The sequence below is a fragment of the Oreochromis niloticus genome, linkage group LG5 (assembly GCF_001858045.2).
Source record: "Oreochromis niloticus isolate F11D_XX linkage group LG5, O_niloticus_UMD_NMBU, whole genome shotgun sequence".
NCBI lineage: Eukaryota > Metazoa > Chordata > Actinopteri > Cichliformes > Cichlidae > Oreochromis > Oreochromis niloticus.
Window position 1 is genome coordinate 7747605 of NC_031970.2, and position 568824 is coordinate 8316428.

The 568824-nt window shown below is 38.8% G+C and overlaps 24 protein-coding genes, 2 long non-coding RNA genes and 1 other non-coding gene across 47 annotated transcripts; 13 read left to right on the plus strand and 14 right to left on the minus strand.

Annotated features, from left to right (window-relative positions):
- The first annotated feature begins 12898 nt into the window (after window positions 1-12898).
- Window positions 12899-37472, plus strand: eya2 (EYA transcriptional coactivator and phosphatase 2). 3 transcript variants are annotated; one of them, XM_019359008.2, is made up of 16 exons: window positions 12900-13275; window positions 22048-22197; window positions 22390-22430; window positions 23375-23487; window positions 24339-24455; window positions 28245-28321; window positions 28480-28663; window positions 28926-29062; window positions 29185-29268; window positions 31863-31952; window positions 33980-34038; window positions 34799-34959; window positions 35437-35551; window positions 35723-35844; window positions 35949-36049; window positions 36388-37472. In XM_019359008.2, exons 4-16 carry the CDS (start codon window positions 23385-23387, stop codon window positions 36466-36468), a joined length of 1431 nt encoding a protein of 476 aa, XP_019214553.1. In that variant the 5' UTR covers window positions 12900-13275; window positions 22048-22197; window positions 22390-22430; window positions 23375-23384; the 3' UTR covers window positions 36469-37472. The 3 variants fall into 3 exon arrangements, with proteins under 3 accessions (XP_005460865.1, XP_019214553.1, XP_005460864.1); XM_005460807.4 differs by having other exon boundaries at window positions 22116-22197; XM_005460808.4 differs by lacking the exon at window positions 22390-22430 and having other exon boundaries at window positions 12899-13275; window positions 22116-22197.
- Window positions 37473-37711: 239 nt separating this feature from the next.
- On the minus strand, window positions 37712-43091 carry tgm5l (transglutaminase 5, like). 2 transcript variants are annotated; one of them, XM_019359007.2, is made up of 14 exons: window positions 42952-43091; window positions 42547-42729; window positions 42205-42438; window positions 41678-41796; window positions 41201-41329; window positions 40671-40848; window positions 40330-40465; window positions 40126-40229; window positions 39791-40030; window positions 39588-39650; window positions 39284-39493; window positions 39004-39161; window positions 38488-38624; window positions 37712-38053 (listed from the first exon to the last, which is right to left on the minus strand). In XM_019359007.2, exons 1-14 carry the CDS (start codon window positions 42956-42958, stop codon window positions 37900-37902), a joined length of 2052 nt encoding a protein of 683 aa, XP_019214552.1. In that variant the 5' UTR covers window positions 42959-43091; the 3' UTR covers window positions 37712-37899. The 2 variants fall into 2 exon arrangements, with proteins under 2 accessions (XP_019214552.1, XP_019214551.1); XM_019359006.2 differs by having other exon boundaries at window positions 39284-39496; window positions 42952-43090.
- Window positions 43092-46522: 3431 nt separating this feature from the next.
- LOC100694448 (protein-glutamine gamma-glutamyltransferase 5) lies at window positions 46523-52017 on the minus strand. 2 transcript variants are annotated; one of them, XM_019359005.2, is made up of 14 exons: window positions 51782-52017; window positions 51377-51559; window positions 51035-51268; window positions 50534-50652; window positions 50049-50177; window positions 49519-49696; window positions 49178-49313; window positions 48974-49077; window positions 48639-48878; window positions 48436-48498; window positions 48132-48341; window positions 47841-47998; window positions 47294-47430; window positions 46523-46861 (listed from the first exon to the last, which is right to left on the minus strand). In XM_019359005.2, exons 1-14 carry the CDS (start codon window positions 51786-51788, stop codon window positions 46708-46710), a joined length of 2052 nt encoding a protein of 683 aa, XP_019214550.1. In that variant the 5' UTR covers window positions 51789-52017; the 3' UTR covers window positions 46523-46707. The 2 variants fall into 2 exon arrangements, with proteins under 2 accessions (XP_019214550.1, XP_019214549.1); XM_019359004.2 differs by having other exon boundaries at window positions 48132-48344; window positions 51782-52016.
- Window positions 52018-58140: 6123 nt separating this feature from the next.
- pxmp4 (peroxisomal membrane protein 4) lies at window positions 58141-59619 on the minus strand. The gene is made up of 4 exons (XM_003456088.5): window positions 59443-59619; window positions 59141-59203; window positions 58810-59008; window positions 58141-58716 (listed from the first exon to the last, which is right to left on the minus strand). The coding sequence occupies exons 1-4, from the start codon at window positions 59553-59555 to the stop codon at window positions 58447-58449; spliced, it is 645 nt and encodes a 214-aa protein (XP_003456136.1). The 5' UTR covers window positions 59556-59619; the 3' UTR covers window positions 58141-58446.
- A 3066-nt stretch (window positions 59620-62685) lies between these two features.
- On the minus strand, window positions 62686-78842 carry itcha (itchy E3 ubiquitin protein ligase a). Of its 2 annotated transcripts, none has more exons than XM_003456113.5 (24): window positions 78705-78842; window positions 77557-77603; window positions 77148-77289; window positions 76733-76857; window positions 75495-75626; window positions 75037-75085; window positions 74719-74897; window positions 74254-74476; window positions 74066-74161; window positions 73671-73845; window positions 72964-73033; window positions 72792-72876; window positions 72042-72170; window positions 71388-71460; window positions 71146-71217; window positions 70958-71046; window positions 70658-70817; window positions 70114-70247; window positions 66937-67077; window positions 66597-66717; window positions 66322-66426; window positions 66036-66132; window positions 65859-65931; window positions 62686-65456 (listed from the first exon to the last, which is right to left on the minus strand). In XM_003456113.5, exons 2-24 carry the CDS (start codon window positions 77579-77581, stop codon window positions 65357-65359), a joined length of 2595 nt encoding a protein of 864 aa, XP_003456161.2. In that variant the 5' UTR covers window positions 77582-77603; window positions 78705-78842; the 3' UTR covers window positions 62686-65356. The 2 variants fall into 2 exon arrangements, with proteins under 2 accessions (XP_003456161.2, XP_005460867.1); XM_005460810.4 differs by having other exon boundaries at window positions 78673-78827.
- Window positions 78843-79313: 471 nt separating this feature from the next.
- On the plus strand, window positions 79314-83770 carry bloc1s1 (biogenesis of lysosomal organelles complex-1, subunit 1). The gene is made up of 4 exons (XM_003456089.5): window positions 79314-79520; window positions 79672-79744; window positions 81668-81800; window positions 82556-83770. Exons 1-4 carry the CDS (start codon window positions 79460-79462, stop codon window positions 82664-82666), a joined length of 378 nt encoding a protein of 125 aa, XP_003456137.1. The 5' UTR covers window positions 79314-79459; the 3' UTR covers window positions 82667-83770.
- Window positions 83771-84415: 645 nt separating this feature from the next.
- rdh5 (retinol dehydrogenase 5 (11-cis/9-cis)) lies at window positions 84416-88942 on the plus strand. Of its 2 annotated transcripts, none has more exons than XM_003456090.4 (6): window positions 84416-84860; window positions 85992-86077; window positions 86228-86550; window positions 86677-86935; window positions 87752-87915; window positions 88268-88942. In XM_003456090.4, the coding sequence occupies exons 2-6, from the start codon at window positions 86046-86048 to the stop codon at window positions 88486-88488; spliced, it is 999 nt and encodes a 332-aa protein (XP_003456138.1). In that variant the 5' UTR covers window positions 84416-84860; window positions 85992-86045; the 3' UTR covers window positions 88489-88942. The 2 variants fall into 2 exon arrangements, with proteins under 2 accessions (XP_003456138.1, XP_005460873.1); XM_005460816.3 differs by having other exon boundaries at window positions 85995-86077.
- A 1217-nt stretch (window positions 88943-90159) lies between these two features.
- On the plus strand, window positions 90160-101734 carry gls2b (glutaminase 2b (liver, mitochondrial)). Of its 5 annotated transcripts, none has more exons than XM_025907087.1 (19): window positions 90161-90479; window positions 90633-90686; window positions 90825-90924; window positions 91044-91165; window positions 93811-93940; window positions 94165-94244; window positions 94334-94497; window positions 95894-95952; window positions 96464-96496; window positions 96611-96669; window positions 96829-96895; window positions 97668-97718; window positions 97817-97993; window positions 98109-98240; window positions 98715-98807; window positions 98891-98952; window positions 99391-99467; window positions 100568-100631; window positions 100839-101734. In XM_025907087.1, exons 1-19 carry the CDS (start codon window positions 90307-90309, stop codon window positions 100993-100995), a joined length of 1854 nt encoding a protein of 617 aa, XP_025762872.1. In that variant the 5' UTR covers window positions 90161-90306; the 3' UTR covers window positions 100996-101734. The 5 variants fall into 5 exon arrangements, with proteins under 5 accessions (XP_025762873.1, XP_025762872.1, XP_003456162.2 ...); XM_005460814.4 differs by having other exon boundaries at window positions 90340-90479; window positions 90803-90924; XM_025907088.1 differs by lacking the exon at window positions 97668-97718 and having other exon boundaries at window positions 90160-90479.
- Window positions 101735-110453: 8719 nt separating this feature from the next.
- On the minus strand, window positions 110454-113146 carry LOC100695248 (elastase-1). Its single transcript, XM_013264630.3, has 8 exons — window positions 112987-113146; window positions 112777-112874; window positions 112584-112684; window positions 112264-112389; window positions 111930-112066; window positions 111639-111781; window positions 110757-110906; window positions 110454-110545 (listed from the first exon to the last, which is right to left on the minus strand). Exons 1-8 carry the CDS (start codon window positions 113069-113071, stop codon window positions 110534-110536), a joined length of 852 nt encoding a protein of 283 aa, XP_013120084.2. The 5' UTR covers window positions 113072-113146; the 3' UTR covers window positions 110454-110533.
- A 5954-nt stretch (window positions 113147-119100) lies between these two features.
- LOC100711148 (elastase-1) lies at window positions 119101-122121 on the minus strand. Its single transcript, XM_003456091.5, has 8 exons — window positions 121964-122121; window positions 121657-121742; window positions 121412-121512; window positions 120217-120342; window positions 119840-119976; window positions 119604-119746; window positions 119356-119505; window positions 119101-119221 (listed from the first exon to the last, which is right to left on the minus strand). Exons 1-8 carry the CDS (start codon window positions 122001-122003, stop codon window positions 119213-119215), a joined length of 792 nt encoding a protein of 263 aa, XP_003456139.1. The 5' UTR covers window positions 122004-122121; the 3' UTR covers window positions 119101-119212.
- An 18125-nt stretch (window positions 122122-140246) lies between these two features.
- asic1b (acid-sensing (proton-gated) ion channel 1b) lies at window positions 140247-310310 on the plus strand. Of its 3 annotated transcripts, XM_003456092.5 has the most exons (11): window positions 140247-141586; window positions 148449-148644; window positions 284290-284440; window positions 291689-291816; window positions 299354-299504; window positions 300528-300584; window positions 301145-301298; window positions 306958-307049; window positions 307353-307432; window positions 308034-308135; window positions 308837-310310. In XM_003456092.5, the coding sequence occupies exons 1-11, from the start codon at window positions 141225-141227 to the stop codon at window positions 308930-308932; spliced, it is 1569 nt and encodes a 522-aa protein (XP_003456140.1). In that variant the 5' UTR covers window positions 140247-141224; the 3' UTR covers window positions 308933-310310. The 3 variants fall into 3 exon arrangements, with proteins under 3 accessions (XP_003456140.1, XP_005460874.1, XP_005460875.1); XM_005460817.4 differs by lacking the exons at window positions 140247-141586; window positions 148449-148644 and adding an exon at window positions 255756-256656; XM_005460818.4 differs by lacking the exons at window positions 140247-141586; window positions 148449-148644 and adding an exon at window positions 276528-277637.
- On the minus strand, window positions 218212-218699 carry LOC102077896 (uncharacterized). The gene is made up of 2 exons (XR_267329.4): window positions 218439-218699; window positions 218212-218357 (listed from the first exon to the last, which is right to left on the minus strand). It is a non-coding gene; the product is annotated as an uncharacterized LOC102077896 (long non-coding RNA).
- An 8520-nt stretch (window positions 310311-318830) lies between the features above and the next one.
- On the plus strand, window positions 318831-336970 carry smarcd1 (SWI/SNF related BAF chromatin remodeling complex subunit D1). The gene is made up of 13 exons (XM_003456093.5): window positions 318831-319066; window positions 323566-323744; window positions 323986-324028; window positions 325946-326068; window positions 327474-327596; window positions 327899-328015; window positions 328600-328701; window positions 328788-328949; window positions 329433-329530; window positions 329864-329999; window positions 332537-332659; window positions 333920-334021; window positions 335392-336970. The coding sequence occupies exons 1-13, from the start codon at window positions 318884-318886 to the stop codon at window positions 335443-335445; spliced, it is 1545 nt and encodes a 514-aa protein (XP_003456141.1). The 5' UTR covers window positions 318831-318883; the 3' UTR covers window positions 335446-336970.
- Window positions 336971-338054: 1084 nt separating this feature from the next.
- gpd1b (glycerol-3-phosphate dehydrogenase 1b) lies at window positions 338055-342229 on the plus strand. The gene is made up of 8 exons (XM_003456095.2): window positions 338055-338221; window positions 339587-339764; window positions 339887-340027; window positions 340133-340271; window positions 340353-340465; window positions 340845-341081; window positions 341172-341278; window positions 341641-342229. The coding sequence occupies exons 1-8, from the start codon at window positions 338175-338177 to the stop codon at window positions 341735-341737; spliced, it is 1059 nt and encodes a 352-aa protein (XP_003456143.1). The 5' UTR covers window positions 338055-338174; the 3' UTR covers window positions 341738-342229.
- Window positions 342230-344711: 2482 nt separating this feature from the next.
- On the plus strand, window positions 344712-368481 carry cers5 (ceramide synthase 5). The gene is made up of 10 exons (XM_003456116.5): window positions 344712-345055; window positions 354212-354317; window positions 356925-357055; window positions 357397-357454; window positions 357602-357652; window positions 359142-359234; window positions 361984-362112; window positions 362887-362993; window positions 363896-364052; window positions 367542-368481. Exons 1-10 carry the CDS (start codon window positions 344883-344885, stop codon window positions 367704-367706), a joined length of 1170 nt encoding a protein of 389 aa, XP_003456164.1. The 5' UTR covers window positions 344712-344882; the 3' UTR covers window positions 367707-368481.
- Window positions 368482-368536: 55 nt separating this feature from the next.
- Window positions 368537-370602, minus strand: cox14 (cytochrome c oxidase assembly factor COX14). Its single transcript, XM_005460824.2, has 2 exons — window positions 370466-370602; window positions 368537-368997 (listed from the first exon to the last, which is right to left on the minus strand). Exon 2 carries the CDS (start codon window positions 368985-368987, stop codon window positions 368817-368819), a length of 171 nt encoding a protein of 56 aa, XP_005460881.1. The 5' UTR covers window positions 368988-368997; window positions 370466-370602; the 3' UTR covers window positions 368537-368816.
- Window positions 369485-372792, plus strand: bcdin3d (BCDIN3 domain containing). 4 transcript variants are annotated; one of them, XM_019359012.2, is made up of 3 exons: window positions 369485-369938; window positions 371587-371695; window positions 372077-372792. In XM_019359012.2, the coding sequence occupies exons 1-3, from the start codon at window positions 369913-369915 to the stop codon at window positions 372614-372616; spliced, it is 675 nt and encodes a 224-aa protein (XP_019214557.1). In that variant the 5' UTR covers window positions 369485-369912; the 3' UTR covers window positions 372617-372792. The 4 variants fall into 4 exon arrangements, with proteins under 4 accessions (XP_019214557.1, XP_025762875.1, XP_025762874.1 ...); XM_025907090.1 differs by lacking the exon at window positions 369485-369938 and adding an exon at window positions 369984-370390; XM_025907089.1 differs by lacking the exon at window positions 369485-369938 and adding an exon at window positions 370427-370553.
- A 1685-nt stretch (window positions 372793-374477) lies between these two features.
- Window positions 374478-391514, minus strand: ppp4r1l (protein phosphatase 4, regulatory subunit 1-like). Its single transcript, XM_005460825.4, has 20 exons — window positions 391378-391514; window positions 388490-388534; window positions 388109-388238; window positions 386588-386694; window positions 386340-386482; window positions 386080-386226; window positions 385159-385266; window positions 384485-384550; window positions 384069-384227; window positions 383526-383650; window positions 382468-382973; window positions 382085-382380; window positions 380991-381077; window positions 380669-380854; window positions 379825-379986; window positions 379507-379607; window positions 379161-379281; window positions 378567-378701; window positions 377197-377338; window positions 374478-376207 (listed from the first exon to the last, which is right to left on the minus strand). The coding sequence occupies exons 1-20, from the start codon at window positions 391382-391384 to the stop codon at window positions 376062-376064; spliced, it is 2919 nt and encodes a 972-aa protein (XP_005460882.1). The 5' UTR covers window positions 391385-391514; the 3' UTR covers window positions 374478-376061.
- Window positions 391515-391653: 139 nt separating this feature from the next.
- On the plus strand, window positions 391654-405969 carry rab22a (RAB22A, member RAS oncogene family). Its single transcript, XM_003456097.4, has 7 exons — window positions 391654-391991; window positions 393615-393694; window positions 394523-394604; window positions 398187-398258; window positions 399494-399600; window positions 400095-400204; window positions 401755-405969. The coding sequence occupies exons 1-7, from the start codon at window positions 391956-391958 to the stop codon at window positions 401850-401852; spliced, it is 585 nt and encodes a 194-aa protein (XP_003456145.1). The 5' UTR covers window positions 391654-391955; the 3' UTR covers window positions 401853-405969.
- Window positions 405970-407228: 1259 nt separating this feature from the next.
- LOC100690067 (vesicle-associated membrane protein-associated protein B/C) lies at window positions 407229-429618 on the plus strand. Its single transcript, XM_003456098.5, has 6 exons — window positions 407229-407487; window positions 415255-415407; window positions 420848-420951; window positions 423626-423706; window positions 424718-424894; window positions 427086-429618. Exons 1-6 carry the CDS (start codon window positions 407430-407432, stop codon window positions 427239-427241), a joined length of 729 nt encoding a protein of 242 aa, XP_003456146.1. The 5' UTR covers window positions 407229-407429; the 3' UTR covers window positions 427242-429618.
- An 11408-nt stretch (window positions 429619-441026) lies between these two features.
- Window positions 441027-453796, minus strand: apcdd1l (adenomatosis polyposis coli down-regulated 1-like). Its single transcript, XM_005460826.4, has 4 exons — window positions 453266-453796; window positions 443879-444062; window positions 443204-443723; window positions 441027-442451 (listed from the first exon to the last, which is right to left on the minus strand). Exons 1-4 carry the CDS (start codon window positions 453342-453344, stop codon window positions 441687-441689), a joined length of 1548 nt encoding a protein of 515 aa, XP_005460883.1. The 5' UTR covers window positions 453345-453796; the 3' UTR covers window positions 441027-441686.
- A 44188-nt stretch (window positions 453797-497984) lies between these two features.
- Window positions 497985-518929, minus strand: LOC100690332 (proto-oncogene tyrosine-protein kinase Src). 3 transcript variants are annotated; one of them, XM_005460827.4, is made up of 13 exons: window positions 518473-518928; window positions 508962-509243; window positions 507478-507577; window positions 506585-506602; window positions 505757-505855; window positions 505391-505494; window positions 502788-502937; window positions 502549-502704; window positions 502189-502368; window positions 501959-502035; window positions 501693-501846; window positions 501399-501530; window positions 497985-500969 (listed from the first exon to the last, which is right to left on the minus strand). In XM_005460827.4, the coding sequence occupies exons 2-13, from the start codon at window positions 509233-509235 to the stop codon at window positions 500761-500763; spliced, it is 1653 nt and encodes a 550-aa protein (XP_005460884.1). In that variant the 5' UTR covers window positions 509236-509243; window positions 518473-518928; the 3' UTR covers window positions 497985-500760. The 3 variants fall into 3 exon arrangements, with proteins under 3 accessions (XP_005460884.1, XP_013120088.1, XP_013120089.1); XM_013264634.3 differs by having other exon boundaries at window positions 508962-509307; XM_013264635.3 differs by lacking the exon at window positions 506585-506602 and having other exon boundaries at window positions 508962-509307; window positions 518473-518929.
- A 924-nt stretch (window positions 518930-519853) lies between these two features.
- Window positions 519854-523380, minus strand: manbal (mannosidase beta like). Of its 4 annotated transcripts, none has more exons than XM_005460828.4 (3): window positions 523229-523380; window positions 522692-522879; window positions 519854-520472 (listed from the first exon to the last, which is right to left on the minus strand). In XM_005460828.4, the coding sequence occupies exons 2-3, from the start codon at window positions 522839-522841 to the stop codon at window positions 520362-520364; spliced, it is 261 nt and encodes an 86-aa protein (XP_005460885.1). In that variant the 5' UTR covers window positions 522842-522879; window positions 523229-523380; the 3' UTR covers window positions 519854-520361. The 4 variants fall into 4 exon arrangements, with proteins under 4 accessions (XP_005460885.1, XP_005460886.1, XP_005460887.1 ...); XM_005460829.3 differs by having other exon boundaries at window positions 522692-522875; window positions 523229-523372; XM_005460830.4 differs by having other exon boundaries at window positions 522692-522917; window positions 523229-523365.
- A 1247-nt stretch (window positions 523381-524627) lies between these two features.
- On the minus strand, window positions 524628-535951 carry LOC100696566 (nuclear factor of activated T-cells, cytoplasmic 2). The gene is made up of 10 exons (XM_003456120.5): window positions 535633-535951; window positions 533648-534602; window positions 533332-533503; window positions 532587-532789; window positions 531728-531900; window positions 531233-531373; window positions 528779-528834; window positions 528374-528506; window positions 526367-527020; window positions 524628-524991 (listed from the first exon to the last, which is right to left on the minus strand). The coding sequence occupies exons 1-10, from the start codon at window positions 535751-535753 to the stop codon at window positions 524945-524947; spliced, it is 2655 nt and encodes an 884-aa protein (XP_003456168.1). The 5' UTR covers window positions 535754-535951; the 3' UTR covers window positions 524628-524944.
- Window positions 535952-536026: 75 nt separating this feature from the next.
- Window positions 536027-539272, plus strand: LOC109202224 (uncharacterized). The gene is made up of 3 exons (XR_002062178.2): window positions 536027-536108; window positions 537389-537480; window positions 538803-539272. It is a non-coding gene; the product is annotated as an uncharacterized LOC109202224 (long non-coding RNA).
- trnat-ugu (transfer RNA threonine (anticodon UGU)) lies at window positions 537029-537101 on the plus strand. The gene has a single exon. It is a non-coding gene; the product is annotated as a tRNA-Thr (tRNA).
- On the minus strand, window positions 539261-545734 carry cyp24a1 (cytochrome P450, family 24, subfamily A, polypeptide 1). The gene is made up of 12 exons (XM_003456101.4): window positions 545231-545734; window positions 544903-545093; window positions 544683-544776; window positions 544508-544601; window positions 543930-544021; window positions 543475-543586; window positions 542475-542620; window positions 541201-541367; window positions 540378-540456; window positions 539969-540166; window positions 539758-539869; window positions 539261-539391 (listed from the first exon to the last, which is right to left on the minus strand). Exons 1-11 carry the CDS (start codon window positions 545486-545488, stop codon window positions 539759-539761), a joined length of 1542 nt encoding a protein of 513 aa, XP_003456149.1. The 5' UTR covers window positions 545489-545734; the 3' UTR covers window positions 539261-539391; window position 539758.
- Between the last annotated feature and the right edge of the window lie 23090 nt (window positions 545735-568824).

The following is a 568824-nucleotide window of genomic DNA, read 5'->3' on the forward strand; positions in this document are numbered from 1 at the left end:
AAGCGTCTGGACTTCTTTGAGTTGCTTGAAGACGTTTCACCTCTCATCCGAGAAGCTTCTTCAGTTCTAAGGTCAAATGGCCGAGAGTCCCTCCTTGGGGGGATACTCCCACTGGGTTTAAATCTGGGACTCTCGGCCATTTGACCTTAGAACTGAAGAAGCTTCTCGGATGAGAGGTGAAACGTCTTCAAGCAACTCAAAGAAGTCCAGACGCTTTTCTTTGCAAACTCCTTTGACTAACGATGACCTGGATGACTGAGAACCTTCACAGACATATTGCCGTACATTTTGGGAGGAACACCCTTCAACTGGTACGGGAGTATGAAAGGGAATCAAGGAAACTGGCAGATTATAGGAACCACCTTCGTTTCAACCTAAGATGCAGACAAAGCAGAGTTGTTCCTAAGAGCTTGCGCCTTGGATCCACTGTCAGGGGACACAGAGCAGACTTGATTCTACAGAGAGCACAGAATCACCTTCTAAGTGAAAGGATAAGACAGGTCCATTTCACTATAGATGCGCTCCAGATCAAGATCAGCCAGACTCAGCAGGAATTGGAAACCCTTCTACCTCTCCAATCTTAGAAGAGGTTCACAAGTTTGTGGACAAGGCTCAGCGGGCCCAACACTCTCAAGGAAAAGAAAGACAACGCAGGAAATTTCACACCTTGCTTTCAAAACCCACACTCCTCAGTCTGAAACCACACAACTCAGAGAAGAAAACACACCTGAAGACAGTCGGGAGAAATGGGTAAAGAACTTTTCAGACCGGAATCTCACTGAACTGAAAGAGGGTTTAGCCAAAGGACTCAATTTCGCCATTTCTCCGCAACAGTTGCCCATAGTGGACCTCATCACAGCCACAGAAACCGCCATACGGATTAATAAATTATCACAGACAGAAGCAGAGCAAATCAGGATGAAAGTCTCAGCCACCCTCTCCAGTGCCAAAGTCCCTCCGTCTAACCTCACCCTACAAGAAAAGAAGGCCGTCGCTTCCCTGAGCAAAGACCACAACATCACTATATTACCAGCGGATAAGGGGAGGTGCACCGTGGTCCTAAACACAACAGATTACCACACAAAGATCACTACTCTCCTCAGTGACAACAACACCTACGAAGCTTTAAAACGAGACCCCACAAGCAGCTACAAAAAGAAAGTTATAGCTTGCCTTCAAGACCTTGAAAAGGACAAAATCATTGACCGCCTCAAATACCACCGCCTTTATCCAGGGGATGCCATACCCTGCATTTATGGACTTCCTAAGATCCACAAGGAAGGGGTCCCACTCAGACCCATAGTCAGTAGCATAAACTCAGCCACTTACAACATTGCGAAACACCTTGCTACCATCTCGCACCTCTTGTGGGAACACCCCACACCACATCAAGAACTCCACCGACTTCACCGACAAGGTCCAGAAACTTACCTGGATCCAGATGAAACCATGGTGTCCTTTGATGTAGTCTCTCTCTTCACTTGCATACCCACCATGGAGGCAGTGGAGACTGTCAGAAAACGACTACAAGAGACAGCTCCTTGGAAGACAGGACCAACTTCACACCCGATCAGATTTGCACACTGTTAGACCTCTGCCTTACCACAACATACTTCAAATACAACGAAGGCTTCTACAGACAAAAACATGGCTGTGCCATGGGCTCCCCTGTGTCACCTATTGTAGCCAACCTTTACATGGAGGAAGTGGAAAGAAAGGCTCTTGGCTCTTTTAAAGGGAGAGTACCCAGCCACTGGTACAGATATGTAGACGACACCTGGGTCAAAATCAAGACACAAGAAGTGGAATCCTTCACTGCGCACATTAACGCCGTGGACAAAAACATCAAGTTCACCAGGGAAGACACAAAGGATAACTGTTTGCCTTTCCTGGACTGCGCTGTGCACATTGAAGAGAATGGCAACCTCAACATTGAAGTTTACCGGAAGCCCACACACACGGACCAGTACCTCCTCTTTGACTCCCATCACCTCTGGAACACAAACTTGGAGTAATTAGGACCCTACACCACCGGGCAGAACATGTTCCCTCTAAGCCTCAGGGAAAAAAGAAGGAACACACACATGTAAAGGGAGCACTGAAAACATGCGGTTATCCTAACTGGGCATTCATAAAGTCAGCAAAGAGGCACAGAAAAGAAGATCAGACACCAGCGAGGGAGGATAAGAAAGACAGACGCAACAACATTGTCATCCCCTATGTAGCCGGTGTATCAGAGAAACTCAGGAGAGTTTTCTCCAAGCACGACATCCCAGTGTACTTCAGACCCAGCAACACACTCAGACACAAACTGGTTCACCCGAAAGACAAAACTCCAAAACACAGACTGAACAACGTGGTGTATGCGGTACAGTGCAGCGAGGAATGCCCGGACCTCTACATTGGAGAGACCAAACAGCCACTTCACAAGCGCATGGCACAACATAGAAGAGCCACCTCCACAGGACAAGACTCAGCAGTCCATCTGCATCTTAAGGATAAAGGTCACTCTTTCGAGGATGCCAATGTTCACATTTTGGACAGAGAGGACAGATGGTTTGAAAGAGGAGTGAAAGAGGCCATCTATGTCCACTGTGAGCGACCATCTTTGAACAGAGGCGGTGGTTTACGACACCAACTGTCTGCCATCTATAATCCAGTTTTGAGTTCCCTCCCCAGACGCCTTAACGCCCACTCACATCCTGGGCCATCTGACCTCAGGAATTCACATGACAAGGTGGGGCCAGGTTTCACAATGGCGCACCCGAAACCCTGGCTGATTAGGTCCCACACCCGCTTTCACACCTTGGCGCATGTGATTAGAGGATCACCAGGGGGTCCTTTGTCCCTCCTTGGGGGGATACTCCCACTGGGTTTAAATCTGGGACTCTCGGCCATTTGACCTTAGAACTGAAGAAGCTTCTCGGATGAGAGGTGAAACGTCTTCAAGCAACTCAAAGAAGTCCAGACGCTTTTCTTTGCAAACTCCTTTGACTTTACCTTACAGTGTGTTAACTTAGACTTCCTTGCTCTCTTTCCCTTGGCCTTCAGCTCGTTGTGGGCGGAGTTTTCACACACTTTGCAGTGACAAGACAATGTGCAACAAGGTGAGGTGAAAATCCACTGCCTGGAGCCACCAAGCAGAGACGAAAGGAAATGAAAACATCACCCCTTTTTTCACACCTTTACCTTTCCCCCAGCCTATCCCCACCTCTCTTCTCCTTCACTCCCTCTCCTTCTTTCTCTCTCATTCACCCCAGGCATTGAGTTGATAATCCAAAAGGTCACCTGTGGCCTCCTTCTCCCACCCCTCCCTTCTATTTCTCTTCTACAAAGAGACGGAAAAAAAAAAAAAAAACGAGCCTGAGGGAGTTTCAATCCTGATCACCCAGGGAAGGTAACTCTGGAAGTAAAACAAGTGTCTCTTCTTCTCATTGCTATTTTCTCCCACATAATTTCTTTGTTCAGTGAGAACCTTCCTTTATTCATGAGGGTGAAAAGGTGAAACAGGTATAAAATGCAAGTCACTTCAGGGTTGAAGAGCCTGTTTTCGTCAAGATTTGGTAAGAAAACAATAATACATGCATAAATGCATGACACATAACATTGTAAATATGTGTTGGGTTTTTTTGTTGATTTGATTGTTTTGCTTGAATGTTTGTTTTTGGGAACGTGGATAAGTGCAAAATGTTATTCAAAATGAAAAAAGAAAAAGTGATTTTGTCCTGGAAGCCAAAAAGAAAACTAGTGCAGCTTTAAACACACCGATAACCTCTTAAAATCTCTGTATCTATCCATTAGCTGTGTGTCTAGCTATCACTTTTCAAATTATTGATTTGCAGTGATCAATTATATGGCTTTGTGTACGTTTTTGGTGGAAGGAATGAAAGGTCAAAGGCCGCGGGTAGGTCCCCCTTCCCACATTCATTTGTAATAAATCAATATTTACACAGTCCAAGCAGACGGGTAAACTGGTGGAGCAATTTGTACCATTTCCATGTTATATCAATAATCACTTTAAAGACAGTGTTACTCATGAGTATCCCACTGCTTTAGGACAAATGAAATCAAAAGGTTATAAAAGTAAACCTGAATTTTGTACAATATATGTCGTTTTTATATAGTTTTCAAACAGATATAATGTTATACTTATTAAGTCAAAAGAAGGTAAAAGCAAATTAATTTCACAGAATTTCAGAGGTGGGCAAGTAAATGTATCAACCTCCACCTCAGGAATTTGCTATAGTTATACGGGTGGTGGTTTATATGTGCCTAAAACCTTTCTGCTTTAGCTATGCATACCCCATGCATAGTAATGCTGTTCTATATCCACAGTCCTAATAATTTTCTACATGTTTACTTGGTTTTCTCATGGTTTGTCATAGTTTTTTATCATGTTCTCTTTTTGTTTTGCACCTCACTGTTGTGAATTTTTAATCCATTTTATGTTTCTTTAGTTCTTTCTTGGAGGATGTAATATGTCTCAAAATTTAGTGTCCATGCGGAGAAATGTCTTTATTTCAGCGTTCACTCCTTAACTCTTTATTTTGCACTTTGCCCCAATATCATTATTCTTTATCCCTCATAACTCACTTTGTTTTTGCTGACAGTGATGAAACATTTTGCTCACTGAAGCCGAAATCACACAGACATGCGCACACAGGTCATGTAATGAAGCCTTCCTTCCCTTAGCCTTCCAGCCATGGGAATTCAGCCCAACACTGACAGCAATGACATCATTCAGTCCTATGCAGGTCATGTATAATCACTTATTGAATTAACATAACCAAACAAACAAAAATGTTTGTTTTAGTTCTGTGGGTAATTGATCATGAACTTCAAAAAGACCACTTACTTTTAGGAGCAACAAAAATAAATGGAAGACATAATTCATACTTTTTAACGTCAGATGGTTGTTTCTATTATAAGTAAATACCGATGCTCTGTTCATGTGTTGTTTGTCATCAGAGCTGTATTATTGGCTGAATGGTAAGCAAGGAAATCCCCTCTGCTGATTGCTTTGTTCTGTTGTGTTACCACAACAGCAGTGAACGGAAAGCAGTTGGTACTGTTTTAAACAGTGGCCAAAGCATTTTTAAAGCAAATACTATGCAATTGTATTTGGCAATATTTTATCTTCACTTCCGATTTAATAATGAGCAAGATGAGCTCAGATAACAAAGTCATCCTGTGTTATGCTCAGATGCCACAGGGTAAACGTATTTAGACGCAATTTTAAGAAGAATACAAAAGGAAACTGAATATGTGTGAGATCAATCTTTCAGGATATTAACATGCACGGCCCTTGCAGGATGCACTGAAATTCTTGAATATTTACTCACATAACGATGTCAATGAAGTTTCTTTTTGACCTAAAGGATCCTTCCTCTACTGGACATACCATGATTGTATACAGTGATAGATAACTGGTGCCAAAGTACCACATGCTTCATTCTAGCTCTGATACGTCTTGAAATGCCCAAAGAATTAAACAATTTATACAATGTTCCAATTGAAATGTCCCCACAACCATTCTTAATTCTTTATATTTGGCTAACTTATGTTCCTATCAGAATGAACAATAATTGCTTCGGTGCTGTCCATTCAAAACTTTATTTGGATTTGGTCATAGATATAAGCTCATCTACAAGCTAAGTTCATGACCTGCATCTATAAGTTATATTTATCTTGTCTCTCGAAGCTAGATAGATGTGGAGGCTATCCCAGCTATCACAGGGCCTGCATCCTGAACAGGTCACCAGCCTGTCGCAGGGCTAACAGAGTGACAGACAACCATTCTCATTCACATTCACACTTGCGGGCAATTTAGAAGCACCAATTAACCTAACCCCACTAACTTCATGTCTGTGGATTGCAGTAGGAAGCTGGAGTGCCTAGAGAGAGTCCACACAGAGATGGGGGGGGGAACTTCTTTCTAACGCTAAAATGAAAGCCCCATGTCAGCAAACAGAACAGGAGCTTCAAACAAATCAGGATTTTGCTCAGTGAATCCAAGGTGGATGGTAAGCACATTTGTAATGTCTCCACAAAGGTCAAGCCAGAGTAATGGCCTTTCCTTGTATCACTGTTGTTGATACCAAACATGGCTGTAAAGTAACCTTTTGACTTCAGTGATGACTGTATACCTTTGCAGTCTAGTTGAGACATAGTTCTTCCTTTTTCCTGCTTCAGAAAATGATTACCTGAAAGAAATCCATTCAGCTGCGAATCCCTGTCACTCAGGAATGTGAGTTCTTTGTCATCACCAGCTACTCAAAAAATCTGAAAAAGAAACTGTACATAACTGTTGATAAGACAATGGGTTGTGTTGTTGCGAAACTACTTCTTTCCTCAAGTCACCTGAACAGAACAGAAATACAATATTCTTAACACACCTAGTCCCCATCAAGGGAAGGAGAGTGGGCGTAAAAAAACAAAATCGGTCCTGGATCTTAAAGACTGATGTTTTTCAGAGTTGTGGGAACTTGTGACTCTATGTGAGAACATATCCGCTCTCAAATCTGTGCGTGTGCACAGGAAATGGAGAGGTTGAAAACTTTTTTTTTTTTTATGTTTGGGGTGCAGGTAGAGGTCTCAGAAGTGTAGTGTTGAGGAATTCCTTTAGGATATCATCCATCATAGGAGAATTGGACACTGGCTGAGGTTTTTCTTTATTTGCATCCATAGGGGAATTATAAATCACCAGAAGTGAGAACAAGTGTCAATCGTGTAAGGTGTTATTTGAACACCAGCTGTGTTTTAGGGACATTTGTAGTTTGGGTTTCTTGAGTTTCTTATTTTAAGGCAGTTGCACTCTTTTTATTTAGGTGTTTTCTGTTATTAAAGGCTATTAAGACGGAAGTCATCCCTTGTCACGCCCTGTGTTGACTCACAGGCTATGTAATACATGAAGCAAAAACGTAAGCCATTTTCACACAGATTGACACAGGAGCAGTTTGTTCATACACATGGGAAAACATAGAGCAACCAAGAATTGAATACCTGCCCTGAGGTTGTCTAATTTGACATATCCGCTGAAGACATTCCTTTAAAAGTTTAATGCTGTGTACTGCAGTACTTGGGTTTGTTGAGAAAAGCTTTAGCAAACCAAGCAGTTTTCCCACGGTTCAGTTGTTAACTTAAAAGTTGGCACAGGATGAGTCTTAGTGTACCTGCCGTGTAAATCAACAGAAAATGTTAATGCTCTGAGGACTGAATAACAGTTAGTGTAGAAAGACTGATTTGTCTTTCCTGCTTCCGCAGATGAAGGTCAGCTGCCAAATTATTATTATGATTCATAATCATAATCATAATTTATTACATTGGCTCATTTTAAATCCATTAAAGAATTGATTATCATGCCAAAACTTGCACAATTCAAAGTCAAAATGGGTGTGAATTTAAAATAAACTATATTTTTGAAATTCCATTAAAAACCCTTTTTTCCAATTTCTCCTGTTGCTTCATTCAGGAGATGAAACAAAAGATCTACATCTACAATATCTACAAATTTACAACACAATATGATGAATTTATTTATTTAGTTTATCCTCTTTGTAACACAAAGGTCATAAAAAGGTCACTATGTGGTATTTGTACAAGCTGGGACACAATGACACAAATACCTTGCAGTATAGTATAATACAGTCAAACATTGCAATGCATCAAGTACTGACACATGATTTGTAATCTCCCAGCCCGGAAGGTCGTATTTATTGCAGGGTTGTTTAAATGGAATGCATTGTTCCCATACATGCATTACAGTCAACTCCCTGCAAGTTAATTAAAAATATAAAGTGTTCTCTCTTATGACATCTTAAAACTTCTATATTTCTGTATCTAAATAAAAATACAGAGGAAACTTTTCTGAGCTATTAAAAAAGCTGGACTCTAAAGCTGTATTGCTCGCTCAGTGTCATTACATGTGCATTTTGTAATGTTATTTCTCATGCTGTATAAACATTAGTCATTTAGTACAGTGTATCAGACGAGTGGGCAGCCCCTTTAGGCATGGGGTTTCATCCCGCTGTGGAACCAACTATGTCTGAGGCTTATAGCTCGAAACATCTGTTGTAATTTCTGTCAAATTGAACTTTTATTACCTGGTCATTAAAGCCCCAGCAATGGCAAAACCAGATGGGTTCTTGCTGACCTACAACTGCTTCTTTTTTATGGTGTTGGTGAAAATTGAACCAAAGGAAGCCGTGCGCTTTATAAAATTAAAGCAATCATTCCCACATTCCTGAGACATAGGGGGCATTGAAGAGGGCGAAGAGGGGCTCAGAACAACAAGGCGGTGAGTATGTGTGTGTGTGTGTGTGTGTGTGTGTGTGTGTGTGTGCATATGTGTGTGTACGTTGGCAGGAGCTTGAATGCATATATGGTAATGATATAAAGTAAATAATTAAATGTAATCCAGATCAATTTACATAAAACTGTAAAGTAGATCACTGACCTCAAGAGAAAACCACACTCCTCCAGTGCTCTTTCTATTTTTTAACCAATATATTTAGATGATTAAATATTAACATTTTATTTTTCTCTCCAGTCAAAAACCAACAACAACATTCCTTTGCCCTGCACATGTGTGTGTTCCCAAGGGCCTCTGGTTAGAGGCCAGGGTCAGTTAAATAATACGCACATCACATAGCTAGCCTGAGTGAAACTTGTCTCATTGGGAGGGAGGACCGCTCCATCACTGGTCCCAGTGGGGAGGAATGGAGGGATGCTGGGTCTGTTTATTAGAGACAGAGGGAAGAGAAAAATGCGTCCAAAAAAGTAGGGAGGAGCTTTTCAGTATTTTTATTTAGTTTTCTTGACCTTGTTTTTGTGATTGATTAGTCTACATTTACTATATTTTTTTAATTAAATGTGTGATATTTTTTTCCCAAATAGATGAGTGGAAGAAAAAGGATGGATGGATGGATGGATGGATGGATGGATGGATGGATTCCAATCATTTAATGAATATTATAACTTAACTGAAGAAAGTTAGAAACTGAAGGTTTTGGTGAATATGACAGGGTTAAGAATCATGTGTATGATTTTACACTACTTCTGGAGCGCTTCCTTCATTTCATACTAACAAAATTAAAGCAAAAATTGGAGTAATATCTTTTCAAAGAATGACATTCTCCCTGTAAGTTTTCTAAACATGGCCCAACGGAGAGGCATGCGAAAACACAAATGTCTGACTCAGTCGTTACCCTCCCCACCCCTACTGCAAAATCTGTGCTCACTAACTGAGCCCATGTGAGAAAAGAATGGCAATTGTCTGATAAATTCACAGGGAGAAGTGGACGTCATGTGTCCCACCTCCTGCATGCCATACCCAGGCAGCACCCATTCCGAAACCAAATGCTGTGTTTCCAGCAGAGAAAGCATGTCTGAAGTGGACTATTTCCTGCTGTGTGCTGCTTGTGAGAAGGTGCAACTGCGGACAATCTCCTAACTCTTCTGAGATTGCCCGCAGTTTTGTGCGAAACACCCAAAGAAAACAACTGGCTGACAAAGACAGTAAGGTGCAGGGGGATTTTATGTAACGTATTCAAGAATACTTGACGACGATTTGAGCAGGAAATGGTATATCATTGTGAAGTTGAACGTAATCCGATGGGGTAGATGGGTGTGTATGACTTTTCAGTCTAGAGTTGACGCTTTGGTGGCTGTATGTGGGGCATTTAAACACAGATGTAGCGGTTATAGGGCTTTTCTTCCTTTCACATGGCATTAGGCCCTGCAAAGTATAAGGTTACATTCATTTTTCCTAATGTTTATATTCTCCCTCCTTCCCTTTTCTGAGTTTTCTCAGTGTCCCTCAGCATGGGAGTAATAATGCTTATGTGACATTTGCGTGAATATTTCACACAACAAAATGTTTAACTTCACATGAGAGTCTACTTTGACAGGCTCACATTTCAACGCAGGTTTTTTTTTTTTATTGCTCAATAATACAGCTTGCACTTCCAGAAAATTCGTAAGAAGCCTTCCCCTAGCTCTGTGGCAGGAATGCTGATGACATACTGTGACAGTAAGTGCATGTCAGCAGATAGAAAGACAGCTGGCTGAGGAATCACAGGAAGACAGAGACAATGGCAGCTTTTATTTCTTCACCACACATTGGAGTTGAAGAAAGCAGTTGGCCTGCCTGCCTCTTGCTTGAACAATCGGCAGACTAGGTCGTCATGTCTGCATCACAGTACTTCCCAGAGCCATTGTCATTTTGTACCCCTGCTTTGTAATATCACAATGTAGATCTAGGTATGTTTCCTTGACTCCATGGCACTGAAATGATATCAACATAAAGGGTTACAAGGAGAACAGTGTCACCTGTAAGGTGTTTATAGGGCTCATTAACATAGTACTTAGAACACAGAAGTTCACAAGTATTCAAATTAAAAGCAGCAAATTAAAAAGTTGCTAATAGTTAAGGATTTCTGTCTTTCTTTGTACAGATGTGATGTTTAAAATGGTACACATCAACATGTTTATTCTTTTTTTTATTTAATTCTGACGATAACCCACAATTTTACCTAAATGTGTCAAAGCATATGATTTATCATTTCGCAGAGAAAGTAGCAAGCTCGTGAGATTTACAAAGCCCTTTTAAATGTCCATATCCAAAGTTTGTGAAACAAACACTGTGCAACAGATTGACACTGTAACATATGGAGTGTTTAGCTCACAAAAGTGACTTCCTCCTACTAAATATATTGTTGTGCGACTCTAACACACATTGGGGATAACACATGCCGGTCCCAGACAGGGAAACGAGGGAACAGCCTCCCTGACTTTCTGTACTGCTACATCTCAAATCTTGTTAGTACTGAACATTGCCACAAAATATAAATATTTCAAAAAACAAGATTTAACTAGTTACCGTGACATTTTCTATAGTCTTTTACTAGCAAAAACCAAGCATTTCCCTATAGACTCATTACTGTCATCACTCATCAGACAAGGCGGAGATACCAGTTTCTCCAGTGACAGAAGCCTCAGTAGGCCAGTATGCGCTGCTAGTGCTTCAAGTCTTGCAGTATGTTTTGCAAAGTTCATAAATCATCTTCACAGCCAATATGTTTTCCTTTATTTTTGCTTTCACTATCACTCCTATTCTGTAACTGCCAAGTGCAACAGGTTCAGACTCATGCTTTATTTAACGACCCACAAAAAACAGTCTGACTGAGGAAATAAAGTACAGATAATATTAAAACAGAAAAACAATACAGCGAGGATGAAAATGCCCTTTTAATTTTGGAAAATAATACATCGGTCTTCAAAATATAATATATTTTTATGAGTCAGTGATTTCCAGTTAAATAGTAGTTCAGTGTTCTTTTTTTTTTGTTCTCCATTATTTTACATTGTGTCAGAAAAAATATTTTCACCCAGGGCTGTTTTTTTTTAATCAAACGTATATATATGGCAAGTTGAATTACCTTTGAGGTTTACATATAAAACTGCACGTTTCTATGAATGTGTTTGGTTAAGCAAAAAGTCAGGAAAACATGTCTCTGTATCTTCTTGAAGCACTCAAAAGTTATGAAGCCCTCTTCTTAATGTCTTCTGCTTTCTTGCCATTCTCTCCCCTCTATTTTAACAAAAAGTATTACCCTAAAGTTTGTTCCATTCTTTTATTTGGAAAGGTCAGTGATGTCAGCATTAGCCCAGATGTAAGGTAGCACAAATCTCCCCCCAGGAGTCCTTACGTATCCATGTCTGCGGGTGTGGAGATGGTGTCAGTGAGCGCATCCTGTTGTCCATGCTCAGGAGAACCTGTTTCCTCCTGAGTCATGGCTCCCAGCTCCGACCCAGAAGTCCTCATGTTACAGAATATACACAGAGACAATGGCTCACAAGGTGGACACACATAACGTGGGCACAAACACACATATTCTCATCATATTAAACAAAAGACATTAGAGGATGAAACAACTGCACTGTGCTTCCTCAGAGTCACAGGAACTCACTGGAAGTGACGGCTGCAATCAGACTGGCAAGATGTGTTAGATTCATTTCATTAAGCAGGTGTTGTTAAAACTGCACATCCACATGACCTGTTTGGATAACCTTGAACGATCTTTGACTTTCCCCAGATACATGACTGGACCCGATACAGTGTGAGCAGTCTAAATGCCTGCATGCAAATGTTAGGGTTATGATTTTTTTTTCTTTGTTTTTTTGTTTTTAAGTGATTGTTTTGAGTTTTTTTTTTTAATGGATAGATTACAAACATAATAAATGTGTGACAAATGAAGGAGTTATTTGAAAGACATTTTTATTTTCCTTTATCATGTATGACCTAAATCAGTAACAGAAAATACAGCTGGTTAAGGTCTGTACTTTTTTTAGGCATTTATAGGTTGGGGAGAATTTATTCTAATATTGGTATTCTCCAAATAAGTAATGCGCATTAAAATTTTGGATTTCAAGTCTCTTTAATGATGTTTTTATGTACTTTATCCAGTGTGCATACATAATGAAAAATAAAAATAAATCATCTTATAAAAGCTCAGTAATATCAAATTAAACTAAAGTAAAAATCATTTCATCTCAGCTCTATGTTATCGCTCATCTTTAAAGTTAGCTACAGACACACACACATTCACACGCACACACACACACACACACACACACTAAAGATAACTACTGCTTGATAAAGCTGTCAATACCCAGGAGTTATTTTCCAAAAGCTAAGGAAACTCTTCATATCTGGAGTGCAGACGTTGTCCTCAGCATCAGTGTGTCTCCCTCAATAGTTTCAGCGTCGTTGTGTAAACACAGGCGGTGAAGAGCCTTTGACTAAACAAAGATTTAAAGATAGGCGACAAGTGAGGCACTTCTGCTGAGGGCATAAACGAGGAGTGGCTGAGACCTGGGGGCGCGCACGCACACACACAAACACACGCGTTCAGGCTGTGTGCAGCGCGCCCGCACTCCTTCAGTAGTAGGAGGAGGAACCAGGAATCTTCGCTCATTTACTTAACACCGCTTCCCCACCGCCAGGAAAGCAAACACGCTCCTGAAGCTGCAGAGTGCGAGAAGAGAGATCGATGCGAGTGAGTGTCTGCAGAAAGCTGTCACCTAGAGCCCCTCGATTTAAAGCGTCCGCTTTTTCTTCCTCCTCATCTCAGGAGCTCCGAGTCAACAGGAGCGTGTTGTCACTGATTTGCTGGGACACTTGGGGGGGAAAAGACCTGCGGGCTCTCTCCTGGGCATGGAGAGGCTCTGATCGGTAATCGGATTTTTCCTGCATATGCCTTATTCTAAATGATGGTAAGTTTAATATACCTTCTTTTCTGTCTTTTATTTATTTATTTATTTATTTATGCAATAGGGCATCATATCATTACATATCACTTCACGGATTTACTGATTTAAAACAAACAGTCCGTAGAGTTTGATGCTCATTTGTATCGCTGCGAATTTTTTATGTATTTCCTGACCCTTCCAAGTCTGACTGAGACTTTTTGAGATAAATATTACAGGAAGCATAATTTGTCCTGTTAAGAGAGTTTTTCTCCCCCCGGCCCCCCCTTCTTTCAAACCGTACCAGTGAGAAGTGTATACTAAAGTAAATTTACGGCATAATATTTCAGCTACACTGTTATATTTTTTTTCTCGTTTGGCTATTTTAAAATTATAATAATAATAATTATTATTATTATTATGATTACAAAATTAGGGTAATATAATGATGGTATTAGTGGTATGGTTAAAATGTTTGTTTTTAAATATTGTGTTATAATTTCATTTTTAAAAATAAGACATAGCCCAAATGTAATGTATAATGATAGGAATCTTCAAGGCCGTGATACAAACAGTAGCCTACTTGGCACCATTCCTATTTGTGTAGGGACAAATGTTTTCTAAAGCGGAAAAATGTCGGGCCATATACAAGTAAAACTGGTTAGTTTTGTTTTTGTTTTTTTGTTTGTTTGTTTCGGGGTAGTTTAAAAATCCTATGGGCTGAGAATAGTATTTTCCAACTGATTAAGCGTTTAACTATAATTCTTAAGAATAATTCCTAGCAGTAGAAAATCCCCAAATCATCATCAACAAAACGGTTATTTTGTGTCTTGACAAGCCATTAAAAAAAAACAAAAAAAAAACTGGGGCAGAAGTGTGTGAGGTGCCTTCTCTTTAGATTGAGCTCCTTTTGTTTTTCTTGGTGCGTTTTGAGTCCGTGGGTTAATTTTTGCTCGGGCCTATAAGTACAGAAGATTACACCCAAATCACTGACACCCGTGTAGCAGCCACTCAATGACCCTCAATGAGTAAATTAGGGGAGCCTCCCCGTAAGCGTTTTTCAAAGACTGGTATTCATATTTGTCAAGGACCCCTTCATTGCTCCAGACTAGAAAAGCCACTCTCCTGTTTTGCCAGTCATTCAAATTACTTTTAAACATTTCTATCGGGTACAGGGTAAAGAGTAATGAGTAATGGGGTCCTCTGGTTTTAGCAGACTCCTCTAAAATAAATGTATTGACATGAAAAAAATATGACGTTGCATTGTCTTGGATTTCTAGTAGATTTTTGCCATGATATACAGATAAAATATATATTAATTAGGAAATATTTTTTAAAATTTACATTTAAACTTTAATAAGTTAAACAATTAAATTTTTGTACAGGCAGGGATCTTTTTTTTTTTAATATCATGTGGGACACCAATATAGGTTCTTTATATACCACCACTCTGAATTTTGTAAAACCTAGTTGGCATATCTCTCGCCTGCCACTTACTGTCAGTTATCTCTGTTCCAAAGCGGGAGTCTTACTTTAGATAGCTGGTGTGTGAAATTCAGATCCCCAACCGTCCATAAATTAGAATCTCCTGCTACCTCTATTTCAATCTCCATAAATATCCAAGGATCTGATGGAGGCGACAGGGGTGCTGGCTCAAACCACATACGCAAGGTTTGTGCTCGAGCATGTTTGATTTAACACTGTGGTGTGTCTCCTAATAACATTAGGCCCCATTTCTGGATTTCTTCTCTATAGCTGACCCGAGCCCCTCACAGTCTTTCTCCCTCTGCCTCTTTCTCTTCTCCCTGTTTCCTCAGACTTCATGGTTCTTATTACTAGCTCTAATAAATTGTGAATAAGCAGGAACCCAAAAAGTCCCGAGTTGTGGAGAATTCCCCATCCTGAACCGAAGGCACCCCCTCTTAAGAAAACACAAATTAATTCCAACCCCCTCTGTAGCCAAACGTTTCTGGAATGATAAATATTTTCATAGGAAGCTCTGCTCTTCCTGACTTTATCGGCACCGATTTTATGATATTTCTTCACAGCTGTGCAGCTCTTGATGTCTTATGGCTTCTGTTTGTCCCTTTCTCCTCAGCCTCTCTCTTCTCTCTCTCACTCTCACTGGGAGTCAAGCAGCTTTAATGACATGAATTTAAGGCTACAGCAGTGTTAGAGCCAGACTTTGCTGTGTCATTGCAAAGCTTTCTAATTTGCTGCACTAAAATGAGTGCATTTGTATTTGGCGCAGAACCAAATATTTTTTTAGCCATTTAGTCAGCTTATTTGCTCTTAGACACACCACTTGACATCTTCTCGTTGTGCTTTAATCAGCGAGGCGTACAGACCAAATTTGTCCACATATTGGCATGTTGCCTTTGTCTAAAAACATATTTACATGTCTAACATTGCACTTGGTGTTTGTCAAGGTCACAAGTATTTCCTAGGCAGTAGTTTATCCTGTCTTTTTAACAGTCGCAGGGACACAATAGTCAAGTGATACAGCCAGTTTAATCCTGACTTACAAACAAGCACACAAGGTCAAAGTCATAACGGCTGCATTTATGTGACCAGTGTACGTCAGTGTGATTGCTTGTTTTTGCTCTGTTTTTTTATTTTAAATATACTGTTTTTTAAATGTAGTTTATTCTCTTTGCTCATAACCCGAGAAGCCTGCAACCAATCAGGTAAAATGTTAAGGAAATAAGGAAAAGTTTAAATGTCCCAAAAAAACTCAACAGCAAGTTTTTTGTTGTTGTTTTTTGGGGGGAGGGGGATTAATGTTTAGATCAGATTTGTTTATTAGGCTTCTTTATTTATAATCCAACAACATAAAAGCTGACAGTCGAACATCATTTAGATACTAATTTTGAATTATTAAAAACTGCACATTACTGTCAGTGTGTTTGGTTTAGCAAAAAGTCAGGGCAGAAAACGTGTTTCTGTTGCTTCTTGAACCACTCCAAAGTTATGAAGCCTTCTTCTTAATGTCTCCTGCTTTCCTGCCATTCTCTCCCCCATATTTAATTCCCTTAAGGCCCAGAAAGCTCCCGGCGAGGCCTTGTGGTGATGTGTGTGTAGGTCTGGGTATGTGTAATAAACTCTGGGCTGTCAGCAGACAACAGCTGTCTTTCTGGCTATCTCCTTATCTCATCTTGAATAGTGAAGCCACACACATTGCAACAAAACCTACTGTGACCATTTTTTTCTTTGGGCGGGGGGTTAATGTGTGAGCGCTTTCCAACGAAAAGAGAATTTAATATTTCTCGGTTGTCCATGGAATATTTTTTTAGGTGTCAGAATTTTTTTCAACATTACGTTTTCCTCATATAATATAATGTTTTTTTTGTCTTTTTGGTTTTTTTTTTTTTTTTTACAATTTTTCCATCTGTTAGCTCGAATTCACCCATCCATCCACCTATTTTCTTCCACTTATTCAATTCAGGCTCGCAGGGGGCTGGAGCCTATCCCAGCTGCCACAGGATGAGGTTGCCAGTCTGTCACTGAGTTCGAATTCATATTTGATAATATCACATTTTTTCTGGCATTCTTATCTCCATTTTTCTTTCTTGCTTTCTTTGTCTCTCTCAAACACACACTTGCACAGTAAATCTACCAGTAAAGAAGTAATTGGACCTCGGTCTGTCTGTAGCACCTCTGAGATTCAGCTACTGCTGAGTTCTGTCTGGCCAGCTGTTAGCGGCTATGGCGGCCACTTGCCATCATGTGCTAGGGAGACGATCGAGGGTAAACCTAATGACTAATAAAGCCGCAAGTCTGAGAGTTTGTGTACTTTAGTGTGCGTCTATGAGTTCATTAGAGAAGGCAGGAGCACTCATGCAGTCAGGCGTGTGTCACTTTTAAATTCATGAGCGCATGCACAGCCGCCCTCCCATCATCAGACCAGATGTTTTTTTTTACCTGGGAGCCAGACCACCATCTGACTGGGGTCAGCCCAGTTCTCCAACCCACACCCACTCCTCTAGGCTGCTGGGAGGTCTGCCAGCTGTCCCCCTCTCTGACCCCTGTCCCAGGGCACTTGTTTTGGTGTAGGTGGTCCTTCTTGGGTTTGGCAATATTACAGGGGGAAATTATAAGGGATATTATAAGTGTTGTTCCTTGAACACAGGGAGGAAACCGACCTTGCAAAGAAACAAATGCAAGCTGAAATGAGCTGAAATGTAGAACGGAGGAAAGAGCGTGTGTTTGAGAAATCGGGATAAAGGTGCCAGTAGTGTCGAATAAAAAAAGCTTTGATTACCAAGAGACGGAGTGGACTGCTGACATTCAAGCAGTGCTGTTGTTGGAGTTAGTCAAGTGAAAAAGACAGGACACCAAGTCTTGGAGGTAAAGTTACGGAGTGTAGACAGAGTTGACAACAGGTTCACTGCTGCCAGAGGTTAATTAAAGCCGCTTGCAGAATCACTTCGGTTTCCTTCTAAGGAGTTCTCTGTCTACATCAGTTTTAAATGAACACACAAATGAACATACTTGAATAGCGTCACCATTCAATTGTGTTTGTTTGTGTCTGTTTTGTTATCTCAAGAAAAAAAAAGGAGACAGAAAAAAGCTGAGCTAATCAATAGAGTCTTTATTTTAATCATGTGTGTATGTCTTAAAGTGGTTATGGAAGTTAACAGATTTTTTTGTTGATATTGTAAATATTGTAGATAAGTTGGGGTAAGAAGGGAGTGATTGCATGAAAACTACAAAAGACCTGATAGGACAATTTCTACTGCAACAGGTGTCTAAAACATGGAACCATTTTGTGCATGTGTGTCTTTTTTTTGTTTGTTTTATGTGGTGATAGCAAATATCAAACTTTGTATGGAGTCAACAAAAACATTTCTGTATGGTTTTTCCAAGTGTTACAATTAATCCATTGCTGATGGAGATTTTTCTGTGAGTAAGGATGGCCATTGCTTTCTTGATGTAGTTACAGCAATAACAGTCAGCGGTAGCAAATCACATATAGAAAATGAGCATAAAAAATGGGTGCTAATGTCATTTACTAATATTTTAATATCCATGTTATCTTCCAATGAAACAACAACACTATGTTATAGCTTATGTCTTTTGGAAATTGGAAACTTAGACAAAAAAACATATGTAAATGTAAATTATCAGACAAAGCAAGCAATTCAAAGATGTGCATATTTTAGAACATTTAGTGCACATGTTTACTTAGGAAAATAATCAGCGGACATAATTGATAAAGAAAATAAGTGCCAGACCAGGCTCAGTCCCTGGATGGAAAGTCTTGCAGATTTGCATGAAGTTTGCGCTCTGTTTACTGAAAGATTTTCCAGCATTACTGGACAGAGTTTGTAGGCTCTGAAAGGGCTTTTTATCATCATAATACCAAAAGAAAAAAAAATCATGAAAATGTCAGAAAAAACAACAGTTTTCCCACATGTGTACTAAATCATCTTGTGTTCATTTATATTGGAAGTGCTGGCTTTGTTTTTACTTGTGGATGGATGTAGGTTTTTTTTATTATTATTAAATACACAAAAAAAGTTCTGAACATAAATATCCATATATTTTCCTGTTTTCTGTAGTCTGTTGAACTTTCAGTTGTGTGCCAAAAATGTTTAAAGGGGGCAGTGGTTGGCAGATGGCATCAAGTTCCTCCCCAAAACATTGACATAAATCCAAATAGTGGGTCCTTGTTCAATGTCTTTTATCAGCAGCTGAGAGAGAGGTTTGTGTGCAACAGCGAAACAGCCCCCCAAATTCCCCCAGGCACTTATGTGGACTGTACAAATCGAGGGCTCCAGGTGGGGTTCCATATGGCATGACCAGAGACCACCAAATCACCTTTTCAAACTTCTGATTGAAAACCAATAATAAAGGTCAGACCATCCGTGGGTCACTTCAGGCTGTAACCAGACTCTTACTATAAAGTCATATCAAAATTCAGACAGCCAGACAGAGACTTAAACAGACATTGTTGCTGCATACATATTTACACTGTCAACAATAGGAAGACACTGGTCCCCTAATTGTCTGACTAATGTAAATAAGATAGGGAACACACCCTGCATTGAAAATTACCACCAGCTACAGCATCTGGTGAGGACTCGTGGGTCACTTAGTTAAAATACCAAACTTTACTAGTTTTGTTCAAAGCAGAAGATACGCTATGTGACAGTTTTTCAGCAATTTTCATTTTTCTCCAGATGTGATAATATGTCATACAGACCAGTTTCTTGAACATGACAACACCTTAATAAGTGAACGTAGTTTATTATGTATAGGTATGAGTCAGTTTAGTGTGAGTCAAATTGTTGTCTTAACTTAATAAAAGGTAAATAAGCATAAACAGGTGTTTTCCTTTTATTTTCCCAAATGACATTTCAACCTAAAGCACAATATACTCCACAAAGGCTAGAATTTGATACCCGTGAAATAAGCCGAGGTCTAGCAGAACTCTGAGACCCAGGTGAAGCTGGTGAGACAGACTTTGTGGCCTTGCGGCCCCCTGTAGCATTGCTGGGTTTGTTTTAGCTTCAGTTTCAGTTCTTGGCCTTCCACATCTCTGTTGAGCGCCGCTCATCTTCCCTCCGGTGTCCTGTAGTTCCCATGGCCTTGGCCGCCCTCATCCCAGCCCTCAACCTGAACCAGGAAGTGCCTTGGCTTTCATACAGTTTTTGTGTTTGCGTGTACGTGCATGTGTGTCTCTGTGTGGGTGTATGTATACAGGACTGTTACAACTAAAGTCAAGAGGACTCTGAACAGACGTTGCTTTTAGTTTTACTCCCTGGAAAGTACTAGGAAATGCAAAGCACAACAGAACTTCCCTTATTTTTCCTCTGCACTGCAGTATCAGTGTCATCATACTGAGCTTCACAGTCTGCCTGTGATAAGGGTCACTTCAGGCTGCAAGGACTTAAACAAAGGTTACTGATTGTATCTAAACTGCAAAGCCTGATTTCAGATTTCAAATTGAGATGAAAATAATTCAGATATACAATTTAATGCTTTTGAGCTGTGGTTGTAACATATTTACTTGAAAAAAAAGTTTGTAATAGAAAGAAAAAAAATAACCTGCATTCGCATGTATTTATGTTTACGGTGAGATTAATACTATAGACCTACAAGTGAATCTAGTAAGTCCTTGTGGCTGAGAGTGCGCAACTTGTAAATAATGCATTTTGCCTTTTCTCAGTCATCCTCATGTCTCTGCTGCTCTGAAACCTAGTTTCTCTTATAATTCATCACTGTCATCTGTCTCTGTCAATGTGTTGTCAGTGAGGTTGGAGGTCAGGCAGTTAGCTACAGCTTTGCCAGATTGCAATGGCCTTAGGCAAAAACAGAGAGGGGGAAGGGGGAGACAAAAAGAGCATATACAATTAATAAAATAGTTCAGGTTATTGCAAATGTAGTCATATATTTACAAAGGAACAAGATTGTGCGGAACAAAGACAGGTAACCATAGCATTTAGTCACGCTTTTCTTCACTGCTCTGACACCTACTTGGCCACTGGAACAATGCGCACACATACATCAACATTTTAGCACGCTAACAGAGTTCACTCTTCAGAAAATGTTTTCAACAACATTTGGGATTTCTTTCCTATTCAGCCATAAGAGACTTAGAGAGGTCTGTACTGATGTCAGGCGATAAGGCTTGGCAGGCGGTTTGTGTTTTACTTCTTTACAGAAGTTGGATGCACTGTAACTGTACTTTCACAGCAAACTTGTAAAGACATTTCTTTGTGAATCCTCTCAAAACTTTTACCACCGAATCACCATAGTATCATCCAAAATCAAGATTTCCCTTCATTTTGATCTGATATGTGTAACACAGATGGCATTTTGACATTTTCCCAGCATGGTAGTAGGAGTTCTGTTGGGCAGACTGACCTCATTCAGCTTCCTCCTTTAACTAATTTATATGCTACAGATTTTGTCTAACCATCAGCCCACTTTACAGAACCCTTTTTTCTTATTTTTATTGCTTTTGTTAATAAGGCAGGACCTATCAATTGTACGTCTTCTAATCAAATCTCATATCACATTACACTGATATATCCAATTATCTGTAAATTGACAGTAAAATCAAAAAGGCCATATCGATCTGGTTGTGGTTAATTGAGTGATTTCAGAATGATTTCACTGTCCAATAAAGCAATATGTTATCATATTTCTCGTATTAATTTGCAGCATTCAATTCAAGTTTATTTATACAGCACCAAATCACAACAACAGTCGCCTCAAGGCGCTTTATATTATAAGGTAGACCCTAAAAAAACCTTCAATTTACTCAGGAGAAGCAATTAAATTAAAGAGCTACTGTAGCTCAAGGGAAAAATATCTTGCAAAATTTTTCCTCTCCTCATGTCATTATTTTGTCATGCCGTCGTGTTTACTCATCAGCTCTATCGTCCCACCATGTCAGCCAACAGACATGAGAAATTCTGTTTAACAGCTTTCTGTTGAAAACCCTATCCACCCCCACTGTTATTATGGTTTGTGAACTATTCCCTATGTAGCAACACACAATTTGCATGGCACAGGTGTCAGGTAGGAGAGTAAGTCTGAAAGGTTAAAGCGGGCTACTTTGCAAAAAAAAAAAAAAACAACCTTAGAAACAGTTGTACCTGGTTTCTGTAACTCCCCATTTGACTTTCAGATCCCTTATTTGACTGTCTGAAGTCATTGCGACAATGGCTTCACATCAGTGCTACATTTAGCTTAATCTGTCTGTCTGATTCTTTGTTTTCTTTAAACCTGTTCACCTTTTGAACTGTTTGCATGAATAAAATATTTTTTCTCCTTGTTTTGCTTCAACAGGGCTTGAGGCATGTCAGTAAACTGCATGACTATGTCCTGATGGTATGTATTCACTATTGTTTCCACAGGAGAGTTGACGACTTGAAAGCAACCTGACAAACACCAGTGTGAGAGGATAAAGAGGTTTAAGCTCTCTCTCTACAGGAGCAGGTAAGAGAACCAAACTACAAAGGCATGCAGTCTGCCTGAGAAATTACTGAGAAGTTTGTTACATAATGAATGAACATCTTATCATAACTGTATTTATATGTTTATAACCATTCCTTTGAGTGATATTGTCTCTTTCTTGGCTGATCTCATGGCTTTTTTTCTAACAGTGTCCACTCTTGCTTCATTTCACAGGGCTTCTTATTAACTAATCCAAGGACATTACACATCCTCAGGTATTCTTTTAATGACATTCGCCACTAAAATTAAAGTGAACTAAGATTAGGACTTTTTGATAAAACTTGTAGTTAGGACTGGATCAGGTGACTCTGAACTTTCCCGTAGTTATGTTGCATAGGAGTATTTCTCCTTCTCCTCTCCTGTTTTTACTAGTTTATTCACCACTTTGTATATAATCATTAGATATTATTAAACATATATAATCATTAGATATTATTAAACTCTCTCTGAGCCTGGTTCTGTCTGAAGTTTTTTCCGGTTAGAAGGGAGTTTTTCCTTCCCACTGTTGCCAAGTGCTTGCTCATAAAGGATCATCTGATTGTTGTGGTTTTCTCTTTCTATTTTTGTGGTGTCTTTACCTTATTATATAAAGAGTGCGTATGATCAAATGAACTATAGACATGGGCTTCAGACTCTTCAAAATACCAGTTCACACAGCTCTGGCTGTGAGCACAGAAGACCAAGCCATCTTATGTTTGCAAGAGGCAGCCAATCAAAAGAAAGCTTGTTAAAAGGGATCTACACTAAAAGGAAATAGGAGTGAAAATAGCTTGCATTAGCCTGTGGATAAACTGAGGATCTGAACTGTTTAAGACAAATAAGGATTATTTTTATCTATGGGTTAAGCAAAGCTATGCTAGTAAAGTACAAAAATGTAAATTTGCGATTCTGGAAATTGCTATAGCTCACCTTTCCTTTCATTTAACTTTCAAGCGGAGTTTTATGTAGATTTGTTTAAGTTTTTAAGCTTTTAATAGCAGACGAAGCAAAGAGACCAAAACAACAAAACAATGCATATCTTTCAATTTTATCAAAGATTCCTGGCAGCCACCCATTCTTCCCCATGCTGAATTTTAACATGACAAAACAGTGAAATGGATATAGAGAAGTCAAACTCGCTAACAAAAGTTCCCTCATTTTTTTTTTCTTCCCTCTCCAGGATCATTGTCATGGCAGCATATGGACAGACTCAGTACAGCCCTGCCCTCCAACCTGCAGGACCATACGCATCGTACACGCACCACACACAGGGCTACAGCATGCCATCTTACAGTAAGTACAAACAAACATGGTGTTATGAATATACAATGCAATAACATTCTAAAACAGTGACTTGAGGTGGACACTAGGGGAACAAACATTTTATAATATACACAGCAAACCAGGGCATTGTGCTACGAAGATAAATTGCCATTTTACTTACACCAATAAGCCACAGCATTAAAACAATATTTTGTGGGTCTTTCTCATTCGAGTCAAAACAGCTGCGATTAGTCAGGGCATAGACACTAGCTCTCTGGCTGCATCCTGTGATGTTTGGGCCTCAGTGGAACAGTTTGTTCTAGGCATCCCGCAGATTGGTTGATTTGACTAGGATTTGGAAGGATCAGGGGCCAAATGATTACTTTTGGGTCTTTGATGCGTTCTCAGAGCTGTTTCTGTGGAGTTTTTGGAGGTCGTGAGGTGCATTGTTCTAGACTGCTGCCTTTGAAGGGGTGTACATGTGTCGAAGTGGGTGGCATGTAGCAAACTAACATCCAGGAAGGCCAGAACCACAGGCTTACCAGCAGAACACTGCATTATAACAAGCTGATCACGTCACTTGTCACTTGTTTTAGCATTGTGGTTAATCTGTGTAGGGTCTGTTCAGTGTTGCTGAGGAAAATGGATTTCAAGAGATTGATCTAGAAACTCAAATGTCAAACCTTGACAGTCAACCTCAGTGTGTTATGTAGGTTTAATTATCTCAACTGATTAACATGGATTAGACAAAACCGTTTTCTGACTTCAACATCGAAACTCTAGTAATAGCGTGTTTGGTATAATTGATAGTGAAAATAACTTTGTTGGTTAGTCTTGCCCTGAATGCAACATTAATTTTCTGTTTTTTAATGTTATTTCAGATATTAAAACTGAGGATGGCCTAAGTCACTCACCAGGACAGACAGGACTACTGGGCTACTCCAACTTCAGCAGTACTCCATCAAGTCAAAGTCTCTACAGCTACTCTCATACACATGGTTAGTCTGAAACACTGTATGTACTGAAACTAAGGACACGCTACCGCACACAACAATGCACAGACCTTTTATATGGCATCTCTGATATTGCGTTACTGGATGGAGCATCCATACTCGCCATCGTCCTTAGCTCCTCTCCTCTCTCTGCCACACCTGTTCTCCATTAGCTGCGGTCTGGACTCCTGGCGTCAAAAGTCTCCCCACCCCTCCTCTTTTTTGTGGGGTCAGGCCCCCTTTCTCCACTCAGACCAACAACACAGCATGCAAGCGCTTGTGTCAATTTCTCCGGAGAGGGAGTCAAAAAAAACATGTAGATGATAGGAAGAGAAAATGAGAGGATAGAGGAAAAATATGAATTGTAGAGATAACAAAAATTAGGCAGAGGGTCTTGTTGGCAGTCAAATGATTTGACTAAGATATAGTGCTCGTGAGTCTGTTCAGCACTATGCCCATGCATGTCTGTGTGTGTTTGTGATTGATTGTGTGTGTGTGTGTGTGTGTGTGTGTGTGTGTGTGTGTCTGTGCTGTACACATTCCTCAGTCGTTCGGCGCCCAAAGCATGACTCGCTCAGTGCGACTTTATGGCTTTGAAACCAGCGTGAAATTGACCTTGTGTGTGAGAGGGGAGAGGTTAAGGGGCATTTTACGGAGGGTTGAATGGGTTTAATATTGCAGACAGAGCATGAGCTATTTCCACTGAATGAAAGAGACAAAGAGAAGATGAAACAATTTAGGGCAATAAACCGATGAGTGGACGTGCTTTTAAAATGCTGTTGATTTGCACTCTACACCAATGAGTTCTTAACATTATAACAATACACCAATTAATTCAGATACTATTAATGACATTAGTCGTTCCTCTGCTTACGTTCTACGTCTGACAAATTTCATGTGACTTTGTGATTTTGATTATTGACTAAAGTGATTGTCCCATGTATTTAAAATAAACTCCTATTAAAAAGCAGAACGTCTATTTAAAATTGTAACATTTTAAAATGTTAACAAAATGTAAACATTTTAAATATATAGGATTTTTTTTTAGCTTAAGAATTTTCATAACATTAGCAACTACTAACATTTAAGGCTAGAGAACATAGTTGATTTCACAATAGTAATCCCAGGTGCCAAGAATATTTTTGAGAATAACAACCCAGTACTTCCTGAATCTTACTGCCTTTCTTCTTCTTCAACAGTATATAACAATAGACAAGAACATTTGGTGCATATGATAATTACAGTAGTTATGGTACTAAAAAAATATTCTTCATTTTAGAAGTAAGGTGTTGTATGTAAAGCATCTGTTGAAGCTGGTGAAGTATTAATTTTAATCTTTCTGTGAGTGATTGGACAATTTTTAAGCGCCACAGTTTACCAGGAAGTTTTTTTTGTTTTTGTTTTTTTATTCATTTTTTTTCCTTTTCTTTTTTTTGGTGAAATCAAGTTGAGACAAGTTCAGAACTGACATTTCTCACATGTATCAGCAGGAGACAGTTAACATGTTGTTAATACTGAACTAGATGGAGTGTCTATAAGGCTGGATACCAAATGACTACTCACTAGCAGGGATAATTACCTTGTGTTATTCTCACTTCAACAAAATCAGACACCACACAGACTTTGTGCAAGGTTAAAAGCCATCTAATGTTGGGAACTTGCATTGTCACAAGCATCTCTACGTTCATGGCTGCAGTTAAAATGAGCACTAAACTGTCATGTTGTGAATAAGCACAATTCATTGTTTGTGAATAACTATAGTTTACTCTATTGCCAAAATAGTCATGGTTATAGATCCTTTTCCTTTCAGTTAGCTAACGGACTAACTGACCTTTTTCTTCTTATAGATGACCGAGTAGCTGTTTCCATAGCTTTTAATTTACCCTAATCTTCTTCGAAGAAGAAGAAGAATCGCTAGTCTTTTACACAGTTAAATTTTTGCTCTGCTTAAAATCCAGTGTTATCCAATATGAATGTCATGCTTTATCTTTCTCCACTCACCCACTGACTCCAGATCAATTGCTTGTCAGCTCTTTGCAGACAAGTCAATTCTTTTTTTCCATATAACTTTCTTTTAGGAGAATATTCAGATGTGAGGCATTACACAGGAATGTAAATATTCATGTAAACACACTTTTGATGGAACCTCTCAGAAACTGCAAAGCCTTCAGTGACTGTGCTTTGTTAGATCACCCTTGAACCAACAAACAGTTTTTAACATAGTGTACTTAAAGCTTGAAGGACACTGTTCCCAAACAAAATACAGTTGTTTGAATATTTGTATGCATAAATCATTAACTGAAAACTTCAAACGGTAATAAACTGCCACAACAACCAAATGTTTGTAGGATTTCAGAATGTTTCCATGTCATCCATTATACTGTACACAATACACAAGCTACACACACACACACACACACACACACACACACACACACACACACACACACACACACACACCACAAAAAGCCTTCAGAAAAACTTACTGTACACTGTGTGTGCAACTCAAACCAAATGGGGGCTATGGGAGCTTTTTGTGTTTACTCCAGAGACGTCCTGTATTTTTCCTTTAGTCACTCTAAAGGCTGTTGTGTTATTTGAGACCGTTTCATTGTGATTCTTCCACTGAGTCATTATTCTACTGTTTGTCATGCACTGTGTCATGGTGAAGAAGGAGCAATGATCTTATGAAACATGAAACAATGATCTTATGATCTTATTAAACAATGGAGGGTAAACGTAAGGTAATTATATATAGCAAGCTAGTAAGCTAGCAGTGTCTGTTAATTAACTTCCAAACTATCCCATGTAATTACTTATTGCTTAAAACCACCCATTCAATAAACAGTACAGGTGGAAATAAAACACATAGTAGGCATGTCATTTGATCTGTTTTTCATGTGAATGCAGATAGCAATAGACACAATCATCTACATAACAAGCTGCATAACAAGAAAAGGCTCTTACTTTCTCTAAAATGGGAACATTAAAAGGTCGAACTGCTTTTAAAAATGTTCTTTCTGTAACACAGCTGGTTTAGCAAAGACTGCAAAATATGTCAACTGTCATCTTCTTCGGTTCATAACATGTATAACTGTCTGTTTGTAAATTCTGAAAATGTAATTATTTTACATGAAGTTGTTAGGAAATAGTATCCCCGTTTTAAGGAACCACACACAACGTACTTTTTTTCACAGTTAGTAGAAGTTCATTTGATCCTCTTTGGATAATAGCCAGCATTTTTGCATTTTTGGGGGGTTTATTTTAATTTGGGTTTTTTTTTAAGCTATATCAAGATAATGGTTAAACTAAAGGGATGGAATGAAAATCAGAAATATATCCAGTTCTGTGGGTGAAGGTGATAAAATTACAGGAGAAGTAGTTAATCAGACAAACAAACAGTATGCACAGACCTGACAGGAAGATGCAGGGTGAGACAGCATCACTGTGGGGCAAAATCGCTTGGAGGAAGACATTCTTGCCTTGGCTTGATTAGTATTGAAGAATCCCAGAGCAGCAGACTTTCCCACCTGTGTTGTCATGTCGATAATAAATCACTCTCTAACCTTCTACAGCACTTAGCTGTCACAGAGGAGTCAAAGTTTACTGCTCAGTACTTCCTCTACTCAGATCACAGATCAGATTGGATCTTGCGAAATTATATATGAAGCGGATTCAACAATACCAGATGGAACAGAGTCAAATATCCCTCCAGTTTGGAATTGTATCATTTTTTTGAATCCTTTGAGTGATTTATACCTTAAAGCTAACCCTTGTCTATGCATCATTCCTTAGGTAGTGGTATCTCATCTGGAATTTTTCAAGGCACCCATGCAATCTCAAGTTCAACCCCTTTCAACCCTGCACAACAAGTGAGTATCTAAGTTCTTACTAGCAACGCATGAACAAAATTTTTCTTTGTTTATAGTTATCTGCAGAAATAAAAGGGGAACTCTAAAAGTCCTGTAATGTAATCGGTTATCAACTGATGTTTGACATCACTGACTAATATTCTTGTCTGTGTTGGCAGGAGTTTTCAGCGTATTCAAGCTACAGTCAGAGTCAATACTCGCCGTATTATAACTCGCATCACTACAACAGCCCCTATCTAACCAGTAGCAACATCAGCCCTGCTGCGATCACTGCTCCATTAGCCTATCAGCACCCAGAACACCCAATTATGTTGCCCAATCACAGCCCAGAGTCGCATACAGGTAAAAACTTCTCTTTTTTTGTTTTATTTCTAAGCTTTTTTTAAGAATATTTGAGTGATTTAATCACTTTAATTATACTATGTGTCATTTTTTTAAATCATTGTGACATTAAGAAAAAGAATACAAAAACCTAAATATTCGAAACTGTACTTCCCTGATGATTCTGAAAACCACGTAGTTGCCCCTTTGAACATACAAATTGTTGTTTGTGACCGGTTTTAAAAATAAATAAAAGAAGGAAAAAATTATTTCTGTCTTTTAGGAGAGTACCACCCACCACCCAGCCCCCCCACACCAGGTAAAGAGGAGGGGGTCCCAACACGAAGGGGTTCAGATGGCAAGTTAAGAGGAAGAAAAAGAGCCAGTGACCCCGCTCCACCTTTGGACTCTGATATTGAGGTAAACACATGGTCACACATTGTTGGAAATTAGCAGCATTTCTCTACAATATTTATCTTTCTCTCTCACACACTCACAAACTGTCATGTGGTTAACATTACATATCCGTTATTTCACTGCAGCGAGTGTTTATCTGGGATCTGGATGAAACCATCATTATTTTCCATTCGCTCCTCACGGGAACTTTCTCCTCACGATTTGGCAAGGTATGGCGATATGACCATTCTCGTTGTCATTTACTGTAAGAAGTATGTACTGAAGCTATAATCACACACAATGCCAGCGATAAGGCTGGTGGACACATGATCCTAACAACAAACGTGTAACCCCGCTTTCTCTCACCAATCAAGTGCTTATTTAACTTAGTGGTCAACAGTTTGGCTGCCTGAGACAAGTGACCTTTGGGTCTCATCCCTGAGCATTTTCACACGCTGGCTGTTTTTCCTTTCTGCCCTCCTGTTTCTTTTCATAATGCAGCAGGGCTGTTTAGCTACCCCGACAACCTGCGGCGTGATTGGCAGCCAGTGGGACCTTTACATAACAGACAGGCAGCTGACGAGGGGCGGACAGTGGTGCATTTCTTGTTTTTGGCCGTGGATCTGTGTTTTGAATTCTCACGGTCCCCCTGCGGGTTGACACAAGGCTGATGGGAGTTTGAGAGCAGCGTTTCTGATGGGCTCAGATCAGTTGTTTCTTTTTCTTTCTCTTCTGCCACGGAGAGGGGGTGAAGAGAGAAAGAGCAGAAGGGCCAAGAAAAGAGAAGGAGCAAGTTAGACTCTGTGGATGTGTTGAAATGTGACTCATGTGCCAGAAATTCCTGATTCCTCCCACCACCCAAACACCCCACTGTTGGATCTAGGGAAGCTCGGCTGGACACCTTCTGACATCAAAACTAAGACATGCAGTAAAGGAATTGAATGAATGACAGTGGAAAAACAGATTAATAGCCTAATATTGAGATGGTTTACAAGCTAGAAAGATTTTGTTTTTGTTCCTACTAAAGGAGAAATAATACAATCATTTCTGGAGATAATTAACTTAGTTTGCATCCTGCTTCTCACCATAAGCCTCTTCCAACTGGATCAATGTAATTTGCTCTTATTAATAACAAATGCTTGGGTATGTAAAGTTAAGTCTGGGCCCACTCTGAGGAAGACTAATGGGTCTGTTGAAAGAAACCTGTTTTCACTAGCTTGGTGAGCCAGAGGTGAATAGATGTCCGCATGAGGAGCTGACCCTTACTCCCAAAACATTGCTTCCATTATCTCATCTATCATGCAGCACCTCACTCTATTCTCCAGAGTGTGAATTCCCTTCCCAAACCCTGTCTTTTATATCACAAACAAAAGTCCTCTGCAAAGGTGCAAATTTGGGAACCGAATTTTCTTCCATGTTCTTTCCTTTTCTACCTCTGTTTTCATCTTCATTCCTTTGCTTTGGGGTTAAAAGAAAGGGGCTTTTATTTGATTTTCTGTGTAGTAGTAACCACAGTCTTCAGAGAAGGGTGATTACAGACAATTATTTCAATTATTGGACAAACAAACCTTTCTCAAGCCTTTAACTCCACCCACTTCATCCTTTCTATTCACCTCTTCCTTAGTCCTCGCCCTCTGCATTTTCTCCCAGTCACCTGTGTCCTCCACGTTGCTCCTATTGAACTTATTTTGCCCTTTGTCCTTAATCACCTTTTTTTAAGCCCTTTTGTGGAGGGAGGTATTTTATAATTGCTGTGATTTACCCTACTTGTGTCATCAAGCCCATTTTACCAACCTGAGTGAGAACACAGCCCCGCTTGTCATTTCAAATGAACTAATTAAATGTTCACCTTTGGCTGACATTTCCTGGCTCGGCGTGTCTTGCTGCCAAAGAGGAGTTATCAAAACAATGCACCACTCACATGTACACACTTTTTTTTTTTTTTCTTTTAATGTTGAACGACAGCCCACACCATGGATGATTTGTCAGCCAGACTGCTGGCACATTATGATTTATATTTGCTGAAGGTGGTAATTCAGAATATGCTTATTAAAAAAACTAAATTGAAGTTGATGTAATGCAAAACCTGGTTTTTAGTTTGCTTTCTATATGATAGAAAATAACAGAGGATAAAAGGTGTGAGGGAAAAGGTGAAAGACTGAATACATTTCAGTTATTATAGCCATCGCATTTAAGGTGCCACTAGTTAAACGATTCTAAATGTATACGATTAAAAATAAGAGTTTTTTAATAGTTTTTAGACTCCATGCTGAGTTCGATTAGTTTTCATGCCTGACCTACAGCAGCAGCAGAGAACAGTTGGGAAAGCTTGTTGACTGAATTTATGAGTGCCAAAACAAATAGCTCAGAAAGGAGATGGTAGAGATAATGAAAAGCAATAGAGTTTGATTGACAGATAAATATTCACACTTGCCTTCTTCTGGAACCTGTTTATGTCAATCCTTTTACTTAGAGCAGAACAAAGCTTCTATTATGTGTGCATTGACATAATGAAAAGAGCAGTAATTTTAGATAACCTTAAATGAACAATTTATTTTCTAAATACCAAAGCTTCTAGTCTTAACCTAAGCCCAGAATTTTATTTCTATGAACTTGCTAACAAAGAGCACAGCCTTTGTTCACATTCACATTCTATTCACGGCAAATAAATGGTGCTAAACCTGTTTATAGTTTTAGATAAAGATGCCAAAAAGAAAAAATCTGTTACTGTCCAGACTAACTTTCAACAGTTTTCTTCTCCCCATCTTGTGCGAGAATGGCATATACAACATGTGTCAAGTTTTTCTGTGTCTGTGTGCATCAGGACTCTTCAAAGGCAGTGTCTCTGGGTTTGTGGATGGAGGAAATGATCTTCAACTTGGCTGACTCGAGGCTTTTCTTCAATGACCTGGAGGTGAGGTTTCAAATTTGTGTGATGAACCGTAAATGTTGAAAAAACAGGAGCACAAATAAAATTGCAAGACTCAGTGTTGATTAATTAGCAGTGTGCTTTGCTGCACAAAGAAAATTGTGCCAGTGTACTATTTTCATATTTGGCCCACAGTGCACTGGATCTCAATATATTCTAATAATTGTGTGACTTTTTCCAGTAAGCTGGAAAACTGTAGCACTGAAAATTATCCAGCAATGTAAGCTGGCATACTGTTAACCAGAAAACCTTGCCTGCAAGAGCTTAGCGAGCGGTTTGACATTTTGCAGCTTTTTCTTCTTACATAAAGCACGGTGGCACTCATTGTAGAACTCTCCATGGGGAATTGACAGTACGTCAAAAAAAAAACTCTGCCAAAGTTAATACACAACCTCTTAAAATGATGACTCCTTAAAAAAAGAAATAAAAGCCCCTGTTGGTCATTAAAATGCAGTTTTAGTACCTGCTAGTGACTGAACAATGCATGTGTTTTTCATCCTAAATTCCTTAACCTTGTTCTGACAAAGAAAAAAAACCTAAAGAGCTGCATAGAAAAAGAGAACAAGTACACTTTGTGCTATAATTATAGGTCTGTGTCTGAGTATCCAAGGGGGAAATTAGTCAAATGGGAGGAGGAACAGTCAAGAAGAGGGAAAGGAGCCAACAAAGCCATTTGCAAACCCAGTTTTTATCCCTCCTTTTGTTGTCAGGGCTCAGTAAAGCTCTAAAGCAGTACCCCATATCAGGCTGACAAAGCCTGTTAAGTCTTAAGGTGCAATTATCTTGTCCTTATCATGTCTGTGGCAACACCAGTGGCTACAACTGCTGCTGTCATGACTCACGTGTTACTGTCTGACTAATCAAGTCCACCATTGCCAGTTGAAATTTTAATGGTTTAAAAAAAAAGATTTCAGTGTGTTCTAGTTTTCTTTATTTCAATTTAACAATACAACTATTACACTCTAATCAAAATCAGACTAACTCAGACTTTTGCTTTTTCAGACTTTTAGCATATGTGCTATTTTTTTTTTTTTTTTTTATTCTGCACTTACATTGACATTTTAAGAAATTCCCATAGCTGACAGATGAAGGATCCAGTTTGCTTTTTTCCCTGTTAAATAACCAAATGTTTGAAATTAAATTATACAAAGGTAATTTGCATTGTACGGTCAGCAGTTACATTTCAGCATGGGTGGATGTCACCTGAGTGGGAGGTGGGTTGCAGCCCCTGGGAATTTTGTTATGCAGCAATGTAAGGAAGATGAGGTAGCGTCTCCGTCTGGATGACTGAAAGGTGATAGGAGAGCCGGTCTGTGCTGGGTCATTGCATTACAGTTTGGAATCATACTAGGACTCCATTTTTAAGCATGTGCGTGCTTACAAACAGAGTATATCACTGAGTGTGCAGAAAGCGGAGTGCAAGTTTTTGCTTGATACCTTTGCATGGTGTGTTTTCACTTAGTCTGTGATGACTGACTTGTCCTACTTTTTTTTTTTTTTTTTTTTTTAAATTTAACATATCAAATCATAATAGCTGTTTTCAAATTTCTTGTTTAACTGCATATTGCTGAAGGTGTTTTGGCTGCAGACACATGGTTAAGCTACAGTGTGGTTTTGTTCCTTGCAGTCTGGTTGGCTGCATTAACGTCCAACAGAGACAAATATGCAAACCATTGTGCTTGTCGGACAATGAGTGATTCTTAAGAGAATTTCTTTTTTTAACCAGTGGTTAAATTGTTAGGTGTATTAAAAAGAAAAAAGTGTAGATTTACTTTACTTCACTATGTGGTTGCACTAGAATTGCACCACTATGTTGACAGACTTTTTTTCCCTGGCGCCTTACTGGCCCATTTCCTGACACCTTATTTCCTCCTTCCTTGTATTTTATTTTAACCCTTTTTTTTCATATCCATTCATTGTGCTATCGTTTCTATAGAGCAGAGACCTGCCTGTACATGGCTTTACTCTGAAAAGGATCTCTTCATATATCTGCTCTCCTTTTCATTTCCCAGGAATGTGACCAAGTTCATATTGATGACGTGGCATCAGATGACAATGGACAGGACCTGAGGTAAAGTTTCTGCTGTGTTACTGTACTCAAAGCTTAGCTGGGAAACTCTGACAGTTCTGCTATGGCTTGTGAACCAGACTTGCCCTCTGGGTTTTAGGGGGCAGGAAGAGAAAAGCATGGAGATGAGACTGGGGCTGTGTGCATTTGTGTGCATCTGTGTGTGCTCATGCATGCAAGCATGTGCATGTCTTTTATTTTCCCTACTTCCACAGTCATATAATATGTCAGAGGATTATCCAGTGCTTTCATTTCTCATCAAACTATCTCTTTCATTCCCTCTGTCTCCCTCAGTCCTGGTGTTTTATTGCATAAACTTGTTGAAACACTTTAAGACGCTTTTAGGAATGATTTGAACGAACCAGTCTGTTCAAAAGTACACTTTTGACATATTTATTTTATTGAACTTGGACCTTTTCATTTGAGTATGTTTTTATATTTATCCTAGTCACACTACATGTATATAATATTTTTAGTGACAAATGCTCATTCAATTTTACAGGATTTCTTGGCCCTGACAGTTTCATTTGCACTGGCACATTTCCCTACATTTGATGAACAACTCAAGCAATGCTTTCTTTTTCAATGGTTGAATTGCTTGAATCAATTCCTGCAACCCTAAAATATATTAGTGAATATAGCTACTGATTCTTTGAGTACCAATGTCAACAATGATGAACTGCTACAATAAGATGTTCAGAAGAATTCAGCTCGCGCCTTTATCATTTATATCCTGGCTGTTTTCTTTATTGTGACTCTGCAGCACTTACAACTTTGGGTCGGATGGCTTCCAGAGCCCAGCAGGAGCAGGATCTCTGTGCCTGGGGTCAGGGGTCCACGGAGGGGTGGACTGGATGAGGAAACTAGCTTTCCGATACCGCAGAGTCAAGGAGATCTACAACACATACAAAAATAATGTTGGGGGTAAGTTCCAGTCTCATTTTATACAACATTGCTGTCTATGTGCGACATGAAAGTTTAGACATTCTTACTTCCTTCTTTCATCTGGGGTTCTCGTGCACATATTAAAAACCTAGCACTTACAGGAAGTTAGATGATGAGATTATTCTAGACAAATGCAAATATTTATCAACTGTGGGACTTAACCCTTTCACCAGTACCCTTAAAGGCAAAAGAGAAACGAACTTTAAGCGTTACACCTAGTCAGGTTTCAATGGGTAAAGAGTTAAAGAACTAAATCTAAAATCTAAGATTCAAAACAAGATTGGTTTGAAGTCATAAAGTAGGACCTTTTCATTCGAGTTCATTCAAAAAGAGTAGTCACTTTTCATTAGGTTCCTATTGTCTTTCTAGGCATAAACATGCAGTTTGAATATGAAGAAGAGTAAAATACTTGTTTCCAAGATTATCTGTCAAGCTTTTGTTCTTCTTGATGGTCAGGTTTACTGGGCAGCCCCAAGCGAGAAGAGTGGTTACAGTTAAGGAGAGAGATGGAAGTCCTCACTGACCTGTGGCTGACTCAAGCACTCAAAGCTCTGGCTCTCATCAACTCAAGGTCAGTTTATGCTTCCACAGTTTTATTACCAGTAAGAGGTGAATTAAATGTTAGCTTTGTTTAATTTGACACTTTCACATTTTTTTTCTAATTGTATTTTTCTCAGTTTGTGACAAAATATATTTATTTGTCGTATTTACTGACTCTAGCATCTGTCTTGCCCTCTTTCAGGCCTAATTGTGTGAATGTGTTGGTGACCACTACCCAGCTCATTCCAGCCCTGTCCAAGGTGTTACTCTATGGTTTAGGTTCAGCCTTCCCCATAGAGAACATATACAGTGCCACCAAGACAGGTGAGAAAACTTCAAGGGAAAGTAGGCAAGCAGATAATATCACAGTTAAGCAAGTGAAAAAGCTGTAATAATAATTTAAACTGTGATTTTTCTCCTTTTCAAAGGCAAAGAAAGTTGTTTTGAGCGTGTCTCTCAGAGGTTTGGTCGGAGAGCAGTCTATGTGGTGATAGGAGATGGAGCTGAAGAGGAGACTGTAGCCAAGAAGGTAAAACTGTCTGTTTTTTATTACTTTAACAGCTGAAAAATGGGCCACAGCAAATCAGTTAACCTTACACCATGCTTGATTTCTGCAGCTTCTGTGGTACGGGTTTGTTTTTTCATGAAATCCCTGCATTGAGATTTTCCAAGATTTTTTTTTTTCTAATGCTTTTCTACAATGTTATCCAGATGAATCTGTGTACTATAGTACCCCTCCAAATGGGACAATACTTCACATATGCTCTGCTTCTGCAGAAACACTGAAAACTTCTGAAAAGATACTACCTTAAGTTTCAATGTTATACTCTATACACGTTTGATATGACATTATTTTTGTTTTATCAGAAGAACATGCCATTCTGGAGAGTGTCCTGTAGGGCTGATCTCGAGGCTTTGAGCCACGCACTGGAGCTGGACTACCTCTAGAGGGCGCCATCCATCACATTCTGCTCTTCTGCTTGTGTTATGAGAAACTCTGGAGCTCCTGAGTGCACCTTGCAGGTGAAGATTCCCCTAGAGACTGATTAAAAGTCAGTCACTGCTATATTGAGCGAGCACTCTGGCAGACAATTTTATACCAGAGCCAATGGATTTTGTGGGGATTCTGAAGCAAGGCCGCAGTGTCTGTGATACATAAACATGAAAAAAGGGCTGGAAACAAAATAAAAGACCAAAGTGAAATAAGGGACCAAAACCTCATAGCTAACTCCAGGGAATTATGGTTAATAAAATATTAATCATATAAAGCAACAAATTTACTTTTTTTTTTTTTTTTTTTTTATTCATCTCAAGTTTATAAATTGTGTCCGTTTTCAGGATATTTACACCCTGTTTAGTGATCACAGTGAGTAAAATTCAGATTGTTGATGACTTTTTCTGCTGTGTCTTTATATTTCTTTTGAGACTTAACACAGTTTTTTCCTGGCCATTACTGTTGTAAAGACAAAATTAGAAACAAGATTTGTGATATTGTGATTTTAATCATCTAAATAAATGTTAAATACCATTCTCTTTAAGGTAGGGGCTATTAAATAGGCTGCATTTCAGCTTTACAGTGTGAGCTATTTATTGGTTCAGTTTTACAATACAGTACGGTAATAGTTTGGGAGCTCTGCATAAAACAATAATCACAGTTAAAGACCAAAAATCTGCTCAAAATGTTTTGATGAGTTGGCTTGAAGATGCTGTATTATAGGCTGGTGCTTGAATGAATCTTTACCTTTAATTATGGGTTGTATATTGTTTTCTTTACTGTCATTAAGTTCCTAATAACCTGTTTGTAATATAGTTGGACTGGTATGATTGTGCATGTGCCGATTACACGGCCTGTCAGCTTAGCAATGATCTGTATATAATGCTTGGTTGCCAACTTGTTTTGACAGACAGTTGAAGTAGATTAATAAAGATAAATTAATTACACTGAGGTTAAAGGTGAGTTCAGTTTCATGTCATTTTGCACCGTTGCTCAATCTATAGATGCATTCTAAACAATCTACATGACATAAACCTAAAAAAAACAAATTTTAAAGTTTTCCATGCACAAAATCACTCAAGGGACTTTTCTTTCTTTATGGGGAAAGATCACCATCTTCAGGCCAGAAGAAGTAGTAACATACAAGACATTGATACACACATACACTGTGTGGCTTTTAGAAGAAATGAGACAGAATGGAACATTTTATGATTTTATTTCTCAAATAAAGGTAAAAGTACAACAATAAATTTTTAAAAAATTATATCTTTGGGTATCAATGTTAATTTTTATGGCACATATACACATAAATAAAAAAAAATAAATAGCTAAATAAATAATATTTACATTCATCATTTACAGCATAGGAAACATGGCTCCAGGTGCTAAACACTGTTGACAGAGACCATCTTAAAGCCTCTGATGGTGGCATTCATGTTTGTGAGCCACAGGCTGGCTTGCAGCATCTTTTTTCCCACCATGTTGGGCATGAACGCGATTGGCTGATCCACTCTTCCTCCTGGAGGCAGTGGGGGCATCCTGCAGGAAAATGGAGAAAGCTTATTTTAAAAAAATGTTTGCAAAATTTAGAAATTATTCCAGTAACTTAGAGTGGCTGACAGTGGCACCCTAGAATATATGTCCTGTCACTTTGCATCACGCCTGTAATCAAACTGCGTTAAACAGTCATGCACTACTTGGAAATGATTATTATCTGTGTTTCACACAGCAGTGGAAACATTCAGTGATTATCTTGGTATGCTGCCATTAACACAAACATTCGTAAAACAACTCAAACATACCACAATGAAAAGTCAACATTCTTTCAGGAAAGACACAATGGTCCTTTCTGTACTGCACAGTGACACTCCTCTATTTTAGAATTCCTGTCATTAGCAGGCATTTATGACGTTCTAAAGTTCAGCAGATTTGTCTATTAATTATTGCCCGTGAGACAAGAAAATCGTTCTTACCTAAACTGAACTTTGCCTTGGAGCAGCCCAGCCCCAGCTACAGTCAGTACTCCACTGACTGGGTAAGAATATGGGTTGATGAAGGTCACTAGGGCAGTCTGTTCACTGTGTTGCATGATGGACTTTTCATCTGCAACCTGAAGGACAAACACATTAGTAAACCCAGAACATTTCCTCAAATGATGGAAGGTAATAAATATGACATAAAATCTGCATCTGCTGTCTGCAACTCATACTTGTAACTATATGATTCAGTTTTCACTCAAAATAGAGAAAAACAATAGAAGTTTTCAAAACCACCGATGCAGTTTTTCATGGCTGCTGCACCATCAGATCAGATATGAAAATCCTGAATGCCCTTTAAATAATTTCTTATAATATTGCGTAGCAACCTATACTTGGTATCAAAACATTGGAATTTTTCCTGAAAGACTTAAAATTAAACTGCAGTAAGTCTGTATGTGAAAAACTTTATGTGCTATTATGGAGGAAATATTGAGAATTTTTGTAAAGTACCTGTATGATGAGCTGTGGGCTGGCAATGTTGAACTCCTCTGAGCTCAGGACTCTCTCCTGACTGGCCATATCCTCCACAACAACTGCAAGGTTGATCAGGTTATCTCCCACCACGTCTTCATACTGTGCTAGGGGGATCTTCTGCCGCACTACCTTGACTGGATAGAGGAAGATACACAGAAATTAGGTTGTCTTAATTAAATGGTCAAATCCAAATAGATTAAGTTCTGAAAATAACAAAGGTGAACATTTCAGTTGCAGATGAGAAAAGTAAATGTACCTTCCATAGGTGCCAGTTGTAGGACACCATGGTTTTCCCAGAAGGTGTCTGAGGGGCTGTGGTTGTATTCTTTTGCCTGGGCATTGAGGTGAACCTTCAACATCTTGGCTACATTCTGCTTGTTCATGATTTTCACGCTGAAGCTGACAGGCTCCCCAACAATGGGGGATTTGTCCAGGGTCAGGAAGACTAACACTCCCTGAGATGAGCCTGCTGAATAAAAATGAAAAAGTCCTCATGAAGAGATATGTTTTTAAACAACTCAGTATAAACTCTGATGAATACATTCAAAACTACAAATTACCTCTTCTTAGTGTTGAGTCGCCTGAACTTGAAGAGCTTCTTGATGAAAGTGTTGAAGTTGGGCCTGTGTTATAAAGACAGAAAGACAAATGTGAGTATGTGAGAATGCTATTATTTCACTTTATCACTTTATTTCAATATATCACTTTATTAAATTGCATAATGTGCAAATCATTTGGCAGAATTCTAGTTTTATGGTCATACTTTTGATGTATTTGTAATCTCCTGTGATCTTTTGCAATCTGGGGAACCCAACAGCCTTAGTGCAGATGAGGGAGCCAACTCTCTCAGTGTCTTTGCTGAACCCGAGCACCTGACCCTGGCCCAAGATGATTGTATGGATATCAGCATTCACACTGGCGTAGACAAATGGGACGTCATAGAACAGGTCCACACGCTTGTTCTTTATCGCTTTGACTGGTGCAGGGCCACAGCAGTACACTCCTGTGATGATGGCAGAAACAAGAAAGTTCTGAAGAAGTTCACAAAGAATTAAAGAGTGGATGACAAAAGTTTAAGAACTTTTTTTTAGCACACACCTCCACTTCTCTGCTGAGGAGTCGGGTCAAGAACTTGCCAGCCATCCATTCCAGATTCAAGATCCCGACGAGTCATCCAGCACTCCACCCAGACATGGAAGTTCCTGTTAAAGTCCAACAAAAGATAATGTTAAGCATTAAAATGTCATTAAAGTCTTTAAAGTAGTTAAATAATACAGTTTATAAGCAAAAAATAAAACTGACCAGATGCTGTCTTTGGTGCGGTTTAACTTCTGCCCTGTTGCGCTGTAGTATTCCTCAATCACCAGGTTGCCATTAGTGTCATGAGCAGAGTTGAAGTTTGTGATAACACGACAAGGAATGCCAAGAACTCTCATAACTGAAAGACATATTGAAAGCACAACTGATTAAAAAAAGAAGACTGTTAAAATATTACAACACTGTCATGGAAAAAATTACTCAAAAAAGAATGAAAACACTTTATAATGATAGCATCATTTAGAACAACTGATTATTAAAGACCAAAATTACATGATCTAAGTAACTTGCTTTTATAAGGTTTTAAAATATGAAGATATAAGCACCTGTGCACATGACAGCTGCAAAAACCCAGCACTGTCCATACTTGACTGGGCTGTTACCAGACTGGTTCCACTTTCTCAAAATGTCCCCACTCCCAGTCCACATGGAGGGACTGACACCTTGTTTGAAGTCGCCTGTCCAGTTCCCCTTCAGCACCCCACGGTCATCCTCACTGTTGATCTAAACACAAAGCACAACATAAGTATAGTTTTCACTGTTTGCACAGCACGTGCCAAAGATGCCAAAACAGGTTTGGGCATCCCATAATTTTCCATGTTGCCCTGGCAGTTTTACAGTAATAATTACAGTGTTGCTGCATGTGACATTTAGTGTTCAAAACATTGAAGGCGCTGTTCTTCTTCCTTTCAATGTGCAGAACATAGTGTCCCAGGTTAAGCTCAAGCTTGTTTAACAAGTAGAAATGATGCTTATGTTGTAATAGATTGTAAACAAAAACCAATGTGATTTATACTTTTTGTAAAGGAAGAGTATGTTGAATTTGTGTTGCTAGACAGAATCTGTTGACACTCACCATGGCAGACACAACCCGGCTGAGGTACACGGGGTTGTTTCGGTTCAGGTAGTCCATTTTTCTGTTCTTTTTCTGCTGAGGGCTGACTTGGAGCAAATTCAAGCATGCCTCCAGAACACCAGGCTCATACTTTACAGGCAGAAAAAGGAAAAGAGAAAATTTGAGTACGTCCTGTTAACCAGGTAGTTTGAAGTCAGATTTAAGGTCAAGATTTTACTATGTGCACACATACTGTTTTATCTCATTGATCCTCCAAAATTTGCACATTTTTTCATTTTTAACTATTGTTTTGAAGAATTATTAAAGTGAACTGAAAGTGAACACTGGGAATCTTTCAGAACAGTGCTACAGTGAACACTGTCTTTACGCACTTTGATAAACACGTAACACTCAGGTCTAGTTTAAAAAGCACATCTTCTGGTAATACATTTTTTTTCTTTTTTGAGTTGCTTAGTGTTTAGGTTACGAATTCCTTACCTGATCAAAAGACCACGGTCTTGCCACAATGTTTGTCCCTGATCCCATAAACAGCAACCCAGAGTCACTCTGGATATATTCTTCTCTCTGATCCTCAAATGGGATGTATACTGTATCCTCTGCAAGAAATACATCCTGCATTTAGAACCGCACAGTGTACTAACATTTTCAATTCATGTTCAATTCAACATTTTCAAAGAGATTTACAGATCATTCAGTCCACGGACTGATTTTATCACGCTTATGTTGATCTTTTTTATTTATAAATTTAGTGGCGGAATTTTACTATGAAACATAATTATATGTCAGGTTTTATATACACAGTTAGTCACATAGCTGTACTGTAGCAGATGCTTAAAAATAAGTAATTAATAATTTATTATGTATTTTACAATAATGTAATTTTCAATATGGTTTGTGTGTTAGGTCACACAAACCATATATGTATTTCTGATACATATATGGTTGCTGCAACAAGCTACCAAAATAAATCTGATTCTCCAGTACTGATAGTTTGCTTCACTTACCAGAACACCAGGGGTTGCAGAGCAGGATGAAATTGCCATATGCAGAGCTTTTCTGGCCATCCTGAGTAAGCACACACAGCTGAAATCTGTAGGAGCCGACTGAGGCAGAGGCAGGAGAGCAGATGTAGATAGAAGGTTTCAGAGGGTTCCACTCCTCAGGGTCAATATAGGCATTCCAGCTGGACTTGGAAGAGCTCTTGGAGAAGGTTACAGGCATTACTGCGTACAGGTTACCTGATGGGAAAATTGAGGAATGAAGTTAGAAACACAAACAAAAACCTTAAATTGTGGGTTAGACCACTTGTATACAAAAGCATCCAAGCAATATATCCAGGAAAGTACCTAGCATGACTTTCACCCTCAGAGTATCGATCTTAGGGCTGAAGGGTCGCCCTTCCAGCTGAACACTGACTTTAAATGGGGCTCCTCTCCGCACCACCAGAGATTTGGTGTTCCTGAAGCCATTTGTCCTATGACTCTCAAGGTTTTCTGATTGTTCCAGGTCAACATATTTTATCCTCAAGTCTGCAAGTTGAGGAAAAAAAAAAAACATTAGAGACTGTCAACATCATACATTGTCTGTAACAGTAAAAGGCAATCACGCACAGCAGTAATCATAGTAATAATCAAATCATAATCAAAGTCTTCATCAAGAGTGAATTTGCTCTGTATAACAAATGAATAGTAATGAAAAGTAAGGAACAGAAAAGAGTGAAAGAGTTTGCATTTCTGAAGATGAAATCTCACCTTCCATCTGTTAGTCTCTCTTTCTCACAGCAACGTTGTATGACTCCACTATCGCCCACTAAAGCTATATAAGTATTTTGCCCAACCCTTCTTAAGCATTTCAGAAGGCGGGGAGAACGCAATTTGACTTTCTTGAATTGTTTCCATGTGAAACATTTGTACAGTTTCATGTACAGATAGAGGACATCGCGTCAGTTTAATGGGTGTGTACTCTTGAAATGTGTGACAACAGCTGGAACAACGAGGCCTGGGGCAAGAACAGTACTTTTAGTGATAACAGCAACGAGCAAACCTGATTTTCAGTGATTAATATCTGTCACACATACAACAAATTTTTACTGTCCCAGTTTTTCACACAACAGAATGTGCTGTCAGACGTCATATTATGAAACTGGGTTAAACTGTAGGACAATTCTGTTACCCCAGTCCTAGACTTTGTTTCACTTATAAGTTTACGTAGATAGATAGATAGATAGATAGATAGATAGATAGATAGATAGATAGATAGATAGATAGATAGATAGATAGATAGATAGATAACACTTAATTACTTAAACAACGCAATGTAACTCCAAGTCAATCACACTTCTGTGATATCAAAACGTCCACTTAGACAATCAATTTTACATGCTGTTGTGCAAATGGAATAGACAACAGGTGGAAATTATAGGCAATTAGCAAGACATCCCCAACAAAGGAATGGTTCTGCAGATGGTGACCACAGACCACTTCTCAGTACCTGTGCTTTCTGGGTGATGTTTTGGTCACTTTTGAAAGCTGGCAGTGATTTCACTCTAGTGGTAGCATGAGACGGAGTCTACAACCCACACAAGTGGCTCAGGTAGTCCAGCTCATCCAGGATGGCACATCAGTGCGAGCTCTGGCAAGAAGGTTTGCTGTGTTTGTCGGCGTAGTGTCCAGAGCATGGAGGGGCTACCAGGAGACAGGCCAGTACATCAGGAGACGTGGAGGAGGTCGTAGGAGGGCAACAACCCAGCAGCAGGACCGCTTTGTGCAAAGAGGAACAGGAGGAGCACTGCCACTGCCCTGCAAAATGAGCCCTGCTCAAAGGGTCAGAAACAGACTCCATGAGGGTGGCATGAGGGCCCGATGTCCACAGGTGGGGGTTGAGCTTACAGCCTAGCACCATGCAGGACGTTTGGCATTTGCCAGACAACACCAAGATTGGCAACTTCGCCACTGGCGCCCTGTGCTCTTCACAGATGAAAGCAGATTCACACTGAGCACACTGTGACAGACGTGACAGAGTCGGATGCCTGCAAACATCCTCCAGCATGACTGGTTTGGCAGTGGGTCAGTAATGGTGTGAGGTGGCATTTCTTTGGGGGGCCACACAGCCCTCCATGTGCTCGCCAGAGGTAGCCTGACTGCCATTAGGTACGAGAAGAGATACTCAGGCTAGTGTGGTCTTCTGCTGCTGTAGCCCCTCTGCCTTAACATGTTCAATATACTGTGCAATCAAAGATATTCTTCTGCATACTTTGGTTGGAACAAGTGTTTAACCTTTCAGCATGAAGCAGTCTGGCCATTTTCCTCTGACTTTTGACATCAACAAGGGATTTTCACCCTGACAGCTGCAGCCCAGTAGATAATTTCTCTTTTTAGAAAATTCTCTGTAAATCCCACAGATAGTTGTTCATCTGTTCGAGCAGCAGTTTCTGAAATTCTCAGACTAATCTGTCCATGCCGTCTGGATGATGAATTATCCTTTTTACTATTATCACCTTTTTATTTAATAATAAAATATCAATATCAGCAATAATTTCATGTCAAAATGCCTGCTTGTTTTAATTATCTCAACAGTTTTAAAATTAATAGTATTTATACATTTAGATTTTTTATGCTTATATTTATAATACACATAGCATAATAGAAAAAGGTAAAAATAAAATGATGCCACAGTATTTTATTTTGAATTTATCATAATTATCACTTTAACACATTTTCTAATGGTTTTCGTAGTCTTCTTTGACATGGACAGCCTCACTGCCTGATATGTTTGGGGTTGAGATAATAAAATATGAAAGATTTTATATCAAATGATTCCACTGAAAAAAAATGTTCATCTAATTTAAAAAAAACTTTATGAATGAAACTCCCACACATGCTTTCAGGCTTTGAATACATTAAAAAGACCCCCCCACAGACACACACACACACCCCACTGTTTGCACATCACGTCCCAAAGATGACAAAACAGGTTTGGGCATTCCATAGATAATCACAGTGTTGCTGCATGTGACATTTTGTGTTCAGAACTTTGAAGGAGGTGTCTCTTCGTCTTTTCAAACTGCAGAACACAGTGTCCCAATTCAAGAACATTTGAGTACATTCTGTTAAATAGGTGCTTTGAATTCCGATTCAAGGTCAAGATTTTAGTACGTGCACAGATTCTTTTAGCTGTTTTATCTCTGATAAATAACATTTATCCTACAGAATTTGCTCATTTATTTATAAATGAACTCATTGAGATAAAGTGAAAGAATGTCTTTTAATGTATCCAGGATGACTTTCACCCTCGGACTATCGGTCAATGCGTTGAAGGGTCGCCCTTCTAGGTAAACACTGACTCTGAATGGGGCTCCTCTTTGCACCACCAGAGATTTGATGTTTCTGAAGCTGTTTGTCCTATGACTCTCAAGGTTTTCTGAATGTTCCAGGTCAACATGCTTTATACTCAAGTCTGAAAGTTGAAAAAAAAACCCAGAAAACATTATAGACTGTCAAAATCATGCATTGTTCTTAACAGTAAAAGGCAATTAATCATAAAATCTTCATCAAGAGTAAATTTACTCTGAATAACAAATGAATAGTAACAAATACTAAGGAACAGAAACGAGTGAACGAGTTGTGAAATTGTGATTTTAATCATCTAAATAAATGTTAAATACCATTCTCTTTAAGGTAGGGGCTATTAAACAGTCTGCATTTCAGCTTTACAGTCTGAGCTATTTACTGATTCAGTTTTACAATACAGTACGGTAATAGTTTGGGAGCTCTGCATAAAACAATAATCACAGTTAAAGACCAAAAATCTGCTCAAAATGTTTTGATGAGTTGGCTTGAAGATGCTGTATTATAGGCTGGTGCTTGAATGAATCTTTACCTTTAATTATGGGTTGTATATTGTTTTCTTCACTGTCATTAAGTACCTAACAACCTGTTTGTAATATAGTTGGACTGGTATGATTGTGCATGTGCCGATTACACTGCCTGTCAGCTTAGCAATGATCTGTATATAATGCTTGGTTGCCAACTTGTTTTGACAGACAGTTGAAGTAGATTAATAAAGATAAATTAATTACACTGAGGTTAAAGGTGAGTTCAGTTTCATGTCATTTTGCACCGTTGCTCAATCTATAGATGCATTCTAAACAATCTACATGACATGAATCTAAAAAAGGAATTATAACGTTTATGATGCACACAATTAAAAGGAATCTTCTTTCTTTATGGGGAAAGATCACCATCTTCAGAGCAAAAAAGGTAGGAATAAACACATTGATACACACATACACTGTGTGGCTTTTGGAAGAAATGAGACAGAATGGAACATTTTATGATTTTATTTCTCAAATAAAGGTAAAAGTACAACAATAAATTTTTAAAAAATTATATCTTTGGGTATGAATGTTAATTTTTATGGCACAGATACACATAAATAAAAAAAATAAATAGCTAAATAAATAATATTTACATTCATCATTTACAGCATAGGAAACATGGCTCCAGGTGCTAAACACTGTTGACAGAGACCATCTTAAAGCCTCTGATGGTGACATTCATGTTTGTGAGCCACAGGCTGGCTTGCAGCATCTTTTTTCCCACCATGTTGGGCATGAACGGGATTGGCTGATCCACTCTTCCTCCTGGAGGCAGTGGGGGCATCCTGCAGGAAAATGGAGAAAGCTTATTTTAAAAAAATGTTTGCAAAATTTTGAAATTTATTCCAGTAACTAGAATATATGTCCTGTCACTTTGCACATGCTTTTGTGTGTAACTCATCACACCTGTAATCAAACTGTGTTAAATAGTCATTCACTGCTTGGAAATGATTATTAGCCATGGTTTTCATATAGCAATGAAAACATTCAGTGATTATCTTGCTATTCAGGCATGAACACAAACATGCGTAGAACAATGCAAGCATACCACAGCGACAAGTCAACATTCTCTCAAGAAAGACACAGTGTTCCTTTCTGTACTGCACAGTGACACTCCTCTATTTTAAAATTCCTGTCATTAGCAGGCATGTATGAAGTTCTACAGTCCCTGTGGTGTCTATTAATTATTGCCCGTGAGACAAGAAAGTTGTTCTTACCTGAACTGAACTTTGTCCTGAAGCAGCCCAGCCCCAGCTACAGTCAGTACTCCACTGACTGGGTAAGAATATGGGTTGATGAAGGTCACTAGGGCAGTCTGTTCGCTGTGTTGCATGATGGACTTTTCATCTGCAACCTGAAGGACAAACACATTAGTAAACCCAGAACATTTCCTCAAGTTCTCCATTATATAACTTTAAGGTAATAAATATGACATAAAATCTGCTGTCTGCAACTCATACTTGTAACTATATGATTATATTTTCATTCAAAAAGGAGAAAAATGATAGAAATTTTCAAAACCACCGATGCATTTTTTCACGGCTGGTGCCGCATCATCATATCAGATATGAAAATCCTGAATGCCCTTTAAATACTTTCTTATAATATTACGTAGCAACCTATACTTGGTATCAAAACATTGGAATTTGTGCTCAAAGACATAAAGTTTAATTTATTTTTTTAAAGAAGTTTAAGTTGATGGATGCAATAAGGCTGTATGTGAGAAACTTTAAGGAGGAAATATTGAGAATTTTTGTAAAGTACCTGTATGATGAGCTGTGGGCTGGCAATGTTGAACTCCTCTGAGCTCAGGACTCTCTCCTGACTGGCCATATCCTCCACAACAACTGCAAGGTTGATCAGGTTATCTCCCACCACGTCTTCATACTGTGCTAGGGGGATCTTCTGCCGCACTACCTTGACTGGATAGAGGGAGGGATACGAAAATTAGTTTGTCTTAATTAAATGGTCAAATCCAAATAGATTAAGTTCTGAAAATAACAACAGTCCTTCAAAGGTGAACATTTCAGTTGCAGATGAGAAAAGTAAATGTACCTTCCATAGGTGCCAGTTGTAGGACACCATGGTTTTCCCAGAAGGTGTCTGAGGGGCTGTGGTTGTATTCTTTTGCCTGGGCATTGAGGTGAACCTTCAACATCTTGGCTACATTCTGCTTGTTCATGATTTTCACGCTGAAGCTGACAGGCTCCCCAACAATGGGGGATTTGTCCAGGGTCAGGAAGACTAACACTCCCTGAGATGAGCCTGCTGAATAAAAATGAAAAAGTCCTCATGAAGAGATATGTTTTTAAACAACTCAGTATAAACTCTGATGAATACATTCAAAACTACAAATTACCTCTTCTTAGTGTTGAGTCGCCTGAACTTGAAGAGCTTCTTGATGAAAGTGTTGAAGTTGGGCCTGTGTTATAAAGACAGAAAGACAAATGTGAGTATGTGAGAATGCTATTATTTCACTTTATCACTTTATTTCAATATATCACTTTATTAAATTGCATAATGTGCAAATCATTTGGCAGAATTCTAGTTTTATGGTCATACTTTTGATGTATTTGTAATCTCCTGTGATCTTTTGCAATCTGGGGAACCCAACAGCCTTAGTGCAGATGAGGGAGCCAACTCTCTCAGTGTCTTTGCTGAACCCGAGCACCTGACCCTGGCCCAAGATGATTGTATGGATATCAGCATTCACACTGGCGTAGACAAATGGGACGTCATAGAACAGGTCCACACGCTTGTTCTTTATCGCTTTGACTGGTGCAGGGCCACAGCAGTACACTCCTGTGATGATGGCAGAAACAAGAAAGTTCTGAAGAAGTTCACAAAGAATTAAAGAGTGGATGACAAAAGTTTAAGAACTTTTTTTTAGCACACACCTCCACTTCTCTGCTGAGGAGTCGGGTCAAGAACTTGCCAGCCATCCATTCCAGATTCAAGATCCCGACGAGTCATCCAGCACTCCACCCAGACATGGAAGTTCCTGTTAAAGTCCAACAAAAGATAATGTTAAGCATTAAAATGTCATTAAAGTCTTTAAAGTAGTTAAATAATACAGTTTATAAGCAAAAAATAAAACTGACCAGATGCTGTCTTTGGTGCGGTTTAACTTCTGCCCTGTTGCGCTGTAGTATTCCTCAATCACCAGGTTGCCATTAGTGTCATGAGCAGAGTTGAAGTTTGTGATAACACGACAAGGAATGCCAAGAACTCTCATAACTGAAAGACATATTGAAAGCACAACTGATTAAAAAAAGAAGACTGTTAAAATATTACAACACTGTCATGGAAAAAATTACTCAAAAAAGAATGAAAACACTTTATAATGATAGCATCATTTAGAACAACTGATTATTAAAGACCAAAATTACATGATCTAAGTAACTTGCTTTTATAAGGTTTTAAAATATGAAGATATAAGCACCTGTGCACATGACAGCTGCAAAAACCCAGCACTGTCCATACTTGACTGGGCTGTTACCAGACTGGTTCCACTTTCTCAAAATGTCCCCACTCCCAGTCCACATGGAGGGACTGACACCTTGTTTGAAGTCGCCTGTCCAGTTCCCCTTCAGCACCCCACGGTCATCCTCACTGTTGATCTAAACACAAAGCACAACATAAGTATAGTTTTCACTGTTTGCACAGCACGTGCCAAAGATGCCAAAACAGGTTTGGGCATCCCATAATTTTCCATGTTGCCCTGGCAGTTTTACAGTAATAATTACAGTGTTGCTGCATGTGACATTTAGTGTTCAAAACATTGAAGGCGCTGTTCTTCTTCCTTTCAATGTGCAGAACATAGTGTCCCAGGTTAAGCTCAAGCTTGTTTAACAAGTAGAAATGATGCTTATGTTGTAATAGATTGTAAACAAAAACCAATGTGATTTATACAATTTGTAAAGCTAGTTAATGTTGAATTTGTGTTGCTAGACAGAATCTGTTGACACTCACCATGGCAGACACAACCCGGCTGAGGTACACGGGGTTGTTTCGGTTCAGGTAGTCCATTTTTCTGTTCTTTTTGTGCTGAGGGCTGACCTGGAGCAAATTCAAGCATGCCTCCAGAACACCAGGCTCATACTTTACAGGCAGAAAAAAGAAAAGAGAAAATTTGAGTACGTCCTGTTAACCAGGTAGTTTGAAGTCAGATTTAAGGTCAAGATTTTACTATGTGCACACATACTGTTTTATCTCATTGATCCTCCCAAATTTGCACATTTTTTCATTTTTAACTATTGTTTTGAAGAATTATTAAAGTGAACTGAAAGTGAACACTGGGAATCTTTCAGAACCGTGCTACAGAGAATACGATCTTTATGCAATTTGATCAAACCTAATACACTCATACATAATACCTAATTTAAAAGGCACATCTTCTGGTAATACATTTTTTTCCTTTTTTGAGTTGCTTAGTGTTTAGGTTACGAATTCCTTACCTGATCAAAAGACCACGGTCTTGCCACAATGTTTGTCCCTGATCCCATAAACAGCAACCCAGAGTCCCTCTGGATATATTCTTCTCTCTGATCCTCAAATGGGATGTATACTGTATCCTCTGCAAGAAATACATCCTGCATTTAGAACCGCACAGTGTACTAACATTTTCAATTCATGTTCAATTCAACATTTTCAGAGAGATTTACAGATCATTCAGTCCACGGACTGATTTTATCATGCTTATGTTGATCTTTTTTATTTATAAATTTAGTGGCGGAATTTTACTATGAAACATAATTATATGTCAGGTTTTATATACACAGTTAGTCACATAGATGTAGCAGACGCTTAAAAATAAGTAATTAATAATTTATTATGTATTTTACAATAATGTAATTTTCAATATGGTTTGTGTGTTAGGTCACACAAACCATATATGTATTTCTGATACATACCAAAATAAATCTGATTCTCCAGTACTGATAGTTTGCTTCACTTACCAGAACACCAGGGGTTGCAGAGCAGGATGAAATTGCCATATGCAGAGCTTTTCTGGCCATCCTGAGTAAGCACACACAGCTGAAATCTGTAGGAGCCGACTGAGGCAGAGGCAGGAGAGCAGATGTAGATAGAAGGTTTCAGAGGGTTCCACTCCTCAGGGTCAATATAGGCATTCCAGCTGGACTTGGAAGAGCTCTTGGAGAAGGTTACAGGCATTACTGCGTACAGGTTACCTGATGGGAAAATTGAGGAATGAAGTTAGAAACACAAACAAAAACCTTAAATTGTGGGTTAGACCACTTGTATACAAAAGCATCCAAGTAATATATCCAGGAAAGTACCTAGCATGACTTTCACCCTCAGAGTATCGATCTTAGGGCTGAAGGGTCGCCCTTCCAGCTGAACACTGACTTTAAATGGGGCTCCTCTCCGCACCACCAGAGATTTGGTGTTCCTGAAGCCATTTGTCCTATGACTCTCAAGGTTTTCTGATTGTTCCAGGTCAACATATTTTATCCTCAAGTCTGCAAGTTGAGGAAAAAAAAAAAACATTAGAGACTGTCAACATCATACATTGTCTGTAACAGTAAAAGGCAATCACGCACAGCAGTAATCATAGTAATAATCAAATCATAATCAAAGTCTTCATCAAGAGTGAATTTGCTCTGTATAACAAATGAATAGTAATGAAAAGTAAGGAACAGAAAAGAGTGAAAGAGTTTGCATTTCTGAAGATGAAATCTCACCTTCCATCTGTTAGTCTCTCTTTCTCACAGCAACGTTGTATGACTCCACTATCGCCCACTAAAGCTATATAAGTATTTTGCCCAACCCTTCTTAAGCATTTCAGAAGGCGGGGAGAACGCAATTTGACTTTCTTGAATTGTTACCAAGGCCCTAGAGTCATGCGAAACAAAACAAAAGTGACAAATTTGGACAATCCTCCCCTCCCTGCATTACATTTGGAGAGTTTCATGTACAAAGCAGTCTGATTGTGTGAGCAATCAGACCCACCCATGTGCAGATAGAGGAATTGCGTCAGTTTAATGGGTGTGTCTTGAAATGTCTGACAGTACAACAGCTAGAACACCGAGGCCTGGGGCAAGAACAGTACTTTTCAGTGTTAACAGATGCTAGCAAACCTGATTTTCAATGATTAATATCTGTCGCACAGACCACAAACTTTGATATTCCACACAATAGAATCTGCATTCAGACGTCATGTTATGACACAGGATTCAACTGAAGGGTGATTCTATTACCCAAGTCCTAGATTTTGTTTTACATATAGGTCTGTTATCCAAATATTATTGTTTACATTGTGTTCTAAGTTTATTTGCAGAAAGGCTTTTTTCTGACAATTTTGAATGAATGACACTTGTTAACGGCTAGTTTGATGCACCCACTATTTGAATATGTGACTAATACTATATTACAAAGTTCTGCATATACAGTATGAGGTGGTACTAACTATTTATTTTGTTGACTATAAGGTTGAGTTGGATGTTCAAAAAGTTGTTTGAAATTATTTCAGTTTTGTGACATGGCACGTTATCCTGCTGGAAGCAGCCAGCTGAAAATGGGCACAATATTGTCATAAAGATAAGAACATGGTTAGCAACAATACTCGGATAGGTCGTGCATTTAAACAATGCTAAACTGGTACTAAGGAGTCTAAAATGTGCCAAGAAAATATCCCCCAGAGCTGCAGCAGCCTGACACTTTGATACAAGGCAGGATCATTTCTTGGTTTTATTGTGTTTAACCCAAATACTGGCCCTGCCATCCAAATGACCAGGCAACATTTTTCCAGTCATCTGTTGTCCAGTTTTTGATGAGCTCATGTGAACTGTATATTCAGTTTCCTGATTTAGGTGACAGGGATGGCTTTTGTGGTCTTCTGCTGCTGTAGCCCATCTGCATTAACATGTTCAATATACTGTGCAATCACTGATATTGCAGAGGCGGATGTTGTCCAAGATAAAGACAATGTTGGATAACACCTCTCACTCACTCCATGACATGCTGGTCAGTCACAGGAGCACGTTCAGTGAGAGACTGAGATTACCGAAGAGCACCACTGAACGGCACAGAAATCATTCCTGCCTGTGGCCATCTCCCTGTACAACTGTATACTGCAATAGCTACACCCTTTTTGGACATGTTCTTCCCTTTTCAGCTATTTATTAATAAGTGACTTTTATGTATATATATATATGCATGTATATATTGTGCTATTCTTAGTTTGTGTATTGTCTGTCTTTGTTACTGTTTGTTTATAATGGAGCACTGTAACGAAAAAATTTCCCCCAGGGATCAATAAAGTATTCTGATTCTGATCCTGATGTTCTTTTGCATACTTTGGTTGGAACAATTGTTTAACTTTTCAGCATGAAGCAGTCTGGCCATTTTCCTCTGACTTTTAACATCAACAAGTTTTTCACCCTGAGAGCTGCAGCTCACTAGATATTCTCTCTTTTTAGAAAATTCTCTGTAAATCCCAGAGATAGTTGTCCATCAGTTTGAGCACCAGTTTCTGAAAGACCAGTCTGTCCACGCCCTCTGTATGATGTATTATCCTTTTCACTATTACCACCTTTATATTTTATAGTAAAATATCAATATCACTTGCTTATTTTAATTATCTCAACAGCTTTAAAATGTTTAAAATATTTATAATATACATAGCTTAAAAGAAAAAAATATTTTATTATTAAATATTAAAATTATCATTAAATATTAAAATATTTTTAAAAATATTTATTTTGAATTCATAAAATACATATATATACACACACACATATATATATATATATATATATATATATATATATATATATATATATATATATATATATATATATATATATATATATAGATAGATATATATATATATGTATATATACATATATATATATACATCGGTTCAGAACACTTTCTGGTGGTTTTCATAGTCGTCCTTTACATGGGCAGCCTCCCTGCCTGACATGTTTGGAGATGAGATACTAAACTATGAAAGATTTTATCTTCTATGAATCCACTGCAAAAAATGTCCATCTATTCTAAAAAATAAATTAAACTCCCACACGCTTTCATGCTTTGAATACATTAAAAAGAGTCACAAAAATATGCATACCAATCCACCTAGTACTGTGTGTCCACCCTGTTACTGTGGGAAACAGTAACTGGGTGGACAATAAGAAAGAGCATGTTTTATGCTTAAGTCAGCTATTATTATTCGTATGATGCACAACAGGGTTGCGTGTGGATAGAAATTTTTTTTTTTTTTAACATTTTTATAAACCATATGATCAAATTTACAAGAAATACTGGTTTATGCTGTAAATAAATGTAACCTGGTGGACAAGTTATGATAAACCCTCAGTGAACCACTGTGAAAGATTAAAAAAAGGCTGATGAAAGAGTACTTTCTCTTTGTCTCGTAGATGACTTCCCTTCAAAAATATATAACTTACTATAAGCAATAAAACTAGAGGACCAATGAGGAGTGTGTTTCTTTTAATATAATCTTTTAAGAAAATTTTAGCAGATAAACTGGAAACAATTTTTTTTCATCTTTCTTGTTTGACTTTATGGATTGTTGGGTTTCTTAGCGGGATAACACATGAGACCAGAGTTGGAGTCTATTTTCAGACAAATAGACCACTTTCACAGACTTCCCTCTGGGTTTTGTTTTATCTCTAAAATTGTTTATTCTGTATACCTACTCCTGTAAAAGCTACTTTTTCCCAACAGACATTTTTTCACGCATACAGATGACACTGCTTTAGCAAGCCCCTACATGATTTGTTTAGGTAAATCATCAAGGTAACAATGACCAATAAGTTGTTAGGAACTGCGTTTCCTATTTTAGAAAGTGGCATCTTCTTTTTTGCCTCCTCTTTTCAACTCTTGCCATCCGTATGGCACTATTGCCCCCCACTTGCTCACAAAAAAAAGATCTAAACTGTTTTGTATTTTGTTCCATATTGGTGTATAGAAATATCATGATCTCCACTGCAATCAAATTTCCCCAGAGGGACAAATGACGACTGACAAAAGCCTTTTCTTCTTTTCTTTTCTTATCTACATTTCTTAATGCAAAATGAAGACATTTAAAATGATGCCAAATGCAATGAGACTACATGAATATTAAAATCACCCTCTGTAATTATTTTATCTGACCTGAACACTAAAAAAAGCTGAGCACTTAAAAAAGAGAGATTAGACTTAAGGGGCAGGAGAAAAATGGACAACAACAAATAACAACGCTTTCCAGTTAGGGTGGCTAAGAGTAAGGTTTTCAAATGAATGTCTAAGGAGCTTGGAAAGAAAAGCGTCTGGACTTCTTTAAGTTGCTTGAAGACGTTTCACCTCTCATCCGAGAAGCTTCTTCAGTTCTAAGGGAGAGACCAAACAGCCACTTCACAAGCGCATGGCACAACATAGAAGAGCCACCTCCACGGGACAAGACTCAGCAGTTCATCTGCATCTAAAGGACAAAGGTCACTCTTTCGAGGATGCCAACGTTCACATTTTGGACAGAGAGGACAGATGGTTTGAAAGAGGAGTGAAAGAAGCCATTTACGTCCACTGTGAGCGACCATCTTTGAACAGAGGCGGTGGTTTACGACACCAGTTATCTGCCATCTATAATCCAGTTTTGAGTTCCCTTCCCAGACGCCTTAACGCCCACTCACATCCTGGGCCATCTGACCTCAGGAAATCACATGATAGGGTGGGGCCAGGTTTAACAATGAGCTCACCCGAAACCCTGGCTGATTGGGACCCATGCCCCCTTTCACACCTTGGCTCATGTGATTAGGTAGAGGATCATCAGGGGGTCCTTTGTCCCTCTTTGGGGGGAAACTCCCACTGGGTTTAAATCTGGGACTCTCCACCATTTGACCCTTAGAACTGAAGAAGCTTCTCGGATGAGAGGTGAAACGTCTTCAAGCAACTTAAAGAAGTCCAGACGCTTTTCTTTCCAAGCTCCTTAGACTACAATGACCTGGATGACTGAGAACCTTCACAGACGTTTTCAAATGAAAGACGTGGTTTTTATTAATTACACATCTCTCTCAAGTCTGTAAGGCAAAAGGTTAGAGCAGCTATCCATAAAGGAGTAACAAAGCTAAACTATGAAGACAAAATTGGCCATTACAGTACAACATTACATTGGAAAGTACAGTTTTTATATGCTCATACACACTCATGCACAGCTTCCCCCCACCCCCCACCCCAGCCCCCACCCCCACCCCGTCACTTGATCTCTTTACATGAACATTCCTTAGCTTTTGTAATTCTTTGATTAATCCACTGCAAATAGATTGTTGCACAAGGATATGGAGTTTTTCCCCAGAATAGAAGTGTGGGAGGTTAGCTATTTGAAACTGGTTATTGTTCACACTGGTTTGCCTCTTAATGAAACTAGCATCATCATTGCGCAAATCTTTTTTTGGTGAAGGAGCTCTCACCCACTTATAATTACAAGCATGCACAATATCTTGGGTGGGAAGCATTTTTGGAGAATGAGTACTGACTCACTCTCACGAATTTTAACTGTTGCTTTCTATGTTTCATATCTGCCTGGTTTATACTTTTCTTGCTCAAATCATAACATAAGCCATTTGTTGAAAAGTGTTAGTGTAAGAGTGAACAGTACTCTCCTGCATTATTTTACATCAATAACAGTGTTTTTAGTTGAAGTTGTTTGATATTTTATTTTTTAACATTTGACATTTAACAAGTAACACCGGTGCCTTTTAGTCGCAGCACATATATAATCTTTTTTTGTCTACACAGAAGGACTGTTCATGGAGTACGGTGTAAGTGTATTTAGCCTATATTTACTTTTAACAGATAGTATTATCTAAATTATAGAAATAAGCACATTTGTTCAGAACAGCCCTTTTATGGTGTTATAATAATATGTACAGTATTATTACCACCAATGGGTAAGTAAAATTCTGATGCTGTAAAGCCTGGACTGTCGAGGCCAAATTAAAGGTGTTTTTTATTTTTTATTTTATATATCGTTAGTGTTATTTACCAATGGAGAGCATAAAGTAACATTAAATTGAAACATTGAAAGTCATCATCCATGTCAGTGTCACTTCTCATTTGAATTTTGCATCAAAAGTGATTCTGTAAGTTTGACACTAGGATGTAATTTCATAAGGAATGCATAAGCACAAGTATTATTATCATCAGTGAGCTGACAGTTCTAGCTGAACTCCCTGGCAACCTGGGGGTGTTCCGTGTGGAGTTTGCATGTTCTCCCAGTGCATGCATGTACAACATGCCCAAAAGTGTGTGTGAATGACTGTCTCTATGTGATAGACCTGTCATAGACTGCCCTGGGTGCGGGTCTCTCTCTGTGTAACAGTTGGGTTAGGCTCCAACACCCCTGTGACCCTGAATTGTCCAAGCAGTTAAGAATGGATGGATTCTTCTAGTAAATGTATACATTACATTTATAGCATTTTTAAAGTAAGTAATATTTCAATTCAAATAACAGACTGTAGAAAAATTTTAAAAGTATACAGTAGGGAATGCACCTACTTAATTCAACCAACTAATGATGCCACTGAAACTTGTTTTTTCTTGAAACTGGCCACATTGGACCAATTTTGTGAATAAAACCATAAAACCTACGCAACGTTGTTGAAGAATATGCTATTGTTCAACAAAATGATGCAATCAAAAAGTGATGATTAACCCTTTGAAGATTTCACTCTACATTACACATTATATAATAATGGCACACCTTGAGTCACTAAGACAAACTAACAAAATCTGTAACATGCAAATCCAGTATTTCTTCTGCATGCATTGCTGGGAGGAGTTCAGGCGTAAGATCCAGCAGTATGAGGAAATCATTATTTCATAAAAAAAATTTTTTTTTAAAAATGTGCGTCATTATGCTTCATCATTCAAACTTGCAGAATGGATTGCAGAAAGAACATTAACAGTTCATATATAAGTTAGAAATAACAGCTGCCATTGCTTTGTTACTGAATGAATGTTTTTTAAATAAATCAGCTGACAACTTAAGGTAACACAAATACGTCAATGTGTAGCTACAGGTTTACAAGAGATAACAGAAATTGAATTTAGTTGTTTATTAATTCTTCAATTATACGGCAGCTACATTTAGTAACATAGCTCTGGAAAATGAGAAACTCCAACAATCTGTACAATCAGATAAAATATGAACACAAAATCATAAGAAGTACTGCATAATGGTTCAGCTCTTTAGCTAGAAACTTGGTTAATACTGACAAACAGAAAAGAATTAGGACATTCAAATACAAACTTCAGTGTCAAACATTTAAAAAGTCAAAATTCAATCATATTCAGAATAGTGATTAAAAAAGGATTCTTTTACAAAAAATAAAACAATAAACCTTCAGTTTTGGGCAGCAGTCCTTGGCTTATTGTAAACTAGGAAGTCTGAGATGTCATGCCAAACGTTGCTGTCATGATAGAGGTAGTTCATGGAGGACTGCAGTGATGGCTGGAGAGTATGTGGGTAATACTCAAACAACCACAAGACGATACCCCAAACTAGCGTGGCAAAGAGTGGGAAAGGGTCATGCTTAGGCTGTGGGATGAATCCTTTCTCTACAGCCAGCCGAGACAGGGCGAACAGGATCCTGGACAGCAGGTACATGTTGATCTAGAGTAGAAAGTAAAGAGTTGTATAATAGGAACACAGACAGATGCATGACAACAGGCAAGTTTGACACCCACAGGCTGCAGTTTGTCCTACCTGACTGTTAATGTTGTTGTTATCGCCAAACACTAACCATCCACCAACACAGGCAGCCAGAAATGAGTGAGACTGTAAACTCTTTCCTTGAAGTTTCTGCTGCAAAGCTTGCAGTCCTTTGTACGTGAACACAAAGCACGCCAGGTTTCTGGAGTGGGTGTATGTGGCCTTCAAAATGGCTTTGAACTTGTCCTTTAAACTAGAACACAGGAGGAAAACGGGATGTTTTAACACTTCAGAGGCACGCGAAGTGTAGCACAGGGTTTGTTTGGGGGTTTTTTTTGTTGTTGTTTTGGGTTTTTTTTATATAAGCTTGAGGTTTATGCCTTACCTGCCACTTCTAAATAGAAATGTCATAACCAGGGCATGTGGTGCTCTGATTTTGGCTCCATATCTGAGAAATAAACAGAGTGTTATATAAGTGCTTCGCTAACAGCTAAAAATCCCCACTTATTATTATTATCCTCAACTGCTGCTAAATCCACGGCCAAGTTACCAGGCTGGCTCTCTGCCATGACAGAGAACAACAGCTAAAGGCACAAGTGCAATAGTCCAGCTGATAGCAGCTTTAGCAGAATAAGTGCAAACAAGTAAATAGCGTAGTTAAGCTCGCAGGGTGAACTCTGAACTCACACAGCGCCGTTCCTGAATCCCTTCAAAACTGCCAACGCCGCTTTGTATTTCTCCTGCTGTAGAAGATTATTGACGGTATACAGAAGAGTTCTTATCAGATCAGGACCTGCCATGACTTTCAACGGAGCCGAGGGGAAACAGATACAGGTGGGACACAACAGTGCAGAATGCTGTGTCACATTAAAAACGCACCCTGTAGCCGAGTTATATTGAAGGTTCCTACGTGTGCAAAAGCGCAGCTAAGTGAGATGAAACTAACACTGAGGGGTAAAGCTCTAAAATATCATAAAACAGTATAACAATATACTATTGTGTGGTTACTGAAAGTAAATAAAATTGTACAGGACGTGTCTTTACTCTTAGTTTTTTTTTTCAACACAGTCAGGATATCTGCTTAAATCCAACAAAATCTGAAGTAAACTCTAACGCGATGAAAACTACACTAAAAACAAACAAAAATAAATAATCAAAAAATACCGAAGTGTAGTAAAACTCTAATGTTATTTGAAACCGATCCACCTGCTGAAAAACACACTGTAAAAAAGATATAAGGAGAAAAATATCTTTACAGGTAATTTAACTGAAAACTCTTCAGTATTATGCACAATGCCACGAATGACATGAGGAAAAGAGCCTACTGCACCTTATTATTATTGCACTGCAATTTATTGCTGACTGTAAATTAAATGCCTAATTGTTGATACGTTACTGCACTAGTTATTCCTCTACTGCTTATTATTAATGCATATGTGAATATCGCATATGAAAATTGAAGTATTTTTATGTCACATTTCACTTTAAATGCAAGCCTAAGACCAAAGACCAGTTTTGGACTTCATCCTGCAAGAAAGGTTAAAAATTTTAGGACATTAAAATAACAACAAAGAGAGGCCATAATTTGTTTAGAGGTAACAGCGTGTATGCATGCAGTATTCTAGCACATTCGCCAAGGCACCACCCATGTAATTCAGGCAGACACTTTACTTATGTAATAGATTCAAACAGTTCCATATCATTTCTCGTTCTTATATTTAGAAGTGTCACCTTGATAACTATTAATAACATATAGTAGATAACTCAAGTAGAAATAAAAAAGTACCATATGCTTATAATATAAAAGTAAGTTCAACTTTTAAATAAACAGTAATTAATATTATGTAACAGAACAATTAGCAGACAGCAGTTTCTAAGTCACAATGTTAAGTAATGGCTTATGGCATGCACATACAGTGGTGTGGTGGGTACTATTAACATTATTCTTTGGGGTGGAAGAAAACCTATTTTAAATACATGCTCATTTCTTATTTTAGTACAATTTGTTCTGTCTATTAAACTAAACAACTAAATGTGAAACTTTGAGGAACTGTGTTAGTCATTTAATTGTTGCATATTACGTAATGTAAGAGTGGATGCTTCATACAAGTACTAATGTAAAATTATGCAATGAATTCAAATTGTTATTTTTGTGCTCTCCATTGTATATTTTGTGATTCTTATGTTTTTTGAAAGGCCTTTTAACCACAGTTTCAAGTAATACTCGCATCCTACATTCACACTGTAAATGCTGTATATACAGTCATTCTGTACAATACAATAACAGTTTATAACTTGTATAGTTTCATATTTCTGTATAGTTTTCATATTTATATCCTGTTCATAGCCTGTACATAGCTTGTACACTCACTACAGCCTGTACATACTTATAGTTATAGCATATTCATAACATACCTTCATACTGTGTACATTGTAACATACCCATAATAGACCCATGTTTTGTACCCTCTCTATAATAGACCCATTTTTTATACATATATACATATACATATATATATATATATATATATATATACATATACATATATATATATATATATATATATATATATATATACATATATATATATATATATATACATACACATATATATATATATATATATATATATATATATATATACATACATATACACATATATATATATATATATATATATATATATATATATATATATATATATATATATATATATATATACATACATATACACATATATATATATATATATATATATATATATATATACATACATACATACATATATATATATATATATATATATATATATATATATATGTATGTATGTATGTATGTATGTATGTATGTATGTATATATATATATATATATATACATATACATATACATATATATACATATACATATACATATACATATACATACATATATATATATATATATACATATACATATACATATATATATATATACATATACATATACATATACACATATATATACATATATATATATATATATATATATATATATATATATATATATATATATATATATATATATATATATATATATATATATATATATATATATATGTATAGAGCTATATTATATATTTCGTAATATATCTATTGCTAAAGCACTTTCTGGATGGATGCAAACCGCATTTCGTTGCCTTGTACTTGTGACATGTGCAATGACAATAAAGTTGAATTCTAATTCTATTCTATTCTATTCTACAACATACAGTTGAAAGAAAGCAACACATTCTCAAAAGTACAAACAGCATAGTGAAACAGTGCTAGAACTTGGTAGTTCACTCACTGTTTCAGCTGTTACATAATGGAGTAGGCATCATCGTGTTAAATGATGTTGCCAAGAGCCATCTTACATACCATCTGCTGTATTCTGGGACATTCTCTGTGTCAACACCCATCAACATACCCAGCATATGCAGTTTTGTAACAGAGAGTTCTCGTTCTCTTTCATGTATCTTCTGTGTGTTTATAAAGACATCAGTTCTTACATAATTTAGGTCACTTTGCTAAAAGTAAATGAAGACAGCACTCTGACAAAACTGTTGGAGACAGATTTGTTTGGGGAATTTCAGCTTGCGAAGGGCAACAATAAACCCAGCAAGATGAAGAGATCAATTCAAGTGGAAGACAACATTAAAAAAACAATTATTCAATTAGATTCAGAAGAAATATACTTACAAAAATAATGAGTTGTGTGTTGTAAGTTATTGTAATGTACGTGTACAAAATAACCATCACACTTGCAGTGTTTTAATTGTTTTATTGCTCTTTTTTAATCTACTAAATCCATTGATACAAGAAACTCATCTTCCTAATATTTATCCACAAACTTCCACTTGTGTATAAAAAATGTTAGTCTACTATTCGAATGACTGTGCAATCAGAACAAGTCAAACACCATTTTGCATATTTTTAAATATATTTATCTGCCCCATGACCTGGACCACAGTGGTAGTTAAGCACAGATGTGGTTAATTCAACCACTCCGAGTGTCAATGTGCTGTTATAATATTGTTACCTGTTAAATATTCAACAGTCAACATACAAAAAAAAAAAGTTTTATGCATTATTTTTTTTACATTAATCTGCACAGGAGTAGCTACACTGCGAGTGTATGGGTGTACAACCAGTAAGGGAATAGAGGTGAAGTCAAGTGAAACATCCTACACAATTAAATGAGCAAAAACTGGTATGTGGCGGTGGAGGTGTGGCCTGAATGAATGTACTCATCAGGGCAACGAGGGATCGCTTACATCAGAGAACAGTTTTTGTTTTTTTTTCCTACCAGCAGTGCTGACGAAATGAAATGAAAAACAGCCACATGGTTCACACACAAGTACATTAAAAATGACAGTATTTTGTCTGTTTACATTTCAATCTGTATCTTAAAGACAACATGTATAAAATCATTTTCTGGGCCACACACTGGAATTACTGCAGATAATTTACACCACGCTGCCAACATACACACTACCACAGCTTGAGGGCTGGACAGTGGAAAAAAAAATAAATAAATAAAAAAAAGAAATCATAATATAGATTTTGGGTCTGTTTATTCAATCCTGTTTATACAAATTTATTAAGACCTACTGACCTAATAATCTTTTAAAATGTGCTTACTTTCACTGGCTACGTCTTTGTTTCAGATGTCATTCACTTGTGTAACTACATTCTAAGTAAAAGGGGAAAAAATTATTAAAATGTGAATGTGAAGATCACAATTCCTCAGCAAGGTAAATTTGTTTTAAATACAAAATATATTTTTTCTTATGTTTTCTTTTCTTTTTAGCAGAACAGAGCAGTTGCCTCCTTTGTTTTAATTTCTATACCTTACCACAAGTAAAACAAATAACAAACTCTTAGTACTGACCATTGATATCAAGTGTGTAATTACTTTGGGGGGACTGTTCGGAATTCATTACCTCTGTTAAGGGTTCTTTAATTAATTTAACTCATTTGGTAGACTGGTTCCAAAAATTTTATTTAAGTGATACTTTACCTAAAATAAACTATATTTGTCAGCAGACAACATTTTGAAAAGTCATGAAATATAATACAACTGTATAAATCTGAAAGCCATACGCCCTATAAAACTAGGGGCACTTGCTATCATAATTCAGATCTTATTTCACATCTTGCCAGCAACTTCAGAAGTTCTATTGCTAGAATGAGTCACTTTTCTTTTGATTAAACTTTGGAGTATATTTACATAAACTGCCTTAGCCACAGATTAATCAGAATAGTCATTACTCCTTTTTGTTGTATTGTGGTATCATAACATCAACACACACACACACACACACACACACACACAAATATGCAATTTTTTTTTTTTTTAAAAACCTTTTTTTTTCCTTCTAAATGTGCCACATTTTATCTATTTTGTGGGAGAAAAAAAAAAGAAAAAAAGGTGGTGACCGCAGAAACCCAGCGTCAGCACATGTAATACTTTGCTCTGGGCAATTAGCAGAGATCGGTTACCATGTCATGGAAATTGTTCATTGACATTCCACGTCATCAGTAACAAGTTAATTTCAAGAAAAGCCCGTCATGTTCCCTGACTGACAAAAGCGCTGAGCATCCACGCTTAAATCTGATTTCATACAGCACAGTGTGGGAAGGTAATCTTTTCTCAAATCACAACCACATTAATTTCACCAAATATGTCACCAACTTCATATTGGAATTGAAATCAACACTAAATGGTAAATCTTATCAAAGTGTTATAAAAATGATCAAACAGCTTTGACTCTTATCTGGAAAAATGTTTTCTACAAAACGATTGCACATAAAAATACCACATCTTTTAAGAACAATCAAAGCATCTTACTGCTCACACAACAATGTGCAAAGGTACTCAGCATTTTAACTCTTTAAAATTTTAAGAAATAAACCTGTCAAAATAAGATAAAGTTATTATTATGATTTGCAAAAAGTGTTAAAGAAACTGTATAAGTGCTATGGGAGTCTTTACAGTCCGTCAGTCAATGATCGGGGGGGGGGGGGGGGGGGGGGGGGATCCATTTCATTCATAAAAAAAGGACAGATTCAAAGCCATGTGTGAACCTCTGATGTTGTTTTTAACATATCAACTTCCATCCTTTAAGACAAAATGCACAAATATGGTTCTTCATTCTCATGCATAGAACCAGAAAGTGTCTCATAAGTTGCTACTGCATATTCACACATGTAGATGTAGAAACTGCAGTCGGTCTTCATACAAGTGCAAACATGACAATGCAAGAAAGGCCCCGCCTCCATCGCCTGACAGTGGATTAGGAATGAACTGATCACCTCTTACTACAGGAAAGAGGTGAAACCAGGTTAAGAGGATTTTTAAGGTCTCGTTTGAAGCAAACTAATTTTTAACAATACAGCTTTTTCTTTATGAATATGCAATTGTGACAAACAATAAGTAAGTAATAATAAGTTCTTCCACCAGATCATAAGCAGCTTCTGACTACAAAGACAATCTGCTGGAAAGTGCTCTTGTCTGAAATGGATATGGCTCCTCCAAGTCCACCACCATCACCACCATCCTACACATTTGCACTTGTAGTTTTACTCCTGCCCGAATCCTTCTGTTTCCTCTATGGCAAACATGAGCTTCTCCTTCAACTGTTCGTAGCTCTTATAAGGAGGGAGGTCTAGACGATTAAAGCTACATAAAACAAGAAGACAGAAACAGAGGGTGGCCAGAAGTGCTCCATTAGTATTAAGTTAACATTTTCTTTCTAGGTCACTCATAATAATGACAAGTGTGTTGTGTTTGCATTTATAAATGATAACATTTGTTCAGCTGCAGTAATGTCCCACGGTACTGCGCACAGCGAAGACATCTGCTAAATAAACACTTAACGAGCAACAATGTGTTCTCACTTAGCATTATATAACAATAAACACCGACATCTTAGGCTAAAAATAAAGGAACGCTTGCAACGGTTGAATCAGAAATGACTAATAGGGTTTGGTCATGAAAGCTTAATCCCACATTAAGCCGGATAAGACACGAGGTTAAACATGAACTGAAGAACCTGTACAAATGTAGAAATACTGGTCTTACCATGTGTGGCTTCGTGGAAGCCAGTTTTCTTTTCCAACTTTCTCAATGCAAAACTTCTGTGGACCATTGCTTCCTATATTAATCAAAAATAAGGATAAAGAGATTAAATATGATTTTGATATCACATACTGTTTTATACTACTGTACAAATGTCATGTGTCTGTTCACTGTGAATACCCATTAGATCAGCGAAGCCGCCCACGGGAAGACGACAGGTTCCTGTGACAAACTGCAGAAGTCTCATCCTTTTTTCGTTGTCCATCTCCTTCACAAACTGTTAACAGACAGTTTTGTGTTAACACCAGTATCAGGCTGATATCCGTACATTACAGTGATACTAATTTTCCATTTGTTGTTTTTCAGTTGGAAAAAGAAATATTCACACTGAATTAATCAGCTGCAGCTGATTCAATAACATATCATCATTACTATTATTATTATTATTATTTTTTAAATTACCAACCTGCCAGAACCACATTATCTGCTTGCTAGTTCGGGCATAATGTCTATAGATTGTGTTTCTCTGCCAGTCCACCAAGTCTATCTCCTGCATACCGCACAGCATCACCTACAGACAAGAAAGGGACATTTTATAAATAAGCCCAACATTCATGTTAGTATTTATTTTCTCTTATTTTTTAAATCCATATTGTTACAGAATCCCTGTAGTATTTAAAGGACCAGTGCTACCTCAAACACTTGTAAAGGTTATAGAGAATCATCTATTGACTTCAGTACCTCTAATTCTCTAGCATCAAAGTACTGAAGGTATTGCTGTGGAAGAACTTCATTGAAGCCCTCAAAGAAAGCCTGTGTCTGCTCCTCCACACCTCTGGATAGCCTCCACTCTGCCACTAACCTGCATAGAGATGACATAATTAAATATTAATAAATTAATATTAGCACACTTTAGAAATGTCAAGTGCTGCTTTAAAATGAATGTTATCAAGGAAAACAGAATTATTTTGTTTAAACATGACATGTCCGAATTGACTGACTGTTACGCTTGTTTACCATGTAATGTTATGGAGCATGTAAAAGTAGCAAATGAATATGGATGGTAGGTAAGAAGTTGTACCTGATGTATTCCTCCTTATTTTCTTCAGTTACTAGAATGTTTCCTCCATCTGGTTTAAGCTCATGTGTGGTGACCTCCCCGAGTATCTCCTTGTCAACGGAGAAGAACATCTCCAGACCGCATTCCTCTATATTATTGTCCCTACAAGCAAGACAATGACAGTTACTGTCATTACTGACAATGTTTAAAAAAAGAAGTTAGCTATTATGTCTGCTCTAAAGTTCACTATAGAGTCCTATACATTTCCACAGTGAGTGACAAATTACAGGAGCATATAAATCATTTACTCAAATGATGCACACGGCCTAATTTGTCCTCTCAAACTCTTAATTTGTGTGCATAGGTTATCAAAACTTAGTATTTAACAATTTTTTTTTTCTCTCTCGCTCTTGACGAAGGCGGTCGCACTTTTCTCCTCCTCCTCTCCCTTAGCTTCCCTGCTTAGCCTCTTGTGTCCTTGTCTAGTCTCGTGTTTTTTGTATTACTTTTCCCTGGAACACTCTCTCACAGTCTGTTCTCTAAAACCTAAAAGAGGAATTATGGATTTGATCAACTGGTCCCTGAATGCAATTGACACCCTTTTCTCAACGAGAAGTCTGGGCTTGGGTGAGCCTGAGTGCTGAATCTACCTATTCGGAACCATGATAACAGGGTTCTTGCTGATCGGAGCTGGCTTGGCCCTGGCTTATCGAAGAATTAAGAAAGCGGAACCGGCTGTTCAAACCCCCACAAGGCTGCCCGCTGGGATTGAAACGATGGGACGAGGCGTGAGTTTCTCAAAATGGGCTCATTGAGTGCAGCACGGATAAGATCTTGGAGAAGCTTACGGCTGCCGTGAATACTCAGAACAAGACCTCTGAGTGCAAACTGGATTACATCTGGAGGGGCTCGCTCGGAATAACACCTCTGAGCGCAAATTGGATCACATCTTGGAGAAGCTCACTGCGGTCATGAGTTCTCAGAATCGGCTCTTTGAGCACAAGAATGACAACATCACGGAGCGTAAGGTTGATAACATCATGGAGAAGCTCACGGCTCTCCAACGGGAGATTGAGAGACCAGTGTCGGACTGTTAGAACAGCTTTGAAATTCATATTAATTGCTCGCACTAAAGTAAAAAACACCAAAATCTGTATTCACTTCATGCGGCTACCCCTTCGGCACCAGCTGCGGTCTCAAGGCTGGAGCTGAACAACAACACCCTGATAATGGACTGTGTTTAGACTGTTCTTCCCATTCTATGCAAGGCCACCTGGGTTGGCTGGAAGACTGTTTACTTAGCCTGGCAGGGCGAAGGACACTGTCTCAGCTGAACTCTGGACACACACACACACGCACACAGACATATGTACACACGCACACAGACATATATACACACGCACACAGACATATATACACATGCAGATGTACACTCATCTCCCCTCCAAACGCCTTCGACGCTTATTCCCTTCCGATGCTGATGGTGGATCAAGGAGACCAGTGCTTATGCTGCAGGCCCGGATGTACTGTCTACACTGGCTGTCTCTCACCCTTTACCCATCCCTGTTGCTTGTCATGTGTTTCTTTGGTGTAGTGCTGGGCAATATGACGATATATATCGTGTGGACGATAGAAAAGTGTCTATCGTGCCATTTGTCTTCTATCGTTTATATCGTTTCTAACCCGAATTTGACAAATTATTACATAAAATATATCATTAACCCTTTACAACCGGTCGGAGCAGGCAAACTCCGTTTTCCCTAACTATTTTTAAATCCCTGTAGAACTGTAACCACGTAAGGTAGCGCAATAATGTTTTTTTTGCATATGAAACCGTAGGAGTTGTACTTACATCTTATTCCATTAGCTTGCCCTAGGTCACGGTTTCCTTCCACATATAGCTTTGCAAAAAATTGCATAAAAAGCACTTCCAGCAACAAAAACATAATATTCCAGAAACAGGCTTTGCCGATCCGATCAGCTGTTCATAACACTTCCTACGTTGGAATATAAGTCAGCGCGAACTATCTTATGTCCGCCATTACCTGTCCGAAACCGGAAGTGACATCATTTTCGCGGAAAATGTAGTTTTTTAAGCTTCAAAGTCTATGTTGGTATTTTTAAAAGTCATGTTTGACTTTATGCTCTTCTGTATCGTTTCTGGGATGCTTAGAAGTCAAATTGCACTGTTGGAAATAGTTTATTTTGATGCACATGTTGTGTTTTTGCAAATTTGCATTTATTTATTTTCATTTTTCCTGTAGTATATAAAAATTAGTGTATCTCAAAAATAAAACTATGAAGACACTCAAAATAAATAAATGTAAAGATAAGCTCTGGCGGACTTGGTTCTATGGTAGGTCTTAAAGGGTTAAATAGCCTGTGCAAATATATTAATGTTGTCTTCTCACTATACACACTCTTAACTTTATGCAAGAGAAAATAAAGTATAAAAAAATGATTTTTGTTGCAAAGAAACTCTGTCTTGTGGTTTCGCAACATGGTGCTGCTTTACGTGCACCCGGATTTGCGACATGCTTTACAGTAACTCAAAACAAAGACTGCACCCTCTCCACTCGCTGTTTAAAGACTGCATACTTTCCAGATGACCACAGGTCAGGTGGTATATCGTGATATATATCGTTATCGTGATATAAAATAATTCATATCGTGATAAATATTTTTTCCATATCGCCCAGCACTACTTTGGTGTATTAAGAGTTTTTTTTCATGTGCTATGTGCAGAGGTGTTTTTTTCTGTTCTCAAACTGATCTCCCTATTGGAGCTCAGTCTGGGGGGAGTTATTTTTTCTCCTTATCTTTCCTCATGCTGTGCTTTTTCCATGTTATACCCCTCTGACCTGTCTTCCCCATGTGATGTTTGTGTAATGTATGTATGGTCGGAAGGGTAAGACGGCGCTGGCACGGCTGGCAGCCTTAACCCAATTTCCCTCGGGATGAATAAAGTATGATCAATCAATCAATCAATCAATCAATAATGTTGCATGCAAACATATTTAGGAGATGGAAATAATTTTTTTTAAAGCAGCCCAAAGTCTATGTATATATCTACAAATTTTGGTCCACCTATACCAACCCAACAAATCTCAATGTAAAATACATCGAAGTCCTTTTAGTCCGTCATTCACACCACCCACCACAAGTCTAACTCAATTATCATGTACATCAGAAACTTACTTGATCCAGATGAGTGAATTATAGAATTCTGGATCTATGGACTCCAGGTCTTTCAGACCCAGAGGTTTGTTCAGAATACGTTTGTAAAAGGGCAGCGAGAAACCTGTGTCGATAAATTTGCCATGGAACAAGGCCTGGAGAGACATAAAATGGAAACGTTTTGAAAGCAAATTAAACAAAACAACAGATAAACAGAAGACATTTATCTCACATTTGAGATTTGTAATTTTATAGGAGAAAGTCAAACATATTATTCTGTAAAGCACATCTATGAGGTATATTTCTCTTTTGAAATTTAATTCAATGATTAGATTTGAGCTCTAATCATCTATTATTGTGATTAAATTGCAATAAAAGACAATGGCATAAAATATTGCATGATCCACATAAAGTAATTAATGTGTTACACAATGTAATAATATAGTATGGCATAATAATATGGCAGGATATAGCAATGACAGACCAGATTAATCATGCACATACATTTAGTTTCAAAAGTAATGATTGAAACTTATTAGTAACAACTAAGAGATGGTGCACATACCATGGCAATAAATCGCCCAATGAACTTGAAGTACTTGAGGTGATCAGGGTTGATGTAAGAGGCAGGGTTGATCTGAAGACAGTAGTTGTCCTTGCCAGCATACTCAAACAAACAGTACATCGGATTCAGCACCTCATGAGACAGCAAGAAGAACCATTCCCTGAAAATATGCACAAGTGGTCAAACTGGTTGAGTGGGGTAGTTCTTTTTAAACTAGATTTTAATGACAAAATCATGAGTTTCTACTGTTTGTGTTGTTATTTTAGCAACAGGGTGGTGCAGCTTTTACTTTGAGATTACCTGGCCACACCTCCATAGTCCAAGCCTTCCTCGCCAGGGAAGATTATCCAAAGTCTACGCCTAAGATCTTGTGGGTGGAAACTCATGATCTAAGAATGAATTAATTACACATCTCAAGCACTGACAAGACAATGTTATTAAATATAGAAATGTGGTGAGAAGACAGTACAACCAATTAAAACAATTACCTGCTGAAATGAATCCTCAAACAAAGTTTTGCGTGAAACTGTAATTTTAATGTGCTGAGGCATCGACAGTTGCTAAGCGGAAACAACACAAGTAAACAATGTAAATAATTGGTTTTAAATACTCTGTCTACTAGCAAAATCATTTACACTTTACTTTGCATTTAAGTAATTATCAGTATTAAAAACAAGAAGAACATAACAGCATATGTAGTAAAACAGTATGATATGCTGAAAGCACATACCTGACACCAGAATCTGAAGTATTGCACTTTGGCTTTGAAGTCCCTGACATAAGTTATCTGCGGCCCGTTCTCACTACAAAAAAGACCACATTAAATTATTGTCAAATAAAAGTATCAAAATACATTTTGATAACACGTGCTTATATTCATCTCTGGACATTCTGAGCATCCTGTTTGTTTTCTTTAGCAACACCCAGGCTTTGTGGTCATGATCACTTGAGATTATAAGGCTCATTTGATTTTACACCAATCACTGATTTAAATATATTCAGGTGTGCACTAATCAATATTCTCGACATTTGCAATTTAGTGTGGAAAGAGTTAGATAAGCAATCTGGAAAAAGTTCAATCTCAATTTCTAGGGACTAACAAGAAAAAAATGAAATTAAAATAAAAGAACACAATTCTAAATGAAATGGATGGCCGCAGCCATTCAGGCACACACTAGAGTATGACAAGTTTTAGTCACACAAAGAATTAAACCCACTACTGTTAAAGAAGAGGGCAGCAAACACATATACACATTTTGTAATATTAATGAGACTTGTGTTTCACACCTGTCCCATTTAAATTGAACTCTGTTCACCCCCACCCCCCCTTTCATGACGCTACTGCTTAAGAGTACAGCTGCTAGCACAAGATACTAAAACTCACAGTGAGGATTTCCCTGTGCGAGGGTCAATGTAGGTTGTTGTTCGCCTATTGTGATCTACAAAGTAGGGAATACCATCCACAGTGAACCTCATCTCCCAACCCTCTGGCAGAGGCTTGTCATTCAGCAGCCTGGATAAAGTTAAGTAAGCACAGAGAAATGCAACCAATTAAAAGAAATCTTTTTCAAAGAAACATAAAATGTATATTTTAAGTTAAATGAATAACAAATAATAAATGGAATCAAAGATTTAAAAACTCGCCCTTAAAAGCAGGGTTTCCTCCATACTACTTAACTGTGATTAGCTGGTTACAAAAAAAGCATTTAGACGGAAACCCTTCCCTTTGTGTATCCATAAACCATTAACTTAAGAGCACTTAGTGGTCAATAGCAAAGACTTTCTAAAGGACCTATCCAATTCCAAATCTGTCAAAGATGTCTGAATCCAGTCATTATGTTCTACACATTTAATCCAGTTTCACAGTTGTCAGATCATCTGCATCCAATTGCTGTGCCACTGTTGACCTGTTCCAAACTCCAAGCTCCTAAGAGGTTAGGGCAGTCTTTCAGGGAGTCCTGCATTGGAAAGGATTAACCTTCTACATTAATAAATTTGATGGCTGAAACACGGACCTAAAATGTGTCACTCCGAAATTTGGGCCTGCCAAGAACAAAGTGACATTCCTTTCACTTCTCACTTTATTCTAGACATATCAGCGCTCCCTACAGTCAAGAACACAAAATACACTCACCCTTGGGTCCTTGGGTCTTCCCACTGTGTCCTGCGAGTTGGGTGATGGACAAAATACACTCTACCATTGGTGTCAGTTCTCTTTTCTTGTGAAAGAGAAATAAACACATTTCATTTATTTATCATGTCAGTAACATCAGCTAAAACACTTGTTTAATCTCACTGATACTTACCCCATCCGTGAGGCAGAGGTCCTAGTGGGTCAAACTCTTTACTGGCTGTGGCTGCAAACTGATCTTGAAGCTGAGCCAGAAAGAAAAAGTTACAAATGTCAAGTCTGCAAAAACATCTGTAAAAACTATTTTTGTCATGGTCTGTTTAAACACAGTTTAGACTTAAAATCAGAGAAGAAACTGACCTAAGAGTATTTGTATGTTTATTTCCATCAGGTGCTTAAAGCTTTTTAGTCACGAGACTTAAAACATACTATCTGGACATTACAAACTCATGCAGCCTTACTTGAGCTCTTTTCACGCTCAAGAGCTACATCAGACTACAAACTCTGCACTGTCACTTCATTTTAAGGAGAAAGATGTTCCAAAGTGTTTCCAAGCCACAATTATTGCAATATATTGTTCAGCATGAAATATGCAAGTTACACAGTAGAAGTGGAAAACTGAAACCTTAAGTGCTTATTCATTAGACTGAAGGTGTTTAGTACTTAAAAGTTAAAGTTCTTTTTTTATTTATAAACTTGAATTTAAGACGTAAAAGGACTGCGCAGTATAATTTGTGTATGATGTGGTAAAAGTACACCATACACAAATTATTTTATAGATCAAAAACCATGTTAGATGGGATCTTTGAGCAAATCAAAAGAAATACATCTTCAAACTGTTCTTCATGTGTAGCCTGAAGCACATTCAGTGACTGCTCTCACCCCATATATGAATCTCTGGTTAAACTGCTGCATGGCTCCCTGGAGCTGGCTACGCTGGTGCTGCCATTCCTCATAGTTACGCACTGACTCCTGTGTGGGTCTTTGCCATGTAGTAGTTCGGGTTATGTGGTCAACATAGTAAACTCTACCCATTGGATCCACTCTGCGCTCCCATCTGCATAAAAGGAGAGCAAAAAAAAAAAAAAAAAAAGTTGTTTATTTTGCCAAGGATTTCTTTCTAGATATTAAAAAAACCCTGCACAGAATACAGATAAACATATAGTAAAAGTGATTATAAACAATGTGACATAGATAATCATATGGCACTGAATACACAATATTAAAACTACATTAATATATCTGTAGTATAAAAAAAAAATCAAGTTGTTTGGTACCCTGAAGGCAAAGGCTCAGGCCTATCCCAGGTGGTTCTTTTCTCAATGTGATCCACGTAGTATACCCGTCCATTCTGGTCAACTCTTTGCTCCCACCTGCAGAAGAAATACAAATTATAATAAACAGATTGAGAATAAGCTTAAATGAGGGGCCTATAAAACAAAATGCCGAAAGCGTTGCTCTTTACCCTGGGGGCAAGGGGCCATTGTTTATGGGAGCCACCCTGGGAATTGTTGCTGAGGCACTGGCCCCTTGTTTAGGAACACTTGCTGTCTCTGAGGAACTTGATGTTGCCGCTCTTGCACTTGATTCATTCTGCTGATCTGAACACCCACTAGCTGATGCCTGAGAGGAACCATCGGAAGCTGGGCCTTCGCTGAGTTCACTAGGAGAAGAACTGCTAGAAGAGGCTATGAAATGAGCAAGAACAACAATAGGGAACCTTCAAGTCTGTGAAAAAAATGTCCTTTCTATTTTCAAAGTATTTGTTTTCAAAAGTGTAGTGACTTTAATACTGACTGAAGTCAGTATTCAGTGCTTTAGCTAGTATATAAAAAAATAATAATGGTATATTAGACATGAGGGAGACTGAAATCACTCATGTGATGTATATGTAAGCCATTTAATCTTTGATGTCTTATTGTTTTCCTACATGGTGAAGCTGCTGGTTTCTGTCGCATAGCAGGGGGCGGTCGAGTAGGTCTAGAAGGAAGTGATGCAGTGGAGCCCCCTGGAGACCGTGAGGGAGAACTTGTACCATTGACAGCATGTACATTTGGTACAATGACCCACTCATCCGAGTCACTTGAAGGTGATGAGCCTCCGCTTGACCTACAAGTACAAAATACTTAATATTTGAGTAGTTTGTCAAGACCAAAGATTTAAAATGTTTATTTAATCTTACAAAACCAATGTCCAAATATTTTAATGCAATAGTATCTTAAGATCATTAATTAAAGATTTACTAGACCTGTCACCAGTATCTCCATTTTGCCGTGTATTTCCATTTGGAAGAGCAGCTGGCAAGCCATAAAAACAAAAGTAAAAATTAAATTAAATTTCGAAAAAAAAATCAAGTAAAAGACAAATGTTTAATGTGACATTCAAAAATGTATGTGTAACTCCTAAGTTCTCAAATGCTTTGTTGCAAATGTAGTGACTAATGCAGGTAGATATAAAGGTTACAAGTAATGCCAAGGTCTTGTCAGGGCACAAAAAGAACACTGATAAACATTTACAACCTGGAAGCAGTTTCCACCTTGTTACCTCATTGCTATCAAAGTCATTAATAATGACTGACATGGTAACAAGCTAAAGTTATTCTGCAATTTCATTCATTTTCAAATTACAGATGATGAGTGTTCATGTTCTAAAATTGCAAATGTGGCCCACATAGTATACTGGGTTTGTGTGAGCGTGGCCTCTCACCTTGTTCTCGCTCTGCCAAGCCAAAGGTTTCTGGGTCTACCTGCATGCCATCCAGACAGACTGACAAGTCACCTACAAGATCCTGGGGGTCTCTATCAGAGCACAGCTGCAGTGTCTGCACGACCTCACATACTTAAGGGGGACAGAATACATGTCAAGTGTTAAGCAGGCACTGTAATTGCAAGACAAGAATAAAAGCAATTATTAACTATGTTCTGGTTTAATTAAAAACTGCTCCTACAAGCACATTCTTCTCCTAGTAACATTTATTACTAAAATAAACAAATACTGAAGAACAATTTCCTAAGGGGTCTCTGATTGTTATTAATCACCTGATTTTTAAAGCAGCGTTTCCTTTTTTTAGCCCAAACTGTGACAGTACGGGGCTTTGAAAACAGCAGAGCTGAAAAACTCCAGTCACATGGAATGCCTCAAAAACCATGTGCAACAAGAATCTCATTCAGTGCTTTAAAAATCACAGACAAGTAGCTCTTACACAGAATGTAGACCAGACTGTAATGTCACATGTTTTGTGTATGCTATGCACACTGACCAGGTCTGAGAAGGCATTGTATTTAGTTATAAACTCACTTCAAACACAGAAAAATGTATAGGTGATGCAGTGTAAAGTATCTACAGAATGTGCATCAATTACCAAATATAACATACGATTGTGAGACAGACAAAGAAAATGAAGTCAGAAAGTGAGTTCAAAAGTGATCTAATTTGTTATTATCATGAAATCATGAAGTCATGTAGTAACAGCTTTGTCTTTATACAATTTACAATTCTGTTCAGCTCAACTTGAAGAACCTAGAAATATTAGCTGTATACTAATTTCCTCAGAACATCTTTCCGTATCCAAAGTTAATATAGAAAATAGCAGCATAAACAAACTCTCAAGTATCCTTGTGCTACAACATTTTCACAACTGTCTCACGCATGGCTGTAGCTCAGGAGGTACAGCTCCTATTGATCAGAAGGTCAGTTGTTCAATTCCTCCAGTCTGCATTTCAAATTATCCTTAGGCAAAGTACTGAACCCTGTGTTGCACTCATCAGCATGTTATAGTGAGTGTGACAACAGCACTAGGGATAGAAAAAAGTGCCTGTATAAACATGTGGATGAAAGTGTTTTGAGTGCTCAAATAAAGTAGAAAAGTGCTACATAACTTACAGTCAATTTACCATATCATGCCAATAGGGGAAAAAAATCGACACTTAGAAAAATGAACCTACATTTCATGTCATTGGCCTTAAGGGTCTTACTGATCTCCAATGTAGCTAGACCCAACAGCATGTCTGACTTGAGTGTCTGATGGCTCCAAACACGAAATATCAGTTTGCTGAACGGTGTCACAATTCTGTAGAAAGGTGAGAAATTTTCAGCATATGGCACCAACCAATACGATACAACAGCAGAGAAATAATTGAGGTCATCTGTACAGCTTCTTAGCTTTTGTTTGAAACTCATCAAGCATTGATACTTTTTTTGGGGGGGGGGGTTCCCGCCTCCAAGTACAGAGAAAATCCAATTTATAAGTCTATGATGATTTTTATCCTCCATTATATCTTACATTACATTTACTGTCTACAATTGCAACATTCTGCTAAAATATGGACCTAAACAATTTTTTGCAACAGTTGTACTCACACTGTGAGAGCCTGCTTCCATTTGGGGCTGTGTGTGTTGTTGCATTTCTCAGTCCTCTTTGACTGGCCATCCACTGCTATTTCAACATATGGACTTGGACCAAACCAGGTCTTTTTGTTTTCCTTCAGCTTAGCTGAAAGCACTGGAAAATTAAAAATTCTAGTCATGCAAAACCAAGATTTTAAAACCACTTCCTGTAGCCCCATGCATCCTGAGCTCAACAGCAGTTTATTTCCATCCAGCTTTAAGGTATTTTTTTAAGATCAAGGGATTCATCAAAATCTAGGTTTCCATGACAGACATTAAGCATATTAATAATAATAAAAAACACCGTTAAGAATTTATCACAGTCCTCTACAGGTTTTTGTTAAATGATGAGCATACAAATTTTGTAAAAACAATAACTTACCAGTAACTTGCAACTGGGCCTTCATGGTTCATCCATAACATTAGAGCCTAAGTGGCAACAACAAATGAACCTCCAATCAATGTTATCACATATAACTTAATACTTAAAGAGTGAAAAATATAACCTGATTTATAGTCAACAGTGAGTAAGCCTTGAGGAAGCAATCTAAATAAAACAAAGAGATACTTGAGGCAGATTCTGGTATCTGGGATCATTTTTGTTGACTCAAAGATAACATGTTATCTCAATTATCACTCTAGTTAAATATTTAAATTGACTGTGGTTTACAATACACAAATAAACAAATTAAGCTATACCCTCATTAGCTTCGCAGCATACAGGCCCAGGGAAATCATTCATAACTGCTGTCCAAATCTGTCACTCATCTGTTAGAGCTTTACCAAGAGTAAATCAACAAACCACAATGCTATGTGTGCTAGACAATCAACTTTAGTAATCAAAACAGAGCCTGAACTAAATAATGGTTGGCCAGTATAAAAATTGTATTGGCATACATATTGTTCATTGTTGAGGTTTGAGATATTGGTACTGAGAAACTGAGGTTGTATGGAGTAAAATGATTTCTGCTTATTAGTTTGTGAGGTTATATATATATATATATATATATATATATATATATATATATATATATATACACATATACATATATGTATATATATATATATACATATATGTATATATATATAAACAGAAGGGAAAAGAGAGGGAGGATATCAGTCAGTAAACTGATATCTGATCTCGTTGCGCATTAGGCTGGTTTTGGTATCGGTTTTGACCTGCTCGCTGATATCTGCAAATGAAGCCTAACATAATTTTCTCACAGGTTAGCAGTAATGTTAGCCAACAGAAGATTAGTTATTAAGACTAAACAAACACTAGACTCTAGTAGAGTTTCCGTTTAAGCTGTCACGTCACCATCACTAGCCAGCTTGTAAACCGTTTCATAGCTGTAACGAAGGCGGATAAGTTCAAGAACCTGGAACTTTGCACACCGATATCCTGATCAAGGCTTTAGCTAACCATGCATTAAACCCACGCTCGAAATGCTAACACCACTTTCACTCCTTCGACTATTTAGAGGAGAAAAACTCAAACCTGTTCCCTGGAAGAACTCTAAGTGACCATACCTGATGAAAGAAGAAGATAAAGAGTGACAAAAACTTTAGTTTCAGCTATGTCTGAATGATGACAGGTAAGATAACAACATCAGCTCAGACCAGTGATCCGCTAGCTTGAACAAGTCCAGGTTTTCCGGTACAAGTTTTTTCATAATAAAGCATTGGGGGGAAGAGGCGTATTATCTGTATAATCTGATTATCTATATAAGTTATAAGCAACATTAGGCGTCAGACCATGCTAAATTTTATTATAACGTTATACACAATCAAAAACAAAAAGACAAAAATAAAACAGCGAGATGCACCAGACTATATTTGTCTTGGTATTTTGGTCCCCCAGCTTGCAACTATTATAAGTCTGGACTAGAGTAGTTTTGTCATTTGATTTCTGTCTGCAGTATTCGTAGATGTAACCTATAGGCAAGCTTTTATTTTGAAGGGATGTTGAAGCTGCTGACATCGCGATAAAAAGATAAAACAATCGTATAATTTAACAAGATACAAGATGCATTTTTGTTCCTTTAAATTTTATATTGTTTGGCAGTACATAATAAAAAAAATATGGTTTTATTTATGAAATTATTTATACATTTACTCGATGGCCAAAGTGTGGACACGCCCACGTGTGACATCCGTCTTTTTGGTCCCGTGACACGGCTGTAATTGTTAGCAGTCAGCAAGAAACGTCGCGGTGTGGTAAATGATATGTTATTTGTTCTATGAGCAGTCACTTTCGCCATTAATATAACGTCTGCTGAAGCACGATGTTATCTCGTCTACTGAAGGAGCACCAGGCGAAGCAAAATGAGCGGAAGGAGCTGCAGGGTGTGTGATAACAAAAATCGATAGTGATGGCCGCCAGTGCTAACCATTGCTAAAAACAAAGCTCTCTTTGACTTAGCATGTCCCAGCACCACACAGAGCCACCGTCCGGTGTTGATTGATTGTATCAATGTCTTTTTTTTTTTTCTCACAGAGAAACGCAGACGTGAAGCAATTGCTGCAGCCACTTGTTTGACAGAAGCCCTGGTAGACCACCTGAACGTTGGGTATGACGGTGATTCCAATTTGTTTTTGCTTATTTCTCGCTGTTGATTTTGGTTTGGTAGTAGTTAAGGATTGAAAACAGGATCTGCTGACCCTTTGGTCCCCAGAGACGAGTATGTCCCACAGAAACGTCTTGATGCATGCTCAATCATCCAGGTAAGTAAATTTCCAAAAGTTGATTCTGTTCATCTGGACGTAACGTTTTTAGTGGGAGAAACATTTCGTCACTCTTCCAAGTGACTTCTTCAGTCTCAGCTGACTGCAGGTTTCCCCAATCTTATAAATAATACATTTGCATAATGATTGAAACTAACACCACTGAAGGAACAATGGGCTGGGAGGTCAGTTCCTTCATCATAATTATGCAAATTCTCATGACCATTGATCAACAACCACTGATTAAAGCCCACTGATCAATGGCCATGAGTACCATTCACAGAGAGCTGGGGAATGGCTGCAATCACAGCATTGTAAGATGCCAAAAGATGTACCCTTAGACCCCCTTCTCAATTCAGAGATGGTCTTTCCCTTTTCATGTAAATGGCCTACTTGACTTTGCGCTCAAACCAGCGTTCCTCCCTGTCCAGGATGTGTACATCCTCATCATTGAAAGAGTGTCCACTGGCCTGTAGGTGTAAATAGACTGTGGAGTCCTGGCCTGACGAGGTAGCTCTTCTGTGTTATGCCATCCACTTCGCCAGAGGTTGTTTGGTTTCTCCGATGTATAAATCCTGGCAATCCTCCTGGCACTTAACAGCGTACACTATGTTACTCTGTTTGTGTCGGGGGACCCGATCCTTGGGGTGGACCAATTTTTGGCACAGCGTGTTTTGGGGTTTAAAAGCCACAGAGACCCGGTGTTTAGAAAAAATGCATCTCGATACTCCTGAAACATACGGAATCACTACAGGTTTTCAGCCAAAACACGCTGCGCCAAAACTTGGTCCACCCCAAGGATCGGGTCCAAAGCTCATCCACGTTTCATCACTTGGATGAGTGACGAAACGTTTCTCCCCCTGAAAACGCTACGTCCAGATGAACAGAATCAACTTTTGGAGGTCACACAGAAACGTATATTTCACGCAATCTCTCTGGAATATTGGACATCTGTGTCCTGCACCAATTGTATTATTTACTTTTAAGTGTTGCTCTGAAAGCTGTACTTGTTTCAGCACCAGTAATTATTGATTTTCTTTTTTACATTGCAAGTTTAGTCAATGAAAAGTAAGCAAGTTGTAAAAAATCCCTGAACCCAATATTAACTTTCCACATGTTGTGCTGTCTACAACCAGCATTCAAAATCTAAAGATATTTAATGTAAAATGACAATAAACTTAGAGAATATGTTACATTAAATATTTTTGTGCTTATTTAAAGTCACGTGTAAACAATGTTAAAAGTATCTTAAATTTAGTGTGATGTTAATAGCTAGTAATTATTTATTATTTTTATCCCACTAAATAATAATAATTTTTCAACTGATTACCTCGTATATGGTATGTCAGTGCCAGGCTGACACAAGTCTGTCACACACATCAGATTTTAGTCATGCTGTTTCTCCAGGCTTTCACATTACTAACCTTCTTCGGACCAAATAAATCAAACAATTTATTCTTAACAGGGTGGACATCACCTAATATTTAACACAGCCAAAAACAGTATGCTGAAATTATTAACAATGTATTGTGAAAGATGTGATGAAACCAAGACAATCAGCTTAAGAGACTCAGAGTGGGATGCAAAGACCATTATTGTTGTGCTGCTCCTGCATGAAAAAGATTAGCCACCAGACCAAAATCCTTCTGGGACAAAGAGAGATTTTTACTATATTGAGTAACAGTGTATGGTTTCAGTGTATTGAAATTGTAGCGGCTATAGGTATTATAATGCCCTAAACCTCATTATTGTGTTCTGTTTCAATTTAGAGTTGCACAGGCATATGTAAACCAGCGAAAGCTTGACCATGAGGTTAAGACTCTTCAAGTGCAGGCAAGCCAGTTCTCCAAACAAACTGCTCAGTGGATCAGTATGGTGGAGGGTTTCAATCAAGCATTAAAGGTAGGTTAAAAGGAAATGGCTGTCGTCTCTCATCATGTGCAAATCTACCATATCAGTCTTGAACAAAAGGGAGCATTTGTGGATTGTATTAGAATGTTGCAAAATGATTTTGCAGCAAACATCAGCATTTTCTCAAGGTCAGTTAGGATGGAAATGTTAAAAGAACTTTATGATATTTAATAATATTGTACTTGTAATGATAATTCGTCTGACATATATATTTTTTTGTCAGTATAATTTTTATCCTAAAATTCCCTAAAAGACATCCCCTTAAGTGTGCCAGCAGGCTAACTTCTAGCTGCAGTTCTTTGTGCAAGTGTGAGGAGTAAAACACATTAAAACTGTAACACTAGTACTATTGTACATTAAGAGAGCATTCTTTATAAGAGCAAATAAAATACTATTGTAACCTTGTGTTAAATAATGTCAGCAGTACATAAAAACAAAACTGTGTATGCATCTTCCAAAGATCTGCTCTCTCTGTTGTGCACTGGCAGTTCCAGGTCACCACATCACACTTGTGTAAAATACAAATTGGATCTGGATTGGCTTCGGAATTATTTGTGACATCACCAAGGCATTGCTCGTACAAACACATTTTAATTAGGGACTAAATCTGAGCTCAACACACTTTTCCCCTTTTGAAAAATAATCCAAAAAACACATTTTTTGAATGAAAGAGGGCTGATTGTGGGTTAAATTTGTACATTAACAAGGTTGTGAATACTAATTTTTTCATGCTCTCATTTAAACAGGAAATTGGGGATGTAGAAAACTGGGCACGAAGTATTGAGATGGACATGAGGACAATAGCAACAGCGCTGGAGTATGTACACAAGGGTCAGCTTCAGTCTGCTTGCTCATAAACCATGAACGTGTGTGTGTTGGACATTTGCAAGTGAAACTGAATACACTGGAATAAAATTTAAATCTACTTGAGTTGACCCCTATCAGCGAATATGTGTTTTGCCTTTGTCAGCAGTTTCTTTGCTTGTCTGCACTCCCCTCTAAGTTCGCCAGGGCAGCTCAGATGAACATCAGAATCCTGCTGCTTTAACAATGAAATGCATATGTGCAGAAATTATGTTGTTGTGTTAGCAGCAATGTTGGAGGTGCTTACAGATCAAGGTTGTAACAACCAAAATGGCAATAGATAAATATTTAGAATAGAATAGAATTGTTCATGTACAAATGGGGGGGGGGGGCAGGCAGGCAGTCTGAATGGCCCAGGAGAAGAAGCTGTTTGTGAGTCTGGAGGTGTGGGACCTGAGGCGCCAACCAGAGGACAGTGGGTCAAACAGGAGGTGGGCAGGGTGCAAAGGGTCACCTGTGGCCTAGTTTTTCTGAAACAGGAGAATCTGGCGATGGCCTCCAGGGGTGGAAGAGGGCAGGCAATCATTTTTGGGGCAGTGTTAATTACCCTCTGCACAGCCTTCCTGTTCTCAGTTGTGGCCCCTGCGTATCTGATGAGTGGCATAAGGCCAGCAGCAGCTCCCAGTCCAGGTTATTCTTCCTCAGGACACAGTCGTGTGTACAGAGCATACATACAGTTGGGGGCTAAGAACACAGCCCTGCAGGGATCCTGTCACTCCATGTGGTGAGTGACAGTAGGCGATAGAGGTGGGGGCCGAGTCAGACAAATTGGTTCACTACATTGCCTGATTTGTTGAATAAAAGGGGAAAAAGTTAAGTAACATTGTTGTAAAGATTCAGTTCACCCCTTTGCAATAGGTTGAAGAGGCCACAGACATAATAAACACCCGTTACCTTTATTTAGTATATCCAAAAAAAGCATTTTGTTTTATGGCTTTCTTTTCTGTGCCTGATACCTGAATGATGGTGTAGGTGTTACATGTCTATATAGAGTGAGGGCTGTACTGTCTGTTTTAGACCACATAATTTCAGATGTTGTTAATGATGGAATAATATTGTTGATGGAAAAATATTTTAATAAAGTTTAAAAATCTTCACTTGTGTTTTCTTCTTATAAAAAAATGTGTTAATTGAACAGTTGTTACATATAAAGAAATTGGGAACAAGGAAATGTGAATATTTGTATAAAGTACCTCATTTAAGAAAGAAAAGCCTTTAGGCTGCTTTTTAAGGAGATACCTTGTCAGGAGGTTCATATGCACAGCAGATGTCAGTGTTGGGTAAGCTCAGATTAAATCTTTACAACACAACTAGAGAACAAGTGAGAGTTAAAGCCTGTGAGGGTTACAAGTGGGCAGTTTCCTTTTGAAAATTACTTCAGGATCAAGAATTGTTTTTTTTTTCATAATGGCTTCAATGTACCTGTTACAAAGCATTTATAGACTTGCAACTATTGCAACAAGTTTTGATATAAATATAGTAAGTGGATAAATACCTGCCTGGCTAAGGTGCTTGGACAGTTTGTGGAATGTGTGACGTGTCAGTGAGTGTGGCTTGTGAGTTCACTAATAGTATTACAGGCAAGAAATTTACCACACGAGACTGCTCTTAATCTAATTTTCATGTAAAAAAAAAAAACGTGTGTGCGTATTTGTTCTTTTCCCACCGGCCCAAAAATTGCACAGGTCATAGAGACTGTTAAAAGAGTACTGTATGAGCTTTATTACTGATATAACTGTCAAGTCAAGGCAGTCACGGATTGTATTCGCGCTTGGTCCTACAGAATTATCACAATTTGTATAAATACTCTTAAAACAAAGTATTCATGCTGCTATAAACTAGGAACCTTCAGGCTTTGAAAATATATACTGTACGCACTTTGTGGTTCACCATTTGAAAGGACCTGATGTAACATGTTAAAATGTCTTTAAAAGGATCTTGAAATCCAAGTGCACGTCACAGAAAAGGATTTTTGTTTGTTTCGTTCCCACCACCTTTTTTTTTAAACACACCAACCAAATGGTTACGCATTGCTGGATTACCAATAGCGGGCTAGTCTAAACGGATAAACAACAGGGATAAAGCTTCTGTCCAACCAGCTGAAATAAGACTGGAGAATAACCAGAAAGGGAACGGGAAGAGGAGCGACAGCGTGTGGAGCTCCATCACTTCCCAAAAGATAAAAAGGTAGGACAACACAGTTTTGTGTTTTACTCACAACTTCAGTTTAATCAAAGAAAGTAATTAGTTTAAATGTGAATATTTAAAATTTAAGATATGCAGAAATGGACTTTTAAGTTTTATCTGATTATAAATTTACATTGATTGAGATTTAAACAGTTATTAGCATATTTAGTAAACCACATGTCATAAAAACAAGAAAACACATTTTAGAAATCTGTCAAAAACTAGTTAAAAACAAAAAAACAAACAAATTTGAAATGGGACACTAGATTTCCCTGAGAAGTCACAAAATTAATCAAGCATTTAGCATTTAGTCGGAAAATTACTGTAATTTGGCATCAAAAATAATAATATGCTTTATTATTTTTTTCTGCTTTTTTGTAAAACAGCAAATTTGAACATTTGTGGATAACCAAAATAATTATATTCTAGCATTAAAAATATCATTACGGTGAAAGAGATTGTACACACTGGTGGATTAACACTTACAGAAACATAAGAAATCAATTTGGTAATTACCAATATTGTTAATTTAGGGCAGCTGTAGCATAAACCTTGCTGACATCTTTCTTTTTGAGAGAGTGTTCTGGTTCAGAAAATGTAATTATAATTCTACTTGCTAATTTATCCCAAAATGTAACCAGATTTGAACAAGTATATAAATATTTTGGATACCTTAAGCAACAGAAGTTTTTTTGTTACACTAATAAGCCTGCAGACTAATTAGTTTTCAGCAATCCCAAGCAGATCCGTTACGGGCATTAAAATTATGTTTCAAAAACATGCCCCCCCCACCCCGACTCACTGGCTTTTACTCCATCACAAATGCCTTTTCTTTCTTCCTTAAGAGTATTATCCAAAGATTTATCACGTGCCCAAAGCAGCCAAAGCAGTTTTGTATTAGGGGCGCCCTTCTATTATGGCTGTCACTGAGCAAATTCATTGTGCCAAATAGCAGTCAAAAAGATGAAATAAAACAATATAAAGCTTCAATAAAAACCTAGTTATTGTGGAATTGAGATTGGTTTTGCAACATCCCTGAAACGTATCAATGTATTTCTGATTTACATTCTCTTCTCTGAAAACTGTATTTGAGAGCTTTCCATGTCAGTACATACTAACATGTTATTTCAGCAGGCATCAAGTTCTCACAGTGACTGAAAAACTACTTCTAGTCCTGAAGGCATCATGGATACACAGTTTGTGTATGACCTTTTAGGGTAAGAAATACCAAAACTAAACTTTGACTTGGGATTTCTTTGCTAGCTGTAGTCATACCTTACCATAACTTTGAACCTCCAAACTCACAGATGCAGATGTGAAAGTCAAATACTTAACATTCTCGTTACATATTCTTTGATCTCTTTTAGGGAAAATGCTTGGTTATACATCTCTGCTACCTTCATTGTGTTGTGGATTGTCGGGTGGCTCTACAGAGACAGCCTGGAGATTGAGGATTTCAAATCTAAGTATGTCTTTGTTACTGGCTGTGACACGGGGTTTGGAAACCTGCTGTGTAAGAAACTGGATCGTAAAGGTTTCCGTGTACTAGCTGGCTGTCTCACAGAAAAGGGAGCTGATGATCTGAAAAGAGTGGCAGGGCCTTATCTGAAGACTGTCCTGCTGGATGTGACCAGTCAGGATAGCATTGAAAAAGCAATGGAGTGGACCAAGCAAGAGGTTGGCGATAAGGGTGAGAGATGATTTCCTACAGTTAAATATAGGACGATTGTAGGACATTATTAGATCACACAAGGCAAGCCTGTAAACAAAACACAACATAATTTCTTCTTTCTTTTGTCTTTTATTTGCTTTGTAGGACTTTGGGGTCTTGTGAACAATGCTGGACGTTCATTACCCATGGGTCCATCAGAGTGGATGAAAGTGGAGGATTTCCACAGCACACTGAAAGTAAACATGAATGGAGTGATTGCCATGACAATGACCTTCCTGCCCCTCATCAAACAGGCTCGTGGCCGTATTGTAAATGTAGCATCAGTGCTTGGTAGGGTGGCAGCAAATGGTGGTGGATACTGCATTTCCAAGTTTGCAGTAGAATCTTTCTCTGACTGCCTCAGGTAAGACTCATTTAAAGGGCTGCTGCAACCATATATATTATCTTAAGGACCCAGTTGGTGCTTTCGTCTTATTTAGAAAGACAGACAGTGTATCATAATTAGAAAGTTAGTATGGGTGATAAAGTTTTATTACATTTTCAGTGATAAAAAAGACCATCAGTAAATTACAGAGTGCACTAAAATGCACACCATCCAACGAATTGTACAAATAGACCAAATTTGGCCACAGCGTGCCTCAGAGAAGGATTTTTGGTTCTGAGGCCAAATGGGGGGAAATGTTTGTCACCCTCACTGACTCACATAGCTACATTAACTCTCTTTTTCTGCCAGGTATTTGATTATGTTTTCATTAATGACAATGAAAAGCTTGCCGCCTGTGTTATAGAGCTAGCACTGAAACCATCTAAATCTAAAAACCTGAATATTAGTTGGTAAGTCGAAACTCAAGACTTTACTAATATTCAGTAGGACATTCAATAGCATTTTATAGTAATAGAATACAATGTATCAGTTATAAACAGACATAAGAACTCATTTGCACTCTCAGAAAATCATGAAAGCCCGCCCTCTAAGGGAGTACTAATGACAAATAGAGATTTTTAAACTCATTTGTTGGCTTAAATGCAAATGGCCATACCATTTGGCCATTTGATTGACCTTTCATGATCTACCAATCCAAATATTTTTATTAATATCTCACAAATAAACTGTAAAGCAGATATAAAGCAGGGCATGTTAGAAAGTGGTACTCAAAATTAGATGAGGTTTTGTTATTACTATGAAAAAGCAACACACAGAGCATATCTCTGTTTCCAGGAGAGACATCCACTACTTTGGAATTAAGGTGTGTATCGTTGAGCCCGGGTTTTTCAAGACTGCAGTAACAAGCCTTGAACCCATTGAGAGGGAGCTCCATCGCCTGTGGAACCAACTCAGCCCTGAAGTAAAGGCCAGCTATGGAGACAAATACCTTGATAAATGTAAGTACAATGGGCTGTGGATCATCTGAAGCATTTTATTGATGCAGAATAGGTCAGTTGTGTCACATTCTTACTGATTTGTTTTTTTTTTTTTGCTTTGATACACTAGGAATGAAATGTAACTGCTAATTTTAGATATAAAAGGTTACCTATTGAGAAATGACTGCCAAGATTCATACATAACATTTCAATCCAAAAATATGTTTGTGTGCTTTTAAAAAAAAAAGTATTAAAATAAATCAGGGAACATCAGACTAAGCATGAAGGATTCTCGCAAATTGCAAGTTTATTGTGACTTTAAAAAAAAATCACAAATCACTATCTGGTCACGATACATAATTCTCTTTTTAAGATATCAAGACACAGCGTTTGATCATGAATGCCGTCTGCGACTCTGACCTCACTAAAGTGACCAACTGCATGGAGCACGCTCTCTCTGCTGCCTACCCTCGCACCAGATACAGTGCTGGCTGGGATGCCAAGCTTGTCTGGATCCCCCTCTCTTACATGCCTTCCTTTGTAGTTGATATTGCACTGAAGCTCGTGCTTCCACGTCCTTCAAAGAGCGTCTGATTTGGGATGACCTACTTTATGTAATTTTGACGCAATAAGGAGGCTGACATTAAAAAGTTTTTTTTTCTTTTAAAAATTATCAATTTTTCTTATCAGAGTTGGCCATGCGATGATAACATGATAACTTTAGAAATTACTGTTATTATATTTATAAGTGTATACCATAGAAAAGTTTTTTTTCCCCTCTGTAATGTCTGTTTGACACTTCCAGACAACATAAAAAATATTCATACAGTTTACTGTATACGTACTATTCTGTATGTTGGGTGTTTTGACGCTATTGTTTATGGTGTTTGTTATGGATGTTGTTCACCATGGAAGCCTGAATCAAGAGCATTTTAATATTAAGAAACTGTGTTTGTCAGAATGCAAGGACGGGCATGCTGCTGAAACGGGAGTGAGAATGGGCTGCTGTATACAGAAATAAAATAAATAAAGATTTGCTATGAACCAATATCTACACGCTGAGCTACAGTTATGGGCAACATGAACACGGCAGTTAAATGAGAAGAAATATGCATATATGAAGACTCATGCACTGTATGTGTGTGATTGCCATGTTTTTAAGTTGTGTATGACTGTATTATTGTTGGATCTTTAAATATTAATTACATACCTACATATACACACTACATATCATTTACATTGTATACTATTTTGTATACTTTCTAAATGCAGTTCAGTAGATCTGGAACATTTTCAACTGACAGAGATGGAATTAATTACTTTGATGGAGGGACATTATTACTGTTTTATGTTTTTTTAAATGCAAAGAAGCAGAAAACAAAAAATATGTTTCACCAGAATCTGGTTCGGTATTCTACAGAAGCATAGAGCTGCCACCCAGGCAAAAGAAAAGTAGAGCTATATCACGTTATAACGTGAAAAGTTTCTTGTTCTAATAATATACTTTTCATGTTTGAACAACATAAAATCACGTTATTACAATATACATAATTATCATAATAACGTTATAACAAAAAACCTTTCACGTTCTTACTATATAAATATTGTACGAACGTGATAATTATGTAAATTGTAATAACGTGATTTTATGTTGTTCACGTTGTAACGTGATATGCTCTATTTTTCTTTTGCCTGGGTGGCAGCTTTACGCTTCCGTAGTATTCTGGCACATTGCTACCCAACTGTAAGTTTACACCACATTACATCAACCCTACTGACTGGAAAATCCACCAGGTGGTGCTAAAACATCGCATGAAAGTTTGAGAAGTAAAGTGCTTAAAAATTCCGTACTATAAAAATCACATTTATTTCCATAATGTGGCAAAAGCAGTTAAATAATGTGTGAAATATTGATTGTTCTTTCTTATGCATGTTTTAATACTACAACAGCTTTGGCGATTCAGATTCAGAAATTCATTTCTAGCTTCTGACCGGCTCCTGTGCAGACCCTGTTGCTTTCAAATGCTCCATGTAAAACTTTAACCACGCTTTCAAGCGAGTATTTGTGGGGTTGTGGGTTGTGACACATTCTAGGCTGTTTTAATAATATAAAACTTTTTCTTGTTGTACTGTTTAAGTAGCCCCGATCTATATATATTTTAAGTTTAATATTTTTTTTCCAAGTAAATGAACTGTACTTCTTTAAAAGGGCTTGTAAAAAAAAAAAAAAGTCCCACCTTTCCGATGACACCTGAAGGTAACAAAACGTCAACTTCAGCCTAAAGCTGGAAAGTCAACGACCTCGCACGAGCAGCTGGCGTCCAGCTCAGAAAGTAACAGCCAGGTTATCTGTGTTGATTTTCTCCTGAACGAACTATCGCGAAGGCTTTATTTGTGTCGTTTGTCGCAGCCATGCATTTCCTGAACGCGCTGCGCCTGTCAAACTCTGCTCAACTGATGGTCAAAAGTACAGATGTGGCGAAGAAGGTTTTCATTGTGCAGCCAGCATGCTGTATGGGCACGAAATCAATAACACAGTTTCAGAGACGATCCCCTGCAATACGAGATCATTTCCATCTGAAAATGTAAGTATGTGTGTGCTAAATTAGTGAGAGTCAGCACTTCCCTACCGGTGTGAATTCGTTTAAACAGAACGCCTCCATACCATTAACTATTATCTGCAATAAGCTGGTATATAATTATTTGTGCATGAGCAGGAGTTGTTTTCTGTGTTATAGACACAGAGAAACTATAGAGGGAAGAGAACAGTCACCATATGGAACTCCACACAGGTGGTTATGTCTGTGTGTGCAGCATGTGTAGGCTATAAAAGCAATCTTGTCTTTTAGTTGTTGTTTTGTTTTAAAGGGAATCCAACACTTTTTTTGATTGTTTTCCTCTTTTCAAGAGTGTGCTCTTCACTTCACCAGGAACATGCATTCAAAGCCGTCTGGTTCTGGAGTGGAAAACATGCTTTTCTACACCATCACAGAGGGAAAAGAACAAGTGCCCATCTCATACTTTACAGCAGTAAGCAGACATCATCTGTATATTTCTTTATATGTACTGTTGCTACTGAATATATCCTAGCTTATTTATTGTACATACTGTATCCAATGACATTAATGTTGACAACTTCTTATTTGCAGGCACTGAAAAAAAATGGTCTTCACCCATCCGATCCTCGCCTTAAAGACTGCATGGAAAAGCTCCGACAGGCTGTGAAGGAATCTGTTGGTGAGGTGATGATGGACAAAGACCTTTTCCACAGGTGACATGGGGCAGCCATGCTTTAATTAAACTAAAAAGAATCCAGTCTGACCAAAAATTTATTTAATTAAACAATAAGTTTTTTTGTATTTTCCTGCAATTTGGGGGCCATGGTCTTGTATATACAGGTTTACTGCCAGGGCATACTGAATATAACAGAACTTTTACTGTGATTAGAAAGCCTGTGCCTTTCTTACTGACAAGAGAACAGTCGGTCCCACTGTAGCAGAGCATGATAACCCCCATATACTGTAAACTTTACAAATGGAAACTGTTTAAAAGACAACCTCTATCTTCTACTGAAGTCCAAGCATACGAGGCTAAGGAAAGTCTAGATAATCATTTTATATCACTTTGATTTTAAGTAGGCCTAACCATTGAAATTCCCTTTTCTAACTGTGTAAAAAAGTTAAACTACACATTTAATCTCTGAGAATAATGTCAGAAAAAGAAGTGCAATTACAACAGTAAGTCCTAGATTTTCCACATGATATAGTAATGGTGGTGTAGTACATGAAATAATTGAAAGAAATCTTTCAGGATGACTTTTTGGGCTCAAATTTTAAGAAATGAATATGTAAAACTAAACAAGAAATTCTGGTAGCTCAATGCTCAGACTGTCCCGATAAAAAAACAGAAAGTTTCTCTTAATTCACAGAGAATGCTCTTTTCTTGTGGACTCAATGTAAAGTCAGTATTAAAAAACTACAGGAACTTTTCTCTTATTTTAATATTTACATATATTTTAATTATTGTGGTGTAATATAAATTGTCGTGGGGGAGGTCTTTAACAGCAGAAAATGCTGCAAAACACATTAAAATACATTTAAAAATCCCAAAATGTATTAGGCCAGATTTGAGCCTTTCGATTCTAGCCCCTGGGCCTTAAGTTTGATACCCATGGTCTAGCTGGAAATGTACGTACTTTTTTAACTTAATAAACAAAGCACTTTACAATTAGGAGCCAGAGATCCGATCAGTAACCCTGTGGTTATTGGACAGCGAGCCTGAGCCACAGCTGCCTCCGTCTACAGAGTGTGATTCAATTTGGAAAAATGGTTTACATTGCTGGTAAACGCTTTCTGTCTTTGATCACTACAAATCAAATGAGGCTAAGTTTCATTGCATTAGGGTTATTTACACTCAGTACGTCGACCCTCCAGGTGAACTGCCTTTAAGTGCTGACATTTAGCTGTTAGTCCTGTGGCTGCTGGAGATATAGTTTAGCTCCCTTTGTTTATTTATTTATTTTTGGTTTTGGTTATGTCATTGTGTTTTGTTTTGTATTATTATTAATATTATTTCTCATGCCACTCTGTGAAACCAGTGCAGTCTGTGGATAAGCCCATGATTTATCATTTGTATGTCAGTACAGCAAGTCAGAAACAATGTTAAGAAAATAACACACAGAGTAACTTTTAGCAAACTCTAAAGGGCAACAGTGGCCAAGAAAAATGAATCTAATGCGGTAGTTGACAGGAAATTTAACTTTACATTTCTCCCACAATTATTTTTTTTTTTATGGGACTTAATCTTCGTTACACTATCCCTCAGAGAGGGCTATCTTAGCTGTGACAGTCCATAGTGTTTTGTTTTCCATGCATGAGGAAGCAGGTGCAGGCATGAGACCAAACTATTTTTAGCCTGACCTTCCACTAACAATCCATTTTAGTACAGGATTTGTTGTATGTGATGTTACGCGTAATTGTTTCTCTCTTCTTTTGTCTTTCACGTACTTTATGTTCAGTCATTCAGACAGGTTTAGGAACGATAAGGCGGAACTATAGAATGTGGAAGAAGTCGGAACTAAATGGACAACATTTTATACAATTTTTAAGGCTGTAGCTTCTGGTGTCACAAATTGTGCGAATACAAATTTTTTTCTTTATAAATAATAAATTGAAAAACCGATACACTGTATAATGTAATGCAAATATGTACAGGTATAGCTTAAGAATGTTAGATATTTCATACAGTAATAAATTCACACCTTGTAATGTCATAATTAAATACATGCATTTCATCTAGATCCATCCCAAACATGGAGCTGTGAAAGTCGGTGTCAGGACATGTCAGTTTTATTTACTGTAATTTTGATCAAAGGAACAGCTTCTCACACTTAATGAAAACTGACAGCTGCTGGCTTCCACTTACCCTAGAGGCTACGCACACACACACACACACACACACACACACACACACACACACACACACACGCGCGTGTGTGTACTCATATCCTTGTGGGGACATCTAATAATGCTTTCCCTACTTTCCCTAGCCCCTTACCCTAACACTAGCCATCAAAAATGAATGCCTAACCCTAACCCTTACCCTAAACCGGACTGTGCATCAGAGCTTTATGAAAAGAAAACTAAGCAAAATTCTCTTAATACCTAACCATAACCCAGTTATATCCCTGTCACTAAAACCACATTTTGATTTCTCAAAAATGCCATCAATCTTGTGGGGACTGGGATTTTGGTCCCCACAAGGGCTGTTGATCCCCACAAGTATAGTAAACTTCCATTCTTTGGTCCCCACAAAGATGTCTAAACAGGTACACACACAACACACACACATAATGAAAGTATTTTCTTTTGATTTAGGGCTCTTGAGTAATTCCGCATTATGCTGTTTTTGTCTTAGATGTGTAGGAGGAAACATTGTTCTGCTAATCCAGGCCTTCAGGAAGAAGTTTATCATCCCTGAGTTTGACCTGTTTGTACAGAAAATAAATGAAATCTACGAAAAAGTGCAGAAGCAAAGTGATGGGAAGGTAAACTTTTCCAAATTTAGTTTTCCATGCTATGATGGTTTATTTGCTGCGTAAAGCTTTCTCTTAATTCATCCTGCTGTCCCAATATCTGCACACATTAAACATAATACTTGATGAGTAAATAAGGAATCTCTTCTACTGCATTAACATTAGTTCTAACAATTACTTCTGAATGAGCATTACTTCTGTCTTGACTTTAACTGTGTTTCTCATTGTGACTGCAGGTTGCAGACTACATCCCCCAGCTGGCTAAATTCAGCCCAGAGCTATGGGGTGTGTCTTTGTGTACAGTTGACGGACAGAGGTAGGAACTAAACATTTGAATGAGAGTCTTTGATGAGATTTGTAGAGATTGTGTAGGCTCTAAAGGTTTATTCTGTTTTCTTTTTGCAGGCACTCAGTAGGCCACACCAAACAGCCATTTTGCCTGCAGTCCTGCGTGAAGCCCCTGCAGTATGCCATTGCCGTACATGAGTCAGGAACAGAAAAGGTTCACCGCTATGTTGGCATGGAGCCCAGTGGACTCAAGTTCAATGTGCTTTCACTTGATGATGAAGGTATGTAAAGCCTCATTACCTCCTATTGGATTATAAAATCCATCAATGCAATCAGTGCGTGGAAATGACACCTAAAGTTCAAAGAAATCTAGTTATGATGCATCTAGCACAGCACATAACATGCATCTTAGTTTCCTTTTACTCCTGCATAAGTGCTAAACTGACTGGATGAACAATGTCTTCCTCCAGATGAAATTCTCATAATAATTTTATCATAATGTTTTTTATTCTACTGCTTAATATCAAGGAAGAAATCTAGCTGTGTTACTCTGACACAGAATTTAGGTCCTGCACAACTGTCACTGACACTGGTTTCCTTCTCTGAGAAATACTGTGAAATTCAGGACATTTCCCTTCCACCGAGTCAAATTTTACACCAATAATAATTAATGAAATGTAATAAACTGATTAGTTACCATTTTGGTAACAAGGTAGTGTTTGTAATTGTTTTTCACTTAAATAAAAAGAACAAATATTTGCTGGCTGCCCTTTTTGAAATTTTGTTTTGGTAACACAATATATATTTAAAGACATTTTGTAAATTTGTTTTTGCAGTACTTTTTTGGTACAAATATTATTCTGTTATTCAGATTATATTTCATGCACATTAGGAATTTTGTCAGGACCCTTTTTTTCAAAATATGCACTAGTGGTCAGAAATTTACATATACCCATCATGAGCATGAATGTTGTGGTAATTTCAGGAATTTTAATGATTTCTTTGACCTCTTCTTTTGGAAGAGGTGGAATGATTTTATTAAAAAAAGAACTGGGTGCACAAATTTGAATATACTTTGGAATTTCTCTAATCTAAAAAGGTTAAAAAGAATACATACAGGCCCAAAGTTAAAGTTTTAAGCAACTGTTGTTGAAGGTTCTACAATGTCTTTTAACTTGACAACGCCAAGCCCTATTAGCTTTGTTAGTAATCTACAAGCTACAAGTGGTACTGTAGTTTCTCTTTGCCAGCATAAAAAGAATTTGTTTGACACTCATTGGAGCATGTTGATGGTGACCAAAAGCGTCTGGTTGAGGTGCAATTTGTTAAGAGTGGGGGCTGCATGTATATTTGAACCTGCATGTATACTTTTGACGTTGTGTTAATTAGAGAAAATCCAAAATAACTGCAATCTTGTGTACCCAATTCTTGTTTGTTTGTTTTTTTAAAGTAATTGAAGATGTTTGCTGTACAATCATCCTACCCTGGAAAAACAGCAGTGCAAAGAAATCATTAAAATCCCCAAATTACTATAACGAGTGTATATAAACTTCAGACCACAACTCTTATGTTGATTCACATGTTATAGAGATTGATTTAAGAGCTTTGTACAAAACCATTATTTCATAAAGAATTTGTCTTCAACCCTGTGTCTTATTTTACTGTCCCGTCTCATAGATAAGCCCCATAATCCCATGGTGAATGCTGGAGCCATTTTGATCAGCTCTCTTATCAAGGTAGACAGATGAACAGTTATCACTCTCTTTTTAGTGAAAGACTGTGGCAGCGAAAGGTTAGTTGCAGATTTTATATATTTTTAAAGCTCTAATATTTTAAATAAAGAAATTAATATTAAAATATGCACTAACTAACTGTGTTTACCCTGCTGTTGAGTAAGACTCTTGCAGCAATGGTACTTTATGGCTATTGTCACAAAGCTGCAGTAGCAAGTTATGCACTCAATTTAAAAACAACTTAATGCATCAGATGTTTTACTGCATGAAAATTAGTAATTTTCTATAGCATATTCAATGTTTGCCTTAAAGTTGGACCACCTGGTTTATGATCATTACCTACTCTTCTTTTACTGCTGATAATAGGATACTAAATCATGCAATCAGTAACACATTCGTGTTTTTTATACTGTGCAATTAGTAGCAGCTTCTGAATGTAAGAGCTGAGTGAATGTGGCAATTATACTCAGTACTGTTTGTTTTTACACAAGCAAGCGACTCTCCTTGTTTTCAGCCTCACTCAAATAAGGCAGAGAAGTTTGACTATGTAAGTAATGTGCCTCCAGTTTTCTTCTCTGTTTACACCATTAATATAAAAATGTAGGATTATTATTTTGGTGCTCAGAGGTATCCTGAAAAAGCACAGATTTTTTTTTTCCAGGTTATGGAGTTTGTGAAAAAGATGGCTGGCCAAGAATATGTAGGATTCAGCAATGCCACGTGAGTGCATTTCAAAATACAGTTGGAGTATTTTGTATTTATTTGCCTCCGTTTAGCACAAGCACGAGTGAAAAGACTTACTGTATTATGGGTTTAGTCCACTTCCTATTGCATTATTGATGTTTTTTTATATTGATCTCTGCTGTTTCTTTGTCTCAGGTTCCAGTCAGAAAAAGAAACAGGCGACAGAAATTTTGCCATCGGATACTACATGAAAGAGAAGAAGGTCAGTTTCAGAACATTTGGAACTCTGTTTAAAATTTCAGACTTCAAAAATTCATTTTTGTTTTTGTTCTAGATGAAATATTATAGAGTCTAACCAGTTTTGATCATGCAGTTGTGCACATGTTGAAAAAAACCATTCCCTAAAGCTCACATATTGGAATTTAAAAGTTTCAACTTGATACTTTTCTTTCAGTAATTAAAAACAATCAAAATTAATCATCCTTGATTTAATTCTGAAAGTAATGACTAATTGATCAACTAAGTGTCTCATCGATTGAGGTTTGCAGACAAGTTACCACTAACCAAATGACATTAACTTCTTTGCCATTTTATGATGTGTGACAATCATGGTGACATTGAAGGATCAAGTGAATAAGGCCTATAGGACACAAATCAGAAGCCAGCCAGAAACCTCCAAGAACTACTGCTAAGCAGTCTGGGAATACTGATTTTTCCTTAGCAACCATGGTTGTATTACTTTTAATATGTTGGACAACTCAAGCAATGTCCACATGAGGTCATGTTAGAAACTCAATAGATGACACACATGACAAGGAAAAGCTAATATTTAAAACCTAAATACTGTATTTTTATCCATTTTAACCTATTATAAAATGTATGTTTTGATCAGGAACTCAGCAGTCATATTCCACATTTATAATAATGTTTTTATAATTTTTAATTTTCATGAAACCAAATTGCCAAGTTTCAGATAAATATTCTGCTTACTTTGGTCAATCAGATACTCATGATGATAATATTTCACTCACCAGTGTTTTCCTCTGGGAGCAGATATGATTGATGCCCTTGACTTCTACTTCCAGGTAAAATGTCAATAAAGAGTCTTTTGCAGCCTTTTATTTATGAAAAATGATTCAGTAGTTTCAATAATAAACTGACTATTCCTCTCTATTCCCCTCAGCTTTGCTCCATTGAGGTAACCTGTGAGTCAGGAAGCATCATGGCTGCCACTCTGGCCAATGGGGGAATTTGCCCAATTACAGGCGAGCGTGTCCTGAGTACTGAGGCTGTGCGAAACACCCTGAGCCTCATGCACTCCTGTGGCATGTATGACTTCTCTGGCCAGATGGCTTTTCATGTGAGTAACAGCAGGATGTGATGGAACAAGCACTTCACTGTGTCACAACAAAAATAGCAGTAATCTCATTACCTAGAACAAATGGCACATTCAGCCTCTAGTTCTCATCTCACAGGTGGGCTTGCCTGCAAAATCGGGAGTATCCGGTGCAATTCTGTTGGTGATCCCCAATGTGATGGGAGTGATGTGCTGGTCTCCTCCACTGGACAGGGTTGGAAATAGTGTCCGAGGAATACACTTCTGTCAGGCAAGAAAACAATTTCTGTTTTATTATATTTAGACCACTTATGATTTGTTTTTTTAAGTTAATGTTTTAATTTTAATTTTTAATGCAAGTAGAACATCAGATCATTTCAGTGGCCTTTGTAATATTTGTCTCGTGTTTAAATTGGCTCTGAAGTCTTCAATACTTCAGGCCTTACAGTAGAAGCTCTAATTTTTTTTAAAGGTGATGATGATTACAGTAGTAACCAGTTTAGTTTGATAAATGACTTGCAGTCATTACACTATTGACATCCTCTTAAAGCCAGAAGCCTGGCTTTGACTAATACCATAAATATTCCCCCAAAATGTGTCTGTAGTTGCTTTAAAGAGTGCAAAATGTCTAATAAACCAGACTTATTCTGTGGCTGTTATATTCTGTTTTGTAATCTTTATTTTTTTTGAATCAGTGATTTTTCCCCCCCCTAAAGACTAAATCATACTGTTTTTCTTTTCTTAGGAACTTGTGTCAGTGTTCAATTTTCACAATTACGACAACTTGAGGCACTTTGTAAAGAAACAGGACCCTCGCAGACAGGATGGCGATGACAGGGTGAGTTGCTCGTATTCTGTGTGGTACTGTATGTAATATGTGCTCTGAGCCTCCATGTTTAAGGCTCTCTGATGTTTTTGCAGAACAAGTCTGTTTTCAACTTGTTGTTTGCCGCCTACAGTGGAGATGTATCGGCACTGAGAAGGTAGATAATCGAGACTCCTGATTTTGTCTGTCCTCTATAGAACATTTCCCTCACAATGTCTAAAACAGGCCCTGGATCAAATTAACTCAACAATGTTTATTACTAGTAAGGCATAGTGAACAAAATGACCTTTTATACCTAGTACAGAATCAGAGCATCTGTTTTTTTTGTTTGTTTTTTCATATATTTACTGATATGGCATATTGTAATAATGCACATTTATAAGACCAATAAGAGTTCTCTCTTTTTTAAATAAGACAAGCGTGGAATCCACAATTTGTTTCGGGGAGGAGATACAAATCTCTTTGGGGTTGCATCAGTAAAGGCATCGATTGAAAAAATCTGCCAAATGAAACATGGAGAGCTACCCGCTGTGGCAACCCCTTGTGAATAAGGGAGCACTTGAAAGTAGCTGACTGTTTGTGATTTGTTTTTCAGATTTGCGCTTTCTTCCATGGACATGGACCTCAAAGACTATGATTCTCGAACAGCGCTTCATGTTGCTGCAGCTGAGGGTGAGCTTCATAAGTTCAGGCTAATTTTACACTTATTTGGTCATTTTTTTATTTACTCATTTATTTTTAAATGAATGACTTAGCGCCCTGATATTTATGTATTTGCTTTTGACATTGTTCTTGTGTCACCTTAGTGCTCACAAAGAAGTTAGAAGTGATGAGTAGCAGTCATATTGTTACTTCAACTGAGTTAACCTGCCTCCTATAAACAGACAAGCATAACTTCTGAGAATAGAAAAGAATCCTCAACACCACAGGCTGAAATGCAGCCCCAAAATAAGTGCAGTTAGCTTAAGTGATCATCTAAGATCGAACTAATCATGACTTTGATCCAAACAACATACATTTAAAGTTTTGCTACAACACAAAAGTTTGTCATAGATGTTTAAGAAAACTTGGTGTAATTGTAAGACAACAGATGCAGAAATTTACAGATTTCAGTTTTAATGATGATTGGTTGGTAGAGCAGACAAAAACAACCTTTATTACCTATCCACTGTCTTCTCTCAGTTAAAAGAATGCCGTCTGTTCACTCTGTCATTTCTTTTCATCGCTGACTGATAGAAAAATACTTAAACTTGTTAAATCGTTTGTTTTGATGCTCACAGCAGTAATTAGTGCAAAGTTTCACTTTGTTTATTCTCATGATTAACAGTAGAGGTTCAGTACCTCTGGCTCACATTATACAAGCCACTAATGAACCAGCTCATAAACCCTTACAGAGCACCATATGGTAGATTATTTGTCTTCTGTTGCAATGTTAGTTTATTCACAGCACAGATTTAATGCTCCGCTGCCACGACTACAGCAGTAACATTTTTCTTGAAAAGAGCCTCGTAAGCAAGCTATTTGTTTAGAGGATAAACATGGAAGTAACAGCAGTTTTCTTCCAAAAGGGAAAAGGCAAAGATTTCCCAAATGCCATTCTGATTCATTCATTCTGCTGGATTGCAATAGAAGGAATTAATAATTACATATTTATTGTTGTTTGTTTTTATTTTAGCAGATTTTGTTCTCCATTTTTAATTCTGTGATGCTACTAGATTAATTTGTCAGTGGTGACAATTTGCTTTTTTTGCTTTTTAAAATTCTATTCTTAGGTCACATGGATGTAGTAAAATTCCTCACTGAAACCTGCAAAGTTGATCCATTTGTAGAAGACAGGTGAGATAAATATCTTGTATATAATTCTAATTATAATCAGTTGATTACATTAACCCTGTACTGTCATACTACTTCATTGTAAAGAGCCTTTTTCCATCAACTAAACTTGTCCAATTATTTATCAGCACAAGATGTTAATACCACAGTTTGTGTACTCTTGGACTTTGTCATCCATAGTTTTATGAATTGCCTCTTCATCATTTGCAGGTGGGGGAATCTACCGGTCGATGATGCCATGCAGTTTGGGCATGACAAGCTAGTGAAGGTGCTCAAAGATTACCAGCAAGAGTGCATGCAGCAGGAAAAGAAGCAGAGTGAAGCTGTGCATCCCCAGAAGCTTGACACCATCGACGGCATGGTGTGATAGCTAAAATAAAGTTCTGAAATTGTAATACATCAGGGCATTTGTGCAATTTTCCAAGTTTAGAAATATGGGTGTCCATTTGTAGCACGTAACATGAGTGACGCACAAACAACAGAATATAACTGTCATGGAGCTTTATGAAAGAGTTGGGAGATTTTTATTTCTTTAAATTCCAATCAGGTGAATATTTTATTGTTTATAAGTTCTATTCTATAACGTATATATGTGTGAGGGTCACTTGATTAATATCTCTGTCAAAGTGCAACTGAGTACAGTGTAGTGCCACACAAAGGGAAATTGATGCCACCTGACTCAAAGTTACATGAATTTCAGCAGCAGGTGACAGGGTATAAAAGATTTTTGACGACAGGAAGGTGTTTGCTGTTTTTGTTCTATAAAGGATTTTCCCTCCTTTGCCTTGGATGAATGTTGTGTGACACTGGTCTTTCTTACTCCCAGTCGAACCACCTATCAAACTCAGCGTATTTAAATTATTTGAAATCCATACCATAAACACAATGAAATAATATCACAGCTATAACACAGGAAAACATGTTTATGTAAACTGTTCAAATTGATATTGACATTTGATAATAGTGGCCAACTTAATGTTAATTTATTATGTATATTTTTATACGGTGACTTGGGAAAACTGCATGTTCAGTATTTTTCTTACTGTAAAGAAAGAGAGACAAGGAGTCTCAGTGTGGTATTTTATGATCTCCAGCCTCATAATAAATGATAGAAATCAATAAGGTTCCAAAAACTAAATGGTGTGAAAGGTTTGGCATTAAATCCATCTATGCCACCCAACGTTTGATTTTATTTTGATGTTATTAAGTTAGTCAATGCTTCATAGTGTGACAAATATGATATTAAATATTCTGCAGCACCCAGTAAATCAACTGAATACATGATGAAAAAGCAGCAGGAGAGTGTGTTTTGCATAATCAAGATATTTCAATGAAAACAAATGGAACAAGTAATGTAATAAGAACTATTTAGCGAGATATAATGAATGTATGCCACATTATTTTAACCATATAAAGACTGTACCATGAAATAATTGCCAGAAAAATCAAAAAGGACTGTGTATTTAACCTTCTGCAAAATGTACTAAATAAATATAAATTTGCATATATGAGCTTATATTGCATATATGACCTTTAATTTATACCATTTTTGTTAAATTCAGCATTTATGTGCAATTTCTTGCTTAGAAGTCACACTTTTAAGTTTTTAAGAGTCTTTAAAACTCACAAAAACTCATAACAAATATGATACCCTTGACATTACAGGGTTAAGACGTCCCTCTCGTTACCAATGCTTTATTTATAAATGTAGAGTTAATAATTTTTGACAGATTGTACCTTTAATTTCATGCATATGATACAACAGGCTGTAGCCACAGAGCAAAATGCTTCATTTTTTCTTTAATCCATCAGATGGCACTATGTGCCTGTCCAACATGTGTCCGTGCTGTTTGTAAACTGGTCAACCTACAGTATCAGTTGTTATCAGGTGTAACAGTGCGCCTTAGATTTGTGGAGAGAAAAAGCACTGCTGAGCAATAAAGAGCTTATATAAGATTAAGCTGCCATTCAGAGAGACTGGTGCTGCCTGAAGACACTCTAGTGGTCCTGACAGGATCTTGAACCCATTCCACCAAAGAAACAAACAGAAACAGACATTTAGACAACAAATATGCAACGCAATATTTTCTACACATTTTACTTGTTCTTTAAATGGATTTCTTTTAGTCTCTTAGACCAATATTTCTCTTTTCTATTTTGGAAAGTGAGCAAATATGTCACAACTGTATCCAGCATTTTGAATGATTTAAGAAAAAAATCTACTCCTCACCACCCAGTCGATTAGGTGCAGCTCTTGATTTGAACGCTTTACTGTGTGTAGACTGGTGCTCTTTGTTTTCTCAAACGCATTCAATAAAATCGATTGTTGGCAATTGCTACCTTGTTGAAGCCTGTGGTTTTCTCTACCTTAAGAAGACAACTGGTGAAGTATCAATGTGTGTCTTCTCAAAAGACAAACACATTTGTGTTGCTTTCCACAATGATTAAAATTTTGGACTCTGGGCAGTTCTTGGCACAGATAAATTGGACCTGCTTATTAATGTCATAGACAAGTGTTCATTTTTTGAATGATTTGAACTTTTTGGCATGAAGGAGGTTTAATGAAGCCAGAAATATAAAAGCTGACTTTAATGAGTTGGCACAGGGATGTGCGTGAATCCCACAAGGATTTTAGGATTTTCTCAAGTTGACAAGGTTGTTCTGCCATTCAGCCATTGTTGCCTTCTGGAGATTAGGTTTCAGAGAATGTGTTTGCAGCAGTGAGATTAAGGATGGTAATAGCAAAATACCTGAACCATTCGATCAGTTGCTATTAAATTTAGTTTTAATACTTATAGTTCCAGTAGAATGATTCCTACTAGCATGTGTTTCACTTAATTTTCTATTGTAACTTCAAGTTGTGATTTATACTCCCTTTTTGGTTTCTTTCTTTTTTCTTTTTTTTTTGGTTTCTAATAAAATCATAGTGAATCTATCAATATTTTAGCATCAGTAGCATACATATATAAATATATATATAAGTTTCTGTAGCATATGAGTGGGTCACACATGTGGGTCAAACAGACTTTACCAACAAATGTGTTTGTACTGTCATGGTTCTTCAGTGGCTGCCCTGGGATGCTGTTCTTACCATGTTCACCAGGGTGGCGTCTGTTCTCCTGTGTTCTTCTGATTCCCACACCTGCGCACACACACCTGCGGCTCATCATTGCTGATGGATCCTGACAGTATTTAAGGCCGTGTTGACGTAGTGTTCCTTGCAGGATTGTTGTACTTACTTCTGTTAGTGTAGCCTGGCTCGTGTTTGTACTTCTCTGTGTTCCCTGGTGCTTCTTCTGACCTCTGTTTCCATCTACCTGTATAGATCATGCTGGACCTGACCTGAATGACCATGAGTGAGAGTGGATTGGACAGTGTGTGTATCTTGTTCTGGACTCTACTAAGAGGTGCTTGAGCGTGTGTTTTTCCGGACCCTCTCTTGGAATCCCCGGAACCCTGTCGCTGTATATATGTAAATATTTCACTGGTGTTGTATATAAATCGCCTTTTGACTGCACAGTTCAGAGTCCTGTCATTGAGCCCTGCCTCAGTAACTGTGACATGTAGTAACAGTCAGTGAGATGACTCATGAGAACATAACACAAAGTTTGTATTCACAGTAGCTTACCCCTGACAGCGTGTTAAATTGAGAGGTGAACATTCTTCATCACAAGAATGGGATTAATCAAGCGCAAAAATGATGAATATGTGTAATTAGTGAACTGTTTCTCATTAACATGAGGAACGTAACCCTCTTGCAGAGATATTACAGATACGCTGACCTTTGGAATTAGTTCCACCAACTGAGAAAATGGTAAAAAAATGTTATGCATTAATTCTGTGTTGATTAACTTGTGTATTAATTTCTAATATGTTTGCTAATCTTGTCCACATATCACAAAGCGATGTGCACAGATTTTTAAATATTCACAGAGGCATTAAAGCATTTCTGTTAAAGAATTGGGGATTTATGAAACATTAGACAACACAAATCTAAATAAAGTTTAAAAAGTGCATTAAACTAAAAGTTAATCACCAATTTACCTTTAGAATTATATATAATATAATGCAATTATATAATGAAACCTGTACAAAAACCACAGGATAACTTTTTGAGCTTGTAAAAACAGAAACTGACAGTCTTGTTCTGGTCTTCTGAAGTTTTCAACCACATCACACAGGCGACACATTAAAGTCATCCATGTATCAGCTGACATCACTTGTTCAGTTCGAGCTTGCACACCAGCAGTTCTTTCGCAGTTGCACAACTACTATGTTCATGGTGATACATCTGGATTGTCAAACTCTTCTACTGGGACATCTGGTAGTGGTAGTTGTCATGAAGTCGTTGCCATTATGATGCAATACTTACAGCTTATAGCATTTCACATTTAAGCTGCAGTTTGCTGCAGTCTCTCTCACTCGTTCTTTCTGCACAGACACATCGATGTATTCTGTACACAAGCAGTTTTTACTGAATTCTTGAGTGGTCAAAGATTAAAAATATACATTTCAAATGAAACATAACACAAGGTGTCCTTTTGCTATGATTGCTTTCTAGTAAAAACTGCGTGTTAACAAACTGTAAAATATTAGAACACAGCTTCACTTCTTCATTCCAGCTTACATGTTAGAAAGAGCACATACTGTACATGATAAGGTGGCACCTAAATGGGCTTTTGGTAGGAAGAAGCAATAACCTCAATGACTCCATGACTTTGCATATCTTAGAAAATAATTAGTGAGTAAATATAATTACGCTGAAGAAAGGAATAAACAGCTGGCAGAGGAAAACCAAGTCATGAAGGAACAGAGGTTGAAAGTAGAAAAGATGAAGAAATTATGAAGGACTGAAGGAAAACATGAGAACTGAACTAGACAAAGACCACAAGGAATGTCTGCAAAAGAATGCAACTGGGGGAGAAATTAAGCTCAGTGATTCTGTCTATAAAAATAATCTTTTCATTGTAATTAACTGGGTATCATAGAGGTGGAGGTGAAGCTCTGAATTTGGATTTAAATTTGTTTGAAATGACAAATCTGTGGAGGCAACATTTGGAACATGGAGAGAGGAATATAAACAAAACTAACTAGTTATGTCCATGTACATTAATGAGTTAAAAGTTTTCTCTATTAAATAACCTAAAAAATACTTGATCAATAGACTTATTTTAAATCTATCTCAGAATTTCAGCATAGCCATAGTAAAGGCAGGCCACAGTCAAACTCAGCCCACACTCCTCACAGATCATAACTCTATTCCATATCAGTGATGGCTTGGTTCATAACATTGTGTGTCCAACTAGTAAAACAGGTAATTCAATTCAATTTTATTTATATAGCGCCAAATCACAACAAAAGTCGCCTCAAGGCGCTTCATAGGTACAGAGAAAAACCCAACAATCATATGACCCCCTATGAGCAAGCACTTTGGCGACAGTGGGAAGGAAAAACTCCCTTTTAACAGGAAGAAACCTCTGGCAGAACCAGGCTCAGGGAGGGGCGGGGCCATCTGCTGCGACCAGTTGGGGTGAGAGAAGGAAAACAGGATAAAGACATGCTGTGGAAGAGAGACAGAGGTTAATAACAAGTATGATTCAATGCAGAGAGGTCTATTAACACATAGTGAGTGAGAAAGGTGACTGGAAAGGAAAAACTCAATGCATCATGGGAATCCCCGGCAGCCTACATCTATTGCAGCATAACTAAGGGAGGATTCAGGGTCACCTGGTCCAGCGCTAACGATATGCTTTAGCAGAAAGGAAAGTTTTAAGCCTAATCTTGAAAGTAGAGATAGTGTCTGTCTCCTGAATCCAAACTGGAAGCTGGTTCCACAGAAGAGGGGCCTGAAAACTGAAGGCTCTCCCTCCCATTCTACTTTTAAATACTCTAGGAACAACAAGTAAGCCTGCAGTGCAAGAGCGAAGTGCTCTAATAGGGTGATATGGTACTACAAGGTCATTAAGATAAGATGGGGCCTGATTATTTAAGACCTTGTATGTGAATGAGGTATTGCACATTGTGTTCACCTTAGTGGCTCCTTTTCATACCAAGATCAAATTTGTCAGCATCTGTTGTCACTGATGCCTGCTCTGTTCTGTGCTGGGCATGTTGCTTCTGCTCTCCCAACCTTATGCTGCCTGCTTGTGCTGTTCAGGTTGGTCCCAGAACTGCACAGTGCCATTATTTTTAATTATTGCAGATGAAATTGGCAATTTTATTCTGACAATCCTGACTAAAATCTGTCTTCCTGTTATGGTCACTGGAAGATGGGAAAGGAAACAAATACATTTATTTTAAACTTTTAGTACAGTTTTGAGATAGGGCACTTATAGTTTGCAATATGTCAGAAAAGGACAACTTGATTATCCAAATGCAGAGCTCAAAGAAGGATTGTCAATTAGACAAACATTTTATTATTTTAAAAGGAAGTTTAAAGAGGCTGCCGATGAGGTTTTGACACATTGGATGAGCTGAGCTGATTGCTGGGGTATGGAGATAAGAATGTAGCACCAGGCTGAACAGGTTTAACTGAAGTACAGTATAGCATTTAGCGTGTAGCTGATAATGCTGGCACAGTGCCATAAGAATACTCTGATGTACATAAAGAAAAGACTGTGAAGTAAAAAGTAAAAAATATTCAAGAAGTGAATGATGGTTTTGTTTAAATTACAACTGGAGCTTGAATCTTAATCAATTAATCATTCAATTTATTTATAAGCACATTAAAAAAAACAGGTTGACCAAAGTGCTGTAAATAGTAAAAAAAAAAAAAGTAAAACAAACACACACAAAGAACCAAACAAAAACTCAGTCACACTCATAAGCTAGAGAGTAAAAATGTGTTTTCAGATGGGTTTTAAAAATGTCAAGTGTTGGAGAGATCCTCAGGCGTGTAAATGGATTGCCCACAGATGCATAAACAGAGCACCTATAACACAGAAAAAAAACCCAAATAAGGCTGATCAGTATTAATTATATAGGTAGGCAAATGCATTACAAAAAGTAGGGCTGAGGAAAGCACAGCAGAATCATGTATGGCTGTTAAAAAAGCAACACCATCTTATTCAATTCAGTATGTGTCATAAAATGCTATGTGTGGCAGGCAGAGTTGAGGACCCAAAATAAAGAGTCACAGGCAAAACTAAACTTAAATGCAGCTTTACTGCTAAATTACCAAACACATTAACCAAGGAAGTCGCAAAGAACCCAAACTGAGATATACTAAGCAGACAGCGCACACACGCATTCGGAGGAACGACATACTCCGGTCTAAAACAACTCCACGATTCCTAAAAGTGTTACTGGAGGCCAAAGTTGTGCCATTCAGAATGTCATCTAGATGTCATATTTCTAAGATTTTTAGGGCCAGGTACATTAACCTCAGTTTTATCTGAATTTAGACGCAGAAAATTAGAGATCATTCGGGTCTTTGTCTTTAAGACATTCCTGCAGTTTAACTAATTGATGTGTGTCATTTGGCTTCATGGATAGAAAAAGTTGGGTATCATCTTCATAGCAGAGAAATGCAGAGAAAATGTATGCTATGCCTTCTAATGATACTGCCTAAGGGAAGCATGTATAATGTAAACAGAATTGGTCCTAGGACAGAACTCTGTGGAACTCCATAATTAACCTTAGTGTGAGAAGAGGACTCTCCATTTACATGAACAAAGTGGAGTTTTTTAGATAGATATGATTCAAACCACTGGAACGCAGTACCTGTAATACCTACAACATGTGCTAATCGTCATAATAAAATATTATAATCAGCAGTATCGAATGCTGCACTGAGGTATGCAGTGGCAGGACAAGCACACGATGTCACAAGATGACATCACTGTCAGAGGCCATAGGTATTTCTATATTCTGTATTCTGATGAGCTATGAAACCTGACTGAAACCTCTCAAATAAACCATTCCTATACTTAGCTGTTTCACAATTACTCTTTCAAAAAAAGAAAACCAAATCTCTAAAGAAATCTTTAGACAGTAGACTTTAGACTTTCATCAGATACCTGCTCAACAGAACAATATGACAGCTATTTACTTTAAGACTTGGAGCTATCATCACCACCATATAGCCACAGCACTGAAAAGACAAAGCTTTTATTTTCACAAGCAGACATAATGATATAAAGGCAATATGGCAGTGTTTTTCTTAGAATATACTTCCTGAGGAGAGAATTATAATACGGGCTTCTTTACATACATTGTAAGCTATGTGTAATATCTGGCAAAAGGGAGTGTTACCATTTGAAACTGTGAATACACTCACTAGCCTTTAAATATATATATCAATATTATTTACAATTTAAAATTTAAATGTTGCATAGCAAAAGTACCACTTGAAAAATTGGTATACATTAACACGTATGTTTTCCTTAGAAAAGGAGAGTCCTTTAAGAAGAGGAATAAATGTCATGGTGTATTATTCTGTCCTTATAAATGTATCGTTATGACAAATATTTTTAAGAGGCTGTCAGAACAGGTATCAAAATCTATGTTGATATTCAAGTCTGCATATCCTCCTCTTCTAGGCATGAAGAGACACATCATATTAGTCATATTCAAAACTTCAACTAACACTGAAAATATCTGACTGCAGGTTGAGTTTTCCAACATCTCCTTATTCTATTCTGCTTCTATATAACCCATCTGACCCTGCCAAGCAAAACCTGTAGGTACACTAATGAGGAATGACATTTTCTTTCTTCCTCAAAGACAGAAGAGCTACCAGCATTCATCAGCAATCTGACAGTTTTGCAGATTGTTTTTTCAGTTTTGGTCTGATTGTTGAACCCATTTAGTTTATATCACAAAAGTATTCTGCCCATGTTCCCTGAGTGGTTGTGTGGTTTCACAGACGGACTCTAATCTGCTTGTGAGTGGATGACAGAAGAATGAGTTCAACCCTGGACCTGAATTGAAGCACTGAAGATAATAGAGTGTAAAAGAAAGAATGATTAAAAATAAACTTTGAAAGAGAGACTAATTGTATATGAATGTGTATCACTGCATTAGTGTCACTTAGAGATGCATCTGTTTAGTTTATTGCTCATCAAGCTCTGGGTCACAGGTGGGCTGGAGATTATCCCAGCATATCCCAGAGAGGTGATACAGCCTGAACACCCTAGTAAGCAATATAAGGCTAACACTGAGACATGCACCCACACCAATGGGCAATTTAAAATCACAATCAGTTAATCTAACAAAAATATGAAGGGAAAGTGAAACACCCAGGAGATACAGATAAATGCACACAAATCATTCATGCAGAAAAACCCTAGCTGACCAGGAGGTTCAAAAATCAGAGCTGTATCTTTGCTCCGATTCCAATAACATCTATGGTATGCCGCAGGTGAAGCCTATCTTTAAAATGTATTATTGTTTGTCTTTCTCATATGATGGTAAAGACACACAATAAAAACAATAGACATAATAATAGACAAAGAGAATTTGGGCAGCCATTAGCTGCTTTCTTCCTAAAACAAATTCGATTTATTTTTCCAAATATTTGAATCGCTAATGTTATACTACTTCCTCACTAACAGTAACGATCCCAGCTGGTGGTGATAGTATAATTGTTGAAGTGTTGTTAAAATCAATTTAGCAGCAGCAGCAAATGGCCATGACACAAAAGAAAAACTTGTGTGAATTTTCTTAGAACTGCTGCCTCAATAGACTCAATAGATTATGTGTTTCAGATATTTTACTTTACCTCCAATTACTGGTGCTTTTAAACACTTTAATGGCCAAATCTTTTATATGCAACACTAAAAAAAGCACAAAAAAGCAACAACGAAAAAAAAAGTGAGGCACATGTGCATTAAAGGACATTTTATTCTGATGGAGTAAGGAACTGAGGTGAATCCAGAGTGTTTCCATGGAGATGATCACTCTTCTCAACCCATGATCTGGCAAAGCAAGGACAAATGAATCATTACATGATTACCACAACAATCAACCTGCACAAAATGCTGCAAAAATATTTGTAAGAATTGAATGGATCTTCTATTTACTGCATTAGTAAGACTAATAAAACACTACCACACACAATAACTCAAACACAGTGTTCGAATGTTTTAAAAATGCTGTGATCTATATTAATGGTTATAAAATACTAACACTGTTCATCCAGCTGATGTAAGCAGAGACACGGGTGAAGACAGTAGGCTTCTGGTAGGTATTGCAGCCCGAAGAGGACACAAAGCTGGTCACACCATGGACAACATACTGGCCACTGACACTGCAGTTCAGGGGGCCACCAGAGTCACCCTGCATTCGAAAAGTTACATCACAGACAAACGAAAATAATCATTTATGCATTTTGGGCAAACAGCAAATTTGCCAGTGCACTTAACTACTTCCCAACTTCCAATATCCAGCTAACATCTCAGTCAGCCTAAAGCAAGTTTGTGCAGAACACAAGTTTACAACATGCACTTTGTGCAGCTTAAGCACTTGCTTGAATTATTGTAAGTGACTCATGCCCTGCTGAAGCAGCAAGTAATCCCACATGTGTCCCCCAAAATATCTTCGTTGACAGGAAGGGGTCAGCTCACAACTCAGTGGGAGACATTAAATGTCACTCTGTTACAGTGACATGGGACTGAAATAGGACAACTTTTTTCCAGCGTTTCCTCCTGTCTGTTTATACCCAAACATTTTTTCTAGGGCTCACAAACCGGTTTGCTAAAGAGCTTAAAAAAACAAGGTTCAACGTTTGTTAAATATTACAATGAATGAAAACAGTGTTCATCTTTGTTGGTAGCTAATGATGAAGTTCTAGATTTTAACTCATCTCAACCCTAAAAGGTTATTAACCACATAGCAAACCCATTTTTTCTTGCTGATGGTTTATTACTGATTCAAAAGACTTAATAAATTATTTATGTATTACCAACTTAACACTCCTGGATATTACACTTTAAACAACAAAGCGTTGCTAAGTAAAAAGCATGAAACAATCACTCTGGCCTAAAATACTTCATAATGCTCTTGGCTCACCTGACAGCCAGAATTGCTGCTGCCACCAGCACAAACCATGGTGGTCTTCACTGTGCTCCCCCACCATCCGCTGCTGGAGCAGGTATTGTAGTCAACAACAGGCAGATAGGCCTGCTTCAGCTGGGCGGAGATCTGACCTCCAGCTGTGTACAGCAGTACAGAAAAAAGACTCACAATACAACTGTGTCTTAACCTTATGGTTCTTACAGATTGCTTTCCCATGTATGCTAGCACTGCACCGAATAATTTACTGTATAGTGTAAATGCATGATATCATTATGTCAGACTCACTCTGGGTGCGACCCCATCCACTGATATAGCAGGGGTTGTTGTTAGGCAAAACCTGGTTAGCAGGAGGCAGAGCGCCGAGCTGGACGTAGTTATTGAGAGTAGCATCAGATGTCAGACGCAGAAGGGCAATGTCATACCTGAGAGACCAGCACACAGTCACTTCAATGAATAACACGTTTTGTTCATCTTTTAAAATATCATTAAGTCTTTAAGGATACAGAATAAATATGCCTCAATTTGCCAATTTTAAAGATTTTACTTGAAAAATATATGGACACCATATATATATGAAATTTGTGCATGCAAATGTGTGTCAGATCATGATATCACTAACCCGCCTGCAACATTGTTGGAGTTCCAGCTGGGGTGGACGTAGACCTGACTCACGGTCATGTACTGCTCTGTGCCTTCGTGGGTATAGATGTCGTGATCCCCAAGAACAACACGCCAGGTTCTGGGGCTGTGGAAAGATACAATTTACATCTTTTTAATTATATTTTAATAAATCAATAATAATAATAAATCAATTCACACAGAAACTATGTAGTTTTTTTGCTAGTTTATTAAATAGAAGACTGATATCCAATAAGAAAAATGTAAAGCAAAGATTTTTCTATGTAGTTAAGTCATAAGAATATCCTGTGTAAAACGCACGTGTCCACACAGTGAGCAGCAGTCATGACCCATCCTCTCCTGATCAGGGTCCCTCCACAGGTGTGGTAGTAGGAGCCTCCAGATAGGTACTGAAGACCTATCTGGAATAAAATATGGGTTTACGAAATCTGAAAATCCCTGCATTCTGTTTTGATTTGCATTTTTGGACTTTTATTTGTAAAGCATCAAGTACCTGCCAGGGCCAGGAGTGGGGTCTGGCCACCTCACCACCCACCACTCTCTCCTGTGTACGATCATCCTCCAGAAACCTGGGCTGGGGCTCAGCCAGCACTAGACAAAGTAGAGATGTGGGAAGTACAACAGTCTGCCATCAAGCGTTCAAGTGATTGAAAAGATTTTTGTTTTTTGCAAAAATGTCAAAGGAGAAGAAGACGGTTCTTACCAAGGGCTGCAAGAGAGGTCAGCACAAGAAACCTGAACATGTCTGCAGTTTCCTGAAACTTTCTGCACTGAAGGCTTCTGTCCATGACTCTTTTATACCCTCTAGGCCGTGTGTGTGTGTGTGTGTGTGTGTGTGTGTGTGTGTGTGTGTGTGTGTGTGTGTGTTCGAGAGAGAGCGAGAGAGATATTGTGTGTAGTGTTCAGTACCAGCCCTTGTCCACCTGTGTCTGTCTCACAGTTATCACTGAAGTGATTGCCTGCGGATTCATTCATGGAATAGCTGACTCAGCCGCTGAATTCATTATTTTTTTCCATTTACATTAGCAGTTGCTGCTCAGGATTATTTAGTCGGATTCTTTGTGTAAACTAAACTTAACTTTAACATTAATGTAATAGTCAGGGAATTTTGGAGGTTCTTTGATTGTATTTGCTGAGGGCAAAACTTGTATAAATTGTAATAGATTGTATGCTGCTCTTTACTGCAGAAGTCAACTAACAGTATGGTCTGTTGAGCTGAGTTCAAGTGATTTCATTGGTGATTGAAGAATATCCGATTTTTTTCCCTGGAAAAATGTTTGGGTTGCTTTTGGAGAATGCTATGGGCTATCGTCCAAAACCTGTCAACCTGTTTGATTAATCTGAACAGATTATAATCCTGTACACTTCAGAAGTCATCCTGTTTCTTCTATCACCAGACATAGGATCAATAAACATTAGCGGTCCTGTTCCACTGGCAGCCATACATGCCCATAATATTACTTCATCATGTTTGACAGATAATGTGGTGTGCTTTGGTGTGCTCATGAGGTACTCATTTGCTTCTCAGTTTTCTCTTCCCATTATTCTGGTAGAAGTAAATTTGGATTTCATCTGCCCAAATAATATTTTCCAGAATTGGGCACGCCCTTTTAGTTATTTTGTGGTAAAACCTAATTTGACATTCCCTTTTTTTAGTGTAACCAGTGGCTTGCACTTTATTGTAAATCCTCTGCAGAAAGTAATGTCACAATGATTTTGTGGTGGTCCAATGACCGAGTGTTTTGAGTTTTGTGGGTTCATGATTTATTTGTTTTTTAAAAGTGATGTTCTAGTTCTTTACTGTTTCATCCTTTGAGTACAGTTTTGTTTCCTAGCACTTCTGAGTTTTTTTCTATGTTTCTGGTTCTATTCCTTGTTTGATATTAGCTCCCTTTGGTGTTACCTGTCTCTTTCTACTACTGCAAAGCTACTGTCCAAATACTTTGGTCCTAACTGTAACTCCTGAAAATGCATACATCTCATATTTAAATAATACTTAGTCCCTGCTGTTAAAACAGTCTCTATGTAGGTCTTTGTTCTGTTTATTAGTAAGAATGTTTTCTTTTTTTCAACATTAAGATTTGGCGCCTGATTGACTCAGTCATTTAATATCTTTAAGTTTAGACATGAATATGTTTACATATTTTCTCACTTAACCTAGAAACAGTCAGTCACTCTTACTAAATATTATGGATACATCAATGTCAGATGTTTTGTAAATGTGTCATTTTAAATAAGTAGAAAAATTGAGTTGTTGCAATTTATCTTTACATAAATTGTAGTTCACTGTTGATGACTGTGGTGAAAATGCTGTCAGCTGTTAATCTACATGTTGTTTTGACAGGTTCACAGACCTGTGAGCCATTAGGACAGACAGCTGAGCTCAAGCTACGACAATGCAGGTGAACATCTAGAGAAAAGGGAACACTGAGCGGATTATAACGTCAGCACACAGCCCGTCAGCACATGTACGTCGCAGGTTACAGGATATTCATTGCTATAGATGAGGATCACTGTTAAAAGCTACAATATCAAACCCGAAGCCACACACCAGAATTATACATTAACCCTTTGATAAATATTCATGACGCCCTGCAGAGGTAATATTGCAACTCTCTATCTTTAGTACAGGTATGGCACATTAAGTGTTGCCTCAACAACGGATGTGGTTTAATGGAGATGAAAAATAGTGTGGGGTATGATTTTTAAGGCATCAAAATAAATTCCACTTCTCATTATGATTTGTACACTCCACCACAACATATGTTTATTTTCCTTTTACTGGGATTCTCACAGTCTTACCTTTAGCCAGAAATAAACTACAGAACTTCATTCAGCTGCTGTGTTTGAGTGTTGTGCCTGTTATCTACAGCACCACTTTTGCTGTTGCATACTAACTTCACATGATGGACCTGCTGAGCTCGATTATTTACTTTTCTCAAAAAGAACACTGCAGGTCTGATATGAGCTTGTTCTGCACACGTGGCTCACAGACAGCATTCACACAGTGAAGAATATCTCCATTTAATATACCAGTAATTAAAATGTAAATTCTGTAAACCTGTATTCAAAGCTTGTACTTGAAGTAAGGTAAGTTACATTTTTAAGAGATTTATTGTTCGAGAATTTTTGTTTATAAACAAAATAAATGTCTTTATTTCAATTAACAGGAAAAGTAAAACACAAGATGAATAAAACACTTTTCATTTAGTGTGTGCAAGAAATTCCTTTTAGCTTTAAAGATCACTGCTGGAATCATGCACAGCAGCAATCCTGTAAAAATTTTTACATAAAAAGGCATAATAAAAAGGTTCAGCTGTACTTCTGAAAACATGATACAGATAATGTGAAGACATTTAAGATACACGAAATGTAATCAATATCTTCTGTTAATGTCAGTCTGACTCTTAAGTGCTATTTTAATTTGGACTACACCCTAGCTGCAACATGTGTGCTGTTCCCACTATAGGCACACAGTTATCGTGCATCTACTGTACCAGTTCATGAAGACCCAGCCTTTTACTTCTAGAATGTCACAGAACCACCAGAGAGGCAACAGTAAAGGGTAACACAATATTTATATTTATTAAACAGAACAATTTTAGCAAACAAGGAAAAACAAAAAAGAAGAAAAGAGAAACTAAACTAGCTGCCAGAATCAGAACATTATGCTTTATATCTAAAAATAAAAAAATAAAACAACATAAACTACCTTTTGATGTGCTTGGTAAAGCCCTCTGTTTCTGCATTTGTTCTATTATAAAGCTTTTGAATGTGAAGTTTTAGGAGGTCTAATAAAATTTTATAATGTGGACGTTCATTCATCAGAAATATAAATGTTGCAAGATCCACAAGATCCAACTATTCATCTGTGTTATAAAAGGAGAATCAACAGAAGAGGCAGAGACATCATTCAGATGCCACGTTCATTTTCATCATTTATTGGTTGAAGATTTGACCAGGGAAATCGCAACAAGAGAAATTTATCAAGCTCAGCTCCGAGAAAATTATGTTCATGAAAGAAGAAAATACTTTAGTATATCAATCAATCAATCAAAGCAGAGATAGATTAGATAGATTATTATATTCTATTTTAATCTAATCTGGCAGCTGAATCAGCACTAAAATCAGGACTAAAAAAAATCCACCATGATATAAAAAAACAAAAACAAAGAGGATTAAAGAAAATATTACACATTAGACATACACTGTAATATGAAGAAACTATATATATATATGTATGTATGTATATATGTATATATATATATATTTATGTGTGTGTGTGTGTGTGTGTGTGTGTGTGTGTGTGTGTGTATATATGTGTATATATGTATGTATGTATATATGTATGTATATATATATGTGTGTGTATATATATGTGTGTATGTATAAGTTAATTAATATATTTAATATATTTAAGTTAAGCTGTGGCTCAAACTGCTCAATGTATCTTTCTCACTTAAACCTCAGGTGAGTTTTGTTTGCATCTAGCAATAAATATTTTTATGTTCTGTATCTCTTTTGTTTTGTCTGTGTCACTCTTCTGTTGTGAAGCTAGCTGAGGCCTGTTTAAGTCTTAAAGTGCTTCCATATTTATTTACAAATTCTTTATAAGGCAAAAGTAGTCCTCACATTAGATGAGGTCACACAAAATAATTAACTAACAACTAGTAACTGCCTGAATTAATCATGAATTACAGTATGAAATAAGTATATATAAATTCTCTATTAACACACTCACAAACAATGAGCTCATGTCTTAATCATTATGTATATATAAATGTGTATCTAAATACTTAATCACTTATGTCATATATTGAGTTTATGTCTGTATACTAATGCTAAGGCATTACTAATACACTTACTAATACACTTACTAATGCTTAATGCTGTGACATTATTATAAAGTGTTACGCAATGTATGTAATAATAATATTAAAAAAGATTGTATTTTATAGAATATGCTGTCAAAAAGTAAATTGAAGCTGTTTAACGGCCTTTATTATTTCCTCTTTGTTTTTCTTTACGTTTCCATTAGTTACCCAGTTCATTCATGTCATGTAGTAGGCAGAAAATTCTTCTGGGGCGTACTAAATCCCATAAAAGACACAAAGCTGTCTATCCCATTGGCATGCCAAATGCTTTTAGCTCTGCAGCTTGGAGGCCCACCAGTCTCCCTGTGATGACATGAAAGGAACTTTTTGATCAATACCATAGCCCATACATATGTATGAGTACGCACAGAGGAGCAACCTGTAAGAGCGCGTACCATCCTTTATCAGTGTTACTACTATTGGCAGTAAATAAACATATTTTTTGATTAATACACGAAATTAATTATTTCAGACATTGAATTTATGATAAACATTACTGTTAACTTTTGACATTTTGGAAATATTATACAGCATTTGTTTGCTTAATAAGAGCTAGTGTGCAAGTATAAGGCTACAAACTCTAGCTTCTTTAAAAAAAAAAGGGGGGGGTTGTTTTTTTTATACCTTAGCTCTAGAACCTTCTAACGTTTGGAAAGCAGTGAAAGCAGCTATCTCAAATTCATGTATACATGAACACATATGAGCACATGAACACGTGTCATAGAAATACAAAGCAATACAGACTGAGAGTTGTTTAAGTATGATAAAACAGATTTGAGACAATCATCTTAGATTCTTTCCACCTTTAGTTTCATCTGCAATCCATACTAAAGGGGAAAACTAGGTCTTGCATTTACTCAACCTTTCATAGTCCTGATTCAGCCAGTGTGTGAAACTTAACTTGCCAAGGCCATGAGGTGTGATAAGCCACTTCTTCCACTCCCACGGCTGCTCGTGCTATGCTGCTTTCTGTATAGACACTTCAGCCAGCACTGAAGTCTAAAGGAAATGTATCAGGTATATTAAATATGCTGACATTTAATATATTTGCATCATATAACTAAAGTGACATTTTTAGCTGTAGATTATTTAGAACATCACCATGGCATTTATTACATGTTGTTAGACTGGACCAGCTCTCTGTTTAAAGGGAGGGTCCAGTTCACTGAGCTCCTGCTAGCGACCTATATTTGAAAAATGTTTGTAGAAGCAGACCGTATTGATTTTTTTTCTTCTTTTTTACACCTGTGGCAATTTAAGCATTTTAGGGGGGCAAAGTAAAAACAATGAAATACTAAGCATAACTTAATCAAATCACCTGAATTTGATCCTAATCTGACTAATAAACTTCATACTAATGATGATTTCTTATACCAATCTTAAGTTGAATAGAAGAAACGGCTAGACCCAGGCCTTCAACACACTCCTTTATTGTCCTGTGGCTAATAATGTCCAGTTGGAAAAGCAGTGACTCAGTATGTCCTCCAACTCCTTTGAAACCTTAATCCAACGTGGCCAAAAAATGAGTAAAGACAAGCTAAAAATTATAATTCAAATTTATATTTACTATGGCATCTCAGAATTTGTCTTTTTTTCTTTTTTATAGTAATGACCTGTGTGTACCTCAGCTGTGCTTGGCCGAGGTTAGACATGCACCTGTTGTCTATCTCAGACTTTTTTGCTGTTTCAAATAGTTTTTGCTATCACAGAAGTCACAAAAACATAAAGTGCCTCTAAACTTTCCATCAGTATCCAAGTGTTCAGCATTTACTGTCAACACTATAATTTATATGCTTTCATAAATGATAGTTAATTTTTTTCTCAATGTCCTTGATTCGCGTCTTGTTGCAGGGTAGAATAGACTGATGTCTAAGCCAAAATAAATTACCTTCTTAATGGCATTTCCATTGCATAAACCTTCTGATGATAAATGAGTCATCACACAAAGTTTAATCAGATTTATTTTTGCAGAATTGCACCAGACAAGTGAGTCTGTACAGTAGATGAAAATATGATGGAATGCGGTCTCTGCAGCGTCAACGATTCTTGTGCTTACTAGACGATCTATAAAACAGAAAACATTCAAATTGGTTAAGCATTGCAACCTTAGAGATATAACAATAAATGAATTCTATAAAACATATTTAGTTGTAATAATTTCATAAATATCTCTGATAATAAAATCCTTTTATACTAACAGAGTTTATCCAGTTAATGAAAGCGGAGACACGGGTGAAGACAGTAGGCTTCTGGTAAGTATTGCATCCCAGACCAGACACGAAGCTGGCAATACCGTGCACGTAGTATTGTCCACCATTCAAGCAGTTAAGAGGGCCACCAGAGTCACCCTGAGAAAAAAAAGGATTATTATTTTAATTATGTAAAATGATCTTGTATTTCTTTCTGGCAGCATAGTTTTCTTCTTTTTTTGTAGAATCAAACTCACGTTGCATCCAGCCTCATTTCCACCACCAGCGCACACCATGTTGTTATTCACAGTGCTGCCCCACCAGCTAGGGCTGGAGCAGGTAGGATAGTCCACCAAAGGAAGGTAGGCCTGCTTAAGCTGAGGAGACAGGCTACCACCGGCTGGACAAAATAAAATGGTAAGGTACATTAGGCTTTACAGAAGACACCCAGTGATGACAGTGATATTGACAGGAGATCATACAGACAACTCACTGGCGGTGCGCCCCCATCCTGTGATGTAGCAGGGGTTGTTGTTGGGCAGAATCTGGCCAGAGGGAGGCAGAGAGCCCAGCTGGACATAAGTGTTCAGGTTGGCGTCTGAGGCCAGTCTCAGCAGAGCGATATCATTCCTAAGGTAGAGAGTTAACAAAATTCATTTTGCAAAGCCTCTAAAATTGTCTAAATTGTCTAACAATTAAATAAAATAGTTCTGGGAGGCGAATTTTGTTCATATCCTTGACTCATCACATCCATAATGTAACATTCAGACACATTTGCCAAACATAATATTACTTTAAAAGGTTATAAATGGCTACTAACAAACAATTTAAAAAATGCTTAGGAATACAAGACATAAAGGTACTTCTCACCCCTGAGACAGTTTGTTAGCATCCCATTGGGGGTGGACATAAATGGCACTGACAGCTATGATCTGCTCTCTGCCACTGTTGCTGTTGAGGTCATGTTCACCAAGAATGACACGAAAGGTCCGGGGGCTGCAATGTTTCAGAAACATCCAAAAACAAACACAACATTGTTAGCAATCAATAAGTTGGATTTCACTGCAGTATACTCTTGTTTATGTTTGATTTATGTTGTTTGTTTGTTTTTCTTTTAAATCAATAAGCAAATTTTCTTTCAATGTGACAGTTACAAATGAGGTTGTAAGATTTTTCCTCATGCCAGTGGCTTTATGAAACACGAAAATAAATCATAAATAAGTATTCGGTTAAAAGTAACCCACTGATTGTCAAGTCAGGGGTTGAATTTCATTTTACCCTCTACTGTAGAGGAGTTTATATTGGTTTTGAGGACCCTTGTTGGATTTCCTTAGTTTTACTATGTCCATAGAAGAGAGGTTTTTGTATGTTTGTTTGTTGAAATTTTCTGCCTTAAAATTCTGTGAATTTTTTTTCTGTTTTTGTATTTAGGGTGTGGATACTGTTTTTATTTTTTCATTCTAGTCTGACCCTGCTTCTTTTTAGGTCACTGGTTTCTGTTTCCTTTGTGCTTTCATAGGGATTAGTTTAGTCCTTTGTGTTTCCAGACTTCTAAGATTTCTAGATTGCTGCCATCATCCTTCCTCTGTCTCTTGTGTTTATATGTCAGTCTCTTTTTATTTCCCTTCCCTGTACTTGTTGTCAGGTCTTTGCATTTTAGGTTAGGATTAGTCCCCTTTGGTTATTTCCTGTTTTAGCCTTTGTAGGTTTACTTTCTTTCCTATTTCAATTTTACTTCCTGTCTGTATCCCTTTAACCCCCTTAATTGTGCTCAGTTTTTATTGTGTTCAGCTGCCTCCCATTCCTCTTTTCACCAGTCACCCCTCTGTATACTTATAGCCTATCATCCCTACTCATTCCTACCAGCTGCTGGATTTACAATTGTTCTCTTATCTGGAGTTCATCAGCCAAAATAAACCCCTTGCCTTTTGTTTTTCAAGCCTGCCTCCAGCCCTTTGCATTTGGGTCCTCTTCAGCACTTCATGATGCATGACATAATAAACACAAATAAAACTAACTCCTACAGCCAAAGAATACTGCATGAGCCTGTTCATCATTTTCTTACGTGTCCACACAGTGAGCTGCAGTCATAACCCAGCCTCTCTGGATCAGAGTTCCTCCACATGTGTGGTAGTAGGAGCCGCCAGATAGGTACTGAAGAGAGATCTAAGGGAGAAACAGAAATCTCTGTATGTAAAAACATTCAAGCTTAATTAAAGTTTAATTTAACAATCTGATATTTTGGCTCTGAATGACCACATGCTTTCATTTTTATTGTGAAAATCAATTGAATGTGTCATACTGGGTTACCTGCCAGGGCCAGGAGTTGGGTGCAGCCACCTCACCTCCTACAACCCTTTGATCAATGTCCATCAGATACCTGGGCTCGGCCAGCACTAGTTAAAAAAATAATGATCAGTTTATACACATTAACAGAAATCTAAAAATTTTATTTGCTTTCATCCTTCGGGAAAAGAAAAGGAAAAATGATAGTCGCTAAAAGAGTGACTAAGTGAATGTACGGTCGAGGGCACGACAGAGAGTATGAGAATAAAACGAGACAGACGGATCAATAATGAATGGTTATATAGCGCAATGTCTGCTGTCATTTTCTTACCCAAGGCTGCAAGACTTGTCAACACCAAAAACCTGAGCATGTTTGTGGTCTCAAAACTACTCTGCAGAACCAATGCTGCTTTCCTTCTTTTATACCTGAAGTTGACCTTCAGCTGAAGTGGAAAAATGTGACTGCTCTTTCCCCTGTGACAAAACCCAGGTGTGTACCTGTGGTCTGTGTCACACAGCCCTATCACAGCCAGTTAAAAAAAACCATCCCCTGCTTTGGCCAGTTGAATTCGGTCCAAGATGAATAATGTCACATAGACTGACAGTTTTATCGCTGGATGACATGAGTCACGGTGGTTCAGAGCAGTTAAAAGGAATACATTTATAAATATATTCTTGCTAATAGTGTGCACCACACTTATTTTGGGCAACAGCTTACAGAAAAGATATTTTGTCAAAATACTTTTGTCAGAAAAGGAGTGTAAGAATGATTCATTCTGTAAATAATGACAATAGATCATATCATAATGTCATCATATCAGATACCTATGACAGATACGTATGAAAACCTACACTGTTACCTCTCACCCAATATCCTCAATGAATTATTAAATACAGATCATTCCCATTACAGTGCAGCATGAAATTTTAAAATAAAGTGCCTGATGTAAGAGAGGGCAAGATCTTGTGAAGACTTACATCACAGCATAATCACATGTCCATTTGAACCAGCATGAATTATCAAGTGAGCATGGGAAAGCAAACGGCTGTGGCATCAATGATGTAATGGCATATTCCAAAAGTACACATTAAAATGGAAAACAGGTTCACTTTTTATCTTCTAGTGTCTAGTATCTTCTAATTTTTTTATTACGTGACAACTGGACGGCAATGTACTGGATGTGTGTTTTTGGGGGGTTTATCAATCTTGCCTTAAATTCCTAAAAAAGAAATGCAGTGTCACTGACCATGTTAGTCTCTGGAAAGTAAATCTTTTGTTAAATTTTAAAATATTTTTACAACTGTCCCATCTGGTCTGTATATTAATTAAAGAGAATATTTCTAAAGTCAGAAGTATAAAGAAATGAAGAATAAAGAAGACAATATTTTATATTGTTGTTATTCAGGCCTAATTTTGTTTTTTGTTTTGTGAAACTGTTTCAATAAAACTGAACTGAAACGAAGCTAAAGGAATACTTGAGTGTGATGTCTAGATGGTACCAATTATTTACTAATGTAAAACTAAATGTAATATTAAAAAGGTAATTTAATTTTGTTTGTAGTATAAAGAGTCATTCATGATTCAGAGCAAGGTAAGTGTATACATTATTTTATAGATACAGTAGAAGTATGAACTGTAAAGCTAATTGAAAACAGGACAATATTATGGGCTAACACTAGAGGGGACTAAAGACTAACAAACACTTGGCATCTCTACAAAGGGACACACACATTCCTGGTCATACAGACAGATGACAGATGTAGTCCTGATTTTGCTTTGAAAGCCTGCAGGTCGATTTTAAATTCAGTCTGTAGTGTAGTGCCAATGCTACTACTGAGATTTTAAAAAAAGAGTTCTCTCCATTCCAACTCTGTGTTTAAATCCAGTGTGAGAACTGAGGTAAAAGTGATTTCTCTCCCTCAGTTCATCATAACCTCTCTGACATTGAACACTAGAATCACAGATGGATTACTTGATGATTTATGCACAGTAAGTCTCTAAGTAAAATACATATAATTATACTTTTTAAAAGCCTTTTACTTGTTCTGAACTAGTCACGCTGATAGCACCAACAGTAGCTTACTGAACAATAGGAAGGCCTCTGATGTGTCCATATTTTATAAAACAGTCCTTAATTAGACAGAAAGTCATTAAAACTGTATGGATTTTTGGATTATTGTCTTATCAGGCTATTAAAGAGATAGCTGTGCTGCCTAGTAATTGAGCTGCCCCCCTGACACACAGTGAAAAGGTCCTAATGCTGCAGGACTTCCTGACCAACAGGGGCTCCACAGTTTCATTATTTTCTCCTCATCCTTTTCAAACTTCTTGTGTACTCCTCCACCACCCCAACCTTTTCTTGCAGAGGCATAAATCAAACGCGGAGATCAAAGACAGGAAGTACTGGGGATGTGTTAATTAAAGATGTTTGTTCTTGATACAGCTTCCCTCATTAATGAACAGTCGATTTGGTTCCCATAAAGATGTCTCACATACACGAGCAGGAAATTGAGGTTTGGAAAAAAATGGATGAGATGCACTGATTGGGTGTTGGGTATGTGATAGAAAGTTGGGGAGGGTTACCACGCAGTGTAAATGTTGATTATGCCAATGTGACACTATTTAAAAAACTCTTGCCAAACCGGAGCTGACAGATTTAGACATCATTTAAATAGGAAACCACTAGTGTTACTACAACCAAATACAGTTACTCATTCCATGATATTCGGTTATTACTTACCATTGGATAATGAATTGCTGTGAGGAAAGTGAGGCAATACAGTGTGTGACACAGACAACTCAGACATTTTAAGAGCTGTATAAAGTAGTTTAAGGTAAATCCAAATAAGCATGAGTACGAAAGTTGCCATTAAACACACTTATGACAGTTTGGTGCTCAAATATTTGATTTGTATATCTTCTTTTTGTTTCCTAGTGTCCATCATTTTCCTGTGGCTTTAAAGCTGTATTATTATTTCTTTTTTTATGTAATTAATTTGCGCTAGTAGAACACATGGCAAACACAGCACTGAGCATATGAAAAAGAACAAAACAAAAAAAATTGAATTTCTTGTAAATGAAGTTCATGACAGCACAATTACAAAAAAAAAAAACTTATGAAGAGTGGCTTGTTCGTAAGGGGTGGAAACCTTTCTCTCTAAAAAGAACATGGCAGCCTGGCTTAGGTTTGCATGTCCTTTGAACATAGTGGACACTAAGAATAAGAATAAAAATAAAAATAAGAGTAAGACTAGAGTGGTGATGTTTGCCCATCATGCACAACACCACATCTGGCAAAAACACAGCATGTTCGTTTGTACAAACACCTCTTACCAACTGTCAAGCATGATGGTGGTGGGATGATGATTTGGGCTTGTTTTGCATTAACAGTATAATAAAGTATCCTAGAGTCACAAGTGAGGCTGTAATCCAACAGCTAAAGCTTTACCAAAATTGTACCATGTAACAAAACAGCAATCCCAAGCAGCAACAAATCTATAGCTGAAAGATGCTGCAAAGACCCCATCAAAGTCCAGGCCTCAACCTGATACAAATACTTTAAAACTCACTTTAACAGAGCTGTGGATTAATGCCCACAAACCTTAATGAACTGAAACAACATTGTGAAGAAGACTGGGCATAAATTCATATTCATAAAGTCATAGGGAAAAAGATTATTTCATGTCATTGGTGCTAAAGATGCTTTTACAAGTTACTGATTCATTAGGTGTGTGTAGTTTTTTTTTACAGAACTGTACACAATCCTGTGAAAACTGCAGGAGCAGACAAGCAGAGCAGACATTTTTGCATCATTGCTTCTTGCATATGAGCACAGCATTAACTTGCTCTACTAATATTAAATATATTTCCTGAAGTCTTATTGGACAAAGTTTAACAGAGTTATAGTTTTCATTGTTATTTTGGTCACTGGCAATGCAGTCCCGTCTTTTATTTTTGTTTTCGTGATGGGCACAAGATTCCTGGGTTGTCTAAGATAACACTGAATTCCTTGAAACACATAGCTTTTACAAAAGGCTCTCTGTGATTACCTACATAACACTCTTGCACTTGACGAACATCTGTCAAGCCCACAAATAAAAATACAACAGCACCATCTGCACCATCTCACAGCACCTAAGAGCATACCAACTCATTAACACTGGCTCGTCTTTCAACTCTTTGTTGTAGCGGTGTAACTTGTTTATATGTAAGGTTTAAGGAGTTGCAGCACTAGATTACTGCAAGGCATAGCACTAATCTATACAGTCTACTAGAGCTGACAGTGTATTAGCACTTCTCCCTGCTGGCCAGGGAAATGTGGAGGGATGCATCAATGCTTCCATGTGTCCTGCTGGGTGACAGCAGTGAAACTGATCCACTGGGCTGTTTGCAACCTTTAATTGCAATTACACCAAAGTGAAAACAATCAATACAGCCTCCCACTACTCCATCCACCCACCACCACCCCCACCCACTCTCTCTCTCTCTATCTCTCTCTCAGTCTAGCTTCCTCAGGAGCTCATTTTTCTTCTCATGTTTCCGTCCTCATTCTTCTCAGTCTGCTCATTTCTATAGATCTGGCAAAAAAATGTGCCTCATAGGCGGTGGAGTAATGCGGTTTATGGGGGCAGGGACAAAATGGTGCAGCAGTAATGCTGCTTAAGAAAGATGATCTGCTGTGGTTACGAGTACTTGATTGATCCTTTGGAGTATTGTTCATCTATCTCTGTCCTACAGCGGCTGTTGCTACTTTAACCTTTAGCTTCCTGTTCCCTCTTCCGTCTGCTTTGGCCTCAGGTGCTGCCAGAGTGCCAGGTCCCAGGCCTTGGTTGAAGCAGTGATAGGGTCTACTGGAGTGGAAAAGGAGGCTGCTGCTCCAAGCTTCCTTCACAGAGTGATAGAGGGGAAAGGAGATTAAAAACTGACCTACCATATTGCTTCACACTGTGTGTTCTAACAATAGGGTCATTACACAGCCTTCAAAAGCTGAAACCAAAAAACATTAACTGAAGAATAAAGGTTCAACAATATCAAAATTAGAAGACACAAAGAAATGACCAAACGCAGTTAGCATTAGCACAAACTGATTAGCATATTTAAAAAGTGATGCAGTAAGTAAAAAACATTTATGGTTATTTATGGTCGTCAGCTGTTTTTTTTAATTAATTGTTTTTAACAAGGAAATCTAATTATAATAACAAACAGTGAACAGGGCTTGTAAAGCTCTTTTGTAATGCATAGTTTTATTGCACTGCTTGTTTATACCTGACACTGGTTGACGACATAATTATTCCCAGAGGGAAAGGAGAGGAAAAATATGTCAATTAGTGCATTTTCTAAAGTGTCAGTTAGTTTGAATAAGTGTCCTGTGATAAGAGTACTTGTTCGTTTCCAGACTAACATGTCACTACACAAATTATAAAAATTTTTTGTGTCATTACTATTTTCTTTTTTTCTGTTTTTTGCTTTTAACAATACAAAGGAAGAGATAATTATTTGAATACCTGCTTAATTCGTAAGTTTAGTTACTTACAAAGAAACAAACAGGCTCTAATTTGTATAGTAGTTTTGTTTTAAATAGAGAGACGGAATACCAACAAAAAATCTAGGAAAAAAGCCACATTACATAAAGGTTATAAATTGATTGATCCCATATAATTCTGGCTCCCACAGATTGGTACTCTTGATCTCAACTCGTTGTGCATACAAAGCACACTTGTCCATAGAATTCTTCCACTCCAACATCTCCACCATTATGGGCAAGAGCTGTCAAAAGACATCAGGGACCTGTAGACCTATAGACCTGCACAAGGCTGGAATTGGGTGCAAGACCACTAGCAAGAAGCTTGGTGAGAAGGTGACAACTGTTAGTGCAATTAGTTGGAAATAGATGAAAACGACCATCAATCTAGAGCACCATGAAAAGCTGGTGTGGATGAAGGTAGTTGGGACCACAGTTACCAACAATACTATTGGTATTGCACTGCACCATAATAGGGCGAAATGTTGCAGTGCCTGTAAGGTCTCCCTGCTCAAGAAGCCAAATATACAGGCCCATTTTAAGTTTTCCAGGTAGTAGCCAATTCATTGGGTAAAATATTGGATGCGCATATCTTTCCCTCCCTAGGACAGTAAGGATGGATCATGGATGGGTCTTCCAGCATGACGATGACCCAAACCATAAAATTAAGGCAACAAAGGAGTTTCTAAAGAAGAAGCATATAAGGGTAACTGAATGCCTAGCAAGACTCCACATCTCAATCTGATAGAAAATCCGTAGACGCAGCTGAAGCTTCAAGATGCCAAGCAACAGCCAAGAAACCTAAAGGATTTAGAGAGCCGCCGGTAACACACTATGCCATAATGGATTGAAAGAGGAGTGGACCAAAATCCCTCCTGAAATTAGTGCAAACCTGTTGACAAACTACAAGAAACCTCTTACAGCTGTGCCTGCCAACAAGAGTTTCCACACCAAGTACTGAGTCGTGTTTTGCTGGAGGCTCAAATACTTTTTTCACTCAATGACATGCAAATCAGTTTACATTTATGTATGTGATTTTTGGTTTTTTGTTTTGTTTTTCTTCTGGATTGTTCAGTTGAACAGTAGTTTCTGTCCATGACAATGAAACTACTGTAAAAATTAGAGACTGTTTGTTTCTTTGTAAGTGAGCAGACTTATAAATTCAGCAGGGAATCAAATAATTATTTCCCCCACTGTGATAAACCATCAGTGGTAGCACAAATCAGATATGTTACAACAGGGAATAAAAGTGCTGAAATTGGGTTGTTTGATGTCTGAGGATGATGCTAGTTGAACAACACAGCTCTGACATTAAGCAAACCTCAGATTTCCAAATCTATTGTGTATTCTGTCAATCACTTTTTACCACTGACAATTAGAAGTACAGAGAGACAGAATGCAATCTTGAGGCTTCATTGGTCTGTGCAATATTACTTTCATGCATGACTACTGTCTACATTATGAGAGGAGGCTGGAGAGGAGAAAATTAACTTGGACCTTAGCAATTTCGTCAAAGGAAATGAAGTTTGGATGGCAAATGCATTAATGATAACACTGTGTTCGAGTTACAGAATGTACAAAATCCAAAGCAAAAAATCTTTAAATTGTAATATGACATAAAGCTTCCTGGTACTATGAAGAAGAAAATAACAATACAGCACATAGTATTTTTGAGTTGGCTTTCTTTAACTGGCACGCTCACACATTATGTTTGAATTTACTGAAAACAGACACTGATCCATTCATAGAAGTAGCTCTTATTTCAGCATTTCATTTTGCCCTGCAGAGATAACATTATGGGTTAAAATTAATTGAGGCAAACGTGGCCATCCAGCTGCTTAGTGACTCATAAAAAGAACTCTTCACATATCTATATAAACAATATTCACTGTGTGTCTCTCAGAACCGAGTTTAACAAAACAGCAGGTTATAATTTAAATACAGAACCTGAAAAGTCTGCCATTAAATTTTTAATCATCAATTGGAACTTATTAAGAATATTCTAAATACCACTAGAAGCATGCTTTGTGGCCAGCAATAAAAAGCAATTGCTGGCAATTTAATTTTCAATTATTGCTTCAATAAAACATATTCTTTTTATGTCATATCATAGGCTAGGTGCCAGTTTTTAAGCCCATATCTCGTGCATGCAGTAATACAATATTTTCCTTTCTCCTGTTCCACTGCAGCAGAATACTGCACAGAGGACCACCAATAAAATAGGAGACATAGCCAGAGAGGTGTGTGGGGCGTTGGATGAGGCCTGGATGTGAATATTTAATTAGCTGTTAATGAAAAGAAGTCATTAGGCTTAATTCCTCCTTAAGGCTAATTTAAATGTTCTTTTGCACTTCTCATGAGAGCAGAAGTCAGTGTGCAAGGCAACAGGGAGGAGTTCCTATGCAGTCCCATAATGAGGCTTCAGCTATAGACAATAGCCAATCACTCAAAATTGTGTAGCAGTAATGAGCGCACAAGTCATCACCAAATACACAATTAGCAGCAATTGTGAGCAGCTTGATTTGCTCATGAGAAATATAAAGAAGAACCATTTGCTTACCTTTGAAAATATGTAAAATGTACATGTAGCCATGTTGTTCCAGATGCTGGTGCAGAAAGAAGATGTGTCTGGGAGCTAAAGTACTTGTAACAGCTCATTAACTGGAACATTTCACTGGTTTTGCCTGGTTCCATACAAGTGCAAAATAAGTCTAAAGGTCTTGCATTACCATCTTTCCAAATATCTTTTGACACTCATGGTAGCTCAAGCCTGAAGCTGTGAATCCACAAAGTTTGTGGATAATAATTCTAAAACTTTTCTTCCAGGGGCAGAGAATCAATCTTGCAGCAGAGAGAGTTGATGCTGTATTGGACTGGGGACACAGATGAATAACCCATGTTCAGATGCAATCAACTACATTAGGAGGGGCAGAAATAGAAAGTGGCACAATGACACTACCTACTCATCCACACATTGCCTTCCAATATGTCTTTTAACTGAGCCAACAAGACACTTCTATCAGGGTGGCTTGAAAGGTTAAGCCTTTAAGTAATGCCTCTAAATAGATATCACTGAATAAGTGCATGTCAAACTTGAGAATCAAATTAGAATGACTGTTTTCCATCTGTATGCCAATTCCTTAACACGCTGTACTTCTGTTGGTTTAACTATGGCTTTCATTCATAAAGGCAGTGCAAGACATTCCCTTGAGACCCTGAGTTGTCAGTTGCTGGCATGAAAATATATTCATGATGAGATGCAATTTTTCTGGTGAAAGTGTCTCAATTGTGATTTGCTCTTTAAAGCCATAGCTGGAGTATAATAGGAGGTTACAGGCCATATGGAGAAGCATAACCTTCGTAAAGTTGATATAGCATATCTTGAAGGAGAAAGTATCTTTGTGAGCTGCGTCACTTGACACACCTAGGGATTTTGAGACTTTCTAGAGATGAATTATCCTGTTGTCAATAAAAGTGTCCTTGACTGATAATGATCATTGCCCATCGGCCCACATTTGTCTGGGCTGAAACCTGCAGATATTCATTATTAGATCTAATGACCATCTGTCTGTTAAGTCCTTGTCTGTCACAGTCTGGTGATGTCATTCTCTGGACCAGCGCCATAACAAGACAACAGTTGCTTGGAAGCCATTTTGGTGTGGATGGGAAACTGACTCAAATCATCAGGGTCAAGAGCCTCTTGCTCCCTCTGTTTCCTGTTTGCCCAATGATAACTAAAGAGACTTGTCAATGGGACTCCAGAGTGTATTCATATTCACTGCCAGCTCCCTCTGAGTTGGTTGGCACAACACATAGCCTTGGCCAAAGTAAAAGCCAATCTACATGGAGTGAGCTGAAAGGAAAGGAGGACACAAGAGAGAGGAGAGAAGAGACTGGGTAATCTTCCCCTGTGTCTTAAGCTACTCTCGCCACTAGTGTAATCTAAATGAAATATTAAAAGAGACTCAACCTCACAAAGTGTTATGGAAACAAACCTCTTGTTTCCCATGTGCTAACATGAACTACTTCGATGTGGAAGTGCTCTACAATAGTCTGCATGCAGTTTAGCTGTAGAAATATGCAATTGGGACTAAAACCACTTGCATTATTGCACAGTTAAATGCAGTGAAAAGAAAGTTATGCTCTACAGTGTGCTGCCGTTATGGTTTTTCAAGAATGCACTATTTAAATTGGCCGTTCACGCAGCTACTGTTCCTTTGCTTGTAATTTTACTTAGCACTGCAAATGCAGTATGATTACTATTAAGCAGATTGACAAATCTAAACATGAAGTTATATTTTAAACTACTGGTCTTTAATTTAAATAAATTCTTAGCAGAAACTGCAGGCTCTGAATGACCACCCAGTGATCTTGTACTGTCATGGAAATGCATAAAGACAACATGCTGCTTTGGGGATATTTTGACAAATAAAACTGTTAATTACAGGAAAAATAACTGGGCTTAGTGGCCATTTTCCAGACTTCATGTGGTAAAATGACATGTGAAAAAAGAAAACCAGTCTTACAACACCTAAAACGACTTCAGGAAATTGGAGCATGACTCATATGAATTTTCCATGATACCAGGCGGCAATGAAACATTAGCTTAAATGACAACTTCTGCTGGTAACAGCAGTTGACATGTTGAGAAAACTGACGGGGAAAGATACTATGACAAGAAGGTGGAGATATGTAAAATATGAGAAAAGGATGGCAAAGAATGGTTAAGGTTAATTCATATTTTGCATGCCACATTTTTAACTTGTTAGTGTGAGCAAGACTGGCTTTCTGTCTCTGTGTTTAGCCTTGCGACAGACTTGTGATCCTCTCACTCCATGACAGCTGTGATAGGCTCCAGCCACACTGCATCCTTGAATGAGATAAATGGAAGAAAAAGGATGGATGGAATTTATTTCAGTAACTGTGCCTTTATCATTACAAAAGAATGTTTAATGTATTTGTATTTGTGTGTTAAATCATTGGCGCACACACTCACTCTTATGCATTTTTAGTTTTGAAAATGTTTTTTTGGATAATTTCAATGTGAAGACATTTAAAAAGTTGTGAAAGAAAGTTGCTAAAGATGTTTTTCCTTATTTAGGTATTATTTAAAAAGAATCTTGTTAAACACACATTTTCAGCACAAAAACATTAGATGGCTACAGATTTATGTTATGGCCAACAACACTTTGTAATCCTTATCTGCTCATGAAAGAGATTTTACATTTCAGTGATCTGATGTTTCGCAGTAAATGCCCTGGGCCTACTTCATTCTTTCTGGGCACAAGCGTGTACTTTCTGTTTTGTTTTTTGTTTGAGATTTTTTGTGTTTTTTTCCTTAATCAAAGATCAGGGTATTTTAAGTTTAGTTGCTGATCATAAGACAACTGTGGAAGTGCTCCAAGTGCTAGGACTTTAACCCCAGGATCAACTGCCTAGAGGTCCTTCCATTTTACAAATCTATTAGCAAAAGCTAAATAGGTTTTGCTTGTGATGGCCAGTGTTAGGCTCATTACTGAAGAAAATGTATTACCCATTACCTTTCTTAAAGGTAATGCAGTACATTACTTAATTACTCTCCGGAGTCAGAAATTTGTCACCCTGCTCATTACATTACTTTCTGGTTACTCCATAAAATGACCTGAAGCGTATTTTCATATAATTAAGACTTAATGACATAAACCTATAGGCTACAGTCTCAGACACTAACACAAATCCCTATCCTTGGACATACATACCATCTTTATTTTACAAACATAAACAGGTAGAAATTGAGGCTATAAGCCTGACTGCTCATCACAGCTTTTGTTACCTGTTGAAAATCAGGGTCTGGCTGCTAGCCTGGAGATAATCAACTCTAACATCCCTCTGGGTTTTTGGCCAGCTTTATGCTAGCATGCTGTCTGTATAGATGCTTGCAAAGAGCCAAAGTTCTGTTTAATGCGGCTGTTTCTGTCCTGGATGCAGTTTCCACTTCGTCATCACTTTGTGCAATAAAACTAAAAGAAATGTCCATACCACAACTCCTCAAAATGAATCAAAGTACCGCTCCACCATTTCCGTCCTCCCACACATAAAATGAAATCAGCTGATTGCAGGAAGAAAAGAAAAACGTTTGTTTGACGATTTTTTTCTTTCTATCCATTTGGGGCCCAAAACATTTGCAACTCAACAACACAAGTGATGACATAACTGTAACTGTAATGTAATTATTACATTACACTAACATGTTATATTATGAAATGTAGAAATGTAGTCTGTTACTTTGTAACACATTGCTCCCAACACTGGTGATGGCCAAAATAACACTCACTCATGACTGGGTTCCTGTCATAAGTTAAAGTTATCTCACTTATTTGTAGATGTACCATGACTATCAATCCATCCTTTTTTCATCTAAGAACTGACTAATCAGGGTACTGATGTCAACCTTTTTAAATCGGCATGAAAAATATAAATAAATAAAACTCTGAACAATAAAAAAGGAATGAATTTATGAGACATAAAGAGGAGCTGATAGCAAGCACAAATAGCTTGCTGTCATTAAGACGTTTTGCTCCCTCCTATTATCAGCATGTTAGTGATTTTCTGCTAAGTGAAAAGAAACAAAACACCTTTTCCCCAAAGCTCATGTTTGAACTGATTTGTTTTTTTACTATTTATATTCCGGGGCAACTGCATTTATTTTTTAAAAGACTTTCATTGACAAACGCATTTCATGTCTATCCCAAGTATATTTAACAACAAAGGTCTGCAATACTATTAATAGGATACCAATAACAGGATCACTGATACATAACTGATGCATATTTTTTTAAGTTGTGATGGACCGAGTTGAAAAAAGCAGGAGGAGTCACAGGGATTATTAGAAAAATAGGGTTTCCCTTTATTTAACCCCAAAAAATTATATTTACAAAAGTAATAAATGTTGCGCTCATAAAAGAGATCAAAGAAACAAAACTCAACTCAGGCAACGACTGCAAACTCAACAAACCAAATGACCGCCCAAACAAAAATAACTGACCTAAACATGAAATGACACACAAGGGTATATATAATGGCTGATCAGACCATTGTGACACACAAGGGGTAACTAAACAAAACACAATTGTAAACAACAAACAATGCAGTATAGTCTGGTTTGTTAATAAACTAAACACCAAAGAAGAAAATCAAAAACCACTAAACCCTAAACTCAATATTTAAATAAGTACAAATACTTTGTTTTTAAATGAAAGAAAACACACTTTCTCCCCTTGAGCAGGAAGTGGTGGTGCGGTCCAATTATCCCTCTTTGCATTTAATGGTTTCAAACCCTGGCTACCATCTTTTGTCCAGCAACTCCCAGGGATAATGGCAGGTAAGAAATAAAAGACAAAGGTTAGTCAAAAGTCAAAGTAATGAAGTGGTATGAATACATAAGTAAACTAAATGTGCGCGCTTACAAATAGAACAAATGTATCCAAACCAATCAATAAAGTTACTGGAAACTAAAGTGTGTTATTGTGTTCAAACAAAGGAATGAAAATACAAGAGTTACCGACTTTAGAGTGTGGCCACGGGTTTGGCCATCACAAAGTCTAGAACTGTATTTAAAAACTGCACAATCAGTCTGTGTATGAAGGAAAATGTAATTTTATATTTGAATGTCTGTGGCAGGGATCCATTCATGTTTTAAACCTTGTCTATTCTGCTTTTATGCATACAAACAATGCACTTTAGAAATGATAAAAAGTCAGACATAATGCATAATCTTTGTTAAGGATGACAAAATATACAAGTGTACAAAGACACTGTGGCATAAAGATAGCTGTTCTAGTGATTATTCATGAGAAGCCGTTGTAGAAGACATATACGTCTGCCTATAAATTTAACGTTTCTTTTCATTTTCCAAGCTTCCAAGATTTCCCTTATAAAATATATGTCCACTTTCACAGAGCCGCTGATGAAAATATATTCATAAGCAGTTATTGATATCGTGAAAGTCTAAGCAGAACTGAACCAGAAAAGGCCCACTGAAAAATTACTTTGACAGGAAGGGCTATCTATCCAGGTTTGTAGAGAATTTTGCCATTTTCTTCAGAACAATGTAAATGGATAGGAGTATCCTCTCACTGAGCTTCTCTAGCATTACCCAATAGAAAACCATAATAAAAACTAAATTTAGGCAAGTATACATCCCATAACCTGCTATCAAAATACACCTCAGGAATTTAATATCTGCTGTAATATCAAACCCATGTATGTCACTGTTGCACAGTGTCTACCCAGAATTCGCATCACCTCACTGGAACAGAGCAGGGATCATCTTTCCAGCAATGATGATCAATATAAGGCGCAAGGTTTATAGATGACTGCCACATTGTCACAGTCAATACTATGGCAAATGGCAATCATGGACGCATTATGAACAATTTCATGGGTGAGCTCCCCTTCCCTCTTAGCAATACAGTTTCTATGACAGATTTGGTGCTGGCACTCTGGCGACACATCTGCTTTATTGGCTGTGTTTGGCTCACTCGCTCAATCTGACGTATTTGGATGTTCCACCCAATCAACTAAACAGAATTGGTGAAGTAGTTGACAAAATATATCAGTTAGGCGATTTCTATGAGCTTATGTACAACTGCATGTGTGTGAGCATGCCTATGCTGTATAAGCATGCATCAGTCATCTGTACGTGTAGCTCAATATGACGAGACTCTGTATACTATGTGTGCTTTTTTTTTTCTTTTTTGTGCCTATATGTACTTGAGTGTTTGTTTGTTTACTTACTTTTAGCAACCTCTGCCCCCTCTGGTTGGTAGCTGTCGGGTCAGATAAAGAAGGGCATAACCATAACTCTGTTTGATGAGTAAAATACACCCTTTTTATTTTGGTTTCCGCCCCTTGGAGAATATATATGCCACAACACTGACTCAATGTTTACTGTTTTGAATTTGCAGCCAGAGAGAACTGACACTGTGTTGATGAGCTGCTAGATACATCGGAAAAAAATGCTTACAACCTGGAAATTTCAAAGTGAATACGCTCAAAAGCCATGTTTCAGAGGCTTCCACTACCAGCACTGAATACAAATTAATGGGAAAAAATGAAAGAAAGAAAGAAAACGCATACAGATTTTTAAGTTGAATATATATATATATATGTATATATATATATATATATATATATATATATTACACCAAAACATCAGGAAAATGGCTTCAACCAACAGCGGGCTCAGTGAATATCTCAGGCAGCAGAAACCCTGGACTCAAAGACAGCACACAGGCACTAGTCATGGGAGCACAAGAACAAGCTCTGACCACAAGATCCATAGAGGCTGGGGTCTATTACACTAGCAAGACTCCAGGTGCAGGCTCTGTAAAGATGCCCCTGAGACATTCCAGCACATAACAGCAACGCCCTCTAGGGTGGTGGAGAATGGCCGAGCTAAGATCCCGTGGGACTTCCAGATACAGAGGGGCAAAATGGTGGTGGCTAACCAGCCGGACAGAGTGGTGGTAGACAAACAGAAGAAGATGGCTGTAGTGATAGATGTAGCAATACTGAATGGCAGCAACATCAGGAAGACACAAGAAGCTTGACAAGTACCAAGGACTCAGAGAAGAGCTTGAGAAGATGTGGAGGGTGAAGGTAACAGTGGTCCCAGTGGTAATCGAAGCACTAGGTGCGGTGACTCCCAAGCTTAAGTGAGTGGCTCCAGCAGATCCCAGGAACAACATCGGAGATCTCTGTCCAGAAGAGCGCAGTGCAAGGAAAAGCTAAGATACTGTGCAGGACCCTCAAGCTCCCAGGCCTCTGGTAGAGGACCCGAGCTTGAAGGATAGACCACCCGATTTTTTTTTTATACATATATACTATTTTTTTTAATCTAATCCCAGTCCTTTCTTACCATTAAGCACTGAATGTAAAAGGACTTGTCTGAATAAAGGACATCAATAAACAAGACAACAAAATTCCATTATGATAAACAGAGATTTCCACTAATATGCTATGGGTAAAAGCAAACACATCTTTGGGAACTCTGTCCTCTACACTTAAAAAAACCACCACATTTATGGAAAACTGCAGTGTTACTGTGAGAAGTACCACTTTTTTAGGAATCCTTTACAAATCAAAACGTTTTACATGCTACAAAGGAAGATGAAAACATAATTGGGAATCTTATATTAAGTTGATAATTAAAGGTAATTCTATGACTATGCTAAAAATACATTCCAACAAAAGTATAATATCATAAAGACATATGCAAGACGTATACAAAGGATGAAAGTGCCCATTATAAAGCTTGGCATATGAGTTTCGACATGCCTTGTAGTGAGCAGCTCATTAATCACATGGTCACATGGTAAGGTGTCCCCTGTAATATCCTCCTATTTAACGGTAATGGGTGCCATATATTTACAAAATAGCACCAGTCATTTTCTATTTAATATAACTTGCAGCTACTGATTGAGCCCTTATTCTCATTAAGAACATTTTTACTGAGGTCACAGATTAAGGCAGCTGAGGTTCATTTTCCCAGTGATGTCTATACAACTGAATATCTTTTCACAGCCAGAGGAATTGCCCACTGCCCTCTCTCACTCCCACTGGCTATTACTGTACCAAGAACGCAGGTTTAGGGCAGTTTTTCATTGCCTTACTTTCTCAGACTTGGAAGTTATATAGTCACACCAGCCACTGCATTAAGTACGTCTTGTTTGTAGTGTGTTGAATCCATTTTTTGCCTTCAGAACAGTTCTTGTCACAAATTCAAAAAGGTATTCCTCAGAGATTTTAGTTTGTACTGCCTTGATAGCATCACACAGTTGTTGCAAATATGTCAACTACACATCTAGTCACATGTTTAAGAAAGTTTGAAGTGATTTGAGATTTGGTATATGGTGCAGTATCCACTGTGGGCATAAAGGGATGGACCTGGCAAACAACAATACTAGGGTAAACTGTGTTGTTAAAGGGTGTTCAATGGGCACTAAGACATCCAAAGTGCACCACAAAAATATCCCCCAAGTCATCACACAACCCAGTTTCACGGCAAAACATGAAATAGGCACACAGGTCTACCGTGTCCATTTCACATGCAGACGTTGCATTACCAGCAGGGGGAGATAATATGTTTAAAGCCAAGAAGTTGGTAATGAGCAAAAAACGTATGAAGTACAGTCCAGGGTCCTCAGCTGCCAGAAATGATTAAGCAAGGTGGCTAATGTGTATATACTTGTAAATGTGTTAATAATATCTATGTAAACACTTTCCCATAATTATTTTTATGTTGGCTTGAAATAAAATTTCTCCCTCTGCTGTTACTGCAGCTTACTACAACTTCTGCATGTGTGTCTGTATAACGCAGTGGTTCCCAAACTTTTTTTGCTGGGCCCCCCTTGTTTAACAAGAAAAATGTTCGCGCCCCCCCACCCCGCGCGTGCACGCGCGCACGCGCCCGCACGCACAAACACATCCTTCAACCACACACACCCATATTTTGCTCCATTGCGGTTTATTTCACACCTCAAACATTTATTAAACAATTAAGCAAATACAAATAATCTGCAATAAATTACAGGTAGTAAGAAAATAAACTACCAACTCTTTTACGCTCCGTCCGCACCTACACGGGTATTTTTGAACGCGCAGCTGTTTCGGGCACATGTAAACGGCGTATCGAATCACCGAGAACGGAGATTTTTTAAAACTCCTTTTTTTTGCGTTTACGTGTGGACAAGGAATACAGAGTTTGTCACGCAATGTCAAAGGTATGTGCCTTTTTCACGTCACACTGTGCGCCACGTTATTGTTTACATGAGATGAATGGCAGAATGGCAGATAGAGACAAAATACTGTTAATCTGACTCTGCAGGTTTTACACGCTTACATATACAGTCCATTACTGTCCCTGCATTTAGAAAGGCAGAGGCATCACGGTGTAATTATTTTACATGTAGTTGTTTTTTTTCCTGTGTAATAATCAATACATTTTTCAAAAAAACCCTCTACAAAATGGGTTCAAAAACACAAACAACTGTGGGATACTGTTTGTCCGTGATTTGAACAGCCCAGCGCTGCTCCCGATGTAGGGAAAACTAATTCTGCAGGGAGACCTACCTCAGCACTTGTGCAGGTGAAACCAAAGGGAAGATATGCTTCACCATATTTTCTAGTCTTTGGCTTAGAATGAAGTTGGTTTGGAAACATATTCAGCGATGCTTCATCTCCTGCTTTGCGTTTGTGTGGGCGCCTCGTGCTAGCAGTGTCCAAGCGTTGTTTTTGGTTTTTTTTCCCTTTTCATGCCGCGCCCCCCCTGCAATAGCTCTGCGCCCCCCCTAGGGGGCGGGCCCCACACTTTGGGAACCACTGGTATAACGTGTGTGCAAAGTGTGAAATGGACACGGCGAGTCCATGACATGCTTTGCCCTGATATCAGGTTGCATTGTAACACCATTACCAGCCTGAACAGTTTTTCCAATCCTGTATTTTCCAGCCTTGTTGAGAACGTGCAACTACCCAACAACCACGTCACATTTAAAGTCACTAAATCACCTTTCTGTATTTTATAATGCTCACTTTGAATTTGAGGTCTTGAGCACATTGGTTAATTAGATATTTGTAAACTAGCAGTTGAATAGCTTTACCTAACAAAATGGGCGGTGGGTGTATGCATACACCCACATGTGTATGTCCATCTTATATATATAGTCTACACTTTAAAAGTTGACCTAATCCTGTATTATAGTAACAAAGAGCAAAACAGTAAGTAAATTAGAATAATTCACACAAGTCTGGTGCAAAGGTAATGATGTTCTGCTTAGGTCATTTGTCTTTTAAAGTGTTTGTTTAGGCCTTTAGGATAACTAAAATGAGCAAAAGTAAACAGCAGGATTCTCTTTCCTTTAGTAGGCTAGCTCATTGTTTTCTTGGTAGTTTAGCTAAAGCAGGCTAAGTAATTTTACCTAAAAATGTAACTAAACTTTAACTAAACTGCCAATTTTAAGTTGATGGTAAAGCTGTATGTTCTGTAGGCTACAGTAGCTTTGGCTAAAGTATGGGTTAGGCACTGCTGGAGTGCCGCCGACGCTGGACTCCGTCACCCGGTGTAAAACGCATGCCATCCTATCATTGCTCTCTCCTGTTTGGGGCGAATTTAATTGATCTGGGAAACCGCTACCGGTCTAAGGTAATTTTTCCCTGAATTCACGGAGAATAGTATTTTCATAGAACCTTCTTACTCACGGATATATCATTTCAGGAAAAGAAAAAAAATCAGAGTCATTATCATTGCATTGTTGTGGACGCAGTTCGGAGGAGGGAATGGATGCAAGCGGGCAAGCAGAGGCGCACCGAGGCAGCTATCAGACAGAGCCAGCTCCTCTGTGATGCAGCTGTTTATCCCGTGGAAAACCCAGGACACCCGACGACCGCTCTTAAAACGTTAACAGGCGAGAAATCAGCGGCTGTTTGTTATTCCACGCGTGTTGGGATTGCTCGGGAAGAAGAGACGCGAAAGCCATGTAGCCGGTCTGTTCTCTGAACCGCTTTGATTTTCTAATTCCTTGTCTTCTTCGCAGTGGTTTGTTTTCTACCTTTTCAACCGTGATCTGTTCCTGCAGAGCTGCACACTATTTCTGCTGTTTGTGCTAAGCTTGGAAGCCAGATATCAACTCGATAATTTTACAGAAGTGTGCAGGAGAGAACAGCGCTGGCATCTTTCCATGCGCGCTTTCATCGTCATTATCAATATTATTATTATTATGGAACTGTGACCCCAAACGAGGCAGCATACAACGCATGCTTCTCCCACATTCACTTTTTACAGGTGTTTTCAGTTAGGAACTTTGTATTTTGAGGATATTTCTTGCAAAATGCTGTAAATGTCGAGCAATTTTGCCGGCTGTCAGTGACGCAACACCTCACACAGACTGCATGAGAAATACATGCGTAGAAGGGCGTGAACTTGCAGCCACTAACCTCCTCCTCATTAATAAAGCATCTGCTTATCTACAAAGCCACTTTGCTCTTTTTGCGACCTCACACCCATCATTCATCTAAACTCATCTCGGGGACATAATGGATCTTAAAGCGGACTCGGAGGACATGGACTACAGGCGGCCGGCTCCCATTGAAGTTTTCGCCGCCAGATCCACACTGCATGGCATCTCGCACATGTTCACTTACAAGCGGATGTATATCAAGCGCACCCTGTGGATTTTGTTTTTCTTGGCCTCCGTGGGTGTGCTGGTGATGGTGTGCGTGGATCGGGTGCAGTTCTACTTCGAGTACCCCCATGTCACCAAGTTGGATGAAGTGGCGGCTTCACTGATAATATTCCCTTCGGTAACCTTCTGCAACCTCAACTCCTTCCGTTTCAGCCGGGTGACACGGAACGACCTGTACCACGCTGGGGAGTTCCTTGCCTTGCTCAACGGCAGGTGTGTACGCCTAGAAGTCATTTACAATACCTGCCTGTGTGTAGGCTGGCATACTGGTGCTTTTATATAAGCACTAAAACCACACTTCACCTGCACCCTAAGTGTTATGTAGCCTAGTGTATGACAAATGCAGTGGCTGCAGGGGACACATCTGTGTGGATTTATCACATGATGATTCAGTATCTGATTGTGCCCTTTGCATTTAGCTGAAACACTAAGTTTTTGGTTATTGTTGTTGTTGTTCTTAACCTAGTCACATTCTATTGCAGTTATCATCAAACTTAAAATAACTGTGAGCACTTAAAAAATCCTTTGACCCCACCGCTAAATATCTGCATGTCTTCTATAGACAGTCGGTGTTTGGAAGCAGGTTTTATGCTTTGCAGCCCAGCAACAGCAGTGTTTAAGGTGGCATTTAACTTTGTAGCTTAGGTGTAGTCTGCATTGTTTTAGCTGAGGTCTTATGTCACATGGAAGAGCGGAGCAGAGTTTTACCACCTGTCTTTGACTGGAAGAAGGCCACTGGAGGAAATCCAGACTTCACTGACAAAGCATGCAAAACCTTTCAGAGCTCTGAGAGCTGATGATTGTACCTAGTATGACGCACGTAAGTAAGAAAGTGATGTTAAAGGCTAAGGATGAAAATGTAGTGAGCGTACAGATCTACTGTCTACTGAAATCCATATTGCACACATGCTACCATAGCTGTGAAAAGCAGTGCAACAACAACCATTAACACCCACCTGGTAGAATATGTTGATAATGAGAATGAACACACCTTAACATAGACGCTAAGAATCCTCCAAGTAACAGATAAGCTGTTTCTAAATTTTTAATAAAAAATGGTGTAGAAAATATTAATGGTGCAGTTCCTTGCCTTATCATCTTACTATTCATGTGATGCAAATATAAATATTGGATAAGTAGAGAAGAAGATTTTTAAACCCCCGCTGACAAAGTGTTGAGAGACGTGCATGATTCACAACTGCCATCCCCTCCCTTTACACTTGTTGCTTTCTGCTGTGCTTTGATCATTTAGTCTTTCGGCAACCATGACAAGCACACTGTTTCATGTTGAAACTTTTAACTCTGAATTTCTTCAATTCTTCTTTTCGATGCCATCCAGATTATACTGAGCCCATTTTTCCAATACAGATAATAATCCTGCACTTTGCATTTGCAGCTAGAGCGGGAAGAAAAATATCCCACACAGATACACATGCACACATGGACACACAGATACATAGACGTTGCTTACTGCACTTATGCAGTAACAACTGTGCATGCTGTACATGCTGGAATGACATAAATCCAATTCTCTGTTTTCATACGGGATATAATTTTTCTGTGACCCCTATATATACATCCATATTACGGGTTATAACTTTACAGGATGCCAATAGATCCGCTGTCTTGCGGATGTAGTTTGCATGCTTTGTATGGTATAGATTCCGAGATTTGTTTCCAGGTTGTTTGTAGTGTCAGCTGGAATAGTAGACCATTAGGATATCGGTTCAGGTTTCCATCTCTCTGATTTGTTATTGCAGGTGTAGCCAGATTTTCTTTAAAAAGGTGCACCTAAAAAAATAAAAGATATAGGAAGCAGAACATTAAATCAACCTTATATGCTCCAAGTGACTTTGGGATGAGTTGACTTTTGATGGAGGGAGGGGACTACAAGGAGAGGCAATTAACTTGTGTCTCGTAAGCTGTGTGATGAACAAGTCTTTATCCCCGTGTAATTAGTGCTGTTTGTTAAGCTACAGAGTTGTGCCACTGATTAACACTGTCATCTCCCTCTCCCTTTTCCTTGCCCTCTCAGTTAGCTTGGCCTGGGATTGGGGTTGGGGTAGGAACGGCATCCATTTTACATTTTTTTTTTTAAAAATGATGACGGGGACAGTTTTTTAAATTATTTTAAAATCAGGTTTCAAAGCCGTAGGAGTGCTAAAGAATGTGGAGGAAAACAAATAAATTAGGAACATCTTGAACGCACAGATTTTACACTAGACATTGATTGAACAGAAGATTTTTCAGTGGTAAGCCTTCTGATACCACCAGACAGGTGGTGGGTTTGGACAGAAAATGACAGAATACAAACAAAATGCTGTGTGGCTGTGGGTCGGTGTTTATCACTGTCTCAGGAGGAAGAAGTAGGCAATATCTACCCTTGCAGTGATGCCAGGCTTTCTTAGACACTGAAGTTTATAGCTGAGCTGCTAGAAATTTCACCTTAACTTACTCGACTCCAGCAGTTTCCAAGCACCCACCCCCCCAAAAAAATAAAAAAAATAAATCACTTTCATATTGTATTTTCTCAGGTTGAAGTTACAGTTAGCCGTGCAGAACATTAGAAGTAAATTGCTCAGTTTTATTTTTATTGTGTTGCCAAGGCAATTAAATGATAATTAACAAAAGAAAGGTCATTTCAAAGAGGTGTTGGTTATGTGGTTTGTGCTGCCAAGAAGTGTTAGATCAGCTCACGAAAACCAGAGAAGCACGTCTTCTGCTTACACAGAGCCCGAGCTTAAACATGTTTCCTGAGCTTGCAAACATGCTCTCAATTCCCATGAGCTACATGTGAAATGTAATGCTCCATAACTTTGACTGCCTTATCTGTCTCAGCAAGATCATGGCCGTATTACAGATTTAAGTGGTGTAAAAAAGTGCATGGATGGGGACACTGGGAGGCCAGGTCATCGACCGGAAAAAGCTGATTTTTCAAATCTGGGTTCATTTGCATTTATAGTGTACTGTGGCTGTTTACCGCGGAGAATATTACAACTGTGGAGACACAGAAATTTTTGCATGTTTTTACCATATTTTCGTCTTTGGCTTGTTTGTGTATTGCTCATCAATACAATAGAGATTTGTTTGGGTTTTCTTTGCCTCGTGGCATCCTTTGTTTGCATTTCTGTGACCTTGGCCAAATTGGAAGAATAACTGAATCGCAGGTGCACCATCATGAAGATATGATTATCCAAACTCAGCCACCAGGAAACATGGCAGATATTCATTTTCAAGGGCACTGCACAAACAATCCAATCCTTGTTGGTGTATGAGTTCAATTAGCGCTAATTGGATAATTACCTGAGATTATGTCAAGATGTGTTCATTGTTGTGTCACACAGCCTGAGGTATTAACATCAAAACAAATGTAGTGCTTTTGTTTTTGTTTGTGTGTGTGTGAGAAAGAGAGAGAGTACCGCCTTGTGACCACAGTCTTACTGTGAAAGTCCACTCTTAAAATCAGTGGCTGCTTATATTTGCTCTCTCTTCTCATGAGGTGGCAAAGTGTTGCAGATGGTCCTTCATTCGTTTTAGTCCCCACAAGAAAATTAAAGTGCTTGTGGCCCATAATCCAATTTAGTCTCCCCCTCCCATACGTAGAGAGTTTGCAGTGATTGCTTTAGGGAGCAGTGGCAGGGCAATATTAAAAATCTACCCATATTATTGTGATTGTATGCGCTTCAACTAAAGCCTCCTGACTCGGGGATGTGAGCGCAGCGTCTTAAGTGCTCTCCTGGCAGCTTTGTGTTTCTTCTAAAACAGTGGCTCAGGATACAATTCAATTAAGTCCAGAATGTACCACAACAGACTAGCTTCTTATTAGAATAGAGTGTGACAGCGTTGTGATGTAGTCCCTATGTGGGCAAGAGTACTGGAGTTGTGATTGTCAGATTGTCAGTGTGCTTTTAGGACCAATATTACTAAAAACATGGCAATTTGTAAATGGCTCCACTGACAGATATTTATGATATTAGTACCACTCTGTCCTCTAATTTTAAGCTCAGGTCTGAAACAAGTAATACATATAGAGTAGTAATCATACCTCCATTTTAAATACTGAAAATATTAAAACGACATTCACTGAGAAAGGTTTGTATCCTTTCTAGATGACACTTAATTTCTTGGAGTAACCACCACAGTTTGTCCAATTCTTTTAACAAGTTTCTCATCCTGAGTTTATATAGCAGGTTCTCATTGTTCTCTACCTACCTCCTCCTTTTACTTTTGCTCTGTTATTCTTTTTTCATGACAACTTTGATGGCATACAGGAAACAACATTCAAAGCCTTGATTATTGTAGCCAGAGTATTGTGTGAACATTTGGGAAAAGTGTGGTTTTCCCGGTTTCCTCCTCCTCCACTATTGTTTCTGGGGGTTTTTTAAGTCGTGAAATTTTCCTGCTCTTTTTTGCTTGAGCAGACTCGCTTTTTTTCTCTTAGGACTGCTTCGCTTTTTAACATTTAGGTAAACATGTTTCCCTATTTTGAAAAATTGCGGTGTGGCAGTATGCTCCAGGATGCACCTTGGAGTTCATTATATGCCTTTAAAAGAACACATCAAACATGGACAGTTTGAATCGAAGAAGCGCGTCTTCTTAAAAAGAAACAGTAGAAAATGTTTCACTTTCTTTCAGTACTTTACAAACTGCAGTAAGCTGTGAACTGTGAAGAATCAGGAGCCAGATGAGCTACTACGTCACTAATCCTCTGGTTTTCAATTTTATCCTTTTATTGTTTGAATAACTTATCTCTGGAAAAAAAAATTTATACATTAGCTTCACTCTGAAATGATTTGACATGTTTTTCTCTGACACCCCTTATTACTTATAATCGTTTAACTGTACGTAACACTGTTTTGGCCTGTAGTAAATTAATGAAAAGTGAACTATACTAGAAAATAAGTACCACATAGATCCGCTATCTTTAATTTATAATCTGTATCAAAGATAGTGCTTAACTGTCTTGTTTTTTGGCTGTTGTGTCATACCAGTTACTGCTTTTTATTCAAATTGTGGAAAAAACTCTGATTTAAAAGATAAATAGCAACAAGCAGCTGCTACTCCCATTGAAAGTTTAAACTGTAGCGATAAAAAAAGAAGGTATAATCAGCTAGAGTTAATCCCAGGTGATTTGTTAATGTTAAAAAAGATCGCTGATGTTCCGATGTTGAATTTTAAGACTGTATCACTTGGCATTCATTTTAAATCTTGAGCAGAATAATAGTCCCGATATTGTCTGTCAAAGCACTGTGAACTCCATTCAACACGAAGCATGACCGTCTCTGTTCGGTGTTATGAGCAGGGGAAAGAGAAACAGCCCTCATTTTAAATTACAGCGCATACCACCTCATGTTGCGAACATTTTTTTTCATTTAGTCTGTACCAGGAAAAAGCACTGTAGCAACAGTAAAACATATTACATTTCTTGTAATGTGGTTTGGGCATGAATCAAAAATACATCTCCAGCTGAATATTAACGCAGTGCTCCCAAAGAAGTAATGTAACATTTCATTTTTTATTCATGGATCAGCTTATATTATTCCCATCATCAAGGGGCAAAATCTTGTTCATTATCATAGACAAAGCTTGACCTTGTGGAATTTTTAAAAAATCCATTAAGCTTTACCACCAATTATGGTTTGAAATAGTGCCCATGCTCATGACAAACAACTGTCGTCAGTGTCCACAAAGTCATTCACAGATTTACTGTCAGGCACAGGAAGAGAAGGGTATGCCTTTGTCTTTCTCCGTCTCTGGTTTTTACTTCTTCAGCTTGGGGATAAACTTATTCATGTTTGCTAGTGCAAAACGAGTCGTCCAGAATTCTTACAATAAAACAATATATGAACCCCATTATGATATTACTGCTTCTGCTCAACATTACATATGAATCCAGGACTCTACCTTAGCATTGTGGAGTAATTCAATTTTGAAAAAACAGAAGCTGTCCTCTTCACTCTCAGTGTCCTACAAAAATGATCTCACAAGTGTCTGTCAGTAGTGCTTAATTTTAGCGCTCTATAATTTGGATGCTTGTACCACTGATGGCCCATTGCTCAACAGGGGTCATCAATGGGCCACCTTTTCGCTGCGCAGGGCCATACTGTTTAATTGAGGTTACGTTGCATCAGTGAATGACTGTGAGCAGGCACTAGAGGTTGATGGTAGCTGTCAAATTAAGGCATAGCATAAATGATTTCCACAGTGTTTTTCTTCTGTTTCATTTCTGTGTGCATTGATGCACAGAAATTATTGCTTCTTTGTCATGTTTTGTATTTGTTTGCAGGGAGAAATGAGAGGTGGAACATGGTAAAACTGATCCATTTTTCACTTTGAAAAAAATTGCAGCAGATGATGATTTTTTTTCTTTACACTAAATAGTAGGTGTGGAGGATCATCAGCCCGAAAGCCGCATTCTGAACATTGTTTTCTACATGATCACTCTGCCACCACATTTAACCCTAATTGTTTAACAGACTGATTAAAATAATTGTCTGAAATGAAATATTCCCATCCTGTAAATAATGAGCTGCTTTCTTGCACTCCACGGAGACTGGTATGCCACAGTTAAGCTGTCAGTTTCATAAAACTAAGATGATATTGTGAGAGCTTTTTAGCTGCTCATCTGATGATGCTGACATATATGTACACTTTTGGTTAAGGTGAAGGGTGAATATCCACTTGTTGCTGCATCTATGTTATGTATGTTTCTTCTACCAGAAATACTTGTGCACCTGCCAAACTCTTAAAATCCATCTTTTTAGATGTGACAGTGGTACAACAAAGGTTGTGTCTTGCTTCTTTTACAACCTTAACTGCATTTAATACTTTGAGTGAGAAAATAAGGAATAACAGGATGTTTAATACAATCTGACAAAGTGGATTTGGTAAGCTCAAGGTAAGCAGTTTGAAAAAATAATTCTTATGATTCATACAGAAAAAGAATAACCTAAAATGTTACATTTTCTATAATATTGAATTTGCAAAAACTAAGTACATTAGACTTGTGTGTTAGTTGTGCACATGTGTGTATTTTGTGATCAATGTTGACTAAGTGTAGAATCTTTCTGTCCAGGTATGAGATTCGGGACCCACACCTGGTGGAGGAAAATGTCCTGCAAATCCTAAAGGAGAGAGCGGACTTTGACAGCTATAAGCCTCGGCCTTTCAACATGCGTGAATTTTATGACCGGACAGGCCACGACATTAAGGACATGCTGCTTTCCTGCTCATATAGAGGGGAGGAATGTGCAGCTGAAGACTTCAAAGTGGTGAGTTGCACACATAAACAATTAAATGTCTTCTAAAGAATCAGCTGAGACCTATGGGTCATCTGATCATGCTAGTGATACAAAATGGGCCTTTATATAGTTTACTGTGCCGTGAACTTTAGCTGAGCACTGGTCACTGAAGTCTGCTTTTGGGAATTGACTTTGCAAAATATATTAAAAGGAGAGATTTACAAAGACAGCGCTTTATCATAATTTCAATCAATGGCGCTCCATCCTTCCAGATTCTTCCATCCCCCTTCAGAATTGGACAGTAAACCATTGCGTACACTGTGACAGGCACTGTACCCTGACCAGAGTGCCGCAGAGTGTGGTGATATTACATAGACTGTTGCAGGGCCCTGCACACTGGGATTATTGTGTAAGTTTAGAGTCTATAAAAAGTTGAGCAGTATTGGTGAGCCCTGGGTCAGGGCCACAACACATTCTATGTAAGTATGAAGTTAGAACAAACTGATACTGTGAAAGATTTTCTGTGTCTGTATCCTATTTACTGAATGCTTTCAGGTACACTTATTACCTGAAAGCTTTGTGACCTTAGTATTCGTGATAAAGTATACGAATTGATCTTGTAAAGCTGCAATACAGCTGCGTAACCGCGGGTGACAGTGGTTAATGTACTTGTTGTTTCAGTCGAGTAAGAGCCTGAATTACTGATTATATAATAACTAATTCTCACACTACAACAGTCAATCTCACTAAATTCTGGTAATACAATAAAAGTTTTGCCAACACTATGAAGTTTGAGGCTATGACACTGTCTCCTTCACTTGCTGAAGAATGCTAAAATGTAGAAAGAAGACATTTGTATCTTTGGTTTAATATTAATTTGATTTTTTTGTTTATTTTATAGTTTCATACTGCACTGTTTTTCAAAACTTTTTTGCCTGACAATATCTGCTTATTCCAGCTGGAAACAGAGCTTATAAGTGCACTGACCCTTACCAGTGCTGTCTGTGCCACAGTACGGTCTGACAGACCTTAAGAGTTGATTGATATTTCTTAAGACATTTGTATTTTTTAGTGACAACTTACCCACAGTTAGCTGATTTTATAAACCTGAAATACGTTATTATGTGTAGAGACATTCTGTGTACTGTTCTGTCTAGACTTCACTTCATGAGCAGCTGTAGTTAAAAAAAAATCAGTGTATAGACAAAAGCGGAGCTGTAACATAATGTCCAAATCATCAACTATTTTGTGACAAATATAATAAGCAATTGCACTTTTATTCATCTTTTTTAGGGTTGTCTCCATTTGTAAACAATGTACCCGCGGACTATACCAGAAGGCTAGAAAAATTGGTTATTGCCCGCAGAGGCTAAGTCATCAAACTAGCAATAGGTTCCAAGGTTGTTATCTGACTACCTCTGGCAGCGGTTACTGTAAATGAAAGAAGCAGATTTTAAATTATGCCATGAAAATTTGACAATATCAGGGCCTTAACTAATAGAGAATAAGAATCAGAGAATAATAACACCAACGGATTGTAGGTAGAGACAATGCAGCTTCAGTAAGAAGAAATGTGGTGGGATGACAGTTGCAAAGAACAAAAAAAAAAACCCAAAACACAATAAGACACATACAAATTTTGCACATTACAAACAGTGGCAGCCTGCTGTAGGAGTGGGAGCTAGTCTTAAAAGAACAACTATCCAACAGATGCTCATGCAGGTGGCAAATGAGGATGACACTGTATTAATAAATTGATACCTCCTGAGAATCCTGTCATGAAAGCGATCTAATACATCCTCAGAATGTGTTGGAAAGAAGCCGTGAATAAGCTTAGTAAAATCAGCCCTCAGTCCAACTCACATTCTTTGTCCTCCAGTGTTTCTTTATTGTGGAATTTTTAATGTGTTTTTCCCCCAAGTGCTATAAAACCATGTAGTTCAGAGGTGGGCTGCATGGTCACATGGTGTGGCTGCTCTAATGTGCTGATGTGTTCACATTTACTGTAGTTAGTTGCGCTTATAGCAGATGGTACTTCACCGCGCTCTACTGTACATTTGTACAGTTGTAGACCTGGATAGAACAGCTCAGCAGAGAGCACTAATGGTGTGGAAAGAAGCTTCAGTGTGTTAGGAAAGGGTAAGGTAACCAGTCTCACCAGCCTCCACCTCCAAATCCCAGAGTACGGAAGCATTAAAGTTGTGATTAACGCTGTCGGCAGCTTCTGGTTGTTTTCTTGCTAGCACAGACAGTGTGGCTCACTAGGCAGTCCCTGGGTGTTGAAGATAGCCAGAAACAAAAGATCACTGCTACCTACTATGGGAGCAGGGAGTCCACGTTGATCACAGCATTTTTACCAGTTCGCTGACGAAAATGGGAGATAAACAACAGTAGTACTCTCTTTTCCAAAAGAATCTGCAGTGTAGTACAGTCAAATTTTCTCATAGAAACTTGACTATATTAGAGTTCTTTAGTGTATCAGAATTGATTTCGTGTTGCTTTTCAGTTAAGGTTGAAGTGTTGAGTCCAACATTATCCAGTCAGAAGTATTGTGTCCTTGTCAAAAGTCACTGGTGTCATTATCCAAATACCAAATACCCTGTGGGATCCAGTGCAATATAACCAAGTTTTAAATATTGCTGCTGGAAATATTAAAAATTAGTGACTCACTATCTCGTATCATGTTTCCCTGCTGCAACTTTGTCCTTCAGAAAAACATCTGCTAACTTGGAATGCAGATGGTTTAGCTCAGATGATATTAAAGAACACCAGGAAATAAAAATTTCACATGAAAATGAATATCAATTGATGGCCTACGGCCTCTGAACCATAGCTGCATGAGATAATATAAAACCATAAAAAGCGAGCAAAATACAAAGACCATAATTTGATAGTTTATGGGTTTGTTTTTAATTGAAGGTGCGATAAATGGATTTCTAAAGTATGGGATCACTCCCTAGAGAGGCGGAATCTACACCACCTCACTGCCTTTGCATTTCACCTACAACAAGGACACTAAAGCTAAAACCATCCGAAATATATTGAATGGCTATAATACACTACAGTAAGACAACTGATATTGCACGAACACTCTGGATTGCATGTGTCATCTTACTTTTATTTTCACTTTGATACAATGTACAGCATTTTAAGAGGAAAACTACCGAGCATACAGTTTGTCTTACTGCATCCCAGTGGAATTCCCTGCAGATAATATGTTGATCGGAATGTCACAACCTCTAAGTTATTCCATTTTGAACACTTTAAGACACCCACATCCAACTTCAATCACCAGGGAAAACTTTGACAGGCTCATAACTTTGCACTCAAAAACTCAAAACTGAAGCTTGGGGGGCTGACAGAAAGCGTAAGAGAGAGACAGACAGTACATGAGAGAACAAATAGGAAGAAGAAAGAACGAGAGAAAAAGAGCCAGATAAACAGAAACTGAGGCCCAGGTAACAACAAAGTCCTTGGGATAAAACTGAACATAATGGTCGAGCGCTGTGGAGAGGCTCAAAGACACAAAACAACAGCTGCCACAGCAGGAGCAGCAATAGAAGTACTATCGGTAGACACAGGTTGGTGCTCATTTTAACCTCTTGGAAACTGCAGAGCTCCATTGTATCTGTCTTTTACAGCTGCCCATTTGTTTTCCAGAACACAATGAAATATGGCACCTGTCCTTCCTTTCCACTTATATTTTTTTGAGTAGAGAAGGACAGAAAATATTATAAATATATGAGGTCATGATAGTCATAAATGAAGAGCTTTCAAACAGATCTTTGGCTTTAAATAAGGAGATTTTGATCAGTTATCAATGCATTTTCAGTCTAATCCTTGTACCTGACCATTGTTCCTTGTTTAAGTGATTTTACACTAAACAATGAATCATTTAAGCATAAAAAGGCATCTAATATAAGGGGAAAACAGTGTTGTCTACACATAACAGACAACTTAACAAAGACCCAGTTTTAAATTGATTCATGAGGGAGCCTGATACAAAACACATATTTTTAACTCAATTTCTTTAGCTGAATCTATGAAAAATGACAAATTAACACAAAGAACTGTTAGCTGATAACCTGACATATCTTGCATGGTATGCAGTGTAACCTTAAAATATCTGAGGAAAGTTGAGGGCAAAAGAAGTGAAAGGCATAAAAAACAAATATCTACTGCAAATAAAATCTGAAAACCATGTTATAAAGAAAAAAAATCAATAAAGGCCTGACATTGGATCTGAGAGATTCACCTGGGCCTTCAATTGATCAACCTCAGAAATGGTTTCAGTGGAAGACTGACAGCCAAGAAACCATTCTTAATTAAGAGAAACAAGGAGAAAAGGCCGAGGTATGCCAAATTACATGTGAATTACACATCAATCCAAATGTGAAAATTTGTCGTCAGGTTCAAGAGAGGCGGTTAGGAAAGAGATACAACAGTGAGCGTCTACAGACATTAAAAAAACACGAGTGAGGCTCTGTCATGCCTTCGGTCTAGCCAGCCATTGGTTTTTGGGATCTTCTCAAAATGAATGGACTCATGAATGTAGAAAAATATGTTCAATAGTAGAATACATTCATGCTATATCCTGGAAAGCTTATACATTCATGTTATAGTATCTGGAAAGTGTCTGACTGGCAACAGCTTCATTTTTGAGCATGATAATGATCCCAAACACTCTGCCAGTGCAATAGAAGCATACCTGGATAAAAAAGACACAGTGAAACACTATCGCTCATGGACTGGCCTCTCCAAAGCCCGGACCTCAAAATTACTGAAGCAGTGTGGGACCATTTTGACAGAGAACAGAAGGCAGAAAGAAGATCTTTGAATAGCCAAGAAAACTATTTCTGAAAATTCCTTAAGGAAATTACAAGAAATCTTAAGAGAGTTTAGGCTGTGGTGGTCATACCAAATATTGACTTTCAAGCTCATTAGAGGTGTACAAACCCTGATTTTGCCCTGTATACTGTATTTCCAATTTTCCAAGTAATACATAAGAAGTAATACATAAAGAAATGAGGGGCTGCTCAATGCTGCAGTTCACTAGGTTGTGACACTCCAAGTCTAGGTTTGTGTCTCCTCCCAATCTTGAACTGAGAAACTTTCACATGTAAGGAAAATGTGTCAACCACCACACTGCGGAGCCAACAGCCTCTAAATAAAGAAGTGAATGAAATAAATGATTTCAAAAATGTTTTTATTAAACAAAATCATACAATTACACTGTGTGTGCACGGTGCATGTTAACTAGCTAACTTTCATTTGCGAAAATGTGTAAAAACAAAAATAAAGAAAAAGACGACTATCATTTAATACCTTTGACAGCACAGTCTGCCTGTACCTGGTGTTGACTGTGAGTGCAGGAGATCTGAGGATGATCTGATGATCTCAGCTCTGAGGATTAATTTTTGCATTGAAGTACATTTTTTGATATTTAATACTGAGAAAACGTGTCAGACTTTTAAAAAAAACCCACAGACACACAATATTACAGTACTTCAATAGTGCCTGGCACTTGCCTCTCAAGAGAAAATCTTTTTGAAAATCGTCTTTATGCAACTGTGGTTGCATTATGCGACATTTCAGTGTAATTTCAGATAAGTAAACAAAGCTAAGCACTGTGAAATATTTGTGAGGTGATATTTGTGTTAAATTCTAAGTTATGGCATTTTTCAAGATCATTTCAGTCATTTTAGCTTAAATTACTGACAGATCACACTTCATTTACTGCAAATCTTCTAGCTGAGAACCCACTCCACTTTTGTGTAACCCAGACTCTTGCATAATTGCCATGGTCATTCTATTGAGCTGTTGGCTCCATTTCAGCTGTCCATTGACCCTCAGAGTCCACCCTTGGTGGGACGGAGACGTGTGGCTAATGAGATGTAATCAATACAGAAAACCTCAGAGACGCCCGCCGATGGATTGGATTTACACAAACAGCAATCTAAGGGATAGGTGGGGCTTTTTAAGTCTTTTTTAAAAAATACTGTTGCTCTTCACAAACAGAAATGACAAGAATTATTGGTGGCTATAGTCGTTCCTCCTTCTAATCTATATTAAGTACTCCACACAAGCAATGAGCATGTCCCTTCTTAGGCTGAAGTTCCATTACTTGTGTTACCAGGGGTGTATTTCATTCTTCAACCATGAACATAAAATATACTGTTAATCCTGAGTCGGTTTAGAGTTGGGGCTAGCTTAAGGCATCTAATTCCTTGGCTTTATTAGTTATGTAATCCAATTTAATTAGATAATCTTTTAAATTTGAATACTGTTGAGACTGCAAGTCTTTTTAGGTAACTGGCATCTATAATAGCAGAATTTCAGTGGTGCTTTAATCTGCCATTCCTCATAAACTGTTTTTGACACATCTCACCTTTGATCCACCACTTTTTATTCATTGTTATTCCAGTCTTATCCATCAGCTCAAAGCCGATGATTCTGCTGTTCTTTGTGGCCGGACGATTCCCACATTTTTCCTCCTGAGGCTAAATCAATCAATTTGCTATTACCGTAGAACTCAGAGACATGGATCAATTAGGTTTTTGCTGAGTAATGAATGAATGCCTAATGTAAAAATCTCCTCTTTGAATGTAAAAAGCTACTGGCTCTCCTTTGATGGCTTTTAGATTTATGGTGATTTACTGTCCTCACTTGTCAAGTCAAATTAAATTTTCACAATGTGTCAATTCACAATATTTGATCCTGATCTCACCATCAGTCACCATTGTGACAAAAGCCAAAGGACTCTCCGAGCACCTCGCTCACTCTTTTCATTTTTAAACTTGAATGTGCATTATGTTGTCAAACATCCGACAAAAATGGCAAATTATTGGTAAGTTACATTTTAACTGCTTTCTGAATAATATTGTATAAAGCTAAGATGTCATAGTGACGACCCAGAATAGCAAATTCCACCTAGCATGGCTTCCTCTATTGCTTATGTTACGTTGGCCTTTCCAGCAGGGCATGGAAGAAATAGATTTCCTTTCAAAGGGCTTTAGAGAAGGCTAAGCATGTCCCCTGCCCCCAGCACACATACATACACACATACTCCTTTCATCTGACCTCTTTTTTGTCATTTTAATTACACAAAGAAGGACTTTTTTTTGACAATTTAGGCTCCTACTGCGTGAGGTACTCTGTGGACAAAAGGTGAAAAGAGGAGGGAAACATAGATTAAACCAACTCCAAAGCATGGAGAGATCTGAGAATCCATTTATTCCATGTGACCTGCCAGTGCTCCTACCGTTACAAAAATTATTTTTAATAATGAATCGGGTGGGCAAGCTACGCAGTGGGGGAGAGAGTGAAAGAATGGAAGAAAGAGATGGAAAGAACTTATCCTTTAAATAATCAATTATAAACAGTTTGGTTCAGATCAGAAGCATCTGATGACTGTGCAAAGCTTTGGAATGAGAGAAAAGAGGAGGCAGGAAACTGGAATATGTGTGTGTGCCAATGGAAGAGTCTATGTTTGGCTCTTGGTTTGTGGTGCTGGGCTGCCAGGGAGAAGTATACCCACCGTGGCAGACCAGGAGACAGAGCGCACTAGCTGAATGCGAAGCAGGGTGTTCCTTAACTCTCTATGCTTAGATCTTTTCCCTGCATGTGTGTAAAGCTTTTGCACTACTTCAGTGCACAAAGAGTGAATGTTCGGTTTAGATTCTGCTGACAGTCTGAGTGATTATTCACCTAGCACTGACAGGTGGCACACTGCTGCATTAGTCAGCTAATTACCATCCAGAGTAATATTAGTGGGGCTGACTTTTTTTTCCTTGTCTTTTTCTCTTTACCATCATTTTATAATTTATTAATGTTTCATGGGAAACCTGTTACAGTCTGCATTGGTACATTTGCATTGGTACATTTGGCAAACTGTATTCATCATTATTGCCTTTGAATTCATTACTGGAAAACATGATTAATGGTTTTGGCATTTAAAATTGATTCTGATAATTACAGTAGCTGATTGATGACTGCAAAACAGAATATGTGCCATTTCCTGTAATTGCATGATGTACCTTTTGTCTTTGCTGTTTTATTAGATATGTTACTTGAGATAGTGAGAGACAGACAGGTCAAAAATATGTTTCTTTTTTCAAAGATGACAGGGTACAGCTATCGTCTTATGTTTCAGTGTCTAGGGATGGAGTGAAAAAAGCAGTTTGAACACCACCAGGGTCCCGCTGGGACACAGAGTTTTCATCGTACCAGCCAATGTCTTGATTATTTTTTCCTTTTCTTGTCTCTTGGGTAAATCCCCTAACCCATCAACTTCCTTTGAGATCTGTATTTTTTAGTCAGTGGAATTAAAGAAAAATAAAATACTGTGTTAAAAAAATTTCAGTCGTTGACCTTTTAAAATGTATTTTATTAGTATTTTATTGTGTTTAAGCATGTAGGTGGGTACATATGTGAAGCCATGGCTCTGCCACTTCAGCTTGATTCTTATACTGTTTTATTGATGTTGAGGTAATCTTGCATTTAGACCTTCAAGTGGTTTGCCATTGCACCTGGAGTTGAGAGTTTATATACTGCTAATCAATAGTCTGTAATAATGAGCTTCAAGGACTACTTCTGATAAAAAGACACAATAACGGAACATGATTATAGAAAAAAAGCTGGTGATTTAGCCTCTTTTTTTCTTCAGTAGAAGGCTAATTGCCTACAGCTTACTGCAATAGTGTCTTGGATACAGATATTTTAGGATGACAAAAATATTTAACATATTCAGAAGCAATTCAGATTAATAATATATATGAAACTTGTTAATTTACCTGAAACTGTGACTAACGATGCAAAGCCCATTGGTCTGTGAAGCACCATGTTGGTATCTCAACATCAACATTTTACAAGAAGGTGGGGTTGTCAACTAAAGCTAGCAAGTCTGATTAGCAAGTGTAAGTGCTACGGGGTCCACCTGAGGGTTTGATTGATGAGTCCCTATATATTTGTGGTACAGAAGGGACACTGGGCTTGCTCTTAGTATGTTTCCTGTTTTGTCCTGGGGCTGGTACAAAAATCACAGCATACAGTCATCATTAACAGTATGTTAAGTGCAACATTCAGGTCTCCAACTTTGTATTACTTCCTTTTCTTCTCCCTTTTTCTTTTAGTTAACAAAAGACTATAGCATACATTCTTACATCACAATGTTGTCACAGTCTTCCTATATAAAATCTACTTCAAACCAAGTGTTTGAATATATAGTAGCAGCATGTTTTCATACCATATCAGAGAAATAAGAGCTGGTGTTATCATTATTATTAATATTATTATTACTTTGACTAACAATAACAAGAAAATTAAATTTGTTTATAAGTTAGTAAAGCGAATGAAATGCCATTCTTTGTCATTAGTAATACTGCATATCATTGCTGGTGTATAAAAAAACAAATATCAGATTCCAGGGTAAGACACTTTATACTGTTGACTGTGCGCTTCCATACAGCATACAGCCCATAAAAACCAACATTAGCCTTCTTTTCACATAAATCCTGATAAATATTAGAGCTGGAATGGCAATGATCAACAATGCTTTATGCAACTTCAGCATTCAGGTCTGCTAACAAAGACTAGAACAATTACAATCTCATAGTGCTATTAAATATTAGAGACATGCAAGCCAGAAAGTGCCTGACTAGCTAATTAGCATCAGCTTAGCATGCTAACAAAATGCTATTTTTGAATAAAGTTACTATTTATTTATGAAGACACTTGTAATGTTCAGATTACATTGAAGCTTACCAAAAGAATGTTTTCAAAAGCAAACAAATTAAAGAAAAAAATGTCATATAGAACTTATATAATTTAATACTGCTACAAACTAATATATCATGGGGTCTACTTATTTTTTCATGGTATTGCATTAAGTACTTTGAAAACTTTCTTTTTCAGATGACTGAGTACATTGGACAGTCAGAGAACTAACTGCTAATTATTACTATAGAGATAATAAAAATATTTGAATTTTACTAACCAAAACTACTTTTTTATGCGCTGCTTGTTTTTTTTGTTTTTTTCACATTTTTCCCTTGTTGATTTTTCTCTTAATTTTCAAAAACAGTGGGTTTGTCGGGATGGTTAACTGGTGATTCTAAACTGGTTTAAGATGTCAGCGGGAGTATGAATGGTTGTCTGTCTCTCTATGTTGGCCCTGTGCTGACAGGCTGGTGACCTATCCAGGGTATAACCACCTCTTGCCCTATGTCAACTGGGAAAGCAGAGCAGATACCCATTTTGAAGGTGACAGGATCAGCCAAATCTTTTAAATAATGATTTATTTGTAAATTATTTGTGACTGTCTTAATTTAATTTAATTTAATTTTATTTAACCCTCTACTGCATGACTTTTCAATTTTTGGGGAAAAAAATATTTCACCCTATTTTGGGGGAGCTTTAGGGTCCCTAATAATATATCAATCATAAAATTTGATTTGATTCCCCCCCCCCCCCCCCAATAGATATTGGTTTGTTGCTTCAAGGCAACATTGTGCGATAAGGGTAGTCAAACACCAAGTTATTCTATAATAAGTTTTATTTGTCCAACAAGGACGAACAAATAAACAAACAACAAATAAACAATGTAAACATTTCACAGAACAATAAAACTCCAAAATACATCCAATATTTCATCAGGGATCTCTGAGGGATCTGTCTTGTTCATTCCGTGTGGAACCTCAGGAAGCAGTTGCGGTCGGGGGTGAAGCAGAGGTGCACATTGCATTTGCGGCACATTGCTTTTGGTGTACCATTGCACCCTGGCACCCTGCATCGTCCCTTGTCCTCAGTCATGATCAGCCAGTGGGCTGTTTGATCCAGGCGGACATCTTCAACTGGAATGGGAGCTGTGCGTCCTTTCTTCCTCTTCTCCTCATATGCGCCAGCAATGGACTGGGTGGGACGACCTCTCTTCTTCTCCAGGCTTTTTCCACACATGCAGAGGCCCTCTGCAATGTAAGATTTGAAGGTATAGAGCCTCATTTGGTCTTTCTTCTCCATACCAGTGCCTTCACAGTCTCTTCTGTAGAGCAGCCAGGAAGTGGAACACCAGCCGGTGGTACCGTTTCTTGGATCTAACTTTGTTGCGGTAGAGTGCAATCAGTGAGTCAAGCAGGTCCACCCCACCCATGTTCTTGTTATATTCTTGCACCACAGCAGGGCAGGGGACAGTGATGTGTTTCTTCTGGTTGCGATCCCACCTGTAATGATAATAATAGATTATTTATTTATTTATTTATTCATTTATTGCTTGACATTTTAAAACATAGTAACAGATAATCTATTTAGCAGAAGAAGATGATATTATAAGATAATATAAATTGATATCACCTGTCAACTTTGGTCACAGGGTTGGCTCCGATGTGGTCACTCAGAAGGGTCACAGAGCGGTTGTCATACCACTTGACAACATGCAAGGTGGTTTCTCTCACCATGGCTATCTTCTCTTCAAATGCCCCACGTCCTGCTCTCTTCAGATCAGCATCGCTCTTCAGGTTGACCCCAGGTAATCTCTTACCACGAACAGTGCCAGTGCACCGAATTCCCTGCTCATTCAATGTGACTACAAGAGGGACACTAGTGAACCAATTGTCAAAGAAGAGCTCGTAGTTCTCTTCCTTGGGGATTGGCTGGGCCAGTCGAAGGACGACATTTCCACTAGCTCCAACATCTGGCAGCTCAAGAGGTTGGTTGACTCTCCCAGTGTAGACCTCAAGGTTGTATGGTATTCCATTAGATCCTGCCAAGATGAGAATTTTATAGCCCCACTTCTTAGGTTTTGATGGTAGGTACTGTTTCAGATGGTGCCATTTCTCCCCTTGAATGGCACCATCAGCTCATCTATGGTGAGCTTCTCACTCATTGGGATGGAGACCAATTTGGATGTCAGGTGAGTGTCCAGAGGACGTATTTTGTAGAGGGGATCAACTTGTTCCTGTCCCTCATTGTTGTTGATGTGGAGGGACCTCTTGATGGCTTCCCATCTGTTGAGGGTCATTGTCTCTGCTGCTTTGGACACTCGGGTGGCTTTGTTCCAAAACATTCGAGTTGCTGGCAGGCCAAAGAGGGACATGTAGACCACAGTGCCGAGGAACTGCTCTAACTCGTTGGTGGTAAGGTTTAAGGGCTTGTTGGGGTCACACTGAATCGCATACAAATTGGATTCCTCTACAATAACTTGAAGAATGTCTTCAGAGAAGAACTTTCTGAAGTATTGGAGGGGGGACAGGATGTCATCAGCTTTTGGCAGCTGGCCCTGCCAGTCTGGGTAGGCATCAACGGATGTGTGTGCTTTTCTCCATCTTGGGAGGTGGGACACTTCACCGTCCTCTTCATCTGAATCCCCCTCTTCCTCAGAGTCACTAGCTTGTGGCTGGTGTTCTTCTGAAAAGAAGAACAAAGTATTAGAAAGAAAGAAAGGAATGCAACAGGAAGGTGCACATGCGCACACACACTCACACACACACACACACTATTAGTGGCGAACGTGGCTCAGGGTGTTGGGAAGCGCACCTGTAACCGGAAGGTCGCCGGTTCGATCCCCGGCCTTTCTGTCCTGGTCGTTGTGTCCTTGGGCAAGACACTTTACCCTACCGCCTACTGGTGTTGGCCAGAGGGGCCGATGGCGCGATATGGCAGCCTCGCCTCTGTCAGTCTGCCCCAGGGCAGCTGTGGCTACAACTGTAGCTTGCCTCCACCAGTGTATGAATGTGAGCGTGAATGAATAATGGCATTGTAAAGCGCTTTGGGTGCCTTGAAAAAGCGCTATATAAATCCAATCCATTATTATTATTACTTTACCAACTGGCCCCTGACCCCTGAGCTCCTAAGTGTCCCTCAAACCTGATTCAGGGATCCACTCCTCCACTTCACTGTCACTTCCTGATAACTCACTGTCTTCACTCTGAGGGAATGTCCCTAACCCTTTGTTTCCTTCCATAAAAGGTTCTTACGTCCATGAGCTCCAATTATCAGTAGATTGTAAAGTAAACAACATTGATTATGATCATATAAATGCACACAAACACATCTCTACACACATATGCTAATGCATTACATTCCCTGAAAAAAATTATGCTAACTGCACAGTGTTGCCTTAAGGCAACGAATGAAAATTAACAGTTTTATTGTATAAATAAATTTTAAAAAGTAGAATGAACAATCAAATATACTTCTTAACATATTCATGCACATGCAAGTATTTTTTTATATGCATTTATTTCACTTTAAACATGTAAAATAGTGATCTTTATCTTACCTCCTAATGGAGATGCCTCTCATGTAGTGCAGCTTGCAGAAAGGGGTCCCCCTCCCCCCAAATGAAAGTCACACCACCTTCAACTTATCATTTTATTGGACAGAGATGTGCCTGGTAGCATTATTTGGAAAAAAAAAAGTTTTTGTTTTTTTTAAGGGCCAGTGTGAGGCATCAAAATGTGGTTTGTTGCCTCAGGGCAATGCTATGCAGTAGAGGGTTAAGTCTTCCTTTTGGTTTGTTGGGAAGATGGTCCCTTCAAGTCAGTGGTAGAGAAGATTCTGGAACAGTCATGTATTTGCTCCATGAAAAGAGCTTCATTATACACTAGGAAAAAAGCATCATTATACTGATAAGACCTACTTACTTGTCTTTGTTGAATACATCTGTGATTTTCTCACTCAAAAGTGTTATGAAGCTCTCATTTTGAAGTGTTTGCAGCACCTGAACTCACATGTCGAAGATGTCCCAGTTAGTCAGTGAGTCAGCCGGTAAATCAAAGTTATGAATGAATTAATAAAAGAGGCTTTTGATTTATTTCTGAAATGCAGGCATGTCACTCAACAAACAGACAACCTCCGTGCGTCCTTATTGTTTTCTGTTCACCCACCACGTCCTGAAGGCAAAAGCTCATCTTTTGTTTATTGCATGATTTTCGAGTTTTTGGATATAAATTTCAGAGTTGCAACCTTTTAAAAATAGGGCATTATGAATACTGGCATCTTATTCATCTGCCAGTAACTGAGGGAAAAGACAGGTAAGAAACAAAGATTCAGAAATGATCTAGAAATAGGACAACAGTCATTTAAATTTCCCAGGTGCTACATCTAGATACTATAAACATATTTATTTGTAGATAAAGAGCAAGTTCTCAACTTTAAAAAAACACTGAAAGATTAAAATTTTCACATTGTTACCCATGTTTTCTAAAGACTTTTATTCTTTAGTTTTTTTCTAACACAACCATATAGAAATATATATATGCATTTATGAAAAGCAATGTCAAAAATAATTTGAACTTAATACAAAATCTATTATTATGGCTAAATATTTAAATAAAAATAAAAAAGCTGCCCTTCCTATTTGGAACAGTTTTAAAGTGAAGGATGTCAAGCGGAGTGAAGACACTGACTCGGTGTTTCAGAGGACACGGGTTTATTGCTGCTGGATCAGAGATTCATCAGGAAACCTGCATGCTATCCAGTAGTATTTCAGTATTCAGCGTCTGCCTGCAGGATCTTAAAGCTGAAGATTAAGATGAGAGCACTTCTTTTTTCCCATCCTCATCTGTATGCTGTTTGAATATGTTTTATAAAATCTTTTTGATCAACAACATTGTCTAATTGATATAACAGACATCAGCACACATGCACTTGAACCCCTCTAAGTTTGGTGCTGCATCCTGCATTTTTCTTTTCTGACATCTTTCATCTGAAGGTTTCTGTTAGTCATTATCTCTTTTTAAGTCAAGTTTCCTAAGCTCACACTCTTTATCTCACTATTCCCCCGTGATGGATTTTTTTAACCAACAGTAAGGATTGCTGAGAGAATTTAAAAGCATCAGAAATCACTTACAGATTGCTGAGTGTACACTTCCCACCAGCCCAGTTCTCAGTGTGCCGACCGCAGAAAGGTGCAGCCAGCATATTCATGCAGTCCATCTAATTTATGGCTCTATTCAGTATTAAATATATGTGTACGTGGGTGTGAGGTTCAGTGTGTGTATGTGTGCATATGAACAGGTCACACTCAGTAAAAGTTCCAAATTAAATATCCAGCTTTGAGAGCCTCTGCAATACAGCTTCTGCTGACCTGCAACTCTGTTTTTTTAAACTTCCCAAAAGCAAAGTTCATACTTTTTTTTTATCTCTTTAAGTTGTGGACTTATCAAAAAAGTTGCTAGTTTGTAATTTACTAAACTAGAGCAGGTCTGCCTCTGCTTTTATATATACCAAATAGCCACTATATTAATACCACCTTCCCTAATATTGACCATTGTAACAACAACAAAATAAAAATAAAAAATCTTGACATCTTCTTTTCTAGCAGCAGATTCTTTGAGTTAGATAAACTGCAGCGTCTAGGGGTTTGAAGGCCTGGCCAGTCTTTGGGGTTTATTTTAGGGTTATCTATATGGTGGGCCACACTGAAAGAGTGTAGTTTCCGTTTATTGCTTTGTATATTTTTTTTTTTTGAATTTTAAGGACCGCTTTTGTCATATGGGCTAGAAATTGTGCTTGTGTAGTGTGCTAACTGTGGCTTCTGCAGCATTTCCCTCTTAATATAGAAAAGTAATTCTGTTCTCAAGCCACACTGACAGTTACAATGAATGTGCCAGGCCTAGGTTACAAATCAGTAGACTAGAGGTGACAGCAGAGTGGACCCTGTTAAAATACTGCTGCTGTGCCCTTATTCTGTCACTGAGTTTATGTTCGTGCTTACCCAAGGAGGAACCAGCTGGACTGATAAGTACAGAGATTATTGTTTATTGAAGGAGTGAGGAATGCTGTATTGGAGATAGGATTGCCAGATACACTGCCTAAAAACAGATGGCATACAAGCAGTATCTCACTCTTTAAATGCAGCCTTATGGTATGTTGGCCTTGTTCTAATTCTCTATCGAAATACCAAAAGAAAAAAAAGCACGCTCACCTCAAAACAGACTAATGAGCACTGATGAACTAAATGATTATTAATGACAATGTTGCTTACTTTCTTTCATTGACATTACTTGATTGAATGATTTCAATGCATTAAAATTTTACCTGATGAACCCTCATAAACCTCATAAATAAAACTGATTAATGGGTGTTTACAGCAAAGGAATTTGTATGTGTGATTTTTTAGCGTTCCCAGCATGTCAGTGAAGCTGTGAACACTAATCCAGTGTCTAGTGTCTAACCCAAGTTTCCTATAAGTTTTCTTTCTATGTTGTGTGATTGGCCGAATAATGTCTCTGTAATGAAAGGTCAGAACTCTCAATTTTAAAAGGCCACCTTACTTGATTAGACTACCAGACAGATAAGGCTTGTTGCTGTTCTTGTCTGGAGGGTTTTAGCCCCTTTAGGAATCGTGAAATCTAAGGACAAACTGTTGCTTTTGAAGTGATGTATTGGCACACAGAATACTGTTTTTCACAGTTAGATTCATAGTTTTTTGATATCTCTCTGACTGATTTGTTTCATTTTTTCACCTTAAAGATGCTTGCCCTCACTTGCACTCTTTGAGCTTTTATTTAAATATACACTTTGAATCAACTTTAGATGTTACGTCTACTTCAGCTGTTGTAAAATAAGAAAGGACCAGGTGTCTACTTTCTCATTAGTCCATTGTTTTTTGTTTAATTTTTGAGCCTCTAAAAATGGGGGACTTTGGATATAAATGGCTGCAATTCCTAAATACCTCATGCGAATCTTTCTTAAACCTTATGAATTAAAACTGAAAGCCTGCACTTTAACTACACATTGACTGATGTAAATCATCTGTGTTGGAATACAAAGGCAAAAACTATAAAAAAAACTGGGTGTTTGCCCAAAAAGTGATAGAGCTAACTATATATGTCATATTTTGAGTGACTGCCATGAGCAATTTACATTTTTTAAACTGAAACTGGATTACAGCAGCGCTGCTTATATAGTACAGTCTCACTTGAATTTTAGCACCATTGCCAAAATGGGATATTGATTTGATTACTCCAGTTTTTAATATTGCAGTGCCGTGATTAGTTTTTGGTATAAAAACACTGTTCCTTGAAAAAAGGACTTCCAAATACTGTATGCAGTGTAATAATAGCAATCGTGCACAAAGTAGATCCATGGAAATTGTATTTCTGCAATATGTTATATTTTTTGCTTTACACATCTTCAAAAAGACAGATTTTTATGTGATTCTCTATTTGTTAGAATTTGTTATGCTCCAGGTACACAGTAACCCTTGGTTAAGCACAAATAGCGTACATGATTTTGATTCAAAATGTCAGTGTGTGTCAGTAAAGCTACTCTGGCATGAAAAAAACAAAAAAAGTTATTATTCAGTTGTATAACTTACAGTAACTTTTAACACTATTGTATGATGTGAAAGAAAATGATTTTTGGAATATTTTGTTAGTAGTGGGGATAGGGTTAACAAAACATTTTCCCCAAGTAATCCTACAGAACACACCTGGCAGCTTGTCCAGTTGTTCTACCTTTTACGCTCTGGCACCTGCAGGGCTCCAGGTCTCCTTAAGAAGCTGACTTAGATAAGTACTGTACTTAAAAGAGTGAACAGGTTCCCTTGATAGTCATCACCTTTTCACTTGGCATTACTAATAAGACTTAGGCCTTTATTAGATCACACAAAAGCCTTTATTTTTCACATCAGAACTCTGATGGAGTCACTCTAGGAAAATCGCTTTGTCAAACAGGCTGTCAGAAATGGTTGGTTGGTACGGAGGCTTAGAGGATCACATCTTTTTTTGTATTATTTTGATTGTACTGTGATACACATGTCTGTGTGTAACAGTATCTTTTCCTTAATACACAGTAAGGAGACAGCCTCTTTTCTGGTTCAAAGGCTTTAGTCGGGAAGCAGAGCTTCACTTCATGTGTTGAAGAAATAAAAAGCAGCCACTTAACACCGTTGTGCATGACTTCATCCTCCAGATTATGTTCAGCCAACTGGAAGTTGAAAGCTAAGGGTTGCCTAGTTGAAGAGAAGGGCAATGATGGTCTTCCCACCTGCGTGTGAGTGTGGGAGTTTGTCCAATCCATGGTTATGTTATCTGTCCAGAAATGATCTTGTAGGCAGTTTGATATTTTTTAATATACATCTATACATTTAAAGGTGTAGGTATAGATCTACTATAGCTAAACTGTACAAACTGAGCACTAAAAATCCCATTTTGAGTGTTTTATTTAGTAGCATTTTATTTAGCCTTAAAAAGCATTGAAAAAGGTGCGAGCTGTTGTTCCCATCAAACACACTGATCTGGTCTGTATCTCATCCACTCTCAAAGAGCATGCTTGATGACATCTAAGTGAACATGTGAATATACAATGTGTGTGTCCTCATATGCATGATAACATGAATGTATATTCCAAAAGCTCTCAATAGGAGTGCCACTAGTCTATGCACTCTAACTTGAAATGGGCCTCAGATATTCAGGAAGGGACAAGACCTCACACATTTTGCAGGAGTGAAGAGAGTAGCAGTAAACAGCTATTACTATGCGCTGTCACAGTCTGGACTGGCCTTACAATTACTGCCTGTCTTTGGGTCCAAGTGGCTCTGCTTGCCCATTAGTGATATGTATTAAAATGTGGCCTACCAAAAGGCATCAGTTTTTGCAGTTAATCTGGTCTTAATGAACTTTATAGGTTCATTGAGCAATGAGGCTGAGAAGAACATTAGGGAAGATGGTAACTGACAGTCACTCCTGAGTATTCTTCGTCAACATCCTGTTCTTGTCTATTACTGGGAAAAGGTTGGTAGCACTTTACAATGGCCATAGATAATAAAAAGTTTGTAAATTGATAATCCAGCTTCCTGAATTAACTGTTATTTTAATGGTGGCAAGCAATTTATTAATTGATATTGTTCACTAGTTAATAGTTTATGATGTATATCATAATTAGTGTGTCTAATGAAAATGAATGTTTATTATTACCATCTTTTATGAGGTATTCTATTATAGCTGATAGGAAACAATGGCAATAGCATTTGATTATATCAGCAAAAGTATCATTTAATATATGGAATTATGTGTTTGTTAATGATTAATGGTATTCTTGTTCCAAAAAAAAGTATCTGAAAATAACCAAACAGCTATCCAAAGTAGCGCTAATCTCGTTAAAATGACGTTAGCGCCATAACCGCATTAAGGTGGCAAATTTCCATTAGCGAGTTAACGCGAATCGCCCCGTGTGAGGGGCTGCACGGCGCTAACACGTTAACGAGCTAACCGCGGTAACGCGTTGACGCAGTGCAGCTCTAACATGGGGCGATCCACGTTCACTCGCTAACGGAGATTTGCCGCGTTAATGCGGTTATGGCGTTAACGTCATTTTAACGAGCTTAATGCTGACAGCACTAATCTAAAGTGAACATAAATAACAAGTAAAGGCAAAACTAAATATTGAGTTAAATTAATGCATTGATGTCATCATTTTTGAACGGTAAAAAAACAACAGAACTACTACCTAAAGTATGAAAGGCTATAAATTTATTAACAATGAGTAGTGTAAAGTCTTATCAAAGGTTTCATTTCCTGGCAATATTTGTGATAATATCTGCCTCGACATCAGTGGTGCTTGGGGTGAAAACAAGGATGTTATGCGCACATTATGTTTTTCTTATCAAACGTAAAGAACCTTTATCCAGCTCAAATGAGTCCCTAGTACATGAGTATGTGTCAGCAGTGTGAATCTGAAGGTTCAATCCATGTATGAAACTGCTAAGGAACTACTGTTTACAGGGATATGTGCGACTAGTTGACTAGTCGTTTAAACACTCCTGCCCTTGCCCTTAATTGGTGCCAGAAATATTAGTTGGTAAAAGGTATTATTCCCCAGTTTTATTAAAATACAACAACAGGTAGCAGTTCAAAGATGTTAGAACATCACCAGCCGCTGCCTGGGGGCTGCAACCCTGAGAGAAAGCTGCACCCCCCTTGCTCTCGGTCTCTTTGTAAATGAAATAAACTGCTCTGCAGTTGGCTAAATGTAAGCTTTATCAAAATAAATAGAGATGAAAAATAAATACACGTAAAGTATTTGTTCAGCCAGTGTTTAATTCATCCAGCTAGTCTAGCTTTTTCTCATGCTTATACAACTAAAAGAACATCCCTAATTGTGTACTTGTAAAATTGAAAAAAATTAAAGATAAGCTGAATAAACAAAAGCATAAAAAAACCATTCTCACCTACCTTTTTTTTTTCTTTGGTTGTCTGTTCTGTCTTGGCAAGACATTACATACGCATAAGAGAAGGTAAGAGAATTGAGGGAGTAAATAAAGGAATGACTACTGCACAGGTGAGGAAATTATGAAAGTAATTTTAATAATATTTCCAAACAATTCCTGTAAAACAGCTACTGTGAAACAATTCCTTCTCTTCTGGGAAACAATTCCCACTTCCATGGGCGACACTGAAACTAAACTCCTCTTAGTGGCCATCACTAAAATAACAGTAAGGCTGTAAGCATGGAGAAAGATGGAAACAGGAAAAAGAAACAAGCCTAACAGGATGATGAAAAGGTTTTATCATTTATATTGAGAATGTCATCAGGGATGGCAGGATGTCATCACCCTCAGACCATTTTAAAGCACATATTTTTGCCCCGAGTAAGGGTTCAAATTGAAATTAGATTTTCTGTTTTTATCTCATAACTATGATAGTTTTTGTAAAGCGATGTACACAATTCAGTTGCTATGAAAGCTTGTTCTTTTCCTTCCACACTGCTGAATATTCTCTTTATTTTACTAAGTGCACTATAAGTTCTAATAAATGTTGTATCATGGGAATACAGGGATTTTCAAGACAAAAATGGTGTTATAAAATGTTTATAAAATAATTTCACGTCTGAATTTTAAGCATAGAAGTAAACACCTCTTTGCTTTTGCGCAGTATAGTGAAGAAATGTCAAATGTTGCTAAAATCAATATCCTCTCCCAGGTGTTCAGTCACTGACTCCAAACACTCTAAGCACTTCATTTAGCATTAAGTGTAGGAGACATCTCCAGACTGAATCCAGCTATGACCTTGCACAGAACTGGTAAAGAAATGGTAAGTATCAATTCGCAATACCTAAAATTGGTTGAAAATGGCAGAGTGACCCACAATTCCCTACAGAATTGTTAGACATGAGCATTACCTTGATTTGCCTTCCTTGGGCTTCTAAACTAAGTTAACTAAAGTGCGTTAGCTGGTCCGACTGCTTCACATATATTGGTCACATATACTGTGTGATGGATAAATTAAGGAACCTTAAAATATTAATAAAAAGCAAAACAAAACTGTGCAGTCTCTCTCATTTTATTTGATAAAGAAACATCTGAATACTTCAGGAAATCTAGGATTCGGTAGAGCTGTGTGATGCCTCTCTTCAGAAAAGATGTCACATTTGTATATGACAGGACAGAAGAGAAAGACATGCTAAGCAGAAGTTTATATTATCAAAAGGAGAGAAGGAGGATTTGACAGGATGATTGAAAAACAGACGTGTGTTGTCAAAAGATGCCAAGGGTCATGCTGAGCTGCACTCCAACAAACCAACAACAAATTTTATTATATGGCTCATACTGCTGACACTGTATATCCTTTTTATAAATGTTTCTGTCTTTTTTTATTTAACATGTAGACTGACAAACCTTTGTTTCAGTGTAAGAGGTGTGATATTCTTGTATTTACTAAGAATTACAGCCACGACTTTGCAGAGGAATTTAAGGTGTGTGGTGGATTTACTTAAAGTAAATTTCCAGCAGTTACTGGGGTTTGTGTCCCACTCCCCTTTAATGGACAGAGTTATGGGATTAGGGAAAGCATAATGGGCTTTGTTAGAGAATAGTGAATAAAAGTTGGAGGTCACACATTAGCGTAGAAAAAGAACAACTTAACAGTCAACTAAAAAAATCAGATAGACGATATACTGCATAAACACAATTTGAAAAATGTTAGTTGTTCTATAAAGTGATGTACACATAGGCAAGAGACTTGAACTGATGTAGCAACCAGAAACCCTGTAAAGTCAATGAAATGTGGAGACTGTGAGATGACAGGCAAAATAACTGCCTGTGACTCAAAGTTAGCGGGAGTCCACTTAAATTAATCTCAACTTTAAGGTGAGTAATTTAAGCAAATAACAAAGGAGAGGACTGACATATGAAGTGATAGGTAATACATTTAGAGGACTATACAAGCAGAGTTGCTAGTTTCACTTTAAATGTGGATGAAGCATAAGGTTTTAGGTTTGATACATTCTCAAATAAAGGTTGCCATTCACTATTTTGTAGATAGCGATATAGTTGTTGTCATTGTTGTTGTGTACAAGACATTTTTGATAAATTGCTCGTATCATTGCTTGTGCTTTTAAGAGCTAATGGATAAACTTTCCTAAGTGTCAGAAAAGGCAGTAATGTTTTTTCAGCAATAATCAATGTTGATGCAGCGTCGAAAACTAAGTGGCAAAATGAATAGATCATTCAGACAGCAGAGGGAAAAAATGAATGCTCCCTGTTTGGGTGCGGATTATATGTAGACTAAAATTAAATTATGCTTTATTATTTTCGCTCGAGCACCTCATCACTAAAAGCAGACAATTTTACACCTTAATATTCTAGCTATTCACCAGATGAGCCTTTAAAACATTAGGACTGAGAAACTTAATCCTGCCATGAAATGTTTTTCCTCACATCGAAAAAGTCTTTTAAATATTATTCCTATTATAACAAACTGATAAAGTTTCGGTGAAACAGAAGTCGTCTTTTCATCAGGCCCTGACTTGTTTGCTTACTAAAGAAGGTTTTAGACTTCATGGTACACTTGGGTGTCATGTATATCCTTGTGTCTGCTGCAGCTATTGAGCGTCAGTTAGGGAAAATGTGATCCAGCACTCTCACACCGAACACGCACATCAATATCACCTCACCCAATATACATGAGGGAAATACGAGTCCCCACTTCTCTGCAAAGACACCATAATAGGCAATTAAACAGCTCATCTGGTAGATGAAAACAAGATTGTTGAAAAGGAATGGTGCATTTAGAGGTTGGCTAATTAACACAAGATTTGGATTGGAACCAATGTCATGTTTCTTTCTTCTGTGTATTGAACTCTGGCAGCTGATAAGTGGGTGTATAGATGTTAAATTGCAGCTTTGACAAAGTGGTTTGTATTACATTTCATTGAACCCTCTTACGCTTTTGTTGTTAATCAAGTTGTGTTTGAGCAGGTGATGAAGTTTCTGGAGCTAAAGAATGCAGTCATCCATTCTAATAGAAGTGTTCTTGGTATACTTTACATGTAATTTGTCGATCGGTTAGCTGGAGGAAATAGGTTTCCCGATAGGTCAGTTCAAACAAGCTGACAGCCGAACACATCCAAGTGTCTGTCTGCGTGTGCCCGTGTGCTTGTATTTAGACAGTGTTAGGATAAGACAGCACAATCAATGTAATCTGTTTGATAATAATGACACCAAACTCCTGTGATTACATAACAAGTTTTACACCATAACACAAAGAATGCATCTCAATGCAATGTCTATTGTTGCGCCTGTAACACAATAAAGCCTGTAACCCAATCCTGCAGTGAAGTATTAATTTATCTGGCCCCTTGTATGCCCAAACAGTTACTTTCGCATAAAACTATAGCTAACCCGTCCCTCATCCCTCCAGGGTTGCCGTTTTCTTTGCTGCTTGAGCCAAGAGCCTTGCAACATTAGCCACCCGGGACCAGATTTACCCCACATTCCTGTAATTAGAATCCAGCCTCTACAGCTGAGATACGACCCGCAGCTTAGCAGTTTGGATATTTACTAGCAACACAGCTGCATCGCTTACATGCTCTCAGACATAAAGGGAGACTTTATGATGTGAAAAAGCAAGGCCTTACATCAAGCTGCAACATTTTTTTCTTCTTGCAACAGAGGGGACATCGGGGACTTATAATCCATATGCAGCACAGATGTTCTTGTATTATACAGAAGCATGTCGGGCCTTTGGTCTTCCACAGTACTTCCTTCTTATCACCATCTGTCTTCAGCTGCCTGAGGTACTCCTGGAGTAACTCATCTTGGGGGTGGGGGCGTATTCCTGATGTAGTCATGGATGCTCCAGCTTTGATAGTAGCTTCTGTCTATTGATGTTAGAACACTGAACTGTTAGGTGGTTCCCAGTCAGCTGTTCAGCCATGGATTCTATATGTATTCCCTTTCAATAGGTCTGCTGCTGCAGTGCAGTAGCATTCATCAAATCCTGTGTTGTCAGTCCTTGTTAATAAACATCCTGAAGTGCATGAAGTACCTCACTTGTCAACAGTGAGTCCTGCTTCCTCAACATATGATAGAAACTTCAAAAAGTTTAAAGTGAGGCACAAAAACGAACAAAGCCATTGATTGAGATTATATTTAACTCTAAACTGTGCTGGGCCTCAGAAGTCAAATGCAGTGCAAATTAAGAAAACACCAGCAAAAAGAAAAATGCTTAAAAAGTAATAAAAATGCAATAAAAGTGTTTTGGGGGAGATGATAAAATGATGGACCAGCTGCGGAAGTAACAGATACCAAAGTGTGAAGGACTGCAACTGAGCGTAAGAGAAGCGGAGGATTCATCGGTGTTGTGAGGGAGAAAAAGATGCAAGGAAGTGTTCTATTAACATAATTTATATAATAGTGTAGATACATGTTTGCTATTAGATGTTTACTCTTAGCGTATCCCTTCCACAGCTGATCTGTCTATCAAAAAAAAAATTTAAGTGAGCTTTTACTTATTTCCATTGTGTTTTATTCAACTTCCTTGTGGTTTGTGTGGTTTTGCAGCATTGTTCTATTTGCTTGTGTTTTCTGAAGTTGCAGCTTTTGATCTCTCAGGGCCAACGTGCTAAATCACTGTTAAAATCAGTCATTTGGCATAAATGATGACATTAGGGATGGGTATTGATAAGATTTTAACGATTCCGATTCCATTTTCGATTCTGTTTAACGATTCGATTCTTTATCGATTCTCTTATCGATTCTTATTTTTAAAAAGGAGAACACTAAGGTCGATTAGCTTAGAATTTTGTTTTATATCTTCTCTTTGAACAAGATAGAAATTTAGGAGTAACATGGCCTTATAAACCCAACAGTGGGATCTTAAGAGATCCACAGCCTACGGCTCTTCAATGGGGTGTCACAGGGTCCCCGGGGAAAATTGTAAACGTAAAATAATAAAATAAATATTCTTCTGTAGCAATAACAAAGTATAACATAAATTATTCTGTAGCAATTACACAAGAATATCCAGTAATGTCCCTGCCTACAATTAAACACATTCACTTACCATCTGCTGTGGCAAACGGGTGCAAGGTTTTTACCACAAACTTAGTCACTGCTCGGTGACATTCGGGTCTGAAAAGAGACGCTACCGGTGGACTGCAGCGACAACTGCCAGCGAGCGCCAGCCAGACTCTGTCTGTCTGTCTCATCATGGTCACCTAAATGCACAGTAATGGCAGGTTTTGTAATAAAGCAGATCGCGCTAACATAACATGCACTGTTAGTTGATTATTTACCTGCCGCATTAACGGGAGAGGACGTGCAAACCACTGCTGCTGGGTTGAGATTCACGAGTCCGGAGCGGAATTAAAAACACGACATTCATTTAAGTTCATCGCGTGTTTTGTGAGCAAATGCTTTTGGATATTCGTAGTGTTTCCTCCTTTAAATGAAATATCTACTTTGCAAGTATTGCAAGTTGCCCTGTTGTCATCCGTTCTGGTAAAGTATAACCAAACTTTTGAGCGTTTGAGCCGCTTAGGCGCCGTGTTTCCTGCCAGGTACGCTCCGACGCTCCACAACGTGGTGACGTCATTCGGGGCGACTCGAATCGATAAGGGAATCGTTTGCAAAAATGGCAAACAATTCCAAGGAATTGAAACAGTGGGAACCGTTTCTCAACAAGAACCGGTTTTCAATACCCATCCCTAGATGACATAAATATCTTTTAGATGTCAAGGCTCCTTATAGCCAGTATACTTTGGAAGTTAGCACCACTGACATGCTGCAAAATGTCCCCGCAAAAGCTGACTTGGCAAGAGTTGGTGCAGTTTAGTTCCTAAGGAAAAACCTTCAACTTTAGGTTTATTTTCTTCCTCACATCTAAATAATAGTATTATGTTTTCTTATATACTCCACAGCTTTTAAAAATAATGCAATGCTAAATTTTAACCTAAACTTCTCATACAAAAAATGATAGTACTCACACACCAGAACACCAAAGAAGAATAATTGGAGTCCACCTATATGTCTGCCTTAACTGACACTGTTTAATGCAGCTATGCGGCCAGTTGTATCCGGTATTCGGTCTTAACACACCTCCCTGCTTACATAGTGTCAACACAGTAAATGTGGTGTAAGCAGCATGTTTAGCAGGGAATCGCTGTGGGCTCCATCTGTGTTTCTACACAGGAGGCGCTGATCGGGTGCAGTGTTAAGCAGGCACACTGGTGTTGTAGACACCTGTATTGATCAACGTTCATATCACACATATCAGATGCGTGTGAGACATGCTTCCTGTGTGAAATGAAATAAAAAATCTTCTCACTGTTACTATATTTGTGGCTAGTGGTTAATAAAACAAAATCAGTGACATTTCGCACAACCACCACCTCTTCTTTTATGGCTTATGATATTCATTTATTCAGCTTCTCTCTCTCCCTGTCTTTATTTTATGCTGTCTTTTCTTTTTACTCTTCTTATCCTCTGCTCCTTGGGGTGATAAATTCACTTGTATCAGTTCTTTCGGTTTTTTTTTTTTTCAGATTTCTTGCCCCTCTGCTCACTTTTGATTACGTTCCTTCCTCCTGTCCATTTGCTTCTTCATCTTCCTCCATTTTCTGCTCCCACTTTTCTTTCCTCTTTTCATCCGATTTTGAATCCTTATCCATTTCCTTTTTTGTCGCTCCATTTCCTTCCCCTCCTGTCTTTCTGTTCCTTCCACTTTCTCATAATGTACTTGCACTTTCTGGCTGTGAAGTCCTACTCACCCTAAAGTTCATACTCCTTTAGCTGCTCTCCACTTACAGCCAACCCTGCTGTAGCCTAAAAATCACAGTCTACTAAATGTCTTTCTCAGGTTCTGAAAGGCAAAATCACTTTCTCTTCTACCATACTCTCTTCAGTTTAAGACAGAAAGCCTACAGAAACAGGCAGGTGGGTTGGTGGAATCAATAGACTTTAATGATTTGGGTTTTGACTGTTTGTTTACGTTGTGTTAAGCACAAATACTACTTGGTTAGGTTCAGGGATAGATCTTAGTTTGGATTGAAAGGGACTCATTCTCAAACTTTCCCATGTTAAAAGCTTCTCCCCAGTTTCTACACAGCCACATCTTTCCGAGCTAATGGTAGTCATAATTGGTTGATTGAAAAGACAACATTAGGAAACCAAGTGCGTAGATAAGGGAGATATGTTGCGAAATATTACAAACATGTGTAATCTGGGAAAATGTGTTTAGGAGAATGCAGTTTAGGAGGACCGGGCACTTAGAGCTCGCCAGGCAGTTAGTCTGGATTTTCTGCTGAAAATGGACTTTATATGCGCGAACCTTCATTTTTAAGGCTGTTCCCATCACTTTTTGTTTGTGTTTCACCTTTTTATCCTTTGCATTGCAGGAATACCACTGCTTTCTCACAGCAGGTTATTACATGAAATTGGATTGTGATGGTTTTACATTTACACTATTTTCCAGTGAGCGTGCCATCGGTTTTGGAGCCATTAAATGTAAAAAAGCAAAGGAAACAAAAAAGAAAAAGACAGAATATTGGACTATTACTAATTTTCAATTATATACTATTTATACTGCTTTCTTCATTCATTTGTTTTTGTTTTTGTAAGAGAGAATCGCATCAGATATATAACCAACCCTTTTTTATTTTTGTACTGAATACTGAATAAGTATTAAAACACAATTTGGATATGGTATACATGCAATTTGTATAGACTATTTCCATCAAATGGTAAAACTGAAAGGAACTACAGCTCCAACATAAATCATAATCCCTCCAAAGAAAGGAAGGATTATGATTTTTGCTTGGGCACAAAAAAAACAGGCTTTTCTTTTGTTTTCCACATTACAGTTAATAGACTGTATTGCAAATGAACAAATAATGAGCAAACAATACAAGCCTATTGTATGAATGTTTTAATTCACTACTCTGCTCCAAGGTCAGCTTTGTGTGCCACAGCTTTTTGCTTACAGTATCATTTATTTTCCATGTTTTCAGCATTTATCAACAAACCACTCTTAAGACTTTGCATTCAATCTGGACGATCGCATCAGCGTCGGCGCTGTCTGTGGATTAGAAAGAAGTAGAGCGATAATTTCTGTGTGCGTGTGTGTGTGCTGTGTGTTGCACAGTAACTTGTAGTTGTTAAAATGTGTATCAAAAAACATGTTAGGATGAGATGGAAAATGGCAAAGACAAAGGGAGAAACAATGTTCTCACAGTAGGGTATATGTATACTCTATATAGATATAGTAGGGACTGGTAGTGCAGTTAGCTTGCCCGAGCTCTGGCTGGGATGATGATGATGATGAGGTGCAAATCTAAAAGCCATTACACCTCCCTATGAGTTCTATTATCACCGCTGACTGATAATTGCATTGGGCTGTGGTGCTACGAGAGCGACAGCCTGGTGCTGGTGCCTTTCTTTATGGTGCGGCCCGATATGATCTTCGTGCGCACTGGTGCGAACACTAAGGACTTTTTATGGTGTCCTTTTGTGTCACACGGGCCAGACGGAGCTGAGACTGTGAGATAGGAATAGGAAGAAAAGAGAGAAGAAGTTAATGTTAATTAACGGGGAAGAATGAAGGAGGGGAGAGCAAAATCAAATCTCATTTATGAGAATATTTACTGGCCCTTTGCTCTCGTTTTTATTCATCCTTTTCTTACAAAAAAAGAGAATGATGAGGCTGGTTTTACTATTAAAGGGATGATGGGTCACACAAGGACAGTGAAGTGGAGTAAGGTGGACTGAAATGACATCTCTCTCATACCATCACTAATTTAATGCTGTTATTACTGGTGTAAGTGGATTTTCATCTCTCTATATGCATTCCAACATGCAGTCATTGATATTTAACTTCAGATGAGCTTTGATGAAATGACTCCCCAAGGAGAAGTCTGTTGGTTTCAGTGGGGATTTTCATTCTCTAACAGATATAATGAGGCAGTGGTTGCCAAGAGGTGAATATAATAAGGCTGTGGTCACTAGTGAGATCCACTGTCTGGCTTAGAAACCCATGGCAAGAGAACACATTGCTTTAAGTGATCATCTACCACTGAGATGTCTTAGAAGAAGGCACCGAACGCAATTAGTGTAGTAGAGGTGCCCACAAAGGGCAAGGTGTTCATGTTTTTTGTTGTCTCAATGTTTAACTTTTCAAGTTAGATTAAAAAAAAAAGGCTAAGCTCATCTATCATATTTGGATCATGTCTATCAGTGAACATGCTTCCTGTTTAAATATATACTGCTGAAGATCCTAGACAGAACATGCAATAGATGAAAAGTTTATTTGCATGTGTCTGTCCACAGATACCCTGTAAAGATTGCTTACATTGGTCTGGTGAAGCAGCCAGAAGGTTGTTCGTCTCTCTCTCTCTCTTGATCTTCAAAAACGATGCATCTGCAATTATTTTCCTTTTTTCCTCCCTCATCATTACTGCACAGATCTCCCTCCATCTCTCATTTTCGTCCTGGTTTTCCATCAAGAGCTCTGCTTTGATATTCATGTAACAGCGTGATTGAGATGCAAAAGAGATAGTTGTGAGGTCCTAGGTCATCTTCTACTCCTGATGTGTGTCTTTTTCACCTCTTGCACTGCTTTCATCCTCTCGTCTCCCCTCCCCTCCCCTCCCATCCCCTCCCTCCCCTCCCATCCTTGGTTATTGTATCTGACACTTCTTTAGTTTGTGTAACTGGGTTTGCACAAGCATCACAATATGGTTGTTATACATTATGTGGTTCACATAATAATCCTCGATTTTCATATCATCATATCATTCCAGATCATGTTGTGAGATCCAAGGAAAGGCTAAAGGGAGATTAAGAAGGCATCCTTCTCATTTTTTGTCCTCTGGCAGCATTTCTACTGCATGAACCATCCAGCCTGGACACATTCCTGTTCTCTGGTCATTTTCTTTCCACAGCTCTTGTCTCGGTATAAAACAGTTCTGCCTATTAGCCTGTGGTTACTGCTGGTCAGGTGTAAGAACTGATAATTTGGCCCTGAGGATGAGTTAAACCATCTAATTCCCAAACTTGTGGAAGAGAGTTTGACCCTCTGAGAATAGAACACATTTCAGAAAGAACTGAGGCGAAGCCACTTGATCCGGCTTTAGGCTGGATTTAGGATTTCTTCCTTCAAAAACGGAAACTTTACCCATTTTGCCTGAGGAGGGTTTCATTACACACAGCTTGTTCAGGTTGTCGTTTATTTTTGTACCTCTTTATTGTAATGACAGCAAGCGGATGGTAATGTAGCTTGGCACTGAATAAAAATATGCTGTAATGCCTGTCTCAAACCTCTAGTCTACACCCACGTTGCTGGGATTACATTTCAGACACTCAGATGCCTACTCATCATCACACACACAAACACACACAGTCAAACAGATAGTCACTTCGTGTGGTGCTAGTAAACTGTGATGTAACCGTGGCCTTTTGATCCTCAGGTCTTCAAAGTAGTAGGAGGACAAGTTGTGTTAGCCCCCTCCAGCCACAGCATTTGCACCACTGACCTTTTCAGACAGGCACACTTGTACCAAGCCCTGGCTATGTCTGTAAAGCCAAAGCCAATATCCAGTGATTTATTTCATTTGGCTCCCGGAGTACGTCCTCTCAGCTGAAATGGCCTGCCTTAGGCAAAGATAAAGCTTCAGCATGAGCCCTGGGGTGTTGCTGTGGATGTCCCCCCTCATCACTTCTCAGCCACTGTCACACCCACACCCTGTACAGCGAAACAACACAGATGCAACAACGTAGCACAGGGATCAGCCTTAAGAGGTTATTTGGCTTGAGCCACGTTGTGAACCTGGAGTACTGCCAAACACATTGACTTAGCCACTTAAAATGGTAAAGCATGCATTAAGAAAAGCAGCACAGTGGTCAAGCTTTGGCTGCTGTTTGCCAACCAGGCCTTATCCTGTGGGCTAAAATCCCGTCGTCTTTGTGTTACAGTGAACAAGGCGGCAGGGGAAGATGCAGGGGGTAAAGGAGGCAGGAAATGGGCTTTGGAGGACGTGAACCTATAGAGCATTGCCTGCAGCAAGAGCATTTGGTATTCACCCTCTGAGGGTTGTGTCAGCAAACTCTCAGAGGTCAGCATGAGAAAACGCTTCCCTCCCACACATTCCCACTCACTTAGAATGGGTAAAGGTTTTCAAAGAGGTTTTGGAGAATCACACCATATCAGCATATCAACATTTTCCAAGGCTTTATGCCCTACATGCTTATATTAGCACATTTGATTAGATTGTTTAGTTGTGTTGTAAACTAAATTGCTTGTGTTGATGATTTAATAATTGTGGCTCTATCTTCAACAACATCTAACATTGCTGTTAACATCCTGCAGCTTTCTTTCTGAGGTGTGAAATTGCTCGGGTATCGGGTAACCACAGCGAGCATATCGTTTATGGACAAGAGTGATACATAAAGAACATGAGTTATATCAGAGGTTTTTTTAAATTATATTTGAATCTGAAGTGTGTTAAAGAGCTACAGTGTAACTCAACAGCTGAGTCATGTATAACATGAAAAGGCAGATATGAAAAGTGGCGTCAAGCTCTGATTTTCCACACTGATACGGATTTCAATTTATCATTCATTTCAGCCACCCGCAAAAGGATCAGCCCGGTTAAAATGATTCCAATGTAAATGTTCTTTATGAGGAAAATATAATTTCTTTTTTTCCCAGGTTGACAATATTTTCACTACATAGGTGGAGCGATCTATTCCGTTTTGCCACTCGGCTCTAAAGGAAAAAAGAAGGAAAGGAGTATCTTGACACCCATGACATGTCCATGGATATCTGAAAATGGGAATAAAATTCAACAACTCATCTTCCACCAGAGAATGATGAGAGTACTTGTTCCCTTGTGTCTTGCACATAACACACAACACATACTCTATCTTTTATTTATTTTTAGTCGTGTGCTGTTCTCTGTAAAACTCTGTATCTGGTTAGGTAGCATTAAAGCCGATACTATATTATGCTGTCGCCTGTTATACAGTGGTCCCTCATTTATTGCGGGAGTTACGTTCTAAAAATAACCCTCGATAGGTGAAATCCACGAAGTAGCCAACTTTATTTTTTACAATTATTATAGATGTTTTAAGGCTGTAAAACTCCTCACTACACACAGGCATGAACATTTTCACACTTTTCTCTCTTATTTAAACACTCTCAAAGTTCAAACCTTCATAGAAAAATAACTCCAGTATTATAGAATGAAACCAAAGGCACCCGCAGGTGTCTTTGACGGTGCAAAACGTTTCGTCGACAGTGTTGTGTTTGTTGGGGAGAAAACTTAGAAACATACAGTACAGCACTTCAGAGTCACACTGCTAGCGATAGAAGATTTATGTGAACTTGACAAGCTGAACGCATTCTGTACTGATAGGAGACGCGGCACAAGATTGACTGACATGCAAAACATGCAAAATTGCACACAAAACAAATCCGCAAAACAGCGAGACCACGAAAGGCGAACAGCGTTATAGCGAGGGACCACTGTACAACGATAACAATAAACAGAATGTAAAATACAGTGTGTATAATAAAAGCCTGTGATTGAAGGGGTAAATGCCTAAGCAGTTTTCTTCAAACATGTAATTTTCTATGCATACTTAGAAAATATGGGGACTCCTTTACAGACTATTAACCAGTCACAGAATTTTACCAGAATTCTGACACACCTTCTAACCAGTTAACCTAAAATAAACACAGTTTAACCTTGAACATGAAGTAAAAGTAGTGTGAAAATTCTTCCTATCTGAATTGCGATTTCTATTTTCTCTCTTTTTTTGCCTTATCATGGAAAATAGATTTGTAACTGGATGGCTTTCGGTAACTGAAGTGACCTATTATTGGAGAAAAAGTGGCAAACTGCTTCCTTTGAGTGAGTGCAAGTGACATATCCCTCTTTCCTTTTAAAAGTCCCAAAGGCAGCAAATACTAGAGAAATGTCAGGGAACTTCTCCCACCACTGCTTCTGTCTTTTTACACTTCTCTAATCTGCTGCTCTCTGAGTGTTGTTATCTTCTTCACTTTTTTTATACCCAGTCGTGACCTTTTGTGTTTTAATTCTGTAAAGAGACATGGGGTATGATAAAGGCATGAGAGCATTACATCAAATCTCATGTGCACTAACATTTATTTTTCTTCCTATGTATTAACTGTAATGAGGGTTGTTTGACACCAAAACGGCCGTAGGTTAGGTTTTATATTAAGTGAACGCCAGAGAAATAATTTGTCATGTAAGATGCTATTGCCACTAATTGTATTTTAGATCATTGAAATTATCTTTGAAAAATATCCCATTCGTGATAGTGATGTTGCATGGATGGATGCTCACAGGCATTTCTCCAGATGGTGTGTGTGTGCGTATGTGTGTGTTTGTGAATCTGGCTTCCTCTGTCTTCGCACAAAGCCAAATATATCCCAGAAGACTACAAGACTATGGTGAGATCACACTGTTGATACCTATCATAGTAAGTCTGAATATGCTTATTTTTTCATTAATTCAGACGGAGGCCCAGCCTGTGTACATATACACGTACACAAAACACAGATGTTTTTGCCTTACATGTATTGTTTTGGGTTTTTTCCAGCTCTATAAGTACTGAGCACATGTGCACATTTTTCCCAAAGTGCAGAAATGTCACACTGTATTATTGTGTACACTCATTCTGTGTCATTCCTAATTAAAATCATTTCATTTAAAATCAATATTGACCTTCTGCTGCAAAAGATGGTAAATATTGACAGCAGCTCTTCTTGTGACTTGGTGTATTGTGTGTTTAGTGGGAGGGTAAACATACTTTGAATAGGCTGATGAAATCTGGGTAAGCTGTCAACTGAAAAACATATGGATTAAATGTGGGCTTCACATAATGTAGGAGGCATAAAGGAGCTAGGTTTTTCTGTAGTTCAGATTTTCTCAAGCATTTATTTTCTCCTGTATCATTTTTTAAAGCATTGTACTATTCACATTTCCATTTCTGAATCTCCCTGTGTAAACATTTGTAAAGCTGTGATTTTGCACAGCATTGAGCTAAATGCTAATGTCAGCATGCTAAAATTCTCACAATTACAGTACTCATCCAGGTCGCTGCGGTGTTTACGGTGTTTATGTTGCCCCTTGTAGCTTTATACAGAACACAAAATAAGAGCTGAGGCTCATCATGTGATTATTTTTTCATTAGTCAAACTAAGAAAGCAAATTACTTCACGAGTGCACCATAGTTCTTGATTAGGAGAAATGTAGCTGTTATGTACTCTGCACAGATTACTGCTCTCTACACCTCTCTGCACTGACTGTAACAAACTGATATGTCCTGTGCAGAATATTTAAAAATGTGTGAGAAATAGAGGAACTTCCATAGCAGAGCTAAAAGTATAAACTTTGGGGAAAGTGGAACATGAAAACTTATTTGAAATAAATCATGAATGCATTCATCTCACTTATTGGTATATGAAAGAGTCAGTATTGCTGGGTTAGTATATAATCACATGCTTTTAAACCTGCCCTTCATTTAGTTTTGATATAAGAAACTGTAACCATATGAAGGTATATTTTCATAATTGTCAGTGTGTGAAGTATACCAGATTTATGGCTAAAAGGATAAGACATGTGATAAAAGAACAATGAAATGAAGTGAAAAAGAATTCTGTTTGACATACAGTACTTAGCAAAAGTCTTGAGTCACCTCTCATTTCTTTCAGTTTTTCTTCCAAGGAGCAAGACCGTGATGTAATTTCTTAATGTGGTCTTGAGCAACGCTAGGACCCGACCATTTTCAGGAGGAATGTTATTTTTGTTGGTGTTGTGTTTTAGTAATACCACTTAACACTGACATATGAATCGTTCAACCAATAAATAGGCACCTAAGGTATAAACCAGCTGTGTCTACGGATAAGTAACTTGGCAAAAAAACAAATTAAAATGCAATCTACTAGCAGCCTTTTGAAATTAATGTGTACCGTTTTTTTTAGATTAATCTACAAAAAATGCTAACCATGAGACCGTTTGACAGGAATAAAATTGTTTTATCAACAACAAGGTGATTCCTAAATAACTATTAGCCAAAAAGGCATATATTGGCATGGTGTACAATTGAGGGGAAAAAAATTAGGAAATTGGACAAGTGGATGAGAAAAAAAAGAAGTCCAGCTTCACGTATCAGAGAACTTTCCCTTTCAAAAACCTTTCTGTGCACATAAATGTCTAAAACTATGCATAACATCCCTCTGGCTCACTTACAAAATGTTACATGCATGTGAACCTGTCGCCTGATATGCACAGATCATGTTGCATGCCGATTTGGACTTTTGAGACAAATTTTACACTGCCAGCTCCACACAGCTCCACAAATGTAAGCTGGATAAATGGATTTTTTTGTTTTGTTTTTTTGTTTGTTTTTTAAAACAGAGCGGGCACAGTAAAAACATAGTTTTACCCATTATAGACACTATGCTGTAGCTTGTTGCGAAAAGTCCGTGCACAGCTGGAGAGGGAACACCGTGGTTGTACATCATTGTGGCTCATCCTCTGGTGTGAGTATATGCTAACTAATCTCTCTATATTTTGAATATAGATTTAATTCAGGTAATGTGGGATAACACTTTGGTAATCTTCTCTAAAATTAGCGGGCATGGAAGCCAAGATATCCCAGTTTTATACTGGGACCTTTACAGCTTACATTTGTGGATCTGTGCAAAGTTTGGAGTGTAAAATTTGTCTCGAAACCCCACGTAGGCATGCAAAGTTATCTGTGTGCATCAGGCAACTGGTGCAACAAATTTAAGGTTTTGTAAGAGAGGGTTTGTATGTATAGTTATAGACATTTTTATACAAAGAAAGGTTTTTGAAAGAGAAATATATCTGATTCGTCAAGCTGAACCTAATAAATTTGGCATAAGTAATTACTATTTATTCATGTTTGGATGAATGCATTTGTGTGGTCAAATTGGTTTGTACTTGTGTGTGGATTGGAGCATGCATTTGTGAGTTCCTAAAAGTTACACACAAATCACTGTATACATTTTTAAATCGTGTTTTACCCTTGTGGATCATATCATGGGCATTCGTAACACTTTTGAGACAAATTTCTCCCCATAGAGAAAATGTTAGGACAGTAGTGCGTGTCTGTAAACCATGTTGAAGATTTGGTGTAGTTTGGCCTACATTTCAGCCAGTGGTGTTTGGTTTCTTGTCAAAATTGATGGACTTATGAACACAGTAAAGTACAGTGAGATATTTATTCACCTCTGTACCCATCTGGAAAGCATCTGACTGCCAACTGCTTTATTTTTCAGCAGGACAGCGATTCCAAACACACTGCCAATACAGGCAAAGCATACCTGAATAAAAAAAATAATAATAAAATATGCAATGGAGCACTACCAGTCATGGATTGGTCTCCCCAGAGCCCAGACCTCAACATTACTGAAGCAGTGTGGGATGAATTTGACAGAGAGAATGGGATAAAAGGCAGAAACATCGAAAGAAGAGCTTTGAATGCCCTTCAAGGAGCCTGGAGAACTTTTCCTGAAGAAAACTTAAATAAATGACAAGAAAGTTCAGGGTGTGGTGAAAAATAAAGGTTTTCATATCAAATATTAACTTTTAAGGTCATTAGAATAGTATAAACTCTATTTTCTTTCCAAGTGACAACAAATCACTGGGGGGGGCTCAAGATTTAAGCTCAGTACTGTAAGATACACTGACTGTATCTTTTAATTAAGTACTGCAGGCTTTAACAAAAGCTGATAAGACAAGATTTTTCAATGTCAGCTCGTTCATTGCTCCACATATTTCATAAGTCATCAGTTACATTACATTAGATTTTGGAACTATCTTTCTCCAATGCCCTTACTTCAACATGTAATTCATTAAATTGAGTCAAACCTTTTTTGGATTCATGGCACAAAAATAAAGTGTTTTGATGTAGTAGATGAACTTTTTAGGTTAACTTCTGTGTATCACATCATTACCTTTGGGAAGGACAGGACACTTTTTAAAGCTCAATCATATTATTACAAAAATCAATCAAAAAAAACATCAATCTGACCTTTATTAATAATAAAATATTGATTTATATTTTTCTATTTCTACCTATTAGTGTCTGTGACACAACCTTCTCATCCGTGGACAAGCCTCAGTTCTACCTTTGTAGTCGTTGTTTAATGTTTTTATAGCCAGAAGAACCTTCACAGCACAGCAAGCAATGTTAATTTCCACATCATTTCATTAAAAATGCTCCAAAATGCCACAACCATGTTTGTGATGTGAAGTTCAAAGAGCTGTAGCACCCACCGGTAAAAAAAAAAAAAAAAAAAAAGTGGTAAAGTGGTTGCACCCTTTATAATAAAAAACTTGACCATTTATCTAATTTAATTGTTAGTAATATATATAAAAAGAAGGTACAAGTAAATTCCTTGATTAACTGTCACAAAGGGAGCTATAGAGCCCCAAACTGCTTCTTGTACCAAGCTGTAAACATGTTTATTTCTGTTGTAAAGTTTGAGGGTTTCATTTTGAAATGGTGTCTATGGGGATTTTCAGCCCCGGAGGTTAAACTTTTGGAATGAAGGGGACGCTGCATAACAATTCACCAGGCCTCCAGTCAGTCGTGTGGAAGCTCTACATACGGTTCTGTGTGCGAAAAACATTGTAGCACACCTTAAATCGCTCACCTACAGCAGATGAACCATTAGATAGCGAATAACTACCTGCCTTCGTTTGTGTTGAACTCAGAGCGAGTTCTCACCTTTAATACGTACTCTGTTTGATCACACAAAAGAATATGAAACAAGTCGACTTTCTTTCATGGTATGTTTCAAAGGCATCAGGCTCTCTCAATCCTTCCACCAGTCGAGCTGTTCCCTTATTATGTGTTCCTCTGTGTCGCAGACAGGCGATGATTGCCTTAGGGTATGCAACCACAGTGTGTTCACAGATTGGACTTCATTAAAGCGCAGAAGATTGCACAGGACAGGGATCACTGAGCCCCTCTCTTCTCTCTGTCTGTCTCTCTCCCTTTCTCTCCTTCACTCAGTCTCACTTGACAGACTGAACTAGTGTCCCGACGGCAGAGATTAAATATAAAAGAAAAAAATTAATAAATAATGTGAGCGGGGAAAATGGTGAAAGTTATCTTATTAAAACTTGAAAGAGGGACGCAAAAGAGAAGGAGGTGCTGAACACTGAAACTGGGGAATATATCCAGACGAACTATCAGTGGCCAGATGGCCACTACTAAGCATGTGTGCTTGCCTGTCTATGTGGATTTTTTTTTTTTTTGCACATGCAGGTATGCAGTGCCGGTCATTGTATGTCTGGTGTTATTGAAGACTTGCATGTCTAGGCTGAATTTTGAAACTTCCTTTATTCTCTACCGAGGACAAAGAAAGTTTGAGTTTTAAACTGACCTTGCTCGTGGCCAAGAGAAGACTTTTTCAAACATTGCTTTTCAGTTACAATTGCAAAATAGGATGAATTCTTGGAGTTTGTGTAGATGTCTGCATGTCCGTCTGTGTGTATATGTCAGCACTCAAGTTTGCTGAATTCTTAAATTTAGAAACCATTGAGGAATAGAATGCATTCCAATATCTTGTGTTGCTCACTCAATTGAAGCTTTGATAAAGAGGAAACAAAGGTGTGTCCATGGGTGTGCAAATACAACAACTAAATGTGGGATAAAAAGAATGGAATAGATTTCTGTCTGTGAATGAAAATATTAGATCTGACAAATACCTGATCATCTGAAGAGCCCCACAGAGAATTATTAGGACAGTAATACAGGATCATCTGCCAAAAAGATAATCTTTACCGAAATGTCTCTAAAACCCTCTAAAAAGCTTTAAAAAAAAGAAAAAAAAGAATGACAACTGAGATGAAACAGAGAGCACATCTGTACTGATAAAATAAGCCAGCATTTCATCTTGTCATACTGCTCAATTTAGGTTTAAAATGAACTTTTTAACGTTTGGTTAAAAGTTGCTAAATATAAATGATGGAAAGCTGATGATCTGCTGACACGTGGCAGCACTACTGCTATAATATTATTTAACGAAATAAAAAATGTTGAAAACTTATCTTAACATTGCCACAAGTAGGGGTGACGTGGGCTGCAAGTGGCCCCCGGGCCACCAGTTTGAGACCCCTACTCTGAATATATGATCTCCCCCTGCTGGTAATGCAACTGTTTCACGTTTTACCATAATACTGGGTTGTCTCATAACAGGTCAAGGACACTGAGGATAGCAGATGTGACCTAGACAGATCCAGATTTCTGTTTGTGGCTGGGGGTGGGGGGGTGGTCTAACTCTTATATGGAATAACAAAAACAGGCAGGAGCAACACTATTAACTAAATGGAAGAAAACAAAAGTGAAATCTGTGTCAAACATTGCTACTGTTTAAATTACCCCCAAGGTTATGCGGTTCAGTGCTTCTGCTAAATGATCTTTTCTGCATCTGCTGGCCATACACACTATTTGTGCAAGCAATCAAAGCAAAAACAATCAAAACAAAAATATTGTTATGTACTTTACAGTTTAAATGGCATTTTACTAAATACCTGACAGAGTGGGAGAAGCAGAAAAAGTCTATTTTTCCATTCTTTTTTTGTCACTCTTGTGTGGACGATAGCTGGTGCATTTTTAAGCTTTGCCACCTCTGCTCATGCTGGTCAAGAGATTTGTGCTCTTTTGTTTTTGCCTCCTCGACATATAATGATTAGTTTCATTCAACAGTCCTGCTGTTGCTTAGCGACCATCACCACCACCACAACAACAACAACAACAGACATCCCTGTGGAAATTAGATGATGGTGAGAAAGGATTCAAAGGAGGAACAAAGCAATGGGGGAAAAGACCAGGGTGTATGCAACATAGACAGATGAGATTGGGGGCTATAATAACAATAATATTATTAATAATTAATAATAGCTGCTGACCTTGTTTTAGATTGAAAGCTCTGGGATGGCGTTTGAGTCTGAACAGTCAAGAACTCAAACTTAGGCAGTATATATTCACTGCTTCAACTTTCAGCTGCCCAAATCTCTCCTAAAAAAATCATGAAGACATACATGGATAATGGATAAGTAATTAAAGGCATGGCTGACCGTGTTAGCAAGTGTACAAGTAAATTCTGTATTGTCTCATGCTATAAATGCCTCTGTGCAGAAGAGGCATAACCACTGTACGTTATGGATGGGTATTGTTTCTGAAAAGGTGCTTGTGTGGATGAGTAACTCATTTCAGAATAATTTACACTAAGTGGATTGAGAATGGGATTTGAGAAGGAGTTCGTCCTGTTTATCAGTGCTGGCGTATTGGTGTGCTGAAAATGGAGGTGGAGCTTTTGCACTCCTTATTTCTGAAAGACTTTTTTCTACTCTGTTTCCACAATGTGTTCAGATTTGCCTTTAAGGAAAAAGTTGCAACAGGGAATAAATAAAGAATTCACTGAACAATTTGATCTTAAAACAGGATTTATAAATCCAGTAGTATCAGTAAAAACTTAGCAATATCCATCTCTGGTGTAAATGTACCCTCGTAACACGTGTTTTTAGAGCGTCTTGACTCTTTAGCTTAAGAGTGCTTGTAAATTGGATTTCGCATTGATCTTAGCTTTAAGATGCTTTTGGGAAGCCAAGCAAAGATCTAAAAGACATCAATGAGAAGGATGTCAGATAGTGGAGGATGATGCACAGGAAAAAAAACTGTTAGCAACAGTTCTGAAGGCAGATATAGTGAACCAGACTTGTTTATTTACATGGATGTCATAGCTTTTCAAATATGTTATTACAATGTTGGAGAGCATTTCTGATGGCACAGAGGGTTGAACTTTGTAGTGGAGGGGTGATTGCTGCAGAAGCTGTCCTGATTAGGGCTGCTGGTCTTACATGATCAATGATCAAGGATATTTTGTGGCACTCATTTGGCCATACCAACTAAGACTGCTTACATTACTTTCAAAATAGTGTTGCTGCATGAAGGTCCAGCTGACAGATCTGGAGAATCTGCATGAGGCTGTCATGTCAACATGGACTTGTATATTTGCAGTTTTTCCAGGTCCTGTTATATCACTCTATAGTTATAATGAGGTTCTAACTAGTACTTCAAGGGAGCAAGTTAATTAATTAATTAGTTAATTACAACATGCAGTATTTGTAGTCTTTAAATTTATGGATAATGGCTGGTAGCAGGGACAGCTGATCAGCTTGAAGCTGGAGACAGGTGCGGGAGTAGAAGGGACTGAAAAAGACAAAGGTAAGTCAGAATGCTAAGTACCAAAGAACGAGTGACTCGAACGCTGTTACACTGAGTCGTAGTAGAAACCACATTCTGGCAGAGTGAAACTGGCAGGGCTGGTTATTTGAAGAGACTTGATGGCTGAATAAGTTGCAGCTGCTGGGGAGCTTCTCCAGTTCCAACACACCTGTCTCTGCTTCTACTGTAAGACACACACACACTCACAAAACAGAGAGAGGGGAGGAGAGAGACTCTGTTAGTGGCAGTGGGTCAGCCTAACACAGAATGGAAAGTTGAGAGGGATGTGATTGTTTTTCAATACTAGAGAAAATATGGGGCACTGAGCACACTGAGATTAATTATAAAACATTTCAGAAGAAACAAATTGGAGGTGCAGAAATCAAGGAGACAGGTTTGCCAGAGCAGAAAATCCTCAATCGGTTCATTTTGTAAGGCAGTGACAAACAACGGCTTCTGTCATTTATTTCATTTAAAACTTAGACTCAAAGGGAAATCAAGACAATCTTATTAGAGAGACACACTTAACACTGGCTTGATAGAAATCAGGATAACTAACATTAGTGCCAGGGAACTAAGAAAGTAATATAGTTGTAGAGCACTCCCTCTTTTACTGGACAGACTGGCTACTCAAACAATGTTAACAGTGTATTGCGTCCATTTTACTTTCCCCTTGAATGTTTGGCAATAAGTAGACAGACCTTGCATAACCTCAAGTGTAATAAATTGGTGCTCTTAAAATTAAGAAGGACACCTTCCTACAAATTAATTGTCCACTCTTGCCCAACAGAGAATGGAGGATATTGCTTTGTAGTTTTTTACCGTATTAGCATCAAAGGGAGAGAAACACTGGTCCACTATTTTTTACTGCAGGGAGTATAATTTCAATTTGTGCTTAGTGAGTAGAACTGCCTACTCCATCCTGGGAGGTGTCTTTCCAACAACCCTATACATAATGGATTGGTTATTTGAAATCCTGAATGTCCCAGTTAAGTTTGTGTCAGTTTAATTCATGAATAATTTCCACCATGTTTTCCTCAGGCTTGTTACCTCTACCCTCCTTACAGATTCTTTCGCTTTCCCCACTGTGTGTGTCTTTTTCCCTCCTCAGGCAATTTTTGCTCATGAAAATTGCTCTTCAAGCACTCCAAGAAAAATGTTTAGCTTTCTTGTGAATTTCAAATCTTTTTTGTGGCATCACGGGCCTCCAGACGTTGTGCTGTTCAAATTATTGTCCTCTGTTAGGGACTTGCTCTTTTGCGGCTTGTCACTGTGACCCAATGTCTTGACCTATTTGTTACAACACACTTCACCAGATATCATCCAAACGTGAAAAGAGAAGGGAATGAAACTATTAAAAAATCTGGAGATGTTGCCTCTACCTCAGTATGCCCTTCAGACGGTCTTGTCTGTGACCGTTTCTGGGGAATTCTGCCTTGACTTTTTAGTGGTCGGTGCCGTGTTAAGTGTTGTTCTGAGTACAGAGGAGTATACGCTTCTAAGCAGTTTGGTCAATCAGTCACAGTGACAGGCTAATAAAGGGTCTCTCTGTTAGTAGAGTAGAGGTAATAGTAACCCACAGGTGGCCAATCCATTTACTTCACCTCCTCGTTCCTCCCTTGCTCTTTTACTCCCACAGTCTTTAAACAATTGTTTTGTTATTTCTATGTCCAGTTTAGTGTTAATCTTGGCTCACAAGCTGCTGGTCCATTAAATTGAGGCCTTTTTCATGCCTGGTGGAGATAAGTTTTGTGGGAGAGAGGGGTAATTGTAAAGCCAGAAGAAAACAAAGTGAGGAACAGTGAAAGGTATAAACTCAATGCGCCACTGGCTCAGCGGTGCCGATAATAGAAAGCATGTCTTGCTTAGACTTTGATGAGAAAGTGTTCCTCTGCATGTGTTTGCCTTTGTTTTTATGTGAGCTGTGGGGGAGTGAGACAGTTCACACATTTTTTTTGTGGTATTGTTTTGATTTATGCGGCATATTAGCACGTCTTTCTCTTTCAGCGTCCTTCAGACTCTCTTCTTTCTTTCCTTTTTACCTTTTCTCGCTCACATTGTAGCTCTTACCTGTACTATATCTCTGGGGTCTCAAGGCCATCCTTGCACCATCGCCAGATCCAGCAGTGATTCGGCTGTGCAGGTTTTCTCCAGCTAGGGAAATTGGAGCCATGCATCACCTCTCTGTAGATTGACGACAGAAAAATTCCATTACAGTCTGTCGCTTGTCTCTGGAGAGATGTCGAAGAGAGAGGAGAAAGGGAAGCTTGAGATCAAAATAGAGAGTGGGAATGTTTAAAGAGACACAGAGAACAAGGGACTATTTTGATGAAGAATGTCCTGCTATGGGACAGACAGGATAAAAGAATAATGGCTAGAAAATATCACCATTACAATGTGTCACTGCCATAACAGCAGGACTCGAGCAGCAGCGGGACTATTTGAACCTGTTTGGTTCTGCTCTCCAAGGAACTGTGGCACTGGGGCCACTTATAGAGAGAGAGTTTATTTTCTCTTAATGGACAATTTGACAGTACACAGTGTGATTAGGTGATCAGAATCTTAAAGAGTTTGTTTTACTTGTCTAAATATTTTCCTACCTAAACCAGGGTGGCATAGATCCAAAACCATGTGGTCTGAGTATGTTTTTAAAGTTGCTACCAGTAGTGATGATCAGCTTAGATTGAGAATTAAAAAGCCAAAGGCAACTTGGAGGCAGGAGCCATCATCTGTTTACCTCATTAAAAATATCACTGCTCACATTTAATCCTAACTAAAAGTCTTTTGTCGTGTCTTCTCAAACCCATTTTCTCTCTTTTTTTAAAGTTTAGGAAGCTATGAGTTTGAACTCCTTTGATAAAGCATTGACGTTCTGTGTTCTTTGCAAAGCAAATAGGGAAGCAAAAGTGGAACTTTGAAAATACAGTTACAACTTTGTTAGGTAACCCTCTTCAGTAATGCAAACATCTAATTAAAACGAAGCTACAAACTTGTCTGGTGTAGTACAAACAAACACATGTTCCTGCTTGTTTAATAGTGTTAGTTGAGGGCTGTATGGAAGCTGTCAGCTGAACTATGCTGCAGACTTTAAAAAACAAAACAAAAAAACAGCTGTTTGCTTTTAATATGAAAACAAAGTGGAAACAACCACAGAATTTAGTGATGGCAGATATGCACTTTTTAACATTATTTTAAATGAGAAACATTTTAATGAATCTACTGAACCTGAAGAAATAGAATCAGAATCAGAATAGGTTATAAATCCCAGAGGAAATAATGTGATCATAGTTGCTCCAAGACAGTTAGAACAGTAACTAACTAAACTAAATTAAATATTACAATATATTTCAAAGTTATCTAAAAAATAGATCTAATAGATACAAATAGCTCTAATTATGAATATCGCAGTATATTACACAAATTAAATATAAATGCTTGACATTGAGGTGCCCCTCTAATTATACTGTACTTTGTTATTTTCTCTGTAGAGGATGTTTAAGTAATACGATTGTGTAACTACTCCTGTGTGTACTTGTCCAATAGATGAAAATGCATTAGATAAAAATATATGTGTTTTGAAAATCTTTTTTTCTTAGTAATCTGTATTTGCAGCCGCATTTCTATTTAGTTTTATTTCCCAAGATCACTCACACTAACTCATACATTAAATGCAGTATTCAGCTGCTCTGTAATCCAAATATCTAATCAGCCAAACACATGGAATCAACTCAGTGCGTTTTGGCATGCTGAAGTTCAAGATGACCTGCTGAAGTTCAACCCAAGCATCAGAATGGAGAAGGGTGATTAAGTGACTGTGAACGTGGTATGGTTGCTGCGATTTTCCCATACAACAATCTCTAGTGTTTATATAGAATGGTCCAGAAAAGTACAGGTAAGCAGCAGTTCTCAGGATTGTTGATGCAAGAGGTCAGAGGAGAATGCTTCAAACTCATAGAAAGGCAACAATAATAAACCAAATTAACCAACATGCCAACTAAGAAGGGCATACCTCGGTTGACTGAGTACACGACTTGTTGAATTTTAAAGCAGATTGGCTTACTAAGGCCACTTCTCTTGGCTATAAACAGAAAACTGAAACAAAACAGAAAACAACTGACACAGGTTTGCCAAATTTGGACAATAAAAAAATTAGAAATATTTTGCATTGTGAGTGTTTTCTGCAGCATTCTTGTGGGAGGATCAGAGTTTGGTATTAACTGCATGAAAGCATGGATCAGTCCTGCCTTGCAGCAATGGTTCAGGCTGGTGGTGGTTGTCTGGGGGATGTTTTGCTACCATCTGACAATCATTTAAAAATCACAAACTACCTGAGTAGTGTTGTTGATTATGTAGATTCCTTTCTGACAACAGTGCACCCATCTTCTGATGGCTGCTTCCAGCAGGATAGTGCACCACATCACAAGGCTCAAATCATCACAAACTGATTCCTTGAATATGACATTGTACTCCATCCAAGAGGGCACCTCTTGGGATGTGCAGCTGTCAAATCTGCATCAACTATGTGATGCTGTCATGTCGATATGGACCAAAATCTCCGGAATATTTCCAGCACTTTGTTCAATCCGTGTCACTGAGAATTAAGGCAGCTTTGAAGGCAAAAGACAGTCTAACCCAGCACTAGTAAGATGTAACTAATGAAGTGACAAGGGAGTGTATGTGTTCATCCTGAAAGCATGTCCAAATAGTCCAAATATCTAAATAACAGATAAATCATTGCATTTCGACATTTCTTGCAGCTTGAAACACAAAGTAACCTGTGGTTATAGTGCACATATGAGTCAAGTTATTTGATCATTCCAAAGAATGACACTATCATGTTCTGAGAGGAAACTTTAAGCTTAAGATCTCTTGTTCTAGCATATCTTACTGTTAGAATATTTGGGGCAGGCCAGTTAGGCAGCCAGTTGGGGAATCACCAGAGACAGGCTGCTGAAAAGAAGTAAAAAATGTTTTATTTTTGCATGTAACATATTTTTAGAAGTATCCTTCATGAAGTGTTAACCACAGCAACCAGATGATGGTGGGAGGAGACCGCAAACAGACTGTCGCAGGACACAAACAGAAAGCCTGTAATGAGGAGTGTTGATTTACACCACGATTTATGTTTATGTCAGCAGTGGCACAAGGTAGAAAACAGAGACATTTTGATATCGATAAATCAGTGTTAAATCGTAATGTTTGTCCTACTGCATGCACAAAAGGCACAATATACGTGCTTAAGTTGCTAAAGATGAACTTGAAAAGGACACCCATGTTATAGCCATGCACTGTAATGTGAAATTTTACGACACTAACAGCAGAACTGGAGGTTTTGTTTGTTGTGTGCAGCTGGTTGAAGGAGTTAGGGTTACCAAATGAAAAAGGGATCAATATGAGCATCCCCAAAGTGAGAGAATTGAACACATTTACATATGTGCCACAACAGAAGTAACTCAATTAATTATTTGTAAGTATTACATTGTAATGTTGCCTGGAGCTCCAAAATCGCTAAAACTGGTAAAATTATTCGAAACAGCCAAGGCAGAAAGGAAAGGGGAGATAATCAATAAGCTTTTATTGAGGTGAGATACATGAACTATACCCACAGAAACCACTGAGAGTGGGCATTTGTGCAAAAGAACACTAACACTAACAGCACTGAAAGTAGAACATCTTTATAAATGGGGGTTGGAGGACAATGTTTGGCATGAATGTGTTAAAACTCTTAAATGTCTGCAATATTTAATGTTATAGTGGAAGGACTAGAGCAGCAGAAGACCATAACAGATTCAGGCTGCTGGTATTTTAGTGATGGGACACACATTATGTGGCACATGTTGGATGATGCCAGCCGGCAGGATGTTTGACTTTTAGATGCTGACTATATAATCATGAAAATGTAAATTGTTATCCATGAAAAGTCATGGATAAAGGTGAACAGGCTAATGCATAAATCTTCAGAAAGTGACAGCACTAAGACACAGATGTAGATTTGAAGCTGATCTCTCACTTTTTTGAATGTGTTGTTGGAGAAGCAATATTACAGGTGTTCTGCGGTGATTTCTCTTTCTAAAGCTGCAGTCAGCCGATAAGATTTTACTGACACCAGCATCAACAGGCTGACCCCCATCTCTCATTCACTGTCCTGGAATAACTGAGTTGAAAGACAGCAGAGAGGGAGAGAGAGAGAGAGAAAGCAAGATGGGAGCTAGTGAGGAGATGAGATTAGGTGGACAGGGAAGGAGATTGTGATGGAATGAAATGACAAAGGGAAGATGGAAGAAAAGACATAAGGATAAGAGAGAAAAGACAATGAGACAGCACTGCGAAGAAAGTGACACTTGACAAATAAGGGGAAAGCAACATTAAGCAAAAGAAGAGAGAGCCAGAAACTTTGGAAGAAGGTCAACATACCGCCCATCTTTTTGAATGTTTGCTATTTCAGCCTGAAAGCCAGACCTGCATGTAATATTGAGTAATATGAACTGAAGTTGGTGTAAAAATCAATACTCAGTATGGCCCACTACACCATGTATTTCTGTATAAATTAGCTCTTAAGTGAAGTGTTTAACAGATCGAAACCAGAATGAACTCTAAAGACTTTGCTTAAAAATGATTTTTATTGTTGATTTGTTCTTCTTCTTTACTCCTGCAATTAGCATTAATGACGGTATTAATAAAAATAATAGTAGATTATGTAATGAGTAAAAAAATGTAAACCAAATAATTGTAAATATGTGTTTCACATTTTTTGGGGAGAAAAATAAAGATGCTGCAATTTTCTGTAAAGATGAAAAGCAGGGTTGGCAGCAGTTTTGGGTTTCTTTTTTTGTTGTTGCTTTTTGTTTGATTTCGTTGTGTTTAATTCAAGTTTACACAAAACATAAACATAAATCACTTTTAGAACATTTTTTTTTATTCCTTATTCTTTTACTTCCTCACACTAAACCTTCATTGCTGTCCAAATATAGTTCAGACTATTATTTGTATTTTTCCTTACTTTTAATCTTCAGATTATACTGTAGCTTAATTAATCAATTAGTCAAGCAAGTTGCAGGCAAGGTTGACATAAAAGTGACTTTAGGGTTGCTACATTTGTATTGCTGTGAGCCAACTGTGAAATCACCACCCGATTGTCATTTGTACTGGCGATAAGGGTAGACCATACCTGCTGCAGAATTCTTCTGAGAAATAGCTTCTATCAGATGTTTCCACTCAGAGAAAGCCTTCACATAAGAGCTGGCATAGATGTAGAAGAAGTCAGAACTGGAATCATTTTTGTCCAGAATGTCTCATCTTTTCAAGCTGTTGCAACATCTCCTGTACTGTCTTTGAATCTTTGAGAATCTTTGCACAGACATTGAAATGCCAGGAAAAAACTGACACGACTGCAAACTTGTCTTCAACTCAGCTGCATCATGCACACCACCTGCACCACACATGCAGGTCGCAAAAACTGAGAAGTGCACGAACAGATGAACACACACCAAGGAGCGGGTCATGCCAGCAACTGTGACGTCATTTTGTTCTCCCCATTCATGAGATAATAGGCCCTTAAGCAGTTTATGTTATTCTAACAAACATCTTTAAACAAACTTAGCAGCCCGACTGAGTTCTAAGTTACAACAACTAATGCTAAAATTGGTATAACATGTCAGTTGCTCAAGGAAATAGCTTAGCTGTTATATTAATCACTAGATGATTTTGTAAGGAGTCATAAGAAAGACTATAATTTTCCATCAATAAATAATGTTCCTGTATATATAGACACCACTTAAGCTAGAAAACCGGTGTATCAATATTTTTAGCACATTATATGTGACTGTATGTGTCTGTGTGTGTCTGTGTTTAAAGGACATGGATATCACCTCACTTTGTGTCTCCTACTACATGAGCTGTTGAGTCTGATGATGAGACAGCCAACATGTTGGACAACTAATGGCCTTATTAACAGTGTGTGAGAAAGACAGATATGGCGGAAGGAAATGACAGTCATCTAGCCAGGGAGACTGGAACATAGACTGTCTGATCAGAAAGTCAGGAAGTAAAGTAAGGTGTGCTGGGAAAGAAATGACGAAGACGAGAAAAGATGTGCAGAAGGAGCAGGACTGAAGCAGACAGATGGAGAGCAAGGGTGACACACAAACACAATCTGTTGTCCTATGGAATCTTTAGCCATGCATGGCAATGAGGGCCACGCTAGTTAATCTTTCCAATTATGTCTATCTATACCATACCATGCAATTTAAATTTATCAGCTTAATCCCAAGCGGGAGTGGATCGTACCAGTTGTTGCATATAGCTAAACAGTGGGATCTTTTTTGGAAGAAACGTTGACTGTGCACAGAAGACTTGGAGGGAAGCAAGCAGACAGGTGCAAAGACAGATTTAGCTACAGGCCGAGAAAGCAGACAGGGAGAGAAAGAGAAGGAAAGATTCAGAGGGGTTGAAAGAAATCAGCCAAGAACATAGGGATGGACATGGGGGCAGACAGAGGTAATCAGATGTGCTGGGACCAGACAGGATACTGCAGAGGGAATGGCTGCTAGACATCAGGGGGCGTTCCACCTGCTGAGGTCCTACGTGAAGGACATCTCCTCTCTGTGTGTGCGGGAGGTGTGTGTTCAAGTATCGATGCAGTGCATCTCATTTGTCCTCTGTCATGTTTGTGTTCTGACGTTTGTTTATCTGAGCTTGTTGGTGTCTTTCACTGTCTCTCCAAGTAGCTTGCCTGTGTGTGTTTGTGTGCATGTATGTGTGTCTGTTTGGTGGGTACTTGATATATGAACACCAGATGCTGAACACACTGATCATGTTCAGCTACAACATCTATAAGAAACCAAAGGTGTTTATAGTTACATCTGTTGCAATAATCCACTGTAATCTCTTCTCAAGCACTGCAAATGCTGTTTTATACTGATGTTTGTGATTCATCCTTTTTACTGCTCCAAATTCCACATCATTATAGTATAGCAACTTTTATCACTGATAAGCTGCTATATGAGTTAGTATAAATCTTACATTTTATCCTTAGACGCTACCATGGCTATTTTCTACAATAGTTATAATTAGGTCTTGTATTATGTAAGGAATCTTCACATCATGCTTTTGGGCTCCAATTTGGTCCATCCTTCTTTTTGTCAAGTAAAAAATGGTTTGAGCTAAAACTGTATAACACTTATTAGCTAGATGTGGGTCTAAAAACTAAATCAATGTATTGTTACTACCATCCAAGTTATTTGTTGTGTTTTCAATAGCTGACCAATCAGAAAGATAACGCCACTGACTTCTGCACTGGCTCTACTGGGGAAAAAGGATATAATTCCAGTTGTGTCCCAAACAGCCAAAGATCTGTTTTCATAGCCTACTCAACAGCTACCTGGCATTAACCTCCTAAGCAGACAATGGTCAGCTTTCAACGGATTCAGGAGTGGTCCTGACCCCTGCTTTCCACCGTTCATAGATGGACCAGCAGCCTAGGCCCTTTGTGTACTTGTGAAGAGAAGCAAATTGTGAAACCCATCATTAAAGCTTTGCCCTCTCCAAAGACTAAAAGAGGATTAGTCACCCTTCATACAGCAGACAAATACATAAATGCTTGGCTTGAGGACTCTGCATTTACTAAATAAATGTATTTCCTTTAAAGCTTCACACATAAAAGGTTTGCTCACACAGGATTTGGATTGATTTGGATTGACGTGATGTGATGTGACATGACTGGATTCTCCTCCTCTCTATTTTTTTTTAAGTAACAGCAAAATACAAGCACATAATAGTAACCAGTACTGAGTAGCTACATTTTTCTCACCACACTTCAACCTTCCTACAATGTGTGTCCTTAAAAAGTATTAAAATGCGGAGTTACTAATGGGGGACCTTTAAAAAGCATTAAATCTTCTATTAGATAGAAGTGAGATCAGTGACAGTTTTCAACACAATGTAGCTATTTTTACTCCCTCTTCACAATGTGAAAGGATCATTAAGGCTGCGCTGTACAGTTATACTAACCATTTAAGGCAGTTCTTATATACATAAACATGGTTAATGGTAACAGGTGTCCTGAAATGCTTATGAAGGCAAATGTCCTGTCTGTTAAATGTGCGTAAACGTGGGACAGTGAATATTGTTTGAACAGTAACAACAACATTTGTTACTTCACTGTTAAATTAACATCAAAGTTTTTACTCTTAATGTGTATTGCTTTTAAAAGTTTGGTCTTCAGTTAAATAGTTATTGCTGTAATAGTAATAGTTAAGACAGTTAAAATGGTACCAAAAGTCTTAAATTTTATTTACTTACACCCTGATGCTTAGATATTTTCTATGAGATGGAAAGGTAAGAGCCTACAAGAAATATAAAACCAATATAAAAACAGTTTCCTGTTACCTTGTAGTAAGTCTGTCAACAGTCCAGTACTGGGTTATTGTGAAACACCAATCTTTTCCTGAGACTCTGTTAGTGGTGGAGTAATATGTCAGGATGCCAGTGGCTCTGCCTGAGCAAACCTCCAAGGAGGGTCTTTATTGACTCACTAAGAAGGCCGGCAAATTTGGACATTAAAGGCCCCGCACACCCGTTATTCTGGCTGATAAGACCACAGATTGAAGTTGGATGGACGTATACTGGTTATTACCTCGGCACAAAATCCATACAATAAAAAGATAAAGGTGTGAGTTTTTATACCTGGACAGCTGCAAAATTACTAACAAGAGAATTTGGAGATAGTCATTTGATTCAGTGTTTTCTTCTAAATCTTCTAAATATGTGGACATATATGGCAGTGACCACAGTGTTAGTAGTTAATGGTTAAAATTGTTAGAGTGATGTGATTATCACAATATATGTTCCATCTTCTTATACCTAAGATTGTTAGTCTCATCTAAATTGACCACAGGTTTACTGGCAAGTTGTTTCCATTTCATGTTAATGGCTCTCATTTCATGTCCTAGTTACCAAATGACTTTTTGTGGCAAACAATTACAAATTGTACTATTGTGTGAAAAAACAAAATCTTAAAATTAGCATAAAGGGAGTAACACTGTCAGGTCATTTCAAATGCATCCTTTCTATCAGTTGCATTGTGTGCAGCTTGTCACACAGTGTGTCTGCTGTAGTTCCCAGGGACAGAAAGAATGGGAGATAATTTCACTCAGAGATGGAGAGAGATGTAAGAAAGATCGGACAGGAGAGGAAGAGGAGCGGTTATATTTAAAGGTAAGGATTGCTCAGACATTTAATAAACTAAAAGTTTACACATAATGTCATTCTTTTTTTAGCCAGAAGTTAGAGTTTTTTTCTTCCTATTGTCAAACATGATGCAAAATATACAGAGATATATTAACTTTGTGTCAAATAAAATGCAGTTTAGTGAACAGGTTAGTTTACCATAGTCTGGTAAATTGACAGTATTGTCTGTCAAAGAGCTACTTTTTTTGTTTCCTACTTTGAATTTCAGATCCTTTTTTCAGAACCTTTTTTTTTTTTAACTTTTATTTAAGTAAAGAAGAATTTGTATTTACCTGAGTGATTTTAACACAAGTATATGTAATTCTACTTGTATCAAGTAGTAAAAAAGTAATTTTGTTTACTTTGGCCACCTCTGCTTTTGTGTAAAAGCACAAGCCTTCCTGCCTTCAGCCAGAGGAAAACTTTTGCTACAGTGATGGTTGATTCTGTAGATTGTGTAATACACTACTTTTAGAATACAGTTAAAAGGCCATGATGTTTCAGTTTATCAGTCTAAGCTGTATTTTAAATGACAAACAACTGGGCTTGCACATATTTTGTTATATCTTATAATTTTAAACTTTATTGTGCACAGTATTTGTGCATAGCAGAGTTGGCAAAAGTAGAAATTCTGTACTTAAGTGGAAATACATTTACTAGTGTTGAAAAATACCCCAGCAACGGTTGAAGTACTGATTCAAATTCTTTACTCAAGTAAAAGTGAAAACATACCGGCTCTGAAATGTACTAAAAGTATGAAAATAAAAAGTAGCTCTTTGGAGCTATTTTTGAACCTTATGGTGTATTAATGGAATAATAAAATAATATAATGTTTATTTGCAGTAGATGCAAATAAACATTTTGTTTCATTCTAAACTTTAATTTTAATAAATGTATTGAGCTTGAATCAGTTATGTAGAACATGAAAAGAAATGTATACAATGTTGCCTACATTCTATAGGGCGACTTTGCCTCTAGATCCTCCATTTGTACTATAATTAGTACAAAAGATGTTAAAGTGGTTTACAGCAGGTGAGGGAAGAAGCACAACTCACAATAATTTCTACTGAGAGCTCCAGTAGATTTTCTGAATGTACAGGCTGTGATGAGCTGACGTGCTGCTCTTTGTGGATTTATACACCTGACTACAACCAGATGTGAGCAGATGTTTCATGAGATGTCCTGGCTAATTTCCGTTCTCTTACTTGACAACATTCTGTATTTACTAACTTTATACTAAACTTCCAGTGTTCACCACTCACACAGTCCTTTACTTTAGGCCATCACAGTACAGCAAACTAACCTGCAGAGTATTTCTCATGCAAATAACACTGTCTACCTCAATTTGTTTTACAGCATGTTTCACAATATGAAAAAACATGTCACATGTACAGACCCTGTGTCTGATTTTGAATAGCCTTTTACTGTCATTGAGCATGTACAACAAAATTTTGTAAGTAATTGTTTAAAAACATGAGGACTTGCACGTTTGTTGCTGATGTTTGTTGAGCTGATGGAAACATTGCATTTGGAATTACCTACCACTTAAAAAACGTCACTCCCTTTATGTTCGCTCCTTATTTGTGCTGAAGTACCGTGACCACAACTTACGGACACCTCCAGTCGTTCTGGTGTTGTGCCAGAAAAAAACAGAAAGCACAACCCACTATAACCTCTGACTATGGCACACAACTGAGCCTCTTTGATCCCTTTTTATTTGACATCCCCTGGTGATTAATAAACGAATAAGATTGCCTTTCATGTGTTACTGTTAAGGCTTAAATCGGTTTGATATTTGAAGGCTCACAGTGATGTGAAATTATAACTTTCCTCACATGCCTTAGACCAAAAGTAACGAGCCTGTTTTGAAAATGTAAGGAGTAGAAAGTACAGATATTTGTTTAAATATTTAGGGAGTAAAAGTAAAAAGTTGTCAGAAAAAAAACTACAGTAAAGTACAGATACCCGAAGATTCTACTTTAGTACAGTAACAAAGTATTTGTACTTCATTACTTCACGCCTCTGGTGCATAGTAACAGCTTTTCATTGTCTCATCTGTCAGGTCTATGTGCCTAATGCTAACAGAAAACCCAATGCTTCACATTAACACAGCTGTGTTCTGACAGCCCTGCACACACACAAACGCTACAAAAATTTCAAAGAAGAGAGCTTAGCAGTGGTGGATCTAGAAAATTTTACATGGAAGGCACATACCTCTTCCGTGAAGTATGTGAAAATTGCCTATATGTAAATCCAACAAAATATCCACAAAAACACTTTACATTTATTTATTGTATCATTACCTCTTCTAAGAAAACAAAGGCTATGAGATCCTTTTGGACAAACAAGCAATTCGTTTTTACAAGTATTTTAAGGACATTAAAGTTACAGGGACAGCTGGGGGGCCGAGGCTCTACAGTAGGGGGAAGTTGCCTCCCTGTAGATCCGTTTTTTTGTTTTGAAATATTTATCGGATCCACCAGGCCAGTAAGGCACGATGAACTGAACAAACATGCTGCATATATCTTTATTCACCCAAGCTTAACGTTGTAAATTAACAACGTCACTGGAAAGTTGAAAAATCTATGTTTTGGGGGTTTTTTTCAAACCATTTAGAGAGCAAGGCTTGGAGCTTGTATTTTTCACTATGCAGTGTAAGTCCTGAAACACTGATGTGTACTACAGATGATGGGTGGACAGGCAGGCACTCATGCTTGGGCTGCTTGGTCTGTTCTTAGAAACCTACTGGGAAGTACTGCCCAGTGTGTGTGTGTGTGTGTGTGTGTGTGTGTGTGTGCTGCATTTTATGGCCATGTCACAGACAGCAGTGATTGATGTGCTACCTGGCTCGTCTGATTAATTACACTCCAGGTCCATGTCACAAGGCATACTTTAGGAGAATACATAAATGCTCACATAAAGACACATAACAGCTCACCTGCAGGCCCACACACATATTGTACATACAAACAGTCATGTAACCCGTAACATGTTCCCTCACATTAATGTAACTTGTTCCCTCGTACATATCAGTCACATCTTTCAGTACACCTGCAATCGCTTGTCAAAACTGTAACGTTCGAGGTAGAGCTGGGCGATATATCGAGATTTTTAAAAATATCGATATATTTTTATACGAGATATAAGATGTGACAATATCGTTTATATCGATATAGTCTATGTTACGTTGTAACTATACTTGTGGAGCCGCAAGTTTGCCTCTCTTTCATCCACTTTTGTCTCTACGCAACGTTACTCGGCCTCGCCTCTCTCCTTCACTGAACACAACTCCCCCTCCTCCCCCATTGCTTCACCTGCAGGCAGCGACAAGATGGACACGGCAAATCTCCGTTAACGAGTTACTGCGCATCGCCCCGTGCGTGGGGCTGGACAGCGTCAACGTCTTAACGAGCTAACCATGCTAACGCCATGAAGCCCAGAGGGGCTGCACGGCCTAAAATTCTTTCATTCTCTCAAAAGTTGACTGCGCGCCTTATGTATGAATTCTGGTTGTGCTTGATGACCGCGAACCGAATTTATGTGATACACGGCGCTCAGCAATACGCCAAAAAATGTTTTAGTGCGACTTTGGTAAGCTACGGAGCTGCACCGCTTGATGGATTGTCGGAGCATTACGACTACCGAGGAGCCTCGCGGAGTAATACGTACTGTGCTTCAACGTACTGTGCGTGTATAAGGACCATAAATGGCACCTGTTCAGAGACATGGTTATGAAGCGGATTTCAAACTCCAGGCTGTCAGTCACGCAGTAGAAGTTGGGAACAGAGCAGCTGTGAAATCTGTCTTTGTTATTATGCTCAGCGTCTTTTAGTTTACATTTTGACTGCACAATTGTGAGCTCTTTGTTATGCACAAAAACAACATTGTTTTCTTTTATTTATGGAGCATTATTATTTAATAAATGCTCATAATTTATTTTTGAGTAATTTTTTCATGTACATCTATGCTGTATGTTAATAAAAGTGCCTGTGTGACATCTGGGACACAGCTTTGACTAAGAACTCTCTTTTTGTTCTTACTTTATGGCTTTAAAAAAATCTCGAGATATATATCTTATATTGCCATCCAGCTAAAAAATATCGAGATATGAATTTTGAGTCATATCGCCCAGCCCTAGTTCGAGGTGTCTAACTTTCAAAAGAAATAACAGAAAATAAACTAATTGTGAATGAATGTGTAATTTATACCACAATTCATTTTCATTAAAGAAAAAATTATGATTATTAAACCTCACGCTTGTAATCAGAGCAGTGAAAGCTGTTATTATAACAACCACTCATGTTTCATTCAGTTCTGCTTTTGCTTCAATTTTGTGGCTTCCTACTCTTCTTCTCATCCTCCACAACGTAGCTATCCTAAGTGATAAATAGGTTTCAATTAAGGGCCTGTTTTGTAGACTGCAATGTGTCATCTGTGCCTAGGTTGACTTAACATTTATTCAATAAGGAATCAGCAGTGAGCAAGAGAGCGGCAGGAAAGACAAATGGATCTCAAAGATTCCAGGTCATGTTCATCTGCTGTCTGGGTAAGAGCTTCTCGATGATTATTGCATTGGCGTCACTGCGGCAGTTTAGCCCTGGTGTTGCATTTATCAAAACGGGCTTGAATGCAGCTCAGTGTGATTAGGTTATTTCTTTGTTAACTAATGACTATTATTCTTTATGACAGGGAATTCACTCTGTCTGTGTTTACTCAGTAAACAACCTCAGGCTCATTTCAGAATGAGAGTGGTGGCGTCTTTCCTGTCAACCGCAAATAAATGGAAAAACGGAAAATTGCAGAATGTGAAATGAGTTTTTATGTTTGCGTTTTTGTATACTATAATTAGGTATTTGTGGATATTATTTACCATGCTCTTTGTTTCTTTTTCACTCTCGTGAGTTCTTTCTTCTTCCCCTTTGTTTCATTTCTTCTCTCCAATATGCTGACTGTCAGACTATGGCAAATGCAGTGTTGATGATGGATACAGAGAGGAACGATTGTTACCTGTCTCTGCTATGGCTTCAAAATGCTCATTACTGTGACTTGGTGCAAAGCAAACCAGGTCACCTTGGAGAGAATTGCTTTTCTGTAACATTTGATTAAGGGCCTACTATGTCTTGTGTCATTTTGAATACTATGAAACTCTGTATCAACCAAGCACAAACTGACATTTCAGGAGAAAAAGTGCTGTCATACATTAATGGTGTTGTAAATATTGAGCAAGAGGGAAGGGGTGGAAGAGGGGGCAATTACTTTTCCCAGAGTTTTATGAGAGACTTCATGAGGCCCGTTATCAGCCTGTGTTCTGCCTTTGTAATAGTGAAATGGTCTGATGTTTTAATTGGAAGACACATGGTGTACAAACTGAACTGGGGTTGTTTCAGTCAAGAGAAGTGTGATTCTGATGAGCTGATTCCAGCTGATTTTCTGGCATCCATGTGTGTTTGCACGTTGTGCATGTGTGTGTAAGTAACGCTCTGATAGATTCATTATATGAGACCCTCGGTAGATTGTTTCCTGCCAAAGTAATGAATGATCTGCCCTCTGTGGAGAACTTAATAGGAGAGATGGGAGTGGAATAGCACAAGAGGCTGAAGAGGATCAGGTAGTGCAGAGGAAAGTTGCGAAACAGATGAGCAATGAAGCAAGGTGTGGAATTAAAAGAAAGTGGATTCTTAGGAGGGATGAGAGGACAATTAGGGAGCCATAAAGTTGGCAAACTAACTGAGAATCATGGCTTTAAAGGAAGCTTTGATAGACTAATTTTGCTGGATTCCTGCTTGCTGATAATCTCTACTGCTGGTTCTCAAAAGTTAAAAGAGATGAGCTTTAAGGTTTTCACCATTTGTATGGGTGGCTAGTAATGGTATTGTGAGCTCTCTGGTTTTGTATGCGTGTCTGTGTGTGTGTGTGCACTGATACACACTTGAAGTATTATGCAGCTTAAGTTCCCCCTGCCCATCTGTTCTCCACGTGTTTCACTTGTATCTCAGCTTGGCTTGTTTTTGGTCCCACATCCCCTGCAGGCAGTCATTTAAAGACATGCATCCATGTCTCCCTCTCACCTCTGCTGGATCTGCTCAGGGTGGTTCAGCTCTGTAAGTGAATTGACCTATGAGCCCCTTTCGCGTAGGCGTATTTCCCAGAATGCTACGTTTGGAGGCAGTCTTTGCTAGACGCCTCATTATCTCGGAGGAGGGGACTCGAGGGAGGAAGAGTTTTTTAGGAGCAACATCCCTTCTGGCGGTGCTTCATAGATTTTTCTTGGCAGATAAATTTGTGTATATCCATAGTGTTTGTCTTTCACTTCTCTCACTCCAGATTACATTGTTCCATTACAATGAATGAAACCATTGTGCTGAATACAGATGTAGCATTTTAATCAAGGCTTGTGCCTCTGAGGTACGTTTCACCCGATTTTAACTGGCTTGTTAGGTAACCCTGAGGTCTGTGCTCAATGTTAATTATCAGGAGTTTCACAAACAATTAAATGCACGACTGGTGTTGCATGTGTTGAAGAAAAGTAAGAAAAAAAAAACCTTGAAAAAAGCGCAAGCAGTCACAGGACACCGCTGTAAGACATCCTCTTCCTGAGAGGATTCTCTTTTTGAGAAAAGGACTTTAATGTTTTAGGAGCTGCAATAGATAACTCCTAATTTCAAGTGCTTTTTAGACATTTGCTGTCTCCTGATACTCTTAGAGTTATGCAGTCTTGCAAAAAATGAATAGAGGTTGTTTATGGTTTTCTTACTTGTGAAAACAGTATAAAGCTATATGACATGTTTTATATACCAACCTGCCTTCAGGTAACCTTGAATTTTAGATGTGATAAAATATTTTGAATTATGCAGAGATCATGTGGAAGCAGAAAACAATACTAATACAGTTTTTGGCTGCAGAAGAAATTTCACCTCATAGACACTGCAGTTTACTGTTTACTATTTTAACCAATCAGCTCTTCTCCGAACGATGTTGGCCCTGCACTGTTTATGACTCCTACAAAAGCTAAGAGTTGGAACCCTCTTAACTCAAATTCGATATACATCTTGTACTGTTTCAAGGCTATGATAAGCTTTAAGTTGTAAGTTACTGTGAAAGACGTTTACCTGTTGCCAGTGTTTTCTTATTTACCACTATGTGGTTCTTTTCTTGAGGCAAATAACTGACAAAATACCAGCAGTCTGTTACCAGAGCAAACTCTTAGGCAGGCATGTGGAACTTTAATGTAGAAAGAGATAAAGTTACAGTTTATATTATGTAAAATTTTGACAAAGCAGGAAGATCAGAAGATTTGAAGACAAATATTTGCTTGTAGAAGTAGGAACCAAGAAATAGATAAGAGATTCCTTGCTTATAGTGTTGCATGGTTCTGTTTCTTCATACATTGCTATTGGCCATTGCAATGAACAGGTGCAGAGACTGGGTAGATCTATCCTGCTGAGACCATTCATCAGACCCTTTATAGACACGCCCCCTATCTGGTATTTAAACGGTGGCAGGTCACTTACTTAGCTTCTAGTAAATGTCTGGGCATCACTGAACCAAAAATAATACATCCAAAATTCTACATAAGCCGAGAGATATGAGCTATATATACACTACAGCCTCAGGTAGGCTGTGATGGTTACATGATGATCTTGGTTTTGAGGTGCTTAAAGTGGGTCAAGAAACTATCCCCCACACCAGCAGCCTAAACCACTGATACAAAACAGATGCTTTTCATGTTGTGTACACATTCTGGTTGTACCATCCAAATATTGCAACAGAAATCAAGTTTCATCACACCAGGGAACATTTTTTAAATCTTATGTTGTCTAGATTTGGTGAGTCCATGCAAACCATACCCTCAGTTTCCTGCTTTTAGCTGATAGGAGTAGCTTTCTGCTGGTGTAGCCCATCTGCTTCAAGGTTCAACATGTTGTGCATTCATAAATGTTATACTGCATTTGGTGATAAGAAGCGTGTATTTGAGTTATTCTTGGCTTCCTGTCAGCTCGAACCAGTCTAGCCATTCTCCTCTAACCTCTGACATCAACAAGGCATTTTCACCCAGAGAACTGGCTCTTACTGAATATTTTCTCTTTTTGGATCATTCCCTGTAAACTTTAGAGATGGTTGTGCAGGGAATTTATTCAGCAGATTCTGCAAAATGCAGACCAGCCTGTCTGGCACCAACGACCATGACAGTTTCAGAGTCACTTAAATTGCATTTCTTCTTCATTCTGATGCTCGATTTGAATTTCAGCAGTTCATCTTGACCCCGCTTACTTGACTAAAGGCATTCAGCTGCTGCTCAGGACTTGTCCTACAGAGTATTTGAACAGGTGTACCTAACAAAGTGGCCAGTGAGTGTTTATATAAATACAGGGGTTTTTTTCCTTCTAATTAATAATCCTTCTATAATTATTTCCCATTAGCACATCATGTAGATTTTGCTTCAATAGAGCACAAGTTGAATTTTATCTTAGTATATAAATATGTGTGTGTGTGTGTGTGTGTGTGTGTACCTGTTTTCACACTCTGTTGAGAGTGACATTGTCTGCTGTTACAGGCATATTGAATTTATTTTTCCTGTCTGTGTTTGTGACCTTTTTAAACTTACAAACATCCCCTTAAACTGTGTGCCATAACCTCAGGAACATCAACAACCTATCAGCACACCTTGTGCGGCTAAGAGCTTTTAAGTAAACAAGGCAGATACTGCTTACTTAAATGTCTACAAGAACGATGTCAGCGATTACTCGTGTGCTTTGACAACAAGGTTGTTTCAGGCCACTGACTGCATATATTACTGAAGTGGAAAAGGTGGCGACAAATGTTTTGTTGTATCTCTTAAACTCTGACCTCAGTGAAAGGTAGTACTTTGATAAGACTACAACCTTGGCACAGCAAAGCTGTAGTCTCTAGGAAACCCAAGGGACTGTTGCGAGTCACTGACTTCCACTAATAACCATGGAGACAAATCGATTGTGAAGCTTAGAAAAGTTAGAAAATTGTAACTGGTGATTGACATTCCAATCATTTGGTACAATTTGCAGTCAACATGGAAGTCAAATAGTGTTAATATATATAACATCAAATTGTTCTATTTGAACTATACATCGCCATCTGTATGCATACACACAGTCAGTGAGGACAGTACCAAGTCTTTTGAAGCACTTTTTATTAAGTGTTAGGGATTCATAGGCATCAACGAAGACTCAGATTGTGACCGTCGTTCTGTAACCTGTGAGTGAAACTTTTCAAAGCTGTACGAGAAAACTGGGAAAGCTGTAACTCAAGTTTGAGCAGCAATACCATCTCCTCAGGCTTTTGTCATCTTATGGCATTGACATGATGGATATTATGAGACTGATGTTAAATAAACAGAAAAGAGAGAAGTCAGAAGCTAAATATTGATGTAAATTCATCTTTGATTTAGCATGTGATTTGCATTGTAAACAGTGACCATGGTAAAACTATACCTGCCAGTCACATTACAATGACTATTTGCACAAAGCACCTCATATTGTAAAAGTGCAAAATAACTAAGCTACATTCAGTGGAAGAAAAAATGTGGCATAGGGCAAAATGTTCTTGGCAAAGACAGGTTGCATTTTCTGAATGCAAAGAAAATGTCTGGAAAACAAAACCCTTCTACGCTGGAATAAATGCTTTGTATCCCGGTGCCTTTATTTTCTGGTTTTTGCAATTCAGTCTATGAATAATTTCATCCAAATGTTACTCCTTTTTGTACTGGAAAGTTACTGATCATTAACAGAAATAATTATTTCTCGACATTCAAGCTAATTTCCCTACATCTCATCACTCTATTGATGTAGAAAACTTTCATCTGTAAAGTAAAAGAACATTTAAAGATACTTTGCAGTCCTAGAACAATCCAAGCTGTCCTCTTGCCTTTGTGTTTATGTCCCTGTTATGCTTACAGTGATATGTCTATTTGTATTATTTTGTTTTTTGCTTTCAGTGATGGATGCAGTTAAAAATTCATGTCACATCTAAAGCAAACATGCAGTTTCACAAAACAAATCTTCCTATCAAGTAGAAGAAACCACTTCACAAAGTGTAAGAAGCTCTTTGTAAGCTCATGTTGGAGAAAGTCCAGACTCAGCAAAGCTGTCAGCTGCTTTCATGTCAGCTGATTGGCCTACTTGTTTCTGAAGATTCTGTAGAATGAAAAACAGCCCTAGAAGAGAATGGATCATATCGTTAGACACGTGGTTGTTCGTGTGTGCACGTCAGTAAATACATTACAGAAGTGCTGCTCAGTTTTGTTTTGCGTGGTTCGCCTGAAAACGCTCCAAAATCTTTGAAGCCCCCCTCTCCATAAGCCTCACTATCACTTAATGCCATCGAGTGGGATTTATGACTGCATTTATTAGTCTCTCCATTCATGTTATACCACTCATTCCCTCATCCACCTTCACTCATTGCACTTATTTTAATTGAAATGCCATCATGAATAATGCCAAATAGCTGTGGCAGAGGGGCATTTGGCTCCCCTCACATACAAATGTCCTCGAATGAATGAGTGGCAGCTGTGTTGATCAGGTGGTTATTTATAGAAGATACTGGCAAGGGTCTTCAAAACGACATTTACCGTGAAAAAGCCAATGCAGGCAACGGTTTTGGAGGAGGGGGCTGAGACATGTTTGGAGTAGCAATGACTATCTGAGTGATAAGGGAGGAGAGCAGAGCATAGTGCTGTTGCAGAGCTCCCACTTCATACCACATCCTCAACACAGTTTATTTCTAAATCTTATTCAGTCTAGTGAGAGCCACGGATGCCATTTAGCTGGAGCAGGATACACATTTCCTTATTCTTCAGTCCATCCATTAATCTAGATTGCACCAGAATTTAGCTTTTTTTCCTAGTGTTTACAGGCATCTTGTTAGCAAGATATTTTCCCTTCGTTCTATGTTGGGAAACAGCATTGATAGGGGAGCAAAGCATTAACAACAAGGAAAACATGCGCAGCTTTATCTTACACAGACACATACAGACTCTTATCAGCAGAAATCACATTTTGTCACTTGGTCACAGATCAGCTCAGCTTAGTGGGGCTTTTTTTCTTACTTTGATTTCATCTGTAAAGCTATGCAGCCAGGCGGTACAGCCAACCACCAGAGAGGGCCATTTTGGAAAGCCAACTATTATAAACCCATATAGCCATCAAGTAAATCAGGACATTTAAACAGACACTCAGTCAGGCCTCTTGTCAGTTAGACAGTTGGGCAACCAGTAAGCTGCAGTGGTTGTCAACTCCTGCAGCCTGATTCACTGAGACAAGATGTTAAACTATCGTGGGTGTCAATTTTTTTTCAGAAAAGGGAAGTTTGGACACCTTATGACTAAAACTATTTTTTTCAGTAATTCAGATGTAACCTTCATGGGCAAATCATGAAATAAAGTATAGTGCGTATATTGTATTGTTCCTCCATTTCTCTTCCCTCGTGAATTGACAAGCTTTCCGGTGACCTCAGACTTGTTGTCATGGTAATGTTACTCCAGACAGTTGGGTTTTTGAACCAACAAAAAAAATATTTTTTATCTGTAATTTTAAATGTAAAATGTTTTTTAATTACACTCAGAGTTAAATAGAGTTAAAATTGTCAGGTGATTGTCCTCTAGTTTGTTTTAGTAGAGATAAAGACGGACAATTAATTTATCGATAAGGCAAAAGGACGTGTCATTCATCAACATATCTGTGTGCTTCATAAATATCAGCAAGTCTGCAGTGTATTTCTTTCTTTTAACCTCTCCAGTTATCCTAATAGTCCGTTCAAAGTTTAACAAAATGGAGGGTGTCAACTAAAAATAAGTAATTAGGAGTTAAACAATTTTCCAAACCCAGAATCCCAGTTACATTTGTTTCTTTGTTTTGGAGCCATGATATTAAATATTACATCTTTCACTGATTTGTTATCAATTAACCAGACACTGACCACAACTCCACATGCCTAATTTGCACAGGCAACATATATAAGATGAGCATATCTTTAAACAGGAGATTTCCAAAACTATTTTCCAGCATGATTAGAAAATGGTTGATATGTGCTAGTAGCTAGTTACAGTGACCGATGTGCTTCTCCATTTTAACAATTATATAATCCTCCTTCTGTGTTTGTCTTCATATTTGAACATGTTCGACAGCTCTTCGCCTCAATGTTCTGTCATGCTCCTTTTGTGAATGTTACTAAACAACAGGTACATCAGTGGCAACAGTTTTGGAGTTATGATTGTGAGGTTCTGCAAAACCATGGACATTTATATCTCTAACAGTGGCGATAACATGCAGCTTATATTTTTTCTTCACCTTTCCCCCCTTTGTTTAATAACATAGCAGAACTCTGTGCAGGAGTATTTTATTATTCCCACTCCCACTCAGTCCTGCTGGAGTTTTGCTGCAATTTCTGTGCTCTACTCCAGCCCCACTCCCTCAGTGTGTGTGACAACTCACATTCGCACCACACTGGATCTGACCATCCACACCCATACAGTAAAGTTCCAGTATATTTTGTGTGTCTGTGTGTGTGTGTGTGTGTGTGTGTGTGTGTGTGTGTGTGTGTACATGTTTAGACATCTTTGTGAGGACACTAAATTGGCATGTTGCTATACTTGTGGGGACCAACAGTCACTTAATTTTGAGGCTCAAATTGTGGTTAGGGTAGGATAAGTGGCTAAGGAAAGCATTGTGTCAGTTAGATGTCCTCACTAAGATATTAAAAACGTGTGTGTGTGTGTGTGTGTTTTCCCATATATAATTAGAAAAAATTGATTTACTATGTAGTTGCTAGGTTACAAAGCCTAACTTATTCAAAGTTAATTCATAAATATCTGGGCTGTCATTTACAGCTAGGATCATTTCATCTTCATCACTGTTGACAATGCTGATAAGAAAACAGGCCCCATCTTTAATTTGATTGCTCAGTGAGAAAGTTGTGACATTAATGGGCTCAGCTGTGTTCATCAGTGTCAGTGGAATATGGTGAGAACATTTTGTGATGAAGACTTTGAGAGTTGTCAACACAGCTTATTTTTAGGCTGACCACTCCCGCCTGCTGTGCACTTCTGCAAATACTGCATCGAGTCCCCAGTGCAGGCCTGTGCTAAATAGCCCTGTTTCTTTAATTGAGATCATTGTTGACAATTTTTAAACTCAATGAGGAGAAATGAAGAAGTATAACATGTAATGCTATGAGCCAAAACAATCTGATACTTATAAGATTATAAAAAACACACATAAAATTGTATATTTTGCGTATTGAAGATATTTTTTATGTTGCCCATAGTACCTAGCATGATTGAAAGTGGTTGAAAAGGTGACTCGTGGATACAGTTCCGGCTTTGGAAGACAGATAATGTTGCCAGAAGAAAGTAAGGAGATGAATAGAGAGGGACAGATGGTGAAGAAAGATGATTCTGGTGCTTCCTCTGGATCTACCATCCCCCTGATACTCATGCAGATTCTGATGCAGTTTGCACATGCTGTCATGCATTGGCACATGTAGTTTATGCTACTATTAGAAACACACACACCAACACAAGCCTTCATTAGCTGTTCTCTCATTATTGTTTACTCTGTGCAGAGAAACCGATGCGCCGCTGCCTCTCGCATCAGTCACAGCAGTACACTCCCTGCTTCTTTTCCTCCCCCTTTCCCTCTTTTTACACTCAGTCGTGTTTCCATCACTTCAGAGGACATTCAATACATTGACTAAGACTCGTTTCCTGAACACTTACCTTAACCCTACAGGACCTAACACCAACCTGTATCCTAAAACCTAGGAATCCATGTTGTGACAATGTAAAAACATGTATGTCAAAAAGACAAGTGTTACCAGTGGTCACATACACAAACACGCTCTGACGCATGCTTTATACAGAACAGTTTCTCTGCATGTTGCATCATTCCATCTCTGACAGCAGCAGGAAGGGAAGGCACATACAGTTCATAACTACAAACAAGTTACTGAAGAAGTTCGTTTTTTTTTTTTTTCCTTATTATTACTCACAGCAGAGGTTGCCTTACACGCCAACAGTGACCCACACATACACACACACAAAAAAATGCCCTTAGTCCTGCCAACCTGTTTGTGGCAGATGGTGGTGTACCCACAGCCTCTGGCACAACTCTTATCTTGCTGGGAGGAAAGAAGCAGATAAATGAACAGGTGAACCTGTACAGAGCATAAAAAAATAAATAAAAATACTTTACAATGAAACCGAGTCTAAATGAATTACCACAAAATAGAGAGTAAAAATTGAGAAGATTTTTAACAATGAAATAAAAGTTCTTCCAATTTTTGTTTTGCCAGTACCAGAATTGCATGTGTGCTTTCACTTTTATCCACTTTTTAAAAATGAACTTTTATACGAAAATTACTTAAAAATTACATTAGGAAAAAGGAACACAGGTACAAAACAGGCCTTTTACTCAAAATTATACAGTAGCTGTAAATTATTATTATCTTTCCTTTGTACAGTATGTACACTTCAGCTTAAGAACCCCTTACAATCTTAATGAAACAGACTATGAAGTGCTGAATATTTTTTAACACTTTTCGTATTCTTGACTTCAGAATTTCTCAGTATAATTACAAACCATTTACTATATCATTTCTAAACTGATAAACTATCTCTTGTATGGACTATCTTGTGTTTTTAAATCAATACAGCCATAACTATTTATTAAAAATACTAAACAGATGATTACTTTTCTCCAGTTTTATGCAATATAGACCATATATATATATATATATATATATATATACATATAGGTAATGTTCTTTTTACCTCTGGTGGAATGGAATGTTGTTATATAGGAAACAGTAAGTATTTAAAGTCAGCTCTACAATTTTTAAGTCAGATGGATGATACAATATATACCTGCTTTCATGTTGTAGATTATTTTTGCAGAAAATGAGGTTATTTTTTAAAAGCCCTTATAGGGCTTATATTTCTTACCCCTGTCCTATATTACAGGATATATGCAGTTTAATAATATCATAAAAAAGTGTGGCTCCACAGATGGCAGGAACATGGAGACAGTACGGACTGTTCTGCAGCAAAGATCAGATCAGCAGCCTCAAGACTACAGTTTGTACCAACAAGATATCAAATACTTCCAAGATTCAAAATTCAAGATCATTTAATTATCACTATGCAACAGGCGGCGGCATAAAATATTATAATATACTATTAAACTAAGTTTATCACAAATCTTTTGACCAAAGATATTAGGAATATGAGACTATTGAACTGCTCGGACTGCACAGCATCACAGCTGGCATGCCAGATATTCATCAGCACAGAATATAAAATGGAAAAAGTCTGAGTAACTTTTATAAAGCATAAAAATAAAAAATCACCCAGAGGACAGTATGATCAGTAGTTTCACTTTACATGCAGTTGAGTTTGCATCATAAAATGTCCTTGCTTTGTTCATTTAGAGGCCAACTAGCTTGCATGCAGATCTGTTGAACATCTTCTCTCTAGGTGGGTTTTTTTGCATTTAGGAGGCAAAGGTAGATTTGTGTAGTGAATCTGTGTGTGTGTGGGGGGGGGGGTTGTTTGTTTTAAAAGCACATTTGTTCATTCAGCAAGTGTTTATGTGGGAAGAATATTGTTCTATGCTCTTACATTAGTTTCCTTTTCTTTGGCTTAAAAACCCTACGGCAAAGTCATTTTGGAATGGGGACCGGCATGTTTCAATTAACCTTCAATTCTCTGTTATAGTATAAAGTATTTCATCAAAACATTTCATACTAACAAACAGCCTTGGCCCCTGTAATATTTATGTTACTAAATGATATTGTGGTTTTGAGTGGAACTATTCACATTTGCCTTCACAGTGTGTAAGTGACACAAATTTCATAGCCAAGCATAGAAAGACCTTATAAAAAGACTCTTTTGATGGGGATGGATGATTTTTATTTGTTTGTAAAGGCCAGCTGTAGAGGGGCATTAATAGCTCCTCTGTAGCTTCGGTAATGATATATAATCTTTAAGTCAGCTGTTGAGTCATGTTATTGCATTCGAAAACACTTCTTCAAGGCAAAGTGTTATCAAGCTAAGTCATGTGCCATAACAAAGTGCTGCTTAGGCATTAAATGTTCACATACCAGATCCATTTACTTTTCCTTCACTATCTTTCTTTTAAACAGCTGCTGTCTACAACTGAGGACATAGCCAGGCAGTGGAAGGGTCATTTTGAGGAACTCCTCAATCCCACTGTCATGTCTTCCATAAAGGAAGCAGTGCCAGGAGAAGAATATGGATGCCTCGCCTATCACTGTGACTGAGGCATCGAGGTTATTAACAAGGTCTTCAGTGGTCAGGCCCCTGGGTGGATTAGATTCACCCCAAGTTTCTCAATCCACTGGATTGCATGGAAATCAGACACAGTGGCTCTTGACTGGCAAATTTGGGTAGTAATTCCCCTTTTTAACAATGGAGACCAGGTGTGCTCCAGCTTCACACTTCACAGCTGCCTTGGTAACGCCTGAGTGCGGTGGAAAGGAAACTAAAATGCTTTCTCCATCCTCCTGGAGAAGGCATTTGACTGCTTCCTTCACTCATGGATCACGTTGCTACTGTGGGGTCTCTTTGGTCTGCCTTGGTCTCTATTTCAGAGATTAATCTTGATCCATTCCCAGTCGGTGTTGGATTCCACCAGGTCTGTCATTTGTCATAGTTTCTGTTCGTGACTTTTATGGACAGAATTTCTAGGCACATCCAAATGGAGAATCTGTGCTTTGTTGACTCCAGGACCCTTTTCTGCTTTTTGCAGATGATGTGATTCTTTTGGCTTTATCTGTTACGGGGTGGTGAGTAAGAGAACCCAGACGCGGACCTCTCGTTAAAGTTGAACAGTGTCTTTATTTACAGTGAAGCCAATCCACAGTTATCCACAGTGCAAAGTCCCTTCAGTGCTCCCCTCGTGTGTCCACACAACTCTCGTGAATAGTGACGTCTCTCCTCTCGTCTCTCCGTCTCGCTCGTTTCCTGGAAAAAGGCAAACAGACGCGATTAGCCCCCCTCCGCTATCAAACACTTGTCTTACACTCGCTGAGTTCGAATCGCTACCAGGCTTGGTGGAATACTCCAGCGCTGTCTGTCACTCAGCCACACCATTAAATAGCTCTGCCAACGATGGTGGAAGATTGGCAGCAGCTGGCGAGGAATCAGTCGCAGGTGGGACAGCTCAGAGTGGCAGCACTTCCGGGTCGGAGATCTCCCGTTGCTACGCAACCGCGTAACAACTGCAGCGGAGCCGGAGACAAAAACAGAGCGAGAGAACAAACACACACATACACACAGGTCGCCGGTCGGGGCACCGTCGGACCTGACAGTATCAGATGATCACCTTTAGTTTGCAGTGGGGTGATTTTTAGACCAGTGTAAAGTGGTGGGAATGAAAGTACCTAAATGTGTAATACTATGGTTTTGGAAAAGGGTGGATTGCCCACTTTGCATCAAAAACGAGTTGCTGCCCCAAGTGAAGCAGTTTGAATATCTTGTGCTCTTGTTCACAAGTGAGGGGAGAGTGGAGAAGAAGATCACCTGAGAGATTGCTGTAGTGTCAGCAGTAATGTGGATGCTCCATCAGTTCGTTGTAGTCAAGGGAGATCTGAGTGTAAAAGGGAAGCTATCTATTTATGGCCACAAGCTGTTTGTAGTAGCAGAAAGAATGCGAGTATGGATACCTGGATACAGGTGGTGGAAATGAGCTTTCTCCATTGGGGGCTGATGATCTCTCTCAGAGATAGGGTGATGAGCTTGGTCATTCTGGGTATGGCTCCTCCACATTAAAGGAACCAGCTGAGGTCGGTCCCCAGCTTCTTGGATGCCTCCTAGGTAAGGTGTTTCAGGCCTCATAAAAAGAGGAGGGCCTCCAGCAGACCCAGGGCAAGATGGAAAGATTATATCCCTCTATTGGCCTAGGGAATGCCTTAGTGTTCACCTGGAAGAACAAGTTGAAGTAGCCGGGGAGAGGGAGGGAATGGCATCTCTGCTTAGTCTGCTGCCCCCACAACCCAGACCCAGATAGACAGCAGAAAACCGATGGATGGATGATTAAACAGAAACATTTAGTGTTTCTGTTTAATAGGCATTTAGTGTTAAGTAATTTCAACATTAGAGCATCTATTTTGTTTTTTACAAATTTCAATTTCTTATGAGAGATCCTAATTTAATAGGGATAACAGCTGGCTAATATGGGAGGTATTCAAACTATAAAAGTAGTAGCCACACGTTCCATCCATCCATCCATCCGCTTCCGCTTATCCTTTTCAGGGTCGCGGGGGGCGCTGGAGCCTATCCCAGCTGTCATAGGGCGAGAGGCGGGGTACATAGAATGTAGAAATTTGTCATCTTTTCTCCACTATCATAATTAAGACATGAGTGTATCCAGCGTGCATTCATCTGTTTACCAGTCTGTAAAGAATCAGAAGGAAGATGCAGATGTTTTACTCATAGGTAATTACTGGAAGAACGTATAATATTTATTTTCTTTTTGATTTCACCATTTATAGCCTACTTTTGAGAAACAGACTCTTGGGGCCTGATGAGGTAAGACTCAGATGCTATATTCAGGCTCAAGCATTTTGTCTATCATTATATTTTGCATCATGGGGAAAATAATAATAATAATATAATAATAATAATAGCATTGTTTGGTGGATAGTAATCATTAAAAATACTATTGTTCTGTTCACTTTTGCCTCATGATTTATTAAGCACATTTGTATGACAACCAGAAAGTCCAATTATCTCTATGTCAGTACCTGTCACTGAAAGTCAGTATGACTTTTCTATCAGTGCTTAATGCAGTGGGTCAGCCAGCCAATCAGTCAGAGAGCCCTGCTGTTATTGCTGTGTTCTTATGTGTTCCTCACTGAAACGGTCACACTGGCTGCCCCTGCTTGGCCCTTATATATCACTGATGCTACGCTAATACTGCTGGACATGGATACTCTGCTGTAGATCACACTGGGTTGAGACATTGCACTGGCAGGGGCTGAGTATGTGGCTTAAAGGGATGATCTGCTCCATCTCCAACACACAGCACTGTGGTTAAAGGTTGCTGGTTGAAGCATGAATTCAGAAAAGCTACAAGACACACAAGATGATTCATAAGGTTGTTTCACTGGCTGTGTGTATGTTTATTTTTCTTGAATATTGTGTTTTCATATTACTTCCTGTTTGGATTTATGGTGACAATCATAAAATATTTGCTACTGTGTCATGAATTCACTGCTACTTACAATAGGTGAGAGCACAAGAATGAATTAATGCTCTTAATTCAACTTGTTTATTAAAAGAAACAAAGTCGTGTTGTTTTGGTCATGATCAAGCCATGATTGACTTCTTTCATCACTTCCACTGTTTACACTTGTTTTACTGTAGGGGGGAAAAGGACACTGCCTTATATGGCAGACACCCTCCTGTAGTAGGAGGCAGGCAGGTTTTTGCCCTCTGGAAAACTGCCTGGAAGTCTCAAATGGTTTGATGTTGTTTCTTGATAAATTCCTTAAAAAATCTTTTTTCCTTTTTTGTTGAGCTATGCATGTGTTTTGTTTTGTTTTTCACTTATTCATGTACTGTGGCTACAGACTGCAACCCTTAAGAAATTGATCTCAGCAATTACTTATTGTAGTGAGTGTATTGCATTGTAGGTATGATTGACAACGTAGCGCATTGCAGCTTTGAACTAAAACAATCTCTGTCAGAAACCTTGGAGTTTCTCTGAGTGAGGCAGACACCAGATGATTTACCACACTCACAGTCAGACTGTCAGCTACAGCTTCAGGTGAAAATAACTCTCAGCACGGGGTCTTTCCCTCGCTTTTTATGATATTGATTCTTTCAGTGTTTTTAAACAAGAAACTCTGATGTCGTTGTTATTGTTAAAGGCCAAGCTAGGTTGAGGAGCTGAATGCTTCACATTAGAATATATAATCAGTTAATGTACAAAGCGGCACTTAGCGAGCTCTTTCGGTGATAAGGCTTTTTATAGATGTGCATCTTTTAAAATATATGAATATCTGTCAGTTTAAACTGTAATAGCTCAGCAATAATGGCTTGGAGTTGTGTTTGGCAAAGGCATTTATGGATCCCAGCTGATGAATCCTTACAACTTTGATGATGCACCAGCTTTTCTTCTAGTACTGCCATGAGGTTGAAGGTGGTTGCCAGAAAAAAATTCTCAGAAACTAAAAAGTAATTAAAGAACACGTTGCAGCAGCTCCAATGATTTCATGTAACGGCATCAATGTGACTGGAGTTTTGGTTTGTTTAATACATTTTAGTGCAGCCTTATATGTGCTCGTATGACTGTGAACTCTTCTTTAATTGTAGCCTTGTTTTGAAAGGATTATAAGTCATTCAGTCCACTGCTTTTGCCCGCTTTGGAAAACCTCTTTAACTACTGGAATAATGCATGAAATTTTGTGCTCAAAAATTTGTACTCATGATTGAAAAGGATGAAATGTTCATTTTTCATGGTGTTGGTAATTCAGCCATGATGATCCCGAGTCACCTTTCTGCCTTTAAGAAAACAAAATGTGTCCAACACATAGGTTTGTGTTACAGATTATCCATAGTGAAAGTCTCAGTTGTTGTTTTATTTTTATTATTATTATTTCAAAGATCAGTGTTGAATCAACACAGTGATTTATAGCTCAGTCAATTGCCTCTACTGATTAGATGCCTCTTAATTCATCAAGTAAAGCCTCCCAACTTCTTAAGACAAAAAGAGTTTCCTCTGAGCTGGGATATGATTTATAGTGTCACTTCCTGATGAATGAGTCATTCTATTTTTTAAGATAATTGAAAATTGAAGTGAGCCAGTGACATGCCGAGTTGAATAAGCAGGTGTTGATACCATGCATGAATAAGATTTAAAGCAAAATTTAATTTTAATTTAAAAGCCACTGAGTAATGCTGTTTGATTTGTTGCAGCAGCTTACCTTAAGATAAATTTAATTACTTTAGTAAGGCTTTTCATTGCAAGGGGTTTTGGTTCCCCCCCATTTACAGGTTATTTTTCTCTGTTATATAAATATACAGCGCTGTTGGCTCTCAGTGACTGTATTAATTTTTGTTTAATGGTTTGATGATTTATTGAAACGCAAGTACTTTGCATGAACTGCCATTTGCTGTAAAAGTTACCGTCAGAGAACTACTGAAAATTTGCAAGGTGAAAAGAAAAGGACTGAATCTAAAAATGCTGAAATTTTAATGTCACCAAAGATGCTTTGTCTCCTTCTTTAGCATGCACAGGAAGGATAGAAATGAAAACAGCCTAGATTTATTCTTTTTAAAGAGAAAAGGGTATTAAAAGTGGAAAGCACAGCTTAACTTTTGTCTTGTCTACACCTAAATGTACCCAAAAGTACACCCAAGGTTAATCAGCATGTATGGAAAACTTTTCAGTCATGCGTTTGAAACAGTACTTGATGTGTTGGGGCCTGACAGTTTTCAGCTTATTTACTGGATATGTCTGGAGAGCAGATTATGCACATATTCATGTAATTACTCAGACAGTTTACCCTAATGGACTGACTAGATGCACTGGTAACATCTTATGGTCCTGCTGATAACAACTCTGAGCCCTAATGTCTACTGAACATGAGGAAATTTGTATTATATAACCCGAGACAATGTGATTGGATCACACAAGCCCTTACACCAGTGAGGTCTCCAGCACATCCTGGAATATTATGTATTTGCGCACCAGATAAAGATGCTTATATGGGGAGCTACAAATATATTAACATTTAAAAGAGACTGTGCCACAGTGGCATGAAACTAAAAGGCACCTTTGGCCCTTTTCTCACTGCATTTTATACTTTTCTGCATTTGTAACACTGACAAAATATGCCTATAGAAAGTCATATAAAAATCAGCCTGTCCTCAAAGCCGACTTGGAATTTAACTATTACAGAAGGTGCCACCTAGATGTTCACCAAAAAATATACATCACTTTTTTTAATGAGTGAGAAACCTATTACAATGCTAGATAAGTATGATACAAAAAGGTAAAGAAGAGCTCGTAGTGCTGGTGGCATGTCTCTTTTGTAATATGTAAAGCTCAGAGGATTTCTCTGTCAGCTTCACTCACTCTGTTACTCACTTGTACTACTCTCACATTCAGTTTAACACTTCTTGCTTTTATCGAAGTTATGGTAACATACTGTGTTGTCATCCAGCTCAGTATTCTATTCGAGTTTATGGTCATAAATTGTTAATCTTGTTTTAATCTTTGTGACCACATGAACACAAATAATGATTTCAGTAGGAAGTATACTTCACGCCAGCAGCATTTAAGTTATCCAGATAACGCAGGAGTGTATGCTCATCTCAGCAAATAAAATAGTCCTTAAAAGAAAAAGAAACAGTTGTATTTTAAACCAAGCCATGATGTTTTTACACATAGCCAAGTAGTTTTAATAATGATAGATGCATCTTCAAGATAGGATTAAAATGTACTAAATGCATCGTGTACATTAGTTAATGTAAGGGCACAATCACACCATAAAATTTACTGTCTTCTATTGGGATGGTAAATTAGCTAATGTAAAGCATTATAATAACGATGTGCTCACATTAGCACTTGCTCAATACTGGCAATAGCTTGGATAGCTGAAGGACATGCATGATATGAGATTTCATGGGCATGACACATCCGTGATGGTCTGTGGAAAATTTCCAATTAGTATCACCTTTTTGGGCTAATACAACCTCTCAAGTGCACTTCATTTCACATCCCTATCCCTTTAAAAGCATACATTAGTGCTTCTGTTGAAGGACAGCTTGTTTACCGTGCCCTATAATGCAACACTCTCCAGACGACCTGTACACTCATTTTCTTCTCATATCTTTTAAAACTCAAGTTATAGAGGTTTTGTGTTCTGTTGATATCAATGCTATGATTCTCTGTAAAAACTAGGGATTGCTTCTACATCTTTTCCACAACAGAACTGACAACTTCCATGTAGAACCTTGTTGGTAGCTTTGAAATGTCCCTATAAACATGTCAGTATTTTTGCAAAGCAAATGCATAGACATTTATTTGTTTTGCTGATAAATTTTACAGCCATGTTTTACTTCTGATTGCTATTTTATACTTGAATTATGGAAAAAAAAACATTGCTTAGGCTGACAATCATAAAGTGTAACATGTCATGAATCACTGATAATATTGAAGCTATAAATAGCCACAGCTGTATGTGACAGTCTCACATGATCACACCTTCTCTGGCCTTCTGTTCAATTATGCTTCTGTTTTGCTTTTTTTTTTATTTTTATCTATCAGTCTGAGCAATAAAACTAAACTGTGGTGTTTCAGTATTTATGGTTTGCTTTATTTGCAAACCATATAATGTAACTAATGTAAATGTTCAGATTGACTGGTTCTCATGTAGCGCTTTTCTACCTAGTGCTTTAAACAACATTTCACATTAATCCATTTACACATTCATTTTTTTCTGCATCTACATCTTTCGTTCACAAGCATTTACACTCCGATGAAGGCATCTGAAGCAACTCAGGGTTCAGTATCTTGCCCAGAGATACTTTGGTATGCAGACTGAAAAAACTAGGGATCAAACCACCAACCCTCCGATTAGTAGATGCCCCGCTCAACTTCCTGAGTCACAGCCATCCTAAATGTGTCAGTCAACACCAGCCGCATCAGTAAACTGTGTTTACATCCTTGCATTCAAGCCCCTTGAGCTGACTGTTGTTGTGACTTACCGCTATGTAAGTTGAATTGAGTTGAGTTAAATAGGTGTGAATGTGAGTACAACCTGTCCAGGGTGTACTGTCGCCCTATGATAGCTGGATAGGCTCCACCCACCCAAACCCTGTTAAGGTTAAGTGGAAGAGAATGGATGGATTGAACTGAATTGAATTTAACTGAATTTTGCACACTTCTCATCCAAGGTTAAAAATGTTGTCGCTAGTGTATTTATTTCATTATCTTACAATTTATAAGATTATTTTAAAAATATAAGATCTTTATTATATTAATTATCTTACCTATGTACTATTGTATGATAGGATAACTGTTCGGCCAGCTTATTTTCAGGAGTAATGCTGCTGAAAAGACAGCTACTTCTTACAGCTGTAGCGCTGACTGGAGTTGGTGCGCACTGCACAGATTTTATAGCCCTTACACTCGACTGAAATGATGCTACTAGACTGAATTGTGGTTCAGTCTAGCAGCGTCATTATTATTCTTCAAACTCAAACATACCAGTAACATTTTAATGAAAAAAAGAATAATACTGCTTCATTCTAACTTTTATTGATTTCATCTTCTCAGCTTATTTATTTTTTCTAGGTAAATTTGTACTTTTTATTTCTCCACAGTAAAGAGCGAATATCATAGGACATGGTCTTCGTCTCCACTGTCATTATGTCTCTTATGCTCATCTCATTATCTAAAGACTTGTCATTATTAAAAAATGTCCTCACATCCTCTGGTGTGAGATAAAAGCAATATTTCTCGACATTCTCATTAGCAACAGTTGAGCTCCGCCACACAATAATGAATGACAGAGGAGAAAACACACAATTAGAGTGACAGTCTTCCGGGAAAGCCATGATATTCAGTTAGTTCATCTTCTAAATTTAGGCTCAGTGCTCCAACACTTGGTGACAAGAGAAATAAGGAGAGACCCCTGGGATGTGGATGTGCATATGGGGTATGTTCAATTCAATTCAATTCAATTCAATTTTATTTATATAGTGCCAAATCACAACGACAGTCGCCTGAAGGCACTTTATATTGTACAGTTGATCCTACAATAATACATACAGAGAAAAACCCAACAATCAAATGACCCCCTATGAGCAAGCACTTTGGCAACAGTGGGAAGGAAAAACTCCCTTTTAACAGGAAGAAACCTCCGGCAGAACCAGGCTCAGGGAGGGGCGGGGCCATCTGCTGCGACTGGTTGGGGTGAGAGAAGGAAAACAGGATAAAGACATGCTGTGGAAGAGAGACAGAGATTAATAGCAGGTACGATTCAATGCAGAGAGGTCTATTAACACATAGTGAGTGAGAAAGGTGACTGAAAAGGAAAAACTCAATGCATCATGGGAATCCCCGGCAGCCTACGTCTATTGCAATATAACTAAGGGAGGATTCAGGGTCACCTGGTCCAGCCCTAACTATATGCTTTAGCAAAAAGGAAAGTTTTAAGCCTAATCTTAAAAGTAGAGATAGTGTCTGTCTCCCGAATCCAAACAGGAAGCTGGTTCCATAGAAGAGGGGCCTGAAAACTGAAGGCTCTGCCTCCCATTCTACTTTTAAATACTCTAGGAACAACAAGTAGGCCTGCAGTGCGAGAGCGAAGTGCTCTAATAGGGTGATATGGTACTATAAGGTCGTTAAGATAAGATAAGGCCTGATTATTTAAGACCTTGTATGTGAAGAGCAGGATTTTGAATTCAATTTTGGATTTAACAGGAAGCCAATGAAGGGAAGCCAATACAGGAGAAATATGCTCTCTCTTTCTAGTCCCTGTCAGTACTCTTGTGTGTGTGTGTGTGTGTGTGTGTGTGTGTGTGTGTGTGTGTGTGTGTGTGTGTGTGTGTGCGCGCGCGCACTGTCTGCAGACTACGAACACACTTGTCCACGTGTAACTTAGCGAAAAAAGCCTCATTTAAACAATTGTGACTCAAAAGGTGTAGCAATCAATGAAAAGACAGAGGACCAAAGGGCAAGGACTCATTTTCTCACTCAAATCACCACTTTAACCTTCAGCATATCTGTTGGCCTCACAGGCTCACCTGGATGCCTGACAGCCTGCAAATTCCATCTAGTATTCTGTCCTTGTTGCTGCAAATGTGTCCACACCGGCACCTCACAAGGTGTTGAGAACAATTCAAAAGGCTAAACACTGAAGAGAGAAAAACTGCAAAGAAATGAATATCTAACAGATAAAGAGACAATAAAGGCTTATGTATAGACTGCTTTTTTTTGTACTAACTCAAGCTGCTGTGACAGAATTATTTCTTTTTCTTTTTTAGGCTTCTGCATTGTAACCTTGTCATTTTTTTATTGTTCAAAGCCTTTCATATTATTTCTGTTTTGTTTTTTTTACATATGCATATTTATTTATCCCATCATAAAAGAGAAAGAAGGAGCTTCTTGTAAAGTTGGCACAGTCTGCACAGGTCCTAGTATAGTTGACTGTGGACTACTCAGTGAATGCACAGAGAAAAAGTCTGTAGCTCACACTGATTCATGTCTTGCAGTGACACACAACATAGGTCCTCTTACATAGCTTCTTGAGAACAAGGAAATTATGTTCATCCTACTGTTTCCTTCTGCCTTTGTGTCTCTGCTCCACATTCTCCTTTGTCTGTTGTTATTTTGTCTGTTTCCCTTACTATCCATCTTCCTCACAGAAAAGACCAGTGCCATTGGGTTTTCTCTCGCTCCACACTGTCCCCCTGTTCAGAAAAACCAGTCTGTCTTTAATGAGCTCTGCGTCTGTGGCTCTCAGCCTGAGGCTGTCCACCACTGACCTGTTGGCATTTGCTTCTCTCTGCCTTATCCTTTCTTACTCCCCTGTTCTTTTTTCCTCTCTCCCTGTAAAGCTCCTTTTCTCTTAGATTAAAAATTAAATGATGAAGGAGATGCTGTTCCATTCAGTCCACCAAAGCTTCTCTAGTGGACGCCTTAACTGGTAGCTATTACTTACCGGTCATCTCAGTAGCAGCACAATAGCTAGTGGGAAGTTCAATCTTTCACACAGAAGCTTTCTACCAACAGAAAGACCTTTTACCTGAATGTATTTCTGCTCCTTTAAACTGATTGTTTTTAGAATTGACTTCACTCTTTCATATAATATATCAAAACCAGTGCCTCACAAAATAACTGCAAACTAAAATCAATTTTAGCACTTTTCAGGCTGTATTTTCAACCCAACGAGAAGTGTGAGGGTGTACAGGTTTGAACAGCAAGCCTAACAACCAGACATTTGATCTTTAGACTGCACTCCATCAAACTGGGAGGCAGTGGGCAGCTGATGAGTACAATGACCTTTAGCAGCAGATCTGCCACAGCGGACTTCAATCATGGCTGACTGGGAGACAGGACTCAGTCACCAGCCAAACTGGAGGTGGTGTACTGCTGCATGACTGGATGCTACAACTGCTCATTTCATTGATCTCCTCTGCAGAGCTCTGCAAATTACAGAGACACACAGCATTTGCAATCCAGCAAGACATCACATGCACACACACCATTGCAGGCAACAACCAATACGACACTCCAACACCTCTCTTTTTTCCATTTTCATTTGTTCTTCTTTCCTTTTCTTCCCTCATTTGTTTTACCCTACCCTTTCTCCCAACCACACAAACTCACGTAGCTACCCTTTCAGTGGACTCGAAAGTACATTTTGACCTTTTCATTCTGTCGAGCCCCTTTTAAGATTCAAACTATCCTGTCTGTCAGGTGTTAAATGAAAAAAGAATCTTGTTTTGCTCATGTTAATGCCAAAATATTGTTGAATGGTAGAAGTCTGACAAATGTTAAATTGTATCCTATAAGGTTCTACATAAGACTTCAGTACAGGTGCTTAGTGTTGTTATTGAGGCTTGCAAAAACAGGTGAAAGATGGCACTAACTTACAGTAATTTTACCTCATATTCTCTTGTACACGTTGATATTTGTGACTTCTCTTTAATCCAGTAAAAGGAAGAAAACTCACCGCAGCATGTGGTGTTAAACGTATGCGATTTTACTGGCATCACATTCTGACAGAGCATCATACGCTGGAGCACGAGTCAGCCTTCATCTGAGTCTGCTTGCTGCTCACCCTGTATCTCAGTGCAACACAAGCCGCCCACAGAATCTATCGCCATCGCTGCTCCTCCTTCTTTCATACGCCAGTTCCCTTTTATCCCATGTCACACCTGCTCCCACTACTTGGATGCTGCACATGTTGTGAAAGGGGATGACATATAGACAGAGAGGCACACCAACCAAAATGCTAATGCGCATATGCACTGACTGATTTGTTTATAAGCTGATGCAGAGTTGCTACGGACAGGGCAGGACTGAAGCTCATAGGAGGCATTAAGCGTTACATTATGGTGATGGTTGGCTTTGCAAAGGTCAACAAAATTTAAAACATTACACTTCTATTTCTGAATTTTAAATTTATTCTAATTTATATTATATTTTGTCCCTGATCCACCGTCAAAGAATAAACACCATATTTTCACAAATTACTTTCACATGTACTATTTGAATCTGAGCCATGTGTTTAATTATTCTTGAAAGAAAACAGAAATTTAGTTTGTCTTGAGATTCACATTTAATTGGATCTTTCTAATTGGAGCTTGTCTAAACATTTATTAAAAAAATAATCAACCCGTTATTTAACAAACAAATATTTGTACTGGATTGTGCAAGTACAAAGGCAATTAATTAACACTGGTTAGTTGCTGTTTTAAGGGCTTTTTCATAGAAAATACATAAATATTAAGATATATTTTCGTAAGTGATGACATTGTTAAGGCAGCAAACTTAAAAACACTGCGTCCAGTTTATGTTCCTGCACAGCCAAGCACACAATGCAGGGATTGTCTCTGAGTCACATTTTTGTTTTGTTCTCTCTTCAAACAATGGATGTACTAGCTCTACCTGCTGATCCCAGTACAGGTAAACAGGCTACAATCTTCAGCTTTGCCAGTTTGATTGTTTAACAGACTTCTTCACTGATTATACATTAATTTTAATGGGGGGTTTTCACTCCTTTTTTTTCAAATATGATCGTCAATTTGTCCTTCTTTTCAGTAGTGTCATAAAACATTAAATCTTTTAAGCAAATTTACTATGCAAAGTAAGTAACTAGTTTGGGTCGTCGTGTCCTGCCCTGTTTCCATATAGGGTTTAAATCACAACATTTCCCCACCATTGTACTCTTAAATTGAGTTGTGAAGTTGCTGTTAAGAGACACAACGGCCAAGGTAATGAATTTCCACTCACCGTGTTTAGAGAGATAATTCTGTGCTGTGGTTTGCATAACCTACAAGCCTGACAGCACTCTAAGCCATTTTCACGCACAGAATGCAGCTGCCCAAATAGGAGGTTTGGGGCTTAGAGAAGCTTATACAGGCTAAAGGATTTGAGCCTTCGTCTTGCTCTCAGGAATACTCCTGAGGTTGTATATTTAGTCTGTAGACTAAGAAATGCACAAGAAATGAATTGTGTTTCCTCGGTAACACTTTCTTACAATTTAAAAGACCAAAAAAGTCAAAGTATTGGATACAAAATGAACTAAACAGGCATCTTTTGTTTTCACATCAGCAAGAAAAGCTCTTGATTAGAATTTTTCTTCGACACTTATGTGTATTACTTCTGACTTCTTGTCGCTCTTTCCAAGTCTCTTTTTTTTTACTGATGTACTTCCTATAGCGCTTCACCCCAGATTCTCTTACTTACGTAGGTCGCCAGAGCAACACTTATTTCACTTTCTCTACAATATCTACTACTGTGTAGCATGCTAAGGCAATCAGTAGTGACTCTGGGCATGTAGAAAACGAGGAAATGCAATGTGAAGCACTTCAGGACAAGTGAAGTGCTACACTGCCACGCAGGGGGGTGTCACTCTTCTCTGTTTAATTGGCCTTCACTGAACAGTAAATCTGTCTTTTTGGCATCGCTCAGCTTTGCCACCGACACCTATCACTGATGGGATGAAAAAGCTGCTATCCTGCTGGAGTTTTTTGTTCATGAGAATAAATGATGGAGCTATTACCCTGGTCGAACATGTGTAGTCTATTCTGGTTTAAAGAAAGTGGTTAAGCCCAATTAGTTTTTTTACATAGCTGAATGTCACTTATCTCCCTCTGAGAAGTTGGAACTTTGCACCCTTACGCTGCGTTGCCATAGCACATTCATGATGAAGTATGCTATGAGGCTTCCTCCTGAGAATTCATAAAAGAAAACATAAAAGCATAATGCTTATCAGATAGGTTAGACTGTGCTCAGCAACCCAGAAAAGACTTCACCGGAGATACCTCTTCATCACCCCCCTCCCCTATGTTCCCTATCTGTGTGCCAGCTGTAATAAAACACAAGCAGACCTGTTTGTGATATCACACATCAAAGACAGAGTGAGTAAAGTAGCACGGCGACTCATTTCCATACCCTTCTAAAGCAATCTGGAGAATCTGTCCCTGGCTAATGTAACAGCCATCATTACCGCAATGTAAAGGTGGAAATGAGATGGTGTTTTATTCCAGTGAGGTGCCTGAGAGCTTTATTTAGAAGCAGAATTTCTCTTCGTTAGCTGCATAATAGGGTTAATGCACGGTGGAGTAGAAACACAATGGGCAAATCCCAAATTAATAAAACATTATTTGTAATTGTGAAATGTGTTTCAGATTGGAGAAAGTGTCTTACTTACAGGATAAGTGCTGCCCATTGTTGAAGCAGCTTAGTGACTGAATCATATTCAAGAATGACTCAGAGTGGCACATTCAGTTTTGTAGTACAAAATAATGAGAAGGTGAGTCACACGCCTGTCTTATGTATTGTGAAATTAAATTTCAGCACCTTAAGCTTTAATGGGAGTGTGTGATTTACCCAAAGAGCACAAAGTGGCTGCTGCCCGTCACAACCATTTACTATATAACACCTGTTAAAAAAGATTACACTCTTCATTAGATTACATGGTGTTTGTTTTGACAAATCCACCAGCTAGGCTTTTTAGCCTAAATGTGCTGTAAATCATAAAAGACTGAGCAATGTTTCCATTACGATGAGAAGTAGCTTCACGTCCACGTTGGTCCGGGTGGAGCTGCTGTGACTGGTGTGACTGGTTGTGTTATCCCTTATAAAATTATAATTGATACAATAACTAAATCATTAACCATGAATGTTGTTGGAGCAGCCCAACACAGACTAATTAGCTTACAATTTTAAAATGGTATGTCTTGTAGGTAGCTGAAGTTTCATATGCTTTGATACACTCAGCTTCGTTGCCACCTGTTTTAACAAAATTCAGCCACACCAGTAACTTCTGCTATAAGGAAGTAATGGGCCACACCTCTTAATCTCTGGTCCCATTGCCACGGGTGAATAAAATCGAGCACCTATCCGTGCAGTTTGTCTTTTCAAATGACCCATTATTTTGAAAGAAAGACCTCATCCAGTTTCAGTGTGGTAGTGTAGCAACTTAGCAACAAGTTAGTTTGTGAAATTTCTTCCCTCCTGGAAGAATTTTTTTTTTTTTTTAAATCAGTCAATCCTTAAAGATTGGAGTGCCCACTCCGGGTCGGGGATGAGTTCCTGCCCCAAGTGGAGGAGTTCAAGTATCTCGGGGTCTTGTTCGCGAGTGATGGGAGAAGGGAGCCGGAGATCGACAGACGGATTGGTGCTGCGGCTGCAGTGATGCGGACGCTGTACCGGTCCGTCGTGGTGAAGAGGGAGCTGAGTGTAAAAGCGAAGCTCTCAATTTACCGGTCGATCTACGTCCCTACCCTCACCTATGGCCACGAGCTGTGGGTAGTGACCGAAAGAACGAGATCGCGGATACAAGCGGCAGAAATGAGCTTCCTCCGAAGGGTGGCTGGCCTCTCCCTTAGAGATAGGGTGAGAAGTTCGGCCATCCGGGAGGGCTCAGAGTAGAGCCGCTGCTCCTCCACATCGAAAGGAGCCAGTTGAGGTGGTTCGGGCATCTGACAAGGATGCCTCCTGGGCGCCTCCTGGGTGAGGTGTTCCGGGCATGTCCCACCGGGAGGAGGCCCCGGGCAGACCCAGGACATGCTGGAGAGATTATATCTCTCGGCTGGCCTGGGAACGCCTTGGTGTTCCCCGGATAAGCTGGAGGAGGTGGCTGGGGAGAGGGAGGTCTGGGCTTCTCTGCTTAGGCTGCTGCCCCCGCGACCCGGCCTCGGATAAAGCGGATGAAGATGGATGGATGGATGAATCCTTAAAGATTTAACATGACAACACAAAGAAATGTTTTAAAGACGTAATTACTTTTGTTCAAGTAAAAAAAAAGTTGGACTGAATTTAAAGCCACATAATATGAGTTGAAACTAAATAATGTATTTTATAAGCATATATTTGGGCAATAAATTAATTATTAAAGCTCTTTTTTTCTTTCCCACTTAATTGATTAATGGGATTGTTTCAGTCCCAAACAAGACTTAACTGTGCATGTTGACAGAAATCAAGAATAAACATCCAGGTGGGTTCCCACTCTCTCTCTCTATCATTTAATAAGCATGTCAAACATTTAGATGAGTTTGTTTCATGCACTTTTATTTGAATCAAAGGTGCATTTTTTTTAAAAAACTTGAATCACATTGTTTGCAGTGTGAATGTGGATTAAGCTCATCTTGTTCCCAGCTTAACCACAAGGTATTTCTTTGTAGAAAGTACACCTGCACATTCTGACTACTATCCTGCTCATGACACCATCTAATAGCAGTGCAGTATAGACTGATAGGTATTCTGTCACACTTGTAATGCAAAGTTCATAGATTACATTTGGTTGATGGAATGCATCAGCCACTTTAACTATGAACTCATTATATTTATGCATATCTATAAGTTTTCAGAGCACACAAACTAGAGGGGGGGTCTGATTTCTTAAGGTACAGCACATCTGTGTTCACAACATGGTTGAGATAACCTGGCATCTGGATTTACTGGTTCCTAGTTATAATCACTTAAGATTCTTGAAGATCCAACAGAGTGACAAATGACCTTGATGTCTCTGATAAGGCGGAAAAGAATAAAGCCCTCTGGGAAGAGAGAACACTGTTGAACAGAATGCAACAGGGCTGCCTAAATCTGCTTTTACAAGTCGGCGTCCTGTGTGGCTGTTGAGAAACCAAATCTCACAACTTCAGAATGCTAGCTGACACAATACTTCTTATACATATTGGACATAGGGGTGTTGTCATTTTGCCCTTCCCCAGGCTCCTCAAAAGCTTGTATGTCCTCCCCTGAGCTGTAATCTTCTTAGAATAGAATAGAATAGAATAGAATAGAATAGCTCTTTATTGTCACTGTTACAAGAACAATGAAAGGCAGTTTGGCATCTGTCCATGTGAAATACACAATAGCGTAAGTAAGTATTTACATAATAACACAGACAGATTTACATTTACACAAGAAAGATATGTACAACTTATTCATACACCTGCATACATACAGATACACCCATACATACATACACATACATACATATATGTATATATGCATGCGTATGTACATACACATACATATTTCCACATACACGCTTACATTTATATACATACACATACATGCCATCTGAGGAGCAGGTGCATTGTGAGGTGCAGTGTGTGATCAGTGATATTGCACACTGAGTCTGACCATCCTCGACCTCGTCTCATGATAGCACCAAGTATGACTCCACTTCCACAGTTCTAAGTAAAATCCTGCCTGCCTCACTCAGCCCTCTGACATTTAGTGTCATGGGTGATGTGACCCAACAGCCCAGGTTTTAGGAGCACCGAATGGAGTTTAATTTAATCAGATCTGTTTCTGTTATCTAGCTTTTTTAATATTAATAAAATAAAACTAAACTATTTACCAAAAATCCACACAGAAATGGAAATAATGTCATTACATTGCATCACATAGTTCTGTTATCAAACAAGACCTGATACTACACCACTACAGGAGATAAAAATCAAATAAATAATAATTTTGAACAGAAAAACGTAATGCAACGTGTTTCTTTCAAACACGATACTTAAATTATATATTTTTTTAAAATCTAAATGTAAAAAAACAATTTCTCTGGAGGATAGTGATGTTGATGTAGTTCTGTTGCACTACTCCACAGGACAGCTAATGTGGACGTTTAGCCAAAGGGGGCATTCTATTAAAAACAACAACTGCAAAAACAACAACAGAGAAAAACACAATTTCTACAGGAAAAAAAAACAGCAATGAATGACCAGCTCTCAATCACATTTGAGAGCTGCGTCCCTGGGGTGTGGTTCAAATTAGAGGTAGGAGTGTGAGGCAAGCCAGAGAAAACGGCAGGTGAAGAGAGAAGAAAATGAAACAGCTGTGAAGGCTGACAGTGCAAGTGTGTGGCAGGAAGAGAAGGAAAGAGAGAAAAAAGGCACTTGAACAAATGCTCAAATGAGAAGTGAGAGGGGGGAGAAAAAAAGGTCCACAAGAGAGTCAAAATGAAAGAATAACAGAATTCCTCCCAGATAATTTCTTCAAAAGATTTCCTCAAGGAAGAGCTACAGCCTGGATTAAATTGTTAAAGGCTTGGTGGGAAAATATACTTGCAGCTCAATTCTGTTTTCCTGTCAAGTCCAATATATCAAGGCCACATAAAATTATGGTGTCAGTGTTGTGAAAAATAGCCATATTTTTAACCATCGTGTCTAGAATGTTTTACTTCAGCTTGCCTTATACCCAGTGGCAAGAATGGCAAGCTTTGTTTATAAAAGCTGGCCCCTTTGAGACTTAATGTAGTGGGTAAATTTTTTAAAGTATTATACTGCTACTGGCACACTCAAGTAAAGAGAAAAACAAAGAAAACAAATTGAGATAATCCATCTAGTACTTGTGTCTGTTTATTTTATTTTTTATTTACTGGCTAAAACTGGCTTCTGGCAAAGGTATGAGACTGAAGAGGTCACGTTTCAGGAACAATTGCACTATATAAAGCAACTTTATTGTTAAACCAATGCTTCATTCAGTTTTGTTTATTAGAGTCTGAGGAAAAAGTCAATCAAATTAAATAGAACTGGGTGGCTGAGACACAAACAATGCAGTACTTTCTACATTTACTGTGAGAAGAAAGTTAAGCACTCTTTATAGAACTCTTTGTTAACTATATATATTGAAATAAAAGTTCATTCTATTTGCTTGTCTAGTTTTTTTTAGTTTGTTGGATAAGATTTATGTGGCAATAATTGAAGAGTGTAATTCTGCAGGTGCAGCAGATATTTCAGTATAATCATTACTGAGCTCTCATCTTAGCAACAAAAATATGTGACTTTTTAGCTGGTTAAATGTTGCTGCTGGAGAACATGGTACTCGTACTTAAAGTAGTGCTTCAGGTTGTTAGCATAGCCCAACCTGAATTTGTTCACTCTATGAACTAATTAGGCATTTAGCTTAAGAGGGAATGCTTCCTGCACCACTCTGTATTCAGTCTATTTAGGCTGATCGCTGTTTTGCATCATCGTTTGGAAATACTCCTTTAGCACTGCTGCAAAAACAAAATATTGGTGTCTGCTATTCGTCGCATCACCTGTCTACATCAAAAAAAGACCTTCACTCTGAAGCAAATGTTTTCATGTTCTGCTGGCATTTTTCATCTGAGATGGCAGCTGCTCTGAGATGCCAGTGATCACTGTGTCACATCACTAAGCAACGTATTTGCTGTTTGTTGTGACATACTTATTATCATGAGTTGGTCTGTCTTCAGTTGGCAGTGTCAGAAAGTGTGTGTGTGTGCGTCTGTGTGTGTGTGTGTGTCATCTATATATTACTCACTACTGATGCATAGTTGAAGAAAGGAATAAAAGCAACGGAGGGAGGATCTTAAGCTGTTTTAATGCATGCATTGCAGTTTTCTAAGCGTTACACAATAGAGGTACCTGTGAAAATTTAAATGTCTGATGCATTTGGAACAGAGATTAAACGGTCTTTAACCTGCCAGCTCCCTATAGTAGAAAGTCTGCATGATGTCTGATTCTGCCAATTTGTGCCAGTGTGTGAATAGCACATGTAATAGTCCAGTGAATTCACAGCGAGCATGAGCATCCTGTATTTTGCCACCTGTGCACTGTGTTCAGACAGCACCTTGTGTCATCGGCTGTGTGCTCGATATGAGAGAGTAACTTACGACGTTGTCCCCGAGTTGTGTAAAAGAAAAACACTGTAGAGAAAGAAATACATGTTAATTATACAAAATAAATAAAATAATAAGAACAGTACTGAACCTTTATTTATTAAACTCGCAGCGACTCTACTCCCGCTGGACTCAATTTGTTCGAGGTCTTCCCATCAGACAGGTGGTTCAGAGCTTTCTACACACAGACAAAGAGACTGAACACACAGCTTCTTCCCCAAAGCTGTCACACTGTTGAACCTCTGTCTGTAACTTATGTGGAGTCTTAATGTGCAATATCTTCTGTTAAATTCTGTATGTTTACACCCCTCAGATATATACATATATCTACATGTAACAGTCTGTAAATACCTCGTAACTGTTTTCAGAAGTAAAGTGCAATATTCTCATTTCCAATCGCTTTGTTTACATCCTTCCGATATGTGCTCATATTCATATATATTTCATTTGGCTCCATAAGGTAGTGGTTTACACATCTGCCTAACAAGTGAAAGATTCCTGGGAGACATAAATGCCTTTTGGGTTGCATCAGGAAGGGCTTCCGGTGTGAAAACCTGCCAAACATGCGGAGCTATCTGCTGTGGTGATCCCTTGCGAATAAGTGAGCAGGCGAAAGTAGGTTTATTTATATATTTTTGATCATTTTCTAAAAGTGTGCAATCATTTTACATTCTGTCTAATTCTGCTGCTGATGCACTCAAATCATTAAAAAGGACTCCTATTGCCCTTTTTACAGTGATGTAAGTCCAGTATTTTAAAAAATTATACAAAATTACCACCTCTAATATAATAAAAGCATAAATGCTATACTTTTTGTACATGTCGGTATTTATCTCCCTTTGAATATTATGCACCGAGTGAGGTTAGCATTATTGTAATTTTGTTTTGAAGCAATAATAAAAGTATGCTAAAAGATATATTAAAAGTATTATAAAGAGGTATTGATTGTGGTATGAAAGATTTTCTGTATGTCCCCTTGTGGCTGCCTGCCCAATGTTTGGTGCAGAGGGTGGTCAGGATTATCCATGATGGATCACAGTCTGTGACTTCCTTTCCACCACAGCCTCAGAAGTGTCCTGTTTTCAGCCAGCCTCCCTTCCAGTTTATACAGTCTGTTTATGTCGCCAGTTCTGATGGTGCTCCCCCAGCAGACCGCAGCAAAGGACACTGCTCACTTCACTGACAGAAAACTTTGCTGCACATATTGAAGGATCCCAGCTTCACTGGACAAATCAATGAGCAGCCAGTGAATTTAAAACTATTCATATTATTTAAAGCATTAAAATATTATGAATAATAAATAATAATGTTGTAATCAGTACCTGGTTAAAACTGCTATAATAAAAAATACATACATTTCAAAAAATACTTTAGTATTTAAATGGTGCCATTAAAATGCACATGCCTAATTATGTGGAATATAATTTGGTTTGGGGGTTGGGAAGGGACTTTTACCCTCTGACAGCTGGGATGGGCTGGAACTTGGCCCAGCTGTCACAGGGTGAAAGGCGGGGTACACCAGGCCTCCAGTCTATTGCAGGGTTGACACAGAGAGACAGACAATCACTCACACGCACACCTATGGGCAATTTAAAATCAAGGATTATCTTAACAAGCATGTTCGTAATAGTAAATTTAATAATTTAGTTTAGTAAAATGGACTATTCTGTTTTATGTAGTATTTAATATTTGTGATCTTAATTGATAAAGAACAGATTGATTGAAAGCAGAAATTATCTTTCGCTGCAGACCTGATTGTCATTAAATTTTGGATTGAATCTCTTTCTCAGTTTGACTGCTGCTTGAAAAAATGTCCATACCCTTTCCAAGTTGAAGCTGATCACACTGGATGAAAAATAAAACAACTGAGAAATTAAAATGAATAGTTGAAATGGTCATTAGCTTTCCAAACAATAATTGTCTTTCTGCTTTGTTGTAACTGTTAACACTGACAGAACACCAGAGATGCTGAGTAAGAGTGGTGCGCTGCTTATATGTGTCCTTGTTTTCGCATGTGAATTGAGACAAAGTCAAACTGGTCATTAACACCATTGATCTTTTTTTAAGCCAGGAAATCATGATCGACTTGCTGCTCTCCAGCTGATTGAGGTTGAACTGTGTGTCCGGATGGCTGCTCTTAAATCTTAGGTGTGTCCTGCAGTGTCATGAAAACATATAGGGTTCTATTGTGGCATGCCTATAAGGTTTATATATCAAGCTTTGGTCATTAAAAAAATACTGTGCCTGGACGTGAGTAATTGTAAGTGAGTTGTGATATAGCACCAGTGGACACCCTGCAGAGCAGTGTTGTTGGAGTCTGCGAGTTTCCCTTCATTTCCTCACGTCTTCCGTTCCTTCATCCCTGCATTCATCTCTCATGTGCTCCCTTCAACCTTCCCCCTCAAAGCAGTGCCTGATTCATTTTCTCTGTAACAGCCTCAGTTCCTTGTGATTTATATGTTTATGGTCATTACTGACGTTGAGTAATACATTTCCGTTTTTTCGCCTCTTCTCCGTCTTCCCCCATCTCTCGTTTGGCAGAGCCCTTGGGTCCTGCATGGAATATCAATTACTGTGTTTCTGTTTAATCACAGTCTTTCAGTTCCTCTCACGGCACCACTTTAAGACTGGAAAAAAAGAAAAAACAAGTTTTGTTCTTTAAGGTGTCTGCTGGTTAATAGTGGTTTTGACAAGGATGAAATAAAACAGCAAAGACTAACGGCCTTCTTGCTCATTTCTTCAAAGCGTAGGGATACAGTTTACTTTCATTAGCAATAAACTCTCTTCTGTGACTGGTAGGAATTTCTAACTGGTTATTTTGAACATGACTTACAACATTTACTATCACAATTGCACCATAAGCTAAGAGCATGAAGTCATCTTTGTTACTAAGACCACATTCATGCTATAGTCTTTCATGCTTGATTCTGAATTGCAGCTCTTGCTTGCTTTATTTTGGATGACTGATTATGTCTATTCCAGGATGTGACCCATATCTGATACCATGTAAACTGACAGCAGAGTCAAAAAAATAAGCAGAGAGCAGCTGTAACAAAGAACACTGCAATCTGTCTTCTTACCCTTTCTTCTTCTACCATTTGTTTCAAGCACATTTCAGTTACAGTGCATGCACTTTGTGGTTTTAAATTAAGGTGTCTAAAATAAAAACAAATGTGCTGTTTTGCCCCCTTTTCACATTGCAGTGTCTCATTTTTATTCAGTCATCCTGTCAAGGGTGCCAAAATGGTGAACAATGCACATTATATCAGTTTTTTAAAGAAACTCTAAAGTATGAAGTGAAAAAAAATTCAACAAGAGTATGTAAGTAAATATTTTCCTATTCCAAGTATATTTTTCATTTTTCTATTTTACATTAGTTAATTTCATGTTATTTGGCCAGACAATGAAAATGGAAATTGTAATATGTAATTATGGCATCTACAGACCAAACAAACCAAATACATAAATTACTCAGGAAAATTGTAGATTAGCTGTTCGTGAAAATAAACACTAGTAATAATTGTCAGCTGCAGCTCTGAAGCGCACAGTATCTTCCTGTTCTTAGCAAGTGTCAGCCTTTCTGTTTGGGTTAACAAAGCTCATCTGTGCCAAAAGGAAGAACTGGTCATGCTGTCACAATGACTAAGGTGAAAATAACCCTGGCCAACTATTCACTATAATTCACTATCTGGAGTGAAGAAATTTTATTTTTTGGTTTTTGCTTGTTTTAGTCAAACAACAGCAAGGGACGGGAAAATAGGTGCTTTCAGTGCAGTATCTATTGCTTGCAGGGAATTTATCAGTATTTGGTGGAATTTTATTTATTTTAATTTAAAAAAGAAACCTACCTAGCCCTGTGTGAAAAAGTAATTGCAAAGAATTCCTCCACAGCAATGTGAAACGGTTAGCCCGTTATTGCAAACACTTGATTGCTGCCAAGGGTGGCACAACCAGTTATTAGGTTTAGTAGGCAATTATTTTTTTCACATAGGGAGAGGTTTGGATAGGTTTAGTTCCTTAATGAATTAAATCATATTTTAAAACATAAATTTTGTTGCAGAACTAACCTATAAATCAGTTAAGCATAAAAAGGCTCCTAACTCAAGAAAAAAGTTAGGTGCCTTTTCAAGGGATGATCCACTTCACACAACAGGCAAATAAAAAATACATATTTTTAAATTGTATCTTTAGGCACTTTGTTACTAGCAGCTTGTCACAAAAACACATAATTTGTTTCCCTTTCTTTAGTTAAATCTACCACAGACAACACAAACAACACCTTTTGACAGGCATAAAATTGTATTTTTCTATCAGCAAGGTGATTCTCAAAGAACTGTTACCCAGAAACCTGGCATAATTCAACATGATGTGCAGAATGTCCTTAGAAAACTGCAGAAACTGAACAAGTGGAGGACAAAACAAAGACGTGACAGACTCAAAAACTTTTTTACAGCAAATGAACTGTGTCTTAAAGTTTTGTCCTTGAGAAATAGGGGGAAAATAATCCAGGAAAAACTTGACACAGTACACGAGCGATGCATCTGGCCTTTCAGTTGATCCATCTACTAATTGATGAAGCCTCATCAGAAATTGTTTGAGTGAAAGGATGCCTCTTTTCACTTAAGGAAGTGAAAAGAGAGAAAATGCTGCAGTAAACTATACAAGAACTGGGCTTAACTGGGCGCCTCTGTCATGGTTTGGGGCCACATTTTAACCAGTGGTGTTGGAGATCTTGTCAAAACAGATGGAATTATGAAGGCCATTATAAAAAACATCACACTCCCCAGACTTAAAACTGTAGTGAACTTTGCACTTGAAACAAAATAGCTGGCTTGTGTGTTTCTCATTTTGGGCATTCTTTAAATCTTTGAGACTGGGAGCTGAACAAGCAGCACTGTTAGTGGTAAAAAAAAATCTTTCCAAGATTTTTATTCAAGATTGTTATGTTATATAACATCTCTGGTCATCCCATAAATTCTAGAACAACAACTAGAATTTACTTACTATCAATTTATTTGAGCCTTAAAGCATTGATCCATGCAAAACATTATTCCTGAAACTCAACTGGAGCAGGTTAGTGACAGATGTGTGGCTTAAGTTCTCTGCAGTGGCGATTTCCTCAATTTGTCATAAATAACATCACTCAGATCTTCCCAGAAAATGACTCAATCATTTGCAGGAGGCTGATGTCACCCGCCAACAGTGTTTACACATACACATCAGCACATTGTCAGCATACTGACTTGCAGTCATTTGATTAGCAGAGAAAAGGTTTCAGGAGGTGTAGGGCTCCAGCGAGAGCAAAGTCAACCACCTCATTACTGGCTCCTCGTCAACTACATCAAAGTAGCTTCCCAGAGTCATTCACTTGAAAGTTGGTGGTTAACACCGGCTTTACACCTCTTGATGGAAAAGATGCTTGGGTTTTTCATTTGGTTGACTTTATATTTGTGCCCCACTGCAGCTAGGTTCTCTATAATTTTCAGCTTTCTCAGCACAGAGCTCTAATGAACCGTGACTCCCCATACAGTATGTCCTTTTTTTCTCTTTGAATTTATTTAATCCAGCCAGGTAGCAGCCTGCAGCATTTATCAAAGAGGACTGAGACACTATCCCTTAAAGGCAGGATTTATTCCCCTTAAGTGTCTTAAAGTTCAGAGGAGTACAATAAGTTTATTTCCTTACATAAATAATATAGTGCAGAGACATACTGAAAAACAGTCTTGTTAATGCAGAGGTTGGTTGAGTAAATCAAAATCTACATAAGCCTTGAATCAGTAAGATCGGTGAAATAAAGCGTAAACAAAATATGACCAATTTTCGGCTCTCAGATCCTTTATCCAGTGGGAGAAAAACATACCGCATAAGGAGCTTACTCTAGAGGCGGAAGAAAAACTAGAAAAAGAAAAAATAACGAAGATGCAAGTAGCGCTGTCCTTATCGCTAAGATAACAGAGGATGCTTTTCTTCCCTAAGCTGTGTTTTCACGGAGGAATTTCTCCGCTGTGATGCAAACATCATCTGGCTTGTAAATTGGGCATGGAGGTATAATACCAAACTACTTGAGGCTGTCGCTGCAGCTCCTCGGGACATAGTTTAATGACTGCCCCTTGTTGATGTAGATACCATGTGGGTTTACTCTGAAAGTACCGTTTTTCTTTCTTTGTTTCTTGTTTTTTTTAAAGTTTTATTCTCTTCCCTCCATTTGATGTAAATCCACACACATGTGTTATGTCTGTTTTTATACTATATAACACTGACTGTCCGTGTGAACAGAAACTTGCATGTTTGAACACATCGTGGCCAAACACTGGCACCAAAAAGAAATTAAAAATGATTTTTAAAATATGAGAGAGTCAGATGGCATGAGAGCAGCAACACTAAAGAAGAGGAGAAACATTACTCTGCCATAATGAAATAGAAGTGACCTTCCATCTTTCAGTGTTAGCTGTCTCAGCTGCCTGAATTAACTTTTCCCATCATTCTCACTTCTCTGATGTAAACGGCATACATGCCACAGCACAACCTTGCACTCTCATGTTTATTAATTTCCTTCGGCAAGAGGTGTGCTAAATCATTGACCCTCTTTCGGTGCCTCGTACTCCAACTGAGCATGGGAACGAGAAGGGCGTATTGATTTTGCCCCCTTCTAATCAGCCTCCAGGCCCTTATTTGGGATGAGGAAATCTCATATAGTGAGCGCCTGTCAGCACCTGTCCAGATACTAATCTTCACCAGTTGATGGCTCTCTAATCTTTTCACCATGTAAAAGTCATTAAAGGCTGAGGGGGTAAATGTAAAGTATTAAATATCACATTAATTCTTAGGACATCCTCCAGAAGATATTTGATCACGCTTTGGATATGGCACTGTAAGCAGTGCATGCTTTAATTTTTTGATGGTGGATGATATAATGAAAGCGTAACACATTTCTCTCTTAATAACAGAGTCCTTGGCAACAAGCCTAACTCTTTTAATACCATTTTTAATTGTTTTTTAATTGCTCAAGTTACCCTGGATTTCTTTTGTTTTCCTCTCATACTGAATGTAAATGCAATAAAGCACAACTATTCCCTTGTCAACTTGCTAGCGTATTTCCATTTTATGATGCTGTTTTCTGTCTGAGGCATGCCAAGAAGTTAGATTTAGAAGAACAAACAGCCGTACAGGGATAGCCTCATTAGGATACAGAGGTTTGTTGATTGAAATGTGACTCAAACCTTCCACCCACCTGCTTAGGGAAATTGATATGCCTTCTACAAGACATGCAAATTTAGGACCTGGCATTATGTTTTAAAGATAGTAGATCCTGTAATGCAACATGCTGATTAGTGATCACCCTGATAAATGGATGGATAGCTGGGGGAGTTAGAATATCCATTATAAAAGCCTTCAGGTCTAAGGCTGCTTAACAACCTCTTTGTGGAACTGCAGAGATCAAAAACGGCTGTTGCTACCCCAATTAGTCAAACCATCCACGTCCTTGACAAATTTTTCATTTTACTAGAAGATACAATATAATCCAGTTAGCAAATGAACGAAATCAAATCTTGTTTTAAATGGTGATGAGTGTGTCAAGCTCCTGTGAGTGTTGACTCTCTAAGTCTTGCAAATAAATTGAGGTACCCTCAATAATCTAGTTACTATAAACTCCTCCTTGGAGCACTTGTCATATTATCTGACATGACAAATAGATCCAAGCTGAAGCATCTAGCTCCCACCTTCTCCCTCACACTGCTTTTGCTCCCTACAGGCCTCCTCACACACACACACGCCTCCCTCTTTCCCTTTTTTCCCCACCAGTTTCCCCTACCTTGCTCCTGCTCTCCTGAGGTGCAGAATACTAAACTGGGTACACAGATGCACCAGGTCCTTACACTGAGATATTCATGTGTGATTGCAACAGCTGAATCTGGCCTCAGTTGACAGCCCATCATCTATGGCAGAATGGAAGTGGAAAAGGAGAAAATGTTTGTTGGCTGCACATTTTGTGGCAGTGTTGGAGTAGCTGTTACATGTGTGTTTCCACATGTCTCTGTATGAGAGACTGAAAGACGACAGGAAAAAAAACCCTCACTGCTTTTTTACAGCATGCATGTGCTTGCTTTCAAAAATGCATTGATGTGTTGAACACTAATGTGCCCCACAATATCTGTGTCCTGCCTCGCTTGCTCTCTGGCCTTGGTTAAAGCAGCATTGTGTGTTCCAGCTCATGAGTGATTAAACTGAGTGCCAGTGCGAGCTGATGACTGCTGAGCTCTGACTCTGACTCACACAATGATAATTTTAGCAGCTGACATAATGGTGTTACTGTGTTATCATTAAAGTCAGTGGCGATAGAGTCAAAAAGAAATTTCTAAAGATTTAGTGGAATTTTTTATTTTAATTGTAATGTTTATTGTTCTTGTTTGTTTTCCAATCATGTGTTTTTTCATACTTCATTTGCATTACAACTGAAAAATGTGCAAATAATAACCTGCACCATCTGCCAAGCACTCAATATGACCTCATAAAGTTCACAGTTTGTTAGACAACAACACAATTTCTGTAGTTATGCCTCCATACACAACCGCAGTGGATTTAAATCAAACAGTCAATATCTGATTGAAGTGCAGGCTGTCAGTTATAATTTAAGAGGTTTTACAAAGATTTGGCATTAACTATTTAGGAATTACAGTCATTTTTATGCACAGTTCCCCATTTTCAGAGGCTCGAAATTAATTGGACAATTGACTGACTAACAGTTCTGTGACCAGCTACCTTGTTGTTTCATAATAAACAAAGCAGATATAATGTCTGAAGTCCATTCACAGTGTTGAATTTTTTTTATGTATATTTTTTAAGGTTTTTGCTGTAAGTTAAAATATAAAGTCCAAAGAAATATCAGTGCATATCTGTAGGTGTAAATAAATAAACCTATGAACCTATGATAGCAAAAACGTCAGGAGTTTAAAATTCAACTATCAGGGTCATTGTTAAAAAGAATGAATGCGCTGACCAGCTCAGCAAAACTGAAAAGCTTGAAAGACTGGAAAAGACGACAGAATTCATTACTGGATAGAAGACTAGATACTTCACAGCATCTAGTTGAGTCAAGAACCCAGTCTCAAGGATGTAGGCATATTATTGTTAAGGTCTACAGTCAAGGCAAGCCTTCATGAATGTAAAATAAGGTACAAACCACAGAACAAGAAGGGCAGATTAAAACCTCTACAAGACCCTGCACAGTTCTGAAAAAAATATTTGGACAGATGAAACCAAGATTAGCTTTCACCAGAATGATAAAAAACGCATTACACTATGTTTCAAATAGACAGATAATGGAGGCAATGTTGGCATGGGCAAAGTTGCCAGTGGAGCCGGATCACTAGTGTTTATTGATCATGTCACTGGTAATAGGTAGTACCAGGATGAATTATAAAGTGTACAGGGCTACATTTTCTGATAAGATTGAACCACAATGCTGCAAAGACGATCATACAGTGCTTCACAGTGAATATGGAGGAAATCAAATTTGGTGATGTCCATAGGTTCAGGCAGTAATTGACAGTCAATGATGCTCATCTAAGTATTAAATCCTTGTATTTAAAATTATGTTAGTCTGTCCAGTTACTTTTAATCCTGTGAAAATGCAGGACTATCTGTCAAAATGACCGTGAGTCCCAAACAAACTATGCATTTCAATCACATATTGATTATTTGATTTGTCTTTGTCCAACAACTTATGGAGCTAACTGTAGGCGATAGCTATTGTAGTAATGGCCACAGAAAGGAAAAAAAGAGGAAAGAAAAGGTTAAACTGAATATCTATGATAACATTCGAATATATCTAATTTGCCACGAGTTTATTAAGCTGAAATTGCTGCATTTTTGAAAAGCTGTGAATCTGCATTAACGAGTTAGACTTGCAGTTTTCCATAATTTATTGGTTTCCAAAAAATCTGCTGGGGAAAACTTCACAGAGTTATTTTGAGAAAAAAAAATATATTGCCAAGCTAACTCCTTGCTGTTTCTGAGGGCTTCAGTCACTACCATCTCCTTTCAATCAGAGCAAAACCAAGAGTGTTCATGCTGTGTGGCTTGAAGGAAATTTAAGTCGCAATCCATTCTGAGTTTTGAGCAACTAAAGTCTTATTTTAGAGCAGTGCGAAATTAATGACATTTGTTCAGCAACCATAATGAAAATCTTTCGCTGACAGCCGAGTTTCTAGCTGAATGTTTTTAACATTATTTTTCCCAGACTTTGAAAAAAAGTAATGCTGCGTGTCTGGGAAGGAAGCAAGACAGCAAATGTCATGATTGTCACATAATTCCTGTGAATTATTTGCATTGGTGTCAGACAGCAGTAATGACAAGACAGACGAGGACACATTATGTCTGAGCCAGAGAAAATACCCCAGACTTTCAAACCACAACCTCAGCATATTTATGTGCTAAATATATATATATATACATATATATACACACATGTATACCATATATATATATATACATGCAAGATAACCTCAAAAATAAGCCTGATTGGCTATTTAAAGGCTTTAGAGTGGACTAAATAGATGCATGCATACCGAGCGAGTCTGACAAGCACTTTTTGGTACTTATGAAATGATGCAGATGGAGGTCTTCAATGCAGACTGACTAATCACTGATATTAGCCTTGAGATCCCAAAGCTGTGTGACTCTGGGTCTGCCCTGATGAATTGGCTTTATGAAAATGCCACCAAGTGACATATTTAAACCATTCTGCTTGATAACTGCATGCCTCTTGGCTCTTGTGTTAAAAGGCAGCCTGCTCACCCTCTGGTACTCATCTTTGTAACACTTGGACACAGACGGGGAAAGGTAGAACTACGAGAGCGATGAGATAAAGTCAGAATGAATCAAACAGAGGTAGAACGAGCGCAGGCTGACTCAAAATGGGTGAAAAGGAGAAACAGGAGACAGAGGAGGGACAGCGCTGAGGTAATGGGTTAGTCTAAAGTGATAATCACATTCAGAGGGAACCTGGTGCCACAAAAAAAGAGAGAGAGACAATCAGTGAGCCACAATTATTGCCCTCTGACCCAGCTGCGTTCACATTTGATATGTCAATCAAAACCAGAGAGAAAAGGAGGCTCTTGTACTCTCGACTTTGATCTGAACACGCTGGTGCTTCTATGAATTCCATTGATTTTAAAAGCAAACAGATGATGTCTTTATTGATTCCAACTGTCTGCTCCTGTTAAAATCCCAGCTGGCATCCATATAGAGCTTCAATCCAGCGCTAATTGCTCGACCTTAACAATTTAGCTTTGTCTGTGTCCATTTCAGTCTAGTGTTTTTTTTTTCACACTTTAAGTACTTGGCAGCCTGGCTGCTGCCAGCTGCATATCATTATTAGATACCCGCCACTACCTAGTGTGAATTTCAAGCATGTCATAAATATCAGCACCACTTGAGATGCAGGGCAGTCACTGCCACATGGAGCTCGCTCTCGTATGAACAAATATTTGCTGGTGTCTTTGACTTTGGTCTGCATCACAATGAAATCCCTCTTCAGATTGTCCACTGAGCAGCAACCTCTTCCTTCCTTTGTTGTCTGCATTGCTTCATTGTCAGCATGTAGTCCAAGGAGCTGCAGTTGAAGGGGTGAAGGGGAACAGAAATAGGGAGAAGAAAGTAAAACTCAGCCCCAGAAGGGACCTCTCTTTGAAGGCTTTAGTTGGCACTGATGCTGTGTCGAAAGTGAGATCAGCTGTGGGCTGTTACAGGTTATATACACTGACTTCAACTGAATTGTGTTCCACCTTCATCATGGCTGTTGCAGACTTGTGTGTGCAGCCACAGTTTCCGTGTTACACTTTTTTCCCTGCTTCACTTCATAGAGCGAAATAGACTTGCTCATGTAAATGGATTCCAAAATGTATTGGCAGGTGCATATGTACTAATAAAAAACTATAAGCTTCTTTCAGCTGCTCCCTTATTCGTGGATGGATCCTTGTATTTGATTTGGCACAATGGGTTGGATCAGAAAGGCGATTTGTGCCTTCTCACGGTCTCAAACCGGGGATCTTTTGCACCTTAGTCGAATGCGTTCACTTTCAATATGCATCGTTACTGTACACCCAGGGTGAGCTTATACGCTGCAGAAATGCACAAATGTAGGCAGCAGATTGTTCCAGAATGCTCCACCTGCTCTAAACTTTTGAGGCACAAACATTGTAGGTTACTGTGTACTCTTGTTTCCTAACTTTGAGTCACAAAAGAGAATAAGAGAGTGGGAGGATGGGACAGTGATACCACAGGTTTCTGTAGGCCAGAAAAATACACTGGGTCAGAAGTAGAGAGATGCTAACAGTTACAGACACCCTTTTTACAAAGCAAACATTCAGTGACCTATAATTGTGTAACAGCCAGTTTGTCCAATGAATGCAGTGTCTGATTTTCATGGTTTTCATATAGAAAGGTGTGGAGGTGTGCTGAATCAGAAAAAAAAATCTGGTATGCAGGTGTAATAAAATTCCCTGATGCTAAAACAACTTTCAAACACTGACGATTTTGTGAGGGGGAGATTGGCCCTGCGTGTCGAATGGAAAAACCAAACACACAGTAAACTGAAAAACAGCAGCTCGCCACATTTCGTCTCATAAAAGCTTATTAGTCAGCACCCGTGATTGTGAGGCCACCAGTGAATCTACAGTCTCCCCGAATCTGCTCTTAGATGACGTCAGGTTTAAAAGACATGGATTGTTATGTATTATTATTGTGTTATTATGACTTTTGCCTACAAAGGGTGCTTTAATCTTCTCGCTTAGTGCCTTCAGTGTATTTATTCTGAGTTATTGCTGTAGTAGCCAAATCACATAATCGCTATATTTGATTATTATTGTTATATGTTTTATTTATTTTACTTAAAGTAGACCTGGCATGCTTGGTTTCACCTCTCTATTTTTGATTTACAGGTTAAAATAATCCGTATTTGTCCTATACTAGGTCTTGGTTCTTCGCCTCGTCTAATCCACTCGTTAAAACAAGCCGTTTTAGCTCCTCTCCCTTTAATTCCACCTTTCTTTAAGTCACCATTCTTCTGATTCGCTATCGCTTGAAAGCAGAAGGTAGTGAGTAAACTGCGTCCACTCTCACTTTCAGACACCCAAAAATACACATACACATTTCCCAAAATATGTATGTGTATTTTACAATGCTGTGTAAAGCTCTTGAGTCCTTTCTCATTTCTTTAGATTGTGTTAGGAAAATTGGAAATAGGTGCCCTGAGTTGTTGAAACATGTCCAGATATACACGGAAACACAGTATATACAACAAAACACAGTTTGTATAATGGGCTTGAAAGTCAGCATTTGGTAGGACCACATTTATTCTCCAACACTTGATGCTTTCTCGTAATTTTTTTAAGTACTGTTCGGGAATAATTTTCCAGGTTTCTTGAAGGACATTCAGAGCTCTTCTTTGGAGGCTGCCTCCCTTTTGTTCCTTTCTCTGTTAAGATGATCCCGCACTGCCTCGGTAATGTGGAGGTATTTGGTGCTTCACTCTGTGTTTTTCTATCCAGGTATGCTTTTACTGCATTAGCAGTGTGTTTGGGATCATTTTCATGCTGAAAAATGAAGCTGTTGCCACCAGATGGTATTACATGGTGAATCAAAATCTGATGTCACTTTTCTGTGTTCGTAATTCCATCAATTTCGACAAGATCTCCAACACCACTGGGTGGAATACAGTCTCAAACTGTGACAGAGGCTCCACTGTGTTTTACAGACAGGCTGTAGACACTCACTGCTCTACCTCTTTCCTGATCTCCTCTGTATATGCTGACAACTACTTGAACCAAAAATGTCAAATTTGCATTCAACACTCCATCAAATGTGTTTACACTGGTTTTCAATCCAGGTCTTGTTTAATTTAGCATACCTCAGCCTTTTCTCCCTGTTTGCCATAGGTAAGAATGGCTTTTTGACCGACACCCTTCCACTAAGACCATTTCTGATGAGGCTTAGCTGAACAGTAGCTAAGGTGTTGGATAAAGGGCTGGATGATCTCTCAGGTCCTGTGTCAAGGAAATTACTTTGAGATACTGTTCATCTACTGCAAATAGTTCTTTAAGTCTATCACTTCTTATATATTGCTGTGTTTCCAGTTTACTCAAACTTTTTTATTACTCTGATTTTTTTCAGGAGAGACGTCACACCATGCTAAGATATGCCAAGCATTCAAGCTTCAGTAGCTTTTAGTAATAACCTTGTAGATGCAAAAATACTATTTTATGCCTGTCAAACTGTGATTTCATATCTTTGGTATTTTACATACACTGAACGAAAGAAACAGCAACAAATTTGTTTTTTGCAACAGGCTGCTGGTAACAAAGTATCAAAGGCACAATTGAAATGCATAGACACAAGACTGGTTCATCTCTTGAGTTTTTTTTTTTTTTTTTTTGCTTTAGCATTTTTATGCTTTAATGATTCATAGGTCAGTGTTTCAGTGAATTAACAAACAAAAAAAACATTCCTCTGAAAATAGTCAGCCACAAGAACTGGACTGAAAGTGAGTGAAAAAGCTGCCAAAGAAAAACTCTGAAAGACCTCAGAAACCCCTGAGAACGGTTGGTCGAGACCACTTTAAAAACAATACAGGAAAGTCTGGAAGACGTTTGGAAGAAAAATATGAAGAAATGGAAGAATCTTTAGAGTTTTCCATCATAAGTAGTGATGGAAGGACACGTGTTAGCCTCATGAGACTTTTAAAAAAAGCCATTATCTGTAAACATGACTAAACTAAACATCTCCTATTGTGAGTCAAGCTGTCACAGAACTGATTTTCCTATTATGAGTCGTACTGTATGACAGGTCATGAGGTTACTTTTAGCCACCTCTGCACTTTTATAAATGAGAAATGTGTTGTTTGGCAACAGCAGCTCCCTTAAAAAAATAGGTCATTGTTCTCTCCATATTGTTTCCTCCGAGCAGAGGAGCTTCTTCGAATAACACTATCTCTTTCAGATAGCAGTCGCCCCAGCTGAAAGGTGAAGACAGAATATTGTGTTATAGAGAACAGCATCATTGCCTTTGGCCTTGGCGTCATTCTTCCCCAGCATCTTGTGGGAATGGACCAGCTCGGTTCTTGTTTACTCGTTCTTTGTTTTTCCTCCACATGCCGAATCCATTGAATCTGACAATAAAGCAGGAATATGAATACTCGGATAGTGATTGAACACTGCCTCTGAGCAAGTAATACTGTTGCTTTGGTGTGTCAGCTCTTTTTTGTGATATCTTTATTTTGTCATCTTGACTTTCCCCTCCTCTCTTCAAATCCTGACTCAAGTGAGATTAATTAAGGTTTACATAAATTATCAGAACTCATCAGACATCCGTTCAGTCTGTCAGTTTGTGTGTGTGTGTGTGTGTGTGTGTGTGTGTGTGTGTGTACATGTGTAGACATCTTTATGAGGACCGAAAATTGGCATGCCATTATACTTGTGGGGACCAACAGTCACTTATGGGGACAAAATGCCCATCCCCACGAGTTTGAAGGCATTTTTGAGGCTCAAAATGTGATTTTGGTGTCAGTGTTGCAATTAAGTTATGGTTAGGTTAGGTTTTGATGGTTAAGGTTAGGGTAAGTGGCTAGGAAAGCATTATGTCAATTAGATGTCCTCACGAAGATATGAAAACGAGTGTGTGAGTGTGTGTGTAAAGGAAAGAGAAAGTGCGGATATTTTCACTGCTTCATGTTTTCTCTGTTTTGGGGTGTTTTTTTAAATGGGTATGTTTCTCTGCATGTGTGAGTCCATGTGTGTACATGTGTGACTATGCATGTTCTGAGTAATGGGCTTTGTGCATCCTCTCTTGCTGACGGCTACGATGTATCCATGGCAACGCCAGGTCGATCCTAGCTGTAAGCGGAGCTGGTGAGAGGAACTTGAAAGGGAGCATTAAAACCTCTCCTCTCATCTGCCCTGCGCTCTTCTCACTCCGACAATGGTGAAATGCACGGCCTTGTTGAAATCCCACCCCAGGGGTATATACTGTAGCAGTGACAGAGAACACGCGCATCTCAACACTGCCATCTTTTGACCTGACACAAGAATGTATTGAAATGTTTATGTTTTGTTTTCATTTGTGGAAACATAGAGTTGGTTTTCCTGAAAAGTTAAAGTTAGAAAAACAAGATCTCAGAATGAGGGGTATCTTTTAAAGAATTATTTTAGAAATGTAACACACAAGAGACAAGAGGAAATGTGGAGAGATGGAGCAGTGAAATAACAAGCCCCAAAGGTTTAAAATCAGATTTCAACTGGGCCCCACATATTGGCCAACCACTGAACCTGTTCGTTCATTCATTCAGAGAAATTTAGCTGGAGTGTTGTCACATTTGTTCCAAAGCTTTTACCAACTTTCTTCTGATTTAAAGGCTTACAGCTGTATTTTGTATTTACAAAAATATGTAGCTTTTTCACTGAATTTTACAGTTTTCCACTCCTTTCCCCCCCATTTTAGCTCTTCCAGTTAAAAAGTCACGAAAATAAAGAAAGCAGATAATCCAAGGAATGGCATTGATCTAAAAATGTAAAAGATAAATAAAAATTACTTTGGGCTTCACAGTTTGTATCTTCTTGCTCTTAAAATGTTGCCAATCGAGTTTTCTGATGCTTTGTGATGACATCTTCAGCCCTGAGGAACATCTACAGGAAGAGATGTGCTGCTGTTGCCCTCTAGTGGATTTCATAAACATAAAGGAATAAAAGGACATAAAAGGAGAAACAAATGGTGAAAAATGGAGCCAGACAATCAAGATGTATCCGTTTTGAGGAAAGCATGGTTGCCAGAACAAACACAGATTTATTGTAACTCTGTCAGTGTGGATATACTGATGTAGACAGAGTAATTAAAATATTTTGGCGCACAAGGCATGTACTCGCTCAACTTATTTTATCCAAGGGGTCATTGCACTGTTGTTGCACAATTTAATTTTCTCCACAGTTTCACAACTTAGCATTTTGTGCCAAATCTAAGGCGGTAGTGTTTGTGAATATTCATGCAGTAGTACTTCACTGAATGCCCAGAGACTTCAGCTGGGGGAGCTCCGTGACCTTCTTGTTAGGTCAGGCTTGATGCCGGAGGCTATCTAGTGATCATTAATACATATTCAAGAACCACAGCCCATCAGGCTCTGCTATGTCAAGCAGCCTCCTGCATAAAGCTGCAACTCTTTGTGGTTTGCTCTCTTATCATCAATAGTTTGGGGGTTTGTTTTTTCTTTTTTCTTTTTCTTGTGATAGACAGTCTTCACAGAGGCCATTAAGTCTTGTTCCTTATTCACACTGTTCACTTGATATTTACATTTCCTCCAATTAAATCAGACTGGCACATTACGGTAAGCCGTTACGCAACGAATCAGTTGAGGTAATGTGTTTTCCATCGGTTTTAGAGGTTTAGTGTGGCTATTCCTTTGAAGTATCCTGTGGTACCATTAGGTGTAGGTTTTTATTGTAAAGTGTGCTGTCATCCCCCTAAATGCATCTACCATTTCATTTTCTGGCACCAACATGTTCCTGAAAATAATCTCAGTTGTCTAATGGAGGTGGATCAATACAGATGGCTTGGACTCATACACTTCCTTTTCATATCACAACCAACACCACCTCTGGGAATCTGCATTTATCACCATATTCAATAATGGGAGCCTCCATCTGAGATGTTTTTTCTCTCGCTCTCTCTTCACGACTTCCACATATTTGCTTTCAGTTAATCTGCTTTCCACAGAACTGCTTGCAGCTATGTGGTTGTATGTAATTTGAGTAAGATCTGTTGATAAAATGAGGCATTAGATTGAAATAACAATGGGCAAATGGAAGTCTTGATTAAATTCCTTGACTTCTCTCCTTGGTGTTTGCTAATTTCTTGAGCTGGAATCAGACATAAACTGCCTACCTCCTCACTCTAATTGTTTTTAAAGGAGCATTTACACATTAGCGGCATTGTGCCTTTCTCTTTTCTTTTCTTTTTTAATCTTGATTTGGTTTAAAGTTCATCACAAACACAAATCTTACTGCAGTCCCACTGATCTTTGCACTGCATATTCTAATGACTGACTCTTTGCTTAGCTGCAGTTGTACTGTATCTATAATACCTAGGTATTGTTTCCATTTGATTACACAATTGTGCTGATATCATTTTGTTTTCAGAGGATGAGTGAGTTCAGTCCAAACAGTGCAATCAGCAAAAATTTATCAGCCTATTCAGTGCTTTAGCTCTTACATTTTCTCTCTCCCGTTGCATCAACACTTCCTTTTTTTTTCCTGTAAATGGTGAAACTCTGCCCCAGCACAGTGACCTGTAGCTGGGCCCAGCGGGAGTATTCTGTGTCCTATACTTCTCGTGGCTTCACCTTCTTTAGCCTCCTCCTCCGTCCTCTTCTTCTCTTTTTTCTTCAGTCTTTCGAAATTGTCTAAGGGTTGGATCTGCCCCCAAGACAAAAGGACAAACCCATGCAAGGCATCTCACTTCATCTCTGAATGGGTGTGGATGGCAGAAACCAGAGTGCCTAGATTGTTTGTTCTCTTTGATTCAGGAGTTGTTATGACTTTTGGGACCATATTTGTCCTGTTAGCTCAATGTTTTTTGAATCAGTAGCCAAATAACGAATACTTTTCTTCTTGAATCATTTCATTGTTTCAGTATTTTTGGATTTTTTTTAAGGACGAGACTTCTGGCTTCAGCTTTATTGATTCACTGCTTTCACCATGCCGCTCCGAATTATGTGCACCATCTCCTTTTCTGCTGATGACGAACCTAGCAGGGGATATGGTAGCGATGGTTTTGACGACCACTACAAGCGGGTAAAGAAACATTATAGTGATGGAGACTCACAGGAATGCCTGGATAGGTGTAGTCAGGTAGATGATTGCACCGATGAGGAGGATAATGTTAGCGATGTAGATGACCTTGCCACTTTTTTTGGCAATTGCTCGCTTCACGGAGCCAACCACGTGTTTGTGGAGGACAAGAAGTTTGGTTTTCGCCAGGGTTTGTGGGCGCTGGTTTTCACCTTAGCACTGTCTGCTTTCATGTTTCAAGTAGTTGACAGGGTTATATACTATTTCCAATATGATCATATTACAATGCTTGATGAAAAAGTGGCAAACAATATGACCTTTCCCGCTGTAACTATATGTAACTACAACTTCATACGAAAGTCTCAACTGAGCTACAGTGACCTGATCTTTATGGGTCCTCTTCTGGGCTTTGAAGAAGGCATGGCACCAGGATTTCCCCTGGCTCCAGAGCCAGACCGCCCGCTGGGCTCTCGCTTCAGTATGGATGAGTTCTACAACCGCACTCGACATCGCATGGAGGAAATGCTACTGGAGTGTAACTTCAGAGGTATAGAATGCGGCCCCGACAGCTTCACAGAGGTAATTTAATCCAAGACCCTCAAGGCAAGATTTTTTTTCAAATAGTTTCAAAATATTAATCTTTTTGGGAACCGTCAGATTCTGACTTGGAAATAATCAGTGCAAGTTTGTACTTCATATTATCCATATATTTGCAAGGTACTCTATGTGCATCTGGTTGACTTGATACTTCTGATTTATTGTTAATATTGTATCAAGGGATGCTGAATTCTCAAAAGAACAAGTGAGAAAGACTGCCGGGTTTAATCAAAGCCTTCTGTTAATGTTTATGTTGATAAAATAGGAGCATCCACTAAAACCTAGTACTCCAAACTGTTATGCCAGGAGAGGCGTTATCACGGAGGAGGAGATCGTAGAAAATAACTGAATCAGAGGAAAGTGTTTATTTATTGCAGTGAGGTAATTCAGCTACTTAAATCCCAAGTCACTGCTGTAAATGAAAAGGATTTTTCAAGTCAGCACGTCTGTCTTAATGAAAGTCTGTTGTAAATTTTAAAAAATAGAGCAGACATGAGCAAGTTCTATTACTTAAAGTGGCATACTTGGCATACAGCTGTTGCTAATGAATTAAAGAGGCACTTTAGGGCATCGTTGTTTTGCCCAGAGGAAACGTCTTGCTAGACGTGCATTCCCTGAATTTTTGGTTTTGTAGCTGCTGCCCTTTTTGTTCTCTCGTGGTTGCACACAAGTGGAATACTGAATTGCCAAGTAGTGTTGACGTTATTCAGCTATTGGTCTATTGATTTGCTTGACCTTTGCGCAGTTATGGATAGGTCTGTGTGGACTGCTAATGGATGTACTAGACTTACATGAGAGGCAATTACTTTATGTGTGAGTGTATTTCTATGATGTGTTTTTTTTCCTATTTTATTCAACCTCTTGTTTTCATTAATGTACAGTTTGTTTTAATCATTAATTGTTAAAATACTTCAACAGCATTGTGCCTTCAGAATTGGTGCAAATACAGAGGCAAAATCTATCATGTAAAAAATAGAGTCTGCCTCAAATGTTCGTGCAGTTATTACAGCGTGACAAGTTAAGGGTCCTGATGGATAGTGAGGAGAATTAGAAACACTGGGTAGGAGGGAACAGATTGCTTTTCGTGTAAAACCGGTGATATGTCTGATGGCAGAGACGCTCTGTTGCACAGATGTGACCACAGGTGTGCCTTGAAATTTTGGCTTGCCCTTTGGGTGTGTCTTGGACACAAAATGTTTGAAAGGTACAGCTAATTAGTCAGTGACTCATTTTTCAAGTGAAAAGAATTCACCAGCTGATGTTTTTTATTAAATTGGTGAGTTTTTGAGCTGTTGGACAAAAAAAGAGTGTTTGAAAAACAGCGTGCCAGCTTGTCGTTACAAGGGTACGACATTAACAGAGAAAATACAAATCAAATCATCACGAAAAATAATGATCATTAGCATTTCTTCGCTCAGATATTGTTTTGTTTTGTCTTGTTCTTTTATTATGAGTATCACAACATTAACCTTGACACCAGCTCTGATATTGTGGGATTATCTGTTTCAGATGTGGAGAGCTGTACAGGACTCCATCCTGTCAGCCAGAACTCACACATCAGTTGTAAAAATTACCATCTTGGATGGTAAAGATGTGGAGGTAAAGGCTGATAAATAAAAGGATGAGAATGCTTTATTACATCAGAGAAAAGCCTCACGTGGAGGGGCAAATAGTAAGTTAGGGTTTCTTAAGTGCAGTGTGTGCAATCAAGAGGAAATTAGTGATCCCGCAGTGAGACACAATTGTTGCCACGGTGAAGAATAGGAAAATAATACCTCCCTTGTAAAAGTACAAAGCTATATTTGTCATAAATTCTCCATCACTATGAGGGCAAATGCTGAGCATGTTGACACAAACAGGCAGCATGGCTTAATATTTGCACAAAAAGAGAGCAAAAAAAGTAATTTGACAGCAGACTATAGATCTTACCCAACATGTATTTATGCAGGAGTCAGTGTCTTACCCCGCCCACGCTTGAAGAAGTTCCCCGGTCAAGGAGTCAGTATAGCAAATGGAAAACGAAGGGCCTTTATGGCCACTGTCCTTGAAGTGAAGTAGAGCCAGCTGTCATCCTCCACTGATACGCTTTCTAACAAACAAAGTGCTGCAACTGCAGTGCAGTCTGCCATTTTATTAGCATTAAAGGAAGTCAATGAGCAGGTTTATTCAATGTCACATTTTACTGCCTGAGTGTAGCTCGAAACTCATTCTTCGTCCCATTATTTCTTACTTTAAATTAAATGGGCTGTTCCATCAATATCATCAATCACAGCTTAAGTACTTAACAGACAGACTCTTATAATCAAATAAGAAGCACTGCTGTCCTTTTAAAAGCAGTCATCTTGAAAAGTATTTAAAACATCTATTTTGAATAATTAATAATGTTTTGTAAAACTATATTTTTCACACATTCTTACATACTCCTCCTTCAGTAAACATTGTTTCAGTTGTGCTTGAGAGGAAGACGAGAAATTGCTTTGCTGGTTGTCAGCTGGTCTTATGCATGTTGCGAAATGAAGTTAGATAATAAAGTTGGACGTGTGGAAGGACGGCCGTTTCAGGTCAATAACAATTATGCATCAAAGCACTTAGTAACATGTGGGTGAATTACAGAAAGTTCTGCATAAGATTGTGAGTGGTAACAATGAGGGGTGCGCGTTGTTTTATACAGCATATACACATATATATCTGTTGTCTTTGTATACTGTTTTTGACAATAACAAGCATGTGCATTCCAGCAGGTTTCCGTTGTAGTTGTTGCAGCATTAAGGCTGAAAATTTGACTAACACAAGTGACAAGTAATCATTTATCTGCCATGTCTAATAGAACTAATTATAACCATTGTCAGTTTAGCTTCAACCCTTGTGCCTTACAGCCTCCCACTAATATAATCATTGATTGCTCCTTCAGCTCGTGCTGTATGCAGCAATTATAAACCAGTGCTTGCTCATTGTTTTGTCACTCAGTTTCCAAAGTAGATGCTTTGAAAATTTATAATGTGCTGTGCTGCTTTGAGACTGTTCACAAACAGGTTTTATAACCAGCAGTTAGGCAAAGCATCCCCATAAGATACTTAACCAATGTGTGTGCATGTGTGGGTGTGTGTGTGTGAGCAAGCTTTAAGTGAGTTAGCATGGTTTGCATCATTTTGGGTCTACATATCAGAATCAAATGCTTAGCATATTAATACTCGATCAAAGCACTAAGTTGGAGTTGGGGGGAAATGGTCGAGCAAAAATGGTGAAGCAGTAAAAAAAGAGCTGTTAACAGAAAAGAAAAAAAGAAGTTCTACATTTGCAAATCACACATCAAGAACGACGTAAAAATGCTAACGCATTAGCTATGTATTTCTGGCAGACACTGTTTGTATCAATAGAGCAAAAATAACTCACTTAACTACAAGCATTAATATATTTCTGTTTTCCTTTTCTTCTGAAGACCAAATCAATAGAGTGTATTTATTTTGTGTAATGTGGCATTTGGCAGCGTCAGTGGTCCCTGAACCTCTGCTTCTCCTTGTTTATTATTTCTCCTAAACAGCCACTAATGGCCTTGCAGACAGAACTGAGAAGAGGAGGTGAAATGATTGATTGCTCTCTGTCTGTCTCAGTCTCTGGGGTTTTCCGTCCATTCCCCCTCTCATTCTGTCTTTCTGTCCACCATCTCTCAAGTGTTTTTGCATCTGAACTGAATATATGCGTCAGTGCTGTAATGAGCTCCAGCTAAGGGCTGGGTCAATAGCAAAGCTTGGCTACTGCCCCACCAGATAAATGGCTCAGGTTGCGGCATTTCTGACCCAGAGCAGAATGTGAGACCCCCTCGGAGCAGTGATCCAAATCCTTGCTTCCTGCTCCAACCTGAGCCCATTAGATACAGCTTGACTTTCTCCCAAGCTCAGCATTGTCAACAGAATCACTCAGTGGCTCTGGTTACGCCCTTCTCTTGTCTCCTCAAGAGCATCAGTCTGAATATCCCACAGACAGAAAGCAAGACAGAAAAACTGTGGGGAATCTTTCTTATTGTTTTTTTTTCCAGAGGAAGGAAAATGAAATGGCAGAGTTGGCCGCCCCATCTGGCTCTGAGCTGTAAATACTTGTTATGGTTCAACACTTAACTCATGCAGCCGCTGGGAAGAGATTGTATCAGTGAAAGTGTGATGTAATTATCTTAAACCGTATGCTGTGATAAATGGGATGGTAACAAATTATGTTAAAAAATAACAAGCATAGTAGCCATTTGTTCCACCCATGAAGACTTACTGAATATATCACTCGCAGCACTGAATATGTGCTGAACTTTTTAACATGACCCATATTTTCTTTATATCTATATATATGTTTATTTATTTATAAGTTAAGGGCAATTTTTGGAGCTTGACTGTTTCATTAGTAGCTACACATGCAGTAAGTACTGCTGAAATACATGCACTGGAACAGCAGACCAACAAACACTGCCTCATCGGTGTCTGCTGTGCATCCAAGTGTTAATTTAGCAGTTTCTCTCTCCCTGCTACGCAGACCCTTCGTGAGCAAATTGAGCCACAATAATGCATTTCAAATTCCAGGTTATGAAAACAACTTTGATTAATCTCAAGAATGGGCTCAGTCTGAAAGTGGTCATTACACTCTCTGGGTTTGAAAAGGCAAGCGCTGTTGAAATGCTTCCTCCCTTCTATCAGGTGAGGGCACCAGGCTATTAAATATTTATGCAAATGCTGAACTCAGATGACTGTCTGATCTTTCGTTTTTGTCCGTTATTAGCTGTTGCCCTATTTCCTCCACAGCTGTAATTTATTCGAGTTAAAGAAATTTTAATTTGCTGCATTTCTAATGCACCACTCAAAAACATCTCATTTTATTTCCCATTTAAAACTGTCTAATCATCTTGTTTGTTAAAACTTCAGCTCTTATACATCTTATTTCTACTTTGTTTTCAAGGCTTTTCAGACAGTATTTCATTCCGCAGGCCAGCATGAATAATCCCACTTTTGCTGGAAAGTATTTTAATCAAACAGTGATCACAAGGGGGCAGTGTTATACAATGATTTTACAGCCTAAACTGGCTTTTATGTAGTTCTTTGCCCTGAGATGTAGCATGCTGCTCCTTTTTTCTTTTTATTTACAAGAAATCACTCAGAAATATGCTTAATTCCATCTTTTAAAAACCCTTTGATTCCCACTACGGCACAACATCAGAGTCACTCAGCTGCAATGACCGCTATCCGTTTTAAGCTTGGTGTAGAAGCAAAAAGCCGCTGCCAGTGGAAACACAGTGGTTGCAGTTTTTGAAAGCACCATTTTCCTAAGGGATTAAACTCTATTTGTGTGTTCCAGGGATTAAAAAATAAATATTACAAAATCAAACATGAGCTGAGATTTGTTCAGCGCTAACAGTCTTGGCAGATACCCATCCCTCATTCATTCTCTGTCTCTCTCCCTTTCACTGTCTTTCTCCTTTTAGATGCCACACTGTTTCTGTACACTAAGGACTAAAGTCCAGTAGGAGGAACACTATGACAGTCTGTCACTGTGTCCTATCTCTCTCTATCCGAGTGATGGATCAGTGTTTTCAAATGCACCAATTTTAATTAAATTTCTCATCAGTCTTCTTTGGAAGTTGGCGACAAGAGGTCCAGCAGCATTTACTCCCTGTTAGGAAGACTCCAATGAAATATAAAGCCCAGGTCCTTTAAATCAGACAGATACATCTCTACCTCTCCTCAATATCAGCCAGCACTTCATAACACAAAGCTAATTAATCATTAAAGTGGAATAAATGAAAGGAGAGAACTTTCACTTTACTCTCTGACAAAGATAAATGATATCTAATGATGTTAAAATGAGGGAAACTGCAGTCTTGTTGGAGCAATTATATATGAATAAGACATATGACAAGTGTCCTATACAGGGCCAATAGCCACTTACGAGTAGCTAATTAGGCTGATGAGAGGGCCTTAATGGCTTCCTACAGGATTATTCCCTATAATTTATAGCAGAGCTGAAATAAAAGGTTTGGCTCTAAATGACAGCGTGAATGTCAGAGGAGCCGTGAGGAGAAAGGTAGTGTTCATTTAAGGGCAGTGTTTTCTTTCATTCTCTGACATTCACTCTCTCACTGTTTTTCTTCTGCTCTTATTGTGTGTATACACATACACGTGGAGACCAACCTTCAGTGCCGCACCAGTACATTTGGGAGAATAATTATCTATTGCAAACTTTCATCTGTTCTCATCTTGGTTCAAGTACAGGGAATAGCACAAAAAATAAATTTTTGAAAGGTTTATGTGCTCTGTGTGTGCAGTGGTGAAGGATGCCTGAAGGCTAGAACATGTCTGTGGCCAAACTGGTATTCAGTTTCTCTCTTGTTCAGGGTTTCATAGATGGCTGCATCTGTCGTGGTCAGCAGGACTCCTGTGGGAACTGGGTGGCTCTTTGTTTGAGAGTGTAGAATCAGCAGGACTTCTAATGGATTTGTGTGCGTGGCTTTCCAATATATGCATGTATCCCCGTGTGTGTGTGTGTGCGCGCGAGTGTGTGTGTGAAAGAGAAATAAATATAAGACTTTTTCTTTTTTATACTTGAGATTTGAGTTATTGTGATTTTGTATTGAATATCAGTACTAACACACCATCAGCAGCTGATGCTGGCTTGGTCACACAGATGTTGCGCGATGTGATTTCATTTCATCGATTGGACTTCTTGCTGAACTTAAAGGCACAAAAATCAATTCTTGGCCACAAGGGATAAGACAGCTTCCCAAACAATTTAACAGACTATAAATGCTACAGTCATACTAGGCTTGACCAAAATTATTCTGACAGTGTGCAATGAACTTTCAATCTCATTGTCTTTGAGATGGCTCCTTCGAAGACTTGGACCTGGTCTGCAACCACTCACAGTAGGTTGCAATATTAATGAAATGCCAATAAGACAGAGTCAGTGTGCTGTCACTTTGTGATTTAATGGGATCAAGTTTATTGCCATCTTAAATTCACATTATCTTCTTACTTTCAGAGTTCCACCACAATTTCATGAATTTTGAACAGAAATTTGGAAGTTCCTTCAAAAATAGTGACATAATTGCTGAAGGACAGGGATTTAACTGCAAAATAACATACAGTATGGGCACTTGACAACCTCGCTTTTATGTAGAAGGGAAACCAAAATACAACAAATTAGCAAGAAGTTGAGTCCCATTGCAAAGCAATGTGCCACAATGTGCAAAGCAAAGTTCCACTAATTTGTGCAGGCTGACTCAGATTGATTGCACCATATTGGTAATTTGTCTGTGGTTAGAAATTAGACTGCACTTATTTACAAGCAACACCCTCAACCTCTGGGCAACCAGTTTGTCACTGCAACTACTTGCAAAAAAACAGGCAACCAGCGATTCTTCCTAATCGTTAGGAGGTTGCTGTGCTGTTTTTACTCTAGTGGGACTGAGCCATAAGGGTGTAACTAGCAACTTGACTAAACCAATTTTCTATATTTGTCTGGCAAATATTTTTCCACTTGTCTTAGCAACATTTTAATTCTATTTGATGATAAATAAATTCCATAACATGAAAACTTTAACTTAATAAAAAAGTTTTTAAAAACTTTTCTGTCATTACCTCCTCTGTGAACATTATTCTGCCTGCCATGTCGCAAAAGTTTCTTGCGATAAACACAATTCCAATAACACTGACAAGTAAAGGATTTGAGTTTAGCCATGCAGTTATTTGTTACCATGAAAATGTGGAAATTATTGATTAAAGGACAAAATTGGCTTTAAATTGTACCTCAATACAGTGCTTAGATTCCTATTTACTCTGTAAAATTTTCAAGAGTTATGATCATTATTTTCAATCCGCCAGCAAGCATGCCAAGAAGAGATGTCTTCTTTGAGAAATAGGGATGAAAATTTAAATCCTCAACCAATCAAAGAAAAAAGAGACTTCAGCAGTCTGAATTAAGAGAGTAGAGTTTGTTTGTTCTATCTCCAATTTCCAACTTTAACGGGAAAAACAAATCTTACTAAAATTTTGTAACTAATCCCCACTTGGTCTGACTCATACACCTATAGTTTTTCATGGAAAGAAGTAGACCCAGGGATGTATAGAACAGGCTTTAATATACCACATACAATCTGAATGCGGAATATTAAAACCTGTACACTGAAGTTGAAGCACCTGTGCTGCTCAAACACAATACCACCAACCAAAAATTCAGTCCTTTGCATACCTTATTATTTAAAGAATCCAAACACATATCTACTCAGTCACTGTGAGACACTTTGGACAAGACCAGCACTACCTTCAATGTAAATGAGCTCAAAATTGTAAACAGCCTGTCCAGAGCTAATGTTAGTGGAAGGTCTATTGATTGCATGGTTGTTGTTTCACCCTTGAATCAGATGAGTCAATGTCTCCAGCTGTATTGCTGTTGCATTTGGGCAATGCAGCAGTAGAGGCTGATTATATTATTCATTGCCAAGACCTAATAACCACAGCTGATGCAAATCTTAACAGCAATAAGGTCCATCGAAGTAGCATACAGTTAAAGAATTACTGGTGCCTGAGGGGATGTGTGCCTTGTTGATTCTAATCCCCACCTCTCTATTCAAAGGTTTATATCAGGTCGTAATTGTTCTGCTATAGACCAGAAGTTATTAAGGGGGAAAGAGCAAATAAATCATTCCAGCACTTAGCTAGTGTGTCTGCTACCTTCTTTGCACACATACACAGTATACATACACTCTCGTAGAAGGCATCATATTACGTTCAGTATCTTCAGAGGGGCCGTTATACTGCAGACTAAAATGAAATCAAAATGAAAGATCCATTTAGGTGCAGCCCACCGTGCAGCTTTGGACTGTCCTTTTTATCCTTTCTGGCTGATCTTCCAGTGTGTTTGCAGGCATGCGTGTCTGTTTTCTTTGGGAGTTGTCAGCCAGTTAGACCAAAAATGGTCTCTTCTTCGTTAGCCCTGTATTTGCTACATTTCTGACATCTCCCTGACATAAAGGGTAAAACAAAGGCATGCACACACTCTGCACTTGCCCGCAGTTTAAAAAGTTATACTGTGTTTTATTGCACCGAACAAAAAAAAATGCACATATTGAACATCAGGCAAGACACCAAAGTCTGTTGTTTATTTGTTTTTCAATCTGTAAGAATATGCTGCTTAATAGTAGCCCATAGGCCTGTGATTGAAAGCTATTCTTAAACTGGACAGGGATTGAAATAAGATTAGTAGAATGTGACACGATATCTCCCGAGGATCTCCCGGATTCTTGAGTCTACTGATGCTGAAAGTAACAAAAATCAAAGCCAGAATAATATTTTGAAGAAATACAGGAGGGTGTTAGTTGATAATTGATATGAACAGCAAATGTTGTAAGTCAGCTACACACAGTCACTTTGCTCATCTGTTGTTTGCCAGGAAATAGCTCCGACACATACTGCTTAAATTACAAGACCGGCTTCAATCTTTTCATCTCATTCTAAAGGCAAATGAGCAATATTCCCCCAAGATCTCTTCTTTTGGGTTAATTTCTTTAATAACGGCATGTAATCTTGGATCCCACCCAATCAGCCCTAGCCACTCGGATAATACATTTCTTAAATTAGCCCCTAATTCTGCATATTTATTACAACCACATCATTTTGAGCAGCACAGGAAACTCATATCTACAACTAATAAGACAAATGGATGGATTAGGTTTTCCAAGAAAGATTCATTTGTAAATATCAAACAGAAAGGGACCATTTATTTCACAAAGGGCCATTCATTCATTTCTCCCTGAGCAGCAAATCGGAGGCATCAGGCCTGTGGGGACTGGGAGACTGTTTGCTATAGCTAGCAGCCGTAGTCTGAAAGTCATTCATCAGAACCATTTCCCCTTTCCCAAACTCTCCCCAGCCCAGCTGTCATGATGCTGCTGAGATAAATTAGCTGTGTCACCCTGTGTTTCCCAGTGCAGGCAGGGATACTCTTATTGCCTCATGTGCTGCTGTAAATATAAATCTTCCCCACAATACTTGTACAGTATAACTCTTAGATCGTTTCTCAAATTAATGCCTTGATGCATGACAGATCGCTGCTATACATTGTGGTGCTGTCACACAATATAAAAGAAGAGGCTTTTGAAGGCAGTTTGTCCGGTGAATAGTGATTACCCAATGAATCGTAACCAGAATCCAGCTATTCATATTATTTAAACATCTGTTCCAAAGCTGGAAACTCATTTTTTAAGTATTTATTTATTTATTATTTGGTTTAAAGCAGCAAAATGTTTACCAACTAAACACCTCAAATGCTTTGCACTGTGCAAAATGACAACCAGGGCTTTTAATGGCTTGCACTAATTGTAGTGATTTCTGAGCTCACTCATATTGCAGCTCATTTCTGGTGGTTTTATGAGAAAAATATATACGCAATTCCATCTTTGTGGAGTGGCAAATAGCTGGATAAAGAAGGGAGAGGAGTAGAAAATAGAAAAGTTTCCCTTTTTTGGATCGTGTGATTAATTAATTACATTTTTTAAGAAATATGGTATATACCAGGCCTCATAATAAGATTTTAAACATTAAAACATATTTCAGTTTGAATATATATTATGTAAACTTCAATATAAATGAGCACTAAGTTTGCAGGGATTTGTAAATAAAATTTTGGTAGTGTGACAACATTGCAAATAGTATTTTAAAAAATGAAAAAAATAAACAAATAAATAAAACTCAAAATCAAATCGGTGTAGTTCAAAATGTCCTCTTTTCGTAGTGTGTTGTTTTCTTTACTGTTTTCTGTACTGTGTTTTAGAAAGCTCCTCCAGAACCACACTGTGTAGCTGTAAATTGTTTTTCATGAGCTTCACAATTTTTAGATTTTTGTTTTCACTCTGCCAGTCAACCAATGTACTTTACTTTTTCTAAAATGTGAGCCATTTTGTAAATTACTGTGCAGAGATCTTTAGGAACCCTTTTTTCTTCATAATTTGCTAAGAAAATGGAAAAATAATTGCATTGATTGACTAAAACAAGTGCAAACATAAATGGAGGCACAGTTTGTACAATTCTAACAGGCTTGGATGTCAATATTATTATTATTATTCTTCAGAGCCTGTACTCTCTTAAGAGTTCTTGTTCTGCTTCTTTAAGCACTTTCAAAGCTCTTCTTTGGATGTTGGCTGCCTTTTGCTCAGTTCTCTGTCAAGTTGATCGTACACCGATTCAATAATCTTGAGCTCTGTGGTGAGGCCAGTCCATTACCGATACTGATCGTGTGTTTTTCTATCCAGGTACGCTTTTACCGTATTAACCGTGTATTTTGGATCATTGGCATGCTGAAAAGTTAATCAGACACTTTCCAGATGGTATTGCATGGAGGATCAAAATCTGATGGTAGTTTTCTGGGATTTTGACAAGTTCCCCAACACAACTGAATACAGCTCCAAAGCATAACAAAGCCTCTACCATTCTTTACAGGTGGCTGTAGACACTGACGTACCTCTTTCCTGACCTCCTCCTTACATTTTGACGAGTAGCTGAACCAAAAGTTTCAAGTTTGGATTCATCACTCCCGTTGTCACTGATTTTCAGTTCAGTTCTTGTGTAATTTGGTGTACTTGAGTCTTTCCACTGTCAAGTTGGAAACCCCTTCCTTAAGAATGGCTTTTTGACTGCCACCCTTCATTTGGGTAGATGAAACAGTAGATGGAGGGCTCGATGCATCTCTCATGTCCTGTTTCTTAACAGCACGACTTTCAGATACTGTTCCTAGATACCTAAATGGTAAATGCACTGGTTCTTATATAGCGCTTTTCTTTTCTAACCGAGCAATCAAAGTGCTTTTAAACAACTTACCTCATTCACCAGAGCACTTTTTTGTATACTTTTAACATAAGTGCTCTTTATCTAACATTCACACACATTCATACTCCCATGGATGCATCACAAAGCAACGTGGGGTCTTGCTCAAAGATATTTAGCAGGCAGACCGAAGCAGATGGGATCGAACCACCAGCCTTCCAGTTAGTAAGTGACCTGCTCCTATCACTACTTTTTTTGTCCTCTACATGTCCAGTTTCCCCAATTTTTTTAAGGACACACTGCACACCAAGCAGCTGCCAAAGTCTAAAGCAAATTTTCTCTAAACAAAAAGTCTGGACATGTGGGGATCTATTGCTCCAGACCACTTTTGAAATAACAAGTCTGGCTCCTTCAATGTAAAGTAAAGAAAGCCAAAGACTTTTGTACTGCACTGCATTAGTAAATCACCATACAATGTCTGCTTCATGTCAACTACAGGAATTAACCATGTTCAGTTATTTTCTAACACTACCTTTAGTGTGTTCAGAGCAGTTGATTTATTTTTGTAGTTTTACAATGAAGGACATATGCATAGCATTCACACAATGTATTTCTCAATGCTTCTTTATGCTCAGAGTGCTGTTAACACCATCACACAATACTCAGCATCATTTCAATGTCACTGCCTGAAGCTCTCTGTAAGCTTGCAGTGAGCTCTTGAGCTACTTCCACTCACTCTCAACATTCACTTCCCACATTGTTTTTATAGTAAATCAGCACTTACGTGATGCAGCATTTAATTCAACCTCATAGCTGAACAGATTGAGAAGCTATTGGAACAGTGGCCTTTGTAACATTTGTTCCTTACAGCAGATCATGTACACAATTATCCTCAAAATTGTCTCTGTAAATCACCACCTGCTCCTCTGTCAGCCTCCGCAGCTACAGGACCCTGACTGCTGCTGCTCCCCATGCCTCCAGCCCCTTTCTCTTCCTATTCTCTATCCTTCACCTCCTTCTTCCTCTGTCTTCATTTTTTTTTTGCCTGTTCCCTTGTTGAAGCCTTGGTGCTGAATATTCCCAGCGGGAGACAGAGAAGAGACAGCAGCAAGCAAAAGAAGCAGAGAGAATATGGAGATCACAGAGAGAGAGGAGGAAGGAGAGGGGAGGAAAGAACAAAGGTGTGTTCAAGAAGAGTTGACTTATAATTTAAAGACACATGGTGGGGAATGACAGGATAGAGAGAAATGCAGTGTATCTGTGCCCTAGCAAACAAACATGGGGTTGAGCTGTTAAGCACTGAGGGAAATGGAGATAAGAGAAGTGATGATACAGGTAGAATTTAAACACTCAAGTGCTTTAGGAAATAGTGGTAAGGAGCGAGGTTGGAAAATGTTCCTCGTCTTTTTGCATGCAGTTTGACTCTACGCATGTCTAAGTCCTGGCTAGTCAGCCCCACCCTGGACCCAGGATGACAGTTTGATTAAGTGCCAAGGGCCTCAACACCCCAGTGCTCTCACAAACACACCTTCTGCCACAGGCACATGCGATCAGACACACAGTAGACCCCAAAACTTTATTTACCCCAGCATCCTCATGACACATGCAATATTCATGTTCCTCCATTCACTTTTCAAAGAAAAAATAAATGAAAAGTCTCAAGAGCTGGAATTCCACTGCACAGACTCATTCAACAGAGAGTTCTTCTAATGCAACTGCATATATGTATATAAATATATGTTTATAGGTTGATGCATAACAGTTCACTTGATATACAGCATATGACGGTATTACATTATGCTGCAGATTGTTTCTCCTACTCTTTTCCCAGCCCATCCCAGTCTCCAGAACTCTCCGACATAGCCCATCACCCACACAGATGGACGAAATTACTCCAAAAAGATATACAGATAAATGTATCTGCTCAATATCCATAAATCCACAAACAGTTTTAGCTAAATACAAATATGCCAGTGTACATGTACCACCAGTCTGGAGTGTTTGCAGAGCAGGAAACCTTTTTGCATGCCGACATGCAAGTATCTGCAGTGTCTGTGCATAATCCCAATTCGTCTACTTAATTACTGGCACTTGTGCATGTAGAGTACATGTGACCTTGGAAAATTGTCATATTTACATGCAAAGTGGCTATAAAGTAGAGAATAGTGAAAATACATAGAAAAAAGAATAAAACAGTGATATCTACAACCCTGATTTTAAAAAATGTCGAGACAGTGTAAAATGTAAGTAAAAAGTGAAAGCGGTGATTTGCAAATCTCATATTTTATTCACAATAGAGATTCCAGATGCACAAGGTATCAATTCCATAGGCTATAAAGCAACGCTATACTGTCAGAGATGCAGGCTTTTTGAACTGAGCACTGATAACAAGCTCTTTAGTTTTGAGGAGGCAGCACCCATGTTTTGCAAAAAGACTTTCAAGTTTCAATTTGTCTGACCACAGAACAGGTTTTCACTTTTCTTCAGTCAGTTTTAAATGAGCTTTGACTCAGAGCAGACGGTGGTGTTTCTACATCACATTCCCATTTGACTTCTTCTTTGCCTCTTAGAACTTTAACCTGCAGCAAACTGTGTTCACAGACAGTGATTTCTTGCAGTGTTCCCGAGCCCATGCAGTGATTTCCATGACAGAATCATACCCGTTTTTAAAGCAGTGTCACCTGAAGTTCCTGAAGATCTCAGGCATCTAGTGTTGATTTTCAGCTTCGTCCCTTGCACACAGAAATTTCTCCAGATTCTCCAAATCTTTTGATGTTATCTATTCAAAGAAACATTGTTCTGAAATTGTCCCAAATTGTTTGCAGATTGGTGAACCTCTGTCCATATTTACTTCGAGAAACTCTACCTCTTTAAGGTGCTCTGTTTATACCCAATCATTTCAGTGACTTGTTGGTTAAATTAGATTAGAAATAAGTATGTCACCTCTGGTTAAGCAGTTTGGAGGCAAAGTTAGATGTTTTGGACACGTGCAGAGAAGGGATTGTGGACATATTGAACAAAATATCTTGAAGATGGAGCTTCCAGGCAGGAGAGAAAAGGAAGACCTCAGGTGGGGTTCCTGGATTTACTAAAGGAGGACATGCAGAGGGTTGATGTGATAGGAGAGGAGGTTAGGGAAAGCGTGAGATGGACGTAGATTAGGTGTTCATCTCATGCTTTGTAAACAGGCTTTCCACCGCAGCCTGTTTAGGGGTCACCACACTGAGGAGGGAGCAGCCAAAAGAATAAGAAGAAAAAGAAGATTAGAAGAAGAAAAAGAAGGTTACAGACACGTTCCCAGTTAACCTAAGGAGTTGCAATATGTTCCTCCAGCTGTTTCTATTCAATACCTCTTACTTTGTGCATCACAACTTTCATAAGACATGCTGCTGATATTAAATACCAAATGGGCTACTGTTTTCATGCATAGTAAAATGTCTCAATTTAAATGTCCTATTGTAAATAAAATATGGGATTATGAGATTTGCAAATCATTGCTGTTTGTATTCCCATTTCACCCAGCTTCTCAATATTTTCAGAATTGGTTTCATAAAAATGCACCTCAGTGCCAGGGTTAATGCTCTATCTTGCAATGTTAAAGAACGGCCGGGATCCCTCTTTTGATCTGGATCTGGGAAATATTTAGTACAGGGTGTGTTTATTCATCACCTCTCTGCCAGGTTTCATAATAATCAGCCTTGTAGTTTTAGCGTAATCCTCCTCCTGCATAGAGACAAACGGACAGCTCTGAAAACATATTTCTGCCTCAACACTGTCGTGGTGCATAAACAAAAATGAAATTTCTTGCATATGTATAAAGCTGTATATAAATGCAGTAAAAGTCAGAAATATCCAGAACATAGTACTGTGATGTTAATGAACTTCATTTGCGCCATAGGTTTGAGCACCAGAGTTGGTGGCACTAATAAAATACATCATGCATTTCAGCCTTGAGCATGTTACAGACTGCATGTCAAAAGGTGTAATCCCCTCTGGTTCGCTAAAGTGAATGATAAGGTGTGACGTAAAGTAACAGCTATTAGGTTTCCATGCTTGTCAGTGCCTTTTCATTCATCTCCAGTTGGATTTTCAGCATTCACTGCCTCAGTGGCCTCACTGATTGAAACTGAGGTCTTTTTCTCATTTAGAGGAACTGTCAAAGCAAAAATCCATCCTAAGAACAGCTATGTACTGATTATTCTTATCCACATTAGCTCCCTCCGATCAAGCAACTAATAATCTGTGGTGCCTAATAGGCTGTGATGGAAATTCATGACACCAGTTTGCAATGAATACTGACATTTGTGGACTGAGACAGTTCCTGTAATTACACCCCTTTTTGTTTCTGTGTAATGGTGCTGACAGGTCTGAACTCGAGAGAGCATCCATTAATGTACACGACTGGCTAAGAATGGTCCACATCAGATTTATGTTTATCAGCTCTGTGACTTCACAAGAAGAAAGATACGCAATCACAAAAGTGGTTGAGCTGTCTGATTAGAGTAACGCCATGCATGTGTTTCTTTTCAAAAGAATATTGAAATGCCTGAACTCTTTTTTGAAGCAATAAAAAAGCAGCATTTTTATAGTTAAACTTCTGCCATGTGGGTATTCACAACTATAAAATCAATATTCTTTCAGCAAAGTTGGCACTTTTCTTGCCAATACTAATCAAAGAAACTGCTCTTTATGGGATTTCTTCTTATTCAGTCTTGATTGAATCAGTAAAGGAGTGAAACAGTATCTCCCTTTTTGTCCACTGATAAATCTATAGTCTTTTTTTTTTTTTTTTTACATCAAACAGTTTATTAGGATATTTGTTCATGTCACAGATGCTTTAGTATGAATAGCAATAATATGTGGCCAGAGTTTCCTGATAAATATCCCTGTTTGGTTTCATAATGGGTTCATTAGTGAAACTCTAACAGCATCTTCAGAGCAGCATGCATTTGTTATTCTGTTGTTGTTGTTACACTTGCTGTGGGATTGTGTTTCTGTGTCAAGCAAGTACATCATTATCCCTTCACCCAGACGGATTAGCTTGTTGCTCAGAGCCTCTCCTCCGATATGTCTCTCTTGATGAGCTGACTGGGGAAACAGGGTTGAACAAATGCTGTTAAATGCCACAAGTGTCAGGATCCCTCTCCTGAGAGTTCTGATGCGCCGCCCACCATGTTATTAATATAAGTAACAGATAATCTGTAGTCATCCTCTATTTTTTAAGCTCAACCTGAATATGTTTCATGACTGGACCAGAAAAAAATGATTTTATATCCTGTTTTTCCTTTTACAGTCATGTCAACTGCATTCACTCAGGCACATCTTGATCACTTCAGTGTAACTCCTGACTACTGCGTGTGGTGGTGGAATCTCACTGGGAAGGCACCACGTACCCGTAGCTGAGCAGCCATTCCCTGTGACACCCTCACTCGTTGAAATATAAGTAATCTCCTCGGTAGAAGGCCTGATTATCCTCGGAGGGGACATTAGAAGTCACGTGTGCTGCATTAACAACAAGAGAGAATGACAGTAAAAACTATGAGTAAGCAGGTGGGATCCTGAATGAATCCAGGAAACATAGAGAGAGGGTTGGTGGTTGCCTGATTTCAACCTTTCTTCCTAGCCATTTGTGAATTTTCTGTCATGTACACTAATGTATGCCCTAATGTAGACAGACATTCAGCACAGTCACAAAGACACAAAGGAAGCTTGGTAGCCCTATCAAGTACACCTATGAAAGAAGTAATGTGCTCATGTGGCGAGGCAGAAATGGGCCAAAATGAGCTTATGAGCCCCTTTAACTTCCCTGTTTATCCCACTCTGTATGCTGCACGTAGCTTTTCAAAGCCAGAATACTGCCTGGTATATTGTGCGGTAATTTAATTAAAATTACCTTAGCAATATGCAGCAGAAAACACAAACATAAAATTAATCGTCAGACAATAACACAGTGAAATTAATCTGTGCTTAGAGACAGAGTGATTCAACTCCCAGAGCAACTCTCTGTCTCTTCTCTACCGTGCTGCTCATTCTCCCTGTTTCCCTGTAGCATGGAGATAAAGTTTGTTGTGCATGGGAAAAGAAACCATACAAACTATTAATATGAGGCTTTTTTCCCCCAAATCAGTACCCTCAGAAAAAATTGCAAATGTGTACATTTACAAAGTCCTTAACCATGACATTTTGGTATTTTTACTAACCTTTAAGATGTACTTTGTACAATTTAATCTACTATTACACTTTATTTCACAGGCTCTTTATACATTTACATAACACACAGGACGTTTGGTCAAAGCACTGTGCACTGTGTATGTGATACCAGAGTGAGAGTCAGGACAAATCGTTTACATTTTCAATTCAATTTAATTCAGTTTTATTTAAATACAACCAAATCACAGGAACAGTTGCCTCAAGGCACTTTACATTGTACGGTAAAGGTAAACAATAATACATAAAAAACAAAGAAAACCCCAACACTCTGATGACCCCGTCTGAGCAAACGCTTTGGTGACAGCGGGAAGAAAAAACTCCCTTTTAACAGGAAGAAACCACTGGCAGAACCAGGCTCAGGGAGGGGCGGACATCTGCCACAAATGGTTGGGAGTATATATTTCAAAGTATAACATTACTCAGAGAAAATCGTTTTCAGAATCTCTTGTACTTTTCAGGTACTGAAAACAGAGTTTTTGAAGCTCTTGCTTAGTTTCCCTCTATCTGCCGGAGATGGTCAAGCTAATGTTTAATGATTTATAGCTTACAACACAATGGCCAACCACAGCCATAACCTGGCATATCAATCAACTAATGAATGTTTGCCTTAAGGAGTTTGTAAAGAAGTGTGTTTTAAACAAACCAAAAACTAAAGTCAGTCTAAGAATATCGGTTCTACATGGTTCAAACACAGCTGTCTTTTAGATATCGTACTACACAGCATTTCCACTGTTGTGTCTGCACTACTCTGAACATGCAGTGATGAATTATTACCAACATGCGGGATAAATCAGTTCTACTTCTTCAAAAAAGTGTGATTGACAGATAGATGGATGGATGGATAGATAGATAGATAGATAGATAGATAGATAGATAGATAGATGGATAGATGGATAGATAGATAGATGGATAGCCAGCCCTTAACTGTTGGCTCTTTTCCAATCTCATTGTCTTGCCTCGTGTTTTTCCCTGACTTTCCGGTCATTGTGTTCCTGGATCACAGCAATTACCAAAGTTTCAAGAAACCTTGATTTATTCCTTAGATCATATAGCGTGACAAGACAAGTACTCCACATTCAAGCTTTCTCTCTCCTGTCATTCACACTGTCTCCTTCTCAGCTCCGTTTCCTTTGCAGTCACGCAGTAGCCTGAGCAATACACACATGCACACTGTCTACAAGAAGAAGCACGCAGTTTGAATCAGACCTGCAGTGTCCAGCTTTTACTCTGGGTTGGAACACTCTGTGATGGTGATCAACCAAGCATAAACCACCACTTAACCAGCACCCCCGAGAGAGAGATTGTTTTTGCAAAACGCTTTGTCAATGGTGCATTCAAGCATCATGCTCTAGCTTGAAACAGGTTCCCCTCATCACAGTCAAACTGGGGCACCGCAGGGTCAGAAAAACCATTAAATGCAACTTTGGCTTGTTGGGACTTCGGGAGATGCTTTGAAGACTTGCAACATGATTTCCATTAATTTACCAGCATCACCTTGACCTTTTTTGTTTTCTCATCTTTGACTGAAACACTTCAGAGAAATGACATTTGAGAATGTCAACCTGTTTACTTACAGCTGACTGAGAGACAAAAAAGTTACAGAAGTCTCCGTTTACTATGAATCTGCCTTGTTTAAAATTCAACTGGTGGGACAATAATGAAAGAGAATACAGTCTCTGGAGCCTTACACTCTGTACTCTGCTCAATTTTGAGGTAGAATACATATTGTGAGGCAGTAGGATTAAGGTGCGTGTGTGCGCGCGCCTATAGGAGTGTGCGTGCTTCTGTGTGTGCATGACGGGCTTGAAAAGGAAGACAAATAGTCTGTAGCTACTGAGGCCAGTGATTTTATTCAGCAAACAGCGCATATTGCAGAGAACCGTGTGTGTTACAAGTGAGGTTAGAGGATGGAAAAGTGAAAATTAAAATAGGGAAGCGGACAGAAAGAATGTGTTTTACCATGTAAGTGCGATTTTAACTAAATCCATTGTCTCGAGGGAAATTCTACAGATTTTTCTCAGAGACTAACTGCTTGTAATTTAGATGAAATAATCCCCTAGACTCCTGTTGCTGCACAGTAGCGCACTAAATCATTCGGAATAACTTCGCTTCCCCCCGGACAAGCTCTGGGAGCGCTGTGAGGCTGACAAAATACTCCCCCATCACCGCCACAAGCTGCTGTTCAGTGCCAGAAAAGACCGAGTGGAGCTGCGTGCGTTTCACTCTCTCTCTCTTCAAAGTCTCTGACAAACAGCAGCCATCGGAGAGCGCAGAGGCGAGTTTAGGCGCATTCACTGTGACCACAGCGGGACCGATGTTGAAAGCGCGCACCAGCCTTCCTCCAAAATGTGCCAGTGCGGCTCATCTGGATCGAAACCCAGACCGGGCTCTCTTGCCGAAGCCGGGAAGCTCTTCTTGAAACACACCACTTTGCACGGCTTAAGGCACATCTTCCTCAGCGGCTCCTACCCCCGAAGAGTCGCGTGGCTGCTGGCGTTCCTGGCTGCGTTGGGTCTGCTCTTCACCTGGTCCTCAAACAGAGTGCGGTACCTCCTCTCGTCACCCGTGTACACCAAGGCGCACATGGTGTACGCCAAGCGACTCGTTTTCCCGGCTGTCACCATTTGTAACCAGAACCTCCTTCTGCCGCGGCGCATGAAGAAGACTGACATATTCAGCGCGGGGAAGTGGCTGGGACTTCTGGGAATGAACGGGCAGGTCTCCCCCGCTGCGAGAGAGGCGCTCACCCCTTTGCGGGGCGACAGCGGCGGGAGCGCAGAGGGCGAGCCGCCCTGGTCCCCGCTGTCTCGGATTTTGGACTTCAACCACTTCCTTCCTCCTCCCCGGGAGTCCGAGCCGTCCATGAGACAGCTACTGGACCGGCTGGGACACCAACTGGAGGAGATGCTGTTGTATTGTCGGTACCAGGGAGAGCTCTGCGGGCCTCGCAATTTTAGCACTGTGAGTGTTTTGCCAAAGTTATTTTATTTTATTTTATTGTATAAGTGAGCCGCACTCCTTCCCAACAGGTTGATGCAGTTTTTAGAGATGGATGCAGGTTTGGGAATTATTAGGCTGAGTGAAATGTTTATTGTCTGACTGAATCTTACATGTGGCACAAGAATAGGTATCACTCTATGAAATTAATTCACTTTGAAGTCACGCAATTACCAGGATGCACAACGCGCATTCCTCCGCACTGTTGCTTGGTGATGTGCCCCAGTAGTTCAATTAACTCTCCCTCTCTCCACGTCTTAAGCTCTATCCATATACACACCACTGTTATATTTATATGGACTTACGCAGCATCCCACTCTTTTTCTGGTCAGTAATTATTCTGACTGTATCTGAATTCATAAATATATTTCTGTAATAGTTCTGCATTAATGCCCCTAAACAGGCTTGACAAGATTTGAAGTGATGGTTTTATATTTGCATTTCTGCCTCCCTTGTTTGAACAAACTTATATTTCTGTCACTTTCATAAAATACTGCATTTCTATTGTAAATTCCACAGGAACAATAGCAAAAGATTTTTTTTTTAAATTCAGTGGAGATGTTTGCAAAATCCAGTAACCTTCAGTGTTGGCCACATGGTCTGGATTGATCCCTCCTTCCTTCTGGATCAATGTGTATACAATTCTAGACCAATCTGCCCCTAATGAAGACTTTTGATTCATTTAGAAACGTTTTACAACGCTCACTGACAAAGTGATAGAGTGCAGTTAACGTTGGCCTCATTGGTAATCTGCAGCCCCATTGATTGCATTCCATCATCATGTGGAGAACAATGTAAAAGCCAAGTGCTGCTCTCTCTCCCACCTCATTACCCAAATTTGTTTTCAGTTAAATAGATTTTGTTATGGTGTTAGAAACACAGTTTGATGTCGAGAAGGCTCCTCTGCTATTTGCAGCAGGCATGATGACTAAGGATTATTTTATGTTTTAGGAAAATGTATAATTTGAAACTCCTTGCCTTGATGGCAGCCCTCAGTCTGTGTCATCAAACCATATCCACAAATAATGCATCAAAAACTGCTTTTTTCATCTCCAATTTCAAAAGCAACAGATCCAGAAAAACAAAAACGTTATCACAGTCAAACACATTTCTTCATAACATCATCTCTAATGTTGTATTAAGTGGGGTAGGGTCTAACCGAGAGCAACTTAATTCACAGATATGCATAATAGCAAAGTCTGTGTTTTGGGGGCAAGTGCTACTCCACTGATAATCAATGATGATCTCCTTGGCTTCGGGGCAGGCAAGACAAGCTGTCAGCGTGAGTCAGACCAATAGAATCAGTCACACTTGAGAAGCGAGGTGTGGAGGACGAAGGCGAGTCTGTCTACATAGACTCTGAGGATGTATTGACTTTTGTGCAAGAACCCCCTGTGATGTTGGGTCTCTCTTGAAGCTCTATAAATATGGTCCACTGGCCTCAGCAATCTATCCTTCCCTCCATTCGTCTTTCTCCGTGCTTCACCAACACACATGCTTAATTCTTAGGCCTGTATCTCTTCACTTGTGGGTCACAGACATTGATTTCTATTTAAGAAGTTGACCTAAGAACGAGCTGGCAGCCTGGGCACCTCCTGCACACTCCACCGACTGATGACTCCCTGCCCACTTTTTCTTAAATCTTAATGGGAAGTCTGTGTATTTAAAGGTGTATTTGCTTTGCCGATCATCAGTGAAACGTTAAGTCAATATTAACCGATGAATTAATGACTTGCAAGCAGCAATATAAGCAGTAAACAAAATATTTACACATTATCACCTCACGAATTTGTAAGCAAGCTGTTAGTTATTAGCAAACAGCGGCCTTTTTATATCTCCAGCCAACATTAGGATTCATTCTGAGACATGTTTCCGTCCACTTTCTTCTTTGGTCAACTGTGTTTACCAGTTAGTTGTTTCTTTTGTGTTTGTGCAGTACCTACCCAGCATCAAACAAAGCAATCTTTTTTTTTTTTTTTGGGGAGGCTTTTTTCTGATAACAGACCCCTGCTGTGTCTGGAGAGAATGCTAGTGAAAGCAGTGACAGTAAACCAAAAGATCTTAGACCAAAACAGCTTTTATATTCATTCCTGCACCTTCTACAACATCACCAGTAATAGCATGATTATTCTAAAAGGCATGCAAACAGGCTTTTTTTTTATTTAAAAGGAGTTACTTTGATGCTTCCTAATTGGAAAACTTTCTGTGTTGTTCCACTTTAGCCGACACCTGTTTTCTTCTAACTAGTCAGAGAAAAATTGGAAGCAATGGGCAAAGTTGCCTTTTGTAAAGGTGACAGAACAAAAACCTGTCAAGGTACATTTAGATCCTAAGCACCTCTAGGGCTCCCCTTCTAGGCTGACTTGAATAAAAGCTGAGCTCATTCTTGACCTTGGAAAGAGTTGTCTCGTTTCTCAAGGTCCGATAAATAGATTCTGTGGGTTCTCATCTGCTGATGTGCAGACCTTGAGATGAGGTTGTTTTTAAGAGATTTTAGAAGTGAAACATTCCGTCTTTGTTGGGGCTCATTTTGAATTCTTCATACGCGTGGTGCATTTTGTCTGTCATGTTAAATTGTATTATATAAAGCATATAAAGCAAAGTAAACTGCCACGCGTCATTATAAACTCGCTAATTCTTGTGTTCGTTGCACAGAGTGAAGCTCAGCATAGATAATCGTTCCTAGGTGTGTGTGTTTTGCTAACTGTCATAAAATAGCACACTTGTTGTACTCAGCTCTGATTTTGATATGAATGGAAGAGGAGGAAAGTGGTTCCCTGGCAACTTTAGGGAACAGCTTGTGCATCCTTTTCACATCGTCATGTGAAGGATAGCCGAGGGCCATCTCAACAGTCTCAGGCTGTCTCTCTGTGAATTATTTAGCGAAGAGAAAGACGGTGACATTTCAACACCCTGTGTGAACGAGACAGAGTGATGTCTCTCTCGGTGTTTTCTCCCATAGGTGGGATCGATTTAAATATTTGTATTCTGTGTTTACAAGTTAACAAGATCCGGCAGTTCTCACTTTAAATGCAATGTATGGGGCACAGCGCTCAATGGAGCAAAAACCAAAAGCGGTGCGGGATTTACCTTCTTAGGAAAAGCTGCTTAGGCAATCCAAATGTTTCACCTTCCTTAATGCTAAATGTATTCGAGCAAATAAAGGTTAACGGCAACAAGTTTCAAACATTCACGATCACTATGCAGAGTCATTCATTACTAGCTTTATCCCTGCGCTACATCTAGAATTCATTAATTTAAAGCTTATCTTTAAATATTATTAACAGGATTTTGTTTCTGCCTCAGGCATAAAGGTTGCACTTTTCCAGAATATTAAGAAGCTCGTGCTAAACGGTAAGGACGCATTTGAGAAATCTTAACGCTAAAACCAAGGCGCGATAGACAGACATGAAGAAGCATGTTCTGACTAAGCTCAAACATCAGCTCAAACGAAACACAATGAAGATCCTGACTCCCCAAGGTCATCACTGGCACCCACTTCTGCTGCTCTTCACTCAAAGCAGCGAGCACAATCTCCTGGTTACCACAGCAACTCTGACTACAGGCCTCCTGTAGTCAATCACCACATTACCAACACATACACGCAGATGGTGAGAAGGGGTGGCTGCACAGTACACACGCACGAAAATACTGTACACACTAATTTGAGCGTAGTCATTCATATTCTCGTGCAGATATGTGTGCACGCTTGGGCACATGCACAATGAGAAATAAATGTGCTTGCAATTGGAACAATCTTATCACTGTTTTGTTGATGTGTATCTGCCAAATGCTTTTCTCTGTTCAGGGGGAGCAGCAGTGCCTCTTCTTTTGTTCAAACTTGTCTCCTGAAGAGAATAGAAAAAGTCATATTGAGATTTAATGGGAAAACTTAGAAAGAAATTGTGCTAACAAATCAGCGGCTTGTTTAGATGTAGACAGGTCTGTTAGTTAAATTCTGTCAATAATAAAGCAAGCATTTCTTTTTTTTCAGCTTTTTTTCTTTTACCCATTGTTTTACTCTCTGCTTTTTCCATGTCAAAAGATAAATAGTAATCAGATTTTGGTGAGCAGCATCTCCAGGACTAAGATGGATTTCTGGAGCATTTTATTGATATCCTGCTTCGGAGTCTCTGCACATAGAAAGCGGTTGGGAGCTCTGCTTTTCACTCAGTTTTTCCACTTATGCACTTGAAAGGTCACATCTCATATTGTGTCCGACCATCAGAAGGCTTTTTATTACATTTCATCACTTTGTGTTTTAAAAGCGCCTATATAACCGCCCCATAGGGGGTAATCCATTGTGGATTGCGTTCCATTCTTTTCCACACACTTCAGTGAACAGGATTTACATTACACTAACTTTTCCTCTTTGAGACATGGCGGCAATCTTTTCAGCTCTCTGCATCTGGTGTTTGTGACATATGAGTAATCTGTCATGAAGCACTAATGTCTGAGTCACACGTCACCCATACAATGAACGCCTTCTTATTTGTTCCCAAGATCCATGCAATACATTCAGAAGAAGGGAAGCAGCAACACTTTTAAGCAGCCTCAGTATGAAAAAACGTGCAAATTCTCTTTTTCCTGACACTGAATTCTTATCTCGACTGTTTTCCGTGAGAACTGTATTTGGGCCCAGAGTCGAGGACAAAGGAAAGAGATTTATTTCATTCATTATTTCTCCGCACTTGTTATTACTTGTCTCCAAACCTCCTCCCTTCCTTGCTGCTACTGCTTCCTCATTTGAATGTCAAAATGTTGAAGGTTAACAGGAACTTAATTGAGAGCTAGTATGCTTTGATACAAGGCTCAAAATCATGTCGCTTGACAACAAAATAAGGGATGATTGTGTTTTGGATCCTAGCCATGGCTTTCCATTTCCTAATGTTTATGATTGGATTACACATCCATTAGTTCACTAGCCATCTTGTCTTTGCCAGTAGGTCGCAGTTCATTGCTGCACGCTATAGTGCCTCTTTAAATAGATGCGACTGCATGGAGCAACTCTTCGCATGTAGTTTGAGGGCAAGTAGTTTGTTTTGACTGCATCATGTTTATTAAACTCTGTGTTGTATCTCTTTGTGTGGCAGAGATGAGTTTGCTAGATGTCTTTTTTTAGATGCTTTTAATCCATTCAGGGAAAAAAGACTGTGTGTATTTTTCATTCAATTGCAAACAAAAATATATATATTCTGAATCTAGCTTTTCAAAAACTATTTGTCGAATGAATATATTTACATTTTGGACTATGACAAATAACTCTGCTATATGTATATATTTTATTTTTCAAGCATAATAATGCACATTTCAACTATTTAAACGAACAAAGATCTATAGATATAAAGATTAAACTAGCCTTTAGTTAGCTTACTCTCATCTTCAAGCCTTATGCTGAGCACGTCAGCCATCACCATCTTGAGGTTTTGTCGGTGACAAGTGAGTGGTGGTCTTGACTGAGAATCTGAGGAACAATGCGTCCTTATAAGTTAAAGACTTGTCAGTCACAATGATCCTAACCCAGTGTTCCTTTAACCAAGGAATCTGTGTTTTGGAGGGTGGCGCGACTCCCAGGTTGACTGCATTCCAGTCGAGGTGGTCAGAAAAGCAAGGGAAAAAAATTGCTTTGCTCCCTAAGATGGTAGATCTATTCATCTATTCCTGGCAATGCAGCAGATTGCCTTTTTTTTGTTTTGCTTGCGTCAAAAACACCGCTGCAGCACGTTCACTGACAGAGTGTGGTCAACGCTCTGTGTATGGATTATTTCAGTCACAAATACAAAACACTGGTAGTACAGATGAAAAGTGTTAAAGTTTTGCTACTGTTTACATTCACTGCTGCCATCTTGGATAAAGTTGCAGTTGGTGGGGCTTCTCTGACTTTCCTAGTAGGAAATCCATCTTGAAGGGGCATTCCAATTGAAAACCCCAACTTGCTTCAAATGAAACACAGCGTAAAGTCTACCTTCCTAATCGTCCTTGGACCTTTATGCAGTCGGAGGCAAACCTCTTGCTGCGTATTAGTAAAAAAGTTTAAAGCACACACTTAGAGACTATATCCATCTTTTTTGACTGGCTGGCTATAAATGTTTAATTTTCCATTGACCAGAACATTTGAGTCAACTAACCTTTATAGTTAAAACCAACAGAATAATAAAACTGTTCTAAATTTTAAAATAACAGAAATTGTTGTTTTATCTAAAACAACATATAAAATATCTTTATTTCCTTTTGCAAGATTTACTTTGATACATTGGCCTGAGAGACTTTTCAGGCCAACACTATCCCACTCTGAAATAAGTCATGTCATATTTACTTGAGCACACACTGTATCATGCAGTACTGAGAGCGACGAGGGCTCATTTTGTCAACAGCATCTCAGCACTAAGACCTCTGAGGTCTGCAGCTGACAGCCTAACAAGAACAGGCTGCAGTAGGTGCATTTCAGCTGCTTTTGAAACAATCCCGTCTGCTGTTACCTTTGCTTCAACTTCTTGAGAATAAATTCATGCAGCTGAAAAATCTGATTTTATTTCATGGTCAGAAATGAGTGTTAGGTTGAAGGTTTGTGGCTATTTATACTAAAAACTAAACTCTGTTTCTCTGTGTATTTCAGATATTCACGCGCTATGGGAAATGCTACACATTTAATTCAGGCAAAGATGGAAAACCGCTGCAGGTGACGACGAAGGGTGGGATGGGCAATGGCCTGGAGCTGATGTTGGATATCCAGCAGGATGAATACTTGCCTGTGTGGGGAGAGACTGGTAAGCTCACCTTGAGGACATTTTATCCCCAGTTTTGAAGCTCTCACCTTGTACCACTGTTAGGGGAACTTTAATTAAAAAAAGACAGATTCACCAGAATCACCTGAAAACACATTTTCAATGCCGGTGCTCTGAGAAACACCAGAGGGGAAAAAAACTGTCACAGAGATTCTCCTCTAACCTCTAAGGTAAAGATTTGACTAGGCTGTATTGCATTCGCTGTAAGTCTTTTATATCTAACTGTGACAAATAAAAGACATTTAGCAAAGGGATTTAATCCAAGTGTGTATCCAAGTATCCAAACAACAAAAACCTCTGATTCCCTTTAATAATGTTTTACACATCTTGATTAATAATGAGTGATGAACCTGCAATACATTGACCCACTGTTTCCCAGACATAGTATAAGGACAGATAAATACTGATCAGGAAGTTGTGATATAACCAAATGGCTAGTCATATAGTCAGCCCACATGAATCAGACAAGCACTTGACTTATACATAACCAATTAAGGCTGAGGGCTCTCCCATTCAGGGTCGAGCCATCACAGAAGAGTCGTGTCTCTTCTGTGCTGCTTCAGGTGCTCTGAAACTGATTTTAATTCACCTGCATAGTCTGCTGTGTGTTTGCATCATTATCTTATAGGCACTGGGAAACGACCGTAAAGGAACGGAAACACAGAAACACAATACTCATGATCATTATTAAACATGAAACTTAGAGCAGTACGCCATGATCTGTCCTGATTTAATTGTATTAATATTAAATGCTTTTCATGTAAGATTATTGAATAATTAAAGACTTTTCCAAGAGGCGTGCTGAAAATCAAAGGATGTAATTACTACAGTGTGAACAGAATTATGCACTTTAATATTATACACTCTACATGCTTTTAATTCTTTGGAATATTCTGTTAATCTTTCATTATTTTTAACATAGTGTTTAGTTGGTAATCCAAATTCTTTATTTGTTTTTGTTATTATTTAATTGCATCATGGTGGCACGGTGGTTAGCACTGTTGCCGCACATCAAGAAGGTCCTGAGTTCAATTCCACCATCAGGCCGGGGTCTTTCTGTGTGGAGTTTGCATGTTCTCCCCGTGTTTGCGTGGGTTCCCTCCGGGTACTCCGGCTTTCTCCCACCGTCCAAAGACATGCAGCTTGTGGGGATAGGTTAATTGGATAATCGAAATTGTCACTAGGTGTGAATGTGAGTGTGAATGGTTGTCTGTCCCTGTGTGTTGGCCCTGCGACAGACTGGCGACCTGTCCAGGGTGTACCCCGCCTCTCGCCCTATGACAGCTGGGATAGGCTCCAGCGCCCCCCGCGACCCTGAAAAGGATAAGCGGAAGCGAATGGATGGATGGATGGATATTATTTAATTCAACTTAATTTCCAAATGATATGAAGTGGCAGTTGATTGATTTTTACCCATTTGTTAGATGTAGAATGAGGTCAAAAACTTGTTGGAGGAAAACTCCGTAATCAGTGAGGAATCTAACATTGTCTGCTTGCTTGTTTTTGTAGAGTTAAATATATTGGTTGGGAAATATAGTCAACAAATGCTGTGAAAGACCGAGGAACCTTTATGCTAACTGTTGTTGACAAAAACAGCAAATGAGGCAGGCAAAAAATGCCCTGGGCAATGAAGTAACAGGAGCAGGTGTTTGGGAAAGCTTCCCAACACACAACGGGGCAAAGGATTTATGTTCCTTAAAATCTACTATTTCACACTTACAGACACAAGTAAAGATGAGTGATGTGATGTGCATCCTGTAATGCAGATTTTGGAGTTGAAAAAAAGTCATCTGTAGTTACCTTGCAGACTTTACTATAGAGAAAGTTTCTCTTTTAGAGGGAAATAGCTAGCAGCTGTAAATAAAAATGTTAAGCTAAGATTTTTTTGACACTCCTGGAAATGACTAAATGAAGATAATGAGGTGAGATAGGTCACTAACAATAGTTTCATTCAGCTTGATAAACAAAAGAAGATTTAAACTGTGCAAAATAGGTATTAAAATAAGTAGGTGCAGCTGATAGTTTAAAATATGCTCTTAATTCATTTGAGCATTTCCACATAATAGAAAATACACCTCTCAGGTGTCCAGCAATGCAGGACCAGAAGGAAAAGGACAGAACAGCTGCATTAGAGGCAGAATTCACCTCTAAAACGTCTTCAAGTACATAGTGATTTTCTACCTTAGCAAACAAAATGCTTTACAATTTTGGCTTCTCATTCACAGACACACATTCGTCAGTGGAGGAAACACCAGGTGCTGGTCTGCCTAGTAGATCTTGGCAGATATTTTGACTTGTGAAAGTAGGGAGAGTACAGGAACCATAAATATGATGGCTCAATTCCATTAAGTGCCCCAGTAAGCCCTGAATAGTAAGCCAGCATGCACAAAAGCAGGCTCTAACTAAGTGGAATACAGTCAACAATAATACACCTGTGCGTTTTCTACAGGTCGGCATCTCTGCTGTAAGAAAGATCTGTGGGATTAACTTTCCCAAGACATCTTAAAAAACAAGGAATGAGAGATTGAACCAACGGCTCTATTGCGTTTATTGTCAGAAATGCATGGGTGATTATTCACAATTACAATGGAATGAACAAAGGGTTTGTGCATAGTGATTAGTATTGACATGATTTTTTTCACACAGCTAAATTATGAATATTAACAAATACATCAAGATGTTAATGTTTGGGACAAAGAAACGTATCTAGTTTTGCCTCGGTACAAAACCACAGCTGATTTTAAATGCTTTTATTGGAGAAAATAAATTTTGCATGAACTGTTTAAGAATGATAGCCATTTTTATACACAATGCCTAATGTTAATACTTCCGCGGTTCAAAATTAGCGCATTATGATTTTAAATGTAAAGACTCTTTTTTAGTATTTGGATGAAAGTTTGCAGCCTGAAGTGTAGAACTCATGGTCATCTCCAAATGTTGTGTTTCTTCCTTTAAGTTGCTCCACTAGACTCTTGCTGCAGATAACATTCAGTTGCTGCTTGTTTGTGCTTGTTGTTTCTTCATTCAGTTTTGTATTTAATAATGGAAAAGCACTCTCTGTTGTGTTGAGATCAGGTGGCTGACTTGACCATTGAACAGTATCTCATTTCTTTACTATGAGAAACTCTTGGGTTGCTTCAGTCATCCATTTGCACTATGAAGCTGTCTGATCAGTTTTGCAGCATTTGACTGAACCTTAACAGAAAGTATACACTTCAGAATTTGTGCTGCTACTACAATCAAAAGTCACATTGTCAATAAACACTAGTGGCCTGGTTCCACTGGCAGCTATACCAACATGTTAGACAGATGATGCAGTATGCTTTGGGTAATGAGTTGTTTCTGGTTCTGGTAGAAGTTAACTGTGGTTTCATCTGTCCAAACATTTCTACAGAGCTGCAGAAGCTCCTTTAGGTCTTTTTTTTGGCAGTCTAATCTTGGTCTTGAGTGTAATCAGTGGTTTGCACATTGTTATATTGTATTTCTATTCATGAAGGCGTCATGAAGTGATACACCTGCCGCCGCAAAAGTGTTCTTGACTTGATTAGATGTGGTGAAGTTGTTTTTCTTAACAGTGGAAATAATTCATGCACTTCAGCTGTCTTCTGTGGTCCTTCGGGCCTTTTGCTGTTGAGCTGGTCAGAGCATTTATTCCATGTAACAGTGCACTAGATTGTGGATTTAGCTGCTGTTAAAGTTTTTGTTGTCTCTCACTATTAGGTTTATTTGCATTTTTCTGCCTAATGATGTCCTCTTTGGGCCTCATATTTTAAAATCACGGTAAAATTACAGTGAAAAGCTATAAAATACAAATCAAACACTTAAATGAACGTCAGATATTATGTCTGCTTTATTTGTCATGAAATAACAAGGGAGAAGGGCTCACCTGGATGCTCCCTTGTCAGCCAATTGGCCAATTAAATTTGAACCTCTGAAAATGGGGACCTGTGTATAGAAATGGTTGTAATTACAAAATATTTGTAGCCAAATATTTTGTAAAATCACTTGAAAAAAGCTGAAAGTCTGCACTTCAATCACATATTGATTGTTTGATTTACGACCTATTGCGGTAGTGTACAGAAGCAAAACCATGTTTGTCCCACACATTATGGAGCAAACTGTATAAAAAATATATAAATATAAGTTGAATAAAAGCTACTGTCTAACTACCAGTGAAGAACCTCCCAGAATCCTGGATATGGATAACAGTCATTTATGTGTGGAGTGACATCAAAAAGTTTTTGGATATTAAAGCTACGACACCCTCCGTGTCTTTCATATGATTATTCCATAAAATGTTAGATACACTGGTGTTTGAATCAAACAATTTACCAAAACTTTAAAGCCAGTGTTCTTTACTAAAATAAATAAATCAGATCCGAAACCATGAGCATGCCTCCTAAGTAATGTGGAAATAGCTAATTCTGATTTATTGAACTTAGCGGCCCATGTCCACTGCAAAGACGAGAGAGAAACGGGAGAAGGAGAGAGAACAGGTCAAGTGTCGTCTGCACAAAGAACGCCAGCAGAGCAGCACAAACTCAATCTTCACAGATGGTATATTGTCAAAAAAATGTTTTTAAAGGGAATGTGCCAGAAGGAGGTATAAGGTTGTAGAAGGACCAGCAGCTGATCAAACCATGTAACAAAGAAACAGCAGCTTTAGAGATCAAAAAGAATCATCAGATACATCTGAGTTCACAGGCTGTAGGATCAGTGAGTAAAAGTAAAGCGGGCGAGTGACTGAACAATAAGACAGGTAGGATTAAACTAGTTTAAGAAGATGCACAAAAGATAAAGTGGATGTAAGTGTATTATTTTACAGGTGTAGTTGAACTTGCTTTGATAAAATCAGGGTGTATCAGGCGTACAGGGGAACACGGATGCAAACTTAAGAAACCTTCTTAAAAATCATTTTGTTTTGTTTTTTTCTGTTTGTTTGTTTCGTCTTTTTTCTTCTTTTTTTCTTTTTTCTTTGTTAAAAAAGAACTGGAGTGGATCTTTCAGCATGACCAGCTACCCAATGGAAGAATTTTACCTAGGGGAAAATCAGAGGAGAAAAGCCCTCCAGAGCTCTGACCTAAATCCCATAGAGCACCTATGGGATGTCATGGAGAAAATTGTCAGCCTTGAAAGCTTTTCTGGCTGAAAAATGGAGAGAATTTTGCCACAGTTACTACAAAAATTGGTGACTAGCATTTATGTCCAGACAAGGGTGACAAACTAAACACAAAACCACTGAAACAGAAATCTTAGCAAAGCAATTCTCTTTTCTCTTGATTTTAATTTGCTTGAGAAATGGGACTGGAAAACACAGTTTCCACTGACATTTAAAAATTATTGTTGCAGTGAAATTCTGATATTTTTAAGTGTCCAGTAGTTTTTGTGGACCGCTTTAGTTGTCATTTTCAGGGTGTCAGGGAGTAAAGCATATGCTAGAATTCATAAATTAGAGAAAGGTTACTCCCAGGACAGGATATCAATCTAAAGATAATATATGTGTATGAACGTGTCTGTATAATTTATATGGACACTCATATTAACACCTCTAGGTAAACAAGAGTAGTCAGAGACTGCAAAGCTCGACCAGGGCTGAAAATTGCCTCATACATTTATACATAAATTAAACTTCTGGACCCAGATCCATTTAAATTTGATATGTATTTGTGAAGATACAATGCAGAATATCAGATTTGGCAATGGTAAAGAATCCTTCTAAAAAAAATAATTTAACCAAGATCTGGATTAATATCAGCCCTAAAAGTTGATCACACCTAAGTCGAGCCAAGTCCCACTTCTAGTAAATCCATCATGCACGTCCATCCATAATTTTTCAAGTAATTCTGCTAAAAAACAGAAAAATAAACAGGCAGTCAAACAAATCCTTGATGGAGGTAATTAGGAGCTTAACCTTCACTATATCTGCATATATTTAGACTGTGGGAGGAAATGGGAGCAACAATATGCTTTAATAAGGAAAAAGTTAAATAAATTGAAGTAATTTGAAAATGTGTCTGGTGGCAGCTGTGAAAACACACATATATTTTTTATACTAAAAACTGACAAGGTTATTGTTTTATTGTTAGCCTCTCCTGGTTATTGATTTCTGTGCTGAGACATATTGTTACATACCTGGCATTATTTCAAAAGAAAGCACAGGCAGTGAAACAATAATGAAGCAACGTATAATACTCGCATAGTTTAGTCAGTCTTCCGTTTTGTTCCATACTTTCACCCAAATGTGATTACTTCAGTTGTGTACTGAAGACAGATGTCCACGACTTAAAGTCCTCCTGTTTGCACTCATGCAAACAGGAGCTTGGGTATGACATATGCATATATGCTGCTTTAAGCCTCAAGCATTTGTCTAGGCTGCAGCAGCAGCAGAAAATGGCTTTGTATATCAGAAAAGCAATGTGTAACAGTTAACGTCTGTGTCTCTTTGTCGAAGCTCTCTTGCCAATTCAAGCCACATTTCAGGGCACTTTAATTGAAAATAGTGAGAAAGCCTAGCACTTAGACAATGATAGCAAGTGACAACCGGAAAGAAAAGGCGGCAGGAAACAGACATCCTACTTTATCCCCGAGCCAGCGCTCAAAGAAGCTAAACCTCTTGAATCCAACCTGCCATCGCCACGATAAGCAGGTCCAGGGCTCTGCAAAAGTATGTTTGCACGAGTATAGGTTTGAGTCACCATCTCGCTGTGAGGTTTCCCTGATCTCAGTATCAAAGAGGCCCATCTGGTTCATTTAAAATCTATACAGCAGAGTGCTATAGCAAGACAAGCTGTCAGCTGTATTGATTTTCATTTTATCCTCATCATCATTTATTTATTAATTTTATGCATTCACTCTCGTATGCCCTTGTAGTGCATAAGACTCCTGCGGGGCGTGTATTGTTATCAGCTGGTCTATTTGGGAAGTCCACCTTCTTTATCCTGTTATTAACTCCTAAAAGTCCACAATGCATTTGTCATCCATGGAAAATCATGGCAATTACGTATTAATAACTCCACTGGGATAGTTCTTTCCTGCTCAGCTGAGACTACAATTTTACGTTTCTCATTTTGTTTTAACTTCCAGCATCTTTTTTTTTCTTTTTTCACTCGTTAGCTGAGCTTTGTCTCCATCTGATTAGTAACAATTGCTGCTGGTTTGATCATGCAGGCCAGTCTGTGCATACAAATCATCATCCTCATTGTAAATGTCCTAATCTCTTCTTATCAACAGATGAGACATCGTTTGAAGCAGGGATCAAAGTTCAGATCCACACCCAAGATGAGCCGCCATTCATAGACCAGCTGGGCTTCGGAGTGGCGCCGGGATTTCAGACGTTTGTCTCCTGTCAGGAACAACGGGTACGTCCTTGGAAAGATGGCACAAGTGGAACGCTGAAACTACAATAACACACTGTATCTCAGCGTGTTTTGTCAACAAGATGTTGGAGGATAATTTGTTGCAGTTATAAAGAGGCATTATCTGCAACAAATAATCTGTTGCACTTTCAAAATGATGAAAACATTACTCTGCTTTTCAAATCCCTGAATAATTTGGGTATTTCATTCTGTTTTGTTTATCTGTCAGCAGCAGATAGAGTAGCAATTACTCCTACAGCAAAGGCTGCTAGTCTCCCTTCAAAGAGTACTTCTATGATTTAGAACTGCATTCATATAGCATGAAACATGGTGCCTTTATTACCCACAATGCAGCTTGAAGCTCTCATGATGAGATTCAGGTGCTTTCTACTAGAATGTGGCCTTGAGGCTGAAATGAGTAGCAGAGGACCGAGGTCACCTATTTCTAACAGCCCCAGACATATTTTATTGTCAAACTTCACTTTTCAGTCCTGCCACTGCTTTAACTGGTATACCGTAAGCAAATTTATGCTTTCCCACATGCCGTAGTTTTCCCGAAAACAATGCCCTTTCACACATACTCCGTTCCATTCATCTGACAGGATCTTGACTTGTGAGCTTTGTGACTAAATTAAAACGAAAATAAAATTTCAATTCAATAAAGGTTGCTGTGCCCTTATTATTAGGACTTTGTGACATTTTCATATCATTTTCAGCATGGCTCATATTTCAAATGCATAAAATTACAGTAGTATATTATGTCTGCATAGTGTCTTTCCAGTGTCTTCTTGAGTTGCTCAGCTCACTGAAAAATGCCCTGAATAGAAATAGCATGTACGTAATAATAATTTATCTTAATGACTCTTTCTGCATTTTAACTTTCTAATAAGCTTTACAATCTTTTTAATGTGTCTTCAGTAGTTCTACATCAGATGAAAGATCTCTCTCACAGCCTTTAAGCAAGAGATGCGGGTAGCTGTCTCAGCGACACAAACATACAGACACAGAGTGTGACAGGGAGAGAGACCCTGCTCCAAGTAGCAGTCGAAGAGGGAAGTAAATGTTCCAAAGTGTAGTTACTCATCACTAGAGTCAATGCTCATTGACACAGGTGCAAGAAATCTTCTGCAGTTATCAAAAATACCACACTCGTAATGTGTGCCTCTCTCGTCACTGGCTTGGGTTTGTGCAAATGCAGCTATTAGAGCACCGACATTAAAACTAACCCATGTCACTTCAGCAGACTGATGAGGGCTGCAAGTGTTGCATATCACTGAAAAAAAGGGCTTGCTTGGGCTTATGGTGCCTTCAAAGAGGAGGTGGTGTAAGTGTCTTAGTCAGCATGAAATCAACTTATCTAATGTAATGGGATTTTGCATGCTGGCCCACATCATCAGTACTGTGTCTTTAGTCACTGAAGATGTTTAATGTCTTTCCACATCAGACATCCCTGCATTGCCCTGGTTACTCCTCTAGGGTTGATCAAGCCCTGGCCCACGTCCCAGTAGTACTCGCACTTTACTGCTCACTCTCCTTGATTCAAAACCATCTGGAGGATCTTTAAGCAGCCTCTCAGGCACTGCTGATGGCTCTGCCCTTGTCTGCCTCGTCACTCGTGAGACTGATAGCTTTGCTGAACTTCCTGCTGACAGTCAGTCATTTGAAATTTAAGGTGTGAGTACGAACTGAACAGCTTGTACTCACACCTTAAATTTTAAAATAACGGAGCTTTAAAATGAATGAATTTCAGACTCTGTGAACTGAAAACTTGCTGTTATTTAGATTGTTGGGAAGAACAGAAATTAAAACAGACACCAAGTCAGACTGCACACGTGGCTCAGTGACTGAGGCATCCAAGGAAGTGGAAATGGCTCTGGTATTGCTCAAGGTTTTTGTCAGACCACAGGGATTTGAAATGACAAGACCCACAAGGTAAGCAATGCACTGTCAGCACTATGCTGTGTTGGAGGAAAACTGCTATTCTCTTTTTAAATATTTTTTAAGAACATTAAAAACCATTTCTGGGAATGTTTCAGATCAAAGTTTCCCACAAACACGTCTGCAAAGAATGCTTACTTTTTATTTTTCCTTCATTAATATGGTGGAGTTTGAAAAGGCTGATTTGTTAGCCGGAAAGATCTGCCCCAAGCAGGCTGTTCAAGTCTGTACACTTCTTGGAAGGCTTGGATTTTCCATGCAGTCCTAATAGTTACCCACACGGGGCCTTAACACATATTAAGGAACACAAACTTCCCCCAGCTTGTCGAAGTCGGTCTTGTTGAGTGAAATGAAGTGTATGTAGGTTATTCCTCTGAACTGTGAATAATTCTGTGGGTGCAATGGCGAGCATGCAGTCAGACAAATCACATAGTCTGGGCCCTAATATGCTTCAGAACCATGCAAAATAAATGGAGAGAGAAAGAGGCGGATTTGATCTCGGTCCTTCCACATCCACACTACTACTGAGTGTGTCCCAGTGTCGGCAGGCTGCAGCAGGATTTTGCATGCTGTGAACGTCGCGTCTGCAGGAGAGTGTCCTTCTTTGTTTTTTTCTATTTCCCCACAAGCTCCATTACTTTTTTCCTCACCAACAGTCATTACAATTCCTCTAATACAATTCTCCTCTCTTTAATATGATTCTACAATCTCTCCATTCCCCCTTTCTCCCCTCTCACTGTCTCTATTTATTTATCCCATTGTCTGGCAGGCTCAGTCTTCATTAATCTAATGCAGTTTGCTCCCATTCATTCATCTCCCTGTTTCAGCAGTCCTGTAGTGTAAAGCTGTTGGGGACTTTTCAGCCGGCCAAGCTGTCACTCACCGTGATCTGGCAAAAGAATAATCTGCAATATCCTTCTACTTTACATACAAAGTAAAAAAAATACAAAATAATTCTCCCAGCATTTCTCCATGCGCCTCCTTTTCTGTTCACAGTCACCCCTGCTTTCTACCTTTTGCTCTTTCTTTCTCTCGTGATTTGTTTTCCACTTCGAGGTTTGCTCTGCAGCACACGAAAATATCCTGAAATCTTTTACGCCAGATTTACTTTTGTCCACACTTGCAGCAGCTTTTGCTGAGTTTAACCAAAGGGAAATAATGTTGCCACAGAGTGGTTTGAGAAGTCTGACAAGAGCTTTTGAAAATGCAGGGAAATCAAAATAGCAGACCAATGTACATAAAAGACCCATTTTCAAGTTAAAGAGCTGCTTCAAGGGATGTAATCCACGTGACTCTGAATAAATGCAGATACACCCATTATCGATTATCACATTTTATCATGCTCTGATGGTTTTTATGTTTAGTTTGACTTTGCGAAGCACCCTTGATGTTAAAATAATCAGAAGAATGATTATGTTCTCCTGATTAGATTCGGTTTTCGTTCGTGCTGTCTGTTTTACTTGAGCGCACTGCACTGTATGTGACTACTTATGACTATTGTATGTGCATGCTGAACATCTCCTGGGGGTTATTAGTAACCAACTCCAGTTTGTGATACCCGTGGCTGCCTCGTGCCCCCCCACTACAGATTGTAAACTGCTGGTCCCTAAATCACAACAGTGGCCTTTAATTTATTGCCATGTGAGCACTCAGTGATGCACTGATTGAACTGATGAGACAGAAACACATACTGCCTTCTTTTTCCTACTTTCCTACTTCATTTAACGCATCACATTTTTCTCTTCTGTTAGTTAAGGCAGATGAAATGTAAATGAGTATGGCGAATGTTGTGATATAACATGCAAATTACAAAATGCATTCCTCCGGAGGGAATTTAGTTTATTTTGTCTACATAAACAGTATAAAGCTAACTCAAGTGTGCACAGGATTCATTTATGCTTAGTTTTAAGTAATTTTTCATTTAACATTTCAATTATTATCTCAGTTATTTTTTGTAATTGAATTATTTCCATTACTCCTGGGGAGCAGAGACCATGATTAGATCTCTTTTAGTCTATTTATTAGTCTTCTGAATATGCTGACCGACACGCTCTGCTGATCATTTCTCAGTCGTCTTTTACTTTCTATAGCCCTTTCAGACATTCACTCCTTTTCAGCAATCTGAAGACATCTGAAATTGTCAGCTTCATTTTAGAATGCACACCTTGGTCACTTTCCCACATAAGCCGTGGCAAAGCTCTTACTAAGTCCAACAAGATTGGCGTATCAATTCAGCACAAGCCTGAATGCATGCTCTATCGATATAGGCACACATAAGACTTTGACTGTCCACCTCTTTCCTTTATCTCTATGAGTTGCTCAACTCACTACAAGGTATGATTTTTTTTGGAGAATGCCTGAAACTTTAGTGTCATAGAAAGATAAATGTTTTTGTATGAGACACCTGCTTTCAGTCTCTGTCTCTCTTGCCTACAGTCTTGCATACAAACAAACAGGCTGTCTCTGCAAACAAGGCAGCAGCTCAGCATCAGGCATTTTCAAACATTTCATCACCAGTCTATTTAATTATACAGCACATTTAAGAACATAAGAAATTGAGCAAAGTGGATAGTGAAAACAAACAAAAGGTCCGTAAACTTAACTAAGCGCAAAAGACCCAGTTCCAATGTCGTTAGTTGCCAGTTCTCTGAAATTACCAAAGACCTTCCCCCCACTTTTACAAATCAGCTACAAAGTTACAAATCAAAATGTTAGAAAAAAATAGTTATAAAAGTTATAAATTTAACTTTATGGTAAAGCCCATACCATAGTAAAAATAGACTCTGATAAATGTCAGGCTTATAAAACTTGGCAATAATGTATGTAATGTAAGTTCTGACGAAATGTTAGCTGCGGCTTGAGTTGGTGTTTTGCTCCCAGCTGTTTATGAAAGTCTGCCTTTGAGTTTGTTTCATAACCGCATCAGACAGCGGCAACATCTATCAACTTCCAGTCAGCTGTCTAATCTCCAATTTTGACTAAAGCGTCTGTGCATGTGTTCCCCATATTTTTAGAAGATAGATAGTTTTATTTATATAGCGCCAGTTCACCAGAGCAGTCACCTCAAGGCGCTTTATATCATAAGGCAAGCACCCTACGTTATTAGAGAGAAAACTGCAACTATCAGCAAGTTATCTACCGCAGCTGGTTGAGTGGTGAGGGGACTGAGAAGAGAAAAAAAAGTCAAACTGCTTATACTATAAACTCTGCAGTTGCACCATGAAAGAAAAGCGCAAATATCAACTTCTGTTTTTAACTGAGACAAAGTTTGTGTGAAGGATCGTGACAGGCCTCCAGCTGAAAACACAGTTTCCACACCCAAAAGTAGCAAATCAGGTGAGGAGTGAGAACGGAAGCATAGTCAGGATTTATTTCAACATTCATGTGATAATCTACTGAAAATTTGTGCCCAGCTGTAAGATAGTCAAAATATACTGCTACTTCTACTGTATAGGATTTACAGTACAAGTACAAAAGTAAGCATGTAAGAATGACATTCATGAGAAACAACCAATCCAGTCAGAGCATACTGAAAACACAGGAGTCTTGTGGCCACGGCAACAACATCTTTGTTCAACACCTACCCTGCCCCTGTTTACCAGATTTGCCTTGCTCTGTCTTCATCCACCTGCAGACAATGAAAATCAAGTTGAATGATTGCTGTTTTGACACACTGGAGAAGATCAAGTGCACAGCGCAGAAGCATAGCTACTACAGGACATGATAGGACTGCTACAGTGTGAAGTCTGTGCTTGTACTCTGTACACATCTTCAGTGCTGAAAATGGGTACAGAGGTGTACAAGAACATGATCTTGACGACAGATCATCCAAATTTAAATCAAATAAAGTTTTGGCGTTTAGATGCCCATTAATATGAATACCCCATGTCTCCATAATTTTGACCAGAGAGCCACATTTTGGGGGATGGGTTGGTTTTGGTTTGGTGATATTTTATTATTTTCTGATTCACAGTGCATGCAGGCATCTGCAAAATTTTATCATTGTGCTGTCTGTATATGCCTTTGGTTCCTTTTTCTCCAGAAAAGCACAGTGGTTCCTTTCTTCACTGGGATAAGGAGAGTATCATAGTTCATCTCTCCTTCAAGTTTGCTTTTGCCTCCTCTTGCTCTTTGATGTAACAAGGTCTTGCAAGCCATTCCAATTATGTCCCATTTCATGAGTAAGCTCTCATGTTTTTGTGTAGTTGTGTTGGCAGCCCATTTTTGCCAAAGCCAAATTTTCAATTTCCTTGACATGCTCTTTCCTCAAGCCTTGGTACATCATGATAAGTATGCACTTAACTACTTTAAACCCTCTGGTAGAGAAGACAACAGGACCTGTAGCTGGCAGATGCATGCAAACTGACATGAAATTAGTTTTTCCTCCTCCTCTTTCTTCCATCCACCATCTAACATATGGTGTATTTGGAAGATTAAAAGATTTAGTTTGTCACATGTAAAGCTGAAACAGTTATTCGGTTGAAGCACTGAAAAACTAATAAGCAACTTTTTGAGTATTAACCGTTAATTTCATGGCAAACTAAATACCTCTGGGTTTGTGACTGTTATTTGCATAAAACCATCAATATTAATGCACCAAATTGGACTTAATAAAATTCTGATGTGCTCTTTTTTTTTTTTTTTACTTTTTCTGAAAGCCTATATACAAGAAAATTACTTTAGTTTGATTATTGTGTTTACTCAGATAAATTAAATTTAATTAAAATATATGCATATCTGCAAATAAGTATTTCAAATACAAATGTGTTTATAAATGCACAATATTCACTTCAATGTATAATAGCATGATCTGTGAGTGGCTTCTGCAGTTTTTAATTATTTAAAGATGTAAATACTTATGTATACCAACACTATAGAATTACATATTCAGCACTACTGTGCAGATGTTCAAAGAAATGCAAAGTCTAATAAGTCTGGTGACAGCGTCTCTCTTTGGGTTCCTCCACTGCACGAATCCACCGGATTGCATGTTTTACTGCACAGACTGCTGAGGGGTGACATAGCTAACATTTGTGGATTCGAATACTGGGCATATGGTATTTGGTTCTGCAGCAACGCTGCTTAGAGTGAAACTCTTACGACATATCAGCTCTACTAAACAGCTGATACTATTCAGTTCCTGCATGAAGAGTGGGCAGCACAATGAAAGCACAGAGGGAGACTAGGAATAGGAGAAGCGTAGGAGAGATGCTCCTACGCTCAATAACCACAACTCACATGTCCACGAATCTGGAGTAAGAACAAGATTCACATTCTGTTCCAAATGCAGTAAGTGTGTAACAAGTTTAACATATTGAGAGAAAATATGACATGAAGAACTGCATTGAGTATAAACGTGCAATAACGTGCATATGATGAAATTGCAAATGACTGCGTAGTTGTTCTTTTTGTTTGCTTTTTACTCTGTTGCCACCTCCATGAACATAAACTGTGAGTTTTATTATTTTTCAAAAAAAAAAACAGGTCACATTAGCATTGTGAGTTTTTTTTACTTCAAATGTGGTCAACGTATTGATGAGTCACTGGGGATGTTCAGCAGATAGCAATCACCATGAGTGATGTGTTTGTGCCTCTCTTTTAGCTGACATACCTGCCTCCACCATGGGGCGACTGCAAATCCACACCGATGGACTCTGACTTTTTCAACACTTACAGCATCACGGCCTGCAGGATCGACTGTGAAACACGATACTTGGTGGATAACTGTAACTGTAGGATGGTTCATATGCCCGGTAAGAACCAGAGGGGCACCTTACTGCTTTCGCATTATTGTAGGGTCTTTACCTTACAATATAAAGCGCCGTGAGGCAACTGTTGTTGTGATTTGGCGCTTTATAAATAAAACTGAATTGAATTGAGTTGGATATCAATATATCTATATCTACTTATATTTATAAAGATGTGAAGTGCTCTGGAGTCTGTTATTGTAATCTCACAGGAAACACTTCAATTTGATGCTGCAGTGACAAAAATGATTTTTGAGGAGCAAAACACTTTTTCCAGCAAATGCTGAAAATCAGATATTTTCACACTCCAGTGGATCAGAAAACTCAACTGTTTTCACTTTGTTTGCACAGTGATTACAGCTGGCATTTGCTGTCTACCTCCTACACTTAATCACTGTGTGGCATCTCTGATGGCAAATTGAAAAGGAGTTTGGCACAGAGGAAACATTTGCTTTTGGCCTCCGTTAACCCTCACTTACCTGTCCAATTATTGTTAATGCCTCTCTCTTCAATCAGAGAGAGACCCGTGTTTGCATATAGACAGCCTGCCAATCTGCCTGTGTGATAATCAGGATTAGTCTCTATCTTATAGTGATTGTTCAGTTGATTACTGAAAGTCTAGAGGGAACCTCCCCATCTTCTTCAGCTATTCATCTTTCCAATCTCTGGACCAAAAAGCAGTGAATAATTGTAGCAGGGTAATAATGTCCTCTACAGCGATGACATTTCTTACCTTGTGTTGTCCTGACAGACTGACAAAGATGGATCAACTGCCAAAGAGAGAAGGATGGGGAAAGGGGTGACCGAAAGTGGTAATGAGAGTCAGCAAAAGTTAATGAAATCAATTACAAGATGAGCTGAAAATTTATGGCCAAAATCCAGGTGTGATAAGGGCAGTAATTCTGAGACAACATTAATTATAAGTCTAGGACTCCTTGCCTTTTGTGCTTCCTCAAAACCCCTTTTTCCCTTGCTCGCCCCTTGTTTTTGTTCAGACTGTGAACACTGTGTGCTTTTGCCTATCCTTAGGAAATGCCCCATACTGCACCCCGGAGCAGTACAAGGAGTGTGCAGATCCTGCCTTGGGTAAGGAGATAAACCAGCATGCTGCTTGCATGATGTGTATGTGTATGCATGTGTGTGTGTGTGTGCATGTGCACTTTTCAGTGTGCATGTCCCACTGTTCAGAGCTCCTGATCCGAGCTGATAACAGATAATAGTGTTCCTTCAGCCTGATAGTAGCCATTCTCAAAGAGTAAACCTCAAGCCTGCCACTGAGGCTCTCCTTTTCACACTCCCCTGTCTCTCCATCAACTGATACCTTTCAGTCCTTTCATGTCTGTTGCTTGTTTTCTTACTGACTTGCAATCTCTCGTGTCTCACGTGTTGGCCTCTGGCTATTACTGTCTCTCTGACTCTGTCTTGATGTGGCTTATATCTTTTGTGTTTCTTATAAGGGTCTGTGGGGTTACTCCTCGCGGCATCTTTTCACAACGTTTCTGTGACACTTTTCATTCAGCTCATATTTTGTTTGTCATCCTGGGGTGGCGATAAATCTGTCTGTCCCCTTGTCTTCTCTCTTTAAATCTCTCTCTCTGGCTTTCTTCTCTCTCTCTCTCGCTCTGTCTGACTACTTCATTTTTCAGACTTTCTTGTCGAGAAAGACAATGACTTTTGTGTGTGTGAGACGCCGTGCAACTTGACACGTTATGGTAAAGAGCTGTCCTTTGTCAAGATACCCAGCAAAGCATCAGCCAAGTACCTTGCCAAGAAATATAACAAAACTGAGCAGTACATAGCGTAAGTACAATTTTTTAAATCTTTTATATAACCAAAGGTGGGTTTGTGTTTGCAGAGCATTTTCACTTTTAATTCAGTGTTTCACATTTATGTTATTTGATGTAACCAATCTCTAAGAAGCTTCACATAAAGGAAGTGATGAATTAAAGTTATCAGTGCCATTCATCTTGTCTTTTCAGTGTATTTTAAAGGTTAAAGATTGTTATATTTTATTTTTAGTGCAGTTATAACGTCATTATCACTCATCATATTACACAGTGTGTTAAACTGTCATCATGCAGTGCATTCTGTAGCCACAATTTATCAGCTCCTGTCATTTTCTTCATTATCATGAATATTTTTTATAATGTCTTGCAGCAAATAAGAGATGTATTTAGTTATAGATAGTACTTTAAGTTTTTAGTTATTTCTATTCTCTACTTAAACACAACAAAAATGCCTTAGCAGCAGTTATCAACTCACCCCCGAAAAAAATTAGAGAAGGGGCAGGTGGTAAGTGGCAGCTGCGTTAGCTTGGCCCCAAAAAAACTCATGTGTGTTAAATAAATTATAAACAGGTGCACAATGGCATGCTCAATGATTCAGGTAGTTTATGTCAAATGTTAAGTTCCCATTAACTTACAGTTGACTCAAGCTCTTCCACTGAAAAGTGTTGTATGGGCTTTTGGTTGACACAGAAGTGTATTTGCCCTGCCCGAGTTTGAAGTTTCAAATGCACACGCCTCCAGAAAGAAGCGTAGCAATGAGATGACTTTGATGGGGACGACTGTTTCCACCAGATCAGGTGCTCTATTGGATTGGGATCTGGTGACTCTGGAGGCCATTTGAGTACAGTGAACTCACTGTCATGTTCAAAGAAACAGTTTAGGATAATTTAACGTTGCACATTATTCTGCTGGAAGCAGCCATCAGAAGATGCACACATTGTGCTCATAAAGGGATGGACATGGTCAACTACTGATGCTCAGTTGGCACTAAGGGGCCCGGTGTGGCAAGAAAATACCCCACACACTGTTACATCACCAGCAGCTTGAACCATTGATACAAGGCTCCATATTCTCATGTTGTTCCTTCTGATCCTAAGTGAGCTATTCTAAAGCAGCATCCTTCCAAATCCCGTGTAAAGAAACATGTTTCTTGACTGTGTCTATGACAATTTGAGACTTTGAAACAATTGAAGGTACAGTTTCCTGTTCTTACAGCAGTGGCACCCGCTGTGGTCCTCTGTTGCTGTAGCTCATCTGTTTCAAAGTTTGATGTGTTCTCCATTCAGAGATGCTCTGCATACTTTGGTTGTGGCCCGCACTGTTGCTGCATTTGCCTGTTGTGATTGGCTGACAGTTATGTGTATTAATAAGCAGTTGAACAGGTGTACCTAATAAATTGTCTGTGTTCAGTAAGTGTATACTCTAATTTTACCCTGCAAAGTATCTTCTGTCCCAGACTTTGCAAAAGCCAGCAGCAAAGATATTTCCCCTAATAGCAAAAATTGGACTCTTCCAAAGGGAGTAATGTTTTACTGAAAGTGCAGCTACTGGGTCATTATATAAAAAATGAAAATGGATTTCATCTTCAGTTGACTTATTGACTTGTTAGATTACACTGTAGTACTGTTTTACTTTTCATGAGCAGTACGCTTGTAGATTATAAATGTGGTGTTTGTGTTTGATGAAGATGGAAAAGCTCTGTGAAAACATTCAGGAGCCAAATGGAGTTTTTTTTCTTCATTTTTTTAAACATCTGAAACAAAATATATACTAAATGCAACTTGGTTGGAGTTCTGATTTTTCACTTGTGCACTGGATTTTCCTTTCTGTCATCATTTAGCAATTCAGTAGTGGCTTAAACATAGCTTGCTGTCCTGATTGTGAGGGATTAAGACAGATTAAGCCACTTCAGAATACAAGCACACTTACAGCAGAAATGTAAATCTCTTGATAAAAGCTCATGCCATCCATATCAGTTACCGGTAAGGACAAGAAAACTGCCACTAAACAAGTTAAATGACCCACTCTCTTTTCTGTCTAACAGAACCGATGTGTTTTGGATTGATTTTCTCTTTTACTTACTTCCTTAAAGGCTCCTCGGTGAGTGTAGTAACCCTTTCACTTTCTAAAACTTGGATTTTTTTTTCATCGAGGGGAGAAAATAGAACAAGGAACTCGCATTCAGAGCTTAACTTGATTAATTGACCAAGTATTGAGTGTTTCTTGGCCAAATGTACTGAAGAGATCAAAAGCAGTTCAAGGAAATGAGGAGAGGGTACAATAATAGTTGGATCTTTTATCTATCACTCCCGGCAGAGCAGTTGAAGACAAGATAATTACACCATATGTAGCCAGACTGCTGTTAAAAACCTTTCACTTCTCCCTTCAGAAAGAAATTCCCTGTGGACACAAGTGAATCCATCGAGTTCATTTCTTTGACTGGTCAAATTTCCAAGTGGTGTCATACTGATGCACATTAGCTTTGTTTTGGTATTCCGGCTTCTTAGTGTCTGGTGATGTGAAACTGAAGTCCGTGACAGTGGACTGTCTGTCGTCTTTCTGCTGGGAACCGCAAACAGAGAAAGAAAGGTAGACGTGTAGCTTAATCCACTGTTTGACAGCAACTTTGATCAGATGTGTCTCAGGTTAACCCACTAAGCAGCAGGAACATGTGACAGCCAAGAGGCATCACTGAAACTTCAGCATGACAACCCATACTGACGGCCTACAGATCAGGAAAAAGTACCCAAGAATGTCAGTAACAATAACAAGATAGAAGATCAGTGACTGAAAACCTGCAGCATCTGTACCCCAGAGAATATATCAGGAGCTAAAGCAGGTACCAGTGGTAAAAGTCGCTGATATAAAGTTTTAAAATAAAAGTTTTATAGTAAATAATCTTATAATAAATAAATATGGCCTGTCAATCATTGCTGTTCATGTCTAAATTTGGAACATCGTGAAAGGTAGAAAAAATTGTCTATTTAGGATCTGGGGAAAAACGGAATGTGTAGTAAATGTTCAAATTACACCCAGCCTAAAAATAATAGTTTTTATGTTGTTGTTTTTTTTTTAAAATACCACTTTGATTGACATTTTATTTGATTGTGATCAGAACGCCACATCTCTGGGACTCTGGGACTGTTTTTAGATTATAAAACATGTTTACATCATTTATATTCACTAACTGGCCCCTTTATTGGGCACATGTTGCTAACACCAGGTTGTGTATTCATTACCTTAGTTGTAATCAGTGGTTATTTGAGTCGCTGTTGCCTTCCTATCAGTTTGCTGGCCTCTCCTCAGCTTGATCTTAATTACTTACTGAATTTGAATTACTGTTTCCTGCCAGCTCAAAGCAGTCTGGTCACTCCTGTGCCTTTTACATCCACAAGGCATTTTCACCCAGAGAGCTGCCACTCACTGGATATTTTCTCTTTTGTGCAGGAAAATCCTTATAGATCAGCAGTTTCTGAAATACTCAAACCAGCTACTCTACTACCTAAAATCATGCCATGTTCAAAGTCACTTAAATCGCAATTCTGCCTCATTCTGGTGCTCAGTTTGAACATTAGCAGGCCGTCTTCACCATGTGTACAAACGTCAGTGTGCTGAGTTGCTGCCATGTGATTGTCTGATTAGTGTTAATGAGCAGTTGAACGGGTGTACCTAATGCAGTGAATATCTACGTGTGTTGCATGGTGAGCTTATTTGTACATGTTTTGGACAATCTAAATATTAATATTTTCATCGTGCAGTTATTGCAGGACAGTCAATTTAGTATTGTTTCTACATGATACTGGGGGCTTGGTGGTTTAGTGGTAAGCATGCTGCCTCGAACAGAGCAGGTCTGGGAGGTCATCTGAGGAGTTGAGGACAATGATATGTCCTTTTACTGTTCCACCAAATGTGGACATAATTGCACAAAAGTTAAAGTTAAAATTCAGAACGAATTAGTATTTACCAGAGCAGTCCGAGTGGACAGAAGAAATGGATAAACTATTGAGGGAGGTGTGTTGGTGTGCAGCTGAAACTGAAATATAAAGGTAAATAATTACATTTATTTAGTAAAAGTAATTAGTAAAAATTTGAAGTGGCTAAGTGTGATTACTCATGCTGCAGTGTCACTGTTACAGTGCTTTAGCTCAGCCTCAGTGATGGTTGGCTGGCTGAAGGTTTAATTCACATTTCAGAAAGAGTTTTTATGTCAATCATAAATCAGATAATTGAAAAGCACAACCAAGCATTAAAAAAATCCCACGGCCGTGGGCATGACATATCCAATTTGCCAATTCACATATCAAAATCTCATGGGTTACATCAGCCACCTTGACCATCCTCTTATAAAGGCCCACATAGTTTACTAGTTTCCAACGGGGGAACAGCAGATTACATCCACTCTACTGTAAAATGTTGGCAAGAGCTGACAGAAAGAACAGAGTTCCCACAGCTTCCAGAAGCTGATGGATGCTTTTGAAATTCATCCAGAGTCAAAACCTGCTGGGCCCAAAGACTCCAGTGGAGAAAAAAGAGAAGTACATGGACTTGGAAGAAGCCATTCTATGGCAGGCTCTGCACAACATATATCCCAAGGAAATCAAAAAGAATCAAATTCTATTATCTATAAATAAAAATAGCAGCTTATTAAATTAAAAGAAGATATTTAATATGTATTTTCATTTTGTTGTTAATGCTACACTGCTGAGTTTGTGACTTGGTGCAAATGTAATGGTGCAAAAAAGAACAAGTCATTCATATTTAATAACATGATATTTTGTTTTACCTTCATTAAAATGATTTTTTGTGACATTTGTACTTTGACTTGAAGACTGTGATTAATTTGAGTGAGCCAGGTCTAGGCTCGTTTTATTGCACATGCTGGCTTTCAGGGACACTTAATGGAACACAGCCATTGCTGATTTGTAATTATCGGTGTACAGGTGAATAAATGCTGAGACCCACTGACCTCAAAGTGTTTGATGACTGTTTCTCATTGTGTTTACTGCTGATGGGCTTTTAAAAAAAGAAGTCAGTGCAGTCAGAGTGACCTGAAGTATAAGATCTCACGCAATTTTAAAATGCTCTCCACATTATCGCCATTTATCAGCTACAATTTGCATCGAGTCATTTAAAATGAGTCCTTGGCTTCAACAGAGTTGATCTTAGGACTGGCAGCTTATCACTTGTCTTATAATGCAGGACTTATATTTTAAGTTATAAAACCGAAAATCGTGTACCAAAAAAGGAAAACTACAAAGTCGAGCTGTGGTTTTGATCCCAACCCCAGTGGGGTGTAAAGTCTGACTTCACCCAGAGAGAGGATATTTAAGAATTACAATAATAGTCTGTCTTGCCCTGGGCCTTTAAACTAATCCCCTTTCTTCTTCTTTATGCTGAAGTCCTGAGTTTTAGACTTTAACACGGTATGAAATCAAACAGCTACCATCATTTCCCTTGTATTCCTCAATGGCCAGACCCACCTAGGGGAAATTAGTAAGTGGTGACAGGTTATTTGCTCAACTTGACGCATCTTCTCTGTTATCTGCAGGGAGTGGCAGACTCACCAATCACCTCCTCTGCCTGAAGACGCGCTGATAGAAACGTGTTTGAAATGTAAACTGTTAGTTTTAAATATGTGACTTAAAACTGCCTGCTTCCCTTTCTGTTAACAGTGATAACATTCTGGTTTTGGATATCTACTTTGAAGCGCTGAACTACGAAACCATCGAACAAAAGAAAGCCTATGAATTGGCAGGCCTTCTGGGTAAGGAAATGGCTGTCAAGTGTTTTCTTAAGAAGAGATAATGTGCAGTATGCAGCATGACAGATGCTTTGTATCTAAAATGACAGTAGCGCAAGTGCTTGCATTTTTTATGAGGTGTTCAGGTCCCAGAAGAGACACAAAAGTGTCTCTTTAATCTTTTTAACTGCATATTTGCAAACGTCTATATTTGCTGTTACATTTCTCACCTTTTAGATGTAAAAAAAGGACGCAAAGTGTGTGAAAGCTGAGCTGTTTCATGAATGTATTCAGGTACAAGTTTTGCTTCCTCGTTTTTCTTTTCAGGTGATATTGGTGGTCAGATGGGTCTCTTCATTGGAGCCAGCATCCTCACCATTCTTGAACTCATTGACTATCTATATGAGGTAAAAACTAACATCTATTGTGTTTTTATGGTAATCCGTGCTACTCCAGCAAAATAGAATGACTTGCTGGCAAAATTTCATTTTTCACACAGTGTTACCATGCAAGGACGTGTTTTAGCGAGCATGACGAACGCTCTGTCCCTCACAACCCTGCAGCCCATTTCTGCATTTCTGCACGGCACTCACATCTTAGCAGTAGCAACGCTGAATACATTAACATTTTGGATGTATTATATTTTAGATTAGTCAGGATGTCTATGTCCACTCTCATTAGAGTAACTCTGTGCTCCACACTTCCTCCCTCCCTTCTCTTACAACTGAAGTACTAAGGGTTTTTTATATGTGTGTGTGTGTGTGTGTGTGTGTTAGTCCTTGATTAGAAATGTGTGTGAGAGAGAGAGATGGGCAGAGCAAAGCAGCTACTGCTCATGTGCAGGGTCACCGTGCAAGCTTATTTATAGATACATAAAATCAATCACATTTATATTCCAGTCAAGTATGTGGGTTTGAACTATGATGAACCAAAAAAAGAACTCTTGGATGCTCTTCAGAAGCAAAAAGAAAGTGCTTTTTGGTAACAGGTGTGCTTGTCTATTTTCAGGTGATCAAATACAAGGTGTGTCGGTGCATGAAGAAGAAACACAAAGGCCGCAAAAACAATGACCGGGGAGCTGTGCTGAGCCTGGATGATGTGAAACACCATGTCAGTAGTGTGCTGTTAAGTACTTTCACTGTGTCAGACGGCATTGCTTTGACAGGGGCACACTCTCTGCTTTGTCTTCACTGCTCTCAACTGGAGCCAGGATCAAGGAGGTGGTGGGGTGGTGGTGGTGGTGGTAAGAAGACGAGCAAATGAGAGAGAAGAGATAGAGATGGAGGAAGTTTGGGTGGGGGGACTTGAGAGACACGGAAGAGAGTGAAAAAGTGATTGGGATGAGAGGGGGAGAAAATTGAGAGGGAGAAGTAGGAGAGCGGAAAGTGGCTGGAATTTAATCAAAGCTGGGGGACAGCACCAGCAGGGACAGGCCGGAATTAAAGCTTTGGACGGTGTGACAGCTCACTTATTTCCAAGTGTAAATGAAGCCAGTTCACTTTAATTGTAAGTCAGACCTCAGACAGAGAAGGGAAAGATATTCTCCACAACTGATCTTGACTTTGTAGTCCTTTCCGTCTCTCCCCACCATTATTTTCAGCATTTTTCAAAGTATTCCTGAAGAATCTATTTCCTCGCCCATCTCAGCCCAACTTGTTGCTCACATCATGTTTTCCTGTGAAGATGTTTATGAGCTTTTTAGTTTTCTTGCACATTTATGCTCCCTCGATCTCAATGCTATATCTTCTGCTGATCATTTCTCTTACCTGCCTTTTTGACTGTCTGCCTCTCTCATCCCATTTCTCTCTCAGGCTCCTTGTGAGAACCTGCGTACACCATCAACGTATCCTGGCAATATGCTACCTCATCATCCGGGCCAGGGTAACTTTGAAGACTTCACTTGCTGAGCAGAACCCAGGTGAAAGTGTGTGTTATGCAACCAAAGCCACCATACAACGACAACTGTCTAACGCAGGGAGGGTGAGGAACTGATACTAATCTAACAGAGGCACTTTTTACATGAAAACTGAGGAAAATGGACAAATCAATCGTGACAAAGAATTTGTCAGAGGAAGTCCTAAATGTTTAAAAAAAAAAATCTGTAATTTTTCCGGAGAAGATTTCATGCAGCACTCTTCTGTGTTTTTCCTCTGGATTACTGCCGCAAAGGATGCTCATGGAGAAACCTTGCCAACATGGACCTCTCTTTCAAAAGACAAAAAAAAAGAAATAAAAAAGGGAAAATGTACAGTTATCTCACCATAGACAGTAGATCAGAAAAAAGAGCCCCCATGCCTTTATATAGCACAGCAACACATGATGGTTTCACACAACACCGGCTTGCTAGTGTGACGAATATTCATACTGCTTACTCCACTGTACATGTAGCAACATCTAGAACTGTTGCAGTGCTTCATAAAACAACCGCTGGACTCTGTGTACTTTGTTTGCGAATGTATCTTTGTTCACAATGAGTGTAGTTGCGTGTGCAGGAAATACTTTCAGGGGGTTGCGATGTAAGTGGAGGTGGCGACAGTGGTAGAGGTGCATCATCTACCATTTAATGTACTGGTGAAGATTTCAGGTCTCATCATGTAAATGCATGCTTGTATTTGTCCAGTGCATGTTTTTTTCATATCATTTCTAATTTTGATTGATTTTTTTTAAAATATATAGACTTATATACATTTAATCATTATATTTACCAAGTCTGCCTCATTTACAGAAACATAACAATGATACATGCCATATATTCCTGTGTGCGTTTGTGTGTGTGAAGGGACAGTGTTGCAACATTAGGTATGTTGAGTGTTTTGTTGATTGCACAAATGGATGAGCTGCACCTATTTTCATTTCTTATGATTTAGTTTTGTTTTTTCATTCTTTCACTTCTTTTTCATGTTCACATGTGGCCACGGGATGAAGTGAGAAGGGTTTTTTTGTTGTTGTTTGTTTCTTTGTTTCTTTGTTTTGTTTCCTAGGGATTGATTGCTAAAATCCTTGTGTGGGGCTGTTACATTTTTTTCTGTATCTGTGTTAGTTGCAAAAGTCTTATCAAAGCACAATACCGCCAGTATGTAGAGGTGATGTAAAAGAAAACGTACTATTCTTCTTGATATATTGTCATATTATTAATATCGTGTTGATCCGACTGTTTTTGATTGTTTCTTTCTTTCATATAAAACACTCAGCAGCGCCTGATTATCCTGTCTCCATCTTCCAGGTAATAACCTGCTCTATTTAGTTATCAAAGCATAAATAAAATGCAGATATCGTTTTGGAAAATTGTTTGTTTTCTTCACTGAATGTAGTTTTTTCTTTGTTCCTTTGCTTGAAAAGGCAAACAGAAACAAAGCAATGTATTTCCCAGCCGTAGTTACTGTTTAAATGTTCATTTTTTAATCATGAGCTGCTCTCAGAAAATCTGATTAAGCATTCTGCACTCCATCCAAGGCATTTTGCTATCTCTATTTCCCCAATCAACATGTTATCTTGTGTTTTGCTTCATACAACATTTTTCTTGGAATTAAATCAGCATTATGAAAGAGTTTGGGGGCAAGACTGATATTGCTTATCTACAGCAACCATTCATTTGTGCTGCATTTTAACAGCTTCAAGCCACAACACTGGTATTTTGGAGCACCGTACTCTTGAAATGTGATTACAGATTCAGCTGCTGTATGACAAAAGGATGGATGAGAAATATCCTGCACAGCCAATACAAGTTTTATCAAGATTGTCAGTCAGCCAGCAGTATTCTACTGTACATCTGGTGCTGCCAACTGCCACAGTTATATTAGAAAAGCAGCTTGGTGATGCATGACTCTGTGAATATTAGAGCCCAGTACCACCTAAACCACAGTCTGCCTCAGAAATCATGTCCTGTGCTCATTTGGCTGCTCGGTCCACTGCTACGAGACGTCAGGGGTTAGTCGAGGACGAGAAGTTGACTTTTGCTTTATAATTTTTTCATGATTTCTTTTAGTGCAGAACCACATATATGCATTGTTCATCAAATGAGAGCAAGCACTCATTTTTTTCTATTATTCAGAGTAGAAACCTCAGCTGCTAACCACACATTAATATACAAGTGTTAAAGCTCCTGGGAATCACCTACAATATATGATGACATTTTTTTTTCTTGTTTTGAATGTCTGAAACATGATTTTGCCCCCCTGATGGTTTTGTTCTTTTCTGTTCTACCTGCCAACAACACAAATTAATCAAAGAAGTTTGTTTTTTTTTAAGAAAAAAGATGCTCATTTCCTGCTGGCATTTGTGTCTTTGTGTGAGCAACAGCCTGAGAATCAGTAGATTGCGGGGAGGGTCAGAATACAGGAGCACTGCCTGCCAGTGACAGAAATCCTGCAGAAGATGCTTGCTGCATCCTGATAAGCCTCCAGGGCAAAGCAGGTGGGGGCTGTGTGGGAGGTGGTAATACCAGCGGGAGTTCAGAAACTGAAAATCTTTCCAAAAATTCTGGATTAGCAAGAGTTTCCTGCAATCTGGTGGTTTAATTGTTAAGTTTCCTGCGTTGTTTGAAATCTTGGCTTCTTTTCTCCCTGAAAGAGGTTAAATCATCGGGCTTTGTGCCCTCATTTACTTGCAAGTGGAAATATCTGAGATGATGGCTCCCTCCTTGCTTTCACCTTGTTGGCTGACACACAGCCAATCTGTGGACAGTATATAAGAGTTGCTCCTGTAATGGAATCTATCCCAAACTGTCTGTCCTTCTTAAACGGCTTCAACTCCCTCATATAATCACCAGCTGGATGTGATTTACTGTACAGGTGGCTTTCTCGCAGGGAACCTTTATTGTTTGTTCTTATATTTTAATGAGACTTGTTGTGCTTATGTTTTCACCCACAGCTGACAGTTTAATCTTGCCTTCTGATATCACAGAACATGCACTCGCGCACAAGATCTTTTTAAATCTGAGGTAATTTCCGCTTAATCCCGTTATCACATCTTATCATCTCCATCAATAAGGAGACGACACTCCTGCTTCACAATGTGGCGTGCTGTCTTTTGTCATTTATGAAACGAACACACACTAAACATCACTGAGTCCTAAACTCATCCTGCTTGTACACAATAATAAGCTGGCCACCTGAGGAGAAAGATGCCACTAATGTCAAGACACAAAAACTCCTCACAAAGCAGGGGTCCGACCGAGGCCAGCACCCTGAGGCTCTGTGAGCAATGAAGCAAGGGAGGGTAAGGATTACTGAGCATCACAGCCATGATCCAGGATGAAACAAGGAGCATTCACAAATGCATCAGGAAGATGACCCCCCAAGATGAACTGCTACCAGAGTGCCTTAGGCAGCTGAAGACGGATGGTGATGAGCAAGAGGGGAAGGAAATATCTTAGAAAAACAAGTGGCTTGCATTAAGAAAAACACAGTGGCTGAAAAAGGATGGCCGAAAGGACAGCACAGATCCTCTGACTAGGGCAGTGCAAGATCAAGCTGTAAGCAACAGATCCTAAGATTTGTTGTCCACCTAGGCTCAGAGGACCCAAGTGACAGGCAGACAATCCAACACACGGTAGCAGAATGTAAGATTCAAGCTGGGACAGCACCTACTGAGAGGCATAGCCAAGCAGCCGGAATAGTGTACAGCAACATCTGCGCCACATGGATTAGAAGTCTCCAATTCCCAGTAGGAAACACCTTTGAAAGTGGCTGAGAACAACAGGGCTAAGGTCCTTTGGGATTTCAAGTTCCAGACAGACAGCCAGCTGCTGGCCAGCCAACCAGACACAGTTTTGGTTGAGGGGAAACAGAAGACAGCAGTTGTGGTTCATGTGGCAATCCAAGCTATAACATTAGAAAGATGAAGCATGGAGAAGCTGAAGGAACACCTGGAACAGGTGTGGAAAGTAAAGTCCAAGGGGGTCCCAGTGGTAAAAGGAGAGATAGTGACTGGCTCTGACAGATTCCAGGCACAATGTTACTGTTGATACGTAGCTATTTATTTACTTAATAATTTTGTTACTCTGGTAACCACTGTAAAACTGTCACAGGTTTCTCGTTCACAGTGTGAAATGTTATGCACAGACCTTATGAAACCATGCGGTAAATAACTCACCACGAGTGGCTAAAAGAAATTAAGTCCACTTATTAAAATATTGTATTAAATGATGATTTTTCACAGGTTTGTGCTTTAATTGCGTACTGCCTTAGACTTCTGTTTTATTGTATTTGAGAAATAAATTATAATTTCAATCAACAAAAGCAGTCCACATACCTCTGCCAAGGCTGTAAATTCCCTCGATGTCATGTATGAATAGTATTTTTGCACTCTGCTGTATTGCTTTTATTAAGTTAGATGTTCTGAATACTTCTGCCCAATAGAAATATAAAGAATAACAGCATTGCATGAAAAAAGTGACCTTGGCGTGGGTATTTTTATTTTATTGCATTATACTTTATTTGCAGAAAGCTGCTGGTAAAGTTAACCCTTATTGGCCTAAAATACAGCCACTTGTGAACTTGTGATTCATGTGCCGTGGACTGCTTTATATTTCTGGATCTATACTGTACAGAAATAAATGAATTTTTAAAGCAGGGCTGGCACTCCCACTTGTCTCATCCTCTCACTCCTGCCTGCACGTCAGATGAGTCACGTTTCTGGTATAAATTTATCCTGTCAGATCTCTCAGTGCAATTAGGATGCTCAGCCGTTTGTCATAGATAAGGCCGCGGCCGGCTCCTCTGGGCTTCACTTTACATTCAGCTCGTTAAGAGGATTAATAATTGCCATGCAGTCAGGTTTCTCACCACTCAAAGATTCCAGACTCGGTCCATCTGATTTGCCTATTCATCTGTTAAAAGTTTAACCCCCTGTTCTGTTGTTCAGTATCAAAGTTGCTCTCTCCTCTAAAGGATAAACCTAATCAGCTGCTATCTTACCCACACAGAAGGTAAAACCGCCTTGAATATTTGAAGCACAATGTGGTGCATCTGAGTCCCATAAATGAGGATTTTGCTTCACCTTGTTCCAAAAAAATCATAATGTATCCCCCCTCCTTTATGCACTCACACAACTCCTCTCCAGTCAAACACAAACAGGCTATGCAAACAGATGGGCTGCCATGTTTTGTACTGTTGTAGCTCCATACTAATTGGGGCGGAAGTGCAATAACATCAAAGTTCGGAAACAAGAACGTGTTTGATTCAGCAGCTGACATCCAGTGCGTTAAAGGTTCTGACTGGTTGTTTACTTGTCAACACAGAAACCACTTCAGAGGTACAGCAGCCTCATGCTGGCCGTGTCTTTTGATGAAACATGCTAAAAAATGCATTCAAAGAATGTCATGTTTCAGTTCAAAAACCATCCAGTATGAGGTCTCTGCAGTTGTGGTTGAGATCACCTAATAAACAAGGAAGGAGTCGATTTACTAATTTATAAAACCCTACGATGAAAGAAAATGTGGTGTCTGATTTTTTTTCAGGATTTTTTTTAACTCTGTTCAAGAGTGAAAATTCAAACAAACATGACTGCGGGTTCAACTTTTTCAGCTACGTTTGTTTATTTTTTAGAGACTTTGTAGTCAAGCCTAGTGATTACCACCATATGCGTCACTCTTTTTACCCTTTATTCATTTGTAATCTTATATTTAACACTCAATAGGTCAAGTATAAAGACCCCTCACTCATGATAAAAAGGATATGGATAGATTTGTATCTTTGTATCTCTACACCTGAACAAGGTGTAAACTGGCACACATTGATGTATTTTTAATCTCTTAAACCCTGTAAAATAAAGGCCTTTTTATATAGACTTATCTAACCTACCTGAATTTCTGGTCTTGGATTTTTTAGGCCATTTTTGGCAACATTACTCAGAACATCTTTATTGATCCCCATATTAAGAGCAGTGGGAAGTCACAGAGGGCCAATAGCATTGGTGAAGGGCACAATTCTGAGAGATTTCATTTATTTTTCATGGTAGGAAATATCTGACCTCAGAACATACAAACTCAAAGCACAAGGCTTTTATCCTAGGCTCAAACCCAGCCACTCTTACTCATTTGTGCCTGATGTATTTAGTCCACAAAAAAAGACATTGAAAAACATTTGAAAAAAAATGAATAGTTTCCTAAGAAATATCTTAAAATTACATCCCTTTTTCTCCCACATTAAAGGCATGATGTGATGTGTCATATTTTTCTTTTCTGCCTATCCCAAGATGTTTCCTGCTTCACCCAAAGGCCCACTGTCATTACACTGCTTCAGAGCCAACAACACTTGAGTCAACTACTCTGAGGGCAGACTTGGGAGGCCCAGTGGTGAAGGACACTATTGCTGTCTTGTCCTTGAATATTTTAAGATTAATAATCCATACTGATTTATTTCTAGGCCAGTTATGATGTCAATAATTCATTACTGGTACCAAAACAGTTTTAGATTTTTCATTAATTATTCTACACAAAAAAGGAAAGCATCAGAGGCTGAGGTACTTCAAATGTTTCATTTTTTGCATCAGTCATTTAATGAAATCGGTAGGATGATGGACAAAAGCATAAAGAGCCATCTTCAACTACAAGAAGAACCATGAGTCCTGCCTTTCACAGCAGTATCAGCTTGATATGGCTTGAGACCACCAAAGAACAGCAGCAAGTTCTCCAAGATCATAGAAAAGCATTTTGAAAGTCCTTTTAAAGGACAGGGATGGTCACACTAAATACTTCTCTCATTGCAGTCTGCTGCACTTTGCATGATGAATGATGACGTTAACTGATAAATAAAAACTACTTCCTTCATTATTTTGAAAGCATCCAGCATTTCCTTTTAATGGCTACGACTCAGTCATGGCGGTATATTCCTTCCAAATGTCTCTCTACGAGGGCCTCGCATGCTGTTTTGTTTGGTTTTAATCCATTTTGCAGTCCCTGGCAGACAGATTGACTGGATGGCATACCAAACAAGACAGAGTTAACCTTTGTTTAACTTTTACAAACCCAGACAGAGTTGTTTGTTTTGGTTTACTGCACATTGCATCCATAGATCTGGTTTTTAGTCACCAGTCAGCCTGGAGAGATATCAGACGCTGAATATAATTAAGTTTATTCATTTGGTTAGAGGGACAATGAATTTTAATTACAGTTCTGAAAAAAGAGAGATAAGCAAAAGGCTAATTTTCATAGTCACTGAGCCCGTATTGCCAATAATTTATCAAAGATTGAAAGAAGAAAATGCAATCAGATTATGATAAAAGGTGCCAATGCTCCACTGTTAATTTAGTTAATTAACAGTTTCATTATCTTCATTTCATTTTCATTTCAAGATTACTTGTCAGATACTGACTTATGCTATTTTTTCTTGTGTTTCATACTTCATGTTAGCACTTGTTTAATTAAAGAATAAAATGAAGGAGCAACACACAAACACAATAATGTTTCTGGATTTAGTTTTATTTCATTTATAACCTTCCTTAATTTAAGAAAGGCTGTGATTTCCCTTCATGTTCAGTGAAATTAAGTTAAAGTAATTACTTTTAAACAAGTGCCAAAGTACTAAATTGAGGTACACAAGGTTTATCTTTACAAGCACCTATATTTATCTGTCATATTTCGGTACTTAATAATTACACAATTTCATATGCACTTTAATTTAGAGCAAAAAAACTTTAAAGGTGTCACTTTGGACTCGAGATAATTACGGTGAAAGAAAAATAGAGCCAAATTACAGAGCCAGAGGCAGACAGGTACAGTTCTGTGAAAAAGAACATTTTTCACAGGACTCTATGCACTCCTGTGAAAAATGAGTACACGCTTAATGCTTCCATTAAAATTATATTAGCAGCCAGGAATTAAAAAGGTAAGTGGCAGCCAGGTATTGATAATCAACAAATCATCACCAAATGTGAGAACCTCTATAAAAGCAGACGTTTTGGCAGGTTGCTGGTCTGGAGCATTTAGGTCTGTGTTTACACTATCCCACAATCTTCCCAGGACTGGATATCCCAGCAAAGTCACCCAAAGACCACATCATGCAGTGGTAAGAAAAACTTCAAAGAACGCAAAAACATGAGATACTTATTAAACTCAACAGATATTTCCTACTTCATGGCAGTATAACTAGATATAGACTGAAAAACTATGGCTTGGTTGGAAGGACTGGAAGGAGATAGTCTCTTCTCTCTAAAAACATAGCAGCACGGTTTAGGATTGCAAACTTGCAGCTGAGCAAGCCTCATGACTTCTGGAGCAATGTCCATTAGACAGACAAGTTCAAAGTGGAGCTGTCTGGCCATAATACACAACACTGCGTTTGGCGAAAACCAAACACAGGATATCAGCTCACACACCTCACATCAACCGTCAAAGCACAAGCTTACAGACCTTGGAGTTACTGAGTCGACCATGAACCAAAGTGTTTTAGAGCCAGATGTGAGGTCATCTGTTCAACACCTGAAGTTTGGTTGAAATCGGATCGTCCAAAATGACAATTATACCAAGCTCACCAACAAATCTACAATGGCTGAAAAAGAAAAGACTCAAGGTGCTGCAATGGGCTAGTCGAAGTTTAGACATCCAACTGAAATGCCTGCAAGCCTAAATGAACTTAAGCAGAATTCTAAAGAGATAAGAATATTAAAGACAAGTGGGACAAGTTTCCTCCACAACAACATGAGAGACTGATAAAATCATAAAGAAAACAATTACTTTAAGCTATTGATGCAAAAGGATCTAAAAGCTATCAAGTCACAGGATGCATTTAGTTTTTACAGGTCTGTATTTAGACCAGTAAAAACTTTTACTTTTACATGACTGTAAAACAAACTTGCAGCTTAGTAAGGTCAGTACCAAAGCAAAACACAAGGAAGGCTAACAAGATAAAGACAAAAAGGTCAGTCAAAAATCTAGGTTAACTTGCTGAGGTCAAAAAAACAGGCAGAGTGCACATAGACAGTCCAAGGCATGGATGAACAGGTAAGTGGAGACCTGGGGAAGATTAGGTGATGCTTCTTCTTGAAACTTTTTGCATTCCCTCTTTCACTACATCCATGAATGTTCTCTGTGGTCTTCCTCTCTTCCCTCTGCCTGGTAGCTCCATCTTTAACATTATTTGTCCAATGTAACCACTATCCTTCCTCTGCATATGACAGCTTTGCCTCTCTAACTTTGTCTCAATCTGAGCTGTACCTCCTAAATACTTATTTTTAAACTTGTCCATCCTGGTGACTGCAACAGTCTCCATACCATTCATCATCTCAGATCTCAATACCATTTTAAAAGCTTTCCCATTCGCTCTTGCTGCTATCCTTCTGTCACGAATCACCCTGATACTTGTCTCCACACACTCCATCCTGGCTACACTCTCGTCTTCACCTTTTTTGTTCACTGCCCATGGCTTTGGGGATGATGTTAAATTTATTAATTAAAAATGAATTACCACATTACCTAACTAAAATATCCATTAATTGTAGTCCAGTAGCATATTGTAGCAAAAAAAACGTATCCATCTACAACAGTAATATCCTGGTCAATCCTGCTTTTTAAGTAATTATACTCTAACAGATGTAACATAAAACAAATATTTTGCGTAATAGCACAACTGAAGTGAGTACTCTTAATACCTTAAGTACATGTTCATGATTATAGTTAGAAACTTTTACATAACTAGTATTTTTTAAAGAACTTATATGGAGTAATGGAGTATATTTACAGTACTTTTGTAACGTTGAACGAGGACCTATTCCGCCGTCATCGTCACCAGGTCTAATTTTGCTGTAGTACCACCAACAAACAGGGGAGGGCGTCTTGAACCTGTGACGTCCATCCCAACACTCGTTCTCGCTCTCGCGGTAGCTCCGCGCCTACACCGGCAGCGACATTCAGAGAGGAGATGGCGGCCAGAGGGGGGTTTCAGTCGGCACCGACGGGTGGTGGTGGAGCAATGGGACCTGGACCACCGGTACCGGGTGCAGGACCAGGCATGGGACCAGGAACACCTTCTGGAAGAATGGGACCATCGGCTGCCGCGCAGAACCACATGTACCGCTCACCGATGCCCGGGCCTGGGTACCCGGTAAGATATCGCTCTATCTTTGCTGCTGACGCGTTAGCGAGTCCGCTAGAACAAAGCCTCGCTCCGCTTGCTTTGTCCCTAGTGGCTAGCATTAACCCCCTTCACCACCGTAGGCCACAGCTCATACTAACTAGCAGCCCGGTTCAAAACTGGTGATGCATTTGAAATATTTCACCAGTCGCTGTGGATGACCATCAGAGTTTGTTTGTTGTTTGAATTTGCTAACCCTCCCGCCTGCTAACATTAAGGTTAGCTAGCTAATCGCAGCATCCAGTTAGCTTAGCCTGCTAACCCCGCTAACTGTTAACTGTATTTCGGCCAGTTTTCTTATCAAAAAGACCCAAAATGTGCACCGTGTAGTTTGTAAACATAACAATTAAACCATCCTTTAAGTTTTAGAAGTTGTAGTTTGTGAAGTTCAGGCTCGGTTCGAACTCAGAAGTTGTTATAAGTCGAGCCTACTTTTGAATGAATCGGCTGCATCAATATGAGTTTGTGTCAATGCAAATTTACAACCTACCTACAGAAACACTGATTAAGGAGAGGTGCCAGTCAGTAGCAGACTTCACTCTTTGTTTAGCTGGTGCAGTTTGTCTCGTCGAAGTTGGTGTTTTACAACTTGTAAAGTCTAACATCAGTGTGTCTATGTTTAGTGAGCTCACTGTTACTTGGCTGGTCTGCCGCAAAGTACACCAAGTACCAAGAAACGCTGGGATCTCAGCGTGAACTCACTACGCATCTAAACTGCTGGAAGGATGTTTAGTTAATTTTGAGTCTTATAAGCTGATATTTTCTGATCTTCAAATCAGATTACAGCGGTTAGTCCATTGGTCACAATTAATAATAATAATAATCACATGATTAATCTACAGTCGTTTCTCACATTTGAAATATAAAATAATTTACACAATCTATTAACATTTACACAGTGCAGAATTGATTTGAAAACACATTAACATTGTCCACCAGCAGCATTGGTAAACTAATCTTATTTGCCAGTATACCATCAACAAACTGGATATACAGTAACTGGTCGGTTGGTTGTTTGTCAGTCTCAGAAAGGGGAAAGTTGCCTCACAAACATTTGTCCAAATAGTCGAAAATTTACTTACGGACCTGCAGGTGATACACACATATTAAACACAATTTAACAGTAGTCTATGATCCCCTAAATTGCAGAGATACTCAGAGTAATTATGCAGTAAAATAGATAGAAAAACAGATGTCCAAAGGAGACAATTTCTACAAATTGTCACAATGAATACACAATAAAACCATGGTGCGTTCACCCTCAGCCACTAGTTATCTTGTTTGTTTTTTTAAGATTTGTGCTGTTTCAAGATATTGTGATAATATTTTGATTTATAGCACTTTTACATAGGTGGGTCCTCATACTCATTTGATTATATTAGTTAGGAAACTTGATGTTTTGGTCTCAGGTAGAAGAAAAAAACATAATTTTGAGTTTTAGTGATTTCCTGTCAGATTAAACATTTCCAGAATCCCATCCACATTCGCTGTGTTGCTCGTGTTTGGTCTAAAGTAGATGTTTCAGGCTCTGGTTGCCTTGGTAATACTGTAATTTATTTACCAACCTGTCTTATGTCAGTCAGCGGTATCAATGACGGCAGCTTGGAAAACGTCCTTCACTTTGTTTGCACTATTAAATGTTGCTGCTTGCAAGCTAAAGTCACCAATACAACGTTGTTTTTTCCCCTGTATCGCTGTAAATATAATCACAATTTTCCCTCAAATATTGTGATATAACTTTGAGGCTAATATCACCGACTCTGACTGTAATGGGAGAAGAATGAATATGGGGAACTGTGAAGGTGAACGCAAAGTGCACCTTCACAGTTGCCTGACTCTGAACCACGAAATAGTCTGATATAGACCAACTGTTTCAACTCTGGACGGTGATGTTGATTAGGTTGCCGAATATTTTTGTATGTCGAGGGTGGAAATCCCTGGAATATAATTTTTAAAAACCTCCCTTTAATACATATAGAGATGCACAGCTCACAGATGCACAGAAAATAAAAGAAAAAAAGTTTAAGCAGGTAAAATGACATCAGCTCATTTTCTATCTTGAAATCCCACACTATATTAATATGGAGATACTGATCATTTCAGAAGTTTAACTGCAAGGTAGAAGATGCTGCCAATTTCTCCTTCTAGTTCTTATGTAACAGAATCAAGGTCCACGATGACTGCTGAGATTTAAAGGTGAGCTCCCTTTGGCTGAAGAAACTGAAATCTTTCATTTGCTTTCACATCCTGCAACACATCGTTCTGCACAGTGGGGACTCAAGAAAATGACCAAGAAGCAAACATTTTCAGTAAATCAGGACTTCAGACTCTAAATGTTTTCAAATGAATGGACTTTAAAGCTGATTGTGTGCTCCAGCGATATACTGCGTGCATGCTCCATTACTATATTTGATCAGAACTCTTTGGTTTCTTGGTCTTATTATCCCATGCATGCTCTTGCATTCATATTTAGTATCAGAGTATAAATTTTCATATCCTGATCTGTAGTCCTGGGTTTATTCCCCCGATATTGCATTGGATTGAGTCATCTCCAGCTAATATGTTATGTCTTAAGATAAGAGAATTGTATTAAAATCAAGATATAAACGATGAGTCATTTATCACTGATCCACAGCTGAAGTGTTTGCTTCTTAGCTACTACCAACCTGAAAGACAGCTCAGTAAATGGTTGTCACATATTTTTTCTCTTCCAACGTCCTTGGCAGCCTTTCACATCATAGTCAAAAGAGGCTTCATACTCTGAATATTGCAGATTTCCACTTGTTCTCAGGCAAGCCAAGGTTGCGCTGATGTATAGTGTAAAAAGTACTAAATGATCGGCATGTTTCCCCAATCTGCCTACACCACACTGTGTGGAAAAGGCAGAGCCCATTCATCTGGCCTGTATTGTTGAGAAGTCAATGTCCTTCACTCTTCCTCTCTTTCACTGTTCACCATGCGATGAAGAGAGAGTGTGTTTTGCCTTCATCTGTCACATTTGTTGGACTGACTGCAGGAGGAAAAGCTGCTATCAGTGATTTGTCACTTATCTGCTGCTCTCGCCTGCACTCATGCAGTCAAATACAAGAAGTCGCCTGTTTGAGTTCTTAGCACATGGTTTGGTGAGTTGGCTGTGGTGATTTTTGTGTATTTACTTTAATGAAAGGCATGCATAAATTTGCTGATACTGCTAATAGAAGGCATCAGATATAAAAGTATGTGGGCTGGGTCTCAGAGTGGTAGTGTTGAGTTTTTTGTGTGTTGTGGGATTTGTAATTTTCTGGAATATATTTACATCAGCAGATGTGCTGCAAATGTTTTGTTTGCAAATTTACATTGACGTTTTCCCACTGTGTCAGTTTTGCATTTTATTTAAAACACTACAAATGTATTCTCGGATCAATAAGAACTGAAATGGAACGGTAAAAAACTTTGATGTGTTTTGTCTTCAAGTCTGCACAAACATTGATCTTAATTTGTGCACTTTTCACTTTTGAGAATTAGCTACACAACAGCTCAAATGTTATTTTCACCTGTTATTTTCTGCTTTTGAAACTGATTTTTTTTTTTTCCCCTTTTTTTTAATAAGCAAGGCTCAGAGTTGTTTTATTGCTACACCCATGAACTGCGTCTCTGCCGCTGTAGCTGCAAACGTTCAATTTTGGTGTGCATGGGTGGGGCCAGGGCTACATAGTCACAGATAGTCATAGGGTTAAATTGCCACTTGAAGCACAATTTGCCATGTTTGACCACAAGGTTGGTAGGAAAGTGTTGAATTGTTGTGAGCATTTATGTGTCAACCGGGGACCTTGGAGAGGATTGCTGTTTGTAAGTTATTCAGGAACAATTTATACACATTTTATGGCTGCAGCAAAAGATTATTTTTTATCGTTTATTTCAAGTTGTGTTCTTTCCTCATACAAACACAGTCTGAAGTCAAATACATTGTTACACAAACCACCTCCCAGAATTTATGCTTGGGGATTAAAGTGTGTGTGTGTGTGTGTGTATAGATAGATGGATAGATAGAGATAGATGTATACACACACACACACACACACACACACACACATATATATATATATATATATATATATATATATATATGAGATAGAGAGAGAGAGGTGTAAAAATAATGGAAATAAGAAAGAAAAAATAAAGAGAGAGACAAAAAGGCAAAATTAAAGTAATTACCAATCAGTTCCCAGTATAGTAGCTGCAGAAACTGATCACTTGAGCATAAGCAAAATGGAATTTTACCTCAAATACTTCACAGAAAACTTGTAAGGCAAGTTGGTCCACAGATTTCATTCTTAATACACCTTAAAATAAAGGCTAAGGTGTCTTGTTTAAAATCTGCAAAATGTATCCTTTCTACACGTTCAAATGCTGTAAGCAGCTTTAAAATGAGAAAAAATTACAATTTTCAGTGGCCTTTTTGTGTGATCATGGCCTTATTTTCTATGCAGAGACCAGGCATGCCTCCTTCCAGTCGCATGACCCCTCAGGGACCAGCCATGGGCCCTCCAGGATACGGCAACAGCCCCGTGTCCCGTCCTGGCATGCCAGGTGTGATGGATCCGTCTCGTAAGAGGCCGGCTCCTCAACAGATTCAGCAGGTTCAGCAACAACAGAACCGCAACCAGCAGTAAGTCCCCACTCGCCGCCTACTCAGCCATGCTTTTTTTTCACAATTATTGCTGCCCTCTATTTAGGGGACTATTATTTTGTGTCTTTGTATGTGTGCAAGTGTATATGAACATGGTACCTGGAAAATGTATTCCACAGACTGAAGAATTTGACTGACTTCCTTGTCTTTTTTTAAAGACACACAAAGCTGCTCTGACTTGCACTCAAACACCTCTTGTTTTGATGATTTATTTTCACAGCACAAAGAAGAAGAAAATGGCTGATAAAATTCTACCTCAGAGGGTGAGTATTAATCAAACCACAGTGCATGAACAATCCATTAATTCCAGCTTTGATTATGCTGGAGATTACATCTGGCAGTCCATGTGAACTTTAATTTAAGTGGCTCCAAACAAAGGACAGTTGGTCTTTAAAGTGCCCTGGTTAAAATGCTGGGATTTAGAGAGTGCTAACTATAAGTGCTTGGGGCAATTTACTAAAGATTTTAGCACTGTACAATGCAAAATGGGGACCTCCAAAGGTTTTGTGATGACAGTAATGAACAAAATCGCTATTAACTCAAGTATTTTTTTCTCTCACTCCACCTGATCTCCCTGTCTTTCGTCTCCCTGTATGTGAAAATAGGCTGCAGGGTGGACATAAACTGCACCTGTGATAAAGAAATGATCTACTTATCTTGTATCATGAAAATGGAGGTTGTAGTTCAGGAGGTAGACTAGGTCAGCTACTAATTGGAAGGTTGGTGGTTCGATCTCTGCATGTCAAATGTCCCGGGGCAAGATTGTAACCTCAGGTTGCTCATCGATAAATGTGTGTGAAAGCACTTAGGTAGAAAAAGCATAGAAAATATGAATGAGGCAACTTGTATAAAGTGCTATGAGTACTCAGAGTAGAAAAGCACTGTATAAGAGCCATTCCATTTACCATTTGTCCTTAATCATGTGATACATTTAATAATCAGCACATTTCTGTTTTAAGTCACAAATCCAAGTGAACCGCTCACCGTCAAGCCCTCGCATTTCTGCTGGTTTTCAGAGATACTAAGAATAACTGATTTATGGTACTGACCTCATATGATCCCACTAATGTGAATATACTGACTGCAGGGGGAAAAAAAGTAGTTGTTAGTGAAGATTCACTTCAGCCAGTTTGCTTCTGAGGTGAACTCATAACTATGATTGATGACATGTCACTGACTCAAATGGGCCAACAGCTGGCAAGTCAGCTTGCCTGAGACACTCTTTTTGGAGCCTTGGGCCATCAGGTCATTAGTTATGTTGAACCCCAATTTTAGGCACTCATAGTGTTCTCCAGTGTGTGGATGTCAATCATAAATTTGTCAAGAAAAGAGTTCCTCTATTATATCCTTTTAATCCTTTATTAAATCTCACATCAACATTGTTTTCTCATAGGATGTTATCATTTAAAGTTGCAGTCTTATGATATCCTTTTCATTTATTCATATATATTTTACAGCTGAACAGAGTAGCTAGACAAATATGCGTTCATAAGAGAACACCATATGGAAGTAAGGGTGACTGTTGTATTTGATCTATTCCTGCACTTTATTTAAATGTAGACAGTGGTGTGATAGTAAAATTTCTGCTGCAATATCTTGGTTTTTCTGAAGAGAGATTTCTCTCTCCTTCTCTTGATCTGTCAAGCTTGAGATTCATTTTCAGCAGAAATAGACCCAGCATGTAAAGCTAGCAGAGCAGGCAGCAGATATGTGGTCACTCGTGGCTTACAGACCCAGTGGACACATACACATTCAGACTGGAATCAGGGAGAGTATGAACAACTGAGAAACTGGGTTTTCTCAGACTGACAGATGGAAAAAGAAGTACAGGTTACAGATTTTAATTTCAATTACGATTGATACTTCCAAGGATTAAAACAAGGACATTGTAATTAAGAACCATTAAGAACCAGTTGCTGTTATTCTCGTTTTTGCTTTCAGCACATATTGTCACTCGCTATTTTTTTTTTTTTTCTTTTACTAATATTAAAGTTCAAGGATATCTGCCTGAATAAAAAGAGTTTTCTTTTTACCAGTTTAATGAATCCACTGTCTATTTAAATGATTTTGAGTTCTAATACTCAATAATCGTGATCTCAGTCCTGGCCAGAATAAGTGATTATTATTATTAAAGATTATTCTAAAGACACCTGTAGTCACTAGTATCCTTTGTCTCCTAGATCAGGGAACTGGTCCCAGAGTCTCAGGCTTACATGGATCTGCTGGCTTTTGAGAGGAAGCTGGACCAGACCATCATGCGCAAGAGGCTGGACATTCAGGAGGCCCTCAAGAGGCCAATTAAGGTATATTTCAGTCAGGCTCATCTCAGGTGTTCCATGTTACCTTTAACTGGTCATTTAAGAGTGATGTCAGTCAGTGAAAAGTTAGTCAGAACAAATGTGTATATTTTACAGATTGTTGCTTACTTCCCTTTGATCTTCTGCACCACACTGTATTTGTTCAGATGATGACGCTGCCTAATGGTTTTATTGACTGTTTTTATGTTGCACTTGATGAAAAGGTTTCTGAATATTGTGACGTTAACACACATATTTTGTGTAAATTAAGGCGAACCTTATCCACAAGTGGCCGACGAGGCAGATGGAGCTAGATGTTTGATTTGGCTCAGATTTCAGTCTGCTCTAAATACTTGACTTCAAAGTTTTCTCTACTGTTAATCCTTCTGATAATCCCTGTTATGTTCCTATCAGGCTCACATGTGAGCGCACGACACATACCAAAATCTACTGTTTGAGGAGCAGCTAATCAGAAGAAAGCCACCTTGAAATAGGTGTCTTTAAAGGTAGAGGACATAAAAGGGCTCTACCAAGGGCCGCTATCAGAATCAGAATACTTTATTAATTTCAGCGGAAATTATGTGGTCACAGCTGCTACAAGACAGTAAAAACAGTAATTAACTAAACTAAATTAAATAATTCAATATATTGCAAAGTTACAAAATATAACAAAATGGCTCTAATCATAAATATCCTAGTATATTACCCAAAATTAAATGTATATGGTTGACATTGCAGTGCCCTTCTTATCATATTAACTTTATTTTCTCTGTAGAGGATGTGATATTAAGGTTGTGCAACTATTGCAGTGTATACTGTGCTTTAGATTCAGGAAGGCCAGCACGTCATGGAGTGGGTGGGAGAAATTGTCCAGCGCTGTTCTTATCTTGGACAACATCCGCCTCTCCGAGACCACCTTTAGAGAGTCCAGCTCCATCCCCAGTTTTCATTTTATGCAGTCTGTTAGCATCTGTGACCCTCAACCTGCTGTGCCAGCATGCAACAGCATAGGGGATGACACTGGCCACAACAGACTCGTAGAAAATCCTGAGCATTGTCCAACAGATGTTAAAAGACCTCAGCCACCTCAGAAAAGGGACTGCTCTCGTCCTTCCTCTACTGAGCAGTGGTGTTTTTAAACAGAGTCCAGTTTAATGTCAGTGTGTACTCTGAAGTATTTATAGTGAAATTTATAGATATTTATATATTTTTATACTATATTATATTTTTATAGACAATTTATAGAGATCTCTATATATAAATGCATATTTTACTTGTATGAGGGGAGGGGAAAAAAAGATGCAGTCCAGAAAATGGCCATAATGTGTCCAGACTCAGTGTAGCTATAAAGTCAGTGTTGAGTAACTGATGAGACACAAATGTAAAGTTTCTTTTCTATTATTGTTTTCAGCAAAAGAGAAAGCTAAGGATTTTTATCTCCAACACCTTCAACCCAGCAAAGCCTGATGCTGAGGATGGAGAGGGCACAGTGGCATCATGGGAGCTACGTGTCGAGGGGCGTCTGCTGGAAGATGTAAGCTTGTCAAATTTGTTCAGTTTATAGTAATTATTTGTGGCTGCCCAGTTAAGTATGGCTTAGTTGGTTTGCTGTATTGGGATAATGTAAAAAGTAGTTTTTATTTTCCAAAGTAGGGTCAAAAATTGCCATCAAACTATTAAGATTATGATGGTCTTGTTAGGTTACACGGAGCTAAGACTGTTAAACAGATCATTTTAGCTTCAGTGTTATTTCTTTATCTTTAATTTTTCTGTAAAAATATTTCAGCCTAATATCACAGGCAGCTTACTTAACGTGGTATTTAATTTTGTTTGCAGACAGCCGTGTCCAAGTATGAAGCCACGAAACAGAAAAGAAAGTTCTCCTCATTCTTCAAGTCCTTGGTGATCGAGCTGGACAAAGATCTATATGGTCCAGATAATCACCTTGTGGAAGTAAGATGTTTTTTTTTTAATCACATCTGAAAGTATCAATGTTCATTACTTTTCTAATCATGTTTTTGTTGAATATCTTTTTATGGTTCTTAGAGTAATTTAAAGTATAATATGGAAGATTTCTGTATTGATAAGTTTTAAAACAACTGGTTAAACTGAGTGTTACAAACAGATAACAGAGCTAACCAATGACTGAATTATAAACATATTCTTAGTTTCAACGAGTATAAGTGTACTAACTGCTGTGAAGTTACCTTGATGGTAGGTAATGGTAGCTACTTTATTAGAATGAACTGATTTAGGGTGAGTATATGTGACTACATGTAATGTAAACAACACAATAATATATGTGCTTGGACATGACCATAGTTTATGCATAAGTCGCTTAAGGCAGACTACTTCTGTGATCTCACAATACTTAATGACACTGCATCCTTTATTATTTTTCTTGTTTTGCTTCCCCAACATCAGAAGTTGTGAATAATACTATGCATTTATATAAGATCAGCAGATATTAATGAACAATATTAACTTGGAGACTTAACTAATTACTTGTTCCTTAAATGCTGCTTGTATCACTTCAGTGGCATAGGACTGCTACAACCCAGGAGACCGATGGTTTCCAGGTGAAGAGGCCAGGTGATGTGGGTGTTCGTTGCACCGTCCTTCTCATGCTTGATTACCAGGTAAACAGACTCTGTTCTCAGTGAGTGATCTTGAAACATTTCTTCAGGAATTCACTCACCTTTTCGTCTTTTTGTGTGCCGCACAGCCCCCTCAGTTCAAGCTGGACCCCCGACTGGCCCGTATGTTGGGTATCCACACCCAGACCAGACCCGTCATCATTCAGGCCCTGTGGCAGTACGTGAAGACCCACAAACTCCAGGACCCACATGAGCGGGAGTTCATCAACTGTGACAAATACTTGCAGCAGGTGAGCGCAGTTGCTTTTTCACACATCAGACATGTTAAAGTGGTACATTTTGTCACTTGATTTTCACCAAAAGGTGGCCCACTCCATTTCTTAAATTTGATGAACATTAGCTGGTAGCTGGAAAGAGCAACTGGTGTCATAGTTTTTCTGGATCCTGCTGTGGATGTTGAACAGCTCGCCTTCCCCTCTCTCTATCTATCCTTTTATGGAGACATTCTCTCTTTCTGGGTCACTGTCCAGTCTCTTGGTGCTTTTTCTGCTCTACCAAGATAAACATAGGATTTTATAAGTTTAATGATTTATTCCTACTGAACTGATATAATTTCAGAGTGCATAATAAGCATTATCAAGCTCTAACGTAATTTAAATGTGGTTGTCAGGTATATTCTTAACGTGAACAAACCAGTGTATTCTGCTGGATGCTTCAGAGTAGTGAAGACATGTTTATCTAAACATTCTTTATTTCATACTTTCATTTTGCAGATCTTTGAGACTCAGCGAATGAAGTTTTCTGAGATCCCACAGCGCTTGCATGCACTTCTCATGCCCCCAGAGCCCATCATCATCAACCATCTGATCAGGTATGTTTTGATTCTACAAAAAAATCATTATCAATATGTCAGTAAATGGAATAAATCCAAATTTTTTGTTATAATAACAAATTTAATTTTGTCCACTGATCCATGCTTTGACCCAGTTATTGTTTCTCTTCTAATTATTTTTCTTGTCTTAATTAGCAGCAAGCACTAAATGCTCAAAAAGCTTTCGGTCTATGAGAATTTTAACCCTTTTTAGGATTGGATTGCTGCTGTTGTTTAGTAATTTAATCACTTGTTGCTAATGTGATTTAATCACATACTGTAAAGAAGAAAAAAAAAACATACTCTACACAGTAAACTGTATTGTTTTGATAGTGTGGATCCTAATGACCAAAAGAAGACTGCCTGCTATGACATTGATGTGGAGGTGGACGACACACTGAAGACCCAGATGAACTCCTTCCTTCTCTCCACAGCCAGCCAGCAGGAAATAGCAGGGCTGGACAACAAGGTGCATACCTCACCCAGCAGTCACTCGCTGTTCTTTTTATGGATGTTACCAAGTTTTATATTTGTCCTGATAGTTTTAGACAGGGCTGTGTTTCCAGAGTGGGAGTAGTGTTTCCTGTTTCCTAGAGTTTTGTGTGGCCTTTTGATCACTTTAACTACTAAATCATCCCCTTCTGTAGTGGAGGGGAAAAAAGTTTTTTCTTTTTCTTTGATTTTTTTCAAGCAGTGAGCAGGTTTTTCTAATGTGCAGATCTTGCAACTTTAAAAAAAAATTTAAACAATTGGGAATGTGCTGTTTTTTATATATATATCTATAGATATATAGGTATATATATCCACCCAAGGAATCTTTGATTGAACCTATCATTTCGATTGTCTCCCATTTTGTGAACCTGCTGAGGGCAATTTCACACATATTTGCTCCCTCAAATTGCTGCCTGTGTATTACTGGCCTCTTACTCCGTTTTGAGGTCAATCAGGTCTTCTTGACCTCCTGCTAGCGCCCGTTACCTTGACTGGGATGGCTGTAATCACATTGATAAGGCACAAAGCCATTCAGCAAAAAGACGTCCCTCTGTGGAGTCTTTGTTCTAAAGCAACTCAACAATCTAACAACAGAGATTGTTTACAGGATACAGACGCCTTTCATTTTGTTACTTTCTTTTGGGTTTGGTGAGGATTGCTGTTATACATCCTGTTCCTGATGGCCTAATATTAGAAAAAGCCTGTAGCTTAGCCTTGTTGAACTATTTGTTGTGCATTTTGAGAGCCTGAGAATCTTATAAACCAGAGACGGGGCTCGTTTTTTTCCCCAGCACCTCTGTTAAGGTTTTCCAAAATAAAACTTTTCCAAATATTTCCCTGTGCCAAGATATAGTCAGGCTTTGTAGTCAGTGAATAGTAAAGCACATTTTAACGTCTGTGTTTTTTGTTTTTTATAGTTTGCTGAGCAATTCGGCCATCTGGGTGACTTTGAATATTAAATGCATCTGACTACGATACATATAATTACTACATTAAGTTTCCAACACATGGATTGTCTGGGAACACTGAAAGAGTGCTGCTTAGGCGTAAATAGGTCCTTGTATCATGGAAGAAAAAATTGAACGGAATAATGGTCTCATAGGTAAGGCAAGTCTTCTGTGAGCGGAGATAGTTGTGATTCACTTTAAAGGCGCAGATTCTTGGGGACCCCCTCCTGCAGTCACTCACCTCCCCATCCTGACAAATTGGTCTCTTTTAAATTCCAAAAGGAATCCAGGGTCACATCTGGGGTCTTGTTTTTATAGCAGAGATAATGGAGATCTGAGGCTTGAATCCCCAAAAGAGAGCCTGTTGATGAGTGCACTCTGATGCAACTATTTCCCCTTTGATTACCCTGTGCATGTTCACTTTTGCTGGTTAGAGACTACAGTACCTTTTAATTACAGGCCAAGGTTATATCCATATTTTTTAGGGATGCGCATGACTGGATGATTAAAAGTAGCTGGCTTCACTAGTTGGCACCAGAAATACTTGTCAGTTAAATAAATTATTCATATTTTATTAATGTAAACCTCTTAAATGTTGGGTCTGGGGACAGAAAACTCCCACACCAGTCAACACAGATCTGTAACTCTTTTATCTGTAAAATGAACGGCTCTATGCAGGCTCTATAAACAACATATTACCACTCGAATGGAAACATGTATTACCACATTCTGCCTGTTGACAGGAGCATTAGCCACTCTCTGCAAAGTAATCTGTCATTGTGCGTGTGTGTGCAATATTCTGTGTGGCCCAGAGTACCACAATACAATCTGATTTTCGAGGAATATGGTTTGAAATGGCTCTTATATTTGTACAGACAGTGTAATTGCAGCATTTAGGTGCTTAATATGGACTTTCAGTGTTTTCTGACTTTTAGTTTAGTCGACTACATTAGTGTTATTTTTTTTTTACCCTGTTTAATTGATTCATTCATTCCAAGTTAAGTTGTTAAGCATTATATTAAAGCATATATGTATGTATGTACATATATATGTATGTATATATATATATGTATATATATATGTATATATATATGTATATATATATGTGTATATATATATGTGTATATATATATGTGTATATATATATGTGTATATATATGTGTATATATATATGTATATATATATGTATATATATATATATATATATATATATATGTGTGTGTGTGTGTGTGTGTGTGTGTGTGTGTGTGTACATATGTATATGTATATAGGTGTGGATAGATGGATGGATGTCCGCCTTTGTTATTGTGACATGTTTTTTTTTTTTGTGTGTGTAACTTTATTGACTACATAGGTGTCAGAGAAAATGATAGGAAAGATATATCAGTGTAATTAGAGGTTTTAAAACCGCTCGTATAGTTTATGGTGCAATAAAAGATTTATTATAAAGGGATGTCCCTGGTGTAATCGTTTTGATCTGAGGAATACTAAACACCTGTTAATTTGGTTAGCTACATCAAGTCTTTTAACATAACAGGTGTTCTCTGTTGTGCTTGATTCTTCTCAGATCCATGAAACCATTGAGACCATTAACCAGCTGAAGACCCAGAGGGAGTTCATGTTGAGTTTTGCCAGGGATCCTCAGGGCTTTATCAACGACTGGCTGCAGTCCCAGTGCAGAGACCTCAAGGTGAGTGTGTCTGTCCTGCTACTTTAAGAGAGAATCTTAAAGTAGCATTGAGCTTTTTTTTTTTATTAGTATCTCTAGTGACAGCAGGCATCAGTAGAGGTACCATGTCATCAAATCCTCCTCCAGCACACGTCACTGTGATTGGCTGTGTAGGATATGTGTAAGAATAAGAGAAACATTTTGAACCGCCTAAAGTTTATATCTAAATGTGGAGTTGAGGTTCGTTCACATGAGTAAGTGCTGAGTAATCCTTTTTACCACACAGCCGTTCAGAAATAAACCCCTTATGGATCAGAAAGAGGACAGAGCAGCAGCACCAGTTTCTCCACTGACAACCTTAAAAAAGATAAGAATGCAACGCAGCAGAAAGATGCACAGCATCACAAGTAGAAAGACGTGACTCATTGCTTTCCTCTACCAGATTTTGTGATTCTGTTCCACCACAGTCAGATTTCACTATTTTTATTTCTGCCTACTCTGTACATAAGGCATCCGATTCTTTTCTTTCATTTTATTTTTTCCTGTTGTAGAACAGGGGTCCATTTCTTTTCCTTAGGCCGTTTTGTGATTTGATTTATGTAAAAATAAATAAGTGACCCGACTTCCTGTAAAATTAATTTAAATGCAAAGCTTTAAGCAGATTATGGGCATGTTATTTGTAGACAGAAAAGAAATGTCAGGAATAACAAACAGAAGTAGAAGGTGGGGAAAAAAGACACCTTCTGGGGTCAAAATATCACACAAGTAGACAATAACAGATGACCAGATAATTAAATGAAAGCCACAATTTTTTTTTTATGTCATAAAATGCTCTGTGCCATATTTGTAACTTGGCAATCCACAGATTTGGAGGTATTAGAGTTTAACAGTATTTGATCCTTTGACTTGAGTTTACGTCGTGCATTGCTCGACCGTGTGAAGGGGAGACCTCAGATCATGCACACAAACCCCATGCTGCTCAATCAGGTGTAGCAGAGTCAAAATAGAGCGTGAAACATTTAATAACATGTCTGACTGCATGCATGCTCGCCCCCATCTTTCTTTGAGCGAGCCGGTTAACTGCTTGACCAGCTGTCACCCACCTGCAGTGTTTGCTCAGTCGGACTGCTGTAAAATTGAACAAATTCAGTCTGAAGCTCAGTAGTTGCTCTCAAAGCAAATCCCCAGTTGGCCTTGCGGAGACCCTGTGCCCTTTAATTTATCAGCTGTGGCACTAGTTTAGATGGAGTTTGATACAATAATATCTCTTTCTGTTAACAGACCATGACAGATGTGGTAGGAAACCCAGAAGAGGAGCGAAGAGCAGAGTTTTACTACCAGCCGTGGGCTCAGGAGGCCGTCTGCCGTTACTTCTACTCCAAGGTAACTCAGTTTTCTTTGTTTTATTTTAGCAAAGAGATCGTACCAAAGAATTTAGCTTTTATAGAGACGTTTGTGGTTTTCAGATGATGAATTTTTATTACTTAAATATGTCGTACTCGGCTTATCATTGTTTTCAAAAATGTCTCAGTGGAATCTGCCATGGTGCAACAAGGCATCCACATGAATAACTGATAGGATGTCATTTTGGAGTTTTCCATTTAGAGACACAGCAGAATGTTTTCATATCAAATTATAAACATCAGTAGTGTTTATTTTTAGATAACATATTTAGGCTGATCCATCTGGGTTTGTACAGAAGTCAACAATCATGTCTTAATTACTTTCTTAGTTTATACATAAGTTTATTTTTATAAGATATAAGAACTAAAGGAAAACATACGCTATTTCTAGAGCCTTTTCTAAAATTGTTGTTACAGACCAAAAGAAGTGGGAATCACCAGACACCCCACGCTATATTATCACAATACTTCACTCACAATGCAATATTATTGTGATTTTAACGTTCTTTTGCGATATGCTGAGTATTTCAATAACACATATTGTAATTTATGACCTGACCTCAAAATTAAGCTATCTGTATTTATCTAATAAGAAAATTTATATCGCACAGCTTTTTTTCTTTACTGCAAAGTAAAGTAGTTACCAACGTCACTAAAAACTACCTTAAATATCGCCATAAGACTCAGTCCATCAGTCTGTGATTGAATATGGTCGAGCTGGCAGTTACATGCAGTCTGTTACTGTGATAAATTGTTGAAAATCTCATATTTGTTGCCATCTCCATAAACATAAATTCACATTTCACTACATTTATTTATTACAGTTGCACTCAGCAACCTTCCTGCTCAATGGGGATATAACCAGAGTACAACCAGCTGGCAGCCAGTTGAGTTGAGTCCCCTCGAGTTGTGTTCATTGACAAAGACAGTTCAGACTGACGACATGATGGTGGCAATCTGTCTGCATCTATAAAGTAACAGTGTGTCTGGTGTTTGATGCTTTTTCAGTTCAGCCAGGTTTGCTCTGCTAATGTTGCTCATACTAATGTTATCTCAGGATGGTAGTCTGTAAGATGACTCCTCTCATTCATAATAGTCCCAGAGTATTTGAATACATTTAAAAACATTTAATATAGTATCACTTCCCACCTCAGCCCCCTTGGCTCCAGTCACTATTAGCAAACTTTGATCTACGATGAAGAACATCTTACTCGTGACTTGCTAAATATTTACCAGCACTATTGGATGCACTTTGAGCCCATGCATACCCCTGTTATTTTTTTATCTCAGGTTGCTTTTTAATGCTGACTTGTGCTGATTAAATCATCTCTATGTGAAAACATCTTTTAGGTCCAGCAGAGGCGGCAGGAGCTGGAGCAGGCGCTCGGCATCAGGAACACCTAAAAAAAGTCGTCACATGCAGCAGGAAATGAGAAGACATGTTTTGCTGGTGGAGACAACTAATGTGTGTGTGTGGGACATTTAAACTGACAAACGTAGAGAGAGATAGATAAAAGATGGCCTCAGCATTTTCTAGGATGTCAATTTTCCTTTATTTTCACCCCCCCAGTTTGGTTTCTGCTTTATCTTTTTCTTTTGATGACAGATTTTTCTCCTCCTCACACCAAGAGCTCTTGAGCAAAATTGTCTTTAATTTAAGTTAGATTTTTTTTTTCTTATGTCTTAGCCTTAGCTAGAAGCATTCCTTTCATTTTGACACATTGTGTCCTCACAAAAACGTAGATTGTACACAGATGAAAAGCAGAGGGCAGACTGTACCTCGCAACTTTAAATGTATTGTCCCTGGAACAAAAAAATAATCTTAAATCAGCCGGAATGTGTCGAGTCTGGCGTGGCTCTTTGTTCCCCTTTTTGGAAAGTAAATTTACACTTTCAACTCCAAGCCTGGCCCCTGGACGCTTGCCCGTTTAGTTAAATATTGATTGTGATTGTGTTTGTAATCAATTGGGCTTTTTTGCTACACATTGGCTGTTCATATGTCACCTTGTATTAAGTTGCCATTGGTTATTTTTCACAGTTTGTGGCACAGTCTTTTGAGACATTTTAAAGCTCAGTCAATCACAGCAGATTATACATTGTTGTTGGAAAGCGGTTTTATTTGTTAAAGGTGCCATTTGTTATGACGTTTATTTTTCCTCCTTTTTGTTACTATCAGTGATCCTTGTTTTAAAAATATGTATTATATCCGTACTTGTCTTGTTAGCTAGTACAGATTATCATTGAAGTAGCTAGTATGAGTACCTCTAGTCATTAAAGTTTTGTAAATACTGAGCAGAAAAAAACTGAAGATGGATGTGAAGTAAACCTGTATCACTTATCCTGGCTGATCTTTTTCTTAAGTCTTTGTCTATGATCAGATAGTCAAACCAGTATATTATTAATTGGCCCTCGCTCTCAGAGCCCAGTGGTTTAGCTCTCCGCAACAAAGTAAAGACAGCAGTGACGCTTTACAAAGCACGGCTCTGCAGGGAGACATGCAGTCGGATTCACGTCGCCTGCAAGCTGGGAAGAGTTAAAACGCCTGCATTTTTAGTTTAGTGTATTTTAATTATGTGCAGAGAAGCCATAAAACACATGTGGTGGAGCAGATTTGAGGAGCCGGAGCTTCTTCACACACTGACTGAAGACCTGGTTTCTGTGGGTTTAATGGTCGTTTCCCTGTATGAGGTTAAAATGAGTGTCCTGGCTGAAAATGTTTGCGTATGTGCATTTTAATAATGAATTCCAAGAATACACTAATAAAGGTTTGGGCAGGTACACAATTTGAAACAAGCATCGGGGAACCTCTGGGGTGTAAAACAACACTGGGGGGTGGGACTGTAGAATTGTGAATCTGCAGACTTTTTCATGGACCAAACCTATTTTTCTGTATGTTCTTATGTTATAATAAAGGATTATGTAAAATGTCTTCTCTTTGTCTGTGATGTTTTTCCCCCCGTTTATCTTTCATGTGGTTTCATATTCCTGTGTGGATCAGCGTCGGGTTGCATTTAAAGCTTGCTATTACACACCACACAGTATAATTTGCTATTTCACCCACAAAGTTTATCATCATGCAAAACCAAACCTGGAAATATTCCACAAAGTCTCCCTGTTGTCTCTGAAAGAAACACGTCACTGAGTCAGTGTGTGCCTTTGTGGCATGTAGTGCATTAATATTGTTAATACTGATGCATAGGGAGGATTTAGCTTGCAGCTGGTGGAAGCTGAGCTGCATTTAACAAATGTACACTTGGGTAGTTTAATGATTTCTCTGCCAGGGCTTACACCCCTCTCTAGGGCTATTTAAGAAAATAGTCTAAAGGGGTCCTGAGATGATTAATGGTCCTCAAAAAGAAAACATCCCACCCCCTTTGTTTTGCATTAATAATGAAGACATTAAATACTTTATCCTTTCTGAACTAATGAAGCTGCCTGAAAAGTGCACAGGGGGATTTGTTTAGTGTAAGGACTTGAATATGAAATGTGAAGTAAACTTGGCAACCCTAGTTTTAATGTTGCATACTTTTAAAATAAGAGTGTGGTATTTCCAGACCTCTTGTTGTTCTTTTTCTCTTCTGTTACTCCTGATTCCCCAGTGGTCTCCATCTGACTCCGTTCCGAGCCTGGTTCTTTAGGAGGTTTCTTTCTTCCCACTGTCGCCAAGCGCTTGCTTATAAGGGCTCATTTGATTATTGGGGTTTTCTTAATTTAGTCTTAGAGTCATAGGGTGACTCCTGATCGGCGCAATACAAAAAAAATTTAAACTCAAGCTTCATTTTAAAAAGTCTGTCCCAGAGTCCACAGAAATACTTGAGTAGCATAAAAGTGATTAGCCAATTGGTTTAAAATGCGCAGATTCTATTGATTGAATAATGTAAATTGATTAGGTCAAAATCATTGTATGCTTAAGTTTGTGAGCGACTGCTTTCAATTGAAAAAAAAAAAAAAAAAGCTGTTGGACTATCCTGTTGCGCGGTGTGGAAAAGTTTGTTCCTGTGAGGCAACAGAGCAGACCAACCATCAGGAGAGGGTGTGCTTGCGCCTCAGCTGTGTGTCCGGTATAAATACAGTGCGTCCTGGCTTCAGTGTGTCTTCGCAGCAGCTGCAGCTTAGGGTTGAAAGTCAAGTACATGATGGCAACACCGAAGAAGGTCTGTGTGATTGGCTCTGGTAACTGGTGAGTAAAGGAGTTTAGCTCACTTTTTCTGCACCTTAGGATTCCTTTCAGTTTAGAGTTAAGTGGGGTGGAGGTCAGTTAATGGTGCGCATAAATAAGTAAATTCCAATCAACATATCGGTATTTTTATTTTGGGGGTTTGTAAGGTTACACCCACAGTGGGACTTTTTGTGAAGGCGGTCTAAAGTTGGTAAACTTGGAGGCCAGGAGGCAACTTTAGCCTCTGAGAGTGGATAAATGATTCATAATTTCCTGCTGTTTTGCAGGACTGGAGAGTGGATTTTTTTTTTCTTTGAATATGATGACCTTTGATATCCTGAAAAAATCTTTACTGAAGATTCCCTTTTCATTATTCTGCAACATTAGTGCTGAGTCAGCACTGATGGGGCATTGATGTCTCTCAGCCAGTGTGGCATTTTAGTGGTGGAAGCAGGATGTAATACTATATTACGATTAAAATTGTTGGCTGCTTTTATAGGTTTGTATCAAAGTTTGTTTTTTTTTTAAAAATGCAGCAGACTGGATCCCAACTATTTCTGTGCATACTGATTAACTGGTTACCTATATTTTAAAGGCAAAGTTGTTTGATGGAAAGCATTTCAGCTTTGCCCTAAACCTAAATAATACCTAAATATTAATGTGGTCAAATAAAAAACATAACCTCTGAGCTCTAAAATGCAGTGCAGAAAAGGTGCTGTGTTTTAGTGAAGTACCTAAGTAGGGCCCTGACCAGTATCTCATAGTAGCCTAAAAGGTCAACTGGGAGATCTGAAATATGATCATTAAAGGGAGTTCTCCTAGCTCTTAGCTTCAGTTATGCTGAGCTTATATGTGAAATGAAATTGAATTAGGTCCTTCTAATGTGTTTTTTGTTGTTTATTTTTTAAAATATATATTTCACCTGGATTTTTTTCTAGCCTAGAAGAGTATTTTAAAGCTATTTAAAACACATAATAGTTGCGTTCTCCTTTTATACACTAATAGAGGTCCATCTGCCAGTGAGAAATGATTTCCTTATGTCTTTAAGTGACTGACAGTATTAAGTTTGCCACTGAGATTTTACTGTAATTCCTATAAACTGATCTTTGTGTAGCTGTTTTCAGTGTTTAAGCTCCCAGATATAAGCAACAGTTGACCTAAGAACATCTGACCATCTTGAAATCAAAGGAGTATCTGCTAAACCAAATAGTCAATAACCCTTTGTTCAACTTTTTCTCCCTCAGTCTCTCTGGGAGCACAGAAATTTGTTTACATTTGTTGTTTACATTTCACAGAAGAAAACTGAGAACAGTTTTTTGCAAGCAGTACATTCATCCAGCCAGTATTGTGGCAGCAGAATGATTTCCTGTGTCACCATGTCCACAGGGGCTCTGCCATTGCCAAGATTGTGGGAGCCAATGCAGCCAAGTATGACAAGTTTGACACCACAGTGAACATGTGGGTGTTTGAGGAGACAGTGAACGGTCGCAAGCTCACAGAAATCATCAACACAGACCATGAAAATGTGAAATATCTGCCCGGTCACAAGTTGCCTCCCAATGTGGTGAGTCTGACAGCACTCTTTCTCCCTCTAGGACTGTTTATTGAGTCCAGAAGACGGCACATACACCGTGTTTTATCTCTTTGCTGATCCCAGGTCCTACTCTGACTTCTCTCTTTCATTAGGTGGCTGTTCCAGACTTGGTCGAGTCTGTGAAAGGAGCTGACATCCTGATCTTCGTGGTTCCTCACCAGTTTATTGTACGAGTGTGTGACACCATCAAAGATCACATAAAAAAGGATGCGATAGGGATGTCTCTTATCAAGGTAACATCATCCTAATAAAATTTTTCTTTTAAAACACAGTGTGCTAAAGCCTGGGAAATATTTTACAAATAAGTGCGGGGATTTTAACATAACTGTTTACTTTAGGGTGTCGATGCCAGTCCAGAAGGTCTGAAGCTGATCTCAGAGGTTATCCGAGGGAAACTGGGCATCACCATGACAGTCCTCATGGGTGCAAACATCGCCAATGAGGTCGCTGATGAGAAGTTCTGTGAAACAACCATTGGTATTGAGTTTATTTCTTTAATAAATAATATTATTAAACGTAATATGGGAACAGATCGAGATTATTTGTCTGTAATTTCAGGGTGCAAGGACAAAGAACATGGGTTGTTGCTGAAGGAGCTGATGCAGACCACCAACTTCCGTGTGACTGTGGTGGAGGAGTCTGATGTTGTGGAGATCTGTGGCGCACTCAAGGTGTTTCATCCTCACCAAGCTAAATGCTTAAAAATGCTTTATTACAGATTAACTGTGAAAAAAAAGTCAAAGGACAGAATGGTATATACTCTAAAACAGACAATTTATAAAGTAATCTTTTTAGTACAGTATTTGTGGACATCTACTGATAAGTCATCATTCAAAAGTTTGATTAGATCAGTTGACTGTGTGTACATATATATATATATATATATATGAATACACTGTGCATATGCATCCAAAGCAGCAGAGCCACATCTAAATGAATCTGTGTATTTACTATATAGAAAAGACGGTGTTTGTCAATAAAGTACACTCATCTATATCTACACAGTAAAGATTCCTCACATTCATATATATAACTTCATCATCACTGCAGAACATCGTGGCAGTAGGAGCAGGCTTCTGTGATGGCCTGGGATTTGGAGACAACACCAAGGCAGCAGTGATTCGTCTCGGCCTGATGGAGATGATCTCCTTCGCCAAGGTCTTCTGCACTAACTGCCCCGTCTCACCTGCCACCTTCCTGGAGAGCTGCGGCATCGCCGACCTCATCACAACCTGCTATGGTGGACGCAACCGAAAGATTGGAGAGGCATTTGCCAAAACGGGAAAAGTACGAAACAGCTCCTGTATCTCTCACGTCAGTCTTCCTCTCTTGTTATTAAAATTATAATAATGTGGCGCTCGCTGTCTCTCCTTGTAGACCATTGAGCAGTTGGAGAAGGAGCTGCTGAATGGTCAGAAGCTTCAGGGCCCAGCAACAGCAACTGAGGTCCACCAGGTCTTGAAACAGAAAAACATGGTGGAGAAGTAAGTCTCTCTTGTGTTTTATTATTATCATTATTGTATTTTACCTTTTTACAATCAATGATACTTACCTGTTTTGCATATGTATGAGTTGGATACTCAAGAAGAAAGCCGTGCCATAAAAACAAGTACACAGTGAAGTTGCTGGAACCAGCTTTTAGATTAATGAATAAAAATGTCTCTTTCCAAAAATAAGCAAATTCACATGTCAGCACCTCTGAAGCTCACTAATGAGCTTGTTTGTTTAAAGTTACTGCGTTATATTTACTCTAGACACATGAGAGTGATATCAGTCTTTTCATCTAACTCTGGCAAGAATGTGAATGTGGAACTATTTCCTTAATAATCTCCATTTGTCCTTGCAGGTTTCCTCTTTTCACTGCCGTTTATCAGATCTGCTTCAATGGCCACCCAGTCTCAGAGTTCATCAAGTGCTTGCAAAACCACCCAGAGCACATGTGAGGGCCTGGTAAATGGATAGAAGTTTGGACAAACTTTCACACTACAATTACAGTATCACCAAGGACATTAAAGGGGGACAGGTAGTCCTGACTCCTGTTTTAGTCTCAAACAGAGAAAAGAAAAAGTGGAGCAGACTTGCCTCCCATCTGCCTGAGCCACATGTGTTGACCTATTGTTGTTACTGACAGAGGCATGCATTTGGTTTCTACGTCTGTCTTTACTGATTGCCGCACAAATCTTTTAAGTCTTAAAAGTTTTAAGAATTTGAATTGTTCTCCTTTACGACACACAAACCATGACCTGACTGTTATGAAATGTTACATAATACCTTGTGTAAAAGTGCCCTGACTTGCCTTTTCACTCAGGCGTTTGTTTTGTGAAGCAAAAAAAAAAAAACATAACCACTCCCACTGTTTCATCATGTGGGCTTCCTGAAATATAACTGCTTACAATACAAAATCTATTTTGAAATAAATTATTGATCTTGTTTTATTTTTGTGCCTATTTATGTTTTCTTTTGAACTTGGTGGTGCATGCCTGCAGGACACACGCATACACTCAGGAAGTGCCCCACTGTAATCTGACCTGAGCTCAGTCTGGCTGCCACTCTAAACTCTTCACCTTTACCATTTCCTAGCACGTCTGCCTCAACCTTTCTCTAAGGCCACATCCTGGTTTCAGCCACAGCCCCCATATGTGATAGCTCCATTGTTCCAAATAGATTCCTGAATTTTCTGTAATTTATTCAGTGCAATCATTAATGCCCTTGTTATTTCCCCCACTTAATTAAGTCACAAATATCCCTGGAGGTGCAACAAAGCCATATGTCCGTCTCCATATGCCAATATATCCCATCAATTTTCAGTCCCTGTTAGTCAGTGGCAGCCTGTTTGCTCTGGCCTTGAAATGAAAATCTGCATACTTCTGTTTTCTAATTAAACACACAGAAACAACAGTCCTATCCATGCAAGCCTTTGGATCACAGAAATATGTTTCTTTTTAAAAAATTTTCAGCTGTGTCGCTCATTTATACGGAAGTGTAGAGCTGCCACCCAGGCAAAAGAAAAATAGAAGTATATCACGTTATAACGTGAAAAGTTTATTGTTCTAACAAGATACTTTTCATGTTTGTACAATATACTTTTGACGTTTGAACAATATAATATGACGTTATTACAATATGCATAATTATCACGTTCGTACAATATAAATATCACGTTCGTACAATATAATTATCACGTTCGTTTAATATAATTATCACGTTCGTACAATATAATTATCACGTTCGTACAATATATTATATTGTACGAACGTGATAATTATGCATATTGTAATAACGTGATATTATGTTGTTCAAACGTGAAAAGTATCTTGTTAGAACAATAAACTTTTCACATTATGACGTGATATACTTATATTTTTGTTTTGCCTGGGTGGCAGCTCTACGCTTCCGTACATTTATGTGAGTGGACTGTAAAGTTACATCATTGGGCACTTCTTTAAAACTGGACTCCCTTGCTGAAATCCCTTGCATAGTTACTGAGTCAACTGGCCTGTGAGATATCTAATAATAACTCTCTCCAAAGGAGCAAATGGTCATCTATAATTAGACAGGGCTACAGCCACCTCATACTCTGCCGAACAAGACAATACCATACCATTGTACTGCAGTGGAAATCCCAAAGTTGTGTGCCATTTTAAAATTTTGTTTTATTTTGATAAACGAACACGAGGTTTTTACAATGAATTTCTGGCTAAGATGTTGCATAAAGTTTCTTGAGAATTTATAGTTGCAATACACCCACTGACCACTTGGGAGAGCAATCGCATCAATCACAAACTCATCGCTTAATCTGGTGGCTTTTTCTAAACCATCCGTGAGGCGCTACCAGTTTAGATAACCGAAAACAGGGATTCCTGAGAAGGAGCTGTTAAACTTCACAAGTTGTATGAGCACAACTCTGATATGCAGCTGTGCGTCTGAAAGTCAGGCTCTAGAAATTAAAGTGAAAGGATACGAATGCCATGCGTTCACACATGTGCCCATCCCTTCAGCGAGGGAGGAGGGACTTGCTTCACTTCCTCAATTCCGCTTGGCAAGCAATATGAGTCAAGTTAGAGATAAAATCCAGGAACCTGCATTTGAAATTAAGTGAGTGATCTATGCCAGCAAATTTAAAATGTCACTCATGAGAGGAGGGAAAAAAATCGCAATTCCTGTCTCTTCTGTCACACCAAGCATCTGCACATCCTCCTTCACTGAATCCACGAACCTCCTCTGAGGTCTTCTTCTTTTCCTCCTATCTGGCAGCTTAATCTTCAACATATTTTCTCCATTCACTATCCGTCCTCTGCACATATCCAGACGATCTCAGCCTTATCTCTCTAGCATTATCTGCAAAACCTTTTAACCATAGCTGTTCCTCTGATATACTAATTTCTAATTTCCCAACAAAAATGTGAACATTTTCAGCTCTGTCACCTCCTGTCTTTTTGTCAGTGTCACCTTCTCCTAACCATAAATCATAGAAGGTGTAATTCATGTATTACGTGTAGTATACTTCACTACCTGCGCTCCTTGAAGCTTCACATGTATTCTGTCTTGCTTCTACTAACTTTGATTCTCTTCTTTCCAGAGCATACCTCCACTCTTAACTCTCAAAATTAAAAAGGTCACTTATGAAAAGACAGTCTTAATTCCTGTCTGTCTTTCTTTTTAATAAGTGAAAACAGTTCATGTTCAGATGTGAGGATCGCTTCATAGTTTGCCTTTAAAAATATAAAGTTAGCAATCTCCAGCTATACAAAGAAGTAACAAAATTATTATGGCCACAATTCTAACTCAGTCAAATATTAATTAAAAAAAAAGAAAAGAAAAAAAAGAAGGGTGACAAATAATTTATTTGTGTAGGTGAAACGTTATACCGTTATGTAGTCATGAACCTTATTTTGAAAAACCCCAACCGGAAGCGTAGCTAGTTTTACGGTAATTTTATCACTTTTGCGGTAAAGTTGAGTGTGTCAGTCGGCATACAGAAGTAGCACGGGGGGGGCAGAATAGACATCCAACAAGTTTCACACATCTTTTCTTTGAGCCAAGAAATACTTTGCTGCAAACCGCGCGGGCACAGGGACGCGGGAAAATATGGCTGCTCTTTCAGCCTGGTTTTGGAACGAGAGGTTCTGGCTCCCTCACAACGTAACATGGGCGGATCTGGAGAACCCAGCTCCCGGGGTGGAGTATCCTAAAGCCGGACACTTGTTTACCGCCTTACCGCTAGCTTTGGGAATTTTCGTCGTAAGGATACTCTTTGAAAGGTTCGTATTTGCCGCTCATGGCGTTTTTTCTTCTTTAAAAGGGGGGAGGGGGGGATCTCCAAACGTTAATTTTAACGGATGCTGTGCCCATCATCAGGAAGATGTGTAAGCTAGCAGTGGGAGGACCATTCTCTTTAAATCACGGGTTCCCAACTTTTTCTCACGCCAAACAGCCATTTCGTTGTAGTCAGTGACTCAGCCTCAAACTTTCACACAAACTGCTGTCTCAACTGCACTTTTATTTTGTGGTTTCTTGTCCCTTTTCACTTCAAATTTAAGGTTAAACATGATCACTGAGGAACACTGAGGAAAGTTCACTAATGGTGATTTTGCTGGAACACTCCCTTTTCAAAAATAACATCTCAGGTGAAGCTTGTTTAGTAATTTGTGTGTCCGTTTTTAGTTGTCTTGTGGGGGTAAAGAAGAATGTGTAGCTACCGCACTGCTAGTCCGCTGCTTCATATCAAACCGGCAAATCTTCACGTCACATAGTACGTGATTAGGAACCATCCGTAAAATGGTTGGGTTGTGCTTTTGTTCCTTCTGCATAATTGAAGAAGGAACACACACAGGTGTTTGGTACCTTTGGATAGTAGCCAGCTGCAGGCCCCGCTACACACTAAACAGAGATGTCTTGAAGGCATTTGACTCTGTCACTGCACAACAATGGGTTTTCATTGTTTAACTATTGCTACATAGTTGAGATGTTCTTGTCTTGAGATATCTGGTCTTCTTCCTCAAGTAAAGATAAGTGTAGGTTTACTGCTTTAATCCTGATTTATGTATTGTTTTTTAAAAGACCGCATGTGGCATTTCCATGACAGGTGTTGGCTGTTACAGGTAGGGCATAAAGGTACCGACCCCTTTAAAAGATCTCACAGTTGCTTAATTTCAACCGTTTTTGTGTGGTTTCCTTTGCTATGTCGTTTAGCCTGTCTTTTTGGAAAATGGTTGATAGAGGGGATATTGAAGATAAAGTTTGACAAACCCTTTCCAGGCGTTGTAAAGAAAACGAATCCTTCACTGGTTTCTCATCTGAGTTGCCGCCACAAAGGCTAACAGACCTGAGTGGTAACAGGAAAACCACAGGCTCAGTTTTGAACTGTGCTACGGACTGACCTGATAGGGCGGTTTCACAAATGTCAACTTGTTGTTTGATTGAAAGTTTTGATGGAGGGTTTGTTTAGAAGTCGATGTGTTGGGGAAGGTTTCTCAGGCTTGACAAACCAGTCGTGGAAGTGTGAGTACGGCATTGCTTCAGTGAAATGGCATGAAGATGAGCTCTGATAAAGCCCTAAGTTCATGTTTTAGAAACTCATTACCTAGGATTATTTAACACGTGTGTTATTTCATTGCTTCATTAAAAAATTGTCTTATGTTTTTCACAATGTTAAAGATGTAGGATATCAGCTTGTGGACAAAATATCACAGGTGTGATCTAGTACTTTGATATTTCTGAGGAAATAATGAACAAAGAAAACTGTACAACAGTTATCTGGTTGGTGTGGGATAAGCTGTTTCTGGCACCGCTTCTCCTACTTTCACTGTGCAGCGACAGGAGGATAAAGCTCAGTGCTTTTAAACAGTACATGAAACAGCTGTTTGGCCTTGGTGTTGCATATGTATGTGGACATGTATGATTGCTTGTTTGTCCTTTTTCTGCTCTAATCCTAGAAGTTACTTTCGAGTGCTCCCTTATTTCCCAGGGGGTCACCACAGCAGATGGATCTGCATGTTTGATTTGGCACAGATTTTGTTCCAGATGCCCTTCCTGACGCAACCCTCCCATTTATCTGGGCTTGGGACCAGTGGTGTAGTAGCTTGTGACCCCCTGAGGCTGGGTTGGTGTCTCCTCCCAGGCAGAAACTGGGCAACTTTAATGTCTGAGGCACATGTGCTTACCTCTATACTTAACCTATTTTATGTAAAACATTACTTCTATATAGATGTTTTGTTAAAAAAAGGTTTATGGAACAAAAAAGTTGTTTAAATATGCTTGAGTTTTAACCTCTTTGGACAACAGAAATTTGCCACAAAGTTTTGGGTTTTTTTTCATAATGTATGTAGGTCTGCTCAATTATGATAAAAGCAATAATCACAATTACTTTGGAAAGACATTAATCATTTAACATGATTGTTCTGTTATTTTACGCAAAAGTAATCTTTTCATCCCAATTATGTTATAATTTGAAGTAAAATTTGTAATTGAATTCCAAAAGTCAAATTAAACACCCCGGCTTAACTATATGTGCAGTTTTTGGTTTTGCACCAATAATGAACTACTTCAAAATATCAGGTGTTCACAGGAAGCGCTGAAAGCAGGCAATTGTTTCTATATGTGTTTGTCCAGAACCTTGCACTACGTCATCCATCCCTAGTTTCTTTTGGTCAGCTGTTGCACATGCTGCAGGTTTTATTTGCTCAATAAATGAACAGTGCCGGTTCTATAGTGACACAGAACCACAAGACAAGCATTGTATATTAAAGGATAATGCACAAAATAAAAAAAGCCTGAAATAATCTTAAAAGACTAAACAAAAAAACTTTTATTCTAAGTTTACTGTAAGTTTTATTCAGATGGCTGTCTTTAGGTATTTTAAAGGACCTGTATTTCTCAAGAAATTTCCAGAAGGTTAAGAGTTCATCCATGTGTTTTTACAGCAGGCCTAAGCCCCGGAGGGATTAAGCAAATCTGTCCCCTGACATCAAAAGCATGACGGTCTGAAATTCCCTCTGAACATCGCCTTTGCAAAAATGGACACCAGAGTCCAGGCTCTGGGGCTGCTTCGACCTGATATGTGTAGGCAAAAACTTTATGAATAGTCAACGTGTATCAATGCTACACAATATTATGCAAGTTCCTGTAACTCAAACCAGTGCTGCTACCCCTAGGAGAGAGATTATTTTAAGGTTAAACTTTCTCTTGAAAAACTTAAACCTTGGTTGTTTTGGGGGAAATGCAGGTAGCGTGACAACAAACAACAAACAGATGCTGACGTCAAGAACTACACCTCTGCTGGTGCACATGACATATAGAAACACACAGGAAAGAAGGGAATCTTCTTAACATTACAGCCAGAACAGACGGACGAATATAATATGAGCTATTTCTGTTAGTGTTAGGTAAGTACTATTGCTACTCAGGGGTGGGTTTACACTTTACACTTCGAGGGACATCTTGAAACAAAGTGTTCAACTTTGGCTGGTTAAATTCTGACGTAGTCAAGTGCCTGTAAATAAGGAGCAATCAGATATTGGAGGTGGTGAAGGGGAGCTGCTGAGCTGTTCGATAAGAAGCACATGGCACTGAGCCACCTGTCTCAGGTGCCAAAGCTGGTACTCAGACCCTCTCTGATGAGAAGGTGTCCTCCGACAGCCTCGTGCAGGGTGATGTTATCAGAGAGCATTTACTGGGTGACTGTCTCATTCATTTATTAATCAAAAGAAAAAAAGCACATCACAGCTTTAGTTCCTACTCTTCTAAAGGAAACAAAGCTTGTAGCATGCAGAGCACTGGACTCACACATGATTCACAAACAGGTTGAGTACACTTATGTCACTGTTGGAGGGTGAGCTCAAATTTTTTTCTTTTCATTTTTATCGTTTCAAGGAGTTATTCAGCCTAATCCAACCAAAAAAACGACAAGTCAGTAGGCTTACGTTATGATTGTTATTTCAGCATACGCTTGATAGCTCAAAATACTACTTAACCCATTCACCTTAGCTGTTGTTGCCATGCAAAAGAGGGAAATAATAGGTGCAAGTCTTAGCAAATTTAGCTCTGTGTAGGTGGATCTTGGAACAAAGCATGGTGCCAAAGTTAATTTCAGATCTCAGAATTTAAAACTGATCTAACTTAAGCTGCAAATTGTGTTTTGTTTTTTCTTTTAACATGTTATAGATTAGCATCAGAAGCCCCTCAGGATCTGTGGTAATAAACCTCTTTCTTGTTCCACCATGTATAAGTCCTACTGTTTTATCAGACAATATTATTTGATAACATCCTCTAACGATTAGATAACGTATCAAAATCTTACATTTCACCTTCTACTGTTACTGTCTTCAAAAGCATATGCCTTTGTCCTCGAAAGGCTAGGTTCTCTCATGACGTTATATGCAGGATTTGTCTTTTGCCTCCAGGCAGTGCCTCACTCTGACTAACCCAGTAACAGCCCCCCCACCCCCGTTCTGGACCAGTTCATTCTTGTTCGATCGTAGTCATTGTTTTGCCACTGGAGCTTATTTTCTAGATGTGAGCAGGCAGGCAGTTTTGCGTGTGCAAGCCATTGTAGGCCATGTCATGAGTTGTTAACAGTGTTAAAACTACAAACTGAGATGTGTATAGCATAATAATTAGCCAAACCTGGTTTCCTAATCTGGTGTGGCTCCTTTGGGCTGTGTCCTCATAAACTCTGTTATTCTATATTCTCTGTTAGTCTCCTTGTTGAGAGTTCAATGTCCTCACTACCTAATCTAACCTTGTCTCTTCCCAAAGTCATGCTTCCATGTTAAGTCATTTGTGTTTCAAAACACATGCTGTAAAATCAAGTCAAATGAAGGCCACAATTGCGTCAAGTACTCTGCTATAATTAGCCTGTGCTTCAGCCTCCGCTCTGGCACTGGAAGGTTTGCCAGCGTCAAGGTGGTACGTAGATCAGTGCTCTTCCCTTCACAGCTGTTCAGTACAGAGACCACACCAAGCCTGTCTCCTGGTAACAGGCCTTGTGTTGGTTAGGTTGTCAGTTTCTGAGTAGAAACAGGCATGTTTTGACATTTAACATAAATAGGTTAGCTTACACATGTTGCTGTTTTCCCCTCCTCCTACTGCTGTTGTCTGACGACCAGCTCTGCAGGCTCAGACTTGAATATTTGTTAATTCATGCTTTCTTTTATCATAAATTTAAGGACCAGTTGCGCCCAGTACAACCTTGTGGTTGTTGCTTGTGTCTGTGACACATCAACTCGCGTTTTGAGTGGGCAGCCGTTTAATAGAGATTGCAAGAGAGCTAATGTAGGCACTTAACTCTGGCGTCAGTTAAGAACTGCACACTTTGTCGCGTTCAGCACTGTGCAACCTCTGAGCTTTTATTTGATCAAAATGCCAAACACTGATCCCTGCATGTTGCCTTTGCTTGTAAAGTGTTTTATGCTCAAGGTGCACTGTAAAACGTGGACTGCCTTGAGTAATGTTTAACAACATCATGCCACATGGAACTCATCTGTCCGGTCAAACTTCTCTGCGGAAGTAGGTGTACTTCGGATAAGGTTTTTTTCTTTTGCACCAGCGTGTTACAGTCATCATGCCACTCCAGTTTACTCTCAGTATTATGTTCAGTTTGTGAAGCGAAACTGAAATGACATTTAAAACCACCTATTTTTTTTATTATAGAGCCACATGTGGATCTAAAAGATGTCTTTGTTTTCTTTTAACTTTATGAAGATGGGTTAAATACACTGTCTACTTTGTATGGTGTTGTGTAAGTTATATAACCAAGCTACCTCTAACGGCATACTTGTCATTGCTCTTCACTAAATGTGATTTTTAGCACAAGGAGAACAAAGTACTGAGAGGTAATTGTGTTTCTTACAGGGAAGGAGACAAAAAAAAACAGGGAGGACTAGAAGCTTGAGTGGTTTCATGTTAGACAAAAGACACTGATTTTTAGATTTGTGAGAACTTTTTCTTTTTTCTTTTTTTGCGTTACTCATAAAGCAACACAAAGGCACTCAGGCTATTTTGTGATGAATTGCAGTTTCCCACCACTCTGTACACAGCCAGCACAATAGAAGTTTAAACATGTAGAGGATTTTACTGCAATTCAGTCTGGTTTGGTATTGCTAAACTTGGACTTACAAAACCTATTTGTATACCAGAGATTTATGTCTTAATCTTAATGCATCTATATTATCAAACCTAAACCTTCTTGCATACTGGATAGAGTAAAGATAAGAGTTGAGTGCATATCGAATTATAAAGCATTATAAATCCTGGATCTTAATCGGTCAAATGTATGCATGCATGAAAGTCTTTACAACAGTGATAAACAGCAGCATAAACTCTTTTCTTTTAGTTACATAAATAACAAATGATATTGCAAGTGTCTGATTATATTTACCTAGCATGCCACTATCCTGCTCTACATTTTTGTTCTTGGACTCTCTTGAGGTAGCTTTGCATGATTAAAAGTTCAAAATAATCCCTATATATCTTATTCTTGGTCTTAGAGCAGTTCCTCAGGTTATCCTGTCTGAAACAAAACATGTTAACTTTCTTGCCTCCCTTTAAAGCAGTTACTATAAAACTTTTTCTGGCGACCTCACTACCACAAGTTTATTAATTAAAAACGTTACATTTTGTTAAATAAAAGCAGGCAAACTCACATTTTCTTTAGGAAAAAAAACAGCTTAAGCCAGCTGTCTTCTGATTGGCAGCCACCCATAAACGCAACAGTTCTGTGAGATGATCCACTCTCTAAGAGCTCTGTCTCTCACTGACATCATAAAGACCCAGCAGTAGAAAAAAACTTTCTAAGTGATAGCTTTTAGAGCTTTTGGCTTTGCACATATGCTGACCTCTTTATTTGAAATTTTGGCCATGTTTAATATGTCCATCTATTCGAAATATTTGACAGACAATGAGAAAAAGTAATAGGTCCTATTAAATATTTTCTAAAAGAAGGAAATTGGCTTAAATTTACTCATAGTTTCTTTTTTTCTTTTTTTTTAAAGAAAAGAATGTCAATATCATTGATAGGGTAACACAATCATTGCCAAAGTAACAGTGGGAGGATACAGTCGTGTCCAGACCTTCTGGAGCTAATATTAAATACTACTGCATCATGTGCGATTGCTTCCCCAGTGACCATCTCTCCTGAAAATGTGATGCTCTGGAAAATCAGTGCATGTGACTCGTGTTAAAGCTTTTATTTGTGTTTCTCGTTTGCTCCATGTGCACAGTTTATAGGTTTAGTAATACAAATTCTTCCTGGAAAAAAATACCAGAGTCTTGTGAAATAAATGTAGAGTATTAACGTTATACCAAAACAAATATTTAGACTCTTTTATCTCTTACTGACTACATTTTTCCAAACCTCCTTCAGTACTCTAAGTTTACTTGGCGGAAAGTTCAGCAGTTTACCTCAAACCGCAGTATCTTAAAGTTGTGTTTGTGGGACATGATATTTCAGACTTTGTGACACTGTGATAATTTACAGAATACCACTGGCATGAACTGTACATCTTGTGTTTTTGTACAGCTACACTAGGGCACCGGCTGTAGTCGTTAATTGTCTCCTTAACAACAGGCTGAAGTGACTCACAGCTCTCGTACAATAAAATATATGAATATGCTTATGTACATAGAGATTTGAATCTTAAGCTTCCTTACATAAACTTGTAACATCACTACGTGTAGGCCAGAAGAAGCAGCTTAGAAAATGACTGTGGCACCACACTCACTGCTACATTGTCTTGAGTGGAATTTTTTTGCTTCTTTTTTTCTGTATTACAGAAGAAAATCCATGTTTGCAAATCACAGGATTGTTCTGGTGTAATTTTTAGCAGTCCAGATTTAAGCTTGTCAGTAATACAGTTTAAACACATAGTTTAAGCCCATTGTTTCTGCTGCACAATCTGGACAAGTATCAGAATTTGACCTTTGCGGCTACTAGACTGTGCAGCTATTGATTTAAAGTTGCACTAGGTGAGTGTAGCACTGTCCACCTGCCATTACCACATACTGTGTGACAAGTCAGAACAATGGAAGTGCAGTAAGCGCAGCTCTCACTACAGAGAGGAGGAGCAGGATAAGAAAGTAATGCAGGTTGTACCTGTGGGGAAAGCACCGAATCGTGCTCAGCGTGGTTGAGAGATGAATGATTGGTCTACCACATAGACGGTAATAAAAAGGGAAGTAGCTTCAGGATCTGAAAAATAAAGTGAGGACCACAGGGGTGATGCAGGTCACTGCAAAAAGTCTTCCATTCCTATAGAAGGCTGTGGGGAAAATGACTTCTCACCTCTGGAAACACTTTTGTGATGAGTTTGTGGATTCAGTCACCGCCCACCCCTCCACCAAGATGGCAACAGTTAAAACGTTCAGCTTATAAATGTCCAAACTCATTTACTGTTTACAACTCGAGACAAGATGATTAAAAAAGAGAGCGTTCAGACATCAAGGTCTCTCTAGCAGAAGTAAAACTCAGGCTTTTGTAGAGTAACCTGTGGAATAATTGTCAATTGCCTACAGGTGCCTTTGTTTCCGGATTGCTGAGGTGCTCACCGCACTCATATCACTCTCTGTCACTCCCCGTTTGCCCATCTGCACCCACAAAATTCCCACAGTAGAACAGCCTGCCGGGGGCCTGGTTACACTTGCAGGATGAGCATGTCTGCACAAATGATAAAACCTGCAGGTTGATACCAATATACTACCACAGGTAGGTATCACCTTACAGCATGTATCTGTCATGCTCTAATGGATAATATGCATATTACAGCCTCCACAGAACAGTAATCAGCCAGCATAAAAAAACAAGTGGCCTGTGAAATTGTTTGTGATTACAGGCAGTAATACATTTAAACCTGCTCTCAGCATATGACACTGTGAACTGTTTGCCTTGCCTGTTGAGCCACAGCATGACTTTAGCATTTAGACAGACATTTGTGGTTTCTTTCCTCGCTAAAAGTGACAGTTGAGTCATAACGCAGAACAGATCTGCAGGCAGGGATCACACAGGCTCAGAATCTGCGTGGCACGCAGCAGAGATGGACTGCTGGCCTAAATAGAGAATTTGTTTGTAAATTATTTTTGAATATATTCAAACCTACCCTGAACCTGAAGCTGTATGTGGGGAAAACAAGCTGACCCAAATAAACCGATACCTGACTGCTGTGCATTGTATGTTTGCCAAACTTGCTGTCTACAACAAAGGCCCTCTAAACTGAAACTCTTACTGGAAAAAGAAAATGTACAAATGTCACAGATTACATACTGTGTTTCTCCGTGTTAAACCATGAGGAAAGATACTGTCTGACAAAGGATTGAAAGATACTTAAAAATCCTGCCAGAATTGGCCATGTATGTCTTATCTTAAATAGCTTGCGTGCATGCCTTAGCAACAGAAAGTGACTTTCCATCTCTCGTCGCTGTCACAGATTTATTGCCAGTCCCTGTGCCCGAAGTCTCCACATTCATCAGGGTGTTGGAAGAAGAGCTCAGCCCAATGCAGTGCTGGAAAAAGTGTTTACATCCATCACAAAGGTTTGCATGACTTATTTCACTCTATTAAACATTTTTGTGCACAAGCATCAGTGCTCTTAGATATTATGCCTGAGTTCATTCACGTTATCTATCAAATCAAGACGGACACGTGACTGCACGCAGTTTGGTGTGTTAATATCAAAAGTGCCTCGAGACACAAAATCCACTGAATTAAGATTTAACTCAAAGGCTGACATAATACAGTCATGTTTGCCTTTCTGTGTGGTGGGGTGTGTTAAAGATTTCAGAAAAATCCTCTTTTCTCGCATGTGATTACTACTGGTATTCTGCCCAAAGAAACTGCTGACATAAACATCAGCTTTACTCTGTTTATTCATTTAGTGTTGATTCATTAAAATCTCTGTTTAGACTCTGCTTATGTAAGAATTTTGTTCTTACATATTTTTTTGTCATCACTAATTGGTTATTTTCACCCAAATAAATGAAAAAAATAAGAAAAGGTAATAGTTTTGATATAAATAAGTGCTTATGCAAAAAGAAAAACAGCCAATGTTTGCACTCGAGATTGGAACTTAAAAGGTCTTATTCTAAGCACATAAGTTTTAATAGCCACACTGAGAAGTAACTCTGATTCTGATCAGTATCAATTTCATTTCTTTGTAACCTTATTGCTGTGGCCCTTACACAATAGTCCCAGTCTCTCATGTAACATGTTGGAAAAATTAATTGCCCAATCCTGGAATTAAAGAAACGGTTGCTGTTGTAACTATTTCAAACATAGTTGGAAAACATGTTAAAATTATCAGCTTTTTTTTCCTATACCATATGTTCACAGATTATATGCTATCATGATGTAAATTCCAATATTGACAATTGTATTGTACACTCAACTAGAGATCCGATATTACGTATCGGTATCGGTCCGATACTGACGTAAATTACTGGATCGGATATTGGAGGGAAATAAAAATGTAATCCAATCAATTAAATATCAAAAAAGCACCTCACAAAACTTGCAACATGGCGTAACTCGGCTCAAAACCGTAGCACATCGGAGCAGTATGCGTCACGTGACAGAGCGGCTGTGTGTATTTGTAGCCTCACTAGCAATCCGACATTTCATCTCCGAGGAAGTTATCCCAGAGAGAAGTTAAAGCAAGTGTGTAAGTTCATCTCTGAATGTTTATAAAGCATTCCCGCGTTAAGCTTAACCGATATATAGAGTGACTGCCTCTCATTCTCTCCCCCTCCCTCTCCTGTTGCTACTTCAATCATGAAACTGATCAATGATCAGCTGATCGGCTTTTCTGTCGCGAGTCCGTCTCTCTTGTTTATTGCCCACTTCGCGCCAGAAAGAGGAAACCAGCGGCTGAACAACAGCAGCACGTTTAAGCTTGATAAACTGTTGTTAGAATTTATTTAATATTACTTTCTAGACCAGGATCCTTTTCTACGTAGCTGACGGCTGGTAACTGTGCAGGGGCGGGTCTAGCAAAGTTTAGCCAGGGGGGCTGACAGGGCATTAACAGGGAAAAGGGGGCACAAAGACATACTTTTCTTTCTTATTCTCATTAAAAATGTCTAGCTTTTAATAAATAATTATCCGAATCTTACACCCAAAGTTTTAATCTGATGTAAAATGTATAGAAGTCCATTACTGTATATAGTAACTGTTAAGTCTAATATACCCTAGTAAGCTATACTACTTTTTCCTTTGGGATGGTACCATCTGTGCAGTCTGCAATTCTGTAGAAGAAAGATGTTGAATCTCTTTAATTATTCTTGAAAAATAATTGATTTCTGTGCATTTTTTTTCACACTGCATCAAATTAAAGTTGATTATGTCGATTAAGCATCATGAGGTGGAGGGTGGGGGGTTCCCTATTTTTTTTTTTTTTTTGCTGGGAGTTTTAGAACCCTATTAGTTAGGTTGCTTACTCTTTAAAATAGCAGAATAAGGAGGATGAAGTAGGTTTAAGTTTGTTAGATTGATCAGTATTGCTGAAGTATGAAATATTTTGGGTGCAGTGTATATTTTGCATACAGGTATAACAGAATAGCTTTAGCGATTATTTTTTTTTTTTTTTTTTTTTTACTTGAGTATGAACTTATACAAAAGGCAGCAAGATATAAAAAAAAAACAAAACAGTTTTATTGATTAAAAAACAAACTATATCGGATTCATATCGGTATCGGCAGATATCCAAATTTATGATATCGGTATCGGACATAAAAAAGTGGTATCGTGCCATCTCTACACTCAGCAAAGCCAATACAATACCTGTCTGTCATCAGATGCAGGAGTTAAGCGGAAACATTTCTCCAGCATTTTTGTTTCCCTTTCTGTAAATAACTCCACAGGCAGACAGTGCAGAACTTGCGTGCTCTGGGTGGATGCAGTTAAACTCCACCTGATCATGTAGCAGCTTGCCGTTTTCCCTACTAGCTCTTACAACTTTTGACAAATTTTTAAATATCTAATATTTTGATATGATCTCAGTTTGATAAGAAGTCTCAAAATTTTAACCTCAAGTTGTTGTTTATTAACAAAGCAATAATACACAGGCTGGATTTCTAAAATAACCAAGCATATTTTATTTCCCTCGGGTTTCCTGTTTATTTATTTTTTCTTTGTTCTCATGACAGAATCCAGACTCTCGCCATCTGGATGGCCTGTCCAAGCAGCTGGACTGGGAGGTGCGAAAGGTCCAGCGTTGGTTCAGACACCGCAGGAACCAAGACAAACCCAGTACACACACTAAGTTCTGCGAGAGCATGTAGGTTAACTCCTATTGTGCTCACCTTTAACCTTTCTGCAGGCTCAAGTAAACTGTGGATTTGTTTTTGTGTTGATGACGTGTGATGGTGTGCGTATGTCCCAGTAGTTTTTTTGTTTTTTGTTTTTTAAATTTGGTTATTTGATTTGATTAGATCTTTTTATTTGCCTGGTCCTTCAAGGTCTTTTTCTTGTTTTGACTTGGATTTAAATTTACATTTAGATTCAGGATCAGGTTACACTGGAATAGGAGTAGAGAGCGTGCATTCTAATACTCAGCATTATTTTACATTTGTTATGTGATTTTTGGTTAAAATGGTCAATTTCTTCTCGTACTTCTAGGTGGAGATTTACATTTTATTTGTGTATATTTACATATGGGTTCCAGTTTCTGTGGCAGGTGAGCACACCCACAAATGAAGCTTGGATACAGTGACAACAGTTTTGTTACCAATGTTATTAGATATTTATGTTATAAGTCAGTGTATATAATGGTATTGGCAATGTTTGGATAAAATAATGTGCTTTTGTCTTTACTTGATTTTAGTCCCCTTGGATGTGGGATACACGGCATTGTTGGTACGGTTACCCCTACCAGGTATGTTGTATCTCTAATAATTCCTTAAAGTCCATTAAACAAGCAGTGTTAACCATAACAGTAATTCCCAAATTGAAGCAACCAAATGAAGAATAAACTATTTATTTCTTGGTGATTGGACTGTACTCGGTGTTCTGTGAACAGGTGTACTAAATAAACTGATGCACAGATAGCCATGTGCATATAAGTAGCTAATGTTGACTTTTTTTTCCCCTCTCCGACTGTCACAGCAGAAGCATTATCAGTATCTGTTTGCTCTTACTTCACTTCCTGATCTTCGGTACACAATAATGTGTCATAAAAAGCAGCCTGACTACTATTAATAGCTCACAGACATTGATTTCCTGTTGATAGCCCTATATTATGCTGAGATTAAAGCTAATAATAATTCAGTTCAATTCAATTTTATTTACACTGCGCCAAATCACAACAACAGTCGCCTCAAGGCACTTTATATTGTAAGGTTGACCCTACAATAATACATACAGAGAAAAACCCAACAATCATATGACCCCCTATAAGCAAACACTTTGGCCATAGTGGAAAGGAAAAACTCCCTTTTTACAGGAAGGATGCTATACTATAATCTTCTGTTCTTGTTGGCTGGCCTGGTTTTTAAAATATTCTGAAATATTTTAAATGTACTGAATGAACCTCACAAATTTTACAGGCACTGATGTGTTGATTGTCATTTAAAATAAATTAAGAACATTTGTCATACACTCTTATTGAACAACATCAAATACAAAAAAGTGAATGCATGACACTTTTTTTATGCTTTACATCTCAGGCACTTTTATCACACATGTTTGTAACTGAATTTATCAGTCACCAATAAATCTAGCATTGTATTGTAGTTTTCAATATGAGAAGAATTTTTAGTTAACTCTCGTAAAAATAACCAAAACACTGTTGTAAAGTTACTATGATAAAATAAAAATGTGCAGAAAATGTGGTTTAAGTTTTTTATCGCAACCTGTCTGATCAGGCTTTGTTGCAAATCTGCATTGAGATATTGACTTTGAGTCAGATCCCATCAAAAGTGCTTTGATTAAATTGGATTACCTTTTTCTGAACTTCCAAGTAATGCTCCCCTAACAGACAGCCTTCATAAAGCAGTAAGTAAAAAGATTAAAACTAATAATGAAGCTGAACAAGTTAAAAGAATAAATAAGTGGAATATGCAAGCTCAAAAAAAAAGAAAGATAAGAAAAAATTAGGAAATACAAAAACTTTATTAACTTTGGTTTGCACTATGTGTGGCAGGAAGCGGTTCACTGGAAAGCACAGCCTCACGCAATATTGCAACATTAATGACATCATTCTGATTCCCTAGGCAAAGATCACAATGTGTATTGTGATGTTTTGCAACACTCCAACAAGTGGTGACATTATGTCGGTCTCTAGAAGAGTTTTAAAACCGGCACTTTAAAATAAGTAAAAGTCATTCAAACCTTCCTCTGCTTTCTCTCTTTCTCTCTCTCCTTAGGCTATGACTTCAGGTCTTTATCACTACTATGTGACAGAACTGGCCTTCTACTGGTCGCTCATGTTCTCCCAGTTCACCGACATTAAAAGGAAGGTGAGGGGAACACCAATCATGTGTTTGGTAGATCAGATCGCAACAGATACTCCACAGCTGCAACTTTCCGTTAAACATTGGTCAATATGTCTTTTGTTCCTCATTTGGCAGAGAAAATGAGAATGGGTGTGTATGTGATGCAGGGTTTTTCACATCTATGCACATAACATTAAACCTTAATTGTGACTTTGCTTTATTAACCAAAAAAACAAAACAAAAAATTCTTCAGTTTTAATTAAGGGCAGTCACATGTGTTATATTTTTTGGGGGGGAGGGGGAAGGGTGAAGCTGATGCTGTTCAGTCTGAATTCCTTGCATTTTCAGCACGAGGGCGCCCACTGTCATGTGATTGCAGGCTAGAGCAGGCCTAAGTCTGTTAGAATGACAGAAGTTCCACAGAAACGCAGTGTATGAGAGGTTGTGTTTGTTACAGCTGTTGGCGCTTTCCTTTAATGTCTTACTTTTTTTTTCTTTCTATGCAACAAATGCCTGGCAAGTGTTTTAATTAAGCAGCTTCCAAATTTCCTAACCTGTTAATTTAATTAACCATATTTGCTTCCACTCAGGTGATTGCTTCACTGGATTTGTGCTCATCAAGTTAAATGCCTTTTTATTCACATCGAAAATTCCACCAGGTTTTTCTCATCCTTTGCTCTATTTTTGCTTCATATCAGAAAAATATTGTGTGAATATTTACGCTAAAGGATTTTCCAAACAAGCAAAAGGGACTTAGCAGATTAAAGGTTTTAGGGCCTGTCAGAACAATCTGAGATAATAGTTTAATGTCCCACTGGCAGGAGATGTTAGCACTGTATGCTAATGGTATCTGACACATAAATCACATTGGTGCTGAGGTTTAACAGGCTATCAGTGCATCTGTCTATCCACCCCTGCAGTCTGCTGCTAAAGCCTAGATGTCCTGACTGTCAGATGCATGTTTTCTGCTTTAGCATTAGTCTTATGTGTGCGTGCGTGCGTTTTGTTAATATTTTACCTGCATCTTCTCTTTTTGTCCAAGTCTTGCTGATTGGATGCCACTGCCATTGAGTCACATTTCAGTTTAGTTGAGTTTTAACTCTCTTTACTTGCAGCTGCTCCAGATACTACACTTTACTATATTTACCTTTGGCCTTCTGAGGCCCAGCCTGCCAGGTCTTTGTTTTCTTTGAACTGAAACAAGCTCTGGCCTTTGTATTTGTATGATATTCACGTCTGACAGTTTCTTTTTTTTTAAAAAAAAAATTGTTGTGTTGAAGGTAACAAAAATGATCAAAAACACGTAGTTGATCCCACCAATCGTGCATCAGTGAAATTCTGCTGTGCTCAGAAAGTAGCATTAACACTTTGTAGTCAATTGTGCACTTTTGACATTACATTGCAACATTTTTGTGGGTTTTCTTGTGTGTCCTCCACATTTCAAACCCCTCACAGTTTATTGTTCAGTCCCTACAACCACCACTACCACTCCTGTTGTGTTTATCTCATTGTCTTTTGAAATATAATGAGATTTGATGTGATTTACAAAAAGTTTAATCAGTGACTGCAAGCTACCTGCTTTCTCAGGAAACAAAGCACAGCCGCAAACCGTAACATTTCCACTTCAGTTTCACAGTTGGTATTGGGTTTCTTTTTAAAAGCTTTCTTTGGTCTGCACCAAACACATCTGCCATCACTGATGCCAAACCTCTTTATCTTTGATTACTCAGTTCAGACGACATTATGCCAGCAGGCCTGGAATTTGCCAGTATGTTGACTGGCAAACTACAGTGGACATCAAAGCCTTTTTTCTTTCTTTCTCTCCAGCCTGGAAACTTCTATTTCAGTTTACAGACAAACACATTGACACCAACCACTGCACGAGTTACCTGCTGATTCTATGATTGAAATGAAGTTTCTGTTGGAGATTGCTTTTGGCATTAAATGATTTGTCGTTAAGTTGCATTTTTTTCAGGACGGCTGCTTTTGGACAAACTGGCCTTTGTTTGAAATCTACACCACTTATAGATGACTTTCCTGAAAGTAGAGTGATTTATGTTCTGTTAATTTGCCAGACTCATGGACATCCTGAAGCACTTTAGTGACATTTAGTTGTGTTTATTTGCTATTATTTTTCATAGGCGATCACAGCTTAATGTTATGCATGCCCTTCTTTTCCATCATATATAAAAATATAAAATATGACTGAGGTTTTTGGGTTGCTTTTAGTGTTTATTTTGACTTTCTTCTCTCTAAAATTTTGTGTTGGTGAGAGAGGAAATCTTTAATATGGTCATCTCAGCCTGACTAACCTGCTATGCAAAGAATAAGAAATATTTTGAGGCCTTAACTGTGCAGAAATATTCTAGTACAGGTTAAGGGTGAAAATAGGGCGTTAGAAAGGGGCGTAATAGGTCCACATTCAATGGCTTGACTGTTTGCCCCTTTAGTGTTTACAATTGTTTACTATGTTTTAGATTCATGACGACATTACATGCTGCATAATCATGTGTATTGCCTTTGTTGCAAACATTTAAACTTACGGTACTTAGTCTGCTTACAGACATGAAATACAACTTCAAATACTGACCTAATGATTGTATTGGCTGAAGTTCAATGGTTACCAGAGGGACTGTAGTTCAACCCAAATGTGGCATGAGTGCAGGCACAAAATTCATTCGAAGGTAGTTGAGACAGTTCAGTATGGAAGTGGTAGGCACACAGATGCATATACAGTGCTCTGACTTTCCTCTTTTCTTTACTTATTTTTTAGGACTTCCTGATCATGTTCATCCATCACCTCGCTACAGTCAGCCTGATCAGCTTTTCTTACGTCAACAACATGGCGCGAGTGGGGAGCCTCGTGCTGTGCGTCCACGACGCCTCTGACTTCCTGCTAGAGGTCAGTTACACACGCTGGTGTCAGTAAGCAGTTTTTTTTCTTTGCTGTTTTGCATCCTGTACATGTTAATTCCCTGGAAACTCTTCAAATCGCCACCTGCTGCTGATTTGGTTTCACTGTCCTGGCAGAGTTTCAAAGTTTTATTGTCACATGCACAGTAAAATATATTTTCCTGTACAAAGAAATTATTCCTTTGCTGTCCACAACATCTGTTGTGGACAAGAAAAAATTGCACATATAAAATGGATGAATAGAATAAATGATCATTTGAAAGCAATATAAACAATTACAAGGAACTACCCTAAGCAGACTAAAAGAAATAGAATAAAAATAAAAGATATGCAAAATATATACCAAAATCATCTGAGCTGCAATGGCTGTGTACATATTTATACAATTTACAATGCAAACTGCAATATTTTAGATGAGCTGCGAGCTCCTGCCAATTGAAAGCACATATGACACGCAGCAGGAATCACGATGAAATGGTCGGGACACATAGAAACTTATTATGGTAAAGGGAGTAAGATACAACTGCCAATGGTAATTGAGCAGCCTTGGCTTTTCCATTCAGTGGTTTCCCCAAAGGATATTTATTGTTTACCAGACTTTTTGCTTATTGTTGGCTGGGTCTCTAAACAATGGAGATGAACTGGAACCAACTTCTGCTTTTGGTAACGTCTTCTTGTCTGATGTGTGCTGTGATATAGCACAGAACGTATTATAATGCTTTATTTCTGCTGTTTGCTTTTTTGTGTGTGTGTGTTTCAATAGGCAGCCAAAATGGCCAACTATGCCAAGTACCAGCGCTTGTGTGACTTCCTCTTCATCGTCTTTAGCGTGGCATTCTTTATCACACGACTTGTTATATATCCAATATGGTAAGTACACCAGCACAATGAATAGCTATAGATGGTTATAGATTTTAGCTTTTTTCTTTTCATCTACCTCTTGTGCATTGGGAAGGTTATGTTTGTATTTTGGTCTTGTAAACAGCTCTTAAATTTTTTTTAAAAAAAGAAGAAGAGCATAATCTGTTGTCACCTGATCGGCTGTGACCTATCTGACAGCTGCCATTCACACTGGTCAGAAACATGCAGCCTACACTTAATCTGCAGTGCATAAATGTATTTCTGCTGACCTAAGAATAAAGAAAAAAATGCCATGTGCTCCTGTTTAAATAAAATTATAATCTGAAACAGGTAGCAGCACTGTTATAGATCAGATGAATCCTTTTTCAAGACGTCTTAAAGATTCACTGGCTTTACCTCTGGCCCAGAACACCAAGATCAGTGCTGGCGTTTACATTTAGGGACATGTTTGGATGCCTGCTTTTCCTCGGCAGAGACCTGGATGTTGCAGCTCAACTTCCAGAAAGAGAGACAGTCCTACAGACAATAGGGAACCTATCACTGGCAAAAGTAACCTGAGCAGCTATATTCAGTGTCTTGGTGTGGATGAGTGATAAAGCTAGTGTTGCCGCTGCAGCTACCTGTGCTGAAATCCATACCTGTGCTGGGGAGGTGGGTCTGTTGACAACCTGTTGTCACTCAAGTGAATGTAAAGGAAGACATGACCTCACAGACCACTCAAGTGACATTACCGTAGATCTGTGTTACTCGCTTGCATGGCTGCTTTTGGCTTGCAGGTCGGGATTCCACTCTGTATGTTAAAGTAAGACTCGTTTAAAGAGTGCTGGTTAAACTTATTTTCAGGTCTATTTCTGGGACTATAACATAGCCAGTCTTCACACATACGCCTGTTTATCTCCTCCTTCAAACAGGGTCCTGAACTCTACTATGTTTGAGAGCTGGGCCATAGTCGGGCCATATCCGTCCTGGTGGCTCTTCAACGTTTTACTTCTGGTCCTCCAAGTGCTGCATATCATCTGGTCCTACCTCATAGCCCGTATAGCCATCAAAGCCATCCTGCGAGGCAAGGTGGGTCACAAGGAAAGTTCAGCTGTCAGGAACTATTTGTTTTGTCTAAAGAAAATCTCCAATTCAAGCTATTATAATGACGTCAAGATTCACTCATTCACATTCATTGGACACTTTATTATGTACAGTTGGTTAGTAACCACCCTTTGCCTTCAGAACTGTCTTAATTCTTCATGGCACAGATTCAACAAGGTGCTGAAAACATTTCTCAGAGATTTTGGTTCATGATAGCATGTCAATATTCCACAATGTTCCACCCCATCCAAAAGGTGCGCTACTGAATTGAGATCCTGGTGACTGTGAAGGCTGTGAAGTACAGTGAAATCATTTTTATATTCAAGAAACTGATTTCAGATCATTTGGGTTTTGGGATGTGATGCGCTATCCTGCTGGAAGGAGCCATCACATGATGCTACACTGTAGTCATAAAGGGATGGACATGGTGAGCAACAATACTCAGGTGGTCTGTTGCTTTAAATGCTCAGTTAGTTATAAGGAGTACAAAGTGTCATTACACAAAGCACCATTGTACCACCAGCGGCAGCTTGAACCATTGATACAGAGCAGGATGGAATAATGCTTTCATGCTGACCACTTGAATGTTGCAGCAGAAATCGAGACACATCAGACAGGCAACATTTTTTCAGTCTTCTTTTGTTCCGTTTTGGTGAGTCTGTATGAACTGTAGCCTCAGTGTCCTGTTTTCACCAGGAGTGACACTGGGTGTGGTCTTCTGCAGCCCATCTGTTTCATGGTGTGATGTGTGGTGTGTTCAGGGATGCTCTTCTGCATACCTTGCTTCTAACTAGTGGTTATGTGAGTTTTTGTACTCTGCCCATTCTCTTATGACCTCTGACATCAACAGTGAAGTTTTGCCCAGAGAACTGCCACTCACTGGATCTTTTCTCTTTCTGAATATTCACTGCAAACCCTAGAGATGGTTATGTGGGTAAATCCAAGTAGATCGTCAGTTTCTGTAACAACAATGGCACGTTCAAAGTCACTTAAATCATCTTTTTTTTCCTTTTTTTTTATTCTATTGCTCACACTTGACCATGTGTACATGCTGTCATGTGATTGGCCGATTAGGTGTTTGCCTTAACAGTTAATATATGTTTTTATATTGCTCATGACTTCTGAATGTGTACTTTGCACTATTCCCTGACATTTTCATTTAATTAAAAGCAGGCCAGTCGATAATGAAAATCATCAAATTGGGCTTTGTATGCAACGCATCAAACACTTCCTGCACAAGAGGAACACAAAGTGTATTTGTCACCTGGTAGAATGATTTTTGTAATGTGGTATGAACACCTGCTAGTTTCACTTCACTACAGTTGACACACCTTGGGCTGCAAGTTTATATTTTTTATTACATTTGTGTTTGGTGTGTTAGCAAAGATGAACAAAAGTCGCGTCACATCTGTTCCTCCCTAACTGCTAATTACAAATGTTGACATCAACAAGTGCTTTTCAGAGCTTTGCAGCTCACAGGTAGATGTGTTAGATGAGCAACAGAGATCATGAAATGGATAATAGTACCAATCAGACATCTGCCTGTGATTACAGAATGTTTGTACAAGATGACACCACGGCTATTTTTGGTAACGCCTTTGCTGCCTCTTGTCTTTTTTCCCTCCATCCCTGACTGTGTCCCATTCTCTCTGCAGACGCAGTTTGCTTCCTCTCCCTCTGGAATGAGAGAGGGAGATCCTGTCTTTCTGTCTATCTTTGTCCAATGAGCCCTCCTCCGCTGCTCTCTTGCTTCTCTGCGTCTGCTCTGTCTGCTTGACAACTTCTCTGTGTTTGGCTGTAAGTTTCTGTTCACTCCCTGTGCCGTGATTTCTTTCACAAATCCTCTGTCCTATTTGTTTGCATAAAGACTGTTAGTAGCTGCAGTAGATTTTGATTAGACGTTACACTGAATTTGAAGCCAACAGTAAGAGGAGAGTAAATGGTGAGGACGGTGTTGAAATTGTCCCACAGCACCACCTTGTGGCAAATGTTGTGAGTATAATATAACTGCGGTTTCCAGTAACATGAAGCATCTTCTCATAACTCTTTAATTTGTCATTTGTTACTTGCTGTGAGTCTAACTAAAGCGTGAGGCCACGTTCCAAGACCCTCTCCCTACGCCTGCTCACACCATTTGTACATTTATGTGAAAAGTTCCTGTAATTATTTCCTCTTTCAAACAAACTAACTGTAAGTAGAAGTGGGTAGTAAAGCCCTCCACCACCGTGTCTGCATTGATGCGAGTTCCCTAACCTCATTTGTCAAAGGTGCAGCATCCGTTTTGCGTCCGATATGGAGGAAACGTCAGAGTAATAAACAAGATGAGCTTTTGTGGAAATGTTGTGCACTTGTTGGCCAACAAGACTTTGGACGTGTTTCTGAAAAAGTGCTTTGAAATACATGTATGTTTTTTCTGTAAATGTTAATTAAAAGGAAGCGCTTTTAGAAATATTGTAAATATATCAATGTAAATGAAATAGAAGAGGCACTTAGTAGTAATATAAGTCATCGGAGATGCTGATTAGAAGTTCCTGTTTCCATCAGAAATAGGCGAAGACAGCTCAAAGTTTTCCACTGTATTTATGTCCTACCTTGTGTGAAAATGGCTTGCTTACATGTCTGATGGTGATGTTTTAATATCAGACAAAGATAACCCAGACAAACACAAAATGCACTTTTACAAATGATCATTTCATTTAGAAAATAGCTTGTATCCAAACCTACCTGACCCCAAGTGAAAAAGTTACTGTCAGTCTTTAGTAAATCATTAATTAACTGTGATAAATCCCAAATTATTTTGGAAGCGGAGTTCAGTTTCACTAGTCGCACCCAGGCCTGATTAATGCCAAACCTCCTGAATCAAGAAATCACTTAAATAGAACCTCTGTGACAAAGTGAAGCAGGCCAAACTGATGAGCAACAAAGTTACAGACATCTGTCTGGAAAGGGTCACAAAGCCATTTCGTGCCCTGAAGCGCGTGTTATGCAGCAGGACATTAATCAGAAACACACCATTGAGTCCACCTCTGAATGTCTTTAAAAAACAACAACAACAATTCAAATGTGATGTTTTGAAGAGGCCAAGTTGAAGTGTTTGATGTGACCTTAAACACTGGGGGGGGGGGGATTAAATAAAAATGACAACGACAAGAAAGCCAAAATTCATCCACAGCAATGTGAAAGACTCATTACCAGTTATCACAAATGCTTGATTGGTTTTTCTGCTCTTCTGAGAAAGAACTACATTTATTAGGTTCACTGTGTGACTACTTTTTCACATATCGCCATGAAGTCTTGGTTAACATTTTCTCGTCCAGGTTCTAAAATGAAATAATTTAAAAACTGCATAGTGTCCTTGTTAATAAGTTGCTAAAACCATCACCTTCACAAATTACACAGAATGGCCTACTTTCAGTCTGCTGTGGTGTTTGTAATTAATTTTTTAACATTAACGTCATACTCTGCGTCTCCTAGGTGTGCAATGATGTCCGCAGCGACATAGAGAGCAGCTCTGAAGATGAGTCAGCCTCGCCAACAGAAGGCTTCAAGACCTCCCCTCATCCCTCTAAGGGAGAAAACGGCACTAATGGCCACTGTGCTTCTGCCAAAGCCCGAGCTCAGAACCACAACAGCTGGTGACGCGGAGCCTGAAGCCCCCTGCCGTTCATCCCCTCGCAGTGTCTTAGAGAGCTTTGTTTGTCTTCTGACATTCCTCTGATGCGCAAAGCTCGCTCCCACATTCTCTCTCTCTCTCTCTCCCTCTCTCACACACACGCACGCACACACACACACACACACTACACTGACAGTGAGTGCGCACAGATTCATGTGTTGGTGAACTGATGATAGATAGACACTGGGTCGTGTGATGAGGCGACACGTAAAAGCTGCAATGAAGTCTGTTGAAGCGAGTGATTTGCATAGCCTTATTTTTACAAATGTTGGGATTTATCCTGTGCTTGAAGATGTTCTTTGGATTGAAAGTTCTCTCCCAGTTTTATTGGTCAGATGAACTTGTTTAGTTGTTTCTAAGGGTTAATTCACAACAGACAGCACAGGGCACAGGTGTGTCACAGCAGACGTAGCAACATTAATTTAATATTACAGCTGTGGTTTTATCAGCTTTTAAAAGCATGACACCGGCTGTGAGAGACGGTGTGCCTGAACATATCTGCCCTTTGCGGTTCATTGTGAAACAACCCTTTACCACAATGTTTGGCAATGTTGTGAGAGATTTGTTTTATTGTTCTTTTTTTCTTTTTTTTACTTCTGAGACCAAAATGTTGATGAAATTGTTGGATATCACTGAGCTGTAAAGAATTCCAGATATGAGGATAATAATAAAGGTTAGCAACATGTTCCTACTTGAGTACCTAAAAAAAAAAGTCTTTCCAAATATATTCTGTTGTTGAAAGTTTTTCTGCTTGTCCTATCTTATTTGAGTCCTATTTCAATATATTACACAACACTGTAGCTCAATGCATTTAATGTCATATAATACAAACAATTACATCCATCTTATTCCTGAAATAGTGCAGCTCACAATGAATTTGACAGAAGCCAGTGATGCAAATATGCTCGTGGTTCATTTTCTGGGAGCTTTATAAACAAATCCTCGTCTTTATAAGGGGGCCGTGCCCTTGCTGGAATCACAAGTGTCCTCTGAAGAATAAACATCACAATTCGCTGCTGGACAAAGACGAGGAGGAATGAGAAATGTCCACATGTGTGCAAAAAGCAGAGCTTCTGTCAGTCTTTGATGACTTCAGGATCCTGGTTCTCTGCTGCCAGCTTCAGCTGCCTCTGCATGTAGCGGTATCCTCGCATTGCACACAGGTAGCCCCCGTACACCGTCAGCAGCATCATCGAGGCAGAAAATGCCCGATAGCCGATGTCTGCGAGCCGCTTTCCTGTCACCATGCTGGGGATCCTGAAGGAAATCAGGAACAGGAGATTAAAATGGGTTCATAAGGCGGAAAGTTATTAAGGAGAGAATATTGGTTATCTGTTAATTTGATAAATACTCTAACAAATTCAGCATCATCCACACCTTTTACTATACTTGTGTATTAAATATAATAAGTAGTGAACCAGTGTGTTCCTGACAAGTAGACTAAAATGGAAATACTCAACTATTGTGAAGTACTTGATACTTTGGCCTAGATGAATTGGAACAAGATGACTGAGATTTTATCAAAAACATTTGCTCCTTCTCACGCACACAAGCTCAGCTTTACCAATCACACCAGCAAAAATTAAAAGTCTGAGGACCTCCTGGAGGCAGTGAGGCATTTAATCTTTCAGTTTTTATTCCTGCCAAGGCTTTTGTATGTTTAATATCTTATATTGGTAAACATTGGAGTCAACAGGATTTACAAAGTGCTATATAGAAAGTATATATTTTTTAGTTTCCTGATGACTCTGCGTTATAGTGCCCATTCTCTGTTCAACAATATATTCAATCAAGTCTTTTTTGCCACTTAAAGTATTTTTGCAGAAGTGTAAGCTGCCCTTTTGCCCATGTCTCTGCTGAAAAACACATTGTTACTGTTAATTCGACTTTTTACCTGGATAAATAAAGGCTATATAAAACTCACTTTACAAGAAGCACACTACAATTTCTAACCTGTGGCAGGATTGTTCTTTCTTCCTCAAAATGAGAGATATGCTTGATAGATTATAACAAGTAACTTACAACAGTTTAAATACTGTTTAAATACAGGCTAAATGGTTAGATTTGTTTACATATTCCATCTCCGAGTTCCAGATGTTAGATCCGCAGTTAAACACATGCTGCTGATTTAGGAAACACGCCCACGTTAATTGGTGATAGTCACAGTTTAACATGGGCTGCTGCCTTCCCAGTAAAAGGTAATTTCATCGCAATATTCTGCACAAAATAAGCAAATGTAGCTTGTTTCCTCCGCTCTGAGCTGCTGGACCTTTGGTTCACCCTCAGAGTGACTGATCTGGGTTAAAAACAAAAAACGACTAACTGGATTTAAAAAGAGATAACTACAGAGCACCTTACAAGCGAACGCAATTATTTAATGAGAATTTGGGCTGTTAGTATTTAAAATAAACAGATTTAATGACACACATTGATTGGATTGGTAGCCGTGTAACATGCAGAATGTGGTACAGTGGAATATATAAACAAATCTAACAAGTTAACTTAAATAAACCGTTCACGTGGAACACCGGAAATCACTTTTTGGCTGGACACCTGGGAGCTGTTTTCATTCTCCTCAGACAGGACAAGTTATCTCCTCCCTGTCAATGAGACAGGGAGGAGATAATAATGATAAACAGCTGTTGTCCAGGTCTGTGCGCGCGCATTAACAACCGACACACGACTCGAAAAAGCTCTCGTGGACAACACTTTTGTCTTTTCTTACCTGGAATTATGAGACTGCGCTATCCTGCGTGATCACTCTCAATGTCAGCACAGCTGCTATGTTACTTTAGCAGACTCGCTTTCGTAAGGTGCGGGTACGGACACTACAATAGGACATTTCTCTTGATTTGGCAAAACAGCAGAGCGCCACCTACTTACCGGGAGTGTTTGCAGCAGCACACAGAGTAAATCTCCGAGTTTTAAGATATTTCCCCTGTAGTATTTAATCAAGACGCTACAGTTTATTTCAGAAGAACATTTTACAGTGAAGGTGCACTGTGGGACAAAAGGCAGGGCTAGTTGCTAAACTGTGAAACAAATAAAAATGGCCTGGTAAAATAAATAAATAATAATAGTATTTTAATTGTGAAATATTGTTACGTTAGAAAAAGATCATATAAGTTGAATTTTAATGGTCTACAAAACTAAACTGCATGTTTATCTTTTTAAGAAAGTAAAATGTGATCAACTATTTTATACGGAAGCGTAGAGCTTCCCCCGTGGCCATTCATACAAAACCAAAGAAAAAAAAAAAAGATCCTGTTTTTTTTTGTCCAGCCCGCTATAGATCAAACTGAGCCGTATATGTGTCCCACTCAGTGACTGTAGAAAACAGTCATTGGTCCCACTGTGTAAAATGAGTTTGACATCCCTGTTGTAGACCCACAGACAGTATCAGAGGCTACCGTTACCATGGCGTCAGGCTGAACGTCAGCTTGTTGCCACCTTGGCTCTCCCCCGCCTCCTAAAAACCAGAGCCCTTTAGTAAGTAAGTTCCATTAAACGGCTGTGCTAGACTTGTTGTCAACTGTTGAAACTGTTCAACGCTGTTCACTTAAAAAAAATCAGGGTCATTATCGGTCATATGCTAGCTATATAGAGCCATTTTGGTACTTTGCATAAATGATCTTACTTACAAGGAGTTTAGTTTGATATTTTTTAACTTTAAATAATTAACTAAATAAAGTTAACAGTTCGGTCAGCACTGTTTTCTACCCGGAGTCATTTAGGAGGCGCACACATTACAATGGCAACATGTTCGAAGAACAGCAAGGCTGATGCTGACGATGAAATAAACGATCCTGGCGCCGCTCCTTACGGTAACTTCATAAATTATTACAGCTTCAACCCTCCGGAGAACCGCCTGAGTCTGATTCCACCGGCTCTGCTCAGGGATTTAGGATACAGTGATGAGACCACGCTGATCCTGGACGTGGGCTGTAACTCAGGGGTGAGTCCACCTCTGTTGTTTTTTTTTATGCATACATCCTAATGATTTGGGCCATATTTCCCTTAAGTGTCTCCCCTTTAAATAGGCAGGACTTTTTGATATGTTCTCGATTATGCATAAATGCTCATATTAGCGTGTAGACTAATAATTAAATGTAAATTTCTGTCCTCATACCACATTTGTTTAAGTTGAATGACTTATCAGAGGTTTGGATATAAGGGATCACACCCATTAAGTAAGTTCTGGTGACATTATATCTTTAAAAACCTTCCTCAGAGACATTTTAAAACAGATTTAGAGGCTGATCTTTAAGGATCACTTTAAATTGTCAGCTCTATAACAGCTGTCCTCTTTTTTTTTCTTTCACCCTGTGAACGGCAGGAACTGAGCGGAGCTTTCTACAAACATCTGGTGCCTGAGGAACAGTCTGATAGGAGGAAAGTTCACCTCCTGGGCTTCGACTTGGATGAAACTCTTGTTCAGCGAGCGCAGGAGATAAACCCTCTGCCAAGCAGAATCACCTTCATCCCTCTCGACATCACCAAAGACACCAACCAGCTTCAGGACTACCTCAGCCAGCACGGTTGCTCCCACTTCCACTTGTGTCTGTGTCTAGCTGTGACCATGTGGGTCCATTTAAACCACGGAGACTCAGGCCTGCTGCAGCTGCTCTCTCGCCTGTCCTCCATGAGCCAGCACCTCCTGCTGGAGGCCCAGCCCTGGAAGTGTTATCGCTCTGCAGCCCGGCGGCTGAGGAAGCTGGGACGCTCGGACTTTGACCACTTTAAGACCCTGAAGATCCAAGGGGATGTGGCGGATCATGCCAGGGAACACCTGGAAAGACACTGTGGCATGGAGCTAATCCAGAGCTTTGGCAGCACTGCATGGGACCGTAAGCTGCTGCTTTTCAGAAAGACGTGAGGGGCTCTGTCAGGAGTTCCCATCAGCAGGAAGGACAGCAGAAACCATAAAGACAGATTGATATTAATCAGCAATTAGTTTGTTTCTATTAAAGAAAATTGCTGCTTCAAATCTAAAGATTTTAAAGAAGTGATAATAAATGGACTTTGTGCTCATATAGAGTGCAAACAAGTGTATATGTACCCGTGTGCGTCTGTGTGTTGGGGTGGGGGTATAATAAGTGGTAGAAATTTGTGGCAATTTGCACTTCACAACAGTTCTTTTAACATTACAGCTTTAATGACATCATCAGTCCAAAACACTTCTAGCTACAGCATCCTGAAATCAAGCCTGTATTATCAAATGCGCTTTTTTGTACACATTTAATATTCAGCCCAGTCTTATTTCTTTATGGCAGATGCATCATTGTGCTGGAGTCATATCCTCCCACACGATTACACCACCACCCTTAACGATGGATCTATGCTTTCTTCCAAATTCTGACCCTTTCCTCTAAATGTTGCAGCAGAAATCAAGACTCAGACCAGGCAATGTTTTTCTAAGGTTTTGTTAGTCTGTACAAATTGTAGTTTTGTGTTCTTAGCTGACAGAGGTGGCAGCCAATGTAGTCTTGTGCTGAAGTAGTCAAGGTTCAACACATTGTGCGTTCAGAGTTGCTCTTCTGCAGACCTTGGTTATTTAAGTTACTGTTGCCTATTAGCTGGAAGCATACTATCCATTCTCCTCTAGCATTAGCCTAGAGAACTGTTTACTGGATATTTTCTGACCAGTCTCTGTAAACCTTAGAGATAACTGAGAGAAAATCCCAGCACATGAGCAGTTTCTGAAATACTATGAAAGACCATCCTGTCTGGCACTAACAACTAAGCCTCACTCAGTCCCGTAAATCACCTTTCTTCTCCATTCTGATGCTCAATTTTAACTTCAGCAGATCATCTTGATCTCTACATGCCACAGTTACCATGTGACTGACCAATTTAATATTTGCATGAAGAAGCAGTCAAACATACGTATCTAAAAAAGTAGCCATTAAGTGTAAAGTAAGAACATCAGCTGATGCTAATTGTCAAATTTTCCTTTTACTCCATATAAATCAGTATGAGCTGAGATCTAAACATCTAATATCGGCTTGCTCAGTTGTTTACGTGGTTCAAACCTTTGTTGTTCATTTCCAGGAAGTGTTTTAGCCATTAACTAACATTTAAATGTTGGACAACAGATTAATCTAACCTTGTATGACTGAACCACAGCAGACAATAGCGGCAAAACAAAGCAACCACAGAATTGTAATTTTTCATCATTTTAATTACAGAATACTAAAAATAACATTACATAAAATGTCTTTTTAAAAGAAACCATTGAATATTACAAAGGTTGTAAATTTTGTAAAGTTAGGATATAAAATCTTTGAACAGTGGTGCATAATTGAAAAAGAAAAATAATTCTCATAAAATGTATATATTAACTGTTCTACTACATTTAAAAAAAAAAAAAAAAAAAAAAAAAAAAAAAAAAATATGAGATGGGACACGAATTGCAGACAGACGAGATGAGTGGACACCGCCATTACTGCAGTGAGCTCTCCTTTCAAAGGAAGAAAGACTTGAGATGCAAAGCTCACACACCACAATCGATTTAAGTTTTCAACTTATTTCTAAGCTAAAAACAGAAAGAAAAGAAAAGGGGGGGGGGGGTGTGTTACCATATACAAGAGAGGAAGAACAGACAAGCTCGAGAGACTACACAAAGTGACTTGGTGACTGCTCCCAATATTTATAACACGTCTCAAACCGGGTGAAAACCCGACTACACTGGCCTTGGTTCCATAATGTTTTTTTCCACAGGTTCAAAACTGTACAAAATTCTGAAAAATCTCATACTTGAAATAATTCCGCCGAGACAGGGAAACAATGATCAGGCATCTTTTTAGCCTGCTAACACTGCCGTTCCTATTTCCTAATTTACAACCGGTTGGTCAGATCCACTGAACACCACCATGGTCACAACTCAATATCAGGAGGTCGACCTTAAGTGAAATGGACCTTTACACACGCGCACACAGTCACACACACGTGCACACAAACACACAAAGTTTGAGGGGGGGGAAAACATGCAACAAAAAAAAAAAAAAAAAAAAAATTTAAACAAAATATGAATAAATTAAAAAAAAAAAAAAAAAAAAAAAACCATCCATCAGTGTGCTTGCTTTCTTCCTCTTCTCTCTGAGTTTTGCATCACCCTGTGTCATTTCATGAGCCCTTGTTATTAATGTCTGAGTTAACACCACAGGGAAAAAAAAATAAATCACCAACTGAGGACATTCAGAGCCTGTTTGAACCACAGATGCTCCTCACACTGGCCAGTCATGTCCAAGCAGAGGTATTTCATCAGCCTCCTGCTCTTTGGGAGACAGTTTGTGTCACATTTTTGGTTAACAGACACGGAGCAGGGAAGCAATCAAAAGTTCATTAGGTCATTGTTGTTTTATAAAAGATATGAATTTAATTGAGTTACGCTGAGTGGCAGAATCGCATTTACTTCTGTGCAGCAGTAGTGGTTTTAGTGGCCCATGAAGACCAGGTGAAAGAGAGAGGGGGAGAAACATGAGAAGCTAGAAGTGAACAGACAATAACCCAGAGGACATCTTAGAAGACAAAAGGATGTCTGAGACAACAGGCATTTAAGATGAACTGAGGCGCGAGACACCAGCAGAGCTACTTGGTTTGGCTGGTCTGCTGCTCAGACTGCTGGAGATTTTTTTTGTTTTGTTTTTTGTTTTCTTTCCATGAGGGATCCAGGAGCTTCTGCTTAATGTGTAAGCTAATAATGCTGTTGAGATTCAGATGAGTCCCCCTGAGTTAGTGCACACATCAGAGTCAGGCAGGCCTCGCCCACTTGTTCGTTAAGAAATTCACAAGGAAAAAAAAGACACAAGAACAAAAACTCAATTTCATAGTCAAGCTTAGAATTAGCTTTGGAGACAGAGAGCCTGTCGTAGTTTTACAAGTCTGTGTTTGGGGACTGAGTCGATGTTAGTGTGGAGGCAGAGGGCAAGTTCAGGTGTAAAATACGGCAGCTTGACGCAAAGCAGTCCAGCTGACGTCCGAGTCCTGCTCATCTTATGAAAATTCACAAGTTTGCTCTTTTTTTTCCTTAATTCTTCTCCTCGTTGTTGTTGCTGTGAAGGTAATGTGCGCTTTGTAGTGCCCAACCAGAGACAGAGCTGTGGTGTTTGAGCATGCTCATACTTTTAACGTAGCAACCTGAACATCTGCCATCGTTTCTCAAGTGGTCGTTCGTGCGAATCTGCCCAGCAGGCGAGCGGCTGGGGAATCTGGTCAGGTGCTGGTGTTGCAGTTTACAACTGACAGTGTGTCAGTCAAACAAACAGGTAGGTAAGACAGGCAGGTGGGCTGTAACAGGGCTAGGAGGGGGAGAACTGAGGCTAGATCAGGGGGGTCGTGTCTATCAAGCCTTTGTTTGGGTCCAGACTGGCAAAGAAGCGGACGTCCCGGTCCTTGTCAGACTGCAGAGCCATCACTGTCTCTTCCAGCTCGTCAGCGCAAGCACAGCCTGGCTCCTTGAAGTAGGCTGGACACAAAACTCAGTTAGTGGGAAGAGTCGAAAGTTATAAGCAAATGACCAGAGCTTGTGCTAAATCTCTGAGCTCAATATAGTTACCAACATAAAAACATATTTAATATACTCAAAGGGAGAAGTCTGTTATGACCAAAAGCTTATGATGATTCAAAACCTTTTCATGCAGTTACTCTGACTGTTTGTCTCTTCTTTGCTACCTTCACAGTACATTTTAGGTTTTAGTTGACCATTTCAAAGAAGAAATATTATGCTCTTCTTTATTTTCTGTAACAAATATTGCTAACATATGAAAAATTAGCTTTTAGCCTCTACTCTTGGATCTGTATGTCATCTGTGAGAGCAATAAACAAAAAAGAAAAACACAAAGATATTATGGTCGCCCCACAGATCTGGATAGGAGCACAGGAACCCAACTCACCTGCAGTTTTAACTGCCTGTTTACAAAGCCGCACCAATCAGAAGAAAGCTGGCTTAAAAGTAGGTAAAAACAGCTTGTTTCACACAGAGGGTGAACTGAGGAGTTGCACCAAGGCCAAGATAAATAAGGATTATTTCAAACTGTGAATCATGCTAAGCTATTCTGCTGACGTCCAAAAATAAAAAATATAAGGCTGGCCCATTAGCATATAAAGTCTACTTTAAGCATACCGTGCAGTCACAAAGGACACTGCTCAGAAGAAATGGATGTAAGAGAAGACAGACTTCTCTCACACCTGTCTGTTGAATATGTAGCTAGAATTTGATGACAGTTTTCTTACCATAAATATTGGGGGGTGGAAAAAAACGACACCCCTGGTTCTGCCCAAAGCTCAAAAATCTACAAGTGTGCCAACATCTCACGCCATGCTGTTGGTTAACTTTGTAAAACTGAACGCTGACAGCTTTAGAATTATGCCCTCTACTTTCTTGATGAAGTATGAAAACCTTTAGATGGTCAATTTTTTTTTTTTTTTTTTTTTTTTTTTTTTTAAATGGATTACCTTTCTCCATCACGCTCTGTCGTAGAGCCTTGGCCACCAGGACGCGGACGTTTGCCACGGGGTCTGATGAGAGGCTGAGCAGGCTGGGCAGTAGATGCTGACTGAACTGCTCCATGGGCATGCAATCCTCCTCCACTACGGCCTATGGAAAATATTTGGCAAGAGCAAACCAAATGCAGGAAGTAGTGAGTCAAAATGCATTCAGTGAGGGTGATGCAGCAACATACCGAAAGCATCTGACCACACAGAAAAGCTGACAAACAGGCTCATTTCACTGCACATCTCTTATGCAACGTGAACATGACGTGAAACAACCACTGCTATTGCATGTATTGTCTGTCCATTAAAAACAATCACACACCAGAAGAAAGTTCACATTTCATCGTAACAATTTAAAAACCACAACATGAAATGTAATGTAGTATTACATTAATCATTAACATGATTAACAATTCATAATGAGGTTTATATATGTGTGACATGTACATGCTGCCTGTTGTTTTTGTTGTTTCATTTGTTTACATTGAGACACGTTTAGGACAAATTTTCACTGCATTCAAATGGACAAAGGTTTCTGATTCTGAACATGTTTCTATTGAGGAAAGTAAATTATACATTATCCAGGAACAATAACAGTTTCCTTTTTCCCCCCTGGTCAGAACAAGCCTTTTAGGGATTGGGGGGGGGGGGGGGGGGGGGGGGGTAACTGTGATTGGTCTGCAATTTTCCTGTTATTTCCTGTTCATCTGATAAACAAAATGCCTGCTCTGCTTCAGTAATTTTAACTCCAATTAACAAAAGTAGTTTTAAGGGAATAATTCTATTACACAGTTTGTGATTTTTCCACTGGGTCTGACTAAAACCTCCTTGGGGACACCCCCCCCAAAAAAAACCTTTTATAAATGGCACTTCAGCTTTGTCCAAACAGGAAGTGACGAGCCGACAAGTGAATGACATTCCATGACTTCCAGTGACTATGGATCACATAACCACAGGCGACAGGAAGTGGGTGGGACCAGAGTAAAACAATTTCCAGGTGAGTGACTGAAGCGGTTACCAGTGAGCACACAGGATATCATTGATTGCCATCTGACCCAGGACTACATATATTAGAAGGTTATCTACGCAACCAGAGCCTGGAATATCCTTAAGTGACCGTCTGTCAGCTTCAACACTTCGTGTATATGCAGCTTGAAGGCTGTTTTACCTCAAAGCTCCAAATGACATCTGGTTTGTCACTTTATTTATTTTATTCCATTTACCAGCAGCAGCAGCAGCAGCAGCAGCAGCAGCAGCATGGACAGTCACCGGTGCAGTTACAGACATTTAAAGCCCAGAGAACTGTGACACTTGAGATGAGCATTACGCACCTGGCAAATAAAGGCAAAGGCCTGCCTCCCCACCCACTTGGGACAGTGGCAGAATCTAACAGTGAGTTCGTTGATGAAGTTCAGGCCAAGGTCATCAGCCCCGCATGCATACAGCTTCTGGAGGATCTCCACCACCTGAGAACACAAGAGGTGACGAGTGAGTCGCTGAGAAGAGGGAAAAAAAAGAAAAGAAAACATTTTCTCTGAGTGGATTTCTCAGAGTAAATCTGCAGTTCATCTACAAGGAAAAGCCAATCTATATTTAGCATGATTATGAATTTGTCTCTGTTACACAAACAAGAACTTGGCGGTACAGGTTTCCTCTCAGTGAATCAGTCGACTGTACTGCGTCCTTGGAGGTGAGCCAAGATGATCAAACACAGCCACCAGGACGTTACTTCATCGGTCACAGGCATCGCATGAACACTTCCATCCGAGTGATTCATTTCCTCTAAAGTTTCCAGAGTTTCTGCTGACCTGGCTATCTGTTACAAGCTGCCAAAGCTGCCCCCACCAAATCATCATAAAAATCATCCAAGGTGGAAGGTTTAAAAAAAATAAATAAAAAATAAAAAATAAATAAAGTGAGCTTACCAGTTTGTAAGAGATCCACCTGACCTCGGAGACTTTATCAGAGCAGAGTGTGAGCGCTATCTCTCTGAGGTAATCATACACGTCATAGTGGCTGTACAGCTCTATGATCAGGATCAGCTGTCTGCAGAGGGGAAAGGAGCAGAGTGCTTCACTCAAATATACGGTACATGCTAATACAATCAACCAAAACAAAGTGAATCACAATTTAAGAGCAATGAAGTTAAATCAAACAGCAAGAGCAGAATTAAACCGTAAAACAATGTGAGCCTATCTGAATGAGTGTTAGCTTAAAGTTCAATGTGTTTCCAGCTTTTCATCCTGACTGTAAGAAGAAAAGACGACATACTCTGCCAGCTCGTATCTAAATCTCCAGTTGCGACTGTTGTCCGTCACCATGAACTCCTGCAGCTGGTACAGATATTCTCTCCTCTTGTCTGCGTGAAGCAGCTACAACAAGAACAAGATGAACACAGAGCAGATTAATTAGAGAGCTAGCTTATCAATACTACTCCTATTTTTACTGGAAACGACAAAATTCTGCCACCGAGTGAGCTAAAAATCAAAGAGCTGTAAAAATAAAGCATTTCAGAAGTGTGAATGTCACCACAGCCAAACCAAAGTTATATCTGACTTGATCCAGAAGTAAGTGAACCTGTAATCTTACCTTCAGGAAGTCATAAAGGTGTTTGAGCACGCCAATGCGGACCTCATCCAAGTCTTTGAGGAAACCGTTGAAGATGGGTACCAGATCAGCTGCTGTCAGCTGGTCCCCCAGGATAACCGCCAACTCGTGTATGGAAAAAGCCAGTGTACGCCGCACCTTCCACTGAGAGCGAGGGAGGAGAGAAAGGGCCATAAAAGGATTATAACACCATCCATGAACAATGAAGTGGCTTATAAAACATCCTTCTAGGTTCTTTTTCCACATCAAAAAACACAATCAAATTACTAAGAAAAACTTAAACCACTGAAAAACATCAACCTTACATTAATGCTAATAGAGACATTCAGTGCTGTGAGGAAATAATGGTTATTAGTGTGAGTGTCACAATCACTACTCTTTTAAATACACCAACACTGTTGCGTTAAGGTCTCATTTAAATGTCATTCAGAAACTGACACTCATAAGAGGAACATGTCACAAAAAACAAAACAAAAAACGCATGACACATCCAGAATTTACTTTAGTAGTCTTGAAATGCTTAAGAGTCATCCATCAAAATAAAGTTTAGTCATTGTTTGTGTTCTTGCCTTCTCTTCCTAATAAGAAGCATATAAAAATTCAACACTGCAAGGAGTCTGCTTCCAGTTAGCTGACCACTGACATGGCACAGTAGCTCTCAACGTCTGGCAGAAATCCCAGAGCTCCAAAATCCAAACAACATATTCTTTGTGAGTTCGTGTGCAGCTTAGATTTCTCATGTGGTGTCGTTTGTCCTATTAAAGAGTCAAACAGCAAATCTAATCCCAAAATACCCCTGTGCTTCCTTTCATGTTTGCATTACTACCTGCACATCAGTAGCGAGCGTTTCATATGTATCTTTGAGGCAGTGCCAGTTCTGGCGACCCAGAGTAAGCGCCACCCCCGGCAGGCTGAAGGCACAGTGCTTGGCGATCTCCGTGTCCACCGTCTGGGCACGGGCCGGGTCCGTCATAGAGAGGTACTGATCCAGCAGCTGCTGCGGGATCACATTCTGGAAACAAAGATTAAAGCGTTTGCACTCAGAGCAGCAGGCAAGCATAGTGACTAATCCATGTCTGTGCTAATCAATACCAACTCTTAGATGGCGATCAATATTTCTAGGTTGGAAAATATCATTGCTGACTCACCTGGACCTTAGGTTTATCCTCAGATAATGGACTGTGAGGGGAGTCGTCCTTTCCCTCCTCTTCCATACTCTCAATTAGTTCAGACTCCTGAGGAAATGACAAATTCACACAGATACTGTTAATGATCAAAGACGTGCACCAAGTACTGGAGAAAAGCAATTCATACCAGGTCGAAATGAGTTACAGCTGTTTGTAAAAACAGTTACAATGTAGCTCTGGAGCCTTTAATATCAGACACAACCATGCTGGACTTGAGCCACTTGATTACTTAAAGTAAAAAACAGTTTCTAGTTTAAACTGAGCCTTTCACAATGTTAATGTATTAAAGCCTTTCTTACTGCCTAGTGCAATCTCTTCCCCTGAGCTGCACACCTGTGACAATGCAAGTAACTTGAGCGGATCCAGCAGACCTCCTAGAGCAACACTGATCATAATTTTATAGCAACAACACTAGCACAGCGATATAAAATTATGCAGTGCCTTTTTGCTTTGAGCTACAGCAACCTTAACCTGACTTGCAGCTCCTTAATAAAAATGCAACTCCAAGCTGGGGTTAAGCAGCACAAGAAGCTGGCTGTTCAGTTTGTGTCCTTTTCTAAAAGCTTCACATCTTTACATCCTTCTATTTTTTTTTTCCCCCTTCTCTCTCTTCCCATCCACCCCCCGGCTAGTCATGGCAGACAGCCACCCTTCCCAAGTCTGGCTCTGCTGGAGGCTTTTTCCTCCTCGCTGTCTCCAGCAACCAGAAGCTTGCTCACAAGGGAATGAATCACTGAGTGTTGGCTTTCTCTCTATAATTTTTATCGATTTATAAGCTAAAATGTAAAGTAATGGGAAAAAAATGCTGATGTGATTTGGCATTTAATTTCTTTATCAAACCCTGCAGAACAAACATTAACTTCACGAATGAAAATACACAGAAATGCATGTTCTTATCATCAGTGATGCCACAAGACAGAACAGACGTTCTAACTCGCACCTAGTTTTAGTTTAGCTGCAATAATATAGTATGCATTACAGCAGTGCGAAAATACTGTCAACTACTTGCATCAAGAAAAATCCAGTCACATTAGTTGACAGTCACTGGCTCGTACCAGAACGGGGGAGTTGGGAGGAGACTGCTCCTGGTTCTCCAGTGGCTCCGTCTGCGTTTCCTCGTCTCCTTGCTCCTGGATGGGGCACGACTCTGAGGATGCGGGAGTTTTTGACATTTGCTCTTCTTCTGTGGATTGCACCTCTATCTCTGACTGAACCTCCAAACTTTCACTCTCTGCGCCGTTTTCAGTCTGAAGCTCTGGCTGAAGCTCTGGCTGGGGTTCAGTCGGGCTGTCGTCTGTCGGACTGTCGAGCTGGGCTGCCTTTAGAGCTGCCGACAACACTTGAACTTGAGCTGGAGGAGAATTACATGTAAAGCTGAGTCTACATGCCAGTTCAGTACAAAAAGACAACAAAAGATATTCTACCTGCGTATCCTTACCTTGCACATCGGGGTCATCCATGTGTGGCTGCAAACGGTCCAAAACCATCTGGATCTGGTCGCTGGTAGCTTGTTTGCCATGGTTAGACTTGGAATCATTACAATTCTCAGTAGGTTCCTCTTCTTCTCCCTTTTCCTCCTTCACCTCTTCCATTTTTTGACAACTTAGCATCTCCAGTTCCCCGCTGATGTCAGGTAAAGGAGACCTCCAATAGTGAAAAGAATTAAAGTTCTCGTCTGTTTGTTCCGCTTCTTTCGTGTTCTTAGCGTTGTTTGTAGCCGTCGGGCTGTCACTGCTGTTTGTGTGGGTGAAACCGCCATGCACCTCTTCAGGGACTAAGGTGTGGCTGTTATCAAAGTTGTGCAATTCCTCGCTGTCAGCTGTTGACACATGTTCTGGTGACGGCGTGGCGCGCCCGTCCTGGTTTGGAGGCGTGTGGGTGATGGTTCTTTCTGTGTGGCAGCTGCTAATGTCAGAGCAGTTCAGGGAGTTTTGGGAACAGTCGCTGAAATGAGGAAGAAAAAAAAAAAAAAAAAAAAAAAAGATTGTAGATAACTTTGAGTAGATGCATCCATTCAAAGCCAGTAGTTAAATGTTTCCAATTGCCTTTTACCTCGGACAGATTTTTTAAAAAGTTGTAAACAGAAGCACACTTAAAAGTGTAATGGAAGATTGAGGATTCATGAAGAAAAAAAAAAAAAAAATCTGTTCCATTTATTTGACATTTTTTCCCCTCCACATAAAAACTGATAAAAAGAAAAAGAAAACTGAACCATTCAGGTCACACCCAGTGAATTAAAACCATGATTCACTTAACTGATGATGCAACAGTCAGAAGCATCTGTGCCAAGAACAAATTCAAACCTCCTGCATGTTGATATAATCACAGCCTGAACTACATTTCACAGCTTACTTAACGGCCTAACCATCCAGACCTAAGAAGACACGACTCAAGACATACACATTTTGTCTAATACTATGTGGACAGAACAAAAGAAGGACATTGCTGAGTCTCTTAATGCTTCTTGTTATAGCAGTGATAAACAGGTGATCTTACCTGTCAGATGTACATCTGGGGACCTCTAGTAGGGCACCATCCTCTCTGAAGTGAAGGCCTGTGCTGGATGGGTTAGCAAAGGTGGAGATGAAGCGCCCCAGAGACTGGAAAGCCGCCTGTCGTACCTGAAAGTGGAGTATATAGAAATCTGTCTTGCTCACTGTGCTCTGTGCCAATCATTCAAACTTTGTCAGTCTTAGAAACGATGAGGCAACAAATACCGGATATGGTTAGATGATGATCCTGTGCTGTTACACAGAAGAAAATGTGTATTTTGCTCTTAATTTTAGACACATCAAAAGGAAAACACTCAGATTTCAAGTCCCAGTTTGAAAGTCTGACAAGTTGCAAGCATACCGCATCAAAACATAGGGAAGATGGATGTGAGAAAAATAGATGGCCCCAAGCAACAACTGCCCTAATTTCATCACACCACTCAGGAAGTTACACTTGATTGTTCTTGTAATTTTACAAAATCCTTTTTCCCCCCTTCTTCCATTTCCAAGTTATGTTCCTGTCCGTCCTCATGTGTTTGTGTCTTACCCAGCGGGACTGGTCACTGATGAGGCTGATGAACAGGGGGGACAATTTGGAGCGCCGCACCTCTGGAGAGGTGGAATTTGAGACCATCATGAAGCACTCGGCACAGGCTTTCCTGATGCCCCAAAGGCTGTCTGAGCACAGGTCGAAGAACTTGGGCATCTATGTCAAAAAAAAAAAAAAAAAGGTCACATCAGTACAGCCTGAAACCCTAAACCATGAAGAAACTACTGACGTGCAAAAGATACATAACACCATTCTGATTACACAACAGTTTAACACAGCTTAAGGCACTTTATGCGAATTCATAAGGCACATCTAAGGAAAAGCTTCAAGGACACAGTACTAAACTTTCATCTTGCATAATAGCATAAAATTACACATTGAATCTGTGTGAAAAACAGTATTAGGCATCTTACCAGCAGTTTTTCTGTGGCCTCCTGGCCTACAATTGAACAAAATTCTCCAAAATTGGCTGCACACACCTGTAATACAAAAATCATACCAATGTCTCTGCGATAAGAGTAAAGAACAGAAACAGTGAAAAATAAAATAAAATAAATAAATAAAAAACAAAAACCATAATAATAATAATAATAATAATAATAATAATATGTTCCTGTATGAATAAGAAGGTACCAAGAAACAGTGTCTCAAAAAGAGTTGAGTCCCAATATCACAATTACGAACCTGTACTGATTTGTATGATTCATTCAGAGTGCAGCCTTGAGGCAGATTGCTTTATAAAATGCTTTTCATACATTTCTGTCAGGAGCTCAGGAGTCCTGACAGAAGTTTCTATAACAAGCTATCTGCCAAGTTAAACTACCTTTACAGCTCCTAAATCATGTTCCCCAACTGGCACCAGTTAAGCCAGCCAATTAAAATTCCACACTGAAAACACAACAGCGCGGTGTAAGCTAAGTTACCGCACATAAACGAATTAAAGTTAACTCAATGAGTGATTGGATTTACACTAATGGAACAGCAGAACCACAATTACATTTTTACTGTCAAAGTTGTGACTTCAGTCTAAATATCTGCTTTAAGTCATCTCGGAGTTTTAAGGGTACCTTCAGGTTGAGCTCGTTACCTTGCGCACTTGGAAGAGTCTGGCATCACTGCACAGTTCACAGAAACGTGGCAGCAACAGATGCTCCACTGTGTCTTTGCTCAACATGGTGACAACTTTACACATGATCTGTACAGTGAAGAACAAGAACAGAGTTTAGTGCCATCACAAGCTCCGAGTGTGTCTCGGTTTACTCAGCAATGGTTCACTTTATTAACCTTGAACCACGAAATTAACAGAAAACCTTACAGAGAAATAAGATGTGTACTGAGGTTGAAAAGGAAAATAAATAAATAAATAAATAAATCGGGGTATTAAGAGTAAATAGTAAAGGAAGGGGTTTGTGTTTATATGATAAAAAGGTTTCAGGAGGCTGAATCTGGTTTAAAAAAAAAAAAAATACTGATTTGAGTTAAGTAAATTAGTGAATAGCTGATGTGCTAAAAGTGCTACTAATAAAAAAAGAAAAAATCCACTTAACTTTGGACCTTTAAAATTAAATTATGCTGTACAATGATATTGCTGTCCTTATTTACTAATTTTAAACTATTTAGAAACTTGTCACAGAACGTAATAAAAAGACACGACTGAATGTTTCTACCTGGGCAGAACTTCACAGGTTTAACTGCTACGCCATCAACTACACCTGTAGCCTAAATCCAGTTTAGTGTTTTTATTCTGCCATATTACATCAAGCCTTATCTACAATACTAAAACATTCATCTGGTGTGCTCCACATATCACAATTTTTATATTTTACCATTCTTGATCATAACCACACAAAACAGGGTTCAACTTGAATTTGAGTTAAACAGAGGTTATTTTACAGAAGTTTACTTAGTTTAACTCCCCGCTTTTCTCCTGGTGATCCACGCCCTGCAGTTTGAGAACCACTACAACATTGCTTTAAACATTTTGCTTAAAAATGCAGTGTTGTCTTACAGCCACTGCCTCGATTTTGTAGTCATCGTCACTGCTCGGTTCTGTGAGGTCGAGTAGAACTGGACAAACTTTGGTCTCCATGTCAGCTTTAGAGATGAGGCCCTGCTCCAGCAGGACGAGCAGTGCTGCCTGACTCGTCTTCCGCACCTTAAAAATACGAGGGTCAGAGGTTAAAAACAAAACAAGGCAAACAAACAATACCAATTTATGTGAATTTCTGCAATTACCTTTTTTGGTTTTTTTTAGGTCTATAGACTTACCTGGTTATTCGGATCAGTGAGATACCGGACAACAATTGGTACCAAGTATCTCGAGAAAGCAGCAGGGAAGTTGGGCCGACTCTCATGCAAAAACATGGCGATGTTGGGAATCTGCTCCATCAGCTCAGCTCGGACTGTGGGCTCTTAGTTACACATATTGCAGTATTTCATTAATGCACCACATAAAAATAAATAAATAAATAAACTGCAACCACAGCTACAAACTTTGAAAACGAAAATACAGCTACCTCCATCTTCCGACATTCTCGCAACGGTCTCCATGACACTGATAAAGTCATTTTCATTGTCACTGAACTCTCGAAGCACATCAAGCAGGCCACGAGCCACGATTTGCCTAAAAAGCAATGGGAGCTTCAAATTAGTGGACTGCCTGCCAATACCTACAAGTTTCAAAAGCACACAGCGTGACACACCGCACTGACAGAGCTGTCAAGTGCATTACACACATGTGCGTTAGGAAATGACAGCAGAGCTTTAACCCTGCAGAACTGAGCACGAAAAGGATAAAGACTGGAGTGTAAGGCGTTCGTGTGGAGACACGAGCAGCTTTTGAGGTTGGAGACACCTCTGATTATTCTACTTTGGTTATTTACCCACCTGACCTGTGTCAGATTAAATACCTCACCTTTATACACTAACAACAGAAAAACAGACCTTAAACTAAATATCCTTTAAACATATAACAGAGAAGGATTACAATAATCACTCTAAAGCCAGACAGCCAACCTCCACACAGGGCTCTATGTTAAGTCTTTAGGTCTTCCTTCACTGTGGCATTAGTACAGGTATTAGTACGCACACAGGAATGCAATCAGTCATCCAGATAAGTAAGGGTTTAAAAAAAAACAAAAAAAACAAACAAAGACAAAAGGCCTAGAGATGACTTACGAATGAAGGCCAGAAAACAAAAGTCTATCCCAGTGCAACCTTATGTTGCCATAAGCCTTTTAAGCAACTATTTCCCAACTGAGAAAAGTTGATGAAAAGTTTGCCTCAATATCTGGCTACATTTCCTCAAAGATTTTTATACAAGAAGTGACGTTTAACAGATGTTTCCTTGCTACCACGTTCCATTGATTTGCAGATGTTTCCTTGATGATAAGACCTTCAGAATTTGTTGTAATGCTATTGGCACACATTCTTATCATGCCGACATGTCTACAGTTTTGCTGTTACGTATGAAAATATAGTTTGGATGACCAGGCACTTGTTCACATTAGCTATCAAAACCCAACAAAATCAATTCATCCTTCTTTAAGTTAGGAAAAAAACAAAAGAAATTTTACTTTATATCAAACACAGGAAATAAAATACTTTTGTAATTTTGATACAACTGCCACACACAAGCTTTAAGTGAGAAAATTTACATGGGCTTCTTGTGGATGGAGGCCAGCTCAGAAGAGAAAACATATTACTGTGAAGACAGCTTTGGACAAACATTTTGAAAACAGTAGCTAAACTGAAGCATTTTTAATATACATACAATTACTTCCAAACTTCCTTTTAGCAGCCACTAGTTTAAAATAATTTCAGTAAGCTCCAAATACCAAGGACAGCTCTAGTAGCTGGAGAATGTTGTAGTGAAGTGAGATCTGAGTTCTGGTCAAAGCCAGCAGGTCAGTTTTCAGTCATAAAATATTTATTGCTCAGTGTTTACATAGCAGAATATTGTTTGGCAACTTATTCAAAAATTTTCTTTGCTTTTGCAGACTAATGCATGACCAGTTTGACCACGGGCCTCCGCTTACCTGTTGAAGACATTCTCGCTGAAAGCATATTTCTCTAGCCTCCCAAGAGGAGTAAGGTTATCTTGTCCTGCATCCAGGAAGGCGGTGATGCGGATACCGTCGCACTCTGTACCATAGTCATCAAATCCAACTGTGGGAGCGAAATAAAGATGATTTTAGATGACTAAATGCCTTCGAATACTAAGGGCCTAAATGATGGCCAAGGATAAAACAGTAGTCAGAGTGCCAGGCTGAAGGTACTGAGTCAGCTAGCTTTAAATATATCTATCTTTTTTAAAGTATTTCCATCTAGGACCCTGCTGAACAAAGCTCCTGTTATATGGAATTAAATAATTGTACAATAGTATGCTATTTTTAGTGCAGTTTTATTGGCATACTTACAATCATCCAGATCATCATGGCCATCTTCAAAGTATAAAGATAGACCTGCAATAACAAGGCAGTTAGTGAGGTAGGGATCCATGGCGGAAGAACCAACTCTTATTGACACCGTGGTCTGAATGGCACATTTACAGTAAGTCAATTACTAAGGGGGGCAAAGTCTCCGAGCAATAAATCACAGTGGTCTCCCTAATGTCATCACTCGGTGAAAGCGAAACTTAATGCATTCAAGTGATATTGTCACTGCTGTGGCCTGGAGGAGAAGCAAATCCAATCAATACTTATCACAGTGATTAGCGAAGGGAGCTGAGATCTGACTCCAGTTAAAAACCGGTACCAAACTGTGCAATTCATCAAAATAGCATTCATCAGTGTTGGCAAAAACAATGACCACAAATTGGCAATTGGGGCTTTCACACATTTTAATCTTGTGCAAGCCTTTTTTTTAATAAAACCCCTTTTTTTTGGCCATCAACATGGTCAAGCAGATAAAGAGGTAATAATAATAAAAGCTGGTTTAACAGTGAAAACTTGTCTAGGCCTACTTTTTTCTCCAAACAAATTAAATTGAACAGGAAGCAGAATCAATTAAAGAAACAATAAACTGATATCCACCCCCAATTTTCTTGATCAAGAATAATTTAGAATTTCATTTTTTTTGCTTCATTGCACAGTTTTCTTTAGTTAATAAGATGCAATGGTCAACTGCACATCAATAAAAGCAGAGAAGAAAAATGCAGGTTATTATCATGATGTGAGATCATTCAATTGTCAGTTTGGTGCTATTAAACTGCTCTCTATTAAATGCTAATGCATTTGTTTTTCTGACAATCCTCGCTGATGAAAATGCATTCAACAAAACAAACATCTATTACAATGCATATAGCATAACATGAGGGCCTTCATTCTCCAGACAGTTTGTGTTAAACTGAACATTAAATTCTTGATTATGACAAAACATATAAGGTTGTATTGGACTGCATTCTTTTTAGCTTGATGTACCTAATACAATAAATCCACCCCTCATTGTGCATTCAATTGCAGCCAACCACAGCACTGAACACACTTTTTGTTTGTGTTTCATGTTGCAAAAAGCCATAACATGGTCATGATTAATGACTGCAGAGTTAGTTGATGGAAAATTCAATTTCCAGGTTAAACTTTACACTATCACGCCATTCAAGGTGAAATTTATTTATTTTTATTTTTTCCACTGGCTCCATATCAGAAGTTTCAAGCAACTCATTGAATAATGCCAAACATCTTGAATAAGGCCAGATCGGCATGTCGCCCGTCTCATATGCATCATACTGGTCTGCACTTGTATTGTCTGATATGTGCTGATATAAAAACACGGCTCAATAATTCAGAATTGCTGTCATAACAGTTTCTCCAGCACAGCAGCTATGCTGTTGGCTCAGCTCAGCACTTTCCGCATCAAATGTAGCAGAGTCAAATGACGTAGTCATGATAAATTGCCAAGTAGTTTGCAAAATGCAATGTAAAAACTATATTTATGAGATATATATATATATATATATATATATATATATATATATATATATATATATATATATATATATATATATACCCATTATGGGTCGCCACAGCACACCATCTGTCTTCATCTCACACTATCTCTAACCAGCCTTCTTTCACATCAATCATACATGTCCTCCTTCACTACATTCATGTAGCTTGTCTGTGGTCTTCTTCCCCCCCTGCCTCGCAGATCCATCTTTAACTTCCTTTATCTAGCATATTCACCATCCCCTCCTCTACATGTCCAAACCATCAGTCTTGCCTCAATGCCTCTCCAACCTGCAAGACCTAAGCTGATCAATTGAATTCAGTTTAATTTATATATTCGTTCCTTAACATATGTAAATATCTTCGGATCTACCATATATATGAACTATGAACAGGTAATTATCAGATTTATTTATTTTTTGATAAAAGTCGAATTCTATATTGGTTGGGATTTATTCGTTTAATCGTAGGAAGTACTAAGTCAATAAAAATAATCTAGATGGCTTAAAATTATATTTACAGCCCTATGCTAAATCCATTTAAAGTTCTTTTCCCCCTTTTTACAAATTAGCACATTTTCAAAAACAAATGTGTGAGTAATCACGTTATCTAGCACAAGAAGACCTTCTCTCACTGTTTATTTTCAATACCACCCAGCCCTCGATATAGGACAATAGCAGATGGGGGGGTTGTAGTCAACGGAAGAGACCAGAAATAAGTCCCAAGAGGAGAAGCCAGTGTTTACAGCTGGGCAAGCAAGGGAATGTGCTCTAAATATAATACAGTGCCTACCTCGAAATCACACATTAAACGAGGCGTTTCATGAGTAGAATAATCAACGGCATAACATATATAACAACACCCCGAAAAACCACGCTGGCACAGAACAACATCGCGCCTTTGTTGTGATGTAAAGCAGGATTTGGTCAGCTTATGGCTGAACATGACTTTAGCAACTCGGCTAACGTTGGCTAGGTCAACTCGCTCGCGTTTGCTATGATAACAGATCGATAATAAACACGGTCATAGTATTCTCCCACCGAGGTCTGAAGAGACTAAAAAATAATCTACATGTACTGAGCAAATATATGATTCAGTGTAGTCCCAAAGTCACCCATTTCGATAGCCCATAAGGAGCTTTGGTTAGCTTAGCTTGCTAGATGCTGCTAAGTTTGCTAACATGGCTTGTCCAGCCCTTTCGCTTGACTTCTCTCCTACTTCGCCGGGCAGTACTACACAGGAAGTGGAGTAGAAGCCGCTATTTAACTACTACAAACCTCAACTGCCCCAAAACGCTTTAGGAGTGCCAGCACAGCGCCAAAATATTTAAGAAAACACGGGTTAAAAAGTGCCATTACCTGCCATCTTGAGCGTCGGCTCGGCTCTGCGGGCTGCCGTCCCGTGTGGGCTGTCACCGCCGCACAGCTGTCACTCAAACACTGAGGCTAACTACTTCCTGAAAGTACTTCCTGATGCTGCTTTTCACTGGTTAATTACGTATTAAACAACTATACCGAAAATCGTTACTCATCACGGGCAAAAAATCGACATAAGTGAGATTAAAATAGCGCCTGTGGGGAGGGCTTTGTGTATCTCCAAAAGAAAAAAAAGAAGAAAGGAAGAAAAAAAAAGCCGAAGCAGTCACGTGACCACATGCCGTAGTTCAAGATGGAGACTCAGCGATGTGGTGGAGGTAGCTGTTTACAATAATCACAACATGGCAAATACGACGACCTGCGGGACGTTTTAACGTTTACAGCGAGAGTTGTTACCCGACCTAAGATGTGCGTATGCCAGCTTCAGACCACGATGTTGTAAAGTTGCTTGTAAACAAAGACCACCTGAAGAATATTCAAGATTTAAAAAAAAAAGGCAAGCAGAGGAGAAAACAGTCAATGATCTTCATCTCAAATTCGATGTGAGAGAGGAGATCGATATGGCTCTGAGAGAGTTAAAAGTCTGCCTCTTGGGGGTGAGTAAGCATTGATATTTTTCAATCTGATTGTACATATGCACACTTTAACTGGAGCATTAATGGAGCTGTCCTACTCTACTTCCACATAACACATACCTATACTTCTCTAATGGACCGTGGTGAAAATTTCTGATATAGTGAGTGGCAATACAACCTCAAAATAAATAAATAGATCTGCGCCAGTGACAGCACTCATGCTTATCTACATTGAATTGCACTCAGCAGCTGCACAAGGCATCAATCACTTGATCAACGTCCCATTCAAATTGTATTATCCACTGCTGGAGGAACATCCTCACATCTTCTCTTCTCTGTCATCCACTTACAGGATTACATCAGCGTTGACAATATTAATCAAGCTATTAGTGTCACTATTAGTCACTATTACTCAAATTAGAAAATAGTCAGCCTGCTGCTATTTTAAGAATAGATCAGGTAAATCTCAATCATTAGTGTCAATGTAAATTTAATATCTTTAAGTTCTGATCTCTTTTGGACAAAAACAAGACATTTGGCGTCGTCACATTGGCCTCTAGGAAACTATGTGTACATTCATACACTAAAGTTGTGATAACCTGCAAAATCTCACTATTAGCCCCTACAGTGGCTCTATTTTGATAGCAGGAAGACTTTGCTGGTTTGTATTTAGCGACATCCTTTGCATGGTGTGGTCACCTCTACCCTGCCATGAAACATTTCTACACTGACGGTAGTTTCTAACAGGAAACAGTGCTGTCGTCCATAGGCCATGAGGGCTCTCTGAATGGAATGACCAGCATGAAAACAATGTCTGCTATGACACTGACAGTCATCTTTCATATCACATTTTGTGCTGACTTGTCAGACAGGCCTTCCAACACCATCACTGAACAGCTTACATAAAAGTGGCGTGTGCACCTTTAGTAGAGTTTCCGTGACTCAAATTCGTGGTGCGGTGAAGCTGCTCTGCTGCTTTATTTGGCAGCTTACCAAAACATTTTATGATGATGCTTTTTGTCCCTTCATTTCAACACACATCTGTAACTATGTTAGACAGCATTACTTGTCATTCCTGCAGCATTTCTTTACAAATCAGGCTCATTTACTTAATGCATATTTAAATTGGAAAAAAAAGACACACAACAAAACAGGATGATTAGCCATTCATTTTCTGTAGATCTACTAATAAGATTAAGATAGCATAGAGACAATAAGTCAGTTCATTAACTAGCAGACTGGAAAAGAATTGTGACAACCCTGATTATGCATCATTTTGGTCATCTTTAAGATAATTAAATTAGTTAAAACAAGATATGTTACTGAATAAATGGTTAACTGATGGACCACACAAACAAAACATCCATGTCTAGACTGCTATAGCAGCAGCATAAACCACCATTGTCTGTGGGAGCATCTCGTGATAACGCTTAGGTCAGACTTGTCCTCTTCTTTTTCTCCTAATGTAAACAATGTAAACCCTTTTTCCTCTTCCATAAGTAATTTACAGATTTATACCAGCAGTGCCAGGAAGGAAAAGGATCCCATAAAAATGTTTTAATGTCCAGGCATATTGCCAAAGATTGTTCTCATATTCTTCAAGTACCATGTTTAGTAAGCATGATCTTTATTTTGTCTCTGCAGGATACTGGAGTTGGAAAGTCGAGTATTGTTTGGAGATTTGTGGAGGACAGCTTTGACCCAAACATTAATCCAACTATTGGGTATGTTCTGCTGCCTTCCACTTCCACAGAAGTTTTATTTTTTCCATCTCTCTCATTTGTTGTAGTTTTACAGGTCGTTATAATGCCCATTAGAGTTATCAATTAACCACTGGCAAAAAAATGGGCATGAAAATCACTTCTTAAATAACTTGTTTGCTCCAGATTTCAAAATATCTGGACTTTCTTGTGTTCTTTGTCTGTGGCTAAACTAAGTAACTTTGGTGTTTCAGCCTTTTTCGTCCAACAAATTTTTAACGAATTATGAACAATATTTGCTTTCTGACATTTTCAAACAAGGAACTAAGAAAACAGCTTTACAACTGAACTGTGCAGTTTTGACATTTAGCCTTTCATAGGATGAATAAATGAGTTTTTGTATATAATAACATTGTACAAAATAAAGTCAATTTTTTCTTGCTTGAACTCAAGTAACATAAACATCTTTAAAACTCAAGTTTGATATGTGGTGGCAGGAATTTTTAGTATTTTTTTAAACGTTTTTGTCAGCATGCTTTTTAAGAAGAGAAGAAATAATAAATACTAGATACAAACAGCTGCTCCACACACTTATTTTTGGCACTTTGAAATATCTGATGATTATTGGCAGAGGGGTTGTTATTAAATTTTGTTTTTGAAATCTCCAGTTTTGCAATTGAGACCAAATGTTAGTTTTGCTGTCAGACTTAAAGAATCCAATTCTGAGCTGGCTCAGATTGATGTGATGTAAATCAGCTTTTTATTGCTAGAATACAGTTTAATGTTAAACAGAAAAAAAAATCTGCAATTGTTTATTTTAAATCTGCAGTGTGTCATGTTTCTCTTCACCAGTGCATCCTTCATGACCAAAACAGTGCAATACCAAAATGAGCTGCACAAATTCCTGATCTGGGACACGGCAGGACAGGAGCGGGTTAGTATTATCTGCTGAGGTATTAACCGTAACAGTTTCAGTGAATAGTTTTTACTATACCATCAACCTGTTTGTAGTATTGAACAGTCTACTTATCCCCACCGTGTTCTTTGAAAGGATGTGAAAGAATTGCCTACACGTACATGCATCATTCCTTAACCCAACCATAAGAAAACTGAATACTGCAGTTAGTCATAACTTCTGATAGGGGGCAATATTTACCTTACTATAGGCAGAGTTCTGCCAGTTCACTTATAATCAACTTCTTTTAGCACTCTTGTTCTAAGAGTTCCTTTTCCAAATTTTAATTTAGTGAGTGAAGTCACATAAAAAAGATACATTTTTTCCTTTTGTCGCCTTTGATCTCTCTCCCTTCCTCCTTTCTCCTTCTCGTCATTGTGTTAGTTTTTTGGAGACAAACAAAAAAGGGAACCAGTGGCATTGTTTTATGTTATTTTATGCTTTCACACTTCTCCAAAGTGTTGTTTGTCAGCAGTTTATATGCCGATGCAGCTCTTCTTATCTGATCTGCTCTGCTGTTTGTTTGTAAATATACATTATGAAATATTTTGCCACCCATGCAATGGTCAGAACTCGAATCACACTTTGCGAATGATATGTGATATAGGAGACAAGGTGTATTTTGGTGTTTTCATTTAAGCCAGTGAAATCGACACCAGTTGTCAGGCACTTGTAGCATAAGGAACTGCTTTCGCTTGACTCACGCTATAGCCAACCTTTCTCTGCATTAGATATCCACGCCACTTCCCTTTTTATGCTCACAGCCTTCTCCTTTTCTCATGCGTAAGTCTTTTCTATTGTATTGTGGTACCCCTGGTGCTGCATTCTCTGGAGAGGTGAGATAAGATGCTGCTTGTGTTTTATTCCCCCTTCCCCCGGGAGGCTTCTGTTTTTTTTTGTGGACTTCAGGGACATTCAGGAAGCCAATTTAAGATCAGACAAGAGGATAAAACTCAAGCTTTCTGAGCTCACTGGCATGCGCTGCTGCTGTATCTTATCTTTGAGCCAGTGCCACTCTACGTCATCATGTCCTCTTTTTTTTTTCTCCTTTGCTTTCATCTGTGCAACATTTTATTTAATTTTCTTCTGGGTTGTTTTTTTTCCTCGCATTTTTGTTCACTTTTTCATGCCCATGTGGCCTCTCGGTCTTCCAAGTGCCTCACATCTGCGACTGAAAAAGTAGCAACATTCCTTTGGTAGGTTTCGCATGTGTCTGCGTGTTTTTTTTCCCTACAAGACTGTTGTGGTATTTGGAGGCTTTTCATGGCTTGTTTTCTAACCTCCATGGAGCTTTGGCCTATTGAAATCTGTGGAGTTGAGAAAGAGGAACACAAAGCCAGCCAATGCATGTGAAAGGAGAGACTAGGGCAGAAAGGAAAGCTCAGTGATTTCCACAAGCAAAACCCATATCTCAAGACCAGATGAGGCCTTACGAGCACATCTGAGCCCAGCTGTCAACAGCCCATCCAGGCCTCCCCCTGGAGGACTGCTCCTTCTTACAGAAAACAAGCAAAAGGGAGCATACGTCCTACCGGAATAGGAGGGTGCCTTTCATTACACACCCAGCTTGTGGTTTCTGCAATTAATCAGTACTCACTGGGCATCACTGGGGCTGTTTTCTGCGCTGCTGTGTGGCCAATCGTCTGGCCTCACTATGATTGCTCTTTGGGTTAAAACACAGATAGACCACACAGGACTGGCGGTGGTGCAGCACAGCACTAGCCAGTGAAACAGACAGCACTCTCCTCAGTGCCTCTGCCAAATATCCCAGGCTGGATTCCTGTTGGTGGACGGGGCCAGTAACAACTATAATTATGTGGAATGTGTGCTTTCCTGAGGTAACGGTGTCACTCCAAGATGGATAGTTTATTCCATCGTATTGTAAAGGAAAATAGAATTGGCGGGAAGGCAGGGTCATTCCAAGTGAAGGTCTTTCTGAGACATGAGCTGTTTCTTTTAAAATAAATATCATTAGTTAATACATGACACATGGTTTTATTGGCCTGTCAAAAGCCTCAGTGCAGAATTTACTGCAAGAAGGCATGAAGAGATTCTCCCTTTGTGATTTTTCAAATCTTTAAGTGTGCTTTTGGTCAATTTTTTGCTCAAAAGCAGAACAAAAAATATTTAAACCCCTAATTAAGATAAGACAAGATACCTTTATTAGTCCCACGAGTGGGAAATTTCATGTTAAGGCTGCCGACCTATTGCACGCAATGGCGGCGCCATCTTATCTCTATTTCTTAACAATTTTTATATAATTATTAATAGTCTGTATGTGTTTCAGCAGGCAAGGCAACTCAGCAATAAACATTTGGGCTCTAAGTTATTTACAGTAAAGTATACATTAACAAAACAGTAAAATACATACACTATGCGGCTCTTGTACTCAAGAATAAACAGTAATACTATGGTCTGAAGCTACACCATTAAATCATAGTTAGGAATTTCTGTTTGTTAGGCAAAAAAAGTCAAAGAAAACAGTCTTTTTTTCTAGCCCCGAATCAACTGCAGCTGCAGGCAAAAGCTTGATCTCTGTCATTTCTAATATAGAGAAGCTTGGGAAGTACTTTAAAATTGTAGCATAAATGTAGCTGCTTTGATTAGTGGAAATGAAGGTAAATCACTCACAAAATCTGCCGCCTGTTTGCAGAGCTCAGTGCTCTCTCTTTTGACTGGTGTATCAGCTGCATTTAACCTCATTTGTTCCCTTCACATGTGGTTGAAGGTGTTTTTAAATATTATGACAGATCCCATTGTTGAAGTTAGTCCTTACTGTGCACAGAGAAGTATTTTACCAACAAAATACCAAATCCTGGCAAACCCCCAGCCTCCCAGGCAGCTATGGATTTAGAAATTTTTGCACATGCTGCTTTGATTACGCGGAGCTTTCTGACGTATTGGGCTAAGATCACATGTATAGTGTTCCATAAATATCCAAACTCTAACAGCTTTTGACACTTTCTGCTCATCTTTCTCTTGATAGCTTTCACATGTGTGAGGCAGTGGTAGAAAGACTTGCCATGTGCTCATTTTGAATAAAGCCTCCTGGATTATAGGCTCAGAATCCCAGGCCTTTATTTTGTAAAATAGTACATCTTCTGTCCCTTTTGCCTATTTTTATACTCTCTGTTGAGTTTGATACAGTTAGCATAATTGAGTTTAAAGAAAGACGTGGCGATGTAATCTTCATAGGTCTGTGCTTATATAATGGACTATCCTAAGCCTGTGAAAAACATTGTTGAATGTCTGTGTGGTGCAGCTATACTGAAATTGTATATTTGGATCTCTTTTCATATCCAAAATTTTAAAACTAGGAGGAAGTGAGTGTCTTCAGAGATGGGTTGGGATTGTTCATTGAATAGACTCATTTTAATTTTTGTTTTTATGCTGTTTTTGTTTAGTTTCACATAATTTCAAAGCTAAAGTCAGACTCTCTGATGTTGCAATAAAATCAAGTTTAATAGGAGATTAAGCTTCTTGACAGACGGTCTTGACTGATATAGGATGTTAGTCATCGTTGGCTTGTTTTTTACTTGGCTGTTCTTTGTCTCCTGATAGTTTCGTGCTCTGGCGCCCATGTACTACAGAGGTTCAGCAGCGGCAATCATTGTATATGACATCACAAAAGAGGTGATTTTCACTTTTCCTCAGATACTAATCATTTCATGAGTGTTTAATTCACGTGTACTGAAAGAATTGTTTAATATTTTAGCAAATACAATGTCTTTGCCATTAATGACATACGCATTGAGAGGACTCTCATCTGAATCCTCTAGCTTCACTTAGCTTACTGTGAAGATTAGAAACAGGACTGTCCAAAGAAAATCTCCTCCTACCACCATCTCTAGATTTCACTGGTAAACATGTCATAAATTGTTTGCCTCATATTGGTAAAGAAATTCTAGCCAGGTGTTTTTCACCTTTTGAGAAAGCTAGGTTAACTCTTTAGCTTCAGGCATCTGATTAGGATGCCTCCTGGAAACAAGTTTTGGACATGTCCAACTGGGAGAAGCAGATCATGCAGAAGAGTTTATTTCTCCCAGCTGGCTTGGGAACACCTTGGCGTGCCACTCAGAAGAGCTAGAGGAGGTGGCCAGGGAGAACCAGGTCTGGGCATCTCTGCTTGGACTGTTGTCCCTGTAACCCAGACCCCAATAAGCAGCAGAAAATGGGTGGGTGGATGGATGCATGGACAGGCTTTCCCCCCCATTTCTAGTCCTTATGCTAAGGCAAGATAAGTTGTACTTTATTTATCCAGACTTGGGATATTCCTGTTACCACAACTAAAATTGAGTTAAACACAACAAACCTATAACAAGTAGCTTAAGTTAAAAAGATTGGCATATTAAATAAAATACAATAAGACCAAAAATATGAAAAAACAGCCAAATTAATCCATCCAGCCATCCATTGTCTTAACCCTTTATTTGATTCAAGGTCAGTGAGAGGGTGGAGTTGGGGGAGAGACAGGGTACACCTCGGATAGGTCACCAGTCAATCGTAGGTTTAACATAGCGTAACAGACAGCCATTTACATTCCCATTCACACCTACTGCCAGTTTTGAATAACTGTTTAACCTGTGGGAAGAAGGCAGAGTACCCACAGAGAACCCACATAGGCATAGGGAGTACAAGCAGAAGGGCCACAGTCAGTCTGCCTGTGAGGTGACAGTGACTGCTCCACCATGCCATCCCAAGTGAAAATAAATAAGTAATTTATCCATACCTATACCATAACTGGTTTTGATGATCTCGTTTAACTCTCTTGACTTCCAGCCTGTTCCTTAAACTTCCACAGTAGATACTGTGTGCTTGTCTCAGTATTGTTTTGTTTAATATCACACCTTACTTACCTGTGCCATCAGGACTCCTTCCAAACACTGAAGAACTGGGTGAAAGAGCTCCGCCAACATGGCCCTCCTAATATAGTTGTTGCAATCGCTGGGAACAAATGTGACCTGTCAGATGCCAGGTAAACCTCAGCTGTGCTGTGAACACTTCTCGTATTCACTGTGATTATGAGCCCTCATTTAACATCAGTAGAGAATTTTGTTTGGTAGAGTAGAAAAATATTGTGCAGAGGATGTGTCGTGACCTTTTCTGTCAGAATAATATTTAACGTTTGCCTCAGAAATGCCATAAAGCCTGTTCTGTACTGTAAATATAGGCATATGTGTATTAAACTCTCATTTGTCTTGACATTTTTATCATTATGGGAATTTAAAATGTAGATTACTGGGTTCAACGTTCTAGTTATTTTTAGTGGATTTAATAAGCTCTAATGGTATTTATCCTTTCCTATGTTGTTGGTGGGTTTTTTTGGCTCAGACTTATCCATGAAATTGCGAAATCTTCCCCATAACGTCTGTAGAAAAACATTTGATGGTTATCAGGTCAGGCATGAAATCCGAGAAACTGTGTACAAATTGTAACATAATATTTCTGACACATCTCCCGCATCTCCAGGGAAGTGCCAGAGAAGGATGCCAAGGACTATGCCGACTCTATCCATGCCATCTTTGTAGAAACCAGCGCCAAGAATGCCATTAACATCAACGAGGTGTTTGTAGAGATAAGTGAGTGTGTTTCTTGTATATTTGGTGCTGCTGGCCCGAACATCCACAGGATCTTGCGATGATAAATCAAGCAATGAATAGCATTAAAAAAATACTGTCTATTAGAGACATAATTTTGTAATGTTTTGTTGTTGTTTTATGTGTGGGAGTTGGAAGTAAAGCAGAATCCACTTAATCATAACACCTTGAGACTTAAAAAACACTGAGGAGACAAGTGGAGAGAGGAGCAGTTGATCCAGTTCTGCCAAAGTAACAGAAGAACTAGAGCTTTACTGAACAAAAACACAATGTACGCTGTATATAATGTACATATTTCTCTGATATTTTCACCACAATCTTACTACGAATACTTTAGAGCCATGGGTAGTACTTTGTAAATACACTGTACACTCAAAATTAAAGTGATTATAGTTTGCCTGAAGATTCTTTTGAGCAGTTATACTACTTGCTAAATTAACAAGCTTACAACTCTACGGGATACTTGTGGTATGTTTAATGAAACTCTGGTCGGTCAAGATTAGTCAGTATAAAGTGAGAAATCTCAGAACATAAAGAAATTAAGGAGTATTTATTTAAAAAAAACCCAATTAGTAACATGCAACATGAACACAACTACTCTGCAGTAGCTTTCGGCTTCTTTTTAAAAGATGCTTTAAAAGAAACTGATGTTTAGTCTAAACTCTACTTAAAGTCTTATATCAGGAGTTTCACATTTAATAATACACAACGCAGTATTTTGTACTGCTGTCACCATCTACAATGAACACTACCATATCTCGCAGTGCAGTCAAACTTTAGCTTCACTAAACAGGGAGAAGTAGACGCTGTAGATATGTCTCAGTTCCATACTGCATACAAGATGGACCCAGACCGTTATTAAGGCTACTCCTATTAAAACCTATTTAAAACTAAAAATTTAACCATTAAATCTATTTTGGGGTTTAGGAATGCAAGCAAATAACTGTAATTTGACAGCCTAATCAGTGGTACTTACGAGTTTTACTATTTTTCCTGCATTTTTGTTAACGAGAAAATTTGAACAGTCATGGATAACAAGAATTAAACTGTAGCATTAAAAAATATCAATTAATGAATTTGCACAAAATGGTGAATTAACCATTACAGAAATGTAAAATATGATTTTGGGTAATTACCAGTACTGTTAATTTTTGGGTGGTAGTTGAATAAATTTGTTAAACAGTAATTCATGCAAAGCTACCTTAATAGTCCAAGAAAAAGAAAACAAGTAGCTGGAAATGAACACAACAGGTTCCCTTAAACATTACATAGAAAATCACCAGAGTAGTGTCCAAAATGTTCACTGTATATTCCTCTATGTAGAACTTCTGTGGAAGTGTTAGTGAAGAAGTGAATGAGTGCATTAACCTGGGACACAACTACAGTTTTATTATAAATGCCGTGTGATGTTACACTAAACAAATCTGTAAATTTGAAATAAATAAAATATTGTTTAAGAGTAAAAAATAAAAGTGAACAACCTGAAATAGAAAAAGGTAAGCTGATATCTTTATGTGTGTGTCTTCTCTAAGGTAAGCGCATCCCTGTTGTAGACGAAGCTGGAGGATCTTCAGCAAGAGGTTTCAAATTGGGTCGTCAGGCCTCAGAGTCTCGCAGGACGTGCTGCTGATGACGCTGGTGAATGTCTTCCTTCCCCTCCGACGTGACCTGTGATACAAGCTTTGCCCGTTTTCTTTTTTCTGGCCTGCTTCAGCTTAAAGCCACGGCAAACCCTCAAACACCCTGCACCACAGACACCCGAGTGGGCCAGTGACACTCGGAAAGTTGTAGCAAATATATTTTCATGACAGTCAACAACAGCAAGTCATCGTGTTTTGTTTGAAAACTCCTAGCTGGAGAAAATCAGTTCTCAGGTTTACTGAGAATTGACAAACAGTGATGCCAGTGACATGCATACATGCAATTTTCTCTCTCTGGTGCATTATAACTCTAAAGTCCTCAGATTAACTGTACATCTACAGACTGATGGATGCATTCAGTCGTTTATAATTGTACATTTGTACAGATCTGCTATCTTTCAACCAAAAACATGAAATGAAGTGGTTAAATCTTGAAAACTTATTTTCATAGTACTTAAGTTATTGCCTTTTTTTGGGAGATCTCTCTCCAAGCATTCTGAAAGAACCAAAAGTGTGAATTCAATATTTTATATAAGATTTTGAAGGAAAAAAAATGATGTTAGTCATCCTAATAAAAAGCCTGGCTCTCCCTGTGATCCTTTCATCGCAGCGTCGGTCGTTTCCAGCCACAGTCCACTCCAAGAAGGATTGTGCACGCTTAATTTAAATTTTATTGTGTGATTGCTGCTTTAACCGAGGCAAAATACCAGAGGGATGTTTTGATGTAAACCACAATCACACAGTAAAAGAAGCAGAAATGAAAGATGTGTGGGAGCCTTCTTCCTTTACATTGGAGAAATAGTTCAGCTTTTTGGAAAATTGATATCGCTGTCATGTCTAAATGGTAAATATGTGGCTGGAGCCAGGAGAGAGTCAGGCTTGGTGTTTTTAACCGGCTGACTGCCAGTGGTTTATATGTGATGGACAGATTCCTGTCATTTGTCTAGCGCTCTGCCGGAAAACAAATAAGCATTTTCCCCAGAAAATTAGCTTTTCCTTTTGTTGTCAGCTTTGATCTTTTTCTCTCTGTGGCTTAGAAAGATGTTTTCACTGCCACTTGTTCCCAAGAATGACAACAAATTTCACCCTCTGTGATTAGAGGAACCTCATTATCAGACCCTCCCTGTGATGGTGCTGTAATCAGGACAAAATACTCACTCTTGATTATTATATGATAAGAGTTCCAGCTGCTCACATCTGTTCCCCATTTCCCCTTATAATCACTGAAGAAGTCTTTACAGCATCCTGTGTATGAAGTGCTTCATAATGCCCAAGGTACAGAGAATCCTGCCAGTCCCCCTTTTTTCTAATCCCATTGTAACGTTTCACTGGCAAACACGCCTGTCTTTACTCTTTTGCTGCTACTTTACAACACTTTAACAAGGGAGGTTGATTTTTGTGAGGACTTGCCAAATTCTTTAATTGTCCCATAAACATTTTTCATCTTTCCTTTTTTTTTTTTTTTTTTTTTTTTTTTTTTAACCTCACCACATAATCAGCCCCGGCTCACACATCCAATGTTGTTTTACTACTTGGCCTCTGATGAAAACAGCAAGAGCTGGAAACTAAACCTCGTCGAGAGGAAACTCATATTTTAGAGCTTAAATCTCCCGTTAGCAGAAGGTTATGGGTAGAGAATTAGACGTGGCGCTGTGTCGACATGCTGACCCCTTAATGAACCTTGGCCTGTATTTTGTTCTGAATTACACACTGTGTGCTTTGTTCCAGAATCTCTTTTCTGATTTTCCTTTTCTTTCAGCTTTTCTGCCTTATTCTTCTAAACCCCAGGCTCTCGATGCAAGGCTAAACTGAAATCTGGTACTGTATACCACGTATGTCCTTCGGATCCTGTTGGTTGTGGGGTCATATTGGGATATTTAGATGCCGTAATTCCTGCAGCTATCTTTATGTGGGTTATAGACTGTATATGAAAGATGACATCATCCATTCGTTTCTGGATTTCTCCATTTTAAATGCTCAACTTTGTCTGGCAGATAGTGGAGTGCTAAGTTAATGCTAGCTTGGTTGACCGGCTCCATTGAGAAAATACTTGAATTTTAATCACTAAAACTGACTCACAAACGGTTTAGCCAGACTAAGCACAGCAGGGGCCTTATTGTCTGTTTGATAATTCCAATAAAAGTTATTCTAAAAGACGTCAATACTGCAAACATAGTGGAGAGCTCCAATTTATTAACTCCTGTTAACAGAAGTGAAACTTGTGGTTGTGTCAGCACATCTGGGACGCTTCAAACCCCTAACTTTAGCAAAATCAGAATGAGTATAAGAGAAAAACACTCCCCCCCCCCCCCCCCCCCCTTCCAGTTGTTATGAAAGGGAAAGTTAGATATATAAACCACAAATATTTGTTAAACGTTTGAGGCCATTGACATGCTTGTGCCAAAGATGAAGGTAGACATTGACTCCTTTTTGGACTCAAGCAGCCACTAAAGAAACTGCAGGAAGAGATTTTGATTCATTGTCTTTAATGAAACTTGTTTCTCCCACTGAAAAAAACTTTTCGGGTTACTGTCTCAAAAGTTTCACTTATTTTCTCAGTTTCGAGTTATTTTCTCAGAGGTCTGAAATTTGGAGATAATAAGCTGAAATTTTAACTTATGGGTGGTAAATTTATTTTTGGTTTTTCAGTGCCCAGAAATGGCCAGAATCTCACTCAATCTATAAAAAGGTTGGCCTGAAATCTAAGTCTTGAGCCTATACTGACTAATTTGATCTTTATCTGAATCTCTTGAGCCATTTTATTCCCCAAACCTCTTTTCAAAATTTGAAAAAAAAAGATACAGATGTGAGCTTAATTTGTTTTTCTGTCCACACAAACAACCATCTGAAATGTTTCTGTTACTGATGAGTGATGCTGCATAATGTTCAGGAGTTGGGAGTTGAGTGCAATAGAATTAATTATGACACACTCTAAATGTGACCTAAAAACAAGGGAAATCAGTCCAGAGTGATCTTCGTGTAAAAATGCAGTCTTTGTTACTTTTTCTTTTATGTTGATTTAATTGCAGTTTTGCTCAGAAATACAGGCTGGTGACAAATTAAAAGACATAGTAAGGCATACCACATACCACCGAGACAGCTTCAAAGCAAGTTCCTATCACTTTCCATGATCTCATTAACTCTAATGGAGGCATGCAACACCTTTTATTGATGAAGATTAGTTTTAGGGTTAATGAATAATTGATTTTAAGATTTTTCACTTAATTTGTCACCCATCTGTAGTCGACCGGAGGGGCAGTGTGACTGGGTCAAACCTTGAAAGCTAGAGGAGAAAATGTAAACTTTTAATTGGCTCTGCTATCTGTGATAATTCACCCAGCACTACATTAAACCTACATTAACTCGAGCCAATACTTACCACAGTGTTACCGATTTTTATTCAAAAGGGAAATCACTCTGTTACATTAAAAGCTGCACTTTGACTTTTTTGTATTAATTGGCTCATATTACTAACATTCTGCCTGTAGTGTGTTATCTCTGTGAAGTCACTCGATGAAATAATTCTGTAAACCCCCAGACTTCTTAATATCCCTTGATGTTGCTTTAGGTTTTGACTGTGTGTTCGATTCTTATTGCCAAATAATGTCAAAGCCATGTTACCACAACCCGCATACGTAACCTCTTTTTGTTTTTAAATTTCTGATTTAAGTTAAGTGCTAATCACATGACTGCTTAGAATGTTTAAGGTTTGATTATTAATTATGCCACACATTATTTTCCCCCATTTGGAAACACGAGGCATGAATAGAAGTTGTGTGCCTGTAGTTTTGCATTGGAAAAATATCGATAGTCTTGGGCTGGCCCTAGGAATATGCTTAATCTATATTATGTATCTTTTACAGTGTACATATGTACCATCAAATTGCACACAAATCAATAACTCTATTCGAAGCCGGATGTGTGAAGAAAATATACCTGTACACCATTTGCAGTAAAATCATCAGCAGTGTAGTTACCATATTTAGCTTTTTGCTATGTTTCATACTGATTGTAACATATCCCTGAAAACACTTGTTTGCAGTGTAATTCCAAATGTGTGAAAAGGGAATTGTCATTTGTTTACTAATAAAAGATTTCCAAAAATAAGTGCATGACTGTGGACCTGCAGCCTGTAGGAAGCGTTCTTTCTTCAGTGTGTCTGGCCTATTAGAGATGTGTGCATTTCGATGTTCCTTGGGATACAGTGACGGTGTTGTTAGTGACTGTTTATGCTTTTCAGTTGGCAGCCAGCTGCATAGCTATATATATATATATATATATATATATATATATATGAGAATGACACTTGAGATGTGTGTTTGACAGAGGGTTTTTTTTACTGGACTCTGAGTTCTGCTGAGAAGGAACACGTATTTAACAACCTCCCAATACTTATTAAACATAAATATATACAAAACATTCAACTTATTCAGTGGTTGAACTTTCAATATAGGTCAAGTCAATATAATCAGTAGAAATTCTGCACTGTCTACATATTTTTACATTGTAATAATTTAAGGTACATCTTTCATCACATTCAGAGATGCAAGCAGATCCCCTGGTTTAATTAGATGTGACCCGAGTTCAGTAGTCATTTATTTACACCGGTGTTCAAAACATTCAACATGTTGGGACATGAGATCACAGTTCACTATTGTGCCACCATGATTTTTTTTCCCATTTTTCTTTTTTTTAATTTTCTGGACTACACAATTCATGTTCATTTTGAAAATCAATAAATTACATTAAATTCCAACAATTGTTGCAAGAAATAATGAAATAATGAAAAAAATCTTATTTTCCCTGGATGATTGAGCATGTATCAAGATATGAAAAACTATATATACTATATTTCAATATCTTACCTGCTCTCTTTAAAAAAAAATCTAACAAACGGATAGAAGACATTCATTCAGATTTTGGTCCATACTGACGTGATAGCATCACACAGTTACTGCAGATTTGTCGCCTGCTTCTTTAAAGCAATACTGGAGACTAATAATATCACTCGCACAAGAACTGTGTGTACTTTTTACTAACTTTGTCATATTTTGCTGACAATAGTTAAGTACTTTTATTTTAGTACGGTGCATAATGACGACTTGGTTGATTTGTTTTTATTTATTGATAATGTACTCGTTCTAGATGTTAGCACTCCCTCCACCACGGCGGGTGACAGCAGATAAACTTAGAAGCGTAACTCTTTAGGCTGAAATTAAAACCTGCATGCTTAAGCCACGTCTTTTCGCTGGATTCAGGTTTCGTGAAAAACGCAGGTGGTGTCCCCACCAGCCCTGGGTGCACCCCGGCATCACCCACCCTCCACCTCCTCCCTCTTCACCGCCGGGCGGCTATGCAGGGGCAGTGACGTCAGCAGGCTGTCTCTCACTCCCTTCCTGCTGCATCACAACAGGCGTTAGTAGCTCGAGTAGCAGTAGTTGACCGGGGGGACGGGATATCCACCGCTGATTCATTGATAAATAAACTCTATTGACGCTGCAACACTCGACAACATCCTAACACGGGAACTGGTTGCAGTGCGATAATCCCGCTCCAGCTGTTGGGACATGGCCAGGCCGGAACAGGTTCTGCTCTTGGAGCCTCAGCACGAACTGAAATTCCGAGGTAAGAGGGGAGGGCCCGGCTGTGGCAGGGAGGAGGAGGAGTGGGGGACCTGCCTCTGTCAGTGCTGTTTGGAAGGAGAGGGGGGCACTATTAGGGAACCCAAACCGAGCGGGGCTGCAGTGCACATTTTCACAATATAGCTTTCATATGAAAAAGCGAAGGCTGCCCTGAAAGGACGGCAGGTCAGCTGACAGCTAGCTGCAAAGCTAGCTGGATTAGCTCTCAGCGGCTAGGTTAGCCAGGCCCTGTCACACATTTGCCCTGCACCAAGTTCCTCTAAAGCGGATTACAGCTGCTAGACACGAAATGTTCACCCATTTGAAAATGGCAACTATAAAAAGATGACACAAGCATAACTGCTCTTTCAGTTCGCCACCTTTCATTGTCCATAAGCTGCAACATCCTTAGCATGTCTGGCTGGCTAACATTAGCTCCCCCTCTGATTGGCTGTCTCGCTCTGCTGGCCAGCCAGCTGTCATTTAATAACTTGACAGCTCACAGGACGGAAAAACTGGGCAACCTGTGCTACTTAATATGATTTCAACTGTGGGTCGTTCAAATTTCCTCAATCTTTATCGTTTGGACTTTTGAATCAATAATAGATGTCTTGGTGAGACTCGGCATTTGGCTGCAAAATGTCACATTGCTTTAGGCCCAGATAATGTTACATAAACACATATGGTACATTTGTACCTGCTTTGGAACAGATTCTGGAGTTCCTGCCATAGTTTGAAACATTGCATGTTTTACTTAAAACTAAGAAGCTGATAAATATAATATTTATACTTGTTTTAATGACACCCTGGTCTCCAAAATGCCTGAATAGTCAGTGTTATTTGGTTTATGAGGCTTAAAGAACAACAAATTACACTTATTTGTCTTAGCAAAACCAAAAAATACATAAATTAAATGCCAACCTTTATCATATTTATCACTGAGCTTCAATGTAGTTAAATGGCCTGCAATTTACACTGTAGCCACTGTTTAAATCCCCTCAAAACTATCAGTGCTTGAGCCAGCAATTTCTTGAAGATGGTAATGTAGGCTCCACTGCACACTTGTTAACTGCTTAAGCATTGATATACACTGAAAATGATGCACAGAGCATAACCAGAATAAGTCCCAATACTGTTTTGTCTTTACGTCTCTCATAAGATGCCGCACCTTTCACTGTGTCAGCTATGATAGGCTCCAACCTTCCCGCAATCCTAGTTAGATAAACTGTTTAGAATATAGGGTGAGAAAATAGACACCAAAGTGCATTAGTTGTTTACACATTCGCCTACTAAGTGAAAGATCCCTGGGGGTTGAGTCAGCAAGGGCATTTGGTGTAGAAACTGCCAAATCAAATACGCAGAGCTACTCTCTGTAACGACCCTTTGTGAGTAAGAGAGCAGCCGAATGTAGCTTTTTCGTCTTCTTCTTCTTCAGTGTATTATCATGCTTCCATCACAGCAACTTTACAAGAGCCAAATAAAGAAATTGTATTTAAATATTGATTTGTTGTCACTTTTACTAGTTTAGTCCAATCTGCTCAAGAAATTTCATGGAAAGACCCAAAATTAAGAATGTGTTAGTCCACCCCTCATTAGGCCTTTAAATTCCCCGGCCTGCTATTTGGCTCTCCAGTTCTCAGCCTCAGCTGCATTTCATCTTAATGACGACATGATTCAAAAAATATTTTTAAAAAGGGTACACAAATACATAGTGTAAGTAAGAAAAACTGATTCAGAAGCTTTTAGATTTTTGACTCAACGATGTTGGAAAGCTTCTTTGTAATGATTTAGGGTAATATGTAACTACAAGTTCATAGTTTTAAAACATCGGACCAAGGGGTTTAGCTATTCTTTAAAACCTCAGTCAGATCCATACCTCGGTTCTGCTTTATTGGAGATGAATAACAAAGAATAGCGAAACACATTTTTACCATAGAGCGTATCACCTGGTTGTGATTGGAACATGAACAAAAAGTGAAAAACACCATCATTATTATCCTGCTTTAACCATTAACAACTTCATACGGTTGTCTTGCAGTATAGTTCAGTGATCTGTAGCACGGTGACTCCTAATTGGAGCTTCATTAATGGCTAAATCTAGATCATTGTCTTTGCTCATCCCATTGGAGTACTGAACTAATACCATGATAGTTCACATAGTGGCAAGATATGCCTAGCACCACACAGCTGAAGCTCTTCTGAACCTCTACTCCTAATGTTTCCCATTTCAGCTGTTGATTGGCTTTTGGGGGGGAAGATGTGGGTCATATTTGCTGTAAGAAAATTTTCTCATAGATTTCCTTTGAGGATTTTTTTGAGTTCTATGTCTCATCCTTATATAACCTCCCTCTTTCAGCTACAGATTCGTTTGGTTTACTTGTGACTATTTACACAACTGTGATTCTGTGTATATATAAGTGACCCAAAATAGACCATCTGCATCAAGGAAAGCATCATGTCACCCAGTGTAACAATGTGTCTTATTAATAGATTAAACTAGCAACTCACCATCAATTGGAAAGACTGTTGCTATGGTTACCTAGAGTTGAAGCATTGGGTGGATGTTTGGGGTGTTTGTTTGTTACATGACTTTAGTGGACACACATTGCTTTTGGTAAATTCCTTAGCTAGAAAACACAACCTGTAAGGAAATGTAAGAAAAATATAAGAAAAATAAAATCAAAGTAAAACTGAACAAATAAAGAATCTCGGTAAATAAAAAATCTAGCAGAATGAGTAAAATAAGAGTCCTAATAGGTATAAAAATAAATACAGGTATTGTGCTAATATTTCCTAGAGAAATTGTTCCAATACCTGTCCAGTAAATGGTGTAGGTCCATGTGTAAATTAGTTTTTTACATAAATGTAAAAGTAAACTGAAGATTAATGCAAAATTAGTCCATGAACCATTTATATGTATCAAAATATTTCCTTCATTCAAACTGTAGTAAATGGATAAAGCTAAATCAATTAAGATAAGATAAGATAAGATAAGATGACCTTTATTAGTCCCACAGGTGGGAAAATCAGAAGGTCGGCAGTTCGTGTGCCGGTGCAATAAGTTTTTCCAGTATTTGGTTGATGGGTTCAGTCATCTTTAATTCAACTCTGTCTTTCATCAGTCTTCACTTAACCCTAGAGATCAGTTCTCTTTGGAGGCCAAGCCATCTGTTGCCGGACTCCTCAGATGATGTATCTTCATGGCTTTTTGTGATGATTGATAAGAATCTCAACCTGAATCCCACATTACTGTATAAAAGTGTCTAATAACTGTGTTGATCATAGCCAGACAGAAGAAACTGTGTCTTATTGTAAATGAAAATACCACAAATCACATGCCTAGATGTGTAGGCATGCAGTGTGAAAGCTCAGGAAATAAAGAGTGGGTTTGTTAGTAGCAATTTGTCTCTGGTTTTTACAATCTCTAGAGTAAATGCTCTTAAATTCTAGGCATTGGACTTTTTCATTTCTACCCATTTAAATTTTTGTCAGGGGTAAGGGTAGCAAACTTTACCAAACCACCCCTTGGTTTTTATCTCCTACTTATAAAATCCAACATTGCATGATGACAGCTTCAGATATCAGCTTCTCATAATAGTTTTTTTTTTTTAAACGACCATTTGCGGCCTGTGTGAGTTGGACAGTGTCCTGAGAAACCTTCAGGAAGTAGTATATCAGGTGTACAGTAGTCAGTGGCGTGAGTCCCTTTCATTAAAAGCCTTTAGATCTTGAGCCAAGCTTGTGAAGCTCTGAATTTCCTCTCTGTTTTTGCTCAGCAGGGAGTGGAAGTGTCAGTTGCTCTCAATGTTTGCTGAGCTGAAACTTTACCTTGAATCTGGTGTATGTGCTAATTCTGAAATAGCTCCATGTTTTCATACAGGGAGTTAGTGTGCTTCTCTCAACTGCAAACTTTACCATTACCATAATGGCTACTGTAGGGAACTAATTTGTAGTTTCATCAGAAAGCTTTACTTGATAAAAAAGGCTTTCGCGATTGGTCAGTGTGGTTTGTAATTGTAGATCAAAATCACAAGAGGGAAGACTGTTTTGGTACTTGGAAATTAGCTGGTCAGTAAATGCTGGTTTAAAAGTCTGCACTTTCAGATCATTTATTGATATATTTTCATCCCTCTAACCATGATATGTATAATAGTAACTATATCTATGACAGCAAAGTGAGAGGAAGCATTGTCTGCAAATAAATGTGGATAGACAAGGTCATTTATGGACATTATTTGCTAATATGGTTTTCCATGATACTGTAACATTCCACTCCATTAATCTTGCTTTCCATAAGGCTGACTGTAAAGTGTGTGGTATTGGCAGCATATTTGCTAAGTTTGGGAAGTCATGCAGCCATTCATCATTGCCCCTCGCCTGACCATGAATTAGCACAGCTCTTACTCAAGCTTCTAGGGAAAATACAGGCGTGAGTAACACTTCCAGTTAGGTTTTTGTCCCATCAATGAAAAAACGGGGCTAAATAATTGCATATAAACCCTTGACTCCAAAGCTATACAAGAAATGATATTTGGTCAGTCGGCAACACCAGAAAGGACTCACAACCTGCAATATCTGCAATGAATATTCTTGTAATATCAAAGAGACTAGTGATTAAACAGTAAGGCTTTCTTCAGCTTCACTGAATAAATCATGTTACATTTATTCATTTTAAGACTCACTGTAGTCATGTGCTAGAGCTCTGGGATCCACCCATATTTCTGTCACCAACATCAAAGTCAAAAGAAAACCTTAACACTGAAGTAAATATTGATTTACTTTTCACGTTGGGATGAATTACAGTTTTAGATGCTGCTTCCTCTCATGGTGACTATAAAATGAGAAAGCAATAACTCTACTTATATTTCCTGCTCCTGGACTCCTAAATCAGTGCATGCATGGTATATTTTAAACAGTGATTCAAATAATTCTGTTTCAGCAAACATTGATTGTTGTTTCAAGGCAATAACGGAGTCACTCGAGACATTCTTTGCATGAGCCAGAACAGAGGATTGGAAATTTCTCACTAAATGGAGATATGCATAAATGAACTTGATGTTTAAATGTGCGTATGTTTGAAATATAATTATTACAATAATCCTTGCAACCACTACATCACTGCTGATTGGTTAGAATAACATATAGTGTAGTGTTCAATCCAGTATTTAGCTTCTCTTTTTTTAAAACATGCATCATATCTGACAGGACTGAGTAGTATTTAAACTGAATAATTAGTCTGAGGATAATTTGTTCTTAAATGTTTTGTGTGTTGGAACAATTTGATTTTCTCTAGTAACTGATCACTGGTGCACATCTGCTCTGAACATGCTGTGACACAAATCTACAATAACTATGTTACTATAAATTCATACAGCTTACTGGACTGAGAATATGCTTTGAGATATTGTTCAAGCTCTGCATGTTAACAACATAACACCCCCCACACCCCACACCCCCGAATAGAAAAGAAATATTGTTTGACTTAACAAGCTCACTATTTCACTGTTTTAGCAGAAGAAAACAATAACAGCAATATTCGATTAGCTGGAAAAGGGTGCAAAAAGTTGTCTTACAGACTGTTTTTAGGTAGCTGTTATCTAACCTATTTAGCATGTACTTGTTTAGAAGCAACAGTCTTTAGGAAATTCACCTAAAAGTCTGTTAGGTTCTCAAAACCCTCTTAAAGTATTTTAGGGATTTCCTTGGGGGGGATCCCCTCGTTGAGTCATAATTGGGATTTGGGGCATTTAACTTGTACAGAAGTCAAATTACTGAGCTCTTTTTTTTTTTAAATTGTATATTATGCATTTCCACTTTCACTTGTCTAAGTTTCAGTTTTCTTGCACCATGTAAATACATTACTGGGGCTAATTGATTGATTGCTCACAGCTATATAAACTTGTTATTCCCCTGCTTTTCCACCCCTTCATTTCATATTACTCTGTCAATTTCGGACATCATTTATTGTCCAGAATTACCTTCACTTGTGTAATTTCATTAAAAAAATACTGGAAGCTTCACAGAGCAGTTAAGATGGGGAGAAACTGTAACAGAAAAACATCTCTGGAGTTTTGGAAATACATGTGCAAGGAAGAAAGGAAAACAAGTTAATCATGACTTCATTTTACTTGAATAGCCTTGAATTTAGTGTTGTTAAGCAGAAAAGGGAACGTGTGTAGGTCTGCAGTCCAAAGGAATATTTTAAAAATTTCTTCCATGCTTCTATTATAACGGTTATAGAGTAGTCCATTTCAGATTTGTTCACACTCTGTGTACGCAGTTTAGTTTAGCCTGATAAATTTAATGGACAGTTATTTACACATCTGTGCAATCTAATGTCACACAGATTTTGCATGGCTTTGTTAGGCTAACGATCCGACCTCTCCCTGTGCGTACCTCTGTTGGGTGATGCCTGGAAACTTCAGGGCTATAGTCCATGAGGAAAAGCAGCATTATTTTCTAATAGGTTAATGGCAGTCAACAAGGCAAATATTGTGCAATGTCGATCAAAGGAGGTTTCTCCATTATTGATAAATGTGCAGAGCTTAATGCAGCCACAGAGATGTGGCCTGCATCTCCAATGCTGGCTGTAATTAGTTAAATCCAAGCTGCATTAGCTGCTCTGTTTTAGATAATGCAGTAGTAGAAGATTTATATTTATGCATTATTTATATTGTATGCACAGTGTACCTTTCAGTTTTCTATTAATTGAATAATTGCTTTTCTTAACCACGAGGGCAGTGTAGATAACCGCATTCAACATCAATCCAGAGAGTTATTGTTAAAGAAAAGCAGATGGCCTCGTTTGTATCCTTGACATATTTACAACAGTCCATTTCTCACCAGCATGTGTCACATAATGTTCTGGTTTTCACGACGAATAACTGTCTTGACTTGTTTATCTTGAGGACAACTTCCAGTCAAAAGTATTAAAAAGCTCCATTAGTTTAATTGGCATGAAAACTATTTTTATTCAGATTATGTCAGGTCAAATGAAAAAACGTTCACATTTCAGGCAGCCAATTTGTTACATCACATTAGACTTTGATAGACCACATTTGAATGTCTCACACATAATCACAGCCATTTTCCTCTATTATTTACTTTGTTTGAAAAGGGTGCAGTCAGCTTGTTCTTGTTTGTATGTACAGTGTAAAGGTGCGTCTTGGAAAAATCTTTGGTAAATATTTATCAAAGAATAAATTGGTTTGTAAATTCATGGTACAAAGTAGTGCAACTTCTCAGTCAAGTGAAACTCCCACGCTTCCTTCTGCTTCGATGTGCCAGTTTAAGAAAATTACATTTAGATTATTGTTTCTCTGTTTCTCAGAAACAGCCACATTATAGTTTCTGTTATCATATGTTTTCCTCACACTGTTGCTTCTTCTGTGCAGTTGATGTATCTTTATCACTCGGCTCATTTGATTTCATTAATAAGTTGCTTTCTTACCGTGCAGCTCTCATACATTAAAAGGTTGTTTACTCTCTGGCAGTTTCAGCTCGTGTAAAATGGTGTTCATAAATCAGAACTTAATTTAATGTCTTTAAAAAAAAAATCAAACTCTTTAATCTTTGATCAAAATTTTCTTGATCGTTTCCTTCTATTAAAATTAAGATCACATATGTAGAGGATGTTTTATAATTAAAAAAAAATCTGTACATATGTTGCCAAAGAGAATCTAAAGACAATGTCCTTATTTATCCAAAGACAGACTTGTCAGTCTTGTCAACACCAGTTTTTAAGTGTCCACTGTGTTTACTTTCCGCACAGGTCCATTCTCAGACGTGGTCACCACAAATCTCAAGCTCTCCAACCCTACAGACAGGAATGTGTGCTTTAAGGTGAAGACGACAGCGCCGCGTCGGTACTGTGTGCGGCCAAACAGTGGAATCATCGATGCAGGCACCTCAATCAATGTCTCAGGTAAGGATTCAGGGAAGTAGGACTGAGTTAAGTTTATTCACTCACTGCTGAAAATGGTTAGCCTGTGATAAAATGACATGCTGGATCATCTGTCTCAAGTCTTTTAATGTATTGAACAGTCATTGCTGCCTGTGTGTGAGCTATACTGCTGGTCTTGATACATCTGGGAATAATTGGGATAATTATTCTTTCAACAGAGCACCTAGTAAGTTGGGATGGATGATGATTATACTTTTTAAGAAGGATAGACTTTATACACAGTAACTTATAGAAATCATTGGTTGTCAAGTCAGTGTGAAGACAGTGTTATCCAGATAATATATAAAGAGATTTGTTCTTGTTACATGAACTTAAAACTGCAACTGCGTGGTATTCCTCCCTCCGCCTTCCATTTTGAAGAAAGCAGGAACTGGCTAATGTTTCCATGCTGTTCACCCTCTGTCATTTACAGTCCCAGACTCATTTTACAGTGCACCCTATCTGGTGTCAACAACTGCAGACTGTGTCAGTGGTGCCTGCAGTCAGCAGTGACAAACCAACTGAGTCCGCTCTGTCTGTTCCCCTCATTTTTCAGCCTTGTTAGACTGAGAAGGGTCACAGGTTAGAGCCTCAAAATGAGTTTGGTTCTATGAGAATGTACTCACAGCGGCAGCTGTATTGGCATGGTCTGTGGTTACTTTAAGTCCTATGTCTTCAGGAAGTACTCAGGCTGTATCTAAGCAGGGTGTTTAACAGGATGGAATTGAGGTGTGGGCTGTATTGCAGGAAATGTAGCTTTAAAAAAAGTGATGAAAAAATTAGCTCACCTATTTTGGGTTAATTAGACTTTTTTTCATTAGTATGTGGTTGTGTAGAGTACTAAATAATAGCTCTGTGGCTCTCCTGTTGGCTTGACATCTTTTATCACTGGAAGTGCCCATTAGCACAGTGCTGGTTTTGACCAGTGAGCTTTAATCTTCATTTCATTTTGGCACACAGAACACCACTTAAAACATATGTTCTTTATTTATAGTTAAAAACAATGACTAAAGTAAATACTGCTCAGCAAACAATACATGCTAATTAAGACTAATTTACATGCCTTGTTGTGGCTTAATACTAAAGGCAAAAAATGAATTACTATCAACAGATCTCTCTGCTACTTTGTGCTGTACAATAATCAGCTGGTGGCGACTCACTGGCATAGGTGTTTAATCCAATGTACAATCCATCTACAGTACATTTAGAAGCATTTCCTTTCTGAAAATAAGAACACAAATATCATGCAAATTTTAAAATTTCCATGTATGCTATTTACAAGGTTAGTAGTTTGATTTATCTATTTGAAAGAAGAGACTCATTTTTTACTTTTTAACCTCCTGATTTATTTTGTAAGACTTTTGTTTTAACTGATTTTTTTTTTTAACACATTACTGTGAATTTATGTATACGTTATTAGTGTTGGTTCAACCTAAAACACTGATTTAATTTCTTTAAATGAAACTCAGCATTGACTGAGACAGCTGAAATATTACAGAATAGTTCGAAATATAATTTCTGGAGTTTTGCAAGCAGTTGTTAGCTGTATGTTGACATTTTCAAAGGGGTTATGAATAAGCATAAGCCACAGTTCACAGTTTTCAGTCATTTAGAGGTGGTTGTATTACAGCCATGCACCAGCACAGGCAGTAATGAACAATATGGCTGTTAAACTCTAGAAATTAAAACAATGAAAAACAATTAAACCTCAACTTTCAGATTTTATGCTTTGTAAACCTTGAGATTAGAACCGTCATGTTTTGTATAATAAAAAATATAAAGAAGAGTTTTGTTTATTTTAAAGGAAAGCTACATGTCAATGTGTTTTCTTCCTGGTCTTAAAAGCTCTCTGAAACACTGGACTGTTTAAGAAGTGGAAATAAACACTGCAAGTTGCTATACCAACATTACTAATAAGAATAAACTTTTCTGTATAGTGAATGCATGAAAAGTCTCTCCCAAAATAACTTGTCAGTATCTGCACTGAGGGACAAACTCAAACATTCCGTTCATGTCACACTCCTATAGCCTCTATTTAAGAGGATTGCAGGTCATCTGTAACTCGTTTCAGTCCAGTTTGTCTCGTATTTCCAGGATGTGCACAATAGTTGCACAGCCATCCTTGTGTACCACTGCATACCTACAAACCCATGATTTGCCATTTGTTGGCTTAGCAGTGGACTCGCAGTGCTTTTTGAAGCTCAGCTCTGCTGTAACTGTATATGTTGAATGTAGCTACAACCACAGGAATGTTGCTGGTCTTGATTGGTGTTATGTAGCAGTATCCAGTGGAAAAATATCTGGCATAAATGTTTCAAAAATCCTCGAGTCCACAAATATTGAGCTTGTTGTGGGAATATGTCAGAAGTTCTCCTGACATGCTGGGGACAGAAAAGCAAAATACCTTCCCACAGTAAAACAAATAACAGTTTTGTTGTCGCTGCTGTCCGAATTGGTTTCATTAGATTGTCTTGTTCTCGTTTCCTCCGTGCCTGTGTTATGACAGGACATGAAACTGAGTCTCCAGTCCAAGTCCTCATTCATTCACTGTTCAGTAGTGACATATGGATTTGAGCATTTATGGCTGTGATCTTTTCTAATATTCACATTAGCTCATTACCTACCAAGAGTCTTGTAATTGAAGTTGGACTCTAAATAGAAGCTGATTCCATGAAATATGTGGTGGATTGAAGTGCTGCTGATGTTGGGATATTTCTCACTGTGATATAGACATGGTGGTGTAGTCGGTTACTTTTTCCTTTTGAATTATATTAAATAAGACAGACCCAAAAGAGCACAGAGCACAATCAGGAGTAAGAGCCTGCTAACCTGAGAAGTCTGAATATGAATATATATATATATATATATATATATATATATATATATATATATATATATATATATATAATATAATATAATATAATATAATATAATATATAATATAATATAATATATATATATATATATATATATATATATATATATATATAATATAATATAATATAATATAATATATATATATATATATATATATATATATATATATATATATATATATATATATATATATATATATATTTTTATGTGAGTTTCATCTTATATGCTGGTAAATTTTCCCTCTTGGCTTCTTTCTCCACAACTCGCCTAACTTCATTCTCTTCCTCACTCCCACGCTCGCACACCATATTGTCTCAGTAGGTTTGGTGATCTTTGACAAGGTCTTTGTGTTGACTAATACTGAACAAAGTGGCCAGGGAGTGCCCTGTGACGTGTCAGGCTTCTCTTAATGAGATTATAAAAGGTTGCTGTTATAGGTAGAGGGTGTAGTAATGAGCTTTTATGATCATATATCTTGTTTCATATCATATTGTTTTAATAATGTTGTTGGATTCACCTCATTTATTGTTATAATTTCTTGATCATTGCTCTTAAACTTGGATATAATCCTCTATTTTTCTGGCCCACCTTCTGTTTCTTAATCTTTGTTTTATTGCCAGACAGCTCTTTTTTTTTTTTCTAACTGCTGTATGCTGCAGATAATCCACTTTTTAAGGGGCCAGAGAAGTCTAGTATATTACACTTACTGAAACTTACTGGCTTTTCTGCTTTTTTTGAATAGCATATTTGTAGACTAAGACCAACAAATACATTTTACAGCAGATGAATGAGTAAATCCCACTATAGTTGATCTCCAGGGCCTGCTTTACAGGAGCCAGTAGTTGCTTGTAACTCTGGTGTGAGCTGGTTTTCTCAGAGGACACAATTAATTAGTGACAGGAGAATTTTTTTTAACCACCTCCTTTCACCTCTCTAATGGTTACATTCATCATCAACAAACAGGCTGGCGATTACCATTCTGTTTGACCGTGTTGATTACAATTAGCCTCTTTGAGTTTTGTAAATTATTGCCCAGTGTGAAGAATACTAAATCATGCCATTAGCAGAAGTAGCTCTTGGTGTAAAGGTGTAATCAAAGGGGGTAGATCAAAGATGATTTAAATCACTTTTTCTCCTACTGAGGCTGTGCTTTTTTTCCATCTCAAGCTTTGACTCCAGATTATTTAATGTTATTCTGCATTGCTTAAAGAAATTGCAAGCTTTCCTGACTCTATTTTCTTGTATTGTCCCCTTGGACCTAAGGTAGATGGCTGTGCAAATTGAGTCTGACTGAAACAGGACGTTCTCAATCTGTTCATACCGTCTGTTTCTGATTTGCAATATTGAGCTACACTGATTGCTGTAATGGTGCACTACATCACTGAAGTTTTTCACTCTAGGGAGACTGGGGATGTGCCACATCTGAACACTGCCCTGATAGCTAGGCTGTTTGTTTCTAGGAAAAACCAAAGAATCATGCTGGCATTGTACTGATTTAAAAACATCTTTCAATTATATTGTGATTTAAAACCTGTAGTCAAAGGAGGAAAACATTTTCCATCAATAGCCATTTTCATCCTCTCTGCAATTCAGTCCCCTATACTAACATAAGAAAGGGATTGCTGTATATCATTGTTACAGCTCCTCTCAGTGACTGGAATAACATCAAATAAGCCACGAGTGGCTGTGAGGACTGATGTGGTGATGGGCTAAAGGAGTATTCCAGCTCCACACCTGCTTTCTGTTAGACTGATATGTAATGTTAAAGAAGAAAAAGACAGAGTTGGATGCTGTTAGAAAAATTACCCCCGAGGGTTTTTGTAGATCTGTCAGTGTTTCGCCGTCATGGTAACATGAAGAAATCCTCTTTAGCCAGCCCCCCCCCCTTTTTTCTTCATCATGGGCAAACTCAGACACTCTTTGCTCAGTCTGAGAAATACATGAGATGCACGAGTATATAAAAACTCAACGTTTTCTCTCTAAGCTGGGGAGTGAACATTAGTTTTGACAGAAAAAGTAACAAAGTTGGGAACCAAGATTTTCTTTATTTATTTTATTGCCATGTTTCACTCACAAATCATAATCTCTTCCTACCTGTCTGTGGAAGTTTCTGCACGTGATTCAAACAAGAGATGTGTTTTCCCAGCTCCCTTGGGGATGGGAAGTGGCAGTGAGGTTCGAAAAATGGGGAAATAAAACTGAGGTCTTCGCAACAAAATGAAACGATGGTAATCTTTTTGGGGATTTCCTGGGGTCTGGGCTGGAGCTTTGGTAACTTATCCAAATTTTTCCTTCTATAAATAATAATTCCTTCTTTACTGTTGTAAATTTTTTCCTTTCTTTGCTTTCACATGCGTGTTAATTGCAGTTTTTCAAACAGCATTTTCTTCTTTTTCCTTTTTATTTATTTAGTTTTATTGATACTAGAGAGGCTTATAATTACAAGACAGTACAATTTAAAGAAAATATTCAGAAACAAATTTTTGGAAGCAGACTAAATGTTTTTACTTTCTGTGCTGACATTAACTTTCTGTTTGTGTTTCAGTTATGCTGCAGCCTTTTGACTATGACCCCAATGAGAAGAGCAAACACAAGTTCATGGTTCAGTCAATGCTAGCACCTCCTGACATGACTGACATGGAGGGAGTGGTGAGTGTGTCTCATTGTTCATAGCTTTTAGCGTGTGATTATTTGTACGTGCATGCTTTAAAACAGAAATACTTTGTACATAGATGCATCACAGTTATGCATATAGGCATGTGATAGGATTGACCTCTTCCAAATATACCTGTTAAAATAAATGAGTCCTAAATACAACATATGACACATTACACCATATCATTATTTAACTAAAACTAAACCAAAATGCAGAAGCGGTGTGTGAAAAACTAAGTACACACTTACTACTTTCATATGAATTTAGAGGGTAAGTAGCAGCCAGCTGTTTGCTAGTCAAATGCACTTGATTAACTGACTGTTATCGAGTGTAACCACATCTATAAAAGCAGGAGTTTTGGCAGTTTGCTGGTCAGCACAATGCTCGGGAGGAACAACCTGCACAAAACGTCATTTGGTGATAACCAAAGCATATCAGCACAAACACCCCATATCAACCTTCAGTCAGGGTGGTGCAAGGGTTATAATTTGGACTTGTATTGTAACCACAGGACCTGTGTACTTTGCAGTCATTGAGTTAACCATGAACCTCTCTGTAATCCAAAGTATTCCAGAGTCAAATGTGCGTCTGACAGCTCGGACAATGATCCCAAGCACAGCAGTAAATCCATGAAAGAATGACTGGATCATTGCAAAACCTTGATTCTTTTCTTTTTCAGCCAAAGTCCAGATCTCAGACTGAGTGAAATGTTGTGGCAGGACCTTAAATGCCTGCAAACCTCAATGAACTGAAGCAATGTTGGAATAAAAAATGGGCCAACATTCCTCTACAACTATCTGAGAGACTGATGGTGTCAATGAATGCTGAAGGTTATTGCTGCCAAAGGTGGATCAACATCATGGGGTGTAATTAGTTTTTCACACACTGGTTCTACATTTGAGCTTGGTTTGTGTTAAATAGTGTAATGTGATGCTTGTGCCTGTGTTGAGTTTGTATTATAATTCTAAATAATTCTAAAACTTAGTAACATTTTTGTTTTTTATTATGTCCTAAAACCTTAGAAGGTGTACTTTTTTCACATGACTGTGTGTACATTAAATTTTACTGTGAAGGAAGAGGCTGTTAATCTACGCCTTTCCCACACTTAATGCAAGCCTGTGCTGCAGTGCTGGCACGCAGCAACAAAACACATTTAGCACAGTTTAGTCATAACATCATGTGTGGTCTGAGAGACATCTTTGTGATGACTGGCCCACATTTAAACACCTACATACTTGGGTAGTTATCGCATTAATATGACAACAGGCATCTTGAGAATTTGTTTTAATGTAGTGACACACATGAAGATGCATAGAATCAACAAGAGGGACGGTTACAATAGACATGCTGTATTAAATCAGAGCTTGAACTCTGGTTGGGTTTTGTGGGTTTTTGTGCAAGGTTGTGACTGTAACACAAGTTAGATGTGAAAGCAGATTTCTAAGGTGGGGGTTGTAAGAAGAGCACAAGTCCTGTTGGTGACATGCTTCTGTCAGTTGTTTGTTTGAAACAATATGTGGAGTCGGTGAACAATGGACAGACTACTCTCATAATGGTCCAGTTGTTGGTGAAAACATTAAATATGTAAGATGACCCTAAGCATACTTGATATTTAAAACCAGACTGAGTCAGTATTGGATAAAGCAGTACTCAGAGATGCTTTGCCACCCTGGAAATTCCACACACTTTATCTAATCCCAAGAGAAGTGTAACTCCATTTGGTATGATATTTAAACTTGGGAAACCTGGGATTATATGCTTGCTTGGAAATCTTTGTAAACATTTGGATTTTGCTATTTATTTCGAAGTTTTACCCGTCTGAGAATCTTTAAAGCACTAACATATTATAAAAGGTAACTCAAACAATGCAAAGACTTGGAAAACAAAACATGCGTATGTGGTTATTGTCTAAACTGGACCATCCATTTTAGCAAGGGCACATTGGCAAAGCTGCAAAGTGTGTTACTGTAACACACATGACAGCACTCTCTTCTGTCTAAATTAAATTATTATTCAATTTACTCTGAATAGTAATTGCATAATTATTCAGGCTAAATTCCTGGTTTTAATAAAACATGAAAAGAAAGCTGCGCTAGAATTAATGAAACACCGACAGAATACATAAAATAATTAAATAGAAATTACTTCATCTGAGTGCTCTTAAAGATTGAAGAGCCAATTAATAAATACAGTGCTATATTCCAAGGACACATGCAGTTTATGACCCTTATCTTTAAAAACCCAAATTAATTCACAAGGACATTTTGTGTTAATGTCCCTTATTTGTGTATTTCTTTCTTTCTTTTTTTCATCTTTTTTGCAACTCTGTCTTGAACCAAAGAGAGATTTAAACAAATTATTAATAAATCAAGAATCAAGAATTATTTATTTGGCTGTTTATCTACAAAAAAAAAAATGTCTTTATGGAGATGCAGAATTTTTCTTTTTTCCAAAAAGAGTGGAAATACTATACGGCAATCTCTCCTATTAAAACACACACACAAAGCCTATACATCTTGTTTTCTTTTCATCTAGCAGCTAGCTGACTTTATTTTACTCTGTTGCTCTTTCTCTGTTTTTATTCACACCATTTTTTAAAATATACTTGTTTATTAGTGAGGGACATCAATGCATGTTGTCCATATCTTTTTCTTTCTGCCTTTCTAGTGGAAGGAGGCTAAACCAGAGGAGCTGATGGACTCCAAGCTGAGGTGTGTTTTTGAGATGCCGACGGAGAACGAAAAAACGGTATGCACACAGACCTATCCCTTTTTCTTACCATGCATGTGCTTTTGTCACCTGCAGATGTGATATTAGAAAGAGTTATGTTTTTATCGTGCTTTTCATTATTCTCTAAGTGACTGTAATTAGCCCAAGCAAGAGTCCACTGTTTAATTTCAGTTGCGAGTATGTCAATCACTATCTGAAGTCGCTAGCCAGCTTTTTTTCCTACTGTGCAGTTTTTTTTGTTTGTTATTTTTGTTTTGGGTTTTTTGTTAATGTGTCCCAATGAGAAGCAGCATTATTTATTAGGTGGTGTTTCTTGTTGTTTTCCAGTTCCCCATCTTGCTATTGCTCTGCTGTATCTGCCTTCTCTATCAGTCTTCCTCTCTTTTCTTCTTTTTGCTCTCTTTTACCACCCCGGGTTTGTTCTTTTTATCGGGCCGCTTATGTTTGAACATTTTTGTAGCGTTTCCCTCGTCATCATCTTCTCCATCTTGTCCCACTTTCCTCTACATCTCTCTTCCTGCCTCAGCTGCACTCATAGCCATCAACAGCCCTTCAGAGACTCTCACATGTGGTTTATTGTTGTTGTGATTCCTCTCAGACCTCATATTCTGCTCAGCTGCAGAGACATTATTTCGTCATAATATGAGCTGAGTGTATTCGCTCAATGAACACCAGGAGAGAAAAGGGACCTGTGGTAGTTGTTTTCAATTCATTATGAGCTGAGCAATACATACACATGTCTCCCAGTTGGCTCTGTACACTGCAGAGTCCGTTATGTAGAGATAATGCTGATAGAAACCAGCTTGATCCATTTACAAAAGGCACCCCTGTGTGAACTCTCAGACACGGAGAGGAGGGTGTGTGTGTGTGTGTGTGTGTGTGTGTGTATATAGAGCAAGTCCCAAAATGTAAACACAAAGTTGTACCTGTGTGCCAGCAAAGACATCATACAGAATCACCATGGAGATATTTTAGCATCAACAGTCAACTTACTGCATTACAACTTTTGTGTCTGTAATCCACTTACAGCATGATATGGAGTCCAACAAGATGATGTCGTCCAGCTCGCTGAAGTCAGAGTCCTCGCTGCCTGTGAAGTCAATGAGCTCCACTCTTGATGACGGGGAAGTAAAGAAGATCATGGAGGAGTGCAAGAGGCTGCAGATGGAGGCTCAGAGGCTACGGGAAGAAAACAAACAGATCAAAGTGAGTAAAATGACTCAAGACTGTAGACTTCAAAGACACAGGTCTTTATACAGATATTAGGGGCCACAAAGGCTTTACTGAAGGGAATCAGTTGGTAGTAAGTCCAGTTTGTCATTTCAAGCCCAACACTTTCCAGCGTGTTAGAGTGTTAGAGTACAAAATGTTACATGGTTTTATATTTTGCTGCCAAGGAGCCAAACAATATTTATTATAGTGGTCTTGAGCGAGTTCTCCAGGCTTTCTGGTATTTCAAAGTTTTTGTTTGGACATTGGCTGCCTTTTCCAGTCCTTGTACCTCACCATTTTGATCCTAAACACACTGCACAAGTTTCAGTATTTCCAATTTTCCTAGCAAAATATGAATGGTGAATAATGGAGAGTGGCTCAAGACTTTTGCACGGCTCACAAAAATATAATTTTAGCCGTAGCCTGGGACATCCACTAATCACAGGGTTGGTTTAATCCCCCTGCTCCATATGTGCCACGTGCCCCCTAGATTTATGGACTGAATAATTTCCCACGGAGTTAACAAATGTAAACGTGTAACTACAAATTGTTTTTTTAAAAATAATTTCCTAAGTCTTGTAAAACAAAGAGGGACAAACGGGTCCAGCTTCACATAAAGACTCTTGGGCACTAGGGCTGTGCGATATGACCAAAATCTCATATCCCGATATTAAGACATCGATCGTCCGATAACGATATAAATCACAAAAATGTAACATTTTCTGTAAATTCTGTGAATGTCGGGCAGCTCGACTTGCGTGAAGTGTTTCCAGCTGGGCGTCGCGTACCTGGAGTCGAGTGTTTTAAGTGATGCATGAAACGATACATTTTTAGACATAGGTTGTAACAGCCGCCATTTTCTTTGTGAGTATTTATTACACAGCGTGCAACAGGATCTTGAGCTTGAGCTTTATTGTGAAAGGTTTATGTGGAAAATAAACAAGCGGACACGAGGTGGTTTTACCGTCGTTGTTGCTAACGACAACACATAAAAACAAGCGCTTGTCCGTCTGTAGTGTGGTTATATTAAATATAAGAGAAAGAGAGAACTTTAGGAAATTAATATAGCCACTACAGTGACCATCAAAATAATGAAAAAATATTGCCATAAACAGTTTATTTTGCGACACCACGAAACAAACGATAGCGTAAAATGAAACGATAGACGTTTTTATATCGTCATCCGATATATATCATTATATCGAACACTGGGCACTGTCAACTTGCAGAATATATTTATTTGTAGTTTTGGTATTAGAGCTTAATCGGGCCAATGAAAATATTTTGCTTTGAGGCTTGACTCAAAAGCAGAAAGTGATATTCTGCTGATTAAACAAAGAAAAACCTTCATCTCAGTCATCAAAATTAGCAGATGACATCACTGAATATCATGAATCACCTCTGTGTTGATTATTTTTTTGTACTGATTGATAGCTGATTGATGTTTACAATCAAGATAAGCTAATTAAGTAGAAGTGTTTAGTCACACAAAGCAGTGTCCTCCACCCAGGCCAGTAATTCACAATTAGGGTTTGCATGGAGTACAGCTGCTGATATCTTTAATCGGTAGCAGACCTCAGGGTTTAAAGCTTGAAAGCTCGTAATTTTGCGAATCAATGAGTATGCCATCAATCACTAGCATCATTGGTTTGAAATTAGTTTTTTTAAAAGTTCGGTTCGAAATGAATCTCGCACACACACGCACACGCGCCTGCGCTACAGACGTCCAAGAGTGAGTTGTCCTCCCTTCAAACACCACCGCCTCCTCCCCTTTAAGTTCTTGCCAGAGGCAGAACGACTGTTGGCTGCTCCTGCGGCTGAGATTAAACTAACAGAGAGCCCCCCCCCACCCGCTGCTGGGAAATGAAGTGTGTTAAACCCTGGCGCCTTGTGCGTTCCTCTGGGGGTTTGGGTCAGATGAGCATTTAAGCAGATCCGATTTCTCTGAGCTAATAAATAAATACTCTTATCTTATTAACTGATTGACAAACAGACCATTTCTTAACCCTTTGTTGTCCTTTCTTATTTCTCTTGTTTCCACATTCCTTTTTCTTTATTTCCCTCATCATCACTGCTTCTCTATCATTCCCTTTCCACACACATCCTTTCATCATTTCATATTTATTCCTTTCACTCCCCTTACTCCCCCCCCCCCCCCCCCCCCTTTCCTGTGTCCCCAATTCAGGAGGATGATGGTCTGCGGATGAGGAAGAGTAACGTCATGTCATCTCAGCAGGCCTCAGTCGCGATGAAGAAAGAGGAAGGGATGAGTGCCCGTACGGTGGCCCTCATCGTGCTCTTCTTTGTGATGGGCATCATTGTGGGGAAGTTGGTCTTGTAGAGCACAGCGCAGTTCGGTCGGCCGCAGCATGGGGATGAAAACAAACACTGGATTTGGAATTTTGGATTATAAGACGCCATACGTGCTGGGTAGGGGGTGGTACTAGTTTTGATTCAGTCTCATTTATGTAAAATAATTCAAAAGGTAATGTATGAGGAAAAAAATGAAAAAAACCCAACTTGTCATGTTATGAACAAACCTACTGTTACAGGTCTTGCCTCTACGTAATCATCACATAGTCATTCTGGCTCTCTTCCCAAAGTTTCACATAATAGAGTTGACTGGTTCTGTGGGTGGGGGAATGATGGAAACATGATTTAACGCTTGTGATTCAGACCAGTGGATTTTCTAACACCGGCAAGGTAGTGTTGGTGCGATTGAGTCAGTTCGCAGTCGTGCGAATGTCATTCTAGTGTATTGAGGTTTCTTTTTCTAAGCGACGGAGGCCAGAGCCAATGTATATGAATACAAAATCACCCCACTGTACAGTATATCCAGGTGTTCCTTCCAGCGAAACCCCCTTTAAGGAAGGGATTTACCAGAGAGATGATCCACACAGTTGGGGGTTTTACACACACACAGGGCTATCTCCTCCAATCAGAGGCTTTGTAAAATCAGCTCGTCTTTGATTGTATGACAACTTTGAGCAGTGTATGAAACACTATGCCGTAGGTGTTTTCTTCCCTCATGACCTTTTTTTCTTTTCACTCTACCTTATTTCCCTCACTTGTCACTCACTGCTCACTGCATCCTCCGACTGTCAGAGGGGGGTATGTTTGATTGCATGCGTTCACACGGAGTGTTGCATCTGGACTTTTGAATCTAAATTAACTGCTTTTTATAATGGTGATAATATAATGTTATTTGGCTGTAGGTTTGCACAACTACATTTCTGATTTTTCTCTTTTGTGTTTTGTTGCATTTTTATGATTTTATTTTGAGTAATTTTGTTTTGTCGTTAGGTTTGATGCATTTAAGAATATTGCAGCTACCTGAAATGAGGATTAGATCAGTCGTGTAAATCCAGATGAAAGCCTTGCCTTGTGACCTGTTGGGGTGCAAGTTATTCTCAGGCCAAGTTGGAGGTGTATTATGTACAGACGCACATACACAAACACAAAGCATGCGTGCACACAATGAAAAACCACAAAACTAAAAGACGGTGCATGAAGGAGGAGTGGTTTTATGTCACTGACAACAGCAAACCACGTCAAGGTCTTCTTGCAATGTCCAAACACATTAAGCTTTGTCCTTTCCACCTCTTTTCATTCTCTCATATTTTCCTTTAACCATACATTTGTTTATTTGGGGCAAATGTATGTCAGAGATCAGCCGAGTGTTTTAAGCTGCCTAAACCCGCTTCCCCAGTTGATGAGCTTTTCTTTGCTTACTCACGCTCTGCAGGCCTCTGTTCAGTTTTTTTGGGGTGTTTGTTGAGCATTTTTCTGTCACTTAAAATGTTAAATTCTCACTGCATTTGAAGTTGTGTTCATTTTAATGCACTAAAGGTTACGAGTGTTTCTCCTTTGAACTTCCTGCCTCACACAATGTTTTCTTTGTTTGTTGTTTTTCCATGAAGCGAAAGGTGGGAAAGTATACAGTCAGCTATAGCCTGGAGGGGACCACATGATGACAATGTACTGTTTCCACAACCTTCAGAAATAAGAACAATAATAATAATAATAATAATAATAAAAGAAACAAAAAGCATTCTCAAATTGTTTCAGCTCCAAATTTGCATATTAACACGGGAGAGCATTTGTTATTCTGCTCTGCATTATTTTAAGAAAAAAAAACAGCTGGTCATATTTTGTATCCCACTTTCAGTAAACTGTTGAACAGATGCAGGAGTCCACTCCCCTTTGCTGAAAGATATCTACGGTTAATTTAGCTGGCGGGTAAGCGATTAAAACAAACACGTGTATGTTTCGACTGTATCTCTGTGAAGTCGGTGGGTTGAGGATGACTTGCTGCTTAAAGGGAGGGCAAAGCGAACCTAAAACTAGTCTCATCTTGGGTTATCAGACCTGGGTCATACAGTGCTTGCAGAAAATTGTTCTTGTTTAGTGAATCCTGGCTGGAGTATCAGAACCTTTTTGCACAAGAAAAATACCCTAAAACATCGGAATAATCCATTTATGTGACTGAAAATGTAACTTTACCACTGCCCCTGGTGCAGTAAACTCCATCAATTTGCTACTTCAAGGCGGATTATACAAACAAAAATGATTATGTGTGAACACTAATCAATCCAGGCCTGGTCGTAAAACACATGACACTGATCTGTCCTGGAACCTGACCATCACCGTGATCAATGTAAGCAGTTAAGAAACTGTTTTGTATGTATATAAATAAATAAGTCTATCTGAGAAAAAGATTGATATTCCTAGTCAAGTAGTCTCTCTGGTGTATAAAAATAACCCAACCTGGTTGGACTATGTAGCATCTTAATAAATTAAATGAATAAAGCCCCTAAATCACTGTGTGGCGTTATTTCCTGTTATGTATGAAAGGCTACAGTGTGACCATCATTATACACATGTAGCATTTTAAAAATATTTATTCTTTTAAAGTTTCTTTAAAATCAGGGACGGGATTGTGGTAACATTTTAGGGTGGGAAAATATGTTTGAAATAAAGATATTTGGTCTGGAGATGACAAATTAATCTACTGCTCCTTACAAAACTGGGAAGAGTCGACTACTAACAGACAATGCTTAAAAAAAACATTTTGATAGAGACTTTTTTTTTCTTCTTTTGTAATTCTCTGACATTCTCAAATCTTGTCACAACCTGGTTGTTAAACATTACCCACAGTGCAACTTAAATATTAAATAGACTGATGGTTGTAGAGCAGTTTGCTCTAAATAAGCACTCAAAGCACTTTTTACTACAAGACTGATTCACCCAGTCTCTCACAGACAGCAATTTAATCCAGCGGTGGGCTATAAATTTTCCCAAAGGGCCACATGAAAACTGCTCATAAAGGGGTAAAATTAATATTGAGCAGAACTGAGCTCAGCTTATTGTTATAGCCCTCCATAACAGTCCCAGTTTCTCATGTGGCCCCTTGGAAAAATTAATTGCTCACCCCTGTTCTATACCTAAGCACCTTAAATCAGGAGCAAAATATCAGGTTCAGTATCGAGGACACTTCGCCATGCAAACTGGAGGAGCTGGGGATCCAACAGCCCGCTGCGCCTTGAGCATCAACACTATAGGCCGAAATTACTTACGAACTAAAGTAGCCTTAGGAAAAGATAAGAATGAGCCTATGTAGGTCTTGTAATCTAATTTCCCCTTAATTATTAAAGCATTTATATGATTAAAAAAGGCTCTGTTATCCCATGTTATCTTAACCAGCACTGATTAATACTATTTGAGGGAAAAACAAGGTGATGAAGAATGAAAAGGGATTTTAAATGGTAGAATTATGACAAGCACTTCCCAGTGAGATTTACTGAGAAAGGTTTTGGTACTTACTGACTCTCTTATCCTCGGAGTCCACATCTTTCTTTAACCCCAGAGAGACCTGCACATAATAGAACTACAGTAATGTTAAGAGCCTGGCTTTTTTCCAACACTAGCTGCACAGGATGCATGTCCAGAGTCCTTAAAGACAATGCTGACCATTTCCTGTCCAGCTAGCCTTCGATAGCATCTTTGTTGGGATTAGAAAACAGGCTGAAAATCGATCACTGTGCAGCAGGCAGGTTTTTAACCCAGAATCTTTGAGGATTCAGGAAACACTTTTAACATTAGCTTCCTGGGTTTTTCAAACATTGCAGGATATTTATATTACAGAGAAACAGATCTTTATCACTGTGGCTTAAGTGGACTAATGCAGATGCATTAGAGGGACTTATAGCTTATATTCAGTAATGCTTTAACTCGTAGCTAGACACTTGTCTTAAATGGGTCGCATTGTATATGAAAGCAAATTCATAAGATTTTATTCATTTGTTGTAATAACTAGACTGATGTGAGGACAGCTCATCAATAAAAGATGGCTGTACATGTGCTGTATGACTACTGCTCTCAACAAAACCAGACCTGCTGCCACTGACAGCCCAGGCTCCACTGGCTTTTTAGTTGCTTCTGCTTTGCTTGATTTGGCAGCACCACAATTTGCAGTGGGATAAGAGTGTTAACATATATAGCTGCAGGGAAATTAATTACCCCTCAGATTTCTGCGGCTGCTGCTGCTGCTGCTGTGGTGTGGAGTAAAATAAAATCCGGGGTGATTCATCCCGTGTTATTGTATCGGTAACAACTAGACAGTTTTTCTGTCTGCACGTCGTGGATGGATGCAGCGCAGCCGGGTTTGTGTCAAGAAACCCCATGTGTTCACCTGAGCCCAGTAGCTCCTCAGCTGTTTGGTTTGGCCACAGCAATGCGCAGCTTCAGGCTCAATAGTGGAAACCAACCAATATTAATTCACAATTTTTCATTTAAGTTGGGAAATAATCTATTCCCAAGGTAAATCGTGTAGGGATGTTTTAAAAATGCTGAAAGGATTAAAATTACAAGGTCTGCTACTTACCTGAAGAAAAGGTCAGAGGCAACAACTGTAAGATTACCAGGTACCCAACAGATATTCAAGTAATTCATTTGGCCAAGAAACCGAATGTGTAACCCTTTCAGAACCACAGCTTTTCATCTGAACATGATGTTTTTAGCCCATCCACATCCAGGCCTGAGGAGCTCATACTCATGGTGAGGCATCTGTTATTCTGTCTGTTCACATTCACAACTGGTCCTCGTCCAATGGTAATGATAATAATGAGTAATGGTCAGAATTTAATGAAACATGCATACAGTAATCACCTAATTGGTTTTCACTAAAATTTTACTAGAGGTCAAGGTCACATTTAGTATTTTCAATGTGAGTGGCATTACTCTGTCCACTCTGTGCAATACGGCCAGCCAGTGACAAGAAACCTATCACTTTCGTTTTGTACTTCACACGTCATAATAACCCGTGAACTGTGATGGATCGTGACCCAGATGAGCTATGATGTCATTGACATTCTGGTTTCTCTGAATTAAACCAGATGTAATCTGTTATTTTGTAATCTTTGAAAGAAATAGATGGATTCTGTTACCTTTGGACAAAGGTTTCAAAATTTCCGACTCACTTTCCAGTCTTTTTAAAAAATTATTACCAATTAATGTGTCGCCTGATGATGTAGCCTCCATCAGTCCATCATCATTTAATGCAGAGTGGTGTCAATCTTGGCATGTATTACTGAGTAAGTGGATTTCACAAAATGTCAAATTATTGCATCAAGAGTGCAAAATTCATTTCAAATCCTGCTTCCAACTAATGTTCAGCCTCATTAGCTTTAGCCCTTTTCCTCTGTGCTGCATGAGTATCCTTCCTATAAATGCGTATTTGCTTTTTTCTGACCTCATTAAAACTCTGTGTCCCTTTCCTATAATTGCACAGAAATGTTTGTTCACGACTCATATAAAAGGAAGTCCATTCTGAGGTCTAACCATATAAAGTGATATAGAATTCAAAATAGACGAAGAGATAAAAACTCATTGTATTTAAAAACCTTTTAAAGGTCTGTGACCCTGAGCAGAAGTAATCCATCACTGTCTGTAATATGCTTCTAAAACAACTCATGCATACAGAGTCTTATTAATAAGGAATTCGGGTAAAGTTACATTAACACAGATCAAACCTAAATCATGCACACATCTGTATATCTCACCATTCAAATGAACAACAATCCAGCAACCTGAACAGTGTTCACAGAAGGGCTGTTAAGAAACATTTGATACATGTAAGAAAGTAAGGCATTAGTCCCTCTTCTTTGATTTTATATGAAACTGTCTGGATCTGTCCGTTCTTATTATACATTTTAAACATTAAAAAACGCAACCCGTTGACCCTCATTCTAGACGTCTCGTGAAAGCCACAGGTTTGTTTTTGGGTTTTTTTTAAAGCTCTGATTGATCTATAACCAGCTTGCCTTACATCCCGCCGCCCATCCCCACATACGCACACCGTTGTTTCACTGAGTCCTGAGAAAACGTAAAACAGTGCCTGCCTGCACTTTGAAGTTTGAAAAATACCTAAAATGTTTAATTATACATCACCCTGACACCTCTTTTTATGGTCTTAACTATGAGCCATAATTTCATTACGCATCCATTAAAGTGCACAATAAAAACGGTCCATCTTTTACTACATTGAAACATTTTTGGTTTGTTTATATATGTCCTTAATTTATTCTCCTTCTCAAAGTTTTGTGAGTGAAATAAAATACTCCTCATGGCATAGCTGCTTGGCACATAAGTAAGCCAAATTTCATGCAAATTTTCTATTTACAAGAGGTCTCTGTAAGACCTCGGGGGGCCTTAATGGTCTGAAAAATAATTGGCAGAAAGGTTGGATCCAGGACAACTGGCAGTGAGTGATGCAGTCTGGAAGAACTGGCCTGTGGCAGATCCATCCAACACACACCCTTTCAATCATTTGTGTGATCTTAACCTTAGAACAGAAACATGACCCGATTTAACAAGCCACCGGGACTGACAGATAGTCTAGAGGGGAACACTTCTATCAAAATGAGTCCCAGAGGCAGCAAATATGCTAGAAATGTATCTCACACTGGATGCTGTGAGTTACTGTTCATCTGTAATGATTTTATGTGGCAAAGGAGAATGAATTATGAGTTTTCTTTCTGCTTTTTTCCCTGGGATCTGCTGTGACCTGGAGCAGCGAAGAGTTGTGTATTTCCTATTTTCCAATTTCCTTGTGTCTCTTCATACTTCAGTTCCACATTATTTCACAGAGACATATTGTGCTTTTTACAGCCAAAGTCACTTTAAAAAAATATGACATTTTGGATTTCACTGAATTATTAGAAGTTCTACAAAGAAATGATTTCCCCACTGAACTCCTTTGAAGGTTTTATTGAAAATATATGACACAAAGTTTTGTAAACAACTATTGCACACAGAAGGCAATGTCTTTTTCCATCCATCCATCCATCCATCCATCCATCTCTTAACCACCTCCAATTTTGGGACAGTTGTCACTTTTAATTGTTCCATTTCTAATTACAAAACTAGAATTTATAATGAATTTGCTTAACCACCTGATTTTCTTTGGGGGACTCTAAGGGAACCTATGGACTGAATATGTAAATAATTGTGAGTGAAGCTGTGAAAACAAGCCCCACCTTGATGGAGGTAAATGCAGCTTGCACACACTGAACTAGTACATTAAAGAGTTGCACTTAAACACACTTGAGATATTGTATTTTACTTAATATTTAAGTTTAAACTACTTTATACCTACTTTTGCATTTGATAGCTGTAGGTCTATTATTGGTTACTTAAAGGTGGTTTTTAAGCTGGTAAAATTAGTTATATATTAAACTGCCTAACAGTATGAAGGGCAGTTAAATAGCCCCAACAATACATTTTTCATACTCATTAAGAGATCGTTAAGATAGCATATACAACACTCTCTGGTGCCAGTATTCCTGAAGAATAAATATTTTTGAGCCTTAAAGTACATTTTTCTGGGAACACTCCTGTATTCCTCTTGAAGTACAGGACATTTTTCAAACTGCAACACTCCTCACACAACTTACTAGTGTACACCTTTACTCATAGCACATTTTTCTGCTTATACATATATACTATAACATATATTATACATACACTGTTACTTAAATGGGATTTTGAACAGAAGACTTTGTGTAAGTCAAAAGCCTGAGCACTTCTTCCACCACTGTTTTAGTGATAGATGAAGAATTCATTTTATGAAAGTAAAAAAAGAAAATTACGTGCTGGAATGAGGTGCTGGATCTGTTCAGAAGTTGGTTAAGTATATGAGCATGAGGTCATGACAAAAAAGGAGCCCGCTTTTTATTTGGCATGAGATCAAGCAGGAAAAGTGCAGTCGCTGCCCCATGCTACAGCGCTGTGGGCAGAGACACAAAGCCTTGTTGTGCAGGAGGACACGTTTCTCAATAGAAACCCATTTGTTTCAACTGAGCCAGCCAACTTATGGCTGATGATATCTTTTATGAAACAGCTGCAGCTCATATTCTTATAGAAATAATGGGATTTTCTTAACAGACCCTGAAATTTGAATGAGTGAGCGAGGTTGGAAGTCGTCCATACTACTGCAGTGATGTCATCTCAATTACGTGTGTATATCTGTGTGTGTGTGTGTGTGTGTGTGCGCGTGTTCATTTTTATGGGAAAGCAGGAGATGGGAGAAAAAAAAACATACCTCTCCTGTATTTCTAATGAATCTCTGTCCAAAAGCAGCACTGTGTCTTTCTTTTACCAGAACATTTGTCAGACTAAACCACCAAACTGTTTGTGGTCTGGAAACTTGGTTTAGCTGAAAGGAAACTCCTTAGGGTTTGTTTTGTTTTGCTTCTTCTTTTTTAATTTCTTTTTTTTTTTTTTTTTTTTTTTACAGTCTATAGGAACGTTCTTAAAATCATAAGGTCAGCTTGTCAGAAAAAAGTCTAACAGCAAAGTAAAGAAATTTATTTCTTAAAAAAAAGCTAAAACGTTGCATGTGTTATGTTGCAGAAGTCCATGGGAACACAGCTAAACTGCACAGGTGGTAAATTGGCTACTTTTTCTTGACTGTTACACTGGGCCCTAATTAAGAGGCTCATTGTTACATTTTGTTGGTGACTGACAGATTTTTGGACATCTTTTCTAGTCTGGAAAATTTCAAGTGAAGGAATTTTGGCCAGTTTTCTTATGCATGACCACTGTGTCCCTTAATACTTGTGTTTCTTTCACTTGGTTGGCTTTTAGAAAATTAAGCAATACAATTTTTTTTTTGGTATGAACCGAATAGTTTGACATTTTGATAAATAGTCTATGTGTATTCAGTTTCTTGTGAGAGCCAAATAAAAGAAACAGGTTACCTAACTTAGTTTCTTTTCAGTTACAAGCAAATAATCTGTATAATGCTCTTCCCTATTTTTATTCTTTTTGCTAAGCTAAGCTGAACTACTTACTCAACTGTTCTGAAAGTAAATATGTGTACATTTAACTTTTCACATGTTTTTTCTTTTTGGATTTTGACAATTAATTTATGTGCATTATTTAGGAGACTATTTGCTAGATCCGTTACAGTAAATTTAGATTTGATAAACAAAATAAAGATAGCCTTGCCCAAGTTTTGCAAATTAAACAAATGAAGTATCCTCATTCTGTAGTGAGCTTTACAGTTGATAGAAAAGAGGCAACCTAAAGGAGTCGAGAAATAAAGCTACTGTAGAAGTGCCAGAAACTCCAGGTCCTAAAATGGCCATGCGAGATTGGTTCTAAAAACAAACCAGTCCCCAATGACTCTTGCATTAAAATACCCAGCCCAGCTGCATACACCTTAATGTCTGACTTTACAGAAGAAATGATACATATTTATAGCCTGATAAAATAAGCCTCTTTAGCTTTACTTCATGTAGTAGTTCATATTATATGAAGGCAGCAGCTGTCTACAGTATCTGGGCAAGAAAGGCAAGTCCTGCTTGCCCAGTGCTCAGATAAAACCAAAAGGAAAGCAGTCTCTCTCCTTACATCTCAGAGAGTGTTTTATGTCATGACCACCTCTCAATACCTGTCTGCAACATCCTTTAAATGACTTTCATCCTCTACCTACAGATGGCTGTTGTTTCAGGAAGGAAGCTTGACCCCGCTTGACTCTGATTCCACTTAAATCTGCAATTGTAGCACATTAGCAAGGCCTTAATGATGGAGATGGGATGTCTGTTCCCAGCATGTCTGGTTTAATAAAACTGACAGGTGCTGAACAGGTGGAGGCAAACCATAACTTTAGGATAAATATTACTAAGAATTTACTTGTTTGGCTCAGTGCAGTTGTTTTGCCAATGCATCACCTTCATATTTTTAATCCCCCTGTAGATATAAAGAGCTAGCCATGTCACATAGTGCTCAAACCTTTTAATTTAGCTGTTCTATGCAAAAGGCATGGTTGCTGGTAGCCCCAGTTTTTTTTATTTACATTTTGTTTTGTGGTTCCAAATTAGACTCTTATTAAATATCACTGTGCACTGTAGATGCAATTTGCTAACCAAGTTGACTTGGTATAACTGGTATGACTTTTTTGCACTATACTCCAGGAATATAAATGACTTAATTAATTAAAAGAGGGCAGTGGTTACAAGTCAGTGTTTTTCTCTACCTAAACAGCCAGTCTCTTTGTTTCCTCTGTGATAGGGATACAGACATTTCCCCTACACAATACTCTAGAAGAAAACATTCTTTATAAACTAATTCTAAAAATCTAAAAATATCTGCTGAAGTAAAATTTATGAACACTGATAATTCTAGGTAGTGACTAAGAGGGTTCTTAGTCTTCTTCTAACTAACTGAGCTGGCTCTGTTTCTTATCTTTTCCTCAATCATTGCATTTAATAATCTGCTGATTACTAACAGGCTGGCCTTGCACGTCTTTCTGCCTTGACTTCACTGCATAGTGCACTAACAAAAACCACAAACAGACCCCAGGCCAGCCATCAAAAGCAAGCAACAACCCACATTGATGTGTGTGGTTACTCCTAGATTCCCTAAAAGTTTGATTTGTCTAGGTTCAAAATTGTTTTAATGAAAGAATCTGCATGTTATTGTGCAGATAAATGCCACTCATTTACTTCCAGTTTTTTCTTTCAGTCAGTTTTTGGGTCTTTTTTTGTGATGGCTCTGGGAGGTTACAGACCTATATTCTCCATTCAAGCCTGAAGGATGACCTCATGGGACTAGCAGCTGCCATCATCGTCCTCGCAGGAGTTAATAAGAACAGTATGCAGCTTCTGGAAAAAAAGACAGTCTTCTTTCTTTCTTTCTTTCTTTCTTTCTTTCTTTCTTTCTTTCTTTCTTTAAATTCCAGGAGATGACCACTTTGGCTTCATTATTCATTTATAAATGTATTTTTTTTATGATTTATTTTTTTCATAAATACCCTTTTAATGTACTTAACAACAGTTCCCAGTTTTAAAGCTGGATCACAGCAGAAAGCGTGTGCTGAAGAACTAGCTGAAGCTGAGTAATATTTTCTATAATGTTTGGCGCTCATTTCCTATAATACAGACTGACAGATATTGTGTAAAAGGGTGTAGTGGATCACAAAAACCACATGATGCACTCATGCATAGCTGATTGGCTGTTAGGTTATATTTAAAGCGCTTAAGGGGTTAGCAATGCTGATGCTGTGCAAGATTTCTATACTGGCTCTAATCACTGACTCATGTAAAGTAGCCTTTATTTATCTCTACGCAGCCCTTGCTTTATTTTCAGTTTCATTTGTTGGTTTACTCTTGTGTTTGTTTGTGCTTATCTTTGTTTTGTGTTTTTTGTGTTCTACAGAAATAACAAAACAGTGAAAATACCTTTTATGGAGTGCATGACTTAGCCTTCCTCTTTGATACTGCCTAGTATGTTGGTCTGTTTTATACTTACTTGTATGTGGGAAAGTTCAGTGAAGATACTGACCCTCTAAATAAGCTTTACAAATGCACCAAACGAAAGATGGACACAATGATGTTGAACAAAGTAGACAAACTAGCAGTTAGAAAATCTTACTTCCAAAAATACAAAGAATAGTTAACATTAGATTAAGCACAATGTTTCTCTGTGTCAGTGTGTTGATGGGTAACCCTTTGCTAACAAGTTCATCCCCTTGATATGTTGTTTTCACCACCTCTGGCAATTTAGGGGTGGTACAGGCTACTTTATTTCCTCATAACCTTATTCGTGAGGAATCTTGCACAACGTAATACCCAGATATGCCTAATTCTTCCCCGCCACTATCACTGTCATGCAGGTGTTGATAGACCTGTGTACATGTGCGGAGTCTTCAGTTTAACAAACTGCAAAAAAAAGACTGTTAACGTTAATAGAACGAATGCAAAAAGAAAAGAAAAACTGTTTTATTGATTGGGAGTTTAACAACTAGAAAAGCAGTTGAATGTTGCTTCATAAGACCTGCACAGGTCAATTAAGATTTTAACTTACAGTGTCTGAAAGTGCATTATATTCTTATTCAGGTGTTGGTAAATCTGGATTATTGGACTATTATTGGATATGAGATGAAGCCAGAGAAGAAAAAAAGTAAGTTTCTCGTTGTTTATTATGCATTTAAAAAGAAAACTGAAGAATTCAAGTGTTCAGTAGATAAAGGTCCAGACACTGGTGATGAGTTTGGATGATATTCTGCACTATGTTGAGCTGAGGTGCCTGAAGTCATTTGGCACAGTTGTCAGGGTTTTACAAATGGAGGACATCTCCAGTGCTTCACTGACTTCAGTCACAACACTGAATATCTGGAGCTATATATATATAAATATTCCTCTGCTGTCTCCTGCTGTTGCTCCTCTTGGCTCATTTAATGTCAAAGCGGCTGAAAAATCTGTTTTCTTGGCTGAAGGCTGTGCATCCAATCTGATATCCTTCTGTGTTTGCAGCAGTTTGACCTGGACTGGAATGTTTGCGGAGTAATGTGTGAGCCATATGACTATCAAACGCTCACCCACTTTGTGGGCTTTGAATCAGACCACAGTATGAACACCAGAGGACAAATTCAGTTAATCCTTGCCTGAATTTTCTGTTTGCTTCTTGAGATAAAATAACAGCTTGGGAACGCTGCAAGTAAACTTTGATTTTTTACATGCGCCAGTTCATCCATCGTATACTTTGGTCCATGCTAACATATTTTAACAACTTTTGGACAGATTACAGGTCAGATTTGTGGTCCCCAGAGGATGGAAACCTACTTACACTGATTTTAACATTACATAGCACTACCATAAGGTTTGTGTTTTAGACTTGCATACCTATCTCAACAAATGTCGGATGGACAAGCATGAAATCTGGAACAGACTTTCTCCAGTACAGGACTCTAAATTGACTGTACTGTTTGCTTGAAGTAAAAGCTACACTCATTCCTGATCTCAGAGGTTCAGCAGCAAGTCTACTTAGGTGTGGCAGATGGTCCCTGAGCCTGGTTGCATTGGTAGGTGTCCATTCTCTATGTAACAAGTCATTCAGTGCTTTCTGTAAGTGCCAAGTTGAGTCGCCTGCTCCACATTCACAGGTTGATGTCTGCCTACCCAATAAATCATGCGGCCCGTGTACTGAGTGCTCATGTCCTTTCTCAGGCGGTCTGATTTGAGTCTACCCACCAGCCATTTGCTGCATGCCATTTCCCTTTAGTCTGCTCTCCCTGTCAAACAAAGTCTTAAAACGCTGAGGTCTAGGCTGCTCTATGCAAATAAACACTGTCCAGCCAAAAATAGCTGTTGTTGATCTAAAACGAAGACAGATTCAGCGAATGCATGCCTTATTTTCCTGCCTCAAATGTTGTCAGAAACACATTTCTTGTAATATTTTTTTACATTTAAGTTAAAATTTTATCCAGTTAGGTGCAGCACAGTGGGCGAACAAAGAAGGAGCACACCTTTCAATTATCTGCGGTCACTGTCAGTGTTGGGAAGCTGTCTGAAATCTTACATACAAAAACACCTCTCTGTGGACACGTGCCATGAGTTTTTTTCCATACTGCTCCATCGTCCTTGCTCTTTGGGGATTCTTGGATTACTTTCTCTAATATTATGAGGTCTTTACCTTGCAATATCAAGTGTCTTTAGATGACTTTTTCTGTAATGTAGAAATGTAATATAAATCAAGTTTAGTTAAAATAAACTGAATTTATAGAGCACCCCACATAACCTTTGTCTTGATGATATGAAAGATGAAAAAGAATCTCACAAAAATATTATGATAAGCAACTTTTAATAGACATGGAAATATTAAATGACAAAACTAACTAAAATATTAGACAAAAAATCTTCTTTTTATGAAAAAGCACAGTATAAATGGATAAAATAAATATTAATTTCATTAATTTGTTTAGACTGGCTGTTGATAGAAAAAAAGACCAATACACTAAAACCTGACCAGTGATGGTAACTGTTTCCACATTTTTTTTAAACTATGATTCTTACCAGTATGCTGATAAAATATTATTTACAAAGTGCATTAGTTGTACTGCATCTTGGTGAAAAGTAACTGAAATAGCCCTGGCTTGCATTTTAATGAAGACCCACATTTGAAATCAGTTTGTGACATGAGAGCATCATTTTGATTATCATACAAAGGTAGCATGTTTCAAAAGAATATATGAAGTTTTACATACTGAAACGATGGCATTTGTATATATTGGTGGCTTTTATACAGATTTGTTAGAAAAGGGAGATGAAGTGAGTCATTTAGGTTAACCTACAGACAGCATATATCTTCTAAATGTCTTTCTTGCCTATTTCACATGTGGTCATGAACATGTCATCATGTGGAAGGAAAATGAAAAACAGCTGCCAGGAACAAAATGTCCATCACTGACTTCAGCTGTTTAACAGGTTTGATTTGCGAACAATGTCTAGTAAACACAGAGCCAGCCGCAAAGCACAGATCCAAACACCAGCAGGACCAGCTGTGGAAGCCTCTCTGTCCCACTGGCTGCTAACTGTACTTGCTTGCTGTTAAAACCTGAGCGGGCGGCCTGTGTGCTTCCCCCACTGCAAAGCACCATGGGAGCCTGAAAGGAAGTTGGTCGCCTCAGCGGTCGGTCGGGACTGGACCCGTCAGTTGGCCTCTCGCCGATAAACAGCAGTGGGTGTTTCCTGTGATCCAGCTCTATCTTGAAGAGCTCGTACTCTTTATGGGGCAGCTTGATACCCAACACGGTGCATCCGTCTGTGGGGGTCAAGTCCTGCTCTATTCCGACCTCCCATCCTCTAGCACGACCACACTTCCCTGGCTTTGTACTGTTTAGCAATTTGGCTGTGGGCTCACCCATGGCTGTGGCTCTGACCTGGGTTACCTTGAAGACAAACTCAGAAGCTCCTGAGATTTTGGGGGAGGGGTTTCCCTGAGCATAGTGGCCTGAGGCTCTCAGGGTGAAAGTGGGCTGAGAGCAGGCAGGGTCAGAGTAGTGCCGGTAGATGCCCTCCCAAGCGTGCTGGTGGGGATCAAAGGTGAAGTCTCGGGTAAGAAAGAGGACATTGGGACGGGTTTCACAGCGCTGGCTAACCCATCGGCCTCCCAGGGACAGATAGGTTGCAGGGCTGCGGGGCAACACAGGGGGGCGCTGGTCTGAGGAGCGGTACACCAGAGCACATACAGGGCAGGGGTGGATGTGATGCTGCAAGAAGAAAGAATGTTAGATGTTGACCCCAAGCATTTTTTTTTAATAGATGCTGTCCGTTTCTCATTTTATAATTATTGGCTTTGATATTTGATCCTCTTTAATTAGGCTTGAAGTTATGCTTCATGAAGGATGGAGCAAGTTTGAGTGACAAATGGTGAAAGGGTGCTGGTTTAAAATGCAAATGTGCTTTGCAAATGTCCCTCCCTGCTTTCCTAATATTCATCGTACTACTGAATAAAGCTGAAAAGCTCTGAAAAACAATTAAACAACAACAACAATGAAAATGTAGGTGCTGTTATAGGCATTAGCCAACCTCTGTGTTGTCAGTGGAACATTTTCATTTCAGCTACCTGCCAAATATTGTGGCTTCCTTTGTGGTCCGAACACCCCATCCAACACTGAGAGCCGCAATGCTTTGCAGGCATGAAAACAATCTGTTTTACATTTTTTCTCAGTAAATGACTGATAAATTTTCTGTTGATTGACTAATAGCCTCACTGACTAATCTTTTTTTCCCCTAGAGAGCTTTGCTTCAAGAGTAAATTTAGCAGCTTTTCCAGACTAAAAAATGTTTTTTGGCCTAGAAGAAACTATTTTTTATTAATGTATAATGTGGTCTAAGCCCAAACTGCCTAGATGTATGAAAACAAACAAACAGTTTGTCAGCCTGTAATGTGTTGCTTTATCTTAATTAATAACAAATTGCTTTCAATGTTTATTGATAAAAAATCCCTGTACTGTCTCACCATGGCATTCTGCAGTGGTTGCTGGTATCCAGTAGGTTTGTACTGAGTTCGTTGTGTCCAGTCAGTGTGGATATCCCCCAAGAACAGCTCCTGGACCTTCCCTCCATGGCTGTGGTATTGCGTCTCCACTCGTACCAAACCCATCTCCATCATGGAGAAACCTAGTGCTTCCAGACATCCCCTCCCCGCCCGGGTGTTGTATAGCTCATAGAGCTTCCCTGGCACCACTCGACCCAGGCTGAGACCCACGCATGTTGAAGGGAGCCTGGAGGCCAACCTCTGCTTGGCTGCAAGGCTATGAACCACAATGGCCACTTTGCTGAGGTGGTGCTCAGCTTCAGTAGCCCCATGGGTGATCCAAGAGGCCTGGCGCAGACGAATCTTTCCCCTGACTAAAAGGGAGTAACTAGGATCCTCGCAGCTGCTGTCGGTATAGTAGTGCTGCAGGGCCTGGAAGTGACGGTTGGGGTGGAAAGTGTAGGAGCGGGTAAGGAACTCTGGACCAGGACGAACTTCGCATCTAAATGCAGAAGGAGAAAAATTATATAGGCAATTGTTTTCTTCTTAAGTATGACAGAGATGACTCTGAAGTATTGAATTATTTGGGACAGGTCTCGATTTAGCTTTTGTTTTTAAGATGGAGGGTCATTATCATTGCTCTATATGAATCTGTACCTTATTGATACCCAAGTGCCATCCAGTTGTGGTGGAATGTCTGCTGTGATTCTCACTCTGTCCTGTATGTTGTGGTACTGACAGTGGGGCTCCCATTGCAGGCTCTCACTGAAGTTGGAGGAGGATGCAAATGGACCTGTTGGCACCTCCCAAAGTTTTGTCCCTGTTCCTACCACCAACAGAGCTGGAAAGGAAAGTCAAAACAGTGCGTCAGTAACAACAGTTATCCCATCTGATCAACACACAAGCTTCTTTCCACGGCAGGGGAAGACTCTCAGCCTCTGTCATTAGAAAATAAATGGAAATGCTAAGAGCCTCATGGTTATATTCACATTTCAAACAAGCTAGGCTCACTGCAGTTCAGTCCAAACTCTTTCGGGATTGTAGTTTTGTTGAATTTTCTATGTAATGAGGAGAGAGAATGCTATGTATCCATACATGGCTGTGAAACAGGACCTTTGTCTCAGTGCTAAAATTTTGGCTTGTCACTTCAATCAGCCTGCAGCTGCAACATACAGGCTTTTAGTTTGCTTTGAGACAGGAGGTGTGCGTGGAAGTGTTTGTGTGGGAGTGTGTGGTCTTTGTACTGTATATATGGTTATATTTTGTTTTTTTCAAAAATTGCAATAATGCAAACGGGTGGGTCAGCGACAGCAGCAGGCCAACTGAGCCAAACACATCTGCTGATAATATGATTTTAAGAAAAACACTCATGATGATGAATGTTCTTGTTCTTGAGTTTTCCCAAACACTGACAGCTAATCCAAATGAAAGCCTTATTCACTCTATAGCATTTTATTGATTTGACATTTGCACATCTGCAGTGTGTCTGCCATTAATCTTAACTGCAATTTCACCTCAATGCGTGTGTTGTCAACAAGGTCGAGTGCTCTGGTGTGGTTTCCAACCAGACCAAAGCGATAGGATTTTCTGATTGCACCCTCATGGTTGCAACATGAGGAAGCCCTCTGGGGTCTGTCTGGGCAATATGCGCACTTTTGCGTGTGTCAAAGTTATGGCTTCAGCTCTAAATCCCCCCAAAACAAATGTCAAAAAGCAAAGAGTTCTCGCAGATGCCTCCATCTTCTGTTTTCCACTTGCATTCATTTTCATTTGTTAATTTGAAATATCCTCATTAGGTTTTCACCATTTCATGTAACCTGTTACACAATGAACTTGTGAAAGTGTATTGGTAGGGGAATATTGTCACGTGTGGACAGAATGACTGTGTGGTATCAGCCTTGTATCTAATGCTGTCATTTTCTGGACACATTCCTCAGAGATTGTGGTTCATATTGACATGATAGCATCGCACAGTTGCCACAGACATGTCAGCTGATCATCCATAATGTCAATCTCCTCTTCCACCACATCCCCTCTATTGGCTTGAGACTCTGCATTGTGATGTTCAGCAAACCAGTTTGTGATGGCCTTAACTTTGTGACATTGTGTGTGTGATTTCTGCTGGAAGTAGCCAATAGACTGGTATGCTGTGGTCATGAAGGGACAGATATGGTCCCTAACAATGCTCAGGTAGGCTGTAGCACTGGTGCCAAGGGGCCCAAGGTGTGATGAGAAAACAGTCCACCAGTTTGAAATGTTGATATGAAGCAGGAAAGATCCACTGTTTCATGTTATATGCCAAGATCAGATCCTGCCATCCAAATGTCCCAGCGGAAGTCAAAACTCATCACACCAGGCAGCATTTTTCCAGTCTTCAATTTGAGTGAGCCTGTGTGAATTGCAGCTTCAGTTTTCTGTTCTTAGCTGACTGGTGTAGCCCACCTGCTTCAGAGTTTGACATGTTGTATGTTCAGAGATGCTTCTCTGTAAAACCTGGTTGTAGTCAGTAGTTATTTGAGTTACTTTTGGCTTTTTGTCTGCATGAAGGAGTCTAGCCATTCTGCTTTGACCTTTGACTCCAAAAAGATATTTTCGCACAGAGAACCTCCGCTCACTGGATATTTTCTCTTTTTTCTATCATGCTCTGTGAACGTTAGAGACAGCTCCAAGTATTCAAAATCACTTTTCTTCCCCATTCTGTTGCTCGGTTCTTACTTCACCAGGATGTCCAGACCATGTCTGCATGCCAAAATGTCTTGAGTTGCTGCCATGTGATTAACTGTTTAGATATTTGTGTTAACGAGCTGCTGTTCCTGATGAAGAGGCCAATGAGTGTATATGACTGCTAAGTAGTGGCGCATTCCTAAATAAGTCAGAAATTTTGATTTACCAGTCAGGATTTTTTTGTGAGACACCCCCTCAAGTTGGAAATGGCAATATTAGTGGGAACAAATCAACATACCCTGGTTTAGCTATCCAAGATGGCAGCACTGAATGTAAACAGTAAAACTGTAAAACTGCCATATACAGAGCACTGATCAGGCTCTATCCATGAAAGTGCTTTTTAAGTGCAACAGTCTTTTGCTGAAAACATTTGAAATTATTGCACTTTTGCTTTAAGTTTCTTTTTAAGTATTCCATCTAGTTTTTCCTCCCTTTCCTTTTTACTTGCTCTATTATTTCTTTTACTTCCATAACTGTCACATTCTCTCTTTACTACTATTAGTAACCTTAGCCCACATTTTTCAGGGAGAAGATCACCTGTCGAGGCTACAGTTGAGTTTGGAGTAAGTTGTGCAAGTTTCAGCTAGAAGGACCCACAGACCACTCGGTTTTCCCATGGCTCAGCAAACGAAGCTCAAGGACTTTTGAACGGAAAGTGTGTGATGTTGATTTTCCTTTAAAAGGCTCCAAGATGGAGGCTGACGGATCTGCATTTATTAACCTTGTTAGTGTCAAATGGAGGATATTTTTTGTTCCCTTCACTCTTGGAATGCTTCCCAAACACACTGACCACAACCGCAGACATGTGTGCTGCTCAGTCGTTTCCCAACATCCTTCCACCTGATGCTCACACACATAAACACACACACAACCGTAAAGTCTGACCTGTACATCCATCGACCACAAAGCCAGACTCAAACTCAAAGCAAATTTCTCCTCCTTTCAGCAGTCTGTCAGTATGTTGATAAGATTAATTCTTCTTTTTGCTGTCACAGGCAATGAAACATGTTTGCAATTTCCCCTATGCGGTGATGTGTTTGTTTATGCTCCCTGTCACTGCAGCTGGTGAAGAAACCTGGTCAGTCAGTCCCAGCTGGGCTCCTTTGGGAGAACCCGGAGCAGAAATACTAATCAGGATTAATTAATTTCCATGGCTCCTTACAAGTCATCCAATTGGTCTGTTTTGTGTTATCTGTCCTTTGTAGCTGCATGCAACATGTTGCCTAAGTGGTTACTCGCACAGAGCACAATGAATGGACACAGAGACAAGAGTCCCAGTATGTGATGTAGAGTCATTTGGACTGGTATATTGGACTTTCTGTTTTTGCCAAAGCATTTCTATAGAGTGTTTCTTGAGGTCACTTGTCATTCAGTCCCTTTTCCTCTCTTGGATCTCCTTCCAGTTGGACATATGGTTGCATTTACTAAAAGAGTGCTCATAAAAGCAGAGCTTAGTAAAACAAAATTGCTCATCGTGGGGTTTTAAGTATTCTTCTACAAAAGAGCCCTATTCCAACCACAAGTGAGGTGATGGTGTAATACATATGATAATATCCAATCCCAGTCTCCATTTGGAGGAGATGGGGGACTATTTTACTTGATTCACTTCCTACACAGGCAGTCACATTGCATTAGTTTTACCCTGCAATGGTTCCTACTGATTTATTTTTCCACAGCGGGCCCTAAAACTTCCCACTCATATGGCCTGTCACAGCATAGTGGTCAGTGCATCTTTTAAAACAGATTTCATTACATATACCAGTAAAACTTTATGTAAGACTGAGACCTGAAAGTTACATTTAAGGTTAAAGATGGATTTGATGCTCATGGAAGTAGCTGAATGTATTAAATGCTTTTTAAAAGGTTGAAATTCTCATTACAGAACATGTAATAGCACTTAGAGTAATGTACAGTGACCATGCGCTAAAGAACTAGATTTACCAGCATTAAGGTATTCATAATAGTATGCTTTCTATAATCTTCAACAATTTTAGACTACTATGTTGATCAGAATATTTAATAATTTAATACGTCTTGGATGACATTAGACTGTTATTTTAGTGTTTCTTTTTTTAATCTCATTAAACAGTTAATTACTTTGAAATATAACTCCAGGTCCTCACCTTAACCCCCCAAATCAGCCTCTTCTCTTTCTTTAACCGTGACAAAAAATCTTCTTTGTCACATTTTTACAGAAATGCTTCAGGAACATTATAATAGCAGCCCTAAAGCCAAAGTCTAGTTTCCTCAAAGGCATCAGAATTTACAGTATTTAACAATATCCAGAAAGAATATTTTACTGACTACATACAATGTGGGTTTCATGCAGACTTATGACTGATAGAAAAATAATAATAAGCATTAAAGATAAATCACTTATCAGAAAAGTAAGCTTACAGGTTCCTACATTCAGAGACTCACTGCTTCTGCATTTTTATTTACATCCATCCATTTTCTTCCACTCATCTTATGGGAAGGCAGAAAGGCAGCATGGTGCAGTGGTTAGCACTGTTGCCTCGTAGGAAAAAGGTCCTGAGTTCAGCTCCTGCATCAGACCCCTCTGTTTGCAGGGTGTGCGTGGGTTCTGTCTGGGTACTCTGGTTTCCTCCCACAGTCCAAAGACATATAGTTAGTGGGGTTAGGTTAACTGATGTTTCTAAATTGCCCATAGGTTTCAATAGGTGTCTGTCTCTCTGTGCTAGTCCCTGCCTCTTGCCCTATTATGGCTGGGATAGCGTCCAGAATCCTTATTGTTTTCATAATTATTTTAAAGCCAAGACCTGGAGAAAAGTTCTTCTGTAGGGGACGTTTGCTGCTCTATGCTAATTTCTTATATTAACCTTCACGTTCTGGAGTGTCAAAACAAAACAACAGGTCATTTTGTTTTATTATCCAATAGATGAATCCAACAATTGCCTTCAAAGCTGTTCCCTTATTGAGAAGAATGTGACAAATCCTGGAATGACAGGATTAAAGCCACCTTCCTACTCTACCCCTTGATGCACTCCGATTCTTTTAATTGTCATCAAGCCTTACAAAACACTGCTGAATCCACAAGCAACAATCATTCCTCTAGATCCCATCGTGTAGATTTGCAATTCTTCCACCAGAGGTCAGTGCAGCAGCCTGTGAGCTGCGTGTGGTCTGGACGGTCAGTCTGTCATCCCCACTAACACTGGTGTTCGCCTCATCTGACTGATGACCAGCCAAAGTAATCTACCTGTCTTTGAGCTCATATATTCCTTCAGTTCCCCCCCTACACACGCACATGCATACGCTTTCACAAAAAACACACTGCACACATTGATGCACAGTAGACTGCAGAAGGGATACCATTTATATGAGACCTCCGGGTTGCCCTCTGTTTGTTTGTTTGCATTTGTGATTACGGTCTGGCAGCCTTCGCTCTCCTCTCTCACGTCTCGTCCACAGAGCCACAGTAAAAATAAGGCTTTATGTACGTCTTTATTTGGAGCTATCCTGTAAAAACAAGAACCAGATCCTGGCACTTTTTATTCAGGGCTTGCGGGGAATCAAGTGCATGACGCTGAAGTTGACCGCACAGCTGGTCCATCACAGAGAGAGATGTCTTTGTCTTCTTCACAGCTACTTCTGAAAATATTTAACAGAGAATCACTAAAGCTGCCAAAATGGAGGCAGCCTAGGTGAAGGAAAAATATCCAAATAATGTGTTGACATGAAGGCAGTGTTGGACCAATTCCCCCAGTATTTTAAATAAATCTTCCGACTTCTTTTTTTTAACTACATCCTTACTCTCTTTTTGTGCTCTGATCCCTCTTTGTGCTTTGGATCAAACTCCCTAAACTGTCCCTGAAGTGCCTGTGCCCTCCTGGCCCTCCTTCCTCTCCACCTGATTACTTTTCTCTCCCCCTGATGAAAAAGCCATGATATTTACGCCTCATTTGTCCTGGATGGATTTCAGATTTCTCCTTTCTTTCTTCTGTCTTTGTTTATTTTCTTCTCTTTCTCTGTGTGTCTGTCAATGGTTTATGAAGTGAACGAAGTTCATGACAGTAAGGGGTGGAGTTTGGAGGGGTGAGGCATCTTCGTGCTCCAGAATGACAAGATTAGTGAGGTGCATGTGTGTGCTTTCTCTCAGCAGCAACATTAAATGCTACAGAAGCTCATCATTCCACATATTTAGGTGACTGCTGCACATTATTCACAGTTCACAGCTGCTTTTTCAGGCTTCCTGACTCACTCAGCTGCCATCCAGATTTTGGATAGGTGTTAATAGCCAATGATTCCTAAGCTTTTTGGCTTGCAGCACCTGATAATGAAGGGGTGTGTGCTGGCTGCCCAGTGTTTTGCAGGATATCCCTATATATACTGCACAATGAGCAGCGAAGATTGATATTCCTGCTTTTGGTTTTATTTTTTCTCACAGCTCCTCTTCTAGTCTAGACGATGCAACCACCTGCATAATAACTTTTTACTCTTAAAAGATCTACTATTTCAAAAGATTTTCACTGTTCAGCAAAAACAATGATCAGCTGATTTTATTTATCTTATTCGAAAAGGTAAGAGTACGCAAACATGGGGTGTAAATATTTCAAAACAACAGGGGACACAACAGTTCTACTTTTTTCTTTTAAAAAAGTACTAATTTCTTTACAGTTAGTCTTTGTTTTAAACCATAAAGGATTTATTGTCTTCTGGTTCTACACCAGTGAATGACTATTGATACTCATATTTCCCTGCATATCATGCTTCGAGGACTTTATTCAATACACTCTTCTGCTGGTGTTGGGGCCCAGTGCCTGTTGCTAAAAAACACAGAATAAACATAAACAATAAACATAAAACATCATCTGTGTTACCTGGACCTGCAGTTCTCATCTGGTAGAAGCTAACCCTTCAGCCAAACCTCCTGTTCCCTCGGCGAGCTAACACATCTATTATAAAGCAGCGTAAGTTATCATTATCCCTTCAGCACATTTATGCTGTGTGATTCTGGGCTGTCTAAGAAAAAATTTAAAAGCGTGAGAGAGGACTCTCATGCAGGCTGACGCAAACCTTGATTTGGCAACTAAAAATAATCTATGTTGACAATACTTCTGAACGCATGCTGATGGTATGGTATGCTTTTTTAAACTTAGTCCTTTCTTTATTGATTTAGACTCTGACAGTTTTATTGACATACTTTAAGCTTGATAAACTTGGTACACAGTCAATGCCCTCATTGTTAAGGCACTAACATTCAAAACTGTAATTACTGAATTTATAATTATAGTCTTTACGGCATAGATAATGTACTGCTGCCCTGCACTGTCTCTGCACAACAGCATTCAAAGTAGATTTTTCTCAACCAGGGCCGTTTTGCAGGAATATCCCTCTCCTTTCCTTCCACCCTTGTCACTAAAGTCAGACGAAGGTCAGGCTGATTTAGAGGTTTTCCTAAGAACATGAGGTCCAGTGTGTTATTCTAACCCTGGGTCCCCGTTTCTTCTTTTGGCTTTAACCCCAGCATCTCATCGCAGCCTTCCAGGCCAGGAGTATCCTTCTGTCCCCAGGGCAGCACAAGGACAACTACTGTTGTCTTTTCATCACAGTGTAAGCTGCTTAATCCAACGGCCTCGTTTATTTAGACAAGGGATCAACAGGGGTTTGCCCAGTGGATGCTGCTGCCAGTTCCACTGCGGTTAGCAAACTCTGGCTCCTATTCACAAAGCAACAACTCACACACACACACACACACTCACAATGTCGTACTGCGTAAAACAGCTGTCTCCTCAAGCCAACACATCCACTTACTTCACCATTTCTTCAACGACGTTTTTCAAAAGTCTCTGAAAGCCAGCAACAGATTGAAGCCCAACGCTGGATTTTGAGCTGTCTGACAACGAGGAGGATTCTTCGTTATACGAGCACCTTCATTCATTGTGGTCTTTTTTTTTTTTTTGGTGGACAGCCAAGGTACTTAAGATTTAGATAGTGGACAGGGAAGTTGATGGTCCGTTGATGTTTTTGGAACTGAAATTTTAATTCTTTCATCTTAATTCAAAAGCCTGGCTTGGAGATAGTTCTGGAGATCTGGTTGGTGGCTGTTTCATGTACTTGGAGAGAGGTGGAACATGCTACAGCCAAGATGTAGCTTAAACAAAAATGATTAGGGGTTGGATCAGACATTTTATCATCCAGTTCAAGCTGGATGTGCTGAAGGAGTTTTTTTTATTCAATTATACTTGGTCACCTTTTCTTTTACACATTCAAAGGTGGAGACAATCTCTCCACAAAGTGTGGGTAAAGGACAAAGTTTTTCAAAAGATTAACTTTTAGAACTAAGCTGTTACTTAGTATAGGAAAGGAGCACAAATCAGAAATACTAAAACACCTGCCAAAAGTTCTAAATACATAATCCAAATAAATTCCTCTTTAAAGCTTTTCTAAGCGGTTTTCTGCACAGTTTGAACTGTCCTGTGTGGAGCTGACGACTCAACCTTGCCGGTCTCCCACTGACAAACTTGAGTGGTGAAGAAGCAAAAAGCTCAAAGATACCAGTCTACTACTGAAGCATTGAGCAGGAGATGGTTCTGAAGGGAGGGGAGAGTAAGGCTGGCACCAGACAGATGCCTCCTCCTGTCTGCCTCCAGCCACCCATCACCCTAACCAGCCCTGATGGCCAAAATGCTTTGCTTCCATGATCGAGGCCAAGCGGATAGATCATCAGCTCGGCACAGCAGCTTGAGGTAGGGTCAGTAATGGCTGTCTGCTGTTATTCTAACCATTAACATAATGGCAACATTAGTTCCAGGGCCACGCTTCTCTGCTCCTAGGGAGCCATTGTTTAAAGGCACCAGCTAGAGCCCCTTTTTGAAGACTCGTCCAGTGGCCACAAACGCTTTGAAGACGCTCACAGGGGGAGAGGGGGAACACAGACGGGCTATTCATAAGTCTAACATCAGCATAATTTGTGTTTAATTTTTCAAAGTGGTGATCCACATGTTGAGCTTTCATTTGAATTGTGACAAATAGCATAATGACTTCCTTATAATTATGAAGATGTCAGCTTTAATCTCTCTTTTTTTTGTTTGACCATGTGTTCTCCAATCTAAAGTTCTAGCTCTAGTTCTTACAAGAGTAAACATTTACTGTCTCTTATTCTTTTCATAGTGAAACTTTTGATTACAGTGGGTATCTGTAGCTCCGGATTACCTGCTGAAGTGTAAAATGTAAATTTCACATGACTCGTGGTCTTTGTAAGTTTAAGCCTACTGTAAAATAACATTTCTCTTAAACATTTTTCAAGATTTAAAATTTACACCAATTAACTACGCAGAAATCAGTGCTTGAACTCACCTTGCCACAGAAACCAGACACCCCTCAACAGGTGACTGAATCGTCCGCTTGACATGTTTCCTGCTCCCGCGCCCTTCATTCACACACTGTGTTCCGAATATAAATGGTGATCCGTGGGAAATCCAAAACACATAGATGGCTCCTGTCAACGAGAAACAATCATGCAGGATACCAACATGACAAGAGCTCATGAATGAAGTTCCCAGTAATCCCACAGACAAAATTCTAATTTCCAGTTCAGCCAAAAAGGTGTTTTGTTTTGTTTTTTTAAAAGCAAAAGTTTTCTTCTTTTCTTTTAGCTCCAATTCTTGGCTTCCATGATCTGATAAAAAATGTCCTCTGTTGAGGTCATCCGTTCATGCAACTTCTCCACACTGGTGCTTTCCTTGAGCTGACGAGGGGTGAGAATAAACTCTCTCTCTCAATCACACACCGTTGTCTCACTCCAGTGCAGCACTGTGAAACTGTTCCACTCAAAGCATGTGCAGTGAGGGTGTGTGCGTGTGAGCAGGAGGATTGTATGTGTGTGCACTCCTGTCTGGCTCTTATAGTTTTGAGCTGAGAGGAGGGAGTAAAGAGAGAGAGAGAGGGATGGAAGAAGGGAGGGCAGATATAGGGAAAGTTTCAGCGTGTGTGTGTGTGTGTGTGTGGAGGAGGGGGATTGAGCTTCAAGCTTCCTTGAGCGAAGACTCTGAGAAGCTTTCAGAGCAAGGTGCAAAAGGGCAGGGATGAAAAGAAGTTACTGCTACAGCCACAATGCCACAGCACGACTCGGTAAAACAACAACATAAAAAATGAATGTATAGGTTCAGGCAAGGAAATGCAACCTCAGTATGTGACATTGGGGAGAAAAAAAAGAGTAAAGTCAGTTTGTGTGGGTCAGTACTGTCAGCTGCTAATATGTTAAGACACACAACACTCTGTGGCCTCTATTCATTAACAGCTGTAGTGAAGCTGAGACTGAGGTATACCTAGTTTACATTCTTTGATTCGGTCTAGATTAATCTCTGCTTCATGCCTTGTTAGCAGTGAAGAGCAAAGCATTACTGTGCCTCTCCATTTATAACTCCAACCAAACTTGAGCCACTTCCCCAAAAATCTTCCTAAAATTTTTGGTCTTTAAAAACAAAATTATGATGGTGTGAACAATGATTGGAGGAACAGTCTGAGTTTGCATTGGAATTAATATAAAAAAAGATGTGTGTAAATAGCTCAGTTACTACTCCAAAGACTTTACTGTAGACAGTTTTTATTGGATTTAGGTTCTCCCAAAGAAATAGTCCCAATGAAAACTGTTGACAGTGAGGTTTGTGGCATATTGGGAGTAATGGAAACACAATTTCTGGGAAGAGATGCTGCTGCTGCTGCTGTTTTTAGCATAATTTTGTAAATGCTGTGTTTGTGATACAAACTCACGAAATCATAAAATCAAAACAATCTACTGGTCAAACTCCTGTATGTGGGTGCATTTCTTTCAGTTTGGGTGCACTGACCCTTTAAGCTGAGGGAAAAAAAATAGCACAAATACATGTCAGCAGCAGCTGCGCACACACGCGCGGTTTGCACAAACCTGCAGCACACATCATTAAAAAAGGCACATGCATAGACAGACGCTCCAGTCACACTGATTCAGAGGCTCTGCGTATACATGTGGTTGATGGAGATGTTGACAGTGTTGACCACTGCAGAGGTAAAGAAAGGTTTCAAAGTGCCTGCCAAGTGAGAGTTGGCAACACATCTGCGACGGGTGGGCTGACCGGAGCCCTGGCACACAGACAGGGCAGCATACACTCCCGACCTACCATTACACACATACGCAGTCAACGGCCAATGCAATTGGATGAAGCAATTTTACCACCGGTGTAGTGTTTTATATGGCAGATTTGTAATGCATCATCCTGCTTATATTAAGTTTTCTGTGCCAATTGTCAGGCGGTCTAAGCATTTTCTTCCTGAGCCATCGTCTTCAAAGCAGCAGCGCACAGTTTCTCACAGTCTTTACACCACGCTCTCAAGGTCACGGAAGACTAAACGGGTATTAAAGGATATTTATATGTATGCTAGAGTGTGTGTGTTTTTTTATTCTTTTTTTTAATTTGAGGGGGAATTGTTGCCTATGTACCTTTAATAACAACTTTGTGGTCCCTAAGTTAATTGCTGAGATCTGAAAACATCTCCAAAAGGGTGAAATGTGAGCAGCCAGACAATATGAGAAGTTTTAAAATGCACAACCAAGTTAGTCAAACATATCATAACACAGAAAAAAACATCAAATTCAAACTTTCACACACAGTGTTGAAATAAAATGAGGATTTTGTAAAACAAAAACAAAGTTTCTTTCAAACAATACCAATTTGTTATGTTGCGGTATAAAAAAAAGATTTGATGCACCAGATTTAGACATCACAGTCTGAAAAATAGAAGAATAGAAAAAATAGCTACTTGGAGAAATTTAGGAAGTAGGGAATGCTTCCATTAGCAGCAGCTTTAATGCTTTTAAATAGAAAAACATTATAATAATACCAAATTTCACATAATCAATATTAATTAGTTTTGGTGCTGCTAAGATTGGTGATGTGAGAGGTCATTGTCCTTGGTTGCCATCTGCTAAAGTGGCAGACTGACCCCAAAAGGGTCAGTCTGCCACTTTAGCAAGAAAACGCTGGGTTTGAATCCAGGTTGTGGCCTTTCTGTGTGGAGTTGTCCTTGTTGTTATCCTTGTGCCAGCATGGGTTCTCTCCAGGTACCCTGGATTCCTCCCACAGAATGTTTCCATTTTGCATGTTAGGTTTACTGGCTATTCTAAATTGGCCATAGGTGTGAATGTCTCCCAGTGTTAGCCCTGCAATAGACTGTTCACCTGCCCAGGCTATAAAACCTCTCTACCTATGACAACTCCAGGGACACGCTCCAGCCTCCCACATCCCTGTATTTGATAAGTGAAAGTGGACGGAAAATAATTGAACCCTCACCTTAAAACTTCTAAAATTCACTGTTAGTTTTGCTGTGTTCATTTTGGCGTATTGACACATCAGGTATCCTACCTTGCAAAGGGGATGTCAGATTATTAACTCAGTTCAATTAAATTTTATTTATATAGCACCAAATGACAACAACAGTTGCCTCAAGGCACTTTATATTGTAAGTAACCCTACAATAATAGAAAGAAAACAGAGAAAACCCCAACAATCATATGGCCCCTCTATGAGCAAGTGCTTTGGCGACAGTGGGAAGGTAAAACTCCTTCTTAACAGAAAGAAACCTCCAGCAGAACCAGGGAGGGGCAGCCATCTGCCACTATTGGCTGGGGGTGAGTGGATGAAGACAGGACAAAAGACATGTTGTGGAAGAGATGCAGAGATTAATAATATCTAATCATTCAATGTAGAGTAGTGTGCAAACATATAGTGAGTGAAAAAAGTCAGAGAAGAAGAAAAAATGCATCATGGGAATTTCACAGCAGCATAGACCTACTACAAAGTAACTATAGGAGGATCCAGGGTCACCTGATCCAGCCCTAACTTTATGTTTTATCAAAAAAGGAAAGTTTTAAGCCTAATCTTAACAGTAGAGATAGTGTCTGTCTCCCGAATCCCAACTGGAAGCTAGTTCCACAGAAGAGGGGCCTGAAAACTGAAGGCTCTGCCTCCCATTCTACTTTTAAATACAAGTAAACCTGCAGTCTGAGAGCAAAGAGCTCTATTGGGGTAATACGGTACTATAAGGTCGTTAAGATAAGATAAGGCCTGATTATTCAAGAAATTATTCATTAATATTCATTATTTATGTACTCTAGGACAAACAACCTACACTAAGCCTCCAAAAGCTAACTGACATTTAGTTTTGTCATCTCTTTATGTCTAAAATGAGAAAAATTCAGCATGTTTTCTTCTTGTAAATCCTCTTCGCGAAAACACAGACATTATGCTTGATTGAAAAACCTGGTAGAACAGATACACCAATCACTTTAAAGAATTAATAGTAAGCCCTCGTTAGTGCTTCTTTGTTTGTTTGTGTTTTTAAACTGAAAAAGCATTTAGACTCCGAAAAGACGCGGTCTTAGGATGCTTAACGCAACATGGTTGTCAACATCTGAGGTTTAGAGGTGATTAGCAGTGCAGCGCAAATGGCCACTGACAAGGAAAGTTAATAGAAGAATCAATGGGACTCCTTTGGCTACTTTTTTCTTTGGACATGTCTGTCCTGGTTGCCAGCCGTCCCAGCTATCATTTCAAGAGAGCTTAATCTGATTGTTGATTAGTGCCTCTGGCGAAGTGCTAACTTGCTGTGACAGACCCCACAGAGAGTGAAGAGGAGGGAGGACAGAAGCGGCTGATCTCTGATCCCAGATCTGACAGCTGGCTCCCTCAGGAGGACACTGCCTGGGGTGTCAGAAGCTTTGATCAACTCAGAGTCCTCTCAGGAATGCACACGCAAAAACACATGCACACAAACACACACGTACAAACACGTACGCCAGTGATGGAGCTCTGGTGTTTATGTAAATGCATGCATTAGCAATTTTTCAATCTCAGCCTCACTCCCTTTTTCTATTTCCTGACTCTAACACACAGGCGGATACACACAAAAACACACACACACATTGACTCCCACACAAATTGCTGGGCTCGGCCTGCTGGCGTATGAATCCGGGAGCTGGCATGAGTTGTAGAAGAACACACAGTCAACGCTATTTTATAATCAAATAATTTCTCAATCTTGAAACTGATACATTTCCACCAAGCAGGAGCTATCAACTGCGGTGGGCTGTGTGTGTGGTGTGTGTTTGCTTAGGCATATGTCCTACACCTCAACACACATACATAGACTTGAATAATCACATCCATTTTCACGTGGACCATATATTCACACTCTGAGCCTTAAAGTGGATTCATTCATGCCGGTCATTTTGTATTCTGGTGGCTCAGAAGCACATAGGTGGTTTTTGGTCGCTCTGCAAGCTGTCAGCGCCCCCAGTAGGGCTAAAAGTCAATGTGCATTGAACAGCAATTAGCTTTTTACTTTCTCCTTTGTTCGCTTCTTTCCCTTATTCTGTTGAGAAAAACTGAACACATACAAGAGACAAGAGAAGAGGAGGTTCCACAGAAATAGGCTTTGGTTATTGCTTATAGCCTACTAGTGATAACATATCACATAAACAACAAAAATGTATGTAATTTGCACAAAGTCTGGATAAAAAACAGCCACAACAAAACCAGCTGAGACTCAAAACACAAAGAGCTTCAGTAGCATAAAATCTCAATGAGGTGTGGACCCATGGCACAGCCAAGATGTTGTGACCCAATTTGTGAGAACTTCTGTGGGCAAAAGAGAGCAGAGAGTAATTTTGCGGCTGCATATTTCCAGCTGTTTATTTTCAACCCTTTTAAAAATTGCTTACTTAAGGCTCCATGGGCTTTTTAACACTTCCATGAATTGACGTGAAAAAGATAGTTTCTTCCCTTTGCACCACTTGACAGCATAATGTTTAAAGAAATAATTAAATTAGATGGCTATTAAACTTTCTAAATGTTATTTTTAATGGGTAAAACTCTGGTTGGTGAGCATTTGCTGTTTGGGCCATTAGCCATGGGGCTTGGCTGGACACAGCCTGAATGAATAACAGGGTTCCATATGTCCACCACCTAAATTCAGTAGCTGTCCACTCAAGACACACACATTGGAAGCTGCAAGCTTGGTGTCATCACCCCTGGCATTACAGTGTGATTTTTGGGACTCGGAAAGGCACCTCTCCAGTGGCAAAGGATCCAAAAGTAGTGTATCTAGTTGTAGCTACAGTTGGAATGGGAATGATTCTGGGATCAAAGTTCGGAAAAGGGGCTGGACTTTATCAAAGCATATCCACTGGATCCAGGGAGTCTGTTTAGGGAATCTCAGGACTGGATCCCTTCCTTTTGTTGGCTATCAGAACGTGATGTTCAGCACATGATGTGTCTGTTTGCAGCTGAGTGTGAGTCAACTCCTCCAAGTCTGAGGTCATGGTCCTCTGCTGAAAAATGGTGGATTGCTTCCTCTCGGTTGGAGGAGAGTCGTTCCCTATAATGAGAGTATTCAGCTATGTTGGTATTGTGTAGTATGAGACTGCTGTGGAGAGAGAAGGCAAAGCTTCTGATTTAATCTTTCTACATTCCAACACTCACCTATGCTCATGAGCTCTGTGTAGTGACCAAAAGAATGAGGTCACTACACACAAGTGGATGAATTGCTGGGCTTAGCCATCAGGAAAGGCCCAGGAATTCTGAGTATACTTGCTGCAGTGTTACAGAACGGACCTGAAATCCTTTTCCCTAATCTTTTGGAGCTACATACCTCCTCTTCTTCTTCCTTCTGCTTAATTTTTTAGGTTAGAAAACAAGGCACGGGGTGTATAGCTGAGAGGCTATGGTGATTACTACATGAGCTTAAATGCCAGCAGGAGTGAGTCATTGATTTGATTTATGATGAGACCTTTACTTTGTGATCCCCTGTTGTCTTTACCCACATTTCCTGTAGTATTGTGCTTCCCTTTCTCTAGTTGTGACTATATAATAAAGGCAAAAATGAAAACAAGATATACAGTAAACTGCCTTCCTGACACAGCCACACACATCCTAAGCAGATAGCACCCTGCTCTTTAATCATCACACATTCACATCCCCACCGGTTATCTGCAAGATGCATGACTCCAAAAATGCAGCCAGAGAAAAAGCAGACACCCACATCTCTTGCATATTATTCTTCACCCTTTGTAATGTCGCTGCGCAGAACAAACTTAGCTAGGTTTCACTGGCACCTGGGTTTGGTTGAGCTGTCACCCAGAGCGAAAGAGTGCAGGCTACTTTCAGGGACTTTGGGTGTGTTGACAGTACTGGGTGGTAGGACCAGGTGAGATCTGAGATACTGTGATGTTTTGATATTTCCTAAATGTGCCGATACGAAGATAAGAGCCCGTTTGAGTCTGATGTTGTAATTCCAACCTCCTGCAGATGTCTAAACATGTTTCAGTGTAAACATGAAGAGAAATGCCGTAATGTCAGCTGTCACTACCACAGCCTGGGAGTATAGAAAGGCTTTGATAAACCAGAGAAAGCTATCATCCTTCATTATTCAGATTTTTTTTGAACAAGTTGGAACTATTTTCTGTAGTTTTGAAGTGAACCAAACGTATTTTTAAAGTATAAAGATGCTCCTGTGTCTTCTTTTGTCTCTTTAATTAAACATAGGATGGGAGACTGTTCATAAGCGACTGTTCATAAGAGTGTTCATACGCCATTACCACAATCATTACTACATCTTGCTATGCCTTTAGACATAGCCAGACAACCTATTTTGCTTTACGTCAACTCCTTTCTTTTGGCTGGCCTCCCGTTGGCCCCCTACTTGCGCTAATGGAATGAAAACAATGTACGTGGTCACATCTTGATTATGCAAGACTCATGCTTGCTCCTTTGTGATGCACCAAATGTATATTTTGTAAAAACCACTAAAATAACAATGACTCTTCTTGGGACAGCAGTTAGATTAATTATATGATCTGTAATTAAAAATTCTATTACTGAAATTTCTACACGCATCATTCCTAAGGAATCAGTCAAGTATAATGGTTGTTTATAAAGGACCACACACCAAAGCCTGGTTTAAAAATTGTAATAATCATGGAACAGTACCACTTTCCATTCTAAAGGCCCTTTCACACCAAGTGTGTAAAAGCTGTGTGTATATATCTTGCTTAAAAAATATTTTTCGGACTCACCTATTCTTAACACAGCATGATTTTTCCGACGTTTTGGATCCGAATGAACAGATTTGACCAATCAGATCACTTTTTTTGGCAACGTAGCTCAACTCACGCACTTGTACTGAATATGCAATGACATTGTAATAATAAAATAAATACCGTTTTACCTCATACACACAGCTTAACACTACTCCAGCTCACTTGGCTCTCTGAAATGCTTTCTCTACCTCCTCGTAAGCTGATCCAACTCTGCTAACAAGAGTTCAAACTTCCCCACTGACATCCTGAAATATGTACAAGAGCGGCTGTGATGCAACTTCCACACCTGGATCAAACCATGAAATTCTCCCTGCTGCTGCCTTCTGCGGAGAATTGGATGAACTCAGAAGTGGTGTTTCTTTCTTCTCTCATTGCAAAGATCATGACCAGCTCATCATCGCGTCATTTCAGTGAGGATGAATTTTTGTAAAAAAAAACATTACAAAAAGGTTACTGTATGCGTCAAGTTTGCATCCGTAAAATTCAGAATTTCGTGTCTTTTTTTTACGCAACACGTTCAGTGTGTAATGGCCTTAATCCAGTCATTTTGGGGTAATACGATAAAATAAGAAAGAATGAATATGAAAATAGTAAGTTATTGCCTCTTGATTAAAGTAATAGACAGATAATAGCAATGTAATTATCTTGTATTAACAATAGTTGAGTAATGTTACAGTAAAATCTATCTAACCGAATACTCAACAGACCAGAAATTGGGGTTAACAATGCGGAAACAATTTTATTATTAGTCCTTTATTTAAAAATCTCATTGAGATTAAAAATCTCATTTCCAAGAGAGACCTGTCATCATGGCAACAAAAGTCAAAAATACATGAATAACAACAAATGTATGCCTATGAGACAAAAAGGGGTAATATCTGCGTAATAAAGTTGTTATATACTGACTTGTAGTAGTAACCTCATAATAATAATAATAAAGCAACAACATTACTTGTTGCTGCTTTAACATTCAACACACTCTGAAAATATTACTCATAACCACTGCTGATACAAGATAACTATTTGGTTATTACTTGGTTAGTACTTGGATATTAGCTTGGTTATTAAATGGTAATAACTAACACTGCCGTATTGTTTCTATTCTATTAACCAACTGTTACCACATTATTACCAAGCTAGAAGGTCCAACCACAGTTATGAAATCTATGAAAACTTTTTACATGGAAACAAAATTCCCCTTTTTAGGATCATAAAATAGTTGTCTTTCTATCTTTGTGAAATTAGGTTTTATATATACTGTATATCTATATATCTATATATGTATATATACATATATATACATATATATATATATTAAGCAGCTGGATAGCGTAGTGGTTAGACTACACGCCTTTGGAGCAGAGGATCGCAAGTGGCCAGAGGCCTGGGAGCTTGAGGGTCCTGCACAGTATCTTAGCTGTTCCCAGGACTGCGCTCTTCTGGACAGAGATCTCCTATGTTGTTCCTGGGATCTGCTGGAGCCACTCGCCTAGTTTGGGAGTCACTGCACCTAGTGCTCCGATTACCACGGGGACCACCGTCACCTTCACCCTCCACATCTTCTCGAGTTCTTCTCTGAGCCCTTGGTATTTCTCAAGCTTCTTGTGTTCCTTCTTCTTGATGTTGCTGTCATTCGGAACCGCTACATCGATCACCATCTTCTTCTGTTTGTCTACCACCACTGTGGCTGGTTAGTTATCCACCACCATTTTGTCCGTCTGTATCTGGAAGTCCCACAGGATCTTAGCTTGGTCATTCTCCATCACCCTTGGGGGCATCTCCCATTTTGACCTTGGGACTTCCAGCTTATACTCGGCACAGATGTTCCTGTACACTATGCCGGCCACTTGGTTATGGCGTTCCATGTATGCCTTGCCTGCTAGCATCTTGCACCCTGCTGTTATGTCCTGGATTGTCTCTGGGGCATCTTTACACAGCCTGCACCTGGGGTCTTGCCTGGTGTGATAGACCCCAGCCTCTATGGATCTTGTGCTCAGTGCTTGTTCCTGTGCTGCCATGATTAGTGCCTCCGTGCTGTCTTTCGGTCCAGCTTTGTCCAGCCACTGGTAGGATTTCTGGGTATCAGCCACCTCCGCTATCTGCCGGTGGTACATACCGTGCAGGGGCCTGTCCTTCCACGATGGTTCCTCGCCTTCCTCCTCTTTCTTGGGTTTCTGCTGCCTGAGGTATTCACTGAGCACGCTGTCAGTTGGGGCCATCTTCGTGATGTATTCGTGGATGTTCCTTGTCTCATCCTGGATTGTGGTGCTGACACTCACCAGTCCCCGGCCTCCTTCCGTACAGGCTCAGGATGCTGGACTTGGAGTGAAACCCTCCATGCATGGTAAGGAGCTTTCTTGTCTTGATGTCAGTGGCTTCTATCTCCTCCTTTGGCCAGCCTATTACCCCAGCAGGGTACCTGATCACGGGTAGGGTGTAGGTGTTGATAGCCCGGATCTTGTTCTTACCATTCAGCTGACTCCTCAGGACTTGCCTGACCCTCTGCAGGTACTTGGTGGTTGCAACTTTCCTAGCGGCCTCTTCATGGTTCCCATTCGCCTGCGGGATTCCCAGGTACTCCTCTATGTCTGCAATGTTGCCTTCTGGTAGTTCAATCCCCTCAGTTCTGACTACCTTCCCTCTCTTTGTTACCATCCGACTACACTTCTCCAGTCCGAACGGCATTCTGATGTCATTGCTGTATATCCTGGTGGTGTGGATCAGTGAATTGATGTCTCGTTCACTCTTGGCATACAGCTTGATGTCATCCATGTACCGGAGGTGGCTGACAACTGCTCCATTCCGTAGTCGGTATCCGTAGCCAGTCTTGTCAATGATCTCACTGAGGGGGTTAAGGCCTATGTAGAACAGCAGTGGGGACAGGGCATCTCCTTGGTAGATCCTGCACTTGATGGTGACTTGTGCTATGGGCTTGGAGTTGGCCTCTAGTGTTGTACGCCACATCCCCATTGAGTTCCTGATGAAGGCTCTCAGGGTCCTGTTGATCTTGTACAATTCTAGGCATTCCAGGATCCAGGTGTGGGGCATTGAGTCATAGGCCTTCTTGTAATCAATCCAGGCAGTGCACAGATTGGTCAGTCTGGTCTTGCAGTCTCGGCTGACTGCTCGGTCTACCAGTAGCTGGTGTTTTGCGCCTCTGGTATTCTTGCCAATCCCTTTCTGTGCCCTACTCATGTATTGACCCATGTGCCTGTTCATCTTAGCTGCTATGATGCCTGACAGGAGCTTCCACATGGTACTGAGGCAGGTTATTGGTCGGTAGTTGGAGGGGACCGGTCCCTTCTGGGGGTCCTTGAGGATCAGGACTCTCCGGCTTTCGGTTAGCCATTCTGAGTGTCTCTCGTCAACTAGCAGCTTGTTCATTTGTGCTGCCAGGTGTTCGTGGAGTGCAGTCAGCTTCTTCAGCCAGTAGGCGTGAACCATATCAGGGCCTGGTGCTGTCCAACTTCATACTGGAGACCCTTTCTTGGATATCTGCCACTGTGATGGTTACTGGACCCTGTTCAGGGAGGTCGCTGTGGTCTGCCCTCAGATCCACTAGCCACTGAGCATTGCCGTTATGGGTTGCATCCTTCTCCCTTATGCTCTTCCAGTATTGTTCTGTTTCCAGCCTTGGTGGTGCTGTTCTCATATTGTTCCCCTGCCACTGAGAGTACACCTTGGCTGGTTCTGTGGAGAACAGCTGGTTTATTCTCCTGCCTTCTATCTCTCTGGTGTACCTCCTCAAGCGGCTGGCCAAAGCTGTGAGTCGTTGCTTCGCAGTTTCCAAGGCCTTAGGTATGGACAGCTTCCTGTACTTCTTGGGCACGTTCTTCATCGTGCCTTTCTGCAACTCCGATAGTTGGCTAATCTCCCTCCGTGCTACCTTGATAGTCTCCGTAATCGTGGCTGTAGGTATCATCCGTAGTGCTGCATTAACATCATCTAGCAGACCTTCTGAGGGTACTTCACGTAGTCTTGGTAACCGGCTACGGGGGATCCAGGTTTCAAGCTTGGCCATGATCCTATCTTTTAGGTCAGTTCCTCTTGCACTCAACGATCGTTCTCCTATCGCACTTGGGGCTTGGTACCCAATCTCGGGTGGGGGTGATGATATCTCCCCCCTGACCTGGCGTCCTGGCTCCCCCTTACCATAGCATTTATGTTGTACCTCGTCAATCTCTAGCTGTGAGAGCAGTCCCTTCTTTCGAAAGTTGGAACACTGAGCTACTAGTTGTTTCGCCGTCATTATGGGTATCAAAGAATCCGTATGTCCCTCATCCTACTCATGTAATATATACATATATATATATATATATGTATATATATATATATATATATATATATATATATATATATATATATATATATATATATATATATATATATATATTGGTTTTTACAACCTATCCAAATGAAAACAAAACTTATGTGTTAAAATAATTCAAAACAATGTGTACAAGCATCGGTCCTGTGTCTGCTATGTGAAAGAAATCTGACTTTCTGCTCTTCCAACATCTGTCCCTTATTAAGACCGGCTTTAATGAACTACATTTGGTTTCACTGATGCACAGTAATTGTTTTAGTGATCACAAATAAATAGATGAAATTTAGCTTTTCAGGAAGTACCTTCATACTATTGTGGCCATTTTGCCATATATATATATGTATAAAGAATAGTTCAGTTCAATTTATGAACTCTTTTAAACTAGAGTCAGTTCAATTGTTTGGACTGAATTTTAAGTGTTGTACCAGAACTTATTATATAATAGAAGGACAGAGATGGTCATAAAACCAGTATCATTTTACTGGAAATACTGGAGTTGTTTCTGGTCCTGCTGTGCTGCTTTACAAAACAATCAATCTTCTATCACACAAACACATCACTTAGAGCTAGAGGTTACCTTATAGAGGAGCTGTGAAAGCTGTGTGCTGGTTTCACATGCTGATCTGTCATTAGGTCTGGAGGTCGTGGTAACCTTTCTAACTAGTAAACTGCAAAATAATTGGTTGACGGTGTCATTGTGGATGTGCAAGGATACACAGGCAGGAATTCATACTTGGTTAATCATATATGTATAAATCAAGGAGAGCTCAAAGATGGACAATGACATCTGAGCCACAGATATGGCGGTTAAGTGTATGTGTGTGTGTGTGTGTGTTGAGCCAAGTGTCTCATGACACAGACAGTGTTCGCCAGATGGAGTATCTCTGGCAGATATATACACTTGGGGGAAAAGTTGAGCAAATATTCAGAAGCACAGATTGCTGACAGATGATTACCAGCCACTGGTTTATTGATTCCCCAGCTGCAGGTTGCATCAACCTCTGCACTGTCACTCCAAATTTGCAAACTTTCCATCTCCATTAGTGTGATGAAATTCATCAGAATAGATTTGTGCACAGTTTGCATGTTGACAAGGGTTTTTTTCTCAACACTTCACCTGCCACTGGGTACAAACAATGATTTATCTCTTTAAATCAATCAACAGCATGTGTGCTGAACAACATCCCAAATCGCAATTTTCCACTTGTATAAGCACACAGTAAACAAACAGTAGTAAACAGTAGTGGTATATACTGTCACAGTATACACAGTGGTTAAAGGACCCCAAAGCTCCCAAACCCATGTATGCAAAATCCTAAAACATGGCACAGGCAGAGAGCCACAACTGAAGCACAAAAACAAGGAAAACAAACAGGAGCCAAGCTAATCTGACAAAGCCAGCAGGATTTGGGTTTTTCCAGGTAACTTCAGGATAAACTGTTACCTTTGACTGCCATTTTAGGTATTGTCAAGTCAGATATCATGTTGTAATAAAAACAGGCTGATGTCAGCATGTTGTAACAATAACATCACAAAACGTCACAGTTTTTAAACAACCAGAGGAGTCTGGTCAGTGACAGGTTGCTTCTCCCCAAAACAAGAACCAACAGACTTAAAAACTCCTTTGTGTCAGGAGTGTCGTGTGTGGAGGCGAGGAAGAGATGACCCAAACGCTGGACTCACGGTGCAGGATAATGGGGTTTATTGTAGGTAGGTTGGATGAACAGAACATGAACTGAAATGGCTGACTGGGTGGACGACTGACTGACTGAAGAACTGAATGGCTGGCTGACTGATCTGAACATACATGCGGAGAGACGACATTAACATCAATGACACGACAAAGAACTGGTGAAACCGAGGAGCTTAAATACACAGGTTGAATGATGACAATGATTGGAAACGGGTGAGTACAGGGCTGAACATAATCTGACTAATGACACAAGCTGACATGGGAAAAAACAGGAAGTGGGAACATTAGTGTGGCAAACTAAACTGAACATGAACAGAACTGAAAACACTGGGTCACCGACCCAGGAACCCTGACACTTTGTCCCACACGCCATCAGACTTTTTTACTCCTCACTGGAGGGGAGAGGGGGGGGAAACAGGAGGACAAAGGAGGGGGGGACAACTAAGCTGTAGTGCCTCTTCACTTCACTGTGCAATACTTATTGTTAATAGTCAACGGTGCAATAGACTTCAATACTTGAAATGTGCAATTCCCTTGTATTTTTATTCCTATTTATTCTATTTATCCCTTTCGTATTTTTATTTATATATGTCTCTGTATTTATATATGTGTATATATATAATATTCTGCTCACGTTCTGTAACTTCTGTCGGTGCTGTGCTATTGGAAACCGAATTTCCCAGAGGAACCCACCTGAGGGATTAATAAAGTTTTATCTTATCTCTTATCTTATCTTATCTTATCTCTTATCTTATCTTATGATGTTTTTGATGTTAATATGGTTTCTTGATATTGGCCTAGTATATTGTTATGAAGTTTGAAGATGATCCATAAAGAACTGTGGGCCTTTGGTGTGACCTTGACCCAATTTTTACCAAAATTAAATCAACTTAAGCTGTTATTGATTATGTACAGTGATTATTACCTCAAAAACTATACAGCAGAACAATTTAAAAACAAACAACATTTAACAAAGTTGAGTATCTGGCTGATAAACACCCACATAGAGATTAAGAAGGAAATTATTGATTTTTAATGGAGTCCAAATATCATTCCCAGTAAATCCAACAGGTAAGGATCCTTTTTTTCTTTGTTTATATTTTGTCAATATAAATGATATAAAAAACACAACACTTAATATGTTTAGTATGTTTAGAATTACATACAATATTTATATAAATGGGACCAATTAAGTACTTTTTAGCAGTAGCAACTCAGTGCATTAACAATCTCTAATAATGTCACATTACATGGTTTTCATTGTTAGCAGCTAAGTCTGCCATGGGTTCAAAAGGCTTTTACATGCATGAGTGGATCAGAGGAAACATCTTCTTTGACATTAGCTTCAGTGTTTACTGTTCACTATCCTCCAGCTGCATCAGACCCCTATCACGTTACTTCTACTTGAAGCTGAACATCTTCTGCTACAACTTGTTTACATAAAAAAGCTTTTGAATGGTGAACTCTGAGGTGGTCTTTCGTTTAAGGCTCTCACAGGAACCAAAACATATTTATTACCACATTAGCGCTGACAGTGATTGTTCATTAAGTACACAAATAAGACTGATTATAACTTCATGTTGAATAGTAATTGTGCAGTCTGATTTTGTAAATCACTGATCTGAAGATACCTTGTGGAAACTAAGGAACCATACAAATTCTGATAGATTTATGAACAGCTGGTACAACACAGGAAATCATTCCTGCCTGTGGCTATCTCACCATACAGTTCCTCCATGTAAAGCACAAGTACACACTGCAATACTTGCACACACTTATTATTTGCACATCCTCCAACAAAGTACAGTAAGATAAGAGTGGAACTTCAATGTCAACCATATATATTTAATTTGTGTTATATTCTGTTTATTTTTTAGAGCTATTTGTATCTATTAGAGCTATTTTGTTATATATATATATTTTTAACTTTGTAATATATTGTATTATTTAATTTAATTTAGTTTAGTTAGTTAGTTGTTCTTACTGGGACCACATAATTTCCTCAGGGATTAATAAAGTATTCTGTTCTTATTCTGACACAAAAAGAAGAAGTACTTCTAAGAAAAAGTACTTTCCAGGGTGCATGCAATATGCATGTCAAAGTCAAACCTCCAACTAAATCAATAACAGCATGTCATGACAGTAAAAGTGGGATCATGAGGTGGAAAATTTACACATTGCTTGTTCTGTCGCTCATCTCAAGAGTCGAGTAATCTCATGGCATGCGCCATATCAGTAGTTTTGCTTTTCATATCTTCTCAGTTGCAGGAGAGATATTAGATAGCTAAATCCTCCTCTTGTACAAGAATGTGCTACCTTAAAAATATGACCGGGCCTTCATAATTTGCCTCTTAGAGCCTCCCGGATTGTTGCTCTTTAACGTGTAATCATCACATCTCAGCTTGTGCTAAACAATGTGAAATAACCGAGATACACTGTTATCATGTGTGCAGCTCTTTGTAACCTAATCCGAGTGTTTTCTATTAGTTTAATGTTTAAATGAGCATGTAGTGGGATTGAACATGTGTTTCAATTTAGCCATGTCAACTTTTTCTGATTTATGCTGCTTTGTGCACACACTTTGCAGTTTCATGATCCTCCAGAATGGAAAATCAAATCAAGTTGTGTGCGCATACTTTCATGAACCATGTCCAAACTGTAATTTAGAAAAAGCTTTTCAGCAAAAGTAATTTAATTACAGTAATATACAGTTTAGGGCTGCAGCTATTTTGGGGGTTTGTTTGGCAAGCGGCTGTGAGTAGTGCATGGAGGAGTGAAACAGCCAAAATTTAAAAAAAAGAAAATAATTACTACTCAATAAATAGAATTATATTTCAATTAGATCATACAAAAATAATAAACTTAATTTAAACACCTACTAATTTATAAGATAAGACATAAAAGAGTAATTTATTTCTGCATTTACCAGTCAGTCAGCATGCCTAATTTTATTATCATTCATTTCAATTCATTTCAATTCAGTTTTATTTAGACAGTGCCAAATCACAACAACAGCTTTATTGTAAGGTAGACCCTACAATAATAAATACAGAGAAAAACCCAACAATAATATGACCCCATATGAGCAAGCACTTTGGCAACAGTGGGAAGGAAAAACTCCTTTTTAACAGGAAGAAACAGGAAGCCTCAGCGAGGGGTGAGAGAAGGAAGACAGGACAAAATACATTTATCCTGATTTTTAATTTGATGGCAACAACAAATGTCACAAAAGTAGAGCTGTGCTATGCTTACCACTGTGGAGTAAGCATGACATGCTTACCAGTCACTTTTATAGCAACATGTAGCAAACAATCGGGAGTTTGAGGAGGAGTTTGTGAGAGGAATGTTGTACCTGATGATTCTAACTGCTCAACAGTTCTGGGTTTTCAACGTAATTGAAAGCCATGCTCAGTTGCAGTATGTGGTTTAGTGTTGTCAAGGCTGTAAAAAAGACATGATCTGGATCAAAGCATATGCTGCTCTAAAATCTGTACATGCCTTTTAATATATATAGCCTTTCCCGATGTTCCAATACCAAAGGCTCAAGTGGGATAGTGCCTCTCTTCTTTAATCCAAAAGACCTGGCATCCACATTTTCAAAAAATAATTTCAATTTGTCTGACCACAGTTTTGTGCGATAGTCCTTTAACCTTCATTTGTGGATGGCACGGAGAACTGCTTACTGAATTAGTTGGGAAATGTTCCTCGTGCTGTTTCTTTTTATCATTTAGTAACATTTCGTTTTGTTTTCCCCTTGTGTTGCTGCCATCAAATTCTAAAAGAGATAATACTTTTTATGAAATGGCAAAATTTCTTAGTTTAAACATCTAATATGTTTCTGTGTTCTGTAGCAAAATATAAAATATAGGTTTATGATATTTCCAAATCATTGTATTCTGTTTACACGCCAATTCAAAAAAACGTCGCAACAGTTTTTGAAGTGGGGTGGTAATTTTGCTACTTTACAGTTTTGATATTATTTTATCTATTTATTTATTTTTTTATTTTTTGTAGCATTATCTATCAACATGATCTTATCTTTGGATAAGCACTTTTTGCTCAATTAATGGTATTTTTATTAAGTTACTTATTTATTTATTTTGAAGTGGACCTATTGTAGCAGGAGGAGGAAAAAAATCATGTATTAATGCTGAATTTATTTCCCTTTTTTTAACGGAACTAAATAACCAAATTAAAATCCAAACAACACAAACCCCAGAGACAGTGAAGGGTCATGGCTGTGACAGATGTGAGCAGGAGTCACATCTGCTTGGTATAATGTATAAAATGGAGCTAATGGGGTGAGAGGGTGAGGGTTCGAGGCTGGCAGATGTCAGCAGAAACTGTGCCTGTTATTGACATAGCTGCCATCTTGGGTCGTCTTTTCATCCATCAGCCGGAATTGACTGTGGATCCCCGCTGCTTTGTAATATGACCCAGATGATGGATCTCCTTTCACGGAATGTGCGGGCACATGCACACAGACACATAGAAGGAAAACACTTGACAAAACACACTCTCTCTTTGGATACATGCACACACACACACAAACACACACACACACACACACACACACACACACACACATTAGTGCTCTCTGCTGCTGCTGTCATCTGCCATTTGGATCCATATCAGTTGCTTTCCAAATCTGCCCACATATTATTTTACTTGACCTCAGTCGGCAGAGGAGATTTCGTCCGGAGTTGCAAATGGGATCCTGACATGCAAAAGTCATGTTGGATTAAATCTGCAGGCCAGGCAAGACCTTTTACAGGCTAACTTGAGCTGTTGACACTACCCGCTCATTGCCACTGATGATTTATGAGCGATGTAATCATCACATTCTTTTAGCGTCAGCCTCCCATGAAATGGCAGAAGTGGATCATTATGTAACATGTGCAGCACTTTTTTAAAAATTAAAATAGATCGCTTCTTGGACTGAACATGTGTTTCATTGCAACAGTTTTCTTGATTTATCCTTCCTGCCATACGGACTTTCCAGTTTTACAGCAATGCCATTGTATTCTGTGTGATAAATCAAACACACCTCAGGTATTTCAGATGACCTGGGTCAGCTACTATTGTGTCTCATATCTTTCAGTTTATAGCTGTTTTCCGGTGTGTGAATGAAAGAGAGAAATAGAGCGGGAGGGAGGGATGCAGCATTTGCAGTCTCATGACTTGTCACATTCCAGTTAAGGTCTCTGCAAGGGCTTCTGGTCCCAGTATGAGAGATTAGAGAAAGACATGAAAAGGCTGGCTGAGGTGAGAGCTGATCCTGACCACAGATATCTCATCTGGGGGTAACAGCAGCAATTTTGTGATGGTGGTCTGCTTTAGATAGTGTTTACTTTCTAAAAAATATGACCAGTACTTAATCACCAAAGAGTTTCAGAAATAAAGTCAGTCAAACTTAGCAACTAAAAATTCTACAAGTATTGAGCAGCCAGATATTTTATCAGGAGCTGTTGAAGACCCAAAATGCTGTAGGGAAAGGTAACATGTAGATATACAATGTGACCAATGAGTTTTCGAACTCTGGTCATAAAAAGCAAAAGCCTTTCATAATTTTAATTTAGCCAACCACCACCTCAGGTTAGTCTCCTTGTGAAGCCCTGAAACACTGAACTACTACCATTTTTACAGTTAGCTCAATATATATTTGGACACTGACACAAGTTTTATTTTTTTACCTATTTACTAAACAAAATTGACCTATAGTTATATAATGTACATGAACATAATGTGTAGACTCTCCGCTTTCTTTAGAGAGTATCCACGTTCAAACTGGATGAAGGGTTTAGCTTCAGCATGTGCCACCCTCTTTTAAAAGGGACCAAAGTAATTAGACAACTGACTCAAAGGCTATTTCCTGAACAGCTGTGAGCAATTCCTTCCTTATGTCATTATCAATTAAGCAGACTGGTCTGGAGTTGATTTAAGGTGTGGTGCTTGCATTTGGAAGATTTTGACGTGAACAGAAAACAATCAGTGAAAGGAGCTCTCCATGCAGGTGAAACAACCCATCCTTAAGCTGTGAAAACAGAAAAAACACACCAGAGAAATTGCTACAATATCAGGAGTGGCAAAATCTACAATTTGGTACATCCTGAGAAAGAAAGAACGCACTGGTGAACTCAGCAATTCATAAAGACCTGGATGTCCACGGAAGACGACGATAGTGGATGATCACAGAATCATTTCCATGGTGAAGAGAAACCCCTTTACAACAGCCAACCAAGTGAACAACAAGGATGTATCCATATCCAAGTTTACCATAAAGAGAAGACTGCATGAAAGTAAATACAGAGAGTTCACTTAAGGTGCAAGCTATCATATGCCTGAAGAACAGAAGGCTAGACTGCACTAAAAAAAGCCAGCACACTTCTGGAAAAACATTCTTTGGACAGATGAAACCAAGATCAACCTCTACCAGAGCAATGAAAAAAGTATGGAGAAGGCGTGGAACAGCTCGTGATCCAAAGCCAACCACATCATCTGTAAAACACTGCGGAGGCAGTGTGATGGTTTGGCCGTGCATTGCTGCCCGTGGCACTGGGACACTAGTGTTTACTGATGATGTGACACAGGACAGAAGCAGCCAAATGAATTCTGAGGTGTTCAGAGACATACTGTCTGCTCAAATCCAGCTAAATACAGTCAAATCGATTCGGCGGCATTTAATAATACAAATGGACGATAACCCAAAACATACAGCCAAAGCAACCAAGGAGTTTATTAAAGCAAAGAAGTGGAACATACAGAAAGGCCCACAAACAAACAGCAAAAGGCCTGACAGAGCATCAAAAAGGAGGAAACCCAGAATCTGGTGATGTCCATGAGTTCAAGACCTCAGTCTATCATTGCCAGCAAAGGGTTTTCAACCAAGTATTTAAAATGAACATTTTATTTTCAGGTCTTCAGTTATTGTCCAATTACTTTTGAGAATTAAGGGACTGTTTTAAAAATGCTTTAGTTCCAGTTGATTTAGCTCAGTGGGGTGAGCAGGTTACAATATGGTAAATGGTGCTTTTACTAGCCCCGCCTAAGGACCCCAAAGCGCTTTACATACCCAGTCATCCACACACTGGTGGAGGCAAGCTACAGTTGTAGCCACAGCTGCCCTGGGGCAGACTGACAGAAGCGAGGCTGCCATATCGCGCCATCGGCCCTTCTGGCCAACACCAGTAGGCGAAGTGTCTTGCCCAAGGACACAACGACCGAGACTGTCCGAGCCGGGGCTCGAACCGGCAACCTTCCGATTACAAGGCGGGCTCCAAACTCTTGAGCCACGATCGCCCTATGTCGTATGGCTGAGAGCAGCTAGTCCAGGTTTGACTCTGACCTGTGGCCCTTTGCTGCATGTCTTTCCCTCTCTACCTCTCCCTCTGCTTTCCTGTCAGTCTTCACTGTACCTATCCAATAAAGCCAAGAAAATGCTTTAGTTCCTCACATTGTTGCGCAATGTTTTTGTTCAACCCACTGAATTAAAACTGAAAGTCTGCATTTTGACTGCATCTGAGTCGTTTCACTTAAAATTTGTCGTGGTAATTTACAGAACAGAAAAAGTTGTCTCTGTCCAAATATTTATGAGCCTAAGTGTAGATCACTCCCTGGAAATCCCATTATGTGCATCTGACATGTGTGCTTTAGAGAAATAAGTTGCAGGGAGCCAAATTGGGCAAGCAGAAGGTGTGGCTACAATCTACAGTTGTGTTAGTTTATTTTAAAAAAAGACAGTGCCTGTTCTACATGCTTTTGAGTAGGTACACAGTGATATGCCAGAGGATAGTGATTTCCTGAAACGTGTTAGGATTTCACAGTAAAACTCTAAGTTGGCCTTGAGGGGTGAAATTACAGTCCAAATAATGAAATGAAGGACATGCTCCTGGTCATATCATTACCTTATGCACTGTTTTCTAGCTTAAACCAGTTATTCTTCTCTGGAAAACTTCTGTTTGATCTGTGGATTGTAGTGGGAAAACTAACCTGATGTTTGGTCTCTACAAATTTGTCATGGTGAAACTCCAGATGTGCTGGTACAAGCAGCACAGAATTTTAAGGGAGAAATTAAAAAACAGCGGTGCTGGAAATAGTTCAGAGGTGCACAAGGAGATGACACTGATGGGTTGAGTTGCAGAACTTATTGATAGTCGCCCTGAGTCATTTAATTAATCAAAGAAATGTTAATTTAGTATTAGGTATGACGTGGAATTAAATGACAAATTTGCTACAAGATATATGGTAACATTTCTGATGTTCACTTCATTTAAATTCGATTTAGTTGCATTTATATACCGTAACACCAAATTACAACAGATCACCTCAAACTCAGATTAATAAAAACTAATGATTAACTGCAAAGTGTTAACTACATTTGTATTGATAATAAAGAGTTCACTACTTTAGGGACATTTCTCATGTGTATTCTAAACATTTTAAGCATTTTCTGTGTTACTTTGCAGCAGTAAATAGAAAACAAAAAGATTTAAGGTTCATCGTTCAAATCACTTTTTTTCTACTGCTCTGCATTGCACTTTCACTAGCTGTCTCTTTGGGCGCTCTGAAAAGGAACATGCTTTCTTTGCTGTGTTTACTTTTAATATATGTGTGACATGAGTTACTTTAAGCCAGTGTAAAGTTGAAACTGTATTTTATTTTGCTATACAGTGTATTTGATGTAAGAGTGGAAGTGTGGTATTTAATCACTAGCCATCACAGCACAAGTTAGACCTACAAACAAAAGTTTAAAGTGACAACTTTACAAGGTTATAATGTCAGTGTAGTTTTTACAGCTTGTTTTCATTCCTCCAAGTGGCCAAAACATCAGTTACCGCAGCTTTGAGACCAAAGCCAACAGAGTCAAAGTAGTCTAAGAGCAGACAAACACACCTCCAGTCCTAAATGGTCATTTTGCATTTGCAGCTGCAGTCTGGATTCATCTAACAGAATTTTGTGTTCAGCTGTGTCTACAACTTTTTTATCTTCTTCAGCCACAAACAGCAGTAATTATTTAGCCTGACTGTTTGAGCGAGTGAGGATCCTGAGTCTGCAAAAACAAAGCCTCCCCATCCTTTGGCTTTTCTTCTAACTCAGTGGGAGATAAAGAGCCAGAAAAGGATTGTTGTCTTAATGTCTAACTGAATTTTCAGTGGAAAAGGGGATATTAGAAAAACAGGAAAGCTGCAGCTACATTAAGCTTTGGATTTCTATTTGAAGCCTTTGAAAAGACGGTTTGTTTGGTTTTAAACACCTCTAGACTGGATATCTCTTACCTGATTGCAATCATCGTTGCCTCTATTTTGTGAAACTCCAAGTCTGTAAGTTAGTTGGAGATATTGATGCTGACAGATGTGGTAAGAAGCAGATAAGGGTAGAGAGATAAGAAGAGGGAACATGCAAGTGAGAGAAGACATTGTGTGCAGGCTAAAGCGCTGAATCTTTTTCTCTCTCTAATTTCATACTTGCAGACAGGTGCTTGGCAGAGCAGAACGTGCGTGTAAGAGGTGGAAGAGGCGTGCAGAGGGAAAGCGGGAATGAGGAAGACCTTCAGTTGGGATCAAAGAAGGTCACGCTATTCTTCCCGCTTCTCCCCCACTCCTCCACTGATCTGGAAACGATAGATTTCATTCCTGCTTTCACTCCTGAAGAAGGGAAGTGGTGTCGGATTATCCGGGTGGAGCCTGAGGACGTGATGTGGAACTAAATCCAGAATGCAAGACTTGTGTGGTTCATCACAATGCTTTCATCAAGACCGAACAATGTAATGTCTGCAAAGTAGAAGGTGAATTCTAGGCCAACTCTAATAGCAGTAAACACACCAAATTTTCTCCTTAAGATAGGCGCCGATGTGTCTCCACGTTTCCACAAAATGCCAGAAAGAGGAAAAAAGGGCAAGAGATATGATAGTTCAAAGGAACTTTTACTGCTTTCCCTGGATTTTTTTCTACCTTTATCTGCAGTCTTTATTAGCAGAACTGATTATAACAACAGAACACAAATTTTGCTTTTATGATGATGAAAAAATCTGTAGCTTTGTTGCAGCCAGGTATATCAAAACTCTGTGCTCCAAAGTAAATTAATAAATGCTTGTAAGTAATTGATTTTTACCGGTTTTAATGCCTCTTTGCCTGTGTCAGTCGTGCCTGGTCTGCTTATGTTTTTAGAGTCTGTCACAGATGAAGTGTTTTGGAGTGCCATGGTGTCCCATCAGAAGAGCTGGAGGAGGTGGCTGAGGAGAGGGAGGCCTAAGGGCATTGCTGCTTAGACCAGACTGGGTTAAGTAGTGGATGGAGGGACGGACGGACGACAGTAGGTACGGATGGACGGATGGATGGATGGACGGACTGATGGGTGTGTCCCATTCTCATGAACACAAAATCTCAGGAATTTTATGATGGAAGTTCTTCATGTTTTGTACCTTAACTTAAAAATTCACATTCTTATTATGACAGCATTGCACACAAACTTTGTCATCATAACCTTCTGCAAAGAACCTTCTGGCTCTCATGCATCAACATGGCTCAGGAACAGAAAGAGACATGGCTATAAACTTCAACCTTACAGGCTGGCTGAGGCAAACCACCACAATGTGGCAATATTTGTTTGTGCATTATCAGCGCTTCAGTCAGTTCACCACTCTGGTCCAGACCGTGTACCCATTTGCACCCATTTGCTTCACCTGCCTGGAATCATAATAAAAGTTCAACTTGATGTTTCTTAGCATGAATGTAGGAGTCAGCAGGGAGGACATGTGGACTTGATAACATCAACATTTTGGTTTTTTGGAAACTCTCTTAGACTTGTGCAAGGTACCACAAAACTCTGTGGTTAAACCCGGATAAGAGTACAACAATCTACAATACTTAAAGAAGGCTATCACGACAGATCCAAAAAAGTGAAACATGTCTATGTTGGCTTCCCTATTGTTCAGTGGAGGATTAGTGTCTCTACTTTTATCTACAGTCTGTGGTCCAAATAGAGAAACAAAGAAACTTTTCTTAAATGACTTTAGTTATTCCCTGATCACTATTACTTTAACAGGCTGTTTCATGCTTCAACAAAAAACTTGCTCAACTATGGACAACACACAACTAAGAAGTGCTGGTGATACCAGTTTGCATTATAGCACCATGCTGTGCCCTAATACACCTGAAGCTTACAACTTTGAAAATGTTCATAGGCTCTTAGTTTTTTTTCTGTTTTTCCTGAATCACTGGTTCTAAATTTGTAACACAAAATTGTGATTTGGGGCTTAAAATTCAACCAGATTTAAAATTTCTTTGCAAATAATCCTCAAGTGTCTATATCATCCTGAAGTATTTCCCTAGTTACCCTCTACTTTATCACTTTTTGGGTTTGTTTGAGAGGGTCTTTTGCTTTATCCCCTAAAAGCATTTTTCATTTAATCCTTGATTTAATTGGCTGCTGTATGCACATTTGCTACCACCAATCTAGTGTATCCTGTTAACCCTCACTATAACAATAGACATCCTAGTTCAAGACTTTATGGGATTTAATTTATGTAGACTGCTCAGCACAGCCATAACTCTCATCTGTGCAGTCTTTATAGAGCTGCTGGACCATGTATATTTATGAGTGGAGTCCCTTTATGATTTCTGTACTGTAAAGGAATAACAGCCTGGCAAGTAGAGGTGTAGCCCCCGGCCATTACTTACTGCGGTGTTGCACCTTGGAGACATGCAGCCGTGATACAGGACAGGAGGCATGCGGGAATTAAATTACACTAGAAATTTAGCGATCCTTCAAAAGAATGGGCTCCCTTGTCGGATAGGTTTACCTACATTTCGGCAATGGAGCTCCCCCTTTGGAAATGTGTGCGGGAGCAAATGGCTAAAACAGGTTGGAAGGAGCAAGTGAAAAATTTCAAATTAAGTGTCATGGTGGTTTGTGGGTGCAGAGTGCGGTTGACATGTTGGCTCCTGTGTGTTAGGCTCAAAAACACCCTGCTGGAAGTTCAGCTAAAGAGGGAATGGCTGATGTCTAATTACCTGTTGAGATGTGGTTTGGACCTAAGGAGCTCTTTAGACAGTGTGTCTTTCTTCTTGATGAGGAAATTATAGACTACAGTCAGACTCCTATTCCCTTGATTTGCATCTTAAGGTCTTCACCTGCTCCTGTGCACCTCTGTTCATTTGAATTATGCAATGGAAAAAAAAAATTCCCCCTCATCAGAAGTCAAGTGTTTATTTTCACTGCTGCCTGGAGGAGCTGGAGGTTTTTGAACTTCAAAATCAGACATGAAAAATGTTTTGATTGCATTTGATAATAACACCCTGCAATGTAAATGGATCTCAAATGCATACTCTGCACCTCCTGACTGCTTAGATAATCACATTTATCATCAGCAGCGGGTTTCCAGGGCAGAGTTATAGTGATATTTTGTGCAGCAGTGTTTTGAGGAGTAAACCAGTGAAGTGAGATCAAATAGTGTATCCGTGCGTGTGTTGTGGGTGTGTGCATAGAGGCAAAGGGGGCACATTCAGGGCAGATAGGATTATCAAACTGCCCTTGATAGCACACAGGTGGTTGATCCTCTAGCTTAGTGTCTGACGCTGCCCCTCGATCCACCACTTCCTACTCCTGTGCACACACATACACACAGCTAAATAAACACTGTCAGGGGAGTTGCAATATCATGACAGAGCTCAGGTTACTGTCCGGATGCACAGCTTTAGGGGTGTGTTGAGTTAAGAATGGGATGAAATAGATAGTCAATGTAATATTCTGCCAGTTCGTGCAGAGGTGAGGGGTTATTGATGGAGGCTTTGTTGTTTGAGTGATATGTCTGACTACCCCAGGACTCCTGTTTGATTTAAAGTTTAACGGCCTGTTCCTGGAGAAATGAATAGTGCTATTCCAGGAGACAAAGTAGGGGGAAAAAGGAATTCTAAAGCACAAATAACTTAGGCAATCATTCTCTGTGCGTCTCTTGAGCACATTCTTAAGTGACGACGATTCATCTTCAATTTCACACCAGAGTTTTCCCGTGTAAGACCCCCATAAAGTTGTGCTCGAGTGAACTAAAACTCTCCCTGCTTGCTGTTGGTGTTAGCGGTGGGGGCTAGAGAGCGGAGAAGTTGACATTTATGGATGAGGTTTTCCACAGACTCTACTATCAGATTTTAAGAGTTGCTCCTAGCAGGGAGCCCCTCTGTGTTCACTGTTAAGGGCCGAGTGGAGGGATTCAACTGACAGGATCTGGGGTGGCTGCACTGTATTCACAGAGGCTTTGTAAACCATGGCTGTGATGTGCACATCCATCACTGCTCGGCGGCATGCTGGGTTTCAGAATGGCGGTGCATTCGTTATACTGACGCGGCCAGGGGTATACGAGGCAGCGGGGGAGAAAAAGGTCAGGATTAGGGGAGCAGGTCAGTGAAGGCCGGGGTCAAGATTAGGGTGTCGAGGTTGAGTGGACTATGTGGACAAAATGGAGTGGGGGCTGGTTGGTGATAAGGAGATATTTGTGGTGCTTTAGGGGGATAGGGGTCCGTGGTAGCAGTCTAGCCACAGAAGAAATTTCACTTGTCCTTTTATAAGTATTTGCATTATTAGGGATATAGAGAATGATGGAGGCCATACTTTAAGAAGTTCATGAATAGAAACCATAGTAAGCCGTTAATGGTACTGTACTATGTGGAATACAAAAAAGAAAATAGGATATCTATTTAAAGCAGCGTAGGACTGTTGTTTGTGCAACATGTGTGACAGTATGGCTTATGTCTGTTGCTTTTGGACAACAGCAGAGTTGAATGACACAGATAACAGATGCATAAAGCTCTGGCCACAAAGGCTTTTAGTAGTTTTAAGTAAATTTTGAAGCCTTTGCTGGATCTTTGCTGCTCTATCTGGTAAAAGATTAAACTTTAAAAATGTGAGACCTTTTATTGGGAGGCAGATTATAAATCATCTACATATATACATAGCTCCACGATTTACAAGCCTGCTTGAATGGACCAGTGTTTTTTTCCCTCACTGGCTTCCATGTGTGTTATCCAGAATAAACAGGATATTGTGACTGGAAATGTTTTCATGTTATCTTCTGGTGCAGAGTGCAACACAAATTACACTTCATACATATATTAGGTTTTAAGATGGCAGCAGAAAAGTCATAAATGGATCATAATAAATGTCACGAAAGATAAAAACGAGAAACGGACAAGTCAGATTTTTTTTTTTCCTTTTAGCATACAGACAACTTTGGTGTCTTCTTTTTTTTCTCATCCTCCACCCTGTAATCTGGGCTAACCAGGGTGTCTGGTGTTGGATGGTGGGAAAGGAGGAGTGATGCTGACAAGGAACATCAAAGCAAAGAAAGGAAGGAGAGAGCAGGGGGAGGGGTGAGGGGAAAAAGAGATTAGAGTGATGGAAGAGAAAGCACAGGTCAGTAGCAGAGCCGCATGGAAAACATGACACGGAAAACAACAGGTCTGAGGTAATTATCTTCTTTTAGACCTTATCAGACTCTGGCATGTAGACATTGCTGTCTGCGTGATGGGGATCTTTAGCGTGAAAAAGGAATCCATGCATTTAGGAGAAATAAAGATCTTGCCACACACAATCCCAAAACTTTAAAGTGATTTAGAATGATAGATGGTGTAAAGAGGCCTTTATAATCCTCGAGGCTGATTGCTTTATCACAAATACCATCTGAGAGCCAGTAGGTTGCCCAGTGTGTCAGTCACAGACATGGTCGGGCTTTTGTCCAGGCAGCCAAACCCTCCAATCAGACATAATGATTTCCATTTGCTAGCTGCAGCTAGCAAACATCTGTTGTGTTTGGCAGTGGCTGCCTTCTCTTTCCTCTTTTCTCTATTTCTCCTCTCCTTCTTAGTCAGCCTCTATGACAAAAACTATTTGAGTCTTCCTCCCACGCAAAATTGTATGTGTTTCTTCCATGGCCTAGACCTTTACCAGGGGAGAATGAGGGAGAGGCCGCCATGTGGGGCTGAACGTGAAGAGGAGGTTACAAATATATGAGGTCTTCTGTGAGAAGAGACTGCCCCAAGAAAACGAGAGCACAGGATTGTCACATATTTCTCCAAACACAACACTGTCTGGCTGTTATATGCGGTTATTATTATAGATGGTAGCTTTGCTGATTCAGTAATGATCTCATGCTCTTCTGGCAGTAAATTATCTTCCAGCTGTCCTAAACTGCATCTCAGATTCGTATTTTTCTGGACTCACGAAGCACAAAAACATTAACTCTGTCCAGCAAAAACAGTTTTGAAAGTGTGTAAATTGGCCTATTATGAAAACGCTTCTCTTTGTGGAATATCAAATGCATGTGGTCAGCTTAATTATTAATAACTGTGACGTATGTGCCACAAGAATTCCAATAATTCTTACGTATGACAAATTTACAAAAAAATAAACCTTATTGGAATCTTGTGAATCCCAGGGGTTAATGTGGACTGGAATGACCCCGAATGGCATTCCAGATCATTCAGTTAATTTGTAATTTGTAATTAAATCCGATGGTCACTTTCATACAAAATACAGTCAAGCAAGGTCATTTTTGTGTGGTGCAGCCTGGCGAGCTTCCTAGCTGATGCCATGGATAAACTTACTCAATAACTTGCCATCTCACAGTCCCACTTACACCCTTAACACATCCTTTTTTCCTTCTCATCCCTGTCATGCATTCATGCGTGGCATCTGCATGCATGAACGCATGACAGGGATGAGAACTTTGTCATGTAGCCATCTAGTCAGGGTTGCAAAACTGTCTGTGGTGTTCATGGTCACTCTTAGTTTAGATCAGTGGTTGTTAAACTGTGGGGTGGGTCCCACTCATGTGGCATGATGAAAGTGAAGCTATGAAGTGAAACTAAAGTGGATAAATATGATATAATATGATGATTAAAAACAAACAAACAAGGGTTTGCTGTTGCTACAGCACTGAAGATATACACCTTTATTTAAGTAAACTTAACCAGTCCTTTGTTATCAATCATTAACAACAGGAATTTTTTCAGCTTATGAACTGGGGCATGTTAAAAAAAAGCTTGAAATTTTGAAATCCAGTGGCTTGGATCAAGGCCAGCAGTGAGCTATCTAAATTAAGGCTGGTGATGCTGTTTAGGCTCACTGAAATTCCGTCTTTCATACTATCTTCATACTGGCTAAGGGTTGGAATGCTGCCATGATGGCTCATCCTTATAGACTGTTGTCTAAATCAAGAGATAACAGTGTCAGCTGATCACAGCCTGTACACAAAAAGAAAAGATCTACTGGTGCTCACAATGCAAATTTTGTGACTTTTTGCACTGCTTCTACAGATCTTAGGGTTACCCTGGCTGCCAAACCCCAGATGAAACCTTATGATATGGATAATGATGTGAGAGAACAAATATTGTATTTAGTAAATAAATAAATGAGCTAATACATACATACATATCCTTTCGGAACTACATATATATATGTATATATATATATATATATACATATATATATATATATATATATATATATATATATATATATGACACCATCCTTTACCAGTATCTTTATTTTCCACCATTTTTCTATTGCAGCTGGAAGTGCACTTGCAAATGAGCCACTTTACATGATCTTAATGTTGTACTATAAATTCTCTTGCTTAAATATCCATTACAGTTTGTAGTTTAAAAATCAAAGTAAAAAAAAAAAGGATTCAATTTGTAATGCTTCCCATAGATGTTGATTTGACCTTTTGTCAATTTATCTTTGACCTTTTTGTGTCTGACAGGGAGCGTCTTGCTGACCTGTCTGTCTCCAGCACTTTCCTAATCAGCCCTACAGTTGCTCTTTGTGTCCTTCCAGCCCCCTGAACCTCCAGTCCTGTCAGGCATGTGATCCAATGATAGCTCAGCCAGGTAGCTCCGCCATGTGGAATTTAACATTGTGTCCCAGGGCATGTCAGACCCCAGGAGGAAAGTCTGGGTTGATGGGATACTGCCAGTGAAAAGATAGAAGTGGCACAGTTTTTATCAGGAAACACATAACCTAAATGTTCAGAGGTGTAAATAATTAAAAAGTTAGGAATAATACATGTTTTTACTAAGGCCTGAAACAAAAAAGATTAAAAAAAAAAAGAGTAAAATAATAAATAAATAGTAGGCAACTATTCTTTTTGTATATGCATTTATCAGGTTGTGGATCAGGTGTGTTTGGGTATTGGGTACCTAGGATTAGTTAAAAGTGCTCATCTGAATTTTTCTGTTTTATCACACAGATAATAACCACATTCAAGCAAATGAAAATGTGCTTTGGTTAATACTTTCTGCTGCTTCTTAATCTTAGAAAATGTGTATTTTCATAGCAAAAGTATTAGAAATCCAGCTACAGACATGAATCAGTTTGTAAGCAGACAACAGAAACAGATCATGTGATTTAGTATTTTGGCTTTGTAGTATGAAATGGTTCCAACAACCTCAAACAATTCAAAAATAACCATTACTATCAGGCTGAATTTTCTGTTTAGTGTTGTGAAATCTTGTTTTTGAATATTTTTCCCAGTAAAATTGGGAAAAGAGAATTAGACGTTAAGGAGAATAGAAAAAATATGCATTCCATAATATGCTATCAGCTTTCATTATCTTCTCAGGCAGTAGTGCAGCCAGCTGGAGTTTATCTATTGTCAACAATAAACACACAACAGGAGCTTCAAACATATTGCAGGGCATGTATTTCTTACATCTCCATAATCAGATTTTTCTTTCTTTATACGTCACAGATGAGCGATTTCTATAAAAACAACTGTGTAATGACCTACTATGCATTGCATCAAAGCAGCCAGCATGCATCCAGATAGGCAGATAGTGCACATACTGCACATACTACAACACCCGGCTGTTATACTGCACATGTTTCCTCCAACATTTCTCATTCGCCCTCCCATCCCTCTTCCTCACTCTCTGAGGATCGCCAGTCAGTGGCTGCAAAATGATTCATGAGCCGGGCGGAAGGAATGTGTATGAGCACCACATGTCTCCTCAGTTGCATGTTCAGCGAGCACATAGAAACATGCACAGAAATGGTAACAGGTGCAGCACTGCAGGATAGTACGTGGCACTAAAGAGGCCCTTGTCAGTGTTGGCACCAGACTCTAAGCTGTGTCCTGTCGCAGCACTGGAAACCGTGTGGTTAAAGGCTGATATATGGGCATCTATATAGGAGCAGACATGCCATCACATTCATTCACTGTAAAGAAATAGTGGAGGAGTCAGGCATGCACATACTCTGCATTTGGTCCATGTGTCAAGAGCAAGTACTCACCCAGATATGTTACTGTATTCAGATTACTCAACCTAATTATTTTTCCAGGGTTAGTTTACCTAAATAATGTTGGCTCAGTGTTGCTTTGCACAGTTTTTGTTATAGTTTTCCAAGACTGAGTCAGTCATCTCCGACCTTTCTGCCTCCACCCCACTGTGGATTATCTGAAGTAACTGGGGACACAGTTTTTGAGAAGATATATTGGTGGAGATTAACATTTTTATTGCCCTTAAGAATTGCATCAACATGTTTCACAGGGACTATTTTTACAGTCAAAAGTAGCTCCAGTGACAACTGTTCACATTTATGTCCTGATGATTTCCAAAACAACCTGATTTTTTTTTTTAAAGAGACATCAGTTATGATTTTGTAATGTTGTGTGTATCGTTATCCAAGCAACTACTGCTCGAAACTTGGTACATAATAAATTATAACAGTAGCTGTAATCGTTAAAACTTTAGATACATCAACAGGACGAGGACAAAGTGATGTTACAGTATGTGCAATGTTGTGTTTCTGCTAATGTCAGCATGAAAAAATGCAGGTGAGCATGTTAAACATATGTTCCTTAACACCAGCACAAAAACATTATCAGGGCAGTGTGTGTGTGGGTGTGTTTGTGTGTGCGTTTGGTGGTGGGGGTCATATGAAATTATTGCTTAATAATATTAATAATGTTAAACTTACACTAGACTTATACAAGAGCAAAAAGCTACCTTACCTGTGTGCACAGTTATAATACTTGTCACTCAAAGGTATGATGTTATTTGACCAGGACACTAAAAAAATACCTCTTCATAGCTACATACATATCTCTTAGATCACGGGTCTCAAACCTGCGGCCTGGGGGCCACTTGCGGACCACATCAACCCTACTTGCAGCCTGTATATTGGTGTGAAGAAATATAACGCAATTTGACCCTTGAAGTTACTTTTTTTGTTAGGGAGGACTTGTTTGTTGTTGAGTGCAATGTTAAAATAAGTTCTTTAATATGATAAAATGATTTAATATAAAGGCAATATGAGCAGAGAGTACAAACATGTTGAGGGATTGGCTGTGTTAGTTCAGTGAGAGTTATTTTTAAAGAAAACAGTTTTCACTAGGAGTCAAAAATTGATGTGTACACTTATGGCAGAGAGTACCAATTTGTTTATTTTTTAGTTCACTGAAAGGCTTCAGTTAGTTAAGAGTGAGAAAAACTGCGTTCATGTTTGCAGTTTTGTCTTGTTATACAATATTTGAAATGTAAAAAAACAAACAAAACACAACATTTTCAGAAATATTTCTGGGTGTTTGTTTGTTTGTTTGTTCTTCTCTACTATTACTGTTCTACTGTACTATACTACTTGAACACTAAGTGGCCCTCCAATGAGATGACAGTGCCAACAGTGGCCCACAGCTCATTTAAGTTTGAGACCCCTGTCTTGGATAAATAGCAACAGGGATAGCCTTAAAAGTGTTTCAACATCTTTATCTATTTTTGTTTTGCAACTGGCAGGGGGTGCTGTGATGTTTGCCTTTTGCAGCATTTGCATTAAACAAAGCACTGCTCCACCCAAATATTGCATTTTATGTATTACTGGAAAGCAGTTGTGCAAATAATTTACTGTGTACTGCTTGAACAGGACTACTAGGTGTGTATTCCTGCTGTGCATCATGGTATAGTTATACAGGGCCACATGTGGCCCTGTATAACTATACTTCATGCTACAAAGTCTAGTCTACTCTCCCAAAAATATTTTTTGGTGGAGCTGATCCCTTAAGGTTTAAGACATCACCAAGTGTTGAAATGTGTTAAATATTAACAAGTTGACTATTTAATCATCGCAGAAACATATGACTTTTATTTGAAACATTGTCAGAAAATGAGTAAAACTGCCTTGATTTTGCTTCGGGATCCATTCATTTGGCAGGATTTAATTGGTTTTGAAAGGGTTTAGTAAACCCTGGGGGTTAAATAATTTTGGCAGCCTTCAGGAGAACCATTAAGCAACAGCTTTCAATGAAGGAAAACATTAAAAGTCACGAGAATGAGGTCATGGGGAGGTTAAAAACTTTTCAGTGGGTAGTGATGATTAAAAACTACTTTCAAGAATTACACATTGGCGATGAGAAATAGCCTTTCTAATCGATACGTTCACATGCGTGTGTATATTTCTCTGTCCATCTTTCATTTGGGCTCTCTGGGGGGCAGAAGGTTTAGCTAGCGAGAAAGAGACAGGTTAAATGAGTTGATTTTTCAGAGACTGAGACAGCTGCCTCCTCTGAGAAAAATGGTGTTAATAGATGCATAAAAATGTTCACCTTCTAATTAATATCACATGGAATATTGGAGTAGTTTAAATCCTCAATCCCTGTGTTTGTTAACCTGGGTGTAGAACTATAGAAATATATTAACTGGTTGGGTTGTGTATTGGTGTGTGTATGCATAAGGAGATGTGTGGCCCTTAACCTCTGTGTCGGAGCCAGTTCTGTGTGCGTTTGTTTTTGGTCTGAGCATGTGCAAACATTTATACGTGACCAGAGGAACGCAGGAGTACCTCATTTAGAGTTCTGTCTTTCTGTCCAGGTCGTAACCGCGTGTGCAGGCTGACATGTGTGTATATTGGTGAACAGTCTCCACTAAAACAGCAGCTGCCACAAACATCACTCTGGATGTTATGAATCAAATGCACTTGTAGTCAATGTATTTGTGTGAAGAGTATACATTAAGGTTAACGTTAAATCTAATAAATGAATTCTTAAGTTTTATTTTTGTTAAGCCCAGCAGAGCATTTGAGCATCCTACACATCTTCAACAAAATACTTTTGCAAAAACACTAATGTGCTACACTATTTACTTACTTGTGTAGTGGGTAGCTAGTATTACCTATTGTCTGCCAATTGTTTTAGAACTGAAAAAGTTTTCTTGAACTTAAAGAAGTCCAGTTGCCTTCTTTTCAAGCACTGAAGATATCACAACTATTTAATGGGTTGCTGCAATTTGTAGAGATCTGAAAATTCTTGAGGTTGTGCCTCATATTAAAATAATTCCACATGACGAATACCTACTACATGCTTGAAATAGATTGGTAGTCCCTCCCTTTCCACTATGAAGCTAAGCAGGCAACAAACATGATTGCGAAGTGTGATTATTTTGTGATCCTTTTGTGAGTACTCTAACCATACAATGATCCAGAGAATCGTACTCTGTTGACGATATAAACACAGACAGCTGCAGACGAGTATTCATTCCTCTTCTAGTCCTTTAAGGTCTGTCTGAAGTGTTTGTGTATAGTTGGTATGTTGTACTGTAGTGTCTCAGCAGACATGAAAACACTATCATGCCTCTTAGCTCCACTTTGTTAGTCTGAATACACTCGTGCCCTCAGAACAGTGAGTGTAACTATGTAACTACTTGATGTGAGATGCACCAGGTTAACACTTGAAGCATGAGCATTTTAGTATTGCCATTGGGTCACATTAGCATTTTCTCAAAGGATAATTACAGGCCCATGATTATCGTGTATTATTTACCTTATCTACCTGCTTTTCTTTTCTCTCTTTTTTCTTTTATGGCGTCCGCATCTCTCGTATATTTTTCTTGTGACATGCAAAACAAACATAGAGATCTGGCTTTTAACAATATTGAATTCTACATAAATACGCCAGTGTTTTACACGTAAACCGTTTATTCGAGCACCAGGCACAGTGTGTGTTCAGTTCTGTTTGTCAAAAAATCGACCTCACAAGTTGAACTTGATGGCAGCTTGTGTTTGAGGTGTTTTCCGTTATGATTTCAACAGATGCCTGGCAGCCAATCACAAATACTTTTCCTCAGCCAAGGCTTAAATACAGATAAATTCACACCACCCAGTGTTACACTCACATTCATGTCTGTCAAGCTAATCAGTCACAAGTGTCTCAATACACAATTCCTGTTAAGAACTTCTAAGAAAACAGACGCTCCAACATAACAACCACCATAAATAATAAGTTACAATACTGTGCAAAAGTCTCGAGCCACTCCCTATTTCTTTATATTTTACTTCCAAGGAGCCAGACTGTCTTGTAATTTTTTAAACTGCTCTTGAGCAATAGCTCTCCAGGCATTCTGAAGGTCTTTCAAAGTTTTTCTTTGCTTTATCACTTATTTTCAGTCCAGTGCTTGTACCTGCCCATTTTCAGAGGAATGTGTGTTTGTATGTGTTTTTTTGTATGCTTGTTTCTTTGTAAAAACATGCAATACTGACCTATGAATCAGTATGAATACGAATTCAAAATAATGCACCTAACTCAAGGGATGTGTCGAGTCTATACAGACCAGGCAACTTGGCAAAGGACCAACTTTTCGTTTTGGTACTTTGCTAGAAGCACTTTGTAAACAAACATATAATTTGTTTCTTTTTTATTTGAATCTATAATAAATTCTAAATATAACACAGTTTGACAGGAATTAAAGAGTATTTTGCACTAATGAGGTGATTTCCAAGAGTTATTAGTCAAAAGCTGGGTGTGAAGTGTGTCTTTAAGAAAATTTGAGGAAATTTGTAAAGTGGAGGACAAAACAAGCAGTGACAGAAAGTATATGAACAGCATCTGATATTCATTTCCTTAAGAAATGGGAAAAAAATCCAGCAAAGATTTTACACAGGATATGAGAGATGCTGGATCCATCTACTGTTTGCTGAAGCCTTGTAAGAAATGGTCTTGAAGGAACGCTGGCTACAAACCCATTAGAAATGCATAGATTTTGTTTTTGCTTTATATACTCCATTTCTATGTATTTTTGCGTGTTTTTCTATAAATCGCAGAACACCGAACAATTCTTCAAAATAGTCTCCTCAAGGAAGTAGAGGAAGTATTTTCCTGAATACAGTTTCAAGTGCCGTCCAGCATTAAGGACCAAACTCTGAGCCTATACATTCCTGAGCCTGTGTGCTGGTTGCTGTCTGCGGCTACAGGACTGCTGGCTGGTTGATAAATGAACCAATAGTGTTCTGGCTATGTGATGAATAGGCCAATAGAGGATGATGGATAACATTGTAGAGAGCGGGTGAGGAGCAGATCACGGTCTCAGTGAGGCCTAAAACATGAATGTAGCAGGAAGATGTTAAAAAGAGAAGGGAGGGAGAGGGAGGATGGGAGATAAAGAAAGATAGAGGAGACAGGTAGAGGGAGAGTGTGTCCACAGTGATAAGTGAGGGGAGAAAGGAGTGAGTGGGAAAGAGCAATGTGACAAAGTGTTAGCGAGGGGAGGAGAGCTGACAAAGGGAGGGAAGATAAATGAGTAGGGAGAAATGTAGACTGAGAGGAAAGGAGCTGAAAGACAAAAAACTAAGAAGAAATGATAGAGCCTGAATCAGAGGTAGCAGTTCTGAGTTTGTAGCCTACCAAGGTATTGTATGAGGGAGGTTTGAGCTCAAAGTTTAATGGGCTGTTTAACCCGGGAATAGTAGGGTAGCCTATGTCTACATTAGGTCTGTTTGGCATTGTTTTTAACAGCTCAACAAATAAGCTCAGCAAACAGACAAAGTGGTAGTATGCAGTTTGTGTCAGCTAAAGTTACAACTAATGTATTTCCTAGGCATAGGCTGAGGATAACTCATTCAGATGGAGAAAGTTGTAAGAAAGACAGGACAGGAGAGGAAGAAGAGTGATTATTTCCACACTTATTTTGAGTGACATCTGATAAACTAAAAATTTAAAGCTTACATGTAATGTCCTGATTTATTTTAGTTATTTGAACATATATACTTGATATATTCAATACATTTACTAAAGGGATGAATGTGTGTACCTTTGCCACCAGTTATTATAAAGTACTTTAGTCTACTACAGTTAGCAGTAGGACGTGGTGCACATTTTATTGCTGTATATAGTGGTTTTTAGAAACCCTACGGGTAATTTGCAGGCAGGCTTTATCTTTATTCTTGTCAACTGTAGCTAGAGTCAACTTTACATTATGACAATCCATCAGATAGCTATGTGAAGTGTTGTGAAATCTAGGAAAACTACAAGCCCTCATGGTGGCAAAAGTGATTAAGAGTCATATACTGGAAACTATTATTGCGCTGCCAATCAGCAGACATTGAAAACGTTGGTAGATTCACATTCAAAAGGGTTGCAGAAACCATTAGGTTTCAAAACAAGTGGAAGAAAGACAGTTATGGGATGATGGATTGACTCCATTACTTCTGTTATTCACTGAAGCATGCATGCTTTTAAAATCCATCTACTGTATGCCATGACACCACAAAGACACTGCAAGAAAAAAACAGCATGACATAAAAGCAGACAAATTTGCCTGGCAACCCTGCAAACAAATTATTGCAAACAGAAAGATTTTTTTTTTGTTTTCCCATCGCCCAAACTGTGAAAAACAAACCAGTGAAAGGCAATGAAAGAGTGCGGAGTTATAACTCCATAAATAACTCCTTTGAACCCATTGAAGAAAGATTATATCCTTTGCTCATTCCAGCATCAAAAAAGTGGAAAAGGCAGGGCATATTTTAAGGTCTCTTGAAGATGTGTTTATATGTTTTCATGCGTATCAAAACTGTCCCAACAAAGATCTTTGCTGGCACGTCAGAACTAAGCTGGAGGCAAAACTTCCTTTGCCAAGGTGAATGATATTGGTAATGGCTACAGGGTGCAACTTCATGCCACAAAGAGCTCCATAACCTGTGGCAACTTGGCAAGGAACTTTTAAGTCAGTCATGCAGGTTGGGGTCTAAATAACTCTGTCAGCACAGCAAAGTGCTTTACAACAAAGGGAGACTGATTAAAGTTTGGGGCTCTGCACACCTGCTCATCCTCTAATATCAAAATGAATCTCTTGTTACCATTCATAAGGTTCGCAGTGTAAATCCCACAGAGTCTCACTCATTTAGAGCACAGAGGAAACTGAGTGTGTTGTTTATAAGCTGAGTGATCTTGGTGAAAAATGTGGGTCACTGGAAAAGATGAGAAGTAATGAAGTTTAAAAAATGGTGTAGGAATGAAATATAAATGATATGATATTAGAGTGACCAAGCAGCCAAGGATAAAGTCACAGGTGTACTGTTCAAAAAGCATGTTTTATTTGACTCAAAATATCAAAAATCACACAGTATCAGTCTATAGAAAACTCACAACAAGTACAAGTCATGTAATTCGAAAACAGTGGAACTACAATGTAAATAATGTAAGAAAATTCATTATGCAAAACTGCATGTATCGATCACTGTGACAGACCTTTCTGGGGTGTTTTCTGCAGCTTGCAATATGACAGCTGGAATACCTTCCAGACTCGCTGTTATCGTGAATTGCATAAGTGGGTAAGGGAATCGTACTGTTGCCTCATAACCAGAAGGTCCTGAGTTTGAATGCACCATTTCTCTGTTTAGCCCTGCAACAGACTGGCAATTTTGTAAAGTAAAAATTTTTAAATGGGGGCTGACTCTTCTGCAGCACTGTGTCGTTGGCTTCATTTTAAGCCCCTTGATCCTAATCTAGTGTGTTTAAAATGAGAAGAGTTTGGAGTTAGACCTATCTTACTGTGGCTGTAACATACTGCAGTTTACACTGACGTCAAGGGACATCTTGTACGTGTCTTTGAGCAGTTGAGTGGCTTTGACAGAAGAGGGTATTTGATGATCTGGGAATGAAAAGGCACTGGCTGACTGACTTTGCAGTTTTGGGTTCAGTACAGATTTTTTAGGGGATGAAAGGTTCTCATATTGTTACATTGGCCAGTCTTCTGTATATATCATGCAACATTGTTTATTAATTTTACAGGAAACTGGCATGAAAACAGTGCTTGATCTTGCACCACCATCTGCTCACCTGTGAAAATAAACTGTGGATGCATTTATTCGCCATGGTTGTCAGGACTACACTGACACATGTATCGCAGACAGTGCTGAGTACAGTAAACGGTGAAGTCAAAGGTGCTCAACTGGACAAAATATGCTGGTATAATCCCCACACCCCACCCCCTGCAAAAAAAAAAAAGATATATGTTTGATAGGCCACTATCAGACACTAACGTGTGCAGACAAATTCCTGAATATTTACATGAGCTCTGTTCTTACTGTATTAACTTTTCACCCTTGTTTATACTGGAACAGTTATATGGGGTTGTGTCCTCTGATCTGTCAATAGCAGTCTGATTCATGGAGAACACAATTACTATTAGTCAGCTGACTTATATTTTTCTTTTGTTTAAGCTCCAGAGTAAAATACAAATGTTGCTCTGTTAAATTATGTATTTTACAAAGTCTCTTTGTTTTCTACTGAAATGTCTGTGCATTAGTATGTTTATCATTAGCAACTACTCCTAAAACTGCATAAAATTCACAGAATTTGATAATCAGTCTAAAGCTTTTGATTCAAACAAAACTTAACCTCTTTATTTGAGTGTCAGAACATCAAAAGCAAAAGTGCTTGAAATTAATAATTAGAAGCTAAGGTGTCACTTCACCAACAGCATGCACCTCTGATATCTTCGTGTACAGTGGTGATGTGCAGATTTAAAGGAGAACAGCAAGCTCAACCAGTGTTGGAGGAAAACCAAAAACACAACTATTACCCAACTTCTCTCTGGGGTTGCCATGCTCCTGTCACTGTAATGAGATGAAAACAAACAGTAACTGTATCCCCGTGTGTGTGTGTTTGTGTGTGTGTGTGTGTGAGAGCAGACATACCATGTTCTTATGTGTGTGTGTCTGCACTGCTCTCTTGTCTAGTATCAATGGCAGTCACTTAGAGAGTGTGAGTCAGTGTGTTTACTGTTTTCACAGATGGAGCTCTGACACTGTCTGGATAACTGAGATAAATGACTCGCAGTGCAGCTCAGCAGATGGGAAAAACAACAGCCAGTAACACACATATGCGCACACACACAAACATAAAAACTGCATGCACTTGTGAATTCCTGTGCATTCATTCATACACATGTGCATGGATATATATGTGCACACATTCAAACATGTGCACATAACTGATTAATAAAAGTGATTTACTGATACTGTTGGGTATCGACTAATTCATATTTGGCAAACATACTAGATCAACATCCCCTTCGGTAAAGGAGACTGTTTTTTGTTCGGAATGGAGCACTTTATCAAGTTATGCATTTTTTCTCCTAATCACAGCAAAGCAGAAAACCACAGAAAAAGAGAAGCTTCTCATTAGTGGTAAAATGTCAGCTGCCGATTGGCTCAGAGTGGCCGCTGACTTAATGTAGAGAGAAGTCATCTGTAATCAGTTACCAGCTGCAGCTAGCTTCAGGGAGTTCTGACATAAAGCAAAAGACAGAGACAAAGAGAACAAAACAATCTTCCCATATGTAATAACTTCTAAATTGCAGTATGGCGCCCTAGGACCAGATTTTTAGAAAAATGTACCACTGCTTGTAATGCATCAAGTTCTCTATAAATATCCTCTAAAGGTTAATGTTATTTAGTGGAGGCTGCCACAGCAGGTGGGTTACAATCTGCTCCTGAAGGTGGCCTGCTGCACCTCGACCACTCAATGTTCTGGAAATCCCTGACAAATACTGCCCCCATGTGGCAAAAACACCCCAGCTGTTCGGGGTGAAGGATGAGCCATCTGACTCTCAGCGAATCCAGCAAAAAAAGCAACCCTAAATGTTTTCATGGATATATGAATGAAGTCCTGTTGTTCTCCAACGTATCTGTTAAACATGATTCCAAAAAACAGAATCATAAAAACAAAGCGACGGATCAGTTCTTTCACAGAACCGGTCAGGTAAAAGTATTAAAGACACTCGCTGCTGCGCTGAGAGCACGTTGTTCTTTAGGTCTTGATCAGTTGGTTCAGCTTTGTTAGACAAGAAAATTGAATATAAAGTGATAAAATGAAGTGCAGATTATGTAAGACAGGCGGTATGAAGACATACCTCTAGTAGTGCTGAAGTTCTTTTTGCAATTTATTCAAAATGAAAAAAGAGAAACTTTAGAATTTCAATATGATTTTGACTGAAATTTGTCTTGAAAGCATTGAAATGGACATTCCTGCAGAAAATGTACAGGAACTGGGAACTGAAAGGGGTGGAAGCGTGTGTTTCAGGGTACCTTAAACATAGATTTAAAGGTTGGCATTTCACACTGGTTTCCTGTTGTAAGGCATTCTTAAGTAGTGAAAATGTAACAATTTTTTTTTATTGCTTTTAAAAGTATAATGCCCAGCTTACTTCATTTAATACAATCCCTGCTAAGTCAGCATTTATATAGGCATCATTTCCCCTTCTGCACTTTTTAATCTTTATTTAGCTTTTAGAGTGTTTCAGTTCTGTCTCGGGTGGTGGGGGTGTTTGGTGATTTTGGGGGCATTAACCTTTTAAATGTCATTTGTTCATATCATATATTTTTATTTATCAACACCAATAAGTTATATAGATCACTATTTCTTTATCATTTTCAAAACTTTCTGTTAATTCAGCACGTTCCAGAAATAGAATAGAATACCTATTATTGTCATTGTACATGTGCAACTAAATTTTGGGTGCTCCACACCAACTGTGCCAGAATAAAATATAAATAGTAGACAGTAGGAATAAATAGCAAACAATAAAAAAATATATATACAAAAATATAAGAACGACACACTAAATAGTTCTCAGAGTGAACTAAAAAGTGCTCAGAGGTAGTGCTAAGAAAAATAAAATCAATTATTTGTGTTTGAGGGGTTTTTTTTAGGAATCCTGGATCTCAATTACAGACTTCAGCCCCCACTGTGACCTTAAAAATCGAAGGAGTTAAAGAAAGTGGATGGATGGATATATCTCAGTTATTACCGAGGCTGAGTGAAACCAGAGCGATAGCAGACACATATGGGTAATAACTTTTAGTATTCATGGCTCAATTACAGCACTGACAAATGTTATGTGGGCCAGCTGTTACCCAGAAGGCAGGGTTGTCCTAAGAACTGCTGGTAAAATAGCACTAACACTTGGAAGTATAGTGGCTCAAATTTAATTGGTTTCTGGAATTTCAGACATATTTTGCCCGTGGTTTATACCCTGCATGTAGCAGGGATAGTTATGTTTACCACAAACAATGCAGTGATTGTATGAACTAATAATCCACATTCTTATTTTGGCAGTAAAGACTTTGTGCTGAAGGAAGAAGCCACACTCGGAGAGACATTGGTCTCTCTTCCTCTCTATGTATTGCTATTGGAGAGGATAAATGTGTGTGTTCTGTATGCCTGCCTGATATTGACACATATGAATGAAATTTGCTGTTTATATGGTTTAAATTAATGATGTTTAACCTGAGCAGTAATGGTTAACCATTCATTCAGTGAATAAATGATTTTATAGGAAGCTAAAAGTATGGCAGTTGAAACCACAGGCTAAATATGCATTTATTTACTCTGTGTCTGAAGTGGTTCACTTCTGGTACTACTGACAAACTGGTCAAACTGCAAGTTAGCATACAACCAGCTAGCTATAGCTTTGAGATTGAAATGAGACTGACAAAAAAGGACTAAACCTGCATTTTCTCCAGTGGCCACTTGAGTCTGGTTCCAAAAGTGATTAAGTCTCCATAGACTCCCATATTAAAATGTCCATTTTTAGAGCATTTTAGTAAGCTTTACAGTCTGTTACAGAAATGCTCTTGGCCTCTGGGAATTCTTTCCCTCTCCATGGCAACTCTGCTGGAGGTGCATTAGGGGTGTGGCCACTGGGTATCTGAAAAAGTCAAAAATACAGAGATATTTTTAAAAACAAGCATTTTCCCACATTCATTCATTCACGGATTATTTTGTGCTGAAGTCGACATAAGAATACAGAGATGTCAAGCACTGTCAAAATATACTGTCTGTCATAAATGTCAGAAGCCTAAAATAACGGCAGCTATTCCACCATGTGCTTCTTGGTCTGTTTTATGTTTTTAAGTGGTTGCTTTTGTAGCAGGCTGGAGATGCATGAAGGACAGTGATGGTAGTCCTGTGTCAAGTAGTTGCTGTTGGTGTCAATGAGCAGTATTTGCTGAGCAGTCTAGAAAATTCTTTGTGGCTTTGGTGCATTTTTTATGTAATTATCTGACAAATATTATGTCTTGCTGTGTGGTTCAAGGTCCAAGAAGTTTGGGCTTTATTTTTGGTCATTGACATTCTAGTATTTTATCTGTGTCAGTGGTATAGTGTAATATCACAAGAGCAGTCACATTATGGAACTTTATATTGTAAGATAAAGACCCTGTGAATACAGCTTGTTAACTTTAGCTGATCCCTTGGCACTCCAACCTCTCACCTAAATAGGTTCACTTCCGGCTCCAAAACCCCCAATGTGAACGATGCCAAGATTCTAGCACTTTGCCGAATTCAAAATCAGGTTTCTTTATAGTGGCTACTACATCTTTCTTTTATATACAGTTTATGTACGTTGAAAATAGCCTAGAGATAAAACACAAATGAATATATCTGAAAATAAAGGGTTTCCATCAGATAGAAAAATCTAAAGCTCTAAGCTCACTGGCCTAAATATTCCAGAAACTGCAGCACACTGAACCAATGATCATCACATGCTCATGGTGCCGCATACTGACAACTTTATGAAGAAGTTAATGAGTCATAATAAGTAGTGTGACATACAATTTTGTAATCCTAAGATAGCACACACACCAGCACATACCCTTATCAAAACACATTTGAAATATAATTTATTGCACATTTAAAGATCAACATAAAGTGGCACAATACCTATTTCAATCTTGTTACATTGGAACAAAAAAGAAAGAAAGACAAAAGTCCTTACAAAATGCTCACACCTTCTGTTTATGATCATAGTTTGTTTTTAGAACAAAATGGCCATAAAGTTGCAGGAATTTCAGACTGAAACTGCATAGATTTATAAAAAAAAAAGAAAAAAAAAAAGACTGAGACACTTATTAAATATAGCACAGAAAATCCAATCAGACCTTGGCATTACTCATACTTGTCATGGGCCCACTGACATTGTCCCAATGACTTGCAGGCGGTTCAGTGTGTCAAAACAAATTGGGATTTACCCTTTCTAAAAGAGGAACATACTATTAATATGTTCATGGAAAGATATACATACATATCTCAAGCCCAATTCTGAATTGTCTTTTGCAGGAACAGAGGTTTCAAATAGAACATGGCTAAAAATAAAAAAGAAGAAACATTCCTTAAGCCCCATGTACAGTAGCATCTTATTAATATTTTGGGAGCAGGCGTGTCACTGTAAAAACCTCAGCATGGAGGTGCAATGAAAGAAACTATACAAAAACAAATTACATGATAGTCACAGTCATTTGTTTAAGATACTATTTACATCTTTGACCTCATTTATCATGTCAAACAATCACATCACAACCCAACTTCTCTTTTATTGTGGTTTCTGAATATTACTCATTATCATTAACTGTCACTGGATCATATTTTCATGATATTCATGGATGTGGACTACCATCTCTTTTATTGCTGTATGCCTCCTAGTTTGATAAGTGGCATTGTTGTTTCTGTTGGCAACAACCTCCAACTTTACACTTGCTGTTCTATTGGCTACCTAATGAAACAAATCACTGCGAAATGTGTGACATCCAACATAACCCTGCCATTTAGTGGCATACATGGTACAGCTACAGTATGTACAATATGACGGTGAGAACTGGCTGCAGTGGTTGAGATGTTTTTAAAAAAAAAAATTATAGTTTCATGGCACCAATTTTTCAGAAGTCTGTATATGATCTCCGGGCCTGACCTGAACATGAAGTAAACAGACACATGTTGATGTACAGTACAGCATAAATACAAACCCAGCAAATGGTCAAGAGAAGAACGGCACAAAAAACATGCTAACTGGCTTCATAAATCAACTCTTATATTTAAGTCATAAACACAGTTTTATTGGGGTTACCTGATCAGAGTTTTACAGTTTCATTAGGGCTGCCTGGTTGCATATTTCATAGGGACGACACATGTGAGGTGAATGAAAACCTGTCTTGTTGAGCAGTTTATCTGTTGTCTTTACTTGCTAGCATGGAGTTTACTGGGGAGTTTTAATTTAAGAAAAATCATAGTATGTTAAACAACTAAAAACCCAAGGAAGCCCCATTGATAATAAAACAGTATATACATGGACAGCAGTAAAGAAATGTGATTTGTTTGGCACAGACCTAAAGAGGCTTTTCCCATCCTGACTTGGATATTTACCAGTAGTAGCATCATCAACCTCTTAGTAGTTCACATCAATGATGGAACTTTTTCCCCTCACTTATGGTTCAGAGATATTCACTGAAGGTGGCCTTTAGTGCCACTGCGACGGTCCTTATTTCAATGCAACTTTCCAGTTAAATCAAGTCAATCAAAACAAGCATTCAGACATTATCTGCATCAAAGTCATTTTTAATCAAGGTTGGTTCCAGCAGGCTGTTCATCATGTATGTCAAGAAATACAGCTAGAAAAGGACAGGGTGATGATTAAACAAGAGAGAGCCCTCAATTGTTAATTTAAGTTACCTAATTTAAGTGTTACAGAACCTGCCTGTTGAGTACATTTACCCTGGCACTACCATTATGGCTATTTTAATAGCCTGTCTATTGAAAGTCACAGAAAAATCCACAAAATAAAGTGTTGTCAGATACTTTTGTCTGCCACAAAAACAAAACCTTGAACCACAGGACAAGTACTGTCCAAGCAAACATAAAAATAAAGATGCAAAGTTGAGTTCCAGAGCTGAGTTATTTGGAGACACTTTGAAGAAGCAGCACTTGAGAAAACTGGAGAGAAATGCTGAAAGTCAGACAGAAATAGAGGAAGAGGGGAAGAAATGAGATAAAGGATTTCAAGAGAGACAGACTTTCCTTTGGCACCTGAGCCACAGGGGCAGTGCTCTTCTGTGGGCGGAAAAGGTACCAGACGATGGTGTAGAGACGCAACAAAAGAGCGAAAGAGGGAGGTTTCACTAAACAGCTCATGCCTGACTGAAATATCCTCCCTTGACCTTCTCTCTTACTCTCTTCGACAGGAGGTTTATTCTTTTCTCCTCTTGCCCTTTCTGTAGATCCTGATTTGATTCCTCCCACATCGGTCGCATCTCTCCAAAACATTTACCCGCAAGTTTAGTCAATCGATTCAATCAGAGCCACAGTCAGTCCAGCAGGATTTTGCCTTCTACAGCTCAACCTCTTTACTGCAAGAGAAGTTAAGTAAACAGTGAGTGCTTGCAGAAAGGAGGTTCTTCAGGTTCTTCTGTAGAAGTTCCGTTATGGCACATGAGGGGACTTCTGCCGGTTTCTATTTCAGTTTTACTTCCACAGATGAATCTCAAGTTCCTCACAACTGAGTTTCACAGGCTCAGATCCTTAAACAGGAGCTCCTCTGAGGTCGGTTAGTGCAGATCATTCTGTGCTGAGGCCCTTTCCCTCCTCCCCAGGTTCAATTCGATATACGGTTCTATAGGTTCTCCCCAGGCTGATACTGGGGTTCTGTGGAGGTGAAGTAGTCCTCTAGGAAGCCCTGCAGGTACTCAAATGTAGGCCTCTCTTCTGGATCCTTCCTCCAGCAGGTAAGCATGAGCTCATGCAAGGAGCTTGGGCACTCTGCTGGACAAGGCATCCTGTAGCCACGCTCCACTTGGTCAAGCACTTCTCGGTTAACCATACCTGTCGAGAAAAACGTAAGTTAGATTTTTGGACAGAAATTCTTTTGGTGGTATGGCTCTGATCTAGAACCTTCCCAGCCTGCAAGGGTGGGATGGCAGCCTGGGATGGCAGCAGAAACATCCTGATCAGTGAGCAGAGCAGATATCAATGACAACAGCTGATCAAGTCAGATGTAGCAAGAAAAGGAGAAGATCTGCAGATGTGCAGCAATTGTGGGTATGCTAAAGCACCTTACATCGTCCAACTTATGTGATTTGCCCATTGGATGTGTAGAAAGGTATCAGCTAGGATTGGTCAATTCTGTCTCACAGTGCAAGATGTTTATCAAAAATCGAATTATTTTAAATCACACAACACGATATATTCTTCTTATTTGAATAAGAAACTGAACATATTATGTGGGTTTATCCTGTCAGGTGGCGCTTTTACCTGGATAGGGAACTCTGCCTTTAGTTGCCAGCTCTGTGAGCAGCACACCAAAGGACCAGACGTCTGACTTAATGGTGAAACGACCATACAGAGCTGCCTCCGGTGCTGTCCATTTGATTGGGAACTTGGCTCCTAAGAAAACATTATGAAACTCAGTGTGGCATGTTATAGACTAAACTAAACACTTTAGGACATCTTATTCTTATAAGTCACTTTTTCTTCTGTAACCAAATTTGAACTTCTCTCTGTAGGTGATTTGAGAGTAAATATTTTTTGTAGGAAGAGGAGACTTACCCTGTCTTGCAGTGTACTCATTGTCCTCAATGAGTCTTGCCAGACCAAAGTCAGCCACCTTGCACACGAGGCTGTCTCCTACCAGGATGTTTGCAGCACGCAGGTCTCTGTGGACATAGTTCATCCTCTCCACGTAGGCCATGCCTGCTGCAATCTGGAAGGAGAGAGGACGGGAAATTTAAATTTCCATATAGTACACCTTTTAGTATCGAATTCTTGGTGGTTAGATGATGCACTTAAGCACGCTGAATCTTTTGTAGTTTTACCTGAGCAGCCATATCTACCAGCTGAGGCAGACGAAGCAGCTTTCCTGCTTCCCCTTTAAGAAAGTCCAGTAAGCTGCCTGTGAGCACAAACCCAATATTATTTTATTTACAAAAACCTAAGCTGATAATATGTCAAATGTAAACATCCCTTCCCCACTTTTTTGAACAAGAATTAGTAAAGAGGCAGGTTTGAGAACCATTTCTTTACACAACCTGCTGTCATGCGCTACCTTGGCTCATATACTCCGTTACGATATAAATGGGCTCCTCAGACACAACGGCGTACAGCTGGACCAGCTTTTCGTGCCGCAGCTTCTTCATGACCTGTGCTTCTTGAAGGAAGGCCTCTGGAGACATGGTGCCGGGCTTTAGAGTCTTAATGGCTACTCGTGTTGTACCGTTCCACGTACCTGTCAGAAGCCAGACAGAAAGACATTGCTTCTTCAGTAAACTGCTGTCGTAACTCCTCTTAGTCCACCTACTCTCCAAATATAAAAGGGTTTCCTAGTTTTAACAAGAAAGAGTGAATGATGCTCATGTTGCATCATGAAAGTTTAACCCATCTGCTAAGGTATGTTAGGGATTCTTACCCATCCAGACTTCTCCAAAGCAGCCCTGTCCCAGTTTGACGTCGAGGCGGAGAGACTCTCTGGGGATCTCCCAGGCATCCCTAGCCAGTCCCTGCGTCTGAGGTTTGGTCACTGGACAAACATCTGTTAGAGCGTGGCAAAGTCCATCAGAGTGCTCTGAATGAGGAAAGGTTAAGAGTTACCATCAGTGCAGTTGACATTTCCTAACTTTTGGTGACTACATGCGTCCGAGTACTTACTGCGATAGTGGAAGACTAGCTGCTGTAGGCTGGTGAACTGGGTGCGTGAAGTGATGTAGAAACCTCCGCTATCCAGTTTCCTGATTTTGTAATGTTTAACATTAGCGCCTTTGGTGTTATCATAATCCAGCACTGACAGGCAATACGCCCCTGTGAGCAAGACAAAAACAGACAGAGACAGGTTAGAACAATAAAACCACATTGCTCCTGGCCTGTCTGGCAGCTGCTCTCTGGAGTTTCCTAGCAGCTGTGCTTTGGCTATTTAAGACCCTGCTGGTTGGATTAATGGCCAGATAACTAAGCCTTTATGCCCTTATCCACTGCCCACCACTACAGAAAGTTTCATTAACTTTGTTTTGTCCAACAGTTTTTCACAAAACTACATTTCCCAAGAATAATAATGACAAAATAGCCGATTAGGTAAAAACAAACAAAATACAAATATCTTAGAAATATGACAGGACTCAAACTTGATACGATTTAAAAAGGACTGAACTCACTTGGGAAACCTAAGCTTTACAGCGAGACATGAAAGAAAATGAAAAATCAATTGTGTTCGATCTGGAGTTTCACTGACTGACCTTTTCTCTCATTAGAAAGAAACTCTAGTGCTGGAAAGAGACTTCCCCAAGTGTATCAAGCAAATGTACCAAATCATTATCACTACTATAGTACTACTCAAGTACCTTCACTTCCATATTTAAAACCAAACATGTAAAACTGAATTATCCTTTATTCATATTTCTGAAAGCTAAAGAGCCTTCACATTATGTATGAATACAACTACTACAGCATTTAGCCACTTCACACCATTTCTTCTTAGGTATGTGAGATGAGAGAGACAAAAACCTGTCAAGAGCTCAGGGGAAATGTTTCTTTAACAGGGTCACAATGTGAATGCTTGTAGCCTGAACCCTGAATGATAAGATTCATCTTTTTCAACATGCAAGAGGCATGCTCATGCTCATCCCTGTCTCACTGCGAGCCTCACATTTGATATCTTATACAGAACACACCCATAGGCCATGGCATCTTCTGCCAACAGCTCCTTCTATTCTCCCAAATCCTCCCCTTTTTCCTACAAGTGTTCACAGTTCTCCTCTCTTCTCAGTGTGTGTGTGTGTGTGTGTGTGTGTGTGTGTGTGTGTGTGTGTGTGTGTGTGTGTGTGTGTGTGTGTGTGTGTGTGTGGTGGGAGAACATAGACCTATAGCCGGGGGAAAATCCAGCACCCTTCTAAGATGACCTAGTTCTGGCAGAGTGATTCACCCCTATCCATTCACAAGCCCAACCCATTCCAATCTTTTCCCCTTACTTCCTCCAAAACAGCCCCCTAAAGAGTCAGCTTACGTCACAGGGACCAGATCTGAGTGCAGACTTTCAGCGAAAGATGCAAAACTCTACCATAAGCCCAGAGAACAAAGACACAGCGCCGCAGGCCAGTGTGAAAGTTAACAAATGACTTAATTAGCAGGTTCTACCTCTTTCAAATTGAGTCCCTGAAGATCTACTTATTTCAAAGCACATCTGCTACTCTGTGTAAGCCTCCAGAGAGGCAGAAAAAGTGTCATCGCTTCATTCTTTTTTTTCCACCTCACACATTCATAATGTGTGAAAATTAAAAAAATCTTGGGTTTTTATTAAACATGTTTTATAGAGACAGTTTTACTAGATAATCATGGCGTGTAAGGAAACAACTGAAAAACTGATCATTTCACAATTTCATTACTAATTCTTGTTTTCATTATCAACTTATCAGCAGTTTTTGCCACCTCAACTAATTGCTTAGTGTGTGAAATGTTTAAAGGGGGCAGAAAATGAGCCCATGTATTTATTATGCTTGCACTGTCTCATTAGCAGTCCAAAACCTTAGGATGTTCAATACACTGCCCCGCACCAAAATGAAAACAAATTAAAGCAATTAAAAAGCTGAAAAAAAGAGAGCATCTGCATTTTACTTAAACAATAAAACCACTTTAGCATAAAAATATAGTTTTCAGTGGAAATCTCTTTAATGTCTTCGAATCCTTGCTGTCAAAATGTCAAATCTCATAGTGTATGTATGATATAATTTTTATTTATTCATACTTGGGAGGCCTAAACACAGTTCAAAGAATACATTTTATAATAATCATGTTGATCCACTGTTTGCACATGTCATAAAGGTAAAGATAAAGATAAAGAAGAACTTTGTCATTGTAGTTATACAACGAAATTTGTTTGGTAGCTCACAGAGGCCAGCAGCAATAAAACAAGAAGCAGCATAGTAATATAATAACCGTAGTAAAAGTATAAGATATAAAGTATAAGTTATAAAGTATAAGATATAAAGTAAAAGGAAGGCACTTAGCACAGTAAATCATCAGCCTGAAAAAACAAAAATACACCTGCCAAAGGCCTGTTGGTCAAATAAAGAAATGGCACTTTGTGCAGGTCGAACACTGCTGCTAGATAGTTCTAATGTGAGAAAAAAAAAAAAAAGCACTCAGGCTGATTTAATGCATCATTACTCCACTGCAGACAGGCAGAAGAGCTAATTGTTCTTGATAATGGTTCATGATAATGACTGTAGTCTCTGAAGTGATGCAAATGTCTGCTCTCTCACCTTTAGTAGTCTCGCTCTCCCTCACCAAGAAAGTTCCTCGTCTGTTCTGAGGGTTGAGAAGGAGCCTCTCCGAGTCACGTCGAGTGATCTTCCCAAAATACCACCTGCCAAGTTGGGCCACAGAGAGCGAGATCAGTGACGAGCTACTACTGAGCAGCTGGAGCAGGAATGCAGAGCTACGTTGGGATTATATGTATGAACAGTATTGTCAGTACTCTTTATTTGTAAACATGGCCTTATCATGCATGGATCATTAAAATGCGTGCAGAGCACAACTACATGCAGGCTCTGAACTGAAAACCAGCTTTAGATGTAAATAAACTGCAGGGTAAACCGCATGAGGAGAACAAAGAGTGGATAATGTACTCTTCTGCTTGGATGGAGTCGGATGGAGCCACATAGTTGCTGGGGATATAACCGCTCTCTCCAGTTGTCAGGGAGCGAGCGAGCCACCAATCCCCTTCTCTGTGAGGGAAAGAGAGAGACGGAGAGATGAAGAGAGTGAGAGTCAACCATGAACAAAAACACTGAACAAGGCAATTACAAGATATTTCAAGTTTATTCAAAATCAGCACCATATTTCATTGATGAGGAACAATGCTTCTACCTTGTCTTTTGCTCAAAGACCCAAGAATATAAGAGGGTAAAGAATTTGATTTAATGATGTAAACTGAGGGAAACTGCACATGTGTTGGGGACCAGTTTGAGCTTCAGTTTTGTAGGAAAGACCGTGCATTCATTTGTCAATGGTTTTGAACTTTTTGCCAATGAGAAAAAACTGAACATTACTGGATTTATCCCTGAAATATTCCAGTAACTTTGAAACTGTGCCCTCTGATATGATCCATCCAGTGAAACTTCCACATCATTTGACTGAAAACCATAGTGCCATTTACACTGCAAAAGTGAAACTTAAAAAACCTCATCCGGCAAAGTTGATAGGATGGAGTTAAGAAAAAGAATTGGTAAGATGGAAAATAAATGCAGGCAACCCTTTATTCCACTTGTAGTCCCATCTTAGATTCAACTTTAGCTCTATGTAGAAACATGCAATATGTTTTACACAGGAGATATAGAATTAGTCTGTCTTTATTTACCACTTCACGATGAAGCAAATGCAAGGATCGAAGGGACGGTGAAGAAAAGGTTGCATGAGGTTTTTTTGTTTTTTTTATTGCATTAAATATTACTGACCTGAAGCTGTACTTTTTCCTAGGAGAAACCATGAAGCATGAGAAAGAAAGAGAGAGGGAGAGATAACAGACACAGCAGACACATCAAAATGCGGCAAGGAGACACAGCAAGGCACGCAGCACGGCACAGACAGATAGCAGAGGAGCTGCATAAGCTGTGGGATTACACAGTGGGGCTGTTTTAACTTTGATTTTCCATTTCAATGTGGGATTCTAATACTATAGGAGAGTATGGAAATATTTCATTTATCTTCTATAAATGTCCACTTTAGGTCTAAGAAATACAGTCTGGCTAAACCCATCTAACTACTAAGTACTGCTTTGTAATACTTCATTATGTATTTATTCTACTTTCAGCCCAATTATGTAGTGCCAGGCTCTCAATAAATACCAGCAGAGCAGACTTATAGCAGGAAGTTATAGAAAGAGCTCATAGGAAAACAAAACAAAACACTATTGTTCTGATTGTAAACACCTGCAAGAGAATTATGTTCCAGATGTTTAGCTTAGAAACAGCAGCTTGAAAAACCCCGCAAAAATTACAAAACAACAACAACAAAAAAAAAAAAGTAATTTCACTTAAACCTCTGTTTTGTTTTGTCCTGTTTCATATCTCGGTACAAAATGCTCCCTCTGAAGTCTCTTAAAAGATTATGATGTTCACAGTTGCCCATGAGGAACAGAATGCATTAGCACAGAGCTGTTCTGCTCACTTTTAGTAAACAGATGGGAAGGATCCACAGTTACCAGCTCTGACTATCACTGCCTGTTCATTCATGTACACATATGTGCGCGTCACAGATCATGTGTGCACCAAGAAATCTGTTCATTCACATCTCTGTGACTGTGTGGCATCACTACTAGAGTTAGAGTGGGATGACTCTTGATTCTTACGTGTTGTTGACAATCTGCAGCCGGTCCCCTTTCCTAAAGGTCAGATCAGATGCTGTTCGTGACTCATAATCATACAAAGCCACAAATGTAGTGACACCTCCTGAAAGAGACCACGGAGAAACAGAAACATTCATTTGGGGAACAATACAGACACTGAAATAAAGACATTTAGCACACAAAAGGGTATTTCCACTTAAGATCAATGATACTGGTTTAACAGGGCTGGGAAATTTATTTTATTTTTAGGTACAATTTGGTTTCCCAGGGATCTGAAAACAAGGTAAATTTAAGAGCACACCGCTGCTCTGCATTTAATTTAGCAAAGATTCCCTCATTTTGTCTCAAGCCCAAACCCTCTCAGGCTGTCACCAGTCAGTTTTTCAATTAAATTTGAAGAAGAAGAAGAAAATCATCAGTTAAAAACCAGTGGAATAATAAAAATATTCCCAAAGTTGATATATAATGAATAACGTGTGTGATTTTTCAGCTTTTCAGGGTTGGATGTTATTCTACTGCTGCTCTGAAAATGTATCTGAGGCCTAATGAAAAATATTGACATTCAGACAGCATCTGCCTGACTGCCCTTGAAGGACAAAGCTATGATATTAATGGGGTTCTATGTAGCTTTATTTAATGAACCCGAGACCTAAACTGGGGAATTCTTCAGCCGATCATTGATTGGCTCATTAGGTGCGCAGCAGTAGGTTGCAACCAGCAGAACTGTTCTTCATATACCAGCAGGCCTTTGCTCTCTGGATGGAGCAACATTAACCCAGCCATCTGGCCAGTTTAGGCACATTACAGTTTAAATATATCCAGTAAATAAAATATGGACAGCGTGACATGTGGCGCTTCAAAGTCGAGAGAAGTTTTTAAGTCTGGCTCTTAGATAGTGAGAAAAAAAGACGCTTTTAAATATTTTTCTGTGTAAATGTGACTCATTATGAATCAGATTTTGCATTTTTTTCCATCCACTTTGGGACTTTTGTGATCTCAAACTGAAAGCAAGTCCGTAGGCTGGCAGAGAGACATCAAAGTTCTCGTCAGACTTATTGAATCTGTTTCACGACCACATTCACACAGGCAGTTAGCTCGTGTTGGCACAAAGACTGGAACCAAGAGAAACAACAAAATCGGCCTTTAAAAGCACTTCTAAAAGCTCACTAATTATACAGGAGGTTACTGTTTGTTCCCACTCAGTTCTTTCATATCAGGGTACGATGTGTTTCTGTTTCCTGCTGCACTTACTTTAGTTAAATTTGGGACTACTGCTTCACAGTAGTTTTACTTTTCACTTTCCAGATTCATCTTTCTAATTCTACTCTGTTTTATATTATTATACAATCAAAAAAGGGTGACTTTCTACATTTCTTATGTGGTCTTTTAAAAATCTTGTCTTTTCATGGCTTGTTGTTAAGAGGCGCTATATGAATAAACTTGTCCACTTTGCCCTAACTAACCCATTATCATAATGTTTTTCCTACCTGAAAGAGGTCCTCTATGAGGTGATGTGACAGTTCCCGTGTGGTCCACTCCTCCGAAGAGAGCCAGCTCGGGAGTATTTGTTGGGGCGTGCTGGTGCTGCCCTTGATGCCCCCGCCTGCCTGTTCCGACGGCAGGGCTCCTGTTGGGTGTTTGGGTCTGCTGGGCGGGTCCCAGGTGGTGGAAGTGCCCGCTGTCGGAGCCTGTGCCTATGGTACCATCCAGGCTCATGGAGCGCTGGCCCGGCTCCTTGGGCTTGCTCTTGCCCGCCCCCATGTGCAGACCTGGGACCAGAGCCAATGATGAGTAAGCAGCACTTTAAGGTCCAAAGTGGCTTTGCTACTGCTTCTGTTAATCAATAAAAGTCAAATACATGCCATCACTGTATACTGTACACCATGTACACTGCTATAAAAAAACAAACAAACTACCTAATCCCAATTAAGTAAGTGTTTATTTAGTATTTTTTTTGCATTTTCAATCATCCAACATCTCTGCCGTCATATCTGCCGGTCCTAGCAGCATAATGTGACTCAGAGGCAGGCATATGAATGAGGATATTCTTATTAATATTTAAATGCAGTTTGACCCACAAGCATCCTAATGCAAGCCACCATGAAAAAAACCCTTAATTATTAATGCCATTTAAGTAGACATTTAATAGTGTTATTTTTTTATACAGTGTTCATTTTCTTAATTGTTTACTAAATCTGACCATTTCAGTGTGACTGTACAAATGTACATTTTAAAGATGACAATTAAAAGAAAAATGAAGTTCACTCAGGAAAAGGAAGTGACCCCATTTCAGTTTCTAGCCACTCACTCTCCTAAAACAAAAACTCCTCTTGCTGCTAGCATCGCATTCATTTTAGCTCTCCCGGTCTGCTGTCGAGTATCCTTGGAGCTGCTCCAGGTTCAGTTAAAACCGTTTAGCATGCAAATACTCCAAGAAGAGGGCACATAAAAACACGCATAGATTCAAGGTCGTTCCTGTCTGATTCAATCCGTTTTGAATCAATAAGCATTTAAGTGGAAAACAAAGCTTCAAACAAAGGAGCTGTGGGCCGTACTGAAGCCGTGTGTTAATGCTGCTGAGTTGACAAGGACAAACAGTTTCATCTCCAACAGGTAATTATACTGCTGCTTCTCCTTCACATCCTCATGTCGAATACATCTATTACAGCCCGATAAATGCAACAAGTCAAGAGTGCGCCTTCATCCCGAGTGCAGACAAAGACAAACATGCTCAGACAGTCAAGTGCACCCACAGAAAGTTAGAGTGCCTTGTTCACACACCAAGACCAATCCTCCCCTCCAGGCATAGCGGCGTGACTCACTGCGAGACCGACTATTTCAAGCCAGCTGAAACAGAGACAGTCACACACACATGAAACAGTCTTGTTCCTTTGGAACTGAGACAGAGTGCGTGCGTGTGCGTTTCTGTGCATTAGCAGCTGTTCCTTGGTCTCTGGGAAACTAAGCTCAGTCGCACACTAACACCCAAACACAGTTGTGTCTCACATCCTTTTTCCAGCAACCCGTGTATCCTTATGAATGTTTCCAACACACTTGTGTTAGTCTGACAGACAGGACAGAGAGTGTTATTAACAGGGAAAGAGGAAGGAACCGGCAGCGGCTGTAAAAAGAACGCGTAGGTGGTTGTTGTATACTGCAACGCGGACAGCTGAGGCTTAGTGGGTGTTTTAAGTGTGATGTGTGAATATAACTTAATTACACAGGTACGGGAATCCTCAAAGACATCCAAGGCTCCCACTGTGAAGCTGTGTTGGCGTGTAAGCTACCATGCGTGTGTGAACGTACACGAGCGATTTCAAACACGAGCGCAGTCGTGCAAGCTTCGCTTCAGCCCCTGCCAGGATGTAATTTGGTGCAATGGAGGGGTTAATGTATCCCATGGTGCAACACTGAGTCATACCGAGACAAGCTCATAGGGCTTCAGACAAAGATGGACAGGGAAGTGGAAATTGTGTCAACAAACCACTCAATTTAAAGAGGTAGTTTAGACATTAGCAATCAACATTATGGCCAGTTGCACTGACCGCTGCTAATGATCAACATCCTCCTCAACGTAAAAAAAAGAAAAAAAAAGGTAAAGATAAGATACATGTAAAGTGGGCCCTTACCACTAATCACAGTCCTTGCAGGTAATAGTTGAGGCACTTGTGCAAAAGATCCATAGTACAGTCAGTCAAGGTACAAGAGAAGTGAAGGAATCAAAATCTGTATCAGCAACTGCAGAATTACTTAAAACTGCCTTAAAAGTATCAGTTCTTTAAAAAAAAAATATTGATTAAAGCATCCAATTAACTTTACATTTGGTCCTACTTTGGTTAAACATATTTTGGTTGGAAAATGCAAAATAATTCAATAATGAGTCAAAAATCTCAAAATGTCATCCTTTAAAATGTGACACAAATGGCAAGTAATGCTTTCTACACACCTCATTCACCCTTTCACAATTTTTATTCTATGCCTAAGCATTTTTATAGACACCCACGGGGAAACTTTTCATTTTGCCCTCTGTTACTTCGATATGCTACTAGGGGATTCCCTAGAGGATTGAGCCATCAACTTCCCAACTGATGAATGACCCGCTCTGCCTCTTTAGTCACAGCTGCCCCTAGTCAGACTGCAGTTTTTGTTTACATCTGCGTGACTGGAAATTTATGAAAACTTCATAACATACCAGCCATTTTGTTATGTACACCTGTTCATCAATGCACATATCAGCCGGTCACATGCTAGCAACTCATTATGCATTTAGCCATGTAGGCATGGTCAAGACAACGTGTTCAAACTGATCATCAAAATGGGAAATAGCATGGTTGTTTGTGTCACATGGACTGATCTGAGTATTTCAGAAACTGCTAATCTACTGAGATTTTCTCATACAGCCATCTCTGCGGTTGGTATGGCACAGTATGGTTAATAGTCTGAAAGAGAGAAACTATGCAGTGAGTGGAAATTCTCTGGGTGAAAGTGCTTTGTTTATGTCAAATGTCAGTGGATAATGGCCCGGCTGCTTTGAGCTAATTGGTAGGCAACAGTAACTCAAATAATGACTCGTTACAAAGATATTTGGAAGAACCTCTCTGAATGCACAAGACGTCAAATCTTGAAGCAGATGGGCTATAGCAGCAGAAGACCACACTGCGAGCACCTCCTTTCAATTAAGAGCAGGAAGCTGAGGCTACAATTCGCACAGGCTCACCAAAATTCCAAAAATGGTCTGATGAGCCTCCATTTCTGCCCTGACATTCGGCTGGTAGGGTCAGAATTTGTCATCATCTCGAAAGCATGGATCCACTCTGCCGTCTATCATAGTACACCTTTGAGACAGGATGTTATCCTGTTTTTCTTGTCCCTCACGCTGATTTTAAAACCAGAGGTGACTGTGTTTTTAAGGTTGTTGCACCCAAAGTGTGGGACAGCCTTCTTCGGTCAATCAGGTCAGCTGATTCTGTAATTTCTTTTAAACAAATGCCATTAATCTTGCCCGCTTTATTTTTGACAGTTGTTTTCAATTCCGTCTGTATATGTTTATGTTGGAATGAATGTCTGAGCATGTATACTCACCTTCAGTGTGTGACTGTTATTAATACTGTGAAGCACTTTTCAAAGCACAGAGTTACAAAGTGATACTATGATACTAGCGTTGATGTAAGTTGATGGTGTATCCACAATAATGTTGATCAATGTCAGGTCTAAAATCTAATTACTGTGACCTTTCAAAACCGTTAATGCAGTCTTATTTTTATCATTTTGATGAATCCCAGTTATTGTGGTCTATGGCTGATTCCACAGTGGAAAAACATTTTAATCCAAAGAAAATCAGTAATGCCATATGACATGTACCCATGTGTGTCACACATGCCAAATTTACATTTCACCACTTCAACTTTATTAGTATATGGACCACAGTGAATTTGGAGACTGCACAGATATCTCCCTGGTGGTAAATTCAGCAGGGTAAGCACTTGGCAGAGGAGTTCAATCCAACTCTGATTCGCTCATTCTGGCTTTGATAGTCTCAAATGGATTTGGAAGACATCCTAATCATTAGGATCAATCTCAGACTGATGAGGAGAAGTAATGATTCTCACACACAGGTCTCATGTGAGCTGCAGTGTCCAGCACTTAGTTTAGTACTTCGCAGAGCAGCGCACAAACCACAGCGCCTTCGGAAGCCTCAAAGCCGGCATGTTTGTGTAAACAACAGAAGTAGCTCTGTAGCAGAGCCTTGTGCCTTTTCCTAATATGGTGTTGCAACGGCCTAATATCAAGTGGTAACATGTGACTACATCAGTACAGGGGTATAAAATGAAAGACTATGGATTGGTGACAATGGAATTAGACGTTGTAGAGTCTTGCAAAAGAAAAGAAAAAGTAAAATCTGGAAAATATGTGAGAGATGGGGTGAAGTTGAGTTGGGAGTTTTAGATGAAGCAGCAGTACAGAGGAATGCGAGAAGCAGACTGCACTACACACCTCGACTGCAACAAGAACAGGCACCTGAGCAGCAGGAGGGCAGGGTGGGAGGAGGGAATAGAGGAGAGAGATCGGGGAGGAAGATGGAGCAGGGGAGCTCCATTTTCATGGTTTTCCAGGACTAGAGATGCACAGACTGAAAATTTCTTGGACCATTTTCCAACTTGCAAATCAATGGAAAAACAAGGAAATGGCTGATGCTACACTAGCAGATTACTGACTCCAGTGTTAGCTTTATGAGGAAGCCAGATACAATTACAGACCATTACATATTGCACTTTGTCTCATGGAAGATAATATCTTGTAGTGGATCAGTTGACGTGACCTACTTCACAGACAGGAGTGTAACAGTTATCAAGGTTTACTCTATATACCTCTACTTTTGGACCAAACATTCAGTTCATACCTCAGTTTTTCTCTTTGACGAGATGAACAACAAAAACAATTAAAAAAAAATTAAAAATAAATAAATAACTACCACAGGCATACCCTCCATTATTCTGATATAATTCAGTCATTATCTGACTGAGCTTTAAGCCTCGCATTAAGCTTGCCAGTACAGGAAGATGGAAGTGCAGCATGATATTGTGAATGCTTTTGTCATGAATCTTGGTTTCTGCGGTTTTGGTGTCTGACAGTGTTGACACTGTCAACAGAAAGAAGATCCTGGGCCTTTCTGTGTGGACTCTGCATGTTCTTCCTGTTCCCATGTGAGTTCTCTATGGAGACATGCATGGAGTTTGATTAACTGATGAATCTAGGTGTGAGTATGAATGGTTTCCGGTCTTTCTGTTAACCCTGCAACAGATTGGTGATCTGTCTGTGGTGTACCTCTCCTTATGCCTCTGGCCCCATCACAACTGGTGTTAATTACATTTTTAGACAAGTTCATGTCAGGCTGCAGAAGACTGGCAAAGAAGTGAAGATGTGCAAACCTCATCTGTGGGTTATCGGTCATGACCGAATCAGAAGAAAAGCGGTCAATCTAGCAAGAAGGCAAAACAGAATCTCTTTCAAACAGAAACTCATGTTGCTTTGCACTAAATAATCATAATAATAATATTAAAAATACTTTTCTTTAATTATTAACTTTTCCAAGTTGGCTTCTGGCATTAAATTGTCTTCTCAAATTTGCAAACTTCTTAAAGCTGAAGTAAGCAGCTGGGATTTTTGTGGCCCTCTTTCAGCATTTAAAAAAAAAAAAAAAAAAAAAAAAAAAAAAAGGTTCCACATTTGTTACATAATATGTGGTTTAAATGTCAAGAGATAGACAGAGTAAAGACATGCTGTAAAGTAAGCTCTGGATTTCTCTATATTATATATAGCCCATATATACCGGTAACCTCTTTAGCTCTCATTGTAAAGTCCACTGAGATACGTGTTGTTCTCAATGGAGACTATATAAATAAAGTTAAACTGAATGAACCGGTTCTTGATTTGCCTTGTATGGAGAGTGATTCTAAGGATTTGATGCCCTATGAATCTAAACTTTCTGCTCATCAACAGGGAGCAAAAGCTGTGGAGAAAGCAGAAAAAAGTAAAGGAATAATAGCCAGCTGCCTAAAAGGAATGCAGGATATAAAGTAGACAAGTCCTAACACCTTTCATGCTCTGCAACTGCATCACATCAGGCCAATATCTGTTCTAATTTACATGTGCCCCAATCTGACTTTTTATCATTTTCATACCCGTCTTGAAAGACTACCAAATGATTCTGTGCGTACTGAAAGACTTTATACTGCACCCTGTTCATACCGATTCCAGTGTAAGTGACGAGGGGGTCAAAGTCCACAGTTATACACAATGCCAGTCATACCTGACATTTCCTCATGTGCACAGCAGGTCAAAGCTGGCCTTTATCAGTGAATGTGTTGGGCTCTTCGATAATTTTGTATGGGAAAAACATCTGTTTTCCCCAACTGAGTTTGGTGAAATCCCAACTTCAACCTCGTCCCTACAGAGCTGACATTTGCTGCAGTCAACTATGTTGTGGCTTTGCTTCCTCACCGCTGTTGGGGTAGATTGCCATTGACATTGCTGCTGTGGATTCGCTTTTAATGAGAACACACACTACTTTTGTTTGTCTCCAGGTAGCATCCATCTGTTAAACCTTTAAACTCCTTAATCTATTAGTCCTACTGAAATTCTGCATTGTAATTCATTGTCTCACTGATATCTTAATCTACACACACTCAACAAAGCAGACTTCTGCGCTGTTTTTCTGCAATTGTTTTCAAGCTGAATCCCTGATTAATGCAGCCTCTACAATCATTGTAGCCCACTTTCCCCCCCGTTTTTTACCGTCCTTTGCCCGCATCTCAACAAGGAACCATTGTTTGAGAAAACAATGACAAAATTTAGTCCGAAAAAGACTGTGGAAGAAACTTCACCAGAATAATGATGCAGAAGCTGTAGATGAGCTTCAGGTAATCTTCATGCATTCTTGCACAGAATAAAAACTGCAGACGTTGTCTTTTACATCAACTTAAACTGAAATATTAACATAACCATTAAATCTTTGATCATCCAATGACAATATTCTCTGGTGTACAGCATCTTTACTTTGGTCCCTTTAACTATCTCTTCAATAGACACAATCAAGTCCCGAAATGTTAAATAGCATAATTAGCCATAATGCAAAGGACCCATCCTAAGAATTTCTGACAAAATGACTGCTTAAAAGCACTACTTACAGTTGAGGAGAATGTTTTAGTGCAAACATTCTCATTTTTGTCATTCTTATTTTGCATAGGTTGCCAAAAAAAACAACCAAAAAACGTTTGGAGTTCCATATTAACCTTCGTAATCCTTCATCTAAGGCTGAGCTCACAAGCTGCACATTTCTGGTCAGGCACATAAGCACATTTGGCCACGACAAACCTCACTGAGTCACAACAGACGGTAACAGTTGCCACTGTGCTGCAGAGAGGAAAGAGAGCTCCAGCCAATGTTTCAGCTGAATGGGAAAATTACGGTTTGCCCTTGGGAGGGGAGAGGAGGGGAGGCGAGGGGTGGTGGGGGTGGGGGTGGCGGGGGCATAGTAATGATGGTTCCTCAAGATCAAAACGAGAGGAAATGTGCACATTAGTGTCGCTGTCTTATTCCCATATAGATGTTGCATGATGACACGAAACAACGCAGTCCACAGATACATGCGTAACATACAGATCATCTATATATAGCAAGGGTCAGAGAGAGAAAAAGAGAGAGCGAGCAGGATAGTTGAAAAGACAATGCAGTCGCATAACTATCGAGCCTTCTCCAATTTTAGTCCTGTAACTCCCCAAATCAGATTTTCTGCGTTTTTTCCTCCCATTTCTTTTTATGATTACATCCCACAGACTTTGGAAAGTGAAAGTCTCTGTCTAGCTGTCTCAATTCATCTTCCCTCTTTCTTAGAAGCCAACACACTCAGCAAAGGCGAGGAAAGAAAGCAGTGGAGGAAGATAAGTGGAGAGGAGAGGGGCACTGTGGCACTCAGCTGATAAAACCCACTTCCGCCCATCTTTAACCGGTGGCTCTGGCAGCGAGCGATCCGGACTACAAGGAACAGCTGCTGCAGCCTGATTAATTTTACAGGACATCAGTCATTCAGTCTACAAATTTATATATCTTATTAATGACGCTGTGTCATTCTAGGTCATTTACACACAGCCTATTTTTATTATTTACAGGATTTTAAAATGAAGTCGGGGTCTGCTTTTTGAATCCGTTCTCCTGAAAAAGTCATGTTACACACATACTGTTTCACAACAGCCTGTCTGATTGTTAACTGGCAGTCAGTTAATCAGTTTTAATGAACAAGTGAACATTAAAGAAGCTTTCACTTCTGTCATTTATTTCTGGTTTTCTTTGTTATGAGAGTAAATTGAGGTTTTGGACTGTTGACTGGACAAATCAAATGGTATTAAGACGATATCTAGGGTTGTTGCAACTTGTAAAAAAGTAGACATCATTAAAAAAATCTTTTTGCAGGCCTATATCGAATATCAATCTTTCACAGCCACATGAGGGGATTATGATGCATTTTCACCCACTTCCTGCACTCTTCTTGCTTGTAATGTACTTGTAAGAATGACCTGGGCAATTCAACAAGGTATTCAAATGTTCTTCCATGATTTGCTAACATAATGCTTGCATCTTCATCCAGTGATAACATCCAATACTGAGCATTCCCATGATTCAAGGCAAAAACCTGAATCCCCCGCCGTAAGGAAATAAGCTGGAGCTCGTCCAGAGCCCCCAAACCAACTCTAAATAGATTAACCACATAATTAAAACTATTTCCACGGGATTAAACGCCAGTTGTTGTCAGCAAAGCTGCTTTCAAAGAAACACGGGGTGGGGTAGTAGCTGCCTACAGGATCAGCAGCTGTCAAAAATGATAATGTCTTTGCTATTAGCAAGAATCGTAAAATGAAATCAAAAACGTTCACTGTTCGTGTTTGCCAAACAGATGCCCTCAAGGCTCGTAAACAGGGATTTGTGAATGGGAACCGGGACAAAAATAATAATAATGAAAAAGGGACAATGCTCCAGTGAGTGTCGTAGGATTTGGCTCACATACAGCGCATATGCGGCCTGATGAACCAAAACAGGTGCTGTTACAGCTCCATTTTGAATTTCGATGGATTGTTGGCTTTATTTTCTGTGCGCAGCCGATTTGCTGCGTCTTCCCGAGTCTTCGTGATGATCGCCAAGACAAAAATGAGAAATTTGCACAAACGCTTTGCATTTTGCGGGGCGTAGTAAATCGTCAACAACCTAGCCCTGGCACAGACTGAGTGGCACTGGCCAAATGTGCGAGTGAATGGCCTGTGCAACAATGAAAATACAAGTCAGTGAAGAGGGGGGTAGCTTATCAATCCCTGTGTGAAACATCCGTAAGAGAAAAATGCGCAGCACAAATTTTTTTTAAAAGAAAAAAAAAAGAAACGCCGACATTGAATGCCGAAATAAATCTGCATTATCGCACTAAACTGCTACGAGCTCTAATTAACTTACCTTTGACGCGTCTTGAGATTTAGCCCAAAAATCAGAGACGCGCAGCGAGGAACCGTGTTAGATCCGTATGGCTGTCCTCATTAGAAAAATAATGGAATCGGATGGCCAGTTGCTGTGGAAACCCCGGGCCAGCCACGAATCCCATTTAGCGAATTTCGGCAAAATCACAGGAGGAGGAGGAGGTCATGACGGGGACTGCCTTCAGGAGCTGGGGGCACAGCTGCCAAGCGGCTGCGGTGGGCCGGGCAAACCTGTTCAGCTGGGAAGGGTCGGCGGCGCGGTAAATTGGTGCGACGAAGCAGGAGTGGTGTAGTGTGGAAAAGACATGCCTCGTGGGGGGGAAGGCACTGGATAGTGCATCACCAACGAAACACGAGAGCGCAAATATGGGGAGGCTGGATTTTACGCAGTAACGTCGGGAGCATTCACCACGTCGCCTTGCGTAACTCGACGCCGGCTGTTGAATTCGCCGAGGCGTTGACACAAAAACACCCCCCCCAACCCCCCGTTTGGATTTTCCTAACATCTTTTTATTAGTCACGACTGAAAAACATTCTTGTAATAAAGGTAATAAGACACGACGCGCGTGTCCTGTACGTTTACGTCTCTCGTTTGCTGAAAAGCTCTAGTAAGCTCCATTCAGCCGACTGGGAAAATTGGTTGCTAAGCGACACACACTTCCCTAATGGTAAGTTTTTGCTGGTGCAGTGATACCGGAACGCGGTCGGCGAAGAGCGGTGTTTATCATCCATCAGCTGATATCCTCTCCCACACTCCCGCATTAAGTTTCCAGTAGTTGAAGCGGAGAACTGAAACTACTTAAAGGAGACTACTTGGTGTACTTTAAAAAAAGCGTACAATCCCAGTACTTTTTTCAATGACACAGTCAACTACCTTGAGAAATAAGATATATTCAAGCAGAGGCATTATATTGTAGGCCCATATCGCTCACAGAACTCTCGGAACTCTGCAATAGCTGATAGTGGAAGTAAAATTCCCAAAAGCTTTTTAATTTCACTGGCAACTCTATACGTGCAATTTTAATGTCCCAGTAACCTTTGAAATGAAAATTAATTTAAAAATAACTGCCCAGATGCACATCAAGATGGCCAGAATTTGTCTGGAATACTGGGATTAAAATCAAGACTTTATACAAGACAGTTCATGTAAAATATGTGCAATACTACTGCTTTAATAAAATGCTAAATGGATTTAAACGAGGTAATAAACATCCCGACCAAATGTCTTTCTGAGGGTATTAGCAAAAATCTGATCATTGTTTATCTCTGAATTTTTAATACATTTAAACATATAGTCGTTTTATTACAAATTTAGAGTGAAAACACAACCTAGTTACTGGTACTTTTGGACACTGTGAGACTTTGGTGCATCATCTATGGCATTATGATTTACTACCACAAACCACAGCTTTATAAGGTAAGTGTTTTGTCAGACAGAAGGTTGGGTCATGATGTCATTCTCATTTCTTTACATGACACTGAGGTTTTGCAATTACTATAAACTGCTAAGGTGGATGGCTACAGAACACATTTATTTCTGCCTTGTTATTAACACACAATTCAACCAATGATATTCAATTGTTACAAAAGAAAATGTATAACAAACATACCCAATGAAATACGCTGTGTAACTAAATAAACTGTTGGTAAGCACCATGATAATGAGCTGTTTTTGTAATGTGTTGAACAGGATGCAGTTGGTCCTTTTCTTGTGCCTCAAATTCAACACACATCTTTATTTTTTTATTGTTGTAAATTAGTGTTTATACTTGTAATGATAACGGAATTCTTATAACATTGGCAATGACCCAACACACACATTCTCAAGGTAATACACACACACGCGTGCACAGACATGCACACAGATATTTATCGCTTCTTTTTGCTCTCTTTCTTTGGTTTCTGTCGAGGCTGAGGTGTCGGTCCTTTAGGTTTCTTTATCTGTTCAGCAGCCTTTACGTCAGTGGGCTCGGCTTCCTCCTGCAGAGCAAACACAGAGCACTCTGAACAACCTCCAATGTAACAGTCTTTTAGATTGTCCTTAGCACTCACTTAAAAATAGAAATATAGTGATAAAAGTCCAGCATTTCACAACCCTAACTTCAATAAAATAATGCAAATATCCACAACAACATACTGCATAGAAGTAAAAGCAATGGACAGTGTACAGTGCAGTGGCCAGTGGTCAGAATAGGGGAGATGGAGGCAGATCACCAGGGTGCCGAACCCTGGAGCAGCTGAAAGCAGGATGTAGCTCACAAATTAGAGGCTATTTAGGTCACTTTACATACTGACAGCCAGTTGATTCATGTATAACTAGTAAATATAATGCTAATGTCATTTTATTCATCATTGTTTTTTTCCCCCCATGTTAAACTTGTCATAAAGAGTGCGTTCAATTTGACTTCTTATCCACATGGGGTAAGTATTATACATTTTCAATACTGTTTGTACAGTTTGCAGTTTTCCATCTCTATATAAAACTATCACAGTTTAACAGACAGCTGAATGAAATTCCCAGACACATACTGTACACAGCAGACAAAAGAAACTGACATGTTTCAGCACTTTTTATTTTCTGCCAGCCTAGTTTCTGTGAGTGTAATCTTTCCCATTGTTCTGGTGGGTAGGAACGACAGCAGGCTGCTGTAAAAAAGATGAAATGGCGACATACTGTGGAGAGTAATCAGTGTATCTGATAATGATGCCTGAAAATAGAGTAATTTGACAGTGGATTTAATTGCTCTTGTCTATAAATAATCTCTCCTGACAGTTGTTATTATGGAGATTGTGAAAGTAGCCCCATCTTCACAGACTTTCTAAAACAAGAGACTCAGCACTACACTTGCTAAGTGGTGCCCAGTTTCTCTGTATTTCTTTTTTAGATCAACTTCTAAATGTGACAAGCAAAATATAATAAAAATAAATGATTTTATTTTCAGTATTCTAATGTTAACATCAGCTGTTCCATAGTATAACTACATTAATGTGTTTAACTCATTGGAAACCATAATGTAATCAATTAAACTCTTCTGTGACATAACAAAAGACATATGATGTATCTGTGTGGTGTTATAGCACAGTCTCTATACCATATATGACTCTAAAGCAGAGTAAAATAGCCTAAAAAGTGTAAATTAGGTCGAAGATTACACATTAATAACTTCTTAAAAATGGGAATAGAATAAGTTAACTATGATGTAACAAATGTGCATGCAATTGTCGACATTTCCTAATGTATTTCTACCATTTTTACCCCCTCAAACTCATACTGTCATTCTAAGAAGAAAAAAATAACATCCCTGTGTAACAACCGAGTATAACAGTTGTTGGGTGCTCGTGCAAGAGCAGAAAAACATCAGGATGGGCATATGGTGTACAGTGACAATTTGACTTAACTGTCTGCATTGTGCTTAAGTCCTATTGATTTGTGCATCCTTCTCTGTTTCACCCGAGCCCAGACTTATTCAAATGCTTCCTGTGATGCTTAATGAAACCAACCTTACCCCAAGCTAAACCAGAGGGGAGGAGTATGCAGAGAGATCAATGGGTTATCGAGCTCTGTTAAACGTAATGTCAGAGTGTTCAGTGTTATGAAGATGGCTCTCTTTTAATCTGATTCTAAACCATTGTGAGTCATGAGAATTTGCATGCATACAGTGTATGAATGTTTTTTTTTTAAATATTTGGTCCTAATCTACTGCTTTTACACTGAAGGAACTGCAGCTACTAAAACACAGATTAGAAAATCAATTGGTTCCTTTTGTTGGCTATTCATCACTAAAACTACCTACTCAGTCAGTAATATTACTTTCACTTTGGCGACAAATTGAACTGAATTCATTGTCCCTTTTATTAGGTTGCAGGAGAGTCTTAGCAGTGCGTAGCATTTACATGCACCAAATGCCTCACAGCTGGATTGTGCAGCTGAAATAAACCATAGCAACAAAACCACACACAGCAGTAAAATAAACATAACTGGAGATGACGCATACATTTATTTTGACCACAGAGAGTGCTTGATGATCATGATTTCAGAAATGTTGGGTTTTCATGTCAACAGAAAACCATAGTTACCCAAGCCGGTCAATAACTGCTCTAGTGACACTCAGATAACACAAAAAAATGCCTGACTATGCAGAACTTCCTTCATAGTATACCCCTCAGGATGGGCATGCACACCTCTCTATAAGACCCACCTGTTCGTGGCCCTTGGATGAAGGGAAGATGACAGCCAGGATGCAAATAAGCTGAAAGATAGCACCGAGAAACAACCCATAGCGCAGTATGCTCTCTAGCAGGGTAGGCTCAGGGATCTCTGGAGTAGACAAGTCCAGTTCTGCAGACATGATGACCCTGCTTTGTTACGCTTCCTCCAGTGACCTGCCTGCGAAATTAACGTGAGCAACGGTAGAAGAAAGACATCTAAACCATTAAATGACGACAGGGTGCATTAAAAAAGAGAGAGAGAGAGAGATTATGTGTTGAGATGTTACTCTGCCTCATAGCAGCCACTTTTTAAACAGACTCTTTTAAAAATGTGAATAAAACAGACACTCTGCTCCACGGACTAAAACATAAACGTATTTCATGCTTACTTTATATATTTACTTTATTGTGGATACGCCTAGGTAGCACACACTCACAGCGTTACAATGTAGCGAAGCACTTTGGCAAGACAGTGTTCGAGAGCGGAAAGTGGGGGAAAAAAGCTCACCAGTGATGGAAGTACTTGCCTGGTTTTACCGCTACGGGAATGCAAACATCAAAGTCAGCTCTTCTAACGTAAAAAAGCTAAAGTAGTTCACAAAGGGAGAGAAAATAAATCACTTGTCGGAAATGACATCATAAATCCGCCATCTCCTTCCGGTCCGATAGAGGATTGGCTTGAAAACAACACCCTCTAACGTTCGTGGAGAAGATTTTCTGTTTATTTTCTGTTCATTTTATTTTTCATAGTTTTAATCCTTGCGGCGACTAAAACTATAATTTACTGTAGAGCCGGAATTCTCAAGCTGAAACTGGCCCCTCCTAGATTTTATCCACTGTGAACAATAAATAAAAAGAAAAGACAAAAAAAAAAAAAAAGTTGAATTTAGTGAAATAAATGTCATCATGGTGGCAAACGCTTATTTTTTTTCTCCAAGCAGAGTTTCTGTGCTCCACCAGCGATAATGCATGGCTGTTTTAGAGCCACTGCTTTACAGGAAATACGTTTCCATCCAAAAAAAACCCCTCGAGGTTTTCACCCACTAAATATTTTACAGCCTCACCTCAAAGATGAAGTGTAAAAGTTAATAAGTGTTGCTACTCAAGATAATTACCGCCAATATTTTCTCTCAAGTGTCCTTTTTAGTATTGCTGCATGTAGCATTACTGCATTTCTATGCAGTTTTTCCAAGTTCAGATGAGCATGAATGAGTCCTTTCACACTCTCGTTTTCACTCTTTCTATTGCAACGGTTATTACAACTGATCATATTTCTGTTGCTGTTTTGTCATCAGGTTTCTCCTTATTTTCTTCTGTAAAAAGGAGACAGTCAAAATGTGAGTCACGATATTAATATGTGAGTTCAGATGGAAAATGCTTTTAATACCTTTTAATTGCTGCCACCTACATTGCAAAAGAGCTTTCCTGTTTCCAATCAAATAATGGAATAATTAAACCCGAAATAAATCTAAAACAATATTTTAAACATTTAGCTTGAAATCATCTTTGCAGAGAATGAAACAAAAGGCAGTAAAAGATGACACTCAAGGAGCCTGGAGAACTTTTCCTGAAGACTAATTAAAGAAATTACAAGAAAGCTGCCCAAGAGAGTTCAGTCTGTGTTGAGGAAAAAAAGTGATCATACCACATATTGACATTCTTTCAAGCTGATTAGAACTGTGCAACCTCTGTTTTTGCCTTATATACTGTATTTACATTTATGTTTGTATGCTTCAATAAATTGCTTCACCTATTTCTCATTTTCCTACAAAAATATATAGAAACGAGGGCTAGCTCAAGGCTTTTGCACAGTGCTGTGTATTTTTTATTACTTAAAAAAAGATACACTTTTATTCTTTAGTTCCTTCTGCTTCCTATATGTAACAAAATGATTACAGTCAGTAAGTCAACACTCAAACACCATGATTCATATACAAAGAATTTGTTTAATATAAAACATTTTCTACAAGCTTACAAAGAGCAATTTTACAACTGTATAAACAGAGAGAAGTTAAACAGGTTAAAATAAAAGAGTATAATGTATATATGATCCACTATTGTTACTAAGGCTGAAATATATGATAACAAAATGGAGCTGACCCTTCAAAGTTGTACAGAAATATGGTATATAACGGATCAGTCTCTATCGTTTCGCTTAAATTACAGTTACTGAAGATTTATTGTTCTTGTTCTTGATGTCTACAGATTATGCTTAAACTTTAAGTGGCTTCAGGGCAGCATGATCACTCTCCATTGTGGCCTCTCATGTCTCTTCTTATGATGTCATTCACTGGAAAACATTGAAAAGAGTGATTAAGAACTTTTATATTTACAGCAAAAATGCAAGTTGAGCAGCTTATTTCTATTATTCTTAAATGCTACATAGAATGTATATTCTTTTGTATTTTTAAGGCCCAGTTGCAAAGATTTAAATTCTTAAAACCTCAAGTTTTGATCTGAAGGGTGAGAAGATTGTGCCTTATTTGTTCCCACCAGCAGGTGTTGCCATAGTCAGACTTTTTGGGGCAGTTTATGCTTTTTATTAAAGGTCAATAGTAGAGAATAACAGGAAAGGATGGGGAGTTGTGGGAAATACAACAAAAGACCTCAACTAGACTTGAACTTGAAAGGATGTTGTGGGTTGTGGTTTGCACTCTGGAGGCCTCAGCCATCAGTCCTCCCCAAAAATGTTCTAATTTTAAGCATAAATCAGTCTAATCGTGACTTTCGTGGCTGCAGTTATACTTACGTCCACTAGATCTCTCTGTTATGCAACATGGGTTTATCGACACTTATCAATGATTTCAGGATGTTACATCCTTACATCTGATAGAAACAGCATCCAAATGTAAAGTCTACATCAGAGACAAGAACAAAGTGCTTTTATTTATTTTTTTAACCATGGATGTAAATGTATTTGCCTATACCATGTACTTCCTGTATCTTCCCTCAACTACGGATGTGCAAACATAAACACTCTTCCACAGCAAACCAGGTCAGGTTGCTTCAAAGCGGTGACACTGCTTGTTTCCCCATTCATTATCTACAAACACAGGTAAAACTCTCAGGAAAGTGCTTTGGGTCATACCAAGTTTCAAGTGAGCCCGTGATACTTTAACAAGCGTGTGTGCTTGCATGAGTGTGTGAAGTGAGACAGTGAAAGTAAGACTGAATCAGACAGGAAAGTGGAGAGAAAGGCCCTAAAGAAAACCACAACGCAGGATTTGCAAGCATACAGTTGCAATACGCTTGTATGCACTGCAAATTGGACCACAAACACAAGGCTTCAGTATTTCACCTAACTGTTGCACCTTGTATGCACTTTTTTAATAATGTGTTTATATCACAGTGGTTACACTTGGAGGTGGGGGTGAAGAGCATGACAAAGGATCATTACATTTATAAACACAATAACAGCAAACATTTTTGTTCAGTCTCTTCCCAAAGTATGGCTGACTTATCTGTGTGCAAATATGTAAAAACAAACAAACAAACAAAAAAACTACATATATAAAGATTCAGAAAGGATTAAACCTTGCCAACATTCCAGGGTGAAGTGGGAATTCTCGATGGGAAGGTTAAAAAAAACTGTCAGGCACAATTCCGTGGTGGAAAAATGTCAGGAGGATTTCAAGCTTTCAAACAGTACATAACATTATACTCACCATCCTCCAGATAGGCATAACTGAGGTTCTCTTGTTTGATCATGATTTTCTCTGGAGCTCGTTCCTCATGGTTTCCTCTAGCAGGGGCAATCTGGGCCAGAGGCTGCCCACCTGGGTCCACCCGGGTTCCAACCTTTGCCTGGACTTGATTTTGAATGTATCTCAGAGGTGGCGACTTTCCTAGTGGTAGTGCTGTCTGCATGTAACCATGATTCCTTGACATTGAATAAGGGTCAAACGAATCACCAACCTGTGGACCTTCACCCAATTTGGGCACAGGGGTCCTGGCACTGACACACTGGCTGGGAGCAGAGGCTGGATGCGGAGCCATTGGGGAACCACCCAGTAGAGCGCTACTGCAGTTGCTGTAACGCTGATTCCCAGTGTGGTACAGCACTGGGTTGTTGACCAGAGTGCCAGGTCTTGACTGGTAATAGACTGGTTGATCATCCAGTTGATCTGGGGTTAACATGTGGGCTCGGGGGTCTACAGAGGTTAGATGGTAAAGTGTTGAGGAAACATTCAAGGCTTGAAGGTTGTTGTCTTGCTCCAGGGGACAGTACAGTGACTTCATTGACATGCCAGAGAGAGACTGATTATTTGAATAGCCATAAGAATTCAGCTGGTAGTCATCCAGTGGTTCTGCTTTAATGGCTGAAAAATAAAAACAATTATTATTAGATTTTTCAGAGAGTGAGAGAACAATCCAGGTCTGTCACTAGACTGGTATAAACAAACAGCCACAGTTACTTACTTACTTTGCATGTTAGCACGCTAACATTCGCTGATTAGTACTTACTTTCCTATTTACAGAGTAAACATAGGGATGATGTAAATGCCAGTAGTTTTTGCAGGTATTGTGTTATTAGACAAGGTGAAACCAAGTTTACTGGAAACTGTTCGCGTGAGACTTTAAATACAGTATATTAACTGAAATGTCACAGCAATTCAGCTAGTATAAACTGGGAAGAAGATATTTACAAAAGGAATATTAATGCAAGCGTATTTAGAAGCTCTCGAGCTATTTCAGTGATTATGTGACCTAAAGAAACAAGTCATTGCATCTCCAGTCATCTTTAGGAGGTCTGGTGATAGTAAACACATGTAGGTTTCATAACCAGTGGCTGGAGTATAAATCAGTGAAGATCGAAATGGCTTTAAATTGTCAGCTGCAATAATGTTACGCTTCTTTCTCTACTCCTTAACAATGTTGCCTCACTTCACCTAAAAGCTATAAATATATATCTATATATATATTGACCCAAACCAATAAACTAAAAGCCTTTTTTTGAAATGAGCCAAAGTGTGTCGGCGCTTTAATGTGAGTATCACATGTAGGCGTTAAAAAGGAAAACGATTTTTCCCTTTGAGAAGATGTAAGATTTGCCCCCAACCCCTACGCAGTCTCTGTTGTGGCTGCAGTGTCAGCGTGCTGCTATAACTGACTGATTAACTTCTGATTTCTGATAAAACTGCAAAACAGGAGTGTTAAATCAGAAGTTTGTAACTGCATTAATCTACTTTTGGGGTTAAAATTTTAGAACAGTCAGATTTAATCTGACTAAAGTTTTGCAATTTCCTGTAACTATTCTGTTGCTTTTTCTCATTGCTGATGGATGACTTAGCACACATTTACCTCCTTTAGCAACATCAAAGTCAGTTTATGGTTTTTTTTATGGTGTTTTTTTCATTATTTGCTAGCATAACTTATGTAGTGCTATAATACAATATATCTCTCCTGCAGAAAGATATCTGACAGATTACTATTATTAATGTTATTTCAACAGCTGTAACAGAAGAATTTCCCCAAAATGGGATTAATATAGTATTTTACTGCAGGGTTATGTTATGCTGACAAGGTAATAATAAGATTTCCAGTGCTGACATTCCCATTCAAATCCAGGCTGGGAAATGTTGACACTTGAATCACCTTCCTATTTCTCAAACATAGGAGGTACGCCTGTTTTCTCCGTAATAACAGAGCTGAGATGACTAAGAGATATACACCTCTCATAGGAGTGTAGACGAAGTGCTGAGGCTGACTGCGTTTCTTTTTCCCATTGATGACGCAGAAGTTGACTTTGGCCGGCTGGCAAATGCTCCGGTCTCGATATGGAGGGACTTCAACAAACAGCATGTTCTATTGATAGAATGAGAAAAAAGGTCATGAGTCAGCTGGCAGAAATCTCTACCTGTCAGGCCAAAATTAGTACAAGAAATAACACTTTTATGATATGATGATATGCGATTAGCACATTCATGTAGTCAGCAAACTGAAGACACAGGCTTTACATTTTGATTTCTGTTTTGCGCTCGTGTGAGCATGTACAGTTACCAGACAAATGACTTTAGCATGCATCTTACAAAATGTACATCATAGTTTATGTGTCAGTAAAAAGGAAGTTAACTTACAGCTTGAGTTTTATCTCTGTCCACAGTGGCCTCCACTTCCCAGATCTGCTGTCCATCTGAAATTAAAAGGAATACAGTTTTGCAGGTTTGAGTCCCATTTCGGAAAATACATGTTATGGGCTTTTTTCTTTTTCTTTCTTTTTCTTTCTTTTTTTTTTTAGCACAGCTTAATTTAGCATAAGGGCTAAACAGCTTGGTCTACTCTGCCTGATTGCATCACTAAGACTCTAAAGCTCAGTAAATAGCGTTTTATATTTGATTTGCTTAATTCGAAAGAGTTGTGGTTTATGTGCTGGACTATTTTATGGCTTTGGAGGTGGCTGGCAGATATTGCTACCATCTTACTCATCTTACTACAAGCTCACAAGCTGCTGACAGTAGTTTTATTTTTTACCACAAAATTATATGTGGTGGTGGAGTGGCAAAGAATCCTGTAGAAACCAAAGATGTAGCAAAAAACCAAACAATTACTACAAGTTTAATCAGCTGGAAACACTAATTCAAGCAATCAGATGATATGTCATGTCTTTAATTTACAGTACAGTAAGCACATTTGTCACAGACAGTGGAAAACAGGGTTCTCTTTTATGTCTGGTTTAGTGTTTCATTCCCATCTAAAGTTTTTACCTGCTGTTTCTGCTTTCTACCCACACAGTGAAAAACACAAAGCCTCTGCTCTGGGTCTGAGTCTTTATCAGTCTGTCTAACCACATCCTGTTGCATAAAACCCCACGCCAAGCAACAAGGAGGCTTAACATGCTTTCAGTTGTACCCATCTTTCTCTCAAACTATGTAACCCTACAATTTTGTGTGGGCAGAACAAGCAGTGACGAGGTGAGAAATTTCCATTTAGAAGTAAATAAAAGTTGCTACTGCCAGCAAAACAGTAAATGTTTAAGTTAATGGTTAATTTTATCAAAGGTAGATGTGGGGGCTGGAGGAAGAAGTGCGTCACTGAACGTTGAGTTATCCTGGGTGATATGCAAATAATCTAAAAATACAAATACTGCACGTGTACATGGACACACGCAAGTGGGTTACTGGGAGACCAACACAGGCTCAATTTTAAATCCTCACAAAAAAGAAAAATCTGAAAAAAGTTTGAAATCACAAGTGAACACACATGTCAACAATCCTTCTAATTACATAATTATGGACTGTAGATAAAAGATCGAAATAGCCACAGTGATGCCACACATTAGTTTGTAAACTTTCAGTTTGTTGTTCTGGCCTCACTAATTTATTTTTTAAGCATAAGGGACTATATTTGAACAAGAAGATACAGTGAAAGTTAGCAGCTAGGGCTAACATGTTTGGCTAACAAGGTGCATCATTAAATCCATTATAACTGTACTAATGTGCATCTTTTTCATTTTGTTTTTCAGTTTTAGCTCAAAGCTATTAATATTGATTTTATTTAAGTAATAAAATTAGCAATTAGAGGTTTGTGGTTTTTATACTTTTATACTTTGGAGACAATCCCGTTTACTTCTTTGTCTCCTCCACATTTTTATGCCCTTAATAACACATATAATACTTAAAGTGGGTTACATAAAGCCCCAGTCTCCCAGTACTGTTATCACCTACTGTTTATGGTTTTTCTTCTTTAAAGCAGCACATTATAAATATTTGGATTTAAAGAGAGACTTGCTTTACTAGTCAGCCTCGAAGGCACAACTTGAGGAACTGCAGTTTTTGGCACTTTTGTCTTAGCTTGGGAATAATTCTGCATTTTAAATAAAATTCACGTAACATTTGTGTGTTTTTACAGTAATTACAAAGGGTATGGACTATTACCCCCAACATTAGGCTTTGTAAACCCAACTTATTGAACTTTTCTTTGAGTGGCTGTCCTGACACGTTTTAAAGATCAGCGATTAACAACAGAAATATGATGTTTTGATGAGCTTTACTGAGATTTTTTTTTGTTTCTTTCTGAGTCTTTAACCTGTGACGTACCATAATATCACATATGAGGGCTTCAACCTCTTAGTCTAAAAGTGAAGTTCCTTTGAGCATGGTTGCAAAAACAAATTAGTCCCTATAGACCTCTGTGTTAAAATGTTAAAAATTTACCGGGGAAATAAAATAAAGTCATAAGTACCATACCAATTATTAGTCACCTATTTAAACATTATGTAACATGTCTCTTTCTTGTAAATGAGACACTGACTATCAATGGGATAACCTGTATAAATAAAGGTTAAAAAAAAATAATAATAACAACAAAATAACAAAATTGTTAAGCCTTGATGCTAACTGGCTACATGTGGTAACTGCTGGCTCAAGCTCCCCTTCAGTAAACAATGTGCAGTGTAGCACAGGGGCTACATCTACCTTTTACAATCTACCAATACAATCTTTGGGTGGCTCTTCTACAGTAGCTTTCAAAGAAGACTTTAGAAGATTCATTCCACCAAAGGCAGACATTTATGATTAAAAAATGCTCCTCACCTTGTGTCTTCTCTGAGAATATCACCTTTGAGTCAGATGTGAAATTCTGTCCAGTAAGGACCATTTGTTGACCACCGAGAACAGAGCATTGGTCCAGGTCCTGCCTCTCGACTGCAGGGAGCTCCTGAGCTGAACGCTGAGCTGTGAAGACATGAGCAGCTTTATTGCCAGTGTAACACTAGAGTATACTGTATAGTGGGATCAAATCCAAGGCAGTTGCACTATTGACCATTATAGACTAAAGAGCATTCACATTAAGGCTAGTAATTAAGGCTTTTTTCTGAGCAGCCAGCAATACATCTACAAGTGGCAGCTATGTGGCAATGTTAAATAATATAAACCAAGATGTTTGCCAACATTTGCTAACATCAACCACCAAAAGCTAATGAGAAAGAATGTAAATACAAAAATACAGAGCAGCCGATAAAGCTACAGTGACTCTCATGATCAAGCAGAAAGAAAGAAAAAGCTCATATGCAATAAAATACTTCTTACAGCATTCAATAGGATGAGAGGCCACTTGAAGAGACACGAGCTGGCCTCCAGGGTGAGGAATGTGGACGCGAAAGACCAAGCGCACGCGTGTGTTTTTTCGTCCAATATCAGTCTCTCCATTTCTTAGTTCAATGTCAGCATTTCTCAGCTTCAAGATTCCAACACAGTCAATCCTTTATCATGAAAGAGAAGAAATATGACATAAAATCAGTGCTAAAATGATTTTCCATCGTATTTCTTAAAAAACGAAACAAAAAAAACGTGTTGTCCTTCACAGTCCACCCAGACTGTCTTTTTTCACATTTAACTGATGCAATCTCCGCTATTTCAAATGTTCAGTCAGTAAAAAGCTCATTTTTTTTAAGCAGCCAAAGTAGTGATCTCTGGCATTTTCATAGAAAAAGAAACTTCTTTGATTTTGTTTGCTATTTGCTGTTGTGACTCATCATATGTCACGTTCATCAAACCATGTTTGGTTGCTGCTGCAAACACCCAGAGTTTGCTAGGTCTTTCTTGGAAAAACTCTCTGGCACACAGGAAGTGGTGCATTTTATGTATCAGTTGTCAGCAGCAGCAGCAGCATTTTTGGAGGGAAAAAGATGAAAACCTTGTGGTTGTCATGAGCAGCTATAGCTTGTAGTATTTAAAGATTTAGCACAGTGGAAAATCAAAAGAAAACACATGACGACTCACGCTGCTGTATCTCCACTCTGAGTCTTAAAGTGCTAAATCACCTCAGTGGTCTCTCTTGGTTGAAAAACACAAGGTCACATGTGAACGACTTGTGGTGAAATGTTGACACATACTCTAGGCATCTGTATGTATGATTGAGAATCCCCTTGGCATTAGTTTTACTCACACAACTCTCATGTGGCTCTTTGGCTCCAGAGGGATCTCCAACACTTTAGTGCCATTGATCATCCTCTCCATGCTGGGTGTGGTAACGGTCTTCCCGGTGATGCGGTGGACCTGGTAGAAGGCGTGGGGTTTCAGGAGCCTCTCATCGGCTGTTCCAATGAAGACCTGCAGTGCCAGTGCGGATGTGCCTTGGTAGCCACGGAGCTGGTGAAAGCAACAAGGGCAGTTAAAATATATGCTTCGTGCTGAACTAAATCAACTTTGAGATCATAAAAGTCCATGCCTTTTGAGAAAACATTTACACCACACAATAAATCTCTTGTGTCTGTGGGAAAGATTTCACATGCAAACTGGCAAAGCCAGAACACTGCTTTGCATAATCCATTTGTGTAGCATGACTGGGAAAACTGGTAATGGAGGCGCATTTTTTTTACTTTCCAGAAACAGTAAATAAAGGACATCATGCACTGACATTTATATGCTCTTTTTGTGGGCTCTTGATTTGTAATTATAACTGTGTTTATTTGAGCAGATTGAATCAATCCATGTCTAAATAATCACACATGCATTGTGGAAGCACTGACATGTTATGGGACTTCTATATTTGCATGAGTATCAGCTTTACACAAAGACGTTTATCAGGAAATATCACCCCAACATTTACAATCTCCCACTCCCTCTCTCTGGTACAACTACCACGCGTTCTTTTCCTCTCCTTTCTTGTATCTACATATGAATCCCCACACCTGAACCTCCGGGTGCCCTCCATTTGGTGTCTTGACAGCTCCTCGGCTGCCCTCGGTCTCATAGTGAGCTCTGTGATGCGATCTGGGCTGTTGTTGGATCAGTAGCTCATACTGGTCAGTCTGACTGGGCAATGACCACTCTAAAGATGGAAGTGGAGCCAAGGCAAGACCACTGGAAGAACGACAGAGTTCAAAAAAGAGAAGTTTAGATTTCAAAAATCAAAACGAACCTTGTACCATAGTACCCAAGCTTATTAAAACTCATTAAAAACGACACATATTTCTTGTAAGTGATAAATTAAGACAAACATAACACCTGAATGCGGATCGTCCACTATGATGGAGTGAATGAGAAGGAGGCCACACAGTTGGGAGCATGTAGAAGGTCTCAGGTTTGATCTCAGCTCCGCCCCTACTCATCTTTTCTTGCTCAATAGCCCAGTCGTAACCCTCGCCATACACACAGTCCTGTATTTTGGCCCTTCCTGGACTGCTATTCAGAATCTCATCCAGGCCAGAGGTTGTGGTCTGAACTTGAGGGTGAAACTCAGCTTGAGCCTGGTATTGGTGCAAGTAGTAGGACCCCTGCTGATCGTGGGGTGATGGGATGGGGCTAGGACTCCGGGAGCGCTGCTTGACAGGAGTGCCCTCCTGACTAGAGTGGGTCTGACCGTAGAAGCGTTTGCCTCGCTGTGGCGAGACAGACCGGGAACGCTGATGGGGGAGTGGTGAAGCAGAACGATTCTGTGGTTGGAGATAGGTCTCATCCGTGATGCTGTTTCGAGGTGAGGCTCCTGGAGAGGAGTGGGTAGAGGACGTATGGATGCCCTGCAGGCTTGAGCAGAGGTCCAAGGGATTCAAGCCCATACCACAGCTGCCTACATTAGATGGCGACACACACGGAGAGGCCAAGGGAGAGTAAGTATCTGCTCCCCAGCCTGTGGAAGAATTACTGCTGGCAGGGCTAACGCACTCTCTGTAGGATCCCCGGGCTTTAGAGACAGGACTTGGCTCTAGGGTTTGTGAGCTGAGAGAGTCACCAGATGGAGTGATCTCAATCCTGGGGCTGGGAGCAGGGATACCGACTCGTGATGTCAGCCCCATGGTGTCAAACACAGCTCCTGATAGGTTTCCTGCGTTGGTGCTGTGAGAGGAGGTGTCGTGGTTAGAAGTTGGTGGGTTGGAGGTGGAGATGTATGGATCTTGAGGCTGGACCACCAGTAGAGGAGGCTGACTGTCATTGTCAAGGAGACCACCAGTGTCATCTGTCACTGATCAAAGAAAGGACACATTTTAGCACACAGGCCAGAATATCTGATTACTAAACTACTGCTCTTACCACGTGGTAACTTAAAGTGGACTTAAAGATAGTCAGTATTTCAAATATAAAGTAACACACTTCTTTTAAATCCTTGCATCTGTATGATATCCATGCGAGAAGATTAATGATTAATATGGTCACCTCAAGTACATGGCTCTGGCTTCAGCACAGAGCCTAACCGGTTTCCGGTTTTAAACACTTTGTTTGGGACAGCAACTCAGAAAAAGTTGGCATTAAAGGAAGAGACACTAAAACACCTCATTTCAGAGAGAAGATGAAGCAAGGCGCTGCATGAAGGCAGAATATAAAGTAAAACACGATTATTTTGTGAATAATTATTTTTTCATTTTCTTAATCATGCAAAGCTACTCTAGTTGAGTCCAAAAATGAAGATATGGAGCTGAAAATGAACATAATCGGTTCCCCTTAAAGCTCTTTTACCCAAAACATGCTTGAACAATATTTTCTCTTAATAAAAATCTATAAATTTGAGAATATGCCAATGTTGGGGATGCCAGAGCTGGTTTTGCGTTTCCTCTCCCCAGTAAAGCTATTACTATCATACTGAACAAGTGTTGGCTTTAGTCAGGATGCCAAAAATGAAGAGGCTTGCAGATACAAATTCAAAAAAAAAATCCCATTCATGGTACTATGAGGATCGCTTGATTTTGAATCTACTTAACTATAATCTGTCGCACTCATGTTTACTTTTCATTATGAAATAGAAAAAAGAGTCTTGGTAGCCCTCTTGATCTTAGATTAAAAACAAAAGGATGATGATTATCGATCAGTGTATAATAATATCAAGGTCTGGGAGCTAAATTTTCATAAAAATAAAACACAACACAGTAATTACAGACGCATCCCCAGCCGAGAAAACGTGGGTTAGCGGCAATAAGATCATGAAATGCCTTTAAAAAATAAATAAATAATAAGATACTATGTTTGGAAAAATGCATATGCAATTTATGTATACACACCTTTATCACAGCCAACAGAAAAATCAGGTTGATTATACAGAAAAAGGTCCGAAAAGTCTAACTCCTCCTGGTTTATGTCTTGGCCCAGGCCCTCGGTGAGCCCCAAACCTCCAGAAGTCATCTCCAGCTCGGAATAAACAAGTTTAAATCCCGACGAACGTAACTGTTGTAATAGCTTTTGTTCAAATAAATCGTCACTTTAATTAAGGCGCAGCGTGGATAATTAACGCAACGAACGAAGTTACAGTACTTCTTAGATGCGTTCAAAACATTAGAAACTGCGCAAATAAAGCATCTAACTGAGCGAGGTGAAAAAAAACGAGCGGTGTCAGACGCTTCCTGTCACTGCTGATGATGACAAGCAGGCAGGAGGTGCAGACCTGTGTTTGTGTGTGTGTGTGGGTGTGTGTGTGAGTGAGAGTGTGAGTGTGCGCAACTTCCAAAACACAGGCCTCATCTCTTCCTGTGTACGTTAGGTAGGCTGATTTTTTTCTAAGATATAAAATCTATAACGTCTGCTGATATCAAATGATAAAAGTCGGATTATTTTTTGCACATTTTTTCTTTTCTTAAATTTACCTTTTATTGCTTTTTATTCGACCTAGTTATTTTTTTTCGGAGACAAAAGATTTTATTCAACTGGGCACCATAAAATTTACGACTGACACACCTCTTTAATCCCTACCCGATTTTGTTCTTATGTGCAGCTACCATCAAATATGTGGAATATGAAATCACATATCGATTTTCTTTGTCGCAGAAATCTGTGAGAATTAGACGATTCTCCATGTCCTAGCCCCAATAAAATCGTATTTACAATCTCTGGCCAGTAGGTGGCCGTATTGCACAATTACCGCCAACACCCATTTTTTTTAAAATTGCTGTTCAAGTTAACATAACTTTGAGAAGTTCATATATATATTGCTTGCTGCACTCTGACATAAACTTACTGTAGTTGTGGTTTTGACAGCTCTACTTCCTGTTATAAAGCAGGTGAACATTTAGCAACCACATTTCACACCTTACTCGATATAAGGTTTCTCTCATTCATTAAGCTCATTTCTAGCTCGTAAATTCTAGTCTTACACTCCCCTAAAGTACTTTATCATTCACATATAAATAAAAATCAGAACAATCCTTCTTTATCATATTTTGACCCTCAGTTCATCCATGTGCCCTCTCCTTAAGGGCATCTTTCCTTTATGCTTCCCAAACAGAGGCTTTGAGCAGCAGGTGGGTGGGGCTGTTTTTTTTTTTTCACAGCCAGAGCTGTGTGCCGGAGATGACCATATAAGGAACCCCTCCTTTCTCCTCCTCCTCGTCCATGACATCATACAGCGCCGAGGGCGTTAAAAAGCTTTTAAAGAATGGCATTACGGACCTGCAGCCGCATCTTGGCTCTATAGCTCAGTGGTTAGAGCACTGGTCTTGTAAACCAGGGGTCGTGAGTTCGATCCTCACTAGGGCCTGCACTGGCGCAATTTATGTTTCTTGGAGGAACAATTGTCCTTCATCGCGTTCCCTATTGCGTAATCTAGGTCGCTGTGAAAAGTAATGATAAGACCAGTTATGTGAACTGATTACATAAGTAGTTAAAATGTGTCATTTGAACCAATCTCAAAAAGAAACAGCTCTTGGGAATTTTTAATGCTACACTCAGTCACAGAAATATTGTATTTTTCTTTACATGCAGAGATTTATAGAAAGAATTGTCATGAAAATTACATAAAGAAAGTAAGATTTTGTTTTTTTTAAGGTATTCTACTTTCATCAGTTCTCTTGAGTACTGAGACTGTTGAGCAGAGTAACCATTTCAGGTTTACCTATCGAAATCACCTGAGGTCACATGTAAGTTGTTTGCGCACATGGCACTTGTGAAAATAATTAATCAAAAAGTGAAGCGATGTGTATGGATTTTTTTTTATGTAAGAAACTCCTCCTGTAATCACCCTTCTCAGTCCAGAAAGCATCCTCACATGAGATCTCTAGTCCCAGCAATCGGTGGAATATGAACTCAGATCCTTATTCTTGAGTAAAAAGTATTTACAGAAAGTAGCATAAGTGTGTATGTATGAGATCATGAGCCAAAACGAGGGATCACGAGGGATGATTAATAATGTTTTGGGTTTTTTTCGTGCGTGCACATGTGTGAAATATTAAGTAGTTTTACATATTTTGTACTTTAAGTAGTTATTTAAAATGAAACCACCTGGGAGGTCTACAAGGGAAGTTCGTCATCAGTCTTTGCTGAAGCTGCTCAAGACTCATAAAGTGACGAAAGACCCTGACCAGATGGAGGTTTTTACTGAGGAGCTGCCAAACCAAAAACAGTTTTCATTTTTAAGAGTGCTTTGTACTTTGTTTTATGTCAAACATTGACCTGAAAACTAAGTAGATCTGTCAAATAAATGCACTGAGTACAACACAGGATATGTAAGTCCAGGATCTTTATTTTATTTTATTCAACTGAAGATCTTGTGGTGTAATACTGAAAATCTGATGTTACTTCAGGGCTTTGTTTATTGATTGATTGTTGATTAAGCTTTTTTTTTTTTTATTGATCCCTGGATAGGCAAGCTCATTCTGTCTTTGTTTAACCCATCTGAAATACTTAAAAACAGTGGGGGGAAAAACAGGGACTAAAACAGTGCTTAAATCACTTCACTTGATCTTTTATTATAATTATTAAGTTCAGTTATAGTTTCATAATTTACTTTCATAACACTAGAAATCCCACAGAAACATCAGACTGTGGGATTGTGTAACATGTTTTTCACATTGTGCATTTGAGGAATCCATCATTTTAATGGCAGGGGCGGAGCAAAAAGATGAAAAACAATAAGTTTTGTTAGTTTTGAAAGATGCACTCCCCCTCATGTATCTCATAGTGGTTTGGTCCATTGCCTACTATTACCTAACTTTTACTTTACAAACTGTAAACAAAGGATATGTGAGACACTGCTATGTACTTGTACCACTCAGTAAAAGCAAACACTTTTACTGTCACAAACACACTTTTGTTATTAGCTTCTTGACCTTGATGTTAAATCTTGTGCTTCAGTGCAGATGCTACATTATTGTCTCTTAATGCATGTTTATGGAGTTATAAAACCACCATAACTCACTAAATTCTCAACCAGCTGAAAGTGATTTCATTTTCATGTTCACAGCTGTGAATTACTGCTTTACCTAAAAAGCGAATCTTTGCAAGGTGGGAGAAAAGAAAAACATGTAAACTCCACAAAGAAGGTGTGTTTAAAGATATATTTATTTTATACACTTGTTTCCATGAATAAAATATGTCTCTTCAAAAAACAATGTACAATCTTACAATCTTGCAATATTATAATTGCGCTTTATATATACAATGAAACATAAAAACATAACCCATATATCAATATATATATATATGTATATATATATATTTATGTATATATATATATATATATATCTAAACACACACAATAAAAAGCATAACAAAATACTTGGACTACATTCTACATGTCTGAGATCGAAGATTTGAGGACAGCTGCCTTGGTACAATATTCAGTTTGTACATAACAACTGGTACTTTGGTCAGTCATTAACAGTCATAGTTTTAAATATGTCTGAGGTATTTGTGGTAAGATTAGAGTTATAATAATTGTTGTTTTGTATTTTATTTACAGAGCAGCAATGCAGGGAGTCACTGGACCATTGGGACAGGCAACAGAGTTATCACCTTTCTGTTGCTCAGTCCGGAAGAGCTGAATGTAGAGCCTGGAAGGGAAGAAAAGATCAATTAGGGCTCTTCTGAACTTGATGGAAATGGAAATAAAAAATATAATTTGGCAAATCCTACTTGGATGTAAAGTCTGATTTTATGTCTACATCTCTGAATCTCAACATGTGTGTTTCTGTTTGTTTTGGCTGCAACTCACTGCCTGCAAGTGAGGCATTTAGGGGACATCTGGAAATTGTAGCTCCCAAAAATAACATAGATTACGCTGTGTCCAAACAGGCTCTGCATGAGACTGTTAAAATAAAGCTACAAACAGTAGCCAGCCAGAGTAATTTAGAGAATGTTTGTGCCACTTCCATCTTAACTAACTCCTAGGAAGTCTAGAAATTTAAAATTGTTCTTACTTCATCTCCTGATGAAGGCGACAGGCAGTTCTCTATTGGGAACCAAAAGCCCGGAATGGATGACGTCAAGCGGCTCATTATCTGTTGCCACAATCTCATAGTCTCTGACCAGCTGTAAGAAAGACAAGTAAAAATCAACAACTGTTCAAAGAATGGCATTTGTTGAGGACCAGCTTGAGCTAACCACTTAGGTTTTAGTCACTGATCGTACCCAGCACATGGCCAGTTGCAGCTGCAGCTCTGCCAGCCGTCTGCCGATGCACATCCTCTTTCCAATGCCGAAAGGAACGTGGGCAAAGGGGTTGATGGTGTTGTTCTCCCGCAGCCAGCGCTCAGGTTTGAACTGCTTGCCATCATCAAAGTACTCTTCGTTGGAGCCCAGTGCATGACTGTTAATCATCAACACTGTCTGTGAATGGAGGAAAAAGTATAAGTTTTTGGTTTTGTCACTATTTTACAGATGAACGAAGCAGTACAGTAGATAATGAGACTAAAGCCTGAGAACATGAACACATTTTCTTTCTAAAACACCTCATTTAGACATCAGTCAAATGTAAATTTTCACAAGAATGTAATCTGCTTATGTCAGGTGTATGACGACTACTGTCTAAGCCACTTACTCCTTTGGGAATAGCATAATCCCCCAACACAGTGTCTTTGTCCAGGGTTCTGCTGGTGAATGGAACTGATGGTGATAACCTGTAGGAATTAGACAAAAAATACACATGAGATTATGACACAGTGACCATACTCATACTACAGTATGTATAAGCTGTTTAACAGGAGATAAACGTATTCCGGCATTGTTCACAGGGTAAAATAAGGTGAGATATAATCTCCAGTTGGGGGGCATGTACAGTACATTCCATGGGTGATGTGGTTATGTTGGTGGACTTAAATGAAATGTTAGACAACTTGTGACTTCAAAAGAAGGAGGAAGAAAGAGAACCTACAAGGGCTAGGAAACAACTTAAATGTGACCACATGGTAGACTTTAAGCTGGTTGTTGCTGGTCATGCCACCACATCTCACGGAGCTTGTTTTTGAGGCAGTCATGCGTGTGAGTTTTCATTCTTAATCTCTCTGTGGTATGAGCCAAAATTATGACGCCGCCATTAAGTCTGATTTACGACCAATGACTGCTTAGAAAAAACAAAACAAAACTGATCTTTTAACTGGTGTAATTCATTCATTCGCCAACTGACTTAATAGGAAATGCAGATAGTATTTGTTTTGTTTGTGTGACTCTTGCACCAAACTCCTATTTAAAATTGTTTTTTTCTATGGCCATATTTAAATTTAACCAATTGATAGTTAAACTGGTGTATCGTTTGGATTTCTAAATGTATTTAATTGTATTAACAGAGTATGGTTGGCACTTTTCAGAGAGGAAGGTTAGATACTACACCGCTGCTCATAATATAAATATCAGTGTTAATGTACCTCATAGACTCTTTGAGGCAGGCCTTGAGGTAGGGCATATTCTTGATGTGCTCTCCACTTGGATCCTGGTCGGGAGGCACGATCTCTCTGATCTCCTGCAGCAGCTTCCTCTGGGCGCTGGGGTTACGTGACAGGTTGAAAATAACCCACAGCATGCTATTGGCGGTCTGAGAAACGTAAACAGCAAGAAAGAGAGAGAGGAGAGAGAGATTGAAATAAGGATGTAGCAAGGAGATGTCTCTAAGTGAGGCAGCTACACTGAGTGCATTCCTCAGTGGGGTCCTGAAAGGAGCTATGGAATGTTTTGGGTTCCTCAAAGGCTCCTCAGTTACATACTACATTCATTTTCCGGTTTTGAAGCACTGAAACTGCAGCGCCTGTTTGTTTTAGAGTTTACAAGTTTTTTTTTCTTTAACCACTTGAAGGAAAGTAGGTGAAAGGTTAAAATTAAAAAAGTGAACTCATGCTTGTTCTGTTAAAGTGCAGCTTGCAGTTTTTTGTTTAGCAAAGTGTGACTAAACAGAAAGCTGCAATAGACAGAAATGGCTTTAAAGCTCAGCAGCATTATGTTTCTTTGCCTTCTGCATATAACAGCCCTTAAAAATGAGTAGAAGTGGCCAGCTCTATCAACAAGTCACTAATCTGTGAGACTGTTAAAGCAAGTCGAAGGACTTCAGCAGCACTTTTGCGCAAACAGTAGTGCCACCATGTGGTAAGAACTGAGCTGGCAAAAAATGTAAAAGTGTGACATAAAAGAAAAATTCTGGCGACTACAGATTCACTGAAGAGGTTGATAGAAGACTACATCCATTTACATAATAAAAAAGGATTGTTACAAATAAAATTGTTGTGTCTGGGTGACACCACCAGGGGGCCCGATTGTTAAAAAGAATACCAGGACTAAACTTGGCGGACATTAAGTAGCGCCACTGAGTGGCCAGTTATAAAACTACAGTTATGCTACCAGTTCTTAGTTGCTTGAAAGGTAGATTCTACAGGCTAATGTCAGCTGTCAGAAATGCTTTGAGAAGTCAGAATTTCTAGTTAACTGTTAGCTGTGTTCTTTTTCAATCAAATTTATAAGAAATAATGTGTTTGAGTGTATTGAGTTTTAGAGATGTCGGTATGTATTTGTGTTTGTTGGACAGAATGTTAGTGTTGTTTTTCATACTAAACTGCTGTAATGACCAGACAAATAGGAGAGCGATGTCCATGATTTTAACTACCTCAGTGAGAATTAAATGTATATGTTTGTAGTGTAAAATGTTACTCACTGTCTCAACTCCTCCAATCTGAAGCTCGGTGATGGCCGCATACAGCTCCTTTTTTGAAAGGCTGCTCTGGTGTAAGATGTCACCGATCAAATCATCAGGAGCTCTGGTTGCGTTCCTCTTCAGCTTCTTGTCAATGTAGACTTTGGCTGAGGGAACAAAAACAGGCACGATGTAAACATGCTCATTTTAAAGTCAAAGCTCATGTGTTTTGTTTGCACTTAAAAGTTGGTTTTTGGTTGTTACTTTATTTTTTCTGTCATGTTCTCAGCTGCGTTCAGGGAAAATAGTAAAAACAAACATTGTTTGCTCTTGGAGCTCTGTTGGCTTTTGTGCTGGTTTGAAATCACATATAACACACATATTAAAGGCTAACTGTCATGCCTCTTTAATTGTAACTCTAGATGTAAGGATTACATGTGAAGTACATACGAAGTTATTTATATGTAAAACACAAGAATAAGGTTTTTTTTGTTTTTGTTTTCGGGCTATTCTTTGTTACTGTTTTCTGAAAGTGTGTCAGTTGTTTTTTATCCTTTCATAACATGCTATCCATAATCTAACTCGTCTGACTGAAAGACATATATTAAAGACAAGATATTTTGGTGCTGTGCTGAAAACTGAATATATAAAAACTCCAATTGTTGGTACAATAAGTGGTTATGTGTGAATATTTGTAAGAGGTTGAAGCAGCATAATCTTCTTTATCACTGTATGCTACTACAAATATTTGGCATATTTCTCCCTCATCGGTCATGCAGTTTACTACAACACTGAGTACCAGAGTGCCAAGTACACAAAACACTGGCACACAGTTCAGATCTCACCGCCACCCACCCACCCACCCTCTTCTGTACTTTCCTATCGATGTTCTTACTGGAACTGAGCTCAGACAAGTGCAAACATTACAGATGAGTGGAGACAAACAGTACCCCATGACAGTAATTACTGCAGGCGGGGGAATCTTAATTTTTTAATTTTGTGGCAAGGCATAAACTCGCACCTGTGCTGAAAATGCGGTCCCATGCTGCGGTGTGGTGCTGCCATGTTTTGGTGTTGAGGCTCTTGTGGAGCTCTACTGGTGTAACCATCATCATGCCAAAGGTGCTCATCATCTACAGAGAAACAGAGCGACAAGAGAAGACAGAGTCAGAGAGAAAAGGGTTGGGAGTCTGATGTAATCCATCGTCACTCGTGCTGAAAGTCTCTGATTCAATTGTTTTCAAAGGTTTTTCTTTACTGTTGCCCCCATTACCCTGAGACCTTTGTAAGCATCTGTTTATTATCTGTTAACGGTATTGGTTTGCCCCAGTAAATCCCAGTGAGAGTGCTAGTCACTGAACTGCTGCATCACTTGGTGAACCCGATGAACTGTGAAGTTTCCACAGGCTCACAGAGAGAGCCAGCTTCAGTCCTACAACTGTCCCCTCTTACAAGTCACAGTGTTCCTATACTCACGGTTTTCACAGCTGTGATGAAGTTCATGGCTTCCTCGTTGACCTTCTCTTGCAGAAGACCAAATCTCTTCCCATAAAGGACGAGACAAATGGCTGTGAGGTGAAAAAGAGCAAAAAGTGAGATTCAGAACACCAGATTTTTGCTTTGAAGAGAGTTTCAGGTCTGCAATGTCTCAAAATCCTTTTAGTTTATGATTATTTTTTTTAACATTACAGGTGACAGAAAACATCATAGCAGAACTTAGGTTGAAATATTGCTTCTATAAATAACCTGGTTGACAGTCACAGATATAATCAGGGTTTTTTCGGTTTTATAATGATTCATTTTGAACCCCACATTCACGTCATTTATCAGTTTCCGCGCTTTTTTTGCCTTACCCGACCTTAAATGTATTATCTGTAAATTATCTGGTTTGCAAACCGTTTAAAGGTAACACCTGATTCTTTAAAGAGTTTCAATTTCCACCTTTTTTGTATTAGACGGTTAACTGAGAAAATGATCGGCAGCTCAATCTATGCTGTAATAAAAATCCCAGTTGTAGCTTTAACGAGTAATCGAATCAAAAATAGTGAACTTACTCTCAAACGACCATTTATTCAATTCGAAGTACAAGTCTTCAATCTTCCCGTTGTTGCTGATGTTTCCAATTCTGCCAACGAAGTCCACCAACACCTGTTTTTACAAGAGGAAAGTGTCAATCATCGATGACTCTAACAAGTAAAAGCATATATTCTTTATGTAACAGAGTCTTACCTCGTTTATTTTGCCATCGAGCTTCACCACTTCTGTCGGTTTCATGAGTTTCTGCTGAAATGCGCTCCTCACTCTCTGCCAGTCCTTCCCTTCCCTGCAAAACAAAAGTAAGTGCGTTTTAATTTAAAACATTTGTGCTTCTACTTGCGCCTCAGTCTGCCTCCTGGTGAGTTATTGCCATTTTAGGCACCAATAAAGGAGAAATCGAAAGACCACTTACAGAATTAGGAGTCCGTATGCCTCGTCTCTCAGGTCTCTGTATGCTTTCCAGGGTTTGATTTCCAGCCTCTGAGGGTAATTTCCCTCCTTCCTATAAAGAGCCTCCAGCAAGCAAGGTGCGCCAATGTGCACAGACTCGAAAGACCCCAGCTTCATCCGGAATATCTTGCCAAACTTCTTATGATAATCAACCTTAAAAAAAAAAAAAAGAAGATTCAAGTAGTTATAAAATGTCATGGAAAATACAATTAAAAGTGATTACATCTGTTTATTAGATTAAAAAAAAAAAAATACTTGGAGTGTTTATGGTTATACTGATAATACTGTACCAATGCCTCATGTTGCCTCGTCAAACCGCCTTTTCTCAGGAGTTCAAACAGACTGCCGACCAGGGGCCAGTTGGTGGGTCCCGGGATCTCGTCCAAACTGTGCGCTCTGAATGCAGCATGAGGACACGGCGCAGCCTCCGCAGCATCCTTCCCCTCCAGCACGCACACCGATGATGTTGGCTTGAAGTGCTGCAGTCCGACAGACTTCTTCTTCAGCAGCTCAACTATCTGAGGAACTTTTTGGATCTGCGCCCTCATCCTCTTTGTATTTATTTATATTTTACTCAGTTAGTACTCCGATGTTTAACAGCAGCTCTTTTTTCATTACCTAGAGGTTGTTCTAGTTTCTTGGAAAAGTGTTACTCCATACCGCATTATATATACCCTGAGAGTGTTTATTCCTGCCGTGCTCGGAACCAATCAGGGGCCGGTCCTGCATGGTGTGGCCGTCGAGCCCGCCATTCATTTATGGATCCAAGTTGAGAGGATCGTATGACCCCAGATAGACCGAGGAAGTGCCCTGACCCCCCCTCGCTTTATAAATAAACACACAGGCCACTGCGGAGGTGACGCGGTTCGCTTGAACCTGTTTCACAGCGACCCGTGATTGGAAGAACCGAAACTCTGGCAAAGCAAATACTACTGCCACACTTCTGCACCGGGCAAATATTTGACCGATTGCAGCTTGTGTGTTTGCTTTGTTGGTGTTTTGGAGTGTGTGTTCTTTGTGGAGAGGTAAAGAGGTGGTGGGGGTAAGTGGGCATTTAAAGTGCTTTTTTTTGGACCGTTTATTGTACTAATTATATGGGGTAGTTTATATAGTCCAATTAACAGCAGCGCTGAATTGGAGTCGTTATTGCAGGAAAAGTCCCTGCATCCATGGTCGCCCGCTGAAAAATAACATTTAATTCGTAAATTTCCAGATCGTTCTGTAGCCTCTGATGATCAAAATCAAAGTCAGACTTTTCACAGTCTCTGCTTTTTTTCACCACCAACAAGAAGCTCACCAGACACAGGCATGAAAAAACTGATACATTTCTTAGTTTGAAAAATGAAACGAGTTGATGGCGAAATCATCCGCCCCCCCCAACTGAATGCCCAAACCCGATGTATACCTGCCTCCAACCTGGCTCCCCAACAGCATTTCGCAGTTCTCAAATGAGGACTGTCCTCACTTGGGCTAAAGCTAATTGGTCCTCACAAAGATAGACATACATGTAGCGCACACACTCAAGTACAGACGCACACGCCGCCCACTCAGAGCTGGCATGACTTAAATAACATGTCCTGGGGCCCCGTGTTGCTGCCCTGTAAAAGTGCTCATTCACAGACTCTCGGGTGGCATCAGAGCAACCTTGAACTCTTAACTGATGTTTGCCGGTTATTGGGTGAGCGAGCAAAAGTCGTCTCATGTGTAGCAGGCACATATTAATCACCCCACACAATCCCCCCCAAAACGAGAAAAACACCACCCACGCACCTACAAATGCACACGGTGACCACTCATGCTGTTTGATATGTGGTACCACATGATATTAGGCAGCTTTGGTACTGTATTTGTGCTACTTTATTATTAAAATGCTTTTGTTTTTGTTTTGTTTTTAACTCTTTTTTTTTTAAACTTTTAAGCTTCGGCACTAAAGAAACCTCACAACCTTCTTGAAAACCGTATTATTTCTCTTACATAGATATGTATATATATATATAAAAAACGTCAGTCTGAAAACAAAGAGAGATGATCTGCATCTTGGCCAGCTGTTTCTCAGTGTTTCAAGTCTTTATGCAAAGCTAAGCCAACAGTCTGTTTGCTGGATTTTTATTTTTAACATACTGACATGAGAATGGCACCAATCACCTCATCTGTTTCTCAGAATTTAAAAAAATGCGTGTTGTGCAAACCGTCAAGTTATTCTTGCGAAAGAGGACTCTAGTGATTTTGTTAAGTGTAGATTAATAACATCTGTTTTTAAGCCTTCTTTTCTTCGTAAACATCTCTCAAACTCTATGTGCTCAACCTGAAGCACGTTGTAAAATAATGGGACCTAACCATTTCTAAAATCCCAAAGCGTCTCAATAAAGTGTTTTTGTTGCATGAGTGGCAGTGCTTCTCATTATGCATAGTCACATTTGTAATGAACAAAATCAAGTATTTGTAGTATATTTTTACACCTGACCTTAAAAAACATCAGCTTAAAAGAAGTAAATTGCTTGAAAATGCATTTACTTTCATTACTGGGTAGCTTAAATGAGGGGTGTCAAACCCATTTTAGTTTATGGAGCATATGACCTAATTTAATCTGAAGTAGGCTTGATCAACAGAAGCGTTGCAATAATTCATAGATAAAAAAAAAGAATGATTTCTGAATTCCTCTTTCAAATTTCAAATTCTTGGCAGGCGTAGTCCATTTACAAATCATATAGTGAGCATCCTGAGACAAATAAATGCAGTAAGTGTGTCATTACACATACAGAAGTTACAGATCACAAATAGTATTTAAAACCAACTTTCTAGAGCTAGAAACTTTCTAGGCTCTAAATAAAAGAAAATTTGGACAAATAATGACTCACACTCACACAAAATTATCCAGTGGACTGCTCTAGAAATTGTGGCTGGCCTGTTCTGGCCCCGTTACTGCATGTTAGACACATGCATTAAAATGATACCTTTATTTGGAAAAATCAAAGTAGCATCATTATGGAACTGAAATGACTGTTTTGTCCAAAGACGTATTTATTTAAATTTCTTTTCACATGTCTCTGTTCCCAGCCTCTTCAGTGTGAAGCTCAGGTTATGCCCTGAAACAGACAAATCTCTGGTTTCTATAAAGAGTTGATTAGGTTAACGTGATCGCTAGTTGCAGCATAACACTCTTAAAAATTCAGTGCAATTAATTGGAGTACTGAAAATTTCTAATACTTAAATATTTATTTAGATCCAATGTCAAATTAATATCGTATAAAAAGTGCGTGACAGATTTAGACATAGTCTAAAAAAATTAAATTTCTATTATTTCAAAAAGCAGTTGGCTGTTGTGCAAGGTGTCACTTCAGGACTTCAGCCTCACAGTGTGCTGGTCTGGGCTGCCACATTAAACACTGGCAGTGTCACAGATAGTTGGCACTGCGCATAGTGCAAGTCATAAAGAAAACATGTTTTCTTGTAATGTCCTGTGTAGGCAAACAGAACTACGCAACACCCTCCCCTATGACCTTGAGCAGAATACGCAGCTGAAGGTTTTATTGCAATAAATGTGTACTGGAGGTTGTGCGTTTGTGCCAGGCATTTATCGGGGAGTCATTACTAAATGTATTTATAAAGCAGTATATTAACTGAGACACAAGGACAAACTGGGTTAATGGGTTCATTTACGGGGTATTATGGGTTATTTTGCCCCACCGATAGAAACACACAAACCGTCAGCATTTCTGTGTTAGTTATTTGCTAAGGATATCAATTTGCTGGACAAATAAATGAAAACAAAATAAGTAATGAATAAACAAGCTAAGTTACATATTCATTTTAGTTTCACTCAAGTGTACTGTTGATGTTGTTTGTGCTTGCAAGATGCTTAAAACTGAAGCCTTGAGAATTGACTGAATACTTCCCACTGACCAGTCATGCCTCATCTTTAAGATATCACTTTGATTGAAGTGCAGGTCAATACTCTTTGTTCTTTACAGTCAGGTCAGTGGGGGGTTTGTAGTAGTGACGACAGCAGGCGAGAGATAAGTGATGAACCAAGATAGGGTCCGGTTGACCCTCTCAAGTAGCCCCGAACTCCCCAGAGCGCGGATCAAGCAAACCTAATGACCTAAAGACGCTCATGTCCAAATTGAGCAACAGGTCAGGGAGTTCACTGATTATGTTTGAAGTGGAGGCTGCTCTATACACAGGTACATACAAAAGTAAGTCATGTGTGCACACAAAGATGTACATTCATATGTGAAACCACAGAAATGCATTTAGGTTCTCCACACAACCACCATGTTCTTTAAAAAATTTAGAGGCATACAGAGGAGGACGTTACTGGAGATTGACTGTGGAGATGGAAAAGCCTCATGCAGTCACATCAGCCTGACCCAGAAAGTGAGGTGCCCTCTTCCCCAGAACCTATATATTACCATTTGGATAATCCAACAAGCACCCCTCCACTTAAGTCTACTGGTTATTGTGCCCTTTCTTTACATTTTTTTTCCTGGCGCCGCATTATGTGTGGCCATGATTCAGCATTAAAATTCATGATTACTGGGAAACCTGTAGATTTGTTACATCAACAAACTTTTGTTTTGTTTTAATTTATCACAGTGGACTTTAGATTTCTGGCATTTACAGGAAACTAGGTCATTGCTATTGATAGAGTATGTGGGAAAAGCACTGGAGCTATAAGGAAGGAGATCTCCGTGAACCTACTGACCTCCTCCTATACACTGAGGCTGCTGTTGGCTCCAGTATGCATTCAGGTCTGTGGAGGGGAGGGCTTTCTTGAATCTGGGTCAGGTTTCCCTGGATGTTGGCGGACCCATCTCCACCCTCTATGGAGGTAGCAAGCTGAAGAAACTGTAAGGGTTGGCAAAACAGGGAAGTCACAAGGCTTGTTTCTGAAATGTGAAATGTAGGAGTGACTGAGGTGAACTGCTATGAGAGATGCAGAGGTCACTGAGGGCGTACGGTTGACAAAGTTGAACTACGTGAGCAAAATGTCCTTTAAAACTCAGGTTAACAGTGAACTAGGGTCTGAAACATGAATTATTATGTATGTACAGTAAGTATTGATTCTACTTATTCTACTAATTATAAACAGTAATGATGATATGGTAACGGTACATGTTTCAGGACACTACACTAATGTTCAAAGCTTATTATTATGTTTTTTCACCACAGTTACAAATTGGGATTTTTCATACAAACCCATATTAATGTTCACAATATAAAAGATAATTAAAGATAATATAACCTGATTTAAAATCCAGCATATTTGCTTTATCTTTAGTGCTATTAACTTGGATATTTAGTTTTCTGTCTTGCTTACTATTTAATTCATTTATTTATTGTACTCTTATTAACTGCAGTCCCTAGAGGATTTCACAAAATAACCATCAATTTGCAGTGGATAAGAGGATGGTATCGAATGGATTTTTAGATACTTTGGAAGCTTTCAGAGAAATGATAGGAGAACATTCACAAAATAAGTCAGTGTATGCAAAAACAGTCACATTGGGAATGTTAATTATATTACATTAAATAGTCTAAGGGGCTGGAGCCCCCAGGGGAAAAGGCAGTATACACCCTGGACAGGCTACCAGTCTATAGCAAGAGTAACACAGAGAGACAACTATTTATGCTCACGTTCACACCTATGCCCAATTTAGAAACACGAGTTAAACTAACATGCCTGTACCTGGGGTACAGCACCTGGGGAGAACCCATGCAGTCCCAGAAAGAGCATGCAAGCATGCATCATATAAGATACACCAATATAGTATAGAGTATATTTTAATTCTTGTAGACAAAACAATCCTGTAGAGTTTTAAAAATGGGAAAAAAACCTGTTTTGCCAGGATATAGTACTAACTCTGCAAAATAAAGGTGGCATTAGCTATGAACTGATACAAGTAAGCATGATCTGTAAGTCTGAGCAATAAACTCTGCAGTGATCCAATACTCTACAGTTTGTACAGCGGCCCTGAGAGCTGAACATACTGTAACTCGACAAAAAAGACAAAAAAGAACACACACACACACATTTTTGAATGTGCTCTCTAAAAGCTGCTCATCTGTCATTAAAGTAACGTGCTGTGATGTGTTTATTTGTTCTTCAGCTTGTCATTTGATGAGTGAACGGGTCATGAACTCACTGAGAGGATCTTTACCTGTCATTCTGTTGTGATGGTTACAGTACAGATACACCTTGAAAAAACAAAGAATATCTGACCACTGGTGAAAGGCAGTCCAGAAACAATGACTTACTGTACAACTTTATGGGATGACCTACTTTGTGCACACACAGAAACAATAGGTTAACAAGTATGACTGTAGCATTTAAAGGCCACTTAGCAAAGGAGTGCATTAAGTGCAGTAGTATTTGTCTGGGTCAGTGTTTACTATGACATATTTGTGTGATGTCTTTGGATTGATGATGTTTTCTGCAGGGATTGTTGACAGCATAAACCCATCAATCCCCTACGCTGATATATTTCACTTTGTACCGCAACTAAAGATTTATTGTTTTTACAAATGTGCTCCACACGCAATGAAATGTTGGTCACCCAAAATGAACATTATACTGTAATTTGTTGATTTTCCCTATAATTTCCATGTGAAATTAGTATGTTGAATGATCATTTTAAATCATTTAAAATAATTAGTATTTTAAATTCTCATTTAACTGAACTTCATTCAGTGAGGTACTGAAGTTCAGCTGAAGTTGTGAGTGAGCTGTCACCATTTTTGAACGCTTTGACCTTTTTGCTATCAGTAAGTATAGAGGTATCAGAGGTAAATTTGTGAAAGTTTTGACCCCCCTGACAGATATACTGTATCCTCAATGCCCCCATTAACTCAGTGCTCTGTCTCCGTTATCTTATCATTATAAACAGAAGCTCTGAGTAAATGTCATCATGCACTGATGTCCTGTCAGCCCGCGTGCCTGTGGGCATTCAAAGGAGCCCATGCATGGAAGAAAACAGTTGCACAACAAAATTTATGCAAGGTTTAGTGTCCAGTGGGCAAATAGTTTTCAACGTGGCTCATTTGAACTTCATAGCAGTTAGGAACTAAAGAAACCATCCTTCAGCGGCCCCATATTGCCACTGAGCAAGAAAATTAACCTACCATATAATAACCCCTCAAACTATTTATGCAACTGACTAGAAAACTTAGCCTTAGGTTTTCTTATCGCTACACAAAGGTATATTCATGTAATAATCTTTGGCCTTTCTAATAGAATTTTTTGTCAAAATGATGGTCATAGTCAACAATTATCCATCTACCTGCTATACAACATGCAGTTGTATAGCAGGTAGATGGATTACCATGCTCAGAATTAATGCTGTATCTCAACTCATGCTTTTGTAACAATCATTCTTGCTTTGAGTGCAGGTGCAACAAGTATGGCTACGAAGAGCACTTCCGATGTTAGGTTGATTGGCATTTCTCAATTTGCCATGTACAGTTATGGTAAAATGAGCAATCTTAAGGTTTTACATATCAGAACATAATAAAAAAATATATTCAGTTTTTAGCAGGTCTTAATACTGAACAACCTCAACAACAAGACATGATATACTATGTCATTATTATTGACCAAAAACTAAGCCAAATGCAGAAGCAATGTGTGAAAGATTATGTACAACCATTATTCAACAGCTTGCAAAATGACTGTTATCATTTTCTTTATGACTTTATCAGTGTCTTACACTATTGTGGAGGAATATTGGCCCACTCTGCTTTACACTGTTGTTTTAGTTACAATACCATACCATAATTTATTTAAACAATACACGGCTGACCAAAGTGCTGTACAGCAGAAATATTTTTTATTGTTATTGATGAAGGGTTTGAAACACCTAATCCCTTATGAGTCACTAAATCAGCGGATGTAGGTCAGGAACATCAAATAAAGCTCCCATTAAAAATGTTTCATTTCAGTGATTCCTCATTATTTCTGAGACTGTGCTGGGGCTCACTCAAGGCAGTGCCAAAAAGCACCCAAAAGAAGCAGGAGTGCGGATAGAAAGCCCTGTTGATGAAAGAGGTCAGAAGGGAACAGAAACCCCAGTTCTCGCCAACAGTGATGCTGTTGTCTAGTCTTGAGGTACATGAGTTACAAACGTAGAAGACGTTGTGCCAAGAAGACAAATTCCAACTGCATCTGCACTGGATCAGCACTCACCAAAACTAGAAAGATGAAAACTAGAAAACTAGAAAAAGAAATATTTCCTTGTCTGATGAAGCTCGATTTCAGGAAAAAGGCAATGAACAGAATTAATTCCTGTGTCAAACCTGGCTTGTGTCAGTAGTCCAGGCTAGTGTTGGCAGTATGATGGTGTTAGGAGGGATCTCTGACATACTTTGGCCTCTTGGTGGAGTTTTGTTTTCCATCATGTCATGAAAGGGCACAGTTTAGCATGTTCTTATGACTTCCTCTAGTGTGATAAATGCAATGTCCTGGATTCAGAATTACCAGGTGTTCTGAATCAAATTCTCGGGATGTGGAAATTCTGAGATTTGGGAGCATTTACATGCAGTTGATAAGTTCACTGAAATTATGACATGTTATCTTTTCTACTTGCTCTGAAAGGAATGCTGGGTGTGAGCTATTATATGAGGACAAAACATTTATGATTGGAGATCACCGGAAATATATATGAAGGACTTTGGTACATAAAGTAGTATACAGCCCAGAATAATTCCTTACCTGCTCATAAACAGTATGTGCCACAGTACCTTTAGACCAAAGGTTTAAAGGAACTGTGGTACTAAAGGCAATATAGTAATAAGTTCTAAGGATAATATGATATATTCCCTGAAGTATACCATATTACCACTAGACCTATGAGTTGATGGTAATATGCTATTATACTAAATATTAATAATATACTATATATGTTAGGACTATATACAGTATATTAGTGACATAAACTGAGAGACACCTAGCTAATCTCAGCTACATTCTTTTCATTGTATACTACTGCCTTGTTAACTGTCAGATCCAAAATAAAGGAAAAAAGGCATATAAATGACAACATCAACAGTCAGCACTGAAACTTTCCACCAAAAATCTGAAAGAACTAAACTGTTTTGATGCTAAAACTTTAAAACACTGCCAATGATAAGAGCAATACACCATTACACCTCCGGAGTGGATGACAGTGCTGTTTACAATAGAATGATGGACAGTTCTGCTCTTATTTAACATCTGTTACATCAATAAGCAGAACACTTGGCTGCAGAGAAGTACAATTACACACAATTCCAGGAAAAGTTGTAACTTTTTCATGACATGTGGCATGTGTTATTGTTCATTCATAAAGAAACGTTGAGGAAACAGAGTACAGAGAGAGATGTGAACACGCCCCACATCGCACAGGGTGAAAAACATTCCTCTGCGGACGGTAACAATATTAGGTTTCACTGGGAGAAAAACTACATGGTTCAATGATGTAGTAAACAGATGAGAGGAACTCGGAAATGGGGATTTAAACCATCAAAACAAGCATGTTGAGGCAGTGCAGTAGCTTAAAGTCCCACTTTCTGAAAAATCTGTTTGTGCTTTTTGTACTTGGAAGGTTTTCAGATGTGGGAAAACAAGTCATTACAGCCACTTTTGCTCCCACAAAAGGAGGTTGTGCAAGACAATGTTTTGATCGGCCTTTGTGAAGTCTACTTATTAGGGCGAAGAGAAGGAGAAAAGAACAAAAACAACAATGCAATAATACTTGTGGAGGTGTGTGCAACATCTCATGAGATGTTTGTGTGTGCGTGCACGCGCATGTGTGTGTGCATGCTCAGACCACCAAGTAAGCAACTTTTAATGTTTTTGGCTGAGGTTCATACCAGTGTCACAAACAACTCCTTATAAGAATGTATTAAGGATTTTTTTGTTATACAACTGTAGCCCTCCTTTGCGGGGAGTCTGTGTTTTGCAAATCTGTAAGTTTTCCCACAGATTTTTTTTAATGCGAAATGTACCACAAATAAGACTAGAGCCTGTATTGGTAGTCAATAAATTTCTAGCTGTTTTTTGAGACAGTATATGTCAATCCCAGTGCTACTTCCATGCCATCTAACAGCAAAGTTCCTCTCCCTGCACTTGCTCAGCAAAAGAACTACAAATTCTATGATTAACTATGATTTCTTTCTTGGATAAATGATTCAACAGTCGGAATCTGTCTCATTATTATAATTTCATTGGATTTCTTTATTTTCATGGCATCAGGCTTTCTCACCCACTTTAGCAAATGGCTAAACACCTACCTATTAGTCAGACTTTCCACAACTTTGATAGATAGATAGCTAGCTAGATACATCAGGGATCAGTGGATCAGTGAATTGACGTCTCTTTCACTCGTCGCATACAGCTTGATGTCGTCCATGTATTTTGCTGACGTAGACAGGACAGGACAAGAAAATATGAACACACGGACTCTCTTAACGATGGGCATGCTGGTCTAATAGTATCACTAGTGTCTTATTCACTCTTAGTTTTATTGAACTACTCAACCCATTAAAGTACGATGACATTAATACTGAAAAGCTTCATATGTTATAGCAAATGACAATTGTTTGGAAATGTGTTTTGTGGACTGGAGCTGTAGATCTGTGCAGAGGCTGTCTATGACTCGTTTTCTAAAGTTCAGTGTATGGCTGTGTAGTCTGTGTCACATGCTACACACTAGTTCACACATACATGCTTTGACATGTGTGCCGGTTATGTGTGCGTGACTGCAAATGGGATTCAGTACCATTCCCAGGCTTTTTCCTAATCTTGTTATTTTCCATGTGCCTGTTTTTCTATCACCTTCACTCACGTTTACAAAGTCTGATGTGGTTTCAACCAACTCATCACTCATGCTGGTTGTTACAACATCTGTCTAGCTTTGGTGCCAGGGTGCACGCCGTGCCGACGCTTTGTGTTGATGTCTTGGAGAAAACGAAGCCCTGAAGTCATGCAGCCTGATCAAAAGAGGGTTTTAAAATGCTGTTTAGTACACTTGGGCAGGGCTAGACTGGTTGTTTTGCAAAGCACTGCGGTATATTAACCTCTGTTTTTTACTTATGCGTGCGTATGTGTGTGTGTGTGGGTGGGTGTACAAGGTAAGGAGGGCACGGAGACTCTGCTCTGTTATGAGCTTTGCAACTGAGGTGAGATATTCATTGGAATGAAGCCAGCATGTTGAGTTCAGAGGGGTTCTTGTGTACCCTGCTCTGAACTCTTGCAACCTCAGTGCGTGCGTGTGTGTGTGTGTGTGTGTGTGTGTGTGTGTGTGCGCGTGTGTGTATGCGTGTGTGAGGGGTGACAGGGGTGGCGGTGGTTGTAGGTAAATGAGTGAATGAGCTAGAAAACATGCACTGGTCGACCTCTTCTGTGCCAGCAGGGTGGAAAGTGATGCCCCCCCCCCCCCCCCCCCCCCACACACACACACACACACACTTTGCCCATGGCCACTATGGACAAAGTGTGTGTCACGGTGATAACATGCAGTACCTTCACTTTGAAACACCTTTACCCCCAATAAACACTCCATGGAAGTGCATATTTGTCTCATTTATTGCATTTCCTGTGCATGTGATGCGTGTACATGCTCAGTGTGACAGCACATATGTAGGGCATGCAAGCAAAACTGTATTTATATGGCACATTTTGTTTTACATGGAAGCACAATTTGCTACACAAAGATACCACAGAAATTGCTGTTGTAACATCATAAAGATAATGCAAGACTAAATAGACAGAGATAAAGAAGTGAAATAATGAAACAAAATAAGAAAAGGCTACAGTAGTTTTTTTTTTTTTCTTAAAAAGTAAAACTCAACAGCTGAATCCATAAAGGAATTAATTAAAACTCAAACAGCTGTATTCTGGGTAAGCTGAAGGTGATTTAGACGGTTTTTCAGGATTCTGCTGCGTTACAAATGTGAAGCCTACAAGAAATAAAAGCATGGTCAAGTTTTTCAGCATCCTCTGGGAACAGAAAGCTCATTATATTTGCAATATTTCTTAAATAATTAAAAAAACCAACAGTAACAGTTCAACTATGATGTAGCATCTTTGATGGCAGACTCTTAGCTTTAGATCCAGAGTTTTCATCTTTTAATGATTTAATGCATTTTTATTTATAAATGTTATTACACAAAGATGCAGCAGCCACATTAGTGTCTTAATCTAAATTAAAATACCATTGATACCCATGGTACTAGACATAGCATGTGAGGAATGCAAAAAGCAACACATTAAACCTAAGCTAGGATAAGTCACCTAGAACATAAACAAGTGCTCCTCTTAACTTGAATAAATGTTATTAAATGATTTAAAAAAAAAAAAAACTCACTGCAGAAGTCTGGGGAGTCAAAACAGGAATCACTTGGCAAAAGTGTTTTTTTTTTAAAAATGTGATAGGGCCTCCCCAGGGAAAAAGGTCTGGAACTTGTTCCCTTAGATTTTAGTGATTCATTGTCAGATTTAGGAACAGCGGAAGTTCACAGAAAGAACGGTGGATTAAAGAAGCCTCTCTAAAGAGGTCTATAAAGAGGGATTTGTTTTAGTGTTGTATAAATCATACAGAATAATGGCTTCACGTGTCACTGCAATCACATCACACCTCCATTCAGAACATAAACCACTAAAGATTTCTCAGCTTGAGCTCCCAGATGAGTTTTGCATTATAGGGCATTCATCTTTCACTATCAAACTTGGAAACGTTGCAAAAGTTGTCAAAATATTTTCAGCTCAGGGTTCATTAAGTCACTTGGTCCTTGAGAATTTGCACAGGCTTTTTTTTTTTTTTTTCTCGTCTGCACATTGTGTTCTTGGATAAAGTGGATAAATACTGCTGCTTGGGAGGTTTTCGGTGTGGTCTCACAACAGAACATTTTGTTTTTTTAGAGTTAAACCTTGAATCCCTGATGGGAAGAAACATTTTATTTACTGAAAATTGAGGATATTCCCTAAGGCCTTTTCATTTCATTTGAAATGCATTTTATTTTCTGTATATACAAGGTTTAGTAAAACTTGCAAGTGACCACTGTCTATGGATGTTTATGCAACACATGCAGTACCAAACAAACAGCTTTAGCAATGTAGTTTATTTATAGTCTATTATATAGTTTATAACTGTACATATACAGTAAAAGTTATTCTAGCTTTATTCAATGGATTGATAAGACACTTAATGTTTTCTTCCTTTAAAACATTAAGAATTTAAAATTCTTCAAATTCAAAGAGGATAATACAGTCTTGTAGAATGTAGGGTGAATGGATATTTCTAATTAGCAAATACTGGCTTGTTATGATAAACAGAGGTGAGGAACATGGTTAACAAGGTAATGTTTTCTCGTTTTCTTGTTTTTCTGTCACACTGACGTATGGATGACATATGTGTGGTGTGTGTGGTGTTTGCGTTTGGACAGACTCGGATGATTGTCAGGGGCCAGCGGGGCCAGAGAGGGACTGACCTCGCTGCAGATGTTATTACACATCAGTGAGGCCGCCCATCTGATCATTAACCCTCAGTGCATAATCAAACCAATTTGTGTGTGTGTGCTTGTGTTTGTACCCGCTTTCCAGCTCTTTCCTAACTCTGTTTTTGCTACTGTATTTCATTTAACACTATCGATTTCTCCATGAACCACCTCCTCAAGGTCTCAAATGGCAGGACTCTGATCTGCACTCTGTTGCAGTAAACTTGTGCCCCTTTTTTTTCGTAATTTTGGACTTTCAAAACTGCCGAGACTGTGTTTCAAAATAGGTCCTCTCATCTATCATCTCTGTTTTCAAGCTTTTTAAAATCAGAAAGAAAAAGAAAAACATTTAGGGCAGTTTAACTTCTGGTAAAAGTCTATTGCATAACTTGTGAGGTGTAGCTACTCTTAATAATGCATCAGTGACAATTTATTAGGTGGTAAATATTATTTCACCAAAGCGGAAGTCATTTTCTCTAAAAGAACATTGTAAAACTCTAATTGCCTCTGCTCAGCTATAAGTTAAGCCTCTGTGGGGCCTGATTTAACTGCTGTCATTTATGTTGGGTTTTAGTGAGTATCACCAGCACCAAACAAAGTTGGTATAAGAGTTAAAAGTTCACTTTGTTTTTCCACCCAGAATGAGAAAAAATAGAAACCAGGAGTTCAAAATGAAAGAATCAGTGTCTTTTCATTGTGTTGCATGGTTATTTATCAGTAGAGTCCAGTTGACATGAACTGTAGGTTTTAAAGGGAGAATTCACACAAAGATCTAAATTTTTCTCTGACCTGTAGAGCCTGTTATTCAGATTACTTTGGCGTGAGTTACTCAGGTGTGGAGACATCCTCCTTCTCTTTAACATTTTCAACTAAATGGCACTTGCCATTTAGTCAAAGTATCAAAGTATTTTTGGTGCTCCAAGCACCATAAATTTGATTTGTGAACAATTCAATTTGATTAATTTCAATGCCATTTTATTTATATGGCACAAAATGATAGCAACAGTTCCATCAATGCGCTGAACAGTCTCTTTAAAAAATAATAAAAAGTGTTGAGAAAGATACAAATGGTTGAAGCACCCAATGATACATCATAAAGCCACATAGACAGATTAGATAGTGTTCTTTTAAAAAACAACCACTCGTATCACGCTAACAAATAGGCACGTTTCAGAGGTGGGAATTAATGAAATAGAAATAGTTCGTTACCATACTTAAGGAAAATTTTAGATATCTATACTTTGTTTGAGTATTTATTTTTATGACAACTTTTACTTCAACAGAAATATCTGTACTTTCTACTCCTTAAATTTTCAAAGCAGGCTCATTATTCAAACATTAAATCAATTAGAGCCTAAATGGACGGAACAATAACACATAATAGACAATCCTGTTCATGTATCTATCACAGGGGCTTACATACAAAGTGATGAAAGAGGAAAAATATATAATGGAGGGGTCATGGTCCTTTAGCATTTAGCTGGTGCTACTGAAGAGGAGGGAGCACAAAGAGAGTAATGTTTTTAAGCGTAATTTCAAATGCAAAGTTTCTATCAGCTCAATAAATATCAGCAAACACAAACTGTTTGTGTCCAGTTTGGTGCACAGTGTGTCTGCTAAAGATCCAGCAGTTGTATTTCCCAGGAAGAGAAAAGAATTTGAGATAACTCACTCAGAGATAGGGAATGATGTAGGAAAGACAGAAGAGGAGAGGGAGAAGAGATATTATATTTGACAGCAAGGACTACTCAGTGACATTTGATCTACAGGAAATTTACATGTAATGCCCTCATTTTTAAAGTCAGATATTGGATTGTGTATGATGTGAAGGTATGTTTTTTAAAATCTAGTATAAAAAATGTATAAACAGTAGTTCTGTCAGTGTAGACAAAGAAAATTATCCAAGTGTGAAAGATCTGCTTACATCTTGTAGCTGTGCAGTTCCACAAACACAAGTAAACCTCAGAGCAGTGCTAGCAGCATAGGTCAGCTCATCTCATTTTTGATGTTTACGTACAGTATGCTAACTTTATTTTAAACATATACATACAATGTATATGCACTGAGCAGATACACCTTGTTTGAACCAGGTTTTACCCCTTTTTGCCCTCAGAACTGCCTTAATAATATGTGGCATATATTCAACAACATTCCTCACAAATTTTGTCCATATTGACATGTTAGCATCACAAGGTTGCTGCAGATTTGTGACCTACACATTCATGATGTGCCATCAGAAAATAGGTACACTGTGCACATATTTGTCAGCAACAACACTCAGGTAGGCTATGGCTTGTAAATGATGCTCAGCCGATACTAAAGGGTCCAGAATGTGCCAAGAAACGCACACCATTACACCACCACCATCCTGAACAGTTGATGATGGATGGATCCATGCTTTCATGTGGTTTATGCCAAATTTCTGACTCTACCATCTAAAATACCATTCATAGTCACACCAACAAGCAATATAGAATCACCAAATGAACTAAAAACCATATCTTTTGGACTGTGGCTGAAGATGATCCAACCAGACACAGGGAAAACATGCAAACTCCAGGAGATCCAGATGGAAAGCAAGCTGTCAGATTGCTATGAGGCAACAATGCTAACCACTGCACCACCATGCTACCTAGCCATTTGAACAATTAAAATGAAATCATTTGTTTGAAAAGAAGAACTTGCCTATTCCCTGTAGAAGTCAAAATCGTTCCCCTGCTTTTTCTATAAATAAATAAATTAATTAAAAAAACTAAAGAAAACATTAACAGGCAAACCTTTGATAATTTCTGTTATTTCAGTTATGAGTAATGATGAAATCTTTCACTTTCATCATTAGTAAACATACCTTGTGTGCCACAGACTGCTCCCAAACACGAGGGGGGAAATAATACCTCTAAAACACTTAAGTTGGCTTTATTAAACATTAGATCTTTAGCTGGGAAAACATTTTTAATTAATGATTTAATCACCGAGCACAGCCTTGATTTTATGTTTTTAACTGAAACTTGGTTGGACCAAAGTAACAGTGGAGCTGTTCTCATCGAGACGACCCCTCCTAACTACAGTTTTATCAGTGAGGCCAGGGTGAGCAGGAGAGGAGGAGGGGTTGCTGTCTTATTTAATGAATCATTTCAATGTAAGCAGTTATCTCTTGGTAGTTTTCAGTCTTTTGAATATGTGGCTTTACAGCTGAAGGCCCCATCCAAAGTTGTGTGCCTTAATGTTTACAGGCCTCCCAAATACTGCACAGACTTTTTTAATGACCTCAGTGAACTGCTGTCTGTGATCTGTGTTGATTTCGACTGTGTAATTATTGTTGGGGATTTTAACATCCATGTGGACAACCCTCAGGACAAAGGGACAAAAGACCTGAGTAACACTCTGGGCAACTTTGGGCTGACTCAGCATGTAACAGACGCCACACATAATAGAGGACACACTCTTGACCTACTGATCTCCAAGGGCCTGAGCATTTCAAAGGTTACTGTGTCTGATGTTGGCCTGTCTGATCATTACTGTGTTTTCTTTGAAAGTAAAATCTCAGCCCACACAAATATATCAACAGCAGTGATCACAAAACGGTGTATAACTGAACACAGTAGTGAGATCTTTAACCAGGTCTTCCCATTAACACCTGACCTGTCCAGAGGTTCAGTCAATGAGCTCGTCACTAGCTTCAATGCTAAAATGTTAAATGTAATGGACACTATTGCTCCCATTAAGGTGAAGGCTATCTCTGGAAGGAAGAAGTCTCCATGGAGAAACTCCACACTGGTGAAAAATGAAAAAAGAGAGTGTAGGAAAGCTGAGCGCAGATGGAGAAAAACAAACCTCCAGGTTCATTATGACATCTATAAAGAGAAACTTCACAATTATAATTTACAACTGAGGAGTGCAAGGAGGTCCTACTTCTCTGACATCATCACCAAAAACAGTCATAATGCTCGGGTCTTATTTTCTACAGTTGACAGGCTAACAAACCCTCCTGTGTCAGTGGCAGCTGAACTTCATTCGACCATGGCCTGCAATGACTTTGCCAAATTCTTCACAGAAAAAATCCAAAAGATTAGACAAGCAATTAGTACATCAACAGCAGATCCAGGATATGTACTGTGTCCACCGAAAAACTGTTTAAATACCATGAACCAGTTTCACCCTATTAACAGCAAAGACCTGGAGGACATCTTAGGTCAACTGAACTCCTCCTCTTGCTGTTTGGATGTCCTGCCAACAAGTTTTTTCAAAACATACTTAGAAAACAGGAAATACTTTGTATCAATAGGTAACTTCACATCTGAGCAGACAAGTATCACATGCGGAGTTCCCCAAGGTTCCATCCTGGGACCCCTTCTGTTTAACATTTACATGCTCCCACTGGCACAGATTATAAAGAACAACAAAATAAACTATCACAGCTATGCAGATGACACACAGATATATATCACAATGTCACCAGGAGACTGAGGCCCTGTACAGGCTCTTGGTAAATGCATTGAGGAAATTAATGACTGGCTGTGCCACAATTTTCTCCAGCTAAACAAAAACAAAACTGAAGTAATAGTCTTTGGTGCCAAAGAAAAACGATTACAGGTCACCAGAGAACTTCAATCTATACACCTAAAAACCACAAACCAGGCGAGAAATTTGGGTGTAGTGATGGATGCAGACCTAAACTTAGAAAAACACATTAAGACAATAACAAAATCAGCTTACTATCACCTCAAGAATATTTCAAGGATAAAAGATCTGATGTCTCAACAGGACCGGGAAAAACTAGTCCATGCATTCATTTTCAGTAGGCTTGATTACTGTAACAGCATCTTTACAGGTCTACCTAAAAAATCAGTCAGACAACTACAGCTCATTCAGAACTCTGCTGCTCGAGTCCTCACTAAAACCAAAAAAGTGGACCACATCAGTCCAGCTCTGAGGTCTTTGCACTGGCTGCCTGAGGATAGACTTTAAAGTTCTGATGCTAGTCTATAAAGCTCTGAATGGTTTAGGACCAAAATACATCAGTGACCTCCTGACCCAGTATGAACCTTCCAGATCTCTCAGGTCATCTGGATCCAGTCTTTTATCAGTTCCCAGAGTCAGAACCAGACACGGAGAAGCTGCATTCAGCTTTTATGCTCCTTATATCTGGAACAAACTCCCAGAAAGCCTCAGATCAGCTGAAACACTCAGTTTATTTAAATCCAGGTTGAAGACTCACCTGTTCTCTGCTGCTTTTGAATAAAGCACCAAATCCACACTTTTAAGCTTAAATTCCAAAACTTACATTTTAACTACTGATTTTATCTACTGTTTTGTTTGTTTGTTTGTTTGTTTGCTTGTCTTAATCAATTTTAAATCATGCTTTTTATCTATTTTGTTTTTAATGTCTCTGTAAAGCACTTTGAATCACCTTGTTGTTGAATTGTGCTATATAAATAAATTTGCCTTGCCTTGCCTTGCCTTTCCACTTTCAAATGTGCAATAACCCCTTGGTTCATTACAATGGGCCAAATGTTTTGTTTATTTTTGTTTATTTAAAAATAAACTAAACAATCAGACATAAATGTTACACTTTACCTTCTCCTCAAATTCCTCAAACAGTTAACATTTTGTAAAAACATTTTTGCAGAGTCATCATCCCAAAATAAAAGTTCTTACTTTATTATTAAGATTATTTTCTGGCTTTTCATTTGTTCATTTGTTATTTTCATAACAATTACAAATAATGTCTTTTGGTGGTTTTCATATTACTTTAGTCATTAAATGTTCCTCATCGTTAGCTGGGTGAAACTTGTTAAATTGACACTTATTGACACTTAAAAGATATCAGACTTTTAAAAAAGTCTGATATCTTTTAATGCCTTATCAAGCTCGGGGGGTCGCAAGGTCAGAAAAACAGTTTGTTGACGAACACACAAAAGGCAAACTTGCAGACGGGACATTTGTGTGCATGGCCAGCAGGCAGCATGTTTATTTGTTTGACCTGTGCCGTGTTCTCTATTAACGGCCTGCAAAGGAAGTCAGGGCCCTGCGGTCTGCGGCCTCCCGGGGAGCACAGAGGAGACGTCCATCTGTTTATCATTAAAGGGTTGATCTGTCAACATGACCTGATCAAATAACTATTACACATTTTGGCAGCTGTGTGCTTATGGGTATACAAGTTTGTGTGTGTGTGTGTGTGTGTGTGTGTGTGTGTGTGTGTGTGTCCTGCTATGTGTACCTGTGCATTTGTCCTCCCCTCTTGTGCAATTAGAGTGTTTTTGCCAGGACAACTAGTAGGTTGATGTGAAACCACCCATTTTAAGTGTTTCGCTGTTGTGTAAGATAATGCAACAGTGGTAGGAGATTCACACATGTAAGCCTTTGTTTACTGAGAAAGGCAGGGTGGAATTAAAAATTGCTTGCTTATGAGGTTTTGGTGTCTACCTTAAAGAAGACTTAATAGACAGCAATAATAATGTTAATATGTTGGTGTTTTAAAGCTCGAAGGTTTGCCACATTTACCTTTTTAAGGAAGTGACAACAACTGCTATTCAAGTTTTGACTAAGATTTGGGCTGATAAGTTGTGAAAATTGATGGATAAAGTCACAGTCAGACATAAAGAATTCATTCTTAAGTCCTAAGATTACAGAAACTTCCCGTTGTACTCATAAACAAGTTTTACAAGCTGAAATAAACTTTATTTTAAAGCTAAGTCCCTTCTGGTTTGTCCCCCCCCCAGCTGTCAAGGAATATACCGTCGTTATTATAGAGTCTATGGATACCACTGAGTTCATAAAACATGGGCATACTTTATTGATCAGAATAATGAAGATAATGCAGAAATGCCTTACATCTGCTTTCTGTCGGAAGGCCTTCAAATTGTGTAGCTGTGGTTGCAAAAAGACTTCCAGTAAGATAGAAGCCTGTGGGAAAAGGGCTTTTTGTCTTAACCCCTGTAAACAACAGTTCTTTTTGGGAATCAAGATAGAAACAGTGGGAATGTGCACACATGTCAAGGCTTCAAAACCAGAGCTATCAATGGGTGGAGTCAGGGTAGTTTTGTCCATCTTATATACTGTCTATGATGGAGACACAGTTGTGGGAATTCCACCAAAAAAGTCATTGTAATGGACCGTTGGCCTAAAAGAAGCTCTTTCCTTATAGCCTTCAGTGTTTTTCATGGCATTGGCAGGCTAAAGGACCAAACACACCTCAAACAGGACTTCAGCTTTGTCTTCAGGAGTCTTTGTAGGTGTCAGTTTGTCTTCAGGCGTGCCCAAATCTTTAGTCTAGTGTGTTAATTTTGCTATGAGGTACAGCTGAGGCTGAGATGGAATGCTGGTGTCATTTATTTCGCAGGTATTTGCTTATTATACTTTAGGGCAGCTACTAACTACTACAAAAATTATCTTATAATAAAGATAATTTGTTTGAGAAACAATTGTTAGTGATTCTAACAAATAATATAATATTAACAAAACAGACTTTGAAGCTTTGTTAACCTACCTATCCACCCCAGCCTCCTCTCTGCACTGAAATCCTTTCTGTTTTGTTAAGTAGCTGATCAGAAATAAAGCACAGATAAAATGGGGTTAGTCACTTGTTTTGAATGTTATCATCCCATTGAATGCCTGTTATCAGTTGTTATCACTCCCACTGATATGGTACCAGGGGTCCTCGTTAACCTCTTAGTTGGCTGGCTGGTCTATTATCACTCCATTGGTAGTGGCATGAATCACATTTACAGTCTGTAAGTGTTTGCTGAAAATATTCCACATTTAAAAGTGGTGGGTTTGGTGGTTGCATACTGTAAATCATGTGGTTGACTATCACTTTGATGACAATGTTTCGTGTAACTGATGGGACTTTATTTAGATCTCAGTGAAAACTCAAAACATATATTGAGGCAAACCTGTGGGTACGAATTAGGAAAAGATAATGGTCAGACTAGATCTATTATCATGTTCCAAAACCCGTTACATCCCATTGCATATGTTTACATGCATCCACAGCAGGTTGCCTGTGTAATCTAGATACTTTCTGTTTATCAGTTATTACCTTTCTTCCTACTAATAGGTGGAATTTACAGTTTCCACGTTCCTAAGAGTAAGTGCAGTTTATGCAGTCTGATTTATAATTATAGAATTGCTGACAACTAACAACAGCCATTTAATAGGCTGATAACATTCAGGAAACAATGTTTTTAGATTTAATTAATGCAATCTTTTTATGTTTGATTAAGTAGTTCATCTAAAACCCAAAAAGTTGATAATGATGCTAGAAGAAAAGCTAAAAAACAAATCACCAAAGTGAAATGAGTTTTACTCTCAGGTTAAATATCAGAATATGTATTTTTTATAGATGTAAAAAGTCGTCCGTTTAAATATTAATAAATGTTGATAGCCAAAATGACACTGTTTTATTTAAGAATTTTATAGGGTAGTAAATGCCATTGGTAGCGTTATTATTTGGCCTGTTTGTGCTGTTTGCAAACGTATATACTCGGTGGTTGCTTAGCAACATGATGGCTTCATAATATACTGTTCATAATTCAACTTTTGTCAGTATGATTGAAATGTTATCATTGTAAAATTGAAATGACACACATGCTTTCCCATGCTTTCATAAGGTACTGTATGCAGTGTTAATTTTTGATTCAGTTTAACTCATTCACTAAGACGTCATTTAGTTTTAGTCATAATTTAAGCATGTAAATTCTTTTTGTTTTAGTCTTGTTTAGTTGACTTATTATCACAAGATTGTAGTAGACTAACTCTAAAGTTGATTCGGTGTAAAAGTTTGACGTGTTTTTATTGGTGAGAGTTGCTGCACACAGTGCTTTAGGTGAGTTTTGGTTGGAGAGTAGAAAAGTGGCATATAAGAATCAGACTGTATACAAAGCAACTTGTTTTCCTTGTGAATGTGAAACATGTTCATATGTTTACTTTTTTTTGACTCCCAAGTGTGGAGCTTATGTCACGTTTTTCCTGAGAAACCGAGAGCATGGGAGCTAACTCTTTACAATATATTCCTAAAGGTGCTTCCAGGTGTAAAAAAATCAGACTGCTTCTGCAAACATTTGTCAATGTGTTGATCTCAGGAGCTCAGTGAATTCCAGCATGGAACCATGATAGGATGCCATCTCTGCAAGTCCAGTTTCCTTGCTACTAAATATTCCACGGTCCACTGTTAGTGGTATTATAACAAAGTGGAAGCAACTGGGAATGACAGCAACACAGTCACGAAGTGATAGGCCACATAAAACCACAAAGTGGGGTGGTTGGATGATGAGGAATATAAGGTGCAGGGGTCACCAGTTTTCTGCAGAATTAGTCACTACAGATCTCCAAACTTCATGTGGCCTATTATAAAATATTATAAACATTTCTGAAGCTGTGACATTTACTAAACCCTTCACAAATACATCTAAGGCAAAGATAGAAGGTTACAGTGATCCCCAAACTCTATGCCTTCTTGGGGCATTGAGTTTGGGAAGGTCTCAGTGACTGGACATGAGCAAAGTCCATTATTATTGATCCAGATTCCATCCAGCAAGGCCACTGAGACACAGAAAATGTCCTTTTCTTCCTAGAGTCTGTAAACAAAAAAATAAAGTAGATTAAGAAAATCTATAAGTAATTACGCATCCCTTTACAAAACATTCAGCTTCTGTTCATTACAGTTATCGTTAGTATGATTTCAGATTCAGTTTTAATTAGAGATGGACCGATCCGATATTACGTATCGGTATCGGTCCGATACTGACCTAAATTACTGGATCGGATATCGGAGAGAAATAAAAAATGTAATCTGATCCATTAAATATCAAAAAAGCACCTCACAAAACTTGCAACACGGCGTAACTCGGCTCATAACCGTAGCACATCGGAGCAGTGTGCCTCATGTGATAGAGCGGCTGTGTGTATTTGTAGCCTTGCTAGCAAACCAGCATTTCATCTCCGAGGAAGTTATCCCAGAGAGAAGTAAAGCAAGTGTGTAAGTTCATCTCTGAATGTTTGTAAAGCATTCCCACGTTAAGCTTAACAACCGATATATGGAGCGACTGCCTCTCTCTCTCTCTCTCCTGCCGCTACTTCAGTCATGAAACTGATCAATGATCAGCTGATCGGCTTTTCTGTCGCGAGTCCGTCTCTCTTCTTTGTTTTTGGCCCACTTTGCACCAGAAAGAGGAAACCAGCGGCTGAACAACAGCAGCACGTTTAAGCTTGATAAGCTGCTGTTAGAATTTATTTAATATTACTTTCTAGACCAGGATCCTTTTCTACGTAGCTGACGGCTGGTAACTGTGCAGGGGCGGATCTAGCAAAGTTTAGCCAGGGGGGCCGATAGGGCATGAGCAGGGAAAAGGGGGCACAAAGACATACTTTTCTTTCTTATTCGCATTTAAAATGTCTAGCTTTTAATGAATAA

Coding starts and splice junctions, on each gene's coding strand:
- gpd1b (XM_003456095.2), top strand. CDS start 338,175: ATGATGGCAACACCGAAGAAGGTCTGTGTGATTGGCTCTGGTAACTG. Junction 341,082..341,171: donor CATTTGCCAAAACGGGAAAA/GTACGAAACAGC, acceptor CTCTCCTTGTAG/ACCATTGAGCAGTTGGAGAA. Junction 341,279..341,640: donor CAGAAAAACATGGTGGAGAA/GTAAGTCTCTCT, acceptor TTGTCCTTGCAG/GTTTCCTCTTTTCACTGCCG.
- LOC100690332 (XM_005460827.4), bottom strand. CDS start 509,235: ATGGGGGCGGGCAAGAGCAAGCCCAAGGAGCCGGGCCAGCGCTCCATG. Junction 505,495..505,756: donor GACTCCATCCAAGCAGAAGA/GTACATTATCCA, acceptor CCAACTTGGCAG/GTGGTATTTTGGGAAGATCA. Junction 502,036..502,188: donor AACGGAGTATATGAGCCAAG/GTAGCGCATGAC, acceptor TTGTGCTCACAG/GCAGCTTACTGGACTTTCTT.
- LOC100711148 (XM_003456091.5), bottom strand. CDS start 122,003: ATGCTCAGGTTTTTGGTGTTGACAAGTCTTGCAGCCTTGG. Junction 121,743..121,963: donor GACAAGTCTTGCAGCCTTGG/GTAAGAAAATGA, acceptor TTTTTTAACTAG/TGCTGGCCGAGCCCAGGTAT. Junction 121,513..121,656: donor CCAACTCCTGGCCCTGGCAG/GTAACCCAGTAT, acceptor TTTCTCCCTTAG/ATCTCTCTTCAGTACCTATC.
- rdh5 (XM_003456090.4), top strand. CDS start 86,046: ATGGATACACAGTTTGTGTATGACCTTTTAGG. Junction 86,078..86,227: donor TTTGTGTATGACCTTTTAGG/GTAAGAAATACC, acceptor GATCTCTTTTAG/GGAAAATGCTTGGTTATACA. Junction 87,916..88,267: donor AGACAAATACCTTGATAAAT/GTAAGTACAATG, acceptor TCTCTTTTTAAG/ATATCAAGACACAGCGTTTG.
- rab22a (XM_003456097.4), top strand. CDS start 391,956: ATGGCTCTGAGAGAGTTAAAAGTCTGCCTCTTGGGG. Junction 394,605..398,186: donor ACACGGCAGGACAGGAGCGG/GTTAGTATTATC, acceptor GTCTCCTGATAG/TTTCGTGCTCTGGCGCCCAT. Junction 400,205..401,754: donor CGAGGTGTTTGTAGAGATAA/GTGAGTGTGTTT, acceptor GTCTTCTCTAAG/GTAAGCGCATCCCTGTTGTA.
- LOC100695248 (XM_013264630.3), bottom strand. CDS start 113,071: ATGGACAGAAGCCTTCAGTGCAGAAAGTTTCAGGAAACTGCAGACATG. Junction 112,390..112,583: donor GCTGCTCACTGTGTGGACAC/GTGCGTTTTACA, acceptor ATCTTTCCACAG/CCCCAGAACCTGGCGTGTTG. Junction 112,067..112,263: donor TCCAACAATGTTGCAGGCGG/GTTAGTGATATC, acceptor CTGGTCTCTCAG/GTATGACATTGCCCTTCTGC.
- pxmp4 (XM_003456088.5), bottom strand. CDS start 59,555: ATGGCAGGTCCTGATCTGATAAGAACTCTTCTGTATACCGTCAATAAT. Junction 59,009..59,140: donor TTTCTATTTAGAAGTGGCAG/GTAAGGCATAAA, acceptor CCTGTGTTCTAG/TTTAAAGGACAAGTTCAAAG. Junction 58,717..58,809: donor ACAACAACATTAACAGTCAG/GTAGGACAAACT, acceptor TTTCTACTCTAG/ATCAACATGTACCTGCTGTC.
- LOC100694448 (XM_019359004.2), bottom strand. Junction 51,269..51,376: donor GAGGGTGAAAGTCATGCTAG/GTACTTTCCTGG, acceptor TTTTCCCATCAG/GTAACCTGTACGCAGTAATG. Junction 50,653..51,034: donor CTGCAACCCCTGGTGTTCTG/GTAAGTGAAGCA, acceptor TATTTCTTGCAG/AGGATACAGTATACATCCCA.
- apcdd1l (XM_005460826.4), bottom strand. CDS start 453,344: ATGAAGGGCGCGGGAGCAGGAAACATGTCAAGCGGACGATTCAGTCAC. Junction 444,063..453,265: donor TGTCTGGTTTCTGTGGCAAG/GTGAGTTCAAGC, acceptor TTTCCTTTCCAG/CTCTGTTGGTGGTAGGAACA. Junction 442,452..443,203: donor AACCACTGCAGAATGCCATG/GTGAGACAGTAC, acceptor TTCTTCTTGCAG/CATCACATCCACCCCTGCCC.
- tgm5l (XM_019359006.2), bottom strand. Junction 40,230..40,329: donor CGCACCAAAGACAGCATCTG/GTCAGTTTTATT, acceptor GGACTTTAACAG/GAACTTCCATGTCTGGGTGG. Junction 40,031..40,125: donor TCCTCAGCAGAGAAGTGGAG/GTGTGTGCTAAA, acceptor CCATCATCACAG/GAGTGTACTGCTGTGGCCCT.
- gls2b (XM_025907087.1), top strand. CDS start 90,307: ATGCATTTCCTGAACGCGCTGCGCCTGTCAAACTCTGCTCAACTGATG. Junction 91,166..93,810: donor GACAAAGACCTTTTCCACAG/GTGACATGGGGC, acceptor TTTTTGTCTTAG/ATGTGTAGGAGGAAACATTG. Junction 96,497..96,610: donor AGGCAGAGAAGTTTGACTAT/GTAAGTAATGTG, acceptor TTTTTTTTCCAG/GTTATGGAGTTTGTGAAAAA.
- smarcd1 (XM_003456093.5), top strand. CDS start 318,884: ATGGCGGCCAGAGGGGGGTTTCAGTCGGCACCGACGGGTGGTGGTGGA. Junction 319,067..323,565: donor TGCCCGGGCCTGGGTACCCG/GTAAGATATCGC, acceptor TTTTCTATGCAG/AGACCAGGCATGCCTCCTTC. Junction 330,000..332,536: donor TAGCAGGGCTGGACAACAAG/GTGCATACCTCA, acceptor GATTCTTCTCAG/ATCCATGAAACCATTGAGAC.
- LOC100690067 (XM_003456098.5), top strand. CDS start 407,430: ATGGCCAGGCCGGAACAGGTTCTGCTCTTGGAGCCTCAGCACGAACTG. Junction 415,408..420,847: donor CACCTCAATCAATGTCTCAG/GTAAGGATTCAG, acceptor TTTGTGTTTCAG/TTATGCTGCAGCCTTTTGAC. Junction 423,707..424,717: donor CGACGGAGAACGAAAAAACG/GTATGCACACAG, acceptor ATCCACTTACAG/CATGATATGGAGTCCAACAA.
- itcha (XM_003456113.5), bottom strand. CDS start 77,581: ATGAAGGCCCAGTTGCAAGTTACTG. Junction 75,627..76,732: donor TAAGGCCAATGACATGAAAT/GTAGGTTCATTT, acceptor GTCCCCCTTAAG/TATGTGAGGTCGTGCAGACA. Junction 73,034..73,670: donor ACCAGAGATTCATATATGGG/GTGAGAGCAGTC, acceptor TTTCTGGCTCAG/CTTCAAGATCAGTTTGCAGC.
- bcdin3d (XM_019359011.2), top strand. CDS start 371,492: ATGGCAACATGTTCGAAGAACAGCAAGGCTGATGCTGACGATGAAATA. Junction 371,696..372,076: donor ACGTGGGCTGTAACTCAGGG/GTGAGTCCACCT, acceptor TGTGAACGGCAG/GAACTGAGCGGAGCTTTCTA.
- bloc1s1 (XM_003456089.5), top strand. CDS start 79,460: ATGTTATCTCGTCTACTGAAGGAGCACCAGGCGAAGCAAAATGAGCGG. Junction 79,521..79,671: donor TGAGCGGAAGGAGCTGCAGG/GTGTGTGATAAC, acceptor TTTTTCTCACAG/AGAAACGCAGACGTGAAGCA. Junction 81,801..82,555: donor GTTTCAATCAAGCATTAAAG/GTAGGTTAAAAG, acceptor TCATTTAAACAG/GAAATTGGGGATGTAGAAAA.
- ppp4r1l (XM_005460825.4), bottom strand. Junction 379,282..379,506: donor TTTAGATACGAGCTGGCAGA/GTATGTCGTCTT, acceptor TCCCCTCTGCAG/ACAGCTGATCCTGATCATAG. Junction 377,339..378,566: donor CCTTTGCCTTTATTTGCCAG/GTGCGTAATGCT, acceptor TATTTTCCATAG/GCCGTAGTGGAGGAGGATTG.
- eya2 (XM_005460808.4), top strand. CDS start 23,385: ATGGCAGCATATGGACAGACTCAGTACAGCCCTGCCCTCCAACCTGCA. Junction 24,456..28,244: donor CAGCTACTCTCATACACATG/GTTAGTCTGAAA, acceptor ATCATTCCTTAG/GTAGTGGTATCTCATCTGGA. Junction 34,039..34,798: donor GACAATGGACAGGACCTGAG/GTAAAGTTTCTG, acceptor GTGACTCTGCAG/CACTTACAACTTTGGGTCGG.
- cox14 (XM_005460824.2), bottom strand. CDS start 368,987: ATGGTGACAGGAAAGCGGCTCGCAGACATCGGCTATCGGGCATTTTCT.
- cyp24a1 (XM_003456101.4), bottom strand. CDS start 545,488: ATGAGGGCGCAGATCCAAAAAGTTCCTCAGATAGTTGAGCTGCTGAAG. Junction 544,022..544,507: donor GAATAAATGGTCGTTTGAGA/GTAAGTTCACTA, acceptor TTCACCTCACAG/CCATTTGTCTCGTCCTTTAT. Junction 539,870..539,968: donor TGCAACTGGCCATGTGCTGG/GTACGATCAGTG, acceptor TCTTTCTTACAG/CTGGTCAGAGACTATGAGAT.
- manbal (XM_005460828.4), bottom strand. CDS start 522,841: ATGTCTGCAGAACTGGACTTGTCTACTCCAGAGATCCCTGAGCCTACC. Junction 520,473..522,691: donor CATCCAAGGGCCACGAACAG/GTGGGTCTTATA, acceptor TTTGCTCTGCAG/GAGGAAGCCGAGCCCACTGA.
- asic1b (XM_005460817.4), top strand. CDS start 255,985: ATGCCGCTCCGAATTATGTGCACCATCTCCTTTTCTGCTGATGACGAA. Junction 256,657..284,289: donor GCCCCGACAGCTTCACAGAG/GTAATTTAATCC, acceptor TGTGTATTTCAG/ATATTCACGCGCTATGGGAA. Junction 308,136..308,836: donor TGGATGATGTGAAACACCAT/GTCAGTAGTGTG, acceptor TTTCTCTCTCAG/GCTCCTTGTGAGAACCTGCG.
- cers5 (XM_003456116.5), top strand. CDS start 344,883: ATGGCTGCTCTTTCAGCCTGGTTTTGGAACGAGAGGTTCTGGCTCCCT. Junction 345,056..354,211: donor GTAAGGATACTCTTTGAAAG/GTTCGTATTTGC, acceptor TCGCTGTCACAG/ATTTATTGCCAGTCCCTGTG. Junction 362,113..362,886: donor CCTCTGACTTCCTGCTAGAG/GTCAGTTACACA, acceptor GTGTTTCAATAG/GCAGCCAAAATGGCCAACTA.
- LOC100696566 (XM_003456120.5), bottom strand. CDS start 535,753: ATGACTTCTGGAGGTTTGGGGCTCACCGAGGGCCTGGGCCAAGACATA. Junction 531,374..531,727: donor CTCTCATCCTATTGAATGCT/GTAAGAAGTATT, acceptor ATGTCTTCACAG/CTCAGCGTTCAGCTCAGGAG. Junction 528,835..531,232: donor ATTCTCAGAGAAGACACAAG/GTGAGGAGCATT, acceptor TTTTAATTTCAG/ATGGACAGCAGATCTGGGAA.